The sequence below is a fragment of the Bos grunniens genome, chromosome 26, assembly GCF_055505025.1.
Source record: "Bos grunniens cultivar Pamir isolate PY7600 chromosome 26, Bosgru_T2T1.0, whole genome shotgun sequence".
NCBI classification, from domain to species: Eukaryota; Metazoa; Chordata; class Mammalia; order Artiodactyla; family Bovidae; genus Bos; species Bos grunniens.
In genome coordinates this window covers 38871298-39435497 of record NC_141190.1, presented here as the reverse complement: position 1 = coordinate 39435497, position 564200 = coordinate 38871298, and the positions used below count along the sequence as shown (strand labels likewise).

General features: G+C 48.0%; 7 protein-coding genes, 5 long non-coding RNA genes, 2 other non-coding genes and 1 pseudogene across 41 annotated transcripts; 9 read left to right on the top strand and 6 right to left on the bottom strand.

The window, feature by feature from the left end:
• The first annotated feature begins 21331 nt into the window (after positions 1–21331).
• Positions 21332–62951, top strand: RGS10 (regulator of G protein signaling 10). Of its 6 annotated transcripts, none has more exons than XM_086378098.1 (6): positions 21332–21545; positions 22074–22169; positions 34954–35072; positions 36242–36328; positions 47718–47861; positions 62496–62951. In XM_086378098.1, the coding sequence occupies exons 2-6, from the start codon at positions 22121–22123 to the stop codon at positions 62640–62642; spliced, it is 546 nt and encodes a 181-aa protein (XP_086234224.1). In that variant the 5' UTR covers positions 21332–21545; positions 22074–22120; the 3' UTR covers positions 62643–62951. The 6 variants fall into 6 exon arrangements, with proteins under 6 accessions (XP_086234224.1, XP_086234223.1, XP_086234226.1 ...); XM_086378097.1 differs by having other exon boundaries at positions 21348–21545; positions 22071–22169; XM_086378100.1 differs by lacking the exons at positions 21332–21545; positions 62496–62951 and adding an exon at positions 51712–52050 and having other exon boundaries at positions 21826–22169.
• Positions 62952–91107: 28156 nt separating this feature from the next.
• Positions 91108–97010, bottom strand: LOC147344423 (uncharacterized). Its single transcript, XR_015155341.1, has 4 exons — positions 96937–97010; positions 91854–92131; positions 91624–91671; positions 91108–91276 (listed from the first exon to the last, which is right to left on the bottom strand). It is a non-coding gene; the product is annotated as an uncharacterized LOC147344423 (long non-coding RNA).
• Positions 97011–104047: 7037 nt separating this feature from the next.
• On the bottom strand, positions 104048–336557 carry GRK5 (G protein-coupled receptor kinase 5). 6 transcript variants are annotated; one of them, XM_086377673.1, is made up of 17 exons: positions 336285–336557; positions 330658–330745; positions 230975–231070; positions 176735–176847; positions 160330–160407; positions 135823–135923; positions 134075–134167; positions 127568–127631; positions 126477–126617; positions 124674–124864; positions 122148–122185; positions 120146–120235; positions 117042–117250; positions 112697–112834; positions 111747–111884; positions 110810–110941; positions 104048–108549 (listed from the first exon to the last, which is right to left on the bottom strand). In XM_086377673.1, exons 5-17 carry the CDS (start codon positions 160351–160353, stop codon positions 108451–108453), a joined length of 1458 nt encoding a protein of 485 aa, XP_086233799.1. In that variant the 5' UTR covers positions 160354–160407; positions 176735–176847; positions 230975–231070; positions 330658–330745; positions 336285–336557; the 3' UTR covers positions 104048–108450. The 6 variants fall into 6 exon arrangements, with proteins under 6 accessions (XP_086233799.1, XP_086233798.1, XP_086233801.1 ...); XM_086377672.1 differs by lacking the exon at positions 330658–330745 and adding an exon at positions 252678–252741; XM_086377675.1 differs by lacking the exon at positions 330658–330745 and having other exon boundaries at positions 134075–134171.
• On the top strand, positions 330722–336941 carry LOC147344421 (uncharacterized). 2 transcript variants are annotated; one of them, XR_015155343.1, is made up of 2 exons: positions 330722–336038; positions 336131–336941. It is a non-coding gene; the product is annotated as an uncharacterized LOC147344421 (long non-coding RNA). The 2 variants fall into 2 exon arrangements; XR_015155342.1 differs by having other exon boundaries at positions 336126–336941.
• A 20272-nt stretch (positions 336942–357213) lies between these two features.
• Positions 357214–366546, top strand: PRDX3 (peroxiredoxin 3). The gene is made up of 7 exons (XM_086377668.1): positions 357214–357258; positions 358948–359083; positions 360721–360862; positions 361871–362006; positions 362843–362946; positions 365212–365377; positions 365691–366546. The coding sequence occupies exons 1-7, from the start codon at positions 357223–357225 to the stop codon at positions 365742–365744; spliced, it is 774 nt and encodes a 257-aa protein (XP_086233794.1). The 5' UTR covers positions 357214–357222; the 3' UTR covers positions 365745–366546.
• Positions 366547–368592: 2046 nt separating this feature from the next.
• On the top strand, positions 368593–385103 carry SFXN4 (sideroflexin 4). Of its 6 annotated transcripts, none has more exons than XM_086377664.1 (14): positions 368593–368752; positions 370240–370305; positions 371511–371585; positions 372486–372512; positions 372596–372650; positions 373338–373363; positions 374269–374322; positions 374407–374463; positions 374596–374661; positions 375360–375438; positions 376956–377071; positions 380018–380103; positions 382862–382979; positions 384694–385103. In XM_086377664.1, the coding sequence occupies exons 1-14, from the start codon at positions 368714–368716 to the stop codon at positions 384769–384771; spliced, it is 942 nt and encodes a 313-aa protein (XP_086233790.1). In that variant the 5' UTR covers positions 368593–368713; the 3' UTR covers positions 384772–385103. The 6 variants fall into 6 exon arrangements, 5 of the variants coding, with proteins under 5 accessions (XP_086233790.1, XP_086233792.1, XP_086233789.1 ...); XM_086377663.1 differs by lacking the exon at positions 368593–368752 and adding an exon at positions 369681–369818; XM_086377666.1 differs by lacking the exon at positions 373338–373363.
• LOC147344419 (uncharacterized) lies at positions 369257–372666 on the bottom strand. The gene is made up of 2 exons (XR_015155340.1): positions 372574–372666; positions 369257–370542 (listed from the first exon to the last, which is right to left on the bottom strand). It is a non-coding gene; the product is annotated as an uncharacterized LOC147344419 (long non-coding RNA).
• Positions 385104–387289: 2186 nt separating the features above from the next.
• On the bottom strand, positions 387290–404839 carry DENND10 (DENN domain containing 10). 8 transcript variants are annotated; one of them, XR_015155336.1, is made up of 10 exons: positions 404760–404839; positions 402250–402466; positions 400787–400866; positions 397750–397898; positions 396703–396814; positions 394670–394770; positions 392417–392524; positions 390309–390403; positions 388322–388832; positions 387290–388233 (listed from the first exon to the last, which is right to left on the bottom strand). XR_015155336.1 is itself a non-coding variant. In XM_086377658.1 (9 exons), exons 4-9 carry the CDS (start codon positions 397895–397897, stop codon positions 388656–388658), a joined length of 741 nt encoding a protein of 246 aa, XP_086233784.1. In that variant the 5' UTR covers position 397898; positions 400787–400866; positions 402250–402466; positions 404760–404839; the 3' UTR covers positions 387290–388655. The 8 variants fall into 8 exon arrangements, 4 of the variants coding, with proteins under 4 accessions (XP_086233784.1, XP_086233783.1, XP_086233785.1 ...); XR_015155335.1 differs by having other exon boundaries at positions 402250–402446; XR_015155337.1 differs by lacking the exon at positions 400787–400866.
• A 955-nt stretch (positions 404840–405794) lies between these two features.
• Positions 405795–410396, top strand: LOC147344416 (10 kDa heat shock protein, mitochondrial pseudogene; annotated as a pseudogene). The gene is made up of 2 exons (XR_015155441.1): positions 405795–406874; positions 410295–410396. The product of XR_015155441.1 is annotated as a 10 kDa heat shock protein, mitochondrial pseudogene (transcript).
• A 12049-nt stretch (positions 410397–422445) lies between these two features.
• EIF3A (eukaryotic translation initiation factor 3 subunit A) lies at positions 422446–454056 on the top strand. The gene is made up of 22 exons (XM_086377655.1): positions 422446–422627; positions 428116–428306; positions 428467–428603; positions 428992–429155; positions 430505–430704; positions 431833–432041; positions 433754–433925; positions 437065–437169; positions 437755–437853; positions 439082–439198; positions 439453–439638; positions 440242–440589; positions 441031–441135; positions 441215–441328; positions 442671–442793; positions 443301–443454; positions 444026–444210; positions 447050–447138; positions 447692–448437; positions 451018–451243; positions 451925–452106; positions 452840–454056. The coding sequence occupies exons 1-22, from the start codon at positions 422579–422581 to the stop codon at positions 453067–453069; spliced, it is 4131 nt and encodes a 1376-aa protein (XP_086233781.1). The 5' UTR covers positions 422446–422578; the 3' UTR covers positions 453070–454056.
• LOC147344415 (small nucleolar RNA SNORA19) lies at positions 437490–437619 on the top strand. The gene has a single exon (XR_015155915.1). It is a non-coding gene; the product is annotated as a small nucleolar RNA SNORA19 (small nucleolar RNA).
• On the top strand, positions 438635–438764 carry LOC147344414 (small nucleolar RNA SNORA19). The gene has a single exon (XR_015155913.1). It is a non-coding gene; the product is annotated as a small nucleolar RNA SNORA19 (small nucleolar RNA).
• On the bottom strand, positions 453680–458476 carry NANOS1 (nanos C2HC-type zinc finger 1). Its single transcript, XM_086377656.1, has one exon. The coding sequence runs from the start codon at positions 458384–458386 to the stop codon at positions 457505–457507; it is 882 nt and encodes a 293-aa protein (XP_086233782.1). The 5' UTR covers positions 458387–458476; the 3' UTR covers positions 453680–457504.
• A 1010-nt stretch (positions 458477–459486) lies between these two features.
• Positions 459487–462448, bottom strand: LOC147344411 (uncharacterized). The gene is made up of 3 exons (XR_015155334.1): positions 462295–462448; positions 461956–462203; positions 459487–461311 (listed from the first exon to the last, which is right to left on the bottom strand). It is a non-coding gene; the product is annotated as an uncharacterized LOC147344411 (long non-coding RNA).
• A 38965-nt stretch (positions 462449–501413) lies between these two features.
• On the top strand, positions 501414–510729 carry LOC147344410 (uncharacterized). 4 transcript variants are annotated; one of them, XR_015155331.1, is made up of 6 exons: positions 501414–502547; positions 504477–504573; positions 505568–505629; positions 506381–506448; positions 509604–509685; positions 510326–510729. It is a non-coding gene; the product is annotated as an uncharacterized LOC147344410 (long non-coding RNA). The 4 variants fall into 4 exon arrangements; XR_015155333.1 differs by lacking the exon at positions 504477–504573; XR_015155330.1 differs by lacking the exon at positions 506381–506448.
• Positions 510730–564200: the final 53471 nt, after the last annotated feature.

The following is a 564200-nucleotide window of genomic DNA, read 5'->3' as shown; positions in this document are numbered from 1 at the left end:
ATTAATATTTCTTATTAAATGGTTTTTAAAATATAAAGCTACTTATCCAAATGAAATGTACCATTTTAAAATACAACTATCAAGCTAACACAGACTCAAGACTATTTTATAACACAGAGTGAAGTCAGTGCTATCTTGATCCAATTTAAGCCTAAGAATCGTTGCCTTTTCCATGTTCATTAAAAACAGCAGCAAAGATTCTTTGGCAGCAAGAAAATGTTTATTTCATAATCACTTTGAGATTTATTTTTGGTGATGTGTTTCTGACTGCCACCTTTGCTCTGATCTCTCTACTAGTATTTCCCCTCATGCCATTACCACTTGATTTTCATGTCTGCTGGCAGTGAGAGGCTGAAATGACTGGCCAACTTAAGCCAAAGCTGTAAACAACAGTTGAAGTTAAGTCTTTCAATAAAGACTAGACTATATGAGTGACTTTTTCTTATTGTCGTTTATTACATAATTATCCTTCCAGGCTGCCATGAAATAGGAAATTCCATTTTGTTTTATGTTATTAGTTAAGGTATATGAAGTTTACCTGTATTCAGGACCTATTTCTGTGTTCTGTATAAGTGATAAACATCCATATGCTTTGCTGGATTAAAATTTAATTTCTGGATATGGAGGAGTAGAAATTTGCATCCTTCTAAAACTGTATGTTCTGTTGAATATTCAGTCGCTCAGTCATGTCCAACTCTTTGTGACCCCATGGACTGCAGCATGCTAGGCTTCCCTGTCCATCACCAACTCCTGGAGCTTGCTCAAACTAATTTCCATCGAGTTGGTGATGCCATCCAGCCATCTCTGTTGAATATTAATATAGTAAAATCTCATTAGAGTCCACAAGTAATGGGAACCATAAGTTTACCATTTCTGGATTGATCTTTGGTAGTGCTATTAGTAAAGATTATGCTCAATAAACAGAAAAAGCAGAAAAAGAATTTAGTAAATTGTCTAAACACCTTTCTAACAGGTGTGCCCAAATTATATCTTACCTATTCGTTGAAAAATCAGCATTTGGGCTTCCACTTAATACATTATAAACATTGAATTTGCATTTTTGTATGTATTGAAAAGATACAGAAATGATTTAGACTTTTACTATTTATATAAAGCCTTCAGAGGTTCAAATGAGTGGGTTTTGTTAAATAAGAATTCTGTGTGTAGTAATAAAATGTCTTACTTAGACTATGTTCAGATAGATCACTACAGATTGTATTCTCTCTTCCACTTTCAAATAAGGAAATTATGTGAATAATTATGACATTTTAACAATGTGTCATTCCAAGCTGTGGTTAATTAGTGTGGTATTTAAATGCCGTATGAAACCTAGGCTTATGCCTACCTAAATTGGTCTATTTTGGGAGAGGGGCTATTTTTTAAATAACTGTAGATAAACTAGAAACTATAATTTACAAAGTACTTTGTATAAATATCTCTTTGAGGGGCACGGATAATTTAATTTTAGAATTGCCCAAATGTGAAGGAGGTTCAGTTTATATCTAGAAAATAGAGGCAGGGGATTTATATGTATCTGTCTTAGAAAAAGGGGGTGTTAATAATCACTGACCCTTTTGTTAAATTAGACTTTTGTTTGAAGGAAGAGAAGATTAATCCACGTAACAAACATAAATTTGGCTTTTGAACAATGTCAGGGTAGCAGGTGATGAAAGGTACATATCCAATAAATGAATCCCTTAATGTTCCAACTCAGTTCTGACACATAATGCTGAATTACCACTTTTCCAGATGGTTGCGTTTTTCAAAATTCAGTAACCATTGTTTCTTTGAGATATTCCTCTGAGAAAGTGATCCACATTTAATATTTTGAAGTCAGCTTGAAAAGTTAACCAGGCATGACTAAAACTGAACTGCAATTGGATAGCTGTCAGAAGAAAGCTGGGATGGTTTTACGCTGAAAAGTTATCTCTTGGGGTCAAGCTGTCCAGTTGTTGGTTTTGCAACTGGGCTTAGTTTGTCCGTGGACCTCCTGTTTTGACTCTGAGTCACCCTTGTGAACTGACGGAGAGTTTGCAAACAGCCAGTTATCAGGTGGTTCTGCAGAATTGTTTTTTTGAGGTAAACCAGGTTTTCCTATGTGTAACTAGGATCCTAACTTTCCCGACCATGATGTTTTTTCCCTTCTGTTCCTGTATCTTTCTTCCTTGGGTTTCAATACACCAATGCAGAGAAGTCCACAAAACCGTCTGGACAAAATGGGCATGAAAGGTATAGCCATATTCAACTGTGCCTGTTTGAGAATTGATAATTAATACTGTATAAATTTCAGCTTTTCACAGTTCACTTTACTGGTTAAGACTTGTGGGTTGAGTTGTTCCATATGTGGTGTATATGATTGCTTTTGCTCATGAAAAGAAAGCCAATTCACAGGTCTTAACATAGCTAAACAAAACATTTAATAACTTCAGTCCTTTTTGAAAAGGACTAAACTTGGAAGAACATTTTTAACTAAATTGGATAGGTTATATTAATATTGTGGTATAGGGCCCAGTTCATCCTTGGTTATCTGTTTAATGAGGTTGGGAAAGGAGCGACTAGAATAATAAAGATGGGAGAAGTCCTTGATTCTGAAGAGTGTTAACACAGGAATAAGACAGTCCTGGGCAGGGGTAGTAAACCATGCGTGATCAGGACTTGGTGCTGATACTTAACATGTTAGCGTACATTCTGCACATTGTGTCAAAAAGACTTAACCAGGTTATTGAAAATAAAATATTACCAACATACTTGTCTTATTTACTGGCCTTGATCATTTCAGCTTCCTTTAATGTGTATTTTTATTTTTGTACCTATGTGTGTATTAGAATCTTGGGCACATGTTGCTGTTTTATTAATGTATTTTTAAATATTTATTTATTTTTATTTATTTGGCTGCACCAGGTCTTCTTTGCAGCATATGGGACTTAGTTCCCCAACCAGGGATTGAACCCAGCTCCCCTGCATTGGGAGCTTGATGTCTTATGCACTCGACCACCAGGAAGTCCTGTTGCTGTTTTAAAATAATTGCCTTTGAGCATTTTTAGTAAAATGGGATTAAGATATCCTTCAAAATCCATATTTAGTTTGTCATAACCAGGAATCTTTTAATGGATAACCTTGTTCCCAGGTTGCCTCACTACTTTTCCATCTTTGGATACTTCAGTTTCCCTCCATTAGAATGTAAGCTCCATGGGGGCAAGGACCTTCTGATAGCTACACAAATCCTAGGACTTAAATAACAATATTTGGCACATGGAGGATATTCAGTAGATGTTTATTGCATGAATGTGATTGAGGAAGTAAAAGCAAATGAGTATTTTAGTCTGCCTCTTAGAACACTACATGAGTAGGCCTTGATCAGAATCAACCAAGTGATTGATAAAATGCAGACTGAGAGTCCACAGTTGTGGCTAAATGTAATCCGAGATAAAATTAATTGATGTGGGTTCCTTTCTTCCTTTAGCTCTTCTTAGGGGAAGAAACTCTATGGGCAGTGGTCACAAATTTCCCAGAAAAATTCATATTTTAGAGTGCATGATTACTATGATTGTTACCCAATATAGTGTTAAGCATCTTTCAAAGGTGACTAGAATGTACACCTTATGGTAATGTTACCAGGTAGGGACCATAGCTGTTCCTGTATAGCTCTCTTCAAGAATACTGGGCCATGGTATCAGATAGTTTGGGGAGCATTTTTTCAGAAGAGGGGCTACCAGCAAGGCAGAATTGGGTTCCTAGGCAGGCAGCATCTCAGTATAATAGACTGCTTGGAAATAACCATAGGAAGTGACACAGTTGAGATTCTTGAAGTAGCAATTATTTATATGTATATAATTGCTATATATGTATCATAGACATCTAAAGTCTGTGTGCTTCAGCAATACTGATAAACAAGGACATTATAAATTGCTTAAGTGAAAATTAGTTTGCAAAAGACTTGTAGGAAAACAGGAGGTAATTTTAATAGTGTTGATTTCTCATGGTATCACCTGTGAGTGTACATTTAAAATACTGTGTTACTTAAAATTTGATCTGCCCTCTATCACAAAGGGTAATGCCTTATAGTCTATATTTTTAGTTTGATTAGGTATTGAAACTGAAACTGCTAGTCGCTCAGTCTATGGCCCGCAAGGTTCCTCTGTCCATGGAGTTCTCCAGGCAAGAATTCTGGAAGTAGGAAGGGAAGCCATTCCCTTCTCCAGGGGATCTTCCTCACCCAGGGATCAAACCCAGGTCTCCTGCACTGCAGGTGGAGTCTTTACCATCTGAGCCATGACGGAAGCCCCCAAGCAAGCCCTTCACTTGATTGAGTCTTAAATGTGTCCTGAATCTAGTGCTGCCAAGCACAAAGCTTTTAAATTCTAATATGTCTGGAAATTACTTGTGTTTACTCCCAGGAATTTTCAACTTTACTAAAATGTGTTATCTCTTTCAAGCAAATCTGCCTACAATGCGTCTGGGTTGGGAAGATCCCCTGGAGAAGGAAATGGCAATCCATACCAATATTCTTGCCTAGAGAATTCCATGGACAGAGGGGCCTAGTGGGCTACAGTCTACGGGGTTGCAAAGAGGCAGATATGACTGGGCAACTACACTTTTTTCAAGCAAATACGTTGTCTTGACATTCAATTTGCTGATGCTTTTATTAGACCTACAGAGACTTGAGACAAAATGGCAAAAGTGGGGAAAAGAATACATCTCAATTTATAAATCTTGTCTTTACTTGCTCTCTATTCTTACCCAAGTTTGAACTACCATCTTTTTTCATCTGGAATACTACAGCTTCCTACCTGGAATGTATGCTTTAAAAAGTTAGGACATAGAAAGGTACACATATGTGCCCAACTCCGAGTTTCGAGCACAGACATTCATGTGGTGCTACTGAGACTGGATAAGAGGCATTGACAGCACCCTAGAAGCCTTCATGCTTTTTATCTAACCTCCACTTTCCCCCCGAAGATAACCACTAGCCTAATGTGCATGATCTTAAATAATTTGTTTTTGAACTCTATGACACCTGCTCCTTGGAAGAAAAGCTATCTACCTGCTGTCTACCAACCTAGACAGCAGATTAAAAAGCTGAGACATTACTTTGCCGGCAAAGGTCCGTCTAGTCAAAGCTGTGGTTTTTTCAGTAGTCATGTATGGAAGTGAGAGTTGGACCATAAAGAAAGCTGAGCATCGAAGAATTCATGCTTTTGAACTGTGGTGTTGGAGAAGACTCTTCTAGAGTCCCTTGGGCAACAAGGAGATCGAACCAGTCAATCCGGGAAGAAATCAGTCTTGAATATTCATTGAAAGGACTGCTGCTGAAGCTGAAGTTCCAATACTTCGGTCACCTAATTCAAAGAGCCAACTCAATGGAAAAGACTGATGCTGGGAAAGATTGAGGGCAGGAGGAGAAGGGGGCAACAGAGGATGAGATGGTTGGATAGCATCACTGATTGAATGGACATGAGTTTGAGGAAACTCCAGGAGATACTGGAGAACAGAGGAGCCTGGCCTGCTGCAGTCCAGGGGGTAGCAAAGAGTGGGACACAACTCAGCAACTGAACAACAACAATAGGAAATAATGATGATAAAGTAGGGACAGAAGAGAAATAAAGGCATGGTGTACAAAACTGGAGCAGTGGTCTGGTTAGATCTATTAGTAAGGGAAGTATATTGCTTGGGAAGCAATACGGGTCATTCTATTATTCAAGGCACGGTTGCTGACCTCCCACCCTGTCACTCTCAAAGTCAGGTGGGCCATTGAGAGCTTCCTCTGGTGGTCTAGGTAGCTACAGCTGGTGGTGGGAGCCTCTCAGTTTTCAGCTGTTTGGGGAACAGGCAAGTCAGCTTCTTTTCAGGAGCTCCTGTTGGTGTTGATGAACATGCTTGGGGCAGTGATTGCAAAGGAAATCTTTAAGAGGAAGCCAGTGAAGTCGCTCAGTTGTATCTGACTCTGCGACCCCATGGGCTGTAGCCCACCAGGTTCCTCTGTCCATGGGATTTTCCAGGCAAGAGTACTGGAGTGGGTTGCTGTTTCCTTCTCCAGGAGATCTTCCTGACCCAGGGATTGAACCCCAGTCTCCCGCATTGTAGGCAGACACTTTACCATCTGAGCCACCGGGGAACGTGCAAATCTAAATCTTCCCTTCTCCACTCCTGTCATCGTGTCCCCCTCATCCCTGTCTCTACCACTGGCAGCTGTTCCTGTGTTTACAGTTGAATGAACCCTTAGTCATCTTCTTTTCCCTGATTGATCAGAATAAGGACAGGGTGTTCAAAAGAAAATAAAAATCTAAATAATTTGGAGTTAAAATTTTAAGTTCTGGGAGCAATGATCTAGTTGACTATATACATTTAAAAATTTTGAAAAGTTTGACAATTATTTCCTTTTTTTTTTTCACCCAACTTTCATTCTTACTTTAAGCTGAAAACTTTACTGTAGATGTATAACGTATATGTGCTTAGTCGTGTCCAACTCTTTGCGACCTCATGGACTGTAGCTAGCCTGCCAGGCTCCTCTGTCCATGGGATTGTCCAGGCAAGAGTACTGGAGTGGGTTGCCATGTGCTCTAGGGGATCTTCCAAACCCAGGAATCGAGCCCAGGTCTCCTGCATTGCAGGTGGATTCTTTACTGTCTGAGCCACCAGGGAAGCCCCAAAGAGTGAATAGTTTTGTTTTTTAATCCAAAAGAAAAAAAGCAAACCAGACAATAACAAATGTTGATGAGGATGTGGGGAAATTGAAACACTTGTGTACTGTTGGTGGGAATGTGAAATGGTGTGACTGCTAGGAAAAGCAGTCTGGAGAGTCCTCAAAAAATTAAAAAATAGAATTTACCATATGACCTGGTAATCCCATTTCCAGATATATATCCAAAAGAATTGGAAGCAGATTCTCAAAAAGGTATTTGTGTACCCATGTTTATAGCAGCATTATCCACAAAGCTGAGATGGAAGCAACTCAGGTGTGCATTGACGGATGAACGGATTATGCAAAATGTATATACATACCATGGAATATTATTAAGCCTTTTAAAAGGAAATTCTGACGCACGCTACAACCTGGATAAAGCTTGAAGGTGTTGTGCTAAGTGAAATAGTTCATTTCAGTTCAGTTGCTCAGTCATGTCCGACTCTTTGTGACCCCATGAACCGCAGCACGCCAGGCCTCCCTGTCCATCACCAACTGCCAGAGTCTACCCAAACCCATGTCCATTGACTCATTGATGCCATCCAACCATCTCATCCTCTGTCGTCCCCTTCTCCTCCTGACCTCAATCTTTCCCAGCATCAGGGTCTTTTCAAATGAGTCAGCTCTTCGCATCAGGTGGCCAAGCCAGTCACAAAAATAAAAATATTGTGTAATTTTGTAATTCCTCTTATATGAGACATCTAATGTAGTCAAACTGATGGAGACAGAAAGGAAAATGAAAGTTACCAGGAGCTGAAGGGAAGAGGGAAAGGGGAAATGTTTCATGGGGATAGTTTCAGATTTGCAGGACGAAAATGTTCTGGAGATTTGTTTCTCAACAATGTGACCCTACTGAACTGTACAGTTAAAACTGGCTAAGATGGAAAATTTTATGTTCTGTATTTTCAACACGATAAAGTGTGTAACTTTTGAATTTTATGGATCACATTAAAAAATCATAATAAACAAGAGAATGATCACTGTTTGGGCCTAACCACTCTTTTCCTTTCAGATTTGTCAGCGCTGTCCGAATTCTTCTCATTTTCTCGCTGGCAGGATTAGATCCTCTGTGTGAGTTTGCCCAGCTTTCTTCTTGTTAGGTGACTGTCCTTAGACACTTTTCCTCTTGAGAAATGGTACTTCCACTGCTTTTGCTTTGTCACGCCTACGTGTTATGTAACCGAACTTAGTTACTTAAGACATTTAGGTGAGTTAAGATCTCAGCTAGTCGTCAGCTTATTAGTGAATCTCCTCTTAAACTGCCTTAAGCTGATTTTAGTCTACTGGTATTTCTTAGCCAGTGTCATAAAAATATTAGACGTGAAGAAATAAGTTAGGCCACCAACCTCAACAACACTAGGAGGGCAAGGCATGCAAAATGTAGCAGATAGCAGTCTGATCCTCAATTGCTGCGTATCCATTTAGCCTATGAAGTCAAGAATGGTATGTTTGCCCTCAGAGAATTTATTACTGTTTATGTTAAGGGTGAAGAAAACCTGGTGACCCTGACTTAAAAAGGTTGAGGGTAGTGGTGGCTGAGAACAGACGTGGTCTCAGCTGGCAAGTTTGTTTGAGGTTGCAGATAGTGCCTGGCAACAAATTTTATCTGTATCTATAAATTCCTTCAAAAAACGGACCCCAATCCAAAATGGCACTTGATAGCCTATTTTATAAATGTGTGGGATTAACAATTTATTAAACAAAGTATTTTGGTATTTATGACTGGAAGCTTGTAAAAATAAGTAGTGTTAGTAGATTCTCCTGTCTTTATCAGTAGAGATCACCTAACAAGACTGATAACCAGAAATTTGTGGTATTTGCCTCCCTGTAAAAGTAAGTCCTTTTTATGAGCTTAAAACTTTGGGTCTGTCTGACGATTGCCAGATCTCTGTGTGGAACTAATGCCTACTCTTAAGAAGTGTAGCTGTGCAGACTGAGGTGCATTTATCCAGCTGCTGGGCCAACAGCCCTCAGTGCTTTCAGCTTGCTTACAAACTCATTTAAGTGTGCATATGTAGGTACATGTTCATTTGTGTATGGTGGCAGTGGTTTAGTCAGTAAGTCGTGTCTGGCTCTTGTGACCCCATGGACTGTAGCCCGCCAGGCTCCTCTGTCCGTGGGTTTTCCCAAGCAAGAATACTGTAGTGAGTTTCCATTCCCTTCTCCAGGGGATCTCCTGACCCAGGGATCGAACCTGGGTTTTCTGCATTGTTCAGTTCAGTTCAGTTCAGTCGTTCAGTTGTGTCCGACTCTTTGCTACCCCATGAACTACAGCATGCCAGGCCTCCCTGTCCATCACTAACTCCCGGAGTTCACCCAAACCCATGTCCATTGAGTCAGTGATGCCATCCAACCATCTCATCCTCTGTTGTCCCCTTCTCTTCCTGCCTTCAATTTTTCCTGGCATCAGGGTCTTTTCCGATGAGTCAGCTCTTCGCATCAGGTGGCCAGAGTGCTGGAGTTTCAGCTTTGACATCAGTCCTTCCAATGAACACCCAGGACTGATCTCCTGCATTGTAGGCGGATTCTTTATTGATTGAGCCATCAGGAAATCACCCTCATTGGTGTATACACACATGTATTTTTCTACCCCAAGTATCTTCAAGATCTGAGTTATGACTTTGTATATTATTTCTGCTTTTTTTTTTCTTTTGGTTTAGGGTACAAAAACAAACATGTAATGTTTAGTTTTTAATTTTTATTGGATTATAGGTGATTTACAGTGTTGCATTAGTTTCAGATGTACACCAAAGTGAATCAGTTATACATATACATACATTGACTGGTTTTTAGATTCGGTTACCATATAGATCATTACAGAGTGCTGAGTAGGGTTCCCTGTGCTATATAGTAGGTTCTTATTAGTCATTTTATACTGTAGTGTGTATATGTCCCCCCAATCTCACAATTTATCCCTCCCTCCCACCTTGGTAACCATAAGTTTTTCTACATTTAATGTTTCTTTAATATCTGATAAAATTATAAAACTGGTGAGCCAAAGAACACTTTCTGAGAACTTGGTCAATGACTAAGAAGCAGTGATTCAGAAAAGTTTCTAACTAAACTTTAAGCAAGAACAACATGATCTACAGTTCCTATATTTTGTCAGATGAATTTCTTATGTGATTACCACCATTTTTTAACATTTTCTTCAACAATATACAGAACAGCTATAAAATAACTTTTTAGGTGAAACTTGATGGCTGATCAAATGGTACTTGGAAATGGGAAATGGGAACATCTTGATAAATAATCTATCTTTTGAAGACTGTTTGCTAACTTTCTTGGTTGGGTTTTATAATTTTTAAAAGCATTCTGGAGATTAGTTTATATGTATAGAGGAATAATCAGAAGATTTTTAATTTAAATCATTAAAACTTTTATATTTTTCAATATCAATTAGGCTTGGGTTAAAAAATGATTTTGTAAATGTTTTTCATTGAATTCTAAGTGGACTGATTAGTTTACCAAAAATGTCCATTGTTTTTACTAAGTACCAAGTAATATTTGTGAGTATGTTATATGATGGCCATAAACTTCAGTAATGTAACTTTTTGCTTTCATAAAGTGAATTTCTTTTAATCATGCCAGATTTTATATATCCAAAATGTGAAGAATATGCTTGTCTTAAAAAGTAGTCACCCATAATCCTCTTCCCAAATGTGGATTCTTATGAAGTCATTTTCGAGAGTAAATTGGCCCAGCTATTTTAGAGCTGTGTCTCACCACTAGCATTTCACCACTGTATCAGCCTCCTCATTCTTCCGCTTTTTATCAAATAGCTTTTAGCAGTTTCCTAAAACTAGTTACATCCACATTGCTTGCTGTTAGATACACCCAAGCCGAGGTTTTTTAAAAGGTCTGAGCAGTGGCGGCACCCAGCTGTCTCAGGAGAACGTCTCAGGGACCACACTGAAGGGACCACACTTAGTGGGAGATGGGTTGTGACACAATTGTTCAAAAACCCAGTATTACTATGTTAGTGGCTCAGTTGTGTCTGGCTTTTTGCAATCCCATGGACGGTAGCCCGCCAGGCTCATCTGTCCTTGGGATTTCCCAGGCAAGAATGCTGGAGTGGGTAGCCATTCCCTTCTCCAGGGCATCTTCCTCACCCAGGGATAGAACCCTTGTCTCCTGCATTTCAGGCAGATCCTTTACCTTGGTCATGCCTCATATGTGCTTGTGTGAGTTTGTGTGCACTAATGCACTTACGTCTACCATTTCTTTTCCTTTTTGGCCTTTCAGAGAGCATTTTTCATCTGAATTCTAAGGGTTTAAAGGTTTAACCCTTAATTTTAAGGGGTTGGCATTTCCAAACCCTTTTCTCTTTTAATATTTAAAAATAAGACGAGAAAACAGTGTTACAAAGTAGACACTAGGGATAGCAATTTAAAAAATCATTTTTTCATACATTCAGTTCAGTTACTCAATCGTGTCCAACTCTTTGCAACCCCGTGGACTGCTGCACATCAGGCTTCCCTGTCCATCACCAACTCCCAGAGCCTACTCAAACTCATGTCTATTGAGTTGGTGATGCCATCCAACCATCTCATCCTCTGTCATCCCCTTCTCCTCCTGCCTTCGATCTTTCCCAGAATCAGGGTCTTTTCCAATGAGTCAGTTCTTCGCATTAGGTACCCAAAGTATTGGAGTTTCAGCTTCAGCATCAGTCCTTCCAAAGAATATTCAGGACTGATTTCCTTTAGGATGGACTGGTTGGATCTCCTTGCTGTCCAATGGTCCAACTCTCACATCCATACATGACTACTGGAAAAACCATAGCTTTGACTAGATGGACCTTTGTTGGTAAAGTAATGTCTCTGCTTTTTAATATGCTGTCTATGTTGGTCATAGCTTTTCTTCCAAGGAGCAAGCACCTTTTAATTTCATGGCTGCAGTCACCATCTGCAGTGATTTTGGAGCCCCCCAAAATAACGTCTTTCACGGTTTCCATTGTTTCTCCATCTATTTGCCATGAAGTGATGGGACTGGATGCCACAATCTTAATTTTCTGAATGTTGAATTTTAAACCAGCTTTTTCACTCTCCTCTTTCACTTTCATCAAGAAGCTCTTTAATTCTTCTTCGCTTTCTGCCATAAGGGTGGTGTCATCTGCGTATCTGAGGTTATTGATATTTCTCCTGGCAATCTTGATTCCAGCCCAGCGTTTCACATGATGTACTTATATGAGGCACATGTAGAAGAGCACCAGGAACCTGAAGACCTTCATTCCAGTACTATTTTTTCAGTCTTTTATTTACTTCCATATAACAAGAACGATATACAATCCTGTTGTCTCTTAAGGCAACTGTATTAGACAGCCTTACCACAGTGTCCAGCATCTCGTACAGGCACTTTGTGTGTCTTTGGGGTTGGGTTCCCTGTTCCCAGAAGCCTGTGTTTTCCTTTCTTTTTGCATTTTCTCATATTATAGGGGCTTCTCAGGTGGTTCAGACAGTAAAGAATCTCCCTGCAATGCAGGAGACCTGAGTTCTATTCCTGGGTCAGGAAGATCCCTTAAAGAAGGGAACGGCAGCCCACTCCAGTATTCTTGCCTGGAGAATTTCATGGACAGAGGAGCCTGGCCAGCTACAGTCCATGGGTTCACAAAGAGTCAGACATGACTGAGTGACTTTCACTCCACTTCATATTGTTGTAGAATATCCCCCAGTAGTTTTCTAAGAAATTCAATGACAATTTGGTTTCTTTCTCTTTTAAAAATATTTATTTATTTGGCTTTGCTGGGTCTTCACTGTGGCATGTGGAATCTTTAGTTGCAACCTGCAAACTCTTAGTTGCTGCATGGAGGATCCAGTTCCCTGACCAGGGATAAAACCCAGGCCCCCTGCGTCGGGAGCGTGGAGTCTTAGCCACTGGACCACCAGGGAAGTCCCAACAATTTGATTTCTGAACCTTTGTATGTGAGCTGGTTTTGATCTTTAAAAATATATATATATTTTTAATTTATTTATTTTTGACTGCATCTGGACTTAGCTGTGAAACACAGTATCTTTCATTGTGGCACTAGGGCTCTTTCTTGCAATGTGGGGGCTCCAGAATCTGTGGGCTCAGTAGTTGCAGCTTGAGGGGTTATTTTCAGCGCAGCTTGTGGGATCTTAGTTCTCCAGCCAGGGACTGAATCCATCTCCCCTGCACTGGAAGGTAGATTCTTAACCACTGGACCAGCAGGGAAGTCCCCTGATCTTTGCAATTAAAAAACTTCAACAATTTTGTTGAGATAAAATGTATATACCCTAGAGTTAACCTATTTAGAGCATAAAATTGCATGACTTTTAGTATATTTACAGAGCTGTGCAGCCATCACCATAACCTAATTCTAGGACTTTTTTGATCATCCACCAAAGAAAGTTTATATCTATTAACCACAGTTAATTAACCCCATCTACTCTCTGGGGCTTCCTTGGTGGCTCAGGAGTAAAAATTTCACTTGCCAATATAGGAGATGTGGGTTTGATCCCAGGGTTGGGAAGATTCCCCTGGAGAAGGAAATGGCAACCCACTCCGTTATTCATGCCTGGGACATCCCATGGACAGAGGAACCTGGTGGGCAAGGTCCATGGGGTTGCAAGGAATTGGCACAACTTAGCGACTCTGCAATAACAATAATCTACTTTCCATCTCTACAGATTCGTCTATTATGAAATGTACCTAAATGTGATCATACAATATGTGGTTTTCTGTGATGGTTCTTTCACCTAGTGAAATATTTTTTTAGGTTCCTGCATGTGGTATATGTCAAGGCTTCACTCCTTTTTATTGTTGAATAACAGTCTATTGCATGGTTATCTGTGTATCCATTCAACAGCTGATAGACATTTGGGTGGTTTCCAGTTTCAGGATATTACAAACAAAGCTGCTGTGAATATTCATGTATAAGTCTGTTATAGACATATGCTTTTATTTTTCTTGATTTAATGCCGAGAAGTGGAATATTTGAATTATATGGTCTATATGTTTGACTTTTTAAAACATTTTCATATTTCCACCAGCAGTACACTTTCCATAAGCTTTTTGGAAAGAGCTGTTTTGAAATTTCATGCTGGTGTACTTCGTTGTAGGTATATCATTATGCCCACTTTGTGGGCTCTTTCAGTTTGGAGATGAGTTTTCTTCCGTCTGGACAATTTTGTGGCATTGTATCTTTCATTTCCTCTCTGCTATTTTCTCTGCAATGTCTTTCTAGGACTTCTATTGCTCAGGCTGATTCTTTCACTAGTTTTCTTTCTTTCCTATTATACATTGTTTCATTTGTTCTAATTTCTAGGAGATTTCTTTGACTTTTTCTTCCACCTTCCTTTAAAAAATAATTGTTTTTGTATTTGTATTCTAAGCTCTGTTTCTTTTATGGATGCAATAGCTTCTCTCTCTCTCTCTCAGGTAATTACAGTTTTTAAAAAAGATTTATTCTACTGTCTCCATTGTCTTTCCTCTGAATTCTTCTGTTTGTTCTGGTTTCTCTCTCAGGCTGGAGGCATTCCTTGAATGTCTGTGATCTTCGCATACCCCTCATATTTGAGAGGGAGATGTCAAAAGCTCTCCGAAGCTGCATGTGGATGGTGTATTTCTCTATGATTGGTTAGACGTGACACCTTTGGGGAATCCCCAAATATTAATATCTATTGCGCTTTGATATTTATTTGGAGGGAGATATTAAATGTGTCCAGGGCTCCTGACTGCTGGCTTTGTGGGTGCAGCAAGGGGAAGGGGCCTCCCAATTCAGGATGCAGAACTTCACGTCACCCTCATAGAGCCCAGAATCCCACTTGCACATCAGCTCAGCCTCCATGCCTCCACATTTCCCACAGTCATTTCTGGTTTCCTGGGCTGGGGTGGGAGGGAGCCTGAGGCCTCCTTGGAGATTGATCCAAAACCCATTTCCAGCCCTTGCCTGTCCTGTAGTCGGTGGCCCTGTGCCTTTTGGTTCACAGCTCATGGGTGGCTCTGCAGGGTACACTGGCCTCCTGCCAATGCCCAGCTGCCCACATTGGGTGGGAGCTCCTTTCTCTTGTTGAAGCAGTTTCTGCTGCTCCATCGGCTTTCAGATTGGCTGGCATTTTATAATATTGTAAATCAACTACACTTTAATTAAAAAAAGAAGAAGAAATCTCTCTTCCGTTTTTTGCCTCCTTTCTTGTACACCTCATCCAGGCAGGTTTGTACTTAAAAAAAAATTTTTTTTAATTATTTATTTTTTGCAGCACTGGATCTTCGTTGCTGTGTGCAGACTTTCTCTAGTTGTGGAGAGCAGAGGCTTCTCTCTAGTTGCGTTGTGATGGCTTCTGGTTGCGGTGGCTTCTCTGGTTGCGGAGCTTGGGCTCCAGGGTGTGCGGGTTCCATAGTTACAGCTCCTGGGCTCTAGAGCACAGGCTCAGTAGTGGTGGTGCCTGGGCTTAGTTGCTGCACGGCATGTGGGATCCTACTGGATCAGGGATAGAACCCGTGCTCCCTGCATTGGCAGGTGGATTCTTAACCACTAGACTACCAAAGAAGCCCAGGTGTGTACCCTATTATTGACTATACCTTATTTGTAATGTCTTCTCTGTCATCTTAGTGGAGTTTGGGGAGAGAGGGGATAAGTACTTCTCCTCTGGATTCATCAGCTCATTGGTGTTCCCTGTGTGACAGGCACTCCTCCAGGTGTTGGGACGGCAGCTGACATTCTAGTGAGAATGGAGACTAGGGTGTGTGTAAGGACTCCATGGAGAACAGACATACGTAGTAAGTAGGTAAGTTCCAGTGTGTTAGAAAGTGTACGTGCTACAGAGAGACAGGGAAGGGATGGAGGAAAATGGAGCATGGAAGTTCAGGGATGAGGCTACCATTTGAAACACTGAGGAGGTAACATTTGGATAAAGACCCAAAGAAGCTGAGGGCATGCACCATGCATACCCAGGGCAGGATGCTCCGGACAGAGAGAAGTGCCCCAGCAAAGGCCATGAGGTGGGATTGCTGGGGGTAGGGGGTGAGGGGTAAGGAGGATTTGCTGGAGCAGATGAGTGAGGGGAGAGAACAGGAAAGGAGCTCGGAGGTGGAGAGAGGTCCCAGTCACGTGGGGTCTTGTCAGTCTTTATAAGGTCTTGGGCTTTCTCTAGGGGCCACATGGGGAGCCATAGCCATTTTGAGGGGAGGGTTGACATGGTGAGACAGCCCTTATTTCAAAAGGCTCACTCTGGTTGCTGGGTTCAGAACAGACCATGGCAATTGGAAGCAGGGTGACCTGTCAGGATGCTGCTACAGTGAACCAGAGCAATGATTGGTGGCTTGGATGGGGGTGATGTGGAGATTGAGATGGAGCATGGGCTTCTGGATTTATTTTGAAAGTAGAACCTGCAGAGTTCCTTGGACTCTGATGTGAGGTGTGAGAAAAAGGATGATCAGAAATGACTCCAGGATAATTGGCCTGAGCAAGGGTGGAGCTGTCTTTAGTCGGAATGAGAAGGCTGCAGGTAGGTGGAGTGGGTGTGGATGGAAAGAGGAGGTTCCGTTCCGGACACACTTGGTTTGCAGTGTCTTAGTTGGCTTCCAAGAGGAGATGTCAAACAGGCAAGACCAGGCTGAAGATGGAAACGTGGGAGTCCCCTGGTCTAAGAATGGCATTTCACGTGGGCTTAGGTGAAATTGATGTGTCGATGCAGGTTCGATTGCTTGTAACAAATGAACCGCCCTGAGGGAGAAGATTGATGGTGGGGGAGATTGTAGGGGTGGGTGAAGGGTACCTGGGAACTCTGAACTTTCTGTTTAATTGTGCCGTGGGACCAAAATTCTTCTGAAAAACAAAGTCTATTTGTTTATGAGACTTGATGGTATGGCCAAGGGAGTAAGCATGCAAGACAAGAGACGCAAAAACCTGCAGTGCCCTCCTTCAGGAGGAAGGAGAGGTGGCAGTAGGGACAGTACATGTGGCAGAAAGAAAGAAGAGTAGGAAAGCGTGCTGTCTTGGAAGTCAAAGGAAGAAAGTGGTTCAGGATGGGGGGCAGGATCCACAGGGTCAGATGCTGACAGTGGGTCAAGTAAGACGGAGATGGAGCTGACTGTCGGAATTCCCAAGGGAGAAGCCAGTGTGACTTTGCAAGAGCAGTTGAGTGGGGTGGTGAAGATGCAAGCAGACTGGAGAGGCTTAGGAGGGTGAGAGGAGACAGTGACTACAGGCAACTAATGGAGGCACTTTGCTGAGAAGCTGCAATGAAATAGAGCAACATAAAACTTTTGTGTTTTTTTTAGCTTTGAGATTGGAGAAATGCAAGTATGATGGCATGATGCTATAATTCAAATCTGTCTTTGCTTAGCAGGAATCCCAATTTGAATTTTAAACGTACAAAAAGCCCTGCCTTTTTTGTAGGTGCATCTTCATGGATGCAGCATGATATAAGACAGAGAGAGCTGAGCCAGGAAGACCACCTTCCGATGACTCAGGAAAGCAAGCATCACTCCTTGGCAAAGTCATCTGGGTCTCAGTTTCCTGGTCTGCAGCGTAAGACGCTGATCTCCAAGGATCTAGCTATGTGATATGGCATGAATGGGTGACTTGAAAAGCAAGGGAGATAAAAGCTGGGAAAGGCAGACAATGTCTGCTTGCTTCTTCCATGGGAAGTTAGGAGTTTAAAGAAAGCACAACTAATGTTGTAAAGATGTGGGCTTAAGAATTTGTAGATTAATGCTAGTAGAGATTTTGATCAGTTTCCAACTACCAAACCCATCCCCTCAATGAAAAGCATGTTCACCCCAGAAATCTTATAAAACATGAAAATATAATAATGAACATTAAAATCACCCATTATCCCAACATCTAGAGATAAATGATAGTAACATTGTGGAGTCATTTCCTTCAAGCTTTCTATCCATAAATATAATACCATATTTCCCCTCTTCCCTCAATGAAAAATGCCTCTATAATTGTATCCTGTTTTTTTTTCAGTGACAGCTTCACAAGCATGTTCCCTGCATCACCAAATATTCTTCACTACTTCTTGAAAAGTGAAAGTGAAGTCACTCAGTCGTGTCCAACTCTTTGCGACCCCATGGACTGTAGCCTACCAGGCTTCTCAGTCCATGGGATTTTCCAGGCAAGAGTACTGGAGTGGGTTATCATTTCCTTCTCCAGAGGATCTTCCAGACCCAGGGATCGAACCCGGGTCTCTTGCATTGTAGGCAGACGCTTTACCCTCTGAGCCACCAGGGAAGCCCATACAGCTGTTCAAAATTCCATCCTAGGAATACACTGTAACTTAGTCTTTCTATGAGTGGGCATTTATAGCTATCATAAATAGTGCTGATAAAAGAAGTGTTAGGATGTTCAACTTTGCACATAAATCTTCGTATTTTAGGCTTCCCTGGTGGTCCAGTGATTAAGACTCCACCTTGCAACACAGTGGACACCAGTTCAAGTCCATGGTCCAGGAAGATCCCACCCATCTTGGGGCAACTAAGCCCACGTGCCACAACTGCTGAGCCTGTGCTCCAGAGTCCTGTGCTCCACAATCCCACACTCCACAACAAGAGAAGCCGTGGCAATGGGAAGCCCACGCACTGCAACTGGAGGGTAGCCCCCACTGGCCGCAAATAGAGAAAGCCAGCACACAGCAACGAAGACCCAGCAGAGCCAAAAAGGCTTAAAAATGAATAAACAAATAAATAAATCTTTGCATCTTATTCTTTTTTTGGCATAAACAGCCAGTTGTAGAATTATTCACTGGTCCAATGGGTGGAAGCATTCTCAAGGCTCTTGGGCATATTGCCAAAAACCACCTCAACACATCTGCCTCTCTTACCTTCCAGAGAGGTTGTAACAATTTACTTTCCCGCCTTCACTGTGTGTGTCGATTGCATCATGCTGTTACAAACCTTGCCAACTTCCTATGACTTCTTTTTAAAAGTCACCTTTCACTGAATATAAGGCAAAGTTTATTACTTATTAAAACAGCATTGTAGGGGGAGTGATTCAGTTTCCAGTATATTTTTGTGTGCCTACATGCTCTGGGCACTGTGCCAGATGCTTTCTTGTTTACTCCTGTTTATTGTGAACACCACACCCTTAGAATGTAGGCGGCATCCTTTCCTTGTCCAATCCTAGGAGTCTGTGTTGAAAGACACACAGTTGGGGAATTCCCTGGCAGTCCAGTCATTAGGATTCTGTGCACCTACTGCCAAGGACACAGGTTTGATTCCTGCTAAGGGAACTAAGATCCTGCAAACTTCGAGGTGCAGCCAAAAAAACCCCAAAAGACACACAGTTGGTCTGATGTATGGTCGAGATCGATACCCAGGGCTCTTGATTCCAAGCTTGGCACTTCGGTATTTACTTATTTTACTACACCTCACCTGTTTCAAATGGCTGAGAATAATCTTTATGACTCTAAGCTATTTCCCATTTTATTGTGTGTGCTCAGTCCCTCAGTCATGTCCGACTCTCTGTGACCCCATAGACTATAGCCCAGCCAGGCTCCTCTGCTTGTGGAATTTTCCAAGCAAGAATACTGGAGTGGGTTGTCATTTCTTCCTCCAGGGGATCTTCCAAACCCAGGGATGAACCCACGTTTCCTGTGTCTCCTGTGTTGGCAGGCAGAGTCTTTACCACGGCACCACCTGGAATAAATTTTATTATAAAAGACTAAAAGGTATTCACAGCTTACCAGTTTTTTTTTAAGGTTTTGCGAATAAAAAAATATCAAATTCTAAAGTCAATGATAATTCTGAAATTCTGCTTTACCAGGAGACATCCTAGTCCCCTGCTCCTTGCCTCGTCAGAGTGAAAGTGGTTCAACAAAAGGTGAGTCCAACAGGGCTAGGAAGGGGCCAAGCTGATTGTCCTCTTCTTTCCTAGACTGGTTGCTGCTACTGCTGCTGCTAAGTCGCTTCAGTCATGTCCAACTGTGCAACCCCATGGACTGCAACCTACCAGACTCCATCCGTGGGATTTTCCAGGCAAGAGTACTGGAGCGGGTCGCTAGTGCCTTCTCCACCTAGACTGGTTACCAGTGTTTGTAAAGGCTTGAGATGAGCTAGAGAGAGTGAGTGACGCTATTCCGATGGAGAGTACCTTTAGGTACTGCAAGCCACAGGCAGCACTTGAATGCTGTGGGAGGGGTGTGTGTGCATTTTCTTTTGGCAAGCCTTAGGAGCCATGAGGCTATATACTTCTATACTTGGTCTTCTGCACAGCACACATTGAAAACTGGCTGTTGGATCTTCAGACACTTGAGACAAGTATTTATAGCAATTTCATGAGGACAGTCTTTTCATGCCCCGAAACAAATTTTAAACTGTGACCGTTGACCCATGGGTCTTTATTTCTGTACTCACTATCTGATGGGGACAGTAAAAGTGAGTTGAAGCTGTTCTATTTTCCCTTCACTTCAAAAAGGCCTGGCCACAGTCTATAGTTCAGAACAGCTTAATATGGACGTCCTAGGCCACACCAGGTTTTTTTTTTTTTTCCAGGACACAGCGAGGGTGGACTTGGAAACTGGCATAACATTGAGCTGTGCCTAACTTTCACCCATTGCCAGTCTCTCTATTTCCTGTGTTAGGATGACTTGTAATCTCTCCTGAGGAAGTTTTGGGGAGGTTCTGCACAATTCCCTGGTTCTTGCTATGATAATGCAGCATCATTTAGATGCTGGACTCTGCAGACTAAAAAGTCCTGCTCTCACAATGGCTGAACCTGCTGTCTATTTAAGCAGAATATTTAAGCACCACGATTCAATCCTGTTACAACCAAGAGGAAAGAGGAGGCCCAGAGCAGGCTGACAGCAGGAGAGGCTTCAAAAAAACGAGCTTCTCAGATGGTTCTCACTCTGTTCCTGGTCATGGTGGTCTCCTAGAATTGCAGCTGAAAACCCCTGTAACCTTCACGAGCTAGAAAAGCTTCTCTCCAGCAGTAGAGGGGCAGGGTGCTTAGAAATACTCTGAGCAAAATACTTTGAGAGGGGAAGGGATGGGAGGGACAGAAATGAGAAGCAGCCATAGAAGGCCAGAGACGGGGTGGAATTGGGACCAAAACGGTGGGTGGAGGGAGGGAGGAAAAATAAGCGGAATGGGAAGCTCAGAACAGAAGATATAAAGGAAAGTGCCAACTAGTGAAAATCTTGAGAAAGGATGGTTGGAGGGGGGGACAGACGACTGGGGAGCAGTTGAGAAAAATAGCAATTAGTACTGCTAAAAATAAAGACCAATTTAGAGACAAAGCCAGATACACAGGAGGAAAATAGGACTGCCAGAAAGACAATTCCTCGTAAACCAGATCCTCAAGAAAGTGGGGCTAATGACACTCCGTCTTGGGCTGTTTTGCATAAGAAATGAGATAATAGATTTGAGTGGAGCTGGCCACGCGGAGCAGGTGACAGGCGGCGGGAAAGGAGGAATCAGAAGCAGAACTCAGTGTGGCCCGATTTCCAGGGTTGATCGCCAAGGCCCTGCCGACAGGTGCACCACGTGAGTGGCGCCCAAAGTTAGGGTCTCCCGCCAGCCGGCGTGCCGGGCAGAGGCATCGCTCAGCGCTGAAACCGAAAGGGGTCCTACCCTACGGAATTAGCCCGAGGCCGGCCCTTGGAGCCACAAGACCAAGGGCAGGAGGCGCCTAAATTTCAGTGCCCGCGCAGCGCGGCCCGGGAGAGGGCGCCCACCGGCGCGGGCTCGGCTTGCTCCGCCCGCGGACATCGCGGCCCGGGGCCAGGCGACGCCCCCGCTGGCTTTCGCGGCCGTGGGAGGACCCAATGCCCACGGTGTCGGGCAGGCCGGGGAGCGCAGGGATCCTGGAACCCGAGGCAAGAGGGCGAAGGCCGTGGGCTGCACCTGGGCTTTGCAGAACCACGACATCTCAGCTTTCCGGTCTCGGAACCAGGAGGTGACCTTCACCTGCCGCCCAGCAAAAGCGCGCGGAATCTCGAAGCGCAGTGCGCTGGAGGATCCGCGCCCGTTTCTCGGGGCTGCAGGGAAAAGGCGGGAGGCCAGGATGGGCGCTGGAGCTGGGAGCCGGGCAGGGCTGGGCTGGGCGGGGCTCGGACGGCATCTCTGGAGAACCCCGCCAGGCGGCGAGGGGTCCCCGGGACGCGCGAGCCGCCCGGGCAAGGCTCCTAAGTCTCGGGCGGCGCGGGCCACTTCCGAGCGAGTGCGCGCCTTCTTGGGCTCTTGGCCGGGCTCTTGGACTCCCGGCGTTTGGGAGTCACCCGGGTGCGCCCTGCCCACCCAGGCACCCCGGGGCGGGACCACGGGGCTCCCACGGGGGCGGGCCGGTAGGGCGCACTGATCGCGCCACGCGGCGCTTGGCCCGGAGGAGGGCGGCAGGGTGGGGGCCGCGCGCTCCGGGGCGGTGCTGAGCCAGCTCCTCCTCCTCCTCTGGCCTCCTCCTCCTCGTCTTCCTCCGGCTCAGCAGCCGCGCAGCCCGGCTGCTCCTCCTTCCTCCCCGGGGTGCTCGCGGCGATGTTCAACCGCGCCGTGAGTCGACTGAGCAGGAAGCGGCCGCCGTCAGGTAAGCGGTTTCCAGGGCTCCGCGGGCTGGGGATTGGGGCGCCCCCAGGGGCCGCGATGAGCCGCCCGGGCTGGTGCTTCCTGCCCCCACCTCCCCGGGCATCCTTCCCTCCTGCCCGGGGTCGGGTGCGGCTCAGCGATGCCCCGGGCAGGACGCGCCACTTCTCCCTGCTCTGTCCAGCGTCCCCGCGGTCCCAGTCTCGGCGGGAGCGCTGAGTCCCGAGACGCGCGTTGGGGAGGAAGTTTGTCTGAAAGGAGGAACAACAGCCGTTTTCTTCTTAGTGATGGTCTGGGAGAAAAAGGAGATCCAAAACACCTCCAAACTTTGCAGGTAGCATGGGCTCTAGATTCCGAAAGCAGAACGGAGTTCTGGAGGTCTTCGCCTCCGCTGCGGTCGTTGGTGCGCAGCGCGGAGCCCGCGGAAGGCACGCCCGGACCCGGGGCATCCAACTGGGCGGCCGGGCCTGGGTTGCAGGGCGTCTTCGGTTCTGCGCCGAGGAGCCGAAATGTAGGGCGGAGAAGGATGGTGAATACCGGGTGAAGGGCGCATCTGCAGTTCGCGCCAGGAAACAACAGACGTTACAAAGGATTCAGCTTGGCTGTCGCTCTGGACCAGCCTGTCACTCTGGACCAACCACAGTTGGGAGCGTTTCGATAGGACGAAGAGCTTGTGGTGAAGATGAAACCATGTCCTTGATTCCAACCATCTCACCCTTTTTGTTTCTTGCAGCTCAGCCCCTTTTAGCGCTCCAGGTGGGACCTAGTGAATTCTCTCTTCACCCTTAGGACAACCCATTGAGATAGGCATTGTCCTCAGCCCTCGCCACCAGGCAGCTGATAGGTAACTTGCTCCAAGTCACACTTAGGTGATGGAGAATCTTTCAAACCCAGCTCAGCCTGACTCTGGGGTTCAGAGGCTTTTCTGCCACCTCCCACTCCAAGAGTCGCTTCTGCTGGTACCAAGAGGGTCTGTACATGTTGGCCCCTATCTTTTTTTCACCTCGTGTCTTATTTTATGAGGGACACTGTGGTTAAGAGGATGAGTTGAAAGTAGATCGACTGAGTCCAAGTCCCACCTCCACTAGGAGGTACACTCCTGCTGCTGCTAAGTCGCTTCAGTCGTTTCCCACTCTGTGAGACCCCAGAGATGGCAGCCCACCAGGCACCCCCACCCTGGATTCCCCAGGCAAGAATACTGGAGTGGGTTGCCATTTCCTTCTCCAATGCATGCATGCATGCTAAGTTGCTTCAATCGTGTCCAACTCTGTGTGACGCCATGGACAGCAGCCCACCAGGCTCCTCCGTCCACGGGATTCTCCAGGCAAGAATATTGGAGTGGGTTGCCATTTCCTTCTCCAACTAGGTGCACTATCTCTGTGCAGACAAGGATCTGCAGAATGGCGATAAAATACCCCTCCTTAAACGCTGAATTGAAACTGCTTTCCCATCCATCATATTTTGCAAATTATTCCCTCTAATATTGAGAACAACTCAAAGTAGGACTCCATAGAGTTATTGTAAATTGCTTATATTAGTGTTAGTATTAGGGGTCATGTAAACTTTTCTGTGTTGCCTGTGAGTCAAAGGATTTCCCTGTTGGGTGTTTGCTTTGAAAGTGATAGTCACTCAGTTGTGTCTGACTCTTTGTGACCCCATGGACTGTAGCCCACCAGGCTTCTCTGTCCATAGAATTCTCCAGGCAAGAATGCTGGACTGGGTAGTCATTTTTTTCTCCAAGGGATCTTCCCGACCCAGGGATCAAACCCAGGTCTCCTGCATTGCAAGCAGATTCTTTACTGTCTGAACTATTCGATTTAGCCATTCCCTGTTGTTGGATGTTCACAGGCCAAAGTAGTGGTGGTCAGAGCCTGGAGTCTAAAGTTACTTACACCCCTGGTTCCTACCCTGACTCTAGCCTTCAGCTGCCTTGAGCAAGTTACTTGACCTCAGAGCCATTGCTAAATGGGAAATTTGGGACCTGGTTGCTAAACCATAGGTAGCTTGAAATTGGCTATTTTAGTGGCTATTTCCACCATGGAAATCAGCAGATGTTAAAAATCACGTGTGGTTTTTTTTTTTTTTTTAATTCTAGGAGAGCTGGTGTCCATACTTATGTGTCCATTTTCCCATCTGTACAGTGGGTTTCATAGAGTTGTGGAACTAAATATAGAAAAGCATATATATAATATTATATATATATATATATATATATATGAAGTCTCCAGTACAGTGCCTGGCATAACTGAGGATAATGATTAGCTGTTATCTTTTCCACCTTTTTCCTATTATAAATAGAGCTGCTTTGAACATCCCTGCACAGGTCGGTTTTGGGGTGAAGTCTTCCAAATAGAACAAATGAATTATGGGTCACACATGGTTTTAGGGTGCTGTTGCATATGTGCAGATTGTACCCCAGAAAGACTGGGGGCAGTTTTAGGGATACCAGTGAAGTGTACCTCTTTCAGAGTAACACATTTTAAGGCTGATGAAATGTGGTTAGGTCACTGATAGAAAGATCAATAGGTACAAATCGTGGATTGGTGTTAAATGTCTGGCTTCCAGGAGCCTGATTTCTTTATGATTTTTAGGTTTAACGTCTGTCTCTGGGTAGGAAAGGACAAATGAGCCTCTGCAAGTTTGGTCATCACCACCCAGCAGTGAGAAAGGGGGAATGTGGGCCCTGAGGCAAAGGCACTGGGAAGCCAGCCAAGTGATCCAGGGGACTGTGGACTGAACTTTTTTTTTTTTTCTTTTTTGGTGATTCTGAATTATTTTCCTAAAGTGGCTGTCCAAATTGTCTAAGCATCTAGCCCCGCAAAAACGCGATCCATCCTGCTGGACCCTGACTCAGACCTGGCTGCAGTCCTGCCTCCCAGCTCCTTTTACTCCAAACCTTTTCTGTTTTTCCACAAAATCTAACTGGAGACCATGTCTTTAAACTGAGGTTTGGCACTCCCAACCCTTAATTCCAAGTTTCGAAGTGTGATTCAAAGTGTGAATGTTCTCCTTTCTGAGGTTTCTCAAAGTGTGTTCATGAACCACAAGGGGGTGGGGGTGGTCTGATAAAATGCAGCTTTCCAGGCCATGACCCAGACCCCTCCCCTGTCTGATTCTGTCTTGAGCACCCAAGGTGGGAGGGAGTGTTGGCTGCATTTTTGACAAGTGCTCAGTTGGTTCTTAGGCTACTGAAGTGTGAGGAACCCTGGATGATTCCCTGCACCCACCCTGCCCCCCACGATGACTTGTGACGTTGATGGTACCTGATATGCTCTTCACTTGAAAAAAAAAAAAAGCCAAAGCCATAGCCTTCCACCGCCCTGTGTGACCAGAACAGGACTGAACCACCGGGGGAATTCCCCACCCAGCCCCGAGCCTGTTATACATTATCCCATTAAACCTCTGGGACCAGCTGCAGATTTATTGCTGGGCTTAAGTTTTTATTTAAAGATGACAGTTCACATAACAATTTAATGTCTTTGTTATAACACTCCAACAGCAGGACTGGGTTGGCTGCTGGGGGAAATCTTCCCTGCAGAACATCACTGGGCTGGCCTGTGGGCTCAGAGAGAAGGAAGGAGACAGAGAGGACGGGCTGGGAGAGGGGCATCGTTTATACATGCGTGTTCCACACTGGCTGAGTCCTCAGTGCCAACTCTGAACACGGGCACGAGCAGCTTGCACGCTGGTGGGTGCCAGGCGCTCGGGGTGCTTTACTTGTCTTCACAGACTTTGTATTGGAACCGATGTGTTTTTTTTTCCCCTCGCTGTTAGAAATTGTGGAAACTAGGCAGGTGCTGGGCTGGGCCATGTCCTCGGGTTTCCTGGGTGAACTGAGTCACTTCCCTCCCTGGGGTTGAGTAATCCCCCTTGGGCTCCTGCTGCTGGGCTCTGGGAACTTGCTGTTTAAACTGTACTAAATTTACTCCCACCCATTTCATCTGCTTCCCCCAGATAGCTCTCCAGGGCAGCAACCCCGGGGGTGGCAGTGGGGGTCAGAGGGGCCCACGTGGGCGACAGCAGCGGCTCCTCGATAAGAGCTGTCAGGAGGCGTTCACTGGGGCAAAACAGTGCCTTGCAGGCTTCCGGGGACCAGTTTCCCTCCTGAGCAAGTACCCTGCTCTCGAGGGCCCAGTGCCTGTGGTTCGGTTCTGCTGCCCCTGGTCTGGGGTGCTCTCAGGGAACCCCTCATCTGGCCTGCCTTCTCTCCCGGTGCCCCCATCCCCAGCTCTGCTCCTGGGTGGCTGGACATCCCCCCGCCTCTGACCTGTGTCCTCCCAGAACTCCAGGAGACCCACTCTTCCAGACCTCCTGCCTCCCTCTCTCTCAGCACCAGAAACACAGCCTGTCCATCTTGTTTCTGCTTGAACAGCGCAGAGACCGTCAAGGGACAGGGACAGTCTGGAGCCGCCTATTTGAGAAGGACTCAGAGCTCTGACCCGAGCCCAGAGCTGCTGGCGTGACCTCATGCAGTATCCATTTTGTCCTCTTAGCTCACCTGTATTAATATTGAGAGTGAGTGTGATGCCCTGGCTTCTCTTTTTCCTTCCCTGCCTCCCTGTTGCCTTGCTTCACATCCTTCCTTCCTTCTTTCTGTCTCTCCCTCTCCAATCAGGACATTAAAAGCCAGCAACACCATCATCAACCGTCTTGCAGTTCAGTTCAGTCGCTCAGTCATGTCTGACTCTCTGTGACCCCATGAACCGCAGCACGCCAGGCCTCCCTGTCCATCACCCGAAGTGATGGGGGAGACTCCCAGAGTCCACCCAAACTAATGTCCATTGAGTCGATAATGCCATCCTACCATCTCATCCTCTGTCATCCCTTTCTCCTCCTGCCTTCAATCTTTCCCAACATCAGGGTCTTTTCAAATGAGTCAACTCTTTGTATCAGGTGGCCAAAATATTGGAGTTTCAGCTTCCAGCATCAGTCCTTCCAAGGAACACCCAGGACTGATCTCCTTTAGGATGGACTGGTTTTATCATCCCACATGTCTTTATCATCCCACAAATGAAGGATGTTTCAACACCCCCAATAGTAGGAAAGATACAATCTCATGTAAAGAACTGTCCTGATAACAAGAATCTTCTAGAGGCTGTTGCTTCTAGTGAGAGGCTCTGGGTTGTTGAGGGACAGGGAAGATAGGAAGACCTGTCCCACTGTAGCTCTTGTCTTTTGTACCGTGTAAATAAATGCATTTATTTACTTAAAAAAGACAACCCCAGACTGCCCTTACTTGGTCAACACAGCTCACTTTGGTAAATATTTCCTCCTGCTCATTCTCATTCCTTCATGGACCAGTGAAGAAAATTTCATGCAGTGTGTGGCAAGGCAGGCAGTGGCCATCAGGGAATGCCTGGCCTCATCTTCTCTGTCAATTTTAAGTTCCCTGAGAAAAAGGGCCTGCCTTTTATTTCTTGCATCTTACTCAGCCCTTCCCTTTGAAGCCTCTGCAGCCAGACAGCCTAGGGTTGAGTCCTAGCTCATCTAGCTCCTGGCTTGCTCCTTTGCTTGCCTTGGTTTCCTCATCTGTAATGGGCCAGTGATGGACCCAGGCTCCAAGGGTTGTGGTCGGGTTGAGACGGGAGGTAATCGGTGTTCAGTACGTGCCGGATCTTTGTACAACCATCATCCTCCTTTCTGCCTTACCCTACACCCCAACAATCTATCAGAAAACTGTTATCACTGTAAATCTATACATGAATGCCAAGCACTGTGTACCCTGAGGGAGACACAACTGTTACTCTCAAGAAATACACAGTCTACCCTGCTGACACTGGAGGGAAAAAGTTGCTTATTTGCCCAAATGTAGGGGCCGGGGTTGAGGGTTGGCCTGCCCTGTGGCTCAGTCGGTAAAGAATCTGCCTGTAATGCAGGAGACCAGAGTTTGATCTGTGAGTCAGGAAGATCCTCTGGAGAAGGAAATGGCAGCCCACTCCAGTATTCTTGCCTGGAGAATCCCAGGGACAGAGCAGCCTGGAGGGCTACAGTATGTGGTCACAAGAGTTGGACGCAATTTAGGGGCTAAACCACCACCTGGGGCCAGGGGAGAGCGAGGGCACATTTCTGCATAAATGTCTAGTCCCCTGATGCTGGGAAAGATTGAGAGCAGGAGGAGAAGGGGGCGACAGAGAATGAGATGGTTGGATGGCATCACCGACTCAATGGACGTGAGTTTGAGCCAACTCCGGGAGACAGTGAAGGACAGGGAAGTCTGGCGTGCTGCAGTCCAGGGGGTCGCAGAGAGTCGGACATGACTTAGCGACTGAACAATAACGGGTTCCAGAGGAAGCACAGGGGCTTCTGGAAAGTGAGAAAAAACACTGTCAGGGTCTTTACTTTCACCTCCAGAACTGGGCTCTTGGGGAGTTTTTATTTTTTCTGGGCTTTTGCCTAGAAAGTGAGGACTCTAAGAGGCTACGAATAACAGTCTGGCGTTCTTATTTCCTTCCCTCTGGTAGAAACTGGAAACCAGTGGCCATCTGTTGTTTAGTCCACTCAAAAGAGGATGTTGAGGCTTGTTTTTCCTCCGGCCCCGAGGGTGCTCAGGAGCCCCGTAGCCCCTGCTCGTCTTGTACAACGTGTCTCTGAGAAGACGGCGGAGTGTGGGGCTGCGTGGACGTCCCCAGGGCATGGCACGTAAGGAGGGTTCCCATCCCTGGAGCTGATATGCCCTCCACTTAGCCATCGCTGGGTGCTGGCAGGCAAAGTAGGGTCGGGGTGTGTGTGGTGCAGTCACAGGTACACAGGGGGCCTTTTTGGGGGTCGTCGAGCACTTGACTTTTTTTTTGAGGCTTCAGAACTCGTGGGAAAATGCCAATGAGGCCTTTTCTGAGCTGACCTCTCCAGCCTGTGGGCCTGCTCTGGTCTTTGATGCTTTCTATTAGTACGATTATTTCAAAACGTTTTTATTTTTATTTTCTGCTAATGGCAGTTCATGCAATCCTCCCCACCAAGGGAATTGCATGCCTGAGGGTCGTTATTCTCAGAAGCTAGATACTGGAGCCGACAAACACTTAAGGAATATTTAGATAGAGGATTTCCATGACCCAGTTTCTCTGGAGCCTTCCATGGATCACCAATTTTAAAAACAGATTCTCCGCTTCTAAGTTGGGATGACTTTAAAAAAAATGTAATGTTTGGCGTGATGTAGGTGATACAAGGATTTGAATAAATTCTGTGGGGTGTGTATTTTCCCTGCGTATTTTAAAGGAGTCTAGTGTGTGTGTTTGTGTGTGTATTACCAACCACTTTAGAATTTAGAGCTAATGTTTTTGCCTTTTCCTAGGCTTGAATGTTTATTTTTTAAAAATAAGCTGTGCATTTGGTGGGGAGGGGGTGCCTTTGACAAACCCTTTAAGGATGTAAGTTGACTCTGCTGTTGAGGAAGCTGGATATTGAGATTTTACTAAAATCTTTGGCTTGGGGAAATTGTCTCAGGATCATTACTCAGACTTTCCTGTAGACTAATAGCAAGAATTTATACTGTAAGCACTCGGTTGTGGTGAATGTTAGAGATGCCTTTTGAATGTGGATTTCCAAGGAATTAATGTCTGGAGAAGGTCTCTGGTAGATATGACATCATAGCATCTATAAATAATGCATCCCAGAATATGCTACAGGCAACCAGCCTCAGGCCTCTGCACCTGGGTGCTGCACTGGCTTTGCAATATTAGCTTTTACTGAAGTCAGAGACTGCACTGAACAGCGCCAACGGAAATGAAGCATATGCCCATTGTATTTACGTGCTGGATGATTCTGGCCCAGTCGTGTGTGGGATTTTGTCTGCGAGGAGTTAGACTCTTAGTTTCACTGTCTTCTCCCACATAATTGTTACCATTCTTTTCAAGGCTGGCATGTTCTGGCCTCTGTGAGGGTGAAGATCAGCAGATATCAAAAATAAAGATGGCAGTTGAGCCAGTGGCAAATGGTGTGTTGTGCTTTGGAGCCAAGGCTCCCTGGGCTTGGACCATGAGTCCCCATTTTCAAAGCTGGGTGACCCTTGCAGTTAGTGTGCCTCAGTTTCCTCATCTGTGATGTGGGAATAATCAGAGGGTCATTGTGAGAACAAGATGGTTTAACCTATGGAAAAAGCTCAGAATAGCTAGTGCCCAGCATGCTGTGAATAATTTTTAAGTGTAATGGTTACTACTGCTGCTGCTAAGTCGCTTCAGTCATGTCCTACTCTGTGCGACCCCAGAGACAGCAGCCCACCAGGCTCCCCTATCCCTGGGATTCTCCAGGCAAGAACACTGGAGTGGGTTGCCATTTCCTTCTCCAATGCATGAAAGTGAAAAGTGAAAGTGAAGTCGCTCAGTCTTGTCCGACTCCTAGCAACCCCATGGACTGCAGCCTACCAGGCTCCTCCGTCCATGGGATTTTCCAGGCAAGAGTACTGGAGTGGGGTGCCATTGCCTTCTCTGATGGTTACTACTAACCCATGATAAACTCATCTGAAGATGAATTTCTTGAAAAGTAAGTATTGTGCCTGCAAGAATCTGAAAAGCTAAAATACTTTGAAGAGCCCAGGAGGTAAAAAACCTATTTTTTTCATTGCAAAAATGCTTTGCAGCTGATCTAAATGACAGCAAGTGTGCAGAGCTGAACAAAATTGAAACAAACAAATGTTATCACCAGCAGTTCTTTACTAACTTGAGTGGTCCTAAAGCTGCTAGATAGATAGGTTTAACTTTTTTCCTCCTGTGCTTTTTTTTTTTTTTTTGACTGTGCCCTGTGGCATCTTAGTTCTCAGACCAGTGATCGAACGCATGCCTCCTCCAGTGGGAGCACTGGACCGCCAGGGAAGTCCCTCTCCCTGTCCTTTCCAAACCTACCTTCTTGTGTCATCCATCTAAAATGGACACTTTTGTCAATGAAAAAGGAAAGAAGAGTGTTGGATCCTTGTGTTTCCAAGTGCTAGGGACTGGGAAGGAACTGGGAAGCTGGGCACCCTTGTTATAATTGCTCAGTCGTGTCTGGCTCTGGGCTGCCCTATGGACCGCAGTCCACCAGGCTCCTCTGTCCCTGGGATTCTCCAGGCAAGAATACTGGAGTGGGTTTCCATGTCCTCCTCTAGGGGATCTTCCCAAGGGGGATTGAACCCTCTGCTCCGGCCACATCTCCTGCATTCCAGGTGAATTCTTTACCGCTGGGTTTTGCTTTATTCTTAAGCTCAGAAGTATATCTGATTGCTATGAAGAAAGGTTATTTCTTTCTCCTGGACATCACTGGATGGTTGTAACATTTACAGTGAACCAAGTTGTCTTAGGAAGTCCTTACTTGTATGCATTGGAAAATAGTGGAATCTCCTTGTACAGAGGCTCCCGAGGAACGGAAATGCCTCAGGTGATGAGGCAGTCTCTAGGGCAGTGCCAAAGGGAGTGGACCTCTGCCAGGCTCATTGGAAGCTGGGGATAATGACTTGGAAAAGAGAGACACCATTAAGTGAACGGAGTTTGCAAATGTAGCTCTAACTAGAGCTATCTATGTATATTGATACAATCAAGAAGGATTTTTTTTTTTTTTGAGGCAGAGGCCTTAATCAAAATTGAAAGACAATCGGGAAGTCTTTGCAAAATTTGAACCAATATTTCTGGAGAAGTGAAAACACATGACGGTAGAGTGTGAGTAGAAGATTCTTATAGTAAGGACTGTTAGGGCAGAAGGTGAGCAAAAAAGCAAGAAGGAATTTTTCTTTATCCAGGGCATGAAAGCCAGAAGGCAGTAACCATGGTTATGGGGGTACTTACCGTATCTCGGTGTGCTTTCTGAGCTAGCCCTAAGAATTCTATGCCTTTTGTAACAGTGTCGGCCATAGATGTATTTCACAATGTCGATGGAAGGGAACTGGTAGTCCAGGAGGGAACTGAAAGGAAGGGTCACCCATTTGCAAACTCCTGTATTCTGAGGAACCCTGGGGTTCCAAGGAGGTGGTCCTGGTGGGGACAATTGCCTGTACATTTAAGTCCCAATACTGGTTCCATCCAGCAGTTCCTTAGCTGGGTCACCTTCCCCTCTGGACCTTTATGTCTCAGCCTATTAAATTAGGAGACTAGATCAGATGAGTGGGTTTTGAGCTGTAAAACTTTTTGTCAAGTGGCACAGAAAGCTGACCCAGAAACCTAATGTGTAAAGTGAGCAGAGTATGAAATGAAACAGGGGAGGGAGGAAGCGATTGGCTCACGGTGTCTCATAATACAGCTACCTTGTCTCTCAGTTAACCAGAAGCTCTAGTTAACCAGAGCACTCCGTTGGCTAAACGGGAATCCACCAACCATATTTACTTGCAAGACTGTGAAACTGTGAAAGCCCAAATGTGGTTTCATGTATTATTGAAAAGAATGTCATAGAGTTTTGGAATCACCACAGGCCAAGGTTGAAACCTTATAGACAAAGGAGTTGTTCTGCCATGGCGAGAGAAAGTTCTGGCTGCCTACGTTTATTCCTGGAACAGCAAATTGTGTCTCTAATTTATTTACTTAAGAGAAAACCTGCTGGGGAAGTGGAGAAAACCATCAAACTGTATTCTTCGGGCAGAGAACAGAGAGTAAATTTGTGAAATGCTTGGCAGAATGAACCCTGCTGCAGAATTCCTTATGATAATGATCTTTTAATTTGATTTATACTTCATTGGGAAGAAACACAGTGTTCAGAAGCTTGCCATTTTAGCATTTGCAAAGACAGCAGAGAACTAATTTAATATCCACGAACTGGAGATTCACTTCAGAGAAGCATCAGGTCCATTTGTGATGTTTGAGTCAGTTTGCCTCTCAAAGGAGTGGCTTTGTCCCAAACAATTCTCTTACTCCGTCACCAAAGTGTACTGCTTCCGGTTTATTTAGCCTAGTGGCAAGATGCTGGGAGAACGCAATCTCTGCTGTTCACAGACATGAACCTGTGTTGACCCCCAGTAATGCATGAGAGATCATGGAAGCGGAGGTACTTCAAAGTTCACTGTATTCTGGGTGCAACTTTCCTCTAAAAGCATTTGAAACCATATGGCCCCCTAGCTACCTGCAGCAATTAATATTCGTAAGACTTTTAAGATTTATCCTTATTTTAAAATGATTTGTTTTGCCGATTCCTTGCAGCAATCCCCAACCTTTTTGGCACCAGGGACCGGTTTTGTGGAAGACAATTTTTCCATGGACCGGAGTGGTGAGGGGATGGTTTCCGGATGATTCAAGCGCATTACAGTTATGATGCACTCTATTTTTATTACATCAGCTCCACCTCAGATCACCAGGCATTAGGTCCCGGAGGCTGGGGAGCCCTGATTTAAAGTTTGTTTCCTCCCAGCTTCAAACTTTTCTTTAGAGAGACATAACTATACTTTGAAAAAAAAGCAATGAAAAAAGAAGTGTTAGTTATAAAAATATTCACTTGACAGATCATACTTTTAAGGAAGCAGAGAGAAGAACTAGTATTTCTTGAGGGTCCACTGTGAGCATCTAGTTACCTAATGAGTTTCCTTCTTTAAGCCTTACGATAACCCCGAGGGATGTGGAGATTATCTTCATCTTGCAGAGAGCTTTGCCCATGTTCACATATTAATAGTTCAAGGGCTTCCCTGGTGGCTCAGTGGCAAAGAATCTGCCTGCAATGCAGGAGATGCAGGTTCGATCCCTGAGTTGGGAAGATCCCCTGGAGGAGGAAATGGCAACCTACTCCAGTTTTCTTGCTGAGTCAATCCCATGGACAGAGGAACCTGGCCAGCTCCAGTCCTTGGGGTCGCAAAGAGTTGGACACAAGTGAGGGGCTCATCCAGGCACGTAGTTCAAATTGGCCAAAATGGCTTTGGAACCTGGACCCATCCGAAGCGACATTCCATGGTTTTTCCCTTGACTCCAGGGAGGGGCCAAGTGAGATGAGATGTGTTTGTGCTATTGCTTCCTCCTTCAGGCAAGTAGCCGGAGTGTGTTAATTGGAGGTGCCAGTCCCCTTTCCTTTAATCAAGAGGCTCTTTTTGGAGGCAACAGTAAGAGAGTGCATGAGCTGGGCACGTGCAGTCATTAACTCATTTAGTCTTTATCCATTGTGCCAGGGTGACACCGAGCCATACTGGAGACTGAGAGGCACAGGAAAAGTCAGTTATAACGACTCTGTCTTTAGTATTTGTTCATTATGGAATTTTTTGCATTAATTTTGTTTTTTCAATATATTTTTGCATGAAAATCTCTTTTATCTGATGCCTGAGTTTTGTGGCATCCCCTTAAAATTTGCACCTGTGTCCATTGTCTCCCTTTCCCCACCTTAGTCCCAACTCTGGTACTTTTTTTATGTGCCAGGCAATGAGCTCCCTCCTGAGATACAAGATCAAGACACAGAGGAGCTTTCAGACTAGTGAGAGCCGACTGTGCAAACAGTCACAACACAGCAGGGTAATTACAAGACTGCGCACAGAAAGCAATGGGGACGAGTTGCCGTTGATTCAAGGTCCCTGGAAGGAGGGCTTGAGGGAGATCTGAAGGCTGCCTGTGGGTCGGCCAGTGGATATGTGGGTGGCGGAAGGATGTATGGGGAGTGTTGGAAAGTGACAAGTCCCTTCTTGACTCTGAGCCTCAGTTTTCTGCATCTGTAAAATGGAATGGTAGCACCCACTTCATAAGGTTGTTGTCAAGAATGAATGAATGAATGAATTCCCTGTGTTAGCCCAGAGAGTAGATTCTGGTGTATAACCTGATACTGTGTCTTAGTCACAGTGGTGGTGATGATGATGAAAATAATGCTCCTTATAAGATGACAGTATCTTTGGATCACATACACAGTCTCTGAACTTTGCTTTGCAGACATCCACGACAGTGATGGGAGCTCCAGCAGCAGCCACCAGACCCCCAAGAGCACAGCCAAATGGGCCTCTTCCCTGGAGAATCTGCTTGAAGACCCAGAAGGCGTGAAAAGATTTAGGGTGTGCCTTTTTCCTTGTTGACCGGAAATGACACACCACACAAAGAAGTTTAGAAGCCTGTAGGGGAAACACAGGCCAGTTTTTTATACTGTCCATCCCAACTTGAGAGAAAGAACTTCTCACCTGTCATGACCAACATGGGAATGCTTTCCCGGGTGCTCATGGACCAGCACTGAGGGGCTTGCACTGACTGTGTCTGGTTTTTATATAACTGGGAGGGGTGGGGGATGGGGAAGAGGTACTGTGCCCATTGGCAGAATCTGCAAAGAATTTCCAGCTCCGTGACACCTAGGAGGGGGTGGTCAGGGTCTCCCTGACATGAAGGTTTGTTCTCTTGTGTGTTGGGGCTTCTCAGGATACACTGCTCATAGAGTGAAAGAGCTGGACAACAGCTGGTAAAGTGAAGCTGAACTCAAAGGAGGACAGGCGGGTGGGGAAATGTCAGGACTACCTAAAATGGCCTCCAGAAACCCCAGGTGTCAGAAGAACTTGTAAATTTCAAGAATGCCTGTATCTGCCTGAGTCCCACTGACTTCTGTCTTTAGCCCTGGGTCAGGCCATCAAAAGCCATCATGCTGTTGATTCCCTTTGCAGACTCCAGGGAGCGGGTGGCAGCCATCCCGGGACACAAGGCCTTTGTAAGCACCATCTAGATCTTGGGGAGAAAACTTTTCCATGCACATTAGGATAGCTGGCTGTGCCACTGACCCCCAACATCTGCCGAAAGAAAGCGCACCTCCAACTTAAAATAGTTTTCATTGTGGCGTTTTTAGACATGCTTAATATGTTTTCTTTTCTTTTGTTTAAAAAAAAATGAGCCTGATTTTAGAGGAATGTACTTTGTTTAAACACTGTCTGGAAGGAGCTAATATATCTTCCACTTTAATTTACTTTTTGGTAATTTATTGTTAGTTGAGAACTGTTGAGTAGATTCCTGCTCCGTTTTTACACTTCTTCACAATGTTAAAACCATTAAGTTCGAATGCATATGAAATTCTAGCTTTAATATTAAGCATAACTCTGTTTTGGGGTGGAGCTTTTACAGAGTGAATGAACGTGCTCATTTGTCGAATTTTGACTTATCACTTCTTGACGGGAAATGTGTTATTTGTTTCTTTGTTTTTTAAGTAGAATACTGTTTGATATTTTTTTCTTCTCTTCATCCATAGGAATTTTTAAAAAAGGAATTCAGTGAAGAAAATGTTTTATTTTGGCTAGCATGTGAAGATTTTAAGAAAACACAAGATAAAAAGCAGGTACTTCTTTCATTCTGTAACCATGTTCTTGCTAACTTTTTTCTTTCTTTATAAAGTTACAATTGCCTTTCCAATAAATTTTGAAATTGCCAACAGAAATCTGAACCATATTGGATTTAGGGGAGGACTTAAGATTCAGAATAGCTTACCTTGTGTTGATCAAATATTAACCATTTTTAAAAGAGTGTGTGAATCTATTTTCAAATGGACAGATATTTAAAGTAAAAATAACGATTTAAGTCACTGAGAGTCTGTCATCGAGTATGATTTTATTTTTCATGAATAATTTATGTGAACGCTCCCTCCGGGGCTTGGCACGTTGGCATTTTGTACGGACATCGTAAAGCAGATACGTGGTGATAAAAGCACAAGGCGCATCAGATGGACCGTCAATTATTCAATCTATCTTTACAAAACATCTTGTAGTTGGCAGGCATCCCACATAGAAAGCTTCTGACTGTTCTCCTGGGTGAATATGTGCTCTTTGCAGGAGGTAGTCTTTAATTCCAATGTCAGCCGGATTTTCTGCCACTGAAGGTTGGGTGTCAGGGGAGGTGGAGGAGATTCTGGGCAAGGAGGCTTGTGGATTGGATGTGTTTACAAGGCTCGTGCTTGTGTCTTTCTAAGAGGCTCATGGCTAAATGCCTACATGCATGCATGCTAAGTGGCTTCAGTTGTGTCTGACTCTTTGCAAGCCTATGGACCTATGGCCCACCAGGCTCCTCTGTCCATGGGATTTTCCAGGCAAGAATACTGGAGTGGGATGCCATTTTCTCCTCCAGGGTATCTTCTGGTAATAATGTGCATGAAGAAGGTTTTTGGTGTGAGGCTGTAGGGAGTGGTGGGATTGGGGCATTAGGGGGTGGCCTGTCCTGCCTCCAGGGGCTGGTTGTTTAGCTGACTTTGGCAGCAAATGCCTTGGGGTCTCTGGCTGTCTGAGCTTTCCCTGCCTTGGGTTCTACCCACTTAGGTCTTCACTTGCCCCAGAACCCTGAGGGACCTTGCTTCTTAGGGCATCTTCTCCCATCTTCAGTCCAACCGCTGCCTGTTTTTCCAGAGAAGCTGGATGTTTGGTTTCTTATGTGAAACCACCCAATCTTATAAATGATGGAACTAATTTAAAAAAAATGTAAAACCTTTCCTGCCAAACAAAACATAGCCATGGGCAGATGTGGCTTGTGGGCTGCCAGTTTTTAAGCCTCTGGCTCCAAAAAGCTGGAATCCATGAAGCCAGAAGCCATTATGTGTTTGCAGAAAATATCTGTCATTGGTTTATTCAAAGGCTTTTCTGCCTCAGACACTCTTTCCCCAAGATGGAGTGGTGTGGCCTTTGTTCCACGCCTTCCCTTCTGCAGGGGCAAGGATAGATGGATTCCGAGATTCCTGGAGCTGGAATTCCCAGGTCAGCCCAGAAAGCTATCCTGGGCATGATCCTTGACATTGGCTTCCTTGTTGCTTCCCCCCCCGGATGACTTTGCCTGAGCACTTTGGGCTTCCCTGGTGGCTCAGATGGTAAAGAATCTGCCTGCAATGCAGGAAACCTGGGTTGCATCCCTGGGGCAGGAAGATCCCCTGGAGAACGGAATGGCAACCCATTCCAGTATTGTTGCCTGGAGAATCCCATGGACGGAGGAGCCTGGTGAGCTACGGTCCTGGGATGGCAAAGAGTCAGACACGACTGAACGACTAACACTTGGGTGTTGTCTCACCCATAGCTTTCCTTGGTCGCCAGCACCCAGCCCAGAGCCCAGGGGCCACTGTTGATAAATGCTGACCTGAGCAATGGATTCATCTGGCCCCACCCTAAAGCCCTCGCTCAGAGTCAAGCGGACAGATGGCCGTTCTTCTGCCTCAGTTTGTATGTTGGAGGTGCGAGGGGCTGACCAGTCAGCCAGCCGCTCCTCTATATTGCAAACCAGGCAGCGGAGGTCCCTGCATGGCTGAGCTGGGACTTGAACCTGCCTCCCGAGCCTCCCAGGTGTCCCTGCCCATGACGCTGACAAGCCCTTCCATTCAGTTGAGTTTGCCAGACCTCCGCAGCGCACCTGCTCAGGGCCAGGCCTTGTAGAAAGCATGGGCAACGTGCGGGGACAAGACAGCCGAGCCTCTTTAGGGAACAGACCCCGAGAGCGGAAGCTGCCTGCTCACCAAGCCTTTGCAAGTGCGACGAGCCCAGAAATGGGAAGTGCAGGTTCCGTGGGAGCACAGGCAGTCGGTGTTGGGCAGGGCTCTGGGGAAGTGACTCTTCAGCTGACACCTCAGTGGAGTCTGGGGATGGGGGTGGATGGAGTGTTCCCAGAAGAGGGCACAGCCTGTGGGGAGGAAGGCCTGGAGAGAAGAGCTGAAGGAAGACCAGGCAGCAGGAGGCTCGTGTTTGGGGGTGGGCTGGCTTTGCTGTGCCTGTTTGCACGTTGTGCTGGGAGGGAGGTGGGGTCACGGCCGGAGAACCCGGGCACCAAGGTAAAGACTGGAAAGCCATGGGCTGGGGGTGCACGGGCCCATCCAGCTCCTACAGCCAGAGCCTCCAGAATCCAGCAGCCCCTCTCTGCACCCCCAGCCCTGACACCCAGGGTTTCTGTCCTGAGGTCTGGATGTTGCTTCAGGGCAGTGAATGCTGCTTTGCCCATCAGCTGCCTGCGGATGTGGATGGCTCTGGGACAGACGGTGCATCCCATCCGGGAAGCCCGTGGGGTCCACACCTCCTTCCCGGTCATCACACTCAGCATCCTGACCGTTCCCCCTCCTTCCCAGACACCGGGGCTGCGGTCTGAGAGGTTAGGCTGTGGCTCGCCCACGGCCCCCCAGGCTCAGTGCAGAGCCGGGAATGCAGCCCGGCTCTCTCTCCAGACTGTCTTGCGGGTCCGGCCGCAGGGAAGTAAAACCAGAACTAAGTTCTGCTTCACTAATTTTAAGATGCAGAGGAGGACATGGCCCAGGGAGAAGTCAGCCCAACTGCATTTCACAATCGGACTCGTCACGTCTGAGCCGGCAGGGAGTTTGTTGACTGTCTGTCTCTACCGTGAACTAAGGCCGTTCTAAGATGGAGGCTGGTCTCACCTTTGCCTGGTTTAAATTGGACCTGTGCTGGGTGTTGTTTTCGTTCTTTTACTATCATGATCCAGTCAGATGGCTCCATAAGCTCTTACCAACTTACCTGGTACTTTGTATTTATTTATCTCCTGTGCAGTTTGGCTTTCCCTTTATCATGAGAGCTCTCTAAGGTTGGCGAGCTTTGTTTGTCTCCTATCCCAAGCCTAGGATGGTCCCTGGCTCACTGGGTCCTCCCTGATCTCCACTCAGGTCAGCTGACCCCTGAGGACCCACGATGGGCAGGATCCTGGCCTCCCTGCTCACCTTGAGCAGCAGTCACAGTTTTAGGGGTAGACTTGAGAGAGGGGCGTGCTCTCTGTTCTTCTGGGGTTTGACTTCTCAGAAACTCCAAACAGTGGACCCATGCTGTGCCTTCACTGCCTTCCCTGGTCTGTGCTTTGCCCCTTGGCAGGCAGGAAAGCAACCCTTTAGTTTGGGAGGGTCTCAGCGCTCTGTTTATGGTGGGGGGTGCTGGGGCTTTAGGAAGTTGGGAGGTGATGCCTGACCCCCTCCCGTCTCGGGGTTCCTGAGGGTTGTAACTGCCACGTGTTCCTATTCTGCAGACAGCTTTCAGAGCTGTTCTCTCCCTTGGCAATTTCTTTATGGTTTGACATTTTTCTATAAAGGGCCTCTTCCCCGTGAGTTAGCATGGGAGATACATCTACCTATCTGAAAAAGCTCCAAGAAGGTGTTTGTTCTTTGGCTATCCCTCATTCATTCATTCATTTTTACTCATTCATTCATCAGCACATGTATAAAGGGCCTATTTACTATGTGACAGTGATTGAAATGGATACAGCAGCTCCTACAGATTTGTAAAAACCAAACTGAGTGGGGGTGGGGAAGTGGTGGGGTGGTGCAAGATTTCTAATAATCAAAGCTCTGAGAGCAACTTGCACTGGTATTTAAATGTAACAAACAGTACCTTGCCTTTTTATAGTGGTTTAGAGTTAACCAGAGGGAGGGGTCTATAAAAGAAGAGTGAAGTCGCTCAGTCTTCTCCGACTCTTTGCGACCCCATGGACTGTAGCCCACCAGGTTCCTCTGTCCATGGAATTTTCTAGGCAAGAGTACTGGAGTGGGTTGCCATTTCCTTCTCCAGGGGATCTTCATGTTTATTAATTTTATTATATTTAACACTAAAACTTGATCCAGGATTTTAGTGTTTGGTGTTCTTATTTAAAGTAACCATAAAGGTCTTCCTAAAAAGACTAACACATCGTCTTCTTTATTAAATATATATATATATATATTGTTTAAAGATCCAAAAGTGCTCCTTATGTGAAGCTCATTCACTTCACAAGTGAATGGAGTATGAAGGTCTCATTCCCGTCAGCCCTCAGGAGCCTCCAGATTTCCCTCTCTCTCTGGTTTTGGGCTGTGTCTTTCTGATCTTTGACAAGGACTTGGCTGGGTCCAGGCAGGAGCGGATAGGAGCTCAGCAGCTCATAGTGTGGTCTGGGGCCCGGTGCGGGCCTGGCCTACATCTCCACCCCGTCCTGGCTCACTTCATCATTCTCCAATATCTTCTCCTCATGTCTTTTCACCATTACTATGAGTTTCTACTTACTTTATAGCCCTGTCTACGGCATTTTCATTATTAAAACTTTATTGTGTATTGTTTGCTACTAAGCCAAAGAAGATGCTACGATTACATTTTTTTTTTTTCCTTCTTGGATCATTTTTTAAAATGTATTTATTTATCATTTATGGCTGCACTGGGTCTTCCTTGCTACTTGTAGGCTTTCTCCGGTCACAGCGAGTGGGGCTACTCTCTTGAGCGTGGGTACAGCTGATGTGGAGCACGGACTCAGCTTCCCCGAGGCATGTGGGATCTTCCGGGACCAGGGATCGAACCTGTGTTCCCTGTATTGCCAGGTGGATTTTTAACCACTGGACCACCAGGGAAGTCCCTGGACTATTTTTTGCTTTTCTTCTTTTTATACTTTCTAGTAGCCTGTGAAATGCTTCTTGTTATGATGTGACCCAGGCATCTCGTCATCTCTGTAGTCCGGGTTCCCCTGGGGGCCCTTCCTGGGGCCCTCAGACCACAGCTCCCACCCAGATGTCCCCAGGTCTTTCTTCGCTGCCACTGGCCACTCCCTTTGCCCCTCTCCTGCCATCTGGACCCAGGCCCTCGCTTGTCCTGAGTCACTTCCTCATCTTCATGGAGCAAGACCAGTCATAACTTCTTGAGAAAGGGCACACAGCAGGTAGACCTTTAAAGATCTTATTGAGTGAAAATGTTAATTGTTTTCCTATTGTCCCGCTTCAAGGGTAATCCGACAGGGCATAAAGTTGAATTCCAGGTTAAAACTCATTCAGAACTTGGAAGCCATTGTCCCATTATCTTCCATTTTTTGTTACGAATCCGTGTGTTACATGTAAGCTGTTTTGTTTTCTTTGCTTTTTCTCTCCAGAATGACTTAAGGCCCTCTTTTCATCACCAGTATTCTAAAGCTGTACAGTCAGAGGCTTGGGAGCAGGGCGAGGTGCATTCATTGTATGGGACATTTTCTGGAGCCTTTTCATCTGGAAATTTGTAGTTCTGGGAAATGTTCTCGTATTTTTATTATCATTATTTTTTTTGAAACTTCTTTCCTTCCGTTCTCTCTGGTTTCTCTCCCAATGATGGCCCTCCTCCTCTGGACTGAGTCTTTAGTTGCCTCGTCTTTCCCTCTGAGCTTTTCATCTTTGTACCTTTCAGTTCCTACATTTTCTCTTGGAGATTTCAACTTTATCTTTAAATCTTTCTATGGAATTTTTTCCGCTTCTGTTTTCTATAGACCGGGGCCCTCTCATCCTGGTGGTGGCAAGCCTGATAGGCTTATAAACTGAACATATTTCCATTGAGCTGGGTTGGGAGAAATTTGCTGCGTGTCCGTATGCGGATTTTCAGTTAACCCTTGTATTCAGTTTTGCATCTCTTCCTTTCCCTCCTGCCTTTCTCTGTCTTCAAGAGAAGAAAACTCCAGGCTGGGGGGTGGGGGTGGTAGGTGGGTGGGGAGGGAGGAGATGACTGCTCAGCGCTGTGGGTCAGAACCTGGGGGTCTCACGGCTTCTTCCTGCTGCCCTCTTCATCCCTCCCGCCTGGGTTCCCAGATGCCCTTGAGTCCCTGCCATGTAAGGATGCTACTTTGCACCCCCACAAACTTGCAGGGCCTAGGTTTCCTCCTGCTGCTGTCTGCCGTGTCGTTCACTGTTCCTCCAGCTGCCTTCTTTCCTGAGCCCCTTCTCAGAAGTTATCTTGAATCGTTCACTTGACCTTTTCCTTGCCTCAGTCTCTGTCTGAAGCTGATAGTAACACAGGTAGTGCGTGGCTCGATCTTTGCCTTTTCTTATTGTCCTGTCCCATTGTCCGTCTCTGGCAGAGTGATGGGAACATCAGGGGAGGGGCTGACGGAGGCCAGGTGAGCAGGACGCAGTGACAGGCAGGGTGCAGAGATGAGTGGGGTGTTAGGGGATCACCACCCCCAGGTTCCTGCAGTGGATACAGGGAGACCCCCCCAGGCCAGAAGGGGACCATTCCTTTCCTTGGTTTTAGGTGTGAGATGTCTGTGGGATATCTAAGCCCACAATTCTAGACACCAGTTATCTGCATGGTAAGTTGCTTGGGGCAGAGGAATGGGCTGGAATCTTGGAAGACCATGTGGTTAGGAAAGTGGTCAGACTAGGGCCAAGCTTAGGAAACCCCAGAATTTGCAGGGGTGGGGGGGACAGAGGGACGGGAGCTGGCAAAGGAGACAGAAGCAGCGAGGTGTTGGAGAATCCCGAGAGGGCAATGGGGGTGAGCAGGGTGGGGGCCTGGAGAGCGGCCCTGGAGAGCGAAGAAGGATGTCAGTGAGCCAGTGGGAGGGCAGGAGCCAGGGATGGGGGAGCAGGTGGAAGGGAGAAAGTGGAGACAGAAAGTGCACTTGCGCTTTCTTTTGAGATGTTTCAGTGAGAAGTCATTAACTACAGGGGCATGTGGAGTAAAAGCTTTTATTTCTCCCAGTGGATAAAGTTAAAGCACACTTACTAATGAGGGAGAGAAGCCAGAACGTCCAGAGCAGTGCTCATCTGCACTATGGTCTGCGAATGCCTTTGCCTTTGTTCTGGGTCGATTTCTCTTTCTGGGGCTGATGATACTCAAGTGAGTTTGCTTCTCCTAAAAGTGCACTTGCTGGGAGCGGCATTTGAGTGCTCACGTTGCTCTTGGCTGATGCGCTGCCGGGCTGGGAGGAAGGCCCTGGGCAGAGGGGCTAGGGACCGTGTCTGGGAGGCAGACCTGGCTACACATGGCTTCTAATGGGGGTCTTCAGGTTGATACCTGGAGTCATCACCTGCACCCAGGGGTGATCCTTTTCCAGCACCTTCTGGGGCAGGATTGGGAGTCAGGCGTGGCTGCTGTCCATGGCGGTGCAGATGCTCTGGTGGAGGCTGGAATGACTGGAAGAGAGTGGCCAGCCATCCTTCCACATCATACCCTGGGTCCTAGACCCCGGGGGCCCCCACCAGTGGGGGATGGTCTCACCCTGTCCCGACAGGAACTAGAATAGGGTTAACCACGCTCTGGAAAATATCCCCAAATAACTCGAGAGACCCGCTTCTTCTTTTTTGTTATGCGTCCTTGGCGTGGACACCAGGCCTTCCTGTGACCAACTTGTGGTCAGCAGTCTCAGGGTTTCCCTTCTCAGTCACGCTTCCTACCCCAGCCAGATAAGCTTTGCCCATGAAGCTGTCACCCTGAGCCATCAGCCAGAGATGAGGGTGGCCCACGTCCAGGCACCTCAGGGACCCTGCACTCTTCGACAGATGCTCGGGGTAGTTGCAGACACACGGTGGGGCTGAGAGGCCCGAGGCCTGTATACCTACAGGCGTCCCCCACAAACCTGCTTCCTGCTCTCCCTCCACCCCCACCTCTAAGCCTCAAGCTACTCAGTACACTTCTTCTTTTCAGAACCACCCAAGACAGCCTGGATCCATCTGGAAAATGTGTGTGTGTGTGTGTGTGTGTGTGAGTGAATATTTAAGGGGGAGGGGAGGCCTAAAGCCATTTCTTCTTCTAGGGCCCTACATGGAGTTTGCTAATCTGACTGGTTAAAAGTCTGCTTTTATGAATTATCGTTGAAACAGGAAGTGGTTTTCCAAAAACGTTCCTTTCTGACAGAATGGGGGTGGTGGGAGGGAGGCTCAGAGCTTCCTGAAATGAGTGGGTCTTGGAGGGGTGTGTGGCCCCGATGCAGAGGCCCCCTGGGTCTCCTCGATGGCCTCCTGGCCTGTCCCCCCAACAGCCATGTTACCTTAAGGCTCCCACCTGGGTGGTCTTCCCGCACTTCTAGCCAAGGTTTTCCTTCTGGGGGATGGGAGATGGGTCAGACCTCCTTTTCATGGGATCTTTTGTCTGCTAGTCCCCAGAACCAAAATAAGTGAAAGGATTGCTTTTGTCCTCCTTTCAGCATCAAGTGTTGAAGCCTTCCGGTGGTTTCTATGAGCCCAAAGGGTTTTCAGAGCCTGGGGTTTCCTAGGCCAAGTCCTGCAGCATGCAGGACCCCAGGTGGGCTATCTAGAGAGAATGGAGTTTTCCACATAGACCCTGAGAAGCCCCTGACTTCCTGTGCAAATCATAGCTCCGTAGCTCCATTTCTGAGGCTTTTATTGTCTGGCTTCCTCTGTAGGGTGAGCTACTCCTGAGGCTCTAATGTTTGGAGAAACAGCCTTGTGCGGGGTGAGCACAGGAAGTCAGAGAGCAGACAGCCTTCAGGGGATGTCCTGCAGGACCCTCGCATGGAGGCCTGCTGTTTGTAAGACAAAGCGTTTGCCATCATTGGAAAAGACCCTGATGCTGGGAAAGATTGAAGGCAGGAGGAGAAGGGGATGACAGAGGATGAGATGGTTGGATGGCATCACTGACTCGATGGACATGAGTTTGAGCAAGCTCCGGGAGTTGGTGATAGACAGGGAAGCCTGGCGTGCTGCAGTCCATGGGGTCGCAAACAGTCAGACACAACTGAGAGACTGAACAACACATTCCTGCACTAGTCACTGCTGGCTTTTGGTGCGGCCTGAGTGCAGGTGTGCATACCTTTTCCAACCCCGCTGACAAGCCCTCCCAGGGCAGTGCCTATTTAGGGCTGATGCCTTCTGGCCTGACTGCACTTGGGGTTCAGGGCAGGCGGCAGTGTTCTATCTCTTGCTAACGCTCATCTCTAGTTCTGGGGAAAAAACCCCAGTCCTGCAGGGCTGACAGTGCATCACCGGGGGCAGGGAGGGGGCAGATAATGTATGTCACAGGTGTGAAACTGAGCAGAAACGCAAGGCTCGGGAGTCAGATCATCCCATGTCTCTCTGCAGGCTTCATGGATAAGCCATATCACCCCTCCTGGCCTCTGTGTCCCCATCAGGGACATGGCAGCAACAGGAAGACGGCACTTTGCTGGACTCCTGAGGGATTAAGGAAATTGGACCATAGATGTAAAATGCCTAGCTTGTGTTTGGCACTTAATAGGGGCTTGATCACTGGCTGGGATATGTGTTCATGGTTTAACTTGATTTTTTTGGTATTGTGGTAAAGTAAAAGGGGCTTCCCTGGTGGCTCGGTGGTAAAGAATCTGCCTGCCAATGGCTGTAAAGAATCCATGGCCTCTTGGGTGGTTCTCCCCACTTCTCCCTCCTCGAGCCAACCACTTATCTATTTCTCTGTCTCTGTGGAGTTGCCTAAATATTTCTTATGAATAGAATAATGTAACATGTAGCCTTTCATGTCTCGTTTCCTTCACTGAGCATAATGCTTTCAGGGTTCATTAATGTTGCAGAATATGTCAGTCCTTCATTCCTTTTTATGGCTGAATAATGTTCTCGTGGGGCTTTCCTGGTGGCTCAGTGGTAAAGAATCTGCCTGCCAATACAGGAGGGGCAAATTCAATCTCTGGGTTGGGGAGATCCCCTGGAGAAGGAAACGGCAACCCACTCCAGTATTCTTACCAGGATAATCCCGTGGATAGAGGAGCCTGGCAGGATACAGTCCATAGGGTTGCAAAGAGTTGGACACGACTGAATGACTGAGCACACCCATGGTGAAATAGACATACATTTTACCATGCTAACCATTTTTATTCTGAAGGAGATCAGCCCTGGGATTTCTTTGGAAGGAATGATGCTAAAGCTGAAACGCCAGTACTTTGGCCACCTCACGCGAAGAGTTGACTCATTGGAAAAGACTCTGATGCTGGGAGGGATTGGGGGCAGGAGGAGAAGGGGACGACAGAGGATGAGATGGCTGGATGGCATCACTGACTCGATGGACGTGAGTCTCAGTGAACTCCGGGAGTTGGTGATGGACAGGGAGGCCTGGCGTGCTGTGATTCATGGGGTCGCAAAGAGTCGGACACGACTGAGCGACTAAACTGAAATGAACCATTTTTAGGGCTCTCATGTTTAGCATTTTAACCATTTTAAAGTTCTGTGGCATTGAATACATTCACGGTATTACATGGCTGTCACCACTGTCTAGTTACAGAACTTGTTTATCACTGCAAACAAAGCCCTTAGTCGTTAAGCAGTCACTCCCTGTTTCCCCCTCCCCGAGCCAACCACTTATCTCTCTGTCTCTATGGAGTTGCCTATTCTAAATATTTCATATGAATAGAATCATGTAACATGTAGCCTTTCATGTCTGACTTCCTTCACTGAGCATAATGCTTTCAAGGCTCATCGATGTTGCAGGATGTGTCAGTCCTTCATTCCTTTTTATGGCTGAATAACGTTCTCATGGGGCTTCCCTGGTGGCTCAGTGGTGAAGAACCCGCCTGCCAATGCAGGAGATGCAGATTCAATCTTTGGGTTGGGACGATGCCCTGGAGAAGGAAATGGCAACCCACTCCAATATTCTTGCCTGGGAAGTCCCATGGACAGAGGAGCCTGGCCGGCTACAGTCCACGGGGTCACAAAGAATTAGACACGACTGAGTGACTAAACAACAACAACAAAATTTTTTCATGAGGCCTTAATTTGGAGAATTCACAGCATGGTCGTGAATGCTACTGAATGTCCCGCACTCTGGGCTGGGATTCTTCCTGTCCTCATTTCAGAATGAATAGTGTAGATTTTGAGGCAGGTGATGTGGCCACAGATGCATTGAAGGGGAGGGGAAGGGGCAGGGTGACCATGAGCCTCCCGCCCCCCTGACCCCCTCATTCAGCTTAGCTCTGGAGCCATGGCCAGATCCCCCATGGCTCTTCCAGCAGTGGTTCCTTCTGGGCTCCGGCTGGCAAGGGCTGTGCTCACAGATAACAGACAGGCTCTCCATGTCTCCCCGCAGATGCAGGAAAAGGCAAAGGAGATCTACATGACCTTTCTGTCCAGCAAGGCCTCGTCCCAAGTCAACGTCGAGGGCCAGTCCCGCCTCAATGAGAAGATCCTGGAGGAACCGCATCCACTGATGTTCCAGAAGCTTCAGGACCAGGTAACCTGACTTCCCTAGCTGCACCTTGATGGCAAAACTGACATTTCTGCCCACCTCTGTTTGGAAGAATTCAGTTAAAACTAAATACTGAGCACCCTAGAAGCAGTCCCATCCATCTGGGTGGCCTGGGGCACATGGAGGGGGCGTGGTTGGTGAAAGAGACAGGCTGGCCTGCCAGGCCCAGGATTTGACCCGTCGGATCCTCGCGCAGGCCTCTTTACTCTTGCTCTACTCACACTTTGACCGAGCAGGGATGTCAGTCTTCTCAACCAGATTAGAAGGGAGGCTGGAGCTGTTTGAGGCACCCACACTGAAGAAGCAACGTGTGATAACTGCTAAAGGTGGGAGCAGCCAGATAAGTCTAGAAAAGCAAGCACAAGACCCGAAATGGCAGGGAATCTGAGGCTTTTGTAAAAATATCCAAACCTCACCACCTACTTCAGTAGGCCCTTGGTTCACTTTGTCAACATAGTCCACTCAATGCAAGAAAAGTTAGGTTTAAAAAATGGACTTCTAAGGGATAAACTGTAGTTCTCTGGCGAATTGTCATATGAGGAATGCCAGCAATAAAATAGGCAACAGGCTGAAACTGTACTGCAGAGGTTTTTTTCGGATATGTGTTTGCAGATGTGACTATTCATAGCAGGTTCTGTTCTTGTGAAACGTTATATACACACCCGTGGACCATGGAACACTGACAGATTGCTAACTTCTGAGGGCCCTGTTCTTACTGGGGAAGCAAAGGCCTTCTTTGGCACACAGGTGGAGACTAGCTCTTAGCTTAATTTAGCAATCCTCCAACATGAGCAAGCCCAGAGCCACCTGGAGGGCTCGTTAAAAGAGAAACTGGGCTCCAGCCCCAGAGTTAACTAGCAGACTTGATGGTTTCCAGGTGAGCTGAGACCTTGCTGTCCTAGCAAACCCCTAGGTGATGTTGACACTGCAGGTTCTGAGACTACACTTTGGAAACAACTGGTCCACAGCATCAGTTGGCCTTTTTTTTTTTTTAATTAGCTGGAGTGTGCACAGAGCCCAGAGCATGTCCCAGCATCCAGAAAGCTTCATCTGCTCAACATCAGATAGAAAACAAATAGGTAGAAATTACAAATATGAGAATTAACTTGAGAATGTTTTCCAGTTGACACAGTGGCAAATGCAAATTCCACATGAATTCGACCTCAAATTTGGGTGTCGAAGGGACTCTATAGTTAGCATGAGAGACTTGTTGAGGACCTCCTGGAGGTGGTGATGTTGAGCGGATGGGAGCGATGCCATGGACATGGGCTTGTGGAGGGAAAGGAAGGCAGGGTTAAAGGCGTGCTTGTGGCTGGAGCCACACGGAGGTCTCCGCTTTACCCGGACCTCAGAATCATTTACAAGCTTCCTAGGGTACTGTGAAGGGACGCCAGGGTGAGACCCTGCAGGTGACCAGGGTGAGATGCCAGGGTGACACCCCTGTGTTCTAGGTGTTCTCCATAAAAACAATACCCACGCTTCAGGGGCGCCCTTCTGTGCCCCCTTGGCACATATCATCTCATTTAATCTCCAGTGAGGAGCTGAACTCCCATTTTGATGATGAGAAAAGCAAGGATCAGGGGGACTACGTGGTTTGTTAGCACGGAGTCCCACAGGTCTAGGACATGCCGGAGGCCAATGCACTTGCCTTTAAAGACTGTACTCTGCGGGCTTCCCTGGCAGTGCAGTGGTTAAGACTCTGCGCTTGCACTGCACGGGGCTCAGGTTCGATCCCTGGTCAGGAAAGTTCCACACAGCGTGAGGTGGCCAAAGGGAAAAAAATAAGACTGTACTCTGGACTCACACAGCCCCTCACAGCTCCTCAAAGCCCCAGGAGCCGGAGCAGAGGGGTTACCATGTGAATACAGCCCTTTTCTGGGACTGCAGAAGCCAAGGCAGCAGCAAGGAATGAGGTGGGCTGCTGTCACCTCGGTCTCCCCAAAGACCCTGCTCTCCTGTGAGAGTTAGGCCTGCAACGCATCTCAAAAAGGAGCTGGGCTGCTGGGACCAGGGCACCCCCATTGGATTCAGACCTCGGGAGGTTTAGCTGGTGCAGAAAGGAGGAAATACAAGGGACTGAGGATGATGTTTGTAAGTGACAAAAATATTTTAATTTAGTTTTGGTTTTTGGCCACACCATGCAGCATGTGGGATCTTAGTTCCCTGTCCAGGGATTGAACCCATGCCCACCTCCAGTGGAAGCCTGGAGTCTTAGCCCCTGGACCACCAGGCAAGTCCCAAAAACATTTAAAAAATAATTTTTGTTAAAAAAAATCTTTCATCTGGCTAACTAGAAAAATTATATGTACTCAACAAAAGAAACTTGAGAAACCAAAATATAAAAATGAGAAAATTCGTAATTTTATACTTGGAGTGAATCACTAAGTAACATCTGATGTCTAGACTTTCCATCATTTTTTTCCTGTAAATATGCATGTGTACACACATCTAACAGATGTGGCATAATGCAGTTCAAACTACTTCCTGTAAAGAAAGTACTTTTATATCCTGTTGTTGAACGTCATTTACTTGAGAGGGAGAGAGAGGTGCTAACTGTCTTCCTTGGGCATAACTGGATGGAAGCAAGGTACTTGGAGGGGCTTCCCTAAATGGCTCAATGGTAAGGAATCCAGAGCTGTAGGAGATGTGGGCTCAATCCCTGGGTTGGGAAGATCCCCTGGAGGAGAAAATGGCAACGCGCTCCAGTATTGTTGCCTGGGAAATCCCACGGACAGAGGAGCTTGGTGGGCTACAGCCCAAAGGGTCACAAAAAGTGGGACATGACTGAGCAACCGAGCACAGCACAGGGTGCTTGGAATCTGAGTTGATTCCATAGTGAGGGCCTCTGGGTTCTGTTTCACTTCAGAAAACTCTGTCTCTCAGGGGCCTTGCTGCTGCTGCTGCTGCTGCTGCTGCTGCTAAGTCGCTTCAGTCGTGTCCGACTCTGTGCGACCCCAGAGATGGCAGCCCACTAGGCTCCTCTGTCCCTGGGATTCTCCAGGCAAGAATACTGGAGTGGGTTGCCATTTCCTTCTCCAGTGCATGAAAGTGAAAAGTGAAAGTGAAGTTGCTCAGTTGTGCCCGACTCTTAGTGACCCCATGGACTGCAGCCTACCAGGCTCCTCTGTCCATGGGATTTTCCAGGCAAGAGTACTGGAGTGGGTTGCCATTGCCTTCTCCCAGGGGCCTTGCTGGTAACCGTAAAAATGCATGCTCAGCACAGTTTGTGGTTCTTTGCTCCTCAAGGCCCCCACAAGAGCCCTGTTTTCCTAAGGAGAGTGAAGCAGAGGAGAGCATGTTTGGAACCACAAGACTTCGGATAACTTAAAAACCTTCCTCAGCGGCTCTGACTTCATTCAGCCAGGCTCTTCTGTCCATGGAATTCTCCAGGCAAGAGAGTACTGGAGTGGGTTGCCATTTCCTTCTCCAGGGGATCTTCCTGACCCAGGGATCAAACCCAGGTCTCCTGCATTGCAGGCAGATTCTTTACCAACTGAACTACTAGGGAAGCCTTGATTTCATTCAGCACCACTTGGTTTTATGGCTGAGCTTTCTGAGTAGGCTGCCTTCAGTACTAGCTCACCAGGAAAGCTTTAGGGAACCTTAACCCCTCCCCATGCTGGACAGTGCCCTAAGCCCTGGAGGCTGTTATTAGGGTAGCATGGACTTTGGGGCACAGCTGATGCCTAGAATGATGGGAAAATCTTCCCTGAGCATCAGATGAGATGACTTGACATCCATGAATCTCATTTAAAGGAGAGCTTCTTGGGTCTTTGCTCAAGTCCTATTGATTCTTAGTTTACACACAGTTCTAACACATTTTGGTTTTTTTCAGTTCACGGCCTATTTGAAGTGCTGGTAGAGGCTGTGGAGTGAGGAGCTGCAAGAAGCAATGGCTAACAGCCAAGGAGGAGGCAGAAAAACAATACTAAAAACACAAAACCATAACACAGTGATTGGGAACCACCAAGCGTGGGGTACCACAGTCCCACACACCACACTTGGGGCATCCCAGTACTGCAGGATGGTGATGCAGTTAGTGATCCTAATGACCCTAAAATTTCAAGCAAAACTTATCTGTGGTCAGCATAGTTACTGTAGAGTGTGTTAGATGTTTTAATAAGAATTGCATACTTATTAAAATGATATCTTAAGAGAAGTGTGGAGGCTTAAAACTTTGTTATCTAGAAAATTTGTCATTGGAGAGATTGTTCTCTGATTTAATTTTCCTCTGCTGATGGGGCCCAGTTGTGTTGCCGAGCTCGCGCTGGTAAGGCCAGGAGAGGCAAGAGTAGTACTGGGAGCATCCTTGGGAACTTCCGCCTATAGTCAAAGGCTGTTGTTGGATAAAGTTAAGTTTCAGGAATCTGGAATGGGGAGGAGATGATCTTACAAAGAGTTGATTTCTTCAATGAATCACAGTTCCCTGCAGCGACTTTTTAATCTTCAAAATTCCCCTGGGGGACTTCCCTGGTGGTGCAGTGGTTAAGACTTCACCTTCCAGAGCAAGGGGTGCAGGTTTGACCCCTGGTCAGGGAGCTAAGATCTCACATGCCTAGGGACCAAAAAAACAAAATATTAAAAAAAAAACCCACACACAAAAAAACCCAGAAGCAATATTGTAACAAGTTCAATAAAGACTTTAAAAATGGTCCACATTAAAAAAAAAAAAAAATTCCCCTGGGAGGTCTATTTTGGTTCTAGTTGGTTTGCTGGTGTGTGGAGTTGTTTTTTCTTTCATTCCTTTATGCTGTTAATATTGGTGGGGGGCCTACTATGTACCAGGGATTGTGCTTGGAACTGTGAGTGCAGTGAGGAAATCGGCATCTGACTAACCATGAGGATAGGAAATACAACAGGCAATGGGACTGAGAGTGACCGAGAGGGGTCTAGTGATCAGGGAGTACTCCTTGAAGATCCGAGTGGCAGAAGGGGGAGCCAGGTACGAAGCCCGGGGCAGGACCTTCCAGCAAGAGCCAGTGGCACATGCAAAGGCCCTGGGGCAGCAATCCACTGGGTGTGTTGGAAGAGGTCAGTGTGGCTGGAGGGGAAAGAGGGAGACAGAAGAAGCTAAGTTGGGGGGGACTGGCTGGGGTTAGGCCCTGAGGGAACCAGTTTAATTTCAATGGTGACTATGTGCCAGCTGGGCTCATACGGTTTGGTCCTCTTGAAAGCCAGGGCCCTTGGCTCTGACCCCTGATGCCAGCTGCTTCCGTCCTTCATCGGGGTCGGGGGGCAGGGTTGGGCAGCAAGGGAATGCAGATGACTCAGTGCAGAGCCATCTCTGCTACTAGAAAGTCAGTTGCGCACCCACAGTCTCCTGACCATGGCTCATCTCTGTACCCAATGGCCTGACTCCCTGCCGCCTCGCTCCCTACTCCCTGCCCATCACTTCCTGGACACCGACTCACACTCATGTCTTCATCACTGTATGTTAGGTTAGGCAGGAGGAGAAGTTCAAGCTTATGATCCAGGACGGCCTCCATCCCGCTGCCCCCCAACTGGGTCCTGCTTCCTGGTGTGGCTTCTGTGGCCTCATCGGCAACTCAGGGCTCTCGGCAAACATGGCTGCCCCTCCAGGCTCCGCTGCAAGGCAGTCCACGAGCCTTCAAGGACCCGTGTTAAAAAGTCGCTCCCTGATGGCCACAACCTTGTGCCCTTAGACCCGACGTGTCTCTTTTCTTTGACGTGAGCATTTAGCAGCTGTGAAACTTTGGGCAAGATGCTATCCTTCTCTGAGCTTCAGTTTCCTTGTTTGTGAAATGCGGATTATGATAAGGCAGTTGTGAGGATGAAATGCACTCGTGTCTGTGAAGTGCTAACCTAGTGCAGAGGCTGGCGTGCAGTCCGTGAGTGTTAACTGCCTAAGTGTTAACTGTGCGTGTGTCCTTTAAATTGCCTTCAGCAGCAGTTCTTAACTGGGAGTGGTTTTGCCCCTCTGGGAATGGGCAGTGTCTGGAGACATTTTTGGTTGTCACAAGTGGAGTGGGTGTGCTCCTGGCACCTAATGGGTAGAAGCCAGGATGCTGTGAAACACTCTGCAGTACACAGGGCAGACCCCCCACCCCCGATGCAGATGTATCCGGTTCAAAATGTCAGTGGTGCTGAGGTGGAGAAAAGTATTGAAAGTATTAGTCGCTCAGTCATGACCGACTCTGTGCGACCCCATGGACTGTAGCCTGCCAGGCTCCTCTGTCCGTGGGATTCTCCAGACAAGAATACTGGAGTGGATAGCCATTCCCTTCTCCACAGGATCTTCCCAACCGAGGGATCAAATCTGTGTCTCCTGTATTTCAGGCAGATTCTTTACCATCTGAGCCACCAGAGAAGCAGCAATCCTGGCTTAGTGTGGCTTTCAGAAATGTAGCAGAATTCATGTGGCTTACCCTCACTGAGCCTCAGGACCCCCCCTTTTTTAAAAAAAAGCACCAAATAATGTATATGGCAGTTTTCTACACTTTAGGGAGTCCTGGGAAAACACTCAGGCTGCACTTCTTCACAGTTAACACAGTGCCTCTGTGTGTGCATCTCGTCTGACTCTCAGGTGGTCCTGGGGAAGGTGGGACCTGGCACCTAGTTTATGGGAGAGTTCCCTAGAGGGGGAGGGGACCTGGCTAGCCCGAGCTCCCAGAGCTGGAAGAGGGGAAAAGGGGCAAGAGCCCAGCGCTTCTCGTTCAGCTGGACTCTTGCTGCCACGCGGTTGCCCTGTGAGGCCCAAGCTCCGTGGGAAGCTGTGGTGTTTATTCTCGCTGTTCTCTTTCTGGCCTCTGCCGCCTTCTTCCCTTCCTGGGGGCTGGTACAGCGGCATGGTCTTTGGCATTCAAAGACCAACCAACGCGCTTACCTTCTTCTCTTTTCTCCCCCTTGGCCTTCCTTGCTTAGTCGTCCTCTCCTGTACCTCCAGCCCTGGCTAATTCTAGAACATCCCCAGCAGTCACTGAGGCACTGAGAATCACCTACAACCTAAAGGGATCAAACTGGTCATAGCAGCCTAACATGCTTTTCTTTGTACGAGAAGTGATGGTGCCTGTCTGTGCTGGCCCTGACAGCTAGGCGTCCTGCTCGCCCACTTGGCTGGAGCACCAGGGAGGAAGGCCAGCAGAGGAACCCACTAAGTCCCCATTAGCCACGAGCATATCCTGTCACTGGCTCGCCCAAGATTCTGGGCAAGTCAATTTTGTTTTTGGCTGTACCCCACATGGCATGTGGAATCCTAGTTCCCTGACCAGGGATCAAACCCATGCCCCCTGTAGTGGAAGCTTAGAGTCTTAACCACTAGAGCACCAGGGAAGTCCCCTGGACAAGTTAATTTTTTAAGTTATTTTTAATTGCAAAAAAAAAAAAAGCAAGAGCTGACTCATTGGAAAAGACCCTGATGCTGGGAAAGATTGAAGGCAAGAGGAGAAGAGGGTGACAGAGGATGAGATGGTTGGATGGTATCATCGACTCAATGGACGTGAGTTTGAGAAAACTCAGGGAGATGGTAAAGGACAGAGAAGCCTGGCATGCTGCAGTCCATGAGGTCACAAAGAGCTGGACACGACTGAGCGACTGAACAACAATTGTAAAATTACTATGTGCGTTGTTAAGATTAAGAGGAGAAAGTGACACCATCCAGAAGATGACATGAAAGGCTAAACTCCCCCAGTTCCTGCCTCTTCATTCTCACTTTCTGCCTCATGTTGTGTATCCCTCCAGACCCTGAATGTTTGAAAATGGAGCACTTTGAAATCTGCTCAGTGACTTGAGGTTGTGGCAGATGAAAGACTTAGAACAGGATTCTGCTCCACAAGTCTCTTGGCACCCGTTTACACACCTGTCTTGCTCTGAAGCTTCTGGGTTGAATTCCACAGTGTAGAGTGATGGGTTCCCTAGGACAAGGAGATTGGAGAAGAGGGAAGGCCCTTGCTCATGGGAACATGAAAGAGAAGGCTGCAGGTGTGAGGGGGCAGGGGTGCTCTTTCTCCTTCCACAAATCGTAGGAACCCCAATGCCTACACTTACGGCAGATTTTGAGGCTTTCCAGGAGGCCCTCAGGCTTCAGGGTTGATGCATGCTAAGTCTGGTCTGGGGAGAACAGAGTGGAGGCAGGTTTTTTCCACTGAAAAGGAAGTCCTCAACCTCTGATGTTTAAAAAAAAAAAGAAAGACTTGAGTGAGATGTCAGTGCCCCCAGCCACATGAGTGAGATGTCAGTGCTCCCAGCCACATGAGTGAGATGTCAGTGCTCCCAGCCACATCCTCGACAGAGAAAGGAACCAAGCACCAGACCTCTTCATCTTTTTTTTTTTTTTAGCAGTGTCGTTTCTTTGAATTTCCCCAGACCCCAAGAAGTAAGAATCGCTTCCTTTGTCGACCTCAGTAAGAAGGTCTGGAGCAGCTGGTAGTCTGCGATGGTGGCTGGAGCAGGGGTTCCTGGGCGCCTCGGTCTTGGTGCCAGCTGACCTTTGCTCCCAAAGATCAAGCCCAGTCCAGAAAATGGCATGTTCCAACGGGCACAGCCAGAAAGAGCAGTTTGTGGGTTTCCACTCAAATGCAGGGAGCGTTGGATCCTGGCATTTGCCACAGCCCTTTGGCTTCTGAGGGTGGGGCAGGAAGGACAGCATTTGAAATATCTTTTTTTTTTTTTTTTTAACAACTTTAAAATAGTGTTTAAGGGAAGAAGCGGGGGGCGGGGGGGGGGGAGGGGTACCAGTATAGCTCTGAATTCTCTCCATGGTGGCAAAAGGCAAGGATAAAACACCTTCACCCCACGCAGAAGGTGTGTCCTTTCAGCTTTGGATTTGAGGATTAGGGACTTCAGGAACAAGAGGATGGCCACCTCCTCCCTACCCCAGCCCCCGAGGCCCTGTGAGGGCCTGGGGCAGGGGCCACTGTCTCCATCCATGTTCGGCCTCTCTCTGGAGTTCTGACGTCCCCCGGGAACGTGGTCCACCTCTAAGGGGGCCCGTTCCAGAAGCAGGAGCGACATCCAGGTGACGGAACCTTCTCTGTGGCCTTCCCCGGGGCTTTGGGACTGGGGCCGACCTGAGCTTTGTCTCCTCTCCCGCTCTCCGCCAGCTGCCCTCGGCCTCCTCTCCCATCCCCCCTTCACCAGAGGGGAAGGTGGTCTTTGACCCAGCGGTGGGGGTGTCCCCAGCTGTGCCCCTGCCCCAGGAGCCTCTACAGCACCCAGCTGATCCTTGCCTGAGGGCTGGCTCTCTCCACACTTTGCATCTATTTGCGTCATGTGAAAGTTTGTCTGTAGTCTACGTGTGCAATTACATTCTAGAACTGCAATTTGTGGACACTTGTGTACTTTTGCAATCATTTTTACATAAAAACTAAATCAAATGCTTGTAGCAAATATGAAATCCCATTAATAAAATTTTCTGTTGCAGGAAAGGTTTCATGTTTTTTCCTCTTGGTACCCAGTTGAAATTACATTGGTGGAAGGCTTTGCAGTGTATGTGTTTAGTTTAGGTCTTTAATGTCCTTGTGTTTTTTGTTTTTTTGGGGGGGACCATGTCGCATGGCATGCGGGGTCTCAGCTCCCCAACAGACCAGGGATGGAACTCATGCCCCTTGCAGTGGAAATGCAGAGTCCAAACCACTGGACTGCCGTCTTGTCTTCTAAGATGGGTTAGAAGATTTATTAGGCTTCCAGTGTACTTGATCGAGACAGGGATGAAGCTTCCATGGATGGGCCCTCAAAGCTGGTTAAGCGTCTCATTCTCTACACGACTGAGTGTGTGTCCATGAGGGAATCCTTTCCAGAGCAGCAGACAAAACAGTCTCAAATCACAGCCCCTCGTGGATATTTTCCGTTACTGAAAGGCAAATCCTAATTAGTTGCGCTGTCTGGGGTCTGGGGAGGGAGGGTGGGGTGCCTTGCTGTGTATCAACCTTGAATTGGGGGCCCTTGCAGCAGGAAGCCTCCCTTCTTGATTTTCACTTGAGTCTCACATCTGGCAGACTAAGGGTTGGATCCCAAGGCCAAGACACTAAGCGATTTACAGTCCTGGTATGTAGCTCCCAGATGTGGGGCTGCTGAAATCTGAAACCTGGGCAGACACAGCTGTGTTGGCAAAAAAAAAAAAAAAAAAAAAGGTACAAATGCAACTTTGCTGCCAACTTGGGTTTTCTGCTTGGTCGGCTGCCTGTCTCCCCCAAAGGCTGTCTGCGTTAGAGCTCTGCTCCCTTGGTCTATGGTCCATTGCCCACAGTCCCAGCCCACCTGGGTCTCTACCTTCTTCTTTTGCTTCCCTGCAGACAACTCGAGGTGCGTGGTCAGGCTGATGACCGCAGTCCAGCCCTGGTGAGTCCAGTTCTCCCATCAGAGAGTCCTGGTTTTGTGGAGCCTTCTGGAACCCCTAAGGGCCATCTCATTTTCTGCGCTCAAGCAGGAGTGAGGTGAAGTCAATAATTTACCTGTGTTCATTTCCAAGAGCTGTCGTAACAGATGATTGCAAACTAAGTGGCTTAAGAAAATAGGTGTTTTTTTTTTCTCTCTCTCACAGCTCAGGAGGCCAGAAGTCTGAAACCTGAGTGTCAGGCAGGGCCATGGTCCCTCTGAAAGTTGGAGGGGAGATTGTATTCTTATCTCTTCCAGCTCCTGGTGGCTCCTGGCAATCCTTGGTGTCCCTGGCTTATAGCTGCATCCCTCCAGCCTCTGTCTTCGCATGGACTTCTTCTGGTTGTATGTCTCTCTGTGTGCTCTTTTTTTCTTATAAGGACATCACTCCTTGGATTTTTAGTGAAGTGAAAAGTTGCTCAATTGTGTCTGACTCTTTGCTACCTCATGGACTATAGCCCGCCAGGCTCCTCTGTCCATGGGATTCTCCAGGCAAGGATACTGGAGTGGGTTCCCATGCCCTCCTCCAGGGATCTTCCTGATCTAGGGATTGAACCCAGGTCTCTTGTACTGGAGGCAAATGCTTTACTGTCTGAGCCACAGAGAAAGCTCCCTTGGATTTAGGGCCCACCCTAAACCAGGATGACGTCATCCTGAGATCCTCAGCTAACCCCATTCCACATTCTGAGGTTCCAGGTGGATGTCAATTTGGGGGACACACTGTTCAACCTCCTCTACTGACCTTTGGGGACGTTTATTTCCCACTTAAATACACAAGCTAACACATTAGAGAATGTACTTGGGGTCATTGTTTTCAGTTTTAGTGAACTTTAAACATTCGGTGTTCAGTCACTTGACACTCATGTTCATTTTTCCATGTTAAACTCTTCTCACAATCTCTGTTTTTAGTGACCACCTCTCACTCTGCCATGTGAGTGGTGGGATGGCCCGAAGGTAGGCATGTGGGCTTGAGAGCTGGACGGCCAGTGTTTGCATCCTGCCGGCCTCTTTTGCTCACTGTCACAGGCTGAATTGTGTCCCCCCCTCAAATTCAGATGTCAGACTCCTACGCTCCAGGACCTCAGAGTGTGACTAGTTGGAGATGGGGGTCTTCAAAGAGGTGATTAAATGGGGTCCTTGGGGTGGGTCCTAATTCAATCTGACCAGTGTCCTTATAAGGAGAGGAGATTAGGACATAAACACACACAGAGGAGAGACCAGATGAAGACACTGGGGAAGACGGCCACCTACAAGCCAAGGACAGAGTCCTCGGGAGAAACCAGCCCTGCAATCACCTTGATCTTGGACCTCCAGCCTTCAGAGCCCTGGGAAAGGAAATTTCTGCTTTTCAAGTCCCCAGTTGTTGGTACTTGTCATGGCAGCTGAGCGGGCAATATACCAGCCACTGGGGCAAAGCAACAAACCTCCTGGGCTCGGTTCTTTCCCTTGTGTGTGTGGGGTCCTCGGGGGTTCAATGGAGATCAGAGAGCATGCCCCAGGCACTGCCTGGCATGTGGTTTGAAGGCGCTTTTACTGGGATTGGTGCACCTTGAATTGTTTCACCAGCCCTTCTGTTGTTGCTCAGTGGATGGGCCCCATTTATTCACTGGGTGAACCTCCATTATGACCATGTGCCCTGTGATGAAGGCTGCTGTGGTCAGCAGCGGGGTACCTGGTCTTTGGTCACTTTCTTGAAAGAGATTTTTAGGACATTCTCTAAGTCATCATTGCTGAGTACCCTTGAAGGGCCCTGGGTTAAAGCTGCCTATTGCCATGAACTCCAAGGCCAGTGCCCAGGAGACCTTTTGCTGGTGGCAGTGAAGACCCCGCCAGAGATCCCAGGCAGTTCCTATCCCCAGAAAATGAGGCCCTTGGGGGCCACATCCCTTTCCTTCTTCAGATCTGTCCCAGTCTGATGCCTCCAGCTGCTACTGGGTGACTCAGTTTCACCAGGAGGCAGGTGAGGGCTCCTGAAGAGGGAAACCCCAGCTCGAGGGCCTCCACGGGCACCTCACACCCGCCCACGGCAGGGAGTGGTCCTTGCGCTCTTGTTAAATAGTTTGTAGCCCCCTCCCCCTGAGCTTGCTGGCTCCAACTGTGCGGAAGGGAGAGCCAAGCATCTCCGGGAGGTTGAGCCCCCCTGCTGGAACCACCTCCCCTCCCCCCTCCCCCTCCACCTCGGGCCAGGCGCCTCCAGCCCCGGCCTTTCTTCTTTTCTCGAAGAGCCGCAGCAGGCAAACAGGATGCACCACTCCCACACGCAGAGACTCAGACGAGACACTTGGGTCGAACCGCATCCTGCTGGTGGTGCTGGGTCCCATCTGCTGCGGGCCTGGTTGGAGGAGGGGGTGGGGGCTTGGTTCCCGGGTCGGGGACACTCACGAGCCTGGTTTCATTAGTCAGACTTCAAACATCATTTCAAACGGTGAACTGGATGGGCATCTCAAAGTCCCCTGTGGGGGTTCTTGTGCCTGGAAGGGCTGAATAATGCAGGTGGTGATGAGGGATGGTAACACACCCACACGGCATGCTACTGGCATTTCACATCTCCTGCCTCACCCCTGCCTATGATTTTTGGATTTTCTGGGAGGTTTTGGGCTTTAATGAATACTTTCTCCGAACCTTATCGAAGCAGTCTAAGATGATAAGATTGCTACAAAATAGAGGCCCACTCTGGAGAGGCGCAAGGTAGGGGTCTTTGGAGGTGTGCTCCTTGTGAGCAGGTGGCCCAGACTGGAAGGGCACTCACAGAAGGGCAAACAGCAGTTCAAGAGTTTTAGGAAAACCCAAACCCCGGCTGAGAGCAAAACGATGCAGGTGGTCCTCCCGTGATTGGAGCCATCTTGGGAAAACGAAGGTGTCAAGCCCAAGTTCCAGTTCTCCCAGCCCCCAGCCAGGTGTTCCGAGTCCGTGGACACCGTCAGGCGTTTCATTTGCAAAGCAGTTCATGTGCCTGTGGTGAGAGGGCGGATTTAAACGATGTTTTACCACCCACTTGGTGACCCCGCCTGGCAGCGAGCGTCTTTCTAGACGCCCCTGGCACTTTCTGTTTGTCGAGCCCATGGCGGTGCCGTCAGTGAAGGTGCCAGGTTGCGTGGTGTGAATTTTCAGTCTGCGCAATGTCCTGAGAGTCCAGTGGGAAGGTCTGAGATGGAGAGAAACTTCTCAAAATAAGAGACTGTCCCTCGACAGCCAGAAAGTGCTTCCTTTTGTTCCCCTGTTCCCACCCCTTGGCAGGGCAAGGGAGGACTGCAGCAAAGCATGGGGAGGCGCCGGGGGAGGAGGATGTCGGGAACCGGGACTCTGGCTGAGAAGGGGGGGAACTCTTCGTGAACTTGGGGTGCAGCAGGCGGCAGTCCTCTAATCCGTCGGGGGTCCTCCCCTCGCAGCTGGCGAGTGTGCATTAGAATGACTGCTTTCCCAGAGAGGCGCTCCTGGGCCTGTGTGAGCGAGCAGGTGTCTGCGTCCTGCAGCTGACTGCTATTTTCTTTAATTAGGGCCTGTTCCCAAAGCCCCTCCTGCCTGAGCTTGTCATTCCACTTCTCTGCCCCGCACTGAATAAGCCCCATTTTGTTTCTTGGTGTAATAATAGGTTTGTGTAAGACCTTGGTTGCCAGACTTCCGGGGGTCTAAATATTAGCATTGTCTGATATGATAGTGGCCTTTATTTCATCGTCTCTACGGATATGGCTTCTCTTTTGCTACCTCAAGGTCCCGGAGACCCACACCCCTGTAATATCTAACCTGAATACAGTGGTAATTCTATTTTTTTTTTAAAGTGGTGATTCTTAAGTACCTCTTGATCCAAGGGTATGCATCAATGTTGTGTGAATCTAGACTTCTGTGAAAAATATAGATTTGCTTGTGCTCTTTAAGCTCTTATATTCCATTAAGATAATTTCATAATGACCCTAAACATCCAGGAAATCTGCCTGGTCTACCACAAGACTTACTTTAGCTTTCCTTGGGTGTTTGGCACACATATGCGTTCCTTGGCACATGATCGTGCTCATGTTCAGTCGCTCATTTATGGCCAACTCTTTGTCACCCCTTGGACTGTAGCCCCTACAGGCTCCTCTGTCTGTAGAATTTTCCAGGCAAGAATACTGGAGTGGGTTGCCATTTCCTCCTTCAGGGGATCTCCCCGACCCAGAGATCGAACCCTTGTCTCCTGCATCTCCTGCATTGGCAGGAGGGTTCTTTGCCACTGTGCCACCTGGAAAGCCCCAGCACATGATAGGTATTTAATAAAAATTAAATGATTTATAATTTTCCTTTCCCCCTTAGATCTTCAACCTCATGAAGTATGACAGTTACAGCCGCTTCTTAAAGTCTGACTTGTTCTTAAAACACAAGCGGACCGAGGAAGAGGACGAAGAGTCACCAGATGCCCAGACTGCAGCTAAAAGAGCTTCGAGAATTTATAACACATGAGCCCTCCAGGCGCCGGAAGGACTGGCAGCTTTCAGAATTGAAGGAACTCACTCTCAGGACCATGCAGGGTGCATAATGGCTTTGTTACCTGCAAGGACTGAAATGTACAAAAACCCTTCCATGGGATCTGTGTATTTTATTATCTGCTTGACCAGTAAGTTTTGCATGATGGCTAATCTTAGATAAAAAGACAAATAGCTTTGAAGTTTTAGTTCTGTCTCACACACAAAAATGAAATAGTCCTTATACACTGGACATCTTGAGTATTTTACAGCTTGATTAAAGTTCATGTGAGGCCTCCAGGTGAAACTTACAGCCACATCTTCCCTTTGACGTCTTCACCTTCCCTCCATGGGTGGGTCGCTCGGGTCCACGGCTTCACCTGGTGAATCAGCTCGAGAATGAGTTGATCTAGCATGCTCAGGCCACTGGGGGCTTGTCTGTCAGATGCCGCTTGGGTTAAATACTTCTAGAGAATAAGTTCAGTGTTAGGAAAAGAAAATTCATTGCAGCCTCTAAAGATTCAGGTAGTTGCGTGTGAGTATCATCAGAGGGCTCTTATTTCTGAGGTTTGGGTTTGTCCTGGTTTTGCCCACAATCTGTGATGTTTCATGTAACACAGATAAATAGTTCATTTTGACAGAAACAAGATCCCAACCAGGAAGAAAGAAAACCGGGAGATTGTTCAGGGTCCCCATGGCGATGCAAGGTGGTGCTGAATGGGATGGTGGTACCCAGTCCCTGCTGATGATGGAGGGTGGGGGATGTTCGCTCCTCTCACAGCCCATCTGGTGAAACCGTTTTTTCTTAGTGCCTACCCTTCGCTAGACTTCTTAACTCTGGGCTTGAGACTTCAACCAGAGGATGGAAATGCTCTTTGGAAGCCCACTCTTGGGCTGGAGGCTGAGTGAAGCCCGATGGTCCCAGGCAGTCCTAGCCAGCCCAAGTTCCCCTCCAGCAGAGCCCAAGGTCAGGCACGGTTCCCTTCTGCTCACTGTTCCTGCCATCTGCTGCTGCCAGACCTTCTCCAGCATGTTTGCCAAACCTTAAACTTCTGTTTGTACAAACAAAGCAACTAGACTCTTACTTGAGAGCCTTCCAACTCAGACATTCCATTTGCAAAACTCCCTGCTGTTGAGTACGACTCTATGATTTATCAATCAAACCAGGACACTTGAGAGAGAAGGGCATTGAGTTAAATCATCACGCTGGGATAACAGGGCATCAGCTGGTTCTGTTCTGGGTGAAACCCATTTGCATAGTCGCCTTGCTGACCCCCCTCTCCTGGCATGACCACATGGGCAGTCCCCCAGATTCTCATTGTCCCTTCACTGTGGTCAAATGCCCCCTGTCTTTCCTTTTTGGGTCTTAGGGAGCCATTGACTGCTTCCAACCGAACCACACAGCTGAAGCTCATCAGAAACAGTAAATACTTGATCTCTGCCCTGCCCCCCACCCCCAGCTCCCAACAGGGGGTTAACTGCCTCCCCTAGGTCATCCCAGACAGGTTTTCTCTCTGCCTGGAATGAGATGGTCATCCTGAGAATGACACCCAAGGGCCCTGTCATCTGGAAAATTCAGTCCATCTTCAAGCAGAACAGACTGATGTAAGGAGTAAGGATTTTAAGAGTAAGGAATAAAAGAAAAAAGAAATAGGTTCTCTAGCTCAACTTACAGTTTAATAGCCAAAAACGTGCAGAGATACAGACCGTCCCCCCAACCCCGGCCCTGCACCGTCACAGACAGGATAATTTCAAGACCCCATGGAGCTGAGTGAGTGGCTTGTGTGCTATTGCCTCAGTTGCGTCCGACTCTTTGTGACACCATGGACTGTAGCCCATGGCTTCTCTATTCATGGACTTTCCCTGGCAAGAATACTGGAATGAGTTGCCATTTCCTCCTCCAGGGGATCTTCCCGACCCAGGGATCAAACCCATGTCTCCTGCATTGCAGGTGAACTCTTTACCCACTGAGCCACCTGGGAAACCCTGATCCTCCTATTTGAGAGCCTGTTCCGGGCGGGTCCCAGAGACTGCAGATGGCTGGGAACCCTCTTTCCGGCTTTCACAATTTTACCCCTGGGTTCAGAGACCCTTTGAGGTGGTGATCTCTTCAGAAACACATAAAGGAAACAGCTAGAGTTAGCCGGAAGGCTGTCTGCCAAGAGAAGAGCTTCTTAAGAGCTGGTTGAAAAGCTCCCCAGTGGGAGGGGGAGCCGCTTACGTTTAACCACAGCTTACTCCCACCAGCATGTACTCACACCACCTCCCCCGGCTTGCTCCCGCCTGGCTGCCTACATCCCTTCCAAGTGCAGAACCAGGTGGGTACAGAATGCAGCTTCCTGGATCTGTTGCAACAGTGAGATGGAAGTGTAGGGCATGTGTGTCCCCAGATGATGCTTCCACACTCAGCTTTTCACTTTCCCCCATCCATTTATTGATTAGTACCTTAATTGCATCTGGGGCCTCCCTGGTGGCTCAGTGGTAAAAAAAAATATCCACCTACTGAGGCAGGAGACACAGGTTCGATCTCTGATCTAGGAAGATCCCACATGCTGTGGAGCAACTAAGCCCGTGAGCCACAACTATTGAGTTTGTGCTCCAGAGCCCAAGAGCCTCAGCTACGGAAGCCTAGGCACCCTGGAGCCCATGCTGCACAATAGGAGAAGCCACTGCAATGAGAAATCTGTGCTCCACAGCTAGAGAGTAGCCCCCACTTGTCACAACTGGAGAAAAGCCAGCTCAGCAACAAAGACCCAGCAGCCAAAAATAAATAAGTAAATACAACTATTTTAAAAGAATAAATAGTGTCTTCTATGGGGTAGAGATTGTGTCTGGTGGTTGTTGTTGTTGAGTCGCTAAGCCGTATCTGACTCATTGTGACACGGTGGACTGCAGCACGCCAGGCTTCCCTGTCTTTCACTATCTCTCGGAGTTTGCTCAGACTCACGTCCAACTCATGTCCACTGTGTTGGGTGCCCAGATTCAATGGGGGCTGCGTAGCTGCCATGATGATTCAAGCTCCAGTGGGGTTCACAGGTGTGTTAAAATGTAGGTGTTATTATTATTCAGGTATGGTTAGCCCAGGATATCAGGAGATGCCTATCATTGATAGGAGAGTCTGTTACAGTTTTTAAGAGAAGGGAGCAGGTCCCGCCATGCAGGGCTGATGGGAAATCACCAGGGTGGGTCAGGAGGTGGAGAGAGTGAGGGGGAAATGTTGGCAAAATCCTTTATTGTGGTATTCTTGGAAAGGGCGGGGCAAAGAGTAGGACTGGCCAGCTTGGATCGTTTCTGTGGGCTCTGGGGCTGTCCCTAATGGTCTGGTATCTGGGCTGAATGACTAGGGCAGGTGGCTCAGAGTGCAAGCACCCCATAAAGAAGGGTCTAGGGTGCAAGCTCTGGGTTGCTCGGTTGTTTTCTATCTCTAGGAATTGGCTGGTGCTGTGACGAGCAGTGGCTCCAGGGCCAGCCAGGACCCGAGGTCAAAGTTCAGCCACTCAGTTGGTTCCAACTCTTTGCAACCCCATGGACTGCAGCACGCCAGGCCTCCCTGTCCATCAGCAACTCCCAGAGTTTACTCATACTCATGTCTATTGAGGTGGTGATGCTATCCAACCACCTCATCCTCTGTCGTCCCCTTCTCCCGCCTTTAATCTTTCCCAGCATCGGAGTCTTTTCCAGTGAGTAAGTTCTTCGTATCAGGTGGCCAAAGGATTGGAGTTTTAGCTTCAGCATCAGTCCTTCCAATGAATATTCAGGACTGATTTCCTTTAGGATATACTGGTTGAATCTCCTTGCTGTCCAAGGGACTCTCAAAGAGGTCAAAGCATCAGAATAAAACATATATTTAAATCAACAGGCTGCAGGGTCTCAAAACATAGATGCTGTGTTTGACCGGGCCTGTGTTTTAAAGCTGTCCAAGCAATTGCCTTGGGCAGAGCACCAGTGGGATCTCCGATTGGCCGCAGGCCCCATCATGTCCTATTGCCTTAAGGCCAGTCACGTTCTATGTTATCTGCTGGCTCCAGAGTCTGTGCCCTGATTGCCATCTCCTGTGTGCAGATCAGCACAGCCTTGGTGACATTTTCCTTTGTGACATTGCGGTCATTAACGATAACTCCCGATCCACCCTGCTGACCCGCCCAGAGTCTGCCTTGGTCCACACTCCTGCAGCATCTTGCCTTCACATGCACAGAACTGCCCTCTAAAGCAAGGCAGGGGTCACCTCACACTCGAAGAACACCTTTCCAAGTGTTTCTTTCCCACTGCCTCATCTGAAAAACCTTAAAAAGTAGAATAGCAATTTCTCCCATTTTAGAGACGAGAAAACGAAAACAAAGGACACGACTGACACAGGCTGGTGAGTGCTAGGGTCTGCGCTGGAACCAAACCTTCCATCTCCTGATCCTAGCCCCCTTTTTGGGTCCATCTTCTGCCTGGACAGGACCCTAGGGGAGCCCAGGGCTGCGGTGAATACTGGCAATTAGTAAAGATGGTCACTTATACAGCAGATACTTAAAGAGCAACTACTACCTTCTCCTGGGCTTCCCTGATAGCTCAGTTTGGTAAACAATGTGCCTGCAATGCAGGAAACCCTGGTTTGATTCCTGAGTCAGGAAGATCTGCTGGACAAGGGATAGGCTACCCACTCCAGTATTCTTGGGTTTCCCTTGTGGCTCAGCTGGTAAAGAATCTGCCTGCAATGCGGGAGACCTGGGTTCGATCCCTGGGTTGGGAAGATCTCCTGAAGAAGGGAAAGGCTACCCATTCCAGTATTCTGGCCTGGAGAATTCCATGGCTGTATAGTCCATGGGGTCACAAAGAGTCGGACACGACTGAGAGACTTTCACTCACTACCTTCTCCTAGCTATAGGAATGGAGGAGGATTAAAGGATAAGGCATCAACTCTGCCTCTAAGGGACCAGCTTATCAGGAGATGATAAGGGGTCACTACCAAACACTCTGCTACAAGAAAATAAGTGACCAGCTCCTGGGAGAGAGACTGATGGGTCAAGACTGGCTGGTTGTGTTCATCTCTTAGGTTTACATGCTCAGTTGTTTTGTTTTCCCCTCCCTAAATATCGGAGTGTTAATTAAGCTTCATGTCAACATTGGTGGTGAAGTGATTTCATTTGAGAAACATGAGAATGAGTACTCTGGTTTTTATCAGGATAAGCTTTTTATTTTTTTAAGATTTTTAAAATATGGGCCACTTAAAAAAAGTCTTTATGGAATTAGCCACAATATTGCCCCTGCACCATGCTTTGGGCTTTTGGCTTCAAGGCATATGGGGTCCCATACCAGGGATAGAACCCACACCCCCCACATTGGAAGGCAAAGTCCCAGTCACTAGACTGCCAGGGAAGTCCTGGGGATAAGAGTTTTTAAAATGAATATGTATTTTAAAAATTTTTTATTTATTTTTAATTGAAGGATAATTACAGTATTGTATTGGTTTCTGCCATACATTTACATGAATCAGCCATAGGTATACATATGTCCCCTCCCTCTTGAGTCTCCCTCCCACCCAACCCCATCCTACCCCTCTAGGTTGTCACAGAGCCAGGGATAAGCTTTTTAAATTCCAGTCTCGGGTGAACTCCAGAGAAGGAAGGCTTAGTTAACTAAGTTTTCCATCGTGTGTGTGTGCACGCTCAGTTGCTCCGTCGTGTCCGACTCCTTGCGACCCCTTGGACTATGATTTTATTAATATGTCCTTGCATGTGCTAGAGTTGGGAGTTGATGAATTGGTACCCAACTCCTAGGTCCTCGCTCTGAATCTGTGAGCACACTTTGTTTATACGCTCTGCAAATACTCGGCAAGCGCGGTCATGACTCACATTCTGTCACTATTTACTTTCATTTTGGCTGTGGATGTTCTAGAACTCGCATCTATTTAAGTGCTAAACAGTCGTGCTGCACCGTTAGCTTCCGAGGTTTTAAAGCTGTGCTTCTTCTCTGGGTCAGCAGCCTACACTGTGGCAGGGCTGATGCCCCGGGCCTGGGAGGGGAGAAACCTCACACCCAGAGGAGGCAGGGGAGGACTGCTGAAATGGCCCCTAATGGCTTTCCTGGCATTCCCACAGGAAGTGCAAGCTTTGTGAGTCCAAAGTTGCTCAAGCAGAAACCTGACGGTCTCTCTGCTTGGGACTCTGAGTGGGGGTCTTGCAGGTCGTACCTTCTTTGGGTGCTTGCAGGGTACTCCCAGGGCTGTATCCATTGCAGAAAGCGGGGACCTTTTCTGAACTCCCACAAAGCCACTAGGCTGGGGCACCTGGATGTGGCCTGATGGTCTCCCCTTTTCTGTACTTCTATGTCTGATCCATCAGCAACCCTCTAGCACCTTCTCCCGAATCTAGCTTGAATGTGTCCACCCTTCCTGTCTCCGCGGCCCCAGGTCCTGACCAAGCTGCCTCCCTCATCTCTTGCCTGATGGAGTCTCCTCGCTGGTCAGTCCTCCTCACTCCACATCCGCTCCCCACCTTCTTCCAGCATCCACCTTTTAAAAGCACAACCCTGACCCCATTGCTCATAAACCCCTTCTGGGCCTTTCTTTGCTCTCCAATGTTCAGATCATGACCATGGCCTCCTGACTGCAAAGGCAGGAGAGCTGAGCCCAGCCCCCCTCCCCTGCCAGCGTACCTCTCCGGCTCATTTGAGTAGAGCTCAGACGTGAGCAGGGCACAGATGCTGCTTTCTGCAGCCTCTGTTCAGGCTGCCCCTCCTGACCATGGCTCCTTCCTGTCTCAGGCCAGATGTCAGCTCCTGGGAGAGGTCTTTCCTGAGGACCCCACGAAGCAGCCCCCTGTCCTTATGCGCCCTTTCCAGTGCCCCCAGAGCCCAGGCACAAGGCTATTTCTCTGTTACCTGTTTATGATCCCTCTCCCCAAGGACAGGGAAGGGGTGTGTTTCACTGAGTTCCCGGAGGTGAGCCTACTGCCTGGCCCCGAGCAGCCACATGGCAGTCCCTCCATCAGTGTTCCTTGAGTGAGCAAAGGAATGTCAAGTGGATCGGGGTCTCAGATTTTGGTTGATCTCATTCACAGCCTGGCACCTCAGTCTCTTCCCTTGGTAATTAATGGTCAACACTTGTGACTGCAGTTGGTAATGGTCAACCCTTGGGATTGCAGAATGGGGAGGCCCACCACTTCCTGAGCACCTCCCATGCGCCTGGCATTGTGCAAGGTGCACTGCGGATGGCATCAAACTTGGGCAGTGGGCGTGGCTTCCACTGTATCAAAGGGGGCTGACCTTCGGAGGCATTGAATCTGCACCAGGTCACCGTGGCTCACGGTTGGTGTTGCCAGGATTGGAAGTCAGGTCTTTTAGACTCCTCTCTCCACCCTACCATCTTTTCTGCACATCAGGCTGGCCCAGATTTCAGCTCAGACAAGTCTTTGGCCATTACAGCTAAAAGAAACCCAGCCAGTCTCGACCCATTCTTCCTTTTCTTTCACAGGACATGGAGAGGGCACCTCACCCCAGCCAGGGAGTTACAGTCAAATGCTCCTTTAAAAAGTCTGGTCTGGCAGCAACCAAGACCCATCACAACCAAAAATAAGCAAGTAATTAAAAAGGCAAAAATAAGTCTGGTTTGGTGTTTACAGCCAGTTTGGGGTTTTTATTCCCCTTTAGTGATATATCATGACCATCTTTCCATGCCAGTAAACATAATTATACACCATCCAAAAAAAAAAAAAAAAAAAAGTCCAGCTTCAAGATTATCTAGGAAAGATAAATGTTCCTCTTGCACTAATTCCAGCACAGTTTATATGCTATTTTGCAACACAGGCAAACTGTTTTCTTCTTATTTAAGCATTTAAACTCTGTTTTTTAAACTGTTATGGCATACAGATCGCCAAAGAGTAACAGATGTCTATTTGATAGAGATGTTCCCAGGAAAGGAATCTGCTGTTTCTTGGTCTCCAGAGGAAGGATGTCTTTGCAAGTATGTGACTTTTGGTCCACATGTCGCCTCTCTTACCCTTGTTAAGAAGAATCAAGGAGAATTATAGTGCCGCTGGCTGCCTTGTAAATATCTGTATTGAGACCCTGGTCACCCAGGAGGGCTGTCCTTTCCCCTTCTGGAGGGAGTTTTATCTCAATTTTGTTAGGTGGTTACCTTAACCATGGCCCATCTGGAGATGTGAAAACGTGGGTCCACTTTCACCAAATTGGCAGCTTTCCCCTGAATCTTAGCAGTGGAAGAATCTCAATTATCTTTTTAAATAATTTTTTTTAACTTATTTATTTTTGGCTGTGCTAGGTCTTTGCTGCTGCACCAGCTTTTCTCTAGTTGCGAGTTGGACACGACTGAAGTGACTTAGCAGCAGCAACAGCGTGCTCGAGCAGGGGCTACTCTCTGGTTGCGGTGCGCATGCGTCTTCTCATTGGGGTGGCCTTTCTTGTTGCAGAGCTTGGGCTCTGGGGTGTGCGTGCTTCAGGAGTTGTGGCACGAGGGCTCAGTAGCAGCCATGTGTGGGCTCTAGGGCAAGGCTTAACAGCTGTGTGCACAGGCTTTGTTGCTCCGTGGCATGTGGGATCTTCCAGGATCAGGGATTGAACCTGTGTCTCCTGCTTTAGCAGGCAGATTCTTTACCACTGAGCCACCAGGAAGCCCATCAATTATTTTTATTATTACTATTTTTTTTAAAACTATTGACCAGCATGAGAATTTCAACTGAGATCGTGTCATGGAGTTCAACTGCCTAAATTCTAATCCAGCTTCATCATTGATCAGCTCTGTGATCTTGGGAAGTCACATATCTTTCCAAGTCTAAATTCCCTCATGTGTTAGATGGGGATAACATTGACTCAATGAGATTCAGTGAGATAATACATGTAATGTGCATAGCACAGCTCTTGGTCAATAAATCTTACTGATCCCCAGTCATGTGGTCTGTTCAAGGTCACACAGGGAAGGTGTGGCAGGTTCCTGTGCTGTGCTTAGTCACTCAGTCATGTCGAACTCTTTGAGACCCCATGGACTGTAGGCCCCCAAGCTCCTCTGTCCATGGGGATTCTCCAGTCAAGAATGCTGGAGTGGGTTGCCATGCCCTCCTGCAGGGGATCTTCCTGACCCAAGAATCAAACCGGGGTCTCCTGAATTGCAGGCGGATTCTTTACCAGCTGAGCCACCAGGGAAGCCCATGGCAGGTTGCTAGCTTGGGTTAATTCCTGTCTCCTTGGCTGGGGCTGCTTCTCCACATTGTTTGAGTGGCCACAGAAGAGCCCCAGGACCAGGGAGCTGGATCTGAATATTGCTCAAATAACTGACATTGAAAATGTGGGTCTCTGAGCAGGAGAGGGTCAGCACTGGAGGATGTGAGTGGCAGCCTGGGAGGGTAAGACCAAGGAGGGCCTGGAATTGAGTATCAAGGCTGGGAGGCGGCTGAATTGCCAACCCAACTGGGAGCTAGCTTCCTAGTTCAGCCAAGTGGCCAAGTTAAAGGCAAGAAGTCTTAGAGAGGGTCTCTGACAGAAAAAGTTAGTGTGTGACAAAGGTTGTTGCTATTCAGTCACTCAGTCGTGTCCGACTCTTTGTGACCCCAAGGACTGCAGCACGCCAGACTTCCCTGTCCTTCACCATCTCCCAGAGTTTGCTCAAATTTATGTCCATTGAGTCAGTGATGCCATCCAGTCATTTCACTCTGTCCCCTCTTCTCCTGCCCTCAATCTTTCCCAGCATCAAGATCTTTTCCAGTGAGTCGCTTCTTTGCAGCAGGTGGCCAAAGTATTGGAGCTTCAGCATCAGTCCTTCCAATGAATGTTCAGAGTTGATTTCCTTTAGGATTGACTGGTTTAATTTTCTTGCAGTCCAAGGGACTCTCAAAGGTCTTCTCCAGCACCACTGTTCGAAAGCATCAGTTCTTCAGGGTCAGCCTTTTTTTAAAGCAGTGAAAACAGGAAGCTGGGGTCTCCTCTGGAGGCATTTTGCATCTGAAGCAAGGGGAAGGGAATCCACTAGATGTCCTTCGAGGGGCTTCTTGTATCCTTGAGGACTTTGCCTTGGCGTGGTTTCCCTGGGAGAAGCTGCCTCCTGCTTTCCAGGATGTCCTCGACCCTCAGGGAGGAGGGAACCTGGCTTCCTGAAGTTCCCGGCTCGGGCTCACGGGGGAGCTGCTGAGCCATGGAGGGAGTGAGAAGCTGGGCTCCCTTCAGGGAGGGTCTTGCAACGGGACCCTCCCCAGGCCCTGGGCATCACTCCCACCCGCCCTGGGACACGTCCCCCTCTCCCCCGACCCCAGAGGCGTCCCGTGGAGACCCCTCCCCCGGTCTGGTTGTAAAAGGATCTTTCTGCTAATCATCTTCCGGGTACCTGGGATCTGGGGGTGAGGCAGCTGACCAGGGCCACAACCCTGGCTTCTAGTGTGAGTCGCAGAAAGGTAGGTACCACCGTCCCATAGCTGTTTAGGCAGGAGGGCGAGGAACTTCCTGGGCTTACACTGAGGTTTTCTTTAGCCTCTTCCCGCCAATCCGCCCCACCCCACACCCCACCCCTTGGCCTCTACTGGCCTCAAAGACTCCTCACTGGAGGACTGTTTCCTTCATTTCATTCATTTCTAAAGTTGCTGCTAATTTTTTGAAAGCACCTGGAAACAATGTTTTGATGTGAGTTTATTAAAGAACTGCACAACTTCGCACAGTAAACCACCCGGTACTAAAGCTACATTAACAAAGAGATCAAGAAATGACTAGCTTTGTGCACAGAGGCTTAAAGGTTTAAAATGGTTGAGATATTAAATTTCTCTCTTTCTCATCAGTGGATTTTAAAAGTCTGTCTCCAAATCCCCCTCTTTTATCTCCGTGTTTGTTCTGAAATGTAGTCATTACTTCTGAAGCTTCCAAGAGAAAAGGCTACAATTTCACTCTTTTCTCCCCAGATCTCTGGGCTGCATTCTTATTTCAGAGGTAAGGGGAGGGCTTTTTTTTTTCTTTAACTGAGGAATAATTAATTTTTAGTAAATATACAGATCTTGAGTGGGCAGCTCAGTGGATGTTCACGTTTGCTTGGTGGTGATGGTTTAGTAGTTAAATTGTGTCTGACTCTTTGCGACTCCGTGGGCTGTAGCCCATCAGGCTCCTCTGTCCAAGGGTTTTCCCAGGCAAGAATACTGGAATGGGTTGCCATTTCCTTTTCCAGGGGATCCTCCCAACCAGGGATCAAACCCTCTTCTCCTGCTTGGCAGGCAGATTCTTTACCACTGAGCCACCTGGGAAGCCTCTCTTGTTTGTTTAAACACATGGAATCCACACCAGCTACAGAACACTGCCAGCATCTGGGGGACAGTTTTTAAGGGGCATCCCCTCAAGAAGTCCACCCCAGAGAACATTTGACAGGAGCCCTGGGACCAGGGGGCTGCAGTGATGCTGGGGATGGGATGTCGAGGAACCCAGGACCCCCACATTCCTGGTTATCCCTGCCTTCCATATTTCCTGTCTCAGTTCTCACGGATGCAGATATCAGCACCCTGTCCCCAGCTCCTTGTTCAACTGTGTGGAGTGAAAATAAAGTGGTCTCTCCATGTACAGAACTCTTTGAGACTTTCCTCTGATTTTTTTCATTAGGGAAATGAGTTACTTTACTTTGCAAAATAGTTAACAGCTAAGGTGCCATTCTCAGTTAGTACAATTTTTAAAATATTTACTTTATTTTGGCTGCAGCAGGCCTTAGTTGCAGCACGTGGGGTTTTCGGTGCATCACGTGGGCTCTTTCATTGCGGCACATGGACTCTAGCTGTGGCGCACAGGCTTTGCGGCTCCACAGCACACGGGACTTTAGTTCCCACCCCACCCCCCACCGGCATTGCAAGGTGGGTTCTTAGCCATTGGACCACCAGGGAAGGCCCGGCTTGTACAGTTTTGTGGCAAAGTTGGGAGGGATTTCAGTGGATTTGTCCAAATCTTTACAATCCCGCTTCTTCAGTGCTGACCAGTTGTATTGCTCAGTTCACCACTAACCTGTTACTTTATGAAGACTATTTATAGGAAGAGTCTCAAAACATTCAGAAAAGAAAGACACAATTGCAATAAAGCATTATCTATATTTATTAATAATTGCTGATAATTATCACTAATTGTTAATAATCATTAGCCATGTTTCTGCCATAGTTTATATTTTTTGCCAAACTATTTTTTTAATTAGATGTAATGGTTCATCTAAAATAATAACACTTATTCTACTTAAAATGAACAATTATTTAATATTATCTAATACCTACTCCATATTCAAACTTCTCAAACTAGAAGGACATTTTCAAATGTCCTTTATTTCAAAGCCAGGGTTCAATCAAGGAACTAGCATTGTAAAGTCTTTCAATTTAGAACAGTCTCCCAATCTTTTTTATTTTTTATTTAATGGCATTGCCTTTATCAAGGAAACCAGGCGTAGTATAAAATGCGGCCCATTCTTGACTTGTTTTATTGTTTCTTCCTGGTGTCACTTAGCCTGTGTCTCCTTTACTTCTGAGGCTAACATTACATTTGCTGACTTTCTCCTTAGTCCAGTGGCTCCTGAATTTTCTCAGTTCATGATGCCCCGGGGTCTCAGATTTTTTCAGTGTCCTTAGGTTGAACAAACAAACCCCAAACTAACAGCTCCATTGATTAAACAGGTCCCAGCAACTTAATAAGCATTTGGGTCCTAACAGTTTCATAGTTGACATTTAAGATAATATACACAAATCAAAATTTAAACAGTATTTCTATTTCATTCAAAAATAACCAGAAGTATTTATTAACGGAACGTATACACCTGTGGGCTCCTCCCAGCTCCTCAAACCTTGGAATCAGAGTGATGCCCCTTAGATCCTGGCCCACAGTGATTTTGTATGCTGTTTCCTTTTTCTCACAGCAGCGATCAGAAGCCCAGCTTTGGAAAGAGATGGCTCCATCAGAAGGAATGTAGATATGCTGAAACTATGAACCATCTTGAGCTGAGTCAGTGTCAGCTATCCCTGTGTCTTTCCTTGAAAGTATAAGGCACTCCTGGTCTGCTGTGGCCTCCGTGTGCCTTGTGGGCAGTCTGGGACTCATAGCATGAGTCCGGCATCTGCTTAACTTCAGCTGCAAGGATTAAAGGTGGCAAGAAGACAAGTCCCTCGGACTGCAAGGAGATCAAACCAGTCAGTCCTAAAGGAAATCAACCCTGAATATTCATGGGAAGGACTGATGCTGAAGCTCCAATAGTTTGGCCACCTGATGCGAAGAGTCAACTAATTGGAAAACACTGTGATGCTGGGAAAGATCTAAGGCAGGAAGAGAAGGGGGCGACAGAGGACAAGATGTTTGGATGGCATCACCAACTCAACGGACGTAAGTTTGATCAAGCTCCAGGAGAGGGTGAAGGACAGGGAAGCCTGGCGTGCTGCAGTCCGCTGGGTCTCAAAGAGTCGGACACAACGGACTGAACAAACGGAACCGAAGTCAACCAATACAGGTTTGTCACCATTAAGTTAAAAGAGACCACCACCTCCTTAACCGGAGTAGTGCTTCCTAAACTCTATGCGTCAGAAACATCTGGGAATCTTATTACAAGGAACACTCCTAGCCCCAAGCTAGGGAAACCGACCTGGGGGTTTCAGATGCGTGTTTAAAAAGGGAGCATCCCGGGACTTCCCTGGTCACCGTACAAATGCAGGGGGTGCAGGTACAATCCCTGATCAGGGAGTGAAGATCCCATATGCCTTGTGGCCAAAACACCAAAACAAAGCAGAAGGAATATTGTAACAAATTTAGTAAAGCCTTTAACAATTTGGTCCACAAAAGAATAAATAAATAAATGTGTTCTGAGGTCAACTCTGACAGAGTTCACTCTCAGAGAAGAGCATGGAAGAAGACAAAATAAAATTTCAGTGAAAAAGGTCTGAGTCTTAATCCAACCAGTAGAGTGATATCAGCGGCCTTGTGAATGCCCCGCTCTAGAAAACCTGCTCTCCTGAGCTGGTCGGGTACATCTCTACATGACAGTCCCTGAGCAGCATGGGACCCAGAGGGGAGCAAGACCAGCACTACCCTTGAGTTTCTCCAGCTGCCGAGAGGAAAGGGACATAAACGACATATCTCCCAAGTATGACTTAGCATCAGGGTAGATTTAAACCCTGTCACGGCCGTTTTCCATAGATATTGACCCTCCCCCTCCCATCCCACAGCAAATGAAGCCATTTTCCCCTGGATCTCAGTAGGCAAGGGGAGCTAAGGGTTCTTTTTTTCCATGAAAAATATCAGTCTCCTTGGTGAATTATTTAAACTTCTCAACTGAAATGTTGAGAGATGGCCTCCATCAGCAGGCCTGGCTGTGGCCCATGCTTCTGACTTCAGTGCTTTTCCAATTCCTTTTTCTGAGACAACTTCAACTGTGAATCTGAGAAGAAGCCTTTGAAATTCTAGTTGATCATACCCTCCCAGGTGGCGCAGTGAGAGATGTGGGTTCGGTCCCTGGGTCAGGAATCTCCTGGAGGAGGAAATGGCTACCCACTTCAGTAATCTTGCCTGGAAAATCCTGTGGCCAGAGGAGCCTGGTGGGCTACAGTCCATGGGGTTGCAAAAAGCTGGACATGACTGAGCATGACAAGATGATGAATGAAAGTTAAACCATTCTTCAAAACTCGCATCTGCTTGAACATTTGGGGCACCTTCTGTAAACGGGGCTCTTCTGGCTCATGTCCTTCATTCAGCCTTCCCTGGGATTGGACGTGTAGGGCGGGGAGGTGCAGAGCCTGGACATGGAGGCCGGAGTGTCCCTTGGGGATGGCTCACTTGGGAGGAAGTCAGACATCATCTGCTGGGCCTCGGAAAGGAGGAGAATACTCCCTCCCTGGAGGTCTCCACGCAGAGGCTGGGCTATGGAATGCAGCCTTTAAGCATCACCTGAGATTGCGCTAGGTGAACCCTGAAGCCTCTTTCAACTCGGAGAGGCCGTGGGTTTATGTTCTGAAAGATGCCTCTCAAGAAAAGCAGGAACTCAAATCTTCATTTTCACCCAGAGGGAAAGCAGGAAATAAGCTAAAAGGGAGATTTGGGAGGAAAAAAAAATCCTAAAAGGCATAATTTGTTTTCAATATTTACATAAGCTCTTAAGTTTGGGCCACGGAGAGCTTTGAGGACACCATCAAAAGAAACAATTGTCTTGGCATAAAAAATAATTATTAACCCCGGAGCCTTCCTCTACAACCAGCTGCCCTCGAGAATCCCATCTGGACCATCTGGATCACCACCCACGCGTAAAAAGGGTTCTTTTGAAGCAGAGAGGCTACACGGAGCTCCATCAAACAGGAAAGGTAGAGAAAAGGGCTGAGAGATGCACAGAGGGGTGCCAGGGCTACTGCTGGGGGTGAGGGGATAGGGAGGGAGAGAAACAGGGTTTTAACAAGTTCCCAGAACTTGGTATTTGGATCTCCTGCAGGGTTTGGGGGAAATAAAAGGAAAACACATTGGACTGGCCTCTTCACCTGTGCGGCCACTCTGAGATGGACCATGTAGGTTCTGGGTTTATGTATGTTACCTTATTAACCCTTGTACTTCATGGAGGGGGACCAGCAGGTTCCTACCTGGAAGAAGCTAATGCTCGGTGTTGTAGCATGCGATCTGCCTTTCTGGCTCCCCAAGCCACAACCCCATCTTATAGATCGCAAAGCACTCACTCTTCCAAGTACTCTCCTTGAAGCCTCACCAGAAGTCTAGAGATAAAACACTGGTATCAATACGCCCATTAAGCAGATGGGAAAAGTAAGACTGAGGCATGTGACAGCTGCATGAAGAACACCTGGGTATTTAAGCTTAACTCTTCTGACTGTGAATCTGGCGCTTTGCCCTCTGTCTGTCCTGTGAACCCCAGGTTCTCTGGCCATCTGAACTCTGGCCTGAAGAGTCATCCGGTTGGTTTGGCTTCCCTGTCCCCAGAGCAACTCTCAAGTAACTTTGGAACACTGGCTGAGTTGTCCTTCTATTTTTTTCTGCCTGCCTTTGTTCCCTTGTGGCAGGCACTTTTTCAAAAACCCATTGAATTGGGTTTGTGAAAATGAGTGACAGAGACATTTGCCAACGCATCACGTGGGTGGCAGCACCCTGCTGCCTCGTCATTGCACACAAAGGAACGACGCCACTAATTACATCTGTCCAGTCTGGATGTGCCCATCTGCCCCTCCGCACGGCTGCTGTTTATGGTGTTCTCGGCTCAGATTCGAAAGGGAGGAGGGCGAGGGAGCCAGGGCTTTCTTCTCGCCATGCTGTTTACACAGAGCCAAGCAAGGGCGCTGTTGTTGACGTTCAGATTTCCATTTTGTTGTCTGGTTGGGAGGTGGGGCAGGGAAGGAGGAGTGGGGTGTTTCTTGGAAGCAAATGGGGTGGCGGGGGGAAGGCGACATACACTGCAGCTGAGAAATGAAACCTTCTATGGTTTAACTTGCAGCGAGTTCAAAGGATGTGTTAGGGAAAATTGCAGGTGCTGGTTCCGAGGTATTTGGAGTTCAGATGAAAAAAGAAAAGCAAACAAACTGCTTGGCAGCACATCTCAGAGTGAGACGGGCTTGCTAGTCACCCTTTCCAGCAGGAGCCCTCCTGCTGTGGGTCCCAGATGGGGCAAGGGCGGTGGGCAGGGGCAGAGGGAGCAGGAGGAGGGACAATAAAATGTATTTCTTGAGACGACCTCAGTCACCCAGACCCAGCTCTCTTTATGGGAACAGGGTGGGGGACTAGATCAGGCATCACACTGGAAGATTTTAAGAGATGCCACAGAAGGAAAGAATTTTCTGATGTTCCAGTGTTGCTCAAGTTCAGGCTGTAGAAACCGCAGAGTTTCATCAGAGGTGGAACCAGTTCACTGGGCTTTTTTTGTTTTTTCTTTAATGTAGAAAAAAAACAGGTTCCAAGATGCTACTAACCGTGCAAAACTGTATCACAGAGGTCTGGAGAGGAAAGGGGCTGGTTGATCTCTTTATTCCTTCGTTTCAGATGCTGAGAAGCAGAAATCATCTGGCCTCCTCTTGGGTTTCCACCAACCCCCACCCCTGGTCCTCCTTCCGTTCCCTTTTCCCGGCCACCCCATCTCCCCCTGTCCCCCCTACAGCAGAGAGGCCAGCAGAAAACATGGGGCCCTGATGCCCACATTCCTACATCCTTTCCACTGCTTCCTTTAGGTCTTTGTAGGTTTCAACTTCACGCATATCCTGTTTAAGGCTTCCCCTAACAGATTTGTCTCTGAAGTATTTTCCTAAAAAAATGAGCCCCCTTGTCTCAGGCTGCCAAGCCCCTTCCTGCTGCTGAACTGGGGGTTCTGCACTCAGCAGTTTCTCATCTGCGCTGTGCACCGGCCTCCCTTTCTGCCCCTTATTTTGTGGCTGCCAGAGGTTAAGGATTTGATGGGGCAGTGCAGGATCCTTGTGCTGATGGACGTGTCCTATAGGTTGACAGCATCCATGTCACCATCCTGGTTGTGGTGGCATACTAGAGTTTTATAAGATGTCACTGCTGGGGGAAGCTGGGGAAAGGGTGTGTATGTGTGTGTGCTAAGTCGATTCAGTCGTGTCCAACTTTTTGCAACCCTATGGACTGTAGCCCGCCAGCCTCCTCTGTCCATGGCATTCTCCAGGCAAGCATACTGGAGTGGGTATGCATGCCCTTCTCCAGGGGATCTTCCCCACCCAGGAATCGAACCAGCATCTCTTACGTCTCCTGCATTTACAGGAGGGTTCTTTTGGTACATGAGGTCTTTATTATTTACCACTGTATATGGCACCCCACTCCAGTACTCCTGCCTGGAAAATCCCATGGATGGAGGAGCCTGGAAGGCTGCAGTCTGTGGGGTCGCTGAGGGTCAGACATGACTGAGCGACTTCACTTTCACTTTTCGCTTTCATGCATTGGAGAAGGAAATGGCTACCCACTCCAGTGTTCTTGCCTGGAGAATCCCAGGGACGGGGGAGCCTGGTGGGCTGCCGTCTATGGGGTCACACAGAATCGGACACAACTGAAGAGACTTACTAGTAGTAGTGGATCTACAATCATCTCAAAATAAAAGAGTATACTTAAAAAGCAAAGCAAAGCACCAAACTCCCCTGCATCTCCATATTGTGGTCAATTATGGGAAAATACTTCTAACAATGTACATTTTCTGAGTGAGGTTGTTTTCATCTAGTATTTAAGAGAGACCAGTTGGGCCAGACTGTAGGCTGACAAGCCCATAGGCCATACAGGGAGACAAGTTTGGCTCTGGGTCAGTGGTTCTGATACAAAGATCATATCAGAATGAGGCAGAGCACTTCTTAAAACAGATTCCCAAGTCCTCCTCCTAGAGTCCCGGTTCTGGGCCAAGAGATGTGCATTCTAACACCTGCCCCAGGGGCTCAGATGGAAACTGATCACTCATTCATGGCTTCCTATTTCTGTTCATTACCCAGACCGGTGCTTTTATGTGCTTGAGTCATAATGGGAAGTGCTTACAGGATGTTGGTTTCTAGATTTTTTCTTTAAAAAATAAACACACACACACACACACCTGGAGTTCAGTTGTTTCAGAGGGTGTTCCATGATTCTTTCTTTGGTCATGATCAATAGCTAATATCAATCAAGGCCTCGCTGCAGAGCAGGTACTAGGATAAGCACATATGTATACTAATTAGCTTTTCAGATTCTATCACAACCCTGTGGATAAAGACACAGAGGACAAAAAAGCTTAAGGAACATGTCCAGTGTGTTGCAGTCTGGACGTGGTGGCATCAAGACTGGTAAGACTATACTCTCTGAATGCTTTGTCCCCTAGGCTCCCAAATCCATATGTTGAAATCCTAGTCCCCAAGGGGAATGGTATTAGGAGGTGAGAGACTTCTGGATGTTATTAGGTCATGAAGGCGGGACCCTCATCAATAATTAGTGCCTTTGGGACCTTCTTGGTGGTCCAGTGGCTAAGACTCTGCTCTCCCAGTGCAGGGGGCCCAGGTTCAATCCCTGGTCAGGGGACAAAGATTGCAACTAAGACCCAACTTGGCCAAAACAAAAATAAATATAAAAAAATAATTAGTGCACTTATGCAAGAGACCCAGAGAAAGCCTGAACCCCTTCTGCCGTGTGAGAACAGTGTGTACGAAGTCGCTTCAGTTGTGTCAGACTCTTTGTGAGCCTATGGACTGTAGCCCGCCAGGCTCCTCTGTCCATGGGATTCTCCAGGCAAAAATACTGGAGTGGGTTGCCATGCCCTGCTGCAGGGGATCTTCCCGACCCAGGGATCAAACCTGCGTCTTTTATGTCTCCTGCAATGGCAGGCGGGTTCTTTACCACTAGCGCCACCTGGGAAGCCTGTGAGAACAGTGAGAAGTCAGTAATCTGCAACCTGGAAGAAAGATACTGGCAGTCAGATCTTGGATTTGCAGCCTCCGGGACTGAGAGAAATAAATGTTTGTTGTTTAGAAGCCACGCAGTCTACAGTATCCTGTTACAGCAGCCTAAATGGACTCAGACACCCAAGCACAAATTTCCACCCTCCCTGAGCACCAAACACCCACTGGCATAGCACTGGTTATTTGAAAGGATCTGGACTTAGAGGTAGGGCCCTGGGTTCCAGGCCTTGCTGTAACAGAGCCGGCCTCGGGCATCCATCCAATCCCATTTGCTAAGCCTTTCAGGCGAGATAGCATTTCCTCTCTCTGCCACCTTCATGATGTACCTCATGTTACTGAAGAGTTCACTCGTTTCCTCAATGTACTTACTTTAAAAAGTGACATTAAGTCACTGCCATATATGGCCAGTGTCACATGTCCCAGAAGACAATGTACAATTGATGGAAACACCACACGATTATCTCTGGCTCAGGGTTCTCTTGCCTTCAAGTCTCTTAGTCTGAGGTCTTTCTTTTCTAAAAAGGATAAAATGTTGAAACAGAGTGATGTCAGCACTAAGCGGGGGTATTATGGGGTATCAGGGTTGTGTCCCCCTGAAATTCTTATGTTGATGTTCCAACCCCCAGTCCTTCAGAATGGGACTGCATTTAGAGGCAGGATCTTTAAAGAGGTGATTAAGTTAAAATGAGGCCATTAGGACCGGCTCTAATCCAATCTGACTGATGTCTTTTTTTTTTTTTTGGCCGTGCCATGGAGATTTCAGGATCTTAATTCCCTGACCAGGGATCCAACCCGTGCCCCCTGCAGTGGGAGCGCAGAATCTCAATCACTGGGCCACCAGGCAAGTCCCCTGACTGCTGTCCTTTTAAGAGGAGTTTAGGACACAGGAACACATGGAGGGGAAGCTGTGTGATGACGCGGAGAAGATGAAATGGCTGTCTGCAAGCCAAGGAGACAGGAGGGAAGCAACACTGGAGACACCTTGCTGTTGGCCGTCCAGCCTTCAGAACTGTGAGAGAATGAATTGCTATTGGTTAAGTCCCCTGCTCCATGGTGCTCTGTGTGGCAGCTCTAGAATGTGGATACAGACTTCCCTTTATGGGAACCAGAAAGACTAGAAACTAATGGAAAGGATTCCTTGCAGCACTCTCAGGCCATGGAAACAGTCTGAATGCCCATCAAGGGAGGCTTGGATAAAGAAGATGCAGTACATTTATACAATGGAATATTACTCAGCCATAGAGAAGGATGAAATAATGCCATTTGCAGTGATGTGGACGGACCTAGAGATTGTCATACTGAGTAAGGTAAGTCAGAGAAAGATAAATATCATATAATATTGCTTATATATGGAACCTAAAAAAAAATGGTGCAAATGAACCTATTTACAAAACAGAAATGGAGTCACAGATACAGAAAACAAACTTATGGTTACCAGGGGATAAGAGGGGGAGGGATAGATTGGAGATTGGCATTGACCCATGCACACTACTATAAGGACCTACTACATAGCACAGTGAACTCTACTCCATACTCTAATGACCTGTATATGGGAAAAGAATTTTAAAAAGAGTGGGTGTATGTATAACTGATTCACTTTGCTATATACCTGAAACTAACACATTATAAGTCAACTATACTCCAATTAAAATTAATTTTAAAAATTAATAAAAATTACCTTTTTTAGAATGTTGACTGAACATTGTCTGTGTCTAAGCATCACCCCCAAAGTGTCTCCTATGCTGAGAAACAGTGCCCATGACTCAGGGGTCCCCAACTTTTCTAAGGGGGAGCAGAGCCTTACCCTGCTCATTTCACCATAAAGTGGGGAGGGGTGAAGGTCTCAGTGAAGGTGAGGTGGGGGCTGTTCAGCCCCCTAAAGGTCAAGGTGAGGTCAGTGCAGTGGTGACTTTGGGTCAGCCAAGACTGACTTTACACCATCGTCTCCTAACCTCTCCATCCTTCACTTCCATGAGCTTCATCGTCCCCCTCTCTCTGCTCCTTTACATTGGGTGAAAAATGTGCTTTATTCAAATTTCTCTTGGAACACCTCCCTCCCCACCCCCAGAAAGGCACAGTGTTGAAGATGGACCAGTTTGGTTCCCTTCAGGATGGGACAGACTCCAGGGTCTGAGGACAGGTCCCCGCCCAGCAGTTGCCTCTCTGGAGGGCCCGGCTGGGTGAAAACTCCTCACATCTTCAAACAGCAGAACTACACACAGGGGCAGGATGTCCTCAACAAGTGGGGCAGTGAGACCAGCTGCTGAGACCCACGTGTCCGCCTCAGGCTCACTCAGGGAAGACGCTTCCTGTGTGGGATGGTTCTTGGAATTGACTCAACTATTACAAAGTCACTTTTCTCTTTCTCTCCAGTGGGTGGAGTTGAATCTCTGTATGAAATGAGCATCTGACCTCCCGGTGCCTGGAGGCTCTGAGACAGTGCTTGGAGGTCCTTTCCTCAGCCTGGCCCTGAGTGGCCTTCCTTCCCCTGAGTGGCCACCCAGGGCTCCACGCTGGCCCGCGGCTGCCCAGTCTGCCTGCCCCCTCTTTTCCTGAGGCATCGACCACAGAGTCCACGGGCACAGGCCGTGACCTTCCGGGGCTGGGCCAGCTCAGTAGGTCTGTTCCTCAGCGGGCTCCACTGTCTCCTTTCCTTCACTCTCCGCTTTCAGTAACAAGGGAACACTTTCTTTTATATGTTTACATATTTTGGGGGTGGGGAATACATTGATTTGGTTTATAGTTCCTTTTTAAAGAAAAATAAAGGCCTGTTGTCCTGGCTGTGGTTTCCGGTTGCCATTGGATAAGGACTGTTGACCCTGGTCTGTACGTGCTAGAGGAAGAGGAGGGGTGGAAGGTGGACCAGGAATTGAGGAGAAAGGGTAAGAGCCGGCTGGTGGGAAAGTCTTAAACCCCTGGGACAGCCACGGACAGAGAAGGGATCGGGGGACTTCCGGCCTCCGAGGCCAGCTGGGTCCATCGCATAATGGTCTCCCGTGTGGTGTGCTGGATGCAGCAGACACGACTCGTGAGAGCAGCTGTGTGCATCTCTTCCCAGGTCCACTCTCTGTGACATCACACTGGTAATGTGACATCAGCCATGGTGGGAACGCTTTACATCACAGGAATCGGCAAAGGCTACAGTCAGGGCTTCTCACCCTCTTCCCCCAAGAGCCTGCTGTTAAAAATTGTCTAGCACATCCAGAAGGCTTCCCTGATAGCTCAGCTGGTAAAGAATCTGCCTGCAATGCGGGAGACCTGGGTTTGATCCCTGGGTTGGGAAGATCCCCTGGAGAAGGAAAAGGCTACCTACTCCAGTATTCTGGCCTGGAGAATTCCAGGCAGGGATGGTCTGTAATATAGCTGAAGACCAGCAGGGGTGTCTGAGCAGGTAAGTGACAGAGCCTTGAATTTCCAGTCTCTGCTTCCTTTATTGATCAATCAGTGGATATAGATATAGAGATACAGAGATTGATAGAGATTGATACTGGTATCTCTCTCTCTCCATCTACCTATATCTATCTATCTCTGTTTAATTCATAGGACCAGGGTGTGTGTGTGTGTGTGTGTGTGTGTGTGGTGGGGGGGTGGTCATTAAAAACAAACCCTAAACACATCCTCAGTTGGGCAATCGGCAAATAGAAAAGAGAACGGATCAGTGGTGAACTCAGACCTGGGCAATGGGTTAGTGAAGGATAGGGGTGCGTGCAGAAGCGAACAGAGAAACACCTAATAAGCTTCTTTAGGACGGCAGAGATAAAACTCAAATCCATACCTTTTTAGGAAATAAAAAAATTATTTTAAAAATTCATTTCTTCCTTTATTCCTTCACTCCTTTCAGAATTTGCACAAATTACCATGTAAAGAGGTGTGATGCCACTCACCCCCTCCCAGTCCTCTATCACTGTCCCAGCACCCAACTTCAAGACCACAGAGAGGGCCAGGCCTTTTCTGAAAACTGCCCACGGCTGGGGCCCCACGAGGGACGGGGCCCCACGAGGGACTGAGCCCACGATTGCCCACGACTGCCTGTCTCCATCGCCCTTATTGGCTATATTGTGTTTAAATTGCCTAAGCTTTTCCTATTCACTCGGAGGAATACTGTGTATCATTTACAAGAACATGAACACAATCCCTAAACTACTTTTCAACCTCAAACCCTCTTGTTTTTCTGGAATCTTTGGCAAGTCCTGAGCCACTGGGAAGGGGATGCCTTTGTAGCTGGGCCAGTAACTCAGCCCAGATGTTCGGTCCTGGTCCTGGCTGCACAAAAGGACCTCTCTGGACCCTCATGACCTGCTGGAAACAACCCCTGAGCCTATCCCGTTTTTATTGTTCTCTCCCTTCCTGTTGTTGTTGGTTTGGGCTCCTTTTTGTGGGATTGGCATAAAGATGGCTTTAGAATCAAAAGCTAGGCAGTGAGGGAGTTGGCAGGGAGGGCTCGCTGAACTCTGTGCCAGCCAACTTCCAGTTCAAATGGGGCCCGAACAGCCGGAGACCCAGAGATTGCAAAGGGGTGAACTTTCAAAGTTCTGGCCAGCATCCAAGAGGTGCGTGGGGTACCATCCACTGTGCCAAGGGGTGCCAGGTGCCGAAGGCAGTGCGGGGGGAACAAACGAGGCCCAACTCTGCCAGCTGAATCCAGACCCAAGGGTAGGCAGGACAATCCCCCTGGGGACCACCCTGTGCTTCACGATGGCCAGGGTCTCAAATATGTTTCTGCCGATGAGAAGAGTCTCCTAACGTCCAACACCCCATCCTCACGGCTCTGGCATCTCATCAGCTCGTGTGATGCCATTCCAGCCCAACATGGACCCGACCTGACTGATTCCAAATCGTGCTGGGCTGGAGGAGCGGTGGGAAAAACACAGAAAGCCCGAAGAGCTGCCCTCAGACCCTGCGGCCTGGCACCACACTCCTCCATGCCCTCCCTGTTCTGGAGACGAGAAGCTTGGATGACAAAATTCCCTGGAAGGCAGGGGCCCTCGGGGAGTGGATGACGGGTTGGTTGTCTCTCCATGTGGGACCCGTTAGAAGTGAGGAAGTTAAATGACGGAATGAAGGGAGCGCTCACAGCGGCGGCGGTCCCTGGGGCCGTGGCCTCCTGCGGAGCGGGCGATGGCTTCTGAGGTAGGGCCTGGCCTCTGAGTCCCCAAACCCCACCTTCCCCAAACCTCAGGGGGCTGGGGTTCTTTTCAGGTAGAGAAAAATGGGGGTGAAGGGAGGCTAAAGGGGAAGAGGGGCAGGAGGGGGCTGGAGGTCAGGGTGCCAGGGGAAGGCAGAGGCAGACAGGGGAAAGAGATTTGGGGCAGAGACCGAGACTGATGCCCACAGTGTCAAAGTGAGGAAGAGAGGCTGCAAGAGAGGGTGAGCATGAGCAAGAGATGGTGGCATGCTTCAGACACACCTGAGCTGCGCCTCCAGCCAGCCTCTCCTGGCACCGGTCCAATGAGGCAGGTGGGGTCCCTGGGGGTGATGGAGGCCCCACCTCCTCCCTGGAGGCCGCTGGAGTGGGGGATGTGCAGGACACTTAGGGGCTCAGGGATGCCCAGCTGCACACACCCCTCACCACGACTCCCCCCCGCCAGCTCCTGGCGCCTCCCAGAGGGAGGCAGACCTGGCTGCCACCACAGTGGGGTGGGGTCTTCCACGGACTGCCACCCCAGGACCGCTCACAGGGAGAGTGGCATGTGCCCCTCCAGGCCCTGCCCAGCTCTCTGAGCCCTCTCCGTTGCCCTGAGGGTCTCTCGGGACTCAGGGGCCACATCAGCTTCTATAGCAGGGCGTGGCTCACAGGCGCCTGTCACAGCCCAGGCAGCACTGAGGAAATAGGAGCTTCAGAGACTCACCCGAGGGGGCCAGGATCACAGCCTGCTGGGGGTCAGCTCTGGATCACCTAGGCAGGGGTGGACACTTGACCCCCAGCGTGGGGGAAAGGGGCAGAGGGAGCTGGAAGAGCAAGGAGCCGGGGTGGCCCCCACTTCCCAGCTTCTTGGGGGCCATCCTGCCAGCCCCTTTCTCCTTGGCAAGCAAATGCCACCTCAGCAAATGTCCCACTGGCTGCATAGGGCAGCTGCTGCTGTTAGATGAGTTTAGGTCAGTTTTCTAACTCCCATTTGATAGCTATTGACACTGAGGTCTTGAGTGGGTAACTCTGGGTCATGTCGTTGGTGTTTGCATGTGTGAGTGCTCAGTTGCTCAGTCATGTCCGACTCTTTGCAACCCCATGGACTGTAGCCCACCAGGCTCCTCTGTCCATGGGATTCTCCAGGCAAGAAGACTGGAGTGGCTCGCCACCCCCTTCTCCAGGGGATCTTCCCAACTCAGGGATTGAACCTGGGTCTCCAGGCTCATTCAAACCCCGATTTCTCTGCTCCCAGGATGCATGTCCTTTAGCACCATATTGAGAAGGGTGCAGAAGAGTCCTCTTCCCCCTTCCTGCTTCTCTTGAGCTTTGTAGGAATAGGAAGAAAACTGCTGGAGGCGAGGTTCAATTCACGCTTCTTTTGACTTAGTTGGGTCCCTGGAGGCCTTTTGGGTTTGAGGCGACTTCCCAAACTGCCTGTAGCCCTGTTGTTCTGCTGCAGCTCCTGTCAACAGGCCCCCTGGCTGGCTGCCTACCAGGGCCCCCTCCTCATCCATGGGTCATCTGAGGCCACATCTCAGGAGGAGCAGCTCTGACCTTGGAGAGCAAGGTCACCATCTGCTCCACCCTCTGCAGAGGGAACAGGAGGAAGGAAACTTGGCCTGAGGGGACAAGATGGAAAAAGGGGATTAGAGCCCTTGGGCCAAGTGGGAGGGGCAGGAAACGGTGATGGGGTGTGAGGGCCATCTGTGCGAGCCACGTATTTCTTCCTTTAAGAGAGGAGCACACCAGGTGGGCGGTTCTCCTCTGGGAGGTCTGCACGCGGCTGGGCCTGCAGAAGACAAATGGACCAGCTGACCCTCCACCAACCCTCTCACCCTGTTGCAGGGCCTCTGACCCCTGTCAGGAGGGACTGAGAACACCTGCTCCGGCCCTTCTCTAGCTGAAGGATCAGAGGCTGTCGTTAGGACTGGAAGGAGTCTTAAGTCCAGAGAGGGGTCGTGGCCACATTGACAAGAGGTGGTCAGGCGTGTTGGCCGAGTTTGCATGTTGGCACTGGCAGTGGTTGGGGAGAGAAACTTCTGGAATCCACCTGGGTGACCATTTACAGAAGACTGATGAAAAGAATCAATATGGCCACAGGTACAGAATACTAAGCAGATAAAACGTGACAAGGCCAATCTGTACGTACTGATTCAGAACCCTGTTCAAGAAGTTCTGTTGAGTGAAAATCCATGTGGAGAGTGGTGGATATAACCCCCATCATGAGTAAGATTAAAATGGAATATGGTTTCCCAGGTGGCTCAGTGGTAAAGAATCCACCTGCCAATAAAGGAGATGCAAGAGACATGGGTTTGATCTCCGAGTCGGGAAGATCCCCTGGAGTAGGAATTGTCAACCCACTTCAATATTCTTGCTTGGAAAATTCCACGGGCAGAGGAGCCTGGAGGGCTACAGTCTATGGGGTCACAAAAGAGTCAGACACGACTGAGCGCGCACACACACAAAACAGAATATGCATGCAGGAAATAGCCCTGGAGAACTACACCAGAAGGAACACGCTCTTCTCCTGGGAAGGGGATGATTGATACTTTTTACCAAATTAAACAAATAAACAAAAAACTGGAAAGAAAAGGCGAGGCCTATGAAACCAGACAGACCTGAATTTTGGGTTCTTCTCCCTTGTGGCTCAGCTGGTAAAGAATCCGCCTGCAATGCAGGAGACCTGGGTCCGATCCCTGGGTTAGGAAAATCCCCTGGAGAAGGGGAAGGCTACCCACTCCAGTATTCTGGCCTGGAGAATTCCATGGGGTCACAAAGAGTTGGACACGACTGAACGACTTTTACTTCCTTTTCCATCACTCACTGCTGTCTGACTGTGAGTAGGTTATTTCACCTCTCTAGACCTCAGTTTTCCCATCTGTAAATAGGGTTAATAATCATAGTGACACCCAAATAGTTGGGTGGTTGGGAGGACTGAGTGAGAAAGGCATGTTCAGCACTGACTCAATAGATACTGTTAACATCTTTATGGATAAAGACCCCTTCCACAGGCCTAAAGGCAGAGTGGAAAAGTCCCTTCTTTTGAAGGCATTTGGGTGCTGTGAATGTCCCCTGGGCGGCCGATGGCAGACTGAAGGCTGGGACTAGGTGGGTCTCTCCAGCTGGAGACTGGCTGGCTGGAGCACATGTGGGCATTTCACTTCCATGTGTCACTGGACCCTGTGTTGAGGGCTGCAGGGATGAGACCACCTACCCAGGCTTCCACGGGCATGGTGGAGGACTCAGGGAGGAAGTGGTCCCCCTGCTCATCACCCACAGGGCTTGAAGCAAATAACAGAACCCTCTGCTCCCAGGTTCCTTGGCTCCAAGACAGGACCTCATCTAGGCTGCCTACCTTTGGAGCTGAGCCAATAAACTGTAAAGTGCTGGCAAAGAAACCAAAGGGGAGGGTTTCCCACATGGCTCAGTGGTGAAGAAGACACCTGCTAATAGAGACACAGGTTCGATCCCTGGTCCAGGAGGGTCCCACATGCCTCGGAGCAACTAAGCCCAGGCTACTGAACCTATGCTCTAGAGTCCAGGAGCTGACACTGCTGAGCCTGCATGCCCCACCTGTTCAAGCCCTCCCGCTCAAGAGCCTATACTCTGCTGCGGGAGAGGCTGCTGCAGTGAGGGGCCCAAGCACTGCAACTGGAGAGTGGTCCCCAATCGCTGCAGCTAGAGAAAGTCCAAGCAGCAATAAAGACCCAGCATAGCCAAAAATAAATAATTTTTTTTTTAAGGGGAGGAGAGCACTTCCCTCAAGATCACGCTGTTGTTTCATACATTCAGGCTGTCAGTTTCATACATTCAGAGGCCTCACAAGGACTTGTTTGGAGAGAGAGGTTTCTGTAGCTAACACAAGTTAGGGAAAAGCACACCTCCACCCTGCTGCACTGTCTGCCCTCGGAACCCGATTTTCTAAGTAAACAAATTATTAAGAAACAACGCGGAGACGGACTCTAAAACCAGCTCCAAACAGCAAAACAGGAGATGTTCTCAACTTGAAAAGCAGAAAGAGGAGCTCCTACAGACGGTCCCACCAAAGATGTGGGCTGTCCGGGCTGGCAGGGTACCTTCCCTTCTCTGCAACACCAAAAGCTGATGACGTGGGTGTGGTCTTGACCTCAGGGGCCCACAACAGAACTGGCTCCTGCTATGCTTGGAGTCTGTCTGAGATGAGAGGTTGCTGTGTCTTAGTGACAGAATTCAAGGGACCCCACCACCCTCACAGTCCACCCAGCCACAAACCCTTACCACATCCCTCCACTTCTCTGCCTTGTGTTTTTTAAGATTTTTTTTTTTGATGTGGACCATTTTTTGTTTTCTCTTTATTGAATTTGTTGCAATACTCTCTGTTTTTGTTCTGGTTGTTTTGGCTGGGAGGCATGTGGGATCTTAGATCCCCAACCAGGGATTGAACCTACACCCTCTGCATTGGAAGGTGAAATCTTAGTCACTGGACCACCAGGGGACTCCCTTCTGCTTTGTGTTTTATCCTGAAATCCCAGACTGCATACCATGTCATCTGTAAACATTTCAAACATGCTTCTTCAAAAGTTATGGACCTAGAAAAACAATAACCACGGCAATATTATCAAATACAAAAAAGGAGATATGTAAACAGAACCCTAAGCTCCCTAAGAAAAACATGAATAACTGGCATTTAGTGAGTATTTGCAGCATTTCTAGGTTCCAGTCACATCACATTTAAACCACTATCCCATTTATAACTCCGAGGTAGTTATACCTTGTTAAGCCCCATCCAAAATTTCAACACCGCTGGCCACAGAGTGCCTATCCTTCTTCCCTCCTTTAGTTTGTCTTCTTGCATATTTAAAAAATTTTTGAAATGCTAGATTCGCAGCAAATTGGAGAGACAGCGCAGAAAGGTCCGATGTGCCCTTCATCCAGTTTCCCTCAATGGTGGCATCTTACATCACATCACAGCCAGCAAGCTGACACTGGTCCAACATGTGTGCAGTTTTCAGCCCTTTTAAATACATGTGTAGCTTGGCGTAACGACCGCTGCAACCAAGATACAGGACACTCGTCACCGCGAAGATCTCTGTCTGTAGTCAAGCCCACACACCCACCACCCCTAGCCCCAGACAACCTCTAGCCTGCTCCCCATCTCTACAGTGTTGGTGTTCTGAGAATGATGTATAAGTGGAATCATGCAGCACGTGACCTTTGGGAATGGGCTCTTTTCACTCAGCAGAATGCCCTTGAGATCCATACGAGGTGTATCAACAGTTCCTTCCTTTTTATTGCTAAGAGATCCACAGCCCTGGATATCCCGTCCTTGATTTAACTGCTCACCTAGGACATCTGTTTCCCCTGAGCACTGTTGACAAACATACTGCACGTTTGTGTCCTGTTTACTTTCTCTACCTCTGGAAGGTATGCCCCATGAAAGCAGGGACTTGTGCCTCTTGTACTCATCTGCTCATCTCTAGGGCTGGGGCCAGGGCCCAGCACATAATAAGAGCTCACCTCACATTTGTGCAGTAAATGTAGCATGAGTTTTACAGCAGAAGAGACTTACACTTGGGGAGGGTAAGTCAATTGCCCAAGTTCGTGGAGCCAGTGGGTGGCAGAGCTGGTCTTGCACCCAGCTCTCTTGGTTCAAAGCCTCACCCTCAACCCCCTTTCCAGACCCAGTTCTTTTTTTCCTCTGGCCAAGCGTAGGCAAAGCGGTTCTGTTTCTATGTTTCCCTTGGCTTAAAGGACAGAGGTTTTTCAAATGGAACTTTACTGACAACCCACAAAGCCCAAAGGGAAATAAACAAGGGAAACATAAGGATTTACAAAATGTTGAACTTATAAAATAGAGAGATTCTCTTTTCCTTTGCACCCTGCCCCCCTCCATTTTTAAAGGCGTGTGAAGATTTAATGAGATAAAGCATGTAAAATGCTTATGATAGTGCCTGGGACAGAATGTATGCTGAATAAGCATCACTCCCTTCCTTCCTTCACCAAGTTCCTAGAGCCGTTAGATACTAGACACCACGGTCGGCCTTTGGTATCTGAGGATGTGGAACCCACAGAAGAGAGCTGACAGTACTGGGATGCAAGAGAAGTACAAAAGACAGTTCACATCCTTAAGGGATTTATAATCTAGTTAGGGAGACAAGATGTATCATATTTACTATTTGGTAAATAGTAAAGCACAATAGGAGTGTAAGGAACCATTAATATATATTAATATCAATTATTGGAGAAGGAAATGGCAACCCACTTCAGTATTCTTGCCTGGAGAATTCCCATGGACAGAGGAGCCTGGCAGGCTACAGTCCACGGGGTTGCAAGAGTCGGACATGAGTTAGCGACTAAACCACCAACTACCACCAATATCAATTATTACATTAGTTTTCTATTTCTCCTATAACAAATCACCACAAGCTTAGTGGCTTAAAACAGCACAAATCTGGAATTGACACCTATACACTATTGACAGTGTGTATAAAATAGATAACTAATGAGAACCTACGGTATAGCAGAGGGAAGACTTAATGCTCTGTGGGGACCTGCATGGGAAGAAGCCCAAAAGGGAGGGGATATGTATATATACTATGGCTGATTCATCTTGCTGAACAGTAGAAACTCAACAAAAGAGGGACTTTGTCTGGACCAGGCTTCAAGGCGGCCCCAGGACCCCTGCCCCCACGCCACTGGGGACCTCCCTGCTTGGTGACACATTGCCCCGTCCAGGCACTCAGCTTCTCTTCCTGTTCTCACCTGTCCATCTCAGCCTGGACCGGCTTCTCCTCCAATCCTCAGAGCCTCGGCTGGCACCTGGCTGGCATCTCCTGACCCCGTGTGCCCTCTCTAGACCCTGGGTTCTAGGTCACCCACTGCTGCTGCGGCCAACTGCCCAGCTCTCCACTCGACCCACCCCAAATCCCAGAGGGAGAGCGCTCGATGGAGAATGAGAACCTGATGCCACCTGCCCCACGGCCAGGTCTTGGTCAGTCCCTGCAGCCCCACAGTGGGAAGAGGGGGCAGGGAAAGTGGGCTGGGGTCACATCATGTCACATGGTTGCCCAGGGCCGTCCCCTCCCCCGGGGTTTTTACTCCTCAACCCCCTCCCCACTTTCCTGCCTGCTGTCTAGAAGGTGAGGGATGGACTTGTTGCAGCCGAAATAAAGGACTGGAGTCCTGGGGTGGAGAGTGGGGGTGTCTCCTAATAAGCTTATTTTCATTATTTTAAAATGTTTTGTCAGTGTATTACAGGTCAATACAATACAGGCCATAGAGTACCAAACATTAGCTGTTTCCAACTCACCATGCTCCCCCTGCCAGTCCTTCCCTACAGCCCTGCGAACCCGTTTTAGATTTCTGACCTCCAGAATAGATTTGTTTTTTTAAGTTAATTCTTATTGGAGTATAGTTGCTTTATAATGTTGTGTGAAAGTCCCACCAGATTCCTGTCTTCCCCGTGGCCACGTGAGCCCTTCAGTCCCCGGCATGAGTGAAGCCACCAGAGGCAGCATCCTGGCCGAGTCCACCGGGGCAGTGAGGGTGGGCAGGCCTGCTCTGGTCAGCTGCATCCAGGTATGTGTCAGATCTAGTGAAGCTGCGGAGGAAACACAGCTCACAGGTAGGAGGTGACAGATGCGCAACCCTGGTTATGCTGGAAAGAGAACGGGCTCTGTGACAGGACAGCACAGGGTTCGCATCCAGCCCTGCTGCTTCCAAGGTGTGACCTTGGGTGAGTGACTTAAGCAACCAAGCCCCAGTTTGCTCATCTGTCTAATGGGGTAACAGCCCCGCCTTGCTGGGGTAGTTGAACTGAACACTTGAGGGAAGAGTAACAAAATCCAGGCTTTTCTGGGCTCCTAACTCTCTTTGTAAGAGGGAAAGTCCACACTATCTGTTGTCATCTTCCCAGTGTTCTTCCATTGCCAGAGCATCAACTTCAAAAAAATACACGACTTCATGCAAATATAGAGGCAACTTAAATCAGAAAGAAAGGAAACTAGCTCAAAGAGCAAAGTGAAAGTCGTTCAGTTGAATCCCACTCTTTGCGACCCCATGGACTATATAGGGAAGAATGTATAAGAATATATAGGGAATTCTCCAGGCCAGAATACTGGAGTGGGTAGCCTTTCCCTTCTTCAGGGGATCTTCCCAACCCAGGGATCGAACCCAGGTCTCCCACACTGCAGGCAGATTCTTTACCAGCTGAGCCACCAGGGAAGCCCAGGAATACTGGAGTGGGTAGCCTATCCCTTCTCCAGCAATTCCTCCCAACTCAGGAATCAAAGAGTAAAATGGGTGTTAATAGTCATTTAAAAAAGAATGTCATAGGGGCGGTAGGAGGAAGAAGGGATGAACAGGTGGAGAAGAGGGGGACTCAGGGGCAGTAAACCCTCCTGTATGTTTCTCAAATGGTGGAAACGTGACATTATGTATTTGTCCAAACCCATAGATCTGTACAACACCGAGACACAGAGCCCTTGCGTAAATTATGGACTTTATAATAAGGCCTCAATATTGGTTCAGCCATTGTAACAAAAAGCCCCACACTGATGCAAGACATTGGTAACAGAGGAAATTGTGTTCCAGAGCTGGGGAGCGGGGATCAGGGGTGGCAGAAGCGACATACGGTCATTCTCTGTACTTTCTTCCCAATTTTTCTGTAAACCCAAAACCGCTCTAAAAATATAAAGCCTAGTAAAGGATGCAGTCTGTTAATAATAATTTTAAAAAGAGGGGTGGAGGGTGGTACCAACAGGGGCACACCATGTGCAAAGGCCTGGGAATGAGAGGGAAGAGGTGGCGGGCGACGGGGAGGCCGCAGAGGGTGTGAGACGCAAGGAACCGCGTGATCATTTGTTTTCTGGAGCTAGTGTTCTGGCTGCATCCCTTCTCGCCCCTTTTTAAGGCTCATTTCAGTAAATTAGAAAAAGGGCTGGGGCATTGGGCGGTGCCGCCCACTGAGCAGATGCTTCACCCTAAGGGCCCCTCCCAGGCTCAGTCGACTTTGTCCCAGGCCTCCAACCTCTCTGCTCGTTGACTCCAGCCTCATCTCCTGGACCACTTGAATGCTGCCTCTTTTACCGGGCAGCCTCAGAGGGGCCTTGTGAGGAAGACCCCAAATCCCTGTCTCCTCTCCACCCCAGCACAGGGCCCTACATCTGGAAGAGAATTTCCTGAACGCAGGACACAGACATCACAGAGTCAGAGGACACGGCTTTTAAGTGGACCTAAAATACGTCCCCATCAGGGAATTCCCCCGTGGTCCAGTTGTCAGGACTTCACAAAGGTCCAGGGGTTCAATCCCTGGTTGGGGAACCTCACAGCACAGTCAGAAACAAAACAAAACAAATGTCCCCATAGCCCAAAGACTCACACAGATCTCCCCAGAGGGCTCCCCAGGGGACGTCCCCCAGCTCAAGCCTTGGCTCAAGGTTGACCATCCCCTGGGCCCCAGAGCCAATCCAGCCCTCCTCCCACTTTGCAAACACTCAGCCTCGACGGGAGATTGGCCCTATTGCCCTGCCTTAGTCACCTTCACCCACAAGGGCAACCCAAGACCCTGGCACCTACAGAAGGATCTGAGTTTCTTAGAACATTCTCTCCCCCTCAGGGGGTTTAGCATGCCTGCTCTCCCTGATGGGTTCTCGCTTTCCCTGGATGGTGCCCACCGAGTCCCCCAAGCAAGCCTCGCACAAATATGCCTCCTTTAGACACTTCTTCCTGCCTCCAGGAGTGTGAACTAGTGTTGGGCTGAGCCCTGAACCCCTTGTAGCTGCCCAGCCTCGAGATGGAAGAGCCCAGAGACAGCAAGAGAGACCTCAGTGGCTAATGGGATGGGGGAATCTTACACAAAGGGTCCCAGAGCAACACCCCAATGTGTGCGGAGAACATAACAGCAGGCTTTGGCACTTAGGGGAGAGAGAGGCTCCGGTTTATGAGGGAATTGACGTCAGGTGGGCCTGGCTACTAGGCTGTGTAGTTAAGAGAATTGGATAGTCATGTGAGTGAGGCAGGGCCTGGGTGAGCAGAGGATTCACAGAGAGCAACAAACAACCATCTTTTAAAACATATATACTTAAAAAAAGAAAATATTCTCTCTTTGGCTGTGCTGAGTCTTTGTTACTGCATGGGTCCCTCTCTCGATGCAGTAAGTGTGGGTCTCTCATTGCAGGCTCCCCTCCACCTGCCTCATGGTTCACACGCTTCAGGGCACATGGGCTTCAGCGGTTGTGGCTCCCAGGCTCAATTGCTGTGGCTCCCAGGCCCAGCTGCTCCCCAGCATGTGGTGGGATCCTCCTGGACCAGGGATCGAACCCCTGTCTCCTGCATGGGCAGGCAGATTCTTCACCACTGAGCCACCAGGGTCGCCCCAGAACAGCCATCTTAAATGGCCTGACCATTCTCCTAGTGACCTGTTATTTACAGCTGCTCCCCCATCTCCTAGAGACTGATCCTCACAGCCAGGCACCCCGAGTCTATAACCAGGAAGGGGACTCTGTGATACAATGTTGTCTCGCTGTCTCACTGCCCACTATGCCAGCCCTCTTGCTGTTCACATTGTTTGCTGAACCCAGGGTAGGAAAGGCGCAAGCAGGGAATCTGGAAGAAGATTCAAGGAGCCTTAGGAGCTGCAGACATGCTTATTCTCTAATACAGCTGGTGCGGTGTCGAGAGGGTCTCAGGTGAAGCTTATATAGGCAGACAGAGCAAACATGGCCTGTGGCCAGGCCAGCGCATCGTGACACGCGTGTGCAGCGCGGTAAGTGATCTCAGCTGTTAGGTCACCAGGCAGAGTCATTGTTTACAGGACTCGGGGTGAGAGGGGAAGGCCGTGGGGCGAGAGAACCTGACCGTCACCATCTTGGCTGCTTGTTCTTTCCCTACAAACCTAGACTCCTCTGCCCTTGGTTAGGTCCTGACACAATGATGTCCAGCAGCCTCTGCCTCTTTCTCCAGCTCCCAGATGGAGGGCAGGGAAACAAGTGGAGAGAGCAGGATGGAGGCCCACGGCAGCCCTCACACTGGAGGGTCCTGCCGGATACACAGACTCTGGCAGGAGTTTGGAAACGAGAGTTTTTTCTCTACTGGCAGCTGGTTAATTTGTCCATGGCATTCCCTGTCCCTCCCACCCCATTTCTGTACGCAGCCTGCGTAAGGACGTGTGAGTCTTCACTTTGGGGCTAAACCCTGGCTGCGGGGGAAGGCTTGCTTATTCCTCAAGTCACAATTATAAGGGGGAAAGCTGGTGAGAGGAGTACTTTTTAACTAAGCTTAAAGCTCTCTCTGCTTTTTGAGAATGAATTAGAAGGAAGCAGGTGTGGGGAGAGAAAGACTTTCTTCTTCTTCCCCTCCACCCTGGGGGTCACTGGTGAAAGGGACCACTCTCCTCCCTGCCCTGGCACACCCAGCCCCCCTGTCTGGCCCAGGAATCGTCCAGAGCCCAGAGGCACTTCAGAATTGCCCTCTATGGCCCGGCCCCTCTCTGCTCTTCCTTGGTCAAGGTTTCAGTGGGGTCCGACGTCACTGTTGGAACCGCTCCTGACTGCAAAGGCTAGGAAAGAAACCCAGCCTGCATTCCTGCGAGGGAGTATGACCCACTGTCTGGATTTGACACACTAGAGCCTTCAGAGTGTTTTCCAGCCTCACTGCAGAGCTGCGGAGAGCAAAACACAGAATAATTCACACCTGTGAAAGGAGAGGAGCTGGGTTAACTGCAAACAGCAACTTTTCTTAAACCCGTCAGAGAACTGAGGCTGCAGGACAAGCAACTAACTTGAAATTTGGGGAGAGATAGGAGCTAAGCATTTGCTTATGTGGTAGGGTCAGTGGGGGTGGGGGGCAGACACTCCTGACCGTGTATACGCTGGTCAGAAAATGTAGCTAGAAAATTTTCATTCCTGCTCAGGACTGAGAGGCCAAACAACCAAAACACTGGAGTTTAGTACAGAGAATGATTTATTTCGGGGCCAAAGAGAACAGGCAGCTCGTGCTCAGGAAACCCCAATTCCCTGATGGCTCTTGGGGAAAGACTTTTTAAAAGAAAACCTTGGGGTGATGGCTGTAGGGAGTGGGACTTTCTTCTGATTGGTTGGTGGTGAGGTAACCAGGTGACGTCCCTGAATCTCATCCTTCTGGTTCCAGCCAGTGTGGGGTCTACGTGCTTGTGGCCAGGTGTAGACACCATTCTCCACCTGGGGGCCTTAGTTTTTGGAAAACAACTCAAATATATTTTACATTGTTATCTTCATCCCTTCAGGAGAACTAAACTGTGATTCTGTCCTCTTAACTGCCTGAGGCTTCTCTTTGGAACTAGGGGTAGGTCTAGACATCTTTTTCTACAAATGGGACACGGAGGGGATTTTAGAGCTGGGAGGGCCCCACAGGGCCCTGCTCAGTTTCAAAGTCACCTGGGAATGTTCTGTGTGATTGTCCCACCAACTGCATACTCAGGTAGGTTTGTCTTTTGATCTTTCAGTTCAGTCGCTCAGTCGTGTCTGACTCTGCGACCCCATGGACTGCACCACGCCAGGCCTCCCTGTCCATCACCAACTCCCGGAGTTTACTCAAACTCATGTCCATTGAGTTGGTGATGCCATCCAACCATCTCATCCTCTGTCGTCCCCTTCTCCTCCCACCTTCAATCTTTCCCAGCAGCAGGGTCTTTTCAAATGAGTCAGTTCTTCCTATCAGGTGGCCAAAGTATTGGAGTTTCAGCATCAGTCCTTCCAATGAATATTCAGGACTGATTTCCTTTAGGATGGACTGGTTGGATCTCCTAGCTGTCCAAGGGACTCTCAAGAGTCTTCTCCAGCACCATGGTTTAAAAGCATCAATTCTTCTCCACTCAGCTTTCTTTATAGTCCAACTCTCACATCCATATGTGACTCCTGGAAAAACCATAGCCTTGACTAGACGGACATTTGTTGGCAAAGTAATGTGTCTGCTTTTTAATATGCTGTCTAGGTTGGCTATAGCTTTTCTTCCAAGGAACAAGCGTTTTTTAATTTCATGGCTGCAGTCACCATCTGCAGAGATTTGGGAGCCCCCCAAAATAAAGTCTGTCACTGTTTCCATTGTTTCTCCACCTATTTGCCATGAAATGATGGGACCAGATGCCATGATCTTAGCTTTATGAATGTTGAGTTTTAAGCCAACTTTTTCACTCTCCTCTTTTATTTTCATCAAGAGGCTCTTTAGTTCTTCACTTTCTGCCATAAGGGTGGTGTCATCTGCATATCTGAGGCCATTGATATTTCTCCCAGCAATCTTGATTCCAGCTTGTGCTTCATTCACCCTGGTATTTCACATGATGTACTCTGCTTAGAAATTAAATAAGCAGGGTGACAATATACAGCCTTGACGTACTCCTTTCCTGATTTGGAATCAGTCTGTTGTTACATGTCCATTCTCACTGTAAGTGAATGCTTTTAAAAAAAGTTTTGTTTTACAATCATCTAAAGCATTTACCGGTGACAGTGTTGAATTTTACCTGAGTCCTGTGCTCTTGAAAAACAGTGACTTTAAAGGAACACCCCCTCACCCTTTTGCATTCTGAAAACAAACAAAAAACCCCAAAATATCTCACTGCAAAGAAACTTCTTTTCCACATGACTTACGTATGACCCATGAATGCCCCTACTGTTTGTAAAGGACAAGGCCAGACACAGACCCTCCAAGTTCCCGTCTTTGCCTCCTAAACCATAGCTGAAATGTTGGTCCTTACTGGCCCATCAGAGCAAAATGCTTGTCAGTCCAGCTTTGGTTGTTTCTTTCCTTCCTCCAGATCCTGAACTCTGGCCCACCCTCAGCCCAAGCCAGCATGCAGCCCCTTGGAGAATACGCTGGACTTTTGGTGAAGCATCCTCTTCTAGAAAGAATGAGGGTGGGAAGTGGAGTGAGAAGAGGCTTGTTTACTCCCCTTCTAAATGAAAACCTCCTTTATACCCAACACCTGAGCCCTTGTAGGCCTCAGAGTCAAAGCAGCCTCTCTTCTGAGATATCGTCTGTCCCTCTGTTGCAATGACCCCTTCTTTCTTCCTTTACAAGAACCCTTTTGGACAAAAATCTCCCCTAACTCCAGACTTGTTTTGTATTTGAGCCCTGGCTTTCTAAGTCAAGTCTACAAGCACTTTCAGAGAGGCCTGGCTTTTATTACCTGTTTACCCACCCCACCCCCCATACCTCTCCCTTTAGGTAATTTTTTCTTTAAGTTTTTGGCTTATCCTTTCATTTTTTAAAATATAAGGCAAGACGATAACCCAGTGCACCTTGCTCCCATTTTTGGAGAACCAAGGCAGTCAGCCACATGCACCATCTCCATTTTTATACATGCAAACCTCACCCAGGATGTCTCAGCTTAACAAGCTGTCCACAGGGAGACCCTGGGCTTCAGTGAGATTTCAGGGAGATGAAAGCACTTTGTAAATCAGTGGCCCTCAAACCTAAGTGTGTCCTAAATCACTTGGATGGCCTGTTACCAGGTCTTGCCCAGAGTTCCTGACTCAGTGGGCCTGGGTGGGGGCCGGTGAGAGTTTGCCCGAGCTCCCAGGGACCAGACCTTGAGAAGCACTAGTGTGAGCCCCACTCAGGGCAGGGCGAACATACTCCAGTCTCCCTAAGACATCGATACCTCCGAGTGCAGGGCCTGAGGGGACAGCGGTGGGAACGTAGGCCCTGGCTTGACTACAGACCTTGGCCTGACGCTCCACTTTGAAGTTCTCTTCTCAACGGTCGCCCGTGGACGGAAGCTTCTCCTGGGAGCTTGTTAGGCAGGCAGACCCTGACCCAGGCCTGGTAAATCAGAGTCTGTGGTTTACAAAGAGCTCAGGTAAGGCTGTGCTCCCTCAGGTGAGAGGCACTGGCCTGAGTCTCCACACACCCTGGTTTTTATCTATGGAATAGGGGGCTGATGGCCCCTGGAATGAAGCTGAAGAGGACAGAGGCTTTATCTGAGTTTGACTGAGTAGGGTGAGCACTCACCCTCTAGCCACACGAACGGCCTCCTCCTTGTGCTCTCTGCCCCTACCCACAGCAGACCCCGTCCGGGCAGTGTTTGGCTTGAGGCACAGCTGGGCAAAGTGCTGCCAGGGGCCCTGGCCTGCTGCTGCCTAAGTGCCCGTCCCCGAGGGCTTCTCTTTCCTTCCTCTTCACGGTCTCCAGGGGTGTCAAGTCGGTCCTGTGACCCCACAGACCCTGTTCCAGAGGATAGCAGCCTGAAGCTCCTTAGTGCCTGGGGGTGTCCACTCAGAGCCTGGAAATGAACTAGTTGGAGGACATTTTGGCAAAAGTCACGAGGACACTTAGCAAATCCATGGCTGTCTGGAGTGAGGGAGGGGACTGAGAGATACTGTCTGCCCCCGGCTCACCCCGTCTACCTGGGAAACGCTCAAGTCACTGGGCAGAGGGTGTGGGTGGGAGGGGCGGCAGGGGCCTGAGGCTGGAGTTTCCCCCTCGAGCCCTCTGTCTGCCTGCGGGGCCAGCTCAGATAGGAGGGTTTATGGGACGGCGGGAGAAGATCCCAGAGAAAATGCCAGGGCCACCGAGAGAATAGCCCCTGGCAGGTAAGGCAGGGGCTCCCCACCCCTGTTCGGAGGCTCAGCGCACTTCCTCCTCTACTTTCTCTCCAGGTGAGGTCACCTCAGCCCACCAGGTTCCCCACCCTTCCCCATCCCTATTGCTCACCAGACCCTGCTCCAGGAGCCAGAGGACAACATGACTCTGATTCCTACCATCCCTGTGAAGCAGGAGGCTCAAGCCTCGACTCCCAGCTCAGGGCCTCCCTCACCAGGTGCTGGGGCTGAAACCAGCTCCACTTGGGGCTGTGAGGGGCTGATGTGTGTGGGTCTAGGACCCCCACCCTGTTCTAGGACCAAAGACAGCCAGGGTGGCTGTGTCCTCCAGGACAGAGGCCTCTGTTCTGAGCATCACAGGGTCCTCCCGAATCTTTCAGGAGTCCCCCACTCCACCCTCTGCTCCTGGCAGGTGCTATTCCATTTTACACATGAAGCCACTGAGGCTCAGTGATAAGTGGCCACTCAGGTCCTACTGACGGTCAGTAAAGTGTTGTTAGCACCCAAAGTGAAGGTCACTCGGTCATGTTCGATTCTGCGGTCCCATGGACTATACAGTCTGTGGAATTCTCCAGGCCAGAATACTGGAGTGGGTAGCTGTTCCCTTCTCCAGGCGATCTTCCCAACCCAGGGATCGAACCCAGATTTCCCACATTGCAGGTGGATTCTTTACCAGCTGAGTCACTAGGGAAGCCCAAGAATACTGGGGTGGGTATCCTATCCCTTCTCCAGCATATCTTCCTGACCCAGGAATCAAACTGGGGTCTCCTGAATTGCAGGTGGGTTCTTTACTAGCTGAGCTTCCAGGGAAGCCCACTTAGCACCCAAAGTCCTGCTCATTGTCCTACTGGGCCAAGCAGGTGGAGAGGGAGACTGAGGGCTCTCGGGGCCTAGACTGGGACTCTGGGTTCAGAGGCACAAAGGCCATCCTGCTGTGCTGGTGTGCAGTTCTGACATGCAGCTCTGTGAAGGCTGAAAGGCCAGAAGAGGTCCTGTCTGCAGAGCCCATCTCGGAGTTATGGCCTTTGTCGGGTATTAATAAAACCTGCTGGGGGAGGTGCCCCATCTCACGTTGGGGTGCAGGCACTGACTTGGGCCCGCTCACCCCATCCTGCCTGGCATCATGTGACAGGAGCACTCTGGAGCCATCTGTTGGGTTTGGGATCAGAAGTCAAACAGCCTAGAAAGGGCTCCTTAGGCCCTGCCCCCCGGAGTGGGGCTAGCTGTGGTCAGGTCGGATGGTCAGTACAGGGCCAGCCTTGGGTGGGGCTGAACCGTCCACCTGATGAAAGTTTAACTCAGAGACCGAAGCGGCAGGTCCTGGCATCTTGAGGGCAGCTGGCTTTGGCAGAAGGAACAGAACAGCTCAGAAGGAAAGAATGCAGCCGTATTTTCATTAAGGAATTTATTTCTCTTAAAAAAAAACCCAAAACAACAGTGGTTCGATCTAGATACAGCAGCACTGTGACATATTCGAGGAAACATACAAAGATTCAGAGCAGCAGGAGAACAAAAGCTGGTCTCTTCAGGAACGACCTCCAAAATGGAACTATTTTTATTCATCAATGTTAAAATTTCCCTGAAAAAAAAAAGAAAGAAACCTTTGGATACTAGAAGAATTATTATTTTCGCACTACCAACAGCCACGAAGCTCTTCTAATTGAGAACACTTGCTTCTGATCTATTACAAAAATGACTTAGTGATGCACCGGAGCAAGACGTCTAGATTCTTCTTTTGGGGTGTGTCTTTCCCTCGGAAGGAGAGCTAGCGTTTCAAAAGTTTTAGCCACTGTCCACAGCACAAGACTTTAAAGTTAGACCTGATGAGCACCCACACCTGCTGGAGCTGGAAAAGCTGGGCTGGTTTGTTGTAGGTACAGAAGGGGTCTCGGGGGATGAGGTGTCACCGTCTTGGTCTGTTGTGATCAGAAAGACGTGAGCTCTGTGCCATTCATGACTCACAGCCCTGCGCTTGGAGATGCACAAAGATTTCACATGCTTTCTGTACAAAGGCTAAAATGTTAGGAGGTCCTACTTCAGAGTGTGGAGCTAGGGAACAGGAGACGACCAGAGGGGTTGCCCCCAGGTACACAATCACATAGCAAACTGAGAGGCGAGCCCAGTGTCACCCTGCCTAGCGTTCCCTCTTCATCTCTGGGGACTGCTGACAGTCGGCAAGGCTGCTGTTCCCCTTGGCCGAGGCCTAGGGTGCCAAGTTCAGGGGGCTGCGGGGCTCCCTCTGTATTGAGGTCTGGGTCAGCAGTTTGCATGAGAAAGTTGGTGGGAAAACTTCGAGGGATGGGGGGAGGACAGGGTGTGAAAGGATGAGGAGCCTCCATGGTGAGCTGGGCACCTTGGAATGGCATGGACAGCTCCTGCCTCTCGGAGGGCAGGCCCTCAACATCATCCAGGCTCGCTAGGTCCAAGGGCAGGCAGCCACATTCCACTTGTGCCTTTGATGTCAAGGCTGCACTCCCACACGTGATCTCAGAACTCACTGCCATTTGCCCCCATGGGCTGCCTGAGAAGCGTGCACACACCAGACCCCACTGTGAGCTTCCAGGGAGCATGGCCTCCGACACAGAGGCTCTCTTTTGCTGAGAGCAGTGCCTTTTGGGACAGAAGCCCTCCTGGGACTGCTCAAGACAGAGCAACATTTGACTACTGTGCCAGCCAACTGCCCTTGTAAGAAGCCTCGTGGTTTTCAAAGTGATGATCCGGCCTAGAAAGATCAGAGGATGAGCTGTTGTGGGAGGTGGTGCCATCCTCCAGGAAGGTGGGGTTGGGTCTTTGTGATCTTAAGAGTGATATTATGGGAGAATCCCACCGCCAGGGGCTCGAGAAACACTCCTGGGTCATGGTGATCATGGCAGAGAGACCACCCCCATCCCACCGGGTACAGCGGCTTGTCTCCTGAAAAGTGGAAGCAGAGACGCTTTTGCAAGACCCTGCGTCTCACGTCAAAGGCACAAAGTCAGCGAAGATCCGGTGAGAAGAACATAAAGACTCGGAGGAAGAAAGGCTCTTCCATGAAGAGCTCCAATGCAGTAAAAAGATTTAAATCCACTCGCTGTCCAAAGATGCCTCATCCTGGACAGGTGGGTGGTAGGAAGTTTTCTTCTTAATTAAAAAGAAATCTTTAAAAAAATGCAGCTATAGAAAACAAGCCAGAGTAGAAGCTTGTGGGGGGCGGTTGGTACAGGGTCGGGGCATCCAGGGGCAGGACCTGTGGGGACCCCGAGAGGAGGGGGCTGACTTTCAGGCACTATTCTAAATGAAGTACAGAGCAATGGGCCTAAAGGAAGAGCAGGATTGCAAAGGCCAACGAGTCTGACTCTGTGTCCTCTGGGCACTCGGGGGCAGGTAGTGACTGTGAAGCAAGACGCCTGTGATTCTGAGAGCCATGCAAAGCTCTGTGCTTTTAGCATCTCTGCTCTCACAATGTAGAAACACACTGGTTCATGTTTCCTTTCTTGCTCCTTGAGGATGCTTAATGCAAACCGACAGTGCATTGGCTTTGAGGTGCAAAGAGACGGACTTCTGCACACCAGTCAATTTGGAAAAGCTTGGGTCGCTGTGAACGCGGCAAAATGAATGAAACTTCCAGACAGGAGGGTGGTGGCGTGGGCTGGTGACTATCCCAGCAGGATGACTGTCCCTCTTTTGATTAAGAAAGGAAGGTCAGTCAGAGCTCGAGGATCTTAAAATACTGGTCAAAGAGCTCCACTTCCTCAGCAAAAATTCAGTATAGCTGTTTGTATTCATCTTGTACTCAGCCCAGGAAAGCGAAGGGAAGCAGCCTTGGAGACATGAGCTGGTCTTGAAGAAAATAATACTGTATTAAAGGGATCTGAGGGAAGCCCAACTGTTTCCTGGCTCCTCTTTGCTTGTAAAATGGCCTCAAAATGGTCAGTTGCAAAGGTCAGGCGCCTGTCTAGCGCCCAGACCCAGTGGCAAGGGTTGGGGAAGAGCATGGGAACTACACACAAGGCTGACACACTGGCTTCTCTCTCTTCCTGAAACCTCAGGCTCCAAAGCTGCCTGGTCACCTACAGAAGTAAGTTTGGGAGAATCGGAAGCCCCACGGGTGGCCTGAGGCCGTGGCTCTCACACTCCGGGGTGCAGCAAAGTGACCTGGCAAGCCTTCTGAAGAAGCGGGTTCCTGGACCTACTCCCAGAAAACCCCATTCTGTGGGTTTGGGGTGGAGCCCGGAATCTGTATTTTGATGGGAGATGTCACCGCAGGAAGTACAGGGCCCACACCGGGAGAAACCCGGGTAGCTGCCTGGTGGCTGAGACCAGGTCTGACCGAGGCCAACTGGGCAGGCAGGGGAGCATGGGATGTTGACCTTTCACCCCGTCCGGGAGGGGAGGCAAAGGCAGATTTGCTCCTTGTCATCTTGTGAAGGCAGCAGGGGAAGGCCGGAGGCAACCTGGGGCTGGATGGCCATGCTCAAAGGGCCCTCTAGAGGCCCTGGGCTGGCAAAGCCACCAAGTCCCCTGGGGCTGCTTGTGCCTGGAGACTTGAGATGCCCAGTTAATACGTGCCTCTGCGCTCCCTCGCCCAGAAAGGACGGTGAGTCCTGAGCTCCTTTGGTGGCCCAGCCTCTCCCATTTGCTTGGAGAACCAACCACATCCATCCATCCATCCATGTCACCTGGGCCCCTCGAAGCTCTCAAGACCTTCTGATCCGTATATACTCAAGGGATATGCCTGGAGGCCCTGGGCAAACCACTCTCCCCTCTACAAACCCAAGACCTCTGCCCCCTGATGCTTCCATGGGCTGGAAGGGCTTGGGACTCTTGGGGTTCCATGACTACTTATCCTTGCTATGTGTCTCTTTAAAATAGAATAAAGTAATCCCCAAATGCAAGACTCTTGAAAACACACTGGCTCCAGCAGTCAGAACCTGCTCAGAAAGAAGAGGCCTAGACATCACTGTGCTGAAGACTCTCAGCTCCAAGTACTGGCCGCCTTTCAGAAGAGGAGGCCGAGCCCGAAGCAACGGCGGCATCACGTGCCCCCAAAGGGAAGTGCATGTTCTGATGGAGCAGAGCTCAGGTGACTCCACGCACCCAATGGAAGGTATTCTGGCTGGGGGTGATGTCCCAGTGTGCCTTTGGGCATTTAATTCAGATGGTTACAAGCCAACAGAACGAGGATGCCAAATGAGGAAAAGCTTATAGAGATGGATACAACCAATCCTTTAAAGGTGAAGTGTGGATCATTTTCTACATTTAATAAAAACATTTTCTCATTTGAGGCTCTGGAAGTCTTGAGTCACATTTTTCATTGCTGTTGTAAATCCCCCCCTCCCACCAATCCCCCTCTAAAATGTCTTAAAACACATGGTTTAACAGTGGCTGCACAGAAAATATACACCCTCAAAGTCTGACTTTCTTTTAAATACAAATATACAAAATGTAAACTGAGACAATAGAGAAATTTACAAAACTTTTCTTTAAAAATAATAAAGACAAAATTCAGTTCTAGTTATTAGGATGCTATTAAAATACGTGCAAGTTGTATCCAACTGGATTTCTATTGCAATGTTCGCCAGAGACACGTCCAATCCATCTCGGCTCGAGGGCCGCCTCCAAACACAGACCTGAGTGGAAATCTCTTTGAGGAACTGGGAGGCTCCCCATCTCAGGGGTGGGCCGCCTCCTTCCCCGGCTCCTGGAGGGCTTCCCCGCCCGCCCGCCAGGGTGGGAGCTCCTCTGGTTGCAATTCTGCTTCTAAGAAGAAGGGTCCAGGCTGGTCCCACCGTGGACTTCAGGCCAGAGCTGCAACTAGCTGCTTCCGGTGGAGTTTGAACTCACGTGGTTTGAATTGATGTGGTGGTTAAAACTGGTCTTGGAATTGGGTGAACTCTTGGAATTGTTTTGATGCTGGGAGGGGGCGGTGAGCAGAGAGGAGAGAGAGAGCAAAAGCAAGTCAGTCATTGCAGAGTCAGGCCCTGGGGCCCTCGCCTCACAGGGGCCTCGGAATCTGAGCCGGAAGGGGCTTGGGTGACCAGCCCTCCCTCTTGCTTTCTGCTGCCTTCTGTTTTCCCCCCACAGGCCTAGGTCCACAGACCACCCTGCGGGCAGAGGGCTTCTCCTGGTGCCCGGGCGGAGGGCTTCTCCAGAAGCCCAAGCCAGGAAGGAGGCGGTCCCTCTATATTAATATCTACATGGTTAGACCTGCTGGCCTGGAGTTAGGCTGCCAGTTCAAACCCTAAATGTGCCACTTCTTAGCTGAGTGACCTTGAGCAAGCGTCTGACTCCGTTGGCTGCCTAGCCTTTGTAAGGTGGGGTAGGAGCCACTTGTGCCCAGGGCTGTTGGAAAAAGGAAACAAGGCTGTGTATACAAAGGGCTCTCTTGGGTGCCCGGCTCCGGAACCACGAGCTGCTCACCCTTAGCACCCCCGGAAGTCTCTCAGCATCCCATCCCAGGAGAGGAAAGTTCCGGGCGTCTGCTCCCCCCGTTGGTGGTGTTGTCGGGCACGTGCTGAGGCCACTGTTCTCCACCCCACTAAGTCCTCTTTCCACCCCGGGCAGCGAGCATCTCCATCCTGCATTTTCCGATGGGCAAACAGAGGCTGGGAGAGGGTCATTGAGCTGCCACCCAACCGGGAAGGGGTCAGGGCTGGATTTGAACCTGGACTGTGAGCTTCCATAGCAAACACCTGTCCCAGAATCTGGGGCTGTCCTGTCAGAGGTGGAGGTCATTTCTGTCTGGAATTTCAATTTTACTTGATGGAGGCATTTGAAAATTATATTTTTACAGTAGGCGGAGATGAGTATGTTTGTGGAATAGGGGGTGAAACTCTCATGAAGTTTCTAGATAAAACTGCAAACTTGGGCCCTCAGTCTGCATTTTCTCTCTGGATTCTGCCAGATCCATGCTCCCCACCCTGTTATCCCAGATCCTCTGCGTGGGCTCACAGGCTGTGTGACCTTGAGCAAGTTCCCTAACCCCTCTCAGCCTCAGTTTCCTCATCTGTGAAATGGGGTGATGGGAGCACTTCCGGGGCTCACCCTCCGCTAAGGTCCCCAAAGGAGGGATGCGGTTTTGCCTGCTGCTGCATCCTAAGTCCTCAGGTAACAGTCTGGCATGAGTAGGTTCTCAATACACACTGGTGGAATGAATGGCTGAACGGAGGCCTGGGGTTTTATGAAGATTAAATAGGAGACGCCTTCAAAAAGCACTCAGCGCAGGGCCTGGCCCACGGTGGAGTGCCACAGCCATCTGGTCCCTGTTATTTAAGGGGGAGGGAGGTGGGATGCCAAGGGTCTGGGGACAGAGCTGCACCTGCCTTCACCTCTTCATCCCCCTGGGGAGAGGGGCTGCTCCTGTGGGCTGGGAGAGAGGAGAGTAAGGAACCAGGGGCCTCGCAGGTCTGGGGATGGGACCACGCCTTCTTAAAGGACCAGGCCAGGAGGGGGCGCTATAGTGACTAACCCCTTCTTGGTGGCAGGGATGAGGGTAGGGGTCTCTCTCCAAGGCCTGCCTGGTCCTGCCTGGGACATTTCTCCCATTTGGCCCCATCAACCCTTGATCCAACACCAGGCTCTGAGAGAAGAATACCTTTTCCTGAGGGACAAAGTCTCCTCTGGCTGCCGGCTGGAAGGCCCAGCATCAAACTACAGGGCCCCTCCTCAGGAGCCCCGAGGTTCTGTGGGGATCGCCTGTGCAACACCAGGTACACCTGTTCTCTGTCAAATCTTTGCGTGCATAACTGGCGTCGCCTTTACAAAGATTCTCAACCAGGGACGTTTTTTGTCCCCAGGCCCTGGGGACATATTTGACTGACACACAGGAGTGGATGCTACTGCCATCTACTGGCTGGAGGCCAGGGGTGCTGCTGAACCCCTAAAGGCACAGGACAGCCCCCACAACAAAGAATAAACCCAATGCATCGACAGCGCTGAGGCTGAGGAACCCTGACAGAGGGTGAACTTTGGGTTTGCCCCTCCGCTCTGGGGACCTCATTAACCAGTGGGTTTCAAGGCACTTCACACAGGTTGCCTGTCCTTCCAGGCTGCAGCTGCAACCCCTGGTCTCCCCGGCCAGCAAGTTGGTCTCAGTGCTATGCAAGGGTCAGGCCTGGGGTTCCCGGAGCTGAGACCAGGGCATCCAGGTTGGGGTGGGAGGTGAGGGTCTCACCTGACGCTTGAAGAGCCTCTGGAGCAGCCCCTTCTTTGGCGGTTCCGGAGGGTGGCTTCGGTTCAGGTCCGGTGAGAGGGTACCGTGGGGTCCGAACACGTTCAGCTCCTTAAAGCACTCTGTTTCTATCATCTGGAGAAGCGGTCAAAACACAGGCAGGGTAAGGGCTGTCCAGGCCATCCCGGGGGGACAGGCAGCCCAGCAGCCCGGCCGTGGGTGACACTGTCCCTGCCAGGCCCTCCACTCGCCCGGGGTGAGACCCCGGCAGCTCCCCGCCCGCCCATGCCTCTCCCAGACCGCCTGGTGAGCCGTCCTCACTCAGAAGCCAGAAGCCGGCCAGGCCCTCCACTCGCCCGGGGTGAGACCCCAGCAGCTCCCCGCCTGCCCATGCCTCTCCCAGACCGCCTGGTGAGCCGTCCTCACTCAGAAGACAGAAGCCGGCCACGGAGGCTGGGATGGAGGTGCTCATTTTCCAGCCACCCTCAGCTCCTCCTTCACCCCAGGGCTCTGCACCGTCCCACTCCAGGGCTGCAGGCCAACCTCCCCATCATGTCTATCTCACATGAACCAGCTCGGACTGGGCTCCATCCTCGTGTGCAGTGCGGTAATGGGAGCACTTTGCTGGCTCACCCTGCACTAAGATCCCCAAAGGAGGGATGCAGTTTTGCCTGCTGGTGCATCTTCAGTCCTCAGGTAACCACCCCGACTCCATCACCCACCTCGGGCCTCCAGCTGCTGCCGTTTCCCAGCCACGCTTCTCCAGAGTCATCTGGATAGGCCTCCTCTCCCCACCCCGCCAGCTCCTGACCCTGCAGCACGCCACCGCCCCAGTCTGCCCACCAGAACACCGCCCCCCCGTCCCCCCCTTCCCCCGCCTCGCCGTCAGAGCAGCCCCGCCCCCGCTTTGGGGTGAAGCTGAGGACCCCACCGTGCTCACCTCGCTTTGCCACGGGATGGGCACAGAGCCCGTGGAGAACTTGGAGTAGAAGTCGTCGTCCGTGTGGTCCAGGTTGACGCCCTTCACGGTGGAGAACTGCTCGATGTCCAAGACGTCCTTGCAGTACACGGCCCGGGGCTGGGGAGGGAGGGATTTGAATGGGGAGCGGGGGCGGGGGGGTGGTGGTGGGGTGGTGCAGGGAAGGGGGGGCAGGGGTGGTCTCCCAGGGCCTCCCCCCAGCCCTGGGAACCTGGGCTGCCCTGGCTCAGTGGGACCAAGGGGCCCCCAGTTGGGGTGATGAGAACTCAAGGCGCCTTCCTGCCATCACTGACCCACACAGGCTGTGATGGGGCATGTCCCCAGGAGGACCACTCTGGCCCTTCCCACATCAGAGGCCAGTCAGAAGCGGTAGGTCACCATGCAGGCTCGTCTGCCACACACAGCCCTGGGCTGGGGTCCCAGCTGTGGTGCTTAGGTACTTTGGGAAAGTCACATAACCCCTGAAGGCCTTAGTTTCCTCGCCTGCAAAATGGGGACAATCGAGGCACTAGGACAGGAGGCTGTTGTCAGTGCTGCTATGGACCTGATGCTGTAACCCTGGTGATCTCTTTCATCTCTCTTGTCCGCCAAACATGCTCTGGGGCTGCAGTTCAGGGACTCACAGAGACAAACCCGGGCCCTGCCCTCTGGGAGTTCAAGATCGGTGGGGGAGGGCTCCCAAGGGCTCTAGGAGCCTGGGAATCTGGAAATGAAAACTTCATAGAGGTGATGAAGCTAGGGTGGGTGCAGAGAGACCTCCTCAGACCAGGCGATGCTCTGCTACTGGCAGATGGGAGCCACCCCCTGCCCATGGGTCTCAGCCCCTGGTCCAGGGCCCCTCACAGACATTTAGCAAAGTCGAAGGTCATAAACCAGTGCACAGGCTCAGTCCAGGCTGGGGAGCTACTCACATCTGGAACAAAGGGGGGATCCAACATCCCGGCCTCTAAGCGCTTGAAATTCATGTTCCTGAAGAAGGGGTGTCTCTTGACCTCCGCGGCCCCTTCCTCCTGGCAGCCCAGCCTCTGCTTTGCATCTTTGGTGAGCAGCTGCAAAAGGAGAGCCCCATGAGGACACGCCGGGTGGGGGGCCTTTCCTCCTGCCCAGAGGCCCGAGGGGCGAGGGGCTTTGGAGAGCTTGTGATCACCTCCCTTCCACACAAGAATCCCCGAGCCATCCCCTGCCAAGACATCCCTTCGCTCACGTCCACCAGCCCTGGGCCACCCCAGGTTCCCATCAGACACCGCTCGACCCTGATTTGGGAGGCTCTCCTGAACCGCGATGCGCTTTGTGGTCCCAGGATCCCAGCATGCTCAGATGCCTGGAACCCTCAGGAGAGCAGGAGTCCTGTCTGATTCTGCCCACGACTGCATGTCCAGAGCCTGGTGCGTACCTGGCACCCACTAGTGTATGCTGAACTGGCATCCCCTCTTCTGCTCCAGGTAAGCTACCAAGGGCAAAGACTGGTCTGTGGGTTCTCTCATTCGTTTACGCGATTCGTAAGTACATTGCAGACTTGCACCCAGGAGGCGCCGAGAGACGGGATGCTGAGGGTCTGGCCTCAGCAAAGTCATGTTAAGAGGACCCATCAGGGCAAGGCAGATGCGACACCACAGTGGCAAAGGAAATGAGAACTGGCTGTTAGCTGAGGGATCAGGAGGTGGTCTGGGGAGGGGGCGTCTGAGACAGGCTTTCCAGGCCGGGAGAAGGCACTGGAGGGACCTGTGACAGCGTCAGCAGGGCAAGCTTGGAGAACACTCATCTTTGAGTCTGAGGGAAGGATGGGAGTGAGAGAGATGGGTCACAGTGAAAGGGACCAGCTGGGGAGAGTGATGGAGGGTCCTGGAGGCCAGGTCTGGAGGTAGGATTTTAATACAGAGGTAGTGGGGAGCCAAGGATGGTTGGGGGTGGAGAAAGGTCCTCATCACAAACAAAATGCAGGATGGAAGGTTATTAGGAGAGGAAGGGGCTACAGGAACAGTCATGCCACCAGACCAAACTGGAGGAAGGTGTGAATGAAAGATGGGGAGGGGGGAGGAGGAAGGGGAAGGGAGGGGGAGGGGCGGGCCACAGCTGAAGATGAGGCGGGGCCCCCACATGACTGCAGGGCATCAGCCCCCTCCCCAGTCCCAGGGGAAGCCTGTGCTTCTCTCTCCTCCCCGCCACACTGAGCACTCCACCATGTACACAGTTGGAATCTACTAAGTGTCTGCTTTGAGACAGAAATCTAAGTGGGCAGCTCGCACCTTGGAGGGAGTCCAGCCCTTTCTTCTACCAGAGTCCTGGTGGCCTCTGCACATGCTCATTCTGAGAGGCAGGGGGCCTCCTGGCGTCCACAGTCTGGAGAGGAGACTTGCTGGGACTGTCCTCCCCCCAAACTAAGGAGTGAAAGGCGACAGTGGGGCGAGCAACAGATCACGGCCTCAAAGGGACGAAGCTGTGAGACAGCCGCTCACAACGTCGCCCCACTCGGTCTACCGACCCCCCAGGCAGGCTTGGCCCCATGGACTGGTGGCTCAGGGCCACTCCTGCTCTTCTCCTGGGGCTTTGCTTGTCTCCAAGAAATCGCAGAGGCTGCAGGGCCCAAAGGCTGCAGGGGCTGGCCAGACAGATGACACAGTGAGGGAAAAAGGTGAGGGGTGGGCTGCGTGGGCCATGCCAGGCTGTCCTTCAGCTCCTGCCAGGCAGGAATGTTGGCAGGTGTCCGGGGCTTCTGCTTTTTTCAAAAGAAGCCAGAAAATCCCGGTTTTTATGTGCTTTTGCCCCATTTAAAAATCTTGGCAATTAACCTACTCTTCACTTTTTTTCTAAAACACTGTTCAGCTAAAATAAACACCCACCTATATGTTGCCTGTTTGCAACCTGGGCATCAGGTCAAGAGTTCACAAATATTATATCAGGTATAAACCAGGAGAAGCAAGAGGGAGAGATGGTGTGAGTTTAGGTGGATGGGGCAGGCAGAGAGGGCTTCCTGGAGGAGGATGACTAGCGATGGGCTGGAAGGATGGGTGAGACTGAGACGGATACAGGGCTAGTGGGGAAAGAACAGTGCTGGACTCAGCAGGGGCCTAATAAAGGTGGGAGCTGAGGTCTGGGCTTAGGGACCGGACCCAGGAGACAGGACAATGAGATGCATGCACTTCTGGACCACAGGGGCAGTGGAGGGGGTCTTGTGGCTGCCAAGATGGAATGGGGGCTGGGGACTAACTTTATTGCTGTTTGTATAAAAATCTTCCTCAGCAGTGGGGGCTGGAGCTGCCCTGGGCCTCCGTGGTCTCCTTACGATCAGGCCCTGCTATGTCCTTAGCCTGGTGTCCCTTGGTGGTGACAGGGCGAGCCTGACCAGATGGGTTGAGGTTACGGGCATGGAAGAAGTCCAAGATCAGACTTACAAGGCCTCAGGGTCATTTGCAAGGAGGCAGAGCGAGACCAGAGGGCTCCAGAGGTTCTTCTAGCTGAGAAAGACGAGGGGACCTTGGTTTTGATATTTGCACCTGTAAGCCCAGGTTTGCCTGGAGCCCCAGGCTCAGCTGCCTCCTTCCCTGTAGTGGCCACCAGGGGGCAGCAGAGGAACAGCAGCGCCCCTGAGCCAATGACTGTGGGCAGGGGGCCCTCTGTGCCTCTCTGTCCTCTCAGCGGGTCCCCTGTTGCTCTTAGGGTGTCTCAACAACTGCTTCTCTGAATTCCTGACCCTGACCCAGGCCACTTGATGATGCACTGACCTTCCATCCCTCATCCAGTTAGGTCCCAGCAGATAGGTACCTAGTTGCAACATCAACCAAGTATTGTTGGGTCCCCTTTCGACCCCCCTGTTTTCAACCATCCCCGAGGGTACCCCACATTTCCATGTACCTGCCTCTTGCTGTCTTGCTCCTCTTGTCCCTCTATCCCAGCTCTGGCTGTCGTGACTACCTGTTTCCTGGGAGGCTGCCCAGCTGCAGGCTGGCCCAAGCATGTGGTCCGGGCATGTGTTTGCCTGTGTACACGCCATGCCTCCCTCACGGTCTCTCACACACGCAAATGACAGACCTACGGCTCCTCTTTGGAAGGGGTCAGATGGCAGCTCTAGGCCAGATCCTTCTCCCCGTGCCTCTGTGACGTCAGACTGAGGCTGGTGAGAGGAAGTGGTCAGGCAGCGGGTGGCCAGCTCCAGGAGGGCAGCCTTCTGGGGGAGGGAGCTAGGCCAGATGGCTCTGGGGCCTCTAGCAGTGCAGCCTCGAATTTTCTAGAAGCAGAAACGTTGCTACTTTTCATCAGTTTCCCAGGCCTGCCTTTCTCTGGACTCCGGCCTGTTTGTTGATGTTCACATTTCAGACCCTGAGGGTCAGATCCCGGTCTTGCTGTTCTAGTTGCAGAGCAGAGGAAGGGACCTGGGGGTTTGCAGGTGCCAAGTGTTGGGCGGTCAGGCCCTTCCTGTCCCCGCATGGTGGTGTTAGAGGGCGGCTGGCATTAGTGGGCAGCTCCCAGCACAGCAGTACTGAAGCCAGAGGGAAGAGGGCCCTGGGGGGCACAAGTGGGACTCGGGAGCCAGAGAGCCAGGCAGGGAAGGAAGCAGGCCCGCTGGAACCCAGAAGGGCCTCAGTCCAAGGGCGGAGTCTCTCCATCTTCACTTTTGAGGTCCTGCCACCCCATCCTCTATCCGGCTTCCAGACCCCCAGTCTGGCCCCTGCCCACCAGCCTGACTAAAGGTCCCACCCTGAGTGAGCCCTGCCTGGGGCCGGGTCAAATTCTCTATCTATGGATGCTGTCACTCAGGACCTCAGCAAGTGTGACCAACACTCCATGTAGTGGGTGGAAAACGTGAGTAAATGATGTTCGAAGGCCGAAACTATCACCACCCACCACCTGCAGCCCCTGGCCTCAGAGCAGCACCAGGGACCCAGAGCTGGATGGAACAGGAGGCCGAAGGTCAAGGGTAGGGGCTGTCCTGATGCCTTTGTATCTTGGGGGCCAGCTGGGAGCATCCCCTTTCTCCCCCATGCTGACCTCCCCCCAGAGCTGGACATAAGGGAGCCTCTCCTTGCTCACTGCAGCCTCTCTCCCTTGTCACAGAGCCACCCTGCCCCACCCCAGGCTCCCTCTTGGAAGTGTCTGTCAAACACCCCAGTCCACAGACCCTGTGGCTTCATCGCCCACACCCTAGCATGCCCTGCCCCTGCTCCCATCTGCCTGTTTGCTGTTCTCGGCTCGGGGCTGGGAGGGGAGCTGGCACTGGACACCGGCCCTAGGGCGATGCCTGGCTCACTGGGAGCTCACCATTTTGCAGATGGACTTGGCCTCCTCGGAGAACTTGTGCGAGTACACCTCCTCTGTCTCCAACACCCGGCGGTCCACCTCCTCCCGCTTCACCTTCTCCTTGCGGCCGCGGAAGGGCGACTGGCCCTCGATCATCTCGTAGATGAGGCAGCCCAGACCCCAGTAGTCGGGGCTCAGGCCATACCTCTGGTTGTTCAGGACCTCTGGAGCTGGGGGCAGAGCAGGAGATCCAGGGGACGTGAGGGACAGCTGGTGGTGGGTCAGAGCCAGGCACACGAGGCCAGGACTGAGATGCTAATGGGGCCTCAGGACGTCCTGCAACTAGGAGTGATGGTACTGCTCGCAGGAGGCCTTGGGCTCAGGGCTGGGATCCCTTCCCACTGCCGACTCCTGCCCACCAACTACTAGAAATACCTCCTCTTCCTGGGATCCTGCCTTGGTTGCTCTTCTCTGCGCTCCCAAAGGACTCTGACTGTGGCTTCAGAAGCCTGACCATGGTGGATGGAAATAACCCGTTCCCTTGACGTCTCCCCTACTAGACTGCGAGCCGCCTCATTTCCTGCTGTGCCTGATAACAGGTAGGATGCCTGGCATACGGTAGGTGTTGCACACATATTCGTTTCAATGAATGAAAGTGTGTCCACCCAAAGTAAAGATGATTTTAAATGTATCTGGAATTCCAGCAGCGTCTCACTGCGACTTCCCTAACACTTTGATTAAATGGATTATAGATTCACCAGAGAAGTGCAAGAGAAGATAGGCAGGCCGCATACATCCAGGAAGGCAAATGTATCCACATGGGTGTGGACACTGTGCACGAGAAGATGACACAGATGCCCAAGCAGGCACAGAGTGCACACATGGATTTATCCATCCATCCATCACCCATCCATCCATCACCCCACCCATCATCCATCCACCCATCATCCATCCACCCATCATCCATCCATCCATCCATCCATCATCCATCCATCACCCATCCATCCACCCATCATCCATCCATCCATCATCCATCCATCACCCATCCATCTACCCATCATCCATCCATCCATCCATCCATCACCCATCCATCCACCCATCATCCATCCATCACCCATCCATCCACCCATCATCCATCCATCCACCCATCATCCATCCATCCATCACCCATCCATCCACCCATCATCCATCCATCACCCATCCATCCACCCATCATCCATCCATCCATCATCCATCCATCACCCATCCATCCACCCATCATCCATCCATCCATCCATCCATCACCCATCCATCCACCCATCATCCATCCATCACCCATCCATCCACCCCTCATCCATCCATCCATCATCCATCCATCACCCATCCATCCACCCATCATCCATCCATCCATCCATCACCCATCCATCCACCCATCATCCATCCATCACCCATCCATCCACCCATCATCCATCCATCCATCATCCATCCATCCATCATCCATCCATCACCCATCCATCCACCCATCATCCATCCCTCCATCCATCATCCATCCATCACCCATCCATCTATCCATCATCCATCCCTCCATCCATCACCCATCCATCATCTATCTACCCACCATCCATCCATCCATCAATCATCTATCCATCCATTATCCATCGATCACCCATCCATACCATCCATCCATCATCTATCCACCCATCATCCATCCATCCATCATCCATCCATCACCCATCCATCATCTATCCACCCATCATCCATCCATCCATCAATCATCTATCCATCCATTATCCATCTATCACCCATCCATACCATCCATCCATCATCCACCCACCCATCATCCATCCATCCATCATCCACCCACCCATCCATCCATCCATCACCCATCCATCTATCCATCATCCATCCATCCATCATCTATCCATCCATCATCTATCCATCATCTATCCACCCATCATCCATCCATCATCTATCCACCCATCATCCATCCATCCATCATCCATCTATCCATCATCTATCTACCCATCATCCATCCATCACTCATCCACCCCATCCATCCATCATCTATCCACCCATCATCCATCCGTCCATCACCCATCCACCCATCATCCATCCATCATCCATCCATCACCCATCCATCACATCCATCATCCATCCATCATCCATCCACCCATCATCCATATACTCATCACCCATCCATCCATCATCCATCCATCTATCATCTATCCACCCATCATCCATCCATCCATCCATCAATCACCCATCCATCTATCATCTATCTATCCATCCATCACCCATCCATCTATCCATCATCTATCCATCCATCATCCATCCATCTATCATCTATCCGTCCATTTATTAACCCGGTCATCCATCATCCATCAATTATCTATCACCTATTAATCATCTATTCATCTGCCCATCCATCAGCATTCACATAGGTATACATACCTCCGACATACACATAGACACATACCCCATGGGTCCCCCAATATCATGCAATCTGAAAAGGACCCTCTGACACCAGAGTCCAGAACCCTGAGCGTGTGCTGCTGGCATGAGCCCAGAGGAGGACAACAGTGTCCCCATCCCTTGGAGCTTTCTCGAGGCCCCTGTCTCCTGGGGTGAGCGGGTGGATGTGTTTGAGGTGTATGGGAAGATGCCCAGGGAATATCCCTATTTGGAAGGCAGACCCCGGGGGACCAGTGTAGCTCCAGGGCAGCGGTCTCTGAGAAGGCTCAGGGGACACAGGGCAGGAGCCCCGGCTGGCCCCTCCTTGGAACGGGCTCTGTGACACAGTAGGTGGTGTGCTCCTCTCCTTTCTGGGTCCTTCCTAGTGACTTCCCCGCTCTCGAGGTCACTCTGAAAGGCTGTCTGCCAATTCACCAGACCCTACTACACCCACACCCCAGGCAACTCTGTGTGTCAGCTCTGAAACTGCCCTGGGAGGGGTGTGGCTTTGAGACACAAGTGGGGCTGGGGGTGGGGGCTGCAGAACTCAGTGTAGTCAAGACACCCTGGGGCCCCAACACTTCCCTGACCCTGGCTACAACTTCCCGCCTCCCACATGACTACTTCTGCAAGTTGCGCAAAGAGGCCAGTGGCTTCGAGGGCCCAGCTCAGGGAGGAGCCATGCCTACACTCACCCATGTAGCCAACGGTGCCCACTCGGCCGCGGATCAGGTCTCCCTCGGGGATCTTCACGGCCAGGCCCAGGTCCGAAATCCTAATGTGGCCTGATGGGGGACAGCAGAGTCAGCGGGTCCCTGGGGTGGTCTTGCAGACATCTGATCCACCCTGGGCAGGGCCCTAGACTTGCCATGGGGCCCTCGCCTTTCATTTGTACCAAGAACAGTGGCACCCAGTTGGCCATGCAGGGTGATTGTGAACCATCGCGAGAGTCAGGTGTCAGAGGTCAGGGGTAAATTATTACTTTTAGGGAGAAAAACATAAAGATGTAACAGGACCCCTGGATTCAGCTGGATGATGGCAGAACAGCCTCATAAAATGCCCTAAGGGGCTTCTTGTAAGGCTAACATCACAAAGTTTAAGATGCCTTGGCTCGATTCTGGGATTGATTCATGGGAAAATGTGAGATTCTTTTGCAACAATTTGCTTAAGGGGAAAAATCACAAAGCAACTTGGGAAGCAACTCCCTGTTCTGCCTTGTTGGTCTTTGGGGTTGTTTGTTTGTTTCCCTTTGGAGAACCTGCCGTCCAGACCAGCAGAGACTGGGAGGTGGCATTGGGGCTCCTGGGCCAGAACTGACCCCCAAAAGGCAGAGACAAACCCGTGCTGAGAGCGCACCTTGGCACTGTCTCTTCCAGCGGCCAACCCGGCAGGGTCATGGCCTCATCTGACCCTGCAGGAAGGAACACTGACCCACTCCACAGCCTGGATCTCAACAAGGCCTAAAGCAGGGAGCCCCCCCAAGAGGCTAGAGCTGAGTGGAGCCTGCTGGCTCAGTGGCCCCCAACGAAGGCAGGAATGGTGTGAGGGGAGAGAGCATGCAGATTCCAGCTATTGGGTGACAGATTGGTGGTAGGCACGGTTCTGAGACCAGCAGGGAACAAGAACCCTTGGGGGCTCTGGGTGCATACACAGAGGGGCAGTGGGCCCTGAGCCCTCTGCCTGACAGCATCACACTCAAACCTCTTCTCCAGGTCTTCTCCCTCCCCTTCCCTCCCCTTGGCCTGGGATTTGCTGGCAGGGAGACCTAGTTTCAGGTCTCCACTCCCCACTGATATTTGTGGGGGGAGAGTAGGCTCCTCTGAGCCTCAATCTTATCATCTGTAAAATGGGCACAGGGTCAGCTGGCCCTGCTCCCTCTGTAAAGACAGGGCAATTTAGTTGAAGATGCGACAACCCTTTCCCAGGTGTGATAGTCTAAATAGTCGCGGGGGCTCCTGTGGTGGCTCTTTGTTATCCATGTGTGTGTGCACAAACACACACGAAAATAACAACGATGACAGATAAGTAAGAACACCTAACGTAGAGCTGGCTTCCCTGGTGGCTCAGATGGTAAAGAGTCCAGCTGCAATGTAGGAGACCCGAGTTCAATCCCTGGGCCAGGAAGATCCCTTGGAGGAGGAAATGGCAGCCCACTCCAGTATTCTTGCCTGGAGAATCCCACGGACAGAGGTGGTTGGTGGGCTACAGACCGTGGGGTCGCAAAGTCGACAAGACTGAGCGACTAAGCATGCACGCACGCACGCACAGTTGGTAAAACAACTTATCAAGGTATCTTGTCAGAACCTCAGCACCAGCCTCCACCATCTGAAGAAGGCAGGGCAAGGCCCACTGTTTCCATTTTACAGACTAGAAAGATGGGGTGAGGGAAGTTGTGTGAGAGTTAGATGTTTGCCCAGTCTCTGGAACCCTCCACTCCTCACTCAGTGCTGGTTCTCTCTTTCTCTTCCTGTCCCCCACCCTCCACTGCAACAATTTGCTTAAGGGGAAAAATCACAAGTCACACCCACTGAGCCACATCCTTCTTTGCCAAGTAGGAGCTTTGTCCACGCCCTCTGCCCTCCCCTGGACCCAGGGTCAGCATCTTTGAGTCTCTGTTGGAAGCCTCCTGCTCCCTTTGGGTTGTGACGCTCAGCTACAGAGCAGGAAAAGGATCCCCGGGGCCGCTGCCTGACTTACCGTAATCGTCTAACAGGATATTTTCAGGTTTCAAATCTCTGAAAGGGAAAGACCACCAGCATGTGAGTGTGAGTGTTCTGGGTGGCAAGGGCACACCAGCATCTGTCGTGGACCCCCTTGAGCTACTCAGGCCTGAGTATTCCCTCCCCAACTCTGGGCTCAGGAGGTCTGGTCTCTCTCTGGGTCAAGACCATCTTGGGCTCACTTCTCTCCCTGCGGTATTAATTTAAAACAAGTGCTGCTATCTGCCATAGGTATCCTCTCGACTCTGGAGGGTGACTGAAAAGGAGTTAGGCAAAGGTTAGTCCGTCACTGAGCACCCCTGGGGCTGGGAGGTGACAGACCTCCTCCAGGGATGGGAAGACCTCGAGGTCTCCGGATGCCCTGAAGGCAAGAGCCAGGCCTGGGAATGAAGGGAGAGAAGTTATTGAGGACAAAACCGCAGCTGTAGAATTGGGTCAGAGAATAGTAAGGGAGAGAATGGTAACCTCCAGGACAAAGACCCACTTTGGGATGGGGTCCCCGGGAAGCCTGGCACTTCCCCCAGCTCCAGCTGAGCCACAGCCTGGGAGAAAGCATAGCCACCAGGCGCAGCTGTAGACGCAGCCACCACCTCCTGTCTCCAAGGTCTCTCTTCTCTTTACAAGACATGGTCATGCTCATGAGAAAGAGAACCTTTCCACTGTAAGGGGGAGAGGCAGCAGAGTGTCTGGTTTTATTAATAAAAGCTCTTCTCTGTGAATTGAAGAATAACCAACAGGACAGGGTGTGTAATGCGGGTAAGCCATTGTGCGGATGCCACACATGGCATCTGGACTGAGGATTTGGTTCTCAACCAACTGGCTTTGTTCACTAAACTGAGGGCAGCTGTCCTCATGGGGAGAGGTTCATGTGCCCAATCCAGTGATGCAAGCTCACAGAGTGATAATTGGGGTCTGTATGTGGTTACTTATTACAACATACTTTTGTTGCCATTGTTATTAATTTCCATGCTTTTGATGTGCTAACCCTTCCAAATAAGGGCAGGAGACCTCATTTCAATTAATCGGCCACCACCGACCACCAGGTTGGAAAGACAGCTGGCTAGTGGGCACAGAACCCACACCCACAGAGAGGCTATAGCAAGGGGTCGGGCCAGGGAGGCACCGTGGTTCTCTTCCTCCCTAGTATTAATAGAAAGGCTAGAACTTGGAGGGATGCCTTTTTTTCTTTTTCTTTTTTAAGAGAAAAACAATCAAGTAGAGGATTCTTTTTTCAACCCTTAGGGAAATTTTTCTGACTCTCTTCTCACTTGAATGAAAACAAAACAAAAGCATAAATTGGGAGATGTGGGAGGCGGGGGGAGGGCATGTCATCAAGACCATTCCTCCTTATTTTCAAAACCTTGGGCTCCCAAGATATTCTTAACCAACAGCCCTGTGACAAAAGTCTTCAAACTGGGTTGTGTGTGCCCAGTGTGGTTGGGGGATGAGAGAGTCACCCATGTGCTGGGACTTCAAGAATATGCATTTCTAGATCCTTAGCATCATAGTGCCTTGTCCTGGCATCTTACAGGATCTCCCCTCCCACCTGTCCTTTCTCAATAGCTCTTCTCCCAACTGACAGAAGAAAAGCAGGTTCCTCCCTACTCCTGCATATTGCTATGGTGCCCAGATCCATAGGGTGAAACCTCCAGGGTCCCAATTTGAAGTGGGACCTACTCATCATAATATCAGGGCAATTCAACAGAAGAAATTACTTTAACATTTAGAGCCTTATGGTCAGTGAGAATTTTTTAAAAATCTTATCTACATCCATATATTTCAAAGTGGAATGCTGATCATGGACTTTTATGCAAAAAGTAAATTACAGTAAAATAACAGTCTCTGGAGGCCGAAGGAAGTAGAGAATGATAGAAAATTTCTTACCATTAAAGAGTTTTCATGCATTTTTTCTAGTTACATGATGGTGGAGGTCAATTTGCTACAGCAATTAGATTCCACTGGATATCTTTAGATATGTGATGTCACTTGAGTTCAGTTTAAAAACATCAGTAATACTAGCCACTATTTTAACATATGATGGACTATTTTAGGTGTCTACTTAGAACATAGGAGGGCACAGAGATTTTCAAAATTCTTGGAGGAAGCCTGCGAGAAGAGTCTGAAGGCCACTGGTCACAGAATCTGGACACCTGGTCCTGGGGTGGGAGAGACCGGGGTCCATTCTGATGCCTGCTTCAGTGGGGATCCTACAGAAGTCCTGCAAGGGTTGGTTCTGGATCAGACCACCAGGCTCCACTCACTGAGCTTCCTGGGTACTGGGTGGGAAGAGACCAGTGGCCCAACCTCATCGACTCTGAGGGAACACCTGGCCCCCACCAAGCGATCCCCCTCCCTTTCTCGGTTCCAGGGTGGGAGTCTGTCTGACTCAAGGGCGATGACCCGGCCTCAACTCGAGGGCAAGGCTGAGTGACCAATTCAGAGCATGGAAGGGTTGGCCTCACTCACTCAGGTTCAGATGGGGGACCTGGGGTTGCCCGCTCACCTGTAGACAATGTTCTCATGGTGGAGGTCCTCCAGGCCGCACAGGATCTCTGCCGCGTAGAACAGGGCGCGCTCCTCCTCGAAGCCGGGGTTCCCCATGTTGTAAATGTGGAACTTCAGGTCCCCGCCGTTCATGATGGTCAGGACCAAACACAGGGCATCCTTGGTCTCGTAGGCGTAGGCCAGGTTGACCTGGGAGCACACGACAGCCATGCACTGGGGTTCCAGGGACCCCCACATCTGCTCCTCTTCCTCAGGGGTCCTTGAAGCTGGGTGGGAGGACTAGCGTGGGGAGCTGCAGCCGCTTCACACCACCCCCTGAGCCCCATTGCTGCCCCTCCATCCAATTCGGCAGTTCCAGGCAAGGAAGCAGAATCAGAAGGGGCAGCTGGCACCTTTCATGGGTCCCGACAGGACGGTGTCTGTTGCTTTTAAGTCACAAAAGCATGTGCGTGCATCAGGTGGTTAGAACTTCTGTCCCCTTTGGGCATCCCCTTACAAAACCCACCAGTTCTGGGGAATGCAGGCAGCCTGGGTGGATGGTGCTGCTTGCCATCAGGCACAACTGGTGGGGGTGTAACTGGGGGAAATGCACATGTTCTCTGACAGAGTGATTCCTCCACCAGGAATCCATCTCCTGGACATCCCCACAGAAATACGCCAAAGGGATGTTGAAGGATGAACGGACCCGGGGCAGCCTTGTCTGTTGTGGTGCCTTCAAAACCAGATGTGATTTCTACTTGTGGCTGCACAGGTCACGGCCTCTCTCCTCCCTGTACACAGGAATGGTGCACAGCTTTAAAAAAGAGGCGCAGCTATCTGTCAGGTTATAGAAGATTTACAATTTAAGGGGAGCAATGCTTCAGGCTAAGATTTGTTGCAAGATCCCATTGGCTAAAAATAATAAAGCCTGTATATGTATCAAGTGAAGTGAAAAGTCTCTGTCATGTCTGACCTTTTGCAACCCCGTGGACTATATAGTCCGCCAGGCTCCTCTGTCCATGGGATTCTCCAGGCAAGAATAGTGGAATGGGCTGCCGTTTCCTTCTCCGGGGGAATCTTCTGAACCCAGGAATCGAACCCACATCTCCTGCATTGTGGGCAGACTTTTTACCGTCTGAGCCACCAGGGAAGCCCAACATGTTTGCAGTGGTTACTCAGAGAGGGAGGCTTCTATGTTTACTTGGCATCCTTCTGTGAGGTTTGACTTTTTACCCATATATATATTGTGTTTTATAATAACAAGTGGGGGAGACGCTGAGAGCTGGCCAAACACAGGTCCCCTTCCAGGTCCCCACTACCCCAGCGGGTGTGGAGGGGCATCCGTCTGCGGGAAGGTGGAGAAGGACGCCTCATCTGACAGGACTTCAGATGAGAGCCCTTTGCCGCTTCCAGCTACTCTGAGTTGGGGGTTGGTTTGTTACTGCAGGAGAGCCTCGTCTGGACGGAGTAACAGGCGCGTATAAACGAGATGGGCCTGACGCTTCGGGCTCCTATGATGAAACCAGCCTAAGGGGTTTGTGGAAACAAAGCTCCTTGGCTGGGCCCCTTTCTTCCACGGAGGTATTAACAGAAGCTCACACCTAGAGGGGAGCCAGCCAACTCCAGGGACAGGACACAGTCAGTCCCAACTGCCTTTAGAAGGATGGAGCGTTGGGCACTTCCGGTCACCTGGAGGGGGGCTCTGCTACACTTCCGGTCACCTGAGGCGGGGCTCTGCTACACTTCCGGTCACCTGAGGCGGGGCTCTGCTACACTTCCGGTCACCTGAAGGCGGGGCTGTCCCCCAGGCCCTGACACTCACCACAAACCGACTGTTGACCTTCTCCAGAATCTGCTTCTCATTCAGGGCCATGGACTCCCCTTTCCTCTTTTTGATCCTCTTCTTCTCCAAGCGTTTGCAGGCGTACATTTTACCCGTGGCCCGAACCTGGCAGGCACAGACCTGTGGGGGCAAAAGACAAGACAAGCGTAAACGGCACATGAGACCAAGCCGTTCTGAGGCTCCTCCAGGCCAGGATGCGGTGTCTCCAGGGCTGGGAACCACAGCGGCCAGAGCCGGCCGTGCCCCGGCCTGTGGGTATACCAGCCTCGGGAGTGAGCAAGGCCTGGCCGTGGACCCACTGCTCCCAGGGCCCTGCCATCCAGATGACTTTGGTGCTATCTCAGGTGAACCCAAGCCCTTGGAGGTGGAGAAGCAGCCATCTGTACCAGTTTACATGGCTGGCCGAGGCTGAAAGAACCATTCCTGTCTCAGGGGCAACTAGATTTTCTCTGTCCCAAGCTTCCAACCAGATGCAGCTGCTAATAACTGGGGACTTTGAAGGACCAGCTGCTGGTAGGAGAGGCTTATTTGGGGAGGGGGGCAGTCATGGGAGACCCCTGGGAACTCTGACTGTATGATTTGGATGAATGAGACTCAGGGTATTTGGATCTGGTCTTAGTTCTGCCCTTATTCGGCTGTGTGACCTTGCCTGGGTTACCTAACCATTCTGAACGTCAGTTTTCCTCATCTCTAAAACGGGAATGACAAGGTTGGGGAAGATCAGGTTAAGCATAACAGTGCATATTAACAGCATGGCCGGGCCATACTTAGGCCCCTCATGTCCTCACTTCACCCTCCAAACACAATCAAGGACACACATTTCCTTCTGTAGACTTGAACCCTGCCTGAGGCTGGCTCCAGCATCTCCATCCAGCCACCCTCCTTCCCTTCCTCAGACACCAGTGACCTTCCCAAGGCCCCAGCCTCACCCGCCTTCTCCACCAGGGGGCGCGTGACCCAGCCATTTGCTCAGAAGCCCTGCTTTGGACACTTTTCAGGCCAATCCGGAAGGGACAGTAAAGGTGACAAGAGTCCAGAAACTTTTCATGAATATGTGGATGTTCACTCACCTCCCCAAAGCCCCCTTTTCCTAGTACTCGGTACTGCCTGAAAGTGTTTTTGGTTACCGGTTGCCTGGAAGAAAAGCAAAAATCCAGCATGGGTCTCATAGCATTAAGATGCAGAATTAAGAGACAAGGGCAGCATTGAGAGGAGCTGAGCGGGGCAAGACACACACCTCCAAACCCTGCCCTGGGGACCCTCAGGAACCACCGCTGCAGACGCGACCCTCAAGCACTGGCTCAGGGGCTGGGCGCCCTCGGCCCTGGACTGGAAGGAAAGAGCAGGAGGCTTGAAAAACGTGAGCAGAGGCTGCTTCACTGCACTTTCCCTGTGGTTCCCCTCTCTCTCCCAAATGCAAATTCTGCGGCTGCACTCAGAAGGAAGCTGTGTCCTCAGTGCAGGGAGAAGAGAGAGGGCCAGGAGTCAGGCTCGGTGTCCCATGGAGGCCAGGAAGGAAACCGCAGCCCTGCGTCCACACCTGCCTGGCGGAACAGCTTGCGCCTCCTGTCCCCAGGCGCCCGAGCTGTTCCTTCCTGCAGACGTGCCCTGGGAAGACAGGCCTCCTGGGAACAGAGAGGCTGCTGATCCCCATGACCAGTCTGGTTACTCTCTAAGGACCGAGGGCATTGGACTCCCCTGAACATCAGGACAGGAGAAGATCCTGTCTGCCAAAAGGTGTGTGTGTGTGTGTGTATGTGTGTGTGTGTGCATGCTCTGTCGCTTCAGTCGTGTTCGACTCTTTGTGACCCTATGGACTAGACCCTGGGTAGGCTCCCCTGTCCATGGGATTTCCCAGGCAAGAACACTGAAATGGGTTGTCATTCCCTTCTCCAGGGGATCTTCCCAACCCTGGGGTTGAACCTGCATCTCTTATGTCTCCTTCTTTGGCAGGTGGGTTCTTTACCACTGCTGCTACTGCTACTGCTAAGTCACTTCAGTCGTGTCCGACTCTGTGTGACCCCATAGACGGCAGCCCACCAGGCTCCCCCATCCCTGAAATTCTCCAGGCAAGAACACCTGAGTGGGTTGCCATTTCCTTCTCCAGGGCATGAAAGTGAAAAGTGAAAGTGAAGTCGCTCAGTCGTGTCCGACTCTTAGCGACCCCATGCACTGCAGCCCACCAGGCTCCTCCATCCATGGGATTTTCCAGGCAAGAACACTGGAGTGGGGTGCCATTGCCTTCTCCATCTTTACCACTAGCACCACTGATATTTATGACTAATCACCTTATGTCTCTCGATTCCCCATTTTAACTAGCCAAAACCATTTATAATGTCTAATGAGACAAGCCTCCGATCATGGGGCAAAGGTGGGGCTCATGGAGTAAAGAAAGAAATGGCCACTTAGTTGCCGCAAAGGACTCCACCTTGTAGATAGCGTGTGTTTTTTCATTGCTGGCCTATTTGGCTAAGAAAAGTCAGGTTTTTCCCCCTCTCTCTTTTTGGCTTTAATGAGGTGTAATTGACAAAGAGTACAACCTGATGTTTGGATATAGGTATACATTGTGACTCATTGGAAAAGACTCTGATGCTGGGAGGGACTGGGGCAGGAGGAGAAGGGGACGACAGAGGATGAGATGGCTGGATGGCATCACTGACTTGATGGACGTGAGTCTGAGTGAACTCCGGGAGTTGGTGAGGGACAGGGAGGCCTGGCGTGCTGCGATTCATGGGGTCGCAAAGAGTCGGACACGACTGAGCGACTGATCTGATCTGATACATTGTGAAATCATCATCCAGGCAAGCTAATTAACATCCTATCACCTCCCCAAATTAACATTCCCCCCTCCCTCCCTTCTTTCCTTCCTTTCTTCCAAGGACACTTAAGATCTACCCTCTTAGCAAATTTTCAGTAAATGATACAGCACTGTTAACTCTTGTCCCCTTGTTGTATGTGAGATCCTTAGAACTGACTCATCTTGCGTAACTTCAACCTTGTACCCTGGGCCAACATCTCCCATTTCTCCCATCCCCTCCCTGCCCCTGGTGACCACCACTCTACTCTCTGCTTCTATGAGTCTATGTGGATTCCACATATAAGTGAGATCACATAGTACTTGTTTTTCTGTGTCTGGTTTATTTCACTTAGCATAATGTCCTCCAGGTCCGTCCATGTTGTCATAAATGTCAGGACTCCCTTCTTTTTTTTTAAGGCTGAGTAATACTCCATTGTAGAAACACGATCCTATTCTACTCTCACGGTATTGCAGCATTACCCACAATAGTCAAGAAATGGAAACAACCTAAAAAGCCATCAATCGATTAATGGGTAAGAAGAAGCAGCTTTTACGATGTTAAAATTGGCTCTTGACTCTCAAGGACTATCTTTGAGCATCCCCAAATTCCACCCCAAGTTTCTTCCGCAGCGTAGGGATTGGTATGGGATTGGAATGGGCCAAAGAACTGGGTCAGCTCGAGAAAGACCAATCTCCAGTCACCCAGTGGCTCCTGAATGAAACTCCCATGGAAACGCTTCTCACTGCTGGGTCCTGAAGAGGATTTGGGTTTCAGTGGGAATCACAGCTTCGGCACCATGCTATTCTCTTAGGCGCTGTTCTCCTGGACGCTCCCTGGCCTGTCTAGAATTCATGTGTGTGATTCACTGCCTCTTCCTAGTGTTTCTTTAGGAAGCAGGGTCCAGGCTGCCCCTCTGCTGGACTCCCCCTTGCTCTGCATCTTACACACGAGCGGCCTGGCCTGGAGCAAGCCCGCCATGCGCCTGCATCCAACATGCGGCCCTGGGAAGCGTTTCCTCCAGCTGCCCTCGAAACCACATGAAGGCGTCCGGGCCAACAGTTTACGATACATGGAGAACAAACAGTCGGCCGACATTACCACAGAGCTCCTCTGCTGGGGGAAATGAGTGTAATACAATTTCCGAGGAATTTCTTGGTTAACCTTGGGAGGGAAAAAAATCCCTTTAATATTTCAACAGCACAGCACCAACAGGCCATGATCTTGTTAGCAAGAAAAAAGGCGGCGGGGAGCGGGGCTGCTGTCAATCATTCAGGGCATTTCTAGGCCAGGGTCCTGCTTTGCTGGCTTCAACGGCTTCATGGCCTCAAAAGGGCATAACTCTTTTGAGGTCGACACACCGATTTGAAAAGTCCATTTCTCTATTTCATGTGTTTGGTCCTGACAAGTAAAGTGAAAGCCAGGGGCCACAGCTAAAGGCTTCCTTTGGAACAGGATGCTGGATAAACTAAGGCTGAAGGACTTGAGCCAGGGACCTGGGCTTCAGCTTCCAGCCTTGCCAGGCATTGCTGTGTGACCCAGGGCTAACCCACCAACCTCTCCGAGCCTTGCATCTTCAGTAAAATGGAGATACTGAAAAGGTATCTGTATCTATATATATCTCCAAAGGTTCTCTGTAAGCCTCTTAGTGTCAGATGTCATCATTAGCACTCTAAGGATAAAGGACGTGGTGCCTTCTGAGGGTCTCTATGGTAACAGTCCCCATTGCTCGAAGCAGCTTGTTCACGGACACAGGTAATCCCGAGAATCTGCAGTCATTTGGCAGTTGGGCATGCTTAGGCTTTGAGAGGTGAAATGAGATGCCCACGGTCTCAGCTGGTAAGCGGGACAGTTGGAACTGGGGTCCAAACAGTCTGTTTCGGAGACTAGGTTTGGTGTCCTGAGCCCACGCCACCACCCCAGGAAGGTGGGCACAGTTCGGGGTTATGTGATACAGCCCAGGGCTCCAAACTGTGGAGCAAGGTGGGGCAAGATGAATACCTCCCCACCAGACTGCGCCCCGCAAGGGTCAGCTGCTGCCTCCAAAACGTTAGACAGGTGTGGTGATGGCGGAGCCAAAGTGCTCAGTGATGATGCATGACGACGATGACATTCAGCCGTTCACCTCCCAAGGAGGCCGGCTTTGTTGAGCTGTGTGCTGTGCTCTCATCGCATTCTCACCACGCCCACAAGGCAGGCACTGCTATCATCCCCACGTCACAGGTGAGGAGGCCGAGGGGTGGAAAGGGGAGCGGCCCTCCCCTGGCTCCCCAGGAGGAGGCTGAGCTCGGACTCAGATCAGGCTGTGGGCTCTTGGTGGCCCTCGCGTGGGTCCTGGAGCCATGACGTGCACGGGCAAGGTGGCCAGAGGCAGGCCACATGCCAACAGAGATGCCCGTCCATTGCTCCTCTGTCACCCCATCGGTCAGGGTGGAGACAAACGTCCCCCAGGATGTAGGGCGGGTGTATCCTCAGATCTCCCTGAAAAGGGCCGGGAGGGCAGTGAGTGCAGCTTTTCGGAGGTTCGTGTCCCCCAGGTGTGCGTCCTAGGCGTCTGCAGGGGACTCAGCACGGATCCAAAACACGTGCAGGAGCAGGAGGCTTTCTGACCTGCTTTCTCCTGGCTTTCTGACCACAGAGTATACATACGGCAACGAGCGCCAGACCTCCGGCACAGGAACCCTGGTGGTGGGAGGGGGAGCTCCCATCCTTGCCTACCAGCTCACCCCGTATGGCTTTATTTTTTATTTATTTGCTTCCCTGGTAGCTCAGACGGTAGAGAAATTGCCTGCAATGCAGGAGACCCGAGTTCGATCCATGGGTGGGGAAGATCCCCTGGAGAAGCGAATGGCAGCCCACTCCAGTATTCTTGCCTGGAGAATCCCATGGACGGGGGGCCTGGCGCACTACAGTCATGGGGTTGCAAAGAGCAGGACATGACTTAGCAAACTAACAGCTGATTTACAATGTTGGGTTTATTTAATTGTTTTTTATTTTTGGCCACACCCTGTGGCATGTGGGATCTCAGTTCTCTGATCAGGTTTCAAACCCACATTCCCTGTGTTGGAAGGCAGAGTCTTAACCACTGGACCACCAGGGAAGTCCCCACAGTATGTCTTTAATGCAAACATTGCCCTGACCTGCAAATCCTGGGGTGCTGTAGTGGGCAGAGCACCACTCGGGGGTCCTGGGCCGGGGTTCCCCCTTGGCTGCATTACACCCTCTTGGGTGACCCAGCAAGCCACATACTCATGGCCTCTCCTTTCTCATCAGTCACACAGAGGCCACCTCTGCCTGACCAAGTGACTGCTGTGTGTGCAGGAGCTCTTTGAAGAGAATCAATTCAGCTCAGTTGTGTCCTCAGCATGCCAGGCTCCCCTGTCCATCACCAACACCTGGAGCTTGCTCAGACTCATGTCCATCGAGTCAGTGATGCCTGATGCCATCCAACCATCTCATCATCTGTTGTCCCCTTCTCCTCCCGCCCTCAATCTTTCCCAGCATCAGTGTCTTTCCCAATGAGTCAGTTCTTCACATCAAGTGGCCAAAGTATTAGAGTTTCAGCTTCAGCACCAGTCCTTCCAATAAATATTCAGGACTGATTTCCTTTAGGATGGACTGGTTGGATCTCCTTGCTGTCCAAGGGACTCTCAAGAGTCTTCTCCAACACCACAGTTCAAAAGCATAAGGTGGCAAATAAAAGACGTGAAAAGATGCTCGGTCTCATCCACGATTAGAGATGAAAGGTAAACAAGAAGGAAACCGGCTCTCACAGGCCAAGAACAGTGTGGCTGAAGCTGAGGCCAAGCAGACACCCGGGGCACGGGCAGGACCAGGAAGTGGGCAGCAGCTGGGGAGGGACATCTAGCTGCCCCTCACAGCTGAAAACCCTGCCCCTGGAGTTCCTCTGCTAGGAATATCTATGATGTATCTCTGAAAGTACATAAAGATGTATGGCTGGGGCCTTCGCTGGTGGTCCAGTGGCTAAGACTCTGAGCTCCCAGTGCAGGGGGCCCAGGTTTGCTCCCTGCTCAGTGAACTAGATCCCACAAGCTGCAGCTGAAGATCCTAAGGGCTGCAATTAAAACCCAGCACAGCCAAATAAATAAATTAATTAAAAAAAAAGATTAATATACAAAGTTATTCACTATTTAGGGAAGGTTGCACACAAAATTGAGGTCAATCTCCAACGTCCATCAATAGGGGGTGGGTTACACGAGAAATGTGCACATCTATGTAAGACTATGTGGACGCATGCTAAGTCGCCTCTGACTCCATGCGACTGCATGGACTGTAGCCCCCCAGGCTCCTGTGTCCATGGGATTCTCCAGGCAAGAATACTGGAGGGGGTTGCCGTGCCCTCCTCCAGAGGATCTTCCCAACCCAGGGATCGAACCTGAGTCTCTTATGTCTTCTGCATTGGCAGGAGGGTTCTTACCTCTAGTGCCACCTGGGAAGTCCCAGTGTAAGAATATGGCAGCCCTTTAGGTTGGCAGAGCAAGATTTCCCAAAGACAGTGAACCAAAAAAATAAGCACAGAACGCTGAGTATATGTGTGAATGAGTGTGTGTGTGTTGTGTGCACAATAATAAGCATAGAGCATTTCTAGAATACTCAGGAAATGAATAGGAAGAGAACGGTTCATTTTATTTGAGCCATGGACCCAAGGGAAGTAACTGATTTCTATATAACTTGTCAAGGGAAAAACTCATATCCCCGCCCCACCGACACACACACTTGTACACACTCGTGTGTGAGGTGTGCCACCCCGGAAGCACTCACCTTTCCAACCACTTCCACTGGAGAAAGCGATCAAAATACATGCTGTCCAGGTACTCGTGGAAGGGTTCTCCCCTCAGGTAGTCGTGGACAGACCTAGCTCGGAGGGGACAAATGGATGAACGCTTCACCATCCTGACTCTGCTGCAGGTGGGCAGGGCCATAGCAGCAGGTCACTGCCCAGCCTCCTCCACCTCCAGAGTTTGGAAATGCAGACACACAGGGGCCTCCAACAGACACAGTGGGAGGGGAGCCAGGCCCCGGCCATTCTACAAAGCTTGTCTGAGGCTGACTGACTGACCCGCAGACGTGTAGTCAGTACTTGCCTTGGGCACCGCTTGGGCTCCGGGACACAATGCCTTGGCATTGTGAGGGGGACAGACCATGAATAAATAAATGACCCCAGGGGCATATTATCATGAGTTAGCAGGAAGTGAGGCCCCTGAGGGGTCCAGGAGATCTCTCTGAAGAAGGGACAGGAGCTGAAATGAGAACCCAGCACTGTTTAACTATGCACAAGGGAGGGATTGGGAGTTTGAGGCAGAGGGTGTCTTGGCAAGAGGCCGAGGGGCATGGGCTCTGGATTTGGTCAGGACCAGTGAAGCCCCATGCAGTAGAATTTACTGGGCACCTGCTGTGGGCCAGGTCCCAGGCCAGGCCCTGGAGGGTTCTGAACTTGGCTGCAGGCAGGGCCGGGCTTGGTTCCCTTTAAAAAGTGGCCACACTGACCAGTCAAACCCAGGCGCTTGGGACCTGGGGAAGTGGGGGACACTCAGAGTGAGAGAACCTTGGAGACTGTGTCCTGCCAGACTGAGAACAGGGGCCAGCGTGGGGGGCCAGGATGGCCACTCCCTCAAGGGCAGGGGGGCAGCCCAGGGACCCCCACCCGCTGTCAGGGCTGACCCTCGGCCACCTGCAAGCCCGGATTCTGCCCACAGTGGTCTCTCCTCAGCACCTGCCACAGGGCTGGGCCTCAAGCTGACCCTCCCCGGAACACCCCAGTTCTTCCCACAGTGCATGGAGCGCCGGCACTGAGCCGTTAAAGCAGGTCTGCACTCTTGCTCTCAAGGTGTCCCTTGAGTGACATGCACACAGCAGGTGCCCAATTAATGTCTGGGCTGCAAGCTCTGAACGAGGGTGCACCCACGCCTGCTGTGATCTTGGTGGGTAAGTCTGTGCCCCTGCCTGTCAGCTCACGGGGAGGGCGCGTGTGGGCACAGGAACGGGTGTGAGCCCAGTGCCTACATGTAGCTTTGCGGCACATCCGTGCGAGATGATGGAGCCTAACTGATGCTCGGCGGGCACCACGCCCACTGACGTGCCTCACGTCACACTGCAGCCTGTGATGAGCTGGTGGGGTGTGGCCGGGGGCAGCCTGTAGCCCCACTCCATCGGCAGTGCGGGTGGGTGGCAGCGGTGGGGGGGTGGGGTGGGCAGGAAGGGTTTCCAAACCAGCCAGACCGGGGCAGAGCTTTACACATGCCTCTGTCTCAGCGGCCGGGGAGCCAGTTGGTTTCAACATCATCTGAAGCACGTGTTTTCTCTGCACTTGGCACCCTAGGCTCTTTTCCCTTCATACACAGGCTGCTGGGGGGCACTGAAGACCTGCCCCCGGGTGCCCAGTGCTCCGGGGGAGGGACACGAGAGGCAGCCCCCTTTCCAGGTGACCAGGTGGAAACCCACAAGGAAGCTGAGGGTCCTGACCCCCGGACAGGGAAAGAGGAGGGGAGGCCAGGGCCCGGGGCACTTACTGCACGCAGGCCGAGAAGAGTTCTTTGCAGGGTTTCTGAAGGAGCTTCTCCTCCGTCTGGGAGACCAGGTCCCGTCCAACTTGGGTGATGAAAACTGGGGACTGGAGGCAGGAAGAGAAGAGGAGGCATCAGTGGGGCAGGGGGCAGGGGGCCGGGGGCCGGGGGCCGGGCTGCCACGGGGCCCCACCCGCCTGCACCTGGTCCCGGCTGCCTCCCCGCATGGTGGTGGGTGGTGCGGGGAGGTGGCGGCGATGGAAGGTGGTGACCCAACCGGCCTGGATTTCAGGTCAGATTTCTGTTCTGCCGCTGACAGTGTGGCGACCCCGTAAGGCCACCCTGCTCCTCAGAGCCCCACCGTCCTCCTCTGCGAACACAGATCGTGACATCCTGTGTCGGGGCTGTGGCTGGAGCTGAGGGCGGGGTGTGAGCACTCACACTGAAGGGACCCCCCGAGAGCTGCCCCCACCCCTTAGCCACAGGGGGGCAGTGTCCTCGGAGGGTGGGCGTCAGGGCGTCTAGAGCAGGCGACAGGGCGTGGAGGGGCGGCCCTGCACAGGGGGGAGCAGCAGAAGGTGGCGACGCGGGCCTGGCTCGGGCTTGCCAGGGCTACGTCCCATGCCCACATGGCTGCTGGAGCTGTGAGCCTTGCTCCAGACACGGCCTCACTGTCACCAGGACGATGGTCAGAAATAATGGTTTCTCCTGGAACCAGTCAATGAAGCCGTGTGAGTTGGATGCTACAATGATGCTCATTTCACAGATGAGGAAACCACAGGCTCGGAAAGGTTAAGACCTTTGCCCAAGGTCACCAGCAAGCGGCAGAGATGGGATTTATACCAGGCTAGGTGGGTCTAGAGTGAAGCTGGTTGGAAGTGGTGGGGTGTCTGAACCACCTGTGTGGGCTCCCCTCTTTCACCGCCATCTCCCAGGAGGCCCCTGAGATGTGACCTTAGCTGTGGGCTGACCTGGAACTTATACAGAAGATGCTACCGCTCAGGGTGGTGACCCGCTGGTCTCGGTGGTGGTGGGGTGCTACTGCAGAGGGTTGGGGGTCATCTGGGAAAGCTTCTGAGGAGAGGGTCACAGGCAAAGCAGAATGTGGCCTCAGACCTCCCACCTCTCCTGGGCCCTCCCGCCTGGGCCCTCCCCACTCCTGAGCAGACGGGAGGGGCTTCCGGGGGTCTGGGGGCGGCTCAGCTGTGCGTGAAGTCTCGGCACTGTCATTCCTTGGAACTGGCTGGCAGGAGAGTTCTGGGAGCGCTGCCTACACTCAAAGCCCCGAGGGGAGTTAGTAGCTGGTGATGACGCGTTTGGTTTAACGACCACGGGTTTAAATCCAGTCTGTGGCTCGATGACGTGAAGAGACAAAGCGATTCCAACCAAACCCCCTCTCGAGTGACTCTGGGGGACGACACCTTCTGCCAATAAGAAGGGAATAAGAAGCTGTCGGCAGCTTTAAGCTGGGAACGTAAAAACCCAAACCTGCTGTGAGGGCGGGCCGTGCCACTGCTCAAAAAGGCATTTGCTGTTCTTCACATCAGGGGGAATCCGAGGTGCTGGTCCTTCCCCCCAAACTGAGAAAGGCTCTCCCCACAGGCGAGGTCTGACGCATCACGTAAGAAAAAGGGCCCCGGGGTCCCGGTGACCACAGTCTGTCCCCTGTGGCTTGAAGGCGGGAGAATTCCACACGGTTTTAGATCTCTTTCCAGGAAGCTAATCCCTGCTGGTCCCAGGAGGCCTGTGAGGTGGGCTGGAGAAGGGAGGGGTGTTTCCTCCAGGCCAGGTGGGCTCTGGAGAATAATGTCCCCCTCACTGCCCTGAGGGCTCAGGAATGCCACGAGAGCTCTGGCAGGCAGGGCTGTGTCTCTCTCCAGCAGGACTGCCCCTCTGGGATGGAGCTGAGGGTCAGGACAGAGTGGAAGGATTGGGGTCATTCTCCTCTGTGTCACAGATGTTCCCTTAATTTCTAACCAAACAGAAAAGACCGCGAGGCCCTTGGATATTTGTGGGGCTGAATGCAGCCTGGAGAAGGGGTGTTGGTGGAGGTCGCTGGCGCCTGGGACCCCCTCGGGCCAGCAGTGTTGGAAGTGATACTTTTATTTCTTTGGTCACCAGGTGGTCTCCTCAAGGGGTCCCAGCCTGCAGGTTCCGACTTTACACAAGAGTGTGCGGGTAGGCACCAAGTGAAGTTCGCTAAGTCGTGTCCGACTCTTTGTGACCCCATGGACTATGTGGTCCATGGAATTCTCCAGGCCAGAATACTGGAGTGGGTAGCCTTTCCCTTCTCCAGGGGATCTTCCCAACCCAGGAATTGAACCCAGGTCTCCCACATTGCAGGTGGATTCTTTACGAGCTGAGCCACCAAGGAAGCCCAGGAATACTGGAGTGGGTAGCCTATCCCTTCTCTAGGGGATCTTCCCAACCCAGGGGTCGGATCCAGGCACCAGGGGTCCTTTGAAACGTGTGCTGATGTGGCTTGGGGGGCTAGGGGTGTCTGGGAACTGGTGGCCCCACCGTGAACACTGGGCCTCCTGATGGTCTAGGGCAGTTGCAGCCCATGGCTGGCCAACCCTGACGTGACTGGTCTGCAGACCTGCCAGAAGTCCACCGTGCTGGCCATCAGGACAAGCCCCAGGTGCCCCTCAGGAGGGCATCTCCATGGCCAACTCCAGACGGCTTAAAATACAGTTCGCCCCTCAGAGACACAGCGTGCACACTTGGGCTTGCGGACCACCGAGCTCTCCCCTCCAGCCTGGTGAGAAAGGACTTGGTTCCTAGAGGAGCCTCCTGCAGGGCCACCTGTCCTGCCCCCTGAGTCACATGTGGAGCAAGAGAACCCCCTCCCCCCCACCTCTTTGCCCAAGACGCTTCCCAGGCTCTTCTCCCTTGAGGCGGGGAACAGATGGGGCATTCGAGCTCAGGTGTGCCTTATCCACTCTCTGTGGGTAGAAGCCCCCCATTACAGAGGAAAATAACCTGTTCCACCCCTCCCCGTGGAATGTAAAATTGACCTTGAATTCAGAACCACTTGGAGTCGGACGGGGCCAGTGGCCGGCAGGCCCAGCGGGTCGGGCAGACTCCGCATACTCGCCCCTTTGTACCTCCAGCCCCACGACGGCCCAGACGCACTCCGGCCTGTTCTCGATGCCTAGGCCACAGGTCCTGGGCTTCCTGCTGTGTGTGTTACCAAAACACACTTTTGAGGTAACAAGAGGGGAGGGCTGTCCAAGGGTTTTTCTGAATACCACAGCACGTTGAGAAGAGCCCTTTGCATCATTCCGAACATGAACGGTGCAGGCTGGTCAATGGTACAGGGGCCCCGTGGGCTCTGCACCTTCACATCTCCCAGGCCCTCTCCTCCCTTTTGGCCCCACTTCCCTGTTCTCATATGCACCCTTCAATAGCTCAGCTAGTAGAGCGGAGGACTGCAGACTTGATAAATGTGGACATCCTTAGGTTGCCGGTTTGATTCTGGCTCGAAGGAAGTTGCCTTAGTTGCTTTGGGCTTCCCTGGGGGCTCAGACGGTAAAGCGTCTGCCTGCAATACGGGAGACCCGGGTTTGATCCCTGAGTCAGGAAGATCCCCTGGAGAAGGAAATGGCAACCCACTCCAGTACTCTTGCCTGGAAAATTCCATGGATGGAGGAGCCTGGTGGGCTGCTGTCCATGGGGTCGCACAGAGTTGGACACGACAGAAGCGACTTAGCAGCAGCAGCAGCAGACTAACAGGGATTACCTGGGGGTGTTTCAGGGACCCAGGTTGGAAAGGAAGGGATGGTGGTTGGGGGGAAGGCATGGGTCTGGTCTGGGCAGGAAGCCTCTGTGGTTGCTTAACTCAGCCCTCGACCCAGGAAGCCTGTGCAGATCATCCGCCACGCCCAAGCCTCTGCCTCCCTCAGCAACCTCCAGTGACAGGGATGGAGCCCCTGGGGCAGACCGACAGCCCCCCAGCCCCCTACCCCCCACCCACCACCCCCCATCCCCAACCCTACTCGGCCTCCACAGGTCATCCACAGCCGGTCCACCAGGTGGCGCAATTGAGCCCCTTGATGCTGCGCTGCGCTTGCAGACACCCCAGGGCTGACCAGCCCCCCTTCCCCCACCATCACTCTCCCTCCATCCTCCAACCCCCATCAGAGGACGGAGGCCAGCTGGCACACCTGAAATAATTACCGAGTGATTCATCTCAGACCAGAGGAGGGCGGCCTTTGCAGTAAGAATTTAGGGGAAAAGTGAGAGAGCCCCCTGGAGAGGGCTGGACCTTGAGGGAGATGTGGGGTTTACACGGGGGTTGGGGGGAGCCCAAAGGTCAGGAGGCTGGGCAAGCGGGGAGCTGTAGGGGTGCTGCTCACGGGGAGGAGGGCTCATCCAGATAGAGCTAAATAAGGGTGACGGCTGCTGGCGCGGTCATGTCTTGCCAGGCTGGTTCTCACTGACGGCTGAGTCATCAGGCCAAGGGTGGAACGTAAGTGCGGGGGAGGGTGTGTGTGTGTGTGTGTGGTGGGGGGCTGCTACCCCTGCTCTCCCCGGGGCTGGCGCCGCTGCTGCCCTCTGCACCGAGGTGACCAGCGGGAGGAAGGGACCTCATTTCCTGCATCAGAGAGAAACTGCGATGTCTGAGGACCTTGTTGCCGAAGCATCCAAGTTCCTCATGTCAAGAGGTCAGAGTGGAGATGGCATCCATCGTATGTGGCCGGTGTCCCTGGGGGTGCCGAGGGATGGAGGCATGGCTGGGCCCCGAAACCACCCTTCAATGCCTCCTCCACAGCCGCCAAGAATCCCGAAGCAAGCACCTCTCCTGCCATCCTTGGAGTCTCCAGGAAACACATGCCTGACACTTGTTTAGAGATCTAGGAGACCAGAGGATACAGGAGGAGGGGGAGAACACAGAGAGCTCTCCTGGGAAGAGCCTCGGGGCCTCACTGATGTAACCCCATTTGTGGCACAGATGGAAAAACGGAGATAAGAGACCCCTCTGAGTTATGGCGCTGGCCAAGGGGAGCAGACCAACAGTGGAGGGAGGGCTCCACAGCGGGCAGAGTTTGGGCTGGTGGATCTGAACTGGATGGGCTCTAACCAGGTGTCCTGAGCCACTCGAGGGAAAGAACACAGCCTCTGCCTCGCTGTCCCCACTCAAAACCAGCTTGTCCAAACTTCACAGACAGGGACAGACACACACAGCAATCTCAGCCCTGGTATGTTTCAAGAATTCTCTTCTCTTGCCTGGACTAACTAGTAGGCCCTCACAAGCCTCTGCAATCACCTGCTTGAACATGGATACAACAGCCCTCAAGAGTTTTTCCACCTCACACAGCAGAGATGAGCCCCACTGCCAACAGACCAAGTTCAGAGCCTTCTTGATCCAGCCCCAACGGCCCTCCTCAACCTGCCTCTCCATCATGCCCTCTCCTCCCACTGCACACTCATTTCCTGGGTACACTCTGGCTTTTCAGCCACCAGGCCTTTGCTATTCTCATGAAGGAGCCCTTACCACCCATCATGGCTCATTGTCCAAACCCTATGCAGTCTTCAGGACCTTTTTCCAATGCAACCTCATCCAAAATGATTCTCTGAGCCTGTAGGGCCTTCCACACAATCCCACCTCCCACTGACAACATTCATCATCATTGTGATTTCTTGAGCACCTATTATATGTTAAGTCCTAGGAACTTTCCATGGGGTATCTTTTTTAATCTCTCAAAGTAGGTTTTATGCTTATTTAACCTGTATGAAGAGTACATCATGTGAAATGCTGGGCTGAATGAAGCACAAACTGGAATCAAGATTGCAAGGAGAAATATCAATAACCTCAGATATGCAGGTCAGGAAGCAACAGTTAGAACTGGACATGGAACACAGACCAGTTCCAAATAGGAAAAGGAGTACATCAAGGCTGTATATTGTCACCCTGCTCATTTAGCTTATATGCAGAGTACATCATGAGAAACGCTGGACTGGAAGAAGCACAGGCTGGAATCAAGATTGCTGGCAGAAATATCAATAACCTCAGATATGCAGATGACACCACCCTTATGGCAGAAAGTGAAGAGGAACTAAAAAGCCTCTTGATGAAAGTGAAAGAGGAGAGTGACAAAGTTTGCTTAAAACTCAACATTCAGAAAACGAAGATCATGGCATCTGGTCCCATCACTTCATGGGAAATAGATGGGGAAACAGTAGAAACAGTGTCAGACTTTATCTTTTTGGGCTCCAAAATCACTGCAGATGGTGACTGCAGCCATGAAATTAAAAGACGCTTACTCCTTGGAAGGAAAGTTATGACCAACCTAGATAGCATATTCAACAGCAGAGACATTACTTTGCCAACAAAGGTCCGTCTAGTCAAGGCTATGGTTTTTCCAGTGGTCATGTATGGATGTGAGAGTTGGACTGTGAAGACAGCTGAGCGCCGAAAAATTGATGCTTTTGAACTGTGGTGTTGCATAAGACTCTTGGACTGCAAAGAGATCCAACCAGTCCATCCTAAAGGAGATCAGCCCTGGGTATTCTTTGGAAGGAATGACGCTAAAGCAGAAACTCCAGTACTTTGGCCACCTCATGCGAAGAGTTGACTCATTGGAAAAGACTCTGATGCTGGGAGGGATTGGGGGCAGGAGGAGAAGGGGATGACAGAGGATGAGATGGCTGGATGGCATCACCGACTCAATGGACGTGAGTTTGAGTGAACTCCAGGAGTTGGTGATGGACAGGGAGGCCTGGCATGCTGCAATTCATGGGGTTGCAAAGAGTTGGACACGACTGAATGACTGAACTGAACTGAAAATCACTGCAGATGATGACTGCAGCCATGAAATTAAAAGGTGCTTGCTCCTTAGAAGAAAAGTTATAACCAACCTAGACAGCATATTGAAAAGCAGAGACATTACTTTACCAACAAAGGTCCATGTAGTCAAAGCTACGGTTTTTCCAGTGGTCATGTATGGATGTGAGAGTTGGACTACAAAGAAAGCTGATTGCCAAAGAATTGATGCTTTTGAACTGTGGTGTTAGAGAAGACTCTTGAGAGTCCCTTGGACTGCAGGGAGATCCAACCAGTCCATCCTAAAGGAAATCAGCCCTGAATATTGCTTGGAAGGACTGATGTTGAAGCTGAAACTCCAATACTTTGGCCACCTTATGTGAAGAACTGACTTATTTGAAAAGACCCTGATGCTGGGAAATATTGAAGGTGGGAGGAGAAGTGGACGACAGACGATGAGATGGTTGGATGGTATCACCAACGCGATGAACATGAGTTTGAGTAGGCACCAGGAGTTGGTAATGGACAGGGAGTCCTGGCATGCCGCAGTCCATGGGGTTGCAAAGAGTCGGACATGACTGAATGGCTGAACAGCAACAACAAAAGTTTTATCATGTCCATCTGATAGATGCAGAAATAGGCCCCGAGAAGTTAAGTAACTTGCCCAAGATCACACAGCTAGCACGGGAGCAGAGACAAGATTCAAAACCAGGCAGTCTGGTCAGAGCCTTATCCCTGAGCACTACAGGTCCTCCAAGGATGCCATAGTCTTTCTCGAATAGTGAGTAAGGATGTAACTCGGCCTTGGAGAGCAAGCCTTCTTTGGAGGCTGGTGGGGCTGGATAATGAGGTGCAGAGGACGTTGTGTGTTTTGGCGAGCACTGTTTGTATTGCACTGTCGTGTACACACACACACACACACACACACACACTCTCAGGCTAATGGCCAGCATATGCTTCGCTTCCCCATATGAAAACATCCCTCCAAGGAGCTCCCTGCTCATTAGCAGCAGTTCCATCAGTGAGCAAAAGGTCAGCCCAGGAGACTGTCCGCTCTATCTCCAGACGCAAGCACTTAGGACTTAATGATGTGTATATTTTCATATGTGGGCAGTTGACATTCCCCATGTAAACTGTTTGCAATTTCTCAATGTGGACAGACCTGATTTTCAGGAAAAGCTGAGCAAGAGAGGCAAGACACTCTGGAAGACAGGGGTCTCAGGGGGTCCGCTCCCTTCCAAACAGGTGGCTTCCTGCAGCGGGGGGGTGTTGCCTGTCCCACCCATATCAGGTTGGAGGCAACTGTTTGTTGGGGGGCCAACTCACTTCTCCTCCAGGACAGGAACCAGGGAGGGGCACTCCCACAGTCATACCCTGGCCGCCCCTTGACCCTTGACGGAGAGATCTGCGTCAATGGTGGGAAGCTCTGCACACGGGGCTGCCCGGGCCCAGCCGTGGGCGGGGGCAGGGGTGGGAATCAGTCTCTAGCAAAGCCAGGGTTAGAAGCATCATGGGCGCCTGGGAGAGGGGCCGGCTAATAGCCACTGGCCCCTCCAGGTGACTTTTCCCACGAATTCATATTTTCCATCGTTCCCCAGAACGATGCCCTAGGTGGGGCTCGTGGATGCTGAGCCTTAGGGAGCTCTTCAAGGGGCAGAAATGTTGTTTATTCCTGTCTCATCTGAACTTGAGTAAAGCACTTGGCAAGCAGCTAGGACTCTACATGCCCGTAGACAGAACAGTTCATAAACAGAGGACCTGAGGTTCAAATCCAGGCCTGTGCAGCTCCAAAGCCTGCCATCTCTCCACTCTGCTTTGCTGGAATGAACTTACAATGTGCTCTGAACACAGTCAGTGCTCGATACATTTGTTCACCAAATGTGTATGCATATGTTCATTCAAAGCAGAAATGCCTTCATGAGGTCATCTGGTCTACCTCCTGCCTTTGGGCCAACTGGCCCAATCAGTTCTTTGGGATTTTCTTAGTTACAACCAGTTGGAGTGCTTGTTTGGGGTGGAAACTGTGGACTAGAAGCTTGAGGGTGGCTGGGGGAAACTGGAACTGTCTTGGGAGAAGCACCCTGGGGCCATGGGTTCCTGAGCCCATGAAGAGCCATGTCTCTCTGATGCTTTCATTTAATCGTATCCCCCCACGCTTCCCATAAATTCCTCCTTTGAGCAACTGGGAGTTAAGTATCTGCCACTTGCCACCAAGACTCCAGACAAATTCACCATCTGTAAAATCAGGAGTTGGGCCTGGTGGTGAGGAGGACCCTCCAAAGTCTCCCCCTCCCCTCCCTCTTCTCTCCCCCTACTCAAGTTGGCTGGTTCCAAGTTCCATAAGAACTAACTCAGCCCAGCCTGCCTGACACTAGGAACAGGAATTGGGTGAAGAAAGCAGACCGGGAAGGAGGTGGGCAAGGCAGGGCTCATTCCAACCCCCAAATCCCAGCTGGAAGTGAAACCTGCTTGTACAATCACAACTGGCAGACCACGGAGTGCGTTTGCCGATCGGCAGCCTTGGACAACGTTTCACTCCAGGGTTGATTTAAGGTCTGGCTGACAGGAAGAGAAAGCGCCATTCTTCCACCTTTTAATCAAAACCTTCAGTGCCGTGTGGAGAAGCCAGAGGCCGTGGAGCCTAGGTCCATCTGGAGTAGTTCGTCTTCCGCACCTGCCAGGCAGCAGGCACGAACCAACGAGCCCCAGATAAGAACAGAACCAAAGGGAAAGGCAGGGTTTGGTTATCTTGGTCGTTGGGAAAGTGAACCAGCCCAGCCAAGCGCTCTCAAGCAAAGGGGCTGTGAGACTATGGCTCCCAGGCCTGACTAGGCCAGACGACTGCATCCTGTGGCTCTCGGCCCAGACACGAGCTCCTCCCTGGGTGTCCACTTGGGCAACGAAGTTGCTGGACCATGTGGCCTGAGCACCATGCCAGATGCAGCCCCCGAGGGCAGAGACACATGCTGGATAGGCAGCTGGTGGCTGGAGGTCCTTGGGGTAGACACTGGAAAAATGACAAGTCTCACAGCTCCTCTCACACTCTAAGGAGAGGTGAGGCTTGCTGCTGATCGTCAGGGGGGTGTGGTCTCCATTCAGAAGTAATTCACCCTGAAGCAGAGGGAGCTGAAGCTCTGGGGCCCCTTACTTGCAGTCCGGGGAGCAACCGAGTGTTCTCCGTGGGAGAAGAAGCAAGTCTGCACAAGCACTTTTAGGAAATGGAGATCTCAGGTGACAAGCCCCGAATCTCCAAGGCTACAGGCGTCCACTGTGATTTCTTTTCTCATTCTTAGGAAATACTCACTTTGGTACCTAATGTTCTGTTCTTTCTTCTTAAAGAAGACTCTTCCCCCAATGTTATTTAAGCTTCAGCTGCCACAAAACCTGGATCTTCCCTTGTCTCTGACAGATGGCACTCAGTCTTGAAGGAAACTTTCTCCAGAGGGGCACCCAGGCACCCACCTCCTGCCTGACGGCCACTCTGCACCTTTATCTTTCTGTGATAAACAGCCAAAGACCCAGAGTCTGAGAGGCTCACAGGGCTCTCTGGGGCTTCTCGTGGCTGGAGAAGGTGAGGAAGGCCATTGCTCTGACGCTGTGGTAGGAAGCAGCCCAGTGTCCTTTGTAAGGCCCATGGTTCCATTATGACGCAGACAGAATATGCGGCCACCCTGGCAATCTCCTTAAGTCTTTGGGCAATGATCTCTTATACCAATTCGGGGCTGACCCTGGGTTTAGCTGGTTAGTCTGCCAGGAAGATACTGGAGGGGACAGGAGCTGCCTTTATGAGCAGACTTAAGAGGTTCTCGGTGCTATGGCAGATACAAGTTGGGAAGCAAGGAGCCCGGTGTTTCTCCTGCAAGGGTCTGAGCTGACACCATCCATCAGCTACAACAGGTTCCCTGAGTGTCTGTTCTGTGCCCAGGTCATGAGCCGCACCCCAAAGACCTCATAAACTGACTCACTTGGCCAATGGTAGGAGTTCAAGGCTGGTGGGGAGTGAGGGTGGCCAAGTGTGGTGTGGGCTCTCTGCCCCTTGAAGGACGAGCTCAGAGAGGTGACCTCATGGCCAAAGTGAGGTCTTATCAAGGCTCAGAGGATGAAAGGAATGTGGCTGGACAATGAGAAGACCAGCACTCTGAAAGAATCCTAACCCTAACTCTAACACTTCCCAGGTAGAGCTAGTGGTAAAGAACATGCCTGATCCCTGGGTCAGGAAGATCCCCTGGAGAAGGGCATGGCAATCCACTCCAGTATTCTTGCCTGGCAGGCTACAGTCCATAGGGTCGCAGAGTTGGACACAACTGAAGTGACTTAGCACGCACACAACCCTAACCCTATGGCAAAACTGACACTTTTCTAGACAAATTTAAGATGGTAGAAAGCAGGCTCACAGAGACCGTCCACTGGTGGAGGGCTACTGGGTCAGGAAGTCCTCTGAACAAGTAGGCCCTGCATGGGGTCCCAGCCCTTTTGGAGGGTGCCCCGAAAGGGTGGCTGACCTGGCCACCCCAGGTCACAAAGGGTCACATTCTCTGTGTCAGCGAAGTGGTGAAACACAGCCCTCACCCTCCAAGGAGAGACGAGCAGACTGGGATGTAAAGCATGTTGTCCCTTACATCCTTTGCTGTTTTTAAGTGGCTTCGCAGAAATCAGGATGAAGGATTTTTTTAGAGGTCAGGAAGTGAGAGCACTTTTAAACACTAGTAGAATTTAGCCAGAGGCCCTGAGAGCTGGGCAACTTTAATGAGAAAGAAAGGAAAACACACAAGTGGCCCTGACCCAGACCTTGACTTTTTTACGTCAAAAGCAAAAGCGGATAATTAACAAAACGAAATGTGCCTGGACGTTGGAGTGAGAGGCCAGCCGGGCTCTGTCAACTTGATAATCCCCGGTCAAGAACTGCGGGCCCAGAGCTCGCGTTGGGAGATGACTCGGTGTTTACACAGGCTGAGGGCTGGCGCTCAGGACCCAGAGAAGCAGGCTTTTTCCTGGCGAGGGGCTTGGATCCGGCCAACTCCGCTCTGGGTCAGGACGGTCACGAGCAGGTAATTCACAAGTAAGGCCCAGGTCCGATGGGGCCGGGGTGCAGAATGCTCACACCCTGGGGTGTCTCTCATTCCTTGTGCATGAGCGGCAAGGGCACAGCGAGCCAGTGTTCCATCTTCCAGGTCACCCTCCAGTCCACAGACTCCAGACTGGCTTCAGTGTGAAGCTGTATTGCAAATACCTTGGCCCAGGAAAACATTTCTCCCGTGAAGATTTCATTCCAGGCGGCTCGGGAGTGAAGGAGGGCAGGCATCTTTCAAGATCCTGGGAAACTTGACTGAAGCCCCCAAGATGTCATTTCTCTGCCCAAGACCCACGGTCAGAGACCAGTGTCTGCCCATCCAGGGCAGTGCTGAGGGCGGGGAGGTTGTCCTCAGGAAGCCTGAGGCTGGCTTCACTGTATCCAGCCACTCTCTAAAGAGGAATTCTGGGAAGGAAATAGCACACACACACACACACACACACACACACACACACACACAGGAATGGGGATCAGAGGCAGAGCCGGCTCCACCAGCATCAAAGGAGACTCCCATTTTCTGCCCTGGAAGGTCACAAGAAAGGAAGAGGAACTTGGACAGGCATGCCCTGGCCTGCTGTGAGGAGCCCCGAGACATCAGGCTGAAGACAGAGAGGGTGTGTTTTCCAGGGAAGTTGGCGGGGAGAAATAAATTTGTCTATCTGAGGGATCCAACCAGTCCATTCTAAAGGAGATTAGTCCTGGGTGTTCATTGGAAGGACTGATGTTGAAGCTGAAACTCTAATACTTTGGCCACCTGATGTGAACAGCTGATTCATTTGAAAAGACCTTGATGCTGGGAAAGATTGGGGGCAGGAGGAGAAGGGGATGACAGAGGATGAGATGGTTGGATGGCATCACCAACTCAATGGACATGAATTTGGGTAGACTCCAGGAGTTGGTGATGGGAGGCCTGGCGTGCTGCAGTTCATAGGGTCTCAAAGAGTTGGACACGACTGAGCAACTGAACTGAACTGAGAGACACTTACACAGTTGTTGAAAATGCTTTGTAGACAGTCTGGGAAATGAGAAAATGCTAATGACACAGCATAAAGGTTGGGCGTCAAGAAGTGGATCACGCACAGGAGGGTCCAGCCTATCCACACAGCCCTCAGCCCACCTGCCACCCCCAGCCCGACTTGCTCCTTCATGAAGCAGCTCGGAAGATGCCTTTGGTCAAGGCCTCTGACAAGATGACGCAGTGGAAAGGAAAGCATCCAGGTTCTAGAATCAGACAGACTGGGGTAACATCTCATCATCACTCTTTCTCTGTTGTTCTTTTTTTTAATTTGTGGTCAAATAGACATAACGGAGAGACTGCCATTTTAACCATTTATAAATAGACAATTCAGCGGCATTAATTGCAGTCATAATGTTGACTATTACCACCATCTTTTCTCAAACTTTCTTATCATCCCAAACAGAAACTCTATACCCATTAAGCAATAACTCTCCATCCCTTCCCCTGAATCTCTGGTAAGCTTTAGTTTTCTTTGTCTCAATGAATTTGCCTATGCTGGACATTTCATGTAAGTAGAATCATACAAATGTGACCTTTTTTGTTTGATTTCTTTCACTTGGGCTTCCCTTGTGGCTCAGCTGGTAAAGAATCTGCCTGTAATGCAGGAGACTTGGGTTCGATCTCTGGGTTGGGAAGATCCCCTGGAGAAGGGAAAGGCTATTCACTCTAGGCTATTCTGGCCTAGAGAATTCCATGGATCATACAGTCCATGGGGTCTCAAAGAGTTGGACACGACTGAGCAACCTTCACTTCTTCATTTCACTTCTTCTTTCACTTAGCCTAATGTTTTCAAGATTCATTCATGCTCTAGCAGGTATCAGGACTTCATGCCTATTTATGGCTGAATAATATTCCATTGTATGACAGACCTCATTTTGCTCATCCATTCATCCACCGATGGACACGGCTTATTTTCACATTTCAACAATTGTGAATAATGCTGGTATGGATACTTGCATACAGGTATCTGTGTCGGTCCCTGTTTTTAATTCTCCCAGTTTTTACTCTTAATGAAGCCCTTTTTCCAAGGTAAAACTACACAGGACTGTCTGTGAAGACAGCATGAGATAAAGGTTTAAAACACACAGCATACAGTAAGTGCTCAAACAATGTTACTTAGGGCTTCTCTGGTGGTCCAGCGGTTAAGACATTGCCTACCAATGTAGAAGGTGGGGGTTCGATCCCTGGCTGGACATGCCCCACGGTCAAAAAACCAAAGCATAAAACAGAAGTAATATTGTAACAAATTCAGTGAAGACTTTAAAAATAGTCTACATTAAAAAAAAAATCTGGAAAAAATGGTTTTCAAAAAAATAAAATAATGTTACTTTGCCCCGCCTCCCTCATTTATATCCACCCTTAGTAAAGGAGTGTGAGAGGGTTAGATTCAGTGATACCCTCAAGGGCTGTGCTGTGCTAAATCGCTTCAGTCGTGTGACCCTAAGGACTGTAGCCGACCAGGTTCCTCTGTCCATGGGATACTCCAGGCAAGAATACTGGAGTGGGTTGCTGTGCCCTCCTCTAGGATATCTTCCTGAACCAGGGATCGAACCCACAACTCTTTCATCTCCTGCACTGGTGGGCAGGCTGTTTACCACCAGCGCTACCTGGGAAGCTACCTATGCTTAAACGGTGGCCTTCTCAGTTTTGCACAGCATTTAGACAAGTACTGAGCCAAAGAATGAGAGTCTCACGGGAATTCAGGCTCTGCTGCAGGCCAGCTGGGGTGGGAGGTGGGAAACGAGGCCAGGAAGCTTTCTATTCGTGTCTCTGTGCCACCCTTCTAGCACGGGCGAGTGGGAAGCCCGGTGAGGGATGTTCCAGTCTCCTCTCCCAGCTGTATGACCCTCAGGGACCCGGCTCCTCTTGGGCCTCAGTTCCCTCATCTAGGGCATGAGGAGTCTGGCTTAGCCCAGCAGTTTTCAAAATCTGGGTTCCAGACAGTCCTAAGTGTTCTTCTAAAAGCCAGGGCCTAGGATAGAGAAGAGAGCCAAAGGCCTGCTCAACCACAGCAGATCCACGCATCTTAGCCTTAGGAAATCTACAGCTGAAACTGTGGCCAGGCCCTGGACTGGGGGGCCTCTGAGATCCCCGGGAGCTGCAGCATGCTCTAGGCGGTGTCGTCTCCTTCCCTTTGGGGTGAACCGACAGAATGGTCCCTGAGAGTGGGCTATAAGGCTCATCTCCCAGCACACCAGGACTCCTGCAGGCCCAGACCGTCATTCTGAGCATGGCTCAGCAGCAGGGACCCTCCGTAGGGAGCACTATAGTGCTGGGGGCTGCAGAAACTTGAAATGACCCAGGAACCCTGCTGCTCTTCAAAACAGCGCCCTAGCTCCCTGCTCACTAATAGTTCTTCAATCAAGAGGAAGTGTGAGTGGAGCCCAAGGCAGGGAGCCAGGTTGGATTCTTAGGAGAGCAGGATAGGGAAGGGTCAAGAGCACAGACTCTGAAGTCTTGGCTTCCTTCATGCCAGCTGTGTGACCTTGAGCAAGTTACTTAATCTCTCTGTGTCTTCATCTCCTCATCTTTAAAATGGAGGATTAAGTGCGTTATTTAAAGCTCTAAGAACAGTGTTTGGCTCACAGTAAGAGCCGTTCCCAGGAAGTTCCTTTCTCAAGTTTTCTTCTCAATCTTCTTCCACCCTTGAGGCTTTCTGCAGTGCTGAGGTAGGAAGTGGGAAAACCCAGGGTGAAGCTGGCCACCTAGTCAGGCCCTGCCCAGGAGGGGTTCAAGCAGAGGTGAATCCTGAGCTGAACAGATTTCACTGACAACAGGATGGAGATGCTGGGTGCTTGAGAGGCAGACAAGAGTCAAGTGATCTTAGCAGAGACGAAAAGCTGGCTCCAAGGCCCTGGCTCGGAGCTCAAACCCCATGGAAGACATGGCAGGCACTAGGAAGGGAGGCTTTAGCCAAACCTGCCCATATTCCATGGCCTTGGTTGCCCCGGAGACCAAGCTTTGGTTAGATGGTTAGGCCAGTTCTGAGCCAGCTCCTCGAGGCCCCAGACCCCAGGAAGGGAGATTCAAGAGTGACCCCCCCCTCCTAGTCCAGTGCCCTTTGCTTTAGGTCATGCTATCTCTTCCAACAACAAACCAGCATTTATCAAACGCATCACAGTTAGGAGGCAGACAGCCCAGCATTTTCCAAAGGTGATGAAGTTATCTTAGCCTGGAGGTGCAAGGACACAATTAAGTAACATTGAATCACTCAGTGAAAAAAGTATTCCCTTTTCAGTTTTCCTTTAAGTCTTCCATTATCAAGAAGAAAGTCTCAGTGTGATCTACTTGCCGTCTTGCTAACTTGTCTCTAATACTCGCTACTTTCCCTTCAAAACAAAGAGAAAGGCAGCTTAGAGCCTTAGATGAGCAAAACAGCATCCATATAGGGTGTAATGTCAAATTTTCGTGTTATCTTTATGTACAACAAATCAATACTGGCTTTCCAGGCAATTCCAGATACCAAGTTTCCTTTTGAAACATTTATTTTAAGTTAAAAGATGAGTTGATTTAAAGAAGAAGGAGCCCACTTGAGCACCATGGCTATCATCCCCATACTCAGATGGGGAAACTGAGGCTCCAAGGACGCCCAGCTGGAAAGTGGCAGAACAGGGTTCCATGTGCCCCGAGGACAAAGGTTGAAGCCTCTGACTGCCCCAGAGGCCGAGGAGCTGTCCCCTACCAGGAAGGTAGCCTGACTGCACTAGCTGGGATCCCATGCCGCTGCCTGGATGGGGTAGGAGGAGGCGCCAGCGAAGTGAGGCTGTGAGCAGGGGGGCCAGAGAAAGAGGAACTTGGAGTAATTATTATTTCCTTTCATTCAAGCTCCTTACTTTATAAAAGGTGGATGTTTTCCGGAGAGCCAAACAAGCACTAGGAATAGATTTCTTTTGTGCAGCCACTCAGGCTGATGGGTAATTTCCCCCTTAACAAGAACAAACTGCCCTGCTTAGCCTATCATTGTTCACAGAGACAAAGAGGCCTGCATCTGTGGGCCTTGCCAGCGGACCTCCCGCAAGAAATGCCCTCTAAGCACCGCCTGCTCCGGGGCTTTCCAAGCATCCCACAGAGGATGCCAAGCTGGTTCACGTCAGAGGCCTGTCCCAGCCCACCTGCCCACTTCATCTGTCGGAAGAAGCCCATGCAGGGTCCTTTCCACAGGACCCTCTGCCAGGTCTGAGTTTCCCTTGGAATCCACGGATACTTTCTAGCAAAACCACATTGAAACTGGGTGCCACCTGCCTGGCCTTAGTGACCAGGGTGGAGCCCTGGCACAGTTGCTCATGGGCCTAATTAAAATGAACTAGAGTAAAATGTTCTACAAGCAGCATTGTGAAGTAGGATCCTAAGGAGTTCTTTCTAAGCCCTGCCTCTGCTATTCTAAACCAACGTCTCTTCCCTTCTCAAACCTCAGGTGCCTGGTCTGTAAAGTGGTTACACTAATACCCATCTCGGGCAGTTGCTAGAAAGATCCAAGAGCAGGTGATTGCACTGCTGTATCCAGAGGGCCTAAAGAATAGCGTCATGTCGACCAGGAGCAGGGCTGGAGTGCAGGTGAAGGACCAGACCTGGCCCTATTCTTCATAGCAGGCAATGGGCTCTGAGAGATTTATGGACCTAATGTTTCTCCATATACACCCTAATCCTCGAAAAACTGAAGCCTGGGCTTCCCTGGTAGCTCGGTGGTAAAGAATCCACCGGCCAATGTAGGAGACACGGGTTCAGTCCCTGATCTGGGAAGATACCACATACTGCACAGCAACTAAGCCTGTGCACCACAACTTTTGAGCCTGTGCTCTCAGAGCCTAGGAGCTGCAACTATTGAACCGCAACTTCTGAAGCATCTGAACTACTGAAGCCTGCGCTCCCTAAAGCCTCAGCTCCACAAGAGAAGTCACTGCAATGAGAAGCCTGCTCACCATAACTAGAGAGTAGCCCCTGCTCACCACAACTAGAGAAAAAGTCTGCACAGCAACAAAAACAGCACAGCCAAAAATGAATAAAATTATTCAAAGAAAACAGGCCTTTTTTACAAGGACAGATAAGACAACATGAAAACAAGTCATTTAAAAACAAGTAACAAAAATGAATCTGAATGTCATCAAATGAAAAATCTTTGTGTTTCAAAGGCCACCAGCAAGAAAGTAAAAAGACAACCCACAGAATGAGAGAAAATATTTGCAAATCATCTGATAAAGGACTTGTACCTAGAACATAAAAAGAACTCTTAGGATTCAACATTAATAAGATGAACAACCCAATTTAAAAATGGGCAAAGGATTTGAATAGACTTTTCTCCAAAGATGATATAGGAACAGCCGATAAGCACATGAAAAGGTGCTCATTAGTCAGGCTGCTGCTGCTAAGTCACTTCAGTCGTGTCCGACTCTGTGCGACCCCATAGATGGCAGCTCACCAGGCTCCTCTGTCCCTGGGATTCTCCAGGCAAGAACACTGGAGTGGGTTGCCATCACCGTCTCTATCATTAGTCATGAGGAAAATGCAAATCTAACCACAATGAGATACCACTTCACATCCACTAGAATTATTACAAAAACAAAGCAAAACAGAAAATACCAAGTGCTGGAGAGGATGTGGAGAGATTGGCCCCTTCATAACCTGCTGGTGGGAACGTCAGCTGGTGCAGTCACTTTGAAAACAGCCTAGTCATTCCTCAACTGATGAAATATCAAGTTACCATGTGACCCAGCAATTCCACTCCTAAGTACATACCTAAGAGAAACGACAATACACGTTCATGCAAAAACTTGTGCGTGGATGGTCATAGCAGCGTGATTCATCATAGCCCCAAAGTAGAAATGTCCCAAGTGTCTGTCAATTGATGAGGAGATAAATAAAATGGAGCTTATCCATAATGGAATATTATCTATCCAGCCATAAAAAGAAATGAGAAATACTGATACCCACTACAACATGGATGAAACCTTGAAAGAAGTCAGACACGAAAGTCCATATATACACGAATTTAATTATATGAAATGTCCAGAATAGGCACATCCACAGAGACAGGAAGGAGATTAGCAGTTGCCTGGAGTGGGAGGAAAGGGAAATAGGGAGTGATGCTAATGGGAATGGGGGTTTTGTTGGGAGAGATAAATGTCCTGAAATCAGATAGCAGTGATAGTTGCACAATTCTGCAACAATTTTAAAAACCATTGACCTGTGTATTTAAAAGGGTGAATTTTGTGATGTGTGAATTATATCTCCATAAGCTAGTATTTTATTTTCTGTTTTATTTATTTTTAATTTTTGGTCATGCCACACAGCATGTGGAATCTAATTCCCCAACAAGGGATCGAACCCTCAACCCCTGCATTGGAAGCACAGAGTCTTAACTGCTGGACCAGCAGGGAAGTCTCCATAAACTAGTATGTTTTAAATGCTGTCTGTAGTGATGAATGCTGTGTAATACTCTTTTTAGGATCATTTACTATTACTTATTATTATAATTAAGAGTATTTCCTGGTCCACCCCCCAGCTCAGAGCAACCCTGCCCCCTTAACATCTGCTACAGGTATCACCTCTGATCTGTAGGTGCCTGAAAGGCAGAGCCCAATGCATGTCTGAGTCGACCAGCTCTGGGCAGCTCCTCTGAGCTGACAAGCCTAAGAATATCTATGGACCACGCCATGCTCATGACTGCCTCACCAGCACTAGAAATAAGCCTGCCAATAGACGTTTTCAGCTTAGGGGCTGGGGAGAGACAGTAACGTGTCACATGGGGACCAAGGCATTTAAAGCTCATGTACTTCCCTCATTTGCCCCTTCCCTTTTGGTGATGGACACACAAAAGCAGCCAGGCCCCCTAGTCTTTACGCAGAAAAGACCCGGTCAGAGTGTGCATGAAATAGAAATTTTGGTATGTGAAGCCCCTGAGATTTGGGGTTTGTTTGTTGTGGCAACTAGCATTAATCATCCTGACTAAGGCATTGCATTTGAAGGAGTCCAGCCTCTCTGGCCAGCCCTCTGAGGCTGGGGGCCCTCCGGACCCCTTCTTGGCCTCTCACAGCTCCACAGCTGGAGTTCATGTCTAAATGATTTCATCATTCAGTGGCCTGATTTTGAAAAACACAGACCAGGACGGGGAAAGTCAGAGGAGAGCCACCACCGAGGGAGGGTCTTGTGCGTACCAGCTCCTGGGCTCTGTCCTGGCTGGTATTTATGACCCTCAGGGTACCCGGTCCACTTGACAGAGGAGCAGCCTGAGGTTCCAGGAGGTTAAGGAACTTTCCCAAGGCCGCTCAGTTAAAAAAGACCACGCCTAGCTTCCAACGCAGGTCTACCTTGTTCTAAAACTCGCCTCCACATAAGCACTCTGCTGCCTTTGAGTCAGATCTCAACAGCGTTTGGCCCATCCCAAAGCCCACCCCAGGCTGGTGTCCTCTAACTGCCCCCAGAGCAAAGCTGGCCATGTGTGGGCAACTGACGCAGGATTCTGGGCAGCATCCAACGAGTGGACTTAGTCCCTGGGATGGACGCCTTCAAGTCGGGGTTTGGAGAGAGAGAGATTTCAGCTCCGGGAGTGAGTTTTGACTTTGAGCAGGGATGTGCCAGCCAGACTCCCAGCAAACACCCCCTGTCAGACTCTGGGGGACACAAGCCAGCTCAGTGTCAGCTTCCCAGAAAGAGATCTGAGTGGGCAGAGGGGAGAGGCTCATGGGGGGAAGCTTCCTGGGCCCCCTCCTGTCTCATTCAAACCAACTCACAATGAAAGACAGCCATGTGTGCAGCGCTGTGGGGGGTGGGGGTGGGGTAGAGGGGACACACAGAACAGATGCCATCATCTCTGCCCAGAGAGCTAATAGCCCGGCCACTGTTCTGAGCACCCTGCCCTTCCTGGGGGCATCCGCACCTACTCAGTGACTCAAGGTGGAAAGCACAGACTCCCCTTGCCCCCTCTGCTGACTTTCCACACCTGTCATCCCCTGAGAGCTCCTTCTGCCTGACATTTCCCAAGGCCCTGGTGTCTATTTCCACAGCTATGGCAGCAGCTCCCAGGATGGCCTCCTGCCTTAAGTCCTCTTCTTCCCCTTCCTCTGCTACACGAGGGCCAGAGAGACCAACCTGGGCTGCGCATGGCCTTCAGAGCCTTCGGGGCTCCCCACTGCCCTTAGGATGGTGCAAATGCCCCACCATGGTTTTCCAAGCCTTGCCTCCCAGAAGGTCCCTGTGCCCCTACTAGAAATAAGCCTGCCAATAGTCGTTTTCAGCTTAGGGGTTGGGGACAGACCTCCCTGCCAACACACATCCATTCCCCTCTACGCACGAAGGCCTCTCACCCTCAATGCTACTGACATTTCGGGCCCAGATAATTCTTAGGTGGGGGGCCGTCCTGTGCATTGGAGGACGTTCAGCTGCATCTCTGAACCGTGTATATTAGACGCTAGGAGCACATTCCCCATTCGTGTCAATCAAAAAGATCTCCAGACTCTGCCAAACGCCCCCAGGTGAGAGCCCCTGCTCCGGACCTTTGCACAGGAAAGGCCCCACTCCTTTCTTTCCATTTGTACCTGGCTTCCTCATCACCACGTGAAACTTTGGTTCAGCTGCGTCAACTTTCAGAAACCTTCCTGGCTCACCCAGGCTGGCCCAGGACAGCGTCCCCCCGGCCTCCCTCACTTCCCTGTGCGCTGTCCACCACTGCTCTTGTCAGACCGCATTCGGCCCGTCTGGTGATGTGCTGTCACCCCCTCTGTAAGGGGGGCTCCTCAGAACCCAGCCTCTGGGGCTGTGGAAGCACCAACCCCAGGGACCTGCAGAAGCACAACAGAGCAGCAGGTAGGAGCGACGGCTTCTGACCAGAGGCAGAGGAGGCTCTGTGCGATGGGGCAGACACAGAAGGAGAAAGATAAGAGTCGGCGGAGCACCTTCCAGGTCGGAGGCCTTGCCAGGAACAGCTCGGACAAAGGTGACCAGGTGGGCATGTAAAGATGGGACTGGGAGGTGGCGGCTGGAGCTCCCAGCCTGGGGGCTCTGGGAGCGAAAGCTGGAGGCCAGGTCCTGAAGACCCCTGGAGGCGTTTTGCAGCCCCAGATGTATTCAGCAGGATGTGAAATTATGAGGGGGGGAGGGGAAGTCTGGGAAATGCTTTGTTATCGGTTGAGCTGGTTTCTTTACCTCTCAAGAGCCTTTAATGTGCTCACACACCGGGTAAATCTTTACAAGGGAGAGATGCGGGGAAAAGTCATGTCCACAAGTAACTGACCACAGACGGGTTTTTTTCACAGTTCAGTTCAGTCGCTCCGTCGTTTCTGACTCTTTGCAACCCCGTGGACTGCAGCACGCCAGGCCTCCCTACTCAAACTCATGTCCATTGGGTCGGTGACGGTCGGTTTTTTTTTCACAGATCCTCTCAAATGATCAGTGTCCATCATTGTTTAGTAGCTGAGTCACGTCCAACTCTGCGACCCCATGGACTGTAGCCGGTCAGGCTCCTCAGCCCATGGGATTCTCCAGATGAGAATCCTGCAGTGGGTTGCCATGCCGTCCTCCAGGGCATCTTCCCAACCCAGGAATCAGTCGTGTGTCTCCTGCATTGGCAGGAGGATTCTTTACCGCTGAGCCACCAGGAAAGCCCCGTCTACCCTTCAGAAAATGCTGCTTGGAGCCGAGACATGAGCTGCACCTTGAGGAGGACTGTGAGGTAAAGACTATCTGTGTTTGAGGACAAGGGTCCTGGGGGTCATTCGGAGGCCTCAGAGCTGGGGCTTCAGCCACATGGCTCCTCTCCCAGCTGCTGGGGCATCTGCAGCCCCGAGAAGGAACACAGGCTCCTGCGAGAGTGACTGCAGGAAGGACCTGGCCGGCAGCGCAAAATTTATTATAGGAAAACAGTCAACCCCCAGACCACTTGGGCCACCTCCCCCAGGCCCCTGGGCCATACCATATGGTGTGGTTTAAATTTCTAAAATTGAGGAGTACTTAAGGAAAAAATGTTGGCAAGCTCTGAGCACTTGTAAAACCTTCTGAGCTGAGGGGGAGGCTGGGCCCCATCCCTCCAGGAGACATAGGCAGTGTGCAGCAGGGGCAGCGAGGTCTGGGGGGCCCAGACCGGGGTCCAAGAGCAGAGGCTTCTGGTCAAGGCTGGCCAGTGGGGAGAGAGGGAAGTGACCCCCTGCAGTAGCCCTAGGATGAGCTGAAGGAGCCAGAAGGCCGGCCAAGGAACCACCTCATCTTCAGCAAAGATCCCAGTCAGACCAGCAGATGTGGGGGTAGGGTCAGGGGGTCACTGGGGGTGGGGTAGGGGTCACTGGTGAGATGGGGTGCAGACACTCTCTGTACTGCTGTCTAAGCGTCTGGATGAAGTTTGTGTAGTGAGCTGGGTCCTCAGGTCTGTCCCTGCAGATGGAGCAGGCAGTTGGGTGTGCCCAGGGCCACGCCTTGTACAGAGAGAGCCAGCCCTGTCCAGCATCTGAAAGAGCTGATGAACATGAATCCTCTTGCTTCTGAAAAGTGCAAAGGCCCTGGGGTGGCCTGCCATTCCATTAAGAGGCATGTAGGATTACGATGGAAGCAGAAGCAGAGAAACAGCGGAGGGAAGTAACAGGGGTGCTGGCTCAGCAGAAGCAGGAGGAAGTGCCACAGGGGCCAACCTTGGGGTGGGGCTGGGCCCGTGGCCCGCAGGCCAGCACAGCTGCTCCAGGCGAGGGCTCAGTGCAGCCCGAGGGGCCCGCATCACTGCATGGGCCCCTGGGACCTGTCTAACATCACCGGGGGCAGCGAGGCTTGAGGTGGGACCAGAACTGCCAAGGACCCCTGGGACACCTTGAGAACAACGAGGTGGGGCTTATCCTCCTCCTCAAGGGACTTCCAAGCTGTGTGGATAAAATGTATAAAACTGTGCAGAAGAATCCATAAGTGCAGGGAGGGGAGGAGGCCTGGTTGTCAACTCAGAAGGAGCTACTGTGGGTTTAACCCCCTTGTGAATGCCTTCACCAGTAGATGCAGGGGAGGGCAGGTGTTCAGTGGCCCACTTGTCATAGGAGGAGCTGCTGTGTGAACTGGATTCCTTCTGTTCACAGTCCTACCTCTGTCTCCTGACCGGAAGTCAAAACCTGAGTGGCTGCGGCAGCCCTGATTCGCCGCCTCCAGCGTCAGGACCACCATGAATGCGAACAGGCCATGGGTGTGGCCCCATGCCCCAGGGGAGGTCAGGGTGGCCCCTCGCCCTCCAGCTTACCCCAGAGCACTTCAGAATACTCAGCACTCTGCTGTGTTCAGCCAGTGTTACCTCTGCCCACTCAGCTTCAGCCAGGCCCTCCTCCTAAGCACTCTTGGGCCCTTCCTGGTCACACCAGCCTCTCAGCCCTTTCTTCTGGGTACTCTGACCCCTGCCTCGGTTGAGCCTTCACCTGTCCCACCATAAACGCCTGGGCGTGAGCAGAGGGCAGCAAGAGTGCCCCTGGAGGGGACTGGGCCCCCAAGAAGCAGGCCTCCCCACTGCAGGCCTACTCTGGCCTGGACCACCTGCGCTGGCCCTGCCAGGCTTGGGTACCTCTGAAGAGGATAAAAATTCTGAATCTGGAGACCAATGGCATCCCTGGCTGGGTGCTCCCCACTGGCCTAGCACAGACCTGGGGGCCCATATTCCTGGATAAGGCCTCCCACTCCTGCTGTGGGGTTTGGGTAGCCTCTTACCTTTGGGGTGAGGTACTTGGTCATAATTTCCTTCCCTTTTTCTCCCAGTTTTTCATCTGGAGTAACTTCATATTCTGCCTAAAAGAGAAGAAGGAAAAGAACAATAATAGATTTGCTCATGAGCTTCTTAAAACTGTAGAACCTTAGAGGCCCCTGGAGAAGACACCCTGGAGGTCACGTGACCGAACTCCTTCTTCGGCAGGACAGGGAGTGAGGCCCAGAGAAGGGAGGGGCCCTGGTGTCCAGTCCAGCTGGCTCGGCTCCACTGTGGACACGTGCTCAGAACAGCGGCAGCACACTAGTCACTGGGGAGCCAACGCTGGTGCTCGGACCCCGCCCCACACCCACAGAGTCAGACCCTCTGGTGATGGGGTCAAGCATCCAGGCAGCTGGTGGGGAGAACCACAAGCTTAGGAAAATCAAAAGAAGCTGCTGGAAATTAACTAGAGCCGGCAAACTGGAAGGCCCTCAAGAGGCTGCCTGAGGTCACTCAGACCTTACATGCTACATGACCTTGGACAGTTTCCTCAACCGCCATACAATGAAGCTGGGAAAAACGCCTATGTATAGGGCGATTGTGCAGAGAAAACAAGACAAATCTGGGCACATAATAAATACTCAATTAACGGCTGCTCTATTTACCACCATTGCAATTACCACACCTTGTAAGAGAAGACAATAATATGCATGCTATAACTTTGACAGTTTTTCAGTTTACAAAGGGAACACACAGAGATTTTTCAGATATTCTTATATGAACCGTATTTAAGCCCAGGTAGTGATACGATGGTACAGAACCTGCCTGCTGATGCAGGAGACATGGGTTTGATCCCTGGGTCAGGAAGATCCCCTGGAGAAGGGAATGGCAATCCACTCCAGTATTCTTGCCTGGAGAATTCCATGGACAGAGGAGCCTGGTGGGCTACAGTCCATAGGGTCACAAAGAGTCGAACACAACTAAGAGACTGAGCTCACAGTGACACAGAAGGCAGGCTGCAATCACATGCCTTCACCCACATACAAAGAGCAGGGCGTTTAGCAGAGTTGCCCAGGGTCAGTGGTGGGGAAGCAGCAGGGCTGGAACACGGACCTCCAAGCCCGGACCCCTTTCACAACAACACCAAGGAATTTAGGACCCAGATCGCTGACCATGCCAGTGGGATCCAGGCTCTGTAGAAGCGAGGCTTCGAAAGACGGGCCATTTTATTCTCCCTGACCCCACGTGAGGCTCCTTCACAGGCACTTGATCCACTTGCCAAGAGGATAAAAGGCTGCCTCGACTTAATGAAAAGCCTGGTGAGCTTGCCTTTCTCATTTCAACAAGGGAACTAATTGCAAATTGTTTATAACTGGTTCCAAATCTGCCACCCAAGGATTTGTCAGCCTCCATCCAAAAGTGCAGCTATTTCCAAAGAGACAGGAAGTGACACCAGCACAGAGGGTCTGAAACTCCTTTCCTGGCCACCTCACTGTAGAGTTAGACCCCAGTACTCACCCCCACCCCCACCCCCGGGCGAGTTCAAAGCAGACTCTCAGTGTCTAGAGTCCGGTTTCTCACCAGTCCAGTCAGGAAGACCCTCCTGGGCTGGAGCTACACCTCTCTGTGGCAGAGGGTTCTAGAACACAGCTGCCCACCTATCTTCCATGGGGGGCAGAGAGATGCTCCCAGTATCCAGCTGCCCTGGGAACCCCGCCTGGTGGTCTGGCTCTGTGGGAATTTACCCAGACTGCTTTGCAGGGCCCAGGCCACAGGCAAATGGCCGCCTACCTTTTGGGGGGTAACTCAATCCCATGCAGAACCCTGGATTTGCACCGTCCCAAAATACCTCTGCGAAGGCGGCTCTATTTAACCAAACGGAGGTCTGAGGCTCACTAATCAGCCTCAATAGCCAGCTGAAAATATTATTGCTCTGGGTACTAAAACCCACGTTAAAAAAAATAACAACACTTTCAGGTCAGCTGCCTCCCAGCAGAGGCCCGGCCGGGCAGCTGGGCGCCAGGGTTCCACAGGGAGGCAGCCGGGAGCACGCCGGGACAGGCCTCCCCAGCCCGGGATCAAAAGGCCTTTCTTTGAGAGTCCATGTCAGGTCACCACCACCTGAAGAGCATTTGTGTTGGGAGGCAGAAAACCAACAGAAGGCTTCCAGCTGGGCTTTCCGCACCGATTAAGTCACCTGGAGTGACAGGCCATGTCTCCACTGTGACCCCCGAGAGGGGCTCCTGGGGGACCCGTCCTGAGAGGCCACCTACGGAGAAAAACACCCCGGCCGGGCAGCGCTCAGGGCGATCACATGGGCCGGAGGCGGGGACCACCGGGAATCCGCTCCTGCGGGAGCACCCTTGCCCAGGTGGTGGGCAAAAGCTGCCGGAATCAGCTGCAGCCAGAAAACAGAAGCAGCAAATAAGAAGTTCGGTTGGCCAGTGCTCTGTGACGACCTCAGAGAGGTGGGATGGGGTGGGAGGCGGGAGGGCGGTTCCAGAGGGAGGCGACACATGTATGCCTGTGGCTGATGCGTGCTGAGCTACGGCAGAAACCAACACAACATTGTAAGGCAATACCCTCCAATTAAAAATAAATAAATTAAAAGAAGTTGGGTTGGGCCAACAGCCTAGAATTTTACAATTGGAAATGGCAGACAGTGACTTCAGTGAACAGAGAGGTAAACGACATGCCAAGAGGACCTGTGACGTCCATCCATAGGAGTTCCCTCCAACAAGAGGGGTGGGCTTATCCCCACTCCCGCCCCCAACAGAGGGGACACACACGGTCCTCCCTGCTGTGTTGCCCACTTGAAACTTTCTCCTGCCCTGGGCTCAGCCCTAACGGCCAGAGCGCCAAAGAGCTCCTTGCCAATCCACTCGGAGAACACTTCTCTTCCCCAGATACATCCACGGTGCCAACCGAGGGAGGCATTTAATGAGCCTTCTCTCCGCACGGTGATTTATGCCAAACACAGGAATGGGCTTTGGGGAGGAGATGCTGTAACACAAAGCGCAAAATACGACATTGAGTTCAAGGCAAAAAGAATTATTTATATATCTGTGCCTGCCAAGAGGGTATAAACATCTGTGTACATCCTAGTTTATAAAGCCAATATTTCATTCTCTTGGCAGGCTCTAATTGCATCATCCATCTCAGAAAATGCTAATGAAAATATGTCCTCTATTAAACACATTTCTCTCAGATGAGTTTTTAAAAAAACATGAAGATTGCAAACCGGTACAAGGGGCCCTGCCACGTTCTCACAGAAGCCGGCGCTGATTTTTACAGAGAGGAGTCTGAGCAGAATTCCTCTCCACGAGATGTCATCCCCCTCCTCTTGGGAACCCTTCTCCTGCCCTGGCAGGAAGATGAAGTCAGAGAAGCTTTGAGGTCTCGCCACCTCCGGCTTCTGTAATTACCGATGTGGTCAGCTTTTCCAGAGTCTTCGCGGCAGGGACAAGTGACGCGCCCAGCTGGCAAGGCTGCTCCCCGTGGCCCTCTCTGGAGAAACACCCGGCTCCTCCCACACCGGCCTTGGCATATTGCCGGTGCCAACCCTGGGGGCCAGGGGTTTCCATCTGCCCCTCTGGAGTCACTGCCCACCCGGCTTTGGGACAGAGGAGAGTGAGGATGGGGAGCTCCCTGCCAGTTCCCTCCCTGCCGGGCGCCCAGGCTCCTGCAGCTGCCTTCTCCCACTCCTTCCCGTATGGGCCCCTGTCCCTGCAGAGCTGGAGGCGGCGAAGGCTCGGATGTATCTGCGTACTTAGGCCAGGACTCCGACAACCGCCCTTCATTAAACCCTACTTCATTCACATGTGAGCGAGCCATCCATCTCTGGCCAAGTCCCTCACTGATGCTTGAAAAATCCTTCAGAAGGCTGGCATCGCCTGCCACTTTTCATCAGCCCAGCTAGAATGAAGAAGCTCTACAAACAGGGGTGTCCCTGCACCAGGGTCCCAGGGTCAGATGGGCCTGGTCAGCCTCACAGCCTGTGTCCACCTGGGCAGGCAGAGCCTTCTCAGATCTCTGGCTATCATGTGAGGAGCCCTGTCGGGCCTGGGTCAGGAAGGGGTTCCCTGGCCCAGGGTCAATGGGGCGGGCTCAGAGAAAGAAGGGAAGGAGGAGCGGACCCCTGGCCACGTGGGGTACAGAGGGTGATAGGAGGGATCCCAAGGAGGGGCGGCACCATAGCCACCAAGCTTGAGCGACACATCTGGACAGAGGTGAACTCAGAAAAGTTAGAGAGGGTTCTGACCCTCTCTTGGGGTGGGGGTGGGACGGGGTGGGGGGTGGTTGGCTGACGTGTCTGAGTCCCACAGCGGAGAGCCTGTGCTCTCGCCTCCTGCCCACCAGTCATTCTCCCGGGAGCTCAGCTCTCAGCGGCTCTCTGCCACCCCTTCACCGCTCCTCCTCTGCCCCCCAGCCCCTGGCATTCTTCCCCTGTCCTCACTCCCCACAGGGCTCTCAAGGCCATCATGCAAAGGGCTCTCCCTGTTGCTCTTTCAATTCTAAGTGAAAAGAACCTCAACCTAGTCTGATTCAGGCACAACTAGAATCTCTGGGTTCCTGAGCTCCGAGGATGGGGTGAACAACCAACTTGTGGGGAAAATGGAAATGCAGCCTGGCCCAGAGCAACAGAACCAGGTATGTGAGCACCTCTGGAACCTACGCTCACAGCGTGTGTGTCTGTGTGTGTATTTGTGGCTGTTTGTGTGTGTGTGTCTGTGTGTGTATGTGTCTGTGTGTATGTGTCTATATGTGTGTGTGTGTCTGTGTGTGTATATATGTCTGTGTGTGTGTCTGTGTGTGTGTCTGTGTCTGTGTGTGTATATGCATGTGTGTATGTGTCTGTGCATGTGTGTCTCTGTGTATGTCTGTGTGTCTCTGTGTGTATGTCTGTGTCTGCATGTGTCTATGTGTGTGTGTGTCTGTGTGTGTGTGTGTCTGTGTGTGTGTGTATCTGTGTGTGTGTGTGTCTGTGTGTGTGTGTATCTGTGTGTGTGTGTATGTGTGTCTCTGTGTGTGTTGGCCTCATTCTCCCTCGGTGCTGCCTGACTTGCTCCAGTGGCAGGAAACATGGTGCCCAGGTTTTTTATTCTAAGCCTCCTCTACCAGAGAAGGAATTCCCCTCAAGTCAATCAGTTCAGTTCAGTTGCTCAGTCGTGTCCGACTTTTTGCGACCCCATGAATCGCAGCACGCCAGGCCTCCCTGTCCATCACCAACTCCCAGAGTTCACTCAGACTCAACGTCCATTGAGTCAGTGATGCCATCCAGCCATCTTATCCTCTGTCGTCCCCTTTTGCCCCTGCCCCCAATTCCTCCCAGCATCAGAGTCTTTTCCAGTGAGTCAACTCTTCGCATGAGGTGGCCAAAGTACTGGAGTTTCAGCTTCAGCATCATTCCTTCCAAAGAACACCCAGGGCTGATCTTTAGGATGGACTGGTTAGATCTCCTTGCAGTCCAAGGGACTCTCAAGAGTCTTCTCCAACACCACAGTTCAAAAGCATCAATTCTTTGGCGCTCAGCCTTCTTCACAGTCCAACTCTCACATCCATACATGACCACTGGAAAAACCATAGCCTTGACTAGACGGACCTTTGTTGGCAAAGTAATGTCTCTGCTGTTGAATATGCTATCTAGGTTGGTCATAACTTTCCTTCCAAGGAGTAAGCGTCTTTTAATTTCATGGCTGCAGGCACCATCTGCAGTGATTTTGGAGTCCCCCAAAATAAAGTCTGACACTGTTTCCACTGTTTCCCCATCTATTTCCCATGAAGTGATGGGACCAGATGCCATGATCTTCGTTTTCTGAATGTTGAGTTTTAAGCCAACTTTTTCACTCTCCTCTTTCACCTTCATCAAGAGGCTTTTTAGTTCCTCTTCACTTTCTGCCATAGGGTGGTGTCATCTGCATATCTGAGGTTATTGATATTTCTCCCAGCAATCTTGATTCCAGCTTGTGCTTCTTCCAGCCCAGCGTTTCTCATGATGTACTCTGCATAGAAGTTAAATAAGCAGGGTGACAATATACAGCCTTGATGTACTCCTTTTCCTATTTGGAACCAGTCTGTTGTTCCATGTCCAGTTCTAACTGTTGCTTCCTGACCTGCATACAAATTTCTCAAGAGACAGATCAGGTGGTCTGGGATTCCCATCTCTTTCAGAATTTTCCACAGTTTATTGTGGTCCACCCAGTCAAAGGCTTTGGCATAGTCAATAAAGCAGAAATAGATGCTTTTCTGGAACTCTCTTGCTTTTTTCATGATCCAGCAGATGTTGGCAATTTGGTCTCTTGTTCCTCTGCCTTTTCTAAAACCAGCTTGAATATCTGGAAGTTCACAGTTCACATATTGCTGAAGCCTGGCTTGGAGAATTTTGAGCACTACTTTACTAGCGTGTGAGATGAGTGCAACTGTGCTGTAGTTTGAGCATTCTTTGGCATTGCCTTTCTTTGGGATTGGAATGAAAACTGACCTTTTCCAGTCCTGTGGCCACTGCTGAGTTTTCCAAATTTGCTGGCATATTGAATGCAGCACTTTCACAGCATCATCTTTCAGGATTTGAAATAGCTCAACTGGAATTCCATCACCTCCACTAGCTTTGTTCGTAGTGATGCTTTCTAAGGCCCACTTGACTTCACATTCCAGGATGTCTGGCTCTAGGTCAGTGATCACACCATCGTGATTGTCTGGGTCGTGAAGATCTTTTTTGTACAGTTCTTCTGTGTATTCTTGCCATCTCTTCTTAATATCTTCTGCTTCTGTTAGGTCCATACCATTTCTGTCCTTCATCGAGCCCATCTTTGCATGAAATGTTCCCTTGGTATCTCTAATTTTCTTGAAGAGATCTCTAGTCTTTCCCATTCTGTTGTTTTCCTCTATTTCAAGTCAATAAACCCCAGGAAAAGGACTCACTGACCTGCACTGGCTCACAGGCTGTTCCCATCAACTGTGGTCTTCAGGTGACATCACTAAGAACAGAGCAGCTTCTGGAAGAGCTGTGTTCTTTGGGAGTATGGGTGGGGCACCAAGGAGAGAGGACAATCCCACAGATGTCCAATAGATGAACCCAGTTTGTTGTTATTCAGTGGCTAAGTCGCATGAACAGAAGCACGCCCGGCTTTCCTGTGCTTCACCACCTCCCCGAGTTGGCTCAAACTCACATCCATTGAGTTGGTGATGCCATCCAACCAACTCATCCTCTGTCATTCCCTTCTCCTCCTGCCTTCAATCTTTCCCAGCATCAGGGTCTTTTCCAATGAGCAGTCTCTTTGCGTCAGGTGGCCAAAGTATTGGAGCTTCAGCTTCAGCATTAGTCCCTCCAATGAATATTCAGTATTGATTTCCTTTAGAATTGACTGGCTTGATCTCCTTGCAGTCCAAGGGCTCCCATGAGTCTTCTCTAGCACCACAGTTCGAAAGCATCAATTCTTCAATGCTCAGCCTTCTTTATGGTCCAGCTCTCACAACCATACATGACTACTGGAAAAACCATAGATTTGACTACGGTTTTTTTCTTTTAAGTGGTACATTTTCAAGATGACCCTGCTCCCAGGATCTAGCTTCACCAAATGCTCTGTGGGTCTCTACATCTGTCTGAAGGATAACTACCACCATCCCCCTCACTCTCTTGGGAGATCACAGCAGTGATAGAAGGACAAAAACAAATACTGGATATGATTCAAAAATAAGAGAAGCAGAATACTTAGTTCCCCTGGTGAGGAATTTAAGTCATTTTACAACAAAATTTCAGGATAAGATGGCCTATTAATGTCAAGTGATTTTCCATAGTTTTGAGCTAATGAATATCTTGGAATGACTTCCAGCATTTCCTGATGTGAGATTCCATCTGTTGTAACCTCATATTTGTAGTTGCCAGCCTCTAAGATGGAGACTTTAATCATCTTTGCCTCTTGCTGTTCGTGTTCTTGAGAAGGCTCTTTCCAAACTGAATAGGGCCAACCTGTATAACCACTGAGATACCAGACATATGACAACATGGAAGCTCTGAGACCAGTTTACAAAAGACATTACAGAACTCCTGCTTACAGTGTATAGGGGACATGGGTTTGATCCCTGGTCCAGGAAGATCCCACATACTGCAGACCAACTATGCCCGTGGGCCATAACTACTGAGCCTGCACTCTAGAGCGTGTGAGCCGCACCTACCGAGCCTATGCGCTGCAACTGCTGAAGCCTGCATGCCTAGAGCCTGGGCTCCAATACAAGAGAAGCCTCCACAATGCGAAGCCTGTGTACTGCAATGAAGAGTAACCCCCTCTTGCCGCAGCTGGAGAAGGCCCTTGTGCAGGAACGAAGACCCAGCACAGACGAAAAAGAGAAGACACTGCAGCGTCTACCATGCTCGCTCCAGGGAAAGCCAGTGCTCTTATGAGGACACTCGAGCAGTCCATGGAGAGGCTCACATGGAAGACAGCTGAGGCCTCCAGCCAACAGCCAGCACCAACATGCCACCCACGTGCACAAGCCTAGAAACAGATCAAGCCTTCAGACAACTTGCAGCCCTAGCCAACACCCTGATGTAACCTTTAAAGAGACCTTGAGCCAGTAGCACCTTGGTCAACCATTCCCACATCCTTGACCCAGAGAAACCATGAGATAATAAATGCTTGTTGTTATTTCAAGCTGTTAAGTTATAGATAATTTCTTCCCAGCAACAGATAATGAATATTTGATAGGTATTTGAACTTGTAGTTCATTAAAAAATGCCCTTTGTTGCTTTTTCAATCTTCTGTTTAATTGGAAAGCTAGCTCCATAAGGGCAGGAACTTCCTTCTGCTCACTCCATAGTCTTCAGCTGCTAGAACAGAGTGTGATATATCGAAGACATCTCATAAATGTGTGTTGAGTATGGTTGTGGATGCATGCTTAGCTGCTTCATTTGTGTCCGACTCTTTGTGACCCCATGGACTGTAGCCCTCCAAGCTCCTCTGTCCATGGAATTCTCCTGGCAAGAATACTGGAGTGGATTGCCATGCCCTCCTCCAGGGGATTTTCCCTACCCAGGGATTGAACCTGCGTTTCTTATGTCTCCTGTATTGGCAGGCAGGTTGTTTACCATTAGTGCCACCCGGGAAGCCCAAATATGGTTGAGTATCTGCCAAACCTCCCCTAACTCCAAAGAGCAGAGACCTGAAAACTTTAAGTCCCACCCAAGCTTGGAGACTAGAAGGTTTCAAATGGGATGGGATGCCATCAAGCCTCTGAGAAAACAATTTAGAGAAGTATGTCAGTCTCTAAGGGGTCCATGGCAAGACCCTACTGGTCTTGAAGCCAAATCTACTCAAAGCCTTGACTTGGGTACTTGGGTCACTGAACCCATTTCTCTGCAGGAGGGCGATGGGGGAGTCCTTCTCAGGCTCCCAGAAGCCGCTCAATAACCAAGACTAAGGGCCAAATCATTCTTGTGTCTGATGAATGACGCACAAACAGTTCCACTGACCCGGATCACCCAGGCCCCATGTTAAAACAGCCCATGTCTTCTGCTCAACCTGAGAATCTCAGACGTTAGGACTGTGCAGCAAGCAGTCTTTCCTGGGCGGCGACGTCAGAGCCGACAAGGACGGGTTATTTTTCATCAAACTCCACTCGGTAGAAATTCAGCCTAGATGTGAGGAACGGTGTGGATGTCCCTGGCTGAGCCAGGAGCACTGGAGGGGCGTGCTCCCCTAATGACACCACCACCTCCTCCCTCCTCGGAGTTCCAGTCAGGATGGAAGGAAAAAAAAAGGTATTTCAGATGAGCATTTCGCCAGCCCTGGAAAACTCAATAAAGTCTTCATGCGTAAAAGAGGTGTGCCAAAGGCTGGTCATTTGACGTCAGGATGGGCGATGAAAGGTCCTGCTAATTCCCAGAGATGCAGACACAAATTCGAGGGGATGGAGGAGCCTCTGATGAGTGGTGGTGTCATTAAGGCGTATGTAAAGAGCATGTGTCGCATCCACCCAGGGAGCCAGACTCGTATTTCCTTTCCAAAAGAGAGCTCTTGGTACAGGCCCAGCAACACAGAACGTCTGCACGACCAGAATGAAAATAGGCATCCATTGGATTTTTTCCCCCTTCTTCTCAAGCTGACTGTAAGAGTCTAACAAGACACGTGGCTGGAAAATTCCACTGGCTCCTGGGTTTAGCCTTGCCCTGCTCTGCCTCATCAACTCTCCAGACAGATCCCAAAGCTGCTGATGCCTCATCTTTTCCAAACGGGGAGGAGCCTTCGTCCCAGGCTCACACTTTGGTCCTCGGCTCCTCCATCCACGTTCATCTCCTTGGTGAACACATCTAGTCTGTGGCTGTAAGTGCCAGCTATAGGCTGGTACTCCCAGTTTGCTATTTCCAGCCCAGGCCTTTCTCACAAACTCGACTTTAACACCCACCACCCCTCCCACATCTCTGCTGGGCTGTCTGGTAGACATCAGAAGCTGTGTCCCAGATGAAGCTCCTGACCTTCCCCCAAACAAGCCTCTCACAGCCTTACCCTCACTCCATCTTTCCACTGGTTCAGGTCAACACTTGGAAGTCATCCCCAACTCTTGTCTCTCACCCTCAGGGCATTAGAAAATACTGTTAACTCTGGTTCAGAACATGCTCCAATCCGACTGGGTGTCAACCACCAGCTCTCACCCATCAGCGCTCCCCACTCTGACCCTGGCCCACTGTAGCCTCTTCCCGACACAGAAGCCAGAGGGAAACTTTCAAAACCAAAATCAGGGAATTCCCTGGCAGTCCAGCAGTTAGGATTCTATGCTCTCACTTCCAAGGTCCTGGGTTCAATCCCTGGCCAGGGAACTAAGAGCCCATAAGCTGCGTGGTGTGGCCAAAAAATTAAAAAATAAAGTAAAAACCTAAATCAGACCATGACACTGTTCTGCTCAAAAACGTTCCAGTGCCCACCCCCCACATCAAAGTTCTCTAATGGTACAAGGGCTTGCACGATTGTCACGTCGCCTAGACCCTTCTGCCCCTGCTCCCTCTACTCCAGCCACGGACATCAGATCCCAGTGGGTCTTGTGCATCAATTACTTGTCAGTTGCAGCGCTATAAGCACCCAGAGGTGAGAGCTATCCAGTTAGTGGAGGAGGCAGGCAGACAGATAAAGCCTGACTCGCTACATACATGGCACCTGTGACATGCCACACACTGCCCTGAGCAGTACAAACACATTCAGTCCCTCCTCAGCGCATCTGCCACCACCAGGTACAACTATGTCCCCTCTTACAGATAAAAAGATGGGGCACAAAGGGGTCAGACACCTGCCCGCAGTCTCCCTGGCAGCTGAGGGGGTGCCAGCATGGCACCGTGGTCTGTCTCAGGAGCCAGCTCGCTCATGATGCACTATTCTGCCAGCACCGAGCTCTAATGAGGCTCAGATGTGTGTCAAAGCAACACCTCCAGCAGAGGGCACTCGGGAAGAGAGGAGGTGGACAGGGGAGGTTTCTGAGAGCAGAGGACAGGGGGGGACGAGCTGGCATTCACCAGGCAGAGGTCCTGGGAGGCCTTTCAGGTAGCGAGAGGGAGGAAGGCAGGGCTGAGATGCTTCAACCAGCTTGGCAAGTCAGAGCCACCAGAAGCAGGTTGGGGCCAGAATGCAGGTCTCAAGAAAGACCCAGGAAAAGCTATGCATGAAAGGCAGGGGCCTGTTAGTGGAAGGTCTAGTAAGTCAGCCTCAAAATGTGTAATTTGTCCTAGATGTCAACGTTTCCCGACCCTGAACATTTACAGAGTGCTGTGCTGCACTGTGCTAAGTCGCTTCAGTTGTGTTCGACTCTTTGAGACGCTATGGACTGTAACCCGCCAGGCTCCTCTGTTCATGGGAGTCTCCAGGCAAGAATACTGGAGTGGGTTGCCACGCCCTCCTCCAGGGGATCTTCCTGACCCAGGGATCCACATCTCTTACATCTCCTGGCTTGGCAGGTGGGTTCTTAACCACAAGGCCCACCTGAGAAGCCCAAGTACTGTCCTAGGAGATGTGAAAATTACCATTGTCTACTACCTCCTTCATGGATCACTGCCGTGTTGTGGCAAAGGGGCTTGGGTAACTGAATGAAGCTATGAGCCATGTCACGAAGGGCCACCTGAGATGGATGGGTCACAGTGTAGAGCTCTGATGAAACATGGTCCACTGGAGGAGTGAATGGCAAACCACTCCAGTATTCTTGCCAGGAGAACCCCATGAACTACATGCAAACTCCGGGAGATAGTGAAGGACAGGGGAGACTGGTATGCTGTAGTCCAGGGGTCTGCTACAAACAACGGCCCATTCAAACAACGGTAGATAATGAGCACCCCTAAGTGCCAAACTGTAGACTCCGAGTACCATTTCCCAGTAAAAGAAACCAGGATCCTTGGAAAAATGACAAACTCTAGGTGTAGGGCAGGAAGCATACAAGAGGAGCCCAGAACATCACATCAGACGACATGATGGCTACCAGCAGCCACTGGGGTCCTCTCAAGGGCTCAGAAGCCAGCCTGAGGGGCTCCCACAGGCCAACAATGAAACCATGGAGCACCACTGCATCAAAATGCCCCACATTTAAGTCCATGCATTAAAACTCTAATTGATTACTACTGTTGGAGGATGCCAGTGAACCAATTAGGTACTTTGAAAACACACGAATACAAGAAAAGAATCAAGCACTCCCTATATGAACTTTACTATGAGGTAACCAAACAGTAGAGAGAGGAATACCAGACCACCTGACCTGCTTCCTGAGAAATCTGTATGCAGGTCAAGAAGCAACAGTTAGAACTGGATATGGGACAACAGGCTGGTTCCAAATTGGGAAAGGAGTGCGTCAAGGTTGTATATTGTCACCCTGCTTCTTTAATGTACATGCAGAGTACATCACGTGAAATGCCAGGCTAGATGAATCACAAGCTGGAATCAAGATTTCCGGGAAAAATATAATAACCTCAGATACGCGGATGAGACCACCCTTATGGCAGAAAGCAAAGAACTAAAGAGCCTCTTGATGAAAGTAAAAGAGGAGAGTCAAAAAATTGGCTTAAAACTCAACATTCAGAAAACTAAGATCATGGCACCCAGTCCCATCATTTCATGGCAAACAAATGGGAAAACAGAGGAAACAGTGAGACTTTATTTTTCTGGGCTCCAAAATCACAGCAGATGGTGACTGCAGCCATGAAATTAAAAGACGCTTGCTCCTTGGAAGAAAAGCTATGACCAACCTAGACAGCATATTAAAAAGCAGACATTACTTTGCCAACAAAGGTCTGTCTAGTCAAAGCTATGGTTTTTCCAGCAGTCATGTATGGATGTGAGAGTTGAACTATAAAGAAAGCTGAGCACTGAAGGATTGATGCTTTTGAACTGTGGTGTTGGAGAAGACTTCTGAGGGTCCCTTGGACAGCAAGGAGATCCAACCAGTCCATCCTAAAGGAGATCAGTCCCAAATATTCAATGGAAGGACTGATGCGGACGCTAAAGCTCCAATACTTTGGCCACCTGAAGAACCAACTCATTGGAAAAGATCCTGATGCTGGGAAAGACTGAAGGCAGGAGGAGAAGGGGACGACAGAGGATGAGATGGTTGGATGACATCACCGACTCGATGGAATGAGTTTGAGTAAGCTCCGGGAGTTGGTGATGGACAGGGAAGCCTGGCGTGCTGCAGTCCATGGGGTTGCAATTAGTTGCATTCAGTTGCTCAGACACGACTGAGCGACTAAACTGAACTGACTGAACCAAACAGTAATGAAAAGGAAGTATTTTTCAGTAAGCAAAGGAAGAAGGAATGATAGAATGTTGCTATGTCACAACCCTTAATTAATCAATAGATTTGGATATTGAATATCAATGGCTACTGCCATCTCAAAAAGACACCAGATATCATAAGCTCCCTAGCAGAAGAGCATGAAACCACTTATGAAGTCAGCTCCCAACCACTGCCAGAGTGAAATTGAATCTGACAAATTTCTGAAGTCAATGAGCAACTTACAAGAAATACAGAGGAACCTATCAAATGACACATGAGGGTGAGAACACAACACTCAGACCACGGGACGCCCTTGGATGTGGTTATAAACTGTGAAGAGATGCATTTGCAAAAAGCATGAGAAAATCAGAAATTTGAACACTGAGGAGTATTTGATGATAGTAAGGAATTATTACTTTTTAGCTGTGCTAATGGTACTGTGGGTTTTTTGGCTAAGGAGCCCTCATCATTTAGTGACACATACTGACATGTTCATGGATGAAATGACAGAAATGAGATCAGCTGCAAAATGCCACAGGGTGGGGGGTGTGGGGAGGATGTGGGTGAAACAAGATTGGCCTTGAGTCTGTAACTATTGAAGCAGGTGAAGGGTGCATGGGGGTTCATTATACCATTCTGTAGACTTCTACTTTTTATAGCTTGAAATTTTCCATAATAAAAAGTTATGAAAAATACTTGGCCCCATCCCCAGAGATTCAAATTAATGAGTCTGGGCTTCAGCTCAGGCACTGATTATTTTTTTAAGGCTCCCCAGGTGTTTCTACTGCTCAGTTGAGGTTGGGAACGATTGCAATCACTGGCATGGAGACCAGGACAGGCTGTGGAGGGAAGGGAGCTGGGCCGGGAGAGGTCAAGGGACCAGGCACATGGTCCTTGATCTGGTTGGTAAAGAATGATAAGAGGGCGGGGTCCAGGACAATGCAAAGATTTCACATGCGGGTGATGGTGGGGTCACTGAAACAGGGAACGTGTCAGGGCTAGTAGTATGGGGGACCTGGGGGAAGGTGCTGAGTTAGTTTTAGGTGTTGACTTTGAGGGGCCCATGTGACTGTCAGTGAGATGTTCAGTGGACAGTTTGGCCAGTGGGTCTAGAGATCCACACTGAGACCCTAAAGCAGATACACAAACTTGGGCCCCATCGTGCTGTCCCCCAAACCAAGCCAGAGGTCAGGATGGCTGCAGCCAATGACAGCATTAGGGCCTCTAGGTAACAACAGCATCTCCACACCCTGCCTTGGAAAGGGGGGCCCAGATGACCCCATTCCTTTCACGACTGACCGTGATTCATCCTTCATCTCCCTACTCCTTGTCCACTTTCCTTGGATAGACTCCCTAGGCCCAGGGTGAGGTGTCCTAACCTCCTGAGCACGTGCCAAGGAACTCCTGCATGTTCATATGTCCTGTTCTAAAAGCTCACGCAGATCAATCAACATGTTTTTAGTTTTTTTTTTTTAATTGAAGTATAGGCGATTTACAATGTTTCGGTGAAGAGAAATGATTTCGTTATATATACACTCACACACATTTTTGTTTTCAGATTCTTTCCAATTATAGGTTATATGTGCTACACAGTAGGTCTTTGTGTTTATCTGTTTTATATAGGGTAGTATGTATCTGATAATCCCGAATTCCCAGTTAATCCCTGGTCACTGGAACAGGGATCACATCAGGGCTGGTAGTCCGGGGGACCTGGGGAAAGATGCTGGTGGTGGTTTAGTCACTAAGTTGTGTCTGACCGTTTGTGACCCCATAGACTATAGTCCTCCAGGCTCCTCTGTCCGTGGGATTTTTCAGGCAAGAATGCTGGAGTGGGTCAACATTTCCTTCTTCAGAGGGTCTTCCCGACCCAAGGATCGAGCCCCCATCTCCTGCATTGCAGGTGGATTCTTTACAGATTGAACTACCAGGGAAGAAACCATATACAGTAGCATGTATCTATTAATACCAAACTCCCAGTTTATCCCTTCCCCGCCTTTCCCCCTTGATAACCACCAAGTTTGTTTTCTATGTCCATGAGTATACTTGTTTTGTTAATAAGCTCATTCTATATATTTTTTTTAGATTCTACATATAATTGGTATTATATGGTATTTGTCTTTCTCTGACTTTCTTCACTTAGCATGATAATCTCTAGGAACATCCCTGTTGCAGCAAATGGCATTATTGCATTCTTTTTAATGGCTAATCCAGCATTTATCTGTAACTATTGAACTGTAGTCTGTAACTATGTAACTGTTGAACAAATGAGTAACCAGTACATCTGAAGGAAGACCCCATGGCGTTAGTCATGTCTGGGTATGCCAGTAGACAGCACAGCCAGCAGCTGACAGATCACTTCGAAATAGTCAACACATGTTCCTCCCACAAATACTGAGTGCTGCATGGGCCAGGCATAATGCCAGGCAGGCATGAACTGCAAGCCCAGGGTCCTGGCCCCAGGGAGCTTGCATTCTAGTGAAGAAGCAGATGGTAAACAAGTGTACAAACAAACACAGCAGGTGATGACCTGGAGACAAGTCTGCATTCTCAAAGTCTGCACTGGCAGCTTCTTTGGCGACAAGGTTATTCTTCATCCATCTAAGTCACAAGTCTTTATCCTTCCCCTGGACAAAAACCATCGCTGATCACAGAGGACCAGAAGCTCCCAGCTCAGGAGCAGGGACTTACCACCGAGTCCAGGAACTGAATGTAGGACTCCAGCCCAGGTCTGGTTTCGCAGAACTGCCGGAAAAGCAGCCTCCCGACTGGCTGTTTGTCACATAAACTGCAGTAATCTCGGTCTGGAGAAAAGAAAAGAAGAATACGGTGAGACCCAGAGAGGGCCAGGCAGAGCCATCAACCCGCGTCTGGATCCTCATCCCAGATGGATGCAGCAAGGTGACTGGCAAACTCTCAGGACCCCTTACTCATCTCCAGGCTCTGCAGACTCAGAGGGTCAAGGTCAGGGTAGAAAAGGGGGCCAGTTAATACCTCGCCTCTACTCTCCAGTCCACTCCCTATTTAATGCCCTGAATTCTGTGTGGACATGCTAGCAGTTCCTGGCACTATGACTGCATCCCTAGCTGGCTGATTAGCATGTCACATTCCTTGGTTACAGTCACTGGATAAGGGTGCCAAGCATGCAACCCAAGCCACGAAAACCCACATGAGCCACAGATGTTGCCTGGGCACGCTAAGCCTCTTTTCCTCTGGTGCTGGGGTACATGGGTGTGAGGCCAGGGTCTGCTGCAGAGATCTTGATACTGCACAACAAGCTGCTGTGAGGACGACATTCACATGGAGAGGAGGTCAGAGCTGGGAAAATTATGAGTAGGTGCTCTGGTGAAGTCATGAATCTGGATCACACTATGCCTGCAACCTGCAGCCCAAACCACATCTGAAAAGCTTATTTATGAGCATTGTTTAGGACAATTTGAAAAACTTTTAAAATGACTTATAATTCAAAACATTCTAATGAACGCAGTTAAAAAAAAACTCATATTTGCCCAACTGAAGCAAAGCCCAGTCTTAGAGTCCTTCACATTGTGAAAACCCTGCATTTTCCAGCTAAGGAGCTAGAGGCACAGGAAGTAACCAGTCTTCAGCTATTGAGTAGCCAAGAGAATTCTGAAGAATAAAGACAGTGTAAGGCTCAAAGCCAGAGGCCTGGAGACCAGGGTTCTAGCCAGAGACCTGCTGTGTGACTGCAAGCAACACATCTACCACCGCTGGGCGTTAGTCTTCCTCTGTAAAATGAAGATGCACGTTGGAGGGAAGATGGGAGGGTCCCTTCTGGCTGTTTCTGCAACGACTCCGCAAGAGGCTTTCTCTGGCCAGAAAGATGCTCCAAGGTTTTGCTGAGACACCCTGCCTTGGATCCCCTAGAGCACTGAAAATGAGCCCCTTGATTCTGCAGCTGCACCAGGAAAAGTCAGGTGACCCTGTAGGGAAACCAGGAAGAGGGTGAAGTAGACCTCATCAGGAGAGCCATGCAGAAGAAAGGAAAGACTAGATCCTTGCCAAGTGCAGAGGAGGAACCAGGACAACCGTTCCTTTAGAGGGGGTTTCCCTGGTGATATGAAACACAAGAAGATGGGAAGAAAACCATCACGCCCACTCACTTTCATACCCAAAGAGTTTATCCACAGGAGGTACAGCCATTACTTGAAGGGAGATTGGTGGCTGTGAGCAAGGGCTCTGAAGCTAAACCCAGGTTCAAATCCCTGCCTCACTATTCACTGCCTCTGTGCCCTGGGGCAGATGACCTGACACTTTATCCCTCAGTTTCCTCATCTGTAAACTGGGAACGATAATCACACCTACCTCCTAGGACCAGCATGCTGCTGCTGCTGCTGCTAAGTTGCTTCAGTTGTGTCCAACTCTGTGTGACCCCATAGACGGCAGCCCACTAGGCTCCTCTGTCCCCAGGATTCTCCAGGCAAGAATTCTCCCTTTCTTTGTGGAACCTCCTCCCCCGAGTCTGTAAAATTCCAGCCCATGCCATGGTTCTAAGGGAATGACTTCAGGGAGTTTCAGGGAGGAGCACATGACTCTGTCCCAGCCAATCTGAGTCCTGTATCAGGGACACACTGATAGGTTCAGGGGACAGGGCCTTGGAAGTCCTTCCAGGGATTTTGCTAGATCTTCCAGAAAAGAAACATGTACCCCTCCGGGATGACAAGGTCTTATGAATAGTCAGTCAGGAGCCAATACAACTGCCTTTCCCACCAGGCAGTGAGAGCCCACGGAGAGTGACGCCAACCCAGGAGAAAGAGTTGAGTAAGAAAGAGAAGCCTGGAGCTGCAAATATCATGGGAGACCCCAAAGGCAACTGACTGAGGCCTGCTCTCCACCTGCACCCTTATCCACCTATCGCTTAAGCCAGTGGTGATAGGTTTTTGTCTCCTGGGTCAGGAAGATCCCTTGGAGAAGGAAATGGCAACCCATTCCAGTATTCTCGCCTGAACAGAGGAGCCTGGATAGCTACATAGTACATGGGGTCACAAAAGAGTCGGACACGACATAGCGACTAAACAACAGTAAACGAAAGAGCAAGTGACTAGGGCTGGCGAGCTTTATCACCCACTTCTCCTTTCCTGGGCAAACTGCCTGAGGGTAAGAACTGTTTCTGAAGGAATCCACTGGCTCTTGGGGCTTCCCTGGTGGCTCAGACAGTAAAGAATCTGCCTGCAATGCGGGAGACCTAAGTTCCCTCCCTGGGTCAGGAAGATCCCCTGGAGAAGGAAATGGCGACCTACTCCAGTACCCTTGCCTGCAGAATTACACGGAGAGAGGAGCCTGGTGGGCTACAGTCCACGGGGTTGCAAAGAGTCGGACACGACTGACACTTTCACTTCACCAGTTCTCAGTATACCATACTCAGAAGGCACTCACGACCTTCCCATTCTCTCTTGAGTAGATACGCTGATGAACACAGATGAGACACCTTGCAAGTCTCCCCCTGGGCCCCTCCTCAAGTGGTTTGGGGGCTGAAACTAGCCTTGAATTGTTGCCTCACTCAGCCTACCTTCCCATGCACAGATGGTTTGGGAATAGCCACCCCAACAACATTTAACCTACCTCGGTGTGTGGCAGGATCGGTGAGTGTAAAGGATGGGGGGAATGGGACACGATCCCAGACCTCAGGGATCTTGGATTCCGTTGGAAAGGTGGAGTGTGTTTGGGTGAGCAGACAAGATCCCAAGTGACAGTAATAAAATGTCAGGTCGTCATCAGCGACAGGAGGGAGTCTGGGTTGGAGTCTGGTCGCCCCGCGGGTGACTGGTCTGGGGCCTGCACCTGTTAACACCGTGCCCTGTGGACATAGCCTGCATTCTCACTGCCTCCCTCTCAGCCTGATCCCACAAGGACAGAAAACAAACTTTCCCGTCCTTGCCCGATGAGCTGAGCTTCCCCAGCACCAACACAGAACAAAGTAAATTACCTCATGTCAAACTCCATTTTATTCAATTATGGCAGGGAGCGCCCCCATCGCTGATGCGATTCGAGCGAGAGGCCCTCCCCATCTCTGAAAGCAATTATGAGATTTCATGCACCACACTGCGATTCCTCAAGGGTTCATCTGACAGGGTTTTCTCTCTCCATATGGCGTGTGCTGTCAGTATGGAAACAAGGATGCTGTAAACTCACAGCATAGTAAACACCATGTGATTCCAACACAAGCTGTCAGCACCTTAGTTCTGACTGTGCCTCTCCCAGCTGTACAGAGGATCCCAAGCAAGAAAGCCAAGTGCCGGGAGCCTGGAAGAAAGAGAATTAGCAAGCATCTACTGGGATGTTTCCTTAACTTGAAATAAAGATAAACGGACCTGTCCTCTGAGGAAGTGCAACCACCACGAAGATCGAAGGGCAAAGTCTGCAGTTCCTTTAGAGACAGAGAAGGAGGCCACAGAACAAAGAATAGGAATCTGAGGGTTGATCGAGGCGACAGGAAGAGGTGCGGATCAAAGTTCTTAATGCGTCAAGAGCAAGTCCAAGGGGCAGGTCACTTCCGGAAAGTCAGAGGCTACTGCAGTTTAAAGCACAAGTTGCTCTGTGATATCGATAGATCTTCAGAGTGGATCCTTCCTGGTCAGTTTCTGTGGAAGCTGGGCATGTTGTAGAAATGCCCACAGCCCTTCTCCCAAGGGTGTCCTAGGGGGGTTTGGTGGGGAGGAGTTCCCAGCATAGAAGGGCAGGGATCTCTCTGGCCTCTGAATCTCTCTCTTAGACTGGGAGGCCCGGGGATGCTGGGCACACAGGCAGGCACACACACAAACACACCAGCTCTCCTGAATATGAAAATTCTGCTTTTGGCTACATCACTCATTGATCTTTCCCTCCAAGACAGAAAGAGCCTGTTGTTATGTAAGGTGTGAGGAGCATCGGGCTCCGTGCCCCCAAAGTATTCACCAATCATCTAGTCATTCCAGCCTATTCTTTAGGTCGTCCTTCATTCAACAAACTCTCTTCCAAGTTTTCCTGCTTTATGATACCAGAAGGTTCCTTCAATTTTCATACACTCTTATTGAACTGAACACCCAGTGGGGGTGGATGGTGTGGATGAGTGGATGGGAGGAGACACACCTCATACCCCCTGGCGGGTTAATGATCCAGAAGCAGGCTTGGGGTTAACAGCTGGCCGTCAGCTAAGACCACGATTAGGGGTGTGGTCTTTGTGATGTGACATTTGACCTTGGCTGTTGTAGCATTGGTCTGGTGGACATAGAAAACTGAAGCATATCTAGAGGAAGGTAATGGACAGAGGGTCCAGAAAGCCCATTCTAAGCTCTGAACTTATAGTGCCCTAGGTCAAAGGGCAGACTGCACCAGGGAGGGCTGGGGCCCACCAGCACCCAGGAGGGTGGGGGATGGGGGATGTGCTGGAAAGGCAGGCTGGGTTCAGACAGAAAAGAGCTGGACGCCAAGGCCAAGGAGACTGGATGGATTCCCCATCCCACCGGAGCCTCAGTGATTCTAATGAGCACAAATGAATTCAAGTGCAGTTCATGGGAAGGTGGACAAAAATGGGGAGGGAGCAGTGAGTCCGAGACGTTTACGGAAGAGGTCGCTGGTTTGGGAGCCATTCCCACCTGTGGTTCAAGCTCCGGCCTTTGGGCAGGGAGGGCGCAGCCTGTGCGGTTGCGAGATCCTACTTTGTTGAGAAGCTGAACTGAACTAGCTTTAAGGAAACCACATGGGTCGTTTGTTTCTTCAAGGGCTTGACACCTCCCAAGCATGCCCACGGCTGGCCAGGGAAGACAGTGGTGCCGCTCCGTTCTGCAGCACGCCGAATTCCTGCCAAAGGGGCCTCAGACAGAACCGCTGTCCTCTTAGCAAGTTCATAGACACTGGCTGAGCCCCTTCTGGGCAATGCATACCGGGGCCTGTCAGGGCACCCCTTAAAGGAGGCTCCCCCTCCCCCAGGTTTTGTGTTTGTCTGAGCATTTTGCTTACCTGCCCCGCTGAGGCAGGACGAAGGAAAGATCACAGGTAGGGCTGGTTACTGCTCAGCTGTGAACAAAGCTGCAGAGCAGGGCTATGGGAAATGCTGAGGGGCACACACACAGCTCTCCTGACTTGGGTGAGTTTTCAGGGGTGGTGCCCATGGGAGGCTCACTGGAGCATGGGAACAAGAGGGATGGGGTTGCCAAAGGCAATGCCAATTGTCAAGCACAGGAGAGAGGCTGAGTGCTGGGGAAGGAGAAGGTCAAAGCCAGAGAAATAGGGCCAGAGGCTAGGAGGAGGCACAGGGAGAAGCCACAGTGCATGGCTAGGTGTGTTATGGCAAAAATGCAGGGCTAGGTCTGCAACCACTGCAGGGAACCTTCAAGAATGGCTTAAAGTATATGGAGGTTCCTCAAGAAATGAATACGATCCAGCAATTCCACTGCTGGGTATTTATCCAAAAGAATTAAAATCAGTATTTCAAAGAGGAATTTGAATTTCCATGTTCATCTCGACAGTATTCATAAGATCCAAGATGTGGAAATTAAAGAGGTTAAGTAACTTGTTTGAAGGTTCCTGAGTCCCAGGAGGTATGATCAAAAGATGTCTAAATTTTGGGGGCAGGATTCACGGTGGTGGTGGTTTAGTTGCTAAGTCATACCCAACACTTTGTGACCGCATGGACTATGGCCCATCAGGCTCCTCTGTCCGTGGGATTTACCAGGCTAGAATACTGGAGTGGGTCACCATTTCCTCCTCCAGGGGATAGTCCTGACCCTGGGATTGATACTGCATCTCCTGTGTCTCCTGTACCACAGACTCTGTACCACAGAGCCACCAGGGAGCCTGTTGTTGTTCTTGCTGTTCTGGTTCAGTCACTCAGCTGTGTCTGACTCTTAGTGACCCCATGGACTGCAGCACACCAGGCTCCCCTGTCCTTCACCATCTCCTGGAGCTTGCTCAAACTTATGTTCATTGAGTTGGTGATGCCATCCAACCATCTCATCCTGGCTGTCCCCTTCTCCTCCCACCTTCAATCTTTCCCAGCATCAGGGTCTTTTCCAATGAGTCAGCTCTTCACATCAAGTGGCCAAAGTATTGGAGCTTCAGTGTCAGCATCAGTCCTTCCAATGAATATTCAAGATTGATTTCTTCTAGGACTTTTCTTGATCTCCTTGCAGTTCAAGGGATTCTCAAGAGTCTTCTCCAACACCACAGTTCAAAAGCATCAGTTCTTTGGTGCTCAGCTTTCTTTATGGTCCAACTCCGACATCCATACATGACTACGGAAAAAAACATAGCTTTGGCTATATGGACTTTTGTCAGCAAAGTAATGTCTCCGCTTTTTAATATGCTATCTAGGTTGGTCATAGCTTTTACTTCCAAGGAGCAAGCATCTTTTAATTTCATGGTTGCAGTCACCATCTGCAGTGATTCTGGAGTCCAAGAAAATGAAGTCTCTCACTGTTTCCATTGTTTCCCCATGTATTTGCCATGAAGTGATGGAAATGGATGCCATGATCTTAGTTTTTTGAATGTTGAGTTTGAAGCCAGCTTTCTCACTCTCTTCTTTTACCTTCAAGAGGCTCTTTAGTCCCTCTTTACTTTCTGCCATAAGGATGGTGTCATCTGTGTATCTGAAGTTACTGATATTTCTCCCCGCACTCTTGATTTCAGCTTCTGCTTCATCCAGCCCAACATTTTGCATGATGTACTCTGCATACAAGTTAAATAAGCAGGGTGACAGTGTACAGCCTTGACGTACTCCTTTCCCAATTTTGAAACAGTCTATTGTTCAATGTCCGGTTCTAACTATTACTTCTTGACCTGCATACAGGTTTCCCAGGAGGGAGGTAAGGTGGTCTGGTATTTCCATCTCTTCAACAATTTTCCACAGTTTGTTGTGATTCACACAGTCAAAGGCTTTAGCATAGTCAGTGAAGCAGAAGTAGATGTTTTTCTGGAATTCTCTTGCTTTTTCTATGATCCAACAGATTTTGGGAATTTGATCTCTGGTTTCTTTGCCTTTTCTAAATCTAGCTTGAACATCTGGAAGTTCTCGGTTCATGTACTGTTGAAGCCTCACTTGGAGAATTTTGAGCATTTCTTTGCTAGCGTGTGAGTTGAGTGCAATTGTGCAGTAGTTTGAACACTCTTTGGCATTGCTTTTCTTTGGGATTGGAATGAAAACTGATCTTTTCCAGTCCTGTGGCCACTGCTGAGTTTTCCAGATTTGCTGGCATATTGAGTGCAGCACTTTCACAGCATCATCTTCCAGGATTTGAAATAGCTCAACTGGAATTTCATCACCTCTACCAGCTTTGTTTGTAGTGATGCTTCCTAAGGCCCACTTGACTTCACACTCCAGGATGTCTGGCTCTAGGTGACTGATCACACCATTGTGGTTATCTGGGTCATGAAGATCTTTTTTGTACAGTTCTTCAGAGAAGGCAATGGCGCCCCACTCCAGTGCTCTTGCCTGGAAAATCCCATGGGTGGAAGAGCCTGGTAGGCTGCAGTCCATGGGGTCACGAAGAGTCGGACACGACTGAGTGACTTCACTTTCGCTTTTTCTCTTTCATGCATTGGAGAAGGAAACGGCAACCCACTCCAGTGTTCTTGCCTGGAGAATCCCAGGGGCAGGAGAGCCTGGTGGGCTGATGTCTATGGGGTCACACAGAGTTGGACACAACTAAAGTGACTTAGCAGCAGTAGCAGTCTGTGTATTCTTGCCACCTCTTCCTAATGTCTTCTGCTTCTGTTAGGTCCATACTGTTTCTGTCCTTTATTGTGCCCATCTTTGCACCCTTGATATCTCTAATTTTCTTGAAGAGCTCTCTAGTCTTTTTCATTCCATTGTTTTCCTCTATTTTTTTGCATTGATCACTTAGGAAGGCTTTCTCATCTCTCCTTGCTATTCTTTGGAACTCTGCATTCAGATGGGTATATCTTTCCTTTTCTCCTTTGCCTTCAGCTTCTCTTCTTTTCTCAGCTATTTGTAAGGCCTCCTCAGACAACAATTTTGCCTTTTTGAATTTTTGTTGGGGATGGTTTTGATCACTGCCTCCTGTACAATGTTATGAACCTCCATCCACAGTTCTTCAGGCACTCTATCAGATCTAATTCCTTGAATCTATTTGTCACTTCCACTGTATAATCATAAGGGATTTGATTTAGGTCATATCTGAATGGCCTAGTGGTTTTCCCTACTTTCTTCAATTCAAGTCTGAATTCAGCAATAAGGAGTTCATGATCTGAGCCACAGTCAGCTCCTGGTCTTCTTTTTGCTGACTGTATAGAGCTTCTCCATCTTCAGCTGCAAAGAATATAATTAATCTGATTTCGGTATTGACCATCTGGTGATGTCCATGTGTACAGTCTTCTCTTGTGTTGTTGGAAGAAGGCATCTGCTATGACCAGTGCATTCTCTTGGCAAAACCCTGCTGGCCTTTGTCCTGCTTCATATTGTACTCCAAGGCCAAATTTGCCTGTTACTCCAGGAATCTCTTGACTTCCTACTTTTGCATTCCAGTCCGCTATGATGAAGGGAGAAGGCAATGGCAACCCACTCCAGTACTCTTGCCTGGAAAATCCCATGGATGGAGGAGCCTGGTAGGCTGCAGTCCATGGGGTCACGAAGAGTCGGACACGATTGAGCGACTTCACTTTCACTTTTCACTTTCATGCATTGGAGAAGGAAATGGCAACCCACTCCAGTGTTCTTGCCTGGAGAATCCCAGGGATGGGGGAGCCTGGTGGGCTGCTGTCTATGGCGTCGCACAGAGTTGGACACAACTGAAGCGACTTAGCAGCAGCAGCAGCAACATGATGAAAAGGACATCTTTTTTTGGTGTTAGTTCTAAAAGGTCTTGTAGTTCTTCATAGAACTGTTGAATGAAAACCACAGTCACAGAAAACTAACAAACAGATCACATGGATCACAGCCTTGTCTAACTCAATGAAACTATGAGCCATGCCACATAGGGCCACCCAAGGCAGATGGGTCATGGTGGTGAGTTCTGACAGAATGTGGTCCACTAGAGAAGGGAATGGCAAACCACTTCAGTATTCTTGCCTTGAGAACGTCATGAACAGTATGAAAAGGCAAAAAGATATGACACTAAAAGATGAACTCCCCAGGTCAGTAGGTACCCAATATGCTACTGGAGAAGAATGAAGAAACAGCTCCAGAAGGAATGAAGAGCCTGAGTCAAAGTAGAAACAATGCCCAGCTGTGGATCTGTCTGGTGGTGAAAGTCAAGTCTGATGCTGTAAAGAACAATATTGCATAGCAACCTGGAATGTTCGGTCCATGAATCAAGGTAAGTTGGAAGTGGTCAAACAGTGGTCACACAGGAGTGGTAAGAGTGAACATCAACGTTTTGGGAATCAGTGAACTAAAATGGGCAGAAATGGGTGAATCTAGTTAGGATGACCATTATATCTACTACTGTGGGCAAGAATCCCTTAGAAGAAATGGAGTAGCCCTCACAGTCAACAAAAGAGTCTGAAAAGCAGTACTTGGGTACAATCTCAAAAACAACAGAATGATCTCTGTTCATTTCCAAGGGAAGCCCGTGGAATATAATATAATCTGAAAATATATATAACTGAATCACTTTGTTATATACCTGAAACTAACACAATATTATAAATCAGTTATGCTTCCAATTAAAAAAAAGAGAGCGAATGGCTTAAAGAAAATGGATAGGTTCTTCCCTGGCAGTCCAGTGTGGTAAAAACCCCAAACTTCCAATGCAAGGGGCACAGGTTCAATCCCTGGTTGGGGAAATAAGTTTCCACATGCCAGGCAGCACAGCCCTACCCTCCACCAAAAAAAAAAAAAAAAGAAGAAGAAGAAAGGAAAAAGAAAATGGACAGGAAGTAATAGGTTGCTTGGGGATAGAGGTGAGACACAAAGAGACACAAGTCAGCACAGTGTTAACTGAGGGGTTCAGCAGGTAAATTTATTTGGTGATGAAGGTCACTGTCTGAGAACACATGTGCAGGCATGCCAACACATGCATACAGATTTGCAACACACATGTCCTGAAGGTTTTAGGCAGAGCCAAGCCTACCTCAAAAGTCGGGCATGACCCTTACCAAGTTATCACCCAACAGAGGGCACACCAAGACAAGAGGCCCCATCCTCACCGCCACTTTGGGATGTGTGGTGTTTGCTCAGAGGCCCTTGAGTCCCCCAGCCTGTTCTCACAGTAAGCCACTGATGGTACCCACACCTCAGGCCCACTATGAAGGACACTGGCTAGAGATGACATGTGGTGGCGGTGTTTTAGTTGCTCAGTCATGTCTGACTCTTTGAGACCCCATGGACTGTAGCCCACCAGGCTCCTCTTGTCCATGGAATTCTCCAGGCAAGAACACTGGAGTGGGTAGCCATTTCCTTCTCCAGGGACTAAATGTGTCCCTTCCCCCTATTAATATGAAGAAACCTAATGCCCAGTGTGATAGTGTTAGAAGGTGAGACCTGGGAGGTGTCCAGGTCGTGAGGGTGGAGCCCTCATGAATGGGATTCATGTCCTTTTAGAGGAGGCCCCGGAGAGCTCCCTCACCGTGTCTTCCCTGTGAGGACACAGCAAGAAGATGTCGTTTATGAACTGGCACCTGAACTTCCAGCCTCCAGAACTGTGAGAAATAAACTGTTGTTTATGGGAATTCCCTGGTGATCCAGGGGTTAGGACTCCATGCTTTTACTGCCAAGGGCCCAGGTTCAGTCCCTGGTCTGGGAATTAAGATCCTTCAAGCCTCACGCCCTCCCCGCAAAAAACCCACAATAAACAAAACCCTGCTGTTTATAATCCACCCAGGCTGTGGCATTCTGCTGTAGCAGCCCAAATGGACTAAGGTGTTATCCTGTCTTGGGCACGTCCCCGAACCTGAGACCCAGCACCTCTTGCATCACACGGGCAGTCAGAGCACCACACGGCAGTCAGAGGATCAACAACACACATGAGCGTCCAGGCCACTCTCAGCATATCGCAGGCCCTACACAAACAGTAGGCCTTCCCAAGGGGCTCAGCGGTAAAGAATCTGCATGCTAATGCAGGAGACATGGGTTCGATCCCTGGGTCAGGAAGATCCCCTGGAGAAGGAAACGACAACCCACTCCAGTATTCTTGCCTGGGAATCCCATGGAGAGAGGGGCCTGGAGGCCTATACTCCATAGGGTCACAAAAGAGTTGGACATGACTTAGCGACTAAACAACAACAATGCAAATGGTAGCCATTCGGATATCACCTCTCCTCTAGAAGACTCGGGAGAGTCAGAAAGGAAGTGGGATGTAGCCAGTGAAAGCGGGGCTGGCTCTGCATTAGCACCAGAGATGGCAAACCCAGCCACTCCTGCTGACGTTGCTGAGCCCCGGGAAAGGCAGGGGCCAGGGCTTTGCGGCCCTTCTCCCCCTCCTCCAAGCCTCTCTCTCAGAGAGAAGCCACACGTGTCCTCTCAGCACATGGATGGCGTTAAAATCTCACAACCCACAATCAATTCGTGCAAGACTCATGACCCCCAGTGGATTTAGAAACAGGAATGATATTGATAGTGAAGATAAATAAATGCTGTCACTGTTTTCATTCTTTTCTAGTGACATGAGATGGGAACATACTTTCTTAATTAAGAGCCTGTGGTATGTGGATGCTTGGAGGGTCACCAGATTTTCCCAACTGAAAGCCAGAACTCAGGCTGTGGGACTGCATGGCTCCCCTCGTGGCTACAGACCCAAGCAAGGGAGGCCGCCGTCCCTCCCTCCCGACGCAGTCTCAGTCCTCAGCGGATGGGGAGCGAGGAGAAGCTGGGGTGCGAGGGGGCGTCAACCCCGAAACCAGCTTGGGATTGTGTTCGTTGTCTCCCCAGGCACTCCTTGAACTTGGGCCAAAGAAAATGCACGTTCCATTTCAGAAGTAAGAGCAAGAGGGCTTCCTGAGGAAATGGAAATGCTAACACCGGAGCCCTTGGAAATGAAACCACATGTTTATTGCACATGGAGGGGAGTCGGGGTAGGGGGGCATCCAAAAGTAACTCCTGGAGCCATCTCTCTATCAACTGGAGGTTTTGTTCCTTTCTTTTTGTTTCCTTTCATTTTATTAAACACCATTTTACTGAAATACCAGGTTTTATTGTTCTGTTTTTTTTTCTTGTTGGGGGCAAGGGTCCCAGTAGGTCCCGAGGCAATTGAGGAAAACAGACTGGAGGAGACTGGATCAGACGGAGGCCTCGAGCCCCTCCCTCCAGGTCTAAGATGATAAACAGCTTTCTTTCAAAAATTCCTGCCAACGCTGGGAAAACAATCGGGCGTTTGCTCTGAGGAAAAGGCTGTCTGACGTTTGAAAGGCAAGATAGCATCACGGATAACGGCAGTTCTTCACAGCCCGCCTCTTGGAAGAAGCAGGAGAGGAAAAAGGAAACATTTGGTATTTGGTTAGCAACAGCCGAGTGGGTTCCTATTGCTTCAAGAAAGATGTTTTTATGTGAATAAAAAAATGACATATGGCACATTACACAAACACACCCAAACCCAGCCCCGTCTTCCTGCACTTTCTGTCACCCTCGTTTTGGTTTCGAGTTCTACTGAATGTCTTGTACTTGTCACATGTCTCTGGAGGACCAAAACTATTAAGCCTGAGCCTTACAAAGGTTAGCGACACCCGGAAAAGTCACACATGAAACCCACCACTGAGTGGGGTGTTTGGGGTCTGGGCTGCCAGGTGGGGGAAGGGAGGGAATATGGGGTGGGGGAAGGGGGAGGAAAGGAGGGTCTGCTCTGAGGATTTGTGAAAGAAAGAGGAGTGGGAGGGGGCTGAAGTGTGTTTTTGCGGGGCCCCGGTGCGGCAGCCCAACCAGCCCCACCTCTGCTCTGAATCCACTGCCTGCTGTCAAAGCCCAGGAGGAACCTAGAGCCTGGGAAAGGGCTGAGGGCTGAGCTGAACAGGACGCCAAGCCGACTCTGTCACTGCAGGGCCCTCTGGGTAACGGTGGGGCCCTAGAGTCCCGCAGTGACCCTCCCTTATCCTCGCAGCCAAGAAAAGCAGAGAGTTCAGATACTTCCTTGAAATGAGAATGAGAGGAAGAACTGGGTGGGTAAGTGGAGCAGTAGGAGAAGGCAATGGCACCCCACTCCAATACTCTTGCCTGGAAAATCCCATGGACGGAGGAGCCTGGTGGGCTGCGGTCCATGGGGTCGCTAAGAGTCAGACACGACTGAGTGACTTCACTTTCACTTTTCACTTTCATGCACTGGAGAAGGAAATGGCAACCCACTCCAGTGTTCTTGCCTGGAGAATCCCAGGGACAGGGGAGCCTGGTGGGCTTCCGTCTATGGGGTCGCACAGAGTTGGACACGACTGAAGCGACTTAGCAGCAGCAGCAGCATACCAGAGAAGGCAATGGCACCCCACTCCAGTACTCCTGCCTGGAAAATCCCATGGATGGAGGAGCCTGGTAGGCTGCAGTCCATGGAGTCGCTAAGAGTCAGACACGACTGAGTGACTTCACTTTCACTTTTCACTTTCATGCACTGGAGAAGGAAATGGCAACCCACTCCAGTGTTCTTGCCTGGAGAATCCCAGGGATGGGGGAGCCTGGTGGGCTGCCGTCTCTGGGGTCGCACAGAGTCGGACACGACTGAAGCGACTTGGCAGCAGCAGCAGCAGTGGAGCAGTACAGTGGCGGAGGTGGGCCTGGGGAATGGCCAGGGAGGCACAGACACTGTGTGGCTGTGGCTGGGATGCCCAGCATGGGGGAAGAGCTGGGGACAGACTTGGGACCTTCGGTGCACGCTTGGCTTTCTTCCTGAAAAGCTGAAAGTGTTAGTTGTTCACTTGTGTCCAGCTCTTGCAACGCCATGGACTGTAGCCAGCCAGGCTCCTCTGTCAATGGAATTCTGCAGGCAAGAATACTGGAGTGAGTAGCCTTTCCCTTCTCCAGGGGATCTTCCTGACCTAGAGATCAAACCCAGGTCTCCTGCATTGCAGGCAGATTCTTTACCATCTGGTGGCTCAGACAGTAAAGACTCTGCTTGTAGTGTGGGAGACCTGGGTTCAATCCCTGGGTTGGGAAGATCTCCTGGAGGAAGGCATGGCAACCCACTCTAGTATTCTTGCCTGGAAAATCCCCATGGACAGAAAAGCCTGGCAGGCTACAGTCCATGGGGTCACAAACAGTTGGACATAACTGAGCAACTAAGCACACACAGGGATTCTTTAACAGCTGAGCCACCAGGGAAAACCTGGCCATCTCTAAATCAGTAGCCTGAAACACTGGACCCTGGGCCCTCTCCCAGGCTGAAAGCTCCCCACTCTGTGACTATGAGACTGCCTCTAGGGAAAAGCATGCCAACCACCCGGCATCAGCAGAAAGGGCATTTGGTTCATCAGCAGTGGAGGCTCCTAAAAGCACCCCGCACAAAGGAGACAACTGATGTATGTGACCTGTGGCTGTTTCTATTTCTTTAGATTTTAAATATTTACAAATGAGGATAAAACAAGTTTTCGAAAAACATGGCTGTATGGCCTGAGATTAGGAAGTCCCTGGCAAGCAAAGGAGATGTGACCCCTAGACGTTCGCCCTAGGGTACAGGGTCTGGGCTCCACGTGGGTGCTCAGAACCGTGCCAGGCCAGCAGCAGAGCCTCCTGGGAGCCAGGCCATGCCCGCTGGGGTGCAGCACCTGGGAAAGCCTGGCGGAGCGTGGATCCTGCTCTGTGCCTGCTGACCGGGGCCCGCCTTCACTTGCGTTCTGCTCACAACCATCCTCTTAGAGCCACATCCCTTCTACAAGCTTTTCTCCTCCTGGAAGAGAAATTTCCATGTGGATACAGGCGACTTTAGAAATTGAAGTACACAGGCCACACCCAGGTCGACTGGAGCAAATCTCTGGAGATGGCGTCACTAGTTTTTAAAGCTCCCCAGGAGTTTCCAAGGACTAGTTCATCATTTGATCCCCAGTAACTGGAACAGTGCCTGGCCAAGCAAGAGCACAGGTGTATACATAAGACAAATGACTGTAAAATGAAACAGATGAACTATGTGTAGTGGAGGCCATAAGCCTCCTCCAAGCTAGGGAGTAAAAATCCCTGGGCCCACACTCCCTCGACCCCCTCCCACCACGAGTGGTTAATCTGCCAGAAATGCAGGTCTCCCCGAAAAGACTAGATGATGAAGAGCTCTTCCTAGCAGGACTTCCATCTAAGATTAACAGAAGAACCCGTGAGGTGTGGAGGGCTCTGAGTGCCCTGGCTGGGCCAGGCCATCTGCCACAGCTGTGGTGGGCCCACGGCACCCCCAGGAGTGCTCAGTCGGACCCATGGGGCTGGGGCCAGGGGACCAGGGGACCAGACTCTGCCTCTGGCTTCTCCTCTGATGCCTGTATGATTCCAGACCCATCAGTCTGCTCTCTGGACCTCAGTTTCCCCTTTTACAAAATCAAGCTGATAAACTAGGAGAGCGTAAATGTCCCCGCCTTCTAGCTTGGTGGTCCACAAGCAGGTGCCTGGCGGGGCGGGAGTGGTGATGATGCAGACATCCAAGAGGACTTTTTCCTGCATCAGAGTCCCACGCAGAGTTCATGGCTGTTGAGGTCTTTGAGCCCACCTGGCCGCCGCCTTTGCACTGTGCCCAGAGCGGGCAGGAGTTAAATGGCAGCATTTCCCGAAGGCAGGGAACAGTGATGTTCCGGGGGCCAGGGTCCCCAGCTGCCATCTCAGCCCTGCCAGTTTGCTTCAGGGTCCCAAAGCTATGACACCCGCTACCCCTGTGCCTCAGTCTATCCTGAGAGCTTTTCCTGTTTGAGCCTGAATGACCATGCCTGACTCACCTTTACTGTGGGCTACTCTAGCCTGCCAGGAGGACAGCAGGGAGGCATGGGGCTCTGAAGCCTCAGAGGCTGTGCCCATTGTGCCATCCAGGGCCCCAGGGTCTGGCTTTACCTGGAGCGATGAGCTAATGAAGCAAAAGCCGCAGGAGGGCAGGGCCAGGAAGCGGCTGGGCAGGCAGGAGCCAAGGCAAACAGTAGCCTCCAGGCAGAGGTGGCCCTGCTTCTTCCTGGGCCCGTGGCCAAGGCCCAACGAGGCGCACAGCTGTGCCAGCTGAAAGTGGCCTAGAAGCAAATGCCTGGGAAGGTAGAGGCAACTGATGGTCTCTCCAAAGTCCTGATGTCTCAGGGTCCAAAGACACCCCACATCCTCTCCATACGATCCCCATCAGGGGCTTAGCCAACATCAGCTTGTGTACTTCTGGTTACAGGAAGCACTTCACCTACAAGGTGTCCCGTACTCTTTACCAGTACCGTGTTAAGGGTCATTCTTATTTGGTGACCAAACCTGTCTTTCTCTAATATCTGCCTGTTTGTCCTTATTCCTGGGATTGTTGTGTTCAGTCGCTAAGTCATGTCGGACTCTTTGCGACACCATGGACCACAGCATGCCAGGCTCCTCTGTTTTCCACTATCTCCTGGAATTTGTTCAAATTCATGTCCATTGAGTCAGTGATGCTATCTAACCATCTCATCCTCTGTTGTCCTCTTCTCCTCCTGCCCTCAATCTTTCCCAGCATCAGGGTCTTTTCCAATGAGTCAGTTCTTCACATCAGGTGGCCAAAGTATTGGAGCTTCAGCTTCAGCAACAGTTCTTCCAATGAATATTCAGGGTTGATTTCCTTTAGGATTGACTGGTTTGATCTCCTTGCTGTCCAAGGGATTCTCAAGAGTCTTCTCCAGTATCACAGTTCGAAGGCATCAATTCCTTGGTGCTTAGCCTTCTTTATGGTCCAACTCTCACATCTGTACATGACTACTGGTAAAACCATAGCTTTGACTCTAAGGACCTTTGTAGGCAAAGCGATATCTCTGCTTTTTAATATACTGTCCAGGTTTGTCATTTCTGGGACAGGGAGGGCAAATGTTTGCTAGTGGTTTATTCTGTGCTCCTGGGGGCCTCTCTCAGATAAAAGTCCAGTTCCACCAGCTGCCTCATCACAGCTTCTACAAGACCAGCTGTGCAACACACCCAAACTCTGTTTCCCCAAGAAACAGCCTGTGGAGGGCTCAGCCCACTGGTACCCAATCCAGGTCTTTAATAATTAAATGTGCAGCCATGTCAACTCTTCCCCTCAAGTCACCTTTGCTTAGCTCAGCCCCAGACCCCAGAGGGGCTAGGTTGGGAAGAGATGCACATATTCGCAGGCACATAGAGTTCACCTGGTACCCACATTATAGAAGAGAAACAGGAGAGAGGTGTACTGCTTCAGCAGAAAGCAACACAGAAAGGCAGAGTCTCAATTCAGATGTCTCTTAGCTGAGTTACAGCCCAGGGTGGAGTCGGGATTTTAGACATGAATTTTCATAGAGTGCAGCTAAGCTGGTTTTCAGAAAGAGATGACTTTTGGGTTAGACAGTGACCTCCCCACTTCGCCACCGGATGCGTCATAATAATAACTGAAGGGTAGCAATTAACAAGAATGGGGCACCTGCTGTATACCAAGCACCAAGAGATTCACTGCAGGTGCTTTTCTCTTGCAAGCCTCCTAACAGCCCTAGGAAATAGATGCTACTATCAGCCTTTATTTCAGATGTCAAAAATGAAGCACTGAGGAGTTAGCATAAGGTCCCAGAGCTAGCAAGAGGTGGGGATGAGATCTGAACTCAACTCTCCCTGAAAACAGAACAACTGTTCTCCATCTCTTAGCTTCTAGGGATCCATGGCATCAGCTGGCAAAGGACTGGAACCTCGAGAGGTGAATGGCCCACACCGGTGCCCCACAACAAGGGCACTATTTGGCAGGCTCTGGGAGCTCACAAGGGAAAGGGGGCACCCCCTAAGCTGTATGCACCGTGATCTATTGGTCATCTCCATTCCCACGGGCCCAGGGCTGCTCTGCATACTCAATCCGGGGCTCCAGCTTCTAGAGACCAAGGCCTGGGGAAACCAGGGCAGGTCAGGGGCTGGCTGTCAGTTGGACAGCTATGCATCACCGGCCGGTCCAGCACAGGAGAACAATCTGGAATACCCTTCTCTCCCCTCACCCTCCAGAATGCCCCCTCCCTGGAGCTCCTTCAGTCTCATGCTGGCCCCACACCTGTGATCAAGCGACATGCATGCTGTCCCGTTCCTCGGGCTGTGGTCCTCAGAGTTGACCTCCTCACCGCCCCCACCATCCCCAGCTGAGCTGTAAATTCTCTGCATCTCCAGCAGAGCCAGGGACAGTCTAGACACTTATGAGGTCACCAATAAATATACAATTGATTAAAGCAGCCGCAGCCATGAGAAATATTATTCACTAGGATCCTGTTTACACTTCCTTTGTCAAAACAAATCCCTCGCTCCTTGAAGGTAGAAACCTTAGAGTCCTGAGTGTTCAGAAGTAAATGCTTGGCTTTTAATAGGCTGTTGGCATTGCACTTCACAGCACATTCCTGTGCTCGGACCTACATCGAGGCAAGTCCTTAAGCCAAGAGGTGGTGATAGTTTAGTCACTAAGTCATGTTCAACTCTTGTGGACTATAGCCCGCCAGGCTTCTCCGTCCATGGGATTTTCCAGGCAAGAATACTGGAGTGGGTTGCCATTTCCTCCTCCAGGAGATCTTCCTAACCCAGGGATCAAACCCATGTCTCCTGCATTGCAGGCAGATTCTTTACCAACTGAGCCACCAGGGAAGCCCTAAGCCAAGAGGACAGGAGTTCAAACAGGGCTGGACCACAGCTGGAGTGGGCAGGGCTCAGGTTGCCTTGTTCCCTGGACGCCCAGCTCCCCACTCAGAGCCTGGCACTCAGTAACATTTGATGAGTGATTGAATGAATGACCTATTTCATCAATTTGCTAGCCTTTGGCTACATTCTAATTTCTCCCCGGCTGGGTCAAGTTAATGAATGGATCTGCCACTAGGGAAAGCGAGGCTCTTCCCAACACTGGCATTGCCCTTCTTCATGACACAATCATGTCAGAGCAGAGAAAGGGCGTGCTGGAGGGAGCAGGGACATGGGCCCTGTGGCAAACCTGAAGGAAAGCCAGTGTGACACACTCACTGCTTAGATGGGGACACTGAGGACCAGGTAGGAGAAGGTCTGATTGTATTCATCACCGCAGGGCTTGCTGAGCCATTCAGCTGCTCTAAGGCTCTTGCTCAGTATGAACAAAGAGTGGAAGTTCTTGATTTAATTCAAAGACCCTCACCCTAGGGTCCCACCCAGGTCTGGCACAGAGACTCCCTCCCGGTCGAGCCTTTTCAACAGTCCCTCCCAGGACCTGGGGTCTTAAACACGGTGCAAGGTAGTTGCTTCTGCCAGCCTGCAGGCTGGTGATGGATGCCAGGCAGGTGTCTCCTATAAATCTTCAAGGGCCATCTCTGCATGGAGCCAAGTAGACACTTTTAATCATCAAGAGGGGGGAAAAAAAAGCAAAATGCCTCCTGCATTTTCATTTTTATCTCAGTAAAACAGCACAATCAATTTGTCAGCAGGCAGTAACACTTCTTGCCAAATACCACTTATTTTAAACTAAAGCTTTCTCAGCTATACAAATACAGAAGAGAAGCACGCAGAACCCAAAACACATGTTTTGCTTTCTTCCCTTCTTTCTTGAGTCCCGTGTATCTCATAACTGTCTAGACCTCGTAAGCTCTGTCTCAGCCTGGAGAAGCCCCCTCTGGGAACACCTTTCCTCTTCTCTCTGACCGCCAGGCTCCAAACAGACATTTCGACAGATACTTAATTGATGCTGAGCCTAATAGGTATCCTCCTCAGTTACTCAGCACGCGAGAGATAACTGGGAAAAAGACCAAGAAACCATCAGGATGATCAAAGAATACCATTGTGGTGAAGCCTCTGTTTCTAACTGGTCTAAAAACGTAACCCATAATGGCTGTTTGTTTTCAATCATTCCTTGCCAAGAACAATGTTCAGTTGATTGAAAAATTCCACCCTGGAACCTCAGATGCTCACTGATTTTTCCCTTCTGAGCACCTGCACGGAGAAAAGCTCTGCTCAGAAGATGGAACTGATAACGGGGACTGGTAAGCTCCCAGCTCCTCACACTCAGCGAGCCACCTTGGGAGGCCCTCTGAGGACTTCGGAACCGGGCCTGTGTTCTGAGAGGTTGTTCTAGGTGCATCAGGGCCAGTTTGAGTAGGCAGCTAAGGCACAGAGAAGGGGAGGCAGAGACCCTCCCAGTGCATGGCACGTGGTAGGCCCTCATTAATACTCTCTACCCATCACTATTGCTAGAAGCAGCCACTGGAGATTTCTAGAATTCCCCAAAGCCTCTCACTTCACTGCCAAGCCAGGGGAGAGCTGAGCACAAACTATCCATAAAGGATGGACTGTGGAACCAAGGCCCACCCACCTGAGGCTCATCTACTAAATCAGACAGAGTTCCAGATGCCCCTTCACCACCAAGAGGGAGGCCGAGGTGTGGCTTCACACATGACGTACCCACCTGAGCTCACTCAGCATGGCCCACAGGGCTGTAGTAAGGCTCCCAGGGCTCCATGGGCCTCCAGCAGCCCTAGAACTTAACCAAATAGAGAACAGTTTCCCTGGTGGAATTAAGGTACCCAAATCTCAAAAAGCAAGTGTTCAGTTCTAAAAATGGTGACTTGAAATGGACAGCACTTTCCCTCCCTGCCCAACACAATTTAGCTTTCCATCTCTGTGATACAGGAGCTTCCCAGGTGCCTCAGTGGTAAAGAATCTGCCTGCCAATGCAGCAGACACAGGTTTGATTGTTGGGTCTCAAAGGTCCCCCAGAAAAGGAAATGGCAACCCACTCCAGTATTCTTGCCTGGGGAATCCTATGGACAGAGGAGCCTGGTGGGATGAGATGGTTGGAGAGCATCACCAACTCAATGGACATGAGTTTGAGCAAACTCCGGGAGATAGTGGAGGACAGAGGAGCCTGGCGTGCTGCAGCCCATGGAGTCACAAAGAGTCAAACATGACTGAGCGACTAAGCAATAACTCTGTGACATCCCGGGTAATCCACTCTTGATCCACCAGATAAAAGTTCCAGTATCTTCCTAAGTGATAGTTTGGAGGCTGAAAGGTTCTGAAGTCAGTAAAGCTTTTTTGCTGTGAATCACATCAAGTAAACACTCTGGTTCCAGGAACTGGAGGCAGCATGCTGGAAACCACATGTGTTTTCCCAACATGAAGGAGCTGTGCACACCGCCTCATCTCAGCCACATCGGGCTCAGGTGTCCCTGGGGTTACTGAAGGGCATGGGCAAGAAGCAGTGCCCAGGTGGCCATGCCAGCGCCTGGGGTGACACTGCCTCTCATACAAGGGCCAGGAAGGTGGATGAGGTGCCTGCACTCAAGGGGCACACATCCAGGTGGCCTCTGATCCTGAGCCATGGTTAAGTGACTAAACACAAGATTGTATACAGGGCTACTAAGGGCTTCCTAAGAAATGATGTTCCTTTTTTAAACATTGACTTCAATCTTGCAGTATGATTGCCTCTGATGGTCACAGAGCCTAGAGTGCAGATATTCTGCAGCTGGCGCCCACACTTCCTAAAGGCAAGGGCTGCCTTTTGATTCTGAACCCCTTTGAGCCTCACCCAGAGCTGGGCCTCTCTGTCACCTCTCCTCTCAGGAGCTCAACACAGGAGATCTTGAAACTTTGCTTAGATGATTGCTCGGTTAAGGTCCCTCCCCAGCTTCAAGCTGGAAGTGGAGGGTCAGCCCTGCTCTGTTCTATTCCTGGCTGTGCTCCCTAGAGCCAAGAGCAAGGCCTGGGACAGGGCTGCTGCTGCTGCTAAGTCACTTCAGTCGTGTCCGACTCTGTGCGACCCCATGGACTGCAGCCTACCAGGCTCCTCCGTCCATGGGAGTTTCCAGGCAAGAGTACTGGAGTGGGTTGCCATTGCCTTCTCCGTGGGACAGGGCAGGTTCTCAGAAATGGGAGAATGAATGAATGAATAAGTGGGGCTTGCTGAATAAGTGCATAAGTGTGCCTGCTCGGTTCTCAGTCGTGTCTAACTCTTTGCAACTCCATGAAATGTAGCCTGCCAGGCTCCTCTGTTCATGGGGATTCTCCAGGCAAGAATACTGGAGTGGGTTGCCATTTCCTCCTTCAAGAGATCTTCCCAACCCAGGGATCAAACTCTAGTCTCTTGAGTCTCCTGCATTGGCAGGTGGATTCTTTACCACTGAGCCACTTGGGAAACCCTTGCTGAATAAGGGAATGGTTTTAATCATGATGCAGCTAAGGCCTCTCCACTGAGGCAGTCAGAGAGCAGCCAAGGCCAGAGTGATAAGCCAGTGGGGGGTGGGGGAGGCGTCTGCTCACAACCCCCATCTGTAAGGGACTCCTTACACGGTGGCTTGCACACGAGTGTTCAGAAACCCCAGAGCCCTAGGTTTGAAGACTCCATTCTCGCTCTTAATGCCACCCTGGATGATGGAGAGTTCTCCACCAGTGCTGAACAGAAAACCATACACTGCAGGTCTAAGGGACTCGCTGAGGTTAAACAGCGGCAGTAAGGGAACCGGGGCCTGAGTCCATACCTTTTTGGTTCTTAAGCCTCTGGAGCTCCCAGTGAACACTGGGAAGGAAGGAAGCTCCCCAGGAGGGCCCTCACTGACCTGGAGAAACTCGCCCTTGGGAAGCAGAGGAAGGGAGGACAGCAACTTGCTCCTCCCCCAAGAGGAAGCCACCACTTCCCACCAGAGAAGTGATGAGGCGGCAGTCTCGGAAACACTCAGGGCCCTCCCTCAGGAGGAAAGGAGCCACTGGGCCTGGGAGGAGAGTGAGACCTGTGCAAAGGGCCCTGGGCCAGGAAGGGGAGAAGGCATGGGACGGGAGAGGGCAGATACTCCAGCTTCTTAATTAGGGGAGGTCGCAAGAGCTTTGAGCACTTTCACATGAGCTGCAAGACACCCTCTTCCCTCTCATATGGGCTGTGGCTTCAACTCCGAGGAGCAACTTATTAACACAGAGCCCAGCAGGGGCTGAGTGTGTTAAGCAGAAGCCAAAGACACCGCAAGCGGACAGACAGACTCAGACTCTGCTTTGGGGCAGTGAGGTCTTCACAGAAGAAACGTGAGGAACAGGAAGTTCCACTGAGAGTCCCTTGAGCCTCCCTCAGCTTCCTCTGCCTCCTTAGCCTCCTCAGCCTCCCCCAGCCTCCCCTAGCCTCCTCAACCTCCCTCAGCCTCCTCAGCCTCCCCCTCTCTCCTTAGCCTCCCTCAGCCTCCTTAGCCTCCTCAGCCTCCCCTAGTCTCCTCAGCCTCCCCCATCCTCCTCAGCCTCCCCTAGCCTCCTCAACCTCCCCCAGCCTCCTCAGCCTCCCCCTCTCTCCTTAGCCTCCCCCAGCCTCCTTAGCTTCCCCTAGTCTCCTCAGCCTCCCCCAGCCTCCTCAGCCTCCCCTAGCCTCCTCAACCTCCCCCAGCCTCCTCAGCCTCCCCTTCTCTCCTCAGTTTCCCCCAGTCTCCTCAGCCTCCCCCTCTCTCCTCAGCCTCCCCCAGCCTCCTCAACCTCCCCCAGTCTCCTCAGCCTCCTTAGCCTCCTCAGCCTCCCCCAGCCTCCCCTTCTCTCCTTAGCCTCCCCCAGCCTTCTTAGCCTCCTCAGTCTCCCCTTCTCTCCTCAGCCTCCCCTAGCCTCCTTAGCCTCCTCAGGCTCCTCAGCCTCCCCCAGCCTCCTCAGCCTCCCCTAGTCTTCTCAGCCTCCCCCAGCCTCTTTAGCCTCCTCAGCCTCCCCCAGCCTCCCCAGCCTCCTCAGCACTTTTTCTAGCCTCCTGACTGAATACCTACCACCACCCCACACAGAACACATGTCTGCTATGTCCTCCACACAGGACCTGGTGCATGAACCCAAGCCTCTGCCTTGGGAGCCCCACCCTCATTTCAGAAACACAGACACGGCAGGAAGTTAACATTTCTAAACCTGGCAATACGGGATTCCCTTCACCAGCCACATCTGGCCTGAGTCTGAAAAGTGGGGACAGACACTGGGTGAGGAAGGCGAGAGAATTTATAGCAGGGGCTCCCTGTAGGGGCCACAGCAGCCAGGGCCATGGCAGCCCTGGGGTGCTGGCTGCCACATGAAGAGGCCGCTCTGCAGATGTCTCTTGCTGTTGAAGGAGGGCTCTGTTTCTCAGTTCCACTTCTGCCCTCCTTTGACCATCTTGGCCCAGCTGGAATTCCATCCCCTTCCACATTAAAGACTTGGAAGTGCTACCTGACAGACTGTATCAAGGTACAGCTGCCTCCCTGGGGCCAGGCGAGGACCAGATGGTCCCCTCTCACCACATTCTTGGCTCCTGGAAAATAGCCACCCTCATCATATCACTGGACTACATGTGGGATTGCCCTGAAATAAGCCAGACTCCCAAGTGGGTAAGCTTCACAAGCCCAGTGTATGCACACACAAATACACACCCAGAGACACACACACCTCCTCCAGGAAGCCTTCTCAGATTGCCCCAGTCCTATCTCTAGGCTCCTGCACAATCACTCCAAATGACTCCTTTGATGAGCAGCAGCAGACATTTCCTGGTGTCATCTAGGGGCCCCCAAAGAGTAGAAGGGGCTCAGGGTACATTATAGACTGAACTGTGAACATCCCCTAAATTCCTCCATGGAAGCCCGAAACTTCAATGTGACCGTATGGAGGTAGGGCATTCAGGAGGATAATCAAGGCTAAATGCAGTCGCCAGGGTAAGGCCCTAACCCAAGGACTGGCATCCTCAGAAGATGAAGAGACACAGAGGTTGTTCTGTGTGTGTGTGCACAGAGGAATGGCCAGGTGAGGACAGAGTGAGAAGGCAGCCTTCCACAAGCCAGGAAGAGAGCCCGCACCAGAAATCAACTCAGTCAGTACACTGCCCTCAGACTGCCAGCCTCCAGAAAGGTGAGGAAATATGTTTCTGTTGTTTCAGCCACTCTGCCTCATTCTGTCATGGCACTCAGTGGTATTTTGTTACGATAGCCTGAGCAGTCTAGGACAGGGTGTACGAACAAAAGAGCGAGGTTTGAAGTTCAGTTCTGCCCATTCCCAGTTCAATCACTTAGCCTCAGTCTCCTGGCCTGTAAAGTGGGGTACTAGCTCTCTCTGCCCTGCCTGCCTCACTAAGAGGCCAGAAGAAGACCTTGGGTTCAAATCAGGAGAAGGGTAGGAAGAGCCGGGCTGGCATGGGAGATGCACACAAGTTCAATCCTGGCCCCACCATTCATCACCTGGGTGGCCCCAGGCAAGTCACATGATTAGAGCAGCTACTGTCAGCAGAGTATCTACTTGCAGCTACGTCAGTACCATTAACCAGCTGTCTCAGCAGAGCAATGGGGACGCGGATCCTGCTGCTCGTGGGAGTGACAGCCAGATGCTAACGTGGGCGCGGCATCCGGGCCAAGGCCAGCCATGCCCACTGGGCAGCCACCCCAGAAGGCTGCCTCCCAGCCCTCGCCACACCCCTGGCCCAGGGACACTCACTGGTGCTCCAGGATCTGGGACAAGCTGGCCCTTTGCTCCCTCGCCTCCACACGATAGGGAAATCAGCTGGAGCCTTGAAAAGAAGAGGCCAAGCCATCCCAGGCTGTGCATGGCATCGTCCAAGGCTCACATACTTTCCACACTGAAGCCTCACCCTGAGGGGTGTGACTGATGTAGCCACCCCAAGAGGACCAGAATCTGCTCAGCAGACTCTGCCCAAGCGTTCAGGGGGCTGCCTCCACACCTTGTCCAAAATCCAGTTCCCGTGGGACCCAGGCTGCCAGGTTAAGCAGTGTGCCCCACCCCACCTACCCATCTGCCTGCTGATGGTGTGGTTCCTGACCACGGAGATGGCCTGTTTCATAACGGAGGAGCAGGGGTTACCTCAGGGCCAAGAGGGCTGCAGGGGGGTGAGAGGTGGGGAGAACGTGGGAAAAAATGCCTGCAGAGCAGTAAATGAAGGGGGCCAGCAGGGTGGGGGCAGGCTGTGTTTGCACTGGGATTGCTACCCTTGAATGAGCCTCAGAACTTCCATGGCACATGGGGACGCAGGTCTCTGGAGGGCAGCCAAGCCAACATCAATCCAGACTCTAATCCTTCCCCCCCAACAAGGGGCAGGAGTCCAGGAGGCGGCGGTCAAGGTGTGCACCAGAATGGAACATTTCCCACCATTCCCCGTCTGCAGTCTTGGCCTTTCCAAACATCTCTCTGACCTCAAACACCAGCTGGCACAGTGGGACGTTCCCAAGAGTTGCCCAGCCTCTATCTCCCAGGGGACCAATCAGCAGACTGCACACAGGTCTCTCTGCAGGCGCCTCGTTGTTGTGCTGAGATGGTCCCCAGCTGGGCTCCTGGGAAGGCACCCAGAGCGAGCAAAGGCCACAGCCCACCCATTTGTCACTGTAAAATGTGACTATGCTCTTTGGAGCATAAACAAGCTTCCCCTGCATTTATGGACAAAATGGTGAAATCAGGGGCTTCCCTGGTGTCCCAGTGGTTAAGAAGCCACCTTGCAATGCAGAGGACGCAGGTTTGACCCCTGGTCCAAGAATATCCAGTAGTCATGTATGGATGTGAGAGTTGGCCCATAAAGAAGGCTGAGAGCCGAAGAATTGATGTTTTCCAATTGTGGTGCTGGAGAAGACGCTTGAGAGTCACTTGGACAGCAAGGAGATAAAACCAGTCCATCCTAAAGGAAATCAACCCTTTATATTCATTGGAAGGACTGATGCTGAAGCTGAAGCTTCAATACTTTGGCTGACTGATGTGAAGAGCCAACTCACTGGAAAAGACCCTGATGCTGGGGAAGATTGAAGGCAAAAGGAGAAGGGGGTGACAGAGGATGAGATGGTTGGATGGCATCACTAACTCAGTGGACATGAGTCTGAGCAAATTCTGGGAGACCGTGAAGGACAGGGAAGCCTGATGTGCTGCAGTCCATGGGGTCACAGAGTCGGACACGACTTAGTGACTGAAAAACAACCACTGGGAACTAGGATCCCACATGCTGCAGGGCAACTAAACCCCAGGGCAACGAAAGATCCCGCGTGAGCCAACGAGGGTCCCATATGCCACTGCCAGCACCCAAAGCAGCCAAATTAAATCAGTCAATTTATTTTTTTAATGGTGAAATCACTATTCCTTACCCAGCCCTACTCTGTCATTTAAAATCACTCATAGACCACTTTCGTTGCCTTAGACAGGGCAAGGCATTTCACATCGCTCACTCCCGCTGGGCTCCAGGCTCTGTTCCGCCCCTCTCACACCTCAATAGTTGCATAGAATGTCTCCTCCCCTGGCCTAGCCTCACCCACAAGCTGTTCCTCAGCAGGCATGGATGCTCCCTCCCCTGGGCTGGGTCTTCTTGGATGGGGCCATAGAGGTACCATGAGAGAGCCCAGGGCTGGTACACTGCAAAGAGGGGAACTGGCAGAACAAGTTTCGGTCAAGCAAAGCCTTTCTCTTTTTGTCAATTGTGAGAAGACAAATCCTCCCATAAACAGTGTTGAAACTTGTGAGAAAGGGGACCAGTTGTGGCTGGGCTGGGTCGGCTGGATGCTAAAGCATACAGGGGGTGTGGTTTTACTTTGTTTTATTTATATATTTTCTTTTGGCTGTGCTGGGTCTTTGCAGTATGCGGGCTTAGTTTTGTGATGTGGGATCTTAACTCCCTGACCAGAGATCGAACCTGGGCTCCCGGCATTGGGAACATGGAGTCTTAGCCACTGGATCACCAGGGAAGTCACTGTTGTTTTTTAACTTTTGATATTTTTCTTTGTTCTTGGTTCTTCTCTCTGGATGGTCCTGAGACACAAATGGAAATAAGCTTGGGGTCAAAGAAGAAAGGAGGAGCCAGAAAAGCCCACAGGCTGCCTGAAGCTGAATTCAGACAATGCCGGGAGAAGAAATCCATGCATGGATAAGGGGCTGATCTGCAGGGCATCAGGAAGGTAGGTACACAGGGCTCTGGCTAGTTCAACCTCGGAAATCAGACAGGACCCTAGAAATTAAGACGACGTGAGAGCCATGAACACGGTCCAACGTTCAGGGCTCAGCGCCTGAAACCTGAGCACTGACAGTGGTGGAGAGAACAGAGCGGCGAGCAGTAGAAGAGCTGGGGGCAGGCACCGGCATAGCTGAGACCCAGGGCTCAGCCTTGCAGCCCGAACACGGTCTCCATAGGGCAGAAGTCATCCTCAGCAGGACCATTTTGGACTAGATATTGTCTAACATGACTGTGTGCCCTGGAGAACTTTTTAAAAAATACAAAATTCTGGGATCAGAGACGGATTCTGCAAAGCTTTGGAACTATTTATTTCCTAAACCTCCAAGGTGATTCTGATTTTAGCCTCTGCTCTAGGCTCCCTGATGGACCACTGACTTTCCATCTAACTGAGGAACAGGGTGTGTGGGCAAAGAAATGGTCATTATGTCCTTTCTGAGTTGCCCTCTGCAATCTGAGGGGGCTTCCCAGGTGGTAAAGAATCCGCCTGCCAATGCAGGAGACACGAGCTTGACCCCTGTGTGGGGAAGATCCCCTGGAGAAGGGGATGGCAACCCACTTTGGTACTCTCGCCTGGAGAATCCCATGGACAAAGGAACCTGGTGGGCTACAGCCATAGGGTCGCAAAGAGTCAGATATGGCTGAAGCGACTTAGCACGTCTGCACACACACCCACACGCGTGCTGCATGCTGAGAATTTCTGTTTTGTCTAAGCTGATTCTAACATCATACCCTGCCTGATAGAATTTACTATTTTTTTAAAGTAAATTTCTGTTAGATGATTTTGCGCAACTATAGATTTTTTTAAAATTTTGTGTTTTTTTGGGTGCACTGGGTTTTCGTTGCTTCACTCAGTCTTCTCTAGTTGTAGCGAGTGGGGGCATCTTCACTGCGGTGCACAGGCTTCTCAGTGCGGTGGTTGCTCGTGTCGCAGAGCACAGGCTCTAGGCCCTCGGGCTCCAGTAGTTGCAGCACGTGGGCTCAGCAGTGGTGCTGTGCAGGCTCTGGAGCACAGGTTCAGTGGCTTCGCGCTCTGCGGCATGTGGCATCCTCTTGGGTCAGGGAATGAACCCATGCCCCCTGCATGGGCAGGTGGACTGTTATCCATGGCACCACCAGGGAAGTCCCCAGAGTTTACTATTTTTGAGGTCCTTTTCAGTCTGAACACAGCATCTACTCTTGCTGGCTCTTCGTCCCATAGAGCTGGGACCACCGTGTGGTGAGAAAATCCAGGCCACATGGTAAAGACACATGGAGAGGAACAGAGGACCCGCCGACAGCCAGCATCAACTGCCAGACATGGAAGTACATCAGTCATCCAAGCTCCAAGCCCTACACTGAGGCCTCGAACAACATGGGGAAGAAATAAGCCTGCTTTACCCCTCTTTGAATTCCAGACCCACAGAATCTGAGAGCAGAGTAAATGGTTGTTCTATGTCACTACAAGACTCAGCTGTGCTAACCGGAACATTCCCCAAGGTATTTAGATCTAGTACAGTAAGTGCTTAAATATTTGTTAGGTTTATAACTGAAGAATTGATGCTTTTGAACTGTGGTGTTGGAGAAGACTGTTGGGAGTCCCTTGGACTGCAAGTAGATCCAACCAGTCCATCCTAAAGGAGATGAGTCCTGGGTGTTCATTGGAAGGACTGATGCTGAAGCTGAAACTCCAATACTTTTGCCACCTGATGCAAAGAACTGACTCATTTGAAAAGACTCTGATGCTGGGAAAGACTGAAGGCAGGAGGAGAAGGGGACAACAGAGGATGAGATGGTTGGATGGCTTCATTGACTCAATGGACATGAGTTTGAGCAAGCTCCAGGAGCTGATGAAGGACAGGGAAGCCAGGTGTGCTGAACCGAACCAATAACACATTAACTAACATATTGTTACTCTTCTAGAACCTACAGCCACTCTTCAGAAAAGTCCTGTGCCCTTCATCAGGGTACCTTTGATCCCTCATTGGAACCAAGTCTCACTCTCCCATTTGCCACTAAACGAAAGCACCCAGTTCAGAGAGGGCTCCTGCCCCGCCCAGTTCCTCAGAAAGCTAAGGGGTGTGGATTCCCTGAGATCCACCCTCAAAGCAAATAAGGGACTCAGCCCCCACTGTTTCCTAAACAAACATTTATATTGCCCTGGGCTTGAGTGGCTGCCATTTTGTTTTCCTTGTAAACCAGGTACTTCCAGGACAAAAGTGACGTGGGGAGAAAAAGACATTCCCAAACGGTACCTGCATCATCCAATCTAAAAATAAAGACACTAGAACTGGTTTAAGACTGAGCGATGCCACGGCTAAAAACGCCTGGATGTATGATGGATATATGATGACATTGGCCTAGGACCCGTGGACTTCAGCATCCATCGACGTGACATCTCCCAGGAGTTGCCTGCTTTCCAAACTGCGTCAATTCCTGCTCACCCAACCCCACCCAGCCTGCATTTCGGGAAGCCAGGGCTGGATCTACTAAATCCAAGAAAAAAGGGCTGGCTGAGCATAGGGAAAGCCTGGATTTAGAGCTTTCATTAAAAAGTAATATGGACTTTCTATTTCAAGAACAGAATGTCTGACAGGGTTGCCAAGGAGAAGCACTCCAGGACTTGCCTAAATGGTAAATAGCAAGCCATTGTAATTAGCATATTAATAGCAGTTTGATTTCTAACGCCATATGAAAGCAGCTCTCCAGCTTCTCTATAATACTCTTTGCTTGGAGGTAATTACAGAACAAAGACTCAGCATTCGAGCGCAGAATCTTGCTCTCCCCAGCTCTGCCTCACATTGGCTGCATCAGTCTCCTGATCAAACGGAGACATGGGGGCCAACCCCACTTCTTGCGCTCATCTTAGCTCTAACATTCTAACCACGATCTGACAAAAAGTGAAAATTCCCCCCAAAGTATAAGGGGAGCATTTCAGACCCCCAAAGAACCCAAATCTCAGCAGAGGGGGCTTCCACCAAACAAGGAATGATCTTCTGTGAGTGGGGCCCCAGGACAACTTCTGCATCACTGATATTAAAGAACTCTCCAAACTTGACATTCCTGGCAACTAGCTGGCATGCACCTCCAAGAGCTGAGAGGTGAGAAGTGCAAAGCAAACTCCACACTCGTGCTCACCTGCAGGTGCCAGAGGGCAAGAGCGAGGATGGTGACCAAAGAGTGTGCAGTTTCCGGCGAGCTGTGCAGAACCCCACATCCACCTGGGGGCTCTGCACCCCACGCAGGGCTCTAAATGAGAGACCAGCTAAACCGGAGATCAGCTCCCGGATGCAGTGAAGAGCTAGCTCCGCAGCGCCTGCTCTCACTGCATTGAGGGTGGAAGGTTGGAAGGCTGGTTTGTTTTGTACTCGATGACTCTTGTCTTCTCAGAAGGGCGGATGGGATGGTGAGCAGGGAGCTGCCTGGGGTAGCCTAATTGCTGCGAGTCTACACTCCAATTACACACCAAACAAATATGCGGAACAGTGCAAAGCAGACCAAGCTTACTGAGGTCACTCCAGAAGCAGGTCCCAGTTCAGAGGAGGCTTTTTCCTCTCCACTTTATTGCTGTCTCCTGCACAGCTTCACCTGGAAGCAGCTCCCTCTACCAGAAGCACCCTGAGGACAGGACTTTTGCTTTCCAGGCACATACACCGAGCGCACAGTAGGCAGCCTCTCCTGTAACGAGGGCTGGACAACAAGATGAAGAAAAGCTAGGTTAGATTCACCTTCTGGAAAAGCTCCTTCAAGGTGGATGGCTCATTGAGAAAACATTGACTACGCTAAAGCCTTTGTGCATATCACAACAAACTGGAAAATTCATAAAGAGATGGGAATACTGACCACCTTCTCTGTCTTCTGAGAAACCTGCATGCAGGTCAAGAAACAACAGTTAGAACTGGATATGGAACAATTGACTAGTTCAAAATTGGGAAACGATTATGTCAAGGATGTGTATTGTCACCCTGCTTATTTAACTTATATGCAAGGTACATCATGTGAAATGCCGGGCTGGATGAATCACAAGCTGGAATCAAGATTGCCGGGAGAAACATCAACAACCTGAGATATGCAGATGATACCACTCTAAAGGCAGAAAGAGAAGAGAAACTAAAGAGCCTCTTGATGAGAATGAAAGAGGAGACTGAAAAAAAAAAAAAAACTGGCTTAAAACACAACATTCAAAAAACTAAGATCTTGGCATCTGGTCCCACCACTTCATGGCAAATAGAAGGGGGAAAAGTGGAAACAGTGACAGATTTTATTTTCTTGGGCTCCAAAATCATTGAAAATGGCAAGTGCAGCCATAAAATTAAAAGACACTTGCTCCTTGAAAGGAAATCTATGGCAAACCTAAACAGCATATTAAAAAGCAGAGACATTACTTTGCTGACAAAGGTCCATATGGTCAAAGCTGTGTGTTTTTTTCCAGGAGTCATGTACAGATGTGAGAGTTGGACCATAAAGAAGGCTGATCACCAAATAATTCATGCTTTCCAATTGTGGTGCTGTAGAAGACTCTTGAGAGTCTTGTGGAGTGCAAGGAGATCAAACTAGTCAATCCTAAAGGAAATCAACCCTGAATGTTCATCGGAAGGACTGATGCTGAAGCTGAAGTTCCAATACTTTGGCTACCTGAGGCAAAAGAAGAAGTGAAGTTGCTCAGTCGTGTCCGACTCTTTGCCACCCCATGGACTGTAGCCTACAAAGCTCTTCTGTCCGTGGAATTTTCCAGGCAAGAGTACTGGAGTGGGTTGCCATTTCCTTCTCCAGATGCAAAGAGCTGACTTATTGGAAAAGATGCTGATGCTGGGAAAGATGGAGGGCAGGAGGAAAAGGGAGCATCAGAGGATGAGATGGTTGGATGGCATCATCTACCCAATGTACATGATTTTGAGCAAACTCCAGGAGAAAGTGAAGGGCAGGGAAGCCTGGTTGCAGTCCATGGGGGTCACAAACAGTCAGACATGACTTAGCAACTTAACAACAACAACACATTTACCCTTTATCTTCTTTTCTTTTTCTACCACCTGGAATAAGAATGTGATGGCTGGAGCTGCATCAGCCACCTTGGACCATGAGATATTGGCAGAGCAGAGAGATAGAAGGGGGCTGTGTCCCTAATGGGACACAAGAGCCAATCCATAGCCTAAACCTTAAGACATTATTTATACAACGAAAAAATATGTTGTTCAAATCCAACCAATAATCATAAGTATCTGATCTGTGGGATACTCTGTGTTACCACTCAAACTTCCTTTGCTATTACGACCCCTCAGTCAAGGCCTCCTCCTCTAGGAAATTTTCTTGGATTGTACTCTAGGAAGAAATAATTACTTCTTTATTTGACCAACTGCAGTACTTTGTCATAGCATAGCGGTGAAGAGTTCATGATCCAGAGTCAGACAGACCAGGGTTCAAATTCAGGTTCTTCCACTTACTAGTCATATGACCTTGGGCAAATCATCTCCCCTCTCTAAGCCTCAGTTTCATCAGTTCTCAGTTGGGATGGTAACACTACCATCTCCCACAGCTTCCTGAAGCTTGCATGATGGTACAAGTAAAGCCCTTGGCATCCCATCAGCATGCAATGAACCTGCACTGAACTTTTCTAGACATCAGTCGTTTGTGAGTCACTGTCAAGAATTTTTTAATGATAATCTTCACCATAATCTACCTCCTACAATAGTTACCACTATTATAATATTTACTGGATATTTTTCTTTAACTTGGGTTTGTTGTTGTTTTGGCCATGCTATGAGGCATGTGGGATCTTAGTTCCTAACCAGGGATTGGACCCATGCTCTCTGCATTGGGAGCGTGGAGTCTTAACCACTGGAACACCAAGGAAATCCCTTTAACTTGTGTTTTAATTGACTCTCCCTCCTACCTTTCTTCAACTTTTTATCCCTAAACAATAACATATGGGAAATTACTGTTGGAGTTACTTTTTTCTGGAATGACATACATTAAATTAAATGCATAACCCAGTTCACTTGTGTGTCACCTGAAGTCACCTCACACCTAAATAATGTGCCTGCCGCCCTTCCTAACATGGTTCCGAAGTACTTAGGAATGGAACACACCTGTGTCTTCTATTCCCCATCAACCAGGCTCCTTGAGGATGGGGCCCGAGTAGCACTTATCTCTGATTAGCCCAGAATCTGGGACATAGAGGGAACTCTATGAATATTGAATATTTGCTTAATGAGCAAGCGAACATTCTCTCACAGCCATATCAGAGACCTGGACAGACAGCACAGCCAAATTCCATTCCAGCACATTCCGAGGGCCAGCCAAATTCTTCTGCTGTGCTGGGTGCATGTTCTATCAAAAATTACACAAAAGGAGTCAGCTGCCAGCAGAGGAGTCTGCAATTGTTTCCACAAACATTTCCATGAACCTTAAACAGCTTTGGCTGTAATGGGACATGATCCACTTCAAGGCGCCCTGGCAAGACCCATCCTGGCCAGTGAAACGTGGCAGGAATTCTACAGAAAAAGGATTCTTCTCTGAGCCAGACAAAGAAAACCTTCTGCAGGAGTGTTGTGCCGCCTTGACGGTGAAAAAACAATCTTGCAAAATATTTCCATCGGGGAGTTTGGTCCTTACGTAAAGCAAGAGGTGGTGACATTCTGAAAAACACTGGATCCCAAGTAAAATGTGAGCTGTCAAAAGGATGCAGCAGGAATCAGCTTCTGTGTCAGACACACTTTTTGAACGATGGAAATGTTTTGATGGAAAATCGTGCACTTGGCCTGTTACGAAGTAACCAAGTAAAATGATTTTTGGCATACGGAAATGTTTTAGTTGGCCAGTTCATGCCAACTCAGACTGGAAGGTAACACTTCTCCCACCACCTCACCTTCCCGAGGCCAAATGGCTTACCGAAAAAATGAGACAGGTGTAGGCAGCAGGCAGGTTGGGATCCCAGAGCCCAAGACCTAAATGCAGAAGGCGCTGGAGTTGGAGTTACGTGTAAGTCATTCAGTTGTGTCCAACTCTTTGCAATCCCATGGACCGCAGCCCACCAGACTCCTCTGTCCATGGAATTCTCCAGGCAAGAATACTGGAATGGATAGCCATTCCCTTCTCCAGGAGACCTTCCCAACCCAGGGACTGAACCTGAGTCTCCTGCATTGCAGGCAGATTCTTTAGCAGAGCTGTAGGGTTCTCATTAAAGAGGTGGCTGCCACTGGCGGAAAGCTTAACCAGGAGGAATGGGCTTGACCATCCAGGCCCATCCACACAGTGTCCTCACCCCACCCTGGGGCAAGCTGCATGGCACAGCCACAGTTAAGCCCCAAGAAGCAGCCATGAGCCACCATGGGTCAGGCCTTGCTGGGCAATGGAGGTAACTTCTAGGAGCCGGGTCTTTCAGAGGAGACTGGAAATACCACTCACCCGTAAGATCGCTAGAAGATTACATGAATTTGGAGAGTGTGAAAAGAGCTTTGCATGCTGAGCAGTAGCCCACGACCTCCCTGGGGAGTGAAGACAGGCGTGTTCAGAGATACAGTCAAAGGCATGTGGCAGTTTGGAGGGTCAGAAGAATCCCTGGACCTCGGAGGACTAGGTGGTGTCCGCAGCCGAATTAGTGCCGGACAGAAGAGCTGACTTTCACCATCAGGCCCAACTGGAAAAAGAAGTTGGCTGCTGGCCAATGACTCCAGGAAGCCTGTCACCAGGGCTGCAGACAGACAGACCCGACTCCCATCCCCAGGGACCATCTTGGCCCCGGAGAGAACTGTTCCACACCAGCAGGTGCTGCGCCCAGTACAGGGTCTCCCTACTCATGTCTTATGATGCTCTGCAGTGTGGCCTCCCAGCTGGCGCTGGTGGTCAAGAATCCGTGTGCCAATGTAAGAGACGCCAAGAGACTGGGGTTTGATCCCTGGCTCGGGAAGATCCCCTGGGGTAGGAAATGGCAACCCACTCCAGTATTCTTGCCTGGGAAATTCCACAGGCAGAGGAGCCTGGCGGGCTACAGTCCATGGGGCCACAGAGAGTCGGACACGACCGAGCAACTGAGCAGACCCCAGGAGGTGTCCCGCATTTACCCCATGGTCCGAGTAAGGAACTCCTTCCTGAAGGTGAGAGGCTTGCCTGAGACCACCCAGTGAGTAAACAGAAGAGCAAAGAACGGAGTCCTGTATGGCATTAAAGATACTGCTTTCCTTCTGGAACTACTGGAAATAGAGTCATAGCATCACCTCGGTCCACCTCCCAAAGCCACGCCGCTACCTTGAGCTGCTGTCCTGCCTTCTGCCTGCACCTCTGTACCACTGAAGCCCACCAAGGACCAGGTTTGGCCAGCTGCTGGTCCAGCCCCATAGGCTCCACCCCCACCACGCCCCCACCTCTAACTCCTTCCAGCACTGTCCACCAGCACCGTCCAGCCTGCCCTCCCCCTCTGGTCTCAAGCCACAGACAGGCTCTTTCCTGCAGAACGCAGCAGACAGGCCAGGTTTAACTGCTCCACTTAGAGCTCGTTCTCCCCAACTCTCTCTAAGGATGGCTGGGGTGCAGCGAGGGGAAGAGAGTGCAGGATGATAAGAGATTATTCAACTCTCATCTTGCCAACATCTCAAAAAGGGTCTCCAGTTGGCCGCTGGGACCTCAAAAGCAGTCCTCCTGTGGCGCTGTGAGCAAGGAAACCCTGTCATCTGGCCACCCACCCCCAACCCCGCCGCCCAAGCTCCTATTTATACCTCTCAGCCGAGCTCTCTCCTTTTTTGGACAATGTCACCGTCTTGTGGATGCCCAGTCCTTGCACCTTTTTACCAGGGAAGGAGAGCAACGCAGAGTAACACAAGAAGCTGGCCCACATCCAGTGCTATAACTTAGGATGTCTCCTTCCCCTTAGGGCAATTTCCGATGGCCCGATTGGCCAACCTCTCAGCCAGCTTCTTCGAAATAGGAAGCTGGCCAGCTGTGCCCAGTTGGGCAAGCCCTGGCCCCCTCCAGGCTGGTTGTTCCACAGCCAATTCTACAGAAGCACGTGGCATCTTCCGGCCTGAGCGGCCACATCTTCTAAAGCCCCAGGGCAGGCACTGGCCTGGCACTGCCTAGCACCTTGGCCTGTCCAAATACATTCCGCCCATATGTTCCTCGAAGTTCGCAGGGCAGGTGCTCATTGGCCCAGTCTCCAGGGAGGAGCAGCAGAGCTCAGACACACCTGGTTCCCAGGTGGAGAGGGGACCTTTCTCCTTCCTATTTCTAATGGACTGATGTGTATATGGCTTGCTCACTTCCCAAAAGGGTCCACAGCATTTTCCCATAAAAGCATATGTTCAATTGTTCAGTGAAAGAAAAAGAACAGGAAACAACCAGCAAAGAGGGAGGAGAGAAAAAAACAAGCTCCCGCAGGACGTCTGACAAAGGAGAGCTATGCTTTCGGCACAGCACTTGGCTCTGGGCTTCCCAGCAGTTTGAACAAAGACAGATGCAGGTGGGTGGGTAGTGACGGAGCATAAACGAAAACCAGGCCTCAGGACTCCTGGCTAATCAGACGCACAACAAGCACCTCCCGGGTACAGGCGCTGTGACCCACGCTGGGACACAGGGAATGGAGATACGGCCCCTGTCCGGGGGGCAGCCCAATGAGTGGGGTAGGTGAAAGACGAGCTCACTTGTGGGGTTCTGCTCTGCACCCCTCTCAGGAAGATGGAAAGGGTGGATGCTGGACAGAATGGGAGAGAGACAGTGCCACCTGGCATGGCCTGGCTGCACCCGTGGGTGCTGGTGAGGCTGCCCTCTCTGCTTGCCAAGCTGTCCCTGCGCCCTAGGGAAGGGTCAGGATCCTAGAAGAAAGCCGTTCCCTAATTTGGAGGCTGCCCTTGAGTGTGGCAGCCACCCAACCGGCCCGGCGAGTGATTACTCACCTCTCTGGCAGGATGTGACAAGGCCAGGAACCAAGAACGGGTCCCTTGTTGCCACAGGTCCAGAATTGACCTCCCAGCTCCCACAGTCCCCCACACCCACACACAAGATGCCATGGCTGGGGCCTTCCAGGCTGAGCCACCTCCTGGGCCCATGGTGTCTGGCCACTGAGCCAGCAGACCCAGGCCCCTCCTCGCTTCCTGCCTCCAGCTTGCCGGTCATCCCTGGGGTGGCAGGGGGCGGGGTAGCTGTTTCCCTACCTGCAGAGGAGGGGTGCAGCTAGCATGGGACTGAGGTCTGCCAGCCTTGACATTCCAGGAGGAACCTTGTTTCGGTGAACATTGGACTCGAACTCCGGTCTCCAGCTCCCGGCACTGGCACCACACCTAGTCAGCACTCAAGGACTCACTGAACAGAGCCCAGCGGTCCAGGGGTTAAGAACCCGACTTGCAATGCAGGAGACACAGGTTTGATCTCTGTTCGCGGAATTAAGATCCCATATGCTGCAGAGCAACTAAGCCCGCTCATCACAACTAGAGAAGCCCCTGCAAATACCCCTGCAAAAAAAAACCTCACTGAATAAATAAATGAACGAAGGGTCCCCCAAGGATGCGTGAGCTGAGCAGCCGCTGGGAGGCGCTCTTCCCTTCCTGCTGCAAACCAGGCGGCAGAGATCAGAGCTGCTCCAGGGGAGACTCTTCACCCTCCAGGAGGTCTTATGAGGGTCCCACTCAGCTCATCCCTCCCGTGCCCACGTGCTACCTGCCTGGACCTCCACACCCCCAGGCTAGGAGTTAGGCTCTCACACTCCCCAGCCAGTGACCCTGAACTAGCCCCTGTCTCTCAGCCTCAGTCTTGTCATCCATAAAATGGGGGCGAGGGGATGGTAAGAACAGTAAGCACAGTAAGAACAAGGTGAGGGTCCATCCCCATTTGACAGATGAGAAAACTGAGGCTTGTACAGAGGCTCTGTGGGAACTCTCTGTACTTCCCGCTCAATATTTCCACCAGACCAAAATGGTTTTAAAAAATAGAGTCTGTTCATAAAAACAAAACAAAAACCCAGGCCTGAAGAGGTGGGTGATCAATTGGCTTAAGGCACAGTGCTGGTAAGTTGGCACCTGGCAGAATGTGGACCTTCTAACCCCAGGCCCAGAAACTGCCCTCCCCTGCCCGTGTTGTCTCCAGGGCAGAGTCACTCTACCTGGTACCTGAGCAGCTGAGAGGGATACAGGACAGCCAGTAGCCTACCTTTGGGGCACGGGGTCTGGTGATTAGACGCACGTGCCAGGCTGATTCCCTCAACAACACGGAAGCCCCGTGGACTCTTCCGGAAAGCTGGAGGGCAACAGATAGCACAAGCCTGGGCTCCCCTCAGTTGGGGCAAAGAGATGGAGAAAATGGGGCAGATCTCAGGAGCTCAGATTTCTACCTAGCGCAGCCATTGCAGGGAACAGGAATGTGGGAGGGATGCAGGCTGGGGTGAGTGGCAAGCACTCCAAGAATGACTCCTTTCACGTTAAAGCCCAACGAGGTCAGAGAGTGGCAGAAGCCCCAAGAGAACGGGTCGCATGGCTGACTGGCCAGAGGAAGAGGCCAGAGGGCTGTGGGGCTGGAGAGTTCCCTCTGCAGCCCACACCCCCACCTTCTGAGCTCCCCAGTTGGCTCAGGTCTGCAAGCCCCACCCGGAACGTGCCTGAAGCAATCGCTCGTGCAGGCACACCCCGGGCAGAGAGACGGCCAGTGTGACATTCACACCCATCTCCCAACTTCTACAAGGCTCAGCGGGGGAGGAACGAGAGAGGACAGACAGCAGGGGAGCCAGAAGTCACCCCCAAAAAGGAGGGGGAGAGACAGGTGGGCAGTGGGAACAGCTGCTGGCTCGGAGACTCACAGGTGATGTAAAAGGCATTCCGTGACTCAGCGTCGAAAAGAGAAACCTGTGCCCAGCCTGCAGCGGCAGGTGAGGAAGCTCCAGCCTCTCCTGACTTTGCGGGGTCACCTGAGCCACGGCGTCCTGGCCTCAGAAGAGGAGGCTGTTTCTGGGACATTCCAGGTCCTGGGCTGGGTGCCTGAGAAACAGTCTCGTTTCTCCCTGGCACACAGTAGGTAAAGAATAAATATTTTGGGAAGTGAATGAATGTCGTGTCACCCAGGAAGGCCAGGCTGCTCCATCCACAGCCTGTCTCTGCTCTCTGCTCCCACTGAGAATGGCGGCAGGGGCTGTCATGCTACGGCTCCCTATTACCTTCAGGACGAAGACCTAACATTCCAGCTTGGAGGCATGGGTGGTGTTTCTCTTAGACCTCATCCCTCATGACTTCTCTGCACAAAGCTCACCAAAGCAGTGCACCATCACCTCTTGAATGTGCCCCCAGCTGTCCCACTCCCATGGGGAAACCACGGCCAGCGTGGTGGAAGCCACAGTCCGCATGGCCCTGACTCTGGCCCAGGTTTCGATCTGAGTTCTGCCTCTTCCAGAGCTCTGTAACTTCGAGCAATTTACTAATCTCTCTGCATCTCTGCATCTTCATCCATGAAACAGGGGTGGGGAAAAGTGACACCTGTTCCATAGGGTTTGTAATGCTTCAGTGAGCGTGTGTCTGTAAGGGAAGCAGCCTGATGCCTGGCCACGGTGAGCGCGCAGGAAACACTTGCTGGATGGATGATGCTGACGATGCTGAACCTGCTGACCCCAGAAGTTTTCCCTTTCTCCCAGTGACTCCAGCTGGAAACTTCCTGTCCCACAGAGATGTCTCTGTCCCCCCTTCTCCCCCCAGCCTCTAGGCATTTGGTACTGAGGACTGACTTGTGACAGCTGCCCACATTCTCATGGCCATTACCCGGCATCTTGTGTGTGCTTTCTGCCCTGTCTCCCTGACTAGGCTCAGCTCCTTAAGGGATGGAGCTGGCCTCACAAGCCTCGCTGGGAGCCCTTGGCTGCACCTTGCCCAGAGTGAAAGCTGATCAGGAATTTGTGGGTTAACAGGTTTTCACTCATGCATCTGTGTTGGTTGAGGCCCATCCTGCCTGGAGGCAGAGGGATAGATGAAGTGGCCTTTAAGGAGGGGGGTTTCAGGTGATAACCATGAGAATGTCTAAGTCTGCTAAGAGTAAGTAAATAGAGACTTTGAGGGCCGAGAGAAAAGGGTTATATCCAGGTTACATAAAGGAAATACATAGCCCAGTCCATGCTGCCAGGAGCCACTCCGGAAAGCAGCTCCCCACCACCTGGCAGCTCCCTGGATCCCTGGCACAGAGTAAGGACTTAGCAGATGAATGAACGAATGAATGAACAGATAAACCTAAAGCCAGCAGGACTTGGCAACCACCACCCTGGGAACCAAGAAACAAAGTTCTGACCTGAACAGGACTGTTGACAACAGTGATAATGAAGAGGAAGGGGATGAAGCAGCTGCCCTTGGGCACTTGCTGTGAGCCAGGCCCTGGGCACAGCCCTCCCACTGTGCATCTCCAGTCAATCCTTGCAACTTCTAGTCCCCTTTTTCCAGACAGAGAGACTGGGGGTTAGGGAAGTTACATCACTTTGCCCAAAGTCATAGTCAGTAAGGAACAGAGCCTGGCTCCAGCCCTGGTGCCTCATGCTCTTCACTGGTGTCTCTGCACCAAATTGATGGAAATGGGTCAGTCCCTCAACAGCTTTGTCCCAGCTGACCTGCCTGAGACATAAGCACCGTGCTGCAGGCACTCCCAGAGTTGCTGACGCCCAATCCTGATGATGGCATCTTTTGGCAAAGCCATTCTCAGCATCTCACTCTGTCTCAAGCTGGGCTCAGCCAAAGGCCTGGAGCAATATCACCTCCGTGTCCATCTCTGCCCACCAGGCAGAGGGGGCTGGCGTGACAGCGATGCTGGTAGCATCCTTAGTCGCTCAGTTGTGTCTGACTCTGTGACCCCATGGACGGTAGCCCGCCAGGCTCCTCTGCATATGGGATTCTCCAGGCAAGAATACTAGAGTGGATAGCCATTCCCTTCTCCAGGGGATCTTCCCAACCTAGAGATCCAACACACCTCTCCTGCATTTCAGGCAGATTCTTTACCATCTAAGCCACCAGGGAAGCCCAGGGTCCCATGACCATGTTGAAAATGACCAGCAACAATCTGCAGAGCCCATGATAAAGCACTTTCTACTAGTAACTCCACTGGACACTTGATCATCCAGTAAGGTAGGAAGGATGATCAGATCCCCATTTTAAAGATGGGAAAATTGGGACTTGCCTAGAAGTCCGGTGGTTAAGACTTCACCTTCCTATGAAGGGGGTGTGGGTTCCATCCCCAGTTGGGGTGCTAAGATCCCACATGCCTTGCAGCCAAAACATAAAACAGAAGAAATATTGTAACAAATTCAATAAAGACTTTACAAATGATTACATTAAAAAAAAAAAAAAAGATGGGCAAATTGAAGTTAAGTGACTTTCAAAAGGCCACAGAACCAAGACAGTAGCACAGGAACCTGGGTCTCCTACCTCCCAGGCCACAAGAGACACTACAACCATTTATTTCCATTTAAAATGGTACCTGACTTCTGGGCAGGGAAACAAAGACAGCTAGTTCAATTCTGTCTCTCTAAGCAGAGCAAACTGTGAAAGGGCCACACACGGAAACGTTAACCATGATTATCTCATCAGCAAGTTTTATTCTCCTCCTTCTAGATTCCATTTTAGAAATTTCATCAACGGGTTTATTTCTGTAAAGAGAAAAAGAACTAAAAGATAACTAAAAAATAAGTTTTAAAGACGATGCAAGGACAGTACAATTGTGAAACAGAAAAAAAAAGAAGAAGAAGAACGAACAAAAGGCCAGGCTGAGTTTGCAGGTTTCTCGATTTTGCATCTCTCTTCCTGGTACTGGCTGGAGGGGGCTGCAGGGAGAAGTCAACAGGAGCTCAGGCTCCCATGAGCTCTTCAGGGGATACATTTTTTTTGATGTTGTTCCTTTTTTTTTTTAATTTGAAAGTTTATACTGGCCCCACATATCCCTCCACCCACATTTTTTTCTTCTCACTGTCCCTTGGGTGCTAGCTCTGGGGTACTCGGAACAAGGGGTGTTTAACGCACTGAGGCAGACGCTGGGGTTGATGCTGCCAAGGGGCTGCTGAAGACAGAGCTCGGGAAATAAATTCTGTAAATAGAGTCTGGGCAGAGACCATCAGCAGTGTTATCCTAGAGTCTCTGTATGGGGCAGAACTCTGTCGTGCTCAGGCTGCTGCGGGTCGGCTGGCCTCTTGGGCTGCTTTGAAGCCCCTGTTGCTGCATAAACCAGCTTGTTTTTCCCGTTTTCAGCAACAGGCCTTAAAACAGACAGAAAACCCTTCTCCTGCCTGCGACTGCAGGGAATTGGGGCTGGCAAGCAGAGCGGAGGTGTTCATCAAACCTCACTGGCTTTGTCCATCAGTGGCACATTTCACGTGAATGGCATCTGTGGATGCAAGCGTGAGCTGGAAATGGAACATTCCAGAGGAAGCGAGGGAGGCAGAGGGCAGAGCGCAGTCTACTCGGGTTTAGCTAAACGTGTCTGCATTCAGAAAGACAGCGTGGGCTTTCTCACCTCTGAGCCAGAGACTGCGATGTCACAATGAAGTATAAAGAGGGTCGTCTGAACACTAATTGTGATGGCAAAAAATGAGAGAGAAAAAAAACCCAGGGGCTTCCCTGGAAGTCCAATGGTTAGGACTGTGCTTCCACATATATCACATATTAACACACTTGCACATATATGGAATATAGGAAAATGGTACTGATAAACCTATTTACAGGGCAGAAATAGAGATTCAGACATAGAGAACAGACTTATGGACACAGTGGGGAAAGGAGAGGGTGAGATGAATTGAGACAGTAGCATTGAAATATATACATTACCATGTGTAAAATAGACAGCTAATGGGAAATTGTCATATAGTGCAGGGAGCTCAGCCTGGTGCTCTGTGACAGCCTAGAGGGGTGGGATGGGGTGGGAGGTGGGAGGGAGGTTCAAGAAGGAGGGGACATATGTATACCTAGACGTCTGGGATGGGGTGGGAGGTGGGGGGGAGGTTCAGGAGGGAGGGGACATATGTATACCCGTGGTTGATTCATGTTGATGTACGGCAGAAACCAACACAATATTGCAAAGCAATTATCCTCCAATTAAAAATAAATAAAGTAAAAAATAAAAAAAGACTCTGTGCTTCCAATGCTGGGGACAGGGGTTTGATCCCTGATTGGGGAACTAAGATCCCAAATGCTGCCTGGTGGCTAAAAAAAAAAAACCACCCTAAATTACAATACATATATGGGATGTGTGTGTGTGTGTGTGTGCGTGTGCTTAGTCATGTCCGACTCTTTGCGACCCCATGGACTGTAGCCCACCAGGCTCCTCTATCCATGGGATTTCCCAGGCAAGAATACTGGAGTGGGTTGCGATTTCCTCCTCCAGGGGATCTTCCCAACCCAGGGATAGAACCTGCATCTCCTGCATTGGCAGGCAGATTCTTTACCACTGAGCCACCTGGGAAGACCATGGGATAGATAGAAGGCCTTTAAAAAATCAGATTCATTTGAGGCCACTGAAAGAGGGCTTATTTTCAAGATAACTTAAAGGAAATAATAAATAAGGAAATAAATAAACCACACAGGTGGGGATGCACCGGGCAGTAGGCTAGTTCCCCACAGTTCCCTGGTGTAGACAATCACCCTTCCAGACAGCCCTTGAGAACAGAATTTTATGTTTGGTTCACTGATATATCCTCAATGCCTGACGTTCAAAAAATATGTGTCAAATAGAAAAGCACAAATCACATTTATGGAGGTTTTTAAATATGGGAAAATATTTTTTTAATTATATTAAGAAAAAGATTAATAAACAAAACCATGGTATGTACACAGGGGAAAAAGCAAGAAGGAATTACATGCAAGTGTTACGCATGGCTACAGCCCAGTGGCAAAATTATGTGTGGTCCTTCATGTGCGTTTTCTTATGTTTTTTAGCAAAGTAATTTACCAATTACAATGACTTGAACAATAACAACAAAAATAAAAAGACAGAACATAAAAGCACCAAGCAGCATGGTTTGGAAAGCAGTTAATCGTCCTACAGACATTCCTGTGGCCTGTGGGGGAGCAGTGAGCCTCAGCCTACAGGGGTTAACCCCGAGCCAGGTCAGGAAGGAGGGACGAGTCTACTTTCAGACTTGGCAAGATCCTGGGTCATCTGGTCCCTTGAACTTGAACTCCAGAAACCATATGAGAAGGTGGGTACTTAGGAGTTGGATTGTGATCCCTAAAGAAGACATGGTGGTGCTGGAGAAGACTCCTGAGAGTCCCTTGAGAGTGCCAGGAGGTCAAACCAGTCAATCTTAAAGGGAAAAAATCCTCAATATTCATTGGAAGGTCTGATGCTGAAGCTGAAGCTCCAATACTTTGGCCACCTGATGCGAAGAGCGGACTCATTGGAAAAGACTCTGATGCTGACAAAGACTGCAGACAGGAGGAGAAGGGGATGACAGAGGATTGAGATAGTTGGATGGCATCACCAACTCAATGGACATGAGTTTGAGCAAACTCCAGGAGATACTGAAGGACAAGGAATCCTGGCATGTTGCACTCCACAGAGTCTCGAAGAGTCGGACACAACTTAGCAGCTGAACGACAAAGAAGATATGTTGGAGTCCTCACCCCTAGTCCTTTATAGTGTGATCTTATTTGAAAATAATATTCACCGAGGTGATCAAGTTAAAATGAGGTCATTAGGATAAACCCTAATCCAATATGACACCAATATAACTAATGTCCTTAAAAAAAGGGGGAAATTTGAATACACACACACACACACACAAGAATGCCATGTGAAGATGAAGACGAGGTTAGGGTGATGTTTCTGCAAGCCAAGGAATTCTCGAAATCGCCAACAAACATAAGAAGCTAGGAGGAAAGCCTGGAGCAGATGGGCTCAGAAGGAAGCAACACCAGATGGGCTCAGAAGGAAGCTGACACCTTGATCTTGGACCTCCAGCTTCCAGAATTGTGAGACAATGAATATCTCTTGTTTAAGGCCCCTGATCTGTGGCATTTTGCTCTGGTAGCCTGAGCCCACTAAGACAGTGAGTCACAGAGAGACCTCATCAAGTCACTTGTCTCTCTGGGACTCAGTTTACTTACCTGGAAAATGGGAGACTTGGCTTAGAACCATGGGTTTCAGACTTGGTTTTAACTCTGGAATAAAACCTTACACAGAAACCCAAATATGAAAGGCAAAAAGAAAGCCTGATCAGATAGAAGTCTAATTTAGATCTTTCATGCTTCCTGCAGGGCAGCCTTTGGACACCACAACCTCGGATCATCTATAAAATCCCTATCAAAGCTCTGTTCTAAGAATCTCCCAACATGAAACCCATCACCTAGGACCTCTAGGTGCTTGCATTGTGCTTGCACCCAAGGCCAGGCTGGGCACTGAGGATCCAGCCCTTGCCTTCCAGTGGTATTGGTATTGGTACTCCAGTGGTGAGCAGTACTGCTTCCTTCTGAACCCATCTGCTCCAAGCTTTCCTCCCAGCTTCTTACAGTTGTTGGCAATTTTGAGAAATCCTTGGCTTGATCTTGGTGGAGAGGTGAGACTAATGCCCAGCAAACTGTGGGACTAGCCAGGCAACCCTCTCCCTCCTAAGAGCTACAGCTGCAAAGAGGTCACCTGATGCTCTAAATCCGCCACATCTAAATTTATCTTGCCCTCCAAGGACAAGCAGATGCTGAGCCTTATCAGAGCGTGGCAAGTGGCAGAATGACAGATGGGATGCGCCTTTATCACCCCAAGGACAGGAATGACGTCTGCAGAGAGACTTGGTATCCCTGACAATGAAATCAAGCGCTTGCATGCCAGCCTGGCAGGCCTGAAGGGGCCTGGGTCACACAGACCCTGGGTGGGGTGAGACCTGTCTCAGGAGCCCAGACTCCTCTCCAGATCCTGCTGTGTGCCTGGCAATGCCAAGGGACCAGTTGCCTGTGAGCAGGGATGAGCAGAAAGAGAGGCTGTTTGCAGCGGAGACCAGCCCTGTCTCATCTCTGGGAAAGGACCCTGGCCACCCATTCCACTCAGGGGATGCCGACAATGTGCAGGCAGGAGTCCACCGCGGGTGGGGTGAGGGGGACCCTGCTGGTCAGAGTGTAGCACTGAGCACCCCAGGAGGAGGCTGGAGACTCCAAGGATGAGGGTCCCAGATCAGACTGGGCTGATTCATGCCTGGGCTTCCTCCAAATCCTTGTAGGATTGAAGGTCCCGAGACCCCTACCAGCCAAAGGCTTTTGGCTATCAGGTGGCTCCCGCCTGCCAGCAGCCCAGATGAACCGAGCAGGAGCCCCTTGCCCAGTCCTGCAGGACCTGCAAAGATGGGAAGACTCTTATCGTCCTCTCAGAGGCCACAGACTCATTAGTGGACCCAAAATCTACCAGGAAAGAGGGAAATGGCATCACTGTCCCCAATGCCCCACTGTGGAAGCAGGCAGCAGATCTCATCTTTAAGCGTTCAACTTTAACCACACAAATAACTTGCCAATTCTTTCTCCTTTATAAAAAAATCACCTTATAGGGCTTTCCTGGTGGCTCAGTGGTAAAGAATCCGCCTCACAGTGCAGGAGACACCAGTTCAATCCCTGAGCCGGGAAGATCCCACATGCAACTAAGCCCGTGTGCCACAGCTACTGAAGCCCGAGCACCCCACAGCCCAGGCTCCACAAGAGAAGCCGCTGCAATGAGCAGCTCATCCACCACAACTAGAGAGCAGTCCCCGCATGCCCCAGCCAGAGAGAAAGGCCCGAGCGGCAGCGAATATCCAGCACAGCCGAAAATTTAAAAATAGACCTCTTTTAAAAAGTGCAAAGTCTCAAGGCACAAAATACAAAATATTATTTAAAAAAAAAACATCTTACAGATAAAGCTAACGTCCCCTCTGACCTCTATGCCTTCTCCGGTGCTAAGTCGATTCAGTCGTTCTGACTCCTTTGCCACCCCATAGACCTCAGCCCATGGGGTTCTCCAGGCAAGAATATTGAATTGGGTTGCCATTTCCTCCTCCAACGGATCATCCCAACCCAAGGATCAAACCCGCATCTCCTGTGCCTCCTGCATTGCAGGCGGATTCTTTACTTGCTGAGCCACCGGGAAATGGCTTTCCCAGGGGTAACCCTTTTTAGGGCTGCAGGGTGCAACCTTCCAGAGCATCCTTGTGTCCTAGGAAAGAAACCTACCAGGCCAGGGATCTGGGCACTGTGTGACACCATCGGCTTCCACAGGGGAGGAAGAAGGGCCAAGGGCTGCAGGGACCAGGGTGGCCCAGGAAGCAGAGGCTGGAGGCAAGGGTTCAAGGAAAGGAAGGATTCAAATGACCCCCAGGCAGGGGTCCCTGGGGCACTGGACCCACATGACTTCTGCACAGAAGCGGCTAGCCCCACTCCTCATTTGTAGCCAATTTGGCTTCTTTGGGAAATTCTAAAGCCTCCCCACCAGGGCCTTCAACCTTTACTCTACACCACCAGCACCATGATGATAATGGTGATAAGGATGGTGTGTAGTAGGCACCCTACTGGCCCTCCCAACAATTCTGCCAGGTTGATATTAGCGTGTCCCATTTTCTAGACAAAGAAACTTGCAAGCCAGAGAAACTAAGCAACTCGCCCCATGTCACACAACTGGGAGCCACCATTTGACTTTAATGCCAATGGCCTTCCATAAGACGACACAGCTTCTGTGGCCAAAGGTACAGATCCTGGGTCTGCAGTGATGCCCAGAACATAGTAGGGGCTTAACACGTGTCTGTGGGCTGAATTTTTGTTGAAAGACCATGGGCAACACTGAGTGAATAATCAAGACTAGGCTAGTTCAAGACAGACTTCACGTTATTTTCATTTTCTTCTTTTATTTTTAAACGTTTTTTGGCTGCACACCGAGGCATATGGGACCTTAGTCCCTCATTGCAAGGATTGAACCAGCACCCCCTGCATTGAAAAGCAGAAGCTTAACCACTGGATCTCCTGGGAAGCCCCGTGGTTTTTCTTCTTTAAAGTTAAAAGTCTACAGTTTCTTCTAGAAATCCCCCACAGCCTAGAGTTGCTGGTCCTAGAAAGAGTTAAGGCTTGGCAAGTGGTTCTCTCCCACACGGCAAATGAAATCTCTCCTGTCCTGTCCATCCGTGAGGGTGCAGGGCACAGCGGCATCTACTTTCTGTGAAAAGTCTCCTCGTAAACGTCACCCCGCCAGGAGGTGGGGAGGGGGCTTGATTTATTATATAGCTTTTGGACAGTTCCTGCAGAAATATTGCCAAATAGCGGAATAATCAACTCTTTCACTCAAGCCCCCTCATACTCTTTTTTTTTTCTTTTTTAATGAAAGAATAAAGTACGCAATGAGCCTGAGCTAAATAAATAAAAATGCCACACTTTATGCCCAAAAGAACTTTCTGCGTCACTGAGAAATATTTGCAGACCTCAGCAATCTTTTATCTTCACAATGATGTTCCTGCCTTCCAAGTTCTGGATATTCTGAGAACTACTTTGATTTGGGCTCTCTCTAATTATCTTACAATTAGCTTACTAACGAATGCCATTATTCGATGTTTCACCAAGCAGATATTAGAGAACACTTCCTCTTCTCATGATCTGTCTGCTTTCTGCCAGGACTGTCTAAAATTGGTTACTGATGTCTGGGACTCAATTGGAAGTAGATACATGTGGCAAGGAATCTCTGTCTTAATACTCATTGCTGCCATTCACAGTGAGTTACAGTTTCCAGGCTGGGAAGGAGGGCAGCATTCATTCAATCACTTTATCCATCCACCCATCCACCTACTCCCAGGACCAGCAATGGAGACCCAAGATGGAGAATGTGGTCCATGTCCCTCAGGAGCTCACACAGAGAGATGCCCTGAGAGGCTCAGAGTGATGTCATTTCCTCCAGAGAAGCTCTTGATGTGTGGAAGACCTGCGGTACGGTTCTCCAGCTCAGCAACCTGTCCCTCCAACAAGAAAATTTCTCAATTTGCTCTCACCTATTTCCGCCAGCCTCCTGGGTTCAGCCATGAATGAGCTTGGGGGTGGCGACAGGGGTGGGGGGGGGTCAGGAATCAGGCCTGTTTCCCAAGTGCATAGCATACCATGAGGGCTCAATAAACTTAGTAATCAGATGAACATGCATCCCACACTTAGAAGGTGAAAGAAAAAAAGAGACAGAAATGTCTCTTTTTCTGAGTGCCTAAGCAGTCTCTCTGCTTTGGGTACTGGCTGGGGGAGATGCCAAAAAATGTGAGTAAATATAATGCTGGTGAATGGAGAGTTGCAGGCCACTTCTCCTATTGGAGGCTAACAGACTCTGAAATTCAGACTCAGGTCTAAAAAGGGTGGTTGGACAAGATGCTCTCCAGTTCCTTGAGTTGAGAATTCTGTAAAAGTCTAACATCACTGTAAGAATTATTCTAATTGCAGCCTCAGGGGAAACTGGCCTGGACCAGGAGTCACCAGGTCACCTGCCTCTCTGACTTGTTCATCTATCTGGTAGGGAGTGGGGGAAGGGAGCATTAAAGCAGATGCTTTCTAAGGTACCTTATAAGCCTGAACTTTCATGACTTAGTTTTAAACCATGGGCTACATTACATTTGGGAATGCCACGTTCATGTCACAGATTTTCTAAACAGGGCCCTAGTTTTCAATATTTCACTTCACTGACTCTCCCAGGATTTAATGAGCCCCTACCGTGTGCCAGGCACTGTCCTAGTGGTGACCCCCACAGTCACTGTGGTCATGGGACATCCAGTCCAGTGAGGGAGAGAGAAAACACGCAGGCCCACAACTAAACACAAGATGACTATGGCTGGGGTCGCGGGCCAAGAGCATTAATAGACAGCACCGTGTGAGAAACAGCAATTCAAGGGAGAATACAGTTCCTTTCTAAAGGTTCGTTGGAAAGGCTTTTCTTTTCTTTTTTAAAAAAATATTTATTTATTTGGCGTACCGGGTCTCAGTTGTGGCGAGAAGGATCTTCCATCTTCACCGTGGCATACAGGATCCTTGGATGCAGCATGTGGGATCTAGTTCCCTGGCCAGGGATGGAACCTGAGCCCCCTACGATGGGAGCACGGTCTTAGCTACTGGGCCACCAGGTCCGGCTCTTTGCGACCCCATGGACTATAACCTACCAGGCTCCTCTGTCCATGGGATTCTCCAGGCAAGAATACTGGAGTGGGTTTCCATTTCTTTCTCCAGGGGATCTTCCCGACCCAGGGATCGAACCAGGGTCTCCCGCATTGCAGGCAGACGCTTTACTGTCTGAGCCACCAGGGAAAGATTTAAGTTTACTTTTAGGGAAGTCCCAGGAAGGCTTTTCTATGGAGGTGCTATCTGAACTGAGACCTAAAGGTCCCCTGAATGTGGGGGAAGAGCATTCCAGGCAGAGGGACCAGCAGAGGCTCTAGGCTAGAGACAAGCTTGGGGTAGTCAAGGAAAAAGCAACCAGCACAGCAAAGTCAATAGAGGAGGAGGGAGTGACTGAGACCAAGGTGAAGGCAGGCTCATACAGGGCAGCATAGGAAGGGCATCACCAAGAGGTCTATGGATAGGATTTAAGAGGTCCTTGAACCTTGACTTCCCTGGTGACTCAGACAGTAAAGCGTCTGCCTACAATGCGGGAGACCCGGGTTCAATCCCTGGATCAGGAAGAGCTCCTAGAGAAGGAAATGGCAACCCACTCCAGTATTCTTGCCTGGAAAAATCTCATGGATGGAGGAGCCTGATAAGCTACAGTCCATGGGGTCACAAACAGTCGGACACAACTGAGCAACTTCACTCACTCACTGAACTTGGATGGAGAAAAACATCATCTCTCTTTTCATCTGCCTCTAACTGGAAATGAGCATTTCCTTGAGTCACGAATGTCAACAATAACCCACAATAACGTTAGCAGTGCCTGGAATGATCAACAACAGAAATCTCACACCCATTCATATCACCATCATTGCAGGTATCTGGAAATATTACTTATGCTCCTCACTAATTCAGAATTACAGTAGCTATTAGAACAGTTGCTGAGCCTTGGTTAGACCAGTTGCTGAGCATTATTAAAGCTTCCCAGGTGGTGCAGTGGTAAAAGAATCCACCTGCCAATGCAGGAGACACAAGAGATGGAGGTTTGATGCATGGCTTGGGAAGATCCCCTGGAGTAGGCAATGGCAACCTGTTCCAGTAGTCTTGCCAGGAAAATTCCATGGACAGAGGAGCCTGGCAGACTACAGGCCACGGGACCTCAAAGAGTCAGACATGACTGAAGAACAAAAAAGCTCATATACTTCAAGATCATAATATTTTAAAGTATCTATCTGAAAAGAACTGGTTTCCTTTGCAACACCGTGTACTTTATTTTCTGTATATGTAAAAGCATTATTCTGAGAAGGGATCCCTAAGCTTCATACAATGGCCAAAGTGCTCATAAAGCACGGTGAGAAGCTTGTGTTTCATTCCAGGTGGGAGGAGAGGCTGCTGTGGTTTCAGCAGGGGGTCCACTGGGTGCCGTCTTCATTTCTTAAAATCACCCTGGGGTCTCTGCTGGGGGAGATGGCCTGCAGTTGTCAGGGCCGTGCTGAGTGCAAGAGAGAGGGTATGGCTTTAACAGACCACTGTTCTGCCCAGTCCCGGGGATCCTAGAGGGCTCCGTCCTCCCCTCTAAAGAAGATCCTTCCCACGCGGCCTTCCAGGCCCACAAGGGCCACGTCACCCTGGCCCAAAGCCTGTCCCAGGACATCCTCTCCAAAGCTTCAGAAAATGAGCTCATGTGTGAGCAAGAAAAATAAATGCAGCATTTGCCACCGTTTGGTTTGTGTATTGGTCTAGAAAAGAAATGAGATTTTTATTTAGGAAAGCCTTCCAGCAGGACCCCAGCAGAGGCTGGGCAAACACCAGGGCGACGGACTGTAAACATGCAGGAGGGCCCAAGCCCTGGGGCCCGTCCCCGCGAGCAGCAGTCCCTCGGCCGGTTTATGGCGGCCTTCCTGTTTTCCCAGCCTCTCTTCACACTGCCCTCACACACAGAGCCTTTTCAATGCCCTCGAGGAGAACAGAAGAATTCATTTTCACACGCCAGCGCACACGTTTCTCACACCCTCCCAGGGGAGTGGACCGTGCCAAGAGGCTGGTTTATGGACCTAGACAGACATATGGGGCTGGGGCCCGTGGGGTGGGGTCCACGGGCAGAGCAAAGCTCAGAGGTAAATCCTAGGCTCCTGGGTCCCCTAAACCGGAAATGAAGAAGGTGGGGCCAGGCCAACTGGAAGGTGAGGGGCCTTGGTGGCACTGGGGCAATGGCCTGAGGTCTCCTGGGGAGCAGGGTTAGACTTGGCAGGACTGAGAGTCAGGGGACAGGGAATGAACCTCAGTAGAGCTTGCTCACCTCCAAGTGTCAGGATCAGAGAGGAGAGACATGGAGAGTGAGGGAGCACTAGGTCCCTGAATCTGGCTCAAGGGTAAGTGAGAAGGAAGGTAGAAAGTGAGGTGTCCACATTGTTGGGGTGAACAGTGGCTGAAGTGTGACTGTTCTGGAGGGGCCAGCTCAGCTCAGCTGTCCCTGTCCCTAGCCACTGCCCAGAGAGAACACGATTTTTTTTTTTAATTTATTTATTTTTGGATGGGAGGCGTCTTCTTTGTTTGCATCCATTGGCATTTCTGGGTGGTGAGTGTCTCCAGGACCTGGTCCCTGGGATATAAGGGAGGCAAAAGGGAAAGCCAGGAGCTCGCTGGCACATCATCACTCCCCACAGCCCGAGGTCCCAGCCAGTCTTCCTCTTCCTCATCTTTAGGAGGACAAAGGAGCCTGGCAGGCTACAGTCTACAGGCTTGCAAAGAGTCAGACATAACCAAAGCAACTTAGCACTCACACAGGCACACACACAAAGTAAGGGAGGCAAATTAACAGCCTCAAAGGGTAACTGGGGGTTGATCCCACCCAGCACGCATCAAATGCTCCATGAATGTTGGATGAATGTTGGCTGTATCTTTATGCCAACCGGCAAAGGCATCAGCGTGGAGCTCCTACCTGGCGCCACTTTACAGCATTGTCCATTTTGACTCACCGGACAGATGACTCTGCAGTGTCTGGGCTCCTCGCTCCCCTCCCAGCTCCTCCCCACACCCCCTGGAGCAGGAGGGCTTACCTATGGTCCTTCGGAGGTCTTCACACTGGTTTATGTGAGGGAACTTCAGGATTTCCTTCCACTTCTTGCTTTTCCCTTTGCGCTTTCCTCCGCCTCCTGCAGAGATGGGAGAGAAAGACGGGGAGCTGATGCTGGTGTTGCCTGAGGTGCCAGAGCCCACGTCCCATCCCAGTGAGCCTGGGTGCAGCTTCCTAGCTGGGAGACTGGGACAAGCCCCTCCCCAGCCAGTATCAAGCCTATGCATCCTTCCTTCAGGCTCACACAGGTCTGGGCTCCCCTACCCAGCACAGCCTCTCCCATCACCCACTTCTGTACCCACACTGGGTGCCCGTTATTCGCTGATATATTAACCATAACTATGCAACCCCACTGGGGACCTGGCATCAGCCCCAGACTAGACCTCAACCTTTCTATGGCAGAACCTGGCCGACTGGCTCAGGAAAGCCTGGTGAAACGGATTCATAAATGGGTGAGATGGATTCACAAATGCACCCCCCCGCCACCACCTCTTTTTGTCCTCTTGTTTCCTGTGGACAGTCCCCACCCCCAGCTGGAGGCCAGGTGCTGGGGACAAGGAAGTCAACTCTCCCTTGCCTTGAGTACCCGCTTCTTCTCCCGCCTCATGAACCCCAGGGTCCAAGGCTGGAAGGACTCCTGGTGGACCACGTCAGCTGCTCCCCCGCCCTGTATCCTACCCAGCGTGCACTATAATGAACACATGCTGGGGACACACATGTGATGAATATGCACACGTGATAAACATACAAACACAGTCAACACACATGTAACAAGCACACAGAATAAATACATGGAGCTGAGGAAGGTGCACTCACGGGTGTTCCTGTCGTCCCCACCACTTCTTATCCCTGGACAGTGGACAGACATCAGAACACTCAGGTGTGTAAACAAGGGGCTGCTGACTCCAGCCTGCACGTCCCTGAGCCCACCACCACTTGGAAATGGGGCCTGGAGGCACCTCTGTGTCATCACATGCTCAGGACCCCACAAGAACCTGAGATGCATTCGTCTGCCCCTGTCGCCAGAGTAGTCCTTAAATTCCACTTGTCAGTGACTCATCAAAGGTCACATAGCCCTTTAGGCCCCTCAGCATCTCAAGATTTTAAGGTCCTTTTATCCTCCTTCATGGGATCAACACCCCAAGTACCTGTGGGGTTTGGGGCCTGGTTACAGAGACTTGAGATCTTGGGCAGGCCCTCGGCACCCTGGGCTGCACTCTAAGCTGGGTGCGTGTGATGTCCCCCCAGTCTCTGACCCTCAGAGAGGGTCCAGGCAGGGCAAGGGCCCTTTCTGCAGCCAGCCAACCCAGGGTATTCCAAAGGAGCTGGGCTCTGGGCCCACCCCCAGCAAAGTATGTGTTCTGGGGCTGGCCTGGAGCTGATCTCAATAAATGTAGCCGCTTCCCTGGTGGCTCAAATGGTAAAGAAGCCACCTGCAATGCAAGAGATGCAGGTTTGATCCCTGGGTCGGGAAGATCCACTGGAGGAGGAAATGGCAACCCACTCCAGTATTCTTGCCTAGAAAATTCCATGGACAGAGGAGCCTGGTAGGCTACAGTCCATGTGATCTCAAAAGAGTCAATATCAATAAATGGACAGTCCAAAGTTATCCAATTGCCCTGGAAAGCTGAGGGCACCTTCTGGAACAGCCAGTGTGTGGGCTTCTGAGGCCAGAACCAGGACCATCCTCAGAGCTGGAAAGGAGGAGAGGGAGCCCATGACAGAGGGGCAGGACACAGTCCATTTCCTGGCTCTCTGCTCATTCTGTCTCCAGCCCTGGCCAAGCAGCCCTGGCTCCCTCTGCTCAAGTCTTCACAAAGATCAAAAGCATTGGACTCCAAGGAAAAAAATGAATGTGTATGGGGCACATGCTGTGGCCAGGCACGTTTTGGACATTATCTTATTTAATCCCCAGAATGACTCTTGGAGGAGCAATCACCAGGTTCATCACAGATGCAGAAACAGATGTCCAGGTTGTGTAATTTCCCAGCTGATGGCCTGCACTGCTTAACGCATGCTTGGTGCTCCCACGGGAGCTGACACACTTCACCGCCCACATACACCTTGGAGCCCTTCAGCTGGCCTTCCCTGAGTCCCCACTCTAACTCTCCCAGGCAGAGCTATTATTATCCCACTTGAAAGACAAGGAAACTGAAGCAACAGGGAAGAACGAGGCAAGTCTCCTACACCCCACAGCTCACAAATGGCAGAGACCAGACCCCAGCCTGAGCAGAATCTAGACCCCAGGCACTCATACGCACCCTTCTGTCTATAAAGCTCCCTTTCAGGAGCCCTGTGAGCCAGGGAAACTCCCAGGGATCACAGAGAAAGCTGACCCTGGACCTCAGAAGTGACAGGACATCCGGTAAGAGCAAGCAGAACTTGGAGCTCTTTAGTGGAGACCCAAGCCTCTGAGAAAACATGCCGCTCCACACCTATTCACTGAACCAGGTGTCAAGATTTAAACACTGAGGTTTTGCATATAAACCCAGGTTCGGGACTTCTCTCCCGTAACCAGACACATGTCAAGGCTCAGATATAGCTGGGCGCAGCTGACCCGATGGACACGACACGTGGCCTCCATTCGGTGGCCAGCCTGGCCCCTTAGAGCTTATGTGTATCCCCCAGGGGAGGGCTGCCCCCTGGAGAAATTAGCCAAGTCTGCTCCCATCCTCACCACCTCTGGCTCCGAGGCCTAAAGGAACGGTTAGAACTCATTTATTATGCACCACCACCACCCCACCCCCCGCCATTCATTCCACACTCTTCATTCCCAGATCTGGCTGGGATAAGCACTTTTTGTGTGTATGGTAAAATATAAGTAACAGAAAATATACCATGTTAACCATCTGTAGGTATACAATTCCACAGCACTAAGTACATTCACAGTGTCATGTAACCATCGCCACCATCCAGCTCCAGAAATCCTTCGGCATCCCCAGCAGAAACTAGGTGCCCATCCAACACCAGCTTCCAGCCCCCTCCACCCTGGTAACCTCCGTTCTACTTTGTCTCTCTGGTTTGACTGCTCTGGGGACTCGAGTGACAGCACGCAACACGTGGTCTTCCATGACTAGCCGATTCCACTTGGCAGGATGTCTTCGAGGATTATCCATGTCACAGTGTGTGTCAGATTTCACTCCACTGTACGGTGGAATAATCCTCTGTTGTGTGTGTACACTCCACCTTTTGTTTATCCATTTGTCTTTTGGTGGACGCTTGGATGGTGTCCACCTTCTGGCTACCGTGAATACGGCGGCTCTGAATACCTGAGTCCCTGCTTTCAATTCCTTCAGGTATATGCCTAGGAGCAGAACTGCTGGATCATATGGTCATTCTATGTTTGCCTTTTTGAGGAATTGGTGAAGAACTCTTGGCCATATGGATTCACAGGCTGTACCTCATCAGCCTGAACCCCAACTCTGTGAGTGGCACCAGGAATGGGGCTACTTAAAGAATCACCCCCAAGTGATTCTTAGGTAGCCAGTTTATGGAAACAGAAGTCTACACACACACACACACACACACACACACATTTTTATAGACTAACTTCTCCATTAAGAAAGTTAACACAAAATAAAGAAAATTAACACAAACTCATTAATTCATTCAACCAATATGTTGAGCATCAACTAAATGCCAAGCAGTATGCAGATGCTGGGGACACAGGAATGGGGAAGACTGAAGGGGTGTCACCCTCTTGGGGCTTCCTTCTTGTGGTGCCCAATCTAGTAAGGAAGACATCAAAGCCTTGACATCAGTGGTTCTCAACCCCTGGGCAATTTGTCCTCCAGGGGACATCCGGCAGTGTCTAGAGATATTTGGATTGTCACACCAGATGAGAGTGCTGCCAGCATCTGGCAGGTAGAGGCCACAGAGTTAAACATCATACAAGGTGCAGGACGGCCCCCTTACAACAGAGAACAAGGTACTCAAAGTGTCAATAATGCCAAAATGGAGGGATGCTGCTTTATTTATGACCCTTATGACCAACACTCAGGAGAAGTGCAGAGTTTGGGACAGACTCCCTAGTAATGGGGCAGTGGTGGAGGTGGGGAGAGGGGAAAAGCCATCCGGGCCACCTGGAGGATGCAACACGGAGGCTGGACTGATGAAGAGCGGGTGGGTACCACACAGCCTCCTGGGGGCTTCCTTCACCCTCCTCATCACCTCAGCCCCCAGAATGGGGCAGGGACTACGTAGGCAAAATCATACTCCCCCAAAGTAACCCTTAATTGCTGGCACCTGCGAATATTTTAGGTTACGTGGCAAAGGGAATTACGGTTACAGAAGGAATTAAGGATAGTGACAGGCATGTTATTTTGGATGATCCGGGTGGACCTGATGTAACCAGAGGCAGAAGAGTCAGCTCAGTGATGTGATGTGAGAAAGACTAGATCAGCTACTGCTGCCTTTGAAGAAGGAAGGGGTCACAAGCCAAAGGATGCAGGCGGCTTCTAGAAACTGGACGAGGCAAGAACAGATGCTCTCTTAGAGGCCCCAGAAACATAAGAGCCCTGCCAACTCCCTTGTTTTTATCCAGTGAGACCCAGGTTAGACTTCTGACTTCTAGAACTAATGCCTCTGCCTACTGAAGCCCTGCTCCTTCTTCAAGACCCCCTTCTAATCCCCTCTCCAGGGCTGCTCTTAAAAGGCAGATCCCTTGTCTGGCCCACAACCCTCTCCCAGCTCAGCCCAGATTCTTGCTTCATATCCTTCCAGAGGATTGGACAGCTAACACAACTGTGCTGGACAACTGCAAGCTTTTGTTGCGTTATGCTGACGGTAAATGAGTAGTTGCAGGGATCACCCTCTGGGCTTGCACTGAGCTAGGTGCTACATGTTGTGGTCCTTATTAGGTACTAGCCCCATTTCACAGGTGAGAAACCTCAGGCGCAGGGAGAGGGATGGGGCCAATAAACAAACCACATGTGCAAACAGAAGCACGTATCTTCTCCAACCCACGCTGATTCACAGCCGCTTCCTGTCTCGAGCATCCCTGGGCTTTCTTTTCTTCACCCAGCAGCCCACTGCTGCTCATGGTTTACCTTCTATGTGCTGAAAGTGAGGTGGCCAAGAGGACAGAGTGCCCCGCTTCGTGGAACTCCAGCTCATCCCAGGCTTCAAAGAGCAGAGCTGAGCGAGGCTGCTGGGGGTGTGGTCAGGCAGGTGGGGGGCCTCAGGGAGGAAGGGGGCTCCCTCCAAGGAGGGGATGCCAGCAACACAGGCTGGCAGTCAGCCCGGAGGTCTCCCACCAGAAGTGAGAAGAGACCAAGACATCAGGCTTGGGGACACGGGCTGAACTCCACCCACTCACAGTTCCGGGGAAGACACCAAGGGACCAGGGTGGTGGGTCTCTCTCCCGAGTGGACACGAGTCCAAGCGCAACCCGGAGAAAGGTAGGTGGCAGGAAGATGCAGTGTTCCCAGGAGCAGCCTCCAGGGAGGAAGTGGCTTAGCATATCACTCTGCTCTCTCCAGCCTCCAGGGTCCCCCCTTGGCTGCCAGCAGTGGCCTTATGAAGGTGCAGCCCAGATGGGCTGAGAGAAGTGTGATAAGCAGGTGGCAGAGCAGGGGAAGCGGGGAGAGTGGCCAGCAGGCGGGCAAGCCCCAGCGGGGATGGAACGCAGGACTTGGGAAGAAAGCAGAGTAATAAAGAGCTATCACGTCTTAAGCGCTCGGAACAGGCTGAGCTACTGAGAAACTAATTGGCATTTCTTTCGCTCCCATGGACACCCCCAGGGAAGAATGAAAGGATCACGCCAAAAAGCTGCCATGAGAAAACCGTCACTGTGGGGGAAGAAATTGGCTGTTATTCTTGTGGCATCTACTGTTTTCCAGGGAGGTGTTTGCACTTTGAAGGCTGAGGACTGAAATGAGAATGAGGGGGAGAGTGTCTGGGAGGGGCAGCGGGGGGAAGGCTGCGCTCCAGGAAGGCACAGTCCCCACAGGATCCCAGGGATGAGGGAGTCTGAGCAGTGAGGGACCCAGGGCCAGCCTGACACTGGGGAGCTGACGCAGAGACCCCTCCCCCAAAGGACACTGACAAAACAGGCAACAGCAGTGACCCCGATGGTCTGAGGTCTTATTCTGGGGACTCCTTGGAGCCTTAGGGGTTTCCCTGGTGTCTCAGATGGTAAAGAGTCTGCCTGAGATGTGGGAGACCTGGGTTCTATCCCTGGGTCAGAAAGAATCCCCTGGAGAAGGAAATGGCAACCCACTCCAGTACACTTGCCTAGAAAATTCCATGGACAATGGAGCCTGGTAGGCTACATACACTCCATAGGGTTGCAAAGAGTCGGACACGACTGAGCGACTCACTTCACTTTACTTTGTGGCTCAGAGGGTAAAGAATCTGCCTGCAATGTGGGAGGCCTGAGTTTGATCCCTGGGTTAGGAAGATCCCTGGAGAAGGAAATGGCAACCCACTCCAGTATTCTTGTCTGGAGAATTCCATGGACAGAGAAGCCTGGAGGGCTACAGTCCATGGGTTCGCCAAGAGTGGGACACGACTGAGTGACTGATACACGCTTCGGAGCCCTAGGACTTTTTGTGCTATCTTTGGAAGGGATGGGGGGACAGACCTTGGCAAAACAATTGACTTCGAACCTCTCATTAATCTTACAGTATATCTGATTTGGAAGTTAAAGAAATGTGGCACTTCCTATACTCCCAGGGTCAGGAAGCTGTTTGCTTAGACATCTTCTCATTTAATCCTCTCATCAACCACACAGGTAGGTCCTCTTAATGGTCCCATTTGACAAGTGAGGAAAGAGACTCAGAACAGCAAGAACTTTGCTTCAAATCACTCAGTTTGTGTTACATCTGAACCAGGACGCAGGGACTTCCCCAGTGGTCCAGTGGAAAAGAATCCATCCACCTGTAATGCAGGGGACATGGGTTCAATCCCTGGTTGGGGAACTAAAATCCCATGTGCTGAGGAACCACTTGGCCCTCAAGGCACAACTAGAGAGTCTGAATGCTGCAAGGAAAGATCCTTCATGACGCGATGGAGATCCCGTGTTCTGCAACTAAGACCCGACACAGTCGTATTAAACAATAGATAAACCAAGACCCAGGCATCCTGACTCCTGGTCTCCTGGTCTATGGAGTCTGTAGGACAATAAAGGTCCAAGGGCCATCAGAATGGGACAAGGCACCCAGGAGGTATATGGCGTGTGTGCCAGTGATTTGGGTGGGGTTTGAAGGGAGTCCTTCCTGCTCCTTAGGGAGCCAGACTGGGGCCTGGAGTCATGGGTCCCTGAGGCCATCTCAGTAGCCTGTACCCACCAAGGCTTTTTCTCTTCCTCCCTAGTAACAAATGAGCAATTGGTCAGAGAAAGGTTCCTCGGGTAGACGCTGAGCAAGACTCTCTGCATGTGTTGCAAAGGACTTGCCTTCACGCCTTCGATCAGTGGTTCCCAGTGCGGTCCTTGGGCCAGTTGCACCAGCATCACTGGGGAATTGGTTAGAAATGCAAAACCTTGGGCTCCACCTTAGATCTACAGAGTCAGAAATTCTTTGCCGTGGAGGGGTGGGGGGTTGGGGACAGCAGTCTGTATTAATGAGCCTTCCAGGTGATTCTGATGCAGAGTCAAGTTGGAGCAAGTCCTTGAGCATCACGTGGGAAATGGTATGATAGGACCAAGCTTTCTGGAAATTTCTCTGATTATTATTTCTGCTCTGCCTACTTCTAAAAAGGATATGAAGAGAAACACAGGGGTTTGGACAAATTCAGTGATGCTGGGGTCTGACTCTGTTAAGAACCCAGGTCCCTGTCCCCTGCCTGACTCAGGCATTCTTCTCACATGATGCCCACAAAGCCACTTATGTGGCCACTCGCTGGATATGGACCCAACGGTTTCCAGAAAACTAGAGGAGACACTGGAGAGAAGCTCACTACTGGCCTTGGTGGGCACAGGCTACTGAGATGGCCTCAGGGACCCATGACTCCAGGGCCCAGTCTGGCTCCCTAAGGAGCGGGAAGGACTCCCTTCAAACCCCACCCAAATCATCGGCACACACGCCATATACTTCCTGGGTGCCTTGTCCCATTCTGATGGCCCTTGGACCTTTACTGTTCTACAGACTCCATAGAGAAGAGCATCACCCCTGGAGATGGCACACCGGGATCTGTAGAGGACCTGATGTATTTTGTGGGCCCTGAGGAAGTGGAGGCTGGTTTTCCCACCGACTACATTCCTCCAAGACAGACTTGTCGACTCAGATTGCAAAACTGTGTTGGTGAGTGCGGTTCAAGCCAAGGTGACCAGGATGAGAGACTCATTCAATTTGAACCCCAAAGATGAGGATTAATACAAGGGTCATAAAGAGATTCTAGGAATCCAAAGTGAGGCAGTCAAGAGCAGCAGGGTTTGTAGGAACAGGAATGCCATGGAGACATGGAGAATCTGGGGCTGGGGTGTCTCTGCCTCTCTGCAGACCATGCCAGGCTCACTCACCTCTTTGCATCGAACCCAACTGGCCATAATGAAAACACTGGCTTGGTCCTTGGCTCCTGGGAGGTGACCTCCCAGTCCTGGGAATTTTCTGAGTGTTGGGGATGTGGGTTTAATTCATGGTGGATCCCTAGAACTGTACCTGAGCTTATGCTAATGAGATGACTCAGGCTGAGGCTGGCCATGCCAGAATGGACCAACCATGGAGTCGGAAGTTTGGGCCTTTGAGTTAAATGACAGTGTCCAAACTTCGGGGTGGGGAAGGAGGCTGGAGACTGAGTTCAGCCACATGACTAACGATTCAATCAATCATGCCTAAGTAATGAAAGCCCAATAAAAACTCTGGGACCCAGTGTGGGTGAACTTCCTGGTTGGTGCTCACACACCGGTGCTGAAAGGGTGACGTGTCCATCACAGACCTTGCCTTGTACATCTCCTCATTTTGCTGGTTCAGATTTGTATCCTTTCACCCTAATAAAATTGTAAATCTAGAGCTCTTCTGAGCTCTGTGAGTCATCCTAGCAAATAATCAAATCTGAGAGGGGTTGGGGGAAATTCCCAAATTTGTAGTCAATTAGTCAGAAGTACATGTGGCCTGGGGACACCCAAACTCGAGTCTGGGGTCTGAAGTGAGGGTGGGGACTGTGGTCCCTCTGTGGAGTTTTTGCTCATTCAGGGTAGTCAGTATCAGAATTGTGCTGCAACTGGCAGGCCCCAAAGCCCCCTCCCTACCCATCGGCCAGAATCCTGAGTCCAAACTCCCAAGGGGTTTTCCCTGGTGACTCAGATGGTAAAGAATCTGCCTGCAACGCAGGAGACCCGGGTTCGATCCCTGGGTGGGGAAGATCTGCTGGAGAAGGGAGTGGCTACCCACTCCAGTACTCTTGCCTAGAGAATTTCCAAAGGACAGATCCAACTGGTCAACACATCTTCCCTCCAGGCAGGCCACATGCGGACATGAGTTTGAGCAAATTCTGGGAGATGGTGAAGGACAGGGAAGCCTGGTTCCCTGCAGTCCATGGAGTCACAAAGAGTCGGACACGACTGAGCCACCGAACCACAGTAACAATAAGGCCACATGCCGTGGGCCAGCCTTGACTCTGAAACAATCCGATTAGTTCTGGCCCCTGTGGATGGGGCGAGACAGAAGGGCTGAGTGAGACTTGCAGAAACTCAGTGGTGTTTCCCAAGGTAGGCAGTGCCAGGCATGACCAGAGGCAGCACAATCAAAACCACAGAAATGGCCAGCCTCCTGGCCAAGACGGTTTAGAGCACTGCTGGCTGAAGGCACCAGAACATGGGTGTTGGGGGAGGGTCTGGCCACAAAGGGCTTCAGGATGCTCCGCAGGGCCTCCTCCTCCTTCCATCTCCGAGCCCCTCCCACAGGGCCTGTGAGTCACTAGGGGATCAGGAGGTTGGAAAGGTCATGCTAAGGCTTGGAAAGGTCATGCTAAGGGACCAAATTTGTTAGAAACTCAAATTGTGTTACAAAGCAGGTCTTTAGAATATACATCTCAGTGCAGGGGTGGGGGGTGGGTGTGGGATGGGGTGGCGGGGGGTGAGAGCCATGAAAACCAGAGGTGTGGCTCTCAGCACACTTGGATCAAGGTCTGGGAGGGTCTCGAGCATCCCTGGGACCTCGTGGGAAGGCTCGCTCTCTGTGTTCCCAGCCACAGTGGCTGATGACTCAGCAGCTCCAGCCGGTCAAGTGGAAGGCTCTGTGACAACACTGCCTGTGACGTCGGTGGAGTTACAGAGTCTGTTCCATTCCTTTCTACCCAGGTGAGCTTGCAGGACTCAATTTCTGCAGCGTGGCCTGCAGGGCTGATTTCCAGAAAGTCTCACCATGGGGAGGCTCTGGGTGTTCTCAGAGGCCGGTTTTCCTGATGGGGAGCGGGGGGGCGGGGCAGGTGATCCCTGGGTCTGCTCTTTTCTCCACTCGTCCTATTTGCCACTGGCCTTTCTGTCCTACCCCCGGGGCTCCACAACCTTCGCCACTGCCACAGTGGTACCCACAGCCCTGGCTGGTGGGGGGCTGTGAGGGAGCCCACTGGTTCAGTCTTTCTGTACAGCCCCAAACAAGGCAAGAGCTCAATTACAGGGTCTTTTGGGACTGCGTCACTGAGTGACTCAAGCCTTTTCTAAAGGGACTCCAGACAAAGTTACTTGAGGTGATCTCAGCCTGCAAGTGACTTTCTCCAACCCAATGCCCTTGGCAACCACTGTGGAAGGAAGACAGGGCCTCAGCCCCCGCACCCCGCCCCACCTGAGTTTCCTCACCTGGGAGGGGAAGGGGGAGTAGAGGGTGGGGGAGGGTGGAACCAGGTCAGGGCCCCAGAATCTTTTTTATCAGAAGAGTTTCTTTTTTTTTTTTTTTTATTTTTAAACTTTACAATATTATATTAGTGTTGCCAAATATCGAAATGAATCCGTTTCTTTACAATCCCGTAGGTACAGATAAGAAGGGAGCTGATTGGGTGGGTAGGGCAAAGGGATGGAGCTTGCAAATACAAGGGCCAGGGGCCTTGTTCTGTTTTTTGTAGGTCTTACTTTCTAGAAATAGCCAGGAGTCACAGGGTCTCTGCCTCAGGGTACCCTCCTCTGTGAAGTTCCCTGGACGCCCCCTGAGTCTAGGACACTCCTCCTCTATCCTCCCCCTCCCCACTGCCCCCCACTCTGTTACCCCCTGTCCCAAAGTGCTGGGGTTGAGATGTCAGGATTCAGGGGCACTGAGTGGACACCCCCCCAGACCTACCCACTGATGGGAACAGTTGAAAGAAAACACACCTCGAGGGGCACCTCTGGCCCAGCGTCTCCAGTGATGGGAACTGTGTCGTTCATGCTGGGCAGCCACATCCACGGTTTCCCAGGACAGGAAGACACTTGGTGTCTTCAAGTGTGTCCAGCGCCTTCCCGGTTTGACATAAGACCCCAGGGGTGGGCAAGAGAGGCAGGAGGGCAGAATCAGGGCACACAGAGCCTCCCCATGCAGAGGTGCTGGCCATGGCCTGACCTGCCCCACCTTTACCGCTTGGGAGCACTGACCCTTCCCACCGGTGTAGAGCCCTAAGGGAGGGGCTCGGGATGCAGGATGAAGCCCGGGCTCGGTTTAAAAGGCAAACACTGGTGCAGACGCAGCCAGTTCAGGGAGCACCCAGGCCAGACTCAGAGAGGCAAGGAGGGGTGGGGCGGGGGACTGGAAGCCTTTCTAGGGCCTGTTAACACACCTGGGAGCTGAACTCGGTGGCTTACTTGGGGCTTCTGTTGTTCACGGGGACCCACCAGATGGGTGGGTAAAAACCATGGTGGGCAAACGGGGAGCAAGTACATTCCCACAGCCCGGGCCTCAGGGCCGGCTCCACCCTCCGTGGGACCGGACATGGCGCGGCAGAGACATACAGTGATCCTGACCACGGAACGTTTTGCGGTGCCCCAGCTGTCAGCTGCAAGCACCTAAAACCTCCAGTATGTTCTTCAAAGGAAATACAGTGTTGAAGTGGTGGGAGGCATCGGGGCAGCACGGGGCATGTGTGGCCTGTGGCCTGCGGGCAGGTTCCAGCACCTCCCGGCCCCACCTCATGGCCACACCGCCGTCGGGCTTCCAGGGCAGAAAAACCTCAGCCACAACCAGAAGGATCCCACAACCTCAATTAGGAAAACCCACACCGACACAAGGCCGGGTAACTGGTTGCCACGGGGATGGCGGAACGTGGCCCCTCCCCACCACACCGAGCCTGAGAGAGGCGAGCCCTCTGCAGTGGCTTGCGGGGGTGGGGGAGTGCAGGAGGGCAGGGCAGCCAGGGGACGGTCCCTCCCAGGAAACCCTTGTTCCCAAGGACAGCGCGAAGAGTGGGCCACCTTGACCAGAGGCTGTAGCCCTTGAGTGACAGCTGCACTGTTACCAGCTTCCCTGGTGGCTCAGATGGTAAAGTTTGATCCCTGGGTCTGGAAGATCCCCTGGAGATAGGAATGGCAATCCTTTCCAGTATTCTTGCCTGGAGAATTCCATGGACAGAGGAGCCTAGTGGGTTACAGTCTATGAGGTCGCAAAGAGTCGGACATGACTGAGCAGCTAACACAAACTGCCTCCAGGTCTCTTCACCAGAACATAAGTGGCTGTCACAGCGTGTTATCTGAGCCCTGCCATGCAATGGCCTTCCTTAAGTCACTCAGTGTTTTCTCTCACAAAGGAAGATGCTGCTACCCAACCCGCCCTGCTGTGGGGTTAGAGCCAAGTGTGCAAGTATCTAGCATACAGTAGGGCTCACTAAATGTAGCCACCATCAACACCACTACCATCATCATCATCGCCATTAACCATCCCCACCATCCCCATCCCCCTCCACGAACCCCATCATCACATCATCAACATCACCATCATCCCCACTCGCGCCGCCATCCCACCACCGCCAACTTCACCATCGACACCCGCGTTATCCCTACTACCACATCGTCATCACCGCCACCCCCACCACCGCCAACTTCACCATCGACATCCCACCATCCTTACCACCACCATCATCATCACTGCCATCACCATCGTGACTTTTGTAAATGAGATAACTGAGGACACAGGACTAGTAAGGGACAGACAGTAGGTCTAAAATCCAGGTCTTAGGACTCGCAAGTTTGGCCATCTCTCTTACCATACCGCAACCCTCCTCAACAACACACACACACACAAACACACACAACTCCATCAACACGATGGCAGCATCTGTCCAGACACTGGCCAGAGGTGCTGTGGGAAAGTCATACAGGAGGGCTACAGGACCTCTCTGACCTCACTGGCTTCGACTCCCTCCTCCACTCCAGCCATCCTCTCTTCCTCATGCTCATCGCACACCCAGGCACCATCCCAGTTGAGGACCTTTGCTCTAGCTCGAGAACTTTTTATGTAAAGACCCAGCTGAAGTCCCTGGGTCACAGACAATATAATATGTAAACAAATGAACATGGCTATCATCCAATAAAACCTTATTACAAAAAACAGATAGCAGGCTGGTGACCCCCGGGGTCATGGTTCACCTAAGTTCATCTGCTATTACTGTTCCCTCTGCCCGGAGCCCTCCTCTTTCCTTGGGAGAAAACATCTCCATGTTAACGCCCTCCCCTTCTTTAGGCTTTTACACAAATATCACTTTCTCCATGAAGCTCACTCTGACCACGTTTTTCTCCTAATAAATAATTTTTCCCTACTGAGTAAAACTAATGACTTTAAAGTGAACAATTCAGGGACATCTAGAACATTCATGATGCTGTGCTACAACCACTTGTGCCTAGTTGCAGGGCATTTCCCTCCCTCCAAAGCAATGCCCACTGCTTACTGTTCTAACCCTACAGCCTCTACCCACCCTGCTGCCTGCCTCTCCAGATCCCTCTATCTTTTCATATATAATTTACATTTTTTTGATGTGGATCATTTTTAAAATCTTTATTGAATTTGCTACAACATTGCTTCTGTTTTATGTTTTTTGGTATTTTGGCCCCAAGGCATGTGATATCTTAGCTCCCCGACCAGGGATTGAACCCTCACCCTCTGTACTGGAAGGGGAAACCATAACCACTGGACCAGCAGAGAAGTACCCCTCTACCTCTCTTTAACTTTGAAGTTTTAATTTCTACTGCATGCATCACCCTGTAACATTCTATATGGCTTATTGCCCGTCTCCAACCCTCCTTCCCCTGGAATGAAGGCTTCACCAAACAAGGGATCTTTATTTTGTTCCCTACTGTCTCCCAAACACCCAGGGCAGTGCTTTGGCACATAGTAAATACTCGATAACTTGTTGATGAAGAGACTGATAAACAGATGGAGGGGCAGGACCACGAGGGAAGAGAGGGCTTCCAAATGGACTTTAAAACAATAAAACCACATCATACACTGTCATCTTTCCTGAGCCTGCACTTTTCTTCCTGGAAATGGAAAGGGCAGGGTGCACACCACCTCCCCAGCCCTGGCCCTTGGGTATGTCTCCTCCTATCTTACTGGGTCAGTTATCCTGTCCGGGGACCAAGTGCCCCTTTTCCTGGGGCAGTGAACAAAGAGTAGGGGCTCTCATCAGATAGGCATGGCTGGACTTCCGGGTCCTCTATCCATCAGGTAGCCACAGGACACCTCCCCAATCTCTCTGAACCACAATTTCCTAAAGTGAAAATGAAAGTCTCTCAGTCGTGTCCGACTCCTTGCGACTCCATGGACTGTAGCCTACCAGGCTACTCCATCCATGGAATTCTCCAGGCAAGAATACTGGAGTGGGTTGCCATGCCCTCCTCCAGGGATCTCCCCAACCCAGGGATCGAACCCAGGTCTCCCATATTGCAGGCATATTCTTTACCATCTGAGCCACCAGGGAAGCCATGTTTCCTAATTGGTGTAATGAAATAACCAAATGCCCTTTGTAAGGCTCAGATTGAGAGTATGATTAGCACAGTGGCACGCACGGGATGGGCAAACCCTATTTTCAGCCTTCCTGCTCTCTATCTTGGCTCCCCAAACATCCCCTCCCAGTGGCTTCACCCCTTTCCCTCTCCTTCTCTGTCTCTTCAGTTTAGTGAACATTTCCTTCAAGAGAAGACAGATCTCCCTGTCCTCTTGCAAACACTAATGACCTCCTCCTTAAAAATGTCCTTTCCAAGGAAAATCATTTTCCAAACGTACTTTCGGGCTTACTATGCTTTTGCCCACACTGGTTTTCACAGTTAAGAAACTTTGGCCACAAAAATTAACTTTTCACTGCAAAAGTAATCCCCATCTCTCAGCAAAGCCCAAATTTGGTCACTTTTGTCTTCACTATGTTTGCCCTGGGTTAAAGAAGAAAAGAAAGTGTGGGGAGATTGAGGAGCAGGAGGGAGGTGAGCTGACCCCTGAGAAAAGCCACTGGCATTGACAGTTGGCCCCTGAAGCACAGCTGTGGCTATTTTGTTAGAGAAATAAACAGGACTGTTTGCTCATGAAAAAAATGCCCCAATTTTCATAAGATATTCATAAAAATATTTGCATTTCCCTGTGAGTAATAACTACTTCTGCTGTCTCCAGAATTTTTGCATCATCTACTTAAAAGAAGCTGAACAGACTATTTAGAAAGCCTTCCCAATCAAATCCACCCAGCGACCTAGGCATGTTATGATGTAGCTATGACTGTGCACACGGAAGGGCTGGAAGTCTGAGGTGTAAAGAGATCAGGGAGAGCCAGGCCCCAGCCTGAACCCGACAGCAACATAATCGCCGATTCAATAAATCCACCACACCAAAGTGGATTTATTTTGCAGATGCAGGAACAAGCCCAGAGAGGCCAAGTATCCAGCCCAGGGTCACACAGCCACTAAGTGGCTAAGCTGGAATTTGAACTCAAGAATACCTAGTCCTTAATTCCCGATCCTCGAGACTGACATGAAGATAATTCGAGGGACAGAGGAGAACTAGGCCATGAGAAAGCTCCCCCCAAGTCTGAGGCCATGGAAGCCCCAAACCAGCACAACACAGTGGCACCTGTAGAAAGGTTTCCAGGGCAGAGGTGAAATCTCCTAAGCTGGGGTCCAGAAAAGAGTTCTGATTCCCACCAGTCTTCCCCCAAACATGTACTTCCCCCTTTCAGCAGACAGCACCACCGTTCACCCAGCCACTTAGGCCAAAGGCCTCAGTGTCATCCCCCCATCCCATCCTCTTCATGGCCTCTGCAGTATAATCAGCCTCCATGATGGTCCAGTGAATCTCTTTTTTTTTTTTTGGTCATGCTGCCTGGCATGTGGGATCTTGGTTTCCAGACCAGGGATCGAACCTGCGCCTTCTGCAGTGGAAGCACAGAGTCTTAACCACTGGACCGCCAGGGAAGTCCCACCCAGGGATTCCTGCCTCCTGGGACTCATGGCCTGTGCAGTCCCCTCCTGCACTGAACCTGTGTAACCAAGGGGATGTGGTGGACATGACAGGACTGTGCCCTCTGCCCTGGGACACTCACTCTGAGGATGCCTATGGAGGGGCCCATATGGCCAGGCGCTGAGACTGCCAAGAAACAGACATTGTTAATCTGCCAGTCGTGTGTGTGAGCACCTGTGGAAGTGGGTCTTTCCGCCCCAGTCAAGCGTTCAGGTGAGGCAGCTTCAGCTAATATCTTGACTGTGACCTGAGACCCAAAGCAGCACCACCCAGCTGAGTCACTCCCCAATTCCTGACTCACAAAAAGGAAGTCACTCAATCATGTCTAACTCTTTGTGACCCCACGGACTGTAGCCTTTTCAGGCAAGAGTACTGGAGTGGGTTGCCATTTCCTTCTCCAGGGGATCTTCCCGACCCAGGGATCGAACCCAGGTCTACTGCATTGCAGGCAGATGCTTTACCATCTGAGCCACCAGGGAAGCGTAAAAAGTGTGAGTTAACAAATGTTGACAGTTGTTCTAAGCTGCTAAGTAACCTTTTACACGGCAACAGCTAACTAACAGTCTTCCACCTGCAACCATCCACCAAGTCCTATAGATTCTCTTTCCCAATGACATTCTGACTCTGCTATCTCCCTCCCCTTCCACAGTGTGCCACTGCCTGGTCCAGGCCACCACCACATCTCACAGGATGACTGCAGCAGCCTTCGATGGCCTCCCTGCCTCCACCCGGTTCCCATCCAACCCACTGCCCATGTTGCAGCCTAGGTCAGTCTACAAAAGCAAACCACTTCCAGTCTCTCCAATGGCTCCCCATGGTCCTTGGGATAAAACCTGAACTCTTTACCATGACCCACAAGGCCTGCAGGCTAAAGCCCACCTGTCTCTCTCCCCAGCTTCATCTCCTGGTTCACTCATGCCAGCCGCAACGGGCTGCCTTTGGTTCCAGTTCCTCCCTCCTCTCCCCCCAACTCTGAGTGTGTGTTCCAGCTGTTTCTTCTGCCTGAAACACTCTTCCTATGACTCTTTCTTTGGTTTCCAGCTAAGAGGTCACCTCCTTCGAGAGGCAACAAAGATTACTTTGTCTAACAGATACTCCCTATTACATCTTGTTTATCCACTCCCCTTATAAACTAAGCGTGCAAGCATGCTAGGTTGTTTTAGTCATGTCTGACTCTTTGCAACCCTATGGATTGTAGCCCGCCAGGCTCCTCTGTCCATGGAGAACTTCCCAGGAAAGAATACTGGAGTGGGTTACCATGTCCTCCTCCAAGGGATCTTCCTAACCCAGGGATCAAACCCATGTTTCCTATGTCTCCTGCATAGCAGGTGGTTTCTTTACCACTAACACCACCTGGGAAGTCCCTTATAAACTATAATGACCTTAAATTATTTTATTCATTTAGCTTTTAAGCTTGCTTATTGTCACCCACCCCTCCCACCCCTTAGAAGGTTACTCCTCAAAAGCTAGCACCATGACTATACCTAGCGCCTGGCTGAGTAAGTACACAATAAAATGTCTTAAATGGATGAGTGAATGAACCCCATGTTTTAATATGACCCCAGAAAAAAATCCCTATAATTTCAGAGCTTGAAACTCCCGTCAAGAAAACCATTAACTCACTTCCTGTGTGGTCCTAGGGAGTCCCTTCCTCTCTCTGGGCCTTAGTTTCTTCAGATGAGGAACTGGGTCCATGAGTTCTCAGGTCCCATGGGTCTTTGTCATTGACACATGAGCAGTTAAGCCACACTCTGGGGAAGGTAAAAGAACCCCACTTTTTGTGTTGCTGGACAGGACCAGAGGGCCTCACCTTGGGTTTTGTGGAGCCAGCACATTGTCCTTAAAAATCAGCTCAAGATAGCTTCTCTACAGAAAGAACTGCTTTCTTTAAGGACTGTTTAAATTCCTGACCTGGGGACTTCCCTGGTGGTCTAGGGGCTAAGAATCTGCCTTGCAATGCAGGGGAGACAGGTTCGATGCCTGGCCTGGGAACTAAGATCCCATATGCCATGGAGCAACTAAGTCCACGCACTACAACCACTGACCCCGAGCACCACAGCAAGAGTCCGGGAGCCGCAACAAAGATCCTGCACAGGACGCGGAAGCAACCTAGAGGTCCATCGGCAGACGAATGGGTAAGAAAGCTGTGGTACACATACACAATGCAATATTACTCAGCTATTAAAAATAATGCATTTGAATCAGTTCTAATGAGGTGGATGAAACTGGAGCCTATTATACAGAGTGAAGTAAGTCAGAAAGAAGAACACCAATACAGTATATTAACACATATATATGGAATTTAGAAAGATGGTAACAGTGACCCTTAACACATGAGCAGTTAAGGATCTTTAAGGACAACGAAGATCATGGCATCTGGTCCCATCACTTCATGGGAAATAGATGGGGAAACAGTGGAAACAGTGTCAGACTTTATTTTTGGGGGCTCCAAAATCACTGCAGATGGTACCTGTGGCCACGAAATTAAAAGATGCTTACTCCTTGGAAGAAAAGTTATGACCAACCTAGATAGCATATTCAAAAGCAGAGACATTACTTTGCCAACAAAGGTCCGTCTAGTCAAGGCTATGGTTTTTCCAGTGGTCCTGTATGGATGTGAGAGCTGGACTGTGAAGAAAGCTGAGCGCCGAAGAATTGATGCTTTTGAACTCTGTTGGAGAAGACTCTTGAGAGTCCCTTGGACTGCAAGGAGATCCAACCAGTCCATTCTGAAGGAGATCAGCCCTGGGATTTCTTTGGAAGGAATGATACTAAAGCTGAAACTCCAGTACTTTGGCCACCTCATGTGAAGAACTGACTCACTGGAAAAGACTTTGATGCTGGGAGGGATTGGGGGCAGGAGGAGAAGGGGACGACAGAGGATGAGATGGCTGGATGGCATCACTGACTCGATGGACGTGAGTCTGAGTGAACTCCGGGAGTTGGTGATGGACAGGGAGGGCTGGCGTGCTGCAATTCACGGGGTCGCAAAGAGTCGGACATGACTAAGCGACTGAACTGAACTGAACAATGACCCTATATGCGAGACAGCAAAGAGACACAGTTGTAAAGAAGAGACTTTTGGACTCTGTGGGAGAAGGCGAGGATGGGATGATTTGAGAGAATAGCATTGAAATATATATATTATCATATGTGAAACAGATCATCAGTCCAGGTTCAGTGCATGAGACAGGGTGCTCAGGGCTGGTGCACTGGGATGACCCAGAGGGATGGGATGGGGAGGGAGCGGGGAGGGGGGTTCAGCATGGGGAACACATGTACACCCATGGCTGATTCATGTCAATATATGGCAAAAACCACCACAATATTGTAAAGTAATTAGCTTCCAATTAAAATAAATAAATTTTTTAAAAAAGATCCTGCAAAAAGCAATCAAGACCTGATGCAGCCAAATAAATAAATAATGTATTTTTTTAAATTCCTGACCAAGTCCAGGGCTACTTCTACCACAAGCACAGGTACCCGAAGATGAACCAGAGCACCTGTGTTCTCTGCAAGGACCTGGCTGTGCTTGTTCAGCCCACAAAGATGTGCTGGGCATCTGATCAAAACCCCACTGTAGGTGATCACTCACAGAAGACCAAAGATGGTGCCTGGGAGATGGAACATTCCCCTGGGGCTTTTCAGAGGCAGAGTCTTTGTGGGTCCCATAACCCTTTCCCTCCTCCCCTTCCCTTCCTAATTCCCATTACACAGCAGAGAAAATGGGGACAAGGTGGTTGGCCTTACAAAGTCTTTTTCTAAAATGCTTCTTTAATTGTAAAATGGCCAAGGAGAGCTGTATTTGGCAGATTAAATTTCTACCCCTAGGATTTCAGACTCTAACTTGAATACAGAAAGGAGAGCCTGCTGCAAGGAGATGTGTGAGTAGCACATGATCATTTTAATTTCTTAATGATGCTATAAGAAATCACTATACATTTAGTGGCTTAAAAATAACATGAATTTATTATCTGAAAGTTCTGGAAGTCAGAAAGCTGAAATCGGATTCACTGGGCTAAAACCAAAGTGTTGGCAAGGCTGATTTCTTCCAGAGGTTCTAGGGGAGACTCTTTCTGATGTCTATTCTGACTCCTAGAGGCTGCCAGCATTCCTCAGCTTGCAGTCCATTCCCGCATCTTAAAAGCTGGCAGTCACTGGTTGAGTGTTTCTCAAGCTGCATCACTCTGGCCTCCTTTTCTGTAGTCAAATCTCCCTCTGCCTCCTTCCTATAAAGATCTTTGTGATTACACTGGGCACATCAGGATAATCCAGGCAAACCTCCCCATCTCAAGATTCTTTAATTAATTCAATTAACTGAAAAGTCCCTTTACCACCACGGTAACATATTCACAAGTTGCAGGGATTTCAAATGTTGACATCTTTGGGAGCCCTTGTTCAGCCTGCCATAAGCGGTGATTTAAGATCGCACATTCCCAGATCAGACTGCCTGGGTTTACATCCCAATTGTGTCCTTTCCTAGCTGTGTGATTCTGGGAAAGTCACTCAACCTCTCTGTGCTTCCACTGACTTGTGACCTCACAGACCCAGGAGTCATGAGGGTGTAAAGCATTTCAGCACAGTAAAGAAAGCTCAATGAGAAAGGGCTGTAATTATTCCCTCCTCTCCACCAGACTCAGCACTAATGGATGCCAGAGCTGGGAGGGGCCTTGGTGATCACACAGCCTGCCTCTCAACGAACAGCTAGGGACTCAGAGGCCCAGAGAGAAGTGAGTCATGTGGGGCACACAGCACTTTGTCAGGCAAAGCCCGGATGCCCTCTAATAACCAACCTGGCACTGACTTGCTGGAAGGAGGGTCCAGCAGGGCAGAGGCCACAACCTGCTGCACCCAGCACCCTGCCCTGCACCCAGTAAATGCTGGAGGATGCTGCAGCCAGAAAGTCACAGGGAGGGGGTGGGACGCTCTCCCCCGCAGAACGACAGCAGGAAGCGCCTGCAGGTGCGGTGCCCTGGCCTGAATCTCACACCCGCAGTTCCCACCCCACCCAGCGGGCTCGCAGGGCCAGAATCAGACCCAACATATCTCCCCCCAGGAGAGGTCAGAGGACTAATCTCGGCCAGGGACGTCGAGACCCAAGTTCAGGGCCAAGAGAAAGCTCTGGACTAATCAGTCCAGACTGATCAAACATCATTCGGGCCCCTCGCTTCCTTCCTTCTCCGCATGACCTCAGATGGGACGCCTCCCCTCTTTGGGTCTCTGTTTCCACATCAGAAAAGAGAAGGCCGGATCAGTGATCCTCAATCTGCAATCCCCGCTTCCACGGATTTCAGAGAGTTCTGGAAGAGCCGTTCCTGGACACACAGCCGAAGCGGGTGCCCAGCTTACTTGTCCAGATGTCGAAGTTCACCAGCGTGTGCAGTTCGGGCTGAACAGACGTGTTGGAAGGTGTCTGTGATCAACAAAATGGGGGAAACAGTGACTCACCCCACACAATGGCCGGGTGAGCAGGCAAACTCCTCCACAAAAGGAGAGAAGGATCAGCATGGGCCCTTGGCAGAAACTCAACTAGGCTCCACTGCATCTAACCAAAGAGGGCTGACTCACCCCAGGGGTTCCCCTCCCACAAGGCTAGCTTAGGCAGGCAATGCCGCAGATAGTCCAGTTTCTGCGACCATCTCACTGTCCTCCAGCTGACACCCAGGATTCCCACAAGGCCTTCCCAAGGGCCTTTCCCATGATCTCAGGGGCAGCTAAAAGCAGATATTCAAACAGAGAGGTCGTGGGGTAGCCTGCAGGGCAAAAGCCAGACCTTCACTTTCTTCCTCACTGGGAAAATTTCCTGCCTCAGGGCCTTTGCACATGTCATTCCCTTGGTCAGATACACACTCCAGTACCTTTTTTTTTTTTAATGAAATATTTCAAGTTTATAGAGTTAGAAAAAAATTTTTTTGATGTATATACCCACAGGTTTTGTGAAAATAACTCATTCACCCACTCTCTGTTGACAGTGGCTTATTTCCAAATTTTTAGTGTCACAAATAATGCTGCTCTGAGCACTCTGACACATATCACCCCCACCTTCTCCAACAAGTATTCAGATCTCATTCCTCAAACCCGCTCCCCATCAATCCAAAAGTTATGTCTCCATGTTTCTCCCCAACAGCTCCCCAGTCTCTCCATTAAAGCACTTATCATGATTTATGTCTTTATTAGGTCCCCGTCTAAAGGGACAGAGGCCATGTCCCCTTTGCTCTCGAGCGCTCAGTGAGAGGTCACTGAGCAGACCTCAGTTAGTGTCTGCACTGCAAATGAGTGAGAGAACGAATGAATGAGTGAGCGAGGTGTCACCCCAGAAGCAGGCTGTGCTAGGCTCCCTTCCACCCAGGACTCTGAGAGATGACCTGGCACATCTGCTGCCTGCCTCTTGCTCTGCCCTCAAATGGATGGGAAGAGGGGCCAAGAATCCCCTGGAGATCTTGGGTTCCTGAAGCTTGAGAGAACCCTGAGCCCTGAAGCAGGGAGCCCTGGGAGCTGGAGGGTCCGAGGTCTCAGTGCCAAGCCCAAGGTGAGGTTCAGGAGACCTTCACCTGGGCTTTCCCAGGGCTCCTTGCGGCCAGGCACCTGGTCCTGCCCCACCTCAGCAGGTTTAGGAAACACACTTCTGCTGGCCATGCCCAGTCATGAGAAGCTGCTGCTCTGGGACCCCGCTACCTGGGCCAGGGGCTGCCCCCTCCTTCCTGGCATCCCCGTGCTGCTGAAACAGACCAGTCCCCACCTGCTGGCCATACCTGACCTTGGGTCGGGCCATGGGGCAGGGCTGGGCAAGGCATCTTCACTTGCTATCGATCACTTAGGGTCTCTGTTCCCAAAACAAGAGAAAGTGCTGGAAATAGAAAACTGGGTGGCAGCCAAAAACAACAGTAACAGTAATAGATGTAGCTGGTGTTCCTGAGCAGCCTCTCTGCAGGCTGGCCCCTCTGCATCCTCCCTCATCTTGACAAGGAGGAGCCGCTGTGACAGAGGAGGACACTGGGGGCGGGGAGCCATCCTCCCCTTGCTCTGGGGGATGCCAGGGCCTTAAGGCTTCGAGACCAGCCCCTGAAGCAGACTGGACACAGAGGGACAGACAGGCCACGATGCTAAGAGTGGTGATATTTTATTTTATGATATTTTATTTGCTGTGCTGTGTCTTTGTTGCAACGCGCAGGCTTTCTCTAGTTGTGGCATGCGGGCTTCGTTACCCCACTGCAGGTGGGATCTCAGTCCCCCAGCCAGGAATCAAACCCGCATTCCTTGTATTGGAAGGCGCGTTCCTAACCATTGAACCACCAGGGAAGTCCTGAATGATGATATTCTTAAAAAGACAAGCAGCACGAGCCTCCTGCCAGTCCATCCAGGGCCCCCTGCTGCAGATTTCTGGGTGCTCTGTCAGAAGTCCACCCTCCAAGCATGCAGTGCAGACCCCTATTCAATTCCTGGCCACCCACCTCTTTTTAAGCGTGTGGCCTTTGACTAGCTGCGTCCCTTCCGGTCTCCATTTCCTCCTCTGTGAAATGGGCGAATGCTTGCTGGACTTGGCGGGGGTCAGCTGAGGAAACGCCCAGGAGGCATTCAGTGCTGAATGGATCCTGGCAGCTTCCCAGGTGGCCAAGGGGTGGGAGCGGGGGAAACCATTCTGGTCCTGAACATGCCCCGCCCCCTTCAAGGACCAGGGCACTGAACCCTGAGGATGGGAGTGACAGGAGTAACCACTACACACACACACACACACACACACACAAGACTGGCTTCGTTCTGAGCACAGACGCTGCTGAAGGGCACCCGTGCATCTGCCCCAGCACCACGGAGGGTGCAGGTGATGATCGCCTGGGGTGGAGAGCACTCTAGGGCCCCGAGGGGTGGGTGACGATCACGGGCTGCCCCCGCTCCTTGAGTTCCCCGCCCTGAGGCTCTGGGGTCCTGATGAGAAGCTTGCCTGCCCTCCTCACTCCATCCTTCTGACACACCTGCTTGTTCAGGACACAGTGGTTTTCTTTTCATTTTACTCTTCAACTCAGCATTACAGCCTGAATTCTGAGTCTCCAGAGCAGGGCTCAGTCGTGGCCTGGCCAAAAACCCCCAAATCAGAGGCTACCTCCTCGAGAGCTGGAGAAAGCTGAAATGCCGTGGGTCCCCACACAAGGCACGGCTGTCTCCTCCCGCTAACGCTGACTGTGAGGTGTCAGCCTCCCCATTTCAGAGGTGAGAAGACTGAGGCTCAGAGCCCTGCTGTGTGGTACACAGGCAGGAATGGGAGACATGGGATTGCAGCCCAGGCCTCTTGGCCTTTCAAAGACAAATGCCTCAGCTGAGGCCAGCATAGTCCGAGAGGAATAGAACTTGAGCCACACTTAAACTGCCTGAATGAGGAAAAAGAAATAAGCGAAATAAATTTTGGTAACATTTCACATTTAACTCGGTGTATCAAATATCATTCAACACATAATCAGTATAAAAATATATTAAAGAGACACCTGACTTATTTTGGTCATACTTCATCTCTGAAATGGTATACACTCAGCGCACATCCCAGTTGAGACTGGCCACATTTCAGGAGCTCTGTGGCCATAAATGGTGAGTGGCTATCAGCTTGGACACTGCAGGTCCAGAGGAACAGAGAAGCAGCAAAGACCAGGGGTGGCCCGTCCATTCATACATGCATTCATTCACTCACTCAATCTACCAACCAGTATTTACTGGGTACTTACAAGGGGCCAGGTGGGGTTGTACAATGTGAATGAGGAGGAGGCAAGCCCCACCCCCACGGGTTTCCACTGCAGAGCTGGGGGACATGGAGACGGTGGCAGTCAGGAAAGTCACACTCCACTGGCTCAGTCCATGGTCCTGACCCCAGGATGACACGCTTGGACGGTCACCTGCCAGGCCAGGGCCCCTGAACTGAAGGTTTGGGACATGTTGGACACATAACACCTCCTTTTCAGGACATCAGAATAACAAGCCCTCCCCACTTCCGCCTACAGCATAATTGGCCCAATAACCACCTGGCATGACTTTCATCCTCAGACCCTGAGGGAGCCCTTCAGATTCATCCAAGCCTGATAGAGGAGCTTTGCTCTCCACCCACCAGCAAGAACGGGCAGCGGCAGATCAAGTGGAAACCGGTCAGGCATAACCCCCGTGGGTGCCAGAGTGGCGGCAGGCAGGGCTGGGGCAGCTGCGGTGACTGCCCCCAAAAGACAGAGCTGACACTGCTCCTGCCGGGAACAAAGGTCTCCTGGACCTGCAACTCCCACCGGGCCTGAACCCCACAGCAAGCCCTCTAAGGAAGGAAGGGAAGGAAGGAGAAAGGGAGGGAAGGCGGCAGGGAGGGACTGCCCTTTCTGCAAACTCCCCGTGGTCCTCCTCCATGGAGGAGCAGGGGTTCTCTGGCATGCCCACCCTAGACAGGGACACAGAGCCGGCCCTCAGCACACAGCGGGTGAGGGGACAGCATGGCACACCAGCGACAGGGCTGGATGTTGGCAACAGACTGAATACCAGGAGTCAGGGGCCTGTCAGTGAGCTTGGCCTCTAACTGCCTAGGTGACCTTGGACCAAACCCTCTGAACCATGGTCTCTGCATCTACAAAATGGGAATAAGATCGTCTATTCTGCTGCTTGGGGTTGCAAGGGATAACTGAGAAAATGCACGTACGGCTTTTGGCACAGGGCAGGGTGAGCATTCAATCAATAATAGCTCTCACTGTTGTCCCCAAGTTGTCACCGGGGCTGTCGACCACAGCCCCCGGCCACATCCTGCTGACTGGCCCATCAGCCAGGTTGCCCTGGGCTGCCTCTCAGGCATTAAATCCTTTACCAACTTCCCCAGACTCCAGGTAACATGACGCTATCCAGCCTTCCGGATCCAGAAAAGCAGGTGGAGTCAACCCCTCCAGGTATGCTAATGGATGCCCACGAGAGCCAGGTACCACGTGGCACTTGAGGGTAAGTAAGGACTCTTGTCGGGGAGGGAACACCATAGACCATTCAACTGAGGAGGTGAACGAATCAGAGGAGCCCTACCGAGTCCAAAACCCAGGAGACACCCCACTCTTCACTCCTCCCGCTCCCCACACTTATATTCCACTCTGGGTCCATGCCCACATCTGTGGTTTCTACAGCAAAACACACGTCTGTCCCCTCTCTGTCTCCACAACTGCCACTTTGGGCCAGGCCAGCATCCGCTCTGTCCCCGGACAGGAGGGACCAGCCTCCCTCCTGCTCTTCTACCTCTGTTCTCACCGCTCGGAACCATCTCTGCCCAGCAGCCTGAGCATCCAAACCCAAACCGAAGCACGGCATTCTCTCATGCAGTCCTCTAGCGACTTACAACGAGCTTGGAATACTATCCAAAGCCCCACACGTGACTAGCCCCCGCCTGCCTCTCACTGCGGCCCCCACGGTCCGCACTCCCCTCCAGGCATCCTGACCTCATCCAATTCCCATGTAGGCTTTACGGTTGGTGCCCACCTCCGGGCCTTTGCTCCAGCTGTGCCGGCTTCCTGACCACCCCATGAGGGCCCCTTTCTGACACCCCTGAGTCACATGACCCCCGTGGAGGCTGCCTGGGTCCCCACCTACATACAGTAACACCTCTACCCATGGAGTTGGCCTCCTTCTCTCATCTGGTCCTGCTTTATCCCACTGACTCCACAGTTCTCATCACTATCGGGAATTACCCCTGTTTACGCGTTTATAGATTATTTCTATCTGACATGATCGCGTTTGCTTCCTGGTTTACTCCCGGTCACCACCCTGACCCAAAGCCAGGGATGGCATCTGCCTTGGTCACGGCCGACCCTTGGAGTCCAGAACAATGGCGGACACACAGCCCTCTGTGAATGCCTGTGACTGTCTTCCAAGTCACTGAACAGCCATGGGCCAGAGGCCCTCTCCGGGAAACGCCACTGACTCTGAGGGGGAGGGGGACCAGGTAGGAGGAAGGGAGCAGATGTCGGTGCCACCAGAGCAACCTTTGCCCCAGTGACCGAGTCCTCAAGCAGCGATGGGGCAGGTGGGGCGTTGTCACCCTGGCGACAGTTGGGTCAGGCAGAGGCCTTGGCGGGGGCCCCAAGGAACCCCTGACTTCCGTGTGGAAGGAGCCCCGAAGGCCCCGCCCCCTCCTCAGGCTCCTAGTTCCCAGTCTCTGCTCAGACACCTGGACCAACATGCTTTCTGGCCCTAAGAAGTATTTACATTTTGATTAAGTCTGGTTTTAAACCACCAGGTAGGCTGGCCTGAGGCCTCGGCACCCCAGCCAGCCCTGCTGTAGTAAGAGTGTGCTGGGGGGACAGGTAGAAAGGATGGGACTGAGAGAGGGCTCACCCATGCCCCCAGGAGCCCCCTAACCCCACTCTCTGCCCTAAACTCCCTGTCAGACAGAGGGAACCACTGACTTTGTGAACAGTATCAGTAAGCAGTGTGGGGAGCCCCAAAGTCCTGCCTGGGAAATAAACACTCAGGGCAAGGAACAGGGGTGCCCCACCCAAGCCAGGCCCCAGGACAGTGGCCCTCGGACTGCCCTGCCCCTGACCAGGGCCTCCCTCCTGCCAGGTGGTATCTCACCCAGGAAGCAGGAAGTGAGTCTATTCCAAACTGGGGACTTGAGCAGGGCACATTTTTATCCTGTTGGATGTACTCTGAGGACTCCAGGAACAACCAACCATTGTGAGACCTCAGGAGGCTGGGAGAGAGTCCAGATACTTATTTACAACCTTCAAGTCTCCTTGAAACTGTGATGTTGGGAGCAGCAAGTGACGCCCTAAAGGAATGTGGACTCCTGGATTCAACATATCCACTGAGCAAGACATGGTCCCCACACCCACTCCCCTCCACCCCACCTGCAAAGGGAAAAGGTCCAGATAACTAAGAAATGCTTCCAAAAGGTGATTTCCTTCATTTTGGGCCCCTTTCAAAGGAAATCAAGCTTCCTTACCAGAAAGCAGGATTCTGTTTGTTCCACCCAGAGCTGCAATGGCAAAAAGATTTTAAGCCTGTGAGCTCCAAACAGATGGCAATGACTGCCCGGAGTTCCAGGACTCGAGACAGGATTCAGGCTCAGTGGACAGGAGTGGGGCAATTGATTAGCAATGTCTGCCACTGGCAGGAGGAGGGGAATAATGCTATGCATGCTCTGTGCGTGTTTGCAGTTTAGGGCTTAGGTTTTAGCAAAATCAGCAGTGGGAATTCAGAAAACCAGGGATTCAATTGGTAAGAAAGCATGGTCAAAGTAACAACAACAAAAAAAAGCAGAAGCTTTTGGAGAACCAAAGAACAGCCCGTGGCAATTTCTCAGGCAAAGGGACAAATCACTTCCAGAAAAATCAGGCCACTTCCGAGGCAGCTGTCAGATGGGACATGTCCCAGAGCCACCCCATCCAAGCTGTCAACCATGGTCCACTCTCAGTTCCTCAGATAGACTCAATTCCAGACTTCTCACGAGACAGCGCATGTTTGACCTTTAAGGGCGCAGAAATAAATACCCAGAGTTATAAACAGGGTCTGCTGCCGCTGTGGGGAGGTGATGGTGTGTACGTTGTCAGGGGAAGGTCTCCTTGATGACAGGCATCCATTTAAAATCAGGGGGAATAAACTGTAATGGAAATTCTGGTTTATTTATCCAGCTATATGTAACCATATCACTTCGCTGTACACTGGAAACTAATACAACACTGCAAATCAACTCTACTTCAGTTAAAAAAAATACTTATTGAATGCTTTCTCTATCCTTATTGGGTTGTTATACTAAAATGGCCAAGTTAACTAAAAAAAAAAAAGGGTTTGGCAAAGGAGGAGCTGGAGCACAGAATGTTCCATCAGTTAGGCTTCCCCTGGGCAGGGCCACGCGGGACTGGGGTTTACAGCAGGAGAATGTGACAAGCCGCCTAGCAGAGCACCATGGGCACGTTTTCAGGACAAAGGAGACACCTCTGCCTGTACCTTCTATCTCAACAGCGGACAGAGGAAAAGCCTCCCAGCATGATTGCCTGAGGCATCTTACCAGGGGGGCCAAAACCTGCTGGGGTTGCTAGCTGGGTCCCCAGTGTGAGAACTAACAGTTTGAGAACCACAGCTAAGGAAAGCCTTATACAAGAGCAAGCGGGATAATTATAGGGTTGGGAGGAGGGTGAGTTCAAAGTGGCCACATCCCTCAGCCGCCGTCCCAGGGTGACTTCCAGGGAATGCAAGTTATTTCCCAGAGGAGCCAAGGAGACAGTGTCCCTTTCTACAGAACAAAAGGAGACCTGGAAAGGAACTTCTGTCACACGTGAAACTGGACGGGAAGGTTCCAGAACATGCTCCACTAACTAGGAGGAGAATGCTCAGTGATGTGGGGTCTAGGGTGTGGAGATCCAGGACACAGCCCCCAACCCACATACCTCACAGGGCTGTCAAATGCATGGGAGACTGCAGAAGACTGTGAGAAGATGCCAACTGCCAGTGCCTGCAACCACGTGACTGAACCTCGGATGCAGTGAGTGGTGAGTCCAGGAGGCCAGATCCAAACAAGAGGTAGCATGTGATTCTGTGCATCCAGAGTTCAAAGGTGGGCAAAATCAACCCCAGGTGTTAGCAGCACCTTGGAGCAAGCAGGCACTGGAGGGGGCTCCAGGGGGCTTCTAGGGTGTTGGCTCTATGATGTGCACGCTTTGCAAAATCCCATCCAGCAGTGCACTGATTGTTTCTGCCTTTTCTACATGAATAGTGAAGTTAGTGAAAGTCGCTCAGTCGTCTCTGACTGTTTGCAACCCCATGGACAGTCCATGGAATTCTCTAGGCCAGAATACTGGAGGGAGTAGCCTTTCCCTTCTCCAGGGGATCTTCCCAACCTAGGGATCGAACCCAGGTCTTCCACATTGCAGGTGGATTCTTTACTAGCTGAGCCACAAGCGAAGTTCAAGAATACTGAAGTGGGTAGCCTATCCCTCTCCAGAGGATCTTCCTGACCCAGGATTCAAACCGGGGTCTCCTGCTTTGCAGGCAGATTCTTTACCAACTGAGTTATCACCTCAATAAAAAGTTTACCCCCTCCCCAACAAAAAAACTGTCTGAAAGTCTTTTGCAAACTTCTAGGTCACAATATTAATATAAGGGAGAGTGTTCTAAAACACAAGTGCTATCAATCTCCTAGAAATGAAAGCCAGGTGAGACAATTTCCCAAAGTCCCAGTTCACCCAATGAGACAATGATAGTGTTGGAGAGATATCAGATTGGAGGAGGCCAGTGATGTGGTCAGGACGGGACAAGAAACAGGGTGATCAGAGCACAAGCCTGGAGGTGGCTCCTCCACTCACCAGGACTGTGAGCCGAGTAAGAAATCCCAGCTCTCTGCTTTGATGACTCTCACTAGGGTGTTGGTGTTCAGTCGCTCAGTTGTGTCCAACTCTTTGAGACCCCATGGACTGCAGCACCCTAGGCTTCCTTGTCCTTCCTTATCTCCTGAGTTTGCTCAAACTCACGTCCATTAAGTCGGTGATGCCATCCAACCATCTCATCCCCTGGTGCCCCCTGTTCCTCCTGCCCTCAATCTTTCCCACCATCAGAGTCTTTTCCAGTGAGTTGGCTCTTTGCATTAGGTGGCCAAAGTATTGGAGCTTCAGCTTCAGCATCAGTCCTTCCAGTGGATATTCAGAGTTGATTTCCTTTAGGATTGACTTACACTAGGGTGTAAGCTCCCAGACATAGGACTTTGCCTTATTTGGCACCTGGAATCGTACATAGGGCGAGCTCAATAATCTTGATGAATGAGTCAGGGAACAAAGGAGCAAACAGTACTGACCCCAGACCTGCACTGTGAGGACCCAATAAGACATCACAGGTACGGTGCTAAGCAGAGTACGTGCAAGCACTAAATGCTGGATAAACGTCAGCTGGCGTCCGGGTCTGTGCAATGTTCTCCCACCATCATAGAGGCATCTCTCCCAGACCTAGGTGCCCTTCTTTCCCTACTAAGGAAGGGTCAGGAGCAAATGCAAATGCATCTTCTCAAACTATAAGGCCTGAGTCCCAGTCCCCTCCCCACCCCCATTCTGCTGCTCCCCAGCCCTGTAAAGTGAAAGGAGGGTGTGAAAATACTGCTGCTTCCAGACCCCAGGGGATTAGCAGGTGACTGTCAAGCATCTGAAAAGACAGAGTGCTCTCGTTATTACTAAACCAAAATAGATGCATCTCGCTCCCTCCAACCAAAGGTGTCTATTTCAAGTTTAACATAACAATAGTCTTGTTCCCACTCCCTGACTTGGTACCATCCTGCAGAGACATTTAGAGTGAGGCATGGGGCTGCACTGCATCAGAGTTGCTAGGTACCAGCCACTGCCATCTACTGCACCACCAGGGGCAGCAAGGCACCGGCATGGCAGTAAGAAGGCTGCCTTGTGCCTGGAACTGGGCAGGTCGACATAAACTGATTGCCACCCATCGTCAAGAGTCAGCAGAGAGACAGCTACATGGGCAGTGCTCCAGGAGGGCAAGGGGTGGACAGGAACATGCTCTGATTCTTTGCAACCCTATGGACTGTAGCCCACCAGGCTCCTCTGTCCATGGGATCATCCAGGCAAGAATACTGGAGTGGGTTGCCATTCCCATCTCTAGGGGATCTTTCCGACCCAGGGATTGAAGCCCCATCTCCTGCATCTGGACAGGAACAGAAGCCCCTTAATGCCCAGAGCATTTTCTGTGGCATTAAGCAAGCCACAGAAAATTAAGCAAGCAAACCCTGCCTTGGAGCTTTACAACTACCCCATGGGACAGCAGCATCTGTCAGTTATTAATAAATAATACAGCAGCATGGCCAGAAGAAAGCGGACCGGATCACACATCAGGAGCCCAGGTTCAGGCTGAATGTGCCTCTGTATGACTCTCCAGGCCTCTATTGTCTCATCTGTTAAATGAGAGAGAAAAATACTTCCCCCGCCTCGTTCACAAGAGTCAAAGAACAGTGTAAGCGAGTCCCACACTCGGGCTCTTGACCTTAAACTACAAGTGATACATACTTTGTTTAGGCTTTAGTTTCTTTATCTATAAAATGAGACAGTTCTTGTCCAAAAGGCTGCCAGAAAGATGACACGGGCTGATGCCCCTTGGCACTTGGTGCAGAGCTGACCCGGAGCTAGAGCTCAGTGTCACCGGGATTAAGTTATTAAAGGCACTTTGTCAACCAGCAAGCCAATATGACTGGAGAGCCCCACACCGTCTCGGCTGGCAAAAGGCATCCCTGAGTTTGTGTACCACTTCAAATGTACGTATCCTCTGAGGGCAAAAACTAAGTTTGGGGCTTATTTATTTTTTTTAGAATTCTCTGTAAGACCCCCAAAATAGCCACCCGTCTGAGGCAGGGACCCAGAAACAATGAGCGGATGAGCACCAAGCGAAGGCACCAGGAGATTGTGAAGGCCGAGGAGGAGGACTGAGAAGGCAGTTCCTTCCTGGCTCCAGGAAGCAGCTCTGCGCCCACCAGGGCCCACGGCAGCCGTGGCCACGCCCTCCAGCGCCGGTCCTGCCGGCGGGATCCACCCACCCAGCCACAACCAAAGAAATGACCCCAGGAGGAGCCTGGGCCCACCTGCCTGCTTCCCCAAGGATGCCAGACTGAACCACTACCTCGGCGTGTCGCTAAAAGGGCAACACAGATTTCACCGAGTTTCCTGCTGAGTTGTGTCACTTTGGAAACCCAAGGATCCCTCCTTGGTTTTGAGGATGCCAGCTTGCAGAAAGTGGAACACAGTAAGCTACGAAAAACTTGAAGGTCGTGGAGAGAAAGACTCGCCCCCACCCCCCAAATGATTCCCCACCCTGTCATTGCCCACTTGCCACCACCTGCCCACAGCCGGTTCCGGGGGCCCCTACTGTGTGTTTCCACTGCCTAAGACTCCTCTCACCCCCAGCCTAGTGTCTACTCACCCCTCCAGGGCCAACAAAGGCTCATTTTTGTGCCAAGTGTCTCCTATTACTTGCCAAAGGGACCACCCCTCCCATCCCCTTGCTTCCCAGTCTGGGCTCATTTACTGAATAAACAGGCTTCCATCTGTGACTGCACTGGGCTTGCTACTGGAAATACAGGGATGAAAGCACCTCGGCCCTGCTTTCAGGAGCCCAGTCCAGAAGACAATAAAGGCCAGGAAACAGATGATTGTAGCCAACCTGGGGGATGATAGAACCCATATGAACAGAAGGCTGTAGGACCACAGAAGTGGAAAACCAAACCCAGGGAATCTAGTTAGTTAGTTAGCGTTAGTCATTAAGTCATGTCCGACTCTTTGCAACCTCATGGATTGTAGCCTGCCAAGTTCCTCTGTCCATGGGTTTCTCCAGACTAGGATACTGGAATGAGTTGCCATTCCCTTCTCCAGGGGATCTTCCCAACCCAGGGATTGAAGCCGGGTCTCCTGCATTGCAGGCAGATTCTTTACCACTGAGTCACCAGGGAAGCCCCAATCTAGAATCTAGAAGTTTCTCCAAAGGAGAGATGCTTCATCATGATCTGAAAGGACAAGAAAATGTCCTCCAAACAAAGGTGGGTGAAAGGGCATTCCAGGCAGAGGCCTCAGAGGGTCGGGGGTCGTAGGGAATGGCTGGATCGTAAGTGTCTGGGAAGGGACAGGAGTCTGGGGGGAGAAGATGGAGCCAGTTTGTCAGAGGAAAACCATGATTGGATGGAAGTTTTAGAGTCACCAGGCTGTTAGCAAGACCAGGAGGTATTGGGTTGACCAAAACATTCGTTCAGGTGTTTCCATAAGATGCTACAGAAAAATCCACATGAACTTTTTGGCCAACTCAGTATTTTGGGGGCCACTGCAGCAGATAGCATATTCAAAAGCAGAGACATTACTTTGCCAACAAAGGTCCGTCTAGTCAAGGCTATGGTTTTTCCTGTGGTCATGTATGGATGTGAGAGTTGGACTGTGAAGGAGGCTGAGCGCTGAAGAATTGATGCTTTTGAATTGTGGTGTTGGAGAAGGCTCTTGAGAGTCCCTTGGACTGCAAGGAGATCCAACCAGTCCATTCTGAAGGAGATCAGCCCTGGGATTTCTTTGGAAGGAATGATGCTAAAGCTGAAACTCCAGTACTTTGGCCACCTCATGCGAAGAGTTGACTCATTGGAAAAGACTCCGATGCTGGGAGGGATTGGAGGCAGGAGGAGAAGGGGACGACAGAGGATGAGATGGCTGGATGGCATCACTGACTCGATGGACATGAGTCTCAGTGAACTCTGGGAGTTGGTGATGGACAGGGAGGCCTGGCGTGCTGCGATTCATGGGGTCGCAAAGAGTCAGACACGACTGAGCAACTGATCTGATCTGATCTGCAACAGTCCCAGCAAGAGAAGGAATGAGACTCTGAACCAGGATAGTGGCAGCAGAGGTGAGAGCCAAGGACGGAGGTGATGAGAGGGAGCCAGATGTGGAGAGACTGGGACAGAAGCATCTTCCAGAAGCAGCTCAGCACTTGGGAGTGCCTGTGCTTCAACCACCCCTGCTAAGCAAGTGCTCCTTTCCAGCAGCGGCCAGTTTTTCTACTTCTCTTGAGCACAGAGCATCCTCCCAAGTGATAAGTACTGGACTTCCCAGGTGGTGGAGTAATAAAGAATCCACCTACCAATGCAGGAGATGCGAGAGATGAAGGTTTGATCCCGGAGACAGGAAGATCCCCCGGAGTAGGAAATAGCAACCCATGTCAGGATTCTTGCCTGGACAGAGGAACCTGGCACGCTACAGACCATGGGGTCTCAAAGAGTCGGACATGACTGAGCACACACACACGCACGCATGTTGAACTAAAAGTTTTAAATCCTAGAAGGATCCCTGAAACGTAGGTATTTGACATGCCAGACCCTGACTGGAGAGGAACAATGAACACGGTTGCACAAACTGATAGAAACAAGAGAACCATACCCCAATCAGGCCAAAGACGGCTCCACTGAAGCGTAATGAAACTGCTTCCAGGAAGTCAATAGATAGGTCCTGGATCATGGGGAGACTCAGGCATAGAGGACATCTGGCACAAAGACCAAGACACAGGGAAATTACTCTCTTCCAGGCCTCTGCTCATCACCGTCTGGGAGGCTGTGTGACTACGGTCAAGTCACCAACCCTCTCTGGGCTTCAGAGCCTACATACGGGATCTTCCCAACCCAGAAATCGAGCCCCATTTTCTTACAATGCAGGCAGATTCTTTACCGTCTGAGCCACTAGGGAAGCCCAAGAACACTGGAGTGGGTAGCCTATCCTTTCTCCAGGGGAATCTTCCCGACCCAGGAGTCAAACCGGGGTCTCCTGCATTGCAGGCGGATTCTTTACCAGCTGAGCTACCAGGGGAAGCCCAGATGAGAATTCAGAGGCTACAAATATGCCCACAGGCTGCTGCCATCCTTGACTCCCACAGTGGGAGGGACAGCAGGCCAGGCCCCACCTCCCACTCTGTCCCACACTCTGCCCAGAATACCTGCTCCTCAAAGCAAAGACATTAAGCACTTCCTGCTGTCTAGGGAGATGCCTATTTACAGCTCTCAGTGAGTGGGTCCAGTCTTAGGTCTTCAGAAGCAGAGGAAAAGGTGCTCAGAAATCCTTGATCACAACAAGGTCGAAAATAGCTACAGGCTCAATTTTCAGGAACCTCTCAGAATCTTTGAGTAAGGGCCATATATACACGTGGTTCTGGGCAGAAAATAGCTCCAAGGAGCCCTCACAGCACCAAAAAACAAAAACAAAGAAACAAAACAACCTTACTCTCCCCATCCCTCAAACCTTTTTTTTTTTATGAAAAAATTCTTTTAAAATGACAGTTCTGCAAAGAAAATATGCTCCCCTACCATATTTTCTCATGCAGTTAAAAATACAAGTGTTGCAGAGAAAAAAGTTTTGTTTGAGGTCAGAAGGGGGGAAAAGGCATGTTTTTTTGAAATCTTGGAAAATAAACAGACTCAGCCCTCATCTGCCGGCTCTCTGGGAATGTGACCCGAAGCGGTGCTGGGGGGTCGGAGAGCTGTTTAAAGGAAAGTTCAAGGGCACGTCGGAGGCTGGGGATTAGTAGCTCGGACATTGTGTCTCCCTCTCCAGAGGAGAAGCTGCGTGAAGGGGTGAGACTGTGGGGAAACAAGGGCCCCATGGGGCAGGTCCGAATCTGACCAGGCTAGACTGTGGGGACACACTACAGGCAGGCAGGAGCAGTGACACCAGTTAGGGGTGGTGGAGGTGCTGTCCACTTGGGGGCCAGGGTCACACTGGGTGGTCCCTTGGTCTGACCCGTCCACTCTCAGCAGTGGCTCAAGAACCCACAATAAAGCCGTCTCTGGGGAATCAGGAAGCAGGGCTTGGCAGTGACTCGTGGACTGGATGCGTATTTAGTAAGCACCTACTGTGTGCTTAGACCAAGCAACTGGACACTGCAGCTACAACCAACAAGACAAGGCCCTGGCCTGCATGGAGCTTACATCCGGGTGCACAGAGCCCCTCCACCATCTCCTCCCCATTCCCCACTCTGTGAGCCTCTGACAAACCCAGTGGGCCCTGATGTGTGCCAAGCCCCCACCAACAAGGACTGGAGTGGGCCATGCCCCTGGGCTCAAGGCTCATAAACTCCTGGTGGTGGGGATAATCCTGCAGGTAGTCAGGGTGGGAGGAGAACGACCCGGCACCTGGGGTGGTATGTGGGCAGCCAGAGATGTGCCCGTGTAGGAGCTAGACATCTCCTGCCCCCCGCAGCTCTGAGCTAACCCTGGGACCAAGAAACGGAGGCACGGGCTCCATTCCTAAATGTGAGAACCGCCCAGCCCAGAGAGGGGGAACAGAAAGCCAAGGATTCAGACGCACTGGGGAGCAGCCACGCTCCAAGCAGGACTTTGGAACCAGCCAAGGCCCAGCTTGGACCTGAGGCTCGTCGTTCACAAGCTGTGTCTACCTGGAGAGCCACTTCGCCTCTCTGAGCCTGACTCCTCTACAGTTGGCAGAGCCAACCTCCCAGAGACCAGCTTGCCACTGGCACCTGACAAGGCAGAGAACGACCTCCCTCCTGCCTGGACTTTACAGAGGTGTGAACAGCGGTGTAAGAGGCAGGGCAGGTGGCCATGGATTTTGCCGGAGAAAGTCCAACACGTTTTAAAAGACACAATGTCACCTGAGCTAAGTCTGAGATAGGAATACAATTTCTACAAGAAGAAAAAGAGAAGGTATTCGAAGCCCAGAAGAAACAGGCATTCCCCTCCCCACCCCGGGGCCTTCTAATGACATTTCTAAGTCATGAAATGAAAGAATTGCGATGAAGAGAAAAAGTAAAAATGGTAATAATAATACACAACATTTTAAAAAGAAGTTTAAAAAAAAGATGTGCAATGAATTATGACTAGATGGATGGATGTAGCTTTTCGTTCCTTCTGCCCCTCCTTCCTGCTCTTCAACATAAATCTATTGAGCACTTACTATGTGCTGCAGAAGGAACAGATTGGTGAGTGAGACAGACACGGATGTCTCTGGGAGTTGACATCTGACCCTCACAACCACCCAGAGTTGATTTGGTCAAGTTAAGAAGCTTGAATTACACACAGCAGAAACAGATCAAAGGAAACTCCATCAGCCTTCACCACCCCGCCCCCCAACTCCCCACCTCCCCACTTTTCCCACCGAAACCACCACACCCAGACAAGGGAATCAGTGACCATCTACGTGGAGGGCTAAAATAATCAGAGACAACCGACTTTCCGGCTCCCCTGAAACTCCCCAGCTCCTCCTGTAAATAATCATTTAGACTGCAGAACAACCTTTTCCCTTCAAATTATAGCAAGTGGAAAAACAGAGTCCACAGAGGCCCACAAACTCCTGGGAGGGTTGATCTTCCTCTTGTGGCTTAAGGAAGGGTGAGGGGGCCACGGAGGCCCCAGGTGGGAGTCCCCACCGAACCATCAGACCTGGCTGAAATGCCAATCACAGGCCGTGGCAGGCGCATAAAGGCAAAACACCTAATATACAAACACACTCTTTTTCCCAAGAGGGCAGATTTTACTTCAGAAGATTTAAAGCACGCGGGGAACTTGATTAATCAAAGAAATGTATTCACCCAGATTAACTCAGCCTGAAGACTTCAAAATCGCCCTGATGAAATATTAAGGATGGTTGAACTGGCTGAAGGGTACCGGGGCTTCATCATATCATCCTCTCTGTGTCTGAGTACATGGGAAATTTTTCAAAATGAAAAGTTTTAAAAAGACGGCCGAAAGAACAACACTATACCTTAAGGCTATAGGATAAATAAAAATAAAATATTCACAGTACGGTTAATAAATATAATAACCCCCCACCCCAAATGGAAATTTCCTGGTGGCCTGGGGTTAGGACTCACCGCTTTCACTGTTAGGGCCTCAGATTCAGTCCCTGAATGGGGAAGTAAGATCCCACAAGCCATGGAGTAAAAATAAAACAAAAAATACACACACCAAAGACAACTGGATTTCTGTGGTGTTCTGCTCTATAAGCTACTTCTACCTGCACAGCATCTAATTGGAACTGTGAAATAGGTATCATTAGTCCCATTTTGCAGACAGGACAGTCTTGCCCAAGGGCTTTCTGCCAAGAAGCCTAGGTAAGAATTTGAAGGCGGGAGAAGGGGATGGCAGAGGATGAGGTGGTTGGATGGCATCACCCACTCAAAGGACACGAGGTTGAGTAAACTCTGGGAATTGGTGATGGGCAGGGAGGCCTGGCGTGCTGCAGTCCATGGGGTTGCAGAGAGTCAGACATGACTGAGCGACTGAACTGAACTGCAGAACTTGAACTGGGCCCCAGGGCCTGTTATGATGGCCTTCATCCCTGGCTCTGGCCCAGCCCTAGCAGCTCCAGGCTCCTCTATTTCTGCCTCAGGGCATATGGCCTTATCAGTCAGTTGCTATTTTTTTAATGCTAAAATATTTTGCCCACCCCTACTCCTTTTCCCAGGCCACCTCATCCTATTCCTGCATCACAGGGCAGAATTTTAAGAACTGAGCCATGCCCCCACCCCAAGCCACAGGGGACTTATCTATTCAGTCGCCCACAGGGCTTCTCAGTCCAGCATCCATCTTCCCAGCTGGACCTTGGGGTCAAACTCTTACTGGGCTAGTGGATGGTCCTCAGTATAAAGTGCTTCCAGTGGCCAGGAGATGGTGAAGGACAGGGAAGCCTTAAAGATTCGGACACGACTGAGCGACTGAACAACAACAGAAGTGCCGTAAGTCAAGTCATCGTAACAGAGAGCTTCCCAAGGCCAGCCTAAAACATTCCAGCCCCGACGATCTTTTCAGAAACCTTGTCTGGGGGGGATACCGGCCACAGATTGATCTCTGCCCGGAGCCAGAAACCAAGACACGGGTGTGTGTGTGGTGGGGGTGGGGGTAGGGGGGTGTGGTGCAGTGGGTGGGTGGGTGGAGAAGCTGGCTCAGGAAGACCTTTTCTCCCCACCCACCTTCCTCTCACTGCATCTTCAGACCATCCAGGAAACATTTTAAGGGACAGTCTTAACCCCTTTCATTCAAGGCCCATTTAAGAAAACACTAGTGCATTACTGTCCCTGCTCCGGCTCACCCACCCTCCTCCTCGCCGGGCCTGTAATTTCTAGTCTCCCCTCCTACAGGTCACCTCCGAGCCCGAGGGGCCCTAAGTGCGTCAGCCAGCGCTGACCCCATGATGTATGCATTTGATGACTTCACTCCTGACACCAGCCTGTAGACATCCTCTATTTGTATACTCAGAACTTCTGTTATGTCTGAAACCTCGTAACCTTTCCCGAAGAACACATCGTACCTGTTCTGAGCTCCGGGGAGTTTTGCAACGGCCTTCGGCCAAAAGCAACACGGCTCAGAGCCAGATCCCCACGCAGACGAGCAAAGCCTCCCCGCAGCGCGGGGCTAGGAGCTCAGGGTGTCTGCCCTCCGCACAGCCCTGCCCAGGCCCCGTCCCAGACAGCAGGAGAGATGCTCCATCTTCAGGGACAGCCCCGAGGGGGACATCCCTTTTCGAGGCCGTGGCTTTTGCCTGGCACGGAAAACTGGGGAGATCTAGCAGGCGCCTTCTAGAACCCAGCACACACGCTCAGGCCTGCCATGCCCTCTCTGTTATTCCCTTTGACCACTTCCTCATGCTTCCTCAGCTCCAGATGACAACAACTCCCAATATTCATTCATTGACCAGCAGAGCGATCCAGAGCTACAACGCCCAAAACAGAAACCACCAGAGGCGGGCAGCTCCTGGGCACCCAAGATGCGGCCGCTCCAAACTCAGACCTTAAAATACATACTGGATTTTGAACACTTGGCATGAATCAAACCTGCCAGATATCTTACTAGGAATATTTATACAGATGACATGTTAACACTAATCTTGGGCATATAGTGGACTGAATAAAATATTAAAGCAATTTCAGATGTTTCTCTCTTACTTTTTTTTCTTTTACCTTTTTTTAATGGGACTCGACATTTTCAGTTTCACAGGAGGCTCACATGAATTTCCTACTGGCCGGCGCCGGTCTAGACAGTGACTGTGAGCTGCTATCTGGGTCCAAACCTCAGCTCCATTTATTAGCTGTTTGCTCTTGGGCAGGTTTCTTTTCCCCATCTGTACTTCAGCTTTCCCACCTGCACACAGGGGGTAAAAGTATCTAACTGCCAGAGTTGGGGGAGGCTTCAGTGAAATCACATAGACTTGTAGTGACCATAGTTGCTGGCATTCAATAAATGTTGGCTGCTATTCTTCATTCAACAAAGATTTACTGACCTCCTGGCATGCCAGGCTCCATACTAAGACCTGGGAGCACAAAGATGAACCTTAAAACATTCTCCTGCTGAAGGCATTCACCATCCCACCCACCGCCAGTGCCAAACCAGGTCTTAAAGAACCAGTTTCACCTCTACTGTGTGACCCTGAGCGACTCAGGCTGCGAGGCGGGGGACTCAAGGTCCCATATGCAGAGTGAGGGGTGGGACGTCCAGCTGAGACAGACGCCTGATGACTGAGGGCCCACGTAAACCATCAGCACAGTCAGGTCACGCACAGCAGGCCTGGCCCCCAGAGGGTGGGCACAGAGCTCCGATCTACCCAGGAACAAGCCTCCCTGGATAACAGCATTTGTGCCCCAGGCCCCATTCACTCTTGGCCAGGGAGTCCAGGGAGGGGGCATTCCAGAAACAGGCAACTCCCAGCCCCAGGAATGCGTGTGAGTTGTTCCCTCCCCCAGGCCCCACCCCAAGTTCCTCATTTTCCAGCTAGGGAAGGACTTGCAGGGCCTGGGGGTGGGAGTCGGGGGGCTGGGGAGGTGGGCATGGGAGGAGGGACTTGGCTTCACTTTCATAACATAGACATCTCAAGATCAACTATTTTATATCATCTTCAAATGAGAAACTACGCTCACCCCCGGGGGAGGGGACACTTCTATTTGATCCCAGCTCCACCCGTTGTGCAGCGCACTATGAATCAGTATTTCTCCTACATTCTGTCATTGCCTCGTACCTAGAGTGGCTATGCAGTGTCTGTTTAAAAAGCGCCATCTTGAGAAAGGTAAATCATTTTAAATGCCATAATGTTTGTAACCTTCTTGTGGAATTTTAAATGTTGTTAATGAACACGTAGATGCAGAACAAAACTATCGAGAGCAGGCCAGACCTCTTGCCACCTCCGAGAGGCCATGAGATACGCTCACCTTTGCAGAAAGGCCAGTGTCCATGGGCACTTGTGACTGTCCAGGCTTAGAGGAAGGACCAGCAGCAACCTGCTCATGCTCATCAGACCCCCAACTAGAGTATTTGCTGGCTCTCCCTGGCCCCACAGACCTGCCTTCTTACAAGAACTTGATTTTACGATTAGACACTCAACCTTGTTTGCTCAGGAGATAGGAGCTCAAATGCTTCCAAGAGAGCGTCCTCAAAGCCTCCAGGCTGGTGGAGGCCCTGGAACCTACTGACAACCCCCAGGGTGCTTGTCTCTACTCTGCTTAGCTCTGTGCCTGGCTGCTAGACATGAGAACAGGAAGCTGGACGTGAGACCAGACCCCAGGGCCAGCCTTTCCCACTCCCGGTGAGAAATCTGGAGCCCCCAGAGGCCTCAGTCCAGCCGTCCTGGAGGTCTGTCCAAAATCCCTAAGGTCCACATTTCTCTAGCAGCTGCCTGGCCCAGGCTCTGGTCTAAGGAGCTGGGAACACAGTGGCATGAAACAGGGCTGTGCAGGATGGGCAAGGAGAACAGAGCATGATAAAGTGGTCGCACAAGCCATGGGAACAACAGAACTGCAGCCAGAGCAGTGTTTCCTGTGGAGCAATGTCAGGACTGAAGCCGGAAGCACAAGTGGCACCTGGCCTGGGAGACAGCTGGGAGAATGTTCCAGGCCCAAGAAACAAGACAGTAAGGCAGGGCCCGTGCCCTCCCATACCCAGGGAACTAAAGTAGCGCAGGGACCTGAAACCCATGCTGGGAGGCGCTGTTGGTGACTCACCAGGGTGGAGGGTGCAGCTAGGATCTGAATTCTCGAAAGCAGAATACAGAGGCAGACTGGAGTGGGGGACAAATCAGAAGTGGGGAAACCACATAGGAAGCCACAGCGATCATCTAAGCTAGAGACATGGATAAATAGTTCAAAGAGAGAGTCACCAGCGTTAATGAGAAGTAGGATGGGCTGGAGAGAGGGCATCGGGTTTCTGGCTTGGGTGACAGGCCACTCTGACTGTTTTCTGTGCAACGAGAATCAGAGGCTCGGAATCCACCAAACCCACCCTGTAAGCTCAGTAAGTGGCTGCCTGCTTCTCCAACACTAGGTCACAATCACTGTGTTCAGCCAGGCTTCCCAGCCCCTGTGGGGGATCGGACAGCCTGCTGGTAAGTTCAGGGATGGCAGTGCTCGAAGGCACACTTCCAAACGGGCAGGGACCCAAGAGGGGAGGCAGCCAGGCAGCACCCCGGGAACCCGAGGCAGCCTGCCAGCATGGAAAGGCTCCGCACGCTCATGCCAGGGGCCAGGCAGCATCCCTCCTTGTGAAGACGGTGCCACGTGGAGGCTGGCTGCAGAGCGGCAGCTCGCCCACAGGCTGGCAGTCACGGGCTGGACAGGGAAGTGTGGGCCACGCCACAGTGAACAGTCCGTGGTCGCCTTCAGTGTCATCTCATGGCAGAGGTTACCAACCCAGATTAGTCTGTAAATCAGGATCTGGGTCACTGAGTCAGACCCACAACTGCCTTGAGAGCTGCAGAAAGGGATGAATTTTCTCCAAAGGAGGTGGGGAAGGCAGCATGTGCACTAAATCTGAGAGGGAGGTAAAGGGGTATCCTAGGGGAAAGGAATGACCCAGCTGAAGGCGTGGAGACAGGACGTGACGACAGATTCAGTCTGGTTGGAGAAGATCCTTGTATGGAGGCAGAAAGAGCAAAGTTCTGAATGCAAGAGGCCTGCCTTGGGCTTTAAACTGCAGGCAATGAGAAACCACTACCTCCAAAGCATTCTGCAAGGAAAACAGCTTAGTGGCTCCTCAAAACATTACACATGGAATTTCATTACCATCTAGAAATTCCACTACATTTTGGGCTTCTCCCACTCTGGGCCCAGAGCAACTCAAACATGGGATTTGTGGGGCCAGGACAGCAGGAATCCAAGTGCAAAAGAGGCCACCAGATCCAAACAGCATGCGCGGGCAGGTGGCGGGATCCGCGCCCTTCAGCAACACCCGCGCGAGGTGTGGAGGTGTGCGCACATCAACCCGCTCAGCTCCAGGAACGGAACCAAGACTTCACACTCTCCTGAGGTGGCTCTGTTTCTCACGCGCTTCCCTTCCGCTTCACTGCCCCCAGGAAAGGGTGTGAGCACCCCCAGTGAGAGCACGCGCTGTCCACCAAGCAGCTCTGACGTGCGTGCGCCTGGGCGTTGGCCCGCAGCCTGGAACACCTCGCCTCCTCCTCACCCCGCAGGGCTCGAGGCAGCCCGAGTCACAGGACGCCAGGCAGCCACGGGCCATCACCACTCCCTCCCCAGTTCAGTTCAGTTCAGTTGCTCAGTCGTGTCCGACTCTTTGTGACCCCATGAATCGCAGCACGCCAGGCCTCCCTGTCCATCACCAACTCCCAGAGTTCACTCAAACTCATTCCATTGAGTCGGTGATGCCATCCAGCCATCTCATCCTCTGTCCTTCTCCTCCTGCCCTCAATCCCTCCCAGCATCAGAGTCTTTTCCCATGAGTCAACTCTTCGCGTGAGGTGGCCAAAGTACTGGAGTTTCAGCTTCAGTATCAGTCCTTCCAATGAACACCCAGGACTCATCTCCTTTAGGATGGACTGGTTGGATCTCCTTGAAGTCCAAGGGACTCTCAAGAGTCTTCTCCAACACCACAGTTCAAAAGCATCAATTCTTCAGCGCTCAGCTTTCTTCACAGTCCAACTCTCACATCAATACATGACCACAGGAAAAACCATAGCCTTGACTAGACAGATCTTTGTTGGCAAAGTAATGTCTCTGCTTTTCAATATGCTATCTAGGTTGGTCATACATAACTTTCCTTCCAAGGAGTAAGCGTCTTTTAATTTCATGGATGCAATCACCATCTGCAGTGATTTTGGAGCCCCCCAAAATAAAGTCTGACACTGTTTCCACTGTTTCCCCATCTATTTGCCATGAAGTGATGGGACCAGATGCCATGATCTTAGTTTTCTGAATGTTGAGCTTTAAGCCAACTTTTTTACTCTCCTCTTTCACTTTCATCAAGAGGCTTTTTAGTTCCTCTTCACTTTCTGCCATAAGGGTGGTGTCATCTGCATATCTGAGGTTATTGATATTTCTTCCGGCAATCTTAATTCCAGCTTGTGCTTCTTCCAGCCCAGCGTTTCTCATGATGTACTCTGCATAGAAGTTAAATAAGCAGGGTGACAATATACAGCCTTGATGTACTCCTTTTCCCATTTGGAACCAGTCTGTTGTTCCATGTCCAGTTCTAACTGTTACTTCCTGGCCTGCCTACAGGTTTCTCATGAGGCAGGTCAGGTGGTCTGGTATTCCCATCTCTTTCAGAATTTTCCACAGTTTATGCTGTTGCCACCTGAGTCAAGTCTGGCTTAACCATGACTCCCCTCCCTGGCCCATCCCAGGAGTGCCCAGCCTGCCCCACCCAGGCCTGCTTTCATCAGAAAATCTGCCTCTCCTGCCCTTTCTTCATACACTGAGCTCCATGGGGATAGGACTACCCTGTCCATTTTTCTTCGATGAGCACCTTAGCTCAGGGCTCGGCACCTAAGGGGGCAAGTTAAGTGCTGGCTGCTCGGTAGAAGGGCTGGGAAGAGGCAGCAATGAGCTCTGATTCCCGGTTCAGGCAGGTCAGACTCCAGACTCTCTGCAGCGGGCTCATGTCAAGCCAGCGGTCAGCTGAGAAGTGAGCCCAAGGCACCCAAGCATTTCACGAGGAAGTCACGGGTGTGTCCACCTCTCTGAGGTCTCCAGTGGGACACTGTAGCAGTGGACAAGGCAGTTCCTTGCCACATAGCTTGTTGAGCCCAGAGCAGGTCAGTTTACCTGCGAGCCTTGCGTGGGTGGGAGACAGGTATGCAAGGGAAGAGTCTGAGTCTTCCCTCTATTCCTCAGGGGCAGCTTGCAGAGAGAGGCCAAGGCCAAACCGGCCCTGGGAGAACAAGTGGAGACGACTGGCTTATGCAGCCTGTCACCCAGGGCCAACCGCAGGCTGTTCGGTGACTGCGGGAAGGAAAAGGAAAAGGCTGCAGGAGAATTGCTGGGGAACTTATTTTAAAAATACGGATTCCGGGGACTTCTTCCCTGGTGGTCCAGTGTCAAAGACTCTGCACTCCCAATGCAGGGGGCCTGGGTTTGATCCCTGGTCAGGCAACTGGATCCCACGTGCTGCAACCAAGAGTCTGCATGAAGCAACTAAAGATCTCACACCCAGCAACAGAGATTGGAGACCCTGTGTGCTACACCTAAGACTCAGTGCAGCCAAAAAAAAAATACAGATTCCTAGTACAGCGATGTAATCACACAGAAACTGACAGTTTGCCAATTTCCAGAGACGTTAAACCTATACCCACCGTAGGACCCAGTCATTCCATGCCAGCTAATTACCCAGGAGAAAAGGAAAAATATATGTTCATAGAAAGACTTACACACAGTGTTCCCAGTCGCTTTATTTGTAATAGCAAAAAAGAAAAAAAAAAACTGGAAACAATCCAAATGTCCCAACAGGGGAGGAGATAAGGAAAGAACTACAGATACATGTAACAGCATGAATGAATCTCAAAATACTTACACTGTGTGAAAGAAACCAGATGAAAAAGAGTACTAATTATGTGGTTCCATTTATAGAAATCTCTTAAAAAAACGTCAACTCATCCACAGTGACAGAAAGCAGGATGAGGGGTGGCTAGGGGTTAGGGGTGGGAGGGGAGGTAGGGGATGCAGAGGGAGGGATTACAGGAGCATCTGGAAATTTCCAGGGGTGACAGACAGGCTCACTAACTTGTGGTGCAAGTTTCACAGGTAGGTGGATATGCCCAAACTTTTCACATAGTATACATGTTATAAATATGCATAGCTTACTGCCTGCCAATTATATCTCAATGAAGTGGCTTTAAAAGAATATAGGGGACTTCCCTGGGGGTCCAGTGGTGAAGAATGAGCCGTGCAATGCAGAAGACACAGGTTCAATCCCTGGTTTGGGAAGATTTCACATACCAGGGAGCAACTACACCCATGGGTCATAACTCCTGAAGCCCATGCACCCTAGAGCCCATGATTTGCAACAGGAGAAGCCACTGCAAAGAGAAGCCCACTTGCTGCAGAGAGAGAAAGCCCGCACACAGCAACAGAGACCCAGTACAGCTGTAAATAAATAAATAAAATTAAATTTTAAAGACTATGGATCCCTGGGTGCCAGTCTGGAGAGTGGAGGCCAGTCATGCCGTGGTGGGGATATTGCAGAGAAAAGGGGGTGGGGTGCAGGCCTTCCCCAATACCCCAAGCAGAGTGACAAGGACCAGCCACAGGGACCCCAGGCTGCCGTCTTCCCCTTGCCATGTCTGTCTGTTCACAGGATATACACAGGGACTGTGTCTCAACAGCATCAGTTATCCCTCCAGGGAAAGTGCGCGGACATCTCTATCTCTATGTTAATATCTGGAAGCCCCGCCATGTCCCCCAGAACTAGTCTGGAGCACCACTGGGAAGAGAAAAGTGCACAGTCACCCAGTTGTATGGTGTCTATGCCCCAGTGCGGTGGTCTGTGAGCTCTCTCATGGGTCTGGCTGAACCAAAGCAGGTATCAGTTACCCATGCTCCGTGTCTAGCAAGTGGATGCCAAACAAGCTACCTTCTAGACTGTCACCATCTAATTTTTCACTTGAGAACATTTAGGCTAAAAATGTATTCATCCAGATGAGGCTAAATCCTGGTCATGTAATCCAGAGATTTGGCCCAGGAATTATACATTTTTCCAAGTCGTGAGGACAAGGGACGGAAATATGGCTATCAAGGGATTCCAACCCAATTTCTAATACACTTCAAGGTCAGGCTGAATAAGTCTGACATTATTACAATTATTTCTGCCTGTATATTTACTCTGTGGGTCTTTTCCTTTCTCTCTTCACTCACATGCTCAGGCACAAACGAAGACAGGAAAGAAAAATGCCAAAACATGAATGACGGGCAGAGTTCACTCCTTGGAGAAATTTTTCTATGATATGATTATATCACTGTTTTAAAAAAGAAAATATTGTAAAATAAAAACTTCACCTGCCAAACTTAATTGGTACAGAAGTGACAAAGAGCATGATCACAATTGATCACTGTATAAGACCTGTGAACTACAGCACGCATAGGCCAACCATAGACGAGCCCCAGATTAGAAGTTAAGATCTGGGTTCAGGTCTCAACTTGGCCCTAACAAGCTGTGTGCTGTTTGGTCTTCTGCTCACCCTCTCTGGGCTTTTTCTCGTCTATAAAGGAAGACTTCATCCTCCCCAAAGCCCCTCCTCTCTTTGACATCCTAGGCCTCATTTCACATCCTATGGGATCTCAGATTTGTTGGAGTCTTCCATCTTGATCTGCTAGCTGTGTTGCTAAAATGTCAAAGGTGACTTCAAGAAAACCAAAAACACCCTCTGATTTTTCGAAACCTCGTACTTTAGAGCAGGCTCTGAGCTGCAAGCTTTTCCAACAAAAGCCCAGACTTATCCCACCTCTGGCCTGACTGTTTGTATGAAATGTTAATCTGGCAAACAAAGGAGGAAAGACACAAGACTTTTCATCAAACCCCAACCAGGGGATTCTCAAAACCCACTGAGGTGCTGTGACAGCCGTGGACAATTGCATCCTTGTCCGCATCTTCAGCAAGGATGAAGATCATCCAGCAAGACGGTCCCCAAGTCCTGCAGCCCTTCTTTTCCTGTCAGATGTTGACCCTAAGCACATAAGACCTGTTTTCATAATGCTCAGTCCTCTCCCCGAACAAATGTTGCATTTTTACTCCAGTGAGTAATACCTGAATGCCTTCCAAAGGCACCCATGTCATTTATTAGCATCTCAATCGGATCATAAGCCAGAAAGACCAGCAGCCAAAAGCACAACATGTCGTGACTTTAAAACCACAGCAGCAAAACAAAAAAAAAAAAGAAAAAACTCTGTCTTGAAGAATTTGGACTTGACCCCAGTTCCAAAGGTCATCATTTATCACAGGAAATAAAGGGTTCACGTATGTTTTTCTTCCTCTGTATCGAGTCTCCATCAGAGAAAAGTTTACATAAATGAAACACAAAATTGAAAGGGCTGCCTGTCTCCAGGAAGTGGTAACACGATCCGTGGTCAGAGATCCAGTCCTGCCCAGTGTAAAGGAAGCTCTCTCAGGTTGCCCTCATCTGTTTCTAAAAGGTCAAGTGCAGGTCACAGTCACACAACCGGTCCAGGTCACTGCTCAGAGAACAGAAACCAAAGATGCTGATCAACCATATGCTCTCCTCACTTCACTCCGGGTGTTTATCTGGGCTGTATCCCCAGCAACAGTCAGGAAACTTGCTCTCCACCCTTGGCGATGGTCACACCCATGATGACGGTGATATGAAGCACTAGCTGCCACTTATGGAGTCTTACCAATGTGCCAGTGACTATACTCTGTCTGTCTCATTTCATCTTCCCCAAATGCAGCATCATTAGCCCATTTTACAGATGAGGAAACTGAGAGCCCTAGGAAGCTAGCATGTGGCCAAGCCATAATATAAATCCCAGGTTCTGAACCACTTTTCAATATTGCACTCTGAGAAACTTCAAATTAGGAGGGTCTTTGCATTTTCACAGCAACTCCCTCATAACAGTAGGAACCTGCTGCCCACAGAGGCCAGGAGATTCACCAAAGGCCACGTGGTGAGAGCTGGAACTGACACATGGTGCTGACTCTCCTGGGAGTGTCCCTGGGGCTGCAACCCGGTCCTCGGAGCTCACCCAGGGGGGACTAGCTCTGTTAAAGGACACGAGGGAGCATCACCCAAGGGGATGGAAAAACCTACACCACAGCTTTCCTTCAACTGGCAAAGAAGCACCCCATCCCCTCCTCCACCTTCTGGCCACTCACCTCCCACCCGAGCTGCAGACAGCAGGCTGGAAAGGAACACACCCAGCCTTGCTTCAGGGGACCCAACACTGTCCTTTGGCTGTGAAACAACCACCTAGACCAGTCACGTAAAGACACCTGCCAAGTTTCCTAGCAATCGGATACCACTTACAGTACCAGGATGACACTCGGAAAGGATGGGCTGATCGCCTTCTGAAGGCAGCCCCGGGGGTAAGCGCGGAAGGAAGCCGCACAATGAATGTGAGCCCTGGGATGAACGTCACCCCTGGGATCTCTCCACAAGTCTCCCCCTTGCCTGCTTTCCCTTCCACATCGTGCGCAATGGGAACTCTCATCCACTGCTGGTGGGAATGCAAAATGGTCCAACCACTTTGGAAGACAGTTTGGCAGTTTCTTATAAAAACTCAACATTCTCCTACCACGTGATCTAGCAAATGCATTTCTTGGTATTAAGCCAGAGTTGAAAACTTCTATCCACACAAAAACCTGCACAAGGATATTTACAGCAGCTTTATTCATAATTGCCAAAACTTGGATGCAACCACAATGTCCTTCAGTAGTGTAAGTCGTTTCAGTCATGTCTGACTCTGAGACCCCAGGACTAACCTGCCAAGCTCCTCTGTCCACGGACTTCCCCAGGCAAGAATACTGGAGTGGGTTGCCAAGCCCTGCTCCAGAGTATCTTCCTGACTTAGGGATCAAACCCCCCGTCTCTTAGGTCTTCTGCATTGGCAGGCAGGTTCTTTACCACGGCTGCTGCTGCTGCTAAGTCGCTTCAGTTGTGTCCGACTCTGTGTGACCCCATAGATGGCAGCCCACCAGGCTCCGCCATCCCTGGGATTCTCCAGGCAAGAACACTGGAGTGCGTTGCCATTTCCTTCTCCAATGCAAGAAAGTGAAAAGTGAAAGTGAAGTCGCTCAGTAAGTGTCCGACTTTTCGTGACCCCATGGACTGCAGCCTACCAGGCTCCTCCATCCATGGGATTTTCCAGGCAAGAGTACTGGAGTGGGGTGCCATTGCCTTCTCTGTCTTACCACTAGGAATGGATAAATAAACTGTGGTGCATTCAGACAATGGAATATTAATCAGCTAAAAAGATACGTGCTATCAAGGCATGAAAAGACATGGAGGAAACGTAAATGTATGTTACTAAGCAAAAAAAAACCAATCTGAGAAGGTTACAGACTGTATGATTCCAACTATATAATATTCTAGAAAAAGCAAAATTATGAAGACAGTAAAAAAGATGAGTGGTTGCCAGGGGTTTGGGGTAGGGAGAGTTGAATTAGCAGAGCACAGAGGGTTTGGGGGGCCGTGAAACTATTCTGTATGATACACAGAAAGGTGGATACATTTGTCCAAAGCCACAAATGTACACCACCAAAAGTGAACCCTAATGTAAACTATGGACTTTGTATAACTATGATGTGTCACGAAGTCTCATCACTTGTAACAAAGCTGCCACTCTGGTGGGGGATGTTAATAACAGAGGAGGCTTTCCACATCTGGGGGCAGGGGGTCTATGAGAACGCCTTCTAGTTTACTTTTAATTTTGTTGTGAAGCTAAAACTGTTCTAAAATCTTAAAAAAAAAAATTAAGTATACGGCTCAGCCACTTTCCCATCATCAAACAAACCCCAAAACCACAGTCAAAGATTTCAGTGGCCATTGGGAGCAAAGCCTGAGGAAATAAGTCCCGCCCTGTGCGTCGGAGCAGTGGTCTGCCCGCACCCGTGGTCTGAGGCACCAATGCCTAGGGCGCCCTGGACGGGCTTGAGAAAGCCTGGGGCCGGAGTGTTGAGGCTGGCACCTGGCCCCCGACATCCAGTAACGACCACCATGGATTGCTCATGGATAAATTTACTTTAAAATTTACTTAAAATGTGTTTTAGGCGGTCATGTGGAATCAGCACACTCTTGAAGTACTCCTGAACTTTACCACCTGCTGTACCAAGGCCGATGGCAGGACCCCACCATGCACCTGCATTCGGAAGAGATCACAGCAAAGTCCCCTTTGTGCCTCTGGGGTCCATCGTGGCCTCCAACACTCCCGGCCTCCGGGCAGGTGCCAGTGGGTACATCTCAGAGTCACTTCCTGTGAGCTCAGGGTGGAGCTGCCGAGGCCCCCTTCCGGAAGTCCACAGTCTCCCCCTGACCTAGTGCAATCCCCTCTCTGACCGGGCCTTTTTTTTTTTTTCACATGAATATCTATTTGTTTGGCTGCACAGGGTCTTAGTTGCAGCATGTGGGATCTACTTCCCCCACCAGGGATCGAACCTGGGCCTCCTGCACCGGGAGCTTGGAGTCTTAGCCACTGGACCACTGGGGAAGTCCCCTGACTGGGCCTTTAAAAGTGGTTAAAGGTGCCCCGTTAACCCATTAGTTGTCCTCATATTCCGAGGCAGGGGGACTAGAATGTGCCTGGTGTTGAAGGAGAGGACCATCTCTGGATCTGTGCAAGAATCCTAGAAGGTCCAGGGTGGAAGGACTTTGAAGACTGTCAACACAGACCTCTGCATCCTTGTCCCTCCTCAGGGGCCATCCAGCTTCTGCCTGTAGCCCTCTGGGAACAGGAATCGAATCTCTCCAGGGCAGCTCGGGTCCCAAGGCAGCAAGGCAATGCTCTTGCCTCCTGTCACTCCAGGTTTATGAGCTGGACCACAGATGACCTAGACGATCTGATAGGGTCAGGCTTTGAGAAGTTTAAAGGTCGGGACCACTCTGTCTGCTCCTCACTCCCCACCGCTCCACTTTCTTTGAGATTCTCTTGTATCCCCAATGCCCTTTTCTAAGGACACCACACACTGGCCTTTTGGGATGAAGCTCATCAGTCAGGGCAAACCCCTGACCCACCATGTGCTGGCTCTGTGCCGGGCCCCACCTAAGCACCTTACAAACTCAGGCACAGTTCATGCTCGTGGTCACCCTGGCAAGAGGATGACAGAGGCTCAGAGAAGATAAGCGGCACCTCCAAGGTCACACGGCTGGTAGGAGCAGGAGTGGGTGTGCAAACCCAGGTCTGTTTCCATTCATTATCTGTGCCTCTTGTACAAGGGTGAAGTCCAGAACATTCTGAACTGTTTCTGATGAACACACCATCATCAATACATCTGGGAGGATCACATCAACCTACAGTGACAAAAGCCTTGATTTCACTTCTAAAGTGAAGTGGGTCTGCTGGCAAGCCTTTCCCAACAGGATCTCTGAGGACAGTCCACAAAACAGGGCCCAACGGACAAATAACAAGAGCAGCTATCGTGTATCAACCATCAGAAGGTCTCCAAATATTAACTCCTTTAAGCCTCCCACCAAGGTCGGTACTGTTTGTGTTTTTTTTTAAGGGAGAATTTTTTTTTTTTTTGGTAATTTTATTCATTTACTTTTGGCTGTGCTGGGTCTTCGTTGCTGCATGGGCTTTTCTCTGGTTGTAATGCTTGGGCTTCTCACTGCAGTGCCTTTTTATTGCGGAGCACAGCTCCAGGGTGTGCAGGCTTCATCAGCTGCGGCTCTCAGGTTCTGGAGCACAGACAGGCTCAGTGGTCACGGTGCACGAGCTTAGTTTCTCCATGCGTGGCACATGGGATCTTCCCTGACCAGGGATCGAATCCGTGTGTCCTGAGTTGGCAGGCAGATTCTTTACCACTGAGCCACCAAACACACAGATGAGGAAACACACAGATCAGGTAACCAACTTCCCCAAAGTCACACAGCTGCTGGAACTGGGGCTCAACCCTGACTAACCTCACTCTCAACACGGTTTTTTCTCATTAGAGGCCCGATGTTGCCCTCCATCACCGCCGGCGACTGAACCACCAAACGCCAGCCAGCCCTGACCATGTGAGTCATTTACGAGCTCTGGACCAGCCAAGGTCTTCAGACTCAGTGACTCAGTGCAGCCGCCTGGGTCCAGGGCTCCAGCTCTCTCTTTGTCAAGTGCAAAGATCTGTATATGCTAAATGTCTGTTTACCGGAGCAAAACAAAGAAGTCAATGCAGGCAAACAAAATCTGTAGGAAACACATGGTTTCAGCAAGTCACTGGGGCAGCAAACAATAGAAGGGAAAAGGCCACGCAGAATCTCTGCAAAGAGAAACTGCCTCACGGGTCCCAGACCTGCACACCCCTGATTGTGCCAGCAGCTGGGGGTGGAGGGTGGGAGGTGGAAGAGGCTCTAAAGAGGTTGAGGCCAGCGTCTGAGAGGCTCCAGGCCTCCACGGCGCCTCTCTGAATGACCAGAGCCCCAAAGGGCGTGGAGGATGTAGCAGAACACGTGTGACCAGGGTGGAGCTTCCGGCTGAGCACGCCGTCCCTCCCAGCCGTGTCTACGGAGCCGGCGCCTCCCCAGGGTCCACAGTGCTGTCGGATGGTGAGCTTAGGAAAGCGCCCGTCTGCTATTATTCAGCAACTTCTAGGCGGGTCCTGTTATTATTATTAACAAAGATAAGATTACAACTAATAATAACACATGACATTTAAATGCATTTCGTACAATCGCTTCAGCCTTGTTCTCTGAGGCAGGGTAGAGTTCAAATTCCACGTGTGTATTGCTCCAGTGGCCTCGAGTGCCAATTGGCAGATGAAATTTCCAGAGCCTTCTTAAGAATGGATTTTTTTCTTTCCTTTGAACGAGTATGCCAGGTACCCTGCACTTAGAGCTGCTGGAAGGAAAAAGCCTGTTGTCTTACTTACAAAAATCGTACCTAACTCTCTACTTCACACCTCTCAAAAGAAACCTCTGGACATCTCCTAGAGGTCCCCCAGGACACACACACATACACTAATCCGTGCCTTCACCTTTGAAGGTCTCTGAGAAGGTCAGCTTATGTTGCAAACTCAGCCATGGGCAGCATGAACCAGACCCGCACCAACCAGCACACATTCCCAGTTAGAGAGGAGACAACACACAAGTAAACCCACCCATGCACGATCACAAATGTTGGCGAGCACTGGGAAAGGAAGAAATGAACAGCAGGGTTATAATTGAGAATGATGGGGTTGGTGGGGAGTCTTCAGCGGAGCCCAACTACTTAGGACAGCAAATGAAGGCCTTTCCAAGAAGGTGAGGTTTATTAGGCCAGACCCTGAAGGTCAAGCAAGGAATCAAAAGGGTGAAGGGCAGGGAGAAGATGCTAGGGATCCAGGCAGCGGGACCAGCACACAAGAAGGTCCGCTGAAGGAACTAACCGGCCCCTCGTTGGCAGAGGGGCAGGGCAGACCCAGCAATTCCCGTTGGTTCTGATCGCCACCTCTGGACCAGCTCATTCAAGTGTGAGGTCTCGGAAGAGGGCCTGCCCACGGGGACCCTCGGCAATATCAGTCCTGACTGCTCTTGTCCCAGGGCCACTATATTAGGGACTACAGGATGCTCTCAGGAAATCCCTTCCTTGGGGACACCTCCGGCCTCCCACCTGTACCCACGCTTCCCTCCTCACAGGAAGCGGCCACGACTATTGTTTATTGTTCTCGAGCAAGTCACGCCAATTGTCAGCAAAGAGGCCACGCGCCACAGTAAGCGAGAAGGTGTCAGGTCTACAAACTTCCTGTGAAAAGTCCCTCTTTGCTTAGAAACGATGCTGGCTCGTTTCTACCATTTCCATTAAAGAACAAACAAAACCTTTGCCCAGAAGAGTGTGCACTGAGGTATAGTTACGATCCGCCCGAGACCCGGGCCCCAGCTCTACCCTGATGAGGGGCCAGAACACCCATGCCCTCTGGAGGGGGCTTCCAGGCCCACCGGGTCTCAGCTGCCAGGGGAGGGCTCCCCCGGGGCCATCCAGTCCCAAGTCGCTCAGGAAGCCTCTGCAGACAATTGAATAACCTGACTTTCAGGTTCAGGTCTAGAGATGGGTCGAGCAAGCATTCTCTAGGGACTAAACAGACCGTACACTCCACCCACCCCCTCTCCCTCATATCCTGGGATGACAAAGACGACAACGGCCAAGATGACAAGGGCAACAGTTAGTGAGCTTATCATGCACCGTGTGTCAAGGATTTAAATCTCAGAAATTCTATCATTATCCCGATTTTACAGATGACAATACAGAGGCTCAGGGAAATTAAATGAATTAGGTCACATCCTAATGGGTAAAAGAGCTAGGATTCAAGCCCTGGCCACTTGACTTATTCCAACCTCAAAATCATGCCCCCTCTATGCAATGCAGGTCCCCAAGGAGGTCTGGCTCATTGATGGAGCTGCATCCATTGAGGAAGGTCCTCAGACATCAGGACCAACTGCTGACCCTACACATGGGAGTCTGCCCAGAGGCGGAAGGAAACGAAGCTGGGACTTCGTCTACGGTAAAATCACTTCTTTGCACAGAAAAACAGTCCATCCAAAACCCAGAAATACACTGCACTGGATTTTTGTTGTTGTTGATCTTTAATACTTATTTTATTTTTTGGCTGTGGTGGGTCTTTGTTGCTCCATGTGGGCTTTCCCTAGTTGTGGCGAGCGGGGTCTACTCTTGTTGCGTGGGCTTCAGCAGTTGCAGCATGGGGGCTCAGTGGCTGAAGGCTCTAGAGCACAGGCTCAGTAGCTGTGGCACACAGGCTTCGCTGCTCGGAGGCATGCGGGATCTTCCCGGACCAGGGATCGAACCTGTGTTGCTTGTGTTGCACGGCGGATTCTTAACCACTGGACCACCAGGGAAGCCCCCTGAATTTTGTTTTGTCTTAAATTATTTCTTTCTACCTAATGAACACAAAGGTTGTTTGAAAGCTGACTACGCTAATTCAGTTTTCCCATCAGCTGCTTCAGAAGCAGGTGAGAGATGCATGACACATACAAAGAATGTCTCCATCTGGGAGCACACAGGGCTGTGGGTGAGGCCAGGGCACAGAACAGGAATGGGGTTGGTACTCGTCGTCCATACCTTGTCCTTGGCCACTTGGTGACACACCCTGCGTGTGGACAGTGTCCCTTCGGCAGGGACACTCATCTGGGATGGGCACAAGTAAGGGCACCCTGTCTTCTTCCTCGTGTCTGCAGAAATTGCTTTGGCTTGTATTCCCATCCTCGGGGACTCCATTTCCTGTGAGGCAGCACCTAGGGTTTTGGACGAGGCTGGACAGACGACGCGGAGGATGCATACTCTTGACACCCACGCAGCCTCCCCAGTCCCACATCACCATTCGTGTGGCTGAGCTGGGACAGCGCTCCATCAAACCCACAGCTTTGAAAACACTCCCAGAAACCTCTGATCAGACCCCCTCATTTCATGGAAGACAAAACCCAGGTCCACAGCAGTCACTGGACCTACTTGCTGCAGAATCCAAGACTGGTCAAGGGCTTTTTTCCCTGTACTGCCACGAGAGCCTTCTAAGAGTGGTAGGATGAGGTCAGCTTGGTTCTGACAACAGTTGAATGACCATGAGCAACATCTCCTGGGCAGTGAAAGAAAGTGAAACTCACTCAGTTGTGTCTGAATCTTTGCGGCTCCATGGACCATGCTGTCCATGGAATTCTCCAGGCCAGAATACTGGAGTGGGTAGCCATCCCCTTCTCCAGGGGATCTTCCCAACCCAGGGACCGAACCCAGGCCCCCCGCATTGCAGGCGGATTCTTTACCAGCTGAGTGACAAGGGAAGGGGGAGGACCTAAGCCGTCCTCCCTTACCTTCCCCTCCACTCCTGCCCAATCTTGATCTATCAGTTATAAGTGCCAATCATGTGCCTGCTTGGACAAGACTGGACACCTGACCTTGGGCTTCGTGTAGAATCCGCCTTCCCTGCTTCCTATCCTGGCCACAAGGATTGGATAGCACATTCCCTTGGCTTGACCCTACAGCGTTACCAATTAAACTTCCTCACCTTTAAAAACACACAAGTCATGAAAGGGAAGGAAAAGCTCATTGGATGGTGGCTGAGCATCTGGAAAGGGCTCTCCTTGGGAAAAACAACCAGCATTGTTTCTAAAAGTAGGTTAAGAATTCAGACTGCTAGGGCCCACGGCAACCTCAGATTAACCTCCCAAAGACAATGGACACAACTGTTCCACTTCGGGACATCCTCCGAGGAGAAGCCAGGGGTGTCCTCTGTCTCCAGGTGGCCCCAGGCTCAGCTAAGGACACAAATTTTCAGCATAAGGTCCCATTCTCAGGACCTCATTTAAATCTGATCACCTCCCAAAGGCTCACCTCCTAAATCTTATCACAATGGAAGTTAGAGCTTCAATGTGTGAATTCTGGAGGATACAAATATTCAGTCCACAACCCTAACTTTGGAATTAAACTCCTTGCTGTTCCACTCATCTACTCAGGAGCCTCAGCAAAGCCCTGCTCTATCCTGAGCCTCAGTTTCCTCATTGTAAAACAAGGCTGGTGATGTCTGGCTCACAGGGGAATTAAGAAGATTAAGGAGGGATTTCCCTGGTGGTCCAGCGGCTAAGAGTCCATGCTCCCAATGCAGGGGGCCTGGGTTCAGTCCCTGGTCAGGGAACTAGATCCCACACGCCGCAACTAAGAGTTTGAGTGCCACAAGTAAGACCTGGTGCAGACAAATACAAAAGTATTTAAAAAGAAAAAAAAAAAATTAGGGAAACTAAGGAACAGAAAGCAGTGAAGACAGAGCCCAACACATGAGCAAGACAGTGTGACTGTGTGTGTTAGTCGCTTAGTCGTGTCCAACTGTTTACAACCCCATGGACTGTGTCCACCAGGCTCCTCTGTCCATGGGATTCTCCAGGCAAGAATACTGGAGTGGGTTGCCAGGCCTTTCTCCAGGGGATCTTCTCAACCCAGGGATCCAACCTGGGTCTCCCACATTGCAGGCAGATTCTTTACTGTCTGGGCTTCCAGGAGAGGAATACAAAAATTATGGGTGGGAGGGGAATACTTTGAGACCAGACACATGTGCTTGATTCTCAGAGGGAAGGCCCCTGGGCTCCTGGCAGGGAGGGTGAAATAAGCAAAGGCTGCTGGGTGTCCAAAGAGGCTGCTGTGAGTCCCCTCGCCCCACTTCAGCATGGAGAGGCACAAAAGGATGGAAGCAGTCTTGAAGTCTGCCCCCCAACTAGACACTGCACACCCTGGGATAGGTCTGCACCTTCCTCTTTGGACCCTAAAATGCTATACAAATTACTGGGCTTGGTCAGTAATAGCAACAATTAACATTTAAGTGCTTGGTTGAGGCTAGGCCTTGGGCTAAACCCAGTCTATGCATTATCTCAATCAATGGAGCCTCAATCTCCTTTCCATTTTGCAGATGAGGAAACTGAGTACAGGGTAGTTGGGGAATTATTAAGATCAGACAGCTCCTAAATGGTGGGTAAAAATTCAAACTCAGGTCATTTGACTCCAAAGAGGACCCCAGTCTACACTCTTGACCTCCACTCAATCAGATGCTGATAGGGTGGCTGAAGACGCTGTGGAAAAGACTCTGGCAACAGCCCCTCGGCCAGTGACTGATGGGAGATGGTTTAGAGAACCCAGCTCCCTGGCCCCTCAGGTGGAAGAGACCTCAGGTGTGTGCTCTGTACTGCTTCTCAGAGTTCCCCAGGGGATAGAGTGTGGGCTGCCCCAAAAGGTATAAGGTTTGATGGAACACAATTTTTTGGCTTCCTTTGTTTTCTTCACTTCTCCACTGCCCCACTGGTGTTTCCTGGGACCATCCTCCAAATAAACCACATACACTCCAATCACTGGCTCAGAGGCTAGTTCTGGGACAATCTGAACTAAAACAGGTAAGGTAAACAGAGTAGCTTCATGCACTTCGCAATGAAAAAAGCCAAGTCTATCATGGCTCCGGGCAGTTTGGAGACTAGACTATAGCCTCATCACTGGTGAGAATGCAAAATGCTACAGCTCTTTGGGAAACAGCTTGGAAGTTTCTTATAAAGTTAAACATACACTTACCATATGACCCAGCAATCCCACTCCTAGATGTTTACCCAAGGGAAAAGAAAACTTACGTTCACACAAAAAGCTGTTCATGAATGTTTATAGTGGCTTTATTCATAGTCGCCAAAAATTGGAAACTATCCAAATGGCTTTCAACTGGGGAACAAATAAACAAACAATGGAATACTACTCAAAAATAAAAAGGAGCTTATACACATGGCAACACGGTGAATCCAAATGCACCATGCGAAGTGAAAGAAGACAGACTCAGAAGGCTACGACTTGTGAGATTCCATTTATATAATATGCTTATATTGACACAACATAGGGACAGAAAATAAATCCAGGGCTGCCAGGAGCTGGGGGTGGGAGAATAGGTAACTATAATGGAATCTGGGGGAACTTCAGGGCTGATGAAAATGTTCTTGATTGTGGTAGGAGTTATATGACTGTATATATTTGTTAAAATGTACAGATCCATGCACTCACTCTAAAAAGGTCAATTTTATACCTTAATGGAATAAATAGGGAAAATAAAAGATAATAAAGGCAACAGTCTAAGTAAGGGCCCCAAACATGCTCCCAGACTAGTTGTCCAAGATGCTCTTAGACTATCTCAACAGTGGCCCAGGTGAGACATAAATAAAGATTGGCACCCAAACTGATCAGACAGCCCAGCCCATCCACAGCATCCCTTCATCCGTAGGCTAAGCCCCCACTTCGCTCCAACATTCTCAAGATATGATGTTCTCCCACCCATAACAGTGCCCCAAGGGGAGTCATAGCAGACTTAGGGAGCTGGGGGAAAGGACATTTTCCTTCCCAACTCAGAATCGCTGCTTTAGCTTCTCCTTAGGCAGTGTAGCCAGTCTACAAGAGAGAGAATGTTGACCTAAGTTTCCATCAGACAAATTAGAAACAACTTCCAAACACCCAGCAGAGAGCTCAACGAGGCTAATGGGGGCTGTGATTACAGTTCAAATGAATGGGGCATCTGGACTTCCCTGGCAGTCCAGTGGTTAGGACTCCACGCTGCCAATGCAGGGGGCACAGGTTCGATCCCTGGTTGGGAAACTATGATCCCACGTGCCAAACAGTGTGGCCAAAGAGTATAATTAATTAATTATCAAGTAATTTTTTAAAGGAATTTAATTAAAGAAAGTCGAGCACTGAAGAACTGATGCTTTTGAACTGTGGTGTTGGAGAAGACTCTTGAGAGTCCCTGGGATTGCAAGGAGATCAAACCAGTCTATCTTAAAGGAAATCAGTCCTGAATACTCATTGGAAGGACTGATGCTGAAGCTAAAACTCCAATACTTTGGCCACCTGATGCCAAGAACTGACTCAATGGAAAAGACCCTGACACTGGGAAAGACTAAAGGCAGGAGGAGAAGGGAACAACAGAGGATGAGACGGTTGGATGGCATCACCGACTTGACGGACGTGAGTTTGAGCAAGCTCTGGAAATTGGTGTTAGACAGGCAAGCCTCTCATGCTACAATCCATGGGGTCACAAAGAGTCGGACATGACTGAGAGACTGAACTGAATTAAAAAAATGAAAGTGGCATCAACAGATCGCTAAACAAAATGTGATATATCCACCCAGTGGAATGTTACTCGGTCACCAAAAGGAACGCAGTACTGACACCTGCCACCACATAGATGAACCTTGAAAATGTTCTACTAAGAGAAAGAAGTCCAACGCAGAAGGCCGCATAGTGTATGATCGATTTATGTGAAATGTCCCACAAGAGAGGACACAGACTAGAGGTGGCCTGGAGCCGCAGCTGGGGCAAATGGTGCGTGGCTGCTCACGGGGGGCAGGGCTTCTTTGGAAGTGTTTTGGACACTTTCCTGGAAAGTGTTTTGGAATCAGTGTTGATGGTTGCACAACATAATGAATACATTAAAATTCCCTGAAATGCACACTTTAAATGGTGAATTTTACGATATGTGAATTATATCTCAACTTTTTGAAAAAAGGAAAGAAAAGAAAGGGGCTCAAAGGCCAAACACTCATTACCAGAGACCCAGCCACTACCCCAGAGTCCAAGGCAAGTGGCTCAAAAGCCAAGGGGATGCGTCAGGGTGGGAGTGGGGAGAAGCAGGGGGGTGCCTGGCCTGGGGCCATTTCCCCAGACCCACAGGCCTCGACCCAGCCATTCCAACCTCAGACGAGTTCCCTAAATTCTCTGAACCTAAAAGCCTTTCTGCAAAGAGCAGAGAGGGCCCGGAGGAGAGAGGGAGGAGGCTGGGGGTGACCGGGGACCCCTGGAGCTGGGGCTCTGCCTCTGTTCATAACGTACACGCAGCTTCTTGTTCACAGTTGTTTTCCCCATTAGACCATGAGCCCCCTGAGCACAAGGACGGGCTCTGCTTTGCTCACCACTTTGTCCTCAGTCCCTAAAGCCTTATGTGACACAGAAGGACTGAACGAACGAGACCAGAGAGGAAATTAAAATCCGATCCAAAACATCACAATATAGTGTCTGAAGACTCCGGTTGCACAGAATGGACAAAATCTTTTTCTGGGCTCAGAGGGACAGGATTCATGTTCTGGTTGTGCAACCCTGGGTGGGTCACGGGTCTTCTCTGACCTTCAGTTTCCTCTTCCTTTTAAAAAGGGCTGTGTGGCCAAGATGACCTTTCAGCACTTCCCCCAAACTCAAGCACTGTGTGCTTCTGAAAGCATTCTGTATTTTCTGAAAGCTCAGAATTAAGACAGTGCCACTGCAGAGGGACAGTCACCAGCCAGAAGACCCCGCCCCTGCGCACCTCCCCACCTCGACCCCGTCTGCCTCATCCTTTCTGGTTAAGGTTTAGTTTAGTCTAAAGGCAAGAGTCAGAAGAGATGCATCAGCCGCATTGGCTAAGGCATAATACTTTCCATCAGGTGTCACAGCATTCTGTACTTTCTCCTTTTCCTGGGGGGACTCGGAAAAACTATCTACACGAGCATCTGAAAATAAATGTGTTCAGTGAAAAATCATGCACACACACACACACACACACACACACACACATCCCCCTGGGGCAAAGAATAGCCAAGAGCTCAAACACGAAAACCCTCCAGGCCCCCCTCCCCCAGGCCAAGCTCCAGAAGCTGCATCCGGAAGATGTTGCATTTTTCTGGAATTGTGTCATTATTCACAGAGAAGTTCACTCTCAGGCCTCACATCCACCCTAACGCTGGGCTGGGCGGCCCAGAGCCACAGTGAAGAAAGAGCTGGCCACTCGCACCATTTTTATGGTGAGCTATGACCTCCAAACCAGCAGGGTGTGTGCCGAGGACAGAGCGGGGGTGCTGGTCCAGCCATGGAGAGGCTGAGCATCACACATCAGGGACCAGGTGCACGCAGAGCTTGGACTCAGTCAACAGGGCACATAAAACAGAGCAGCTGCACCATGGACTTTAAGCTTCCAGTTAAAGGGGGAACACAGGGTCGGGGGGCAGGTTTGTCCCTCTCCTCCACAGGCTTCCCACAGCCAGCAGGGCCCAGGGGGCTGTGGAGACCACCACACGGGAGAAGCTGACATCAGCGACCTGCCGTGATGTTTTCTGATGCAACCCAGAAGCCAGGATAGTCCATGGCTGCCCTAATCCCCGATGCTCATCCTTGGAATTTGAAAATTCCGCCAAGGGCCAATATGATCTACTCTACCGCTGAGCTCAGAGGGGCATGGGGTGGTGCATCGTCCCGGGACTCACTGCTGAGCCGTCTCCAAGTGGAGGAAGCCATAGCAAGGGGCTTCCCTGGTGGCCCAGTAACTGAGAATCTGCCTGCCAATGCAGGGGACATGGGTTCGATCCCTGGTCTGGGAAGATCAACATGCCTCAGAGCAACTAAGCTGGTGTGCCAAAATTACTGAGCCCTCATGCCCTAGAGCCCATGCTCTGCAACAAGAGAATCTATCACAATGAGAAGCCTGCACACTGCAATGAAGAGAAGCCCCCACCTGCCACAACTAGGGGGAAGTTAGGACAGCAGGTTAGGACAGCCAACCAGAGTGATGAGAGGTCAAGGAGAGCCAGGCCAGCTCACCCACCAGGCGTAGGACAGGTCAGGCCACACTGACCACGACCCTTGCCCTCCAGCATCCATCACTTTCTCTAAAAACTCCTGCCCTTTGGTACATTGATTTACTGGCTCCAGGGAAAGAGGATGACTTACTTGATAAATAAATCTGGGCAAGTTCCAAAGTTCAAAACTTCAACTGTGGCCTCATCTCTTGGTTTCTTTAAGAAAAAGAAATGCTATTTATTGGGGTTCTCCTCTAAGACCCAACACACATGAGGCAAAAATCAATGAATGACCCCTAAGCCCCTCACTGAATCTCACTAGTCAGGAACTCAGAACTAAAAGCAAATTCAGGGAGGTCACAATTCTGCCTGTTAACAGTCCCACCTTTGCGTGTAAGTCAGGAGAAAAAGAGAAGTGGGAAATGTTCTAAAGTAATATGGAAAGGTGGCTTGATGGGAAATGTGAGGACAGAAGGAGGATGCTATTTGCCTGAGGCCATGCCGCTACCCGGGGAAGAGTGGAAACCAACTCAGGCTTCATGATGCCTGGACTGTGGAAAATTCTGAAAGAGATGGGAATACCAGACCACCTGATCTGCCTTTTGAGAAATCTATATGCAGGTCAGGAAGCAACAGTTCGAACTGGACATGGAACAACAGACTGGTTCCAAACAGGAAAAGGAGTACGTCAAGGCTGTATATTGTCACCCTGCTTATTTAACTTATATGCAGAGTACATCATGAGAAATGCTGGACTGGAAGAAACACAAGCTGGAATCAAGATTGCTGGGAGAAATATCAATAACCTCAGATATGCAGATGACACCACCCTTATGGCAGAAAGTGAAGAGGAACTAAAAAGCCTCTTGATGAAAGTGAAAGTGGAGAGCGAAAAAGTTGGCTTAAAGCTCAACATTCAGAAAACGAAGATCATGGCATCTGGTCCCATCACTTCATGGCAAATAGATGGGGAAACAGTGGAAACAGTGTCAAACTTTATTTTTGGGGCTCCAAAATCACTGTAGATGGTGACTACAGCCATGAAATTAAAAGATGCTTACTCCTTGGAAGGAAAGTTATGACCAACCTAGATAGCATATTAAAAAGCAGAGACATTACTTTGCCAACAAAGGTCCATCTAGTCAAGGCTATGGTTTTTCCTGTGGTCATGTATGGATGTGAGAGTTGGACTGTGAAGAAGGCTGAGCGCTGAAGAATTGATGCTTTTGAACTGTGGTGTTGGAGAAGACTCTTGAGAGTCCCTTGGACTGGAAGGAGATCCAACCAGTCCATTCTGAAGGAGATCAGCCCTGGGATTTCTTTGGAGGGAATGATGCTGAAGCTGAAACTCCAGTACTTTGGCCACCTGATGCGAAGAGTTGACTCATTGGAAAAGACTCTGATGCTGGGAGGGATTGGGGGCAAGAGGAGAAGGGGACGACAGAGGATGAGATGGCTGGATGGCATCACTGACTCGATGGACGTGAGTCTGGGTGAACTCCAGGAGTTGGTGATGGACAGGGAGGCCTGGCATGCTGCGATTCATGGGGTCGCAAAGAGTCAGACACGACTGAGCAACTGAACTGAACTGAACTGATGCCGCTACCCAGGGTAGAGTGGAAACCAACTCAGGCTTCACGGTGCCTAGACCAGTGTTCTTCTCCCAGCGCCCCACTGTAGCCATTGCACCCAGGTGTCAGTCTTCTGGGGGCCAGCGGAGCCTCCGTCCCAGGGACAGGCATTCATGGACCCTCCCGCCCTTTGGCCCTGGGAAAGGGCTGCGCTCCTACTTGCTGAGATCCAGCTGAGCCTCTCCTGGGAGCCTCATCATCTCTGCCCTCAGATTCCAAAAGTGGAAAGAGCAGGGCAGCTCTCTAGTCTATCACAGGCCTGGGCTGCCAGTAATCACAGCATGGTGGCCAGCTGCTCCCACCATCAGGACCAGAGGCTGGGGCCACCAGTCTCCACCCACACTGACCGCACGGTTTCCCTTTCACACACCTGTCTCCAAGATGGTCTAGTTACTCAACACCTGCCCATCAGCACATCTGGCAGGACCAGCATCCACAAGGACCTGCCAGGGGGAGTGCTGGCCAATTCCAGGTCCCTGAGCCTGGGCTGAGGTTGGCACACCATCCAGAGGTAGCGACATCTCAAGGAAGTGAGGGTAGGATGAAGAAAAGAAAACAAGCCTCCCGTTCATAGGAGAGCTGCAAGGGATAGATGCACAAGTCAAAGGAGCAGAGTGCAAGTTCAAGACCACCAAGATCAAGGCCAACGGCTCTCAGTGGTGTCTGGAGTCAGTTTTGGTTGTCATAACTACAGGAATGCTACTAGCATCTAGGGATGCTGTTAAACACCCTCCAGGGCACAGGACAACCTCCACAACCCCAGAGGATTATCTAGCCCCAAGTATCAATAGTGTTGAGACTGACAAACCCTGCTTTAGGCACATATCCTCTGGAAGAAGTGGGTTTGAGGTTTTTTGTTGTTGTTGTTGTTGTTTTTAATATTTATTCATTTGGCTGGCCTGGGTCTTAGCTGTGGCACACAAGATGTTTGGTCTTCACTGTGGCAGTCGCAGCACGTGGGATCTTTAGCTGTAGCATACAAACTCTTAGTTGTAGCAAGTGGGATCTAGTTCCCTGACCAGGGATCGAACCCGGGACCCCTGCATTGGGAGCTTGGAGTCTTAGCCACCAGACCACTAGGGAAGTCCCTGGAAGACGATTTTTTTTCCCTCTACTTTCTGTCCCCCAGGCCCCTTTCAACACTGCTATATAAGATAGCAAGAAAAGAACATGAAAGCCTGACAGTTACAACTTCAGATAAACGCTCATAGCCTGTCAGAATGGAAGTTTGGGCTTTTCATCCATTATAGTGACTATCAGTCACTGGGCTGCAGGAAAGCAGGCCAGCCTTGGGGAAAATAATTCAGAGTAGAGACAGCTTTAAGAGGAAGTTGTCAATATGTTCTCAAAAAGTTTGAGCATCACAGAGAGGCCGCGGTGATGCCATCAACATCCAACTTGCACTACCTTTTTGCTTTGATTAAATAAGCAGCCCTCTTCCAGAGCCTTTCGGGTATGGCCTGCTTTTGGTTTTAACGTGGTTTTAATCAGGAGATCATGGCTCTTGGTTCTTACAGGAAATTCTGTCAAATATTTCACATTCCTCATAGAGAACAACTGTCTGTGCAGGTTAAGATCCCAAGTTTTAAATTGTGGGGTGAGTGGCGTTTTGTTGTTTTTTAATGTCAGTATGAGGAAAAAAAAGAAGTGGAGAAGGAAAGAATGCGAGTGTTCGTCATTGAAAACACACACCAAACCAGAAACATTCTTCGCTTCATGCACAAGGTCAAGAATATCTGGGTAAATTTGCTTCATGTTCTGCAGACGCGCTAATGGAACATGAGAAATGCTACTGCAAAGGCCCTTGACAGGAGCCCCAGGAGATGCCTAAAAATAGCCACTTCACCCAAAGGAGGGTTATCTGTTAGAACTACATCATTCCCAGCGTGACTGAGCAGCACAGACTGTGACACTGGGGCATGAAAAATATAGTAACGGACAAATTCGCTTTACTTAGAACAAGAGATAAACTTGGCCATGACTAAGCCACTCCTTTTGAAGCTTACTTCCAATTTTCCTCGTACCCAGTTATCAAGATGCTGATCTGGGAAAGCGAGGGGAGAGGATGGAGTGTCTGACACCTCCTTATCCCTTCCTGGAAGTAAGAGAGTGGCATCAAAATTTTTGTGAACAGTTAAGATTTTTTTTAAGATGCTTACTTAAATTTGTGCATGCTAAGTCACTTCAATCATGTCCAACTCTTTGTGACCCCGTGGACTGTAGCCCGCCAGGCTCCTCTGTCTGTGGGATTCTCCAGGCAAGAATACTGGAGTGGATTGCCATGCCCTTCTCTGAGAGATCTTCCCGATCCAAGGATCGAACCCACATCTCTTATGTCTCCTGCATTGGCAGGCGGGCTCTTTGCCACTAGCGCTGCCTTTTATCTATTTTTTTTGGCCACACTGCAGGACATGTAGGCTCTTATTTTCCCAATCAGGTATAGAAGCCATGTCCCCTGCAATGAAAGCATGGATTCTTAACCACTGGGTCAATGGGGAAGTCCCTTGAACAAGTTTTTAATTCCTCTGAGCCTCTCAGTTTTCATCTGTAAAATAGAGGTGGCGCTGAAAGGTCAGGAAGCAACAGTTAGAACTGGACATGGAACAACAGACTGGTTCCAAATAGGACAAGGAGTATGTCAAGGCTGTATATTGTCACCCTGCTTATTTAACTTCTATGCAGAGTACACCATGAGAAACGCTGGGCTGGAGGAAGCACAAGCTGGAATCAAGATTGCTGGGAGAAATATCAATAACCTCAGATATGCAGATGACACCACCCTTATGGCAGAAAGTGAAGAACTAAAAAGCCTCTTGATGAAAGTGAAAGAAGAGAGTGAAAAAGTTGGCTTAAAGCTCAACATTCAGAAAACTAAGATCATGGCATCCGGTCCCATCACTTCATGGCAAATAGATGGGGAAACAGTGGAAACAGTGTCAGGCTTTATTTTTGGGGGGCTCCAAAATCACTGCAGATGGTGATTGCAGCCATGAAATTAAAAGACGTTTGCTCCTTGGAAGGAAAGTTATGACCAACCTAGACAGCATATTCAAAAGCAGAGACATTACTTTGCCAACAAAGGTCCATCTAGTCAAGGCTATGGTTTCTCCAGTAGTCATGTATGGATGTGAAGTTGGACTGTCAAGAAAGCTGAATGTTGAAGAATTGATGCTTTTGAACTGTGGTGTTGGAGAAGACTCTTGAGAGTCCCTTGGACTGCAAGGAGATCCAACCAGTCCATCCTAAAGGAGATCAGTCCTGGGTGTTCATTGGAGGGACTGATGTTGAAGCTGAAACTCCAATACTTTGGCCATCTAATGTGGAGAGCTGACTCATTTGAAAAGACCCTAATGCTGGGAAAGATTGAGGGCAGGAGGAGACAGAGGATGAGATGGTTGGATGGCATCACGGACACAATGGACATGGGTTTGGGTGGACTCTGGGAGTTGGTGATGGACAGGGAGGCCTGGTGTGCTGTGGTTCATGGGGTTGCAAAGAGTCGGACACAACTAAGCAACTGAACTGAACTGAAAACTAAAAATGAGAATGTCTGGGCCGAGGGCTCAGTACAGAGGAGGCCCTCCCTCAACAACTGTGAGCATCTGCTGATTGGAGGAGACAGCCTTCCAGGGAGGGTTGACCCAGAGGTGTGGGCACAGCGCTCAGAGGGGAAATTCTGCTTCTCAAGACCCTATTTGCAGCCCTAAAGAACCTAATTCTTCCCAAACTCAGTTTTTTCACATCTACTCTGTTAGTCCCCATCCAGCATGGTCACAAATGTGGGTCAGCAGGGACTCTGGAGAGCAAAAATTGGGGAAGTTGTTCTGGAAAGCAATTTGGTAGCACTTATCAACATCCCTCCACCATCAAGTCCACTTCCGGTGTCTGGGATGTCCACTTCAGCATCTGCAGGGTCCCTGCCCATGTGCAGGGAATTATCATAAAGTTAGTAACAATGATGCTATAATAGTAGCCAACGTTTATGGAGCATTTAAAAAGTTCTAAATATCTTACATGTAATTTATTCACATACATTTGACACGTTATAATCTGGTATATTCGACATGTAATACTTATTTGATATAGTTAAGTAAGTTCACCCTACAAAGTAGGTCTTGTTTTTTTGTTTGTTTTTTTAACTATAGTTGAATGATAAAAGAAGGTTTTATCATTATCTTCATTTTACCAAAAAGAAAGTAGAGACATGGAGAGATGAGTAACTTGCTCTAGGTCAGGGGCCAGCAAATGTTTTCAGTAAGAGGCCAGATGGTAAATATTTTAGGTGGCCCAGATGGTTGCTGTCACAAACTATTCAACTCTGCTGTTAGAGCATGAGAGTGGTCCCAGACAACAGGTAAACAAACGAGCGTGGCTGTATTCCAACAAAACTTCATTGATGGACACTGAATTTTGAATCTCATATAATTTTCATGTGTCAGGAACTATTTCTCTTTTGATCTTTTTTTGCCAACCATTTAAAAATAAGAAAATCATTCTTGCCTCACAGGCCAAACAAAAACATGAAGAGGGTGGATTTGGCTGGAGGGCTGCAGTTTGCCACCCCTTCCCTGGGTCCTACAGCCTCCTTCCCCCACATCTCACTGCAGGACCGTTTCAGAGGCAGGCAATAGAGGTCGAGAAGGCAGTCATGTCTGCACACTTTCGTTACATCATTTAACACCAAAAAGAAGGACAGCGAAATGGTTCAATAAATCACATGCATAGTATGAGACATGTTGCAGCATTAAAAGGTCACACACACACACAGGCTGACCAGCAGCAGCTCTGGGTATGTTAAGTGAAAAAAGCAAGCTATACTTCAACATATACATCATGAACCTGTATGTGGATTAAAAATAAAAGTAACTGTGTATGTTGTGGTTTAGTCACTAAGTCATGTCCAACTCTTGCGACCCCATGAGCTGCAGCCCACAAGGCTCCTCTGTCCATGAAATTTCCCAGGCAAGAATACTGGAGTGGGTTGCCATTTCCTTCTCCAGGGGATCTTCCTGACCCAGGAATCGAACCTGTGTCTCCTGCACTGCAGACAGATTCTTTAACAACTGAGCCACCAGGGAAGCCAATTGTGTACACTGCGTGTACCTAAATACACACGGGTTTGTGGACATATAAACAGTGAACATAAAGAAATTAGGTCTAGAAAGAACAGGGACCTTTCACGCCAGGGAGGGTGGTGGGTTGGTAGCAGCTAGGGGACTTCTGAGCTCTCCTGTGTATGTATGCTGCTCTATAATTTGAACCTTTTACATCCCAAGTGTATTCATTTGTTGTATAATAAAAGGAAAAAAAGTTGAGGTCCTTGTTACAAGGTACTGCTACCAACATACTTTGAGCTCTCTGAGCAGTTTCCATGTACTTGGATCTAAACAAAAGCTGGTTATAATTAATTACCAAAGACCAAAGATTCTTTCCAGAAGGGAAAACAAACACGCCAACAAAGGTGGCATAAACTATACAGTAAGTAAACACAGCTATGTCTCTATCAATAGTGACTTTTTTAATTGCACATATGTACAACCTAACCTCCTCGAGACATCATTAACCTTCAAACCAAGGATGTCAGTTGTAAACAAAGCTGTCAAGGTTTTCATCTGGTATGTGATAGTCCAGGCGTAGCTTCCTTGCCTGTGTAAACTTTAATTTATGAAATTATTTTGGTTTGCTCCATTGACATGAGCACAGCTAAAGGGGGAGTCACCGACTGGGGAAATGAGATTTCCCTCGTTGCCAATTTTTAAATCTAGCCTCCAGGTCATCTTATTTTTTGGATACTTCCCACAGTCACATTTTTTGTTTGTTTTACACGAAAGAGCACATTCCCTTTCCCCATGCCAGGTTTACCATTTTCCACTGCTCTTATTAAATGCATCTTATCCAAATGGAATGTTCTCAGAGTTTCTGCCTTTCACAGGCCTGGGTAGGGGGCCCGGGACAGACACACAGACCCCGCACTCCAGGCTGCCTCCACGCGCCATGTAATTGCATGTGCAGAATGAAAGAAGGTTCAAGATCCCACTGTGACCCCAGGATCCCAGACTCTTCTCATCATGAACAGACCCCTCGGGACCCTCAAGCCTGTCCCTCTGTGCCCATTAAAACAGCAGCTGCTGCAGCAGAGCCTGATGGTGCTAAATGCAAGTCTAGGAGGAGCCCGGTCCTTCTCAGGTGACATTCCCATCAGGGCTGCGAGGGCTGTCCGTTGACCAAACAATGAATGTTTTTAATCCCGAGCAATACCTGCCTTGAGGGGTACAGGAGGAGCTTTAAACCTCAAGTCGACCTGACATGCCAGTCCCAAATCCAAGACACAGCTGTATGAATTGCTAAAACTGGCAAGACAAAACTATCCTAGCCAGGATTTGAACCCAGCCAGCCGTCTCACAGGCTCTCTCTTCTCTGTGGCCGCGAATGATCTCCTCAATTGACTGATCTGTGATGGAACGTTACTTGCCCCTTTGAACACGGCAATTCTAATTCCTTGCTTTTGTGATGGGATCAAGTTTACATTTTCCAAATACTCTCCTGCCATACTAGGGGCAAAAAATAAACTATTATATAATCTACTTTAGATACATAGTTTTAAAAAGTGACATCTACCCTCTTAACACTTTTAAGTGCATAATAAATGTTGTTGTTGTTGTTGTTGTTGTTGCTGTTCAGTCGTCAAGTCATGTCTGACTCTTTGCGACCCCATAGACTGCAGCACACCAGGCCTCCCTGTCCATCACCAACTCCCAGAGTTTACTCAAACTCATGTTCATTGAGTTGGTGATGCCATCCAACCATCTCATCCTCTGTCACCCTCTTCTCCGTCTGCCTTCAATCTTTCCCAGCATCAGGGTCTTTTCCAAGCATAATACAATACTATTTACTATAGGCACTGTGTGTACAATAGACCTCTATAATTATTCTTCTTGCATAACTGAAAATCCTATACCTGTTAAACAGCAACTCAGCATTGCCCTCCTCCCTCCAGCTCCTTGTGACCATTCTACTTTCTGCTTCTATCAATTTGACTATTTCAGATTCCTCATATAAGTGGAATTATACAGCATTTGTCCTTCTGTGAAGGGCTTATTTTACTTAGCATAACGTTCTCCAGATTCATCCACGTTGTCGCAGGTGGCAGGATTTCCTTCTTTTTTAAGACTGAATAATATTTTGGTGTGTGTGTGTGTGTGTCACATTTTCTAAATCCATTCATCTGTCAAAGGACATTTAAGCTGTCTCTCTCTCGGCTATTGTGAATAATCCTGCAATGAACATGGATGTGCAAACATCTATTAGAGATTCTGATTTCAATTCTTTCTGATAATTACCCAGAAGTAGAATTACTGGATCGTATGGTAATTCTATTTTTAATTTTTTGAGGACCCTCCATACCGTTTTTCACAGCAGCTGCACCATTTTACATTCCCATAAACAGTGCACAAGTGTTCCAATTTCTCCGCATACTTGCCAATACTTGTTATTTTTTGCTTTTTCGATAATGGCCATCCTAATGGGTATGAAGCATTGTCTCATTTTGGTTTTGATTTGCATTCCTCTGATTAGTGATGTTAAGCATCGTTTCATATACCTATCAGCCATTTATTTGTATGTCTTCTTTGGAGAACTATTATTTTTTTTGCCTTATTTTTTTTTTTAATTTGACTACTCCATGTCTTAGTTGCAGCATATGGGATCTTCTTCAGTTGTGGCGTGTGGGCTCCAGTTCCCTAAACAGGGATCGAACCCAGGCCCCCTGCAGTGCACTGAGTCTCAGCCACTGGACCACCAGGGAAGCCCCAGATTTTTTTTTTTGGGGGGGTTATTTGGCTTTTTGCTATTGAGTTGTCACAGTTCCTTATTTTGGGGGGATATTTATCCCTTACTAGACATGTAGTTTGCAAATACACAGTTTACTTTAGAGCAGAGTCTTAGGAAGGACAAGGAAGCCTGGCATGCTGCCATCCATGGGGTCCCAAAGAAGCAGACACGACTGAATGACTGAACAAGTGTCTTATGGCCTATTTGAATAGATTTTCAGACTATCTATACCAAGGACTGGCAAGATAATGTCTGTGGGCCAAACCTGGCCCAACACTTGTTAAAAATAAAGTTTTATTGACACACTGCCACGTCCATGTGTTTAGGTATAGGCTATGGCTGCTTTCAAGCTACCATGGTCAAGTTCAGCGTTTTCACAGAGACCACATAGCCCACAGCAGAAATACTTACTATCTGTCCTTTTCAGAGAAGGTTTGCTAAACCCTAATATACAGGATCAAGGCTTAAAAACATATGTCTATTCCGGCCTCTATCATAACGCGACAAGAAGGACGATTCTGAGTCAGACAACTCTGTTTAAACACTGTGATTTCTGTGACTGGAAACAACTTTAAAATCCAAGCTCCTATTACCCAGGAATACAAGTTACTGATGAGTCTCTGGTGCTACCAGGAGGTGTCTAGTCTTACACAGTTGGGGTGGACAGTCTATGTTTTCACCCTGTGGCTCTCCTTCCTCCCCTTCTCGACCCTTCTCCAACTCGACCCCTACCCTCCACTCCAGCCATTGGGCTGGCAACCGATACCGTGCTACCCAAAAGTGTATTTTCTAGGACTTTCCAACTGGTTCTCAGAAAAGATGCTCTCTTTGCACTGGGGTTGCTAAGAGAGCTGATATGGGACCCCCTGAGCAGTCAAGTTAAGTGGAGGAGAGACCAGCAGAGCTAAAAGGGACAGAAAGAACCCCAGGGACACTGTTTGAATGCTGGATCCAGAAACCCCCAGCAATATTCTAGATCCCCAGACATAAGGCCATAAATTCTCATTTTTGTTTAAGCTAGATTGGTATTTCTGTCACTAGCTAAGCAAGGATTTCTGAGTACTGCAGTTGTAATCTTGTTTTAATATTTATTTTTATTTATTTGACTGTGCCAGGTCTTAGTTGTGGCATGTGCGATCTTTGATCTTTGTTGCATCTAGTTTGATCTTCGCGGGATCTAGTTTCCTGACTAGGGATCGAACCCAGGCCCCCTACACTGGGAGCGTGGAGCCTTAGCCACTTGAGCACCAAGGAAGTCCCCTGATCTTTTCATGTTCTACTCCTTGCAGTTATGAATTCATATATCATTTTCAATGTTTCTACTTTATCTTAATAATTTTCACCTTTACTGGGTATATAACCCATTAGAAGGGACAAACCTGACCTGACTACCCAGCCTGCCGATACAACGCAGACCCCACTGGGTGCCATAATCCTGACTCAGAAAATCCTGCTCTCAGAAGACCCAACCAGCAGGGCACCATGATGTCGTGGGCAGCCCTTGTCACACAGGAGACCACCTCCAGCCAGCCAAATGCCCATTTAACCGACAAGCCCAGGCGTTGCCAGCCTGGCACCAATGCTAGTGAGACAGTCTTTCCGGTGTCACTGAGCTACAGTTTGTGGGTGTCCAGCTGTGAAAGTCCTACACCAACCCTTCTCCCGCCTAGACCATGTCCCTCACAGCCAAGACTCCACGCTGTTGGGAGTCCCCAAGTAGCAGTAAAACTTTCCCATTTAATGCTCAGTCTTTGGTCTCTTGAGCTTCCCTGGTGGCTGGATGGTAAAGAATCCACCTGCCAATGCAGGAGACCTGGGTTCCATCCCTGGGTCAGGAAGATCCCTTGGAGAAGGCAATGGCACCCCATTCCAGTACTCTTGCCTGGAAAATCCCATGGATGGAGGAGCCTGGTAGGCTGCAGTCCATGGGGTCGCTAAGAGTCAGACATGACTGACCGACTTCACTTTCACTTTTCACTTTCATGCATTGGAGAAAGAAATGGCAACCCACTCCAGTGTTCTTGCCTGGAGAATCCCAGGGATGGGGAAGCCTGATGGGCTGCCATCTATGGGGTCGCACAGAGTCGGACACGACTGAAGCGACTTAGCAGCAGCAGCAGCCAGTATTTTTGCCTGGGAAATCCCATGGACAAAGGAGGCTGGTGGGCTACAGACCATAGGGTTGCAAAAGAGTTACATGTGACTTAGCAACTAACCAACAACTTTGGTCTCTTAGTCTTTATTTTTTCTTTAACAGAGTGTAAGTTACTCGTGTCATTTGCAAGCTTTCCCCTCAAGAAGCCAAGTGCCAGGTCAAGGCAGAGACCACGTCTGCCTGGCCACCCCAATCGCCCCTGTGCTTGGGACCGGAGTAGGTGCTTACTGCCTGTCTGTTGAGTGGGTAAATCAAATGAATGAAAGAATACACCCTAAGTGTCAGCCACGACACCATTTTTCACAATCACACTGGGTTGGCCTGCAAGGTCGTTCAGGTTTTTCTGTTAACATCTTATGAAAAAGCCGAAGGAAGTTTTTTGGGCAACCTGGTATATAACACTGCCTCTTTCTACAGCTATGCCAGCTTCGTTTTGGCAAAAGACATTCCCAGAGAAGTTTGTGGTCAGCAGTGTGGGACAGGATTTGAAGAAAGACCTGTGTTAGGAAAAGCTACATTTTGGTGAAGCCTCATTGGAACTGTCAGCTGCTGACAGGGCTGGGAAGAGGGTGCACTGGAGGCCACCTGTCACGTGTCCCTGACATGAAGTTGCTCGAAGGTTACAACTCCCCCTTGCCCCAGGAAACAACCCTCCTCGTGACAACACAGGGACGGCAGGCCAACCCCTCGCATCGGCACAGCTCATCTAGGTTTGTCCACCACCATCTGTTCTCATAGAAGCCCTAGAATAAGTGGTGGTACCATCCCCAGTTCACAGATGAGAAAACCAAGGCTGAAAGAGAAGGATTTGTTAAAAGTCACCCTGCCTAGGAAATGTTATGTTAATTAAAGAAAGAGGTAGTTAGGCTGAGGCTGCCTATATCAGCAAACCAAAATTGAAGCCCGTAAGTGCCTCGAGGTTATGAAATTAAAAGGCTAAGGACAACCAGTCTAGGCTTCAGTCAATTAAATCATTTCCTTTCTTCACTTCTGCACTTTTTCCACATAGGTCTTTCCCCAACTCCTATCGGCGGAACACTCCTAACCACTTCTGGTTTGGCACTGCCTAATGGGAAGTGATTTTTGCTCCAGTAAACTCTTATTAAAAATTTTAATATCCCCCAGTTCATCTTTTAACAGAAGTGACTAGAGCCCAGATTTTTTTGACCCCTAATCCCCACTCTTGCAATCAACCATGGTCAAGGACAGACCAGTGTCCCCAGGAAAGGACTGAAGGTCTGGCGTGAGCCTGCTCCCTCTGACTTCAGGGTCCTTTGGCCTGGGCATCTGCATCCTGTGTGTCCTAGCTGGGCAGTCATGTACTTCTCTGCATCCTCTTTCCTTTCAAAACCCTGCTTCTGAAGGCCTGCCCGCATGGACAGAAGCCCTCTTTCAGCCCCCACAACCCCTATATGGTTTGAGCCTCTTACTAAGAAGCTCTAGGTTCTTTTACTTCATTCTACTTGTCTCTTTTTAATGTGCTTTCTCAATAACAAAACTTCCATCCTGTCTTTTCAGCAAGAAATTGGGCCCTGAAGGTTGTACATGTCACTTAGCTTACAAAAAGAAATATATATATATATATTTATATATATTTAATCATGTTTTTCAAATGCCTTGGTTTCAGCACCGCCTCCCCCAAACAAGTTTTCTGCTGAGCATCTTCTGCTTTTTCACAGTAGAGTGACTATGTAACTTATCGTCCAAACAGGGACCCTTTTAAGAATGAAAGGTGATGTGCTTAGTCATTCAGTTGCGTCCAACTCTTTGCGACCCCATGGACTATAGCCCGTCAGGTTCCTCTGTCCATGGGGTTTCTCCAGATCAGAATACTGGAGTGGGTTGCCATGCCCTCCTCTAGGATATCTTCCCAACCCAGAAATTGAACTGGGACCTTTCTGCATTGCAGGCGGATCCTTCACCAGCTGAGCTGGTAAGGAAGCAGGGACACTGAATCCTGACACTGGCCATATGATCATCCTTCTTCGTGGGGGTCACCACTTCTCAACAGGGCCCAGGAGAATGTATCAAATCACTTCCAGATACCAGTTGCATTCGGTTATTTAATGTCGGGCCCTGAAAGAGACAGCAGCCATGCAATCCACTTTTAAATAAAGAAGAAGATTCTCTTTGCTCTGCTCTCTGACACTGAAGCTTCAGTATCTAATAGAAGGGAGGTGTTCTCCAGTTTGCTGCCCAAGCAGCCAAAGTATCCAGCTTTAAGGATACTGTGTTCTCTAGCAGGGATTCTAATGTGCTGAGACTAAACCTTTCAGGAGGAGACGGGTGGGGTAGAGTCTGGTCCCTGAACAAAGAGGGCTGGAGAGATGGCTGAGACCATCTTAGCCGCCAAGGCATGGCCACACCCATCAGTACAGATGGAGTAGAATCTCTGCCCTTTATTTTAAAACCTCAGAGGAAATCATGCCACCTCCCAGGGGTGAGCCAGTCCAAAGTTTAACTGAGCTCTTCAGGGCTAGGCACCCCTCCTTCCGGTCCACCCTCCACCCAGGAAACCAGTAACATCTGATCCTCTGGCCTGTCATCTGGGCAGCCTCCACCCACTCTAAGGGGCATCCTCTCCTCCGCAGGCCAGAAAGCCCTCTCTGGGCCCAGAAAACACTCAGGACACGAAACAGAAACACACACACACAGATCCCCTTCCTCTCCAGCTCAGCAGGCTCCCCTCCTGGACTTTTAATCCCCAGGCCCACTGGAAATGGAAAGACAGGAAATGCAAGATGCAATGCCTGAGCCATTTTCATCTTAACTCCTGCCCTCCCCCGCCCCGGCCTCTCTTCCCTTAACAGACAGACAACCCATTAAGAGCTCGCTCATAATAGTCTTTCCTGTAAGAACTTGTAAACAGCATCCTTGGAGCTTCGACTTGGGTATTTCCCAGCTCACTTACTTCCATTTCCTTTGCCTTGGAACGTTCTCATGCGGAGTCCGGGAGGCTGATGGGAGGGCCTCTCCCCCTCCACCCCCTTTACCTGCGCTGCCCGGCTGCCTCCTTCTTTCAGCATTATAGAAGTTTAAGTCCCTTCCCCTTGAACACCACTTCTACCACTTAGATTGGTGTGCTCCTTTTTGTTTCTTTGAAGGAAGCCCTTCCATTCAGTAAGCTGAGACTCCTGCCATAGCCTTCATTCCAACACATTCCTACCACTAAGGAAACATACAGGGTTTTCTCCAGTTCTCAGCATTAAATGAACAAAATCTGTGCCTGCAGAAATTATATATTAAGTAAACACTGTACCTGCAAAACTGCTTTTTTTTTTTCTTTCTACAGGAGCACTTGTTTTGATATGACTTAAAGTTTGCAAGGTAAATACATTATAGTAAAGGACAGAGGCCCCAAACCCAGGGCTTGGTCAGGTGACCCAATTGAGTGAAGGAGACTTGGTATGTGGCAATAGGGAATAGTGGGGTCTGTGGTGAAATGTGGAGCCTGGACCCCGGCCCCAGAATATGCAACTGTAGACAGATGTTGTTATGTAAAAATCCTTACTTCATATTGCCAGAACTTCCAACGTTCTGAGAGAAGTCTTAAGTCAGGAATGCTACATGAAATTTTCTGACTTTTAAAATAGTGTATGAGGGACTTTCCTGGTGATCCAGTGGCTAAGACTCTGAGCTCCCAGTGCAAGGGGCCTGGGTTTGATCCCTGGTCAGGGAACTAGATCTCACAAGCAGCAACTAAGAGTTCTCATGGCTCAACTAAAGATTCTGCATGCCACCACTAAGAGACCCAGCACAGCCAAATAAAGAAATAAAATAAATATATATTTTTTTTAATAGTGTGTGGGCTGAACAGTCTGTAACCCCTGGGTGCTTCTGCTGCTGCTAAGTCGCTTCAGTCGTGTCCGACTCTGTGCGACCCCATAGATGGCAGCCCATCAGGCTGCCCCGTCCCTGGGATTCTCCAGGCAAGAACACTGGAGTGGGTTGCCATTTCCTTCTCCAATGCATGAAAGTGAAAAGTGAAAGTGAAGTCGCTCAGTCGTGTCCAACTCTTAGCGACCCCATGGACTGCAGCCTACCAGGCTCCTCCGTCCATGGGATTTTCCAGGCAAGAGTACTGGAGTGGGGTGCCATGGACTAAATGATAAATAGCCCCTGCTACAGCCTGCACCCCAACACCACTGGGTACTGCCACAATCTGAATCAAAGAACACAACACAGACAGCAGTACCCACGGAGAGATGGCAAGGGGCATGGGGCACCCAGGCAGGGGAGATGGTAGGGGCAAAGGCAGACCCCAAACCCCGACTCCTCAAAGCCCGGCTTCCCTGGAGGCTCTGGCCTCCTGGGAAACTTTCTGGGAACGATCTTATTTTTTAGGAAGGAAACAATCAGGAGCTAGGGTTCACTCTAGAGTCATTGATTCTAATCACATTCACTTTACAGAAATTCACTCTATAGCTGGTTTCACTGAAACAGATCTATAAGAGATATGATGGGCAGCAGCCTTTTCCCAGCAAAAATATACAAGATACACTGAACATAAAGCCCTGAACTAGTCTGCAGGCCCCTGTGAAGGAGCAGAAACCAGTAACTCAAATAAATAATCCTACAAAACAAAGGCCTATACCTTCCTTCCCAAACTCAAAGCAGCGGGGTGGGCCCGAGACCCCACAGAGAAGCGCATTCTAGAATCATCTTCACTTGCCTGGTTTAAACCACTGAGAAGTTACTGACAGGTTACTTATTCTCTTTCAGCTGCAATTGCCTCATCTGTGAAACGCAGGTAACAACAGCACAGTGCTAATAGAATCCCTGGAAGCATAGAAACCGTCCATCAGCCTTTGGCCAAGGGCCAGCTTCAGGAGTTTCCTGGGTGCTCCTGGGTTCATAATTCATCCCCAAAGTATCTATTGATGCACAACAAAGAGCAATACATAGGCACAGGCCTTGGCCTCCCCAAATCCACTTTTATTTCTAACAGTAAATCCTAAATATAATACATTTTCAAAAAGGAAAAAAAAAAAAGCTTCAGATATTACTCAAGCAGATGTCCTTGCACCTTCTTATTAAAATGATTCATGCTTTTTGTTATGGAACCAATTCACAAGTTTGGGGGAGTTTAAGCAGCCTGGGTGTGTCTTATAAATGGGTGCTCAATGAAAAAAAGAAAAAACTGTCACATACTCCCACTCCACAGCATTTGTAACACGTCCAGTCAGCCCACAAACAGTAGTACATTGGGTTTTTCCTGCATGGAGGATCTAATTTACATAGACTTAACAGTGTGATTTTGTTTTTAAACCTTACTCTTTTGCTTTAACATTTTCCAATTAGTTACACATTAGTGAATCTCAGGATATGGTTTCCCAACCATAATAGACAAACCAAGTCACTATTATTCTCTGTCCACAATGTTCGTTCTCCTGATTTATTTCTTTAATATAAATCTACACATGCAGAACATCACAGTCAATGAAAGCCAGATTTAGAAAACAGTTCTCACCCAACCTGGGTTTCTAGATCAAATTCAACATATAGTAGCATTTCAAATACATCCGGGGAAAAAAAAAAAAAAAAAAACTCAAAATATATTTCTGCCTCCCACTGACTGTGGGATTTGACTAGGATTCCTAAATCGTCTGTGCCTCAGTTTCCTCATTTATAAAATGGGGAGATCATCTCTGAATATTCATTGGAAGGACCGATGCTAAAGCTGAATACTTTGGCCACCTGATGCAAAGAGCCAACTCATTGGAAAAGACCCTAATGCTGGGAAAGATTGAAGGCAGGAGGAGAAGAGAGTGACAGAGGATGAGATGGTTGGATGGCATCACCAACTCAATGGACATGAGTTTGAGCAAACCCTGGGAGATGGTGAAGGACAAGGAAGCCTGGCGTGCTGTAGTCCACAGCATCTCAAAAAGTCAGACACAACTGAGCAGCTAAACAATAACCAGCTACCTACCTCATGGGTTTGCAATAGGGACTCAAGGAAATAAAACATACTTTTATCAATTTTCTTTTCAACACCAACATGAGATAGTGGAACACAGGGATTGAAAGGGAACAGACCCTGGGGCCTGGGTTCAAATCCCAGCTTTTCCATTAATAACTGCGACCTTGGACAAGTTAAGGAAATTCTCTGAGCCTCAGCTGTGGAACTGCAATTAAAAACAGTATCGACCTCAAAAGGCAGTTGTGAGGAGGGCCCTGGCAGACATAACACTGTATTAAGTTTATAGCTATTTTAATGATGATAAAACAAAGGCTTATCAGAGGTGTTACCCTCTCCGGGGCGAGTGGCTATATAATGAGTTTATGGACATACCCAGGTTCCCACAAGGAAACAGATTTTGGGATCAAACCAATGTCGGCATAGACAAATCCACTTCTGGGCTCACACACGGCTATTGTTCCTGAACACCTTGGGTTTACATTTCCATGGTGACCAGCATGTTTGTTTACTTGTTTCCTGATTTTTTTCCCTACAACTGAAGTTCCACAAGGGCAGCCAGGTTGGAGACTGTATTGTTTTGTAGTAAATATCAAATGCACCTGCCCCTGTGCTCGGGCAAAGCCTGAGACAAACGTTTAGCCAGCCTTCCTGGACTCAGAGGATCCTCCTGATCGATGCCCTCTGGGCCTGCTTTCTAGGGCTACATATCCCCTAAAGACATGACTTCTAACCCTGAGGGAGTCAGGACCCTTTGACTGTTAGTGTCAAGTCACGAGTCTCCCCAGCAGGAAGCCCATGGGGATACAACTGGCTCCCAGAATGGCTGGGGAACAACATCATATAAATGACATAAGGAATTAATCTCTCTCTCTCTCGCCCTCTTTCTCTCCCCGCCTCCCCCTGTCTCTCTTTCCTGCCCTCTCTTTCTCTCCAACTCTCTCTGTTTCTCATGCTGCCTTTATTCTCAAGCAGGATGCGACAACAGCCACCAGCAGCTTCAAGCTTCCCTTCCACTGGCTTAGCAACCCCAGCTACAGAAGAGCAGCCCTTTCTGGACCATGAATCACATCCTCATCTCTGGTCCCTGAGGGTAAAGAGAGAAGCAGTGCTCTGACTGGCAAGGGTTGGGTCACATGCTCACCGACAGAGCCAATGAGAATCACTACCACCCAACATCATGAACTGAATGAGGAAGGAGTGGTCCCCCAAGAAAAATGGATGTGCTGTTACCAGAAGAGGGAATGGGTGCCAGGCAGGGAAAAACAACACAGCCATCTGCTCCCATGTTTCTTCAAAGCTGCAGCTTGCTGCCACCTCACCCAAACTCCCCTCTGGCCTGGGGGGCCCCTACAACCTTCTAGGCTGGCCATTCCTCCACTCAGTGAGGCGCAAACCATACCTGCATCTTTTCCTAGAACCAGCAACATTTTCCCAGCTGCTCTGCAATGCTGTCTGGGTTCAAACTCAATAGCGTTGTTCACACACGTCCATATCCCATTAGGGGCCGAGTTCTATAGACTCAGCCTCCAAGGCCACACCTACCCACTCCATCCCTTCTTTTGTGAAGATCTTTGTCAACTCCCACACGCTTCTCAGAACCACTGGGCATTTGGCATCACAGCCTCTGCTGCCAGATCCAGCCTCTTCCAGCTCGGCCAGTACCAGCCTCCTCTGTTCAAGAACTCAGTGATACCATTTTGCCTAAAAATTTAACTCTCGACCTCTCAGCCTGGCATTCAGAGACCTCCCCACTCCCCATATGACTGTCCATTCTTCCAGCCTTTCTTCCCGCTGCTGCCCTGCAACTTCTCCAGACACCAGACAAACCACCACCCCATGCCACTCCCTGCTCCCCGCCCCGTCACCACCATTTGGCTCGAGCGTCCCTACTGCCAGGAACCTCCGTCTCTACCACACTCCACCCTGTAAACTCATTAGGTGGAATTCTTCCCACAACACTGGCTTTGGGGTCAGATCCAAGTTCCAACACTTACAGCTGCACGACTCTAGGCAAGTACAGTAGCCTTTGTGTCAATCTGTCATGTGCAAATGACCATGACACCTAACTCACTGGATTGAAAACTACATCTCTGTGAAACCCCCCACCAGGGACTTCCCTGGTGGTCTAGCAGTTAAGACTCCATGCTTCCACCTCAGGGGGCACAGGTTCAATCCTTGGTCACTGTACAGCCAAAAAATAAAAATAAATAAATAAAATGGTAAAGTCATTAAAAAAACAATTTTTTAAAGCCCCCTTCACAGAGCCTTGCTTCCAATACCAGTCACATCCACAACTGGGTATTGTATTTGCTTGGCTCCGTCTCTTCATTCTTTCTGGAGTTATTTCTCCACTGATCTCCAGTAGCATATTGGGCACCTACCGACCTGGAGAGTTCATCTTTCAGTGTCCTATTTTTTTGCCTTTTCAAACTGTTTATGGGGTTCCCAAGGCAAGAATACTGAAATGGTTTGCAGTTCCCTTCTCCAATGGATCACATTTTGTCAGAACTCTCCACCATGGCCTGTCCGTCTTGGGTGGCCCTACACGCCATGGCTCACAGTTTCATTGAGTTAGACAAGGCTGTGGTCCATGAAGATCCAACCAGTCCATCCTAAAGGAAATCAGTCCTGAATATTCATTGGAAGGACTGATGTTGAAGCTGAAACTCCAATACATTGGCTACCTGATGCGAAGAACTGACTCATTGGAAAAGACCCTGATGCTGGGAAAGACTGAAAGCAGGAGAAGGGAACAACAGAAGAGATGGTTGGATGGCATCACCAACTCGGTGGACATGAGTCTGAGTAAACTCTGGGAGTTAGTGATGGACAGGAAGGCCTGGTGTGCTGCAGTCCATGGGGTCGCAAAGAGTCAGACACGACCAAGCCACTGAACTGAACTCAACTCACAGAGTCAGGCTAAAGGTCTGACTCTTTGCGACCCCATGGACTGCAACCCACCAGGCTCCTCTGTCCATGAGATTCTCCAGGTAAGAATATTGGAGTGGTTCACCATTTCCTTCTCCAGGGGATCCTCTTGATCCAGGGATGGAACCCATGTCTCCTGCATGGCAGGTGGATTATTTACCGCTGAGCAACTAGAGAAGCCCACTTCCTTTACAGCACCTGGCATCTGGCAGGGGGCCTGTAAATGATGGCTTCACACTGTCAACCACCAACCTCTGTGGTCTAGCCCAAACACCAACTCTCGGTGAAGCCTTTACTGAATGTCCCCATCAAGACCAACTTTGTACTTATGTTCTACCTTGTAATGTAGTTGGTCACATACCTGTCCTTCCCCAACTATCCTAGAGCTTCTTAAGTGGAAAGCTGTCTCTTTCATCTTTACATTCCTAAAGCACCTCACCTGGCCCTACACATCTAGGAGGTGCTGGAATCGTACCAGTGAAACTGACTCCAACTGTGTGCATCCCAAAGTATTCCTGCTCATTACTGTTCATTGGTTCACTAGATAAAGCTGACAGGACCCAGTCCTGGGCACTCATCCCTGGTTACAAGATTCCAGAGAGTCACAGTGTCTCTTTATCAATTTCCCAACTTACAAGAATCCAAGGACTCACACCCCACCTCACATCCCCCCACACACTGCCACATGAGGATAAATTAACCTAATGGTGGTGGTTGCTGTTGAAGGAAACATACAGCACCCACACGTCCCAAAGAACACAGCCAAACAAAGCAAGTACCCCAGAAGGAAAAGGAAATCAACCCCGAATACTCATTGGAAGGACTGACGCTGAAGCTAAAGCTCCGATACTTGGGCCACCTGATGCAAAGAGCTGATTCACTGGAAAAGACCCTGATGCTGGGAAAGATTGAAGGCAGGAGGAGAAGGGGACAACAGAGGATGAGATAATTGGATGGCATCACAGACTCAAAGGACACAAGTTTGAGCAAACTCCGGGAGATAGTGAAGGGAAGCCTGGTGTGCTGCAATCCTTGGGGTTGCAAAGAGTCGGACATGACTTGAGACTGAACAACAGCAACAACAACCGTGCCCAGGGTACTGAGAAGAGTGTCCGTTCTCCACTCTTGCCTCCTATGCCCCACCTCCAAAATTCCTACCCAGAGGGGCTGCTTGCCTTACACACCAAACCTAACAATAAAATGTAAGCTTTTCCCAAAAGATCAAATTCACATTTGAAAGACAAAGATGTTTCTCCACCCAGCAGAGTCAAAAAAAGGGTACTAGAAGCACTAAGGCATTTATTCAAAGATTCTATCAAGCTAGTCAGTCAGCCAACAGATGGGTCCAAAAGGGGAAATTTCTAGAATCATTTGGGAAGATGGCTAGAATAATCTTATGACTACCATGGTGAAATGCTAAGAAGGAAAACCCGTGGTGAGAGCCAGAGGGCCTGGCATGTTTATTTTTTTATGGATTTTATTTCTTACGTTCCCAACAAATGGCCTCACAAGGCACAAATTGTCATTCCCCACCCCCAAATGGAAATGCCTTTATTTTTCTAAATATAATGAATGCTCACTATACAAAATCCAGGTTTTCCTAACTTCCATTAACTGTGTTATGATCATCTCGCTGTGTCAGTAAGAATAAATCTCCATAATTTCTTCAGAGTTGCATATGAGTCCATTCTTTGAATACACCAAAATTCATTTCATCAAGCCTCTACTGAAGGTCACTGAAATCATTTCCAATTTCTATTATAAACACCCTCTACTGAATGACCACCTGCATAGCACTTGTACATTGATTTTTCCTTCTTCCGAAGAAAATAACTTTTTATGTCACATGGCATGCGGAATCTTAGTTCCCCAACCAGGGATTGAATCTGCACCCCCTCCACTGGAAGCACAGAGTCCTAACCACTGGATCATCAGGGGAAGTCCCAACCACTGGACGGCCAGGGAAGTCCCTAAGAAAATAATTTAGAAATAGAATTTCAAGGCCAAGGGTCACACAATTTATATATGTATGTATCCCAAGCTGTCCTTAAGAAAGACTTATTAATTTACACTCCTATCAGTAGTGGAAGTATCATGTTTGAAAGAACTTATTTACCCACATTTCCTTAAAGAGGCATTATCAATGCTTAAAAATTTGCCAAACTAAGATTCAGTTCAGTTCAGTTCAGTTCAGTCGCTCAGGCATGTCCGACTCTTTGCAACCCCATGAATTGCAGCATGCCAGGCTTCCCTGTCCATCACCAACTCCTGGAGTTCACCCAACTCTTGTCCATCAAGTCTGTGATGCCATCCAGCCATCTCATCCTCTGTCGTCCCCTTCTCCTCCTGCCCCCAATCCCTTCCAGCATCAGAGTCTTTTCCAACGAGTCAACTCTTCGCATGAGGTGGCCAAAGTATTGGAGTTTCAGCTTTAGCATCAGTCCTTCCAAAGAACACCCAGGACTGATCTCCTTCAGAATGGACTGGTTGGATCCTCTTGCAGTCCAAGGGACTCTCAAGAGTCTTCTCCAACACCACAGTTCAAAAGCATCAACTCTTCGGCGCTCAGCTTTCTTCACAGTCCAACTTTCACATCCATACATGACCACCGGAAAAACCATAGCCTTGACTAGATGGACCTTTGTTGGCAAAGTAATGTCTCTGCTTTTGAATATTTGCATATATAGAAGATTCTGCTTACTAGTGAGATTGAGACTCTTTTCTTGTAGAGTGAGTCCCTACATACCACCTATCTGACCAGTACCCTTTCTATTCCCCCTAGAAGTGACTTTGCACTAATAACCCCCATCCTCTTTGGAGCCACCATGTTCTTAGGACTTTACTTCAGTGGCCGGCAACCTAAGAGTCTAAGAACTGATGCTTGTGATTAATGTTAATTGTTCCAGAGCAATCCACTGACAGAAAGCAGGCCAATGGAGTCATTCCTTAGGATTATTTTTAAATCAGAATTGGGGAGGGAAATACCAGTCTTGCTGGCATCTAATATGCCTTCCCCAATGACTGGTTAGCTAGTTATCTCCACACTGTTTCCTGAGTAAGCTATTCTTCTCCCATTGATTTGAATGCATCCTTTATTATATAGTAAATGTTTGCATATACTTGGGTCTGTATCTGAACTTTGTATTCTATTTATATTCTTTCTTTGGTCTCTGTAATCTTTAGGGCATTATCCCCACATGATGATCAAGATACAGAAAGGCTACGTTATTAGCTTTGTGACCTCAGATGAACCATCAACAAAGCAAGGACAGAAACCAAATTACCAGTCTCCACCTTGTACTGATTGCAGGTGTAGGAACCTTACACAGAAGGGGACCACCAGCCCTCTCAACATCACACTAGTCTATGAAATCTGTGTCATCAGCCAAGCTAAGGCAGATGTCTAGACAGGATGTTGCAGGGGAATAAAGAAGCAGGTCAGGATTTGCCAGGAAACCTACAAGAGTGCCTGGCAGCTCCCATTCCCATCTCTAACCTATTTCCCTGTAGGTGACAACAATGTCCCCAACTAGAGGCCTCAAAAGCAGGCAATGCCAAGAAACCTATCTCTGACCCCTGAGGGATGTCACCAAGTCCACATGAAAATGTTCACATCACTCATGCCTAGATGGAAAACTTACATTTTCTCAACACAATTTCCTTATTGGGTTTTGTTTTTTTTTTTAACCAGACAGAGCACTGTCTCTTTTTAAATTTTCCAGGAAGACTGTTACAGGAAGATAATCTGCCAGGAAGATAATACAGTGTAGAACAATCAAACTGTTTATTTTTTACTTTTGATTTAATTTTCCTTTCTATAATCCACTAAAGAAAATACTAGAATCATGCATTTGCCTTTCTTAGATTTCAGGCTTCAGTTAAATTAGCAGCGACAGATTTGGGGGTTTTGGTGTTTTTTTTTTTTTTCCTGTTTGTTTCTATTACACACATAACCCCTCCCAGCTCCAATTCTTTCCTTAGGGTAATTTTCATTTTAATATGTAATTCCTGCTCTTCAAATTAACATCAAATTTTATTATGAAGTAACCACAGATGAATTGTCATCAGTGGACTATGCACCAGCAAATTCTCAACATTTGAATGGTCAGAAGAGCTCCAGAATTCATGTGGGCTAAGGCGAGCATTTAAACAGCTGAGGAAAGTTTGGCTCAGAGAGGTCAAGCAGTGAGTCTAAGCTCATACAGCCAGTGGGTCGGTGGCACATTCTCCCTTCTCTTCAACCTCTTCACTGTGTGCTAAGTCACTTTGATTTATGTCCAACTCATTGCGACCCCACAGACCGGAGCCCGCCAGGCTCCTCTATCCATGGGATTCTCCAAACAAGAATACTGGAGTGGGTTGCCATGCCCTCCTCCAGGGGATCTTCCCAACCCAAGGATCGAACCCACGACTCTTTCGTCTCCTGCACTGGTGGGCAGGTTCTTTACCATTAGTGCTACTTGGGAAGCCTTTTCACTAGAAGCCTTAATTGTGCTTTCAATAGAAATGGCACACCTTGACGTGGTGCACTTAACAGCAAGAGAAGATACCACATTACCTTGAAAAGCAAAAAAGTGGACGTCTCAATGCCGCCTCTAGGAATTTATGAAACGGCTTTTCCTTGAGCTGTGCCAGGTACAAGCAACACAGCAGCCCCATGTGCTAGAAGATTCTGACCCCTGGCTGAACATGTCGGTTACCTGAATGTGACTCACAAGGAAAGCAGAGACCTGGGACTCTAGAGACTGAAGTTCTGATGCCAGTTCTACAGCGGGCATCCCAGCTGTGTTTCAGCATCAGAAGGGCCCGCTCAGCAGGGCAGCCCACTGATTCTATTAACCGATGCTGCCAAAGCAGAACCAGGAAACTTGGTGAGTCAGCACTGCACCGGGCATTTCTAGGCTTAAACAGCAGACTTCAGTTTACCATTAGCATTTGGTGAGGCCAGAGAGATACAAGGAGAGAAAAATCCCTTGTCCCTGCTCTCAAGGAGTTTGCTGTTTAGTGGGTGAAGCAAAAAGCCTACCTACCTAATATATATATTTTTAAAATCCAGCTTGACAGAGGGTATGAGTTCCCCAACACTAAAAGATGTGAGCAGAGGGGAGAAATCTACTGAGAGGGAAGCAGCAGAGGGTCCTATCTAGGGAGCCAGATTGTAGCTGAGTCTCCAAGATCGTTTCTGAAGAGAGTGAGAAAACTTTTACTTTATTATTATTTTTTATTGAAGTATAATTGCTCACATTGTTACGTTCGTTTCTGCTGTACAACTAAGTGAATCAGCCATGTGTATACATATATGCCCTCCCTCCTGGAAGCCCCTCCCATCCCACCCCTCTAGGTCATCACAGAACACTGAGCTGAGCTTCCTGCACTTCACTGCTCTAAATTTTACGCATGATGCTGTATATACGTCAATCCCAGTCTCCCAATTCATCCCACCCTCCCCTCCCCTGCCTATGTCTGCACCTCTGTTCTCTGTGTTTGGTCTCCATTCCTGCCCTGGAACTAGGTTCATCTGTACCCTTTCTCTGGATTCCACATACGTGCATTAATATACGATATTTGTTTTCTCTTTCTGACTTACTTCACTTTGTATTACAGGCTCTAAGGCCCATCAGGGTGGTGGTCCTCACACCTGGCTGATCCTCGGGAGTTTCTAAAATACAGCTTCTCAGGTGCTTCCCATGAGCTTCTGATTCAGAACATCGTGGGTAGACCTTGATGTTATGGGTTGCACTGTGTCTGCTCCCCCGCCCTTCCAAAAAAGATATGTGGAAGCCATAACCCTCAGAATGTGACCCTTTTGGAAACAGGGTCTTTATAGAGGTAATTAAGTTAAAATGAGATCACTAGTGTGGCCCTCAATCTAGTAAGACTGATGTCAATAAAAATTAACTAAAAAAATATATAATCAGCGTGTTAAAAAAAAAAAAGTAAGGCTGGTGTCCTTATAGAAGGGAGAAGTTTGGACCCAGAGACAGACAAGTACAGAGTGAAAACCGCCTGCAGAGACACAGTCAAAGGAAGACCGTCATCTACAGGCTTAGGAATGCTGAAGGCTACCAGAAGTGAGGTCTGGAAAATATCTTTCCCCAGCACCTTCCGAGGGCGCGTGGCCTGCCCACAACTTGATTTTGGCCTCCAGAACTGTGAGACAATAAACTTCTGTGGTTCTAAGCTGCCCACGTTGTGGTCCTTCACAGCCCTGAGTGGCTCTGCGGAGTTCAGCCGCCTGGGAATCAGTATTAAGAGTCCAACTGCCGTGGAGGAGCACCCTCGGGTCCTACTCTGAAGGCTGCTTCCACACTGGCCCTGCCCTGGGTGCCCACGGGGCTTCCTTTGGTCCTGAGGCCCTTCCTCTGTGGAAGGCAGGAGCGGGCTCTGGTGGTGGAGCTCCTTCCTGCAGATGACAGGGAGCCCACGACCCAGTGACGATATCATGAAACTAAGGGACGGCCTTTCTCCTTCCCCTGTGGCTTCCAGGTGCGGTGAGCCCCGAGGCAGATGAGCCAGTACGTCCGCAAAAGCTTCCTGGAAGAAAATGCCACCCTCCTCCAACCGCTACAAAAATACTGAGGACCCAGGACCTTGGACTTTGCTCTGGAGCCAAGCTTATCTCAGGAGATACACTAGGGTGGGCAGGGCCAGGACTTGTTCTCTTTTGTACTGTTTTTATTTGCACCCTGGAGTCTCAAGGTGGGACCCACAGAACCCTCACCCAGGTAAATCATATGCAAACCTGCAGTCAAAGCAGTTACCAATGAAAGAACCTGCAGGAGTCCACAGAGGAGAAAGCCCTACCGCCTAAGTGATAGGAGGCAAAGGACAATGCGTGGAACCAACAGCAGCACCTTTGAAAGAATTAGGAAATGGTGCCCCCCTTCCCCAAAATACAGTTATAAATCTGCTTCCTCTGAACAACGCACTCTGAACCTCAAGTTCAGTTGCCTCCCTATTACTCAACATTCAACAAACATGCTGCTGCTGCTAAGTCACTTCAGTCGTGTCCGACTCTGTGCGACCCCAGAGACGGCAGCCCACCAGGCTCCCCGTCCCTGGGATTCTCCAGGCAAGAACACTGGAGTGGGCTGCCATTTCCTTCTCCAATGCATGAAAGTGAAAAGTGAAAGTGAAGTTGCTCAGTGTCCGACCCTCAGCGACCCCATGGACTGCAGCCTTCCAGGCTCCTCCATCCATGGGATTTTCCAGGCAAGGGTACTGGAGTGGGGTGCCATTGCCTTCTCCGACAACAAACATGGAAGTCCTTAAAGATGGGGAAAGATGCAGTGAGCTAGCACCAGAGGAGGAATGGGAAGAAGTGGGTCCTTGCTGTGTGACATCACCTCTCTGAGCTTGCTTTTTCTCAACCTGAGATAACAATAATAACGGCTGCCAAATCTGGCTGGTGGTGATGAGCCAAGGAGAGAAATACATGAGAGTTCCCTGGCAGACCAGTGGTTAAGACTCCTTAATTCCACTGCCAGGGGCCTGGGTTTGATCTCTGGTTGGAGTACCAAGATCCCACAAGCCTCGCAGTGAGGCCAAGAGAAAAAGAGCAAAAGAAATATGGGCCCTTATCTGAGCCTGTGTTCCCTGCTGATTCACACATGCAAAACCCAGGAGCAATTACTAAGTTGTTGCCAAGTCAGTCTTTGCCCGAACTTATTTCCCTAACTGAGGCTTTGAATACCGTAGAAAACATGACTGAACACTCACACGGGGGCATTAAATCCTAAAGGTTTCAAAAAGGTCACATCACGTGTCCTCATGTGCATCATGTTTCTTCCTCATAAGAAAATATGCTCTGTACATCCCTAGGGTCACTTAACTCCATTTCAGAAATTATCAGTATTCTTCCCAAAGTGGGGGGTGAAGAATGGGTGGTGGGAGACCCTATGAGACAGAGACCACCACGTGCTAGGCAACCAAGTGTCTAAGTGTATAATGTTATCCAGGGAGGAGAACAGTCCCACACTATTTACAATATATTGAAAAATTGGAAAACCTAAACTGTTGAAAATTTAGGGAAACCTAAACTGTTTGTTGCTCAATCACTAAGTCGTGTCCAAGGCTTTGACTCCATGGGCTGCAGCATGCCAGGCTTCCCTGTCCTTCACTATCTCCTGGAGCTTGCTCAAACTCATGTCCATCGAGTCAGTGATGCCATCCAACCATCTCATCCTGTCAACCCCTTCTCCTCCTGCCCTCAATCTTTCCCAGCATCAGGGTCTTCTCCAATGCCTTCTTTATGGTAAATGTCTTGGTTAAACACATTTAAACTACTTCAAAACAATCAAAGGCACAGACCCATTTACAACCAGATAACCCCTAAGGGTCTGTTAGAAAACACCCAGCATTCCATTGAAACGACACTCCGTTTCCAGAGTCTTTCACAATTTTTCCTTACACCCTTCTGTCTCATGGGAAACTATAAACACAGATACGGGGAGGCACTACAACTTCCTGTTGACTGAAAACAGCTGCAGGAGCACATGTATACCAAGATCCCATTGGTGTCAAATGTATCTGCATGTTCATACGTGCATATACATAGAGAGTGGGGAAAACGTCCACCTTAATGCTGACAGTAACTCTCTGAGGGGTGGGACAGGTAGCAGGGGCACATGGGAGGAGGGAGATTTTTCCTTCCTTCTTGATGCTTTGTGTTGTTCTTTGCATTTTCTTTAGGAAGCAAGTACTGTCTGCACAGGAGCTTCCCAGGCGGCTCACTGGTAAAGAACCCACCTGCAAAGCAGGAGACACGGGTTCCATCCCTGAGTCGGGAAGATCCCCTGGAGTAGGAAATGGCAACCTGCTCCAGTATCCTTGCCTGGAAAATTCCATGGACAGAGGAGCCTGACTGAGTACAGTCCATGGTCATAGAGAGTCAGAGACAACAGCGCGACTAAGCACACACACACACAGCATACACTGTCTGTGCAAATGTTTGAAAGCCTTCAAATTAGGTAGAATGATTCATACTGAACTATGAGTCACAGTGCCACACTGATTATTTTACATACATGTTAGTACTGATGCTCCTATTAGCTGGTAAGATTATTGAGGGCAGCAGCTGTGATGGGGCAGAAAGACGATCAGAGTGAAGACTGGGTTTTGCACTAGATCTGGGCTGTGGAACTAGCAGACTGCACCCGGAAAAGGCATTTATTCTTCATCTATAATACAGGGAAGAATAAAACACACCTTACAGGACTGTAAAGACTAAATGAAATCATGGGTACAAAGGATTGTATAATTCCTAAATGATTCCATTAGAAAGAAGGGGGGAGTTCCCTGGCAGTGCAGTGGTTAGGACTCCATGCTTTCACTGCTGAGGGCACTGGTTTGATCCCTGGTCGGGAAACTAGTCCCAGAGTCGTGCGGTGTGGCCAAAAAGATAAATAAAACAAAACTACCTTTATTTAAAAAGAAAGAAATGGAAACTCCATTGTTTCCTGTCCTCCGTTTAGAGCCTAGCCTGGGGCCCCACACACAGTGGGACTTAACTAAATATTGGATTTATGACACTGGGGAAGATGCAGGAACCAACCTAGGGTTACTCTGCTGGGAATTCTGCTTTCAGGGATTTCCCTCAAGCTCTCTGCTTAGGGCAGACAATTAGAACACAAAGGCCCACCATGGGAGAATGAAATTATAAGCAGACGTAAGTCCATGTCTCTGATTAGGCCTCGCCAATGCTTGACCCCCTCAAGGGCATTCCTGAAACGCTTGTAAGCCGCCCAAAAAGACTAGCAACAAGACCAGGCACGGGTATAAAACAGTTAGCCACCTGATAGCAAACTGAAGGCAACCAGAAGACCAGCCCTCACCTTAGTCACCGTGGAAACGTCGAGGAAATCAGTTTTGTCCTTCTTTAATTTGCATCCTGCTCTATAAGAAATTAAGCTTTAACTTTAAAAAACCCTCTAATTGGATACTACTGATGGGAAGACATCTGGGGCAAATATCTAGGCCTGATGCATTCCACCCCAAGGAATGGTTAGTGGTTTGGGGAACGAGTGTGTGGCAGAATAAGCAATGGTTACTAATTATTATATAGCACAGGGGTTGGCATCATCCATAAAGCCCCGTCGTGAAGGCCCCTTCCTCTCCAGAGAGGATTACAGGATTGACTGGACATTTTTTTCTCTGAGCGAGCATATATTTTCCTTGTCTTAATTGGATCCAGCCTCTTTGCCCCTGAGCAGAGAGGCCATTTTTCTGTAACAATTCTATCCTTCAAATGCCGTCAGTCATCAGCCATTCCGGGTCTGGAAGGAGCAGTGTTTGGCTTCCTATTTTCTTTCCATTTGCTCAGCGTTGTTCTAGCAGCGATGCGAAAAGCACGTGAGGATCGTGTCCTAAGCTACCTCCGATTTAGCCAAAAAAGGTATGAGTGCTATCAGTGTGAAACATCTTCAAACCACAGAGCCTTCAGATTGGGGCGAACTGTTTGCCCCAAATGTTTGGACTAATGCAAATATTTATTTCTTCCAAAACAAGTAAAACACACCACTTTCAAATTGGGGGTGGGGGCAGGGAAGTCTGCCAGACATTTTTCACAGTTAAGACAAACATTTGGAAAACATTTTCCAATTTGCCCTATACCTTTAGTTAATCTTTCTTAACCATGTTGAGTCATCTCCTCATTTGCCATCTACTGCGACATAAAGGCCACTTCTTTCTTCTTTAATATTTATTTATTTGGCTGCTCAGGTCTTAGCGGCAGCACTCAGGTTCTTCCTTCTTTGTTGCAGCATGCAAGATCTTATTTTAGTTGCGACAAGCAGGATCTTTAGCTGCAGCATGGGAGCTGGGATGGAACCTGAGCCCCCTGCACTGAGGACTCAGAGTCTTAGCCACTGGACCACCAGGGAAGCCCCCCAAGGCCACTTCTTGAGGATCTTATTTTCTTGGCTCTTCCCCTCCTCCACATACCAAACATAGCATCCGTCAGTCATTCCCAGATCAAGGTTAGTTGGACACCTACGTTGCAGGTACACACTCATCTGACTGAAAGCCTCCTTAATCCGTGACTGTAGGCTTGGTGACATCAACCCACAACAGCACTCAGCTTGAGAAAAATGGGATCTTGAGACATCTTTGCTTTCAAGCCTGTATCCCAATTCTCTGTCCGCACCCAACTCCCTATTTTGGGCTTCCCTGGTGGCTCAGTGGTAAAGAATCCACCTGCAATGCAGGAGACACAAGTTCGATCCCGGGGTCAGGAAGATCCCCTGGAGGAGAAAATGGCAACCCACTCCAGTATTCTTGCCTGGGAAATCCTATGGACAGAAGGGCTTGGCGGGCTACATACAGTCCATGGGGTCTCAAGAGTCAGACATGACTTAGCAACTAAACAACAAAAAGCCCCTACTTTTCTAGAGGGTTCCTTCTCAGGGGATGTTATTTAAGCATCCCAAGGAGCTCTTCCTGAGTGTCTGATGGACCAGAGCGCATTCCTGCACAAGCCATGGGAGAGCTGTTTTCCATGGCCCGTTTGCTGACCTTCTCCAGCTTGTTTCCATTTCACAAGTGGTGCTAAGACCCGTGCCAAGATGGAATTCCATTTCAAATGAGGTTTCATAAGGCCTTTTATCAGATATGCAGACCAGTTACACTGGCTGGGTTTTCTCTACCCTGTAGCTGAGTCATTCTATCCTTCAGCCCCCACTTCCTTTCCTGTAGTGGTTAAGTTCAGAGCTTCACCTTCTCTGCAGGAGCAGATCAAAGGCTTGACTTCCTGTCCCCTCATTAGGGAGCTGGTGACATCCCGCTGTGTCCTCTCCACCAAGACAGCAACCCCCAAGAGACTCTCAGCTCCCAAAGAGCCTCGAAAAGTTGCTAAATTAATGCAAAACGCGTGTGCACACACATGTTCTGGTTTCTAAACGCAAATACCCATATGGTTACCCCTGAAATATCTAAAAGGTTAACCCTGAGAGAGCTTTTCCGGGGAAAAAGGCTGCTTCACACATTCTCTTTGGGAGGGAGAAGGGGCATGGCCCTCGATGTGGCAGGGAAGTCACTCCAGTAGGTCTCCCCTTCCCCCTTCCCAGCCCCCTGCTTTTTCTCTTTTTAACATTTATTTATTTGGCTGCACAGAGTTTTTAGTTGTGGCACCTGGCCTCTTTAGTTGAGACGCCTGTGCTCTAGTTCCCTGACCAGGGATCGAACCTGCGCCCTCTGCACTGGGAATGCAGCATTCTAGCCACTGGACCACCAGGGAAGTCCCCCTACTTTTTTATTAGTAAAGATGGTCGCAGAGACCTGAGCATATACCTGGAGAAGGAAATGGCAACCCACTCCAGCATTCTTGCCTGGAGAATCCCAGGGACAGAGGATGGGGTCGCACAGAGTCAGACACGACTGAAGCGACTTAGCAACAGCAACAGCAAAGCATATACCTAGGGTGCCACCATGAGACAGAGGTGCTTGGGGACAAGGATCTTCTGAGGGGCAGCAGGCACAGAAGGAAGTGGGGCTCGGGGCAGACGTGACCTGCACACGCTGGGTAGCTCACACCCAGCCCTGCCAAGGAGAGGGCTGCCGCCACTGAGGTGTGGCTACTACCATCCATCTCCTTTAAGCTCCTGTCCCTCGGGGGCAATTCTTTGGCTACTCAAGATTCTCCCCAACCCCTGCCAGGAGGACCAAGAATGCCAAGAAGCTGACTGGCCTTGCTCTTCGGGTGTGCAGGTATGCATGAGGGTGTGGGGAAGGCGGGTAGGAGAACACAGGTGATGCGGCCACGTGTGCACACACGCACGGGCATGTATGTTATTTGTCCCCTCCCTGCCCCCACCCCCGCCAATCACAGATTCATTTGCATTGATAAAGAGTTCTATTTTTTGCTTCTTTAAATCATCACTTTTATTTAGGTCTCAGTTGCGGTAGGTGGGATTTTCACTGCCACGAGCAGCATCTTTTCAGTTGCAGCACACCGGCTCAGTAGTTGTGGCACACAGACTTAGTTGCCCTGAAGCATCTGGAATCTTCCTGGACCAGGGATCAAACTCAGGCTCCCTGCCTTGGGCGCGTGGAGTCTTAACTGCTGGACCACTGGGGAAGTCCCAACAGTTCTCCTTTTAAAATGGAAACGCTGACTGTGAGGACTCACCTTATGGTAGTCATTCAGAGCCTAGTAGGAATTACATCTTCCAACTGCTCTCAATTTAGCTGAAATCAGGGTCTGGCAGGGCAGTTAGATTCCCATTTCTTTTTTTGCCCCTTTCCCCAGGAAATCTGTTAGAGACTCTTTCTTGCCCACAATGGCAACCTCAGAGCATTTACATTTAGAAACCATATCACCCTGAGAAATGGGTTTGGTTTGGGGATTTTTGGTTTCTGTGGGAGTTTGGGGCTTATATTAATATGATTATAAGGGAAGGGAAAGATTTCTTTGGGAATGTTAAAGGATTTTGGGGGGCTTCTCCAAAAAAGTCCACATTTCAAGTAACGTTGGACAAGCGGGTCCTTTTCTTCCATCTCACTTTCCCCATCTGATAAGCAGGGCTGATTTCTATTCTGGAAAGTGGAGAACAGATGAGGAAACCCCCTGAGAAGCCTTGGGGCAGCCCAGGCCCTGGCCACCCCGTGGGCCTCTGTGGCCGCTTTCCAACCCAGGAATGTTCGTATCTCTTTATCTGTTTCTTTTACTTTCTGCACAGGTCCCAGAAGTTGTCCTTTGAGGTTTATTTCATCACTGCCTTAAAAAAAAAAAAATACTGATACTCCACAGGCTACAGATTCTTAGAGACAAAACAGGCCCTGTGGAAATTAGCCTAATTTATTAGACTTCTGTCAGGAGGAGGTTACCAGTTGACTCTTTGGCACAACTTCAGATAGCTATTCTTTGCTTCTGACCCCAAGAACAGCAGCGAGCTGTTTTATTGTTTCAAATAATCATGCTGCTTTCTAAGTGTGTTCTAACAGCGTTGTTAAAATGTTTCAAATCTCACAGGAAAAGTTTTTAAGGAGAAATCATTTTAAAGTGGATACAAGAACAGTGTGTTTTTGACATCTTTCTCCATGATCTTCTTGCAATCTGTCCTGTTCAAAAGAAATGGAAACTCTTAAAATTGTTTTTATCAATTGTCCTGTTCATTTTAGACCACCTTTTCTGAAGTAAACAGAAAGCGGGTTTTTTTTTCTTCTTTCTGTGGATTTACTGTATACACAACTTTTTTTTTAATTAATAATGTATATCTGCATGCATGCTAAGTTGCTTCAGTCATGTCCAACTCTGTGTGACCCTATGAACTAGCCTGCCAGGCTCCTCTGTCCACGGGATTCTCCAGGCAAGAATACTGGAGTGGGTTCAGAATGGGCAACACATGTACGCCCGTGGCGGATTCACGTTGATGTGTGGCAGAACCAATACAATATTGTAAAGTAATTAGCCTCCAATTAAAATAAATAAATTTAAATTAAAAAAAAAAAAGAATACTGGAGTGGGTTGCCATGCTGTCCTCCAAGGGATCTTCCCAACCCAGGGATCGAACCCGCGACTCTTATATAAGCCTCGTGAATTGGCAGGCAGGTTCTTTACCACTAGCACCACCTGGAAAGCCTGTAATACACCCTTAATTTGAATCAGGACAGTCAGTTGCTCAGTCGAGGCCAATTTCCCAAAAAGATACAAAAAAAAGGTGGGGAAGGTGAGAAATATGAGTGGCTTATTACTACCACCAATGTTTATGATTGTCCTTGAACTGTGTTTTTCTCTGATTAGGACTCAGTCCTAATTTCCAGTCCCCCAGCCCCTCCTCTGTTTCTCGCCTCCTTCCCCCTGCCCCCTCCCTTATGTTCTCCCAATTTTCATGTCAGAAGTTATGAGGTTCTCATCCTCATTTAACTCAATGTGTGTAGAAGCCTAGAAGTGACGTCCCAGGAACTTTCTGCAGAGCTGGGGGTACTCCACTTCCATACCATCCAGTAGCCACCGGCCCCTTGGGACTTCTGAGCACTTGAAACATGGCTGGCACGCTTATGGAATGCAATAGTTCACTTTAATTAATTTTTAAAAATATTTTTTTGGTTGTGCCAGGTCTTAGTTGGAACACTCGGGCCCTTTAGTTTTGGCACATAGGATTGAGTTCCCGGACCAAGAATCGAACCGGGGGCCCCTTGCATTGGGAGCTCCAAGTCTTACCCACTGGGCCACCAGGGAAGTCCCTCACTTTAATTAAATATAAACAGCCACATGCAGCTAGTAGCTACCATGTTGGAGGGCACATATTCAGAAGACTAGACAGACACTTGAACATTTTCAGGTTATTCCAGGTGACAGGCTCTACCAGAGGACGTGCTCAAGCCCAAGAAATCCCAAGAAAAATCCAAAGGAAGGCGGCCCCCACCATCTTTCCTCCAGAATGGTGGCCCACTGGTTCCGCCCAGCTGCTGCCCCAGGAAGACCACCAAGGTGTTGCCCGGAAGATACCTCTGCACACCAGTTTCTTCTTGGATCTTCTCACCCCCAACCAAAGGGACCTCTTGCGATTGTCTTAAGTGGTTTCCATTTGCAGGAACTGCAAAAAACACCTTCATAAAAACACCCATCTTGGAAAATTAGCAGTTGTCTTCCAGATTCCAGCCTATCCCTCAAATATGACCTCTGAGTTATCCTTAAGTCATGTTTTGGTCCCACAGGCTAGTGTCCAAGCTCTAGGCACAGCAGAGTCAACAGTTTCCAGCTAAGCAGGTTATACCACAATCAGCTTCAGCTCCTTGGAGGAAAAATCAGGTTCTACTCAAATCTGATTTATCAGGTTAAAAGCCTAAGAAGTTAAAGATGATGTCCAATTCCATCTCTTTACCCACCTCCAGCCGCACCTCTCCAAGGCTAACCCCCCAAATGTCACCTCCCACAGCGTCCTTCAACAATTAAAGGCTGAATGAATGAATGAATGATTTGAGCCTTGTAAGAATTTCAAAAGACAATTTAAAAATGGTTTTCACAAAACAAGAAACTGTCTTGTTTTGTGAAGTCTAGAAAGGACAGAAGTCTAGACAGGACAGAACTGCTTTCTCTTTAAAAGGTACCATGAATAACTTCGAATATTTGATGATAATAAAGAATTTTTGCTTAAAAAAAAAAAAAAAGTAGGTGTGATTTATACCAAATGGGGTGCTTCCCCCACTGTCTGGATGGTATTAAATACAACAATATTGTCTTTATCCCCCAAAGATAAAATTTTAAGAAGCTTTATGGATTAAAATCTTTTCAATATTTAGGGTATTTTAAAATAAAATCTTCCACTGAAATGTAACAGCATGTGTTTCAAAGCAAAAATCATTCCTATTATTTAAGCCCACATAATCTATTTTTAATCATTTAAAAATCACATCTTAAAACCCTTTATCTTCACTATTCTATTTTGAAGTGAGGCGTGGGGGCTAGGGGTTGTAAGACGGAAGAAATTCCCTTTCCTTTTCTATGTGTCACCTGGTTTTAGTCACTTTCTATCATCTTCTCACGTTTCACCTAGAATTGTATGATCTGTTGTAGTAAGATTTTTTTTGTAACCGTAAGACTTGTTTATTTCAAAAATGTCAAGATATTATAATGCTTTACCATAAGCCACAAATATACCGGCAACAAATTATTAACTTTAAATATTGACCGAAGTCCTGAAACCATTTCATTAGAAGACTGTGAGTTCCCAGGTCTGGGTTGAATGGCCCTTGGTAAAGGTCAATTTGGTCCTGCACTGAGTGAGCTCTTTCCTGAAATTCACTCCAATGTTATTGAAGTCTTCGGCCCACACCCAAAGGGTATCATTTAGCAAGCCACTACAAGAGTTATGGCTGCTGAAGACATAATTTAAACAAGGATTAGTCTGGGGAGTGGAAGAATCAAGCTTTCTGGAGTTTAGAATCTGACAAGCAGCAGCTAAGCTATTGAAAGATGAGAGTCTTGAGGGCATTTATCTGATGGTTTTAAAAACCGGCACCTAGATTAATTAAAAGCATCATTTGAAACCTTTCTGTAAGAAAGCAAGGCTTCTGAAACCATTTGCTTTTAGTTTCTCCACATCCAAGTTGTCAGTACTGAAAAGAAACTCAGAAAAAGTAAAAGGCAGTTTTGTTTAATGATGGCATTGTACTTTAATAGGCCCAGCAGCTTTAACACATGATGAGCTGCCGGAGCTCAGGATGCAAAAACTGCTGCTCTCCTGTGCAGAGAAGCTTTAGGGCAGAAGCAGCCACAGGGGTGGATTAAGTACGCCTGCCGATAACAGTTAAAACGGCTGCGGGCTTCAGAGACATTACAGTGTTCTAATAATGATATTTCAGTTTTGTCATCATGAACTAGGGGTGCAAGGAAAAGAGGGAAGGGCTTTCAGCCTTGCCATGGAATGCTGAGTCTGTCCCAGCAGGCTGGCTGCATGCAAATCCCCTCCCCTCCCCTGCCCTTCCCAGCCTCTGCGGTCACCTGTTTCCAGGTCCCCAATCTTAATCACTGGGAAGATCCAGGCCAACAAATTTACAGAGATACGTGAGTGAAAGGTTCTTGCACATTCTGATTTTCGACATCCTGACCAAGGGCAAAAACCATGACGTTTCTGACTTCTCAGTTCCTGTAGTCGTGCCTGCTAGTACCATGCTCAGGAAAATGCGATCGATACTCCCCCTCTGTCCTCTTTATTGATCAAATATGGCTACTACTGCCCTGGGAAGAAAGGAAGGGTGGGACCTTACAAAATTTCTTCTCACCACCGTTCAAAGAAGTGAGGCAAAACACTAGAATATGACAAAAACCTTTACTGCAACAATAAAATCAAAAGGAAACACACAAAAGGTCTGCAAACAGTCTTTCTCACAACTATGATTTCAGCACTAGCGTGCTTGCCAATTTTCTGAGATTCTGAAATGTAAATAGATAGATAGAATTAGTCTTGGGTTTCTTTTCATTAAATGCTTAATCACTTAGCTCATTTCCATAAATCGGCACGAATTCAGTCTCAACTTCTTTTCTTTTTTCACCCTTAACCACCCATTTTCAGGAGAGTAATCTGAAGTTCCTAAGAATGATCGAGCTGATGCTCTCTTGAGTCCAGAACAAAATACATTTGGGTGGTTTAAAATTGTGAACCCAGATCTCCATCTTATTTCAAAAAACAGTCACAAAGGTGCAAACTGTCTCCAATGTTTTCTAATTATTAATGATGAACCACTTTAATTTACTTACAGATTTTCTATCTTATTGCTGTACTCATTTTTCCACTTTATAAAAGTATTATTATGGTAAGAATTTTAACTTACAATGAATTTAGAAGACATCTGCCTTCAAGAATGCATAATAATAACAAAAGATAGGTCCCCAAATTACCCACCAACATAGACAACTCCAAATTTATAGCGTTTGCAAAGTGTGTCTGTCTTTCTTCAAGGCCTGTTTCTCTATTGTTTGGGACAAATGTGACTTTTACTTGAAAGCCACATTTTAAATTGTTTACAATGTATTTTGTTAACTGAACTAAATTAAATTTCGCATTCACAAACCATATTTCTCATTTATAACCACTCACAATAATCTTCAAGGAAGAAGTGGTTTTAAACATTGTAAACAATTCAGATTTTTAAAGATACAACAAATTTTATGTTAGAGCTTTCATTATACTGACTGGAACTTTCATTTCTGAATACACGGGTAATGTGGTTACTAGGAGAATTATTTAACTGAAAAGAATGACTTCAACTATGTAAAGATTGAGAAGAGAAAAATAAATTGCTTTTATTTCTAAAAGCTTCTACAGTAATTAGAATATATGTGCTCAAATCTTTAATAGACCCAGTGAGAAGAAAGTGGAAGCACTTAAAATCATGGATTCTCTTTAGACATAAAAGAAAAATAGGGGGAGAAATGAAGATTTCAAAATGAAATTTCCACGTAAGTAATTAGTTTTTCTCATTCAGGTGTCAGTTTCTCCGTATTCTTATGGGGAAGGCCCCCTCCATTTCAAAGGAATTTCAGGAGCTATTTTCTCACCCTGAGATGACTACCAAACTCTCAAAGAGAAATTGAAAAGACTTTAAAAGGAAAAGGAAGTAAAAGGCACATTCTTGAGAACTTTTTAATCACTGTAATTCGGTCATTCCATATAAGCCTCCAGACTGTAGCTCTCTTTTCCAAGGCTCTAAAAAAACCAATTTGTTAACCTGACAGACAAAATTACCAAGTGGTGCATTCATTTCAGTGAAAAAATCTAGGGAGACCAAACTGGGGGAGAAAATTAATAATACTCTGCCCACTCCAAGCAAAACATTTTAAAAGAAGCAATCAAATGCTGAGGAGAAAAAAAAAAAAAAAAAGCAAGCTCTAGGCAAATAAGTGTGTAGAGCAGCAAATGTAGGCAGCAGAATTCCCCGGGCAACAGGAGAAACCAGTGAAACTTGCAAAGCCTCCAGTATCGTCACATCCAATGATTTCCCAGGAAAAAATTTCAGAATGGAGAGGGAAAACTTTCCCAGCCCCCGAGCCCACAGGTGTACAACCATATTCCACCACTAGGTGGCGGCTGCAAAGGCTGTGAGCCGGGGGCTGTTTTCTCCGCTTTTTCCCCCTCCAGGACTCACTGCTCTGTTCAGGAGACAGCCCACGAGCCTCTTGGCCCAATTTGCTAAAAATTTTGGGTTAGGAAAAAAGAAAATACTCGGGCTTTAGAAACTGAAGTCACCAGGAACAGCCTCGGTTAAAAGTCTGTTCACACCAAAGCTGGGCAATGGGAAGAACAGACCTGCACATTTCCAACTCGGCTGGAGTTTCCGAAGCAAACCTTCAGGCTGGTGCTTTGGAGACAAACGAAGCTGAAATTACATGAGTTGTTGAGTTGTGCATCACCTACTCACACACCGTGTACAGTGCCACAGGGTGATGGAATCGGCTGGATAAACATGAACCGTTTTACTGCTGGCGAGCAAAATCTTCCTTCATTCATCCAAGTGTGTGAATGAAAAATATTAAGAAGTAAATAGGGCGTTTTCGTGGACTGCTCGCCTTGTACTCTTCTGAAGTCAAGATCTTACCGAGACTGCATTCGACCTTGGGTGTCAAATAAAGCCTCCTCCCATGAAAGGGAAAACCACTTCCCTTTTCATAAAAAGGCTGCACCCAGAGCTCAAATCTTGGCAAAAGAAATGTTACATAAATTCCAGGTGTTCCTAAATATGTATGCTTACCCGCACGGAATCATTTTAGGAAGCATCTTAAGTTTCTGGGCCACTTTCTCTCTCACCCTCTCCCTCTCTCCATCTCAAGGAAGAGTCAAAAAGTGCGTTTATAGTCTCGACTTAGTTTCTTACCCACTCCATTTAGACGGTATTTCCTGCCAACCTAATGCAGAAAATCTAATGATTTTCATCCAAAACACATCTAAGCACTGGCACACTTACCTTTCTTTTTTTAATTAAGCCAAAACCCCCCAAAATCCACTTATCTCTCTCCCTCCTCAATGGGGGAAAAAACCACCCCTGAAATCATGAATTCTTTTCTACATGATTTGCACAGCCATCCTCTCGTTATGTGAACAGACTAATTTCTCAACATCTTACTTTGCCTTTAAAAGGCTTCCTTCCACACGACGGGATTTCCCTAAGAAACATTCCCAGCGGATGGTTTCCAGCAATAACCTATATCAACTCAGCCGGCGCCCCTCCACCCCCAACACACACACACACACACACACACACACAAATTCACTCACAGAACCATCCCGGGCCAACTCGGAAAAGCTGTTTGATTTGCATGTTTGCCCATCTCTTCCTGAATGAACGCCTTTCCAACTGACCTTTCAACAGCTGCCGAGAAGGCACGGCACGGTAAGGTTAGAGCTGGAAACTAGGGGATCTGTTTTAGCATCCTAATCCTTGCAACCTCGACGTGACGTTTCCCCTTCTATGCCCAAGTCCAGGTTCCCGGAGCACAAGGGCAGGAACCGTGAAGCGTTTGCCGAGCACTCTCCGAGGTGCCCTGCTCCCGACCAAACTCGCTGCGGGCATCCCGCACCCGCCCGATACCCCGGCTCGTGGCGAAGGCGCCAGGCACGCACCCGCCCTGTCTCTTACCTTCCCTGGCTTTCAGCAAGACCGTGTTGGCCACGATGTTTTCCAGCTCCATTGACAGTCGGCGGTCAGCTAGGGAGCCGGCCGGCGGGGCTGTCAGCGCCTGACGGTGCTGCCGCTGCTGCTGCTGCCGCTGCTCGGGCTGCTGCCGCTGCTTGCCGGAGCCGAGAGCGAGCAGCCCGCCTAGCCTACCGCATTATTCTTTGCTCTTATCCCTCGGAGTTTCCACCTCTGCAAAGAGGAGCCGCCGCCGCCGCTTCTTCCTCCCTCTGTGTCCCCCCTCCCCCCCTCCCTCAACAGTTTCCCCCCCACCCCCCACCCTGCGCGCTGCTCTGTCACTCCATTCTCCTCCCCTCGGGCTCCCGCGGATGCTTTAATGCTTCGGATGCTTCTGCCTCCCCTCTGTCCGTCCCGGGGGTGTGGTACTCGCAGGCTCGGGGCGGCCGCACTGCGCAGGCGCTGGGCCGAGCCACGCCTCCCGCTCCGGCCCTCGCGGCGCGGGGCCTGCTGGGACTTGTAGTTCGGCCCCGCGCGCTGGGCTAGGGCCGGGACTGGCGCGCGGCTGCGGGAATCCGAGAACCGCCCCGGGACTTGCCTTCGGAGGGAAGGCGTTGGGGGCGTGCAGCGAGGGAGTCAAAGGCGGCTCGGCGGAGCTGAAGCCCGCCGCCCACACCCACTCCAGTCCTGGGGCCCGTTCTCGCACATCCATGCCCGGGGAGGAGGGGTCGTCCCGCTCGCCCGCTTCCCGCCCTGCCGAATGCCCGGAAAGCGAAGTGCACTGGCCACGGCGAGGGCGGGGCGAAGCGCTGCGTCCGGGCAGGAGCCGGTGCCGGTTCTGGCCCCCCGCGTGGCGTGCTCGGGGTGGAAGGGAGGTCAGGCTGGCCGGACCTGCAGCCCGGGCCTGCAGCCCGGCTTCCTCCGGGGCACGCCAAGCCCACGCGGGCAGGGGGCTGCAGCCCAAAGGCGGCCAGGCGCGCCCGCGGGCCCCGCACGCGGCGGCCGGCCGAGGTGCTGCCGTCGCACACGCGCTCTGTGGATGACAAAGGTGTACTTTGTTTCTCGTCCGAGGGCGCGAAGGGGGATCCGCGAGTCGGCGGCGACTCGGCGCTGGCGGCAGCATCGGTACCCGCGCAGCCTGAGCGCCCCTCGGCGGCCGCGGGGTGGAAGCGCCGCGGCGGGGCCACGCGGACGACGGGTCCACCCCCGGCCCTCTGGGCCCGGGGACACCCGTCTGCGACTCCGGGGATCCCGGCGTGGGATGCGGACCGGTTCTGCTAATAACCTGCCTTCCACCACGCGGGGCCGCGAATCAAGAATCTTCATTCCAACCCAAACTGATTCATATTAATAAAAATGCAAACGGAATCGCCGGGGTCAGAAACATGAGTAAGTTCAGCACCAAATCTGTGTTGGACATTCGTTTCCCAAGTCCAGGCTTATTCATCTTGGAGCTCTTAGTGCCTTTCCACTGTATGCTCAGAACGTCGGGCCCCATATCTGCGCTTGGCGTCTCCTCCTTGCTGCTTCCGAAGGCCTCGCCCGGGGGAAACGGGCGGTGGGACACCCCGGATCTGCGACAAGTGTCCTCCTATCTGGGAGAGGGGCGGGCTGACCCCCAAAAACAGTGAGATCTTTGCCTTTTGCGCACCCTGCGGGCCGGATATCCGTCCGGAAGCCGGCTCTGGGTCTTCTCTGTCCAAAAAGAGGAAATCTTCCACCCTCAAGGGCTGCCAGGAAGTGGCAGGGAGGTGCAGACATAAACGAACAATTACTATGCATTGGAGAATATAAAGAAATTAATAGACTTTTCAGGCCTTGGAAACTAGGGTGGTCGCTGATCTAACAGCTCTGGATTGTCTTGTTTCCTGATGGAGTGTATCCATCATCACCACTCCCTAGTGTCTGGATTTGGGTCAGTGGGTCTTCCTGGACCTCACTTGTCTGCAAAGTAGGGGGAATATCAGTTTGCCTTTCAAAAGGCAGGGAGCTGAGCAGATGATTTCTTAGGCATCTCCCACTCTAGGCATTACTATTCTAAGCACCCCAGGCTTGGTCTTGGCTACATAGCCACCTACTTAACAATGAAAGCCCTAACTTACAATCAAAGAGTCTCTCAGAGAGAGAGAATCAGAGCGGGCAGCATCTCGTGCATGTGAGTACTAAGTCGCTTCAGTAATATCCGAAAGTTTGCGACCCTATGAACCCTAACGTAGCCCGCCAGGCTCCACTGTCCGTGGGAGTCTCCAGGCAAGGATACTGGAATGAGTTGCCCTGCCCTTCTCCAGGGGATCTTCGCCATCCAGGTATGGAACCCGAGTCTCTCCTGTCTTCTGAACGGGCAGCCGAGTTGTTTACCACTAGCGCCACCTAGAGTTCACCAACTGCAGTAGGCATTTTGCCCCTTGCCGGTAGCCTAAGGCCTGATCCAGTCCAAACTTTACTTATTTGACTGACAAAAGCAACTAAAGGGCTCCCTGCTTCCAGTTCAAGGCAGAGTAGAAGGACGTGCGCTCATCTCCTGCGAGAGCACCAAAATCGCAGCTAGCTATTGAACAACCATCACAGGAAGATGCTGGAACCCACCAAAAAAAGATACCGCCCCCCCCTCCCCCCGCAAAAGACTTTACATGGTTAATTTCACTGAACACAACATCCAGATGAGGTACAGAACAAACCTGCATTTTATAGATAAAGTCACCAGGTTAGGAGATGTTTTATAACTTGCCTAAAGTCATACAACTAATAAGAAGAAAACCTACAGAAGACCTACCGATTTGAACCTAGCAATCAGACTCGGAGTCTATGCACTTAATTTCTGGCGAGCAAAGTACTTAACTGGGTTGCAGTTGTTTTGTTTGGCTCCCAGAGTAAACTTAAACTGTATTGTAAGAAAGCAAAGTAGGCAGTTGGCTAAGTGATTAAGGGGAGGGGGGAGGTTTCCATTCCAGATCATAACGCCAACATTATAACTTCATTCCTTCCCATTAAATGCATTAATGACTCATAGTCCTCTTGAAAAATGGGTTTGATTCAGGAAGAGCAGTCTATTAAATATCAACAGGTAAGTTGGGGATCTCGTTGGCAGAGAGCAAGAATGGAAATCCAAATGGAGAGCAGGCAATTTGGGGAGGGATGGGAATACACCAAAGACAAATACTGACTTCCCAATCCACTCAGGGTCAGCTGGGCCAGAAATGAGGGATAAACCGGGAATCTTCCCATTCTTCGGTCAGCACCTGTATTGTGTGATAAAGCTGCTTGGTTAGAGCTCTTATAAATTGAAATGAACTATTCTGAAAGTCACAAACCTATCTTTGTCCTAAAACATGGATTGCTTTTGCTTGAATAATCAAATTGGCTTTCTGAGCAGTGCTGGAGCTGGAGTTTCCTTCCCTCTCCTCGTGTCACTGCTTTCTAATCATCAGGAAATAGCTGGAGAGACAGGGCTTTCATTCTCCCATTTTTTTTCTCTTTCTTCAAAGTTTACCTTTATGTGCCAAGCACAGCAGGGAATACCAAAGTGATTTCCCAGGAGAGTCCACCGCTAGGAAGACTAGCAAACTGGGAGGAAAACCACTGAGATAAAACGGAATAAGAGTCACTGTGGACACAGACACAAAGGACTTTGGAAGCAGAGAGGAAGTGATTTCAGGGACTTAGAAAGAATCCGAGAGGAGAAATGAGAGCTGACAGTGGGCCTGGAGGCATGAAGGAGGTTTCCGGTTACGTTCCCACCTCTCTGAGAACTCCCTTCATTGATGGACCCAGTGGTGACCAACTCTGACATTAAAAACTTTGCAGACTTCCCTGGTGGTACAGTGGATAAGAATCCACCTGCCGCTGCAGGGGACACAGGCTCAATCCCTGCTCCAGGAAGATTCCACATGCCTTGGGGCAACTAAGCCCCCGCACCACAACTACCGAGCCCACACTCCTAGAGCCTGTGCTCTGAAACAAGAGAGTCCATGGCGGTAAGAAGACCTGGCAGCACAGGGAAGAGTAGCCCTCACTCACCGCAACTAGAGAAAGCTGCTGAAAAGCAAGGAAACCCAACTCAGCCAAAAATAAGTCAATACATTTTTTTTAATGTTTTATTTTTTAATTTTTGGCTGTGCTGAGTCTTCTTTGCTTTCTCTGTTTGCAGAGAGTGGGGGCCACCCTCTAGTTGTGGTGTGTGGGTCTCTCCTTTCCTTGGCTTCTCTTGTTGCAGAGCATGGGCCCTAGGTGTTTGGGCTTCAGTAGCTGTGGCTCATGGGCTTAGTCGCCCTATGGCATGTGGCACCTTCCTGGACCAGGGATCGAACTGGTGTCCTCTGCACTGCAAGGCAGATTCTTAACCACCAGACGACTTGGGAAGCTCTAAATAAATTAATTAAGAAAAAAAACACTTTGCAATATTGTAGACCACAACTCTTCTTCCCTTTATTTAGTATTTTTCTTTAAAGTCAAGTTGCTTGAAAAGAAAAAAAAAAAAAAAACTTCTATTATCCTAACCAAAACATTTTTAAAATGTGAGTAGTAGTAGAAATACCACACTTTCGAAAAACCTGACCTCCAAGCAACATGTGGGACAGTAACAGCCTTCAGTTTCAAGATTAACTGGCTGATCATATAAATCTGTCTGGAGGCTTCACCTCAGTGCTGCGAGATAATCATGGCCTGTAGACATCCAAATGCTCAGCTCTGTAACAAGACTTTACCGAGTCATCTGTGGGGGTCTCGACTGCAAGTTCAGAAATAAGATTCCGGCCACAAGTGATCTCCACGTTCCTCAAACTGAAGCAGTTTAGCATGACCTTTAGTGAGAAAGAAAGGTCCCCTTTCTGATGCTGTGTTCTGTTGGGAGGGTCCCCATAGTAGACTTAGGCCCTGAATTGTTACAAACTTGTTGTCTCCATTGTAAAGGAAACTAAAAATGTTAGTCACTCAGTCATGTCTGACTCTGCAACCCCATGGACTATAGCCCACCAGGCTCCTCTGTCCATGGGATTCTCCAGGCAAGAGTACTGGAGTGAGTTGCCATTCCCTTCTCCAGGGGATCTTCCTGACCCAGGGATTGAACCCTAGTCTCCCATATTGCAGGCAAATTCTTTACTGCCTGAGCCACCAGGGAAGCCCAAAGGAAACTGAGCCTGGGAGAATTAGGTCAACTGATGAGCCTAATTACTAGCAAGGCTAGTTTTTTAGGTGAGTGCCTGCCTTCCCTGAGGGCTTCCCCAATAGTTCATCGGTAAAAAATCTGCCTGCCAAGCAGGAGACCTGAATTCGATCCCTGGGTCAGGAAGATCCCCTGGAGAAGGAAATGGCAACCCACTCCAGTATTTTTACCTGGGAAATCCCATGGACAGAGGAGCCTGGAGGGTTACAGTTCATTGGGATTGCAACGAGTTGGACACGACTTAGCAATTAAACAACAATCAACTGCCTTCCCTACTCAAAGGCCCGAAATGTGTCTTTCATCTTTTGATTCCATTCTCTGTAGAACCTAGTAAGTACCTTATACATAGTATTGGGCAGTATTTGCTGACTCAGAGCACATGCCAAGACACAGCCCAACCTAGGCCTCTGGGGTGCTAGTTATTCTGCACTAGTTAATTCTCAAAATGTCTTCATCACTGCCCGATCAGAGATTAAAAAGGAAACGTAGGGGAGTCTGGCCTCCTGGTCAGAGAGGTCAGTCTAAAAAGCCAGTCAGTTCCTGGGATGATTTCACCTTCTGCCGGTACCTCCATCCTCAAATCCAGCTGTCTTCAGCAATCTGCCCAGGAGTTAAGGCAATCACACAATTTTAAGGAAGACTAAGCAGACCAATTTCAATTCACTTTACAGACTTGAAAAAAATACAAGCTATTTACCCTCCCCCCCCCCAAATGGGCATTTTTTGTTTATTCCGTGCCGAGCAATCAGATAGATTTACATGACGGAAAAAATGCTCAAATTGGTAAGGAAATTACACAGTGAAAGCATAAAAATTAATTCTGAGAGGAAGGAGGAAAAACAGACTCTTTCTTAGTAATCTGTTTAAAATTACAATGATTTTCTGTTAGTATGGATAAGGAAAGAATCCAAGCCATCACTGATGGTCTTTTTATGATTAGCATCTATTAGGCATGTCATTCGGAGAAGGCAATGGCACCCCACTCCAGTACTCTTGCCTGGAAAATCCCATGGACGGAGGAGCCTGGTGGGCTGCCGTCTATGGGGTCGCACAGAGTCAGACACGACTGAAGCGACTCAGCAGCAGCAGCAGCAGCAGGCAGGTCATTTGTTTGAGCATGGTAGCCTACCCTGGAAATGGGGATAAAATCTTGACAACAAAGGTAGAATTGCTTTTTAAAGAGAAAAAGGTGAGCTGAATTAAATTCAGTGTTAGGAGCCTTTAAAGCCAGATGACTCATGGATGAGAGGGCTCCGGCAATTTCGACCTTAATGCTGCAATAACATAAACTTTCTCTGACTCCAAAGACTCTGAGCCTAATTATCTCTGAGACTTTGATATACGCTTTGACTGTCCTCAGGCCACTGTGGGTAGGTGAAAATTTAATTGACCCAATAAAAAGGAGGGCATTCTTGCTCCCTTACTAAAAGTCTAAGCTAGTCGGTTATACGCTAAAGGGAATCTAACAAATCAGATCAGATCAGTGGAGTTTAAAATATATAATGCTTTGCACAGTTTGTTTTTTTGACAAATATGTAAAATAGAGTATAGTCTATAATTTGGAACAGCTCAGTTTCCTCCAGTAGGAGAAAAGGCGTGGGTTCCCTGCCATTGACATGAGCTTGCACAGGAAGCCGGCAGGTGGGAGCACTCCTTCCACTTCTCCGTCGTTCCTCTCCTCTATGGAGAGAGGATGCCATCTAGCACGAACTCTGGAGAGCTGCAGCTAGCCCCCAGGTGGCAAAAGGAAGCCTCAGGTTCCACGTTTGTGAGCTAAAATGAGCCCATGAGTGTGGTAGGCGACTCAGTACAACACAAACCATCCTCACCTGCTACAAAGGGAATTCTGCTCTTGACGTGGTCGTCGGGTTAGAGAATGTTTCAGTGACTTATATCTCAAGCTCCACAACCCTCCTGTGTTCTGGGATCCAGCTGGGATTCCAGAGAATCCCCACCTCTCCAGGCTGAATCTGGCCTCTCTGTGTTTCAGGGAAGTGGAGGAAAGATTGTTGTTGTTCAGTCACTAACTTGTGTCTAACTCTTCGTGACCCCATGGACTCAGCATGCCAGGCTTCCCTGTCCTTCACCATCTCCCAGAGCTTGCTCAAACTCATGTCCTTGAGTTGGTGATGCCATCCAACTATCTCATCCTCTGTCGTGGTCAAAGTATTGGAGCTTCAGCGTCAGCATCAACCCTTTCAATGAGTACTCAGGATTGATTTCCTTTAGGATTGACCCGATTTGATCTCCTTGCAGTCCAAGTGACTCTGAAGAGTCTTCTACAACTCAACAGTTCAAAAGCATCAAGTCTTTGGTGCTCAGCTTTATTTATGGTCCAACTCTTACATCCATATATGACTACTGGAAAAACCATAATTTTGCCTATATAGACCTTTGTCAGCAAAGTAATGTCTCTGCTTTTTAATACACTGTCTAGGTTGGTCATTGCAGCCATGAAATTAAAAGACACTTACTCCTTGTAAGGAAGGTTATGACCAACCTAGATAGTATATTGAAAAGCAGAGATATTACTTTGCCAACAAAAGCCCATCAAGTCAAGGCTATGGTTTTTCCGGTGGTCATGTATTGATGTGAGAGTTGGACTGTGAAGAAAGCTGAGCGCCGAAGAGTTGATGCTTTTGAACTGTGGTGTTGGAGAAGACTCTTGAGAGTCCCTTGGACTGCAAGGAGATCCAACCAGTCCATCCTAAAGGAGATAAATCCTGGGTGTTCACTGGAAGGACTGATGCTAAAGCTGAAACTCCAATACTTTGGCCACCTCATGCAATGAGTTGACTCATTGGAAAAGACCCTGATGCTGGGAGGGATTGGGGGCAGGAGGAGAAGGGGACGACAGAGGATGAGATGGCTGGATGGCGTCACTGACTCGATGGACATGAGTTTGAGTGAACTCTGGGTGTTGGTGATGGACAGGGAAGCCTGGCGTACTGTGACTCATGGGGTTGCAAAGAGTCGGACACAACTGAGTGACTGAACTGAACTGAACTGAGGTTGGTCATAGCTTTTCTTCCAAGGAGCAAGCGTCTTTTAATTTCATGGCTGCAGTCACCACCTGTAGTGATTTTGGAGCCCAAGAAAATAAAGTCTCTCAGTGGTTCCATTGTTTCTCCATCTATTTGCCATGAAGTGATGGGAGCAGATTCCATCATCCTAGTTTTTACAATGGAATATTATTCAGCCACAAAAAGGGATGAAATATTGATACATGTGACAAAGTAGATGAACCTTGAAATCATTTTACTAAGTGAAAGAAGCCAGATGTAAAAGGACAAATATTGTATGATTCCATTTATATGAAATATCCAGAATTCAAAAAGACAGAAACATGTATTGGTTATTAGGAGCTGGGATACAGTGATGGGGGAAGAACTGCTTACTGGGTCTGGGGGTTTATTTTGGGATTATAAAAATGGTTTGGAATTAGATAAAGGTGGCAGTTTCCCAACATAGTGAATGTTCTAAATGTCACTGACCTGTTTCCTTTAAAATGGTCATTTTTATGTTGCGTTAATTTTATCTCAATAAGAATAAAATTTTTAAATCCAAGTAATAGTTGGAGAATACCTAGGTTGGATTAAGTGATTAATAATATTAATGTGCTGGACTTCCCTGGAGGTACAGTGGATGAGAATCCACCTCCCAGTGCACTGGACACCGGGTTCGATCCCTGGCCTGGGAAGATTCCACATGCCTTGGGCAACAAAAGCCTTTGAGCCACACAACTACTGAATGTCGTGTGCCTAGAGCCTGTGCTCTGCAACAAGAGAAGCCACTGCAATTAGAAGTCTGTTCAGCACCACACCAAACAGTAGCCCCCAAGCAGCTGCAACTAGAAAGAGCCCACGCGCAGCAACGAAAATAATTAATTACAAAATAGTGCTAATATTATTAATATGCAAAGGAAATTAAAGAGATATTAAAGGCCAGAGAAATGAAAGATGCATAACCAGAAAGTTGCAGGACTGGGTCCCAAGACCAGTCTCTGATTCTTTATGCCACGCTGTTTCCATTCTACTTACTGTGTGATCTTCCAGAACGAGAGGAAAGGCGTAGCATTTTTACCAAGTGCACCAATCTTGCAGGAAAGAGAGAATGTTGGCAGGAAGCCTAGAGTCCAGAGAATAGATAAATGGACAGAGGGAGTGGCAGAGGAGAAGAGGAAGCAATTGAGAAATGGAAGACTGACCGGAACATGCTTGCTGAACAAAATCAGGAGAAGGGGCGGGAGGGACGCAGGCAGGCTGGTTGGCATGGTGGTAGGGTGAGACTCCACTGAAGGAAAGAGGCCTTGAGCCACGATAAGCACTCCCCAGTCAGGAAACTTCGGGTTAGGAACTCTGCCACCTGCTAACCTGCAGGAGCTGATCCACTACTCCCCCCGGCCCCCAGCACCCTTCTCATCCTTTCTCCCCTCTGAGATGTCAGTTTCCCACTTGGGAAGGACCAGAGACAAGACAAAAACAGGAAAGCATCTTTATTTTCAACACAACCTCTGGTCCCACTTCTACTCAACCTCTGCCCACTCTGGCCTCCAGGATCTCCCACCCCTGGGAAAATTAGAAGCAGCTTCTCCTTGCACAAGACTTAGGGTCCCTCCCCTAAGTGGCCTTAACAGAGGGGGGAGCTGGAGCCCATAAGAATGCTTTGAAAATGGTGAGGTTGAATGGAATCCTTCCATGCTCCATGACGAGGCACCAGTATTTCCGAACCATTGATGACTAAAGGGAATCACAGAAAACTTAGGCAAACAGTGCTTTGTTGTGGTTGTGGTAGGGGTGGAGGAAAAATTCATCTGAAAGGAAAGAAGGCTCTTTTATTTTGGGAAAACACTTTCAGGGCTTTTAGTTACTTGAGAATCAAGCCACTACCCACTCTGGAATGGGAATAAAGAGGAATTGAGCTGGGCTGCACATTCTCTAAAAACATGTCTTCTTCAGGGGAGGCTGATCACAGGATGCTTTCTGGGAGAAGCCAAGGTGGGGGTGGGGAGGGCCGGGATGGGAAAAAGAGGTGAGATCAAGGGTGTTCCCTGTGATATTTTCCCAAGGGAGCAGATCCCTGCAACGTGGGGAAGGAGGGCTATTGCAAAGGAGAAAAGTGGTCTCTCAGGGGAGCCTAAAGAGCTGGGAAGGTGACAGAGAGCATTAAAGGGATAGCGTCCACCCTGCTTTATGCTTGTCTTGTTTGCATTATAATCCCCAGCTGTAATCCCCGAGCCTTCTATTTAAAATGATCACTCATCTCTGCTGGCATCCAGGAATTCAGGGAAAGACATGTGACCATCCTGGGATCCAGAAATGTAAACAAGACAAGCAGCCCAGAAAAGCCTCTGGGCAAGAGGGGAGCTGAGAAGCCCAGAGCAGTGCTGATGCCTGAGGTGAAGGGAATGCCTAGGATCGGTATGTATGGGCTCAGTCACTCGGTCGTGTCCGATTCTCTGTGGCCCCATGGACTGTAGCCCTCCAGGCTCCTCTGTCCATGGGATTCTCCAGGCAAGGATACTGATGTGGGTTGCCACACCCTCCTCCAGGGGATCTTCCCAACCCAGGGATCAAACCCAGGTCTCCCACTTTGCAGGCGGATTCTTTACCATCTGAGTCACCAGGGAAGCCCAAGAATACTAGAGTGGGTAGCCTATCCCTTCTCCAAGGGAACTTCCCAACCCAGGAATCGAACTGGGGTCTCCTGCATTGCAGGTGTATTCTTTTACCAGCTGAGCTACCAGGGAAGCCCCAGGATCAATATGGACAAGACGTAAAGATGCTCTTGGGAATCCCAAGAGGTCCTGGGAATGGGGACTGGTAAAAGGCTGGACCACTTTCTAATCTAGGCTAGGAGGGATTCTGGCTGTTGGACTTTGGGGTGCTAATTTTAATGACATTTTTAGTAGCCCAACATGCCAGAGAAGAACCTAACAGTCACACAAGGTGTCATCATTACCATTTGTTCCTTCCTTCCTTTGACATTTACGGGGTGACTGTTAAGTAGGAAGCATAGTTAGGCACCACGGGATGAGTAAGACCACAAAGATGGGTAAGACACATAGGCTTTACCTTTTAACAGCTTCAGGTATTTTGGGCGGAGAAGGCAATGGCACCCCACTCCAGAACCCTTGCCTGGAAAATCCTATGAACGGAGGAGCCTGGTGGGCTGCAGTCCATGGGGTCGCTAAGAGTTGGACACGACTGAGCGACTTCACTTTCACTTTTCACTTTCATGCATTGGAGAAGCAAATGGCAACCCACTCCAGCGTTCTTGCCTGGAGAATCCCAGGGACGGGGGAGCCTGGTGGGCTGCCGTCTATGGGGTCGCACAGAGTGGGACACGACTGAAGCGACGTAGCAGCAGCAGCAGCAGGTGTTTTGGGACAACCAGTCACATGGAACAACTGGAGTGGAAGCAACTGGAGTGGAAGATAGATCAACAGGAGACGTACAGAGGGCTGAAAGAAGCCTGCTTTAAACTGCCTGGATGCAGTGTCGGCAAAATCGCCTAGAAACCACTTGCACTCATCGTGGAGGGAGTGTAAACTGGCACAAGCCCTCTGGAAGGCAATTGGGCAACACATAACAAAATGTACTAAAGCACACACAGCCCTTAGTCACAGCAGTGACAATTCCAGAAATATACCCTAAAGAAATAGGTAAGAATGTGTAAGAATGTGTGCAAAAGTTTGGCTACAAAGGTGTGTCAATATCATATTAACTATAACATAAATAAAATTTTGGAACAACACAAATCTTCAATACTATCAGGTTGGTTAAGTAGATTATGGAACAACATTCCAGTGGTATTCCTGTCAAAAATATTTAAAAATATTTAACCTGAATTGAATGGTGAGGAAATATCAGACAAGCAAGTGGAGGAACATTCCACAAAAGAGCCAGCTGGTGTCCCTTAAAACTGTGAAGGTCAAAGGAAGATAAGGAAAGACTGAAGGAGACTAAAAGACAACTACATGCGATGTGTAATTTTTGGACTGGATCACTGGGGACAGTTGATTACATTTGAATATGAACAGTGGATTTGATAATAGTGATCAATGTTAACACTCCTGATTTTGATCATTGTATTGAATATTATGATTATTATACATGAATGTACTTGTTTCTAGAAAATACATCCTCAAGTATGACGGGGTTTTCAAAAGTGAATTAGCTAGTTATGCAAACTGCACACCAGGAGAGCCATCAGAAATTATTCAGAAATGAATCTTGACTCAAATAACAGTTCAAGGCAACAGTGAAAGGTCTGTGATAAAACACAGAGTATTGATCACCAAGAGAATTATGTTGATGATACCTTTCAAAGGCATTTAGGGGAAGGAGATATCAGCTAGGGTAGGGGAATGGGTAATCAGAAATGGCTGCACATTGTGAGTTTTTAGCTAGATATTCAACCAGGTTCATCTACATTTGCTATGGGTCTGCCATGTGCCAGGCACAGTGCTTCGGGCTGGGCATGTAACAGTGAGCAAGATGGGCATGGACCTTGCCCTGGTGGAGCTTTTACCTTGGGAAGAAACCCAGCAAATAATTCGTAAACAGACAAAGTAATTGTAATTTCCAGTCAAAGGAAACAAGGGCCAAGATAGAGAATAACAGACTGAGTCATTAGGAAAGTCCTCTTGGTGAAGATGACAGCCAGGCCATGTCCTAAATAAGGAGGAGGAGGGACTTCCCTGGAAGGCCAGTAGTTGAGAATCTGTGCTTCCTGTGCAGGGGGCATGGGTTGGATCCCAGGTTGGGGAACTAAAATCCCACATGCTGTATGCTGCTGCTGCTGCTAAGTCTCTTCAGTCGTGTCCAACTCTGTGTGACCCCAGAGACGGCAGCCCACCAGGCTCCCCCGTCCCTGGGATTCTCCAGGCAAGAACACTGGAGTGGGTTGCCATTTCCTTCTCCAATAGTGTGGTCAAAATTTTTTTTAAAAAGGAGGAGGAAGTAGCCAGACATGTTGTTTGTTGTTTAGTCACTAAGTTATGTCTGACTCTTTGTGACCCCATGGAGTGCAGCATGCCAGGCTTCCCTGTCCTTCACCATCTCTCAGAGTTTGTTCAAACTCATGTCCATCGAGTTGGTGATGCCATCCAACCATCTCACCCTCTGTCATCCCCTTCTCCTCCCGCCTTCTATCTTTCGCATCATCAGGATCTTTTCCAATGAGTCAGCTCCTCACATCAGGTGGCCAACATATTGAAGCTTCAGCTTCAATATCAGTTCTTCCAATGAATATTCAGGACTGATTCCTTTAGGATTGGCTGGTTTGATCTCCTTGCGGTCCAAGGGACTCTCAACAGTCTTCTCCATCACCACAGTTAGAAAGCATCAATTGTTGGTGCTTAGCGTTCTTTATGATTCAGCCCTCACATCCACACATGACTACTGGAAAAACCATAGTTTGACTCTACAGGCCTTTGTCAGCAAAGTGAGATTTCTGCTTTTTAACACGCTGTCTAGGTTTGTCATAGTTCTCCTTCCAAGGAACAAGCGTCTTTTAATTTCATGGCTGCAGAGTTTACTTTCTTGGGCTTCAAAATCACTGCAGATGGTGACTGCAGCCAGACATGAGTGGAGAGAATTCCAGCCAAAGAGCACAGCAGGTGCCAAGGTGTGGACTGGGTATTGGGGAAGCAGGAATAAACTAGTATGGCTGGAGCAGGATTTGGGTGGATGGGCCCAAGATGAGTGGTCTGGAAGAAGGCAGGGGCACAGACCACGTAGGACCCTGTGTGAATTGGGGTTTTACCCTAATAAAAACGGGAAGCCATTGAAGAGTTTTATGTAGGAGATGAAATGACCTGGTTGGTGTTTGCTGCTGAGGATGCATCAGAGGGAGGCAGTGAAAGCAGAGGGACAGGTTAGGAAGCTTCTGGGCCCATCATGGGAGGCAGGGAGGAAAGGAGGCAGATGGGGTGATGCGATGGGCCTCACATGTGGACTTTCGCAACATCTCCGAATAAAGTTCGTTACAGAGAGGCTGACGGAACTGAGAAAGATGGCGTTCATCCTCTACCTTTCTCTCTTAAATTGTATTGTTCTAGGATTACATCATATTCTCATTTATTTTTGGCTGCACTGAGTCTTCATTGCTGTTCACGGGCTGCTTCTAGTTGCAGCGCTCTGGCTTCTCACTGCAGTGGCTTCTCTGGTTTCCAAGCATGGGCTCTAGAGTGTGGGCTCATAGCTGTAGCGTGCAGGCTTAGTTGCCCCGAGGCCTGTGGAATCTTCCCAGAGCAGGGATCGAACCTATGTCCCCCTGCGTTGGCAGGCAGATTCTTAACCACTGGACCACCAGAGAAGTTCCATCCTCCACCTTTCAACTTGGTTCCCAACACCAGCTCTCCCAGTATGGAATGAATTGTGAAAAAATATTTATGCCTAAATCCTGCAGTCAGCCTGTGGATAGCACTTTGTATTACAATTTTTGTAGAGTCATGTTTAAGCTTGGGTTCTCCTAGACCTTGAGCCTAGGGTTCAACGCAAGGAGCTTGTTTGGGAGGTACCAGAAGTGCAGGTGAGGCAGGGGGAGATCAGACAGGAAAGCAGCTGGTAAAAATGTGTTAAGTAACCTCCATAGGTAACTGCAACTTAATCCCTCTGGAAACTCCAGGAAACATACCTCAACCCAGGAGCAGGGGAGCTGGGCTACTTTGACACCAGCTCTTTCCACCTGGCCACTGTGAAAGCTGCCTTGGTGGTGGTGGTTTAGCCACTCAGTTGTGTCCAACTTTCGCAACCCCATAGACTGTAGCCTGCCAGGCTCCTCTGTCCATGGGATTTCCCAAACAAGAACAGGGGTTCATTCTCTTAAATCTGTCTTTCCGCAGGGGTGGGTGGTCCAGCCCTCCCAGTTCTGAAAGCCCTCAATACAGAGATGCAGGTATGGGCAGGTAGGAATCTCTGGGGTCCAAAGAAGTAGCAGGATCTGAGGGACACAGAGACTTGTGATACAGCTGCATGGACTTTGTGTTGCATTTTCTTTCCCTTTTAAAATAGACCTCAGGACTTCCCTGGGGATCCAGTGGTAAGAGCTTATCTTCCAATGCGTGGGGTTTGGTTTCAATCCCTAATCAGGGAGCTAACATCCCCCAGGCCTCCAGACCAAAAAAATAAAAGGTAAGACAGAAAACCAAAATGTAAGACAGAAGCAATATTGTAACAAATTCAATAAAGACTTTTAAAATGGTCCACATCAAAAAAACAACAACCTCACATCATGGAAGTGACCTAAGCCCTTTTGACCAACAACAGGCCCTAAGAAGCTGAGAAAATTCCAGGGGCAAAATGCTGATGGCCTGGACTGAGGTGGTGGCAGTGGACATAGCAGACATCCATCCTTTGGATGCCGGCTGGCTGGCTGCGGTGGCGGCAAGGAGTTAGTGAGGAGTAGGTTTGCGGAGAGAAAGCAAGAGTTTGGTCTTGTGTTTCTTGTTTGGGCTGAGTAACAGATATCCGAGGAGAGATGTTGGCAGGCTGGCTGGGAGACACCACTCTGAAAAGAGGGTAGGTGGCCTAGAGTTAGGAGGAGGTTTTTAGGACAGTGCACTGTTCTGTGTGATACTATAATGATGGATATACATCAGCACACATTTGTCCAGACCCATAGGATGTACAACAGCAGAGTGAACCCTAATGTAAACTCAGGGTGATCATGACATTATCAGTGTAGGTTCATGGATTGTAGCAAATACACCACCTTGGCGGATGGTCGGGAGGCTATGCAGGCGAGGAGCCAGAGAGTACACGGGAAGTTTCTGGGCTTTCACTCAATTTTGCTGTGAAACTGCTGTAAAAAATACAGTCTATTGAGAACCTCCCTAGTGGTCCAGTGGTTAAGACTCCATGCTTCCCATGCAGGGGGCATCATTGGATCCCATGTGCCCTGCAGTGCATTCAAAAAAATTAAAAAATACACACACACACACACACACATATATATGTATAGTCTATTGAAAAAGGAGGCAGGGGTGGGAATAGATGCATACATGCATGCTGAGTCATGTCTGACTCTTTTTGCAACTCCAAGGACTGTTGCCCACCAGGCTGCTCTGTCCATGAAACTTTCTAGGCAAGAATCCTGGAGTGGGCTGCAGCTTCCTACGCCAGGGGATCTTCCTGACCCAGGGATCGAAAAAAACCCCATGTTTCTTCAGTCTCCTGCACTGGCAGGCAGATTCTGTACTACTCCTCCAGAGAACAGTTGGGAGATAGGCAATAAAGACAGCAGAGGAAAGCCTCAGAAAAGGCTCAGAAGGAAGCCGAGGTGTGCTGGGGGCAGGATGGGAAGTCTCAGACTCAGGAAGGTGAAATAATCTGCGGGGTTCTGGATGGAGGACAGGTTGACTTCATCTGTTACTCACTGCCGTGAAGCAGCCTGAGGTCAGGCAGTGGGAATTCAGGGATGAGGTTGTCCGGAGAGGCCTTTGCCAGGAGACATGGCTCAGCATTGAGGGTGCATCTTCCTCAGAACCCAGGAGACAGCTGAATCTGGGGCCCTCATCAATAGGAATAAAAAGGGGAAAACGAATGCTTTTAGCCATGGAAAGAGGAAGAACTCAGTAAAACCCAGAGTAATGTCTGCCATCTCTAATTGTAGCCCCGGTTACCAGAATATTAACTTGTGGTTCCAGGGGGGTATTTTCCTAATCATCATAAAAAAGTAGCATATATCTTTTCATTTGTCTTTCCCTCGTCTAGGTCCAAAAATTCTTCCCCCAAACTCAAAAAGGAGAATTTCAGTTATTTTCTACTCTTTTGGTAATGAAGACAAGTTCAGTTTGTCTTTTTCCTTTAGGGGAACAATCTATGTTCTTGTTGTGACAGCTAGAGAAAACTGAATAAAGAGATTTTTTTTCCCCCAGAATGAATGTGGAAAGAACGTTTTGGCCACTGTGTCAGCCACTGCTTATTCATTAGTTTGACAAACTTTTTCTGAGCCTTTGTTATGAGCCAGGTACTAGCCTAACCACGGTGGCCACAGAGCTGAGTAAGATACGAGCTCTACTCTCACGAAGTTCACAGTATGGTTACGATCTAGACAAGACTGTGTGTGTGTGTGTGTGTGTGTGTGTGTGTGTGTTCAGTTGCTTAGTTGTGTCCGACCCTTTGGGGCCCCATGGACTGTAGCCCACCCAGCTCCTCTGTCCATGGGATTTCTCATGCAAGAATACTGGAGTGGGTTGCTACTTCCTACTCCAGGGGATTGAACCTGTGTCTCCTGTGTCTCCTGCATTGCAGGTAAATTCTTTACCTGCTGAGCCATCAGGGAAGCCCCAGACAAGACTATCGGGAATCCCAGCATGATGTATCAAGAGTGAGAATGAGAAATGAGAATGAGAAAAGCTTTCTAGGTACCTTCGAGGTTTCTCTAACAACCCATGGGGGAGGTAGTCAGAAAAGGGTTGGCAGAATAGTACTCAAATATCAATTCCAATTAAGGTTATCTTTTCTTGGAGTGAACAAATGGAGGACTCTGCTTATCCTCCCAGAGGACATCTTTGGCTTTAGCCAGAGATTAGCTAAAGGACACTCACTTTGCAATTTCTCAACAGGATATTGAAAGGCTCTAGTGTGAAATTCCTTCTGGGCCTCTGGGCCAGAGATTCTAGGGTACTTCATTCTTTTTAGGACCAGGGAGATAAGCTTTAGACAAAGATCAGCAGACCAATGTGTCCAATGAGGAGTTCTCCATTCTCATTGTCCCCCAGTCAGTGAATGCCTGTGTGACTTGAGGCAAGCTGTTGAACCACAGGCAAGTGCTTCAGCTTTCTATTTGGAAAAGAAGTGATAAGCGGTGAAAAGTCTGCAGTAGCCAAAAGACCTGGGAATTGGGCATCTATGTTGAGCCTGTAGGGGTTCCCAGGTGGCACTTGTGGTAAAGAACCCTCCTACCAATGCAGGAGACATGAGAGGGGGGTTTGATCCCTGGGTCAGAAGATCCCCTGGAGGAGGGCATGGCAGCCCACTCCAGTATTCTTGCCTGGAGAATCCCATGGACAGAGGAGTCTGGCAGGCTACAGTCCATAGAGTTGCAAAGAGTCGGACACGACTAAAGTGACTTAGCACGCACGCACGTTGGACCTGTAAGCAGATAGGGTAGGGGTTCCCTGGAGAAAGAGAACCAGACATGACTATCTTGATGTAAGAAAAGCCATTTTTGGCCTAAGCTATTTTTGTGATCTAAGGCTGGCCACAGTGCTGTCCTTGAACAGGTCTTAGTAACTTATGATCTAAAGGGAACAAAAGAATGCAGAAGCAAATGACTTTATCAGGCAATAGAAGTAACTATAGCAAGGATACTTCAGTTATAAACACTTTCAGGTCTGTTTCAATGATAAAGATTGGCCTGAAGTGTTCAACCACCAGATCAACTGGAACCTAAGCAATGAATGATATTGACCTTTTCTGGCCCTTGTAACTTCAATCCGGAGAAAGCAATGGCACCCCACTCCAGTACTCTTGCCTGGAGAATCCCATGGACAGAGGAGCCTGGTAGGCTGCAGTCCATGGGGTCGCTGAGGGTTGGACACGACTGAGCGACTTCACTTTCACTTTTCACTTTCATGCATCGGAGAAGGAAATGTTAACCCATTCCAGTGTTCTTGCCTGGAGAATCCCAGGGACAGGGGAGCCTGGTGGGCTACCGTTTATGGGGTTGCACAGAGTCGGACACGACTGAAGTGACTTAGCAGCAGCAGCAGCAACTTCAATCAACTAAAGCTTGGATTCTATCTACCACCCAAGTCCCTTCATGCATACCCACATACCCTTAGCTTGCTATTGCTATTGCTAAGTCACTTCAGTCATGTCCGACTCTGTGTGACCCCATAGACGGCAGCCCACCAGGCTTCCCCATCCCTGGGATTCTCCAGGCAAGAACACTGGAGTGGGTTGCCATTTCCTTCTCCAATGCATGAAAGTGAAAAGTGAAAGTGAAGTCGCTCAGTCATGTTTGACCCTCAGCGACCCCATGGACTGCAGCCTTCCAGGCTCCTCCATCCATGGGATTTTGCAGGCAAGAGTACTGGAGTGGGGTGCCATTGCCTTCTCCGACCCTTAGCTTGAAACTTCCCTAATTTTGCTATTTAAGGAGACAATGCTTTGGAAAATATCTCCTTACTTAGGACTTCCCCAGTGGTCCAGTGGCTAAGACTCTGTACTCCCAATGCAGGGGAACCAGGTTCGATCCCTGGTCAGGGAACTAGATAGATCCCACATGCCGTAACTAAGAGTTTGAATGTCTCAGTGAAGATGGAAGATACTGTGTGCCACAACTAAGACATGGCACAGCCAAAGAAATATTAAAAAAAAAAAACTTACTTGTTGCAAGTACTAAATCCTTCCCTTTCCGGATCTTTGCCTAGGTTGTGTCGTTTGGTTCCACACCCACCAACCCAGTTTGGAAAATACCACTTGGGATCTGCATTTTTTTTTTTTTTTTTTTTTTAATTTGCAGAACCTTGGCCCTCTACTCTGCACAGCCGGACCCGCCAAAATTCCAACTCCTCTCCGCCCCTGCTTCTGACGTCAGACGCACGCCTCTGGGATCTGCATTTTATCACACTTAATTGATTTTTATCTTGTTTGATGAACATGCTTCAAAGTACCATGCTCACCACTGAGCACTTGACTTTATTAATCAACAGAAAATAAATGTTAAATTTGTCTTAATTCCCCCAATTTTGGCAAGAGAAGCCAAAATGGAAGCCCACATATCATCCCAAAGATTTTTCAGGGCAACAAAACCTTGATGTGTCTGACCCACTTGGCTTATTGGTGGTGGTGGTTTAGTTGCTAAGACGTGTCCGACTCCTGCAACCCCATGGACTGCAGCCTGCCAGGCTCCTGTCGATGGGATTCTCCAGACAAGAAGACTGGAGTGGGTTGCCATTTCCTTCTTCAATTTGGTTTACTAACAGAAAAACTGCATTAATGATTTTTTTAAAGAACATTTATTATTTATTTGATTGCACCAAGTCTTAGTTGCAGCATGCAAACTCTTAGTTGAGTCATGTAGGCTCTAGTTCCCTGACCCCAGATGGAACCCCAGCCCCTGCCCTGGGAGCACCAAGTCTCAGCCACTGAGAAGTCCCTGAAATTGCATTCATGATTAATTCCATTTCATCTAGAAGCCAGAAGTCTCTACCTCCAGCCAAAATAGGAAAGGGAGCCTTTTACACTAACAGTAATCCACAGGTTCACAGTTCAGTCAGTTCAGTCGCTCAGTCGTGTCCGACTTTTTGCGACCCCATGGACTGCAGCACGCCAGGTCTCCCTGTCCATCACCAACTCCCGGAGTTTACTCAAACTCATGTCCACTGAGTCGATGATGCCATCTACAACCATCTCATCCTCCGTCGTCCCCTTCTCCTCCTGCCTTCAATCTTTCCCAGCATCGGGGTCTTTTCAAATGAGTCAGTTCTTAAGTCAGTAGCAAATATGGAAATATCTTGCCACCCTGGATTGGATCTTTTTAGGCTGGGGCGACAAACAGAGACAAAGTATCGCTTTCCCAAGCATGAAGCTACTTAGGAGTTTTAACAGGACTTAATCCTCCTCTGGGTGGGGTCGAGGGACCCCACAACCGAGAAGTGTACCAGGCGGAGGGCCCCTAAACCGGCCAGAAGGTCGTAGCTCTTCCACGTCCCGGCTCCGGCGCTGGCCCACTCCTGCCCGCCAAGACCACGCCCCTGGTCACGCCCCCGAAGGCCCCGCCTCCTCTACGTCTCTGTCGGCCCCACGGGTCCCCTGCATAACGAAGATGGCGGCTGCGGCGGGAAGGTTGTTTCGGGCTTCGGTGAGTGGCTGCCTGCGGGGCACAGGCGCGGAGACCCTGCGGTGGCTCCGAGGACGTCCTTCCCAAGTGGGGTACCGCTTCCCTTGGCCTGGGGGCCTTTCACCTTGCTTGGAGGATGTCAGAGGGTAATGGACCAGGGGCAGCGTCTAAGGCAGGCTCCTCGCGCCTGCGCAGAGCCGGCCTTCGCGCACCCCGCCCCCACCCCCGCCTTGCGTTCCAGTTTCCAAATCCCTCTTCGCTCCCAGTCGTGGGACCCCAGTCCACTCTGCCTAAGCACCTGGCTCTGGATGCAGGCGACCTGTCCCCTGGTCCCGGTTCTATAACTGACTCTATGACCTTGGGCCATTGCCTTCTTTTCCAAACCTCAGATAACTTCCTTACCTTAGCATATAGACTGCCTACCTCAAGGGTTTCCTTGAGCATCCCCTTAAATGCTGGATGGACACCAAAATGCTAAAGTAATCAAAGTCCTTGAGTGCCAAAGGCTTTTGGCTGCCCGCCCTCCCCTTTCTCGTGGTGGGGTTCCACCCAGGCTCTTTCTTCCTGAGTCATGCAGAACCCTGAAATTGAGCAAACGTTTCCCTTGACCCCTGTCCAGACGCCCAGAGGCTGAACTTTGCTGTTTGCATCTCTGTGGGCCAGAATGGCCTTGTCTTTTCCAAGGGAAAACCTTGACGTGGTAGAACATGCCCAGCATATCTGCTGGTAAAGAGCTTAATATACAGAGCCTGGCCAGTCTCCTGGTCTGAGTGATTGGGGTTCCTTTTAAAAAAATGGAATTTTCATATTCTTGTAATTTCCCTCTACCTTTCAGTCTTGTTTCCCATTAATTAATACATATGTGTCGAGTTGGCCAAAAAGTTCGTTCAGGTTAAACCCAAATGAACTTTCTGGCCAACCTGGTAATTATCTTTATATATGTATATACATATACAGTCAACCACTGGATCTCCAGAGAATTCCCTATTTTTTTTTAAATAAAAATTACATTTTTGAAGTGTGCATCATGATATAAGTAATGAAATAATTACTATAGTCAAACTAACATCTCTTCACATGGTTAGCCTTTATGTGTGTGATGAGTGCATCTGTCTACTCTCTTAGAATAATAATACTCTATTTCCAATTTCAATACAGTATTATTAAGTATAGTCAACCTGCTTGTATATTACACCTCTAGACTTATTCATCCTCCGTAACTGCAACATTGTACCCTTTGACCAACATCTCCCTGTCTTCCCAGTCTCCTTTACAGTCTTAAAGGATAAGGAAGCAGAAGGGAGTTTAAAGAACATGCCACTCCAGTACTCTTGCCTGGAAAATGCCATGGATGGAGGAGTCTGGTAGGCTGTGGCCTGTGGGGTTACTAAGAGTTGGAAACGACTGAGCGACTTCACTTTCACTTTTCACTTTCATGCATTGGAGAAGGAAATGGCAACCCATTCCAGTGTTCTTGCCTGGAGAATCCCAGGGGCGGGGAAGCCTGGTGGGCTGCCGTCTATGGGGTCGCACAGAGTTGGACACGACTCAAGTGACTTAGCAGCAGATTCAATCCATGCTTTTGCAGTTTGAAGTGTTTGTTCATAGGAACAAGGCCAGCGGAGGCCACTACTGGCCTGATGCCCTTTCAGCGGGGTTTCAGCCGCCATTCTGGGAATACTTTCTGATATAAAGTGTTTCTCTTTTTAGCTCATCCGACATGTGAGTGCCATTCCTTGGGGCATTTCTGCCTCTGCAGCCCTTAGGCCTGCTGCTTCTCGAAGAATGTGCTTGACAAATGCATTGTGGTCTGGTTCTGATCAAGCAAAATTCGCCTTTAGCACCAGTAAGTGTTGTTATGTTTTGGTTTGAACCAGATAATGGAAACATTTATCATCTCTGAACAGGAGCTCTGAACTATGGCCATATATTAGACTCACGTGGGGAGTTTTTACTATCGTACCACTTTCTTAGTCCCACCAGACAAATTAAGTCAATCTGTTGGGTGGGACCAGAACATCGTATTTTTTGTGCAGCCAAGGGTTGCGACTCACCGAGGCAGACTGCCCTACTGTCACATTTCCTTGTTGACTCCAGAGGTTTTAATCCCTTGGGTCGAGGAACATGAAAGAGGGGTGGGGACAGCCAGAGGTCTCTGGGCCTGCTGTGTGTGAAGGGTATGAGCTGACTGGGGACGAACAGCGCAGCCACTCCAAAGGCTTTTGGATTCAGACCTGCGTGGCCACATTAGGCCAGTCTGTTGGACTCCTCCGTGATCTAAATGACACACAGCTGTTTCCTGAGATTTATACTCCATTCTAAAATATGAGATTTGCTCGGCACAGCCTCAGATAATGAGTGGCATTTGAAAAGGCCTCCTTTAGGTTTGTCCCACCTGTTAAAAAGGCTTTAACTTGTGATGGTTGCGGGGGTGGGGGTGGGGGATGTACTTTAGCAAAACCTTTGTTTGTTGGTGAAGTGTTCTAAAACACTTACAGTTTTCTCGGAGCTTTAAGGAATTTCTAGTATCAACTTGATGACACGAGTTTAACTTTCCTTGTCACCTGTCCCAAACCCCAGCTCCCAGTAGTTCCTTCTGTTTCTGAAGCCAGGCATCTTGACACCTGGCCTCCTGTGTCCCGCCTTCCCAGCCTGAAGCCTGGCCTCTGCAGTCCTGACACAGCTCTTGCATCCTTTCCTTTCTTTCTGTCCCCTCTGCCATACCTTGCCTGCCTCACTTAGATAGCTGCAGTCACCTCCTGACATCAGGCTCTCCCTGCTCCTCTCACTCTCCCCTGCCCGACTAATCTTCCTAAGAACAGCCAATGCATCACCCATCTCCTGCACAGAAGCCTCCAGTGATTCCTTTATCTCTCTTTTAAGAACAGACTCATCCGTCTGATATATAAGGGCCCTCGAATCGTGGCCTTCCTCCATCCTCGCTCTGTCCCCCATGCGTCTTCCTTCCATGCACACCTAATCTCTACATCAAGCAAACTCTGCTACAGGCCATTCCCCACACCTGCCCTGCTCCTTCCTTGTGCCATCTGCCCTGGTCTTGGCAAAATTCCAGACCATGCTTAGAACCCACCTCCAGGCTGATTGGTCCTTAATTCTATGTTCATCCATCCCTACTCTCTCCTGTCTTCCTTTGTCTATTTATTTGCCTTTTGGCTGCACCTTACGGCATGTGGGATCTTAGTTTCCCGACGAGGGAGCACACTGGCGTCCCCTGAAGCAGGAACTGAGTCTTAACCACTGGACTGCCAGGGAATTCCCTCCTGTCTCTTTAGTTTCCATAGCACTTTGAATTAGTGTACAGTCTAGACCTATGGAAAGAGAAACAGTTTTGTAAGATGTACAATTGAACTGAACCTTTTAATTATACTACTGATTAATTACTGGAAGAGGTTTGAGTAAAATCAGATAAGTGGTTGGTTTAACGAATGAACTGTATATGCATGTTTTTGGGGTATTTTTCAGGTTCCTCATACCATGCCCCCGCCGTCACCCAGCATGCACCCTATTTTAAGGGTACAGCTGTTGTCAGTGGAGAGTTCAAAGAAATTAGCCTTGATGACTTTAAGGGGAAATATTTGGTGCTCTTCTTCTATCCTTTGGATTTGTAAGTGTACTTTCTGTGATGCTATAACATCATTCTGCGAGCATGCAAAGATCGCTGCTTTCCCACTGACACTGCCTATCTTTACTCCTGTCAAGGGGAGGGTTATTGCTGACTCTGATGGTCTTGTTGATACAGCTTGCATCTGTAGTTAATTCACAAGTGATAAGTATAGCGGGTAGAGTGGCATTCCTTTTAATGGTTTTTAATATGGCTCTTTGTTTTTTTTTTTTTTTTAAAGATGTATGTATGTATTTATTGGCTGTAGTGGGACTTAGTTGCTGCATGTGGGCTTTCTCTAGTTGTGGTGAGCGGGGACTCCTCTCTTGTGCTTGAGCTTCTCACTGGAGTGGCTTCTCTTGCGGTGGAGCAGGAGCTCTAGGGCGCACGGGCTTCGGTAGTTGCAGAGCGTGGACTGAGCAGTTGTGGCTCCTGGGACTAGAGCGCAGGCTGAGGTATACGGGCTTAGCTGCTCTGTGGCATGTGGACTCTTCTGGGATCAGGGATCGAACCTGGGTCCCTGTGCTGCAAGGAGATTCTTACCCACTGGACCACCAGAGAAGCCCTGTGGCTCTTGTTTTATGGCTCTGCAGCCCGGGAGCTGCATTACTGAACCCACGTGCCCTTGAGCCCGCGTTCCACTCTGGAGTAGTGGCTCCTGTAAGCCTGTCAGGGAGGAAGTTTCCACTGGTCTGGGGGAAATGAGAAAAGTAAGGATAATAAAATGAATTTTCTCATGAAGCTACCTATTTAAATAAAATTTTGTCTTTATTTTTGGAGTATGTCTCTGCCACCCGTATTTTTTGATATGATTCTTAAAATAGAAAGTTGGTTAATTTTTTTTTTTTTTAACTGGAGTATCATTGTGACCAGGAGTCCAGTGAGGATAATTAACCCTTTTGCCTTTTTCTCCTTTAAGAAAATAGAACTACTCTTTAGACAACTGTTGTTCAGATTTTAAACGTCTTTAAAAAAAAATTCTCTGATGAGAATTCCGCCCTTTTTTCCTAGCACCTTTGTGTGTCCTACAGAAATCATTGCTTTCAGTGACAAAGCCAGTGAATTTCACGATGTGAACTGCGAAGTTGTGGCAGTGTCGGTGGACTCCCACTTCAGCCACCTGGCCTGGATAAACACACCGAGGAAGGTATACACACGTCCACCCGCCTCTGCACTTGTGATCGTAAAGACTGCCGGATCCCATGAAAGACCAAGCCAGAAGTCGTTAAAGCGTGACTAGTCTGAAATGGGCTGTCAGTCCTAACCTACTGGCAGATTCTGTTAAGCTCTATCCATGTCTCCTGTAACATTGCATGTATTTACTCCTCACTACTGTGTTTTCCAAACAATAATGGAGAAGAAACTCAGCAGGGCAGGGGAAACGGCTGGAGTCCATTGTCTCCCCTCTCATCCCCGTACCCTGTAGGCAGGTGGGACAATGGTTAAGTTCTCTGATTTTACTCTTCTGCGTGATCAGTATTCTTGCCTCAAAACTTGCTTGGGAGAATCAATTTCTAGCTATGATGTTGGACTATTAAATATCAAATTAGTCAAAGTATTCTTTTTTTTTTATTATTCCATCTTTATGCTTCAGAAATGAATCTTCAACCAAAAGGATACTTTAAGAATTAGAAAAAGAAAAGTCTGTAGTATTCTCTGGGTTTAAATCCTGCCTCTGCCCCTTTCTAGCTGGGACCTGGAGCAAGTTACTTAACCTGTGTGTGCCTCAGGTTGAGGTTTTCATCATCTGATGATGCTTTCATCATCTGTAAAATGGCGATGATGATCGTAGCTACTCCAGGGTGCTGGAGGAGGAAGTGAGGCAGTAGAAAGAGCATCTTCTACTCTCAGAAGTAGCACTCGGCCCGCTGTGGGTGCTCAGTGACTGCTGTCTGGCTGGTGTTGGTCAGTCGTCCTGTTACCTGGCTGAGGAGGCTGTGGGAGCCACAGTGTAACCACCAGCCTTATTTGTATTTTTATCAGAATGGTGGTTTGGGCCATATGAACATCGCACTCTTGTCAGATTTGACCAAACAGATTTCCCGAGACTACGGTGTGCTGTTAGAAGGTCCTGGCCTCGCACTACGGTAAGATCCGTTTGGTATGAACTTAAAATTGTTTTTTGTGTTTAGCATTATTGTACTTCATAGGGAATTTACAGAAACCTGGGTAGGGAATTTTTAGAACCCCAAACCCTTAATTTGTCTTTCATTGTAATAAGCATCAGTGGGTGCCTCCTGCGAGGGTTGGCAGTCTTTCAGAAATGACTGTGATATGTGTGCCCCCTGTGTCTCCCTGGGCCTGTTTCTGAAGAAGGATATCATACCCTTTAAAAAATATATATTTATTTATTTTATTTGGCTGCACCAGGTCTTAATGGCAGCACCTGGGATCTAGTTCCTTGACCAGGGATCAAACCAGGGCCCTCTGCATTGGGGAACGCAGCGTCTTAGCCCCTGGACCGCCAGGGAAGTCTGCAGTACCACATCTTAATGGTCACACTGCTTCACTCTTCCTGACCACGTGGGAGCCACTCCTTGCAGTGAAGTCATCAGACTGCTTAGAGATCGGGGGGCGGTGGGCAGAGGGGGCTGGCGGGCAGAGGGGGCTGGCAAGGGCAGGAGTCAGTTTCCTGGTATGGTTAGTATCTTGTACAAGCGCTGGAACCAGACCAGAGTTTGAATTTAAGCTCAGCTGCTCAATAGCTGTATGACTTTGAGCAAGATATTTAACCTCTTTGAGTCCCTTTCTCCCCATAATTAAAATGAGAATGTACCTCCCGGGTTGGTTGTAAGGATTGAGTAGGGTGAGGCAGCTACAGAGTTTGCCGCACAGGTCCTCGTAGCTGTTGTGAGCCCCGTCCCAGACCCTCAGCCTTCCTGGGACGGACGAGAACTTAGGCGTCATGATGGCTGCTGATGAAGGAGGGACAGGGCAGAACTTGACCTCCAGGACACAAGCGAGGATCCCACTTTGATGGGCCTCACAGTTTTGTTGGGGCTGGCTTGAACCTGCCCACCCTTGTACCTGATCTCCCGCCTGCTGGGGGTACACTGGAATTTTGGCTCCGGAAGCCACCTGGGAACTTAGGCCTTTTGACTCCAAGGAGATTACTGCCTTCCTTTAATAAATGGAAGCCTAGCTCTGACAGCGTTGGCAAGGGAAGGAGAAGAGTCCTGGTGTTTTCCTCCCAGAATTTCCTGTAGAGTCTCACTAACTTTGTAGTTACCTCCCTACTGGTTTCACTCTTAGGACTGACAAAGGGAGAGGAGTTGAGTCTGGCTTGTAAGATAAGCCTTTCTTTCTGGAGACTGTGCTGTGGGCCCATCTCCAACCCAGCTCTCCATTTCCGCATCTATGGGGTGGACTCCAGCTTGGCTGCACCCAGCAGGAACATGCGCCAGGACTCTTTAGCCTCAGAGCCTAGACCCCCTAAGGCCAGGCCCAGGGGGGGAGAACCACCTTTTTATCTTCTGACTTTTTTCTAACTTGCCTTTTTCCTGAGTGATCAACGTTTGGGATGCCACACCCTTTTAAAGATGGACTGTTAGAAACCTCTTGAGTTTTATGATCTCTGCATAAGTCAGAGTATCACCCTCACTTGTATAGAAGATAAGCACAGACCCCAGGGCGGTGGGTTACCTCATACATTGCTGCTGAGTAACAGTGATGGGCTTGGACAATCTGTGGATCAAAATAAGAACTGTAAGTGATTGAAACACATCAAATATATTTAAATCCAAGATTCGAAGAATTCCAGGAAACCAGTTCATTATTTTGGAAACTTAATGGAAGAGTACTAGGCACTATACAAACTGTAGCTCAGGGTAGCCAAAAATAAACAAAAGTGATGGGATTGTTTTCCTTTAGATTTCTGCTTTGCCTAGACTTAAGACCAGTACATTTTCCCATGGGATTTTCTCCCTGCTACTCAATTCACTCATAAGTATTTACAGAATACAGATAAAATACGTCTCTGTCCCTTCTCAATTGCTTATGGTTTCTTGCCAAGATTTGATACAGCTGCCCAAAGAATGCTTATTGCATCACTAACGAGAAGTCTTTGCTCTGTGTAGTTCAGTGACCTTCAGATCCTGTGAGACATCCAGGTCAAATCTGTGAATGTGAACACACTGCCTGCTTTCCATGGTGGCCTAGTCCAGTCCTATCTTTGTTAAAGCATCTGTCATCAATAGGAGATGATAAGCTTTCTGTATAAGGAAAACCTGATTTTTAAGCACATGATAGAGTTTAATAAATGCTCTATCAAGGAGAATTAAAGGCAAGGTAGAAGTAGAGTTTTTCTAGCTCTGGTAATGTTGATATTCTGATGAGGATGAATCTTTACGCAGCGGTCTCTTCATAATTGACCCCAACGGAGTCATCAAGCATCTGAGTGTTAATGATCTCCCAGTGGGCCGAAGCGTGGAAGAGACCCTCCGCTTGGTGAAGGCGTTCCAGTTTGTGGAAGCCCATGGAGAAGTCTGCCCAGCCAACTGGACACCCGAGTCTCCTACAGTAGGTTTCTTTCCCAAAAGCAGTGGGAGCCCAGCCAAGAGGGTCCCAGGTCCTCACTGCCTCAAGGGCTGCTGGCCTGGAATATCCACGTTGGAGCAGGGGTGGAGGTGGTGTGCAAATGCGTGAAGCTGCTGCAGGTGGGGGTGGGCCCAGGCCCCAGGAATGCTGTTCATGTCAGTTTCACCCATGTATTTTAAAGGAAACAGACCAATCTTTTAAAAGTTAAAGAACTGTAGGTTAAAAATTGGGGGCCTTCGGCTCCCTTTTGAGATCATGAAGTCACTGACCCAGTGAAATGTTTTTGTATTTTCAGATCAAGCCCCATCCAACTGCTTCCAGAGAATATTTTGAGAAGGTAAATCAGTAGACCGTCCCGTGCACACCTGCAGCTTCCCACACCAGAAAAGAGCCACAGTGGGAACTCACTCGTAGCTTTTCAAAGATTAGTATTTATAGCAGGCAAAAAAAACCAAACCCAATGATGCTTATATTCATAAATAGTACTACGCTAAATGTTTTGTTTTTGTAGTGTTGGCCAAGGCTTTTAAAATGTTTTCAGTTACTAATGTAATGAGTCCAAGGCAAGGTGTGGATGGATGGCTAGTTTCTACAGAGTGTGTATGTGGTTGACCTGTTTCTTGGATCATGTCTTCAATGGGAAAAGGAAACAGATCTTTTTCCTCAGCCTTACTTGAACCTTTGTGTATACCAGAGTAGTATGACAGGTATTGAAAACTTCTGATCAAGGGTCCTGAAATTTTCCTCTTGAATTTATTTGTATTAAACTGAATTTTCTTTAAAGAACATAGTTTTAAGTTGTTAGTATCAGTGGTCTAATGTAACACTTGCAATGAATGTATGGTTGAAGGAAATGTGAATCATGGTTTTTTTTTTTAAAAAACACAGTGGCAAAGTGACTTAACTGATCATGCATGTTCCCCATTCCTGAGATTTATAGTTTATATAGTTATTTTACTTACTTTGTTAGCTGACTTAGTGTCTACATACATTTCTAATATTGATTGGGTATAATTAGAAAGGATATTTATTGAATCCAGGGATTGCAGTATGAATTTGAATCATTCATGCATTTGAATTATTGTAATGATTTTCTTTCTTGAAGTGTTCCATGTAAAAAATATAATCAAAAATAAACATATTTTAAAATACTTGGATTTTTAACACCATTAATTCTTGCTTCAGCTTACTTATATTGTGGGGCTCTCTAGTTTTCCTTCTCTGATTATATCAACAGACGTTTAGTGAGCATTTAATTCACTGGCTACAAAGATGAATAAGATGTTGGCTACACATCCAAGGAGCTGGACAAAAGAAATATGGAAGCATTTATTCATTTTAATGGTTTCCCCAGTGGCTCAGATGGTAAAGAATCTGCCTATAATGTGGGAGACCTGGGTTCAGTCCCTGGGTTGGAAAGATCTCCTAGAGAAGGGAATGACTACAACTCCAGTATTCTTGCCTGGAGAATTCCATGGACCGAGGAGCCTAGCAGGCTACAGTCAAATCCTGGAGTGCCTACTATATGCTAGGTACTATTTTGGAGGCAGAATGAACAAAAAAGACATACCTCTTCCTTTTTGCACTTACATTGTAGAGGGAATAAACAATAACATTACATAAAATGTCTGGAAGGACAATAAAATGGAACAGGGACTAGAGCAGAGAGGTGCAGGTATTTTAATAGGGTTTCAGGGAATCAATCTCTCCAGGTCTGTTTTCTCATCTGCAAAATGAGGACTGTAATTGTACCTACCTTAGGGTTTTGGTGTCAAATGAGATAAAACGTAGAAGGTGAGGGATAAAAAGGTTCTAGGCAAAGTGAATGACAGGTGCAAATGCCCTGAGGCAAGAGTGGACGTGGGGTGGGTGAAGAAGGACCATGTGACCGGACCTGTGAAGGAGAATGGTAATGGGGAGCTCAGAGTGCTTTATGGGCAAGCTAAGGACTTCGGATTCTATTCTGAGATGGGAAATGGCAGAGATGTTTTGAGAAGAGTTACATCATCTTGTTCTTAGAGGATCACTCTGGCTCCTTTGTTAAGACTAGACCCCATAACAGTGCAGAGGAAAGCAGGTCAGCTGGGCTGGATTTGTGACATACTTGGAGTAGAGCCAGCAGGATAATACAGATGTGCTAAATACTTTGGTGCAATAGATGCATTCCAGGGAACTCTGATGAGGGGGACACCTTACCTGGCTATGGGCATCAAGAAAGTCTTCCTGGAGGAGGAGATGAAGTCTTGGAGATACGGGAAAGTGACCTGTGGGAGCTGAGAGGCCACATGGGTCTGAAGAAAACCATGAACTGCTCTCATATTCCAGGAGGGGAAGTCAAAGGGAGGGCCAAGGCCAACTGGCTGCAAGTGGTCCAGACTGAGCACTCCTATGGACCCAGCACAGCTAGGGCTTTCACATGTCTTATCTCCTTGGACCGACAACAAAAACACAATAGGTACAATTATTGTCATCATTTTACAGAATGAGAAAGTAGACTTGAAGATACTGACTTGACCATGGTCACACAACCAAGTATTCTATGGCACCAGGTCCCTAACCTAGGACTCCTGAGGAACACCCTCAACATCCAGCCTTCCACAAACACACATAACCCTCACACACCCCAGTGCTGGGGAAGCGGATGGAGGCAGAAGAAAGGCACGTTTTCCTTTACAAGTGGTCTCTACCGTGCACAACAGAGGTAACTGGATTTGCCCCAGAGCAAGGGGAAAGCCCTTGGGCAGAGACACTGCCTGGGAGGCAGGGCTAGGGAACCCAGAAGGGCCCCGGGGCTTGCTTTAATACTTTAAAGTCGACTTCTGAAAATTCGAAAAAGAGGTACCACCGGGCCGCACAAATTATGTAGTGCGTCCTACCCCCCTGTCCTGTGTCCGCTGGACTTCGGCTGCAATCGAAGGGATTTCCGAGGATTAAAAAACCTGTGCAGGAGTGCAGGGTGAGGCTGTGGAAGGTGCCTCGCGCCCTTGATCGGATCTTCGCTGTAGGGAAGACCTGGCCTATGGGGGAGGTGGGCTCCAGGCAACAGCTGGGGTGCAGGAACCCGGGAGCGGGAACAGAGCGCACGCGGTACAGAGGAGCCGAGGGCGCGCGGGCCTGGGAGCCGGGAGCCGGGAGCCGGGACAGGGGACGCGCGCGCGCCCGGGGCGGGGCTCGCCGCCTGGCTCCTCCTCCCCGCCAGGCCCGGCCGCCGCGGTCTTTCCTGGCAGCTCTTAAGGTCCCAGGAAGAGGAGCCCGGAAGAGGAGGAAGAAGCGCCAGGAGCCGGGCGGCTCCCAGGGTGCAGCGGCGCCGCCGCCCGCATGGAGCCCAACGTGCGCTTCTGGATCACCGAACGCCAAGTACGGCCCGGGCCCGGCGCAGCTGGGGGCGGGGAGGGCCGCGCGGCCTGGAGTCGCCGCTGGCCACCGTGACCTTGGGCAGGCCACGTGGTCGCAGCACCCGCCTTCCCGTCTCAGACCCCGGGGAGGGAACGAAGGGAAAGCCAAGCTTGCAGGATGCCGACGGCCACGGCGGTTAGCGTGCGTCGCCTCTGCCGCAGACTTGGCTAGGGAGGGTAACGCAGTGTCACCCTGCAGATCGCACGAACCAGGAGTCACTTCCCACCCCTCAGGGGTCTGCTTCTGCTGCTCAGGCTGTTGCTGAGCACCAGGTTGGAGAGGCACAAAACAGGTCCTCCCCAGGAGCCCCACAGGAGTCTGTAGGCTCAGCCGCCCGACCGTGAGATTCCGGGCTGCGGGAAGCCCCGCCTCCAGGCAGTGACCGGAGGCTCTGTCCAATAGAAATAGGATGGAGCCACGTGGGTAATTCCAAATTTTCTAGTAGTCACATTAAAAAAATATATATGACTTTTTACCTTGTAATTTTAATAATATATTGCATTTAGCCCAGTAGAAACAAAATATTAACATTTCAACATGTAACCAATATAAAAAATTATGAATGCGATTTCTTACATCCTTTTCTCTAGAAGTCTTTGTGTATGGTTTCCACATACAGCACATCTCGAATTGGCCTGGCCACATGTGGTTAATTGGACAGCACGTGTCTAGAGTGTTCTCATTCAGCCTTGACCTAGAGAAGAGCTTAGCTCCTTTCTCTTAGGCGGGAAAGTCAAGGACAAGAAACTCAAGTTGTCCTAGCAGAGCCAGGTCTCAAAGAGGGAGTCACTGCAAAGTCTGTGGGCATTGGGAAGCAAACCAAGCCTCCTTTCTCCATATGTGAACCAAACTGCCTTTATTGAGCCTTCACTGGAGAGTTCAGTTCTTTATGACTGGAGATAAGCCTTATAACCAGACTTTCCAGGTGACTCCGGTTCACTCCCTGGGTGGGAAAGATCCCCAGAGGAGGAAATGGCAACCCACTCCAGTATTCTTGCCTGGAGAATCCCATGAGCAGAGGAGCCCGGTACGCTACAGTCCTTAGGGTTGCAACGAGGTGACATAGCGTGCATGCAAGCCTTATAATCACCCAAGGGGTGTGAAGAAACAGATTCTAAGACCTTAATAGGCAGTGCTTCAAGGTGATATGTGGGGAGTGAACATAGGTCCATTTGACTCTAAAGTCTGGGCTTTTAATCCTCAAGAGCAATTCGAAGTGAAAAGCACAGGCCATTGGGTCATTTCCTGGTTGGGCTTCCTTGAGTACATTCATGAGCCCTTGGAAGCTTCAGTGTCTTCACCTGTAAGATGGGGATGTTGTGAGGATTCTAGGAGATGCTGCAAGGAGAAGGCCCTATGAGGTTCTGAAAATAATGTTAACTGTTATTATTACCTGTTTTTGTTTTTCTGCTGCCATTAACCTCTCTGGTGCTCCTGCCCCTCTTAAGTCTTTTATTCAAAGATTTCTTCAGTGGACAGAATTGTTGGATCCTACGAATTTGGTCCTTTCAATTGTAAGTATTTTCTTGTTTTCAAAATAGTGGATTTCACATTTTATTCTGAAATGTGAAGGTTGTATCTCCCTTTTCAAAGCAGTTGAAATAGCAGAATCCATGTATATTATCATGTTTTTACTCCTTGTGAGTGAACTTGTGAGATGGGAAGGTTGCTACATAAAAACAGACATCCATTTAACAGGTAGTACCAAATCTTGGCTTCCTGGGTGAGTGACTTCATGGTAGACAATCTGCCTGCAATGTAGGAGACACAGGTTCAATTCCTGGATTTGGAAGATCCCCTGGAGAAGGAAATGGCAACCCACTCCAGTATTCTTGCCTAGGAAATCCCATAGACAGAGGAGCCTGGCGGGCTACAGTCCATGGGGCCACAAAAGAGTTGGACACGACTTATTGACTAAACAACAATAACCAACCAAACCCTGGGCCTGGTGCTGGTGGTTTCAAAAATAAACCTCCCTGGTAATGGAGGACAGACTAGCAAAGCTAGTCACAGACCTTGACCCAGGGCTCTAAGGGCAAGGTGCAGCAGGGAATTGGGGGAGGTTGTTTAAAGAAGGCTGGGAGGGAGAGAGGGTGGGCCAGGGAGGAACTGTCAGGAAGACAGGACTGTAAGCAAAGGGGAGGGAGCCAGGGGCCAGGTCACCCAGTTACTGAGTCTTTTAACTCAGGGGAACCAGACAGTTCTGGAAGGTTCTTGTGTATCATTCAGACAAGAGGGATTTTTACTTAGCCATGTGGTGAGTAACCAGAGGGACCCAGACTATGATCAGTTCAGGAGATGACTCAATTGTCTAAGTGAAAGACGAGAGTTTGAACCAGGTGTGGCTGAGGGATGAAGAGGAAGAGAAACCCTTCATGAGAGACCAGCAATGACACTTTCAGCCAGATCCACCGGGACACTTCCATCTTTGTGCTCAAATAAATGTTCCCTGTCATTTTGTTTATAATAGAGAAAAATAGGAAACAAGCTGAATGCACATCAGTAGGGAAATAGAGAAATAGAAAATGCTATATTCATGCAGTGGAATACTGAGAGTGTGGGTTCAATCCCTGATCAAGAATTAAGATCCTGCAAGCCTCTTGGAGAAGTAAAAAAAAAAAAAAAATTAAAATCAGGTGTTACTAAGCATGTGATTCTTAAATCTGTGGATAAATCTGAAGTTGAGATCATTGCTTGATTTCTTTATATCTAATTGTAGGAAAAAATAGAAAAATCAAGGCAACTGTTGTTAACAAATGAAGATGCATCCAGAGGTGACCTGGAGGACAAAAGGGTATGTTTCTTGTTCCCAGGTGTGCATGGCTCAAGGCTGGGCTTCGCTGCCTTCAGGTGATTCCAACTGCATGGTCTGAACTCAAGTGGGATTTTGTCATCATAAACACTACTCAGTTGGGTTAGCTTTTAAAATATAGTTAGGACTCCTTCTTGTAAGCTAGATGAATATGAGTTATGACTGTTAGGAACTAGTATTAAGGGGAAAAAGCATAGGGTTCCTCCTGTGCAACAGAGATTGGCAGTTGTAATATCTGTTATGGGTGTTCTCTGTAGCTGACTCCCGAGCCCCATGGCCAATTCCAGAATTCTGGCAGGCCTCTGAAGTCAGCATCTGCTCCCTGTTAGAAGCAGTGTTACAGGGCGGGGTTACAGCCCCTGCCCAAAGACTTAAGCCCAGTGTTTGTTATCTACCTTGCAGCAAATGGGGCTTTCCAGAGCCCACAAACATCAATCCCTTGAGGCAGCCTGCGGAAAGCTCGCATGTTTAACTTGGTTTTTCTAAGAACTTGTTGGGGCCTCTGAACTCACACCTGGCTCTGTTACAGTGACTTGGCTAATGGTGTGGTTTGCACACAGCCTGCTCCACTCTGAGCTGGGGGAGGCTGGCTGCATTCAGGGACTCCCCCAAGGGGTGAGTTAGAAGTTGGCCTCTCCAAGGTCACAGACTTGGGGGGCTTTTTAATGTTTTGGTCATTTTCATGTGGCTCTTATTTGTGCTTCTTGTTAGTTCATTCATTTGATTTACTTGTTTTGATCTGCTTTGCCCCCGTGGTAGAAAACAGTTCACCCTCCACTCTCTGAAAGGTAGCAGAGGTGGTACCAGAAATGAAACTGGAGAGGAGCTATTTTGGCTGCCGAGCCACCTTTAAAAGCTATTGCTTGGTCTTTCTCTTTTTAGATACAAGAAGCTTGGAAGAGAAGTCTTGTAAGTTTCAGCCCCATCCTAATTTTTAGCCTAAAATAGCGAAACCAAACAGCAGACTCACCTTTGTGTTTACCCCTCTGAAGTCCACAGTGCATCCTGACAATAGCAGACTAATCCCTGGTCCTTTTCGACCTGCAGGTGAGTTGATTCTAATTCTCACAAGTGGTTTGTAACCTTTAGAAAACCTTGCCTCCCTCCAAATCATGTGGTTGGTTCCCCTGGCAACCAGCCCCATCCTTCGGTGCTTTCCCAAAGCCACCGTATTGACATTATCTCAGGTGTGGTTGAAAGGGGCTTGCTTTGAAGAATGAGAGGCACTTGGTCCAGTGGCTAAGACTCCATGCTCTCAACGCAGGGGGCCCAGGTTCGATCCTTGACCAGGGAACTAGACTGCATGCCACAGCTAAGACCTGGTGCAGCCAAATAAATTAAAAAAAAAAAAGAATAAGAGATACTCCTTTCACCTTTATCCCCCTTCTCACTTAGGAAATTTCAAGGGTTTTAGGATCTCTGTGCCAGGAATAGGGATGAAGACCAAATACATATGTCTTGTAAGTCACAGTGTCACAGATATATTGAGTTCACCTGGAAGGGTGAAAAAAGACTTGCAACAAGTGACCACTTACCCTCAGTGAGAGAAAGCCTGGTCAGGCCTTCCTCTGCTGTGCTGGTTTTCAGTTTTGCCTCATGCAGGTAGTTGTTATTTGTATTAGAAAGAAAAGTGTGTAAAAAATATCCTTTGACTCCCGTGCCTGAGAAGAGGCTTCAGGGTGGGCGGTTTCCCACCCTCTCTGCCGTCACTGACCCTCTTGTCTTTTTCGCCAGCTCTCCTGCCTTTCACAGCGCCCACGGTAAGTAAGCTACCATTCACCACTAAGAAGCCAAGGGGTCAGGAGGACGTCCATCCATCTCCTAAGTTCTGGGACCCTGTCCCGTGACTATCTGATAGATGGTTAGGACCTCTCACCTCTGACCCTTGTGCACACCCCACCCCTACTTATCGCCCCGGGCATCAGGGCCTGTTGTGGATACACAGTGTCGCAAGGTAACCCTTTCTTTGAATACCTACCATGTGCCAAGCTCTAAGGGGGAGGTAGATGAGTTAGGACATGCTCTGTGGCACAGGCCCATGTCACTGGCTGTCACCTCCTCTCCCCACGCCCCCTCCCCCCTAATCAGGCAGGCCCTCCCCTGGGACCTGGAATCACCCTCCCCCCCGCAGTGAGGCTGTCCACCTTGGCTCTCATGAGGCATGCTTACTAAGTGACAGCACTCCTCTGCCCCCTGCAAATTTAATTTAAAATAAATTAAAATGCTGCTTTTCAACCACCCTGCTCGATTGCACGTCTGGAGACAGGGACCACCGTGAGGCACCCCCCGGGCTCTCACTGCCCGTGGGGGCCCATCCAACACCACCTGTCTATGGGCCACTTGCCCCCAGCATCCACATCTTCTGCTTCTTGCCCCACTCTTGGAGACTCGGTTCTACATCTCCCTGGGGAGATTCTGTGTACCACAAGCCTTCCCTCCCCACCCCAAGACACTCTCAGTTCTGCTTTATTTTCTTTAATTGAAGTATACTTCATTTACAGTGCTTCAGGTTTACAGCAGAGTGATTCATTATATATGTATTCTTTTTCAGATTCTTTTCCACTGTAGGTTATTACAAGATCTTGGCTATAGTTCTCTGTACTACACAGTAGGTCCTTGTTTATTTTATGTATAGTAGTCTATATGTGCTTTACTTTCTTTACAGCTATTTCTGTCAATGCTGCCAGTGAAAAGTCTGAAGTCCATGATTTTACCTCAGGTAGCAATTCTTTCTATTTCAGAATTATTGAATTTGTTGCACTTGAAACCAAAATGTGACGTGTTCGCCTCTGTCTTCCTGTAGGCTTCCTTCTACACCTACAGTACAGCCTTCAACATCGTCAATGGAAACGCAAGCTATGTGAGTATTACGAGGCCCAGAGGCCATGCAGTTTCACACTGTTTCTTTTGGCGATTTTGTGTGTGTGTTGGAATTATCTTTCCTGGATAAAACTGTGGTATTTGCTAAATATGAACGTTTGTTTTTCCCTAGGATCGCCGTGCACACGAGAGCTTATTACTAGGAGCAGGAGTGATTGTGTCTTCAACTTTTTTGGGCGTATGTGTTTTGTTTGTTTGTTTGTTTGTTTTTTGGGCATATGTATTTTTTAAATGTGTCAAATCTTTTACTCCTCAGAATCAAAATTGTGTGTTCTAACTGAATTTAGAAAGTATGATTAAGACATAAAGAAGAAAATCAAAGTTACCTGTAATCCTACAACCCCAAAATTATGTGATTTTTTTTTCCCCTAAGTTTCTAGGCATGGACTCAGTACTAGTATCTTTCATAAAAAAATTAATTCAGGGGACTTTCCTGGTGGTCCAGTGGTTAAGACTCGGAACTTCCACTGCAGGGGGTGTAGGTTTGATCCCTGGTCAGGGAACTAAGATCCCATATGCAGCAGTATGCGACCAAAACCAAAAAATAATGTCATGTTTGTAAACATGTTATACAAATTGTGTGTTGCTTTCAATGTCAGGATACTGTAATGAGTGAAAATGTAGACTTCAGAGTCTGGTGAGCCTGGGTTCACATCTTGGCTCAAATCCGTAATATCTTAGTGACTCTGGACACGTTCTGTAGCCTAAGTCTCCAAGTGTTCCTCTGATGATCAGGGAGAACACTTCACTGTTGCAGGAATTAAAACAAGAAATATGTGGAGACACGTGCAGGGTCCTGCCCTGTAACAGGAACTGAGTTGACACTAGCTCTCTGCTGATCCCATGCAATAATGATTTGTCTCTCTCATTTTCTAGTTATTCCCTCGTCTGCTCCAAGTAAGGCTTTCAATGAATAGCGTTCTGAGCAGAAACTTCATTCCCGTCATCATTCTTGGTAAGCAGGAGCCTGTCTCCATCTTCAGGGATACCCCAGTCTCTGGGCCTCAAGGCAGCTGGTGAGAGCCACCATTTACAGCTTGCTGGTGCTCCCAGGTCCAGATGGGGTCTTTGGTTTGAGAAATGACACTTTCTCTGTAGATACCCGTTGAGTTGTCAAAGGATGAACACAAACCTGGAAACACAAATTACATTTTATTTATATTTATATAAATAAATAAATATATTATTTATAATAAATGTTATATTCCAATTAATATTTTTTATTTTTAAAATTTTTTATTGGAATATAATTGCTTTACAGTGTTAGTTTCTGCTGTACAGCAAAGGGAATCAGCTATATGTATGTCTGTGTGTATATGAGTGTGTGTATACACATTTACCCTCCGTCTTGAACCTCCTTCCCACCGCCCCCATCCCACCCCTCCAGGTCATCACAGAGCGCTGAGCTAAGCTCCTGTGCTGCACAGCAGTTTCCCACTAGCTCTCGGTTTTATACATGGTGGTGTATGTACGTCAATCCCAGTCTCCCAGTTCGTCCCCCACCGCCCACCCCTCTCTGTGTCCGCACGTCCATTCGCTACATCTCCATCTTTTTGTAAAGACTGTACAAGCCTTGTCCATATATTATTTCACTGAATCTTGACAACAACTTAGGGGCAGGTAATAGTATCCCCATTTACAGATGAGGAGACTGAGGCAAGGGGCGGTTAGGGAGATTTTCTAGGGTTACACAGGGAGGAAGTAGTAGTCTTGGGGATTTCAAACCAGTGGTCTGATGATGGCACCCCACTCCAGGTACTCTTGCCTGGAAAATCCCATAGACAGAGGAGCCTAGTGGGCTGCAGTCCATGGGGTCGCTAAGAGTCGGGTACGACTGAGCCACTTCACTTTCACTTTTCACTTTCATGCGTTGGAGAAGGAAATGGCAATGCATTCCAGTGTTCTTGCCTGGAGAATCCCAGGGACGGGGGAGCCTGGTGGGCTGCTGCCTATGGGGTCGCACAGAGTCAGACACGACTGAAGCGACTTAGCAGCAGCAGCAGCAGCAGGTCTGACTCTAAGGGAGGGACAGAGATATTAACCAACTGTTTTAAATTTGCCAGTCTGCAAGTTCGGTAATTCACACTCAGCATTTGGGCTTGGAAATCAAAGCAGCTTGAAGAGTTGGCAGAATTAGGTCAGTGGTAAAATCTGGGAAATTATGTTATAGAAACTGGGTCAAGCCAGCTTCAGCAAAGAAGGCAGGCATATTTCAAGGGCCCCGGGGTTTTTCTGGGAATCCCATTAAAGGTGTCAGGACTTGGGGCTGAGTTGTAGTCAGAATCCAAGACTGAGAGGCCAGCAGTTCTGACCCCTACTCCACAGCCCAGGAGAAAGCTGACCTTTTATGTGTCAGGTGACCACCCATGGATCGGCAAAGCACACCCATCAGAGAAAGAGGCGTGACCTTCGGAAATATGTCCCTTCACTGGACCCACACTCATCCCTCTGTTTCCTTCTTTACATCCACAGCCCAGCTCAGTGGGATGAACGTGATCGCCTCCCGAAGTTTGGAGCCCATGCGTGGGATCGAGGTCATGGACAAGGAAGGCAATGTCATAGGTTATTCCAGAAAAGCCGGGACAAAGGTAGGGGACGCACGCCTTGGAGCTTTAAGCTGCTTGCCTTTGGGGCAAAGAATTTAATTGTCAGTCTGAGAGCTGGTAACAAATTCACATCTCCCTTCAGCCTTTTCTGATCTGTCGTTTCTCATGATGCTCAGAGGCAGTTTACATTTGCACTCTGATGTTTAAAAGATGATGTGGTATCTGGGTTCTCCAGAGAAACAGAACCAATAGAATATCTGACCATCTATCAGTCATCTATATAGATACATTAAGTGTGTGCTGTGCTAAGTCGCTTCAGTCGTGTCTGACTTTTTTGGAACCCTATGGACTGTAGCCCTCCAGACTCCTCTGTCTGTGGGATTCTCCAGGCAAGAATACTGGAGTCAGTTGCCATGCCCTCCTCTCTTCCTGAGCCAGGGATTGAACCCACGTCTCTTCTGCTAAGGCAGGTTCTTTACCACTAGCACCACCTTCTCCAGCGGATCTTCCCAACCCAGGAATCGAACTGGGATCTCCTGCATTGCAGTCAGATTCTTTACCAGCTGAGCTACCAGAGAACCCAAATACATATCGAGATTTATTTTATTATTATTTTAAGTTTTACTATTTGGCATACTGGGTCTTAGTTGGGGCATGCGGAAACTCCTAGCTGCTGCTTGTGGGATCGAGTTCCCTGACCAGGGATTGACCAAGACTGGGAGCAGAGTCTTAGCCCTTGGACCACCAGGGAAGTCCCACCACAGTCCAATTTTAAAACATGTTCATCCCCCTGAAAGTTTTGTCGGGGCCCATTTCAGTCACTCCCCCTCCCACCCCCAGCCCCAGGGAAACCCTGATCTGCTTCATGTCTTCATTGTTTTACCTTTTCTAGAAGTGTCATGCAAGTGAATCACAGTATTTTTGTGTCTGGCCTCTTTGGCTTTTGAGGTTCATCCATCTTTTCATGCATTGGTAGGGCATGGCTTTTTATTGCAGAGTAGTCTCCCACTGTCGGAGAAGGCAATGGCACCCCACTCCAGTGTTCTTGCCTGGAGAATCCCAGGGACGGGGGAGCCTGGTGGGCTGCCGTCTCTGGGGTCGCACAGAGTCGGACACGACTGAAGCGACGTAGCAGCAGCAGTCTCCCACTGTATGGCTGTACCATGTTTTGCTTGTCTACTCCCCAGGCGATGGACATTTGGATTGTGTCCAATTTTTGGCTGTTGCCCCTGATGCCGCTCTGACCACTTGTTTACAACTCTGTGTGTGGATGTGTTTTGGCATTTTTCTTCAACTGAATTTTAACCGCAGGGCATGGTGAGAAGCACGAGAGCAAATGCCTAATCCACAAGTTGTTCTTCAGCACCTCCCACCTCTCAGGTGCTCTGCTGGGCTCTGGAGACCCACCCCCTCACCCGTCAGCATTGCTTCTCTCCAGGGGCTGGGAGGGAGCCTCGCGCCCTGCTAGCTACCCAGTTATCTAGCCCATCTTATTGAGAGGAGCTTCCTTGTTTGCAACACAGCCAATTTAGGATAAAAGAAAGGTTTGATGATCTACTTTAAAAAAAAAAAAAAAAGGTGATCTTTCTCTTAAGAATAAAATGTCTGTGACCGTGCGTAAGCTTGATCATTCTTTCGTCACTTCCCTGTCACCGGAAGGTTTCTTTTCTTCAGCTAAAATTTCAGAAACTGCATAACCAGCAATATCTGATTGTAATGAGGCACCTTTGATCAGATTTCAGGAGCCTAGTCCACGCTGTTTTCCTTTGACTGGCTCTGCCGCCTACTCAGTTGCAGGCCATCACACATCTCGCAGTGTCTCATGACTGGTGTCTGGTTTGCAATGTCTTCCCTTCCACACATGACAAATGGAGAGAGGCCGGCCTTGCCCTGCTGACGCCGAAGCACACCAGGCTCAGCCACTACTCTTTTCTTCTTGGAGTCGAGTGACTTTATCTTGTACTCCCGAAAGGTTATTTTTAAAAGCCACCCTCCTTGCAGCCCTCTGTCCTCGTGGGGGAAGGGCATTCCTACAGGGGATCAGATGAGCTGAGCATTAGTGTCCTAGGCAGAAAACAGGCACGTGGGCCACAGCAGAGAAGCCTGAACAATGGGCTGTAGCCACGGAGTCACAGGAGGCCGGAAGTGCACAGAACAGATTTCAGGGGAGGGCCGAGTGGGCAGAGTGCCTGTCTGTCTTGCACTGAGTGTGTAGAGTTGTGTCTTACCCAGGGGTTGGGTTCTGACGTTCCAATGCAAGTGTCATCTATAGTCAAAATTTCCCTTGAACATCTCCAATGTTGCCCTTGAATACACCTGATTTTGTGTATATAATCCATACTGTCAGTGATATGTTTAAAAGTTCAATATAGAGAGTAACGTCTATTATAGAAAAGATGGCAACAGGTATAGACTATACATGCATGTTTATGCAAAATAAAATTGTATAACACACTGTTCATCACACAAGCTAAAGATGGGTGCATGCAGGCAGGCTCATGCATGTTACATGCGGACATGATGCCATGCCAGTGCACTCGGAGCTGGGCTTCCCCTACTGGAAGGAGTGGGATTAACTGGGGGCGGTTCAGGAGAGGAAGGTTGGTGTGCAGAGTTCTGGACTGAAAGAAAAATGTGGAGATGTCCTCAGTGGCAAATCAAGCTTTTCCAGCAAACGGCCTGCCATTTGGTTCTAAGTAAGGATTTATCTGTCAGCTGCTTCTGCTTGTACTTAATATTTTATTTGGGGTGGTTGGTGGGAGTGATGGAGACCATTGTGGAGTCAGGGATAGGTTAATCTCATCTCCGATCATTCCAGGCACCAACTCCAGGCATCTTCTGTACGTGTGCAGGTCAAGCGCCGCTTCCAGCTCTTTGCACGTGCAGAGAGGGGAGAATGGCAGTTTGCCAGTCTCTGTCGTGAGTTGCAAGATCCCTGGAAATTGTCCCACTCCATGTGCTAAGCTGCTTTCTTTTCATTTCCTCTAGGCCGTTAAAGATACAGCAACATCCAGAGTTGTGCTGTTTGGGACCTCTGCGTTTATCCCTGAAGTCTTCGCATACTTTTTTAAAAGGTAAGAGGTATGCTTATATCCCCGGGAAGGACTAAACGTGTTGACCATCAAAATCGCATAAAATTTGTCAAATACTGAACCTGATGAGCGGGATAGGAAGAAGGTGCTTTAGGAATCTTCCTTCTAAACAGTCTTCATCACCATTAAGATGGTAGGATTGATTTAGGGCAGGTCTGGAAATCCTGATGTGCACGTTCCAGCAAACCTGGACTCTCCCCCAGGCTCTGTCCTCAGTTACATCTACTCCTTGGGCATGTCCCTGCACCTGCTGAGGCTCGATTCCTCATTTCTGTTGATAGAAAGATGAGTTTGTAGCATTTGCGGGCCAGTATTCTTGCCTGGAGAATTCCAGGAACAGAAGAGCCTGGCAGGCTACAGTCCATGGGGTCACAGAGCCAGACATGACTGAGTGTCTAACACTTCCGCTTTTTCACTTTTCTTTCCCAGCTCTCATGTGCTATGGATGTTGCTCAAGTCTCTCCCCTCGTCGTTCCAAGCATGTGCTAAATTAGCTTAAGTGGCCCAGAATCAGTTGACTGCCATTCCTTTTTTTTTTTTTCATTCCTTTATTTATCCATTTCAATATTTATTCATTTGGCCGTGCCAGCTCTTACTTGTGGCATGCAGGATCTTTTGGTTGTAGCTTGTGGATCTAATTCCTCAACCACGGATCAAACCCAGGTCCCCTGCATTAGCAGCACCGCATCTTAACCACTGGACAACCAGGAAGTCCCTGCCATGGCCTGTTAGGAGGAGAGCCTGGGGTCAGCTAGTGTGAGAGGCCCCACTTGCAGGAAGTAGCTTAGGATAGGAGGAGAGGTGTTGGTTTAGATACCAGGAACAGGGCAGGGGGAGTGGCCTGCGGCAGCGGATCAGAACTCTTGTTGTGCAGGACAGTCCGCTCTTCTCCTTTGTGGGTGTTGTCTTCCTCCTTTCCCTCTGTACATGGGCTTCTTCACATTAACACGTGACTGGCCACCTCCCAGCTCATATCCTTGCAGTGTCCTTTTTTTTTTTTTTTTAAATTTTTGGCTGTCCCCACAGCATGTGGGACCTTAATTCCCCAACTAGGGATCAAGCCCACACCCCCTGCATTGGAAGGCGGAGTACTGGAGGGGGTTGCCATGCCCTCCACCAGGAGATCTTCCCAACCCAAGGATTGAACCCTTGTCTCTTATGTTTAACCTGTATTGGCAGGCGGGTTCTTTAGCACTAGCTCCACCTGGGAAGCCCCTTAATCACTAGACCACTAGGGAAGTCCTCAGTGTCTGGATGAGAGAGAAAAACACAGCAAACCTTGGGGGGCTGGGGGCACGGATTGTCTTCCATGCAGTTCACAAACTCCTGGGAAAGGATTCTGTTGGTCCAGGAGGGGTCACCTGCCCTGTGCTGGCCCAGCCTGCTCTGTCTGGGCTGCTGAGCTAGGAAGCCTCTGTTTGGACCACACAAGGAGTGCATTTCAGGAAGCAGCAGTGTTCTGTCCAACTCTTACTTCCTGTGATCGATCCAGCTGGGTGGCTGTGGGGACTTCTGCTGGGTTGGATCCCCCTGCTCCTCTCTGGCTGACCTCAGCATGGGGGATTCTGGGAAAGCTGGGATCTCGAGATTGATCCTCCAAGGCCTGCACAGTGGTACCACCTGCCTGGTGAGGAGAGATGGTCTTCATTTCCAGGTGGGCCTTGGGGGTGCCTGGAAGGGACCTCGTCCCACACCCATGACAGTATCCAAGGCAGAGTGGCCGCAGTGGCCCTTCTGACTCAACCTTTTCATTTTTGCCTCTGGAAAGTCTCAAGGCTCAGAAGGGGAAGGTGACTTACCAGAGGGCACAGGGTCTGTCAGTGGCCGAGCCCTAGCTGGACCCTAGGACCCCAGGTCACTGACTTCCCAGGCTGGGTTTCTTGCACCTTCTTCCCACAGTCTCAGAGGTCAGGGTCAGAATGTCACAGTCCAGGGGAGGAGGGCGCAGGTCCTAGAATCTGACCTCTTACTTTTGAGAATTTGAAGATGTTAGACAAGGTCCTTACCCGGTCGGTGGCTGCATCCTCTTGTTGGTGTGAAGGAGATGATGATAACACAGACCTCATAGGGTCGGGTGGAGAAGGCAATGGCACCCCACTCCAGTACTCTTGCCTGGAAAATCCCATGGACGGAGGAGCCTGGTGGGCTGCAGTCTATGGGGTCGCTAAGAGTCGGACGTGACTGAACAACTTCACTTTCACTTTTCACTTTGATGCATTGGAAAAGGAAATGGCAACCCACTCCAGTGTTCTTGCCTGGAGAATCCCAGGGATGGGGGAGCCTGGTGGGCTGCCGTCTTATGGGGTCACACAGAGTCGGACACAACTGAAGCGATTTAGCAGCAGCAGCATAGGGTCGGGGGATAGCAGGTGAGCAGATGCATGTGAAGTGCTTGACCCGGGCCTGACATGTAGACAGAGCTCCATCTGTGCAGCTGCTGGTATCACCTGTTGTGGGGTGATTAGGAACGGAGGCCGGGCCTGCGGCTGCTCACAAAACAATTGCCTGCCATTTAAGCATAGGGCGGGCCTCTAAAAAAGCCCTGAAGAGACATCCCTGGTGGCCCAGTGGGTGAGTCCAAGCTTGCATGGCAGGTGGCCTGGGTTCGATCCCAGGATGGGGAACTGAGACCCTGCATTGCCGTGTGGTGAGACCAAAAAAATAAATAAAAATTTAAGTAAGCCATCTTTTAAAAAATTTTTTTATTAAATTAAAAAGCCCTGGTACCTTTTCCTTACAGGACCCAGTTTTTCCTGCAGAATCCATGGTCACTGTGGACGCTGAAGCTTTCTTGTACTGTCCTCGTCATGGGATTGATGGTGCCAGTTTCCTTTAGTGTCTTCCCACAGATCGGACGGGTAAGTGTCCCCCTTTAACTTCCTCTTAAAAAAATTGTCTTTTCTCATTATCAGAGTGAGATAACTCATTCTCTGAAAAAAAATCAGGCCAAGTTTACAGAGGAATAAGTTTGAGTGAGCTCCAGGAGTTGGTGATGGACAGGGAGGCCTGGCGTGCTGTGATTCATGGGGTCTCAAAGAGTTGGACACAACTGAGCGACTGAACTGAAAACAAAATAACATCATTTACGCATAATCCCACCCTGCAGATGACTTGTACAGTTTTGGATTCTGTTTTTCTTAACTGTGTATCCGAAGTGTTTTTCTGGGACAGTCAAAAAAAAAAAAAACAACTTTGAGATAGTTTAAAGCTTCATGAGATACTATAGTGACCCCCCCATCCCATGGAGTTTCCGCAGTGATGGAAACGGTGTGTATGTGTTGTCCAGTATGTGTAGACCCTCATCACAGCTGGCTATTGAGCACTGGAAACATGGCTAATATGACTGAGGGATTGCATTTTTAACCTAGTTTAATCTTAAATGCTCACGTGCAGCCAGTAACACCTGTTCTGTGTGTGCTTAGTCATGTCCGACTCTTTGCAGCCCCATGGACTGTAGCCCACCAGGCTTCTCTGTCTATGGGATTTCCCAGGCAAGAATACTGGAGTGGGTTGCCATTTCCTACTCCAGGGGAATCTTCCTGACCCAGGGATCGAACCCAAGTCTGTCTCCCGCACTGGCAGGTAGATTCTTTACCACTTGGAATCTTTACCACTAGCGCCACCTGGGAAGCCCCTGCTGCTCTATAGAGCAGGATATATTATTATCTGTGATGAGTCAGACTGCCTGGACTCAGATTCCCAGCTCATCCGTGACCCTGGTCAATCTGCTTAAACTCTCTGAGGCTTAGTTTCTATTAAAGACAGACGGAGGTCATACTTCTGCAAAGGCTTGTTGCTGATAGCAAGGACATTACTAATGTAGTAGATACTGATTTCCAGCATTTCTTGGCTGAAATGCTTGTTGCTGTCACGACCACCACCCCCGACCCCCACCAAGCAAGTCTTGGCATTTGCTGGACGTTTAAAATACCTTATTGATCCAAGGTGGGCTTGAGGTGACTGAATGGTGGTCCTGTCCTGCCCGGGGTGGCTTGCAGATAGAGTGCAGGGCTAAGAGACGTTCTGCCAGGGCCCTGCCCAGGGTACCTCCTCAGACATTGTGTGAGCTGCAGCATTTGTTTATATTTGAAATTTTCCATAAGAACGTTTATAAGGGACTTTCCTGATGGTCTAGTAGTTAGGACTCTGAACTTGCAATCCATGGGGCCCAGGCTCAGCCCTTGGTCAAGGAACTAAGATCCTACAAGCCTCACAATGCGTGGGATTTAGTTCCCTGACCAGGGATTGAACCCGGGCCCTCAGCAGTGACCACATGGAGTCCTAACCACTGAACTGCCCATGAATTCCAGGTTAATTTTTTTTTTAGACATCACTGAAAAGATTGGACTGAAATAGATGCTTTCTGAACTTTTTTTTTTTGCTACACTACATGGCTTGCAGGACCTTGGTTCCCTGACTGGGGATTGAACCCAGGGGCCCTTGGCAGTGAAAGCTCCAAATCCTAACATCCTAACCATTCGAGCACTGGGAACTCCTGAAAAAAAATTTTTTTTTAACTTCTAAGGCAAAAAAACTGAATATGCATATTAAGAATTTAACTTTGTTTTTTAGATACAGTGCAGCGAGCTTGAAAAGGAAATTCAGTCAGCAACCGAAGAAACAGAACTCTTCTATAACAGAGGGGTGTAGGTGTGCGTTTTAGCTGCATTCATTTGGTTCCTGCGTGAAAACCTTCCTCTAAGGTTTCAGTGTCAAGAACCCTGCCAGAAGTGTCCTGGAAACCCCACAGGTGTCTGTGCCAACAGGATGGCTTACAATGACACCTGCCGAGACTGGTCCTGCCTCGGGTCAAACAGGCTTGGTTGGAAGAAGAGAAACGGGAGCTGTCCTGTCTGACACACGATGTGCAGTTGCTAAGGGGATGTGTGTGTGATGTAAGATTCCGTTTTCTATTTGTTTGTCAGCCTGTGAAAGGATACTGTGAAATCACCAATAAACTCGTCTATAGAGTTGAGTGAAAAGGAAGGAGAAAGGTCCACGTGCCCAAAGCACAGGCATTAAACTGCTAGCCTACCTCCAGGTACAATGGTGGGGTGTGAGTGAAGGCCTTCCACCCCCAAAGCAATGGTGTTTGCCTTCTCAGCTTACTCCTGTTGGGACAGCTGCTTAAAACCTTTGCCAGCTGCTACCCAGCTCCTCCTTTCTCCTCCCTGGCAGATGACTCGTTTTCGCCCTCCACGGTGAAAGCCAAGGCTATCGGCCTCCCGGCATGAAGCCTGCTGACCTCCATCCACCCACGCCCAGCCTCCCCTCCTCCCTGCGTGATCAGCAGTGTCCTGGGCTTGGGCCTGACCAACCCTGCCTGTTTCCTCGGGCCCTGGCTCTGCAGCCTTCACTGCCCCCTCTGGCTTCAGCCTCCCTCCTCTGCTTCTTCCCAGGAGCATTTCAACTGCATGAGTCACCTGGCTCATGAAAAAACAAACACCCCTCTGTGTAGCCAAAGTTTTTCAAAGAGTTTTCTGCCCTCAGTCTTTCCACCCCACCTTCCACTGCTGAGGCTGCTGTCATCCGTGCCCCCCAGTGCTGTTGACACGGCCACTGCCCACTGGGCAGGCCTGTCATGAGGCTGGCTCTCCCCTGAGCAACAGGCCCACATCCACTGTCCCCTGCAGTCTGCCATCCAGACATACATTTGGGAGCATCTTTCCCTCCCAGTCTCAGGAAATGGCACTGCCACTTACCAGCTTAGGACCACTGGCATCACCCCCTACTCCCCTCCTGCCCCCACCCCATTCAGTAGACTCAGCAGCCGGATAGATAGTGTTAAGCCGCTAGAACTCACCCCTCTGTCTGCCACCACCATGGCTCAGTCCAACAGCATCCCCTGCTGGTATTGCTCATCAATCCATTTCTAGCCTGCTCTTCTAAACCACACCTGCTTAAAAGCCTTAAATGGCCTCCCAGTACACCAGGATGAAGTCCAAATTCCTTGCCACAGCAGGTAGAAGACTTTATTCCTCTCTTGCCACTCCCCCTCCTCACTCTGTACTGACATCCATCAGTGTCTCTGAGCCTTCCCACACGCTGTTCCCTCTGTTCCAGGTTAACCTCTCCCTGGGCTTCAGGTCTGACTTGGATGCTAATCACTTTCCTCCAGGGAGCCTTCCAGGATTCGCAAGACTGAATTAGGTGCCCCTCCAATGTGCTCCCATAGCGCTCATGTCTCGCCTAGCACTTGCCACACGGCCATGCCATGGCCTGTTTGCTGACCCTATGCCCCCACAGATGGTGCATCTTGAGAGTAAGAACATTGTCGTGGGCATCAAGGAAGCCCCAGGATACGATACACAGAGCACAGTGTAGAGCAGGCACCATGCTTGTGTACCGGATGGAGGATGTTTCTCACACACCCTGCCGCAAGTCATCTCTGAACACACCTGTGGGGCTTCCCTGGGGGTCCAGTGGTTAAGAATCTGCCTTGCGATGCCAGGGACACCGGTTTGATCTCTGGTCTGGGAAGATCCCACAGGCTGTAAAGCAACTAAGCCCGTGCTGTACAACTAGAGCCTGTGCTCTGGATCCTGGAAGCCGAAACTACTGAAGCCCGTGAGCCCTACAAGCCCACGCTCCACAGAAGTCACCGCAGTGAGAAGCCCTCACGCTACAATGAAGAGTGGCCACCGCTCACCGCAACTAGAGAAAGCCTGCATGCAGTAATGAAGACTCACCACAGCCAAAAAAATAAATCTTAAAAAAGAAACAATGCACCTGTGGCTTTCAGTTTTCCCTGGGCCACAATGACAGTTATCTCCAAATTTGGTAAAAGGTGTTTCACCACAGCCTAGAAGGACAAAACCAGTCAAAATGATCCACCAGTCAGCTCCATGTAGCCACAAGTTCCTACTAAACAAAATGACAAATGTGCAAAGGCTCCAAGGGAAGATTTAGCCACTGATCGAGGATACAGCAGTAATGTGAGGACATCTTTTCAAAGATGACACTTGGACCTTACAGTCAGCTCCAGGAAGGGGGCGTGGAGGAGGACCGGGTAAGGAAAGAAGGGCCAAGGCAGGGGTGGAAGGAGCCAGACTGCTTGAACACTCAAATAGGTCTTCGGATAATCCCCAGGGGGTCCACATTTGACAGAGAGGGTTTTTACTTTCGTTTGGTTGGAGTGCGGAGAAAGGGCACAATTTATGCCTAAAAGTGCTGAATATCAAAATATTTCACTTTATTTCTGTATCATAAATTTGTCATTTCAACAACTTTGATCATGAGCTAATACAGTAATATATAAAAAAAAAAGAGGGTGAAAAAGACGTTAGTATTCATTTTCATAAAGTGCAGATTTAATTTTCAATTGTTTGCCCCAGTAAACATCACTTCATTTCAAATCCTCCCCTGACACCAACCAAAAAGGGACTGTTTTAAAATTTTTTTCCTTAACAAATGTCTACCACCCAGGATAAATGAAAGATCCAATACAGACAAGTTTTTCTGCAAACATTTTTCTGGTTAAGATTTCTGAGGACAAGAGTACTAAGTGAAAAAAATAACCTGTCATAATTAATATGAATACATATAACAAAACGTAATTTAGACCCCCATGCTTACTTTGCAATTTTTAGGTCTCCAATTATGAAAAAGGTACCTAACTAAATGAGAATGGATACCTTCATATGTGGCCAAATTATTTTTACTGACGTCGTTTGAAGACATTCTCTGGTTTTGGCCTTTACGAGAAGTTAATTCTCATACTCCCTCACCAATTATATAAGGTTGCTTTCAGTCAGACAGACATTTATATTCAAAATGGGCTTCTTCTCTTATGCTACTACATAAGGACTGGCCTCTTTTTTCAAAAGAATATTGCTAGCAACTAGGTTAATTAAAGAGTACTCATGGCTTAAATTTGCCAAATGCTTACCTCTGAGACAGTATAAATATGGATTATTAAAGTTGTCTACTCAAGTATAAAATCTAGGCAAAACCCTTGTAATATAGGCAAAATATTCAAAGGCTAAGAAAAAAATTTCTTTTACAAGAAAGTGCAACTGCAGGGTCTTTTGAATGATCTTCTAGACGGTTCTGCAGAGAACTTAGTAGTTTGGCTCAGAAAGTAGAGTTCCTCATGAGGAATTAAAGTTCTTCCTAGAAGAATTCAAAGCAAAATTTCAGGCAGCTTTCCGAAAATAAACCATTAGTTTGTGGTTACACAATGAGATAAACTGGAACTTACAATAATGAAGGCCTTCAGATTTGCTGCGATTTGCAGGAGAACTTGACAGAGCTGCTCTGCTCTTACCCCGGGATGACGGGCTTTTATAAAGTTACCCAGATAGGTGGTTACAGCACTTTGTAAACATTGAGAGTAGGCATGAAATTAATCAGGAGGAAATCAGAAGTGTTTTCATGTGTGTTTCAGTGCTTTTTCAGGTCAAATTACAATGCTTTCAAATAAAACATTAAAAGTGTAACATTTTCTTGGTCATTTCCAGTATTTTACATAGTGAATGGAGAGTCATGGTGCCAGGGCTTTACATCAGTCATCCGTGACACATTCTGTCCCACCGTCAGATTTTCAGCATTTGCTCCGCGGCTGCTAGATGGTAGAGGAAGTTTTCTGTGGCTGGTGGAAATCGTCTTTGCTTTAGTGCCTCATAATTGAGCACTCGCTTTTCTCCATCATCTGAAACTTCTGAAAATGGAGCCAGGTTGGTGAAGATTTCTTTTGTTTTTAGGGAGATATCCTTTAATAGAATAGGAAAATATATAATACGCTAGTGTCCAAAAATTTGAATAGCTCTCCAGAAATTTTCCTGCTATTTTTTAAGTTTATCAGACTTATTTTATTTGTAAACTATAAAAAATGAAACCAATTTAAAACAACAAAAAATATATGGCACGGCTAACTTTGCACAGCAGCAGTGGTCAGGGTGGGGGGAATATTTTAACCTTTTTTTTTTGAAGTGCACAACTCAGTGGCGTTTAAGTACTTTCGTCATGTTGTGCAGCCATCACCACTACCCATTCCCAGAACTTTTTCATCATCCTAAACCAAAACTCTGTACACATTAAACAGTAACCCCCCACCCGCCCCTCTAGACCCTGGCAATCACCATTGTACTTTCTGCCTCTATGAACTTGCCTATTCTATTAATAGGTACTAGTGGAATCAAAACATCTGTCCTTCTGTGACTGGCGTATTTCACTCAGCATAATGTTTTCAAGGCTCATGCATGCTGTAGCACACGTCAGCGCTTCATTCTAAGGCTAACATCCCACCATATGTGCACACTACATGTTGTTGACCCATCCGTCTGCTGAGGAACATCTAGGCTGTTTTCACCTTTTGGCCATTGTGAATAATGCTGCTATGGACATGGGTACATAAATATCTATTTGAGTTCCTGTTTTCAATTTTTAATATAGAATTACCAAATCTCTATTAATGCTGTGTTTGGCTCTTTGAGGAATCTGCTATTGTTTTTAGAACAAATCTCTTCCCAGAGTCCCCTCCTGCCTGGGATGAGCAGCCCAGCACCAGCCACACAGGCTTTCCTTCCCCTTCACAGACTGACATTCCCTTTGGGTGGCTGAGGACTCAGCAGGGCTCGCATTAAAGTCATGTCTCTTTCCTGGTTTGGTGACATCATTAATTTATTCAGATATTTTTGAATTCAGAATACATACCAGGCACTACATCATACGTTATAGTGAACCATCTATGGATCACTTTTAGTCCATGAAAAACACTGTAATTCAAAACTCAAATTCATACATTTCACCAACACTGTTTTCACTCTAATGTTGATGGTGGAATGGGTGGGTAATGACCATCTGTCCAGTAGGACAGTCTCAAGAATCTGGGTTCTCAGGACAAAACCCACCCACCCCTCCCAGCCACAGCTGGATGGGCCACCAGCACTGAAGAGAACGGCGTTGCTGGCAAGTGCCCACCAAACCTGTGGCCCCTCTCACCACTCAGTGGTTATAGCTTTCACAACAACTGCTTGATTTGGGCACCAGCCCCCTGTACCCGTCTCCCCGTGGAGCCTGGCGACTAACTGGCTCATCTTCATCGGGTCTATCCTGAAGACCTCATCTGAGCAGCTGCCCATGGGCCTCTCCAGTCACTTCACTCTGGTCACATGGACAGCAGATAACTTGCCGCTGCCCAAAGATGCCTTTTTGGGACACCGTTGGTGGGAAGATGAAAGCATTACCTGTATAACTTGGCTGTCTGACTTCTCTGGATCTTCTGCCGACTGGACAATTAACTGACCAATTTCTTTATGCAGTTTGCCCATTGTCATGGCCTCTGGTGAGATCAAGAAGAATATGTTATGTGAATGTTTAGACATTTACAAAATGAAAAATAATCATCTACATGACAACCCAAACGACTATACAGAGGGGATTCTGAAAAAACAATTGACAAGCCCCCACATCTCCATCCTGTTACTACACACAGATGAGATGGTTGGATGGCATCACTGACTCAATGGACATTGAGTTTGAGTAGGCTCCGGGAGTTGGTGTTGAACAGGGAGGCCTGGTGTGCTACAGTCTACGGGGTCGCAAACAGTCGGACACGACTGAGCGACTGAACTGAACTGACCTCACACAAATACGACGACACAACAGGAGGTAAGGCATAATCATGATTTATGTACTTCATGTCCACAGTAAAAATACACCAACGCCAAACCAGAATTCTGATGACAATTTTTTCTTTCTAGACAAAAACCTAATGAAAACTGACTGTGTGTAGGTTGTAAGCCAAGAGCCTGACTTTCCTGTCCCCGTCTTCACAGTTGGGAATTCATGTTTATTTTTCTGGCAGGAATATTGTGAAAGCCGTGCTTCCTGTCAGTTCTGCAGAAGCATCTCAACAATCACGGTGTAAAGGCCCTTAGGAATGAGCCACGGCAGCAACCTAAGTTACAGTAATTACGGCTGACCAAAAAGTTCATTCAGGTTTTTCGGTAATGAACTTTTTGGCCAACCCAGTATCTACATTGCTATTTTCTGCAGCAAGAAGGTTAACAGAGATTTAGGTTTAACACTCAAGAGGGACAGGCTCCACGGGGACAAGCCCATTTTATTGACTCAGGACAGCAGGGGACAGCAGGGAGCGGCAGTTTCTGCCTGGTCCTAACGCTTCAGCAGTTTCAGTGGCCCTGGCCACAGCTAGATTTCTACCACTCCAGCTTTATAAAAGGCAACATCGCCTAAAAACCTGATACTATATTTTGAATTTTTCACCATGAATATGTATTATGTTTGTAATTTCCAAGTGAATTAAGAGAAAACAAGTTTTAGTTCTATTAATTGGAGGTTGCTAGATAAAACCTCACATAATCAGAACCCAGCTAACAAATATCCCTCACTGGCTAGCATTCAGCTGCTCCCAATTTTAGGAGAAAGAGAAAATGACAACACAAAAGCTGTTACAGGTAATTCTCACCTAAAACCAAAACTTCACAATGTCCTGGGTCTTTAGCCTCCAAGAATATTCATTCCCTGGTGTTTACTGAGACATTGTTCAAAAAGATTTTCCACACAGGAGTCACATTCAACCCTTGTGTAGTGACAGATGTCTGCACACTCTTTGACACTTTGTCCTTCATGAGGTGGACATGAGGTAAATTCTTTTCCCTTAATGACCTGCTTTAACAAATAGAATATGGAGGAAGTGACGGTATGTGACTTCCCAGACTAGGTTGCACAAGACATCGTGGCCCCTCTGTCTTGAATTACTGTTGGGGTGACCAACAGTCACGTGCTGAGAACACTCAAGCTGTGCTAGGGAAAGGCCCCTGTGGTGAGGCCGCCTGTCCACAGCCATGTGAGCAAGCTTGGAAAGGGGTCCTCTTCACTCCAGCTGAGCTTTCATTTGACTGCAGCCCTGGCAATATCTTGATTAAAACCTCATGAGAGACCCTGAGCCAGAACCTCCTAGCTAAGTCCCTCCTAAATTCTTGCCCACCAAAACTTTGAGATAATCAGTATTTGGTGTTTTAAATCACAAAGTTTAGTAGTAATCTGTTATGCAGCAATAGATATCAAATACACTTTGTTTAAACAGAAAAGTGGAGAAACAAGATGAATAGACCATTGACCTTACTAATATACATATGCCATACAGCATAAGCACTCATACGTACCCTTAACCGTTAGGTCTACTAGAATGAGTGCTGTGTTCTAGACACAGAAAAATCCATCCAGCACAACAGGTGAGTACTTAGTATTTAAATAATGAGAATCAGCCTAAAAAAATACAACTGCTTGGCTTATATCTGGTGTCAACAACAGAGAACAGAGAACTAACCTTTTGCGAGCGGGGTGATGGTGATCTCACTGTCTGCCAGATTCACAAACACATCGTACAGGTCTGATCTATTGCTCACGTCCAAGTCCACAAATCCAGCGATGTAACCTGTGTTACAGGGAGGATCAGCATTACTGGAGAAGGAGGAAATCACACTGTGAACATGCCAAAACGGGAGTGAGTCTAAGAGCTCGTCAGCTGCTTTTCTTCTCTGCGTTACTTATCCAGGGCATTTAAGCTGTATCCGTGGTATTTCTCAAGGTGACATTATTGCCAACTGTCTGAAGAAACTCACAAACCCCTCAGAATGTCCCCAAATTAGATTTTACGTCAAGGAAGAAGGCTGAAATAAAGAATCAGCTTTTTAGTTGTTGCTATTTGGGTCAAGAATGACAGAGGGAATTCCTTGGTGGTCCAGTGTTAGGACTCGGTGCTTTCACTGCTGGGTCCTGGGTTCAATCCTTGTTTGGAGAACTAAGATCCCACAAGTCTTTATCTGTGCAGCCAAATAAAAAATAGAATCTTTAAAAGAGAATGATAGAGAAAACAGTGTATAGCAAGGATTCTCTTGACCACTGTCCCCTCCCAGGTCTCTATCGCCAAGAAGTCACAACCAAACACTCAGGTTCCTCAGGGATAGCATGGAGGAAATAGCATCATCGTCACCAACTTTAGATCAGATACAATAAACACTAGAGGAATCAAAGCAACTCAAGAATCAGCAGACTGGACTTCCCTGGTGGTCCAGCGGTTAGGAATCCACCTGCCAATGCAAGGGACACGGGTTTGACCCTACTCCAGGAAGACTCCACATGCCATGGGACAGCTAAGCCCGTGGGCCGCAACAACTGAAGCCTGTGTGCCCTAGAGCCCATGAGCCGCAACAAGAGAAGCCGCCGCAATGAGAAGCCTGCGCACCGCAGCTGGAGAGTGAACCCCGCTCGCTGCAACTAGAGAAAGCCTGGGTGCAGCAGCGAAGATCCAGTACAGCCAAAAATAAATAAATAAATAAGAATTAGCAGACTTTTTGAACTGGTGTTAAAACAAAGGTTCCTTGACTTTAGATTTCACAGAGCAATACAATGAAAAGAAATTGTTTTTTGGACCAATTTTACTTTACCAAGTGAGGACATTTAAAAAACAATGGCAGTAACAAAAGAAAAAACCTACCACAGAGCACCCAGACAAAGATTCCCTCCGGTTTAAGAAAATGTGATATATATGATGACCAAAATCATGTATCAAATATGATTCATAAAACCATGATTTCTATGATATATAAAATCATATATAAAATATAAAAAAAATGATACTGCAGATTCCTGGAGAGAGAGGACACTATTCAGTGTTCCTGAGCCAAGTTGCTATCCAGATGGAAAAAACTGAAATAGTGAAACTCACACCCTACCTACAAAAACAGTAATTCCAGGTAGATTAAAGACTTAAATGGGAAAGAAAAAACTTTATAAAGTTTTATAAGAAAATATAGGAGAACATCTTTCTGCCATTGGGATAGAAATTTTCTTAAACAAAATATAAAAGATAAAATCATAAGTCTAAAAACATCCCAACACATTAAGATTTCTATTCATCAAAAGATACCATGAGGAAGATTTCCCTGGCAGTCCAGTGGCTAAGTCTATGCTTCTACTGCAGGGGGTATGGGCTCAATCCCTGCTCAGAGAACTAAGACCCCACAAGTCTTGAAACATGCCCCACTTCATAAAAAGGAAAATGAAAACGGTGCTAACTTTTAGGTGATTTTGTGTATTTTATCACAATTTTTTAAAATTTTATAATTTTTATTATAGTTGATTTACAATGTTTTATTAGTTTCAGGTGTACAAATTTTTTTAATTAAAAAAACTTTTTAAGGGAAAAAACAACTGGCTGCATTTACCAAAGAAACAATAAATAATCAACATTCCTCTTATTGTGCTTAGTTGCTCAGTCACGTCCAACTCTTTGCAACCCCATGGAGTGCAGCCCGCCAGGCTCCTTGGTCCATGGGGATTCTCCAGGCCAGAATACTGGAGTGGGTTGCCATGCCTTCCTCCAGGGAATCTTCCCAACCCAGGGATTGAACCCAGGTCTCCCACGTTGCAGGCAGATTTTTACCAACTGAGCTACCAGGAAAGCCCAACATTTCCCTTAGGAATGCTCTAAAATTAAAACAAAACAAAATCCCCCTGCAAACAAACAACAACCCGGGTTAAAGCCGAGCCTCTCCTCCCCTGGGAGCCTGCTGCCTACCTGGGCACATCTGTAGGGCTTCCAGCTCATCGGCATCCAGGTGCACGTAGGAGTGAAGTATGGTCCAGTCCTGCCGATGCCATACCAGGGCAGGCAGAGTCCTGGGGAGTCAAAGTGAGAACACAGATGGCTGCCAGCCCACCCCTGAGACTCCGCCCATCCTGTTCCCTCCTCTTCTGCGGGAGGAAACTGGCTTCCGGATGCAGAAGAACAAACGCTCACTGTGCCAACACCTCGAGGCTTCAGAGTAAATTAATGCAGCGTTTTGCTGTTGTTTAGTTGCTCAGTCGTGTCCGACTCTTTGTGACCCCGTGGACTGTAGCCCGCTAGGCTCCTCTGTCCATGGGATTTCCCAGGCAAGAAAACTGGACTGTTGCCGTTTCCTTCTCCAGGGGATCTTCTTGACCCAGGGATCCAATTCCCGAGTATCCTGTATTGGCATGTGGATTCTTTACCACTGAACCACCAGGGAAGCCCAAGTGTTTTAAACACAACTTTTTGGGTCAGATAAGCTACAAAAAACTGAAGGTATTAGTTTCAAAAGATCTCCATAGTTGGGGAATGATGCTTTTAAAGTGTTCCCCCATGGTCCAGTGGTTAAGACTGTCTTCCACTGCAGGGGGTGCGTGTTCCATCCCTGCTCAGGGAGTATCCCACACGCCTCACAGGGCAGCCAAAACAATAACAATAATAATAAAGTGCTCTTCCCAATGCCCCACTCTGCAGGCTGCCACAGAAGCGGTCTGGGGGTAAGATTCAAAGTGGGCCCTACAAGCAAGAAATTTTTTTGAAGCCTCCCATTTCATATTTAAAATTCCAGCCAAACTTGCAAACTACTTTGTGTTTGTTTTTATACGAAAATACGTTTTCTTAAAAAACTTCCAGTGAGACAGCTACTTCGTTCAGGAAGAAGTATGCGTTGATGCGCCTGTGGTTTTGTGAACCCTCTGGTGGCCCACTAGACATCTCAGAAACTGAGGACACTCAGGTTTCAGAAGCATAAATGTAGAGGAAGAGGGCAAATGGGTGGAAAAACACAGACTTGGGGAGTGAGAGCAGGATGACAATTCTGGTCCCATTACTGTGACCTGAGGCAAGCACCATCCTTACAACCGTAATCACTTCTCGAGTGCACACTATGTGCAAGGCACGTGCTGAGCATGTTACACAAATTATTTCCAGTCCTGAAACCAAGCTTATGAGGCGGGTATTACCAGCTTCATTTCACAGATAAAGAAACTGAGGTGTAGAAACATTACATATCCTTTACGTGGTCACAAGGCTAAGAAGTTGTCTCCCAGGACTTTACCCCAGGTCTTTCTGCCTAGCAAGCCTTTTTTCTTCTCAGTATCTAACCACTTAGCCTCGATCTGCTTATCTATAAACAGGGCAGTCACACTTCCTCCCAGGGTTCTTCTCGTGAGTAAGTCTAATACATCCAAGTGACTTACACAATGCCTCACATACAGTGATTGGCATAAATGCTAGCTCCTCTGCTTTTACAAAAGAATCTAAGAATAAATCTAAGTTAGATTTGGCAAAGAAAACAAAACAAATCTATATTTACTATATAAATAAGAGTCTGGGATAAAACTGAATGGAAGAACAACTTGCCAAAAACAGGGGTCAGGCAACTATGGCCCATGAGTGTGCTGCCCTCCTTTGCACGTAAGGTTTTACCAGAACACAGTCATGCTCATTCATTTATGCATGGGCTGTCCATGGCTGTTTTTATGCAACCCATGGCAGTTGAGTAATTGGGACAGAAAGCATATGGCTACAAGGCTGATATCTACTATCTGGCAAGGGAATGTCTGCAAACTTCCTGCTCCAAAATATTAGTTCATATTTCAAAATTTAAAGAAGAATCTGTTCAAACTCAGTGACCTTGAATACGAAATCTAAACCAAAGTGGCATTTCACCCCTAAACTAACATATCTTATTTATTCCAACATGAAAACCAACAGGGACACAGAGGACCCCAAAGTGGCTGCCAACAAAGTTTACACTTTTTAATGATAAGAGATCATACCTGGTAAACTCCTGGACAGCTTCTATTTTGGGGTGATAGACGACAATTCTTTTCTTTAGCATCAGTGCTGTGTGTAAGATAACAGTTTCCATTCCAAACTGAGATACAATGTCTTAAAACAAAAAAAATTGTGAGTGCATTAAACATTATATAAGGAAATCAAGTTTTTATCAGAAATGATTCTTATCACACGAATGCATAATTATTTTCAAAACAGAGAATAAATTTCAGTAAATGTTATAAGTACAGAAGCACCTTAGTTGGTGGATGGTCATATCACTCCATACATCTGCTCCCCAGGATGGGTGTTACGGTAGCTACACCCACTCCCACAAGGGACTGGATGCTGGGTGCAGAGGTAAAGCCAGATTCACAAGAAAGGGGAATTATATGAAGGGAATCACCATCTTTGGGGTCGTCAAAGCTTAAGAAAAAAGGTTCACTGATCCCCCAAACCTACATACTCATCACTGCACAAGTCCTTGTGAGAGACAGCTGGACAAACACCTAATACCTCAACAGGGATGCTTAGAAACCATAAGAAACAGTGGGATCAGGGATGAGAATGAAGGCCAGCATCAGCCGCGGAATCCTCTTTCTTTCCTTGTTTAAGGATACAAACTCTCGGCTCAGCTCTAGGCTGGACCTTCCAGCGAGGAGAGGCAGGGAGTTAGACTGGGAACTGGGGCGGGGGCTTCAGCTCCCCAGGAGGAAGAGGTCACTGCTAAGATCTAAGGAAAGGAAAACGACAGAAGTCAGTGGAGACTTCGACCTGCGAACTTCAGCATACAGATGAAAAGAACTCTCTATAGACAGCTGGAATCACATGGAAAGAAACACCACACAAGTCTGCTTTCCTGACAGACTTCTAACCACATAAGGAAATGGAGAACTACCTTCCCGCACAGGAAACGAATATCATGTAGATGAAAACATGTGGAAAGAGGAAATAACACTCTAATGCGAGACTGTCCTTGGCCTGGGGTTTTGTTGTTGTTGGGATGGGTTTTTGTTTCTTTTTTGCATCTTTTTTTTTTTTTTTTTTACCTTTGATGGAACCCGCAAGGTATGCCTTTCGGGCATCAAAGTCCTTGCTAAGGAAAGAGCCATTTTCTTCACTCTGGCATATCCCCTTCGTGAGAACTGCGATGTAACTTTCCATCATCTTAACTGGACTCCCATGCTTCAGGTACATTCTGTGAGAAAGGACAAAAAAGCAAGCGTGCTTCTAGTTAGCATGGACCACCTGGAGTAACGTACCAAGGCCAGGCATGGGTACGTTCTAAAGAACCTGAGCCAACTTGCTAACACACTTCTGAATGCCTGCATCTTTTCATGACATGGTTACTTCTATAAATTTACTTGGAAAATATATTAGAAAAATAAAACCACCACTGGAGAAACGTTCAACAGTTCTGTGAAGTCAGCTCTCGTTACATCTGCGGAGGCCGGCTGAGGTCCTTAGGCAGGAGAATGAACTAAGGACTTCCTGAGGCCCCACTGTTCTCAAGAATACTGTATCCTTATCTGTTTTTATGTCTTACATTCACAGGTGGTGTCGTTGGGCATAACAACTCTGTTTTATTGTTGGATTTCCTTTCATAAGAAAGGAGTTTGTGCATTGCCCACAGAGAAAGCAGCAATTAGTTGTAGAACATATATTTACTATTGGAGTTCTCAGAGGTAGCTATATTTAGATAATTAAGAAATCAAACTCCTCTAAATTTCTGGTGATAAATACACACTAGATACATTCATTAAATTAAGAAGGTCCAGAAAATGCTGACAGGAAGCCAGCTCATTTACAGCTCACATGTGAAATCAGGCCCCTCTCCTGCAATCTCTTCCTGTGAGAAACTGTGAATTCTTCTAGAGAAGCAGGTCTGGGTCTACTTGGGCATTTTAGTAGCTGAAGGGGTACAAAATTGGGATGAACATAAAATAACTGTTTAAGACAAGTTCACTTGAAAACTATATTTATTGTAGATTAGGTGAAAAAAAGCATGGGATTTAACTGCTTATTAAATTTCATCAACTGTCAGTGTTTTTAAATTATTTTTGTGCACACCCTGGGGAAAAAGAGGCAGAGGATAATGAATATGGTGAACTGTCACATATAGAAAACAGTCAACCCCATTAACTCATCCAGGGCTTACAGATGAAGAAAACAGCTCCAGTAAGACATAAGGAAGGCAAGTCCAGGAGCTGCCCTGGGGTAGGGGGTCAGGAGGAAGAACTGGGGACTGGGAACTGGGGGAAAAGGGGACTTAGACTTCACTGTACACCCTTTGGTGTTATTTGCATTTCTTTTTATTATGTGCTTACATTACCACCACCAAAGCAGAGCAGAAAACCAAACGGCACCATTAAAATGATTACATATTTTAAAAATAAAATAAAATTTCATTAAAAAAATTAATTTAAAATTATAAACAGGGGTCATGGCAGTGGGCCCAGATCCCACAGAGGGAATGGACCCCGCCATGTGGGGATTCCCCGGCCACTGTGTGCAGCGTGCCGTGAAGGGCCCCTCTCACCAGAAATGGGAGAGGGCGCCTTCCCGCCATCAAAAAGTGCTTTTCTAACTAACACAACATTGTAAATCAGCTATACCTTAATCAAAATAAAAGAGAGAAAGTGAAAAAGTGTTTATCTCTGTGTGTGTAAAGAGGCACAGGTGTTCGTGGGGAGACTGAGTGTGTGTGCAGAGAGCACGGGGGTGTGGACAGGTGCCAGGGCAAACACTTGAGGGTGTTAGCAGGGGGCGGGCAGAGGAAGTGGCTGGCATCAGCTTGAGTCCGCATTCCTGTTGTAACTGTGACAGGAGGAGAGAATTCAGAGTGTGACAATGTCACAGCACGGCACAAGCTGAGAAACCCTCTGGGCTTCCTCCAGGGCAGGAAGTACGGTCTAAAGCTACCCGGCCTTTGGAGGCCCAGAGGGCCCAGAATACTTCCCAGTGAATTCAGTTGAGTAACCTAACCTTGACTCAAATGAAATGGAGTCCACCGTTTGTTCAAACACCTCTGCAGTGGCTTTAGTCCACGGCTTCTGGATGGTGACCCTAACAGTAACAATCTCCCTTTGTGTCAGTGCCTTATTTGCAGACAAATGTGTCTATTCCACAGTGAGCCACACTCCCGGAATTTATCTCATGGAGAGCAACAAGTTTTTCTTATCACAGCTGACTGCAAAAACAGTAAAACTTCATTTTGTCAAAATACAACCTAACTGTAACATTTAGATCATGAGATGGTATTCTTAGACTGTGTGTACGTGTGTGTATACGTATATAAAAATGGCAAAAATGCAACCATTTATCAGGCTTATAGTGTGAAAAACAAAAACAACACCTCTTATCCCGCCCCCCATAAAAATCTACATACTGGATGTAAACCTGAGGTTATTACATAACACTGTCACTAGATAGAATTATAATTCTATCTAGTGACAATATTAGAAGGAAAAAAAAAAGCAAAACCCGAAACCCTGCAAAAGTCTTGTTTAAAGAAAAAGATAATGTCTCTCACATATAAGAGATTTCATTAATTTCACCAGATACACTTATCAAGGCAAGAAAGTAAACTAGTATACTTCAGATTAATTTTTTCAACAGTTGCGAAACTGAAGGAGTCCACTTGAATCATGATTAACCAGTTCATCAGTTTCTCAGCTCCTCAGCATTCCAGCTAAAAATATTTTCCTGTCCTTAAGCATAATTCAAAATGCCTGTTAGCCTTCCCCAATGACTCCCACACACAGCCTGACACAGATGAACCAGCTTACCACTTCCATCCCAAGGAAGGTTCCAGCTTGGAAATGAGCGGAAGTAAAATACCAAAAGTGGCAAGTGACTCAAAATACCCAGCACCTACAACAGTTGTGCAAACTGCCTTTTCTCCCCCCATCTATCATTTCCCCTGATAACAGGAGCAGTACCATAGACGTAAGACAAAATGCCTCTTTATAAAAGTGTCCAAACAGAAGGCTGAAATATGCTTCCTCATGTAGAAATCTGCTACATGACTATTGAGTAAGATCCTCATTTTTGTATATTAGCATTTAATACAGTTTTCATACAGACCTACACAATATCCTAGTGAAGGCGGCATATTTCTCTGGATTAAAATCTTTGGCGGTCAGAACAATAGAAAAATGAGTCACCTGTCCAAAACAAACAAAAAAAAGTACACTCTTTAAAGACACTTTAATAGAATTAATCTTTATTACTACATCCTAACAAGCCTCTTGTATAAGACAAACCAGCATTAAAAAGAAAAGACCAAAACAAGTTACAAGTCCTCACTTGCCTCTTTATACTTTTATGTGTATATACTATTTACAAATATATATATACACACATAAAAAATATTTTATGTATATATATACACACATAAAAATTATATATACATATATTTAATTTCCTTTTAGTTAGAATTCTTTTCCTCAAAAACATAAAAATATTTCAAATATCAGAAATGTGAGTTTTTATTTAAAACCCCCATCCTCATCAAAGCAGAATTAGGAATGCTATATCAGACCTACCACTTACTGACTATTTTTCATTAATGAAATAGAAGGATGGAAAACAACATATATATGTTTCAGTAAAAATCATACAGTTCCCCAAATAGTCAATTCTCTGTAGGGTGTTATATAGGCTAAAGGGCATTGTTATAACCTTCATTTATTTATATGCCTCTATTACTATACATACAAATTTCTGATCATCATATACCTATTATTTCCATTAGTATCTTTTTACAATTCACATTTTCTAATTATTAATCTCTGTTTTGTCTTAAACCTCTTACAGTTTCTAAATTGTTGCCTTCCTGTTACTTTAAACGTAATTCCTTACATTTAAACTGGTATCCTGAACATGCTTCAAACCATCTGGTGACTGACTACAGAAATAGCCCCGAAATGCTAAAAGAAGTCTTCACCCGGAAACCGACCAGGGGCTCAGCCACTCCGTACCAATATTCTTTTCTCTGAGAAAACCTCTTGGTTGTGCGGGACTAGGAAAGTCCAAAATGACCACATACTTACTGGCTTTTAGCCTGTCACCTTGATGGTGTCCATATCAAATGACACACACACACAAAGTCTACTGAACACACAAATTTCCTTAGTTATCCTCTCTATTCTTAACATCCCCTTATCAAACATAAACCAATAAAAAAGTTTTCTTATCCAGGATAATTATATCCTTCAAAATAGTTTTTAATTATGGAAAATTACTTCTTCTCACTTTTAATCAGAGTCAAGGCTTTGAAAACTTTTCTACATTTCTACTCCATCCAAGTGTAACCTGGGAAAAGCTTCTCTATACCAACCACAGGTCAATCAAACAATATATATATATACCAATCAATATAATGATTGAGAGTGAAATGTCAAAGAGAACATTCACAACTAAAATCATATATTTAATATTTTCCCAAAACATATTATGAATGAGGAAGTCTAAAGCTAAGGGTTATTGGAATAATCTTACATCACTTTAAATATTTTTCCATTTTGTTGACCCTCCTACAGTCATACCTTTTTCAAAATGGAAGAATCTGGAACTTCAACTGTTGTGATATAAAACCATGTTCTTCTGTACTGACCAAAGACGAAGGGATGGAGCAGTTTGTTTTCATCTGTAAGGCAGCATTTTCTCAGCAGCAGATTCCTTAAAGTAGCTGTGGTGGAAGGGTAACACCACACCCACAGAACTTCTCCATTTGTGTCCTTTTCTACGGTGGAAAGATGGTCACTGTGAGAATGCCAAACAGCAGCAAGGAAGTGAATTGATTGGTTACTTAGAGGCACTTCGTGGAATCAGTTTCAACACCCCATTTTACAAAGAAACCCAGAGCATGTGAGATCCCCACCCCCATCCCCCAGTTCTCACCTACCTCTCCTGGTCCCATTAGCTAGCTCCCCTGATCTTGAATTTTAGGCCACCTGAGTAAGAAGCTTTTCTAACAATTCATGAATGAAAATGTAGCTTTAGCGGTTTGGTAGGGTCTTCCCTATCTCCTCCCATACAAATTCTCATAAACTTATAATCACTTTACCTTACGATCTAGTTGGAAGTATGTTTAATAAATACATAGGGTTTGTTTGAAAACTGGAAATTAAGAAAATGGGGAAATCTCTGTTATATCATGCTATGCACTGATAGTATGAAGTCTATATTTAAAATTTTAATAATAATGGTTAAACAGTCACACATGAAGTTTCACCACCAAAGTCAATACCTCAGTAACAAAATAGGAGCAATTTGCTAATAAAAACAACTCCAGGCAAAAAACAGCCTAAAATTTAGAGAAACAGTAACTGTACATATACCAGTAAAAATCCAGTTTTTCATCTACATACTTTAAAAAAAAATCTTTTACTATGAAAATGTCAAGTATAAAAAAAAAGTAGAGAATGATAAAATGAACCTCCATCACTCAGCTTCAGCGATTATCAACACCTGGTCCTCCTCCAGTCATAAGGGGAAGGAGTTCCACTCACCCCCATTATTTTTAAGCCAAACCCTTTTAAATTTATGTAAACATGAAAATTTTTTTAAATGAATTGAAAATGCAGTAAGTCATCTTTTTCGTTGCTGATACCAGATAAAGTCATGGTTTAATTCAGTCTTAACTCAAAAGTACCTTCAAGGACTAAGAAGTCTTAACGAAAATTGCTCAGTCTTGCTCAGTTGTGAGTGACTCTTTGGGACCCCATGGGCTATACAGTCCATGGAATTCTCCAGGCCAGAATATTGGAGTGGGTAGCTTTTCCCTTCTCCAGGGGATCTTTCCAACCCAGGGATTGAACCCAGGTCTCCGGCATTGCGGGCTGATTCTTTGCCAGCTGAGCCACAAGGGAAGCCCAAGAACACTAGAGTGGAAGATCTCTTAGGTACTTAGGTTTTGTTTTGAAACAGTTTTAAAATCACATTAGAAATGAACACAGAATCTGTTCCCAGATAAATGCACTCCTTTGAGACAGTGAAAATAATCAGCAACATTTAGTCACATTTCCACCAGTTTTGCTAAACCCAAGGAACTTGTTTGTGCACTAGGGTTTAGGCATATGTGAAAATCTCTGGAGAATATTTTTTCAAAGGACAATGGCATGCAGAGAACGGCAGACGTTCCCCTAAACCAACCGCGTGCTCACTGTCGCTGTAGGATGGACGCTGCTTCAAAAACCATCGCACAAGGCTCGGGCATGCATTTCCAGCAGCCCAAAGATCCTAACGCACTTCCTTATACATTGATTTCCTCAAAAGAAACTGGGATTCCACCCACTATGATGATACTACATGTTACATGCACGACCTCTCTCTTCGGATGCAGGCATTCTCCCCTGGTATGAGGTGGGGCTCTGGGGCTAGACTGCAAGGGTCCCCATCCTGGGTCCACCACTTCCTAGTGTGCCTTCTTGCACAAATGACACCCTCGGCCTCCATCTGCTCCGTGAAGTGGGCATCAAACATTAGCCAGACCCCCTGGAGCCGAGGTGAGAATCAAACGGGAAACAATCGATGCAGAATGCGCAGCACCCCGGGCCTGCAGCAGGCCACCGCGTCCGAAACCGCTCGATCACATGACCGGGGCCAGCTGGGCGCCGGGGTGGCGCCCGTCTCTGCATCGCTCAGAGGGACCCCGGCCCTGCAGCCTCACAGTCGTGAGGCCTGCAAGCTGCCCTCGGCCTCACTGGGGCCTCGCCTGAGCAACTCGGTCAGCCTTCACGTCCAGGCTCGTCTGCAGCCCAGAACACCCAGGAGGACTTCCCTCCTAGAACCCTGGAGGTCTCCGGGGTCCCCCCGCCCTGCCTCCCAGGCCGGCAAGCCCCAAACAAGGCCGCCGGCGCACGGGCCCGACTGCAAGCCCGGCCCCTGCGCCGAGGAGGTGGGCCCACAGTCCCTAGCCCAGGCCCAAATTGGAGGGGGCCGTGCTCTCCCCACCGCTGGCGGTGCTGCGGGCCGCGGGAGCAGGGGTCGCCCCGGGCCCAGGCGGAGACGGAACTGGGTGTGGGCCTGAGGGGCAGGGTGCCTGTGTCCTCACCGATCAGCCCGACTCCGAGCATCAGCTGAGTCTCCGCAGCCTCCGTAGCAGCCATTTTCCGCCGCAGCCGCCGCCGCCTCAGAGCACAGATCCTAGCTCCCCAGCCCGTAGACCCCACCCCTCCTCCTGACCCGCCCACCCAGGGGCCCCACCCGCTCGCAGGCCCCACCCTCCAGGCCCCGCCCCCACCCTCCTCTAGGCCCCGCCCTCCCCGCTTTCCTGGACTTTTGGCCTCTCCACTTACTTTCGCCCCAGGCGCCTCACCCTCGAGTCCTGTGTCTTGTCTCTAATACACATCTTCATCCTCCGCCTCCTCAGTTCAGTTCAGTTCGGTTCAGTAGCTCAGACGTGTCTGACTCTTTGCGACCCCATAGACTGCAGCACGCCAGGCCTCCCTGTCCATCACCAACTCCCGGAGTTTACTCAAACTCATGTCCATTGAGCCGGTGATGCCATCCAACCATCTCATCCTCTGTCGTCCCCTTCTCCTCCCGCCTCCAATCTTTCCTAGCATCAGAGTCTTTTCAAATGAGTCAGTTCCTCGCATCAGGTGGCCAAAGTATTGGAGTTTCAGCTTCAGCATCAGTCCTTCCAATGAGTTTTCAGGATTGATTTCCTTTAGGATGGACTGGCTGGATCTCCTTGCAGTCCAAGGGACTCTCAAGAGTCTTCTCCAACACCACAGTTTAGAAACATCAAGGAGACCCAACCAGTCCATTCTCAAGGAGATGGGTCCTGAGTTGACTCATTGGAAAAGACTCTGATGCTGGGAGGGATTGGGGGCAGAAGGAGAAGGGGACGACAGAGGATGAGATGGCTGGATGGTATCTCCAACTCGATGGATGTGAGTTTGAGTGAACTCCGGGAATTGGTGATGGACAGGGGGGCCTGGCGTGCTGCGATGCATGGGGTCGCAAAGAGTCGGACACGACTGAGTGACTGAACTGAACTGAGAATCAGTAAGACTTGATTTCCTTTGCTCAGTGCGCTGGCATCTGCAAAACAGACTGTGACGTGGACTAAAGGCTGGGAAGATGGTAGAGCACAGTTCTTATCTGTGACCATCTCACAACAGGCGAGAAAACAGAAGAGAGGGAACACATGACCAGATCTATTGCTTCTGGGACTTCAGACCTAGAGAGGCAAATTTGTGGAAAGAGAAAAAAGCCTCAGAGGTGGGGCAGGATGAGAGCACAACCTTTCCTTGCCCTGTTCAGGTGGCTGTGCTGTGGGCACCTTAAGTACTTCCTCTACAAGTGAGTTAGGGACAATCCCCTATGGCCAAGGCCCATTGGTGTCACCTTAGTCTCTGGCACATTCTGGAAGCATTCAGAAAATAAATGAGGATGAGATGATGACCAGTAGATACTGAACCAAAGGACTGGAAGGAGATGGTGGTATATACCGGGAGGGAAGGGGGACAGGCTAGGGAGTGCAGAGGTTGTCTCTGCAAAGTGTGATTGGAATTTTCTCCCTCCCCTTTTACTTCCTGGTGTGGCCAGACCTGCCAGACAGGTTCTCCAGAGTCAAGGGGAAGAAGCAGAGGGTGGAGAGAGGAGAGGCACCCCAACTTTTGGTGATAAAACTGACTGCTGGGTGTGGCAACACAAACTTGAGTTCTAATCCTAGCTCTGCCCCCTCATAGCTGTTTAATCAATCTTCTCTGGGCTTGTTTTCTTAGTGATCAAATAGGGCTAATCTTATTTTCCTCTGTGTTTGTCTTAATAAGGGTTGGACCAAGAAAAATCTTTATGCTAATGTTATAGATAAGAGTAGCCTTGTGGAGAGAATGAACTAAACTATGGTGGCTGGAGTCATGGCAGGACAGGCATTCAGGAAGTTTCTTTCCTTCTTTGTCCAAGTATTAGTTAAAAGGAGTGCAGCAGAAACTAACCAGTGGTGGCATTATGCTTCCAAAAAAAACTGCAAGGAAAAGTATTGGAAGCAACAGTAGTAGTTGCTGGATTGGGTTCTAAGGGAAGGGGTAGAGAGATTCAATCAGTTACCAAGAAAGTTGGAGATAAATTTCTTCTCCCAGAATATGGGGGCACCAAAGTATTTCTAGTCGACAAAGATTGTTTTTCATTTAGAGGTGGTGACATTCTTTAAAAGTGGGTGCTAAAAAAAAATAAAAAATAAAAAAAATAAAAATAAAAAAAATAAAAAATAAAAAAAAAAGTGGGTGCTAAGTCACGTCTGACTCTCTGCGACCCTTTGGACCGAGGTCCACCAGGTTCCTCTGTCCATGGGATTCTCCAGGCAAGAATACTGGAGTGGGTTGCCATGCCCTCCTCCAGGGGATCTTCCCAACCTGGGGATTGAACCCGTGTCTCTTATGCCTCCTGCATTGGCAGACGGATTCTTTATCACTAGTGCCACCTGGGAAGCCTGTAGACTGAAATAAATCACTATTGAATTGGCATCTGCCCATTCCACTGAAATATTTCATCATGTAAATAATTTCCACGTCTCTCCTTTATAATAAACTAATGATGGCACCCCGACGTGGAGAGCATCTCCAAGACCACCCCAGGTTCAATAGCGTGTGGGGATTCAGCACATAGCTGTACTCATGGCTGTAACTTATTATAGCTAGAGGATACAAGCCAGACAGCAAAGGGGAAAGGCATGGGGGTGACAGTTGGAGGAGGCCAGGTCCAGGCTTCCAAGAATCATCTCCTAGTGGAGTCATGTAGGATGCACTTGGCTTCTCCAGTGACGCATAGTGACAGACATGTGAAATGTTGTCCATCGGGGAAGCTCATTAGAGACGCGCAGTTCTTATTGAGGGCTGGTCACAGAGGCACTTCCTGCCCAACGCATACCAAAATTCTAGGCTTTCACAAGGAAACAGGTGTTCAACATGAACCCCACGTCGTGTATGAATAATTCAGGCGCAGACAGTCGTTCTTATCAATTCTGGGAATGGTAGGAGCAACCCAGAAATCCGACTTCCCAGACACCAGCCCCAGGCCTAAGCTTCTCAGCAGGCTTCTCTAAGGATGGCGGTCTCTGGCCTGCTGCGTCTGGTTCACACAGCCTGCTTATCCCTTGCTCCTCAGGAAAAGAGTAAGAAGTCATTGGCATCGATATGGGTTTGGAAAATGCCCAAACTGTCTGAGCATGTGGATAAGGGACCCAGTGTTTTCCACAAATGTTCCAATGCCTGGGTCCCTGTGTGCCAAGTGTGGCACTTCTTTTCATCTGTTTCAATAATTGGATTTAAGCAGCGATCAGGCACCATGTCAGCCAAGAACTTCTTTGGCGGGGTGGCAGCTCTTTTAAGGCATTCCAGGCCTGCCTGGGGACTGGAAAGTCACCTCTGGAAGGGGGTTCGGTCAACTACCCTGACACTGTCTTGATGGTTAACTTGCTTCCAACCTATTAGAGGCTTCCAGAACATCGCCAAGAGGAGGTCATTCTTGTACTCTCCAGGGTTTCAGGATGCTTATATTGGAAACTGAGCAGAACCTAGGCCCCAAGAAGTCCAGCTTTGGAGCTGTGTCGCATAAAAAGAAACAGTTCAGTAAGGAAAATGCAGTTAAAATGAATTCTGATCTTTATTTGCATTTTTCAAAGAACATTAAAGACCACAGATTTATTACCTACAGTGATACATCTTAAAATGTATTTCTGCTCATATTTTTTAAACATTTTATTTTATAATTTTTAATTAAAAAAATTTTTTGGTGCTGAAACCTGGGATAAATGTTTTGTTTTAGAACAGTTTTCAATTTCCAGAAAAGTTGCACCAGTAATACTGAGGTTAATATATGCGTGCATGCCAGTGTGCTTGCTCAGTCATGCCCGACTCTTCAGGACCTCACGGACTGTAGCCCACCAGGCTCCTCTGTCCCTGGGATTCTGAGTGCTGGGGTGGGTTGCCTTGCCCTCCTCCAGGGGATCTTCCCGACCCAGAGATTGAATCCAGGTCTCCTGCATTATAGGTGGCTTCTTTACCACTGAGCCACCGGGGAAGCCCCAGATTACTGTATATTCCTCACCCGATTTCTCCTATTATTAACATCTTATATCACAATAGTAAATTTGTCATACCTAAAAAATGAACTACAAAGGAACCAATGTGGATACGTTAGTAACTGAAGTCCATATTTAACCCAGATTTCCATAAGTTTTACCTAATTCTTTTTGTTTCGGGTTTCTAGTGAGGATAAGCTATTTAGTCAACATGTGTCCTTCGGGTTCTCTTGCCTCTACTTTCCTTGTTTTTGATCACCTTAACAGTTTTGAGGAGGAAACTGCCCTTTGGTAGGGGTTGTCTGATGTTTTTTTCATGATAAGACTGGGTTATGCATTTAGGGGGAGGAAGACCACAGAGGTCAAATGCAGGTCTCATCACATCATAAGAAACCTCGCTCACCTGGCTGAGGGTGTGTTTGTTGTAAAGTCACCCCCCCTCCCCCTTGTCTATGCTGTTCTCTTTGGATAGAAGTCACTATGCATGGCCCACACCTCAAGAGTGGAGGGTTATGCTCCACTCTCTTGAGGGCAAAGTATCTATATAAATTATGTAGAATTCTCCTCGGGAAACCTCTCTATTCACTTGCATCTATTTAGTTATTCAGTCATGTATTTGTGTTGGCACTGACTTGTATTTTGGGAAACTATCTCTCATTCATCTGGCACGGGTTCTCATATCTCTTTCTACTCTTCCTTACAAATAACTTTTTCCATTATTTTCATTTTTCTATTCTTTCCTTTTCACTCTCCTTAACCTGGTTTCCCACCCCTTTTCCCACTCCCTCTGTCTCTCATCTCATCCCTTTCCTTGAATCTCCTACCCTATTTCTCCCGTTGTCCTCACGATTGGTTGATTGGTTACTCCGCATACCAAATAAAGTATCTAGAAAATAAAGCAGAAAGAGGCTGTGAATATTTCAAGTACTGATTAGTTTACCCATCTCGTATGCATATATGTGGAAATGTTTTCTAGAGAGTTTGTGTCGGGGGTGCTGCTGAGAACCATACATGTAGTATCTTACTCAACCACACAACAACCTCATCAAGCATATTTCAGAGCTGATAAACCCGAGACTCAGAGAGATTACCTGCTCAATGTCAAGTCAAATGGCAAAGTGGGGGTTTTAAGCCACAGTTGACTCCAAATCTGGTGTGCTCATAGGAAGAACTGAGATGTATTTATAATCCTGGTTCCCTAGGAAATGAAACATACTTCTACTAAAAACACCAATGTGGAGTACAGAAACATGTTCACAGTCTCAGAGAGTCTCAGCTCTTACAAGGCTTTGGCTCTGTCTGAATTTGTAGGGACACCTTAATTATAGTCTTGCCCTTTTCCTCCATTGAGCTGGTACCTCGGTTTTCACCTCCTGTAAAGCAGACTCCAGAGTGTTTTAGTCTTTTTTCTTCTGTGAGTTACTGTGGAGAAAACTGTTAAGGTCTCTGGATTCGTTTTCTCTTGCTGTTTCACAGGTAACCACAAACAGCAGCTTAAAGCAATGCCCACTGCTTAGCTCCTGGTTCTGTAGGTCTGTGTGACACCTCTCTGTTCAGGGACTTGATGGCCAGGCTGCCTTCCTTTCTGGAGGCTTCGGGGAAGAATTGTCTTCCAAGCTCATCCAAGTTATTGACAGAATTCAGTTCCTCGCAGACTGAGGCCCCTATTCACGGGGTGACTTTTGCCTGGGAGATGCTCTCAGCTTCTAGACCGCCCTCCACTCCCTGCCACAGTCTTTCTTCGTGTAGCTCCCTCCAGATACTCTCATGCTTTGAATCTCTTCCCTTCTCTGCCTCTGACTTCAAGACCCAGATTTAAAGGGCTCATGTGAATTGTTACACCCACCCAAATAATGAACCCGCCCCCTCTTTTTCTTTGGCCACACCACGTAGCATGCAGGATATTTCCCCAATCAGGGATCAAGTCTGGGCCCCCTGCAGTGGAAGCAGAGTCCTATCCACTGGGCCACCAGGGAAGTCCCAACCTCCCCTTCTTAAAGTCAGTTGTGACACATAATATAACCTTAAAAAAAAAAGTGAAAATGTAAGTTGCTCAGTCTGACTCTTTATGAACCCATGGACTGTACCCCCCCGCACCCCCAGGCTCCTTCGTCTATAGGATTCTCCCGGCAAGAATACTGGAGTGGGTAGCCATTCCCTTCTCCAGGGGATCTTCCCAACCCAGGTATCAAACCCGGGTCTCTTGTATTGCAGGCAGATTCTTTACCATCTGAGTCACCAGGGAAGCTCAGCAGTAATACCCCATCACATTTATAGTTTTAGGCATTAAACAGGGTGTGTAAACCACATCTTACAAGTCTTGTCTACCACAGCCTCCATTCTTTAATTTATTCACACATCTCATATTTATGGAATGCCTGCCCTGTGCCAGGCATAGTTCTAGGAGTTGGAGATACAATGGTGAACAAGACAAACTTGACCTCTTGAAGCTTACTATGTAGCGTAGTAAGACAGATAGTAACCAAGGAAACAGAGAAAACTCCCTGTTAGTGCTGAATGCTCTGCGGAGAATTAAAATGGGCTGGTGTATTAGGAAAGGGCTCTCTGTGGAGGAACTGTTTTAGCTGCTCCTTGAGAAGATAATACAATGAAAAGGTCCATGTGAAGATAATCTAACATCCACAAACCCAAGATGAAAGTCTACACGTTCCAGGGTTCCTTCTAATCATGTTTAACACGCTTCACAGAGAAGCCTTGTTTTAAACCACACCCAAAACCACTTTGCACAGTGTCTTACTCATTCTGCTTCCTTGGCTGTAGTTGGTTTGTGTAGCTTTGAGCATAATCTCCCAAGTTCCCCAGCAGTAGCTGGGCTCCATGGCATGCCAACCTTGGCCTGTGTGAGCATGTGTTCCATGTCCCATAAACAAGCCCCTGTTTCTCCCTTCAGCTTTCTTCTACAGGCAAGCACTATCTTTTTTAAAAATTCTTTTTAAATTAATTAATTTTTAAAATTTTTGGCTGTGCTGGGTCTTCGCTGCTGTAAAGGCTTTTCTCTAGTCACAGAAAGCGGGGGCTACTCTGTTTCTGCATGCGGGCTTCCCATTGTGGTGGCTTCTCTTGTGGAGCACGGGCTCTGGGCCACACAGGCTCTGGCGCACAGGCTCAACAGTTGTGGAGCACAGACTTAGTTGCTCCTCGGCCTGTGGGATCTTCCTGGACCAGGGATCAAACTTGTGTCTCCTGCATTGACTGGCAGGTGAGTTCTTTACCACTGAGCCACCAGGGAAGCCCCAAGGCAAGTAGAATGTTAACTGAAGACACTCCTGAGTGTAAGATGCATGTTTCCCAATCAGTAATAATATATCACCAGGATATGTTTCTGCTAAAAAATATACTCGACTGAATCTGCATGTCAAGTTCCTGCTTTAAATTTGCAGAACCCAAACTTTCAGTGAGGTGAGAACTGCCTGGCATAAGCACAGTGCACTCCACGTGTGCCCTGAGCACACCACTGCTTATAGGCTTCCCAACCCCAGCTGGACATTTTCAAGGTGAGGAACGCCAGGCTGTGAGGTTTTGGACCTAGTTTATTTTCATAAAGCATCGGTGCCGCTGATGCGCTCTGAAATACACACCAAACACTTTCTGGGTGTGACCATGAGCCAGGCACCGTCCAGATACAAAGATGAACGGTCCCAGTCACTGCCTTCAAGGGACTTCCAGGGTGACACAAGAGAAACCTGCAGGTGGGCAATTATAATATAGAAGGCTTGCTTTAACTCTCATTTATTCAAATGACTTTGACTTACTGAGTGTTTACTCTGCGTGAGCTACTGCTACCGGTGCTACAGAGATAGCAGTTGGACAAAACACACATAAATCCCTCCCCTCATCAAGCTTATATTCTAGGAAATTCCCTGATGGTCCAGTGGTTTAGACTCCTTGCTCTCACTGCTAAAGACCTGGAATTGATCCCTTGTCAGGGAACTAAAAGTCCCACAGGCCACATGGCACAGTTAAACAAGCAAATAAACAAAAATCTTACCTTTTAGAGGGGCAGACAGTAAAGAAATAAACTCATAAAATATATCAGGGGTCAAATGGTGATAAATAAATGTTCTGGAGGAAATGAAAGGCTGCTGCTGCTGCTAAGTCGCTTCAGTCGTATCCGACTCTTAGTGACCTCATGGACTGCAGCCTACCAGGCTCCTCCGTCCATGGGATTTTCCAGGCAAGAGTACTGGAGTGGGGTGCCATTGCCTTCTCCGAATGAAAGGCTAGAAGGGTACTAAGAAATATAGAAAGAAGGGAGGTTATTATTAAAGAGGTGAGAGAAGACATCGCTGAAAAGGTGACATTGGCATGATGTGAGCGGGACTAGGCAAGAGAAGGGGCTGTGTTGGGTCTTGCAGGTCATTATAAGGACTGACTTTCACAGAGAGATCTGGGGCCACAAGAGGGTCTTGATGCTGATCAAGACTGACTCGATCACCTCACTTTTGTTTTGAAAAGGATCCTCCTCCTTGCTATGTGGAGAAAAACAGGGAGGAAGCCAGGTGAAAAGAGAAAGACAAGCTAGCTGGTTATCGTACACTCCAGCTGGGAAGTGATGGTGACTCAGAAAAATCACTGGATAGCTGTGAAAGTGGTGTATGTGGAATTTGTTGATGGGCTGACTGGACGTGGGGATATGACAGAGAAAAGCAGAGTCAAGGATGTCTTTAATATTTTTGTGGCTTAGGCAACCAGAAAAACAGGGTTGTAATTATTCTCTGGGGGATGGTGAGAAGAAGAGCAGGATGGAGCCAGAGAGACCTGGCATCTGGTTTTGGGCAGGCTGGGTGTACGTTGCGTGTCAGACATTTAATGGATGCGTCAAATAGACATCTGGGTGTGAGCTGGGCTTTCAGGAAAAGAGGTCAAGTGCTGGTGATACAGTTTTGTAACTTGACAGCACAGATGTGATTTGTAAAGCTATGAGCTAGTATTTTGTGTGTCTTTGCTGTCAGCGTCTTTGCTGCAAGCATTTTCGCTGCAAATTGGCCATAAGACAATTTTGCCATGAAGGATATACTAACCGGTTGACAGTTTGGGGTTTGACAGTTTGGTTTCAATGAGTTGAAATGCATTAGCATTTCTTCTAGTCAGTGACATTATTGATGTCTTTATCGAGCTACCAGGTAATGTCTCTCCTTTACTTTTTGTTCTTTTAGCTTTTTTCTCCTATTGTTTTATCTTTTACAGCAAAATTGCCTATGGCCAATTAGCCATGAGGCAAAAATATTTGGGGCAAAAATGCTTGCGGCAAAGATGCTTACAACAAAAGCATCTAGAACCATGAGCTAGAACCAAGAGATGAAGGCAGTTAGAGGAGGAACAAGGTCCAGGAACTGACCTCCAGGACTTTTCAACCTTAGAAGTCAGAGGGACGAGGAACAGACAGAGAGGTGAGAAGAAAATCAGGAAAGGAGGATCCTGGAAGTCAAGTGGAGAAAGTGTTTCAGGGAAGATACAGCAATCATCTCTGTGTATGAGAGGAGATGGAATCCAATGCATTGGTAGGTAGGGGCTGATCCTAGATAGGAGCGTCAATGAATGGTAATAGGAGGAAAGGCAGAGAATCTGAGCATAGATGAAAGTAGGCAGCAGGTGGCACAGTGCCAAACTTCTCTAATTTCTCCTGTATTTTCTCTCAGCCATGGGTGGAAAGTAGAGAAAGGAGGGCCTGGAGGTTAGAGAGAGGAAAACGTATGAACTGGTCAGCTAGGAGAGTGACAGCAAGGCCGAGAGAAGCGCAGTAGGATGGGTGAGCAGCGGCATGGCTCTTGTTGAGGCTTGTGGTGGTGAATTTGAAGTGAGACTTCTCGACTTGGCTGTGCCTTGGTCTCCAGTCATATGAGGCTGCAGGCAGGAGTAGGTGGAGGGTTGGATTGGCCAGGGTTTGGGGTAAAATAGAGAACTGAGCAGACAATAACTAAATGATGGACTCCATCTTGGGCCTGGAGGGACATCCATGGTGGTCCAAGGGCTAAAACTCCGTGCTCAATGCAGGGGGTCTGGGTTTGATCCCTGGTCAGGGCACTGGATCCCACATGCTGCAACTAGGGATCCTGCATGCTGCACTGAAAATTGAGGACCCCATGTGCTGTAGCTGTAGCTGAGACCAGGTGCAGCCAAAATAAATAAAAAAGAAGGAAAAAGTTGGATCTGGAGGAAACAGAGGACATAGGGGATGAGAGCAGAGAAAAGAGGTACACTGGATGAATGGATTGCAAATAAATCCCAGTCAAGCAGCAGGGTTGTTCCAGTTGGGATCTGATAGAATTAACCACAGCAGGGGGTGGTCAGAAAGTAAGATGCTTGAAATCTAGATTTGGGAACTGAGATAGTGTGACAAGATCTGGATAGAGGTCAGCATACCATGGCCTTGCAGGTTAAATCTGGGCCTGCAGCCTGCTTTTATACAGCCTTGAGATAAGAATGGTTTTTCACATTAAAAAAAAAAGACTATTATCCTTTTACAAAACAGTTGCTCCAAGAATTGAAGGTATTTCATGGCCCACAAAACCTAAAATAATTACTACCCGAAGCAGCAGGCCCTTTATAGAAAGAGTGCTGACTCTTGGTCTAGACTCTAGGGTATCACCGGGTGTGTGAGTGGCTGAGGTCAGGCAGAGGACACAGTGGTCAAGGGCAGGTGGCCAGGATATCTGCCAGGATCAATTACTTGGGTATAGAGCCCACCAGTCATTACAAAGGCTGGTGGTGTTGGAGAGACTGACAGGGAACCAGAACTAACAGCCAAGGAATGAGGGGGTGTGACCTGGGATTGGTAGATGACTGAAGAGAAAGGACCACAGTGTGGAGGAATCAAACATGGCCTAGACTGATGATGTGAGCATCAGAAGTGAGAATTTAAGGGGAGAGAGAGAGAGAGGAGGAGATAGAGAAGGCATGCTCTGGAATGGAAGGAGTTAGTGGGTTGAGCTAGTTGGTCACAGATTCACCTCCAGGTGCCAGTGGTTTGACGGAGAAACACAGCCACCCCTTGTCAGAGTTGCAGAAGCAGCAGAGTGCTCATGACTGGCCTGAGTGATGTAGCTAACGGTGGCCTGAGCAAAGACCATGGCAAAGGGGCAGTGAGGTCAGCCACAGCTGGCAGAAGAGGCTTTGCAGAGAAAGACTTTGGGTTGAGGCTTGAAGTATTAGCAGGTGTTAGGTAATGATGGTGGTGAGGGGAGAGGGATATATATGTGCAGGAAGGCGTGGTATCTTTGAACACTGACCTCAGAAAATCATGAATGAACTTGGGCACAGTTGGAGGTTCGGAATCAGTGCAATTAGGACCTTCGGGTGAAGAACATTATTGTTTCTCCTTTAATATTTGCGTGTGAGGCTTAGGGATAGTGAATGCTCTGTGTAGACAGGTAGATGCTCTATGAGTGAAACATGACATACATTGGCCTTTAAACTTGTTACTGCCCCATAGTATTGTAGGAAAATGTATTTTATGTATTTACATAAAGATTTATTTATTTCTCTCTCCAGCATCTTTTGAGAGCATCTTGTCTGCCTTATGCTCTGCCAGGCATTGGGGATACAGTGGTGAACAACACGAATATGGTCATTCCCCTCTCAGAGCTTACAGTCTGCAAGTAATTACACTGATGTATGAACTGTACAAAAAAGATCTTCACGACCCAGATAATCACGATGGTGTGATCACTCACCTAGAGCCAGACATCCTGGAATGTGAAGTCAAGTGGGCCTTAGAAAGCATCACTACGAACAAAGCTAGTGGAGGTGATGGAATTCCAGTTGAGCTATTCCAAATTCTGAAAGATGATGCTGTGAAAGTGCTGCACTCAATATGCCAGCAAATTTGGAAAACTCAGCAGTGGCCACAGGACTGGAAAAGGTCAGTTTTCATTCCAATCCCAAAGAAAGGCAATGCCAAAGAATGCTCAAACTACCACACAATTGCACTCATCTCACATGCTAGTAATGCTCAAAATTCTCCAAGCCAGTCTTCAGCAATATGTGAACCGTGAACTTCCAGATATTCAAGCTGGTTTTAGAAAAGGCAGAGGAACCAGAGATCAAATTGCCAACATCCGCTGGATCATGGAAAAAGCAAGAGAGTTCCAGAAAAGCATCTATTTCTGCTTTATTGACTATGCCAAAGCCTTTGACTGTGTGGATCACAAGAAACTGTGGAAAATTATGAAAGAGATGGGAATACCAGACCACCTGATCTGCCTCTTGAGAAATTTGTATGCAGGTCAGAAAGCAACAGTTAGACCTGGACATGGAACAACAGACTGGTACCAAATAGGAAAAGGAGTTCGTCAAGGCTGTATATTGTCACCCTGTTTATTTAACTTATATGCAGAGTACATCATGAGAAACGCTGGACTGGAAGAAACACAAGCTGGAATCAAGATTGCCGGGAGAAATATCAATAACCTCAGATATGCAGATGACACCACCCTTACGGCAGAAAGTGAAGAGGAACTAAAAAGCCTCTTGATGAAAGTGAAAGTGGAGAGTGAAAAAGTTGGCTTAAAGCTCAACATTCAGAAAACAAAGATCATGGCATCCAGTCCCATCACTTCATGGGAAATAGATGGGGAAACAGTGGAAACAGTGTCAGACTTTATTTTTCTGGGCTCCAAGATCACTACAGATGGTGATTGCAGCCATGAAATTAAAAGACGCTTACTCCTTGGAAGGAAAGTTATGACCAACCTAGATAGCATATTCAAAAGCAGAGACATTACTTTGCCAACAAAGGTCCATCTAGTCAAGGCTATGGTTTTTCCTGTGGTCACGTATGGATGTGAGAGTTGGACTGTGAAGAAGGCTGAGCACCGAAGAATTGATGCTTTTGAACTGTGGTGTTGGAGAAGACTCTTGAGAGTCCCTTGGACTGCAAGGAGATCCAACCAGTCCATTCTGAAGGAGATCAGCCCTGGGATTTCTTTGGAAGGAATGATGCTAAAGCTGAAACTCCAGTACTTTGGCCACCTCATGCGAAGAGTTGACTCATTGGAAAAGACTCTGATGCTGGGAGGGATTGGGGGCAAAAGGAGAAGGGGACGACAGAGGATGAGATGGCTGGATGGCATCACCGACTCAATGGACGTGAGTCTCAGTGAACTCCGGGAGTTGGTGATGGACAGGGAGGCCTGGCGTGCTGCTATTCATGGGGTTGCAAAGAGTCGGACACGACTGAGCGACTGATCTGATCTGATCTGATCTGATGGTCAGCGCTAAGAGAGGATGTTATTGGTGCTCAATGCCTTGGCATCTAAATTAATTTGGGAACCAGGGAAGAATCCTGGCAGAAGTGACATTTAGTATGAAGGAGAAATAGGTTGTTGTTGCCAGAGTAAGGAATGGGTGGTGGTAAATTTCCAAGTGAAGTGACGGCATGCCCTGGGTTGGAGGCGGGAGAGAACTGTTTCAGGCACTGAAAGACACAGAGAGAGGTGAGAGATGGGTCTAGAGAGACAATGGCGGCCTGGTCTGGAGTGGATTCTCCGTCTCCACGTGGCTTTTTTTTTTGGGCTGCCTGGTACATCTTACAGGATCTTGGTTCCCTGAACAGGGATTGAACCTGGGCCCTGAGCACTGAAAGCATGGTGTCCTAACCACTGGATCACCAGGGAATTCCCTCCATGGAGCTTCTGATGAGTGTTCAGAGTTTTCCTTTCTCTAGACTGCAAAGTCTGAGAAGGCAGGAACCAAATCTGTCCTGCTCACTGCTGCATACCTACCTATGGAGTGCCTGCCTTTCGAGTCTGGCACATAGTAATGGTTTGTTGATTATGGTTTATTGAATGAACGTATAAACATGAACCTTAGTTTAACTCTGAAATTTATTATGTTCATCAGTACAAATACCTTCATTATAGCATTCTTGTAAACAATAAATGTGAAAGTATTTCAGTAAACTGTGAAACATGATACTTGTTTTAAAGCTGTGAAATATTATGTTGCAAATATGTATAATGTAGTACTTCAGTTGAACCCTTAACAACTGTTTTTTTTTTTTTTTTGAGAACCTTATTTATTCCACTCAAGTCAGAAAAATCCTACAAAACACTGTATTAGAGAAAGTATCCAGTTATATACAGTATAAACGTAGCTTGATTAGGGGGAAAAAACCTTCATCAGCCTGATTACATCCTTTTGCCACTTCCTGAGTGGCTTTTAGCATTATTCAGGTTGCTTGTTTTCCACTAAGTGAGCATTAATCAACAGCAAGTAATTATGCTTTTCTCCAGGCCCATAATAGATCCCATCTTGTCCCTCTTTGTGTACTAGTCTATTTTCACCAGTGAATCATCATCTCTATGAAAGGAGGCATCGTGCTTATTTTTATCCCCAGCATCTCACGTTATGGCTGTTAGCTGGTATTGAATACCTGTTAGTTGAGTTTAATAGGTAAATTTATCCTAGAAATTGACATTATACCTTTACTCATTCAAAAATATGGTAACAGGCTCTAAATACTTTTCATGCACTTACACGGTCCTTTGGTATTGCTGCTGCTGCTACTTAGTTGCTTCAGTCATATTCGACTCTGTGTGACCCTATGGACTGCAGTCCACCAGGCCCCTCTGTCCATGGGATTCTCCAGGCAAGAGTACTGGATTGGTTTGCCGTGCCCCCCTCCAGGGAATCTTCTAGACCCAAGGATTGAATCGGGGTCTCCAGCATTGCAGGCAGATTCTTTACCACTGAGCCACCAGGGAAGCCCCATTTGGTGTTGATATATTACCAAATGCTTCAAATGCAGTCTTCCTTTGGTATCTACAGGGGATTGGTTCCAGTTCCCACCACATATCAAAATGTGCAATACTCAAGTCTTATGGCATAGTATTTGCAGGTAACCCTATCACATCCTCCTATATAATTTAAATAATCTCTAGATTACTTATAACTCTCAATGCAGTGTGAGTGCTAAGTTGCTTTAGTCGTGTCTGACTCTTTGTGACTCTATGGACTGCAGCCCACCAGGCTCCTCCCTCCATGGGATTTTCCAGGCAAGAGTACTGGAGTAGGGTGCCATTGCCTTCTCCATAATGTGGTGTAAACCTATGTAAATAGTTGCCAGTAACAAATTCAAATTAGGCTTTTTGAAATTTCTGGAACTTTTTCCCCAAATATTTTCTATCTGTTGCTCTTTTAAGGCATTTTATTTTTTTTGGCTGTGCCACGTGACTTGTGGGATCTTAGTTCCCCAGCCAGCAATTGAACCTGGACTCTCAGCAGTGAAAGTGCAGAGTCCTACCCATTGGACCTTCAGGGAATTCCCTTCTGAATATTTCTGATGCATGTCTAGTTGAATCTGAGGATGCAGAACTCCACAGGTGTGGGTGCAAAGGGTTGAACTTTTAAAATAACTTCAAAGAGAAAAGGATGAAGATGTAGAAACACTGGATTTCATTTTACCTCCCAATTTTCCAGTATTTTTGTTTCAGGTCTACCAAATAATGAGCAATAATCAATAATAATTTTACCATTTTCTTTGAGATATGATAATGGAAAGTTAAGAAAGTTGGAAAGCTTTTTTGATACTTAGGCCAGGTTTCTTTTTATTTTATTCTGTTATATACCTTTCTGGTCTACTGAAAAAGTTTTCTATCTATAGCATTTAAAAGCTATATTTGCTCTTATGTTTAGCTCTTTAATTTTGACTTAATTATTGTATACACAAATAAGTCTCTTGATCTTGTCCTATAAAACAGTTCCCATGGCTTTTTAATAACTACTGCTCAACTCTGCTCTTATTTTTTGAGGTGTAAGCTCAGGGTGATCTAATCATTTGGAAGAAGAATTCTCTGAAATGAATTTTAAAGAAAGAATTTTTTTTTTTTTTAGAATTCGTGATTTATTTTTTGTCTATGTCTGCATGTCCCAAATATTCTTTCTAGTGATAAACTTAAATAGAAAAACCTCTGCTGAGACAGAAGGAATGAGGGGGAAATGCTTTTTGTGTGTATATACTGTAGTTTTCTCATTCATTAATGCGGTACTCTCATTAATTTACACATCCCATCTATTATTGTGGTGGTGAGTTTAGTCACTAATTCTGTGTCCGACTCTTGTGACCCCATGGACTGCAGCCTGCCAGATTCCTCTGTCCATGGGATTTCTCAGGCAAGAATCCTGGAATGATTTGCTATTTCCTTCTCCAGGTGGTCTTCTCCACCCAGGAATCAAACCCACATCTCCTGCATTACAGGTGGTCTCCTCTATTGTAGGCAGATTCTTTACCTCTCATTATTACAAAATGTGTAATAAATTTGCAACAATTTATTCCACTGCTGCTTTCTGAATTTTTCTTCTGAACTTATTTTTTTTGGTCAAGCTGCAGGGCATGCAGGATTTTCTGTTTCCCTGACCAGGGATGGAACCCATGCCCTGGCAGTGGAAGTGCGTAGTCTTAACCGTTGGACCACTGCCTGGCAAGTCCTAGAACTCATTTTGAATAATTAGATTAAGTTTAAATGGCTTTCAAGTTCTAGGTATAATGTTTGAACATTAAAGTTGTTCATCAAAAATAGAAGACCTGTAGCGAAGGGCCTGTTACAGAATTTTTTCATTAACACTTTTCTTAGGTTTGTGTGCAGTATATGCTCAACATAAAGGCGACGACACTCCCATGTATTTTCAAATATTTTGAGGGTCTGGTCTGCTGCATGTCTTTTCTCCCCACGCCAGACTGCTGTCTCCAGTATATCCCCAACCTTCAGGTCTTGGCTCAAAACGAGCCCTTTCTGAGGGCCCAGGTACTCTCTGTGTCACCAACTTTAGAATTTTATCTAGATGTGAAAAAAGCCTGCGTAGTTGTTTAGTTACTTATTGCAACTCTCCTCCCCATGCTAGTCCGTCATGTGACAGGTCTCCACTAGAGGTGAAAATCCTTGGCCTAATTATATGTTCTCTGCATTTGTGATAAGCGAATAAATTCGGTATTTTAACTCAGCCAAGTCAGTATTCTTGCCTGGAGAATTCCAAGGAGAGAAGCCTGGCCGGCTACAATTCATGGGGTCGCAGAGAGTCGGACAGGACTGAGCGACTTAATTTTCACTTCCAAGTCAGATCATTCTCTTCCCTAGGCGAATGAAACTCCAATACTTTGGCCACCTGATGCCAAAAACTGACTCACTGGAAAAGACCCTAATGCTGGGAAAGATTGAAGGCGGGAGGAGAAGGGAACGACAGACGAGATGGTTGGACGGCATCACCTACTCGATGGAGATGAGTTTGAGCAAGCTCCGGGGAGTTGGTGATGGACAGGGAGACCTGGCGTGCTGTAGTCCATGGGGTCGCAAAGGGTCGGACACGACTCAGCTGACTGAACGGAACCGAACTGAGGCGAATGAGACCTGATTCTAACTTTGCAGGACTCCGCATAAATCTTATTAGAGGAAGACTGCGCTTTCTCGCCAGACAGTAGTTATGACCCAAACTGCGTGTTTCTCACCCCTATTCTCACTCGAGGAGCTAGGGGCCTGAGAATCTGCTCCCCAACGTACGTCTTGCAGAATCCAGAGGTGGAACCCGAGCGCCCGTCAGCCGAGCACCGCCGCCACGTCAGCCGGCGCGCGTGACGCCAACGCGCTTGCGCGCGGGAGGGGCGGGGCGCGCCCGGAGGCCCGCCCCCTACATCCGGGGCCTAAGCGGCGGCGGCGCCGCCGCGCAGGGCGGGTCACGTGGCTCCTTCCTTTCCGTCTCTGGCCGGCTGGGCGCGGGCGACTGCTGGCGAGGCGCGTGGAGCCTCGCGTTGGTTCCCCTTCGTCTCCTCTCCCGGCCCGGGACCCCGAGGATTCGCTGACGCCGGGTGAACTGAGCCTGCCGCCAAGATGCCGGCCTATTTCCAGAGGCCGGAAAATGCCCTCAAGCGCGCCAACGGTGAGGAGGGGATCGGAGCGCGCTGGACTGGGGCGGCCCGAGGCCTCGGAGGTCGAGGGGGCCCGGGCCTGGTGCGCGGTGTGCGGCCGCCCGACTGTGGCTGCACGGGAGGCCCCTGCAGCCTGCCCGCCGCCGACCCAGCCGGGGGTTGGGTATGGTATACCTTCTCGCTCCAACTGACATGGGAGGTAGAGCGGGGAGGGTGGGAGGCGCGGAGCCGGGAACCGTCTCTCTGCGGGGCTCGCCTTCCTCCCGCCGCCTCCCGGTGAGTCTCGGGGGGCAGGGTGGCGGCGTCGCGGCTCCGGAGACAGGCCGACGCGGGCCCGAGCTCCTCTCTCTCCTCGCCTCTGCTGGGCACCCCCTCACTCCAGACCACGGGGCCTTGTGCGCTTCGGCCCCGCGCCCCCGGCCGCCATCTGGGAGTGCCGGGGAGGAGGAAACATGGCTCCCTCCCGGGGACAATGCACGCGAGAACCTCGGCTCCACCTCCCGCCGGGCCGGGAGGCTTGGCAGGCCCACCTCCGGGCCCTCCTGCGGAAGCCTCCGCGCCCCCGAATCCAGCGCCGCGCTTTGCCGGCTCAGGACACTTCCCCTTCCGACCCCTCTTCTTCGCTTCGGAGACTCTGACCCCTTTAACTCGTTCCCTATTTTAAAAATTTTTTTTTCTTTCGGCATTGATTATTGGCTGTTGCGAAGCCTACTCCGAGTCTCAAGGAAGTTGGGACAGAGTTAATACTATAAGAGGGACTTGAAGTTTCAAAGATTAGGAAAGTGAGGCCTAGGAAGACTGGTTTGCCCAAGGTCACTCTGGGAGTGAGTTGTTGAGCTAGAAGCCTAACACCAAGGTCTCTGAACTTCAAGATCCATCGTGGTTCTCTCCCCCCGCCCCCACTATTGCGCTGCTGCTTGGGATTATTTCCATATGTGTGCTTGAGTCGGCGGCACTGTTGGGAAAACTTGTGTGTGTCCTGATCTGTTCAAGAGGCATTTAATACGTTGCCATTACAGGGGGTGCAAATGTATTCTCTGGTCTTTCAATAGATTATTATTTAGGGTTTATAAGTGTTAGAGCGTCCATTGCTCTTTCATTTTCACGCTTCCTCAAGCCAAACGAGTTTTGGGTCTTACCCCTGTTGTGGATCGATGTACCGTGTCTGTTAACCCTTTTATACTTACGAAGCTTATTTTGTTAGTTCGTTTGAAAATCCTCTTAGGAAAAGGTCAGTTTCAGTCAGTGCGTACAGTTGATACCACTGATAATCTGTCAGGGCCAGAGAGCTGTTTGTCGTATGCTTGTTATTTTTACTGTAAGTTAACAATTTCGGGGATAAGTAACCGTCTGTGGAATAGAGTAACTGTTCCAAAAAACAATGGAAACTACAACTTTGATCTAATCACTCACTCTGATCCTCCATGTAAATAGTTTGAACAGGCAGGAAGTTTACACGTGCTGATTAATTTATAGGAAAGAAAATAAGATTGAGATGGAAATTTAATCCTACAAAATAAACTAGCAAATTTAGGGAAAGCATTATTTCTTAAATGTTTTGAAACTTAAGAGAATTACATATTGTGGTATACATATGACTTGGGTGAAATTACTACTATAGATGTGTTTTACAGCCCTTTGAATGCTTTACCAATACATTTTTTTCCATGTTAATTGGCTGAAGCACTGTAATCTCCATGGCCTAAATACTACATATTGATGTGTTCAAGCCTTGTATCCTTCACTCCTCCCTTTTGAATCTCCATGGCCTAAATACTACATATTGATGTGTTCAAGCCTTGTATCCTTCACTCCTCCCTTTTGAATCTATATGAACTTAATATTTCAGTAACTTTAAAATTAGAAGTAATGTATGTTAACATGTTAAATCTTTTTTCACAATTTCTAAGTTGAAATAGATTTGATTCATGAAGAGCAATTTGTGAAAATGTCAGAAATTCAAGTAGGCAAGATGAGAAAGACATGGGGATGGGGTCTTCAATTTGTTAGTGTAGTTTTTGTAAAAGGCCTTTTAAAAAGCTGTTAGATGAGTGCTGGTATGGTAGAGAGGCCTTCCCTTTCAAGTAGTATAATTTCTGTACCTTTCATCTTAGATCCTGTTTTAGTATCAATGAGCAGAATGTGGATGGCATATGACACTGTTGACAAAATTTTATAAATAGGGTAATCAGAGCACATTTTATTTTTAATGGGAATAATCTCATTTATCTATAACATTTGTAATATCAAATCAAATCACATTTAGATCCCATCCATTAGAGTATCCTAGGAGAAGGCAGTGGCACCCCACTCCAGTACTCTTGCCTGGAAAATCCCATGGATGGAGGAGCCTGGTGGGCTGCCGTCTGTGGGGTCGAACAGAGTCAGACACGACTGAAGTGACTTAGCAGCAGCAGCATTAGAGTATCCTAATTTAGGTGTAGAATGGTTTGTCAGAGCAGTAGTTTTGGAAGCAGTTGGAAAACAAGCATTCTGGAAAATGAGACGGAGTCCCAGCAGTTACCGGCAAGAAATTTGCATACCCCAGAATCATTCAGAAAAAGCCCCCTTTCCAGTTCATATTGATGATGGTGCCAGCTCTGTTGCTTCTGACTGTATAATGGCCTTTTAACTTACACTCTACAACCAGTGTCTTAAAAATAAAGTTGTTATTAAACCCACAAATTATGTAACATTATAGCTTATCTACTTGATCTGTTACACAAATAACCTAGTAAAATTGAAGGGCTGACCTAAACTTTACTATAGGTAGATACATAGGTCACTCACTGTGTCTTTAAGAATGCCTACCCTCCTAGGAATAGTTTGTAATTCCAGATTTTATTTTTAAGATGATATCAATCTGGAAATGAACGTTTCTTTAAAGATTGCAGTACAGCTTTTAGTGTGTGATAGTTTTCTCTCGCACAGCCTCAAAAACTTGTTTTTTTCCCCCTAATTAGATGATTGTTTTGGAATTTGAAAGTATTGGATTTGGAATCTTAATTTGACTAGCTATTGAGGAAATGAAAAGTACTTTCAGTTTTATCACTAAACAAGACTTACTATTTTTTTTAAGTGACATTGTTACCACAGTCATTTAAAAATAAGAGATTGGGAATTATTTTTGGCTAGTTTGTTATTTTGTCACCACATCATACCGGGGCCAGCTCTTAAATTTAACTCTTGGTGCCTATTTTGCAACATATTGATAGTGCTTATATACAGTAGTATGGGTTTTAAATCCTCAGTGTAAGATTGGGAATTGGATATAATAAATTATTTTGGTGGGCTGCTGTGATACCCTTAATGTAAAGGATAAACGTAAAAACACTTACTCCCCAATTTTTGGCTGATAGAAGCTTTTTCTGTTAAATAGTTGTGAAAAAACACTAATATATTGTTAAATTTTAAAATAACTGTGTGTGCATGCTCCAGGAAGATGATAAGTAGGTCCTTTCCTTGAAACAGAAAAGGCTTGTTCCAGCAAAGTATCTAGTTGTATTCAGTGTTACATCTTTGATTGGGAGGGGTGTAATAAAATTGACCCAAGTGAAAATGGCCTTGCCCCCATATTGGCAGATATGATATTGAGATTATTGAAGTATTGAAGAGGGGTTTACATTTATTTGCATGTGAGGAGTTTGGTTTGGTATAATATGGGATGATTTAGGATATTGTGTTAAAAGATACTGACTTCAATGTGTTTTGTGATTTCTCCTGTATAAAGTTTTAAAAATATACTAGAATAGAAATATTGTTTATAGTTTTCCTGGAGGAAGGAATGTTCAGAGGCAGCATTCCTGAGAGATGTGATGATTGGAAGAAGAAATGAGTTACTAAGTAAATCCTTCAGATAGGAGACGTTTTGGTCTGTGTTTGCCCTAGAATAGTTATATCTTAGATAATGCTGTACATTGTTAGGTCAATGCCTAAAACAATTGTCAACGATTTTTTTTTTTTTTTTTTAAGAAAAATGAACATTGATTTTAAAAAACAGATGTGTTTTAACTTTTTTATAGCGTAAACTAGTGTTCTGCCAAATTATTGTCAAATTTTCAGTGGAGAAATTTTTGTGTGTGTGAAATTTGGTACTTAGTTTTAAGTTAAACATAACCAGAAAAGAACCACCCGTAGTCTGTTAAGTGTATTAAGAAAGTTTAAAAAAAAAAAGAAAAAAATATGATAAATTTTAACTTTGGTCAGAAATGTAATGGAGGAGCTTTTGCTTTTCAAAACAAGCAGTATACCCAAAATCTGAGGTTGGAACAGATTTTGAAATATTGCTACATACAGAATGCCATCAGATTTAGGCAGTGAATTTTTAAAAGAGTATACATTTGTTTGCTCTACATTCAAAAATTTTTTTCTCAATTAAAAAATAAACTTTTAATTTTAGAAGTTTGAGATTTACAGAATTATTGCAAAGATAGTACAGAGGGTCACACCACACACAGATTCTCCTATTAATAAATATCTTAGATCTGTGTGGTATGTTTGTTACAACTAATGAATCAATGCTGATACATTATTATTAAGAAAAGTCCATACATTGTTCTCAGCTTTCTGTAATGTCTCCTGTGTATTTCAGGATCCCACCCAAGATACATTACATTTCGTTGTCTCCTTAGGCTCCTCTTGGTTGTGGCAGTTTCTTAGATTTGTTGGTGGCCTTGACAGTTTGAGGAGTATTGGTTGTCAGGTATTTTGTCTCTTAGCTGGGATTTGTCTCAGTTTATTTCTCGTGTTTAGATTGGGATAAATAAGTGGAGAGATACTTTGTGCTCATGGATTGGAAGACTAAATGCTGTTGTCAGTTCTTCCAAACTTGTTATAAAGGTTCAGTGAGATCCCAGTGAGCTATTTTGTAGGTATCTACAAGCAATTCTGAAGTTTGTATGGAAAGACAAAAGGTGTTACATAGCCAGCTAGTACTGAAGAACAGAGTTGGAGTACTCACACTACCTGACTTAAAGATTTTCTGTCAGGCTACAGTAATCAAGACAGTGAGGTATTGGCAGAAGCCTAGGCAGGTCAGTAGAGAAATGATAAAATAGAGCCCTGCAATAGACCCACATAGTCCATTGATCTAAAAGGAACATAGTCAATCTAATTTGTTTTTTCTACCTTAAGTCTTAATACAAACTAGCAAGAAATGCATCAGCCAGATCATTGTGACTGAAGTTACACTTGCTTTTTCTGCCTATTCAAGGGGGAGATTGTTACCCTCATGACTTGAATCTCTAGAACTTTATAAAGTAACTTAGATATAATTGGTGCAGAGGAATTGAGTGAAATCTAGTTTTACGCATAGGTCATATTTGAGATAGTATCAGTTTTTCATTTTTTTACCTTGGCATAGTGTTAGAAATCAAAAATAAATTGTGACCTCAAAGGAGATGGTAATAGGTTGGGAAATTAAAACAGCCAAGTTAAAAAGCAAGATTTAGGTTTTTATATAGCATACATAATTAATTTTCTCCTGATTTACTTTTCTAGAATTTCTTGAAGTTGGCAAAAAGCAACCTGCTCTGGACGTTCTTTATGATGTTATGAAAAGTAAGAAACATAGAACATGGCAAAAGATACACGAGCCGATTATGTTGAAATACTTGGAACTTTGTGTGGATCTTCGCAAGAGCCATTTGGCTAAAGAAGGCTTATATCAGTATAAGAACATTTGTCAACAGGTATGAACAGCTGGGTTTTTATATTTTAGTCAGTGCTTTTAGTCATTTTGGGAGGCATTTACCTTTCATATTTACTGTTTTATACCATAAAGTTTGCTTTTAAAATATTTTTTGGTTTGTTGGGAGACGAGTTTTATTTATTTATTTATTTATTGGCTAGGTGAACATCAAATCTCTAGAGGATGTTGTCAGGGCATATTTGAAATTGGCAGAGGAGAAAACAGAAGCTGCTAAAGAAGAGTCCCAGCAGATGGTCTTAGACATAGAAGATCTGGATAATATTCAAACTCCTGAGAGGTATGTGGGCTAAATTGCTAAATAGATCTTTCTCATTGTTTTTCTTCACATTTGTCTCCATTGTCCCCATTTGAAGTAAATGTTTATTAGAAAGAATGCTTGTCTTTGGAATTTTAAATGTACAGTAACTTCAAGTCATGTACTGTTCAAAGTTCATAAAAGTGAAAAATTAAACCATCTGATAGGGTGTATACTAATTTAAATGGCTTTAATACAGATTAAGAATTCAAATACTTGGACTAAGTGATAGTTTTACAGTATGTTTGAAGTTGTAGGTAGAATTTGAACTATTTTATAATGATCATTGTTAGTTTTGGTTTTATAATCATATGGCAAAGTAGGAAACCATGTCTAAAATTGTTTTCAACGTTTTTATATATTTTTGTAGTGTTCTCCTAAGTGCTGTAAGTGGTGAAGACACTCAGGATCGTACTGACAGATTACTTTTAACTCCATGGGTTAAATTCCTGTGGGAATCATACAGACAGTGTTTGGACCTTCTTCGGAACAATTCTAGAGTAGAGCGTCTCTACCATGATATTGCCCAACAAGGTAAAACAAGAACTGCTTTGAAAAGTTGACTCAAGCATAGGTTTTGCAAAAGGTTTAACTGTTAATCTCCTTTCCTCTGTAGTACTTACTTTACATAGTTTTAATTCTTTCTTTAGATGATTGGCATTCATTTGGATATTAAATGAGAAATTTGTTTCATTAGTCAAGGTAATTCTGTGTTTTCCATTGATGTCTGAAGCACCTTTTAAAGTCATTTTGGAGTTTTGTAAGTGACTGAAAAGATAAACTTTTCTATTGCTTTCTGGCAAACTTGATTCTATCAATACTTTTGACTCTATAGCATACTCTTCAGCAAGCTACTTAACCATGTACTGGGTTTCTAAGGTCTTTCTGAGCTCCGGAGTGTTATTGAATATAGAACTAAACCTTATTGAAGACTCAGGATCACCGTAAAAAGTATCCAGTAGTTAACACTCCATGCACTTTTAATCTGGAGAACTGTATTAAGTTTGTTTTCCTAATCTTGTCTTTTTGCCTTACTGTTGCAGCTTATCTTCCTGTCAGTGCAGCCTTTTAACTATATATGACATGAGTGGCTCTTGGCTTTTTCTTACTTTTAGCCTTAGGCACAAGCTTGTCACCATTTTTAATATGGCATTTGTTTTTGTTTATTCAAGTTTTAAGTGATTACGTGACTAAGAATAGCTTACTAGGAGTATTAGAATCTGTTTCATTTTGCCCACATGGCTAGCATTTAACACAAGGCAACTAGGACCTTTTGATAACAGTTGCGTTAAATATTAACTTGTAGTTAAACTGCATCCTTTTGTTTCAGGCCTATTGAAATAGAAATACTCTTTTTTTAAGGGATTGACAAAGGACATTCAAAGAAGTTATTTTAGTATTGCATGTATGATAGTAGAAAATTATGTGTTTTAATGATAGAGCAGGTAGTTCATTTATACATCTGCACAACTGAAATTAGGTTACCACAGACCCCCAATTTGTATTATTCCGTTTCGGTTAGTGCAGAAGCTTTGTTTTCTAGTAAAGTAGGTAAGAGAGTTAATTGTATTTCAGACGAGAATTTTTTTGCTCTTTTAGGGTTTGAAGTGATAAGTGTTTGAAAGGTGAGTCCCTCTTAGACCTAAACTTAAATAGCTTCCTTAGCTCTCAGAACCATTTCAGTCTTAGACCAGGACTGATGACTGTGTCTAAAAGGTGCTCAGGGCACATGAAGTGAGTTACAACTGATCATTTCTTAAAACTGATGCTGAGTTTGGTAAATCTTGTTAAGATAACTGACCTTAATACATGAAATAGAACCTGTTTAAATACTAAGTTTATGGTGGAAAGTACCTAATATATTTTACAATTTATGCTTATAGCTTTCAAATTCTGCCTCCAATATACCCGGAAAGCCGAATTCCGTAAGTTGTGTGACAACTTGAGAATGCATTTGTCTCAGATTCAACGCCACCATAACCAAAGTACAGCAATCAACCTTAATAATCCAGAGAGCCAGTCTATGCATTTGGAAACCAGGCTTGTTCAGTTGGACAGTGCTATCAGCATGGAATTGTGGCAGGTATGTTGTGAACTATTTTGGCTTTTCTTTGTAGTAATAATAACCCATATTACCTTTTCTTCTCTTAATGAGTATCTGCGTCTTGGTGTCTCTTGGTTAATTTTAGTAACTAGGTAACAGATTTGAGGTTGTCTAATGGAGAAGGAAGAGTTTGGGACAAGAAGTCTCAGTTATTTTGGTTCTTGATGCCTGCTGTCAATTCCAAGCCAAATCATCTAATCTCTTTTTCAGACCTCAGTGCTCAAATTGTGGCTCAATGCCTAGAGAGTATGCCTTTACAAAATTTTGTAAATAATTTCATGGTAGTTTTGTCTCTGTTTACCCGGATTTAAAAAAATCAGTTGGTCTTTCCATCTTATTTTAATAGTAATTTATTAAGTACTAATGGCAACAGTTGAGAAATCACAAAGACAGACTTGGCCTTCACCACAGAGAGTTGGAGAAATGCAGCCCGAGACTGTCCCCTGGATCTCTTAGTGCTGCACAGACTTGGGAAGCTTGCACAGTGAGGATCCTACATCAGAGATCTTGGTAGTGGGCATTTTGTTGTCCACATGGACTTTTTTACGCTAAGGATTCTGCAGACATTTTCTCATGAGTTATTTTTATATATTTGATTCCCCCACCAAATCTTACTGAAATTGCAGAGGAAGAAACTAAAAATTGGTAGTTTTCAGCCAATGAAAATGTGATCTCCTGCTCTCCCATATTTTCCTTTTCTGCAGGTACACCCTTAAGATACCTGAACTAAAGGAAAAAATTTTAATAGAAGACAAGTAAAACATGCCTAGTATGGAAAAAATGATAAGTAAAAGGAAGAAAATATTTATTCATTATCTTAACACTCAGAAATAGCCTTTATGTTGTGTTTTATGTCCTTCCAGATTCTTTAAAAATATATTCCCCCAAGTGGTACGATACTCTTTAAAGGCACGGGCAGTCTAAGAAATTGTGTTAGTTTTCTGAGATATATCAGATAGTTAAATTATGAATAAAAAGAACCACACATGAAGGTATTTTATTTGCCATTTTTATTCTTAAGTGTAATATATTTTAAGTTTCATAGATTTTTGTTGTTGTTTTGTTTGTTTAGAATGTAATGACTGTAATTTATACCACTAATTTTAGGAAGCATTCAAAGCTGTGGAAGATATTCATGGGCTATTTTCCTTATCTAAAAAACCGCCCAAGCCTCAGTTGATGGCAAATTACTATAACAAAGTCTCAACTGTATTTTGGAAATCTGGAAATGCTCTTTTTCATGCGTCGACACTCCATCGTCTTTACCATTTATCTAGAGAGATGAGAAAGAATCTTACACAAGAAGAGATGCAAAGGTAAGAATCTTATTGTTGGATAGTATTGAGATATAAAAGAACTATCTTGTAAATGGCATGATAATGTTAGATTAGGGTTCTCAGCTGCACTGTTGACATTTGGGGCTGGTTATTTCTTTGTCAGGGGACTGTGTGTTTAGGGTCTTTGGCAGCATCCCTGGTTTTCCCACTGGTTGCCAGCAGCACGCCTTCTAACTGTTAACTACCAAAAAATCGCAGTGGTATTCTTGGGCAGTATTCTTGGTCTTCGGTAGCTATCTTTTATCTGGTAACCAACCCTCCAGTTGAGAAAATGGAATGTTAGGAAAGGCAGTGTTAAGGTATTAGCTTCCTTAACTGAGTGTAGGTATTTAGAATCTAGGAACTGATTAGACCCCCTCCCCCCAAAATGAGTACTTTTATCAAGTAACTTTCCCCCCCCCCCCAGCTATACAACACTCTGTAAATAATTGGCATGTGTATTTTTATGTAGATAGCCTATAACCTAACAATCTAAAGACTTTTATTTTTTTAGCATTACATATATACTTTCAGTCATGTTTGGTTTTTATTATACATTTTAGTTGGGTTTAGGTAGCTCACATGCCGTTTCTTACTGGCAGACCATGTTATTTCGGTCTCTAATAGAAGTACATACACCAAATTGTTTTTCTTAGCTTGTAAGCAGTGCATGAAACCAACTGAGTTTTTTCTAGTGTATATGGCAACCCACTCCAGTCTTCCTGCCTGGAGAATCTTAGACCGAGGAGCCTGGTGGACTGCAGTCCATGAGGGTTGCAAAGAGTTGGGACACGACTGAGCAACTAAAACTTGGCACTTCCGTATATATATATGTATATTTTGCCACACAGAGCATCACGTGGGATCTTAGTTCCTCAAGTAGGGATTGAACCTGTGCCTCCTACATTGGGAGCTCAGAGTTTTAACCACTGGGCCACCAGGAAAGTCCCTTAAAAAACTATTGAGGACAGTGTTCATTATGCCATTCACTATCTGTTATATATGTAATCCTTGTTTGTTGGAATAAGGGAAAAAACTTGATTTTCTTTATTTCTATAGTCTTCTGTTAGAAAAGACTGTAAGAGTGCTGTCATAATCATCAGGCTGTTTGGCTATATGTGCATTATTTTCCTTAACCCTCCCAACACCTTGTGACTTAGAAAATCAAGTATCTTGCCTAGGGTTCCAGTTGGAAATGGTGAAGCTGAGATTTCAACTCTTGACTCGTGGGCTCCAGAGCCCGCAGTCCCTGGTGTCCTCCGGTGCTCCAAATTCACCCCGAGTTTTGTGTTTTAAGGAAGCTAACGTTTAACTTTTGCCCTCAACTCCCATAAATATGTTTTTGTGATCCTTGTAACTTTTCCCTCTTAAGTGTTAGTTTTTTCTTAGTTTTAAAGTCTTCCCTAATAGTTTTTATAAGGAAGTAGGGGTATATGCAGGTGTGTCTGTGTTGCATTCAACACAGTCTTTCTCTTTAGCTAGAAAACACTGACAGTAGTAAGTGGGTGGGTGAAGTTCTGTTTCTCCAAGGGTTCATTTTAGGATAATCCATTTCTTTTTTAATTAATCCCATGCTTTGATAAACACTTAGGAGGCCAGTTCATAGTGGTGGTACATATTCTATCACTGGCATATTGTACTAGATAATTAGAGAAGTATCTTTCTGCTTATCGACATTTGCAAATTTAACAGATTGTAACTTTGTTCTCCAGAATGTCTACTAGAGTCCTTTTGGCCACTCTTTCCATCCCTATTACCCCTGAGCGTACTGATATTGCTCGACTTCTGGATATGGACGGCATTATAGTTGAGAAACAGCGTCGCCTTGCAACCCTGCTAGGCCTGCAAGCCCCACCAACGCGAATTGGCCTTATTAACGATATGGTTGGTATAAGTTTTAGCACTCTTTAACAGCTTTGAACAGAACCCTCTATGATCAGGTTTTATAATTTATGATTAAATGCTGAGAATTCTGACGCATTGCCAGGGGATTCTGATGCATGGACAAGTTTGAGAAACATTGGTGTAAGTCAGCCCTGTGTTGAGGTGAGATGTTTTGTCTTGAATGAGCTGGAGTTAAATTGGATGCAGCAGACAAGACTCAGATTGGCTTTGAGGAATAGCATGGGCCCCTTGATAAGGGAAGTATGATGGGCAAGAACAATCATGGCTTATTTCAGGGGCACACTGGACTGTCTAATTCAGTGGGAATTTATCATGTTAGTGTCTGTTACCTGCCAGGCAAGTGATAGTTAAATGGAATTTGTAGTCCAGAGGAGTTTGATTCACAGTAGTTTGACCTAGTGTTTACTGTGGTACACCTCTAGCAAATTACTTCAGGATAAGAGAAAAAAGAGAGACAGATGCTAGAGAATATAGGCCTTATTCCTTCACTGGCAGGGTCAATCAGTTTGGATAAAAGTTAATATACTTTGTATATGGCGATAGTTTTCTCTTGTAACAGTTCTCTGTTATAGTAGCAAGACAAGTTCCCTTTGTGGTAAATTTTTCAAAAGAACTAACTTAACCTATGAAATAATATTTCTTTCTGAATGCCTTCATGTTTTATTGTGCTGCCATTTATAAAAACCGGCTTTGTGTGTTGGCATGTTTTTATGGGACTGAATTAGGATTGCTGCTGCTGCTAAGTTGCTTCAGTCGTGTACTACTCTGTGCGACCCCATAGACTGCAGCCCACCAGACTCCCCCTCCCTGAGATTCTCCAGGCAAGAACACTGGAGTGGGTTGCCATTTCCTTCTCCAGTGCATGAAAGTGAAGTCACTCAGTCGTGTCCGACTCTTGGCGACCCCATGGACTGCAGCCCACTAGGTTCCTCTGTCCATGGGATTTTCCAGGCAAGAGTACTGGAGTGGGTTGCCATTGCCATCTCCTGAATTAGGATTAAACGTAATTAAATAAGAGCATTGTATTTAGGAAGAGGTCTTAACTAGCAAATAAGTATTAAAAAAAATTGTTTTAAATACTGCAAAGTGTGCCTGATGGAAGTATTATCCATATCTGTTGAGCTCATGTAGCATACCTTGATGTTAAAGGTGATCAGTTATGATACTGATGTAGGAATCTGTTGGTGGGGTCAGGATCAGTAGGCAGGACATTCACGTTTGGGTCCTCATTGGACCCATAAATAAATGCCTATAAGAAGGCTTCTAGTTGGTGTCAGATGAATGGCTTAACTAGATGTCAGGAGGCATTTTATAAATCTTGAGTTCACTCTATGTACAAGGTCGAGACCTGAGTATTAGGTTTATGTAGCTAAATTCATAATCACCTAGAGAATGATTCTAGTATCTCAGGAACAGACTCAAAAAGTTCCTAAGAGATTGTTAAGCTTGGGAAGCAAGTATACTTCAGTAGATGATGATAGCCTGTCTCAGTACATTCCTTATTTGGAGGGGGTGCTCAATGGAAAATCCAGAACATTGATTTATTTAAAATACAAGTACAGTTGATTCATAATGTGTTCATTTGCTGTACAGCAAAGTGATTTAATTTTATATACATTCTTTTTTATATTCTCTTCCATTGTGGCTTATCTTGGGATACTGAATATAGTTGTGCTATTCAGTAGGAAATCTTGTTTGTCTATTCTGTGTGTAACAGTTTGCGTCACTAAACCCCAGCATCCCAGTCCATTCCCCTGCAAGCACAAGTCTGTTCTCTCTATCTGTGGGTCTGTTTCTGTCTCATAGTTTAGGTTTCACATGAAAGTGATCGTATGGTGTTTCTCTCTCTGACTTCACTTGGTGTGATAATCACTAGTTGTATCTGTGTTGCAGCAAATGGTATTACTCCATTCTTCTTTATGACTGAATAGTGCTCCGCTGTGTGTGTTCTTCATCAGCTCATCTGTTGATGGACGTTTCGGTGTCTCCATGCCCTGGCTGTTGAGAAGGGTGCTGCTGTTCACAGTAGTAGGGGTGCATGGATCTTTTTTGAATTATTTTTTCTGGGTCTGTGCCCAGGAGAAGGATGGCTGGATCATGTGATAATTCTAATTTTAGTTTTCTGAGGAACTTCCATACTGTTTTTGTTAGTGGCTGCCCTGATTCCCATTCCCATCAGCAGTGTGAGAGGGTTCCCTTTTCTCCATACCATGTCCAGGATTTGTTATTTATAGATTTATTTGTTAATGACCATAGAATAGGTGGCCGTTTGTGTTGATGAGTTTTTATCATTTCTTGAGTTCTTATCATTTCTTGATGAGTTTTTATCATTTCTTGATATAGGGACTGATGTCCCATAACCTGAGGGCAGGTTACACAAGCTACAGCTTTATTGTGCAAGGAAGTTCTATTCACATATCAACTTAAAATATGATTAAACTGTAACATACATTTTTAAAGTACATGTCCTAAGTATAATTGCGTAAATTCTCAAAAAGATTTTTCTATTCACCACTTTTTCCTATTTCCTCCAAGAGTAGCCACAGTCCTGATTTATAACACCACAGATTAATTTTGCCTGTTTGTGTATTTTATAGGAAATTTAAATCTCACATAAATATGTCCTCATTGGTGCGATATATTCATGTATTGAATATAGTTGTTATTTTTTTGACTGTTTCTGTATATTATGTGAATCAGGGCCTGTTTTGTCCTGAGTTTTTTCTTTTGAGTTTGTGGCTTTCTGAGCAGTGTTGCTGTAATAAGTTTTCTCTGATACAGCCATTTGTAAACTGGTATTTACTTTTTATTGATAATAAACTGATCTGTGTTGGCCACATGAATTGTCTTTGTACATATTTTGATTGTATTGATGAGTTTTTATTTCCTTTGTAAATTCCTGTGGGGTTTCACTGTAGAGAGCTGCATAATTTGGGTCAAAAGACTCAACATAGTGGTCCTGGATTTCTCTTTGGTAAATTTAGAGGTGGTTGAGCTAGATAAATACCAGTCATTTCCCAGATCTCCAGTCTGATATTTTTATTTAATTTATAATCAATTCAGAATCCCAGTTACAAAATACCTTCAGCAGTTAATCCTTTTGTTTTGCTTACTGTAGGTCAGATTCAATGTGCTACAATATGTTGTCCCAGAAGTAAAAGACCTTTACAATTGGCTGGAAGTCGAATTTAACCCACTAAAACTCTGTGAGAGAGTCACAAAGGTAAGCTTTGGTTATGTTATCATGTAGCCATCCCTGTTACGGTTTTACGTTGTATTTTCTTTTTTATTGGAATGTAATTGCTTTACATTGTGTCCGTTTTTCTGATGTACAGTGAAGTAAATCGGCCATATGCATGCATATGTCTTCTTCTGTCTTGGACTTCCTTCCACCCTGCTCATCACAGAGCACCTGCTGAGCTTTATGTGTCGCGGCTTCCCACTAGCTGTTTTCCACCCGGCAGTGTGTACTTGTCAGTCAGAACCTCCCAGTTAGTCCCGTATTTGTTAACAGAGGAGTGTTATCCTATGTGTTCGAATTCGGTGCACATTTCATTGTCTTTTTTCTTTGTGTCAAGAGAAAAGATATTTCTGATGTGCTAAATAAACCTTTGGAGGTAAATTAGCAGCATGACTTAATTTAGCCATTGCTGTCAGTCACCTTCACACAAGAGTAAGTAGCTTCCTGTTATATTTTGTATTTCTTTGCATTGTGTGGTGATTTTGTCTGTGAAGAAAATGAAAAAGTATCACAAGTGTTTTAGTATTTATTGTAGAGAAAATATAACTCTTTTAATGGATTTTATAGGTTCTCAATTGGGTTAGGGAGCAACCTGAAAAGGAACCAGAGTTACAACAGTATGTTCCACAACTGCAGAACAACACCATACTCCGGCTTCTCCAGCAGGTAAAGATGGAAAAATGGATGTTTCATGGAACAGCTGGGAATGTTCCACTGATTGTTCTGATCACAAAACTAAAACATTTAGAAATAGCTGAGAAAAAAGCTTCCTCAAATTCTAACCCTCACCAAAATTATTTTATGTGTTTGATTTGAAAACTAGTTATTTTACATAATTCATAGCTGCTTTTGTCTTTTTGTTATTAAAGAGTTAGCCATGTACATCTTATTCCTTTTAATACCTACGTAGTTTTTCATTGTCTAAAAGTACCATGGTTTGTTTATTCAGACTATTGGTGGAAATTTTTTAGTTTTTTTGGCCATAATAAGTTGAAATAGTGAACTTCTTTACAAGTATCTTTGCATACTTCTGTAACTTTTGTAGCTAAGAAGTGGAGTTAGTCATAGTCTACACATTTAAAACTTTTTTTTAACAGATCCTCAGAGATTGAATTCATGGACCCTCCCACCAGTAATGAAGAAAGCTTTTTTTCCTGCTAACACTAGTATTGTCAGTCTTTTAGTTTTTTTTGGCAACCCTGTGGTATGTGGGATCTCAGTTTCCCAACCAGGGATGGGTCCCGTACCCCTCGCATTGGACGCGTGGATTCTTAACCACTTGACTGCTAGGGAAGTCCCAGTATTGTCAGTCTTTTAACTATTGCAGTTCAGCTTTATACTTAAGTTTGAATATTATGGTTTACAGTATGATTTAAATGATCCTGTTGTGTCTTCCATTGTTTCGTGGGTGGTGGGGAGCGTTTACTATATGTTAACTTCCATATTTGTGCACATGTCATTGACCTGCTTTCTTTCTTGTATGTGAGCAGTGTTATTTCTTCTGTGCTATACAAATAATTGAAGGCTAATTAGCAGTATAACTAAATAGTAATACTGCCAGTCTCCTTCAGACAAACAGTTTTATTAAATGTTCAGATACATTAGGTAAGTAGCAGGTCTCTATCTACAAATATGTGACCATTTAGGGTTTTTTGTTTTTACGGAACTAGGATTTGAAAGGATTATGTGATGGTTTGAAATATGGCATAATCTTTTCATTAGCCTTGGATTTTAATTCTGGCTCCAGCAGTGCATGTTTACATACTCTGAGCTTCAGTTTCTTTTCTTTGAAAAATAGGCTAACTTTCTAACTTTCTACTGTTCCACGAGACTCCATGTAACAATGGCTGAGTAAATGATAGCTATTATTACTAACCTTGTGTTTCTTATGCAGGTGGCACAAATTTATCAGAGCATTGAGTTTTCTCGTTTGACTTCTCTGGTTCCTTTTGTTGATGCTTTCCAACTGGAACGGGCCATAGTAGATGCAGCTCGGCACTGCGACCTGCAGGTAGGTGCTTCCGGGGGACACTGAGGTGGTGGAAGGCCTAAGGACTAAAACACATACTCTTTGTTCTCTGCTTTTGGTAGAGTGGCACTGTTTTAAAGCTTTACTGAATTGAGGTTTCTAGCTTTGATATTTGACATTCTTCAGTGGATTTTTTTTTCTTAAAGTTGAAATTTTAATCAAAGTCACTCATTTGTATAAAGACTTTATATTTGCATGTAGATTTAACTATTGATAATACTCTTCAATTTTCATAGGTTCGTATTGACCACACTTCTCGGACCCTTAGTTTTGGATCTGATTTGAATTATGCTACTCGAGAAGATGCTCCAATTGGTCCTCATCTGCAAAGCATGCCTTCAGAACAGATAAGAAATCAGCTGACCGCCATGTCCTCGGTACTTGCGAAAGCACTTGAAGTCATTAAGCCAGCTCATATCCTGGTATGCATCTGTGGGAGAAATGGATGATGGAATTATGAGGGGCCCTTTAGGTCTTTGACAAAAAGGTTTGAAATGATATCTCAGAGAAGGGATTTATTATATATTTCCTCTTTAGTTGTGTTTGATACTTTTGATATTTTGTTAAATATCTTTGTCAGATAACAGATCATTGAGCTGCCTTCTGTGGGTCAGAATAACAGGTTAAGGTGATCATAGGAGTACTGTGATGAGTGATAACAAACCACAGCTGATGACCCTCCACATAGGGAGGACTGTGATCATGCCTTGCCTTTCTGTTTAAGTTGTTTGTGAACTCTGTTAGTATTTTCTCCTTGGCTTGAACACTTTATAGTACACGTGGTTCAGATAAAAGTTGGCCTAACAGATAAAGGTTCTTCAGCTATGTCATTGCTGTTAAAGACTTTGAATAGTTGTAGCATCATAGTATTTGGTGCTAGAAACCAGTAGTTGAATAACGTCATCCTCTCTTTTTAAATGCAAATACATGTTAGGATAATACATTAGGAGTATGTAGCAATATTTTTGGTATTGGATACTGTGCTATGTCACTTAAAAATATTTTTAATGCATTTGTTCTTGAAGCAAGAGAAAGAAGAACAGCATCAGTTGGCTGTTACTGCATACCTTAAAAATTCACGGAAAGAGCACCAGCGTATCTTGGCTCGCCGTCAGACAATTGAGGAAAGAAAAGAGCGGCTTGAGAGTCTGAATATTCAGCGTGAGAAAGAAGAACTGGAGCAGAGGGAAGCTGAACTCCAGAAAGTGCGGAAGGCTGAGGAAGAGAGGCTGAGACAGGAGGCAAAGGAGAGAGAGAAGGAGCGGATCTTACAGGAACATGAACAAATCAAGAAGAAAACTGTTCGTGAGCGTTTGGAGCAAATCAAGAAGACGGAACTGGGTGCCAAAGCATTCAAAGATATTGACATTGAAGTATGTAGCGTATTAATAAATTAAAATTCCAGTTTTATTCAGGTCTCTTAGAAGCACAATTCTTCACCATTTATTGGTTTACTTTAGGTTATTTGGTTATTTTGCTCAGTTTGATTACAGCTATTAATAGTTCATTAGTCTATGAAATAAGCATTTGTTTTGGTGACTCCACGGTTTTTAGTCACTGTTGAAATGGAGTTTGGATACAATAGAATACAGGAATAAGAAGTAGGTGTTATGATTACATTGTTTTTCCTCACAATCAAATAAGCCTTTTTAAAACATTTTTCTGTTGCCTGAATTTACCCATTGTAAGCATTTGCCCTTTTGAAATAAAGTAATTTAGGATCCATTTCTAGAAAGAAATGGTGCTCCATATTGACTGGTATGCACTTCTTTTATACTCTTATTAATTGTGGTACATTTCTGTTACTTTTTCAGGACCTTGAAGAATTGGATCCTGATTTCATCATGGCTAAACAGGTTGAACAACTGGAGAAAGAAAAGAAGGAACTTCAGGAACGCCTAAAGAATCAAGAAAAGAAGGTAAATGAAAGAACTGGTGAACTTTAACGTGCCAAGTTAAAAGATTTTTTTTAACAACATTTGTTTTCATGATACTCAGATTGACTACTTTGAAAGAGCTAAGCGTTTGGAAGAAATCCCCTTGATAAAGAGTGCTTACGAAGAACAGAGAATTAAAGACATGGATCTGTGGGAACAACAAGAAGAAGAAAGAGTAAGGCTTTAATTTAATTGTAATATTTTTAGACTGTAAGCAAGTATAATAAAGCCGGTAATGGGAAAAGGGTTTCAAATTGATTTTTGTATTATTTCACCAGAAATTGTGCTTTAGTAGCTGTATACACACAGGTCAGTAGACATTTACAAAACAGAGATTAAAAAATGAAACTTGTAAAGTACAAAGGATAGCTGAACTTTCTTTTTTTTTTTTGAAAACTACTTTATGGAGATAATAATTCACAAATTTAAAGTGTGCAATCGACATTTTTAGTATACGGAATTGGGCAACAATCTGATTTTAGAACATACCCGAAAGGAAACTTCATACCCATTAGCAGTCGCTCCATTTTCTCTCCACTCCTTCAGCAGCCACTTAGCTCCTTTCTGTCTCTAGGCTTGTCTGCCTTGGGTATTTCTTACAGGTGGAATCATACAGTCTGTGTGTGTGAGACTGACAGCTCCTTCAGGAGTTTTATTTGTTTATATGTACTTAACAATACAAAAGCAACATTTGCAAATGCTTGTAGTGGCCAAATTTGTAGTAAAAATGAGTGACCTCATTTTGGTTAAAAAAGTAACCACAGGCAGGAGACAACGTATATCTGTGCTGGCTGCCTCCTCTTGGTTTCATTGGATTGTTGTCATTCTGGGCCTAGTGTTAACCATCTTTTCCAGTTTTCTTAGAAGTTGGAATTTGTGTGATAGTTCTTTTAACACGAAACTAGAGAAAGCTTGAGAGGATTTGCTGCTTTTTTTTAAGTTAATTTATTGAAACAAAATTAAAAAAAATTTTTTTTGCTTTTGCCTCATGGCATTTGGGATTTTAGTTCCCTGATCAGGGATAAAACCCACACTCCCTGGAGGGGCCAGAGAAATCCCTCCAGTTGCTTTTAAAGAAGAAAATACAGTAAATAATAAAGCCATGAAGTATTTGTTGTTTTATCACACACAATTTAGTTCTTCCTCCATAAATTTTGTGGTTGTCCTTGTTCAGTCTCTTAAGTCCTGTCCAACTCTTTGTGACTCCATGAACTGCAGCCCTCCAGGCTTCTCTGTCCTTCATTATCTCCAGGAGTTTGCTCAAACTCGTGTCCATTGAGTTAGTGATGCTATGGTGCTGTGGGGTTAAAGCTGTTTCTTACAGATGCCCCACGTCTTTTTTATTCATCTTCTGTTCCTCATTGTCATCCTAGGGATCTGTTGGTATGGCAGGGGCAGAATGGAGGGGGCAGAGGAAATACTTATACTTCTTCAAGAATATCTGTCAGAAATTTGGGATAAATTCATAATCAGATGATTAGCACTTTGAAATTTAACTTTGTATCATGTGTTTGCAGATTACTACGATGCAGCTAGAACGGGAAAAGGCTCTAGAACATAAGAACCGGATGTCACGAATGCTTGAAGACAGAGATTTGTTTGTAATGCGGCTCAAGGCAGCACGACAGTCTGTTTATGAGGTGAACTTCTTGGTTTCAGGGAAACCTTTATTCGTGAGCTTTTGCCTTAAGGATTCTTCAGTGAGGTGGTACATTCTCTGTCTTGAGCAAACATAATCATCATTCAAATAATATTTTAATAGAGATGTCTTGAAATTATTTCCTAGACTTAAGTAGCCATCACTATAAAAGGATTTTTTCTGAAGGTGAAAATAGACTGCATTAAACTTGCCTTTGATACAAACTTTTGTTCTTTGATTCAGAAAGAGAAAAAAAACTAGATCGAAAAGTCCTGCTCTTAGACTCTGATTTAATCATTTATATAAATCCACTATGTATAGATAATACTGTCAATTCAAAGTTTTAACCATTTGACAACGCAAAAACTTATTATTTGGAAATTTGATTTTTAGGTTTGTAGGTTGCTTTTTATGGTTCCACCAGACTTAACCATGCTTTTGTAACTTATTGCCATTTTGTAGCCCTTGATAATTTGATTCCTTTCTTTTGGTGATCATTCAATTACAGGAAAAACTGAAACAGTTTGAAGAGCGATTAGCAGAAGAACGTCATAATCGCTTGGAAGAACGTAAAAGGCAGCGTAAAGAAGAACGAAGGATAACCTACTATAGAGAAAAAGAAGAGGAAGAGCAGAGGAGGGCAGAAGAAAAGATGCTAAAAGGTGACTATTTAGACCGAGACTGGGGCTGTGCGGCAAGGTGGATAATAGGTCTTCTCTTTACAGCCTTACTTAGGAAACGGGAAAGTGGCGCCAAGGCGATTAGCTGCTTCACTGCAGCCAACGAGTTCTCAGGTGCTGACAACCTGACTTGGTTCTCTGCAGTGTGTTACCTGTGAGGCTGTTAATGTCCTCTGCCAGCCTATTTCAACGATTTTGGTGTTCTTTCACAAACTTTGCCCTCGTATTTTTTGTCATTGTAGTCTGTATAGTATTAACATTTATTGAGCAAAACGTGCCATGTGAAGTTTCTCAAATGATCCTTTTTGTGGCATCGCAGATGCTCAGGTGTTGGGGTGGGATTCTAATATCTTCACTTGTGTTGAGTAGGATAATACTTGTTTCCTTGAATATTTTCTGATATTCAAGTTTAGCTGATTGTAAACTATTTTAAACTTTTTAAAAAGAGTTTTTTTCTACATTATGCTGCCTCTAATACCCGAAAAGTAGACGTATAGCACTGGTGGGAACGTGTGGGTGGGAGGCACATTTTATAACCTCATGTGTCGTGCAGAGCGAGAAGAGCGAGAGCGGGCTGAGCGTGCGAAGCGTGAGGAGGAGCTTCGGGAATATCAGGAGCGGGTCAAGAAGTTAGAAGAAGTTGAAAGGAAAAAACGTCAGAGGGAGTTGGAAATTGAAGAAAGGGAGCGTCGTAGAGAGGAGGAGAGGAGACTTGGTGATGACTCACTTTCTAGAAAGGTAAGTACGAACGTCAGTGTTACCTGATGTGTAGTTAACAGCCAGGTCTCTGCATATCAGAGCTGTCTTCGTGTGTCAGTGTCTGGGCATGGTGTTTTGAATCACATCGTTCAGATTTAAGTCTGATACTGCTTTATCTTTCCAAAGAGGGTTCCTAAGGAGGATGGGGAGGGGATTAGACTTGTCTTAGCAAGCTGGGATTTTATAGGCTTTAGAGTACTTGTCAGGAAGAACTAATCCCATGAAATGAAGTATTTGAGGAAAAGTAACACAGTCACATGGAAGAGGAATATGTTTGGTTCCTTGAAAGGAGTTGCTATGATGTAAGGTCCTCAAAGATGAATTTGGGGGACCAGCTAGTATTCAACATTCCTTGTTAGAAATGCAGTCTCAGGCTCAGAGCCAAATCTTTTGAACCAGAATTTGCATTTTAACAAGATTACCAGGTGCTTCAAATGCTGGTCTAAGTGTTTATTTTTAATTTCCATTTGTGTCCAAAGCGACCAGTGCTTCTGACTTTATCTTGTATAAAAAGGGTATCTGATAGCTTCTGGCAGTAGCTTTGTTACCTCCTTAAATCACATTGTTTCAAATCTATCCCTCCTTTGTGTCCCTGTGCTCCTGCCTTAATTCAGCTGGTTTCTTTTGCCTGTATTACTTACAGGTCTTATCCCTGGTTGTCATCTTTCCCCCTAGCCTCAGACCTTCATCTATACTGTGGCTTGCTTGGTTTTTCATAACACATACTTGTCACCTCTGCTTTCGGTTTCAGACCTTCCTTTGGGTCGTACTCATTGCTTGGAGCCCAACTAAATCAAACACAGCCTAGCAGTCAAGGCCTTTTATGTTTACTGTCGTTTTGTTAGCTTCATCAGTTGCTGTTTCCTTAGTCACTTCTGCTCTAGCTATTCTGAGCTCGTGTTAGCTTTTACTGTGTCTGTGACATCTGCCTCCATGCTCTTTGTTTTTCCTGCAGTGTGTCTGTGCTGTCCTTTAAATGAAATACTGCTGTTTTTTAAGGTTAGCGGTAAGTGGCTGGAGGGTTTATTGCCTGCCATGGCTCTGAGCCTTTATCTGTGCCACACCTGTATCAGTGCTTCCCTTTATTGGAGGGTCTGCTCCTAGTTATGTAGCCTTCAGTTTGTTTTATAATATATGAATGGATTTTTAGTTTTGTTAGTCTTGGTAATTATTATTAGTGTTCTTTTTCTATTGGGCACTTGTGTGTGTGTGATTTGCTTGTGTGTGTGTAATTTGCTACATCCTGTTAATTCAGTTTTTCTGAAGCAGATGAGGTAGACCACCCATGGCTATGGATTTCAAAGGTTTTTATCCGCTTTTGCAGTTCTGTGTTCATCCTTTGTTGTTGTTGTTTCTGTTTGTTAGCTCCCCCTTCCCTTTCAGTTGGAGGGTGTTCAGTTCTTTCTGTTCATGTTTAACATGGTAGCTAACTGTGGTGACTGACTACTTGCTATGATGTAAGGGTCCTCAAAGATGAATTTGGGGGACCAGCCAGTATTCAACATCCCTTGTTAGAAATGCAGTCTCAGGCTTTATTCCTGATATTTGTTTGGCATTCATGCTTTTCTCTGCTCTTTGACCATCCATTCTTTTCAAAGTCTAAACTTACAGTCTGTAGATTTTGAGAACTCTTCCCTTTCTTTAGAACAAACAAAATGTGCAAAACAAACAAAACAAGCACTGCTGTGCTGGTCGCATCTGACTCTTCGTGACCCCACAGATTGCAGCCCGCCAGGCCCCTCTGTCCATGGGGATTCCAGGCAAGAATACTAGAGTGGGTTGCCGTGCCCTCCTCCGTGCTCTCCCAACCTAGGGGTCGAACCCAGGTCTCCTGAATGGCAGGTGGAGTCTTACTGACTGAGCCACCGGAGAAGCCCGAACACCGTAAGGCGTAAGGCCTCTGTGTCTCCTGCAGTAGCACCTGTGTTGGTCGTGAGTTGTGTCCAACTCTGCAGCCCCGTGGACTGTGTGGCTGGCCAGGCTCCTCTGTCCATGGACTTCTCCAGGCGTGAATATTGGAGTGAGGAGCCATTCCCTTCTCCAGGGGATCTTCCCAACCCAGGGGCCGAACCCTGGTCTCCTGAATTGCAGGCAGATTCTTTACTGTCTGAACCACATCTGTTTAAAAGCTTTACTTAAATTTATTGCCTCCAATGCATTTAAACAATGTTTTCTATTTAGAAATCACTTAGCAGTTTCACAATTGCATTGGCAAGGTGATTTAGTTTAAAATATGTTTACACTGTATCATTTCCCCTTTGCATGTAAGTTTTTTGTTTGTATATTCTATATTTTTGTGTATGCCTCACAAGAAGTTTTGTTTTTCTCTCACAGTTGCATAATGGTTCATTGGTTTAGCCAGTTCAAAATCATCCTCCTTCAGAAGTTGAGAGACCTGTCTGTGCTTACTGTCCTAGTACTTAGCGGGAAGAGAGAGGGTTCTTGACAATAGTCTTGATCTTTTTAGTTCAGTAGATATTCTGCTGTATTCCTAGGAAGCTCTGAGAAAAGAAGTTCTAATGTTTCACCAAGTCTTTGTTTAGCTGCCTAAGCTTAGGTCTTTACTGTTCACCCTTTCGGCACGTGTGCCCATCAGTCAGGATTCAGCTTACATAGAGCATATTGAATTGTCTTAACTCAGGAAGATTTTTTCTCCTTTTCTCTTCTTCTGGCCTTTCAAAATCCTATTCTTTATCTCTTTTAATGTTTCAGTTATTTTTTTCATCTCTTTGTGCTATAGCAACTAGCTCTTTGAGGTTCCCGTTCAGTTTCTATCAGCGGTGTTGCTAATGTAGTGACTCTCACTTGCTCAATGTAGGACTCTCGTTGGGGAGATAGAGATACAGAAGGCACTTGGAGAAAAGGACCCGAAACAGATTCTGAGTGGAGAAGAGGCCCTCCAGAGAAGTAAGTAGAATTAAGGAGAAGAGACTAATCATAGGTCCTGTTAGTATCTTATTAGTGTTTTTCTAATTTGGCATATTTTGTGGGGGTGGGGAAAAGGGAGTCATGAAGAATTGTATGTGTGTCTATTACTGAAATGTTTGTCATGGTTTACTTCAGTGCTGCTGTAGTTACTGACATAGATATCTTGAAAATATGTGCTTTAGGTTTTTCTTTTTTAATTTCCTAAACTAATGGTATTTGAGGTTAGAGTATAGTGAATGGTTTCATAGTATTTTTCTTGTCGTTTTGAAAGCTGGTAGTAATAGATTTAGAAATTGCTAAGGCATTCCTCAGAAAATGAAGATACCTTTTAGAGGCAGTTGTCTGCTTACTGGTTTATTTGTTGACATAAAATTTTGGATTTTGTGTTTTTTTTTTTTTTTTTAATTGGAACATACTCTTGTGGGACTAAGATTAGTGAATTTACACTTTGGAAGTGAGTAAAATCATTGCCAAAGAGATGACGTACTTTGTTAAGTGTACTCTTAAAGATGTTTGACTTGTTACTCTGTAGGGAGTGGAGACGTGGAGAAGGGCGGGACGAAGAGAGACCTCACAGAAGAGACGATGACCGACCGAGGCGCCTGGGGGATGATGAAGAGAGAGAGTCCTCTGTTAGACCAGATGATGATCGCATTCCCCGACGTGGCATGGATGACGACAGAGGCCCACGACGTGGTCCTGATGAAGATCGGTTCTCTCGCAGGGGGGCGGACGATGACCGGCCTTCTTGGCGTAGCGCAGATGATGACCGGCCTCCCAGACGAATTGGCGATGAAGACAGGGGTAGCTGGCGTCACGCGGATGATGACAGACCACCTAGACGGGGACTGGACGAGGACAGAGGAAGCTGGCGCACGGCTGATGAGGACAGAGGACCCAGACGCGGGCTGGATGAGGACCGGGGGCCGCGCCGAGGAGGTGCGGACGATGAGCGTTCGTCCTGGCGGAATGCTGACGACGATCGTCCCAGGAGGGGCATGGATGATGACCGGGGTCCCAGGCGGGGCTTGGATGATGACCGGGGTCCCAGGCGGGGCTTGGATGATGATCGAGGACCTTGGCGGAATACCGACGATGATAGATTCTCCAGGCGTGGTGCAGATGATGACAGATTTTCCAGGCGCGGTGCAGATGATGACAGGGGGCCTTGGAGAAACATGGATGACGATCGGATCTCAAGACGGGCTGATGATGATCGGATTCCCAGAAGGGGTGATGATTCACGACCTGGTCCCTGGAGACCATTTGTCAAACCAGGTAAAATTGTGGTAATTGGATGCTTTATATATATTTACAAATGCTACCTGAAGTTTTATACCAGCTAATCCCCACTATTCTGTGAAGGGTAGCAGGTTATTTCAAAGAAAAAACACAGGTCTCAAAGGACAACTTACATTTTGATTGTTAAGTAAGACGTGTTCCTGCTATTTCAGGGCTTTGAGGTTCTTCTTTCTGTGCTCGTCCCTAAGTATCAGTGTTCTTCAGGATCCTTCCTGGACTGGACTACTTGTAGAAGTAATGAAAAATAAAAATATACTTACTAATCATTTGTCTGTACTCTTGTCAACCATGGCATTATGTTCATGAGAGGAGCCCATTTCCTTTCTCGGTCTTGGGCCTGTTCATCCTTTCATACTTTTTTTTAAAATTTATTCAGCTGTGCTGGGAGAAGGCAATGGCACCCCACTCCATTACTCTTGCCTGGAAAATCCCATGGATGGCGGAGCCCGGTAGGCTGCAGTCCATGGTGTCACTGAGTCGGACACGACTGAGCGACTTCACTTTCACTTTTCACTTTGATGCATTGGAGAAGGAAATGGCAACCCACTCCAGTGTTCTTGCCTGGAGAATCCCAGGGATGGGGGAGCCTGGTGGGCTGCCGTCTATGGGGTCGCACAGAGTCGCACACGACTGAAGCAACTTAGCAACAGCAGCAGCAGTAGCTGGGACTTAGCTGCCGAGCGCAGGATCTTATTTTGTGGCATGTGAGTTCTAGTTCCCTGACCAAGCATCGAACCCAGGCTTCCATTGGGAGAGTGGAATTTTTATAGCTGCTGGACTACCAGGGAACTATCCCCGCTTCATAATTTTTATTATTCTCAAGTAACTGTGTACAGGTCTATGCCTTCATTACTGTCTTGCCCAGATGACTTTTCCCCATACCTTCAGACCTGAGTTTCCAACTTTTGTGTAGCACCTGGTCACTGACACTTCAGACTCAACCTATGAAAACAGAATTCCTCCCTGCCCACACCTCCCTCCCTCCCCAGGGGAAAAAAACCAAACCCACACACGTTTTCTCTTTAGGGGCATCACTGTCCATCTAATTGTATAAAATGGGAGTTCTCCTTTACTCTGCTCTTTCATCCTCCTCGTATCTTTTCAATAACTGATGTCTTTTCAGTAATTTGTTTTAAAAGCAGTTTGAGCACCTGCCTGCCCCTTAGCCTGAGTGGTTTCTGTTGCATACTTGTGTTTCTTCTCACTTTATTCCATTGTGAAATTTTGTGACTTTTGGGTAAGCTTAACTTTGCTGTGCTTTTTGTAACATGGGGATAATAGCATAGTAGATTCTCATTAATTCATGATAATTACATTTTTATAAAGTCAGTGAATACTGAACCATTGCTACTAAGGGAAATACTAGGTTAGGTTCCTGTTTTTTCCTGAACTCTCTGGTCAGTTTTTTCCAGCCAGTCAACACATAACCTTGTTTTAATTTTCTGTTTAAAGATACCTTATTTAATGTATATTATTGATTCATTAGCATTTAACTCCCTGGCCAACAGCACTGTCACTCATTCCTGAAAGAAGCTTATCTAACACCTGTATTTTCTCCCTAAGTCACATCCATTGCCTTTTTGTCTTTGGGAGAATGCTGGGGGTAACTGAAATCACTAAAAAGAAGCACAACAAAAGTGGAAATGTGGCACTAAATAGGCCACTCAGAGGCTGCTTGTTTAAAGTAGGAGAGCTGCAGCCAGAAGACAGCATTGCCTGTTTAGCTCAGCTGAGAGCAGGCCCATCAGGTGGCTCAAATGTCACCACTGGGTACCTGCCTGGAGTGACTGGTGAAAGTGCTGGAGTGCTAATTTTGGAATTACAGATTTTTAGCAAGTAGCAAATTAACAGGTATGGAATAATCTGCATATCTCAGAGCTGTGGCTACAATTGAAAGAGCCAATAACAGACAGACGGTTTAGACTAGTGCTGTGGCCCACCGGAATATAAATGGTAGTGATGATAATTATTGGCCTTGCAGCTATGAGATTTTCATCGAAATAATCTGCTTCCTCTCATTTCCTTTTCTGTGTGCGCCTGTGCATTTGTGTGCATACATTTTTCCTAGATTTGGACATCCCATGGCTAAGTGAGATACTGAGAGGGCCAAAGGCTTTGTCCTTGTTTCATGAACTATGGTGGTAAAAGGAAACAGTCTTTTTTGTTAGAAAGGTTTTGAAAATGTTGAAAGATACACATGAACTCATAATTGGGGCTCTGTCTCTCAGATCTAGATCCTACCCCTCACCCTTGAAGTTCTCTGCTTAAATGAGTTGTCTTCACTGTCAGAACAGGTTTACAGATTTTTATACCTGAAATCTTTACATATGGAACATAAAGTTCCTATGTGTTATATGTTAGAAAAACAATAATAGGTAGTCAAAATAGGAGTTGGTTCTGTGAAATGAGGTAAATGCATTTAGTTTTTTTTAATTATGTTAGAGTGTCTTAATTAGCCATTACAGTGGTGATGGATTAACATCAAGATTTGTTGTTGCCAGTCTGTTTCTTGAGTGGAAATTTTCTTTCTTTCTTTTTTTTTTTTTTAAAACCTAGGTGGATGGAGAGAGAAAGAAAAAGCCAGAGAAGAGAGTTGGGGTCCACCTCGAGACCCGAGACCATCAGAAGACCGTGAATGGGAGAGGGAAAAAGAGAGAGACCGAGATAATCAAGATCGAGACGAGAACGACAGGGACCCGGAGAGAGAGAGAGAGAGAGAGAGGGAGAGAGAGAGAGACAGAGAGAGAGATGGTGATCGAGACGACCGCTTCAGACGGCCAAGGTTTGATACTCTGGTTAAGACTGTGGTCTTACGGTTAAAATTCCTTTAATGTTGTCCTGTGCATTCCCGGCCATTTTTGAAAAACATGCTCCCCCCTTTCATATATTTATCTAGTAGCATCATAGATTTTAAAAAATTTAGAGGTCGTCTAATTGAACCAGATTCCTCTTTTCAAAGAGGGGACAGGCAGGCAGGCTGGTGCTGTCTGTAGGCGGTGTGGCTCTGTGGTGGTGGAACCAGTCCAGGTTCTTCCCTGTCCATTACTTTTCCCCTGTGGTTGAGGTCCGTTATTGCTTTTAAATTATTAAAAAGCCCCTTTGCTTTTACTAGTTTTAAGAGTTCTGTCTTCATCTGGTCAAAGTGGCTTTGTACTAATCTAATCTAGATCAGCACAATTCAGTACAGTTTCCTGCAAGGATGAAAGTGTCCTGTAGATGTAATGTCCACACAGTAACCAGCTGTCACGTTTGACTGTTGAGTGTTTGGAAGGGGTAATAACTGTTCTTTTGGACAATGCAGAGCCAGATGTTCTCATTTGACTTCATGCCTGAAGCATCAGTTTGAGGTCAACTCACGACTTTAAAGTTTATTCCTGTTATTTGCTGATCTGGGTATTATATATCCACTTAAATTTACCCATGTTGTCTAACAATAGAACTTGTCATTTAAATTGGCTTGCAGGGATGAAGGTGGCTGGAGAAGAGGACCAGCTGAGGAGTCTTCAAGCTGGAGAGATGCAAGTCGTCGTGACGATAGGGACCGCGATGACCGGCGTCGTGAGAGAGATGATCGCCGTGATTTAAGGGACAGACGGGATGACAGGGACCGAAGAGGACCGCCTCTCAGATCAGAGCGTGAGGAAGGTAGAGATGTGTTTTCTGTGTGACCGCTGAACACCGGGGAGCCACAGTTGATGAGGGGATTTACTGTCTCTTTAACTTGTGTGAACACCAAAAATAAGATGGCCAAGTAGATCATTTATTCCATTTAAAGTTCATGGTCTTCACAAAGTTACTGGAGAAGGAAATGGCAACTCATTCCAGTGCTCCTGCCTGGGAAATTCCATGGACTGAGGAGCCTGGTAGGCTACCGTCCCTGGGGTTGCAAAGAGTCGGACAGGACTGAGCAACTTCAGTTTCACTTGCATTTTGTTTAAAATGACTATGGCACTTTTGCCTCAAAAGCTTTTACTATTTATTTGGTTTTACATCGAGGGTATTTTCTTCTTTTATAGTATAATGAAATATATTTCACTTATTTGCTGTTAAGTCTTCAATGGGAGCCAAAAATCCTGTAAAAAATTTTTATCCAGCCAGATTTTTGTCACCTTATCCTAAATTTTTTAAAAATTAGGACACTTCCCAAGCCAGTGATTTCTTGCTTGCAAGTTGGTATTTTTGTCTATTTTAAAGGTTTTTCAGAAATTGTATCAAAATGATTAAAATGTATTTAGCTTTTTTAAAATGAAGATTCTCTATCATCTTCAGTACTGGATTTCTGAGTAATTTGAGGCATTCCTTTTGCTTCAGTTCTGTTTAGTCTGAGCTGATAGAATACAGTACAAATTTATTCTCTCTCCTTTTCTTTTAATTAAAGTAAGTTCTTGGAGACGTACTGATGACAGGAAAGATGACAGGGCAGAAGAGCGGGATACTCCTCGTCGTGTTCCTCCCGCAGCTCTTTCAAGAGATCGAGATCGAGACCGAGACCGAGAAAGGGAAGGTGAGAAAGAGAAGACCTCCTGGAGAGCTGAGAAAGATAGGGAATCTCTTCGTCGTACTAAAAATGAGACTGATGAAGATGGATGGACCACAGTACGACGTTAAGTCTCAAGATAGTGGATTCAAACTCATGTCTTTACATAGGTTTGATCACATTCAAGGATTATTATATTTGTGCTTCAACCAATCTAAATTGGATTCTTTAATGTCTCACCATAACACAAAAAGCATGAACTTGTATTAATCCTATATAATAGATTGATCAGGCACCGCATCCACAGACGGTTGGAAAACCACGCCATGTTTTTGAATTTAAGGTGTTGCATTATTTCGTCAATCATTTGTTTACAAAAAAGAAAAACTAAAAATAAATTTAAAATGAGAATTCTTCAGGTATTGAGTAACACCTATATCTTGGTATAGAACTGATCTTTTTTCTTTTGATTTTGAAATATCTGGTATTAATTTGGAATGAAGTAAGGTTCTGTTATAGAGAATGTATCTGAAGTCTCTGAAACAGGGAGCTGAAACAGTTCTCACACCATTGAGACATACCTCTAGGTACTTTGAGGTATTTACTAAATTCAGAAGGTTTTTAGGTTTACTGTAAGTGCAGTAAACATTAGACACATTGGATACAGTGGAGTTTTTGGTAGATTTTACTTGAAAGAAGGTGAGTATAAGCCAACTTGTGGTCATTATTATAATGACGAGAATACTGCTGGAGTGTGAATCCAAAACAGATATAGCTTTTAAATTTTAAAGCATTTGGTAAACTGTGGCTGAGTTGTTTCTGTTGCCAATAGCAAACTGCTTTTCCATTTATGGAGAATTCATGCCTTTCAAGCATTTTAAATATGACAATATTTATAAATGTGTGGTTTGGAGGAATTCTTTAAATTCTTTTTCCTAATTTCCTTTCTCTTCAGAATAGATTCTTTCAATAAGTAATTTGTAGTAATGACTGTGTTGACTTCAATTTTGGAGTGTAGTAGCTATGTTAAAGATTAACTCTTTGGTCTTATTGAAGCCAACACAGAACTTGCTGCTGTGTTTTTTCTTCAATGATAAATAAAACACTTACAGAATTTGTTTTAGTGTTGATTTGTGGTTAGTGTTTCATATATAATGTTTACCTTACATATTCCTTGAGTTTATTTCACTTGAGGTTTTACCAGTGATATTAACTTTCTCACTGTTGCGTATCAAAGAAAATAACCTAAATATAACAAAAAGCAAATGTGGCTAGGATGTTTCCACTAAAGTGTCTTCCTCTGTTACCTGATGAACCTCTTAGTTTCCCTGTAAAGTTGTCCTGTCTGTATGGGGGGGTGTGTGTGTGTGTAAAGTTGCATTTCCCTGTAAAGTTGTCCTCTCTGTGTGGTGTGTGTGTGATGTACATCTTGAGTTTTCCCCTGAAATTAAAAGCATAATTGATTTCACAGAATGTTAATTGCAAATTTATAGTGGCTCTAGGCACTTAGATTATCTCTGGTGTTGAGTAGTGGTGAGAATTACTCTTGGTGCAGCCATGAGGCCAGAAGAGGGAGTATTGATGGTTTTTTATAAAAAACTTTACCAAGTGCAGCCTTTGCTTTTTGATGTTAATAATGATAGAACTCACTTTAAAAAAACGTTTTTCTTAATTTATATTTCAAACAAGTGAAAGTCTTGTGAGAAGAGGGCCTTTTGTAACAAGTGAAAACTTGGGACAGTAACCTGCTCTGTCCCCAAGTTACTAGAACAGGACATACCTGGGCGGTCACATACAGGCCCCAACAGACATTCATTTGAGCTGATTGGTTTAGATGGCTGTCTGATGGTTAGGTTTCCAGGCTGGTCTGCAAACCACCCTTCCTACCCAGACCCTCTCCCAGATGTACTGTTCTCCCAAGTTCTGTGACCTGGGTGATGGAATCAGAGCACAGGGTAAGGGCAGAAGAGTGCAGCTGCTTGTGATCCTGCTCAGGGTCTCAGTCTTACCCCGTCCCTCAGTGTTTATTCTTCTGCATTTGTAGACAGGGTGTCATCACTATCAGCATGGGTGGATCTGAGGGTGGAGGCAGCGGCCCAAAGAAGGTTCCACATCCCAGTGGTTGTCCAAACTGGCTACTAGGGGGAGGTTGGCATCTATGTGTGTGACATGGTTTGGCTAGACACCGACTTAAGATTTTGTAAGTCTAACTAAAATATACTGGAAATTAATGGAAGCAATGTTCATGTAGCTAAGAACAGATTAGAAAATTAGGACTAACACTGAAATTTTTCTTTGAAGTATATGTTCATTTGTGGTACGATTTTAAAATGTAAGGCAGTCTGGCTGCACAGTTGGTAAAGCTCTTTTGAGGATTCCGTACATCTTTTTCCAAAAATATGCAGTCTTATGAAAATAAGTACTTTTGTCACTATTTTGTATACTTTCTAGACTTCAAAAAATTGGATTTCCTTTTATCTTAAATTTAGCTTTTCAAGTGCTTAAAACATGTTTCAGATTGAGAGTTGCTTTTAAATGTGTTAGAGCCTGTTTAGTAAACTTCATAAGAGAGTTCTAGAGAACTACTGACATTCTCCGTTATGCTTTAAAATACTAGAAACTAAAGTTAGCTGGAAAACAGGCAAATGGCTGGTGAGGGGTTGCTGCTGATAGGTAAGTGACCTTCCTAGTCCTTCCCGTCTGGAGAATGCACCCATCTGTTACTAGTGACTCTTGAAAAGGGAGAATTAAAGCAGTGGCAAGAGGTCACAGGAATTCGTGTGACCTAAAAACAACCCAGAAAGCAAAACTATTTTAAATTGATATGTTTTCTAGAAAAACTGAAGAGAAGTTAATGCATGCCTTTGAGTTTAGGTATATTCATGTCTGAAGTTTTCTCATTTGGAGCTGTACTAACAGGTTTTTTTTTCTTGACCAAGAAATGAATGGTTTGCCTGTGTGCACCCCCCTCCCCCTTCTCTCACCCTTTGACCAAAAAAACTCATAGCTATCTCAGCTATCATGGCAGCTTCTTAGACTGTAAAAGAAGTGTTCAAATCAAGCAAATCTGCTGTGGAGGGAGGGAGTTGTTTAATATGAAGGCAGCCTAATTTTTAATAATCTAGCTAAGCTCTCCTGGAACCTCTAAAGACTAAATCTGTTGCTGTTATTTTCAGATAGTGATTTTGTACATTTTAGATGACTTCATGTTAATTCATTTCCATTTTTACCTTCTGTGTCTGTTCCGATGGTACATACGGTGTGGTATGCACTGTGGTGGACTTGAAGATGGGAGGTTAAAAGTAGAAGTCAAGCACCTTTGCCCAAGATTAGATTTAATCTCACCGATGAAAATAACTGGTGGGATTCCAGAAGGGTTGTCTTCTAATGAGAATGGGAACACAATAGATGGAGGCTGTGTTCCTTGTGTTACCCCCCCTACACCCAGTCAGTTCCTTTAATTGGTACTTATACTGGTTTGAGGACTTCTGTGATGGTTTAAAGCTGACACAGTCCAGAGTGGAACCTTCCTGAACACCAGTTGTTTCATTAACCTTCCAGAGCTCAAAGGATTCCATCTTAAATTTAGTCTGAGAGGCAACAGCTGGAATGAGATTTCCACTATTTAGAGACCCTGAAATGGAGCAATTCAGAGTGAATGAGTTATTGCACCCGTTTGATCTTAAGTATCACATATTTTTGAAGAACTGGAATAGGAAGGGGCATAAAGAAAAAGCCAAGTAGAGTTAAAGGCAAGGTTAATGAATTCATATACTGTTACTGTATAAATACACAATTTTTTTAAACAGCACCATTTTCAAGTGTATACACAATATGATTATAACTTGGCACTATTTTTAAAGGGGAAAAACGGTAGATGCTCGTTCAGCAATAAAAAGATCTGGTACATGAGCTGTATTCTACCTGCTACCTACAAATTGTACATTTTATACATCTCCAGCTAGGACAAAAACAAGCCACAAGGAGGGAACACCCACCCAAACTAACACTGTAAAGTATACCAAGTTTCACTTAATGATGCTACCACGCAGGGCTTCACCTGGAATTACAACTGGGTAAGGACAACAGAAATATTGTTTCAGACAATAAAATAGTCATTTTGCTGACACTCCATAAAATCGCCAGTTTTAAGTTCAGTTGAGAGGCTTTTAAAAAAATATTCTAGACCTAGTAAAGTGCCTCCATTCATAAAATTAAACATCCAAGATTAGACTGAGACAATTTCATACTGATGCGCATCTAAAATAGGTCGACGTATAAATAAACCACAGCGCCTCTAAGTTGCCACATTTCAGTTAGTGGAATACCCAGCCTTCACCATCTGGATGTGCACAAACTAGAAACATTAATCAAAATTTTAACGTCTAGTCTCAACTGCTCTTCGTTAGGAAAATACTCGGTACCGTCGGCTTCCTCTGGAAAAACCAAGACGAGCTCCACACTCCCCGGCAGCGAGGAAGAGATGGTGCGCAGACCAAACACGAGAGTGGGCGGGCGGCTACCCCAGTGGCATCAGGTGGCAGCAGCAGACCGGGGTCCGGGCCCTTAGCGCAGCTTCTTGCCGGGCAGGCCGTCCCGGGCGCTGCGCGGCGGCGGGCGGGCTGCAGGCGGCAGCGGCACTTTGGAAAGCGGGCAGTACTTGATGGTGTGCGCGTTGTCGCCGCTGGCACCGCACAGGGGACACGTGTACCGGCGCAGCACGGGGCACAGCACCCGCCCGTCGGGTCCCTTCAGGATGTGGGTGGTGTAGAGCGCCACCGCCTCCTTGTTGTTCCGGCAAAACACGCACACCTGCAGCTCGGGCTTGAGCAGCCGGGCGGCGGCCGCCCCGGAGGCGGCGTGCAGCTTGGGCTCGGCCGCCCACGCCGGGGCCCGCTCCTCTCGCGGCGCTGCTTCGGCGGTGGCCGCGGCGGCGGCGGCGGGTGCGCAGCCCAGAAGCACGGCAGCGGCGCGACCAGCGAACGGGCTCAGCTCAGCGAAACGCTCCTCCAGCAGCCCGGCCTCGGCAGGGTCCGCGCACAGCTCCAGCGCGCGCAGCTCCAGCGCGCCCCCCAGGTAGCGGCTCCGGGACCCCGGATCGTCGCTGTCGTCGTCGTCGTCGTCCTCGTCGTAGTCGGGCGGTCCCAGCGCGGGCCCCAGCGCCCCAGGCCCGGCCCCCACGTGGGGGGAGCAGCACGACGAGGAGGAAGAAGAGGGCGGGGAGCCGTCCCCGCCGCCGTCCCCGCCGCGGGCGCAGCCGAAGCGCGGCTCGCTGTCCACCGCCTTGGTGATGAGCGTGGCGAGTCCCAGATAGTCGTTCCACGAGCTGAAGGGCTGCGGGTGCGCCGGGCCCTGGGTGCTCACGTAGCGGGCGCTGGGCACGAGCGCCATGGGCGGGGGGGCGCGGCCGCGGCGGGGCGAGCGGGGCGCCCAGGGGAAAGCCTCCATGGGCGGGTTGCGGGCCGCGCGCGCCGCCTCCCCGCCGCCGGCGCGGGCCGGACGGAAGGGACGAGCTGAGCCTGCCCGCCGGCCTGCCTCGGGGTGGGGCTGCCTCGCCGCCTTTTATCGGGACCCGCTCCTCCCCGCCCCGCGGCTTCTCCGCCGCGGCCCTGCCCCCTGCCCTCCCCCGCCCGGGCCACCTCGCCCGCGCCCGGGACGGAGGCGGAGCGGAGGCGGACGCGCGGGGGGCGGGCGGGCAGTGAGCGCGCGCTGCTCCGGCCCGCGAGGTTCCTGCAACCCACGCGCTGCGCCCGCCTCGCCAGCTGTGGGGCAGCTTTCATTCTGGGAGGGGGCGGACAGGCGCCGCCTCGGGCCCCTGCGCTAATTGGCTGCTGACCAGAGCCCCCTGCGCCACGGGCGCCGCTCCGGGCGCTGATTGGTGAATCCGGGGGAGGGGGCGTGCCCTACCGCTCAGCTGGGAGGGGAGGGGGAGGTAGGGGAGGGGCGGCTGCTGGGGCCCGCCATCGTCTGAGCTCTGTTCCACTGGTTTGGAACAGGTGACCAGTCCTGGATCTCCCTCAGCCTGGGGGTGAGACCCACCTCCCAAGCTTTTAGTGCCCTGGGCCAGCCTTCTGCCTTCTGAGAAACCCCTTCTCTCCTTTCTCCTTCTCATCAACATCAGCAAGGAAAGATGTGGGGAGGCAAGACTTGGTGCGAGCTAACGATGCAGTTTTTAAGTGGGAGCCGCCCAGCAATCAAGTAACTTCCTTTTGCACAGCGTTTTGGAGAGCTTTCAACTGGGTGGAATCCTCGCACAAACCTCAGAGAGCTTCAGAGAGGTTTTGGTTCTTACCTCGTAAGTAGTGGAAGGACACATAACTTTCCCACAGCAGCACTGTAGCACCTCCCAACAGGTGTTCCGAGACCAGGTGGTGGCCAGTAGCTGGTGACAGACAGGTAGGGGTGAGGGCCTTAGGACAGTGATCAGTGTGTGTGTGTTTCTAAGTGTATGTGTAGCTCCTCACTCCCCCCTGCCCCTGGGGTGGAGGGACCGTATTGAAATATGAGGTGTTTATGCAACTGAAATAACAAGGCGTATTCAGGGGCCATTTGAGCGTCACCATTTAATACTTTGAAATGAATACTGTACTTTTGTAAAAACGGTGGAAAATAAATCAGAAGACTTTAGGTGGCTACGAGATGGCCATGCCCTTCCCAGGAGAAGGAGCAACACAGTTTTTTAAAATATGGAAAGTAGGGGAAGTATTAGGTAGGGGGAGGGTTCCTGTAGGGTGCTGAGGGGCGGGGACAATGCCTCCTCTAAGCTGGCAGGCAGGGTTTTCCTTCCTCTCTCTGGAGGAGCTCTGTCTGTCGGAACAAGGGTTGGGAGACTGGTGTTGCAGCTGTCATTAGTGGGTGGGTCTGGGTATGTCCCAGCAGGTTTAGAGCGGCCCCGTAGGGATGCCCAGAACCTGGTGCTGGCTCTGGTTAACAGTAGAATGAATGAGTGAGTCCGAATGTTTGCAGTGAAGGGGATCTTTGGGATCATTCAGTCCGATCTTACTTTACAGATGAAGAAAATGAGACCCAGAGAAGAGAAGGCTTCTTTAGGCCACACAGTGAACTTGTCACTGCAGAGTGAGGACTCAGGCCTCTTCATGACTGGCTTGGTGACCTTCCCTCTACACCGTGAATATGGAAGCTATTTCAGACTTTGAGTCTGTCTGTGCCTGCATCAGCAGAAATCAAGTGTAGCACATGGAGGTACGGAGGAAGAGAAGCGAGGTGGGGCCTTGTGCCTTTGGTATGGGCCCCTGCCCTCAGGCATGATCCAGGGACCACGCAGCAGGGACAGGGAAGGTCTTGAGGCAGTAATGTGATGCCTGTCCCAGCCACCTGTCTACATTCTGGGGTGGAAGGTATATTTTTCAGCCTCTTCCTCACCTCCTACTCCCTGACAGTTGATTTAAGTCCCCAAACCAGGCAGTGATATTCAGCACTTGCCAAGCCAGTTCCTTTTCCAAGTTTGTGTTGGCACTCAAGTTGAAAAGCTATTCCTTTATTTCCTCCTGTCTCCCACCAAAAATAAATAAAAGGGCCCGGCTGGCGTGGGGCTCCTGCAGAAGCATGGTGGGTTTGCTGACACTGAACTTACCACGAGAACGCTGGCCCCAGAGTGGTATGAAGAGTATTATTCTATAAATGGAAAATTCCACTCTGTTCTTGCAGCCCTGCAGCCTGCGTACTTTCAAGGTATGCGGGCTTTTCAAGCTCTGAAGACTCTGAGCTACTATTCTGAGAAAAACCTCTGTGAGCAAAGTCTAAAGCCACCAGCGGCTGGGGCCAGCCCCTCTTGGTCAGACCAGAGAGAATGGCAACTAGGAGAGGCTTTCTTTCCTCTCTCATGTGGATTTTTTGGCCCTTGTGGATTTGCAGGGAAATAAACGCTTTTAAGTGAACTTGAATGGGAACAAATGCCTCGATCTGGAGCTGCGGCCTGGGTGGGTGGGTTGTGGTAATCATGAGGCAGATGTCCTGGGGAGAGTTGGAGGGGTGCATCCTGGGGCCCTGGCTCCATGCTGCTTCCCCAGGCTACTCACCTCATCTGCTGTCCTCAGCCTTGCCCAGAGTAGGTATTTTGCCCTGAAAGAGTGTCTGGAAGTGGAGGTCAAGGGCACGAAGGCTTCTTTTTTTTTTTTGGCAGGGGAGGGGGTACATGCTGCACCTCAGTATACCGTCAGTGACCCCAGAAAGGCTAGAGTGCGTGCCTGCCCCAGCTCTCGGCTCAATCAGCAGTTAATTTTGTCACCAAGCGCAGACCTCACATGAGCCCTCTAGCTCTCTTTGAGGCTCTTTAGCCGACTTCTGAGATGTGCTTAGTACCTCTGCTGGATGAAGTCTGACTGCCTTTGGTTCCGCTTCCAGAAGTCCGAACTGAAACAGACAGAAAAGCCTGAGTGTGAAAGTTTCTTCGAGGGACCTTCAGGTGGTTGGGGGCAGGAAGACAGAGCAGGAGGGGCCTCATTTCAGAGCTTAGACAGTGTATCTTCCGTTTCTTCTGGAACGGGGCCTGCATGCCACAGGCAGGGCAGGGCAGGGGTGAGTTGTTAAATGCTTGGGCTCTGGGTGTCCACCCCTCCACGTGGCCCCCAGGCCCCATCCTGGGCCGTTGCCTTTGCTGGCAGCAGTACTGAACCAGGAGAGGAACACACAGACCTCGGGCGTCTTGAGGCTCTTCAGAAACATGAGGTCAGCCCCAGGGAATGAGGCAGCTTGGCAGGGGTCCAGGCGGCTACAGAGATGCTGTTTGTCAGGCTCTGGGTTCCCGTGGCCCGCCTGCCAAGCTCCTGTGAAGGGCAGGAAGTGCTCTGACTGCCCCAGCCCCACACAGCCCTGGGGCCTGGAGGTGCCTGGGGCCTGGAGGCGCATTTGGGCGCATCAGGGGTTCACTTCTGTTAACGGTCTTGACTTTGTCCGCGTCATGCCTCTGGCCAAGCTCAGAGTGCCCTTTGGGGCTTAGGGTCAGCCACAGTTGGTGATGTGGCGGGAGCTGGCTGGGCCAGTGGTTCAGATTTTACCTTGGTCCTTCTGCAAAGTCTTGAGTGGCCTTGGATGAGGGACTTTACCACTCTGGGCTCCAGTTCCTTCCTCCGTCAATGAAGGGGCTCTATGTAGAGGGACAGCCATGTTCTCCTCCCTGCTTTCTTACTTCTATGAAGTCTCTCCTTTGAACCTGGCGAGGTGAGCCGTGAAAGGTGTAAGGCAGCAGAAACAGCCCCTGTTCCTTGATATTTTTAGGAGAGGGCTGGTAACCCACGTCTGGTGCCTGAAATATAAGGAGGGTGTCTGTTAGGGAGGCTCTGGAAGAGAGTTTGCTTCTTTCTTCAGAAAATGTAAAACAAAACCAGGAACCTCACCTTCTCCAGTCACTGGCAGGTTTAAAATCTGAGGCAGCCCAGAGGTGACAAAGCTAAGTCTTCGGGACAAAAAGCTGGTACACTGATGGCTGCCTGGAAAAGTTATTTAGAAAAATGAAGCCTCGGTGACATTTCTGTTGCTGTCCTGTGACTTGTTTCACAAGATAATTAAGCATCTTTATTGTTTCAGCCACTGCAAGGCAGGTATTCCTTGCAGCTGAATTCAGTCTAATTGAGACGTGTTGTGCTCAGACGCTCGGTTGTGTCCGACTCTTTGTGAGCCCATGATCTGTAGCCCACCCGGCCCCTCTGTCCACAGGTTTTCCCAGGCCGGAACACTGCAATGGGTAGCCATTTCCTCCTCCAGGGGATCTTCCTGACCCAGGGATCAAACCTGCATCTCCTGCATTGGCAGGCGGATTCTTTACCTCTAGCACCACCTGGGAAGCCCAGCTGAGATATAGGAATATAAAAAAGCATTTGGCAATTCTGTCACGAAGGGGAGACACCCCATTCTGGCCAGATGGAGGTGACAAACATGTCAGCATTATATGTGTGTGTGTAGGTGTACGGGGGACGGAAGGAAATCCAGAGGACTGAGAACAGGAGCTTTGTGGGGCTCTTCTCTTACCCAGCCTGCCTTGCACTGAAGCCTCCCAGCTGATGTTAGTATTGATAACACCACAACCATCAGACCAGGTGCTTCGAAGCATCGCCTCGGTACCACCTACATAAACGGTGCACGAGGGCTGGCTGGGATTGCCCTCGTGTTATCCACGAGTTGAGGCTGAGCTCACATGTCAACCTGTGTCCCTCTCCAAAGCTGGGCTGTGCTTCCTTGGGTTCACCTGGTCATCCTCTGGCCCTGGGGCTTCAGGGCACAGCTTGGGGAGGTTGGCCAAGAGCCAAGCGGGGGCTGAGGGAGGCTGAAGGGGACATTCAAGGCCAAACTGGGCCCATCCATCGTGTCAGAGATTGTTCCCTACCAAAATCAATTTTGTTCAAAAGTGGTGTGGACTTTTCTATTTACCCAGTAGTGGGTACTTTGGTTCAACGAGTAGTCCTTTCTGTTTGTAACACACCCTCCACCTCCCGGCCAGTATGGTTCCAATTTTGTTTAAAGCAAGTTATGCCTGGAAGCTGAGGGCCTGAAGGGCAGATGTCCCTGGGCTGATGGTGGTGATAATAACAGCAATAACAACAGCTGGCACATCCAGAACCCTCACAGGCGCATAGTTTTTTTTTTTTTTGACCACGCCACGCAGCAGGCAGGATTCCCAACCAGGGATCGAAACCATGCTCCCTGCACTGGGAGCTCGGAGTCTGAACAACTGGACCACCAGGGAACTCCCAAGCTTGTAGTTTCTTAAATTCTTCCAGCAGTCCTATAATCATATCCTTTTCACAGAAAGGAAAACAAGGTTTGGGGAGGCTTAAAAAGTGTGCCCAGGGCTTCCCTGGTGGCGTGGTGGTAAAGAATCCGCCTGCCGATGCAGGAGACATGAGTTTGATCCCTGGTCCAGGAAGATCCCACATGCCGTGAAGCAGCTAAGCCCCCACACCACGACTATTAAGCCTGTGCTCTAGAGCCCTGGAGTAGCAACTTCTGAAGCTTCGTCCCCTCTGGAGCCTGTGCTCTGGAACAAGAGAAACCACTGCCATGAGAAGCCCGCGCACCACAGCTAGAGAAAGTTCGCGCACAGCAACAAAGACCCAGCACAGCACCCCCCACCCCCTAAAAAAGTGTGTCCAGCATCTCCCAGTGGGCAGTGCATGGCTTTCTCCAAGGCCTGAGCTGGGAGCTACCCTACTTCCTCGACCATCTCCTGACCTGTGGATATTGAGTTAGAATCCCCCACTTCCTGTCTTCCTATCTCCTCACCTTCTTTCTAACTAGGACTGTCAGCTCTCTTTGCTCATCTTCAGTCCCTGCTGTCTGCAAGGGGAGAGGCGCAAAGGCTGGGGCTCCCGAGTGGAAGAGTTAGACATAAAATGGTATACTATGAGGGTAAGGTTGTTCTCCAATGGGCCTTCGGGATGGGGCGGGGCAGCCTGCCCAGCAGGGCTTCTCTGTACGGTTCTGCAGGTTGTGCACTGTGCAAGGGCTTCCCATCTCAGGGAGTGCCTTGTGCTTCCCAGACGGGGTAATATTGATATATGTAGGAGTACATCTATGATAGTTTTCTGGCAAATTGGGAGTAAAGTCTTTTTCTAATGAAATCAGTATATGATGACAATATTCTGACATTTGGAAAAGCCTTGTGGAAGAAATGCCTTTTCCTAATTTGCCCAAAGCTTTGACTCTGACCAGAAGTATGAAATGTTAAGATTCTTGAAAGCAGCCCTCAGTTTGCCATTAGCTACATGCCTGTGGGCTTTTTAAGCTTCAGGTGTTAGTGTCTTTCTAATTGAGCTGATCAGGCGGGTGCCGGCCTCGGTTCTGCCCCGGTAGTGGTGGTGGACCAGAAGCCCCACTGGGGTTAACATTTTAAGAGTGCTCTTTTTAGACACCTTCTCTCCATCTTAACCTGCCTTATGCTAGCGTTTCCCCAGCTGTCTCGAGTTCTCTAGGTCTTCTTGTGCCCTGACAGTGCCTGCCCTTGATGGTGAGGCGGCAGTTGTGCCTGTCCTGGGGCTTCTATGGCTTAGGAACCAGAAGGCAGGGTGGTGGCCCAGGCTGGTACAAATTGAGTGGCTTTAAGCAAGTGATTGCCCCTCGCTGGGCCTCAGTTTCCTCTCATTTAAAAATAATGAGGTGGCCAAGACTTCCCTGAGAGTCCGGTAGTTAAGACTCCGCACTTCGAATGCAGGGGGTTCAATCTCTGGTCAGGCAACTAAAATGCCACATGCCATGTGGTGTGGCAAAAAAAACAAACCCAAAACACACCCCAGAAAACAAACAAAAAACTGGGGACAAATTCTACCTCAATAAAGTTGTTTAAAAAAAAACAAAAACCTAGGGATAGGATATAAACTCAAGATAAAAAAAAAAATTAGGTGGCCTAAGTGATTTCTTAGACTTTTCCAGCTCTCAGATTTATTGGTTCACCATCAAGGCCTCGGGCTGAATGTGAATAAGACAGACAGACTTCCGAGCTCATGGAGCTCATACTCTGATGGGTTGGACAGACAGACGATGATACTTTGGAAGAAGGCATAATAGCTTCCTATTGCAGCTGTAACAAATGATCACCAACATAGTGGCTTAAAACAGTACAGACTTGTTTTCTTACCATTCTGGTGGTGAGACATCTGAAATGGATCTCAGGGCTAAAGTCAAGTTGTCTGCAGGGCTGTGTTCTTTTCTGGAGAATCTAGGGGAGAAACTGTTGCCTTTTCCAGTTCCCCGAGGCTGCCTGCATCCCTGTGACTGTCGTCCCCTTCCTTCTTTAAAGCCAGCAACAGCAGATTAAGTCCTTTCCATGCTGCCATCGCTCTTTTTTTTTTTTCTGCCTTCCTCTTCCACTTCTCAGGATCCTTGTGATTACCTTGGGCCCATGTGATAATCCAGGATCCTTTCCCTTTTTGAAAAGTTATGACCAACCTAGACAGCATATTAAAAAGCAGAGACATTACTTTGCCAACAAAGGTCTGGCTAGTAAAAGCTATGGTTTTTCCAGTAGTCATGTATGGATGTGAGAGTTGGACTATAAGGAAAGCTGAGCACTGAAGAATTGATGCTTTTGAACTGTGGTGTTGGAGAAGACTCTTGAGAGTCCCTTGAACTGCAAGGAGATCCAACCAGTCCATCCTAAAAGAAATCAGTCAGTCCTGAATATTCATTAGAAGGACTGATGCTAAAGCTGAAACTCCAATACTTTGGCCACCTGGTGCGAAGAACTGACTCATTTGAAAAGACCCTGATGCTGGGAAAGATTGAAGGCGGGAGGAGAAGGGGACAACAGAGGATGAGATGGCTAGATTACATCATTGACTCAATGGACATGAGTTTGAGTGAACTCTGGGAGTTGGTGATGGACAGGGAGGCCTGGCGTGCTGCAGTCCATGGGATCACAAAGAGTCGGACACTGAGCGACTGAACTGAACTGAACTGAATTAGCAATCTATCTAATGATGATCTAATTAGATCTAAACTCGATCTAATTAGCAATCTTAATTCCACCTGGAACCTTAATTCCTCTTGTCGTGGAAAGTAGCATAGTTCTTCGGGTTTGGGAATTAGGATGTGGGCATCTTTGGTGGGGGGCATTATTCTGCCTCCCACATGAGGAGTACAGAGGACTGTTGGGACCCCTTGGCAAGGGGCATCCAACCAACACACATGGGTCCCAGGACCTTTGCATGTCCAGAAGTCAACTGGGCTGGTGAACTGAGCTTTCCTTTGCCAGTCAGGATCTGACAGAGTACAGGGGACTCTATGGGGTGGAGGAGCCTTGTGTGTGTGTGTGTGTGCATGTGTGTGTGTGTGTCCCTCAGGCAGATGGAAAGTAATCACTGAGGGTCTGAATTGCAAGAAGGGATGGTAAGCAAAGGAAGTGACATATTAAAATCATTAAAGCCAGTCAGAATGGCTGCGATCCAAAAGTCTACAAGCAATAAATGCTGGAGAGGGTGTGGAGAAAAGGGAACCCTCTTACACTGTTGGTGGGAATGCAAACTAGTACAGCCACTATGGAGAACAGTGTGGAGATTCCTTAAAAAACTGGAAATAGAACTGCCTTATGATCCAGCAATCTCACTGCTGGGCATACACACTGAGGAAACCAGAAGGGAAAGAGACACGTGTACCCCAATGTTCATCGCAGCACTGTTTATAATAGCCAGGACATGGAAGCAACCTAGATGTCCATCAGCAGATGAATGGATAAGAAAGCTATGGTACATATACACAATGGAGTATTACTCAGCCATTAAAAAGAATACATTTGAATCAGTTCTAATGAGGTGGATGAAACTGGAGCCTATTATACAGAGTGAAGTAAGCCAGAAAGAAAAACACCAATATAGTATACTAATGCATATATATGGAATTTAGAAAGATGGTAACAATAACCCTGTGTACGAGACAGCAAAAGAGACACTGATGTATAGAACAGTCTTATGGACTCTGTTGGAGAGGGAGAGGGTAGGAAGATTTGGGAGAATGGCATTGAAACATGTATAATGTATGAAACGAGTTGCCAGTCCAGGTTCGATGCATGATACTGGATGCTTGGGGCTGGTGCACTGGGATGACCCAGAGGGATGGTATGGGGAGGGAGGAGGGTGAAGGGTTCAGGATGGGGAACACATGTATACCTGTGGTGGATCCATTTCGATATTTGGCAAAACTAATACAATATTGTAAAGTTTAAAATAAAATAAAAAAAATAAAATCATTAAAAATAAGGATTATGATGATGTTATTTAATTTGTGGTCAAAAATAAACAGCCAATTTCAATAGAAATACCAAGCAACAGCAGCATGTACATCACGGGGGAGTGACTGAGTAAAGCACTCTAAAATCCTGTGCTCTGATTCCAATACCCAGGAGAGTAAAGATACTAACTCTAAAAATGTTCACTTATGGAAAATGTTAAGCATTACAAAAGTAAAGGTCCCAGTGTAAAGAATCCTAACTGACCTTTCCCTTAATCCATGGCGACTCTCATTTTATCTATCGCCCCCACACCTGTTTTTCACTCCATTCCCACACTGGATCATTGTGAAGTTATGAACATTGATAATAATTTTGATAGGTTAAGTATGTGTGTTAAAAATCTGTTGAGCACCACTGTTAAAGGAAAATAGGGGCTATGTATAGTAGATGTAAAGAAGTGGAGTGAAGAAAAAATAAATCTTATAAAAGAAAGCATGATCAAGGTGAAAGTCATGAAAATGATAGAAGAAATTAGTTGTATGGCAGAGACTAACACAACATTGCAAAGCAATTATCCTCCAATTAAAAATAAATAAAAAATAATGATAGATAATTTGAAAAGATTGATACAGAAAAGTGAAGGAATGAATGAAATAGAAAGCAAAAATGTGACAGAGGATCCACAGAACCAAAAAGTTTGTTCTTAATAAAAAACAAAATTAACTTATTTGGCAGGATTTATTTTTTAAAAAATGACAGAAAGTGAAAAAAATTTGAAAACGTATAGGAAATTGAAAAATTGCTGAAAGCAAAAACTCAAGAAGACTTTAAAAACCACAGTAGTCCTCTAACATTGTATAAACTGAACCAGAGTTAAAAGTATCATAATAGGGACTTCTCTGGCAGTCCAGTGGTTAAAACTCCAAACTTCTTTTTTTTTTTACTTTACAATATTGTATTGGTTTTGCCATACATCAATATGCATCCACCACAGGTGTACACGTGTTCCCCATCCTGAACCCCCCACCCACCTCCCTCCCCATACCATCCCTCTGGGTCATCCCAGTGCACCAGCCCCAAGCTTCCTGTATCCTGCATCGAACCTGGACTGGTGATTCGTTTCTTATATGATATTATACATGTTTTAATGCCATTCTCCCAAATCATCCCACCCTCTCCCTCTCCCATAGAGTCCAAAAGACTGTTCTGTAATCTGTGTCTCTTTTGCTGTCTTGCATACAGGGTTGTCATTACCATCTTTCTAAATTCCATATATATGCGTTAGTATACAGTATTGGTGTTTTTCTTTCTGGCTTACTTCACTCTGTATAACAGGCTCCAGTTTCATCCACCTCATTAGAACTGATTCAAATGTATTCTTTTTAATGGCTGAGTAATACTCCATTGTGTATATGTACCATGGCTTTCTTATCCATTCATCTGCTGATGGACATCTAGGTTGCTTCCATGTCCTGGCTATTATAAACAGTGCTGCGATGAACACTGGGGTACACGTGTATTTCAGGGGGCCCCAGTTCAATCCCTGGTGGGGGAAGTCCTGAATGCCACATGCTCTGGCCACCTAAAAAAATTGTCACAAAGAAAATGCCAGATCCAGATGACTTTAAAGAGAAGTTCTATCATTCAAGGAACAAATAATTTCAATCCTATGCAAACTGTTCTAGACGTTAGCTAAAGAAGAACCATTTTCTAATTAATTTTATAAGACTAGTATAGCCTGATATAAAAATAACAAGTATAAGAAGGGAAAATTACAAGCTAAGCTCAGTTGTAAAGATATATGCAAAAATCTGAAAATATCAGCAAATCAAATTCAGCAATGAAGGGGAAAACAAAAGATAATTTATCAGTTCTAATGCAAATGGACCTATAGAATGAAATATTGGTTTAACAAAGAAGTCAGTTAATGTAATTCACCATATTAACATAGTAAAAGAATGGAAAAAAATATCATCTCAATAAAAAGCATTTGATAAAATTCACATAGAGTGATGATAAAAATTTTTGTAAAATTAGAAAAAGATTTCCTTAACTGATAAAGCATGTCTATAAAACCCTATAGTGAACATTATAATTAACACTTCTTTTCAGCATTGTACTGGAGGTCTCAGAGGTCCTAGCCAGAGCAGGTTGGCAAGAAAAGTAGAATTATAAGGATCAGGAAGGAACAAACAAAACTGCCATTATTTACAGGTCACATTTTCTTTGTAGAAAATATAAGAGAAGCTTGCTAGTCTGGTAAGATCCCATATGCCACGGGGGAACTGCTAAGCCCATGCTCCGCAGAAAGTGAAGCCCCTGCAATGAGAAGCCCACATACTGCAACTAGAGAAAGACTATGCGAAGCAATGAAGACCCAGTGCAGTCAAAAACTTTTAAAAATTATATTTGGAGAATTTAGCATATCTTTTCCAGAATTAAGCAAACAAAAATAATTGGAGGTACAGACAGTCTGAACCACACAAATAATGTGCTTGAGCATTAGCCATCTATAGAGCCTTATACTCAACAGAGAACACATTCTTTACACGTGGGACAGTTATCAAAATAGAACAATTACTGACCATGTAGGAAGCCTCAGTAAATTCCCAGGGATCATATCATATTTCTTCCATTTTGTAATAAATACAAATTCTAAAAAAAATCCTGTACATTTGGAAATGTAATAATATATTTAAAATTTACAATGAACTTTCAGAAGAAATAACAGAGTTTAGTAAGTTTCCTGAGTACAAAATCAATGTATACTGGGAAGATCCCCTGTAGAAAGGAATGGCAACCCAATCCAGTATTCTCGCTTGGAGAATTCCATGAACAGAGGAGTCTGGTGGGCTATAGTCCATGGGTCACAAAGTGTCGGATATGACCAAGCAATTAACACTTTTCATGCATTTCAATATACCAACAGAAACAAAGTGTTTGCTGTTGGTATATTGCCAACAACATAAATGATAAAATGTTACTTAAGTTAGCACTAAGAAATTGCCCTACAAAGAAAAATACCAGATCCAGATGACTTTATAGATAAGTTCTCCTATTTGAGGAAAAATAATTATAATAATAAAATATGTACATGATCTCTATGGAAACAATTGCAAATTTTATTTGAAAGACATTAAAGGAAAGCTAAATAGAGATATAGTTTGTGTAAAACTCACTATTGTAAAGTTGTTCTTCCAAATTCATCTATAGATTGAATGCACATCCAATCAAAATCCTAACTTTGTATGTGTGCACATGTGTGTCAAACTTGACAAGATGACTTTAAAACTTGTATGGAAAAACAAAGATCAAGAAAGATACTGCACTCTTGAAGGAAAAAAGGGCTGGATAGGTAGGAGTAAGAGCTTGCCTGGCCAAAGATCAAAACTATTAAAGATTTAGTTATTCAGACGATGTGCTACTGAGACAGCTGTAGACTGAGTGGCTTAAAACCAGAATCACACGTATAAGGAAACTTGTGGGACTTCCCTGATGGTCCAGTGTCTAAGCCCTGGGTTAAAAAAAGAAAGATCCCATGTGCCACAACTGAGACCTAGTACAGCCAAATTTAAAAAATATATATTAACAAATAAATAGAAATGTAGGGAAAAAAAGAACATGAACAAAGGATTCATAGTTGACGTAACGATTTTTAAATATATGAGGAAAAGGTTCAGTTCCACTGACAACCAAGGAAAGGCAAATTAAAACAAGAGACTATTTTTATCTATCAAATGATTTTTAAAAATCCTTCAGGTTTTCAAGAATCTGAAATGGATTGTTTGCTGTACTTATCATTTTGGACAACGATTGGCAGCATCTGTTAAGAGCCTCAAAATGTTCATACCTATTAGATGATTTAACTTCTAGGAATCTATTCTAAGAAAATAACCCGATCAGTTATTCTTACCCAGCAGTCAGAAACTCAAGCCAAAATGTTTACTGCAGGGTTGTTTGTAATAGTAACAGAATGAAAAACAACTTACTGGTCAAATAAAAGGGAGCAGTTAAATAATGGTGCATTTATGTGATGAACTATAATAAAGTCAATGAAAGTTTGGTATTCTTTTCATTTTTAATGACATAGGAGAATGCTTATGATGTAATTTGTAACCGTAGTATTATTCTGGAATATTAAGAGTGGTTCTCCCTGGGCTGTGGGGTTATTGAAGATTCCCCACCCTTCTTTTTTTCTAGTGTAGTGTCAAGACCTATGCTTTGGAGCCAAACAGACCTTCCATGTCAAAGCCAGGAATGGCTAGTTGAGTCTGATACTGACTCTCCTGCCTCCCTTCCGCTTTTAAGGACCCTTGTGATTACGCTGGGCCCACCAGGGTAATCCAGGCTACTGTATTTTAAGATCCACAGATCAGCAATCTTATTTCCATTTCCAGCCCTAATTCCCCTTTGCCAGCGATGGTGCTTGTGCTCAGTTGTGTGTGAGTCTTTGTGACCGCATGGACTGCAGCCCGCCAGGCTTCTCTGTCCATGGGATTTCCCAGGCAAGAATGCTGAAGTGGGTTGTCATTTCCTCCTCACATGGTACCATATCCACAGGTCTGGGTGGTCATCTTCTGCCCACCACAGTTGCCATGTGACCTTGGGCACGCAATTCCCTTAAACCTCAATTTCTTCATCTGTAACAGGGTCTCTTCAGTTCAGCACCATTACATATGTGGATGGATAATTCCTTTGCTGGAGGTGGGGAGGCACCCTGTACTTTGTAGGATGTTCAGCAGCAGCCCTGGCCTCTGTCCATTACATGCCAGTAGCAACCACCCACTTCCCTACAACGTGACAAACAAAAACATCTCCAGACTTTGCCATGTGTCTCTTGGGGGCAAAATCACCCCTAGTTGAAAACTGATCTATAAAACAGGTATAGGGGCTTCCCTGGTGGTCTAGTGGTTAAGAATTTGCCTGTCAATGCAGTGGGGAAGGGAGAAGGCAATGGCACCCCACTCCAGTACTCTTGCCTGGAAAATCCCATGGACGGAGGAGCCTGGTGGGCTGCAGTCCATGGGGTCTCGAAGAGTCGGACATGACTGAGTGACTTCACTTTCGCTTTTCACTTTCATGCATTGGAGAAGGAAACGGCAACCCACTCCACTGTTCTTGCCTGGAGAATCCCAGGGACGGGGGAGCCCGGTGGGCTGCCGTCTCTGGGGTCGCACAGAGTCGGACACGACTGAAGCGACTTAGCAGCAGCAGCAACAGCACCAGCAGTGGGGAAGATTCCACATTCCATGCGGCAACTAAGCCCGTGCGCCACAACTACTGAAGCCCATGTGCCTAGAGCCTGTGCTCCACAACAGGAGAAGCGACCACAGTGAGAAACCTGTGCACATCAGCAAATACCCAGTGCAGCCGTAAGTGAATAAATAAATCTTTGATCAAAACAAAACAAGAAAACTGGTATAGTTCTTACCTCGTGGTATAGTTGTAAGGATCAGGCAAAATGGCGTGTGCCTAAGGTTTAGCATAGTGGCTGGTGCGTAGAGAAGTTCCCCTTTCTCTCTACTTCCCTCTCCTCCCTACTCTGCTGCTGCAAGTAGCTATGTATCTATGTTTTGCTTTTCTGAATGCACTTTGTGTGTGAGTGTGTGCTCACTCAGTCGTGTCTGACTCTTGGTGACCCCCCTGGACTGTAGCCTGCCAGGCTTCTCTGTCCATGGAATTTTCCAGACAAGAATACTGGAGTAGGTTGCCATTTCCTACTCCAGGCACTCACTTTACTGTTATGCTAATTAAAACAAGTTATCAGAAATTCTTAGCAGTTGTGCAGTAGGCTTGAAAATTAAATACCCTCTGAGGCAAAGGTACATTTTCAATGAAAACATTACAAATAAATTTCAATTATTCAAATAGCGGGTAAACTCCAATTATGAAAAATTCAAACAGTAATCACAAGGTTAATATTTTCTTTCATTTTCCCAACCCCACCCTCCATCATTAACTTCCCAGAGGTGTTCCCTGCCTATATGTGCCATGAGGACAGGGATTTCACTTGCCCTGTTCATCGTTTTACCTCCAGTGGTTGAAGTAAAGCCAGGCACACAGTAGATATTCAGTTTGGGTTTGTTGAATGAATGAATGAGTTTAGAGTGTAGTATTTCAGTTCTTTAAAAAACAGTTGCTATATAAATCTTAGTGGTGGTTATTATTATATTCTAGTTCAACAGTTTATTAGCCGTATGATCAAATTACCTAACCACACAGAAATTTAATAATTTCATTGTCTAAAAGTGCATGGGGTTGTTGCAAGATATCCCAAGTCTTTGACTATGCATTTAAACAGACACACACACACACACACACACACACACACACACATATTCTTTTAAATTTAGTGTATCTGAGATCCTATGTATTGTTCTGTAATTTAAAACAATTTTTAAAATTTATTTGGCTGTGCTGGGTCTTAGTTGGGACACACAGGATCTTTTGTTGTAGCATATGGGATCTAGTTCCCTGACCAGGGATTGAACCCAGGCCTTCCAACCCTGCACTGGGAGCTCAGAGTTTTAGCCACTGGACCACTAGGCCAGTCCCTTGTTCTGCAATTTGCTTTTTCATGTAATATGTCAGAGGAGCTTTCCAGGTCAGTATATACAGAGCTGCTTCATTCTTCTCAGCTGCTCTAAAGATGAACCATGGTTTATTTCAGGGATGGTGTCAAACTCCCGGCCCTCCTCCTCCTGGTGTCTGGCAGGTGCTCACTGAACAAATATCTCTTGCTGAATCACTGCCTGGGCAAAGTACTCCTCAAGCTGGAGGAGCCTGTTGATATTTTAGTTTTCATCAACTGTGCAAATCTTTGAATCTTTTTGGTTTGAATGCGTCAGAGTCTGGTCTGGAAATCTACCCGAGATTATTTTTAGCCTGTTTGACCAGGGGATCAGCTGCTCTATGGAGATGTTCACTCAGGGCCAGGGGTGAGCCTGCATGTACTACCTCCCGCAGGCAGTCACAAGCGCTTGAAGTTGCTCCTGGGCCAGAGCTGGAAGCGGCTGTGGGACCCTGAGTCCCTGAATCTGAAAGCAGGACTGGGGGGCTCTCCTGAGATTGGCCCCGGCCAATATGTAAGGACCTCAGGGGACTCATGGCTGGATCCTTCTCTGGTCCTGCTCAGTCTCTCTCTATGATGGTGGTTGCCGGCTGATGGAACACTTGCACTCTGGGCTTAGTCTCTGTCCAGCCCTCCCTTGCGGAGAAGGCGATGGCACCCCACTCCAGTACTCTTGCCTGGAAAATCCCATGGATGGAGGAGCCTGGTAGGCTGCAGTCCATGGGGTTGCTAGCAGTCGGACACAACTGAGCGACTTCACTTTCACTTTTCACTTTCATGCACTGGAGAAGGAAATGGCAACCCACTCCAGTGTTCTTGCCTGGAGAATCCCAGGGACGGGAGAGCCTGGTGGGCTGCCGTCTATGGGGTTGCATGGAGTCGGACATGACTGAAGCGACTTAGTAGCAGCAGTAGCAGCAGCCCTCCCTTGGCTCCAAACAAGCTGTGGATGTTCACACCTTTGTACAAACTGTTTCTTCTGCCAGGAATATCCTTCTTTTTTCTTTTTTTGCATTCAAGGCTCAGCTCAAATGGCCCCTCTTGCGTAAAGCTTCCCCCTCCCACTGAGATGACCTGGTCACACTCTTCTCTAAGTGCCCAGAAGCTCTGTACCTGCTACATCCTGCTCACAAGGAAGGAAGGACTAACTGCTGCTACCTGTCTGCTCTCCTTACCCGATGGGGGCTTCTGGAGGCAAGGACCCCTGGTGCACATCCCAGTGCCTGGCACGTCATGGGACTTTGCACGTGGCTGCTGGGTGAGGGAAGCTCCGTGGCAGCAGGATGAGGTGCTGGGAACAAGCAGGTGAGTGGAAACAAGGGCTCTGTGGAGAAGGAGCTGGGACATCGTGAGGTTAGGAGCCATGGGCTCTCCTCAGGATGACTTCTTCATCATCATCACAGTGGTCCCTTCAGGCTGGAACAAAATACTCAGTGCATCAGAGACTTGAGTTTGACTCAGACAAAATTTTGTCTAATTTCTAAAAAAGAATACTAAAAGAAGGTGGCAGTTGTTTCTGTGATACTGATTTTACATGAATTTGAAAAACAAAACACTTTGAAGCACCCTCCACGTTGGAAGTCACATCAGCTGAGCATAGTGATGGTCACTTTTCTAGGGTGGTGACCCCCTCAGACCTCAGCCACCCAGGATGAGGCCGAGAAGTGGGAAGTGAGTAGGCCTTGGATGACTGTCTCAGAGAATTCTGTGAGAGCATTTTAGCTGCACACAAGAGTCAGCTCCTCGCTGGGATCCTATTAATTCATACTTTACATACATTTGTAACAGATACCTTTCTTATCTGGTTTCTCAGCTCAGACTATAAGGTGGTGGTGATAGAGAACATGTGGATGGGTTGGGCGGTACCTGTTGAGAGCAATGAAAAACAGTAACTGAAAATCTGACAGTGAGAGAAGGGACCAGTCAACTCTCAAAAAGCTGATGTAGGCACAATTAGAACAGGGTCACCTTGGGTTGGATCATCTAGCATCTGGACAAATAGCCCACTTGCATCCAGTGACCTCTAAAGATATGATAGACATTACCATATGATGACAGGATATAATTATTTGGTAATGTTGATTCTGAGGGCTTCCCTTGTGGCTTAGGTGGTAAAGAATCTGCCTGCAATGCTGGAGACCTGGGTTCGATCCCTGGGTTGGGAAGATCCCCAGGAGAAGGGAAAGGCTACCCACTCCAGTATTCTGGCCTGGAGAATTCCATGGACTGTGACCATGGGGTCACAAAGAGTCAGATACAACTGAGCAACTGTGAATGATAAGGAAAGTATTAAATTCCAGTTATGCTGTTTAAGAAGGTAGGAAACATATAGTACAGTTTAGAAAATGGTTAACACAGTTTGGAGTATCGATCATGTAGATACATATGCTTATGTGGCTTCCCTCCCTTCTCAGAACCACCAGGTAAATAACTGTGGTTCAACGTGTCCAGCTATGAGCTCTATCCTGTTACCTCATTTAATCTCTAACAACCTTGTGGGGAGGGGTTATTGGTAACCCCATTTTATAGATGTGAAGGGTGAGGATCAGAGAGGGAAGGCAACGCATCCAGTGTCACACAGCCAGCAAAAGCTGAAAGGGACTTGGATCCCAGGTTAATAGACTCCAAAGCCGGTGCTCTTAACCCATGGGTCCTGGCTCTGCTGTGACTTTCCTCCCTTGCCTCAGCAGCCTGCAACCCTGCTGGATGTGTCTTCTGCTGTCCATTAATTACTCCACTTGCCCCGGTTCCCAGGGAAACGTTCAGGGTGATGGAGTTGTGTCCCAGGATGCTTGATGCATCGTCAGGGCCCCTGCTGTCCACTGCCGTGACATTTGCTAATGAATAGCTCCCTTCCTGGAGCCAAATGAAATTCACTGTCTAGCCACCAGAAAAACACTCCATGTGACTCCTGAAAGCTCAAAGATGAATGCTGACTGCCTGGACATGCTTAGGGTGTACCTTTGACCTTTGGTTGAACTGACCACACCTGTCTCCGGGCTAGAGGTGAAGTCTAGGGCCATCCCTCTGCCGAGTGACAGATGGATGGTGGAAGGGAAGCAGGGTCCAGGGTCCCAGCCAGGAAGCCACAAAAGCTGACCTGTGGGATGCTGTGAGGTTATAAGAGCCCCAGAATCTCCTGGCGGAGTCCAAGGTAGGATGGCACTGCCTTCCCCTAGCTGCTGCCTACAACAAGGCCATAGCTCCCTCCTCGCCCCCGTGGTGAATACAAGTGTCACCTTCAGACAGGAACTCATCACGCAGCATCACCTGTTAGAACAGGTCCTGAGTACGCAGGAACTGGGGCTGCTTTCTGACTCCCTGGAAACTCGCAACTTCTTTCTTCCTCTGCACTTCAGATTCCTCACCATTAAATAAGAAGACAGACAAGGGAATGGAACACTGTTCATACTTATCACTGTTAAACAGTGATAAGTTTATCTCAAAACCATGTGAACTACCCCCTGTTATCTTGTTAAATGAAACACTTGATAGGCATATTTCCCCTATATACTTTGTGTGAAAATATAGAAATATATGTACAAGTATAGAAGGATATATATGTGTGTGTGTGTGTGTGTGTGTGTGTATATGTAATCCCAGAGTGGTCATCTGGGATTTCCCTGGCTACCCATAGTGGTTAGGACTCTGCATTCTCACTGCTCAGGGCACAGGTCAATCCCTGGTCAAGGAATTAAGATTCCACAAGCCATGTGGTGTGGCCAAAAAAAAAGAATGTTCATCTTCAGGCAGTGGAACTATGGGTGCATAGTCTATACTTAATACTTTTTAATACAAAAAATTAAAACCCAGGATGTTAGATTCCAAACCCTATGCTCTTGGCTTATTGATGCTGCTGCCTCTGCTATTAAATTCCAACAGTGACTGTCCTCTTTGTTCCTGGAGGCTATTGCCAGCTCTTCACAGGTACCTGCTCCACCTGCCAGAAAAGTTTGGTGGTCACACCTGCCCATTCTGCCTCCTGCCCCTCTGGGTTCCCTGTGTTGTACACCTAAGCATGCTTTCAGCTGGGATTTTGGTGGTGCCAAACTCTGTGTTCCAAACAGTCCAAGTGGAAGTCTGGGTCCTATATGTTTTTTTACCTCTCACTACTGTAGCTATTCCTCCCACTCCTAGATTCAAACATCCTGGAGAGGTAAGAATTAGAGCAGAGTAAGATAGGTGAGTGCAGTTCTGGCAGAAATTGGGGGGTGGGGGTCTTCTCTGCTTTCCTGTCTTAGCTCAGGATACCATAGATTGGGTGGCTTATATATAACAGAAATTTGTTTCTCATGGTCTGGAGTCTGGAAGTCCAAGATCAAGTCACCGGCAGATTTGCTGTCTGGTGGGGGGGCTTCTTCCTGGCCTTAGATGGCTCTCTTCTCACTGTGTCCTCATTAATGTGCTCTTTTATAGGGACATTAATCTTATTCATGAGGGCTGCACCCTCATGATCTAATCACCTCCCAAAGGCCCTACCTCCATATACCTTCACACTGGGGATTAGGTTTCAATATATGAATTTGGTGGAAGGGGGACACATTCAGTTTATAGCTCTCTCCTCAGTCATTTGCCGGGAGCCGGCATATCGCATATTGAGTGCATATTGCATATTGCATAGAGTGCAGCACTTTCCACAGCATCATCTTTCAGGATCTGGAATAGCTCAACTAGAATTCTATCACTGCTGGGAGCCAGCGTGAGGAACTCTGCCCATGGCAAAGGTCATGAGGAAGGAGGCTCGGCATACACAAAGGCGGGATCGAGCCTCAGGAGTCCCCCTGGAAATTCTCGAGCATCTACCCCCAAAACCAGAGTCTGCCTACTTTCTGCTTTGTGCTCTCACCTACACCTCTGACTTTCCGGGGGTGGGGAGGGCTGTCCCCCACTACCTCGCTCTGAAAAAGGAGTTAACTTATAGCTCCAGTTAATAAAGTTCCTGGGTGTGATAGTGTTTCAACCTACCTCCTTTGAAAGTCCTCTGGCCTGCCTGAATAGGTTTTTCCAGCCACATGTGATCGCTCAGAGCCTCCCAACTGTGAGAGGCATGAAATGTTCTAAACTGTCTAAATACAGAGTCCTTTGAGTAGTTAAAAGATTGATTAGAAATTGTATTGGTGAAGGGTTTTTCACTTGTTGGGCCAATGTTTGCTGCTAAGTCTCCATATCCCTTACCTGCTGTGTCCCTGGCAGTGTATTGATTAATATAATTGGTGTAAGTAGTAGCTTTAATGTTTGTAACCTTGCACCCTTGAGTTAATTCTTTTCTTGATTGAGCCCACCACACCTTTGCCCTATAGGAATGCAACTTTATCTAATGCTTTTGGAGGGTGGCTCCTGACTTTGGAATAATCACCTTTAAAGAAAAATAAGTTTCTTAAAATGTTAACAGGCCTCCTGGCCAGAAGATGATGTAAATCACCTGAACTTTTGCATATGATAAGTTTGAAAGCCTGGCTTCGATTAGGATCAGGAACTGCTGTCCTTGCATGACTCTACCCCTTCCCCCATTATCCTCTATGCACAATTTAAGGTATAAAAACTACTTTGGAAAATAAAGTGCGGGCCTTGTTCACCAAAACTTGGTCTCCCCATGTCTCTCTCTCTCTCACTCTGGCTGAGTCTCCATCTGGAGCGCGGAACCCACCATGCTTACTAATTATGCCTGGGCTTCTAAGATCTGACCGGGGAGGCCTCAGTGTCTCCTCTCCTTTGGGAGAACGGAAGGACGCCTGCGGCCTACGTAAGTGGTGCAAACTTCTTGTCTTGAAGTTTTATTGGTCTCCCGTGTAAACCAAGCTACTCAGCCTCTTTTCTCCACTGAATTTCCTCACTGAGCTATCTTCATTCTATTACTCTTTATATCTTTGATAAATATTTAAATAAATAGGTCGCCTATGCCGTCTATCCTTCGAATACCCTGGATCAGCCGGGGCTGGACCCCGGCAGTCATTCTCTAGGGTCACTCTTGTCCACACTTGTTCCCTCTGCCCTCCTTGCTTTCCCCTAGTAAATCTTGCCCAGCCTTCAGAACCAGCTTGTATGTGGCTTCTCAGTGACACCTTTAGCAGTAGACTGGGGAAGTGAGTGCTATATGCCCAGCATGCCTTCCCACGCTCCTTCGTTGGATTCCTCTGCAGAACTCCTTCAAGGCCATGTGGGCCCGGTAGGGTTGTCAATCACAGCTCTGCCCCTGCCACAGAGGTCAGCATATGACACAGGCTGGCCAATCATCAGAGGATCCAACCCCCTGGCCACAGAGATTGGTTCAATGGTGGGCATGTGACCCAAACAGGACCAATCAGACCTTGCCTGAGACTGATGTGAGAATGTTGCAAGACATAAGTGCTCTTTTCACTAACAGGGCTTACTTGGGATGCTGTGAGTCTGCAGCTGCTGGTGGCTGTCTCGTCTGCATAGAGGAGATCAAACCAAACAATCCTAAAGGAAATGAACCCTGGACATTCATTGGAAGGACTGTTGCTGAAGCTGAAGCTCCAATACTTTGACTACCTGATGTGAAACTCATCAGAAAAGACCCTGATGCTGGGAAAAACTGAAGGCAAAAGGAGAAGGGGGTGGCAGAGGATGAGATGGTTGGATGGCATCACCAACTCAATAGATATGAGTCTGAGCAAACTCTGGGAGATAGTGGAGGACAGAAGAGGCTAACATGCTGCAGACCATGGGGTCCCAAAGAGTCAGACATGACTTAGTGCCTGAACAACAACAACAACATTTATACTTCTGTGCTATATGGTTGCCACTTGCTACTGACCCACTCCTCAGCAGGACCTCCCTTCTCCTCTATCAGCCCACATAGACCATGAGACTATAGGTGGTGGTTAGTAAAGGAGAGCTGAGTAAACCAGGGAAAGATGAGTGCAGTTACCACCCTGAGACCCCTTCTGCAGCTGCTCATGCTTCTTCTTAGGGACAGCCTGGGTCTGAACTTACCTCACAAGGAGACTTTTAAAGAGAACATACAGATCTAGCCCCACAGCCAACATTCCTACTTCAGGAATGAGGCTGGGCTTGGGCAGTGCCGCGAGGATTTGGTTCAGGCCAAGAGAATGACAGAACTGTTTCTGGGGGGATGAGAGAGCTTCAGGCTGTAGCACCAACGCCTGCCAGGGACAGAACTGGCACCAATGCACCTTGGCCCCTTGGAAGGTGGCCAGGAGCTGGCTGGGAAGTCACAGGCAGGGAGTGGGTCACGGTCCAGACAGGGGTCCATTTGAAATGGGTGGAAGCTGATTCCCTGCCAAGAATATTGACCGTGCACAGCTTCGACTCCCAGGGAAAAGTTCAGATTTATTTAGTGTCCAGTGCCATGCCCTAGACCTTGGGCATTGTTCACAGTGTGCCTGTGTGAACAAAAGTGTGGATGGGCTTTTCCGAAAATGGAATCAAATAGTCAACATATTTTCAGGTCTGCAACTTGTAGAAAGCTTGGCGGACAGTTGAAGAAGTGTTTTCCTGTAATAAATTAGAAATTGTTTTATTTTTCCTTCAGCTAATTTTTCGTAATAAATTCTATTGTGCTGTGGTGGGGCAGGATTCTTTTAAATAATTCCTCCCTGAAACACAACATCTCAGATTGCCAGTGAGGACCCTTGATATGATGGAGATAAAATAATTCATTTTACAGCTTGACCATGTTGTACTTTAATTTGTGGAAGTCACCTTCTCCTCCTTACATTGGCTCTCAAGTAAATCCCATGCCTTTTGCTTAGGTATTAAGTCCAGAGAGGGTGGTTTTAGTAGAAGCATGGGGAGCAGGGAAGACAAATCCATATTTATTTATTCATTTTAACTAAGAAAATGTATTTTATTCAAGTATAGTTGATTTATATATATCCCCCCACCAGGGAAAGACTTCCCTGGTGTAAAGCGTCTGCCTACAATGTGGGAGACCCAGGTTTGATCCCTGGGTTGGGAAGATCCCCTGGAGAAGGAAATGGCAACCCACTCCAGTACTCTTGCCTGGAAAATCCCATGGACGGAGGAGCCTGGTTGGCTGCTGTCCATGGGGTCACTAAGAGTCGGACACGACTGAGCGACTTCACTGTTCACTATAGTTGGTTTACAGTGTTGTGTTCATTTTTGCTGTGCAACAAAGTGATTCAGTTATATATATGTATGTCCACTTTTCATATTCTTTTCCATCGTGGTTTATCACAGGATATTGAATATGGTTGCCCTCTGCTATACAGTGGGACCTTGCTGTTTACCCATTCTATATACAATAGTTTGCATCTGCTAATCGCAGACTCCCAGCCCCTGCCTCCCCGACTCGGCTCCCGCTTGGCAGTGACAAGTCTGCTCTCTATTTCCATGAGTCTGTTTCTGTTTTGTAGGCAGGCTCACTTGTGTCATGTTTTAGATTTCTCCTATAGAGGATATCATGGGGTATTTGTCCTTCTCTTTCTGACTTACTTCACTTAGTATGACAATCTGTAGATCTATCCATGTTGCTGCAATTGGCATTGTTTCATTCTTTCTTATAGCTGAGTAATATTTCATTGTATGTATATACACCACATCTTCTTTATCCATTCATCTGTCTAGATCCATATTTTAGAGGTTCTATTTCAATGAGAAAAAACTGCTACCTCTCCTGTGATGAAAGTGATTCAATGTAATCAACTTACCCCCAGATCACTGGCTGTTGGGGGATGGTGATGTGTCTGTAGCCTTGAGGAGGGCACGTCCATATTGCTGAGCCATGGTGTCATGGCTACTTTGGTGGAGGTTCAGAATCAATGTGTAGTAATTCCTGAAAGGCTTCCTTGGTGGCTCAGCGGTAAAGAATCCGCCTGCGATGCAGGAGACACAAGAGACACAGGTTTGATCTCTGCGTCAGGAAGCTCCCCTGGAGGAGGAAATGGCAACCCACTCCAGTACTTTTGCCGGGAAAATTTCATGGACAGAGGAGCCTGGAGGGCTACAGTCCATAGAGTTGCAAAGCATTGGATATGACTGGGCACTGATGGCAATTTCTAAAAAGTCTAGTTATTTCTCCTTCTCCAACACACAGGAAGGGTTCACCTGCTTTGTTGGAGGAGCAGAGTTCTCCAGGGACTGAGGAGATGCTGTGTTGAATGTAGTCCATCTCACACACTCTTAAGGATACGATGCTGAGACTCTTCCACTGAGTGGTAGGCTCTGTGATATTGTCCCTTGAATACGGACTGGTCTTAGTCCTAAAACACAGAACATGGCTGTGATGATTCGTATCATGTGTTAATTTGACTGGACTAAGAGATGCCCAGGGAGCTGGTGAAACATTATTTCTGGGTGTGTCTATGAGGGTGAGATTAACGTTTTAATTGGTGAGCTGAGCAAAGCAGATGCGGAGAAGGCAATGGCACCCCACTCCAGTACTCTTGCCTGGAAAATCCCATGGACAGAGGAGCCTGGTGGGCTGCAGTCCATAGGGTCGCTAGCAGTTGGACACGACTGAGTGACTTCACTTTCATGCATTGGAGAAGGAAATGGCAACCCACTCCAGTGTTCTTGCCTGGAGAATCCCAGGGATTGGGGAGCCTGGTGGACGGCCATCTATGGGGTCGCACAGAGTGGGACACGACTGAAACAACTTAGCAGCAGCAGCAGCAGCAGCAAAGCGGATGGGCTTCCTCAGGGCAGGTAGGCTTCCTCAGGGCTGGTGGGCGTCATTCAATCCATGGAGGTCCTGAATAAAACAAAAAGGCTGAGGAAGGGTGAATTCCTTCTGCTTGAGCTGAGATGTCCATCTTCCCTTGTCTCAGACACCAGTTTCCTTGGTTCTTGGGCCTTCAAACTCATCTCTGGACTTACACCATGAACTCCCCCTCCTAACTGCCCACCCCCAATCTCCATTCGCAGACTTTTGGGTTCAGACTGAATTACACCAGCAGCTTCCAGGTTTTCCAGCTTGTGGATGGCAGGCTGTAGGACTTCCTGGCCTCCATAACCATGTGAGATGATTCCTATAGTAAATATCCTTTAATGTCTATCCATATATATCCTATTGGTTCTGTTTCTCTGGAGAACGCTAATACAATGGCAGTAGAGGTGCCACTTGGCATCTGAGCCTAAGCAATAAAAAATGACCCAGTTTCCTTCCATCTGGAGTCATCTGTCTCTCTCTCTTTCTCTCTCCCCATGTGTCTTGGGGATCCTGAGCCAACCTAGAAAAAGTGTGGCTACTCTGAAGCTGCCATCCTGGAGAGACCACACATGGAGGCTAAACAAAGACAGAGGTGGTTGGGGGGCTGCAGCTGTTTCTGTTCCAGGTTCAAGTCCATTAAGCTATAATATCAGACATCTGGATGAGTTTTCTGACGATTCCAGCCCCCAGCCTTTGAGTTGTCCCAGATAATACCAAGTACAATAGCGATCAGTTGTTCTTACTGAACCCCATGCAAGACACAGACTTATGAGCAGAATAAATGATGTTGTCTTACGCAACAAGCTCTGGGCTGGCTTGTGAAGCAGCAGTATATTTAGGGTCTGGCTTTGTGGACTGTGTCTGGCTCAAGTACGGCAATGAGTTGAAGGGCTGTGACTCTTCTGTGCTCATTCAAGGGAAACCTTTGCTCACCTGATCTAGAACTTCTCTGTTTATACAAATCAAGTAAGTTGCAGAGTGCCCATCTCTTTCGCCACCTCTATGATGACCATGATCTTTATCTAACACCAAAGAGCTGTGCTTGTGGGATCAGGAACACCTGGTTCTGTTGCTTATTACAGAAATCATGCCAACCTTGTCTCTGGTGATTAAATGCCATCACTTGGCCCTTGGTTCTCTAGGATTTCATCTTCTCTGTTGAACTGAGGAAATTGAGATGGATGCCACTATCATTTCTGGTCTATAGAGAATATCCCCTCTGGAGACCTTTAAGGATGTCAAGCAATCCCCACCAAAGTATTTCTCAAAGCCTTGATAAAGGGAGTGTCCTCCAGATCCTCCCAGGGCTCACAGTCGTTCTCCCAGGGGTGAGTGAGAAAGTCTTACACAGTAGATCTGCTCTGGTATTCCAACCTCCCAAGTCTTTGGACATTATCCTCTACAGTATCCCAAGGAAGTTTTGGCATCTCAACCTCATCCAACATATACATATTTGGGTCTAGGATTCAGTCAACCAAGCAAGTTGATAAAAAAACCTGAAGCCTTGTGCCTACGACACTTTTCAGTGTCAGAGTCTAAATTTAAATACACAGTAGAAAACTTCTCAAGTTGATGTATTAGTGTAAAATATTACATTATTACATCATCTGGGACACCTTGTGGAAACAAATATAAACCTTTTATTAGAAATTATTTCATAATTCAGGGTCCATGGGATCACTGAAGATAGACTCAGAATCCAAAATCACAAAGAATATGAAGAATCATATGGGGAAGAGACAGCATACATAATTCATATTTTAAGAACCTGAGAAAATTTGAACATACTAAAGAAAGAAAAAAGATCAAAAGAAGCATTAAGGATAGAACAGAATATAATAATAAGAGGAAAAGAAGATTTGGATAAAACTGCATTTAATAATATAGAAGTGAAAAGCCATTGAAATAAAGATACTCAGTGGATAGGTTAAATAGTACATTAGACTCAAAGAGAAAATTAGTGATGAAATTATCACAAATGCAATACAAAATAATAAGCAGAAGGAAAGACAGGTTAGAAGACATGGAAGAGAAAATGAGAAAGTCCAATAAGCATCTAATAGGCCTCCCAGGATGTATAATATGGGGAGAGTAAGAGAGAAGTAGTAGTTGTAGAGATAATGGCTGAGCATTTTCTAGAATTGATGAAAGCTAAGAATCTTCACACTGAAAATGTAGAAACAAGTAAATCTACACTTATTTATAATGAGTAAAATTGTAGAAAACCAAAACAAAGAGAAGCCTTTAAAGTAAAAAGACTTAATTACCTACAAAAACCCAAAACCAACCAAACAAAAAACAACCATTGGGCAGACAGCAGATTTAGAAACAATAGAAACCAGAAGACAATGGAACTGTATAATAAAGACACCGCTCTAAATAACCGTCAATCAAAAATTATATAGCCAACAAAGAGTGAGCGCAAAAAAGAGACATGTTCAGACAGAGAAGTTAGCACTCTAACACTCATGGGTCCTTTTTGGAAGGATTATTACAGAATGTACAGTTTTCCCATGATACTACGGGGTCCTGAGATACATCTGTGGGGTACTAGTTCCAGAATCCCCCACGGACACCAAAATCCGCAAATACTCATGTCTTGTATGTACAGTGATATTGTACAAGGAATCCAGTTAGATCTCTGTGGATTATATTGAGTAGTTTAAGCCCAGAAGGAAAAGGTAGGCTATAGGAAGTAATTGTAAGACAATAATTTGATAATTACACACGTCAGTCTAAATAAGCCCTGACTGTATCCAAACCAGTGATTAAATAGAACTTGTTTGAGGGGTTCAGAAACAGGTGGAACTAAAGTACTAGATCACAACAACCTGAAGAAACCGGAGGTTGCTGGGACTGGAAGCAAAGTGTTCTAAGGTCTTTGTGTCATTCAGGTGGAGGCTACTGATGTGGCTTAACTCGAAACATTGTTAAGAATTCATATTAAGGGGCTTCCCTAGCAGTCCGGTGGTTAAGAATCCACTGTGCAACGCAGGGGATGTGGGTTCGATCCCTGATCAGGGAAGTAAGATCAGGCAGCAACTAAGCCCGTGTGCCGGAAGAAAGATCCCATGTACTGCAATTAAGACCCGAAGCAGTCAAATCAAACAATCATCAATCAATCAAAGAATTCATACTAAAATGTGATATAAGCTAGCTACAATAGTAAAATAACACATATGCCTTTAAAATCAGTAGAAAATGAATATTTTTAAAAAATGATTAATCCAATAGAAAGCAGGGAGGGTGAAAAAAGAAGGAAAGGAGAAAAAAGAAGCAAAGAAAAAGCAGAGTAAATAGAAAACACAAAATAGGGTGACAGGAGGAAATCTGAGTATTTTAGTCGCCAAAGCGTAGGTAAAGGGATTGCACTTGACATCTTGAAGAAATTCTCTAACTGGATTAAAAAATAAAACAATCACAACTTGAACCCAGCTTTGTGAAGCTACCAGTGGTGCATCTAAAGCAAAAGGACATTTGAAAGGTCGAAAGAGATGGGAAAAGATCCGTCCAACAACTACTAACCCAGAGAAAGACAGTGTGGCAATGTCACCATCAGACCATCTTTAAAAAATTTATTTTGGCTGTGCTGGGTTTTCACTGCAGCGCCTGGACTTTCTCTAGTGGCAGCAAGCAGAGGCTGCTCTCTAGTTGCGGTGCACAGCCTTCTGACTGCGGTGGTTTCTCTTGTTACGGAATAGGGGTCTAGAGCACCTGGGCTTCAGTAGTTGTGGCACGTGGGCTTAGCTGCCCTGTGGCATGTGGAATCTTTCCAGACCAGGGATTGAACCTGTGTCTCCTGCATTGGCAGGTGGATTCTTCACCACGCAAGTCCATCATCAGACAAAATTAGTGAAAAACAGAGCTTTATACCTCATGCAAAGGGAACAATTCATCAGGAAGGTACAGTTGGATGAGTATCCTCAACCAACATTATTTCAAGAATATACAGAAGGTAGACAGAATTAGGAGAAGAAATGGAAACATTTACAGTCTTGGAGAGAGATTCTAACACAACTTTCTGGAAAGTGAAAGCTCTGGTGGACAGAACATCAGAACATCATTATCAGTCTTGATTGGATGAATACATAGAGAACCCTAACCCTGTATTTATCATTTAAACATGTATTTTCAAGCCAACGTGAGACATTTACAGAAATTGATCACTTACTAACCCAGAGCAAGTCTCAACAAATACCAAAGAACTCCCATCATACAGACCACATTAGCAAGCCACAATCAAGAAAATTACAAATCAATAGTGAAAAGCGAGTCAAACAAGGAGAAAGATTATTCTCAGGATTTCCAACCACACTCACAACATCGTGACATCAGGCATGGGAGCTGGGCTGATCGTTACTGCTGTGGGTTGATACCCTCTGTTATTATGAGGCAAACCATCCCTCCCCGGGCTGGTGTGTGGGTCCAAGGAGAGACTGCATTGTCAGCATAACTGAGCAGGCGCACTAGTTGGTGTGTTAGTTTTTGAGGTTGACCCTGCAGCAGCAGCAGCTGAGTCAAGGGACAGACTGGAGGTGACACCTCAGAAGTCTTATCTTTGGCTTTCTCCCTGGTTGCCCACTGACTCCGGATTCAGGGCTGAATGAAAAGTCTATCTTCAGGCTGGAAGCAGCCGTTAGCCTGAGTGCTATGTGGGTAGCTCTGTTTTGACCTTTGTCTGTCTGTGAACTAGACCCTACCAGTCCTTGTGAAGGGGGGTGGGGAATTGCTGAAGGAGCATCTTAGTCCGTATGTTGGCTTTCGGGTGGCTTTGGGTCTGGTTCAAAGTTGGGACCCCAGATGAAGGAGAAGAACAAGGCAGTGTGTCAGATGGAGGATGGTCTATGAGTCAGGCAGCTGGTCTCGGCTCTTTTACTAAGCAGCTCCATAATCTCAAGCAAGTTACCACTGCCTTGAACCCCAGTATGTCTCTTTTTGAAGTACTCAATCAACGAGGGGGAAGTTTGGAATCTGGAAGTTTTATCCGGGACTCCTTGATGCAAGTGAGTCCAACCAGGACTCAGACTGGCGCAAACTGGCTCAGAAGCCCATTTCAAACTGGGTCAAAGTAAAAGGGACTTGATTGACTGATGAAACTGAAAAGTTCAAGAGGGGGATTCTGGCTTCATGTGTGGCTGGATCCAGAACTTCAAACAAGATCATCATACTCTGCCTTTCTCTGCATTGCTTAGCACTGCTTTCCTCTGAACCAGCTTCAACCTCAGGCACTGCTCTCTGTTCTTAGAGGAGATGGCCAGCTGCAGATCCAGGCTTCTATCCAATCAGCTTCAGAGCCCCTGTGGGAAGATCATACCTCTTTTTCAACAGTTTCAACACAAATCTCAAGATTGAATCTCATTGGTCTGACTTAGGTCACATGCCCATCCCAGAACCAATCACTAGCCAGACCAGTGGACACCCTGGTGGACCAGGGCTTGGTCATGGGCTGACTGCTCAAGCTGATAAGGAGTGACTTCCCAAGACTTCCAGGATTTCAGCAAAGCAGCATCCTCCCCTCCCCTGCCCCCTACCCCCACCGAGGTAGGCGATGGGGCTACCCTCCTCCCTTTCCACACCGTGGTTACTGGGCAGTTGGGCTGGGATGCTGACGTGGATTTGGATCTTAAATCACTCACACTCTGGGGAAGGCAGAGAAGTACACAGCGAACCGTAAGATCAGCCAGGCCGTTTCAAAGGCTATAATTGCAGCCCTCTTGATGTGCTGCCAGAGTTCAAATGAGGCAGGAATTAACTGTGCTGGGGGGCCCAGGAAGGCTTCTCAGAGGAGGTGACATCGATCTGTCCCGCATCTCTCCCTTTTCTTTACTTTCTGCTTGTGGGCAGCCCAGACAGGCGGTGACTCAGGGCTGACCCTGGCACAGGATCCGAGCCTCCCACCACCTGAGGGAATCGGTGGCAGCGTTGCAAATCTGATTATTGGGAGCTGAGTGGCTTCTAAGCACTCCTTGAGGACCCTGGCTTCGCGCATCTGAATATGGAAATTTAATAACCATACTTGATATAACCCTCATCTCTGTCTGTACCATTCCAGAGAGAAAATTAGTCTTGGTGTTTGCAATTTTATAGACGTTAGGGAACTGGTGCAAAAAAAATACTAGTTCCTGAGTTCATGGGCCTGAAGTGACAGAAGAGGCTGGTTGGGTTGCTGATAGAATCACAGAATGTGAGAGATGGAAGCCTGAGAGGTGATTCAGGCCAGGGGTGCTTCATGTGGAGGCTGTGAAGTCTTCTAATGTGGAGACAAAATTGTGCCTCCGCGCGTGCGCGTGCGCGTGCGCGGTCCCTAGGGAAAGCGTTCATAGCTCTCATCAGATTTGCAAAAGGATCTGTGACCACCAAAAACTAAGAGCTTTCAGCTGGGCCCCCAGTCCTTATGTGACAATGGAGAAGAACGGAGCCCTGGGGCAAAAATATTTCCCAGAGCCCCGCAGGTCAGGGTCCGAGTTGATGTTGAGGCTTAGATGTCCAGATACTGGCCTGGGGGTGGGGGTTGTAGTTGCTTAGTCACTAAGTCGTGTCCGACTCTTTGTGACCTCATGGACAGCAGTCCACCAGGCTTCTCTGTCCATGGGAGCCTCCAGGCAAGAATACTGGAGTGGGTTGCCATTTCCTTCTCCAGGGGATTTTCCCGACCCAGGGATGGAACCTGCATCTCCTGCATTGGCAGGTGGATTCTTACCACTGAGCCACCAGGGAAGCCCAGGGGTGGGGGATCTTTCGTCAAAGCAGGGGTTCCCAAGCTGACTGGGCATCAGAACCTTTGGGAGTCTTGTCAAGTGCCCTGGGCTGGTTCCAGACCCCCAAGTAGAGGACAGCTGAGCCCCAGGAAGCTGCATGCTCAGCAGGTTCCCATGTGGGTCTCCTGCAGGTTGCCTAGACCTGGCACAGCGATGAAAGTCTGGTCCACAGTTTGGGAAGAACAAACCTCAGATGGGTGGAGGATCAAGGGGACACCTTTGATGGGGGTTGGGTAGGTGGGTGGGTCTGGGGTTTCCAAGACCACCCTCAAGTTTGGAGATTGACTAGAAGGACTCATGCATGTGTGTGTGTTAAGTCACTTCAGTTGTGTCCAACTCTTTGCAGCCCTATGGACTTGAGATTCTGTCCATGGAATTCTCCAGGCAAGAATACTGGAGTGGGTTGCCATTCCCTCCTCTAGGGTATCTTCCTGACCCAGGGATCGAACCCGTGTCCCTTGCATCTCCTACATTGGCAGGCAGGTTATTTACCTCTAGCCCCACCTGGGAAGCCCAGAAGAACTCATAGGATGTGGCATGTAGTCGTACTCGTGGCTGAGATCTATCACAGCAGAAACATACAAAGTAGAGCAGCAGAAGGAAAGGATGAAACTGTGTGGGATGAAGTCCAGAGGAAGCCAGGTACCAAGGTCCAAGAGTCTCTCCCAGCCGAGAGACTGGGACACGCTAGAGTCCTCCAGCCTCAGATCTCGAGCGCTGTCCATTAGGGGCACTTGTCTGAGCCTGGGAGTCCAGGGTTTTTATTGGAGGTCAGTTGCATGGGCACCCTGTGCCTAGAACACACCCAAATCCCAAAGCTTCAGAAGAAAAGCAGGTGTTCAGCATATACCACAGTTTGTACAAACACTGTGGTCATTCCCTAACTATAAGCTGCTGAGCTCCTCTTCTCAAGGAGCCATGAAAACTGCCAAGGCCTCTGTAAAGGTAGCAGTCTCCTGCACCGTGGGGACACCAGCTGGCTTGACCTTGATGATGCACTGTGTCATTGGTGTTCTGGGGGAAGCACCAAAGGGTGACCAGGTGCATCAGCACACCTGCGTCCCCAGCGACAGATGGTCGTAGCAGCTGTATACCGGGCAGTGTTCCTGTGACCGCACCGACCTGGAGACTCTGCTTTTCTGTGTCACCAGCGCCCACCTAAAGTCCCTGGGGAGGCCTCTGTTAGACCAATTGAGGACTCGGATCTGGCATGTTCTGCTTCCGTAGTGGGGGGTGATCTCTGTGTCTGGTCAAGGCTCACAGATCGGTGTATCCACTTGCTCAGGCTGCCGTAACAGGTCCTACAGGCTGCGTGGCTTAGACAGTAGAAAGTCCCTCAATTCTGGAGGCTGGAAGTCAGATCAAAGTGTCTGCAGGGATGGATTCTTCTGAGGCCTCTCTCCTTGGCTTGTAAACAGCTGTCTTCCCTGGGTGTCTGTGTCTTACTCTCCTCTTCTTGTAAGGACACCAGTCAGATTGGATTGGGACCCACCCCCATGACATGAATCCCCTCTTTAAGGACCTTATCTCCAAATATGGGGCTTCCCAGGTGATGCTAGTGGTAAAGAACCTGCCTGCCAATGCAGGAGACATAAAAGTTCAGGTTCAGTCCCTGGGTCAGGAAGATTTCCTGAAGGAGGGCATGGCAACCCACTCCAGTATTCTTGTCTGGAGAATCCAATGGACAGGTGAGCCTGGGAGGCTACAATCCATGAGGTCACAAAGAATCTGACATGACTGAAGCAACTTAGCATGCATGCATGCATCTTTAAATACAGTCATCTTCTGAGGTACTCAAGGGGTAGGATTTCACGACATGAATTCTGGGTGAACACAATTCAGCACACAACTGTAGAGTTTTCCCCAAATGTAGGCAGGAGGCTTGGAAGCTGGGTATTTCTTCTTGAAGGACAATGCTGTTTGTCCTTCAAGTGTTTCAACGTCTGGGGGCTTTGGTGGTCAAGAGCCTTTCCCCTTGGTTAATGTAAATGACTTTCCTCTCACTGGAGTTTTGCTGTAACCAGCCCTGGGTTACAGAAGAAGAAAATGCAGACTAGTTTCTGAACAATGAAGACAAATCCCTCGTCAAATCTCCACAGCTGGCCAGGAGAGTCCGAGCCTGCAGTTCTGTTCTCTGGAGCTGCTCGGGTCCCAGCCACGGGGGAACTGTGGAAGAAGTCAGTGCCCCTCTGGCCACCATGCTCAATGGCTGGCCCCCCTGTTGCAGGTGCCCTGGGCTCTGACCTGCAGGTAAATGAGACAAGGGTCAGCATTCCCAGCCTCCACACAGTGCCATTTCTTACTTGGTTTCTTGAAGAAAGCACCCTGGTTATGTACATAAAAGACCCTGGGGGTGAGTTAACAGCCCCAGAGGCATTTTAAGAGCAGTGTGTGGGCTGCCTCATGGTCTGAACCCAGGCCAGGGACTTCTGAGAGCCTGTGGCTAAAGAGAGAGAGAGATACCATCAGGGAGGACACAGGTCTCCCCCTGATCCTCCCAGACTTCATTCTGCTGTGTCAGAGGTCCCACACAGCCTGCTGTGACCAAGAGACCCTCACCTCCTGGGTAAGTAAGACAGGACACCTTGGTGAAGCCTTGCAAAGAGGCGACAGCTTCAGCTGCAGTGGGAGATAGGGGATCGTGAGGTCCCAGGGGAGGCCTGCCTGGCTTCATGTTCTCGAAGTTACATAGTGGTGATAGCTGGAGTATCTACCCTTCTCCACTCTGACAGCTAGGTATCTCCCCTTTACCCTTTAGCTGGGGCCCCTAGTCAGCTCAGCTGGGCTCTGCTGACATCGCTCTTCCAGAGTGCAACACTGCTGTAGGGGAGGAAAAAAAGTTTTCCTCTACCCTCTTAGGTTCAGTACCCGGGGCCTGCAAACTAAACTGACAACTGCCAATTGAACAAAAGAGAATTCATACAAATATGATTCAAGGTTAATATCTTTTGTGTGAAGAATCAAAGTCTGAGAGGAGCAGGGTGAGACCTGTGTCCACCCTGGTGACATCCCTCTCTCTTTTTAGGCACAGGCTCTTCATAGAAAAGAAATGAAGACCCAAGAAACAGTTAGACCTGATGACTTACATCCCATTTATATAAATTGTGTAGAAGATGAACTGTAGAAAGATAAATTTTATTGAAATGAAGGGAAGTTACGGGTTATTTTGGTAAGGTTTGTTTGTGCAGATGTATCTCAGCAATGAGTGTCTCCAGTGATAGACTTGATCTCCTGGTACAGGAACGGGGAGGGGAACCACCTTCACAAAAGGAAACTTCTGTGCTGCTTTTAGGCAGATGGCGGAGGGCAGAAGCTTCTTTGTTTTTGCTGTTCAATTGCCTTCAGCTCAAAGTTCTCTTAGCGCAAAGTGGCAAATTTGAGGTGGCATTTTCTGATCCCTTTCACTCCCCACCCTTCTCCCACCTCAGGTTCATGTATGTGTCCACACTTACTTTAAATGATGTAATCACGCTCCCACTGAACCTCCTAGAAGCTGGGATCCCATGAGTTGCATGAGATAAGGTGACAGAGCAGGGAGGGGGTAGGAGGGCCTCCCGGGCACAAAGCCTGGCAGCTGGCTCTGCTGGTCACTGGCTAAGAAGCTTCACTTTACTTAACTACTGCCTTGGGCTTCCCTGGTGACTCAGAGGATAGAGAGTCTGCCTGCAAGGCAGGAGACCTGGGTTCAATTTCTGGGTGGGAAAATCCCCTGGAGGATTGCATGGCAACCCAACTCCAGTATTCTTGCCTGGAGAATCCCATGGACAAAGGAGCCTGGAGGGCTACAGTTCATGGAATCATAAAGAATCCTACACGACTGAGCGATTAACTCTTTTCAACCACTGCCTTATCCACAGTGCGGGGGTAGCCCCGCGTGCAGGCAGCCCCCTCCCTGCCCCACCTCCACACAGCTGGCGCGAGGACAGAGTGTGGGTGAAGGCATTCTGTAAACCATGGAGTGTTGTGGGGGCACAGTGGCCCCTCAGCCTTTCCTCCTAGTTGCTGACCTCTCTGGGGAATTCTGATTCTGTCCCTGGGACAGCCGGGAAGCCAAAGGCTTGATCCACTCCAGCCTGCGCCGCTGGACCCACTGTCTGAAGGGCGCCCCCTGGTGTCCATCACCGCAGCGCCTCGGGCCCTGTTTGGGAATGTCCTTGTGAACGTTCTTTACTGAGGTTATAACCTCCTCTTTCCCAGGCGGAATTCCAAACTGAAATGTGAAGTGGGGCTGCATCTGTTGAACAAGCCTCTCACCTTCCCTGCCTACTGAGATAGTATATACACAGGAAAATGAAGTCGCTCAGTCATGTCGACACTTTGTGACCCCATGGAATGTAGCCTACCAGGCTGCTGGAAAGTCCATGGGATTTTCCAGGCAAGAGTACTGCACTGGGTTGCCATTTCCTTCGCCAGGGTATCTTCCCAACCCAGGGATTGAACCTGGGTCTCCCGCATGGCAGGCAGATGCTTTACCCTCTGAGCCACCAGGGTGGGTGGATGAATAACACCCACTGCTTGTTCTGAAGTCTGAAGTTTGTGTCCTGCTGTATTTTCATTGCCTACGCCAGGGTCATGAAGATATTCTAATTACTTTCTAGGAGATTTTGTTTTACTTTCCATGTACTTTCCAAGTACTTGTATATACTTTCTATACTTAAAAAAAAAAAAAAAAAAAAACAACCCTACAATTTGCTTAAAGATTAGACATTGATTACTGAGGAGTGAAATTCAGTTTGGAGAAAAAATAGGTAATAACACCTAAGCTTTGTTTCCTTTGCCAGGAAATAAGGCTAAGAATTTTCCCAGGGTTGTTGTGACATTAAAAAAACATTTGTTTATTTATCTGGCTGCATCAGGTCTTAGGTGTGGCATGTTTTCTCTCTGGTTGTGCACAGGCTCCAGAGCGTGTGAGCTCAGTAGTTGAAGTGCTTGGGTTTAGTTGCAGCAGACATGTGGGATCTTAGTTCCCCAACCCAGATCCACCTTGTGTCCCTTCAATTGGAAGGCATATTCTACACCACCAGGGAAGTCCCCTGTCCGTTACATGAGACAATGTGTGTCGAGTGTTCACACAGGAAGTGTGGGCACACAGGAAGTAAAACTCAATGTTTTTGTTGTTCGGTCACTCAGTCGTGTCTGACTCTTTGCAACCCCATGGACTGCAGTATGCCAGGCTCCCCTGTCCTTCACTATCTCCTGGAGCTTGTTCCAACTCATGTCCATCGAGTCAGTGAAGCCAGCCAACCATTTCCTCCTCTGTCGCTCCCTTCTTCTCCTGCCTTCAAGCTTACCCAGCATCAGGGTCTTTTCCAATGGGTTGGCTTCTCGTATCAGGTGGCCAAGTATTGGAGCTTCAGCTTCAGCATCAATCCTTCCAATAAATATTCAGATTAATTTCCTTTAGAATTGACTGGTTTGATCTCCTTGCACTCCAAGGGACTCTCAAGAGTTGTCTCCACCACAATTCAAAAGCATCAATTTTTTGGTGTTCAGCCTTCTTTATGATATAACTCTCACATCCGTATGTGACTTCTGGAAAAACCATAGCTTTGACTATATGGACCTTTGTCAGCAAAGTGATGTCTCTGCTTTTTAATGTGCTGTCCAGATTTGTCAACATAGGCTCTTATTATTGTTCTGGGCCCACCCATTTGTTTTTATGACTCTCCAGTAGTCTACTGAACTTGACTGTGATGGTCATGGAAGTAATTTCTGATTTTCCACTCCTAAAATCCACGCTGCATAAATAAGCTTGTAAACAGAGGTGCTTATGAGTATTTCTGCCAGACAGATTTTTGATTTCTTGTGCCTCCATCAAATGTCCCCACTAAATGCGAAAAAGGAAAAGACTATGAAGATTTTCCTAGGGTCCCTCTCTGTCCCTTTGGAAAGGGTAGGCGAGGAGCGGTCTGCTGAGAAGCTGCTAGAGAAAGAAGACAAATCTGTACCATTTGCCCTCAGAAGAGGGGGAGCAGTTAGGATGCAGGTGTGGAATAAGAGCCATTTGCTACAAACGGTGAGAAAAATAGCTTGTGAGAGCCTTTGTTCCTTCAGAGGCGTAATTGCCTTTGATGGGCTGTTAATAGGAGTCATTATGTGGTTATTAAGAAGGGAATGTGATGAGCCCAGCTCTGAATAGCTAAATTCAGGGGGCTCCTGGTTTAATCTTGTTTTTCCTCTGCACACAAGGAGTCCTGCTACTTACCTGGAATCCCCTCGAATCAGGGAATTTGAACTTTGAGTCCAGTAGGTTGGGACAATTCCTGAGGGTACCAATTACTTCCTGGGGCACCTAATGGTGGGGAGGAGGGGGGCAGCGTAGGGCAGGGGAAAGAAAAGGAAAAGGAAAGGAAGAGATGAGAAGGGAGTGAGGAAGGGTGATCAAGAGATGGAGTGGAACTTCCCTGGTGGCCCAGTGGCTCCAGGCAGGGGACCTGGGTTTGATCCCTGATCAGGGAGCCCATATGCCACAACTAAAGACCTGGCCCAGCCAAATAAAATAAATGTTTTTAAAAAGACAGAGATGGAGTGATGGAGAGATGGGAGGAGAGAAGGCAAGGGACAGAAAAAGTGAAACACAGATAAGCTGGAACAGAGTGATAGCAGAAAGAGAAGTGCGCAGGAGGTAGGTGGGGGGAGAAAAGCAAAAGGAAAAGAACATTAGCCGTAGGGTAAATTCTAGAGCCTGAATTCCGGCTCATGACCTGGGAATGACCTCCAAAGGCTGATCCTCCGGCCCACCCAGCCCTGCTGATTTCATTTCTATATTTAACAAGATCCCTGGTGATGACTCTGCAGGTTCAAGTTCGAGAAGCATTGATTTGAGCTCAGCATGGGGCTTGGAGTGGCTCATGTCAGGGCCTGGGGGACTCGCCAAGGAGGACCAAGCTGGGCTTGATCTTGCTGAGAAGCTAGGTTAGATGGAGAAAAGTGCCCAGGAGAGAAATGAAGCAGAAGGGGGTTTGGCGAGGGCTGGGGGTGATGGTGGTGGTGGGACTCTGGGGCAGGTGGTCAGGGGTGTCGCCAAGTAACACTTGCAGGAAGACCTAAAGGGAGCCTGGGGGATCTGGAGAAGCCATGCGGCTCTTGCGGGTCAGACACTGTTCTGAGTTCTTCGCTGTGTTAGTTCATTTACCCTCGCACCCCCTGAAAGGGAGGCTCACACACACCCCCACACCCTGGGGTGTTCAATGGCAGCCACACCGAATTCAGAGCCAGGAGGGGCTTGAGCAGTTCTGGCCTGTTATCCACGAGCGTGAGTCTCTGCGATCCTCTGGTTCTCTCTGTAATACTTCCCAGTCTTTACCTGCGTCGTCAGGGCCTCAGCCTGATGCCCAGTCCTGGAAACTCTGGCTTTCTTCTTGAAGCCAGAGACCTTTACACTTCACCTAAGAAGGTGGCCGGGGTTGGTCCAGGGCCCGGTGGCAGGACAGCTAAAGCCTTTTGCACAGCCTCCCCCATCCCCCACCCCCACTTTCATGAGCCCTGGCCAGGAGGGTGACCCGCTGGAAAGTCTGGCTTTCTTCTTGAAGCCAGAGACCCTTACACTCACCTAAGAAGGTGGCTGGGGTTGGTCCAGGGCCTGGTGGCAGGACAGCTAAAGCTTCTTGCACGGCCTCCCCCCACCCCCATCCCCACTTTCATGAGGCCTGGCCAGGAGGGTGACCCGCTCAGGGTTCCTTGGAGACCAGTCAGCATGGGTGAGATAGGCTGACCCCTGGTCCCACAGCCAGAGCCTACACCGTCCAGAGATGAGTCCACAGCGATCACAGTGGTCCTCTGCCTGGCGATTTGTGAGTCAGGTCACAGGAGTGACCGAGTAAGAGGCAAATTGCTGGGGACTCAGGACTGGAGGTCCTAGTTCCAACCAATGCCACTGATAAGCTGTGTGACCCTAGGCAAATTTGTTTAACTCTCTGGGCTTCAGTTTGCTTATGTGTAAAATGGAGAGAATAAAAATGGTGCCTACCCGTAGGGTCGTTTGGAGCATAAATGGCATCAGGTGTCAATAATAAAATCAGTAGGAATGCATTTAACCTGTATCATCTTGTTTTTATTACTTCTCTGACTTCTGTCACTTCTCTGACTTCTGTCTGTTCTCTGACTTCTATCTTTGGCTCAGCAATTTGGTTCTGGGACTGTTTCCTGCCTGTGGAGGAGTCAGGGTTGCATGAAGAATACTTCACCTGAGTTTGAGGAGTTTGCAGCCACTTTCAGGGCCAGGAGGAAGTCACTGGTCTCCTCTGCAAAGTTACAAAGTTTCCAAATGCCCGCCTGGCCAGACTTTTCCCGGCTGCTCCTGGAGATGTTTGGAAGTGAACGGCAGGTGTTGTGATTGTTTTGTGAAGCACCTTGTGCAGCCCAGAACAGAATCTTTACTTCCTCCACGCCTTCCAGTCCAGGGCCACGCCAGTGTGTGCAGACAATGGTTGGCAGGGACGACCACAGACTCAGTCCCACGCAGCTTTAGATACATTCAAAAGGTCGTCTTGACCTTGGACCTGGGGATGCTTCAGAGCCTCTGCCACCTGTTGGGGGCTTCTCAGGCATCCATGGTTCCACTGACACAGGCAAAGTCTAGATTCCTCCGTGTGGTGCCCTTGGCCTTCTAGGACCTGGACTGCCTGGCCTTCAGACCTCCCTGTACTGGCTTTGGAGGCCCTCCCTTCCCCCAGCTCATTGCCGCAGCCCCCAGGACCACAGTGTGCTGTGTTTCCAGGTGTTTGGGAGAGGTGGTCTCCCTGCCTAGCAAGCCAGCTCCACCCCTCGCCCTCCTGAGTCTACCATGGGGCCCACGACTCTCAGGCAGGTCTTTCTGTCCTGTCTTTGTCCTAGTGGACACCTGCCAGCAACTTACCACCCTCCGAGAGGCTGCTTTAGGCTCTGGGTGTTCAGCATCTTTAGTTTCCGGAATATACAAGACACAGTGAGTGAAGAAAGCTTCCTCCTTCTCAAAATCCAAAGGGCTCCCTCCAGTTGTTTCCTAGAATTAAAAAAAAAAAAAAGTATTTATCTGGCTGTATCACATCTTAGCTGTAGCATATGGGATCTTCATTACATGAATTCTGATCTTTTGTTGCAGTGCACCGACTCTAGTTTTGCTGCTCCGGCTCAGTAGCTCTGAGGCATGTGGGATTTTAGTTCCCAACCAGGGATCGAACCCAGGTCCTCTGCATTGCAAGTCAGATTCTCAACCACTGGACCACCAGGGAAGCTCCTATTTTCTAGAATTAAGTCTTTCCCATTGCAGTTTCTGCTCCTGCTTTCCACCAAAATGTCTAAGGAGTTCTGACTTTTTCCGGTGACTGGGGAGGAGAGAGGAAATGAAGTCGTGTTTGTCTTGTATGACGGGCATGAAGCCATGCTTTCTCAGACCAACCTTATCTAAATGAGAAAATCTGGCTGAAATGCCATTTTCCTCTTTCTGCTCCTCTCCTCTCCCCATTCTGCCAGGGCTGCTCCACCTCACACCGAGGTAACCAGAATTTCTGGGGGGGCGGGGGAGCGGTGGGACCAGGTCTAGGTATTTTTTTTAATTTGTTCCAGATGATTCTAATGGCAGCAGGGCTGAGAACCACTGCTTCAGGGTAAATATTGTCATTAGGACTAGAAATCTCAGAGGCCAGAGACGTGGATGGGGCACGGTAATAGCTACAGTGCTGTCACTGGGACATGTCATGTCTCTCTTTCCTTTTTCTTATTGTCCTTCACAGTGGCTCCTATTTCAAGCCCTAACCTCAGAGGCACATAATGGCTGCAGCAGCTCCAGGTTTCACATCCCCTCAGCTTCAGGTCCTGAGGAGAGAATGTCCCGCTCATGGCCTACTGCATCTCGTTGGTGCTTGCTTTTTCTCTCTCTGGTTAGCATGTCCCTGGTTGTTTTCATTCTACAAAGGAGCTTTCTCCAGCAGATAGACTGGTGTAATTTTGGTTTGGGGTGTGTGTGTGTATCGTTAGAATGGGGGGACCTGTGAAGGAGTGGGGAGCACGGAGTGAAGCTGAGGCAGGAGGCAGCTGGGCACTCCGGGGTAAAATGATTGGATATTCATTCCTTATGGACTGAAGCTCCAAGACAAGGATAGCAGGACAATTAAGGAAGGAGATCGGAGAAGGCGACGGCACCCACTCCAGTACTCTTGCCTGGAAAGTCCCATGGACGGAGGAGCCTAGTGAGCTACAGTCCATGGGGTCGCTAAGAGTCGGATATGACTGAGAGACTTCCCTTTCACTTTTCACTTTCATGCATTGGAGAAGGCAATGGCACCCCACTCCAGTACTCTTGCCTGGAAAATCCCATGGACGGAGGAGCCTGGTAGGCTGCAGTCCGTGGGGTGGCTAAGAGTCCGACACGACTGAGCGACTTCACTTTCACTTTTCACTTTCATGCATTGGAGAAGGAAATGGCAACCCACTCCAGTGTTCTTGCCTGGAGAATCCCAGGGACGGGGGAGCCTGGTGGGCTGCCGTCTATGGGGTCGCACAGAGTCGGACACGACTGAAGCGACTTAGCAGCAGCAGCAAGGAAGGAGACTGGGCCCTACCCAGACCACATATTTCTGTTCTCCAACTCAGAAGACCTTCCTGATCACGCATGTGCAGAAAAGGCTCCTTGGAGGCCCAAGGGGAGTTATGGCAAGAGATGTTCCTTACCTAGACGCCTTTTAGGTAAAATCCACCTTGGCTAAGAGGTGCGTGTGCACACATGGGAGAATCCTGAGATATACACAATATGGACTGTGAACCAGGAAAGCCAAAATGATTGCCCAAAGGAAACCCAGACGAAATGGCCCATAAATATGATTCAAACTGCCAGGAGGGCGCGACTCAGGGGCTTTCCCTCTGAGTCTGCCGCGTGCCTATGCACATGCTCGGTACTCTTTTCCTCTTAACACTTGCTTCACTACTTTCCATCTTTGTGGAAATTCTCTTCTGCAAAGCAAAGGGCCAGGGCCCTTGTCACCGACCACTGGTCTAGTGGCTAGGATCTGGTTCTTTCACTGCCGCGAGCCAGCCTCAGTCTCTGGCTGGGAACCCAAGCCCTGCTCCCAGCCGTTGTGGGCTGAGGTCACTGGAGATCAAGGTTACTGGCTGGGAGAGGGGTCAGGAACAGTTAATGAGAGGGCTAGAGGAGTGAGTGTTCCCAGCTGAGGAGCCAGCAAGATTTATATTAGGAAATATACAGTTAGTCTTCAGCCTGTTCCTGGCACCTCCTAAAACCCTTGGAATTTCTTAAGTGGTAAGAGGATAAAGGTGTCTTTTGTTATTTATAACAAGCCCCTTTCAACTGCAGCTGAGTTTATGTTAATGAGGGGCCTATAGGAAAGCCCCTAAGGATGGAGGTGGGGGTTGCCAGGGGAGCCAATCGGAGGGTTGGAATTTTGAGTCTCTCCCACAGCCCACACCTGTTTCTCCTGGGGAGGGAAGAGGGGGATGGAGGTTGAAATAGTCACCAATGGCCAATGACTTAATCAATCATGCCCATGTATATAAAACTCCTAAATAATAGGGTTCTGAGAGCTTTGGGGTTGGTGAACAAGAACACAGCAGGTTTGGGACTTCCCTAGTCCAGTGGTTAAGATTCCGCACTTCCAAAGCAGGGGCTGCAGGTTCAATCCCTGGTCGGGGAAGTAAGATCCCACAGGCTGCATTTCGTGACCAAAATAAAAAAATAAAAAGAACACAGCTTGTGTCAGAGGGTTTCACACCCCAAACTCCCCTGAGATAGAAGCTGCTGTACCCAGGACCCTTCTGGAACTCACCCTGTGAATGTCTTTATCTGGCTGTTCATTTGTATCCTTTGTAATTAACCAATAGTTGAGTAAGTAAACGCTTTTCCTGAGTTCTGTGAACTACTGAAGCACATGTGCGCTGCGACGCTTCAGTCGTGTCCGACTCTGCGACCTCATGGACTGTGGTCCATCAGACTCCCTGTCCACGGGGTTCTCCAGGTAAGAATACTGGTGTGGGTTGCCATGCCCTCCTCCAGGCCACGGGGACCTACATTTACAACTGGTCTGTTAGAAGCACGGGTGGTAACCTGGACTTGAAGTGGTGTCTGAAGTGGGGGCGTCCTGTGGGACTGAGCCCTTCGCCTGTGGGGTCTGAAGCTACCTCCAGGTAGACAGTATCAGGATTGAGTTCAAGTGTAGGACACCCAGCTGGTGTCACAGGCTCGCTTGGTGCAGGAGACCACCCCTGCCACTGTCAGAAGTGTCCCAACTGTCCTTTAAGTAGAAAAGTCAAAGTGGACAGAACATGGGGGTGTTTCTGTACAGGAGGTAATAACTTAAAAAGGTTTTAAAAGTGAAACATTAAATAGTGCCCTGAGAGGCTTCCACTGTAAAAACGGCAAAACTGTCTCCCATTCCCCATCTCGCTGCTCTGTGATAACATTTTCTTTGTTCTTCTAGAAATGTCTTCTGGTTCCTACTTCCACGTTCCAGTGTTTACGCTGTTCTTTCATGATTTTTCCATTTTAGACACTAATGACTTCCTACGCTGGAAGATGGAGATTTACATTCTTACATCTTCCTTGCCACTGTAGGCTTAATACTGCACCCCTCCCCCAGATGTCCCTGCCCTAACCACCGCACCCCCCCCCCGCACCCCTCCCCCCACTGCAACCTGTGAATGTTACCTTATATGGCAAAGGAGACTCTGCAGATGTGATTAAAGTTAAGAACCTTGAAATGAGATTATTGTGGATTATCTGGGTGGGCTCACTTCAATCACGAGTCCTTAAAAGTGAAAGGCAGTAGGTCAGAGAGGTGACAGGGAAGGTAAGGCAGGAGAGAGTGGAAGCCCTGTTGTTGGCTTTGAAGGTGGAGGAAGGGGGCCACGAGTCAAGGAATGTGGGGACTGCGGAAGGTGACCTGCTCTCCAGCGAGTCCTGGCCATGGCAGGGGGCTGAATTCTGCCAACAGCTTGGGTGGGCAAGGCGATAGATTCTCCCTGGAGCCCCGGAAGGCATGTTGCTTTGCACACACTGTGACTTAGCTGAGCGAGACCCACATCTGACCTAAGACCTAGAAAGTGAAAGCGTTAGTCGCTCAGTCGTGTCTGCCTCTTTGGGACCACCAGGCTCCTCTGTCCACGGGATTCTCCAGGCAAGAATACGGGAGGGGGTTACCATTTCCTCCTCCAGGGGATCTTCCTGACCCAGGGATCGAACCTGGGTCTCCTGCCTTGCAGGTGCATTCTTTACTGTCTGAGCCACCAGGGAAGCCCAAGGACCCAGAGTGTTAAGATAATTAATATCTGGGGAATTCCCTGGTTCAGACTCTGTACTTTCACTGCCGAGGGTGTGATCAATCCTTGGTCAGGGAACTAAGATCTCACAAACCTCATGGTGTGGCAAAAAATAAGTAAATAAATTTATGTTGCTTCAGGCCACCAAGTTTGTTCAGCAAATAGCAAGAGAAAAATATGCCTCCCACTCTGACACACATACTTCCTCATCACTTTTCCATCTGATATATTAATAACTATAATTCAAATTTCAGTGTTTGTGTAAGATGAAACGTTGTTCCCAGCTGATCTATGTAGAGGACCAGAATTATGTTTGTCGTTTTTGTTTTCTTGGAGTTAATAATTGCTTTTTTTTTTGGTTAAATTTCTTGTACATTTGTGAATTCAGCCCTAAATATTTGATAACACTCTGTCAGGTGCTTCGTTGCAAAAAACAAATCACACTCTAGCCAGAAGTTGTTACAGGACGTTCACATGCAGGGACAGAGCTCAGACCACAGGGCTGGAGGTCAGGGAGAGGTCAGTCTCCCACCTCTGCTGTCCCTGAAGGTTAGATGCCTTCCCCTCTACCTGCTCTTGTAAAGCGGGTGTCTGTTACTGATACCTGCTTCTTACACTACTTTCCCCAGAAATGAAATGTCACGTGGATCCACCGGTCGCCAGGGCTGAGGTCACATGTCTACACCCGAGCTTCGAAGGAGGCTGGAAAGCTCCAAGCTCATCTGGGTTAGTTGCTCTGGATCTGCGGCATCCTGGAATCTCCTCACTACCTCTCTGGGTTTCTTCCTTGCCTCTCTTCTGTGCTGGACCCTCTGCTTCCTCACTGTAGTGGATCTTCGATAGCTGGATCCTCTGATTGAATGAGTGGGCTTGTCAATGGCAGGCTCCACTTCTTTAGTGTTTTTCACTTCAGTGGTTTTCAATTTTTGTTGCACATTAGAGTCACCAGGGAGCTTTTACAATGAAGCTGTCTGACCCCTCCCTAACTAATTAAATCATGGGAGGGTGGGGCTCTGGGACTCGTGTCTTTTTAAGGCTCCCCAGGTACTTCTCGGAGAAGGCAATGACATCCCACTCCAGTACTCTTGCCTGGAAAATCCCATGGACGGAGGAGCCTGGTGGGCTACAGTTCATGGGGTCGTGAAGAGTCAGACACGACTGAGCCACTTCACTTTCACTTTTCACTTTCATGCATTGGAGAAGGAAATGGCAACCCACTCCAGTGTTCTTGCCTGGAGAATCCCAGGGATGGGGGAGCCTGGTGGGCTGCCGTCTATGGGGTCGCACAGAGTTGGACACGACTGATGTGACTTAGCAGCAGCAGCAGCAGCAGCAGCAGCCAGATACTTCTAATTGTAGGTTCTGGAGGACCCTGCTGTAGGGTGATTTAGTTCAGCTGTCTTGAGAAACAGTCATAGCTGACATGTAAGTAGATTCCGTCAACTTGCAATCATTCACATCAAACCCTGAATACAGTGCTCTCCTCTACAACAGAGATGGTGGGAGATAATAGAGAGGAGGTGCAGGAAATCGTGTTTTCTCTGACAGAAGTTAATTCTAAATTAAGTACCCCTGAAAGAGAAGCAGGGAAAACATTTTTACCTGTCATGCCTCCTTCGAGGACACAAAACAACCGCGTCTGCACCTGGAGCTCTTTTTCTCTTGAGTTGGTCAGACTCACTCATGAAGAATTTTCCATTCTTTTTTTTTTTCTTGCCAGTCTCCTGAGATCTGAGTTGGGGAAGAAGACGGTGAGGGAGAGGGGGTCTCGATATCTGACAGGTAAACTTGGATTTAATTTCCTGTTTTGGGTCTTCCCTCTGCAGAGGCCCTTGGTGTCCCTCAGGGTCGAGGGCCTGTTTTTCTTTTTCTAGAGCATCTGCTGTCAGTCTTCCCCCAGGGCAGAAGGGGCGTTTGTCGACTGTGAGGAGAGGGAGAGGTGATCAGGGTCTGCCTGCTCCTAAGGTAGTTGTTCAGCTAACCATCATCTTGTCAACCCCACCTCCACCCCCACTGCTGGGGCACTGTGCCTGCCTGGGTGGGGTTCTTTTGTGGAAACCAGGCTGAGCCCCGGGGCTCTACGTGGCTCTCTGGGTTCTGCTCTCTCAGAGCTTATCCATTTGCTTCCCATCTTCCAAAATCTTGTTCCTGCTGTTTCTCATGCTTTCTCATTCTTCTTTTTTCCTGTGTGCTTATTCCTTTAAAGTCGCCCTTTACTTCAGTCTTAACAAGGTGCGGGGAGGAATTACGGGTGAATGTGTCCCATTTATCATCTTCCGTCAGAGGTCTTCACCACTGCCATAATGGGAATTTATTGTATGGCTTTGTGAGGACAGGTGAGTTATTTTAACTTTACGGGATGGCTAGTTTAACGATTGCAACGTTAACTGTTCAAATGTAAGTTATTTTCCATGAGGCACAGATTTCACTGTGAACAATAGGTGTTCTGGAACTTTCTGGGGTGATGGGCTGCATGAGAGGAAAGGCTCTGTGTTGAACATCGATGGGACAAACGTTCTTTTATTTTTTTCAGAGACGAGCTGGTTCCCGTTTTGCACAGCAATGTGGTGATGTGTATCACAGACACTGCCGAGCGCCGAGGTTGGGAATTTATGCTGGGTTTCTGACTTTGTGTGGGTTTCCATTCACAATTGCTGCTGGAATGTTCTACAGATTTTCTTTCCCAAGAGCTAGACTTGTGTGTTTGATTTTGTTTGGATAGTAACATTTCTGCCTTTGTTGCCAAATGCCAGGATTTGTAAAGTTGAACTCTGAGCTGTGAACCGAAATACAGGAAGTCAGCGTTTCTAGGTGTTGGATTTCCAGGGAGAGGTCTTGAAATAGGGATCCATGAGGTTCTGTTTTTGACCAGGTAGTTCAGGCAGGAGTTGGAGGTGAGCTGAGGGCTTAAGGGTCCCTGGGAGAGGCTGTGGTTTGTCTGCTGGTTGGGGAGGGACCGGGCTACTTGAGTCAGACCCCAGACAGCAGGTGGGGAAGGAGACGTCTGGAAATCTGGACTCTGGGCTGCAGGCAGATTGCCAGCTCCACTGAACTTCTGACGAACTGTTTCAATGTTTTATCCTCCCCAAGGTGGAGGCGGCTCTGGGGAGAAGAAAGAGTCCATATTACAAGGAAGGAACCCAGACCTTGTTGGTTAAGACAGGCCCCCGCTTCCCGCTAACTCTCAACAGGAGTTGGCAAACTTCTCTTGTGCAGGGCCAGAGAGCAAACATTTTAGCCTTTGTGGGCTGGTCGGTCTCCGTTGCATAATTCTTTTCGTTTTTTTTGCGTGTGTGTGTCTCTTCAAAAATGTCAAACCATTCTTAGCTTGCTGGCTTACAGAGGCCGAAGGCAGGCTTTGGCCCACCGGCTGTAGTTTGTGGAGCCCTGAATCACATCACTCTGTTTACTTCTCTCATAAAATCTCCCTCAATTTGAACTATTTTGTTTATCTTCTCTTTACTATGAACTTCACGAGGGCTAAGGAGGTGGCTACTTTATTCTCTGCTCTGACTTGAAGGCCTAGGGCTGTGCCTGGCACGGAAGGGGTGCTCTAGTATTGGTTGAATGATTGAATGCATTGTGAGTTCTAATTTCATCTCTGGTAATTCATCTGTAAAACAAGGGACGAGACCTTGGGGGTCCCCGAGGGAGCTTCCAGAGTTCAAGCTCTGAGATTCTAATTCACCGAGCAGTGTGGGATTTGGGTTCACATTATAGCTGTATGTGGATACTCCAGCTGTCTCCGCCTGCTCCTGTGTGCAGGGCAGAGGTAAAGCAGATAGGTCCTAGGAGCTGAGGGTGACTCTTGCCTCTCACCTGCATCCTTCTGCAGACATCGGGTCCGTCCGGCCTGTGCTCGAAGCAGGATTTTCCTCTGAAAATGATTGTCTTCCTATTAATCCTCTGTTGACAGTTTGCTGCTCCAGCCCTTGTCTAACAGACTTGATAGTCCAATTATGTAACAACTGATACAAGCACAGATGCGAACCAGTCCGGGCAGGTGTTGGATGCAAACAGTGGGAGTTGCCATGGCAACGTGTCCCACTCTTCTCTCTGCCTCCTCGCTCAGCCTAGCCCCCATGATTCTCCACCTGAGCATGAGCATTCCACACTGCCCTTCTTTGTTCAGGCTTTTTCTTGCACCTGGAGTGAACTGCCCTGAGTTCCATTTCCTTTGCTTGGCAAACTCCTACACATCCTTTATGACCCATCTCAGCTATCTGCTCCTCGGTCCTCAGGCACACTTACTTGCTCCCTTTCCTTCATGCCTGTAGCACTTCAATGGCATTATTGTTCTGGACTTGGGTTTGTCTCCCCTCTGGATTCAGTTCTCAATGTCTGGCTCCTAAAAGCCTCAGAAAATATTCACAGAATGAAAAGGGATTGAAATCAGAAGAATGAAACTTGTATGATGGATTTTAGACCATGAATCGTCTACTTTTGGGCAGTTGGCTTCATCACTGTTGCAAGTGGGCATTTTCGTGAGGCTTTTACACAGTGAATAAATTGGGCAGCTGGGTCTTTAAGAATTGGCACTGGTTCTAATGCGGGTTAGATCCCTGAGCCAAGAAGATCCCCTGAAAAAGGAAATGGCAACCCATTCCAGTATTCTTGCCTGCGAAGTCCCATTGACAGAGAAGCCTAGTGGGCTATCGTCCATGGGGTCACAAAGAGTTGGACACAACTTTGTGACTAAACAACAACAGCCTATCCTAGTGGTGTCCCAGGACATCACTGGTGTCCCAGGGTGGGCCATCTGCGGGGGTGGTGGGGGGAGCTGAGAGGCTGAGGGGTGGGCACAGCCTCTTACCAGGAGTCCTCTCACGTCTCTGGGCCCTGGTTCCCTCGCTTATTTTCCTAAGGGATCACTAGGTTCCCTCCGAGGTCCCTTCCAGAGGTAAAGTGTCAGGGGTACCATGTAAGAAGTATTGGGTTATCAGATCGGATCCTTTATCAAATACGACCCATTCGCTAAATGCCTCCTCCTCTGGGAAGTCCCCCAGGTGTCAGATCCTCTACCGCAACATCACAAGCTCTAGTCCTAGAACCAGGCTGTCTGTACGAGCCTTTGCTGAGTGCCAGCACCTGACGCCTTCTACTGCTCAGCCGTCCCACACTCTGTGCCCATTTCACAGGGAGGCTCAGAGAGGCCGAGGGAACGGTGGAGGGTATGCTCTGGGGCCCCCCGCTGTGGTCACCAACAGACAGTTCCTGCCTCTCTTCTAGGGATGTCCGTTGGTGCTGGCCCACATGCACAGCCAGTCTGAAGGGTCAGGGAGTTGACACCCGGAGCGGGGGAAGGGGGTTGCTAGATAAATTCCCAGCTTCCGAGCCCTAGTGGGATGCCTCCAGGCTGCTCTGCCTGGTTTTTGGGGGGCTCCCCCGCAGGGGTCCAGGCTCATTAAGGCACCTTTGGTTGGCTTTCATCGCGTTCCTGCCACACCTACCCATTTCCAGGAGCCAGTTCTTCCTGAGATCCTGTCCCAGATCATCTATAAACTGCACCCAAATCCTCGCCTCATGTCGGCTTTTGAGGACCTGCTAAGTGGTAAAGCCAAGATTTGACTATATCTGGCTGACTCTGCATTCCCTTCCCCATAGGGGTGGTGTTTGCTCTGCAGAAATTGTGGGGTTGAGGCCAGAAGCCCAGCCAGGGTCCAGATGCTGTTTGTTTAAGGCCCTGATGCCTGGTTTTAGTGAGGCCTGGACAACCTTTCAGTGGATGCTTGCTGATTGAATGTGCTTTCTTCCAGGAAGCAGGAAGCTGGAGCTTGAGGAGAATGATGTCCCTGCCTTGGGGCTGGTTGTTGACCGAAGCCAGGACAGAAGGAGCAGGTAGTGGAGAGGAGGATGTGGGGGGTGTCACCCCCTTCCTCGCCTCTGGTTGCTCAAGCTCTGTTTCTCTTTCCCTGGCTCGCCCCAGCCCCACCTGGCCTCTTGGCCACTGCCCTTGGGTTCCATGAATTTGGCAGGGAGACGGGGATCTTCTGAAGGTGTGACCAGCCTAACCAGAGAACTGCTTAGCAGGCATAGCGTGGATGTGGGTGGTGTGAATGGTGCGTAGGCTCTGGTCCCTGCCGTGGAGGCTCGAAACTGGCTTGGCAAACCAGGCCAGCCTCCAGAGAACAGTTGTGTTTATGGCTGTTCAAGAAAGGATGCTGGAGTTGCCCAAGGACAATTTCTGGAGAAGGTTTGGGGATCACTTAGGTCCTGGTAGGGAACAGAGGGAACCCATCCCCGAGGATAGAGAGCTCTGGGACTGCTCACAAAGGAGAGGGCAGGGAAGAAGAAAGTCCCCCTAGGAGGGGACACTCATGCTTGCTGGCTAGAAGGGGCAAGAAAGGAAGGGATGGCAGCATAGAGCCAGAGCAGACCGCCCCAGCTAGAGCTGTTGGCCAGAGGCAGTGACTTCGGCCCTGCTAATCTGTGGCTGAGGACTTGTTTCTCCCATCACACTCTTCTCTCCCTGCCCCAGCCCCTTGCTGGGATCTCCCATTCGATGAGACCAACCAGAAATGGAGATGCTGGACTAGGTGGAGAGGCTGAAGAAAGTAACCAAGCAGTGGGGCTTCTGTGGATGCAGCCTGCATTTCCCCCTGAGCAACGGCTGGTACGAAGCCCAGCAGCCCATTTTCACGATCCTGCTGCCTCTGTTTAATCAGAAAATGTCCCTGTCCTGGACATCTTGGTGTGTGGCTTTATTTCCAACTGGATGCCTCCTTTTCTCTAAACGTGAAGCGCCTGAACAGCCCCACATTTGGGGTAACTGTCCCTTGCTCTTTGCTTGTATTTCCCTGACCTTGAAAGAGCCATTTTCCAGGACTGTCACTAATGGATCTTCACGCAATGAAAATAAAATATCCCAGCGCTCGAGAAAAGAAAGGAGACGCTGTCTTGAGTGACTCCTTGCGTTCCCCGATGTCATCTTGTGAGATGGCCAAAGTGCTGATTCCCCGCTGCGCTCCCACCCTGCCTCGGCCGTGTTGGCCTAGTTCCTCTGATGCTGGAAATGACACCGTGTTCTCTGTGAAAATTCCACCTTCTCCGTTGAGTAATGTGATGGCCAACAGCTGACCCACCGGGAAGGCCGACCGGACCCCAAACACCAAGAGCTGAAGGCTTACCGGCCTCTTAAACACCTACCAAGAGGGAAGGATCCTGCCAGTAGCTGATTTTGGAATGTTCTGTGAGTTTTCTGAGAACTGAAAGATGACTTACACTGGGAAAGTGGATCTTGGGGCTTTCAATATTTGTTCTGTCCTCTGCTTCCAGCTTGTAGCCACTTCAGGACTCATTGCCTGCCTTTCTGTTGTTTGTTGTTCAGTTTCTCAGTGGTGTCCAACTCTCTGTGACCCCATGGACTGCAGGCTTCCTTGTCCTTCACCATCTCCTGGAGCTTGCTCAAACTCATGTCCATTGAGTCGTCCCCTTCTCCTTCTGCCCCCAGTCTTTCCCAACATCAGGGTCTTTTCCAGTGAGTCAGCTCTGAGGGCCTAATATTCAGACCCCCAGCTGACCCTGCTCACCCTCTGCTGGCTGGAGGGTAGAAACAAATCCTCGAGCAGGACCAGGCTCCAGCCTGACCAGGGAATCAGAGACTGATTAGCTGGTGGCCCTGGCAGTGGTCTAATTGCCATCTGGCAGAGGCAGATGACTTCCTTGGGATGGGGTGGCCCTTGGTAGGGGATGCCTGGCGGAGTCATGAGCCGCCTCTAAGCCAGATCTCCAGAGGGTGCAGTGTAGGATGGGCAGTTCTTGTGGGGTCTGAGCTCTAGGCTTAGGCAGAAGACCAGGTTCAGCTGTGATGCGGGAGCCTCCTGCAAGGGCAGGTCCCTGACTTCTGGGCCGAATATTAGGAGGCCTTGGTTCTCGCCCTGGCTCTGACCTCGATTTCTGGTGAGGCCCTGGACAAGCATCCTTTCTCTTCCAGCTTTCTCATCTGCAAAACCAGGTGTAGGGTAGTGACATGATATCCCTTTTGGCTTGGACAGCCCAGCTTTGCTGTCACCAGGGTCCCTCTGCCCACGTCACAGCCCCAGTCCAGTAACCGCAGCTCCGAGTGCCTGAGGCCTCATCCACCACAAGGTCACGGCTCTGGCAGTCCCGTGGTGTGGACGCTATGGGCTTCTCCCTCACCAGGAGAGACACAGAGAGGATCTTTGACCTTCTCTGAGGTCCCCTGGTCAGACAATGGGAACCAAGGTCAGAGCCTCTGACATAAACCTTACCGGGATTTCACTTCCTCACACTCCTGTCTGAGCCTGTCCCCGTCCAGGACCAAAGTGTCCACCCTGACCCTCATGAGTTTTCTGAGTTTTATAAGCTGCCTTAAACTTAGTGGCTTAAAACAATACAGATGTATTTTGTAATAGTTTTGAGGGCAGGAGTTTGAGACAGGTCTCACTGGGCTGAAATCAAGGTGTTGGCAGACCTGCTTTGCTTCTGGGGCCCAAGGTGAGCTTCTTGTCCAGCTTCTAGAGCAGTGGTCCCCAACACGTTTGGCACCAGGGACCAGTCTTGTGGAAGACAACTTTTCCATGCACAGGGAGCAGTGATGGTTTTGGGATGATTCAAGTGCATTACACTTATTGTGCACTTTATTTCTATTATTATTGCATCAGCTCCACCTCAGATCATCAGGCATTAGATTCTGGACATTGGGGACCCACCCCCCCAGACCTTTGTCTAGACGTTGCCCACAGTCCTCGGCTTGTGGCCCCTTCCTGCCGTTTAGTCTCTCTCACACTTGCTTGGTACCTCTTCTACCTCTTCCTTTCTCACATCTCTGACCCACTCGGTCTCCTCTTCCCCTTTTTCAAGGACTCATGATTAGATTGAACCCATCTGGATAATGTCTCTTTCTAAATGTCCTTAACCTCACTCACATCTGTAAATCCTGTGGGCATTTAAGGTAACATATTCTCAGCTTCTGGGGATTAGGGTGTAGATGTCTTTGGGGCAGGCATTATTCTTCCTTTCGCCCTGCCTCCCTCTGAGGCTTGGGGCCTGACCCACAGCAGTTTTCCTGTGTGAAGAGGCACCTCTTCCTTGGAGCCCTCCCTGATACACCGGGCAGAGGTGGCTGCTCTGTAGTCCACACTCCCATGGCCCCAGGCACTCTTTGCCATACTTGTGTGGCAGTGCTCGTGGTAGGTCTTGCTCCCTAACTGAGGATGTGTGGGCAGGGACCTGACCTTCTTCTCCCTGGGTCCCTAGTGTCTGGCAGTGCCAAATAAACACATAGGGTTTGTCTGGGGAGCAAGTGCTGGGCGGGATGGAGAGCTTTCCCAGGGCCCCTGGAACACAAGCAACTGCTCTAGGTGGAAACTGATCCTTTTCTTCAATCCTGGGATCTCTTGGTGGCAAAGTGAAGCATGGGTCATAATATCTATTTTTACAAGGGAGAAAATAGAGGCTCAGGACTTCACTCTGGTAGTCCAGTGGTGAAGAATCTGCCAATGCAAGGGACACAGGTTCAATCCCTGGTCCAGGAAGATTCCACAGGCCTCAGAGCAACTAAGCCCGTGTGCCACAACTATTGAGCCCGTGCTCTGCAACAAGAGAAGCCGCTGCGATGAGAAGCCTGCGCACCGCAACGAAGAGAAGGCCTGGCTCACTGCGACTAGAGAAAGCCTGCACGCAGCAGTGAAGACCCAGTGTAGCCAAAATTAAAAATAATAGAGACTCTGAGAGGTTAAGTGACTATCTGGACTCCCCAGGGAAAGTGACGGAGCTGAATTCTAACTCAGTTCTTGTTCTCTCTCCCCCATCTCACTCAGTTGTTATTTATTTTTCAAATTGTCTGTTATGGGTTGAGTTGTGGTCCACATAGATTTAAACATTCAAGCTCTAATCACCAGTGCTTCAGGATATGACCTTATTTGGGAACAAGATCATTGCAGGTATCATGAGTTAAAATGAGGTCATACTGGGTTAGGGTGGGCCCCCAATCCAGTATGACTGAGGTCCTTCTAAAAGAGGGAAATTTGGAAGAAGACTCTCACACACACACAGAGGAGGCTCTGTGAAGATAAAGGCAGAGATTGGGATGATGCTCCTAGAAGCCAAGGAACGCCAAAGATGGCCAGCACACCACCCACAGCCAGGGGAAAGGCCTGGAGCAGACTCTCTCTCACATTTGTCTAAAAGGAACCAAACCATCTGACACCTCAGTCTTGAATTACTAGCCCCAGAACTATGAGAAAATACATTTCTGTTGCTGACAGCAACCAGTTTGAGGTACTTTGTTTCGGCAGCCTTGAGAATTGATGACACTGCCTGCCGATGCAGGACCATGCCTCAGAGAGGTTGAAGCCTGTCTGAGCTGACCGCTCCCAGGCCTCCAACCTCCTCTCCCTCCCCTCCCCTCCTGCCTCTCCGTGAGCTGCAGTCACAGCGGCCTTGCACGTATTCCCTGCTTAACAGCGGTGCTAGGGTATAATGCACGCACAGTGTAGTGTGCGGTTTGACAAGTTTGGACGTATGTATATACCCACGCAGCTGTCACCACTATCAAGATAATGAACAGATCAGTCACCCACCTCCTAGCCCAGGAGACAACTGTCACCATAGATTAGCTTGCATTTTCTAGAATTTCGCACAAAGGGAATCTTCCGGTAAGTGTTCCTTTTGTTTTGCATACTGGGCTTTTCCCAGTTTCTTAGAACTCCTACTGCCCTCCTGCCTTGTGGTCTGAACTTCCTCTTCCTGTCCTCCTCCTCACCCCTTGTTCAGTCATGTCCGACTCTTTGCGACCCCATGGACTGCAGCACACCAGGCTTCCCTGTCCAGCACCAACTCCTGGAACTTGCTCAAACTCATGTCCATCGAGTCACTGATGCCATCCAACCATCTTATCCTCTGTCATCCCCTTCCCCTCCCGTCTTCAATCTTTCCCAGCATCAGGGTCTTTTCCAATGAGTCAGTTCTTTGTATCAGGTGGCCAAAGTATTGGGAGTTTCAGCTTTAGCATCAATCCTTCCAGTGAATATTCAGGATTGATTCCCTTTAGTATTCACCCCTTGTTAACATCGCCCCATTCTCTTCAGTTTATCAGAGAAGGCTTCCTGAGCCCCCAGACCAGAAGGTCCCCATCTAACACAGTTTGCTAGCCCTGCGTCTGCCCCTGGAGAGAGCACAGGGCTGTTATACATCACCAATGCGACAGGTTCATGCCTGTTTTGCCCACCGGTCTTGACAAGGGACAGGCCTGTGATGGACTCTGCTCACCTTTATCCCTGGCTCCTGGTAAAGGGGTGAACAGAGGAAGTGATGCATGCCTGTGATGGGAGAGCCAAAAGCATGGGGCTAAGGAGCTGAGTCTCTGCAGTCAGCTCACCAGTGATCTCGGGCAAGATCATCAAGCCTGCTGCCTTCCTCCTGCTCCAGTTTCCCATCTTCTCTTCCCCTATCTCCACTGCACTGCGTGGCTGGAGGGATCTTAGTTCCCTGACCAGAGATTGAACCTAGGTCCTTGGCAGTGAGAGGGTGTCGTCTTAACCACTGGACCACCAGGGAATTCCCTCCAATCTCCCATCTTCTCTACCGCCGCCACCACCCCAGCCCTGCCCCAGGAAGCATTTGGGCAACCCTGGAGAGTGAAAAAGTTGGCTTAAAGCTCAACATTCAGAAAACGAAGATCATGGCATCCGGTCCCATCACTTCATGGGAAATAGATGGGGAAACAGTGGAAACAGTGTCAAACTTTATTTTTCTGGGCTCCAAAATCACTGCAGATGGTGACTGCAGCCATGAAATTAAAAGACGCTTACTCCTTGGAAGGAAAGTTATGACCAACCTAGATAGCATATTCAAAAGCAGAGACATTACTTTGCCAACAAAGGTTCGTCTAGTCAAGGCTATGGTTTTTCCTGTGGTCATGTATGGATGTGAGAGTTGGACTGTGAAGAAGGCTGAGTGCTGAAGAATTGATGCTTTTGAACTGTGGTGTTGGAGAAGACTCTTGAGAGTCCCTTGGACTGCAAGGAGATCCAACCAGTCCATTCTGAAGGAGATCAGCCCTGAGATTTCTTTGGAAGGAATGATGATAAAGCTGAAACTCCAGTACTTTGGCCACCTGATGCGAAGAGTTGACTCATTGGAAAAAACTCTGATGCTGGGAGGGATTGGGGGCAGGAGGAGAAGGGGACGACAGAGGATGAGATGGCTGGATGGCATCACTGACTCGATGGACATGAGTCTGAGTGAACTCCGGGAGTTGGTGATGGACAGGGAGGCCTGGCGTGCTGCGATTCATGGGGTCGCAAAGAGTTGAACACGACTGAGCGACTGATCTGATCTGATGGCTCGGAAGGTAAAGGATCTGCCTCTCAATGCAGGAGACGTGGGTTCGATCCCTGGGTTGGGAAGATTCCCTTGGAGTAGGAAATGGCAACCCACTCCAGAATTCTTGCCTGGGAAATCCCATGGACAGAGGAACTACAGTTCATGGCAATGCAGAGTCAGACACGACTGGAGGACCAACAGTACCCGCCTCCACCATGGTCTGTGGCCTGAGGGATCCTAGTTCCCCGGCCAGGTATCGAACCAGGGTCCTTGGCAGCCAGGCTGCCTCATCCTAACCACTGGATCACCGGGGAATTCCCTGCAGTTTCTCATCTTTAAAAAGGGCGCAATAATAGTACCCTCCTCCCTAGGTGGTCCTGAGGTCTGAAGGATGTGCTGCACGGAAGGAAGCTCCTGACACGTACAGTTGGCCCTCAGTAGTGGTGGCCAGACATTCTGGGGGTGCTGCCAAGGAATATGACAGTTGTGTGGCTCCAAGCTGAACTCTTCTTCTGGATGGTGGGTCTGCAAGGCTCGTGCTCCCACTGTCCCCCTTGCTAACAAGCTCCCTAGTTACAAGCCTCTTTTTGGATCAGTGGTGCTGAGGAATTGACTGAGCAGGGATAAATCACTGGTGGGAACTTGTTCTGGTCTGCTGTTGGGATTTCATTGGCTGCTGACAGTGCTATGGTGTCCTCGAGTCTTCTTGCTGGGGACTCAGGCTGGATTCATTCAGGTCAGATGTTTATGCAGCGGACATGGAATAATGGGTCTGCAGGTCCTTTGGAAGGCAGAGCCAACAGGTGTGCAGGCGATGTGCGGCTGTGGGTGTGCCGCCAACTCGACATCAAGAAAGCCCCCCAGGCTCTGGGACCTTTCAGTTTTCTGGAGAAGCCCCCGTGAGGGTGTGCCCTGGCCTCCACTGGGACCTGGCTTAGTGTGAGAAGAGGTTAGGAAGGACTCTTGAGTGGCTAGACTACTGTGTCTAGCTAGACACTCTATCTAGGCTACTGTGGCCCAGTTGAGGGAGCCTTTGAAGACAGGGCAGGGTAGCATCAGGCTCCGTGGAATCGAGGAGATGCTGGGCCAGGCCCGGGTGGGGTCTGGGCTCAGAGCACAGCTCCAGACATTATCAGTTCAGTTCAGTTCAGTTGCTCAGTCGTGCCCGACTCTTTGCAACCCCATGAATCGAAGCACACCAGGCCTCCCTGTCCATCACCAACTCCTGGAGTTTACCCAGACTCACGTCCATTGAGTCAGTGATGCCATCCAGCCATCTCATCTTCTGTCATCCCCTTCTCCTCCTGCCCCCAAGCCCTCCCAGCATCAGAGTCTTTTCCAATGAGTCAACTCTTCGCATGAGGTGGCCAAAGTACTGGAGTTTCAGCTTTATCATCATTCCTTCCAAAGAACACCCAGGACTGATCTCCTTTAGGATGGACTGGTTGGATCTCCTTGCAGTCCAAGGGACTCTCAAGAGTCTTCTCTAACACCACAGTTCAAAAGCATCAATTCTTCGGCACTCAGCCTTCTTCACAGTCCAACTCTCACATCCATATATGACCACAGGAAAAACCATAGCCTTGACTAGACAAACCTTTGTTGGCAAAGTATTGTCTCTGCTTTTGAATATGCTATCTAGGTTGGTCATAACTTTCCTTCCAAGGAGTAAGCGTCTTTTAATTTCATGGCTGCAGTCACCATCTGCAGTGAATTTGGAGCCCCAAAAAGTAAAGTTTGACACTGTTTCCACTGTTTCCCCATCTATTTCCCATGAAGTGGTGGGACCAGATGCCATGATCTTCGTCTTCTGAATGTTGAGCTTTAAGCCAACTTTTTCACTCTCCACTTTCATTTTCATCAAGAGGCTTTTTAGTTCCTCTTCACTTTCTGCCATAAGGGTGGTGTCATCTGCATATCTGAGGTTATTGATATTTTCCCCAGCAATCTTGATTCCAGCTTGTGTTTTTTCCAGTCCAGCGTTTCTCATGATGTACTCTGCATATAAGTTAAATAAGCAGGGTGACAATATACAGACTTGACGTACTCCTTTTCCTATTTGGAACCAGTCTGTTGTTCCATGTCCAGTTCTAACTGTTGCTTCCTGACCTGCATACAAGTTTCTCAAGAGGCAGATCAGGTGGTCTGATATTCCCATCTCTTTCAGAATTTTCCACAGTTTATTGTGATCCACACAGTTATAGGGCATGTGAATGGCACCCCCCGGGGTTGTGCAGTGTGTAACCTGTGTGGCCGTACATGGCTGCCCTGTCCAGGGTCCTGGTTTGTGGATTAGCATTTCCAGGCAAAGACCCAGACCCTTGGAAACATTGAGGAAAGCAGTGAGGAGTGGAGGGGAACGCTGGCTATCTGTGGGCAGAGTAGATATTTTGTAACCAGGTCTACCACTGAAGCTCGGGACCTCCGGCAGAGCCGCCTTGGAGCCTCTGTTGCTGCATCATAAACACAGGATTCATCTGACAAGCCTCACTCACTGCATGGGGTTATTGAGGATTATGTGAGCTGGGGCATGTGGAATCTTTGTAAGCTGCTGAGCAGAATGGGCAGGTTATTGCTTAGCTTTTTGTGCCCTGGAGTGGGCGCCAAGTGTGGGTTAGGGGTCTTCCACATCACTGCTGTCCCTGGGAGAGGCGTGGGTACAGTCACTGCTTCCACGTGAGATTTTGGTTTTCTGGGCCTTTCTGGGGACTGGAGGCAGTATGAGACCCAGCTCTACGTGGGTGGATGTTGAAGGCTTAGGGGGAATCTCAGAGGAGTCCAGAGGGGCCGCAGAGCAGAGCCTTCCACACAGCGTCCTGCTTCCGGGGACTGTGCAGCTGAGAGCGGCTGGGGAAGCTGACTGGGTGGTCTCTGAGCACCCGGGGCTTGGGGTCCCATCTGGCTACTGTTTCCTGAGGCCCAGGCAGTGCTCTGCTCAGTGTCATCACCGCATGCTGGCCATGCACCACTGTCCTGAGTGTGTCCGGGTGGGTGTGTTCATGTCTCCTGTGGTTTTGGGTGGAGGTTCAGAGGGTGGGCTCTGGAGGGAAGCAGAGTGTGGTTTGAATCCTACTCCATCCTTTGCCACTCTGGGGTCTTGGAATGAACTGCTTTACTTTCTCAGACCCCAGTTTCTCCACCTGCAAAGTGGGCATAGGGCTTCCCCGGTGGTGCTAGTGGTGAAGAACCCACCTGCCAATGCAGGAGATGTAAGAGATGCCAGTTCCATCCCCGGGTCATGAAGATTCCCTGGAGGAGGGCACAGCGATCCACTCCAGCATTCTTGCCTGGAGAGTCCCATGGACAGAGGAGCCTGGCGGGCTACAGTCCATGGGGTGGCAAAGAGTTGGACACAATTGACGTGACTTAGTATGCACACAGGCAAAGCGAGGATAGTAATAGTACCACCTCCTGGAGTCAGCTGTGAGAATTCAGGGAGCTCAGAGCTCCTTCCATACAGACAAAGCACTCAGAGCAGGCAAGCGGGAAAAGGCACCAATGGGCACGACCTACCTGGGGATGGGCACTAATGGTTTAGTTGAGCCGAGGTCCAGTTACCCACGGGGGTCTCAGGATCCCAAATGCAAAGAACTGGGTATGGCTCCCTGCACCTCCAGGGCTTGGGGTCAGTGCGCTGCCTATGTGGGACCCGTGCTCTGGCCCTTAAAGTATGGGGTGGGGAGCAGGGGTGACCTTGTCTGCTCACTGCCCCAGGAACTGCTGGGATATTTTTTGGAGGAAAAAGTAACAGCAGTAGAAGTCCCTAGAACAAAACCCAGTAATCTCAAAGACTCACAAAAATGAGGTGGTCTCAGAATACTGATCTGCCATCAGACCCCAGGGCAGACACAGGCAAAGAAAGCCCCAGAGACACGGGTCACCTCCAAGAAGCTTCCGGTCTTCAGATTTGCAGGGCTCTACTGTTCACAAACACACTCATTTATTCCTCATTGATTTGCCCTCCATCCTGAGCTGTCTGGGTGAAGGGGCGGCAGTAAGTGGGGGAGCAGGGTGTCCTCGCGTTCCCTGCTTTGCGGTGTCAGCTCCGGCTGCCACAACAGAACACTACGGACCAGGAGGCTTCAACCACAGAGGCTTATTTTCTCAGCTTTTCTGGAGGCTGGAAATCTGAGAATGAGGTGTCGACAGGGATCGTTTCTGGTGACGTCCCTTTTCCTGGCTTGTAGTCAGCTACCAACTCGATGGACATGAGTTTGAGTAAGCTTCAGGAGTTGGTGATGGACAGGGAGGCCTGGCGTGCTGCAGTCCATGGGGTCGCAGAGAGTCGGTTGCGACTGAGCAACTGGACTGCACTGAACTGAGGCAGCCACCACCTCGCAGTGTCCTTCTGTGGACTTCACTCAGTATGTTTGTAGAGAGAGGGAAGGAGGGAGCGAGAGAGGGGGTAGGAGAGGAGAGATGGAGGGATGGAGAGGGAAGGAGGCCAAGAGGACTCTGGTGTCTCTTCCTCTTCTTGTAAGGACACGAGTCCTATTAGATTAGGGCCTCACCTGCTTGACCTTATTTACCTTGAAAGATTTCTTTACAGGTCCTTTGTCTAAATACAGTCACACTGGGAGTTAGGGCTTTGAGTTGGGGGGTCATAATTCATTTCATAACAAAAGCCCAGCCCAGGGTGGTGGGTGCTAAAGAGACCGTGATGGGACAAGGCAAAAATGAAGGAGGGGACCCTTCCAGACCATCAGAAAAAGAGCAGTCTAGGGCAAGGGCTGCTCATTTGGCTCAGGGAACATGGAGAGAACAGTGGGTTTGGGGGTATCCTGTGTTGCAGCGCTTCGACCCTTACTATGGCGTATGGCCTTGTATCTGTGACTTAACCCCTCTGAGCCTCTATTTCCTCATCTGGAAAATGGGAATAATAGTATCCGCTCCATGAAATAGCTTTGAGGATAAATTAGGAAATTTACCTAAAGGGCTCAGCCCTGTCCCCAGAGCACTGTGAGGCAGGGGAGTGGCAGTGATGGCCCCTGGAACAGATGCCCTTGGGTTCCAGCGTAAGGCATGAGCTAGGGTGGCGAGCATCCCTCACTTCATAGGTGTTAATCTCAACGATGCATTAGAGAAGAGCTGCTGGGCGAGGCCAGGCAAGAGGGGCTTTGAGGCAGACGGGGAGACGGATGTGACTCATCCCAGGGCCCCTCAAGGTCGAGGAGATGCAGGGGCCAGCAGGCAAATGGGGTGAGCATGCAGTGAGCTTCATGATCACTGGATGGGACAGACGCCAGAGGCAGACACAAGCCCTGTTGAGGCAACAGAGTCCAGCCTGAGGGGCTCAGGGACCCAGTCTAGACATGTCTCACCTTTCAGCTCAGCAGCCTGCCTTCCCTTCTGATAGGAGAGGCATGACGCCAAAACAGAGTGCTACCAAATGTAGTTGGTGACATTCCTGAGTCAGCAAGCTGTTTCATTTCATCAAAGAGTATTGAAACTTTTTTTTTTTTTGGTAAAGTGCAAAGTTTCTTTTATGTGGTTTAGTGTGATCAGGGCCATTTTAAAAGATCGGTGCTTGGAAGCGGGGGCTCCAGAGCATTCTATAAATCAGAACAGTGTGTGCTTTCTCTTTGTGAGGACCGGTACTTACACAAGAGCCCCTGAAAGGCAGAGGGAACACCGAGGTCACAGGTCACAGGTCACGAGCTGCAGCTCCTGCATCTGTGGCATGTCTCATCCAGAGTGGACACGATCAGTTCTGGGAGCCTGTGTTAAAGGATCGGGGCACCAGCCTTGGCTGGCTCACTGTACCCTTAAAGTTCACCAGGGAAGTTACTGGGACTCTTTGAGGGAAATGATGCAGCCCTAGCCGGGATCTGTCTGGATGTTATTATGGGCTGAACCAACTGCATCCCTTCCAAATACTCCAGGCTTGGGGAGAGATGACTCCTGTCACAGCCCCTTCTGCCCTCAGCCCACTCCACCGTGGAGGTGGGGGGAGTGCCACGTCTGCCTCCTGCCATCTTGCCCACCCACACCTGGCCAGATAAGAGGCAGGTGTTGTGATGTTTTCCATGTCGGTGGGCTTCTGGGTTTCCCTTGGGCTGAGTGTGTGCACGCGTGCTGTGTGTTTCTAGTTGGGACTGGGAGAAACTCAAAGTGAACTATCTTGGAATCTCAGTGGAATTTCTTGGCATAGTCTTATCTTAGGAAGGAGGAGGCCACCTGCAAGTTCACTGTCCATGGCGGGAGGGTGGGTTTTCCTGGGGTCTCTCTGGCTTGAAGACTCATTCTTCTCCCCCTGTGTGGGAGCCCCAAGCCCGCCTCCGTGCTCTGGTAGATCCTGTCTGCCAGGCTGAGTAACCTAGTGCTTTGTCAGCGGTGGGGCTGACTCCCTCCAGCTGATGGTGATGACACCACTGGGCCGGGCTTCCTCTGTCCAGGGCAAGCGCTTGACGCTTGGTAGCTTCTTTCTCCCTCCTAGCAGCTGTCTGTGGAAGGTACTGCTCCATTCTGCAAGTTCCAGATGTGGAAGCCGAAGCCCAGAAAGGCTCTTTAACTTGCCCAAGGTGACAGCTAGAAATAGAGTCAGGGCACCAATCCAGACTTTCCAACTTGAGGTGTGGCTGTGGGTCAGAGAGCTTTCTTGACTCTAATTGGCTTTAGGCTCATGCTGCCCCTCCTTCTGCCCAAGTGCCCCCAAAGGCTCTCGTTGTCTCCTGGTCTCTAACCCCCCATACATGTGCTTCCTTGAGCTGGAACACCCTTCCACTTGGCCACCTCTGACTTTTTCTCAAGATTTGGCTCAGTGACCGTCTCCTCCAGGGAGCTCTCCCTGACTACCCACAAAGTCCAGGCTGGATGCCCCTCCAGGTGGTCCCATGGCACCCTGGGCTTCCTCCCAGCAGATGTTGACACCCATTGTCATAAGGAGGGTTCTGTTTGTTCAACTCCTCCACCAATGCAAGCATCTTCAGGGGTGGGCCAGCTCTCAGCTGTTTGATAAATGAATAAATGAGTGAATGAATGGTAACTTGAGTCTCTTGCTACAGTGTCTTGTCAGCAGGGCAGCCTGGTTACTGGGTTTCCATTCCTTCTCATCTCCCTGTGCCTTGATTTCATATGAAAGATTGAGAGGTTTGCAGTGTAAACGAGGGAGCCCGCATGAAGCTCTCAGAACAGCCCTGGCCCCCCCGGCCCGCGAGCTGGCCTTATTCTGGCAGTGCTTCTCCTCCTGGGGGTGGGCAGCGAGGCTCGCCCCAGGCTGACCTACTTCTCCCTCAGGCGTGCTCCCTGGGGCGAATGACTCAGCGTTTGGAAATCCAGCTTCTTTTTTAAGGAGCCACATCATTCCCCCATCAAACTGAAGATATTAGGCGAGGTTAAATGCCTGCTGATGGGTAGGGTGGGATGGACAGTAAGAAAATTGTCTGGTTAAAACCAAGAGACTACTTAGCAAGGAGGACAGAAAATATAAGGTGGGTGTGAGAATGTGGGGAGGTGAAGAGGGGCTGAGGCAGGAGATGCAGGAATTGGGGTCAGAAATGAGACTGGAAGCAGTGCTCATGGCTACAGGTCTGTAGATGCCACAGCCCCCAGACCTTGAGCTCTGAGGCCACCCTGAGATTACCCACCCAGGGAAACAGTGGGGCTGGAACTCCAAGGGGAAGGTCCTTTCCTCCTTCACCTCTGTATTGTCTCTTGCAGACTTTTCCAAACTCCACTCTGTACAAATGAGTCCCACCAACAGCTCTGGGAAGAGAGTTCTGAGGTCACATACATAAGCCCACTCCTGTGTCCTCTCTGGGGTAATCATGAAGAATGTTCACGTGGGAAGAGCCTCATAGAATCCTGCAATCGAGAAGTCCTCCGAATGTTTAGGCCAGTGTTTCCCTGACTGCTTGACCAGGGAACCCTCATCCCAGCATCTTTTCACATGTTGTTGTTCAGTCACTAAGTCATGACTGACTCTTCGTGACCCCACCAGGCTTCCCAACTTCACCATCTCCCGGAGCTTGGTCAAACTCATGTCCATTGAGTCGGTGATGCCATCCAACCATCTCATCCTCTGTCGCTCCCTTCTCCTCCTGCCTTCAATCTTTCCCAGCACCAGGGTCTTTTCCAGTGAGTCAGCTCTTCACATCAGGTGGCCAAAATGTTGGAGCTTCAGCTTCAATCTTTCCAGTGAATATTCAGGCTTGATTTCACATGTTACCCCCATCAACTTCCTCTATTTCTAGGAACCCCTTCCCCAGAAGGGGACTGGGACACTGTTCATAGCATTGTGATTGAACTGACTTTTATTTGCAAACTTCAACATGAAAAGTCAATTACAATCTGTCTTAGTTTCTCAGGGCTGCTGTGATAGGTGCTGTAAACAGGGTGGTTTCAAACAACAGACCTCTGTTGTCTCAGAATTCTGGAGGCCAGAAGCCTGTAGCCATGGTATCAGCAGGGTCTGGCTCTCTCTGATGCCTGTAGGGGAGGCTCCGTCCTGGTCTCTGGTAGCTTCTGGTGGATGCTGCCTCATGGCAGAATCATGCATCTCTTCCTCTGTGTTTACGTGACCATCTTCCCTCTGTGGGCTGTCTCTGTGTCTCTTTCCTTCTTAGAAGAATGCCGGGGACTTCCTGGTCCAGTGTCTAAGACTCCACTCTCCCAAGGCAGGGAGCCTGGGTTTGACCCCTGGTCAGGGAACCAGATCCCACATGCTACAACTAAGAGTTTAGGTGTTGCAACTAAGATAAGAAGATCCTGCCTGTTGCAACTAAGACCTGGAGCAGTTCAAAAAAGGAAAAGGAAAAGCCAGCTGGATTGGATTAGGATCTCATCCTAGCCCAGTGTGACCTCATCTTAACCAATCACATCTGAAAGGACCCTGGTTTCACATCAGGTCACGTTTTCAGGTGTTGGGAGTTGACTTCAGTATATCTTTATGGGGGACACAATCCAACCCATAATACAACGCGTTCACAGCAGGTGGTTTTGGGCTGGGAATTCACTGCAACCATCCAGAAAGGTGCTTTCTCCATCTTCCGAGACCTTGGCAATGATGTTGTCATGTGCAGAGTTAGTATGGATAGAGTTTCTGCCTGCCAGTCACTATGCAGAGTGTATTATGAATACAAACAGCATCTCGCTGCACCTCACCACAGGTGAGCTGGAGTTTGCAGCCGGGTCCGTGTGTTGGCACCATCCTGGCTTTTAGGTTCTGTGCTGTGCAGTTTCTGGTCAAAATCAATAGCTGGCTTCAGATCAAGTCCCCTTGTCTCCCAGATGCCTCTTCACTTGCTCACTTTTTTTTTTTTTTTGGCCTTTGTATGTTAATTGGCCATTTAGATTTGACATGTAGTGAATTTATGTTGAATTTATGTCCCTATCCTTCTCACGCTTTCCCTTTGTCTTCCTATTATCAATTTGTGAGAATTCCTTTTTTTTTATTCATATAAAAAATTCATATAAAAAATAATTTTATTTATTTTTGGCTGTGCTGGGATTCTGTTGCTATGCAGGCTTTCTCTAATTGCAGGGAGTGGTGACTACTCTCGAGCTGAGGCTCAGAAGTTGTGTCACAACTTAGTTGCCCCGAGGCATGTGGGATCTTCCCGGATCAGGGATCGAACCGAATCTCCTGTGCTGACAGGCAGATTCTTCACCACTGAGCCTCCAGGGAAGCCCCAGTTTGTGAGAGCTCTTTATCTAGGACAGCTACTAACACTTTCTCTCTCAAATGTAAATATTTTCCCACTCTACAGTTTGTTTCCTTAATTTATTATATATTTTGCTATTCAAGAATTCAATATGTTTTTGCCAAGATGTCTTTATTTTCTTTTGTATGCTTTGAATTTCCTATCTCTATGAAAAAAGATTCGCCAATACGGACTTCATATTTTCTCGTCTCCTAAATTAAATCATTTTTCTTGTTTTACTTTTTTGGATGTAAACATTTATTCCAGCTGGAACTTACTTTTGCCAATAGAACTTAAGAATCTGAGGTAGGGATACGACATTATTTTCATCCAGAAAGATACTCACTTGGGCTAGCACCATCTGTTAAGCCATCCTTTCCCGCTGAATTTCCACTCGCTCCTGTTGAATTTTCTCCAGGGAGGACAAGGCTGGGAAGCTGTCACGGAGGAGGTATGGTTTTGGGAACTGCAGGGGTGTTGGGATGAGGTGCTTTGATGAGGGAGGAGCCTGTGGAAGAAGGGAAAGGAGTTGAGGTCAGAAGGGTTCGACTGAGGATAAGAGGTTATGGGGTCAGAGAGCTGAACAATGTCAGGTGCTCCATCAGTCACCCCTGGAGGAACCACCCCAGAACCAGAGCTTCCAGCTGCGGCAGGGCCAGCGCTCCTGGGACAGGGAGCCCTGTGTGGGCGCAGCGTGCCCTTGTCCACAGGTGTGGTCCCAAAGGTGTGGCGGTCTGGGGTGTTGATGAGAAGGCAGAGGCACATGGCCTGGGACTTGAGGAGACAGGTCAGAGGGATTCCTCAGAGGCTGGAAAACAGCAGGAGCCCAGGAGCCCAGCTTCCTTGATGCTGGCCGTGGATGCAGCATCCACTGCCGTGTCCCGCACACACCCCCGCCCGCCCACCCCACCCCACCGCAGCACTCACCTTCCGAGGATGCCAATGGATTCTTCCTGGAAGCATCTCCTACTTTGTATGGGCATGTGCTAGCCCTGTGTGTGGGGCAGTCTGGAAATGGTAATTAATTAACTAATGTCTTTAGGAGCAGACCTCAATGTAGGATGGGTGAGATTTGGTGTACAAATCCCCAGCTTGTTTGGTCCTTAGATGGGCAACTCTGAGCAGTGGTCTGCACCCTCCCTAGAGGTCCTCACCAGGACTCAACTCCAGTTGCCCATGGCGATGATCTTGGGAACACACCTTTCCCTCTTTCTTTCCCTCACTCCCCTACCTGAGCTTCCAGGGACCACCTCCCAGATCACCTCCTGGCACTCGCATCCTTATCTCAGAGACTGCTGCTGGGGCAACCCAAACTCCAGTGTTAGGTCAGCACCCCAGAGGGCTGGTGGAACCATCTCATCCCTCTGGCTTCAGGCACGGTAGGTCCCAGGGTATGGGGGAGGGGAGTGTGAGCCTCTGGGGAAGGGAGGAGAGGCTTGCAGAGTTTGCCCCCAGGGAAGGCTTAGCATTGGAGGTTGTGAGCAACAGAAACTCCATTCTAACTAGTTTAACCCAAACCAGGCTCCTCTGTCCATGGAATTCTCTAGGCAAGAATACTGGAGTGGGTAGCTATTCCCTTCTCCAAGGGATCTTCCTGACCCAAGGATCGAACCCAGGTCTCCTGTATTGCAGGTGGGTTCTTTACCATGTGAGCCACCCAGGGAAGCCCACAATATTGACTTACAGAGCTAAAAAACTCTGATGATGGTACTAGTCTGATGATGGCACTAGCCTAAAACATGGCTGATCCCAGGGGCTCAAACCAAGTCAGAAGTTCTCTCTCCATGGCTCACCCGCCTCACTTGTGGTTGGTTTCATTTTGGAAGAGGGGCTATTCTCTAGCCCCAGGTTTATACTCTGCTAGCTTAAAAACCCCATTGGAAAGAGTCTTCCTCTCCTCCAGTAATTTTAGGGAATGTCCCAGCCCCAACTCTCACTCATTAAAGTCCCGTGAAAGATCAAAGTCTGAACCAATCCTTGAAGCCAGGTGGAGGCGGTGACTGACCGGCCACCCTGGGGAGTGAGCTCAGCCTCCTAAGGTGGGGGGCCTTGTCTCTCCCTGCAAAGATGGGCTCCATTCTCTATGGAAGAAGGGACAGGAAAGTGGAATCAACAGATGAGGACGGGTAGGTTGGGTTGGCGAGGGACAAAGAACAGAACAGCCGGGACAGGAAGGCAGAGAGGAAGACAGCAGGAAAGGGGACAATTTCGGTGACTTTCCTACAGAGCCCAGGACTCTCTAGTTGTGCACGCTGGCCTAGTTGCTGTGCGGCGTGTAGGAGCTTAGATCCCTGACCAGAGATTGAGTCCTCATCCCCTGCATTGGAAGGTGGATTCTTTTTTTTTTTTTTGTGGTTAAAGTTATATAAATTGCAAAGGTTATATAAGGTTACAAAGGTTATATAAAGCTTTATCTTAACAGGCCCTGAGAGTTTTCCCCTTTACCCCTAGGTGTAAAAGGCAATGACCAAAGTTTTCCCGTTCTGTAAGTGCTTTGTGCAACAGTGTCCATGTAGATCTGTTCCCATAGCATCTCTGGACCTGGTCGGAAGCCTTCCTCCGGAGTCCGGTCTCACGTAGAAGGAGCCGGCTGGGGCCGTGACCTCCCACTTCTAGGCAGGTGGTGTGCAGTTGCGGGAAGGGTCAGTCCTGCAGAGACTCCGTCGGTCTGTCTCTGGCTCCCAGGAAGGTCATCTGAGTGAGACATGCTGGGGCTGGGGAAGGAGCCTGAGTTCCGAGGTGACTGGAAGGGGATGGAGGGGATGTGGGGGACCTCTTGGGGCTGCACAGGGTCCCGTTGTGGAGCTTCCAGAGCAGCTCCTCCTTCTCCAGGGAGAGGCGCTTATTGCCCTTGCACTTCTTCTCCAGCGACTCCTGCAGGACCGCCTGCTCCATGGAGAGTTGCCTGGAAACCGCCACGTGCTTGTCCATCTGAGCTGTAAATTCTTCATGCTCCTGCTGGAGTTGCTTCAGTTTGTCCACCAGTGCTTGTTATCGTCCACCAGTTTCTCCATCTTCATTCACTTGACGTCCCGTTGGTGCAGCCTCTCATTCTTGATCTCCAACACAGCTTTCAGGCTTTCTCACTCTTGCTCCAGATACATGATCTGAGGGTTTTTTCCTTAAATTTGCTTTCTCTCTTGATATTCTTTTCTGTTCTTCTGATTTCAACTTTTCATTTAAAGCATCATTTTCACTCTTCAGATCATTGATTTTGTTTCTCCAGTGATTCCTGCTTCTCGTAAAGCAGATCCTCAAGGGATTTCTTTTCCATTTCATGGCTTTTCTTGATTTCTGAAAGAAGGCGGATTCTTAACCACTGGACCACCAGGGAAGTCCCAAGGGGGGTTTATTTTTAAAACTTTTAATTTGGAAATGGTTTTAGATTTACCCAAGATTTGGAAAGATAATACAAATTTCCTGTGTATTCCCATTCAGTCTCGTGTGAACATCTAATGTGCCCACAGTGCATTTATCAAACCTAACAAATAGTGTTGCTGCTGCTGCTGCTAAGTCGCTTCAGTCGTGTCCACCTCTGTGCGACCCCAGAGACGGCAGCTCACCAGGCTCCCCCGTCCCTGGGATTCTCCAGGCAAGAACACTGGAGTGGGTTGCCATTTCCTTCTCCAATGCATGAAAGTGAAAAATGAAAGTGAAGTCGCTCCATCATGTCCAACTCTTAGCGACCCCATGGACTGCAGCCTACCAGGCTCCTCCCAGGCAAGAGTACTGGAGTTGGGTGCCACTGCCTTCTCCAAGAAATAGTGTTACTATTAATGAAACTACAGACTTCATTCAGATTTCCCCAGTTTTACCCACTGAGTCCACTTTTCCTTTTTAGGATCCAATCCAGGATCCTAGCTTGCTTTCGGTCATCGCATGTGTTTATTTATAGTCATCATGTGTCTCCTCCAGTCTGTGACTGATTTTTCCATCTTTCTCTACCTTTCATTACCTGGACAAATTTGAGGGAAGCTATCAGCTATTTCGTAGAACATCCCTCAGCATGGGTGTACCTGACGTTTTCTCCTGAGGACACTAAGCTCATGGATTTGGGAACAAAGACCAAAGAGGGGAAGTCTTATCAGTGCATCGTACCTAAGGGCTCAGGGTACCACTGCGCTTTTCCACTGTGCTGCCCACTAGGCTCTCTGCCGTAAAGTTCATATTTCCCCCTTTTCCACTCTCTGTTTGGGGTTCCAGGCTTTGGACAAGCTTTATCCTGGAAATGGGGAGCAGACACCCTCTCTGTCCGCCTGGGTTCTCCCTGCCCCCGGGACCAGGCCTCTTCTTACACCTGCCAGAGTGGGTGCTGGTGCTGTGTACCCCAGCCCCCTTCACTCTCCAGAAAGGCCAGTGATGGCTTCTTCTCCAGCTTCAGAATCTAGGGCCATCCTGTCTGCTGGGTCAAAGGACCGCTGTGCTTCAGAGGTGGCTGATGTGGGGCCCTAGTTGTGTACATCTGGATTCTAATTGGCAAACTTGGGCCAACGCCAGGTATGGCTCTGCCCCAGCTTCCTGGAGAAACCGGGTGTTTTCTCTGCAACGAGGAGGGTTTTCTCCAGGGCAGTAAGGAGGGTTTGCTCGCAGAAGCAGGAGTGAGTGAGTTACCTAGGAGGCCAGCGGTGCCTCTTACCTGTTGGGAGGATGTCTCTACTGCAAAGAAGGAGATCCCACCAGGGGGATCTCCTGGTGGCCTGAGAGTGGGGCTCACAGAGTGGGGAGGACACCAGCTCTGGTCCGAGCTGCTGGTGACAGCTGGTCTGCCAGGGTCTCTGCTGACCTGCGGCTGCTCTCTGGAATCGAAACATTTTGTAGATTCAGTCGTTTGGGTCTTGTTGGCAATTATGTTCTGAGGGATAATCCATTGCTGGAGCGAGTAAGACCCTGTGCTTTGAAAGGAGGCCGAGCCTATAAAAATAAGCATGGTTGGTGACCCAGAAAACTCGGAAGTTTGTCCGATTCCTGTGCGTGTATGGAATTCAAGTACTTTAGCTTCTTCTGGCATCCAGGGACAGGCTGGGAAGACACTGGGTTTGGGCTTGGTGTCAGCCCCGTGAGATGCAGGCCTTGGCTGCACCCTCCATTAGCTTGGGGTGACCTCGGGCAAGCCACCTGGCCTCCGGAGCCTGGTGTCTCCTCTGAGAAATGGGGATAATAATAGTGCAGCCATTGTGTTTTGCAGCTCAGGGGCTGTTTGGATTTGAGGTCATTAGGCAGGCAGGAAATTAAAAATACATATTTGCATGAGGGCTATTTTCTGCTTGGCCCAAGAAGGAGAAACAAGATTTGGGTGCTGTGTGCCTGGAGCCAAGAGGGATACTACGGTGGCAGGGAGGACCCTGTTTGCCTCCCTCGCCTTTGCCCAAAGGACTAGCTCTGAGTCCCGTGAAGCAGGAAACAGAAGTGGCTGCCTTGAAGAAACTTTGCACGATGTGGAGCTCAAGTGGTGCTGCTTGGGGCCCAGGGGACAATGTGGGCCTGACCAGGAGGGCCCCTGGGCCATTTGAGCCTGGATACTGCCAGGGCTGGGGGAACACCACGAATACCTGGAAGATTTCCTGCCCTGGGAGATGGTCTGAACACCAGCCCCCGGGCAGGGTGGGACGTGTTCCCAGAGGGGCTTGTGGGCAGCACTGAAGAGTCTGGAGTAGAGAAGGTGAGCAGAGATCATGCCTGAGCCCATGGGAGCCCCAGGAACACCCAGAACAAGGGTCAAAGAGGCTGAGATCCTGAGGGTGGTGGCCTCGAGCTGGTAAGATGCAGGCTCAGTGGTCACGGGGCCCCCAGATGGACCTGCAGGGATGGTCGAGGACACTGGTCTATTATAACACCTTCCTCTTAAAGACTTGGGGGCAGGTGAGAGCACCGAGGGCAGGCATTGTCACAGCACTCGAAGTGTTGTGACGAGCTCCAGTGCGCCACACCCAGCCACCTTGTCATCGCTCTGAGCCTGTTTTCACACATGTGAAATGGAGATGATGGGAATGCTCTCCTTCCCCCAGGATTGTTACAAGGATGTCTGTGTGTGTGTGTGTGTGTGTGTGTGTGTGAGTGTTGAGTCACTCAGTCGTGTCCGACTCTTTTGTGACTCCATGGACTGTAGGCCACCAGGCTCCTCGGTCCATGGGGATTGTACAGGCAAGAATACTGGGGTGGGTTGCCATTTCCTTCTCCAGGGGATCTTTCCAACCCAGGGATCGGACCTGTGTCTCTTGGGCCTCCTGCATTGGCAGGCAGATTCTTTACCACTGAGCCACCTGGGAAGCCATTATAAGGTTGGAGTGACATAAATATGAGTTCTTCTCTGAGTCTGAATGGCAGGCACAAAGTCACACAGCTGAGCATAGGGGTCAGATTCTGTTTGTGTCATAATAAGCGATGTATCCCTGAATAGCCAATGCTCAGCAGGTGTGGTTGAAGGAAGAAGCGAATGCTGTTCCCATATTCCACAGTGTCCCGTTAGAGCCTGAAGTGCTATTTGGAGAAGTCCTGTTATGAACACACTCCTGCAGAAACAAGCAGAACCTGAGCTCTGAGCAATGAAGGCACCTGATGGTCACTGAGAACTGGCCCCAAACTTATTACATGTTGCATTCTTTAATCCTCATAATGATCCCATGAAGTGGGTCCTATGACTAGAACCCAATTCCCACTGCACATAATTCCCATTGTGCAGCAAAAGGACCAAGTCTTGGAGAGGCCAGGTGATGTGCCCGAGTTTCCAAGGAGGTAAGAAGCCAAGCCAGAACTTGAACCAGGTGGCTTACTCCAGCGCCCAAAAGTTCTAGCCTTTCCTTTTGCAGCTGATGGTGGCAGAGAACTTGGTCCCAGGTATCCAGCGAGCAGGCCACCCCTGGACCCCATCTCTGGTTAACCAACCCAGGCCCCCCACTGCACCACACCACTAACGAGCAGTTTCTAGTCGGTTGCTGCCAGGAAACACAAGACCCCAGGTTTCCTACAGGAATTACATTAAAGGCTTAAGAGGCAGAGAATGTTTCAGAATAGCTATTGGAGCCAACAATTATTATTTTTTTTTGGTGCAATGGGTAAAATTTCTTTCTCTATTCTTACTCCCCTGCTAAACCACTCAATTGAATAAGTAAGAGAAACAGCAGCATGTGTTATTTGAAAACTGTTTAGTGCAATTACCTCTGCAGACTTTACTGAATTTGAAAATGATAGATGGCAAATCTTAATTTCCCAAGCTCTCCATCCTGGCAAGCAGTTTGTTAAAGACTAGCAGTGCAGCTAATCGCTGGTGCATAATGCCTGCAAATACAACGTTTTTCCTTTTTATATAACACATTATGCTAATCACCCTGTATTCCATTTTTCAATAAAAGGTCAGCAGAGCACTGTTTGTTCAGAATGTGCAATTTAAACTTCATGTCTGTCATTAGAGATAATCTAGGTTTGCTGTATCAAGTGGGGTTGTCATAGAAACCAGACCCGCAAGCTCTGTTTACGGCCTTTGGAGAATAAACACTTTGCATTTATTTCTCTGGAAAGGGGGAAAAAAAAACCCACATCAGAAATCATCGAACAATTAAGTGAGGTTTGAAAACAAAGCAGTGATAGCCTAGAAGAGAGAGCTATGTCATTCATCAAAAGTCAATAACTGTCAGGCAGTTGGGATACCGGGGCATTCTAGCAGGTAGGTGACTGGCGGAAGTGGTCGAGTATTTCCCCTGGGAAGAACAAGTAAGGGAGGGTGAATGTGTTATTATGCCAAGTACAGAATTAATTTAAGTGTGCTAATGGGCTTTATCCAAGCTAATATACCCTTGAAAAATATTTTGTATAATTTGCATCAAGTGCCTGATTAGGCTTTTTTGTGCCATATATTTGGATATTCATTTGCCAGCCTCACATAGCTGAAATGATTCCACAGTATGGTTTTTCTGATCTTTCTCTCCTCATTTATAAAGACCCTTCCTGGAAGCAGTTCAGAGATTCTGGGCTTAAGCATTTTAAGACCCTGCTTGAGTAGCTTTACCATATTTATCAAACAGAAATGCAGGATGCATTAAATTTGAATTAAATGTGAACACTTTTAAATTGGAATACTTTTTAAAGCGTAATTATGCCCCAAATATTTCATGAAATATGCTGAAGTTATTCATTGCTTATCTGAAATGCAAATTTAACTGGGTGTCCTATATGAAATCTGTCTTCCTGTGTCTGGGGGTGCCAAGGAGGTGAAGAGGTAATTCTCCGACCTCCTCTGCCAGCCTCAGACCTGTGATTCCTTTAACAGGTGAATGAGAAACCTGTGCATGGGATGTGTGTGCCTGTTACTGTTCAGTCTCTCAGTGGTGTCCGACTCTTTGTGACCCCGTGATCACAAAGCCCCTGCAGCATGCGAGGCTTCCCTGTCCTTCACCATCTCCCAGAGTTCGCTCAAACTCATGTCCATTGAGCCGATGATGCCATCCAACCATTTCATCCTCTGTTGCCCCACTCTCCTGCCCTCAATCTTTCCCAGCATCAGGGACTTTTCCAATGAGTCGGCTTTTTGCATCCGGTGACCAAAGTATTGGAGCTTCAGCTTCAGCATCAGTCCTTCCAATGAATATTCAGCGTTGATTTCCTTTAGGATTGACTGTGCATGACGAATCCTGTTATGTCACGGTGTAATTGTGGCTCTAATGTGCCGGAGGCACCAAGCAGAGTCAAGTGCAAAAAAGTCACCCACCTGGAAACAACCGCACACCGCTTGGCACAGCCAGCCCACAGGGGAATGCTTCTAGGGGTTTTCCCACTGAAAGAGGACCTCCTTCCCAGGGCTGGGAGCTTGCTGCTCCCAGTGCTCTGGATCTAGTCCCTCGTTTTTTTTGGAGCTGGGCCAGCGGAAGGACCTGAGGCTGGTCTGTGGGATGTGATGCTCAATTCAGGGCTCAAAGGGTGGGGTTCTATGAACTGTGGCCCTGGCTCTGGGCAACTTCACTGTTGTAACCTCCCCGCCCCCAACCCTGATGCAGGAGCCGCAAGAGACACGGGTTTGATCCCTGGGTCGGTAAAATCCCCTGAAGAAGGGCATGGCAACCCACTTCAGTATTCTTGCCTGGAGAAACCCCATGGACAGAGGAGCCTGGTGGCCCACAGTCCATAGGGTCGCAAAGAATAAGGCCAGACTGAAGCGACTTAGCATGCATACCATCCATGCAACACCATTCGCAGAAATCTGGTAATCGGCAGAAGGGGCATTCGTTAGACAATTGGATTCAGGTTGATGAAGTGAAGTAAAACCCAACACACATTTCAGCATGTGGGAATTCAGTATTTGCTGCCCTGGCTCAGGGACCTCAGAGGACCGAAAGCCAGAAGACAGCCAGTCCTCCAGAGGGGTCTCGGCCAGTCAAGCACCGATGTTGCTCGGGAACCGGCAGACGGTCCACGTGCCAGAGCAGAGGCAGAAACAAAGTGCCAGGAGAATGTGTGGGAGGAAGAGATGGATTCTACCCCGGGGCATCTGGGGAGGCTTCTTGGAGAAGAGGGATTCACAACTGATTTTTGAGTACAGAGTATTAAATCAGATTTAATCTTTGATCTTTGAAGACAGAGTATTAAATCAGATTAGTTAACACTAAAAAGTATGTCTCTTACAAGGACACTCTCACTGGCTTTGGGGGCCACCCCAATTCAGCACCATCTCATCTTCATCCTTAATTACCTCTGCAGGGACCCTATTTCAAGATAAGGTCACATTTTGAGTTGCTAGGTAGATACGAATTTTTGGAGGAGGCTAGTCAATCCACTACAGTTGCCAGTGATGAAGTCTTACTGCTGCTGCTGCTGCTAAGTCGCTTCAGTCGTGTCCGACTCTGTGTGACCCCATAGACGGCAGCTCACCAGGCCCCCGCCGTCCCTGGGATTCTCCAGGCAAGAACACTGGAGTGGGTTGCCATTTCCTCCTCCAATGCATGAAAGTAGAAAGTGAAAGTGAAGTTGCTCCGTCGTGTCCGACTCTTAGCGACCCCATGGACTGCAGCCTACCAGGCTCCTCCATCCATGGAATTTTCCAGGCCAGAGTACTGGAGTGGGTTGCCATTGCCTTCTCCAGATGAAGTCTTACAGATTTCACCAAATGTAGAGTTTCTGCTTTCTCTTGAACTGCCAGATCTGGCCCTGGTGGACTGCAATAGACCGATCAGAGTGACAGCTGGCCTTCTCTCAGGTCTGCCCTCTCCAGGTACCAGGGGCCCTGCTCAGTTCTTCACCTGCCCAAGCCCTGCTTTAGTTCAGGTGGAGCCGTCACAGGGCCTCTGTGTGGCTGGAATCTGCTTCCTCTTTTCCCAGCTCCTTCCTAATGCCTTCTTCATGATGCACACTCATTTATTCTATGCATGAACTACTGGTTAACTATTTATCTCCAGAGTCACAAATATTTGATTCCAATTAGGTATGCCAAATTGAGACCCACGCAACATCAAAAATGCAGTGTGTGTGTGTGTGTGTGTGTGTGTTGCTAAATCGTGTCCAACTCTCTGCAACCCCATGGACTGTAGCCCTCCAGGCTCTTCTGTCCATGGAATTCTCCAAGCAAGAATACTGGAGTGGGTAGCCGTTCCCTTCTCCAGGGGATCTTCCAGACCCAGGGATCAAACTCAGGTCTCTTGCGTTGCAGGCAGATTCTTTATTGTCTGAGCCACCAGGGAAGCTGCAAGTCAGGTGATTGAGAGCCCTGGGACACAGGACAAGGAGGGAGGATGTAGGCTCCCAGACCAGGCAAGCCATGCAGCTCCTGCTTTGATCCCTCTGTGGTCTTGGATGAGTAACTCAGTTTTAGCTAGCCTCAGTTTAACACCTGTGAAATGGGTATAATAATAGTTCCCTTCAACGTTGTGAGAACTTGAAATACTGTGTGTAAAGTGCCCGGCACAGTGCTGGCACACAGTGGAGTCTTAATAAATGTCTGGTGGATAAATGATACATGAACTAGTCTGAACTTGGAATCACTTCCAGCTAAAATAGGCTAAATAGTTCAGGTGCAAATAATAGTATCCAAACCACACTGAAGAAATCAGAAAAGAAGGTGATAGAATATTCCAAGAAAGATGCTTCTTGGCCCTGCAGTGCAATAAACTATACAGTTTTCTCAGTCAAAAGGGAATTCCCTCCAAGATCAGTAAGTAGTAATTTCAGAAAGAGTAACAATGACAAACCTCAGTGGTTATCCCAATAGATGTAGCATTTATGTAATTAGGGAGCAAAGTAAGATATTTTCCCAACATCTAGGATAGCATTTCCAATTGTGTGTGTTCTAAAAACAGTTAATATTAACAGGTGTTCTGTGAAAAAAGAGTTTCTGGTTAAACAATTTGGAAAAATATTCAAGTATTAAAGTTTTCTCTGCAGCAGGAATTTCCAGAGCCTTTACTCTGTTAATATGAAGTATGGATTTCCTAAATGAGTATAGAGCATGGAGTATTTCCCAGATGTATTTGGGCAGAGAAAAACCACCTCCTCCCACCTCTTTTTTGGGACTAGCAAGGCGTAGAGCCCAGCACTGGGAAAACACAGCATGCTTTCTGATGAGCACTGTCCCCCCACCAAATTCTAGATAGTTTTGTAGGTTTCAGGAGGGCTCTAGCCCTGATTAGAAATGGCTGGCTGCACAGTCCGGGATTTTTGGTTATTAGATGACAGGCTAAAAAAGGGCTATGGGAGGAAAGAAACTGGGCCCTGAGCCTATCTGAATGAAGTCACCTTTAAGGCAACTGGTCAGAGATTCCTGAAGGCAGCCTACAGACTGCCCAGAGAGGAAGGGATGGGGAGAGCCAGGGCAAGAGTCCAGCTTCCCCACATGGACTCCCACCTCCAGGAGTCCAGGAGGTTCCAGGACCTCCAGGCCCAGATCTCATTTTCAGAGAAGCTTCCAGCTAAAGTGCTGGAACACAGAGAGGGCTTCCTGGGTCTAAGGGTTGGAGATGGCCTGTTCCTGAAGCTGTCACCTTCAGGCTCCTTATTTCTGTGCCACTAAAGCCCACCAGCAGACTCTGCCCGGTAACCCCCCACCCATCAAGACTCGAGAACCCAGGCAAAATTTATCAGCCATAGGGTTTAAGCCTTAGGTTCTACCTCTAAGTCATTCTTTTTCGTTGATTAACTTATTTTTATTTGTTTATTTTTGGCTGCCCTGGGTCTTTGTTGCTGTGTGCGAGCTTTCTCCAGTTGCAGCAAGTAGGAGCTCCTCTCTAGTTGTGGTGCTCAGGCTTCTCATTGTGGCGGCTTGAGTTGTGGAGCACAGGCTCTAGCACGCAGGCTCAGCAATTGTGACGCATGGACTTAGTTTCCCCGTGGCATGTGGAATCTTCCTGGACCAGGGATTGAACCCATGTCCCCTGCATTGGCAGGCAGATTCTTAACCTTTGGACCACCCGGGAAGTCTTTAAGTCATTCTTTACAATTCCTCTCCTCATATCTCTTGGCAGTTCAGTCACATGTCTCTCCTAGCTGCCAAGGAGGCAGGGAGATGAGTCTTACCTGTGTGCGCTTGTGTCTACCTGAAAAATCAGTGCTGTCTTAAGAAAAAAGATGGGGATGCGGGGAGGATATGTGCATGCCAAGTTGCTTCAGTCATGTCTGATTCTTTGCCACCGTATGGACTGTAGCCCGCCAGGCTCCTCTGTCCATGGGATTCTCCAGGTAAGAATACTAGAGTGGGTTGCCATGCCCTCCTCTAGGGGATCAGGATCCATTACAAGGATCAAACCTGTGTCTCTTATGTCTCCTGCATTGGCAGATGGGTTCTTTACCGCTAGGGTCACCTGGGAAGCCCGCTGGGAGGATACTGGGAAGTAACTAACAGTCTGCTGCAACATCCTTACTTAACTTTGGACAAGACACTCTTTTTGTTTATTTTTTTTATTAAAATTCCATACATGCTCATGGATGAAAATCTGAAAAACGTTGGCAATTTTCAAAAACAGAAGCGCTATCGGTGACACTATCCTGCTTCTTAGAGATAACTATTATTAGCTGTGTATATAAATGTTCCCTCCCCCTGCTGCCCAATTTTGAGGTCATATCTTAAATTTGATCTTCCATCCTGCTTTTTCACCATATTTTTGCATGTCACTGAAAACCCTTCACAAGTATTTTTTTAACAATGACAAGAGATGTATCATATGGCTGTAATTATATGTACCATCATTTACTTAGTTAACCTCTAATGGTTATTGAAATTGTTAGCAATTTTTTATTATTAACAATAAAGAACATTTCTTGGGTTTTGACCTCATTTTGGATGATTTCCTCAGGGTTTATTCCTAGAAGTGAAATTACTGGTTCACATGGGCTGACCTTTGAAAGTTTCTTGAATACACAATGTCAAATTGCTTTCCTGAAAGCTGATTCACCTCACTTCCTCCAGGATTGAGGAGAGATATAGGTTTTAAAAAATGTGTTGGCCTTACTTTTGTGATGGTGGTGATCAATTGATTATTGAAAAATCCTCCTCTCTGTCCTGTTATCTAGCTGGCGTTCTGCCACACAGCTGACGTCTTTGTGCTGCAGAGAGAATGGGGGCCATGGGTCCTGTAGCCCACAGAGCAGGCTCTCATTAACGTTTCAGAGATATCTTTGGCTACAGCCCCGTGCCCCATGTGTGGGACGATGCTGATCATCTCATCGATATGATGGTTTCCAGCCTTCTCCAAGTTTTCCTGCTTCTCTTTGTCCCCTGGCTGGTTCTTTGAGAGCTCTAATCACCAGAGGAGAGGTTAAAGACGACCGCTGTAATCCATTCTGTCCATTCAGAAGGGTCATTTTCATGGTCCTTAGTTCCTTCTGTCACCAGTTGATGATGTGGTCACCAACTCTTTAGGAGGTGGACTTGAGGCCAGTCTTCGGGGCCATAAGAGACACAGGGTCAGTTCCCCATTCATGACAGCAGTAGCAGCTGTCAGAGAAACCTGGATATGAGACAATCAAAGAAAGCTAATGCTTTGCCTTCTGCAAGTCTGAAGAGGAGAGCTCTCTGCCTTTCCTTTTCAAAAAAGGAAATATTAAAAAGATCTTTAAAAAAAAATTTTAGAGCAGGGCTTCCCTGGTGGTTCAGTGGTTAAGAATCTGCCTCACAATGCAGGGGACACTGGTTTGATCCCTGATCTGGAAAGATCCCACATACTGTGGGGCAGATAAGCCCGCAAGCTACGACTGCTAAGCCTTGTGCCACAACTACTGAAGCTCACACTCCTGGAGCCTGTGCTCCACGTCAGGAAAAGCCACAACAGTAAGAAGAACAGCAGTGAAGACCCAGCACAGCCAAAAATAAATAAATAAAATAACATTTTTTAGAGCAGCTTAAGATTTACAGCAAAATTGCAAAAATAATAGAGTTGCCATGTACCTACACCCAGTTTCCCCAATTGTTAACACCTTGTATTAGTATGTTACACATTTGTCACATTGCACGAACAATGATTGACACTTTGTCACTAACTAAAGTCCATATTTTATTCAGATTTCCTTTGTTTTTACCAAATGTCCATTTTTCTCTTCCAGAATCCCATATTGGAAACCATGTTTTACTAGTTACCATATCTCCCTACGCTTCTCTTGGCTGTGATAGCTTCTCACACTTTCCGTGTTTTGGATGCCTTTGACAGTTTTAAAAATAATTTTATTTATTGGTTTTTATTTTTGGCTGTGCTGGGTCTTCGTGGCTGCACTGGCTTTTCTCTAGCTGTGGCGAGCGGGGGATACTCTTTAGTTGTGGCGTGCAGGCTTCTCATTGCGGTGGCTTCTCTTGCAAAGTACAGGCTCTAAAGTGCGTGGGCTTCAGTACTTGCGGCTCCCAGGCTCTGGAGCACAGGCTTGGTAGTTGTGGCGCACGGGGTTGGCTGTTCCACAGCATGTGGGATCTTCCTGCACCAGGAATCGAACCACTGTCTCCTGCATTGGCAGGCAGATTCTTTACTACTGAGCCACCAGGGAAGCCCAACTTTGACAGTTTTGAGGAGTACTCGTCAGTTATTTTCGGGCTTCCCTCATAGCTCAGTTGGTAAAGAATCTGCCTGCAATGCAGGAGACCCGGGTTTGATTCCTGGGTCAGGAAAATCCCCTGCAGAAGGAAATGGAAACCCACTCCAGTATTCTTGCCTGGAAAATCCCATGGACAGAGAAGCCTGGCAGGCTACCATCCATGGGGTTGTGAGAGTCGGACACGACTCAGCTATTTTGCAGAATGTCCCTCAATTGGGATTTGTCGGTTCCTCCCTCACCTCCCTTGATTTTAGGGAGGAGAACCACACAGGTAAACAGCCATTCATATCAAGGGTGTATGTTATCAGCAGGATAGCACTGTAGGTGTTCAGATCAGATCAGTCGCTCAGTTGTGTCCGACTCTTTGCGACCCCATGAATCGCAGCACGCCAGGCCTCCCTGTCCATCCCCAACTCCCGGAGTTCACTCAGACTCACGTCCATCGAGTCAGTGATGCCATCCAGCCATCTCATCCTCTGTCGTCCCCTTCTCCTCCTGCCCCCAAGCCCTCCCAGCGTCAGAGTCTTTTCCAATAAGTCAACTCTTCGCATGAGGTGGCCAAAGTACTGGAGTTTCAGCTTTAGCATCATTTCTTCCAAAGAAATCCCAGGGCTGATCTCCTTCAGAATGGACCAGTTGGATCTCCTTGCAGTCCAAGGGATTCTCAAGAGTCTTCTCCAACACCACAGTTCAAAAGCATCAATTCTTCGGCGCTCAGCCTTATTCACAGTCCAACTCTCACATCCATACATGACCACAGGAAAAACCATAGCCTTGACTAGACAAACCTTTGTTGGCAAAGTAATGTCTCTGCTTTTGAATATGCTATCTAGGTTGGTCATAACTTTCCTTCCAAGGAGTAAGCGTCTTTTAATTTCATGGCTGCAGTCACCATCTGTAGTGATTTTGGAGCCCTCCGGAATAAAGTCTGACACTGTTTCCACTGTTTCCCCATCTATTTCCCATGAAGTGGTGGGACCGGATGCCATGATCTTTGTTTTCTGAATGTTGAGCTTTAAGCCAACTTTTCCACTCTCCACTTTCACTTTCATCAGGAGGCTTTTGAGTTCCTCTTCACTTTCTGCCATAGGGCTGATGTCATCTGCATATCTGAGGTTATTGATATTTCTCCGGGCAATCTTGATTCCAGCTTGTGTTTCTTCCAGTCCAGTGTTTCTCATGATGTACTCTGCATATAAGTTAAATAAACAGGGTGACAATATACAGCCTTGACGAACTCCTTTTCCTATTTGGAACCAGTCTGTTGTTCCATCAACTGGCCTAGGTAGTGTTTGTAGGCTTCTTCCCTGTAGAGTGACTTTCCCTCCTCCTTTTCTTACTGTGCTCTTTGGTTGGAAGTTATTATGCGTAGCCCGTACTTACAGACTGGGAGTTAGCCACTTCCCAGAGAGCAAAGTATTTATATAAATTATTTGGAATTCTTTTGCATGCAAGATTTGTTTGTTTTTCCCCATTAATATATTTATTTGTTCATTTCTTTATATCATTGTGGATTCTTGGGTTCCTTTTGCATGAATTATGCCTATATATTTTTATAACAGCTTTATTGACATTCACCACATAATGCATCCATTTAGGGCTTCCCTGGTGGCTCAGACGGTAAAGCATCTGCCTGCAATGCGGGAGACCTGGGTTCAATCCCTGTGTTGGGAAGATCCCCTGGAGAAGGAAATGGCAACCCACTCCAGTACTATTGCCTGGAAAATTCCATGGACTAAGGAGCCTGGTAGGCTATAGTCCATGGGGGTCACAATAGAGTCGGACACGACTGAGCGACTTCACTTTCACTTTATTGACATTCACCACACAATTCATCCATTTAAAGTATTGTTTGTTTAGTCATGTCTGATTCTTTGGGACCTCATGGACTGTAGCTCACCAAGCTCCTCTGTCCATGGGATTTCCTGAGCGAGAACACTGGAAGGGGTTGCCATTTCCTTCTCCAGGGGATCTTCCCAACATGGGGCTCAAACCCACGTTTCCTGCATTGGCAGGCAGATTCTTTACCGCTAACCCACCTGGGAAACCCATTTTTGTTTTTGTTTAGTCGGTAAGTTGTATCCAGATCTTTGTGACCCCATGGACTGCAGCACTCCAGGCTTCCCTGTCCTTCACTAATCTTCTGGAGTTTGCTCAAACTCATGCCCATTTAGAGCCTATGTAAAGTATACAATTCAGTGTTTTTTTAGTATACCCAAGTTGTGGGTCAGGGCAGACACTGAATCACTTCCCCATCCAGGGCAGCAGCTGGTGTCAAATAAACCTGGACATGAGACAACAAAGAGAGTTGAGCCAACTGCAGCCACAACAACTTTGGAGGATTTTTTCACTTGTCACCCCATAGCCATTGTCAGGACGTCCCTGACAGCTCAGTTGGTAAAGAATCTGCCTGCAATGCAGGAGACCCCGGGTCAATTTCTGGGTCAGGAAGATCTGCTGGAGAAGGGATAGGCTACCCACTCCAGTATTCTTGGGCTTCCCTTGTGGCTCAGCTGGCAAAGAATCCACCTACAATGTGGGAAACCTGGGTTCGATCCCTGGGTTGGGAAGATCCCCTGGAGAAGGGAAAGGATACTCACTCCAGTATCCTGGCCTGGAGAATTCCATGGACTGTATGGTCCATGGGGTCACAAAGAGCCGGACACGACTGAGCGACTTTCACTCACAACCATTAACAGCCTCTCTCCACTTGCTCCCAATCCCCCTAACTTTAGGCAGCTAATCATCTACTTTCTGTCTTCATAGATTTGCTTATTCTGGACATTTCATATGAAAGGAATCATCCAATGTGTGATCTTTTGTGATAAGTTTCTTTCACCTTTGTTTTCAAGTTTCACCCATATTATAGCTGGTATCAGCACTTCATTTCTTTTTATTGCCAATTGTATTCCATTGTATTGTTATATCACATTTTATCAATTCATCAGTTGATGGATATCTGTTATTGCCATGTTGGGACTGTTTTTAAAAATTTATTTATTAGTTTTATTTGGCTGCCAGGCCCCCAACCAGGGATTGAACTGGGACCCTTTGCATTGGGAGCATGGAGTCTCAGCCACTGGGCCACCAGGGAAGTCCCCATTTTGGGGCTATTTTGAGTAATGCTGCTATAACCTCTCATGTATAAGGGTTTGTGTGGATATTGGCTTTTAATTTCTCTTGAATATATAACTAGGAGTGGAATTGCTGAGAAGTGAGTGTAAAGAGGCATCTTATTGTGGTTTGGGTTGGTGTTTCTCTGATGGCTAATGATGTTGAGTATCTTTTAATGTGCTTATTGGCCATTTGTATGTCTTTGGAGAAATGTCTATTCTGATCTTTTTCCCAGGTTATAATTGGGTCAATTGTCATTTTATGATTGAGCTGTATAAGTACTTTGTATATTCTAGATATAAATCCCTTGTCAGAGATTTGATTTGCAAATATTTTTTTCCATTCTTGGAATTGTCTTTTCATTTTCTTGATATTATGCTTTGAAGTACGATGTTTTATATTTTGATGAAATCTAATTTATCTTTTTTCCCTTTTGTTGTTAGTAGTTTTGTCATCATACTTAAGAAACTATTGCTTAGTTCAAGATGATGAAGACGTGTGTCTATATTTTCATCTATGAGTTTTAGTTTTAGCTCTTACATTTAGGTCTTTGATTCCTTCTGAGTTAATTTTTGGTTATGATATGAGGTAGGAGTCCAATTCCTCCCCTTTGTATGTAGATATGCAGTTGTCCCAGAACTATTTTTTTGAAGGCACCAGTTTTTCCCATTGAATGATCCTGCCACCCTTTGTCAAAAATCAATTGTCCGCAAACAAAAATGTTTATTTCTCAACTCTCGAATCTATTCTACTGATCTAAACATTTATCATTATGTCAGTATCACACTGTGTTGGTTATTGCAGAACTGTAGTAAGTTTTTGAAATCAAGAAATCTGAATCCTCAACATTATTTTTATTTATTTTTATTTTTCAAGATTATTGTGACTCTTTGAGGTCCATTTAATTTCTTATGAGTTTTAAGATATGCTTGTCAATTCTGCAAAGAAGGCAGCTGGAATTTCAATAAGAGATTGTGTTGAACCTGTAAATAACTTTGAGGAGTATTAAAAGTATTATCATCTTAACAGTAATATATCTGGTCCATGAACATAGGATATCTTTCTATATTATATATATAATATATATATAGTTGTGACAATGTCATGTGATTTGAGGGATCCTTGTTCCCCAGCAGGGATTGAACCCAAGACCCAGGCAGTGGAAGCATGGAGTCTTAACTCTTGTACAGCCAGGGAATTCCCACAGATTATATTTTTTTAAAACATTCTTTCATATATGCATTTGGTATTTTATATTTGTCATCATTCACATGTTATAATTTCTAAAATTGTTCCCTTTGATATGAATTGAGAATGTGAGGTGTGACTGTAATTACGAATATCTGAATATTTCTACTGTGATACCAGCTAGGAAATCACACAAAAAGAGTGCATAATAACATGTATATAACCTTATAGTCTACCTGTTTAATTCAACATCATGTAGCACAAGAGTCAGAAGGTATCTCCTACGGCAAGATTCTTACCTACAGAATTATGGAGCCAACAAAGCTGAAGTGGCCCCTTATGTCCTGAAAGCACATTACACGTGCTTTCTATTGTCTGAGTAAAAGGCTCAATCGGAAAAAGTTGGAACTCTACCAAAATTGGATTTTTCCTAACACAAGAGTATTGCCTTGAGTCATCCTGCTTACTGCACTGTTGAATTAAAACCCTTGGTGAAGCAATAAGCCCTGGAAATTGTTAAGCTGTTTTGTGCCTTGGAGGAAAATTTAAGAACTAAAACCATGCCTCTGTCAAGTGTCCTCATTCACTCCAGAATCATTAAAATCTATCCCAATATTTGGAAGCAGATTTCACAGAAACTGTCATTTGCCATTGCCTTGCACTGGGATGACAGTATTGATATCTTTTAGTAGAGCCAGGTCCTGATCTGCATCTGTTATCTGAACAAGGACAGCATCAAACAAAGATTCCTATTTTCTGAGCCTGTCTGGAAGGTTCGAAGACCTCCTGTGCTTTTTAGTTTTTTAAATCAAAAATTCAATTTTGAGATGAAGGTAGATTCACATGCAAGTTTTATTGTTATTTATTTTTATTTATAACTGCTCTGCAATGCCGTGTTGTAGTTTCTGCTGTACAGGGAAGTGAGTCAGCTGTATGTGTACAGGGGTCCCCTTCCTCTTGGGCCTCCGTCCCACCCCTCCCATCCCACCCATCTACGTCATCACAGAGCATCGAGCTGAGCTCCCCATGTAGACAGCAGGTTCCCACTAGTTATTTAGGGTCAGACACGACTTAGCGACTAAGCAACAGCAACAACAAAGTGTATATATGTCAATCCTAATCCCCCAATGCATCCCAGCTTTGAGAATTAATAGAGTGATCTCTTCTACGCTTTATGTATTTTCCCCCTATGGTAGCCTCTTGTAGAACCATAGTACAATATCACCACCAGAATATTAAGATTCATATGAGCAAAATACAAAATATTTCTATCACCCACAAGGTGCTCTTTTATAGTTATATCCATTTCCCTCCTACCTGCGTCCCTGGACCCCAAGCCACCACTAATCTGTTCTACGTTTTTATATTTTTGTCATTTTAAGAATGTTATATAAGTGGAAACATGATAGTCTGTAACCTTTCAGAACTGACTTCTTTTTTTCACTCAGAATAATTCTCTGAAGACTCATTCATTCATGCTGTTTATATTAATATTTTGCTCCATTTTATTAAGTAGTATTGCATACTGTGTACCATAGTTTAACCATACATCCGTCAAAGAACATCTGGATTGTTTCTACTTTTGGCAATTATGAATAAAGCTGCTATAAACATTCATGTACAGGTGTAAGTGTTGCCATAAGCCTCCATTTCTCCGGGATAAATGCCCAGGAGTGCAAGCATTGGGTCACGTGGTAGTGGCATGTTCAGCTTTGAAGAAACTGTGTAAGTGTTTTCCAGGGTGACTCTACCATTGTGCATTCCCATCAGCAACATGGTGTAAGTGACCTACTTCTGTATCCTTGTCAGCATTTGGTGGTGTTTTGATTTTTTATTTTAGTCATTTGATAGGTTTGTAGTGATGACTCATTGTTTTAGTTCCATTTTGACTAATGATAACGAACATCTTTTTATGTGCTCGTTTACCACTGTATACTCTCTTTGATGAATTATCTTTTTTTGCCTTTTGTACATTTAAAAATTAGATTGCCTTTTTAACCGTAGTTTTTTTTTTTTTTTAATATATTCTAGACACTGGTCCTTTGGCGGATATGTATTTTACAAATACTTCTTCTATAGCTTGTGTTTTTATCTTCTTAGTTCAGTTCAGTTTAATCGCTCAGTCACGTCTGAGTTTGTGGCCCCCATGGACTGCAGCACGCCAGGCTTCCCTGTCCATAACCAACTTCCAGAGTTTACTCAAACTCATGTCCATTCAGTCAGTGATGCCATCCAACCATCTCATCCTCTGTTGTCCCTTTCTCCTCCCACCTTCAATCTTTTCCCGCATCAGGGTCTTTTCAAATGAGTCAGTACTTCGCCTCAGGTGGCCAAAGTATTGGGATTTCAGCTTCAGCATCAGTCCTTTCAATGAACCTTCAGGACTGATTTCCTTTAGGATGGACTGGCTGGTTGGATTTCCTTGCTGTCCAAGGGACTCTTAAGAATCTTCTCCAATACCACAGTTCAAAAGCACCAATTCTTAGACGCTCAGTTTACTTTACAGTCCAACTCTCATGTCCATACATGACCACTGGAAAAACCATAGCTTTATCTTCTTAACAGGGTCTTTTATGAAACAAAATTTTAAATTTTGATGAACTCAAATTTGTCAACTTTTCTCTTTTGGTATCAAATCTAAGAGTGGTTTGCCTAGCCCTAGATCTCAAAGATTTTCTCCTGTTGTTTTTCCTAAAAGTTTTACAGTTTTATGTTTTGTACTTAAGACCATAATCCATCTTTTTTTTTTTTTTTTGCAATGGAAACAGAAGCCTCCCTGTCACACCATTTTAAAAATTTTATTTTTATTTCAAAATTATTATTTTTTGGCTGTGCTGAGCAGCATGTGGGATCCTATTAATAGTTCCCTAACATTCAGAAAACGAAGATCATGGCATCTAGTCCCATCACTTCATGGGAAATAGATGGGGAAACAGGGGAAACAAGGTCAGACTCTATTTTTTTGGGCTCCAAAATCACTGCAGATTGTGATTGCAGCCATGAAATTAAAAGACGCTTACTCCTTGGAAGGAAAGTTATGACCAACCTAGACAGCATATTCAAAAGCAGAGACATTACTTTGCCAACAAAGGTCCGTCTAGTCAAGGCTATGGTTTTTCCTGTGGTCATGTATGGATGCAAGAGTTGGACTGTGAAGAAAGCTGAGCACCGAAGAATTGATGCTTTTGAACTGTGGTGTTGGAGAAGACTCTTGAGAGTCCCTTGAACTGCAAGGAGATCCAACCAGTCCATTCTGAAGGAGATCAGCCCTGGGATTTCTTTGGAGGGAATGATGCTAAAGCTGAAACCCCAGTACTTAGGCCACCTCATGAGAAGAGTTGACTCATTGGAAAAGACTCTGATGCTGGGAGGGATTGGGGGCAGGAGAAGGGGACAACAGAGGATGAGATGGCTGGATGGCATCACTGACTTGATGGACGTGAGTTTGAGTGAACTCCGGGAGATGGTGATGGACAGGGAGGCCTGGCGTGCTGCGATTCATGGGGTTGCAAAGAGTCGGACACGACTGATCGACTGAATTGAACTGAACCAGGGATCAAACCCATATCCCCTGCATTGAAAGGGTGGAGTCTTAACCACTGGACCTCCAGAGTAGTTCCCCCATGATCCAGTTTGAGTTCATTTTTATATAAGGTATATAAGATTTAATAAGATTTTTATATAAAGTATATGAGATTTAATACTATTTTTGTAAGCTAAGCTAAGCTAAGTCACTTCAGTCATGTGTGACTCTGTGCAACCCCATAGACGGCAGCCCACCAGGCTCCCCCGTCCCTGGGATTCTCCAGGCAAGAACACTGGAGTGGGTTGCCATTTCCTTCTCCAATGCATGAAAGTGAAAAGTGAAAGTGAAGTCGCTCAGTCGTGTCCGACTCTTAGTGACCCCAAGGACTGCAGCCCACCAGGCTCCTCCATCCATGGGATTTTCCAGGCAAGAGTACTGGAGTGGGGTGCCATTGCCTTCTCTGACAATTGCTCTAGCATCATTTAAAAGACTATCTTAAAATAAATAAATAAATAAATGAATGGCTGTCTTCCCTTCATCAAAATGCTTTTGCATCTTCGTCAAAACTCAGATGGCGCATTTGTGTCGGCGTGTTTCTGGGTTTCTATTTCATTCATTAGTTCGTGTGTGTGTCCTTCCACCTGCGTCACACAGTGTGGGTTGCAGGAGCTTTCTTCTCTCTCAGAATTGTCTTTGTTCTTACAGTTCCTTTTCTTTTCTATATAAACTTTAGAAATAACATCTGTATCTACAAAAATTCTTGCTGGGATTTTGAAAGTAATTGTATTAAATCTGTATATCAGTTTGGGGAGAATTGATATCTTTTATTGTATTGAGTTTTCCAGCCTGTGAACATGGTGCATCTCTCTTTATTTAGAGATTCTTTTACTTCTTTAATCAGCATTTTGTAGTTATACACATGCAAGTCTTGTCAATATTTTGTTAGATTTATGCTTAAGTATTTCACTTTTGGGGAGCAATTTAAAATGATACTATATTTTTTATTTCAGTGTCTACATGTTCATTCCAAGTATATAGAGATAAAATACATTTTTTGATTTATGTAGATTTTTCTATCAATTTTGTACATAAGAAAATGCTTATGTACACTTCTTTAAAAAGATTTATGAGGTGTAACAAAGTATTTGTTTCTATCGCTGATAAAATGCTTGGTGAAATTTTTCCATGTTTTCTATAATAAGCATTCTTTTACTTACATACAGACATACGTTTTGGCTTGTTGAAACAATGCAAAGTCATTTTATTAGGAAAGTAGGCTTTGGTCCCTAAATCACTTTAATTTGAAAATCAGTGTAAATATAACTTTCAACATTTTATTATGGAGACTATTCAGTGATTGCATATTATTATTCATTTTACTAATTTGATTATCATAAAATATTGATTTAAGCCTGGTTCATTTGCATAGACACACAATTAATGTTCCTATGTTGCTTTTGTCTCATCTGCTTTTCTTATTATTTAAGTATGCATGAAAATATTACACAAAAACATATTACCTGACATCTAAGAAATCCAGTAGATTTTTATATGTTTATCTCATATTCTATAACCTTGCTGAAATCAGTTATTAGTTCTAGGAGTTTTTGTAGATTTGCTTAGTTTTACTGTGTGAATAATCGTGTCATTTGCAAGGAGAGACCGTTTCCCTTCTTTCCTTCCGATCTGTATGACTTCGCTTCTTTTTCCAGCTTTGTTTCTCTGGCTAGGTCACTTTGCGCTGTGTTAAGTAAGAGTAAATGTCTTTGTCTTGTTCCCGACTTTAGAGAGTAAAGAATCACTCTCTCACTGTCAAGTATAATGTTCACTCTGGGGCTGTGTAGATGCTCTTTATCACACTGAGAAAGTTCTGTTTCTGTTTGCTGAGAGTTCTTGACATGAATGTGTTTTGAATCCTGTACAATGATTTTTTTGCATCAAGATGAACATGTGATTGATTGTTCTTAATTAGCTTGTTAATATGATGGGTTATATTGATTGATTTGTCGATATTAAACCAGTCTTGCACCTATAAAATAAACCTTGGTTGGTCTTAGAGTGTAATTCTTGTGGAATATTGCTGAATTCTATTTCTTAGTATTTTGTTAGGGATTTTTGTGTCAGTATTGAAGAGGGACATTGGTCTGTCCCACTGGACTGTAGCTTTCTCTTTTTGCATTGGTAACAGGATGGTAATAGCTTCATAAAATGAATTGGGTGTTGTTCCCTGCTTTTCTATGGAATCTTTCCATAAATATATATATTTTATGTTCTTCCTTCCTTCTTGATGTTCTAAGATTTTTTTGTTTTATTGGGGTTTTTTTGTTTGTTTAGAGAACTTCCTTTAGCCATTCATTTAGAGTAGATCTGCTGGAACCGAATTCTCTTAATTTTCTTTAATCTGAGAATGTTCTCATTTCCCCTTCACGCCTGTGGGATGTTTTTGCTGGGTATGGGATTCAAGGTTAATAGTTCTTTCTTTCACAACCTTGATAATACTGTCACTTCCTGCTCCATGGTGCTCCATAGAGTCTAATAAGAAATCCACAGTCATTCTAATTATTTTCCTCAAAGGTAAGTTGTCATTTTTCTCTGGCTGCTTTTAACACTTTTTCTTCATCATTACTTTTTAGAATTTTAATTATAATGTGCCTTTATGTGGGTTTCTTTGGGTTTTTTCTGTTTGTGATTTACTCATCTCCTCAAATTAGTAGGTTTATGTCTCTTGCTAATATTTGGGATGTTTTCAGCCATTATTTCTTTGAGTCTCTTTTCAGTCCCACTCTATTTCTCCTCTCTTCTAGGATTTTGATAACAAGAATGTTAGATCTTTTATCGTAGTACCATAGATCTCTGAGGCTCTGTTTCTCTATTTTTTTTTTTTTTTCTTGTAGTCTGTTTTCTTTCTTTAGTTCAGATTGGGTAATTCCTATTGTCTTGTCATCCAGTTCACTAGTTCTTTGCTCTGTTTCGCATTTGGCTATTGAGCCCACCCACTGAGCTTTTATTTCAGTTGTTGTGATTTTCAGTTCCAAACTTTCTGGTTCTTCTTTATTTTCCTTTGCTGAGGTTTTCCTATCTTTTAATTTGCTTAAGATGCATTTGTAATTGCTTCTTGAAGCATTTTTATCATGGCTGCTTCACAAAACAATTTCTTTTTTAATTGGAAGGTATTTACTTTACAATGTTGTGTTGGTTTCTGCCATAGGTCAACATGAATCAGCCATAGGTATTACGTATGTCCCTTCCCTCCCACATCCTTCCCCATCTTCCCTCTAGGTTGTTGCAGAGCACTGGCTTTGTGTTCCCTGTGTCACACAGCAAACTCCCACTGCTATCTACTTTGCATATGGTAATGTATATGTTTCAATGCTACTCTCTGAAATCATGCCACCTTCTCTCTCCCCAACTATGGCTAAAAATCTCTTTCCTATGTCTGCATCTCCATTGCTGATCATGGCTGATTTTAAATCTTTGTCATGTAATTCTAACATTTCTGTTCTGTTGGTGATGGCAGCTATTGATTGTCTTCGCTCGTTTAGTTTGAGGTTGTCATGGGTCTTTATATGACGAATGATTTTTGACTGAAGCCCAGGCATTTTTCGGAGAAGGCAATGGCAACCCACTCCAGTACTCTTGCCTGGAGAATCCCATGGACGGAGGAGCCTGGTGGGCTGCAGTCCATGGGGTCACTAACAGTCGGACACGACTGAGCAACTTCACTTTCACTTTTCACTTTTATGCATTGGAGAGGGAAATGGCAACCCACTCCAGTGTTCTTGCCTGGAGAATCCCAGGGACGGGGGAGCCTGGTGGACTGCCAGACGTCTATGGGGTCGCACAGAGTCGGACACGACTGAAGCGACTTAGCAGCAGCAGCAATCCAATACTACTTTGTTTCGTTTTCTGCTCAAAATTTTTCAGCTACAATCATTGGTTGTGGTTTTTCGTTTGCATCAGAATCCACCGGAGCTGCTTCAATGGACAGAGAAGGAAGAAGCACTATGGAAGGGCTAGGCCTCTGTTCCAATGTGGAAAGAGAGGCTTGGTTTCCTTTAAGTCCTTCTTTCATCCAACAGCTTGAGTAGAGGTCTTGAAGCCATTTCTGTGGCTCCCCAATAGCTGTCCAACATAAATTGGAGGTAGGCTAATCTGATTAGAGGGCAGAGGCCCTAGACCCTACTGCTCCTCCTTGGAGCCTTGATCCTGTCCCTTTGATTGTGACAATTCTTCCTCCCACCTTTGCTTGTGAGGAAATAGGATGCAGCCACGGTGATCACTTATCTGGGGTGACAGCAAGTAAACATGAAAAATGTGCTGGGGAATGCGAAAGGACAGTGATCAGAAAGGCTTTTTCTTTTGACCTAAATCATGATGTTTTGGGCGTCGGCGAGAGTTTCCCAAGTTATTTATAACTGTCCATCCCTGTTAGGGGATATATGTTTTATCTAAATATAGGTAATCTTTTCTAATCAAATGATAAATGTGTGTGTACCAAATGGAAGGCCCTAGTTAGCCATCTTGTTACAGAGGTTCAGGTGAATAATGGAAATATTACCGACATGACATTGGATCAGATGCTTCAGAATACTCAGTGTTTGGATGTTAGGGCTCCTTAAGTTTTTTTGGTGGAAGACCCTTCCTGGTAACAGAGGTAAGCTTCAAAAGCCAAATTCTTTTAGAATGATACTCAAGGTACTTCTGTTCTGGCAGCTAATGATTGTGTGTGTAGGAGGACTGTTTGTGTCACTTTGGAATTTCTGTTGTGAATAGTCGTCATCTGGCTCCTTATCTCCCATCCTTCTTGAGGGATCCCACAGGGGCATTTCAGTTCCAGACTTAGTGGGTGTCTAGTACTCATTTCCTCTTCACACAAAGGGAAATCCACAGAGTGTTAGAGCTGGCAGGAACCTAATTACTTCTCCTCTAGAGCAATCTTGAGGTAGTGTTATTATCTCCATTTAACAAATAGAGACCCTGTTGCCTGGATTAAGTTTCTCTTAGATCAAGAGTTGCCCAGGGTGGAGCAGGATTTGAAAACCAGTCTGTGTCTGGAATCCCAGATTTGTGTGTGTGTGTGTGTGTGTGTGACTCATATTTCATTTTATCTTTTAACATTTCTCAGAATTTTTCTCTATTTTTTGAAGATGAACATGCACTGATTTTGTTTATTTTTAAATTATTTTTATTGGAGTATAGTTCATTTACAATATTGTGTTAGTTTCTGCTGTACAGAAAAATGGAGCAGTTCTATATATACAAATTTCTACTCTTTTTGATTCTTTTTCCATATTGGTCATTATAGAGTACTGAGTAGACTTTCCTGTGCTGTATCAGATCAGATCAGATCAGTCGCTCAGTCGTGTCTGACTCTTTGCGACCCCATGAATTGCAGCACGCCAGGCCTCCCTGTCCATCACCAACTCCCGGAGTTCACTCAGGCTCACGTCCATCGAGTCAGTGATGCCATCCAGCCATCTCATCCTCTGTCGTCCCCTTCTCCTCCTGCCCCCAAGCCCTCCCAGCATCAGAGTCTTTTCCAATGAGTCAACTCTTCGCATGAGGTGGCCAGAGTACTGGAGTTTCAGCTTTAGCATCATTCCCTCCAAAGAAATCCCAGGGCTGATCTTCAGAACGGACTGGTTGGATCTCCTTGCAGTCCAAGGGACTCTCAAGAGTCTTCTCCAACACCACAGTTCAAAAGCATCAATTCTTTGGCGTTCAGCCTTCTTCACGGTCCAACTCTCACACCCATACATGACCACAGGAAAAACCATAGAGTAGGTTCTTATTTAGTTATCTGTTTAATATGTAGTACTGTGTAATGTCAGTGCCAATCTCCCAACTTATCCCTCCCCACTCCTTGGAGCCCCAGATTGTAATCATACACTTCCCGGAGGCGAGCCTTCACACATGTTGGTTTTCTACTACACCAACGAATGTTGCGGAGAAGGCGATAGCACCCACTCCAGTACTCTTGCCTGGAAAATCCCCATGGATGGAGGCGTTGGGTAGGCTGCAGTCTATGGGGTCTCGAAGATTCGGACACGACTGAAGTGACTTAGCAGCAGCAGCAGTGAATGTTAGAATCACCTGAGAAGATTTTTTACAAGCACGACACCTCTACCCCACTCCCTGGTTCTGGTTTAATTGGGTGGATGTGAGGTCAGTGGCCTGATGGGTTTTTAAATATCTCCAGGTGATTTGAATGGGTGTCGGGGTCAAGAACCTCTGTTGAAACTCGATCGTATGGACAATTCCTCAATGTGTAGAAACAGACCCCAGTGCCCAGAGGCAGAAGTGAGCCAGAGGTTGTGCCAGGACTCAGATGCTGCCCAATTTTCTACACACAAGGGGGATCTGGCTGAATCAGGCTCTTGATCTTTTAATTTATTTACTTATTTTGAGGGTTTACATTCTTTTAAAATGATTTTTAAACTGAGAATATTAAGAAATTGAAAATTTCAGATAGATGCTCAGATTTCAGAATTTACTAGACATGTCGAGTATCTGATAACACTTGACTGGAGCTGAGCCCAACTGTCCTTTCCAGTTAGATGCGTTCCCACTGGCATTCCCATTGCTGGTCTCAGAGACCACTGGAGTTTACAACTATTTTACTCCAACTGTGGGGCTTCCCTGGAGGCTCAGTGGTTAAGAATTGGTCTGCCAATGCAGGAGACATGGGTTCAATCCCTGGGTCGAGAAGATCCCATGGAGAAAGAAATGGTAACCCGCTCCAGTATTTTTGCACGGGAAATCCCATGGACAGAGGCACCTGGAGGGTTATAGTCCATGGGGTCACAAAAGAGTCAGAGACAAGTTAGCGACTAAACAACTTCTCCTGTGATGTCCTTCATCATAAAGATTTGTGTTGTTGTTTTAGTTACTTTTCTTGATTGCAAGCACCTTAACATTTTCAACCTAAGGGCAACTCTGCCCCTGGGGAACATTTGCAATGTCTGGAGATTTGTCTGAATGTCACACTGAAAGCGGGGCACAGATCTCCCAGCTTCTAAGTGGGTAGAGGTCAGAGATGCTGCTAGGCATCCTACAATGTACAGGATGGCCCCACAAAACTGAGAACGATCCCACTCTGAAGGTCAGTAGTGAAGTTGAGAAACTGCCTCGAGGTAGTGTCTATGCCTCTTGCTCATCTCTGAACACCCCAGGCTCTGGGCCTGACTGGTGGTACATAGTAGACGGTCAATTAAATGTCAGTTGGTGGACTGTGCTGGCTTCTCCTTTGCTTTCACTGGGTTTCGACCTGACTCAAGGTTGTTTTGCTCTGTGGGCACCATATGGCCTCGCCTAAATGAGTGAGTCAGTACAAAGCCTTCCATATGCAAAATAAGTGATCTTACGAATGAGATCCAGAGTAGGGACATGGTGATTTCATCTGAAGGCAGAGACTAATTAAAAACAAGATTGCAGCACGTACATTTTTTTTGAGAATGGGCTTCTGCAGTGGGATGATGCATCACTCATTCCTAGAGAAGAGGAAAAGGGAGGAAATCTTAATCATGCTTTTACTGATCAAAGGTGTCCTGAAATCCTTTCATTAACTGGGTGAAGAATGAAACTGACCCAGTGGGACTTCTGGGCGGCATAAATTAATTATAAATTGCTGCCAACGACCTGGTATCTAGCTCACATGCTTTTGCAGCAAAAGGTCAGAGGAATTCAGTTAAGGCTCTGAAGGAGAAGCTATTAAATAACCAAAGCTGGAGTGTGCTGAACTAAGGCTTCATGTCACCCTTTCAGTGACCACTTGGGCATGGGGACCGTGCTGGACTTAGCCTGGCCACCACTGTGTCTGGCCTCGCAGCTATGTCCAGGATGAGGTGGCAGATTTACAGTTAACAGCCATCTAGGTTTGTCTGGGACTGTCCTACTTTTAGCATGAAAATCCTGTGTCCTGGGAAATTCCTCTCAAGGATGTGAAAATTTTTAACTATAAATTCACTTCTTTAACAAATAAAGAGCTATTCTAGGTATTTATTACTTCTTGGACGAGTTTTGGTAGTTTATTTTTCAAGGAATTTTTCCATTTTACTTAAGTTATCACATTTATTGGCATCAAGTTGATTGTAATATCTCATTTATTATAACTTTATCATCTATAGACTCTATAATGATATTTTCATTCTTGTTGTTGGTAATTTGTATCTACTTCCTCCCTCTCTCTCTCTGTTTTTTTTCCTCCTGATCAACCTGGCTCAGATTTATTAATTTCATTAATATTCTTTAAAAGCAAGTTTGGTTGATTTTGATTTTTTATTTTCTCTGTTATTTTTCTGTTTTTCATTGATCTCTGACCTTTCTGATTTTCTTTCCTCTACTTACTTTACATTTAATTTGCTCGGTTTATCTAGTATCTTAAGGTAGAAGGTGTCTGACTATGTTTGTGAATTTCTCTGTTTCTTCTTTCAGTCCTCCTTCTTTCTCCTCCTCCTCGTCTTATTCCTCTTCCTCTCCTTTTTTTTGGCTTAATGTATTTTGAAACTCTGATATTATGGGCATAAAGACTTAAAAATGTAGTATCATCTGGATAAATTGATCCTTTTCTCGTTATGAAGTGGTGTTTTTCATTTCATTTCATTCATTACAAAGAATAGTAATATTCTATGCTCTTACATGTAATTTGTCTGATGTAAATACATGCAACCTGACTCATGAAAATTGTGAGTTAATAGACTTAAAAGTTTTTTTTTTTTAATTGGAGTATAGTTGTGTTAGTTATAAACTTGTTTTGTTATAAGGCTCCAAGCTTGTGATAATTAGTTATGCAACCGGAGAAGAAAACCAATTCACAGGGTATAGAGTTCTAGGTTAAAGATTTTTTTCTATCTGTTCTGTAAAGGTGTAATCCCACTCTCTGCTTGCTTGCATTATTTCTGAGGAGAAATCTGATTTCTCACATGCCATGCTGACCAGTCCTCTGCTATCTGCTCCTAAGGGACTCTATGCAGTTCTCTGGAGTTTTCTCTTGGGGAAGTTATCTTCTCTCTGGTACTTTGTCAGAGAACCCTAGCTGTTCTGTCTCCCTGGACTTCCAGTTTGTCTCCTGGGGGCTTCCCAAATTCTCTCTTAGTGCTGTGTACTGGAGCTCGCCCAAGGCAACTAGCCAGGCCCCTGGTTAATTAGCCCCTGGGCTAATTTGGTTTATTTCCTGACTCTCTGGGAGCACTCTTTCATTGCCTAATGATCAATCTCTTGAAAACTTGTTTCAAACATTTTTGTTCACTTTTTTTGTTGTTTCAGGCAAGAGGGCATATTCCTACTTTGGCTGGAAGTCCAAGCCTTCTGTGTTTTGTGGTCGGATTTCACTACCATTCTGTTTTCTAAAAAATATTTATTTTTATTCATTTAGTTGGCTGTGCTTGGTCTTATTCGCAGCACTTAGGATCTTTGTTGCGGCACGCGGGATCTTTAGGTGTGACATGTGAACTCTTAGCTGTGGCATGTGGTATGTAGTTCCCTGACCAGGGATGAAACCCAGGCCCGCCTGCACTGGGGGCATGGAGTCTCAGCCACTGGACCACCAGGGAGGTCCCTCCTTTCTGGTTTAAACTCATTCTTGGGATTGCAAGGATGAGACATTTTGCTACCTTCCTTTGCTTATCTAATCTGCTTTCCCACAATGCTTTGATGACCCCTATGATTTCTCTGGTGGCTCAGATGGTAAAGCATCTGCCTGCAATGCAGGAGACCTGGGTTCAATCCCTGGGTTGGGAAGATCTCTGGAGAAGGAAATGGCAACCCACTCCAGTACTCTTGCATGGAAAATTCCATGGACGGAGGAGCCTGGTATGTTACAGTCCAAGGGATTGCAAAGAGCCGGACACGACTGAACAACTTCACTTACTCACTCATGACTTCCCCTGCATTCTGTGACTTAATACATTCTATTTTTACTCACTAATTTTGATTGACTTTCATCCTCTAATGGAGTCACTGTTTCTTCTGACCGATACTATCTGACATACACACAATGCATTTCTTCACCTTGCCATCCATTAGCCAAGGAATGGCAGTACCACCTTCCTGCAACAGACTGAATTGTGTTGCCCCAAATTGTATGTTGAAGCCCTAGCCCCCAGTAGGATGGTATCTGGAGGTGGGGCCTTTGAGAGGTAATTAGGTTTAGGTGAGATCATGAAAGTGGACGCCATGATGGGATTAGTGCCTTATAAGAAGAGCTGTCTCTCTCCATGTATACATACTGAGGAAAGGCTCTGTGAAGACATATTGAGAAGGTGGCTGGCTGCCATCCAGCAAGAACCTTCACCAGAAACCAACTCTGCTGGATCTTAACCTTGGATTTTCCAGCTTCCAGAATAGGAAGAAAATAAATTTCTGTGTTAAGCCACCCAGTTATGGTATTTTGTCATTGCAACCCAAGTAGACTAATAGGCCTGCCATCTTTCTGTGAACACTTGTGCTCTGTCTTCTTACTTAGGCTGCTACTTTGGGTTTTTTTCTCCCCTTCAAGCTATTGTATGACCTGTACTCTAGTGTATGACCTGTACTCTAGTGTATTTTTTCCTCTCCTCTTTTTAGCCCCCGCACTATTGGAGGCCAAGCCCTCTTCATCCTGGGTCTATAGGAACCTCTATTCTACACATGATGCAATGGCGTTTCTAGAAAGCACAGTTCCCATCATGGCCCACCTCCTCCAGTGTACATCCAGTGGCTCCCATCGCCCTCAGAAATGGTGTTCAGAGTTTTTGAGTTCCTTCCTCCATGATGCCTTTTTCAATATGTTGGATGTATTTTCTCCTCTCTGCCCCGAAAAGAAGTTAGTTTTCTCCTCTGGTCATTGTACACATCACTTTCTTCCTTGTAATGAGCTGTGAACTGCTGTCTCCTTCAGTTCAGTTCAGTCGCTCAGTTGTGTCCGACTCTTTGTGACCCCGTGAATCGCAGCAGGCCAGGCCTCCCTGTCCATCACCAACTCCCAAAGTTTACCCAAACTTATGTCTCCCTATTAGCCTGCAGACTCCATGATGGTGCACCAGGACCAAAGTCCCTCACAGAGTCTCATACCGATGAGGTACTCACTAAATGCCTGCATCAGCATTTCCCAGTGTCTTATAATGGTTTGGATTTAAAAATGACATTAAAGGTTTTTTAAAGAAAAGAACAGCACCTCACCCCTCTATCTCTGCATCTGCATTTTCAGAGCCAGATTCATAATGAATATGTAAATCAAAGTTCTTTTTTCTTAAATGTACCACCTTGCACGTTTCCTCCTGTATTTAGCATTATCAATTTTAAGTAACTATAACATCCCACCATGTGGAAGTTCCGTAACTTACTAGGTTCTATTAAGATTTATTGGATTCATACCTGTGGAAATGTGACTCAATGTCAGGTTTCCCCTTGTTCAGGGAAGCTGACTCTGTTTTGGCTTCAGTTATTTTCCTCCAATTAAAATAACTAGCTTAGCCCTTTAACTGGTTTCCATGAGAAATAAAGCAGACCAAGCACTTTCGGGCCATTTTAACCAAAGATCTAGGCTTCCAAATGGTGATAATGGTAAAGAACCCACCTGCCAATGCAGGAGACATAGAGACACAGATTCAATCCCTGGTTTGGGAAGATCCCCGGGAGGAGGACATGGCAACCCACTCCAGTATTCTTGCCTGGAGAATCCTGAAGAAGTCTGGTGGGCTACAGTCACCAGGATCACAAAAAGTCAGACGTGACTAAAGTGACTTAGCATGCACGCGTGCAACTTAAGATATTTGATCCTAGTCAGGGATCGCCTTGCATAGTACAGAACCCTTTACTTGGAAAATCCTCAGTAACCACAATCTTTCCTCTACAGAGAACTCCTAATCCAACTCTGGCTCTGCCCTCTCCCATATCCTGTGTCCAATCTTCCTTCTCAGTTTCCCTAGAATTCAGCTTTTTCATCCTTGTGTGATTAAGGGCAAATCACTTTGCTTCAGCAACCTCTTTTGGTAAAACAGAGTCCTCCAGTTATGGGATGCTCCCTCCTTGGCAGATACAAAACATAGGGCATTATAAATAACATTCTATGAGCCATCTGCCATCCCCCCAACCCTTCCCACTCTGCATGGGCTGCAAAGAAGAAAGTGGTGAGCATAGCATTAGGCTTGCTCCATGCTCCCACCTCTCTTGGGGTGAAGCTTAGTCCGGGTCTCTCTGGGATGCTCTGTCTATAAGCCCCCATAGCTCCCAACCCAAGGTCTGTTAAGGTGGGGCGCTGACTCATCTTTGAAGATGTTGACAGGGCCTGGCTTTCAGCACAAGGGAAGGGGAAATGTAGACAAGCAGGTGGAGGTGAAGCCTTTGGAAGTTAATTAGATCATGAGAGTGGACCCTCATGAAGGGAATTAGTGGCCTGATAAGAGAAGGAAATGGCAACCCACTTCAGTGTTCTTGCCTGGAGAATCCCAGGGATGGAGGAGTCTGGAGGGCTATACAGTCCATGGGGTTGCAGAGTTGGATACCACTTAGCAACTAAACAGCAACAGCAACTACAAAAAGACACCAGAGGCTCCCTTGCTCCTTCCACCATGTAAGGTTACAGAGAGAAAATGGTTATTTTTGAACCAGGAAATGGTCACTTACGAGCCAATATCTCACTAGAGCCTTGATATTGAACTTTGCAGTGACCAGAACTGTGAGAAATTCCTGTCATTTGTAAGCCGCCCAATCTAGAGTGTAGTCAGAATGGACTAACACAGTGTGTGAGTAAGAACAGGAAGCATTGGCTGGACTGAGCCCGAGCTCACCTTATTCTGAATAAACTGTCTTCCCTATCTGGGCATTACTTTCTATCTCTCAGGTTATGGGTTTTTTGTTTTTAATTATTTACTTATTTTAGTTTTGGCTGCACTGGTCCTTTTGCTGCTCGGGCTTTTCTCTAGTTGTAGCGAGCAGGGGTTACTCCCAGTTACAGTTCAAGGGCACATAGGCTTAGTTGTTCTGCAACATGTGGGATCCTCCAGGATCAGGGATTGAACCCATGTCTCCTGCCTTGGCAGGCAGCTTCTTTAACTACTGAGCCACCAGAGAAGCCGGGTTATGGGGTTTGACTAAAGGGTCTTGAAGGCCACATCCAGCTTGAATTGTCCATGATTCTCTAATTATCATTTTTTAAGATAACTAAGACCAGGGAAGGAAATCAATGAAATCAAAGGTGGAAGCTTTTGTTTTTGATTTGTTCTTGCCTATCTCCTTAAAAGGATCTGAGGAGGTGACTAATCTTTAGATATATTTGCTTTATATATGGGGCTTCCCAGGTGGCTCAGTGGGAAAGAATCCACCTACAATGTAGGAGCCATAGGAGACGTGGGTTCAATCCCCAGGTTGGGAAGATCCCCTGGAGGAGGGCATGGCAACTCACTCCAGTATTCTTGCCTGGAGAATCCTGTGGACAGAGGAGCCTGGTAGACTACAGTCTAGGGGGTTGCAAAGAGTTGAATACAACTGAAGTGATTTAGCATGGAGGCACACATTATATATATGTCCATTTTTACCCAAGGGAAAGTGGCAGTTCTTTTAAAAGTATCGCTTGTTGGCATTGAATAAAAGCCAGGGAAATTCCCTTCTGTCGCTGCTACCTACAGCAGAACAGTCCTGGTTTGGGGATCAAGATATCTTGTGCCTTTAAGCTGGATAAAATATGTAAAGAAAACAAGACTTTGGGGGCATGGTGCAACACATGCCCTGCTTGATCTCTGAGAAATTTAATTTTGTTTCCAGTTATTTGGGGTTATAGATAGGATTATATCTCTGAGGCAGAGAAAGTAATTTATCAAGAAAGGGCCTCTTAATCCTCTCGATTTTAATGAGACACTGTAAAACGACTTTCAAATGGTGAGTATCAGCTGGGTGTGATTAGCAGATTTTTGTGGCAGGTTTGCCGTGGTACTGTGTACCCAGCTATGCATCCGTCTAATCCCGCCTGACTGTCACGGGAGCGGAAATGGGCAAAGATGGCTTTATGGCTTCCCTTAAATGGCAGGCTGACAAGTGACGACCTGGCAAAGGCATGTGGGATATGTAGTCCTTACACATCAGCACACAATATTTGGTGCCTAAGCAGAATTTCCCATGTATACCTTATGTGTCAGAAACAGAGCTTTACTCTCCGCATTTGAGCGGATCTTTATTTGTGGAGGTCAGAACTTCAAACCTGGTAGAGAGGTGCAGGTGGCACCAGGGGTAAAGAATCTGCCTGCCAATGCAGGAGACGTAAGCGATGTGGCTTTGGTCCCTGAGTTGGGAAGATTCCCTGGAGGAGGGCATGACAACCCACTCCAGTATTCTCGCCTAGAGAATCCCATACAAAGGAGCCTGGTAGGCTACAGTCCACAAGGTTGCAAAGAGTTGGACATGACTGAAGCGACTGAGCACACACACACAGAGAGCTGCATGAGAACCAGAGTCCCCTTGTCCCACCTTCTTCCTTCTGTCTCCCATAGTCACTGGGGAAACAGCCATGTATAATTTCTTGTTTGCAAGAAGCCCAAAGCACAGGAGTGACAGGTGCTTTATGGCAGCTTAACTGCAACCTCAAGATCTCAGTGCAAGAATAAGTGCTTACTGAGCTCAGCCATTTGTGAGTTGGCTGGAGGTTGGCTGATCTATGTTGGCCACAGCTGGAACCATTTCTTGTGTTCTCCTCCCGGATGGGCAGCCCAGCCAGGGCTTGTCCTCCTGGTGTGGGGAGCAGTTCACCAGGGCAAGCAGAAACAATCCAGGTTTCTTAAGACCTAGGCTTGGACGGTGCATGTGGTCACTTTGCCTCATTCTATTGATCAATGCAAGTCACGTGACTCAGTTTTGAAAAATCTGGGGGTGGAGAAATATGCTCTGACTTGATTGGGGGGGAGGGTGGCAAAATCCCAAAGTCACATGACAAAGGATGTGGACAAAGAGGGGCAATAATGCAGTTGATTATGATCATATGTTAACCAATTAGTGCGGTAAAGCCTTGGTATTAGCATACTTTCTGTTGCCAGTATCAGAAACTTTCCTCACACAAGCCCAGGCTCCTGTGGTTGGCAAGCCCAGGAGCTGTCTGACTGTGTATGGCTGGGTCTGGAGCCTTGGATAGTGTGGTCAGCACTATCTCTGTTTTGTTCTCTTGGCTTGGTTTCTGAGTGTGTTGGCTTCACCCTGCAGATGGCTTTAACGCAATGAGATAAATAGGTCTGGCAGTTCCAGGCTGTCTCAGCCTTTACTGCTGCCATTGGAAGAAAAGAGATCCCCTGATACCCAGTGAGCATACGCCAAAGTCTTAGAGAAGGCTTTGATTGGCTCAGGCTAGGCCATGTGCTCATTTCTGATCCAATCATGCTGCCAAGAGAGATGGAGCATTCTGATTGGCAAGTCTGTGTCACATGTCTGGTCCTGTGTTAAAGGAGCTGAAGGTCCTGTGATAGGCAGTTCAGTTCAGTTCAGTTGCTCAGCGGTGTCCGACTCTTTGCGCCCCCTTGAACCGCAGCACGCCAGGCCTCCCTGTCCATCACCAACTCCCAGAGTCCACACAAACCCATGTCCATCGAGTCGGTGATACCATCCAACCATCTCATCCTCTGTGGTCCCCTTTTCCTCCTGCC

Bases quoted from the DNA above. Each gene is read 5' to 3' on its own strand.
- RGS10 (XM_086378098.1), top strand. From the start codon at position 22,121: ATGTTCAACCGCGCCGTGAGTCGACTGAGCAGGAAGCGGCCGCCGTCA. The intron at 22,170-34,953 runs GTAAGCGGTTTC...TTTGCTTTGCAG, and splicing joins CAGGAAGCGGCCGCCGTCAG to ACATCCACGACAGTGATGGG. The intron at 35,073-36,241 runs GTGTGCCTTTTT...CTTCATCCATAG, and splicing joins AAGGCGTGAAAAGATTTAGG to GAATTTTTAAAAAAGGAATT.
- GRK5 (XM_086377670.1), bottom strand. From the start codon at position 336,336: ATGGAGCTGGAAAACATCGTGGCCAACACGGTCTTGCTGAAAGCCAGG. The intron at 126,618-127,567 runs GTGAGTGAACAT...TTGCCCCCACAG, and splicing joins GAAAAGGGGGCTTTGGGGAG to GTCTGTGCCTGCCAGGTTCG. The intron at 111,885-112,696 runs GTGAGTAGCTCC...CTCCCTCCCCAG, and splicing joins ATCCCCCCTTTGTTCCAGAT to CCCCGGGCCGTGTACTGCAA.
- PRDX3 (XM_086377668.1), top strand. From the start codon at position 357,223: ATGGCGGCTGCGGCGGGAAGGTTGTTTCGGGCTTCG. The intron at 360,863-361,870 runs GTAAGTGTACTT...CTTTTTTCCTAG, and splicing joins TTCTTCTATCCTTTGGATTT to CACCTTTGTGTGTCCTACAG. The intron at 365,378-365,690 runs GTAGGTTTCTTT...TTGTATTTTCAG, and splicing joins GGACACCCGAGTCTCCTACA to ATCAAGCCCCATCCAACTGC.
- SFXN4 (XM_086377663.1), top strand. From the start codon at position 369,681: ATGACTGGAGATAAGCCTTATAACCAGACTTTCCAGGTGACTCCGGTT. The intron at 371,586-372,485 runs GTATGTTTCTTG...TTCTCTTTTTAG, and splicing joins GTGACCTGGAGGACAAAAGG to ATACAAGAAGCTTGGAAGAG. The intron at 373,364-374,268 runs GTAAGTAAGCTA...CTTTCTTTACAG, and splicing joins TGCCTTTCACAGCGCCCACG to CTATTTCTGTCAATGCTGCC.
- DENND10 (XM_086377657.1), bottom strand. From the start codon at position 404,814: ATGGCTGCTACGGAGGCTGCGGAGACTCAGCTGATGCTCGGAGTCGGG. The intron at 400,867-402,249 runs GTATGACTGTAG...TGTTTTGGACAG, and splicing joins ATTCTTCCATTTTGAAAAAG to GTGACTCATTTTTCTATTGT. The intron at 390,404-392,416 runs GTTAGTTCTCTG...TGATCTCACCAG, and splicing joins CATCACCCCGCTCGCAAAAG to AGGCCATGACAATGGGCAAA.
- EIF3A (XM_086377655.1), top strand. From the start codon at position 422,579: ATGCCGGCCTATTTCCAGAGGCCGGAAAATGCCCTCAAGCGCGCCAAC. The intron at 422,628-428,115 runs GTGAGGAGGGGA...TTACTTTTCTAG, and splicing joins TGCCCTCAAGCGCGCCAACG to AATTTCTTGAAGTTGGCAAA. The intron at 448,438-451,017 runs GTAAAATTGTGG...TTTAAAACCTAG, and splicing joins GAGACCATTTGTCAAACCAG to GTGGATGGAGAGAGAAAGAA.
- NANOS1 (XM_086377656.1), bottom strand. From the start codon at position 458,386: ATGGAGGCTTTCCCCTGGGCGCCCCGCTCGCCCCGCCGCGGCCGCGCC.